This window comes from Ptychodera flava, chromosome 18 (genome assembly GCF_041260155.1).
Source record: "Ptychodera flava strain L36383 chromosome 18, AS_Pfla_20210202, whole genome shotgun sequence".
Classification (NCBI taxonomy): domain Eukaryota; kingdom Metazoa; phylum Hemichordata; class Enteropneusta; family Ptychoderidae; genus Ptychodera; species Ptychodera flava.
This window is the reverse complement of record NC_091945.1, coordinates 23,439,084-23,894,603: the sequence shown is the minus strand read 5'-3', so window position 1 is coordinate 23,894,603 and position 455,520 is coordinate 23,439,084. Positions and strand designations below refer to the sequence as shown.

Here is a 455,520-nt window from a genome sequence, read left to right as displayed (position 1 = left end):
GCTCTCATCATGTTCTGATGATGTCACACGTTCTCTTGTCGTTTGGCAATCGTTTTCTACGTCAAACTGCCACTTTTCTCGTACACCTTTTCCGAGAGCGATTTCCACGCTCGCTTCGCCCATAGACTTGATATTCAAAACTGACATTCCTTTCGTTTTGTATTGTTGCTCTTGGTTTTATCGATCGCCGTCTGATTTTGAGATATTTTAGGTAACAATTTTTAAGGAAAAGTACCTCCTGCAGTGCACTCGCAGACGACGGCACACGTGCGGCAAGGCAGACGTCGTTACACTGCACTGCCGATAACATTCAGTCTAGACTGAAATTAACATTATTTGTTTTACTTCCGTGGCTTTACACGGTTTTTCAAACACAAAGTAAAATTTCAGTATTTTCAAGTTTTTATCTCTGTGTTCTATTAACCTGATATCAGAGCAAAATCCTTTAGACAATGCGACTGTGTGAGTCGGGTGTGTGAGTCGGCACGAACATGTCTTCATCTAGACTTGCTTCAAGTCTATGGGCATATAAAAATCAAAACAGAGAGAATTAAATGTATTAACTTCAGTAGACTGTCGCATTAGTGATAGGCTGTTACGAATCGTTACACAGACATGTGAACCTTGCTCGGCTAGCCAGTTACTGCTGCCGTGGAAAGCAAGTGGAAAGCAAAGCGACGGGGACGGTCAAGTCTTAATTCGAATCTGTGCAGAACGTTACGCATACGGAACGCGTAGCCACTCTACGTTACGTTCTCGTTGCGGATGAAATCTTAACCTCTCTATCATCACTCGAATACGACGCGGTATCGCCCAAACTTCGTGTAGGGCCTAATAACCCCTAATTATATATATATATATATATATATATATATATATATATATATATATATATATATATATATATATATATATATATATATATATATATATATATATATATATATATATATAAGTGACTACTGTCAGCTGACTCTGAACATTCTTACGATGCTGGTAATTTCCGTGTTTGAGAAGGTTAATAGATCATAGCAGATCACGTGCTTATCAAGGGGTAGCGATCGATGAAATAGTGCAGATTAGTGCAGCAGAGAAATCTCTACTGTCTACTGCCTATGGTTCTTTTTGGTATGGTTCATGTGATCCCCAGCATATGTCGTACACTATCGTTTCACACAGTAAGCTAACGTTATAGAACTTTTTTTAATATATTAAGAACAATACTTGTGCTTTCATCATGAATTTTGATTTTGAAGACCCGAAAGAGTAGCGAGAGCTATGGAAGCAATCATGTCGCCGGCTTTCTTGATGTCTTTATTCAAAGGGACCATAGCCGTAATTTATTGATACAATTTTTAACGTTATTGACCAGTGACTCATCCACACATTGTACTAGTCACTGAGGCATGCTTACACACACTAGTCAGCTTCCCAAACACAACCTACACTAGTATCAGACTGATATATAGAGAACAGAACAAGAAACTGTTGTTAAAAATACTTTAAAATCAATATAATCAAAAGTTACATCTGTCTATTGACCTTTTCAATACACTTATCGGGTATTGGATTCATTAAAGCACAATGTCATCTTTTCAACTGCAGGACTTTTGAACCCGCCGTGTGAGTGGCCGAGTCGAGGTTTTATACAATTCAAAAATGTTTCGCTGCGATATAGCCAAGACCTCGATGCAGTCCTTCACGACATAACTGTCTGTTTCGAAGATGGACAAAAGGTATGATAATATCGACGTAGAAACACAGTGACTGATGCTTGTAACCTTTGACATCGCAAAATGGTTTACTCTCTTAGTTTCATTTGAACCGCTGCATACTTCCAATGGTAATTTGATTTAAATCGTCATTTCCAATAGGAAACTATTAGCTAAGTCCTAACCCATGTTAGCAAATATTGGCATGATCTGAATTCAATATGAGGCATTAACAGTTATGTTGTTGGCTTCTGCATGTTCCTGTGTTACGTTTACAGGTAATGATCCCTTAAGGATAGATATTCTCATGCACTGGTGTTAAAGCTTTCTAAAGGTTATTGTATGTAGTCTTGATCTCAAACTTATTTCCAACGATATGGCGTTTCAACTATCGCTGATGTATACTGTTAAGATTATTGCACATCATTACCGTAGCGCTACTTGTTAAATGTAAAGCTTTGTTCAGCATTTTTCTTTCATACCTTATTTCCACGAATCTCAATCAGATCGGAATCTGTGGTCGGACGGGAAGTGGAAAATCGACTCTTGCATTAGCTTTGTTCAGAATGGTCGACATATTTAAAGGTGAAGTAGGGCTACGAAATGATGATTAAAACTTTTTGCATATGTCACCCTATCGCGTCTTTAATACTCAAATATGTAAATATTTATTTTAACTCCCTCAGGTGAAAAGTCGACGCACTTCAGTATGATAGACTATTCCTTATGTTGAATGTAATATCTTGAAGACGTTTTAACAGTAAATTTCGAGAGTTAATCTTTCATCAACGATTTAAAGTTTCGGTAGCCCTAGCTTTTCAGTCTTCATTATTATTTATTAGTTTTTTAAAACGTATTATGTTGGTCTTCTCCCAAATGCACAGTGCTCAACTAACAAACATGGCATATATTTATACAATGTCAACCGTTCACAACTAAAATTTAGTCAGGAATAGAATTTGTTTTTATCATCAACAATATTGCACAATAAAGACGGTTGGTTTTGTTTGTGAAGCTAATTATTTTTATATTTTCATCGTACTGCAGGGAGAAAAACAAATATGAACATGTTAATATATTTATGGAATTCGCAATAACTGTGCTAATACAACTTCATAACAACCATTTGCATTTTAGTATATCGAAAAACTGATAAGAACAACAGTAAAATCAATGTAGTACAACAGTAAAATCGACGTAGTCAACGATTTTTAATAGCATTTTATGAGGAAAGACTGCAACACATTACACTGTCAGGTGCAATCATCAACTACGTGGTAATATTAGTCCATCATAAAGCAATCACAATCAAAATTTGAAACATCGTCTTGCAGAATGTCAGACGCCGGTGACGTGTGTGTGGATCGGGTGTTTTGACTACGTCTGACCTCTTGCTGGGCAATGTTTCAACTGTAGAAGAGGGAGATGAATCCTCTATTGTCGGCTAATATTACCGCCTAGCTGACAGTGTAATATGATGTAATCTTTCCCCATAAAATGCAATTAAAAGTTGACTACCTACATTGATTTTACTGTTGTTTTTATCAGTTTTTCGATAACTAAAATGCAAATGGTTGTATTTCTTTTCTTTTTACCAACTTTACGTACAGGTTGTATATTAATAGACGGCATAGATATAGCATCGGTGCCCTTGTTAACGCTACGAAAAAGACTGTCTATTATTCCGCAGGACCCCGTACTGTTTTCTGGCTCTATCAGGTGATACCTTTATGAATCATTATAATTCGACACCTGTCATATATATCTTATGAGATGCTTCAGTGCTTGATTTGCAAGTATTTGGATTGTGTGCGTGTTTTCCACATCTGATCTTCCTGCAATATGCTTCGCGGAGTATATTCACTGAAGGGTGTACAAGTCCATGCAGGTGACATGAAGCATGCTTGGTGAAAGTAAACTGCACTATGAGATCTGATAAAAGCTGTTGGTACTTCTGAACCTGGGAACATTATTAAGAAAAGAGAGTTTGACCAGGCAACGATGGTATTATTACATTAACGATAAATGTTTCTGAAGGCACAATTTTCCTCAACATGAACGGACAAGACAATTTAGGGAGTAGATGTTGCATTTCTGTGACATAACCTCAAACTATACCACACCAACCCAGTTTATGCCAATTTGTGTTCTATAATCCCTTTTTGTCAAAAATAAAATCGGATGTGTTGCTTTTCACAAATTAATGCAGCGATATCACGAGTTCCTCTGTTTTCACTGCTAGGAAACACAATGCTGAGGATTTCTTAGGGTGGCAACATATACCATCATAATAATGTGAAAATGTAACTGTTTCACAAGCCTAGTTCCGTAGGTGTATTAAGACTGTACCTGTGTCCTGATAGAAGATAAATAACAAATTTCATCTTATTCATGGGTAAAGGTTCAATCTCGATCCGTACAGGATAAGGACAGATGATCAAATCTGGGAAGCATTGGAAATTGCACAGCTTAAACAAACCGTATTGGATCTACACAATCGACTAGGTACAGATTACGTCACATGTAACTTACAAAATTGATTTGCTATTTGTAGGTCCGTACGATCGGCTTGATTGTTGAGAGATAGGAATCTCTAGTCCAGAGGAATATCTCCTATATCTTGATACATTTGACTATATGATAAAAAGACATCTCATGTTCGTAAAATCATTCAAGTTTAAGTAATTATCGCGATTATTTTTGTCAGAGTTCATTTCCGTTTTCGTTTTTTCATGCTCTTATTTAGTGTTTTTGAAATTCAAGAAACCAATTGTTACCGATATCCAATAATCAGTTGTATCTCTTGTACGTCGTTTAATTACTCCCGAAAAATCCCGATGACTTTTACCTCATTTTAGTGCCGATATTAGAGAACAAGATGTCAGAAAGAAACCATAGTTTTTGAAAGATTACGTTGTCTGTGATTACTGTTTACATAAATGTCCTCTTCTCGTCGGAAGACGCAGACATAGCAGAGGAAGGCGGCAATTTCAGCGTTGGCCAGAGGCAACTATTTTGTTTGGCAAGGGCATTTCTGAGAAAGTCCCGTATATTAGTTATGGATGAAGCCACAGCGTCAGTCGACATTAAAACGGTGAGTTTTGATTTCTTTTTTTCGAAGACAAGTGATACGAATTAAGGACACACAGGGCCTTTACGTTGAAAAAAGAAATAAGCATTGCTATTCAGAATACGTCGTATATGTAGCAGAATGATGCAAAATCATAGATCGATTCAGAAAAAAAACCCATGTAAAATTGTTCTCCCAGAATATCACCTTGAAGTATATCAAACGTATATTATTTTCTTTTTCTTTTCAAGGACTCAATACTGAAGAGAGTAATCCGTGGAGCGTTCGCAGATAGAACAGTTTTGACCATAGCAGTGAGTAATGCCTGTAATCGTTAGAGTACAATATATTAAGCATTGCATAAACATGACGTGCTTTAAAAAATAAATTTGAGTAACACGCTATTGTTGTGGTTGCTAAGAAAGATAACTTCACAGTGTATATGCTGTGTTCTTGTATGGCAGAAGGCACACAAACGGTGTATGTTTTTTAAAAGGGTCACCAGATTTGATAAATCAGTTTTTTGCAAAATATTTTCGACACTGGATTGGATAAATGTTTTTTTGGCCGCACAGTTTCGACATATAATTCGCATGTTTAATATGCTAAACGAGGGACGTAAGATTTCTTATTCCGCAAGCCACACTCAGTCTGGTCAGCCATGACGGTTGTTATGAATACTCGTTTAAATAAATATATATATCAGATGTGTTTACTTATGCATTTACTTTCAGCATCGGATTGATACTATCATGGATTCTGACATGGTGTTGGTGTTAGACGATGGCAGAGTCATGGAATATGACACACCTCAAAACCTGCTAATGCGCAACGATAGTATGTTTACTCGCCTCGTCAAGAAAACATCCTTTTGATCAACGTCGCCATAACTAACGAGGAGAAAATAGTGCTGGTACTGAATTTTCAAAATTCAGCTGTCGACGTCTGTTTCAGTAGACAAACCAATACCTGCACCATTTATTTATTTCATTGAAATGTTGCTAAAAATGAATATCTCTCAGTCACTGTACCTCCATCTCTTAACAAGTCAACGATTAAAAATACATATGATTTGTAATATTCAATGCTCATTCAGCGTTGCCATTCACCACACAAGTCGTGTGACGAGGCAATAAAGAAGTCTAGTGCTGGTACACTGGTTGGAATGACGTGAAATCAGAGGGGTTTTTATTAAAGGTTATTGCCAAGAAAAATAGTTCGTAAAAATGTCTAGGTCAACTGAATATGCGCTGAGTGTTGTATGCAGCTTTGAAACGACTGTTGGTGGTACGCTTCTGATGAAAGGATACATGTTCACGTCTGTTTTATGAAGAAACTAGCACTACTACTGCTGTACGCCCAGTAAACTTCTCAATGTATTGATGCAGTGCAAACATTAAAGCAAATTACGGTAAATTATAAAATAGCTTGGAATTACAACGTGCTTGGGTGATAAGAAAAACGTTCCTGACGATAGGAAATGACGCAACCTGCATTCATTACAAACAATTTCCTTCGACAGTTTGACCCAATACGGCGTTCATCGTGCCAGTCACCATAGTCAGAGTCGCGTTCCCACTGAAAAACTCACCCGTTCACTTACTGCTTGAACATTCTTGTGTTGCCATTATTACATTTCCCGTCGATGAAACTGCACAGAACGCTAATGATGTTTTTTTTTTCGGTACAATATGTACGAGTCAGTACAACATTGGTGTTTCCTACATTGATCATGTTCTGTAATTTAGAACAGTGGACGTCGTATTGGGTTGAATTGTTTGCAAAATCTATCAAAGGAGAACGTTTGTAATGAATGCAGGTGGTGTTATTTCCTATCTCCGGAAACGTTTTTTTTTCTAATTACCCAAGCACGTTGTAATCGAGAACTATTTTGAAATTCACTGTAAAACCATAACAATGAACAGCATGAGCATTTGGCTTATTATTAAACACCTATCACCTAGTTTCAGTTTTGCTTTGTCTTTGTCGTCTTGATAATCACCATCATCATCATCATCATCATCATCATCATTATCATCCCGTTGTCAATATATTAATATGTCATCATGTTTTCATTTACTTTCTCAAAACTAAAAATATGCTTTTGATAAGTATGTCTCTACTAAATACTAAAATTCACTAAAGTACTTTCTAGATCAGCGGTACACAGCTTAATAATCGTGTTCTTTCTATCAAAACTTTGAAAACTTTAACGCAATAAAAATGATGAGATAGACTTATTCGTATATTCGTAGATATACCTGTAGATACACTCAAATAATAGTAGTATGCAGTCGGCGTATTGAAACAGCAATGAGGCGACGTTGAGCACCATCGTAAATATCCTACTCTTTACTTAGAAAAACGTCGCTTTTCATAACCGTAGATTTTGCTGTATTTACAACTCTATGAGTCATAAATACAAGAAAAACCGACAGACCTTATCGTCATTATTCTTTACTGTATCAGCGAGGATGTAATACGTACGACGCACACATATTTGAGACGGGGGAACTTCAACTCTTTTACGAGCACTAAACATAGGATATAATCACTAACGCGTAAATACATCAGAGATAAAAAAGGTACACCGTTATAAACCAATCTATGTTTCAGTAGTATCCAATGGCTGCTATCTGAATGGGGAAATACTATATCTCTGATTCGGCGATGCGGAAAAAGACCTAAAAGTGAAATCCCCAAAGGCGGGCTTGATCCCGGTATCTATGGAAAATACTCAGTAGTACCAATCAAAAGTGATTACAGAAAGTTTGTCAAAATGTGATTACTGTGGAAAGCCGTTGGGACATCTGTTCTCAGTATGTTCAGTTACGTTGCCATGCATCATCGAGAATATACCCATGTGACACGAAAATAAACCAACACGTACAATTGCAACAGATCTATCACATCATTCTACTCACTGTGGCGCTCTGTCGTACGCAACATGCAATCAGATCAATAATACTGTTATGAAAGACACTGTTATAGAAACGATCATTTAAATATTTCCCGCTTAAATTTCTAAAGAACAAGTCGTCAATATTTTAAAGTTTCCATCATAATGGTTAACCTTATATCTATTATGATGGCATCATCGTTTAACGAGGTTCAACCCAGAATATAAAAGGTCATGATTTCAGTGACGTTTAACCTTCGCTATAACCTCATTGGAATCATGCATTTTTCAGCAGGACCAATGGTTACATGCGACTATTTACATGCGACTATATACGCAAAGCACTGTGTATTTTACTTTCGTTCTGAAAATGAGTCATCCAAGCAGACTGATAAAAGAATAGAATACAAGTTAAATTGACCTGTGTAGCATTTTCAATGTTTATCAGCAGTAAAAGGGAAAATATTAAAACGAAAACTGCATGTTTATAACCAATTTTCATCAGCCTAAGGGAAATCGGACGAATTTGAAATCAACAATGAAATGCAGAATCTAATATATAAACTAGACTGATTAAGATACAGTGATAGATATGGACGGACTAACTGACAAATAGGAACTTGTCGATGCTTCGTGAAAGCTACATATAGCAGAAAAAATGCACACCTCTGAGAGCAGTAGATTATAATCGAAATCAACTTCCTATAGCTGTTACCACGTGGCAGGAGTGACCGTATTCCGGAGACAGTTAAAGCACAGCATGTACTATCTCATCCGGGCAGAACATCTCATCATGTTACAGCATGTTATTAGAAATCACACCTAGGCGAGGCGCAACTTCTGCATAAATCTATGTCACGTCATGCAATGAAAGATTTATGACCTGATTTCCCTATTGCAATGCGTTCTTTGGCATCAAAATTTTATTGTGAATTGTCATACTTTCAGTCTGCTTGCTAGTTTAAGAGTAACTCTAGCTGCGATGAAATAATTCCTTTACCAGGTATGTAGCGGGAAACTCTCTTCCCCCGAACCTACAAATTAAATCACCAAGTTATTTGCAGAAAAAAGCGAAGGTAACGTTGATCTTTGATAACCGACCTCTAAATTACCCATGCAAACAAACAAACAAATAAATGAAAACAAAATCACATGTGTCATGCAGACAAACATACACACACAAACCCCCGCAGTGTAATAAAAAGATTACTGTACAGTCCCCATAATATTGTGACATTTGAAGGTTTTGCAAAGTACCATAGAGGATTGAACTGCCATATAAAAATTGAACTTTAACATATATGGATATACTGCTGATTTTGATCATTGAAATTGTTAACCATCAACAAAGTAGGTCATTTGAATATTCAGCTATTTAAATGTACTTTTAAACCGTCGCACTTTGTGCACTTTCTACGGTGACTGTATCCCTCCGCTGTTATACTCTAAATCCAAACAAGCCTTATTATCGCTCCCTGTCTGACCTATCTTCTTAAAACCTACTGGCAGATAACTTTTCGAAGGTTCGTCGCAAGGGGGAGAAAGCTTCATTAATTCACTGACAGCGTCTCTCGATGTTGTCATGCTGGCGACAAATGACCATTTTCTGACAACCACATCACTGATGCTCTCAGCCGTTGTTTTCAGAGCATTGGGAATAATCAGGATTTCGGGGAATGGGCACGAAACGGAATGGCAATGCCCGCTCCGAGACTGTTTTGCCTGTTTTTGTGGGCAGAAAAGTTAATGACCAGTCCGAGATTAAACTGCGAACATTTTCATCACACTGTTTCACAAAACGGCGTTCAGTGGTCGAGCATTATGCAACGTCGTGCGCTGCAACTGCTGCCACAATGCCAAAAGGAGGCGAAAAACGGATGCACCTGACGCGCCGCGCCGCACCGCGCTGCCGCGCCGCGCATACTTTTACTGTAGCCGTACTGTAACTTGCTTGCGATCACTCCTGTTAATAGGCCCAGTATCGATATGATCCTGTTAAACTGTTTTCGGCGAACATACAAGGTGAACTAAAAGAATGTTTCTACAGTAGTAAGCGGAGACATCGTCAACCAGTTAAAAAGTGAGTGTTTTATCCAAACATATTATAGCGCAGCAGTATTGTACAGGAAAAACCCTTTGTCAAGTTATCTCCCACCTATATTGCAGCGCCATGTTTTCCCCTCAGTGATATCACTGATGCATGCGTTTTCCCCAGGCGACGTTAATGCACGCAATCAGCTACTGCGCTAGACAGGTTGGCGCCACGGGATTCCATCGTAAGATGTAAAGGATGTAATCTAGAGCAAAAATGAGCGTGGTATGGGACTGTCGTGAGCTACTGCAAGACGTAAATTTCCTCTCTTAGACGCACAATCGCTAGATTAATCTGAAGGAGATATACGATTTGTAAAGTTGAAGGCAATGTCATTCCTTCACATTATGGATTTTGAGATTATCCTTTGTAAGGTTTATCCATAGTGAAATATAGCTGCCGCAGTTCCTTTTGATATAATATGTGACCATGAATTCAGCAAATATCTTATATTACTTCATTAGGATAAATTTAGATCCCGAAATTTAAAAAGTGACAAAGACTGTGTTTCTCTTTTAGGTGCAGCTGCAGTTTTTTTCGAAGGAATATTTTTCATCAAAGATGGTAAGGAAAACCCCTCGTAGTATATATTTTCAAAAGGCAGAGAATCTAAAGTTTTTTATGGCCTCAATAGTTTACTTGAAGGATGAAAGGGCGTATATTTGGTAAAAAACCTCAACTTTGGTATTAATGATGAAAATCAATTTAAGTCAAAAACTTGATACTATTTTCTGAAATGTAATATTTTAATTGAAAGAAGAGTATATGTAGAAAAAAATGTTTTAATTTGCATTATCTATCCTCATTCTGGCATGGGTTGAAAGACTTACACTCAAAATAAGTGATTAAAAACATGATTAGTAAATTTAAAATGCCTCTTATTCAAAATGTATTGCCAAGCAAAATAATCGTTTTGTTATATATCATTAAAAGAATATAATGTGGAAATTTTAGAAACTTTGACCCTGGCAGAGTGGAGTGATTCTTTGGAAATATTGAAATTGAGAAAACAGAGAAGCCAGGAAATCGGCCTAAGTTTGTATAAATTAACACTTCTTTATCACGCAACTTTCGACTGCTTGACAAGCTAAAAGGTGAACCCAACCAAGATTTTAATCTTACATTAATTAAAATTGAATGAATATTTGCAAAACAGTGATTTTGAGCAAAAATACGCTGTGTAAGGTGCAGCGCCCCCTTGACGAAGCCATTATGCAAAATTTCAATATGAAAATGGGAAGAGGGCTTCCTTCACACTTTTACTGTATTCCTATGGGAAGAGGCAACCAATTCCAGTACATCTCTTGCAGGGAGGAATAAAAAACGAATTTTTTGCGAAAATTCCGGCAAATCCTCTCATAAGAGTCTTTTTCTGTACTACACATTTCATATAGTTATTTCGTACATGGTAAATTCAGATAAAACACAATAACGTTAAAGAGTTAAAAATGATTGGGGTTTACAACATTACGAGGTACATTCACGAATCAAATGCGTTATTGAATTGGCTAATTACATCAGCTAATTGCAGGCTTCGGAAGGCTTAACAGCTTTGTAAAGATTGCTGTCAAGTGTAATCCGTCAGATTATTTATGCTGCAAAGACCAATCATTCATAATGATCCTAATCCGTCTAAAAGCACCATCATAACGTATAGAGTATACATACAGCATATACTTATCAGCTGATTTTTATAAGCTTTAGTGATTTTTATAAGCTGATTTGTATAATCTTTTATCTAAACGGATTTTCCAATGTGCGCTTTGATATGCAGACTTTCGATGTAATCTGATATGGATTGGCTCAGTGTCTGTCACTGAAATGACATCTCTTCCCCGGTCTGTTGTGTCAAATCACGGCACCAAGCGTACCATTCATTTTCAATCCCGTGGAAGGAATTGCGCTACCTTTATCCAAAATAGGCAATCGATGTTTTTCACTTGGGATGCCAGAAAAGTGGCCGATACTGTATATTTACTGCCTTTGCGTGAGTGAAAATGCCCCTATTTTACCATACGTGAAAGTAAGGAAATTTTTGATTATCGAGTAACCTTCACTATTAGGTAATCAGCAAGTATTTCGTAAAAATAATATACTTACTTACCTATACATATATACAATGTACTCATGTGCATGTACACACTAAGTGATGCAGGTCACATTATCTCTGGTTGAAATACCAGGCACATTACAGTTCTTTGTGGGTTCAGTTTTATTGCAGTTAGAATCAACATCAACAGCCCTGGCGAACTGAATATCAAAAGTGAAAATAGAATTGTCAGGGAAGTTAGCGGAACCTAAGAGTATTTTTGGCAACATAGGTACTATGACTCTCAAATTCGTCGTTTTTAAAGTCATGACTAAAGGAGTAAAATTATGTAAAATTGAGAACAAAATGCCAAGAATTGTCCCCACAGTAAATAACACAACAAAGAAGATCGTATCTATCACATGAGATCTAGATATTGGATGACACCTCAGACGTTACACAACAACACGTTAGAGTTTTCTGTCATTAATATTTCCCCCAGCGGATCGAGATTTGATGATTTCCTCTTGTCACCGTTTCTAAAGGCCATTTGTAGCATCAACATGGGATTTCTCGCAAATTGGCCGTAAGTGCAGTGACGTGGGAACCGCAATGAAATCTACAAGGAAGCTGAGTGATAAGTATCTGAAACATACAGCAGTAGTACCGGTGACAATAACTGTGTTAACGTCAGTAGTAATAGACTGGTTTAAGAAGTTTATTAAATCAGGGCTATAAAAGCTAAGTACACTATATTGCCCTGGCTTTCATACGAGCCGAGATCCTGCTGTCTCGCTGGTAACTTGTGACTAATACATGTGTCTCAATTTAGATGTCAACTTTCGAACTTGACGAGACTGAAAAAAAAAAAATCTACAGAAGGCAAGTCGTCTCAAAAATTTCTCGGCCACTTCAAATACAGCGGCGAATGACAGCAATAAAGCCTGAACAAGTGGAAAACTAAATACTAAATGGCCAATTTGCGGCGAGAAGGGAAGCGATAGCCATCGATGTGTGTCAGTCAGGTGGAATTTAAATGGTAAAGAAGAGAGCAAGGCGTCGTAACGACGATACGTGTATGTCGGGGAGAAAACTTTAAACTTTCTCGTCCCATGGAGAACGATATCGGTACACTTCAAAAGCTTATAATGAGTAGCCCGCGCTGTTGCCCAAATTTAGCAAACTTGTTCATTCTGGCAAATGCCTTTTGTATGGGCATGACTCATGTTTTTTTGATTGGAGGTTTTATTGGATTTCGAAATAAAAAACACGAACCTTAGTATGTTTGTAAACCCGGTTGCTCAGTATCAGTATATTTCAATGAATTTATGGTAATATAACGATACAGACTCGTTATAATCTTGCCACTTTTTCACACACGAAGCTTGATAGGAATACGGAGGTTGACAGAAAGATACTCAGTAGGCCTTGACACTGTACACGCGGATCATATTATTTTTCAATATGTACTCTTCCCTAAAGAAAGGGAAGACATTTTACAGTTTGTTGATTTTACGAGGTGCAGCATGAAAAGATGATTGGATAGTTTGTAAAAGAGGGGGGGGGTCGATTTTTGGCGTGTAATTTTAAGGTTACAACCAAATAGAAAATTGCTTTTTAAAAAAGAGCAAGAATAACGTCACATCAAACTGTATTGAAATGTGATAGAGCACATCTCATCATTTCGCATTTCCTTGAAAGGGATCTTTTTATCGATTTACCAGGGAAATTGCATACGGACTATAATTTTCACTGTAGGGGTCCAGCAGTAACAGTCATGTGCTATTTTTACTGGGACAGTGTTGAATACAACTGGCACGTTCTTCAAATAACTCGTCTTCCTACTGCTCAAATTTGACGACAAATATATACAGCTTAAACGTTGCTTCCTAAGATATTCCATCTCATTTGAAAAGTAACAGTTTGTAGAGAAAAGTCACTACGCAGGTTCATCTAACATTTAACAGACTGAGTGTTCTTTAAATCTTAATGGACAGCATTTTTTCTCACAGCGAAAAAAATAAGAATATAGTTGAATACATAACAGATTTTTGAAGAAAAATAAAATCCGGGTGACAGTTGACGCTACTGAGAAAACATAATACAGTAACGGGGACATCGGTTTTTTGCCTTAAAATACTGAAGATTGCAAAAATTAAAGGGCCAGTAATGCCAATTTTTGATGATTTCTTTCATTATTTTGATTTTATATAAATTGCAAGTTCTTATTCTACTCTGAAAGGATTGTCGAAACGCCAACTATTCAGCTTGTAAACATAGCATCTATAGGTGTAAATGCATTGTTAACATTTGTCAACAATAACAATGCAGTTTACACATGCATGGGCTGAGGTGACAAGCTGAATGCTTTATATATCAACATGTTTTTGGGAGTAGAACAAGAAATTGTGGTTGACATTAAAAACAAAAATCATCAAAAGTTAGCATCACTGGCCCTTTAAGGTGTATGAAAGATGACAAATAAATAAACAAATCAGTAATGTAATTAATTAATTAATTATTTGATTGATTTGTAATAAAACCATTGAGTATATAGAATGAAAATAGTAAAATGGTTGCACTTGTTTGAATTTTACATGTTTGTTGCTTAATAATGGCAAACAAGATGTCTGATAAACCTAATTTTCACTATCGTTAATGAAGTTTGGTGGTTCACCGTTTGTTGCAATTAAGACTGGTTGAAATGGTCTGAAACAAGGGTTTCTTCTGTGTTTTGTGGGTACTCAACTAAGTTTGCTGAGAAGTACTCGTGATCTTCATTCAAAGTATTGACTATACAAAGGCGTTTTGTGGGTTTCAAGGTAGCCTTTTTCTATGTATACAAACCCATAGACCCAATGACCCAAGATATAGCTTCTCCGATGTCTTGGCATGTCTCCAACTGTAGTACAGCAAACCTCTCGATATTGTCGGTCGATGGATAGGTTTTTTTAATACACACAAGGCATGGCTTCGATCACACCATTGATATGAATTAAAAACATACAAGAATCCATCCAATGATATATATGTAAATATATATATATATATATATATATATATATATATATATATATATATATATATATATATATATATATATATATATATATATATATCCTAAAAGTTCGGAAATGTGCGATTGACACCACAGCTCTTCAAATACTACAATTTCCATGTCATGATTGGTATTCATAATTGTCAAGTTACAAAACCACGTGAAATTCTCATGGTCATTCATTGAATAAAAGGTATAAAGCAAAGTCGTAAAAACAAAGTTAGCTCACTTATGATCATTTACTCGTAAAACAACAGCTGTCTTTCTGGATAGTATCCGTATTGTCTGCAATTGAGATCATGGTGTTATGAATTAATAGTATCATCGAAAGCAACCGCTAACCTTTGTGTGATATATTAAGAAAAATTTGGAAAAATGATTTACTTCGTAACAGCTATCAATTGCTAGGTTTCTACAAAAACGAAACCTTTCATTTTTCCTGTTGTTATTTGGCTACACCCTGCTCTAGCGCGTCGTAACCATAACAACCAAGTTGATGACACAATAAACATACGTGTTGTTTTTGAAAAAAAAATCGGGCGGGACTGATTCGGTCGCTAAGTTCAGATAAATGTTCGAAATTTTGGATGATATTCGTCCTCCAACTTACACATGGTGTATTTTCCTTTTTAACTTCATGTTTGACCCCTTTTATTTATAGTTTGGGAAAGGGATTCTTACTTTCTAATGTATGACGGTGAGAAAAATCGCACTGTTCAGTGTTCAGGCGAGAAAGACTTTTACGGATACGGTCTTCAACGAATCCCAAGGTACAGGAACTCTCAAGAATGGCACTTTTTGTCTTGTTCTGGAAAGTTTTTGATTTTTCTTTATATACCTTTGTGGGTTTCCCGCCCCCGACCTCTATTTTGCATATCCCAATGCGTTCGGCATCCGACCATTTATTTATTTAAAAGATTCGAAATGATCTGTTTGCAAAGAAAACTGCACCAGAACGCCATCCTTGAAACCGGCATACGCTGTGGATTACTCCATCTACCATGTTCCGACGTGGACCCTCAGGGTTCTCGATTTACGACAAGGCAACGAAGACACCTGAACAGTGGCTGATTTCAATCATTGACCTGCTGTCAAGTAATGCGTCGACGTGTCAAAGCCCCCATTAGCGTCCTACGATTCAATGTCTGAATGCATCGAACGTCGTCGTGCTAAAAAGTCATCGATAGTGATTTTGCACATCTTAGAACTGTTTGGGTATTAAACTCTCTCTGTCGCTTCATAAAATAGGCATACTTTTCGGAGCCAAACTATGGGCTTCGACTGTCAATAAACAAGGAACAATCTTATCACATAAAATAATTTTGCTTTGGTTTCTCACAAACAGAGAACGACTGCATGAAACCCCTGGAGCTACGGCATGGCCGGAAATGCGGGAATAATCTTACTCATAGCAGTGTCTTTGTAAGCCATGTTTACGTTCGCATTGGAAGGCTCAGTACATGCGATGACAACACATGAATCATTTCAATAACTTCTTGCAAGATTTTCTAAAGCCAACCAGAGTTACTGACGCAGCCATTTAAATTACCTATAACTATATGAGCACAGTAATCACAGATAACGATGAATGATTGTCGCCAATTTGAAGACAATTTTCAACATAGTATGTACTTTTTGGTTGAAACAGTTCGCATCAGTAAGTATACCGACGACCCACGGTACGGTAATTGTGTAGCTAATCTCAATTGAGGCGTAATGATCCCTGGAAATTAAAGACATGTAGTTGTACACGTATTAGGGAAATTCGTTAGAGACACGATATGTCGTGCTCGGAGCAAATGGCCCACTAGCCTTTCACTCGCGTTCAATGAACTCAAAAAATGCTATGTGCAGACAGCAAAGTCTGTACAAATGTGTGTTAGCAGAAGCGACCTAAACTACCATTGCAAGTTGTCTTGTGCAAAGCATCAGCTGTGATGTTGTGGGTACCTTCGTTTAAAATTATTTACAGCTGTGAGCTTTTATTTCATGAAGACAAACAGAACTTGTTCTCGAGTGGTGCGAATTCAAAACTGGAAAGGCCGTTATCACATCTCTTTCACCAATTTGGCGCAAATGGACACGACTAATTTCTGTTTTAGTTTTATTTAGGCCGTCTTTTGATCAGAATGATTTTATTTTTGCTTATTTATTTATTTATTTAGGTAAACCAACGGATACGAAGCCCATTTACAGGTACCAAGGAGAAGATAAAAAACGACACTTAAAAGATAAAAACTTAAAAGAAACACAATAATAGAAAGTGAACACAATACAGGTAAATTGGTAGAAGCATGCACTCTGTAGCACACGCTGATAGGTGGAAACCACTAAATAAATCAATACTTGGATTAGCTTTAAAAATGCAATTTAAAGTTGTTATACATCTTAAAATCGGGGAATATTTTCTCAGATTAATTCTTGAGGCGCTGATGCGGAAGATACAGTCATTACGTAGCTGTCTGTTCGGTACATTTAAAGATACTTTGTATGAAATGGATTTGAAGCTATCATTCCATTGTTACGGAGGTAACTCATTACGCGAAGATTTCTTCGGTATTTTACACAATGGTTCATACATCTAGCAGTTGTTGACAATAGTTGTGACAACAATAATATCAATTAAAACCAAATGTAAGTCAATTTGGATACAAAGCATGAAACGCACTTAATTTGCGGCAAATGCAAAACCACGCTATTTATAGCGAATTTCAAAATAGCTTAGGTGATTAGAAAAACGTTTCTGGCGATAGAAAAAAATGCCAACTGCATCCATTTAATTGCAAACGTTCTTCTTTGATGGATTCACAACAATTTACATGTAACCCAATACGACGTTCACTGTTCTCACTTATAGAACACGTTGAGTGTAGGAAACACCAATTGAACCTATTATACACACTATACCGAAAAAACACGCATTTTCTTCGACGAGAAATGTGATAAAGGCAATAAAAGAAAGTTCAAACTGTCAGTATACGGATGAGTTTTTCAGTTGGAGCGCGGCAACACTGCGATGTTGACAGTAGCACACTGGACGTCGTATTGGGTTAACTGTTGCGAAATCTATCAAAGGAGAACCTTTGTATTGAATGCAGGTGGAGTCATTTTCTATCGCCAGAAACCTTTTTCTTATCACCCAAGCACGTTGTAATCCCAAGCTATTTTGCAACCCACTGTATGTTTTTAGGAGCTTGTTTTGAAATCATCGACGAAAACGGCGAATGAATGTTTGAATCATATTTACAATAAGCTGAGCAATGCGATCCACATAATACCAGATTAATGGGGCAGGCACAAAGATGTGTTTTACTGGTATACTTCCATAAGTGCCAGTTTGGACATTCTTATATTGCCTTTATGGCATATTCCGTCGGTGAAACTGCACTGAAAGCTAACGATATGTTTTTTCTCGGTACAGTGTGTATGGGTCGGTACAACGATTGGTGTTTCCTACACTGAACGTGTTCTTTGAGTGAGAACAGTGGACGTCGTATTGGGTAAAGTTGTTGCAAAATCTGTCAAAGTTGAACGTTTGCAATGGATTAAGTTTGAGTTAAATCTATCGCCAGAAATGTTTTCCAAGCTATTTTAAAATTCACTGTAATGTAACAAACTTGTAACTCTACAGTTGTTGGTTGTGACATGTAAATCAAGAGCTTTATCGAAGTTTATGACTGTACCAATAACTTTATCTTTAATGCAATCTATGGTGTGGCTGAAGCCACACCTTTATTAAGAAGTGTTCAAAAACTCATGGTTCAAGATTATTGTCCTCTTCGTTGCTAATTAGCTTTATCTCTTCGTACGAAGACACATAGAAATAATGTGTATGGTTTTTACACGAACTTAACGTCAACCTGAAAGCCATACTTTCAAAAGGATCTTGAGTAACACTCAGCAAGTGGACACGAAACAGTACCCCTCCTTTCGTAACACAATTTAGCAACATTTTTGAAACGCAACTATTTTTTGTATTCCAGTGTTCGATTGCAAGGCCTGTTATTATAAAAAAGCTTTAAAAGGTTTATCCATTGTTTCATGTTGGATTCCACATTTAGTTGAGACAGTGAAAATGTATAGAGGATTGCAAATGTAGATACATGTTACAGCGAGAGCCGTTAATCAATACTTCGGTTATAGTTTCCAGACTCGAAGCAGAAAAAACGCCGTACTGAGAGGAGATAAAATTGTTTGTGCGCTGGTCGACCAAAAACGAGCTAAGACATACATGTGTTTTAATTTAAAGGACTTAGAGTACCTAGTGAAAAGCCTTATCTACTTAAAGAAAGTATATGCAGCGAAAGCTTATTTTCCTAGAAACACAATATCGAGAAGACCATAATCTCATTATGGTTTGCAGTGTAAAGAAATTCCGGAGAATTCATTGAACATTATCGCATCTTGGCTGTAATCAAAAAAGATTTCATTAGGAATATTAGTCTACAGGAATGTAGACTCGGTCTGAACTCTTGCTTCTTGTTAACAAATTTGAAAAGACATGCTTTTGATGAAGGGTTCGTCATCACAAGATAACCGAGATAAAGCCTCCGAACAAGGCCGATTGATCGGTCACGCTATTCATGACGGGCTACGCTGTACCGAGTTCGTGACTTATAAGCACTACTTGGAATCCTTCCGGCCTTGAATGCCTACATTTGGTTTAATTCATTGCAACGCCCTGGTATATTAGAAAAAATGTCTATAGTTATTTAGCTTTCCTTTGCAAGCGATTTCGGGAAAAAGTAATCGCCGCAATGAGACTGACATTTGAAAATATTAATTACAAACCCTGGCAACCTTCACAGGTAAATCCACCTATTGGTGAAATGCATGTCTCTTTAAAAAGAGAAAACTACAAAGTGTATTGAATTTACCTGCATTACCCGAACAATATTCGCGTCACATGAATAGTCACACGTTACTTGGAGAAGACACAAACACACTGATTCGTCTAAAATTATATATATATATATATATATATATATATATATATATATATATTATATATATATATATATATGATATATTAATATTTGTGTATATATTTGTATATATATTTGTACATATATAATTATATTAACATATATTGAACGGGTTAATATAATTTGTACTATATATATATTATATATATATATATATATATATATATATATATATATATATATATATATATATATATATACCCGTTCAAAATATGTAAGTATAATTATATATGTAACACGAGGAAATAAAATAAATGTAGTTTCTGGTAAAAGTTTAAAACTAACAATAATCCGATCCCCGGAGGAAACAAGTGTACAATAATATCGATTTTATGCCATAATTGTTTATAATTCGCTCAATTTAATACACATAGGTACAAAATTGTAAACATACTGTATTGTTAGGCTTGGTGACAATGCTTAATCGACACGTTCATTGTTTTTGTCCCATCATCTTGCCTGGATAGTTATCAGAAGTTATGAAATCTTCACAGGGCAAGGTAAAGCATTCATTGAAGAAAAAATAGGAGTCCATCGTAACATCAAGGAGAAAACCAATTATCGCGAAATTCACAAATTTTATATGCAGAACCAAGGTTCTGACAGGTTCTGACAAATACCAAGACAGTTAAAGAGATACATACACCAGTATAGAAGAGAGCCTCCGGAAAGTCTTAATGAATGGAAACAACACCGATAAGTTCTAAATATGTTACGACAAGTTAATTATCACTGATGACTAAGGTGATGAAGCTGTCAAAACTGCAATTTTGACACGAGGAAGTATGATGCCGGACTGAATCCTTGTCACTGCAGCTGAAGTCTTTGACGCCAAAGTATTTCGTGCTCACCGTTCGACAGAAGCCATGGAAATCCTGCGCGAAAATCTGCCTCTACATCAGCCATAACAACCGGCCAAGATGGCTATCCAAGGGTTGTGACATGAAAACTGAAAAGAAACATATTCTACCATTTTGTATTTGTGGAGAGATTTGATTTCAGTCGTTCTTTACTTTTCTCTATTATCTCGAAGATGACGATCAGACACGGAGTGTAAAGAACCCCGACGGAAGTTTCATAGTGACGATATTGGCTTGATGGATAAATCAGGATATTGCCGTGTCATGGAAGAAAAAGAAAGGTCATCGTACGACAAAGCATCCACATCTACTCTTCGCCCTATACACCCTGTTTTCGATATGCAAATTATAGTTTCATTTATGACGTATCCATTCTCTTGTCTTTGTTTCTTTTCCTTCAAAGAGTAGTAGCTTGTATTTCTTGATCTTCGTTTATTGTAAAAAATCCAGCATAACAATATTCACATTAAGTAAGATTGATATTTTTTTTGCCATTAACACGATTGGAACTAATTTGGGAGAATTGGATGCTGAAGTATTGTCTGTTTGATCTGCAAATATAACCTCATCTGCTTTTCTTTTTAAGTTACACATTTGTTTTTATGAGTAATTTGTAATATCGCAAGATTCAGGTATAGAGCACCTAACACTTTTTAGAAATTTGGAAAATATGAAAATCCAATTATCCCAAATTAGTTCCAATCGTGTTCATTACCTATATCCTCCTCGAGACAAAAGATAACGTGAAGACATAAAAATGTACAAACGGTGAATCGCTTCATGAATGTAAAAAATACGGCTCCTTCCCTTGTAAATTTCATCGCCTGTTTTATCAATTCAGCTTAAGAAGTGAGATATATATATATATATATATATATATATATATATATATATATATATATATATATATATATATATATATATATATATATATATATGTGTGTGTGTGTGTGTGTGTATATATATATGTATGTATGTATGTATGTATACTGTGACTTTAATTAATACTGATCTGTGGCTGGTGTTGAAATGAGTCATTTCGGTTCAAATTAATAATTATATTTAACTCTTTTTAAATATATTGCTTAAGTTTGTTTTTGCTTTGCACGATTATGCAGATAACCTTTTAGAGTGTACCTTTTCTACTTTTAGTTTTCATATTTTATACGATATATAGAAAGACCATTTTCAGACCGCAGTCCTCAATTCCTGGTAGTCACAGTGGTTGTTGCTGACTTTTTACCAAATGTTAGTCTATTTCTCATTGAAAGTTCCATACAGGCAATATCTTCTTTTTAAGCTTAAGGCATAAGCCAACGGGTTCAGCTCTTCAAGGAATTAAGGTGATGACTTGTCCTAGTTTGTATCCCTGGAAATCTTAGACTAGCCGTGGAACCTTCAGGAAGGATGATGTACATTCAAAGATTTCACTGAACAGAAATGACGACAAGCAACTTTGAAGATTATGGCTGCCTTTGAGGGTTATCTTGTCAGCAAAATCGATACTGATCAGCCTCAGCGCGGCGGCAACGACGTCTTGAAGGTAGTGTACGAAAATTACCGAGTTTAAAATCACCTGACGTCGGGAAAGCCCGGCAATGATCTAAAGTCCAGTAATCCATAGGTTTAAAACCTTAAGATCATAGTTGTCTGATTATTTGGAAACAATCATAATCACTGTAGAAAGACTTCGAAAGGCAAACACAACGACCCTGACCGTGTCACAATACTTCACAATACGACTTTTAGTAGTATTGCTTCATAGCAAATAAATAAATATTAAACAAACTAACGAAAATGTAAATAAAAGGCAAGTCAGATGATCTGACAACTTGACGGAAAACGGTGAAGAAATACGCCAAGTGGTAGATGGAACTAAAGGTCTCCATAAGGTTATTAGCACTATGTTATTGGACAGCAACGAATCACATCCCTTGTTAATCGAAAGTCCAATCACCAAGGTAAAGGGAACCTAAGTTGATTATCTTGTATATATTTGAACAGTTAGTTATATTATAAAGTATGCTCCATTTGTCAGCCTGGGGGGACAATTAAAAACTTAACAGCATCAGGGCAAAAATGAAGCGGTGGCGATTAAGTTTCAAATGTTGGAAGAAAAACCTTTTGTATGGTTTCTCGCATGGCTACATACCCTCCGGTTAGCATCAGTCGGTGGAAGAAGTTCAGTAAGCGTCTGGTGAAGGTAACATCGTCCCCACAAACGAAATGGTTTAATCCTGTGTGTTCCAGAGAGAAGACATCACTCAAGTTGTCGCATAATACATTTCGCGGCAAGTTAGGTATGTTCATTCGACTCCAGGACGTCGAGAGTAACGCCTCCACTGTGAGACAATCATTGCCCGGCGGCCGGAAACTAGAGTACGTTGAGGCGTCTCAGAATACTCAACTAAACTATAAATACAAGCTACTTCCCGACTATACAGTGACTTTGGCGACACTTTCTTCCTTTTGTCGATCACAAGCTGCGAGAGGACACAATTACAAGGCCTACAGCACAATTTGAAACGGCAAATCGTAACCATCAATGCTTGCCTACCTTGCACGATAATCTCCTAGAGGTAAGTGAATATAATACCGTTAATCGTAAAATCTTTTGGTCTCAGCGTGTAAGCTCCGGAATTAAAAGTTAACGTCGCGAAATAGTAATTATCTCTGCATTGCCGGAAAATAAATTTCTTGGACATAAAATATTATTATTACTATATCATTGCTATTAATCAAGTAAGTATCCCTGACATACTCCCTTCGGAAGAAATACGGGGATATCATTCTTACCGTGCCGAGCTTCAAAATAGTATTATCTGCTGTATTACACTTTCCTCGCTATACTGCCGCGAACATTTCTGTGATATTAATTTCCATAACAGCCAGCTCCGGGATCTATTAATGTTCCCTCTAGAGCACATTAAAATTTGACAATGACAAACATCCGGTAATCGTATTTTCTTTCTGTATTTTGTTCTGACACCACAATTGACCATTGAAATTCGGTAGCAAAAGAAACCCCAGCTCAAACTTAATTAACATAACTCTCCCTATTGAGTTCCACTGTTTAAACAAGCAGGAGGCTTTCCAATAGTCGCTGCGCCTGAATTCTGAATCGCTTCCTGTGGGCATTTTCGAACACAGAGCAAAGCTATCAAGCATGAGAGAAGAAGGTGTTTAAAATACAGACGCTGAGTTATTGTGAAACAAATACCGTCTCACAGTTTAACAGTCGGCCTCCTTCCCTCAGAGGCCTGTTGTTGTTTCTATGGATGTTTTTAGCAACCGTGATATTAGTCATAGTTGGTTCTGGCACTACGTGATGAACATGATTTAAACACTTTCAGGTTTACAGTTTGCATTTTGATAATAGTGAGTTTGAAATAAAATGGCGTGTTTGCCTACTCCTTGGTAGAGGTTAGTCAGCTCAAGGTAGAAAATTAAGGTTATGGTATTTGACTGAGTACGAATGCATATTGCGGCATTTGCCGGTAATTTAAAAATACTTTACACTTTACAACTTAAATGGCGGGTGAGGAGATTAAGATAATATTCATAAAGGTTCAGTGCGCTATGTGTCTAAATGACGTATTTGTGATAGAAATCTTGCCTTTGGTGCATACAAAATTCTGCCAAAGTTTGCAGACCCCCTTGTCCTATAAATTTAAAGTGACATTGGAATACAATCTAAATTGCGAGATCAGTTCATTAATGGAGTCTTCTGCTTGTCGCCATCTTTGGATTATTATGAGTTTTAGGGATGATTATGAGTTCTGTATGGGAATAAAAAATAAACTCATAAGTCGATAATCAGCTGTGTATATATGGTAACCTCCAATGAAAGAGAGGCGTACGGCATACGAACACAGCAGCGATTTTCAGCGGCTGCGCATTGCTTACGGTGAAAAACTTGTCAAGAAAAGAAGATTTGCGCATCAACCAACGTATAGCAATGTACAGACGGTCGTACTCTTATATGAATGATGATCTATGGAGAACACTAACCATACTACCTGATCAAAATATTGCGCCCCCTGGGGAAGCGTGGCATATCTTTTCAGTCTGGCTAGTTTTTCACATTCGTTCAAAAATGGAATCAGAACGAAATACTTTGCCATTGTGTTATCAGTCGTTTCAAGCTCGACTTGGAGAGAGTAAAAGAGACTAGACTTGAGAGTACCTTGTTGCCTAGATATGTTAGTTGAATCTGTCAGTCGCATTTCCATTGTTGGTAGAAGTACAACGATATGTCGAATGCAGTATCAAATATTCAATTCATTTGACAGCAGTATATTACCCTCCGTCTATACCACTGCCGCATTGACGGTCTACATGTGACAAAATGTAGACTTTGGTAACCAATGAGAATAAAAGCATAAATAATTTTGTTGAATTATACCACCCTGTTAACAGTTACAGTCATTGGATAAATTAGGTAGTTATTACATTTTTATTGTACAGTAGAACGTTTATCTCAACTAAAACTTTGGAATTTCCGACGGTTCATAGGTCATAATTCAAACTTACTGAACTAAGACCATTGTTAGGATAAGAAACCAGAGATATAGAATAATTTGCTCAACTCAGTAATCATAAAAATTCTTTAAGTAATGATACAAATGTGTTAGCAATTACATAATATATAATAGACCAATGCTAACCAAAAGCGATTGAATGTTCAAGAGATGTCATCGATCCTTATTTTTATCCGATCTGTAATTGTACAATTGTATACCTTAAAGGAAAGGGACAAGTTGGGAAGACTTAATCGTTGTCACTTGTTGCAAAGTAAAAAAAAGACAAAAACAAGAAAATAAGTAGGCGAAAACAGGCACAGAAGTGACTGTTTCTCTTGTCTTTATTGAAAATGATAGAGCCACCCTACTGAGTAGACGTAATTGGATTATTAAAGGTATGCGACATCCCTAATACGTTTGAATGACTGTAACACTTTTGTGTCGGCATGGGATAAATGAGAATACTCAATTATCCAATAGAATATGAAATTAAATTCTGATTTTCACTTATGTCTTACATTTCAGGATAATTGTAGTAGCGGGTGCAGCTAGGTCGTCTTGCAGGTGCAGCTAGGTCGCCTTGTTGAGTCGTAATACCTGTACACAAGTGGCACGTTCTTTCAAAGAGTTATCCCCTGTTTATCCCCGGTACTGCCGGCATGAAACGTCGTGGATATATCGATTTCTCCGTCTTATCTATTTGTGTGCTTGTGATTTGTCATCCGATAAAGGCAGTGGAGTTCAAGACGTTGCTAACTTTCCCACTTCACACAATATCCTCACCGTTGAGCGCAGAGCAGAGTTCCGGTGCTGGATTTCTGATCGGATACGACACGGTGAACAAGAACGATAATTTATTGAGTGGCCACACTATCACGTACGACTTGCTGTCGACTTTCTGTTCCGTGGAATCCTTTCTAGGGTCGTTCACCGACATGGTTTATGCGTCAAATTACTCAGCCCTGATCGGTCCTGTGTGCAGCGATGAGGCAAACCCAGCGGCGGTGTTAGCAAACCACTGGAACACGGCGTATCTCTGTGCAGGTTGCTCCCAAGGTTCCTTTAAGCACAAAGATGCCTTCAGCTTCTCCACGCTCCTTCGCAGCATGGGATCCTTCGAACAGATCTCGGCGTACATCACATGGGCCGTCTTCCAGCACTTCGAGTGGGACACATTCGGATTGATAGCTGAAACCTCGCAGTCGGTATGGTTCCCCGTGGCCAGAGCCATTAACATGAGCGTGATCAACTCGCAAAATCTGACAATCGGCAGGTACAGATCGTATTCATCGGATAAAACCAGCGACGAAGAAATGTTGGAAATCCTAAAAGATGTATCGTCTCAGAGTCGAAGTAAGTTAGTTCATATATAGGCTGATAATTCTATAAGATAAATAAAACTTTGACCGCTTTTTAATCAGATGTGTACCAATAAAGAGACCCACTGAGGGGTCTTTCATTCATTAAGAGGGTTTGGCGGGGGGGGGGGGGAATCGGAGCATGTCCGTAGTTTTAAATCTTACCCTCCCAGAAATTCCTTTTCCTCACATATGACCATCCACATTACCAAACTTGTTGGACATGACTTTCCCCTATCCACAATTTTAAAGTGACCTTAGAGAACCTTTTGATATATCGCACATGCCAGACATTAAGTTGTTCCAGACACTAAGTGATTTGATGAACTTACCGTGTGCTACAGAGACCAAACAATCAAACTAACATGGTTCAGATTAGAAGAGTATATAGACAAACCAAGGAAAAGAGTTAAGGTAGTACGCAGCTCGAAAGTGAAAACTTCAACTTTTACTCAAACTTCCCTCTCGGAATCTTTCAACCATTCTCTTTCAAAATCAAGAATGAAAATCGGGGGGCATCCTGCAAATCTTCGTACTGGAGAAACAAATTACCCAAGATTTACCGATATTTGAAATTAAAAATGGCCGCCATCCCTGTGTTAACTTTACGGAGAAAAATAAAATTTTCGTATTTTCGAAAAACTAAGACGGTAACAATTTTTCTTACACCATCAGCCTTAAAATAAACCCCAACAAGTGGTAGATCAGAAGAGAATTAGAAAGGTTTGGGAATCCGAATGTCTGTTCCCGAGTCGCATTCTACCATAACCAGGTTTATGGAAAAAAATTCCTAGACAAGGAGCAAACACTTAAGTGACAGCACCGGCCGCAATGGTGCTTCCAAAATAAGTAAAGATACAGTCGCTGTCAGAAGCAAACCGTCTCCTTCCCTTGTACCAGCTGAATTTGATCGACATACATGTTTTTTGAACTAATCACAAGCTTTGAAAAGATGTGAAGTGAAAAGTCATGTTGCTAAGCAAATTGATGAAGCCGGTGATTTTACATTAAGTGTTGAGAGCCAAAGATTCTTTGTTTAACAGCTTGTTATTACAGCTTTAATAAATATACATAGCCGGTAATTATTTGCTTACATATAGTTTTTGAGGCAATTCAACGATGCATTGTTCACACATTGCAGTTCCTATCAAAAAGTGGTATTTTGAGTTATAGTTGAAACAAGTAACAAAATGCTATAATCCACTTCATTCATCATATAGTACTTCTTTAATGCATGTATTTGTTCAGGCAAAGTACTGACAATTTCAAGTGAAATAAGTGAAAATGGATGTGTTCTGAGCCTTAATAAATGTTGAAATTTCGTTCAACTATTGCCAATTCTTATTACATTCATGTTTCTGTTCTTTTTTCACCTGTGAAGTAGAATATTGAGAATTCATACTTTAAAAATATGAACGTTGCAAATTTGACCCTCCCCAGGATAAATTTTCATAATATGACCTCCCCTGCAGGACCCTTTTTCGGATTATGCTCTCCCCGACTCCTCCCTTCCGCACCTAGCAGTAAATGGAAGCCTCTAAAACGAGACGGGGTTATGGAAATCGATTTTTCAAGGCGTCGGCTTGCTAACTAAGATGATGAGCAGACACTTATCAATTTGTATAAATTGAGTACACACACAAGTACACAAGTATATGTATGTATGTATGTATGTATGTATGTATGTATGTATGTATGTATGTATGTTGTTCAAATGCACGATCAAACAAACACACGCAATATTACCCGGTAGAAGCAAAACTGAAATGTTGACAAAATCGACATACAGATGTCAAACATAAGCAAACATAATGTATATTTATGGATGTGCCGCATCACATAAGTGCAAACGCATTGCCTTATAGGGTCCACCTCCCTGTCCTTAATTTTCTTGTCCCCGGTATGCGTGTCTATCTGCACATTTCATGCGATACAATCACAATGTGCCATTTCCATACGAATCGACGGAAGCCACGGCACTGAGTAGACGGATTTGCATATCCGTTCTTTGCCTTGAGGGTTCCCTTGCTTCACAGACACTTAAAGGGAATCTGTTTCAGGCTACTTACTGTAGCAAACTTTCTTTGAGTTGTTTCCTTTCCGTTTGGAAAATCAGAATGCCAGCAGCACGCAACCGAGGTATTTTTCCCTCTTGGAATATTCCGTCAGTCAAAGAGGAAAACCTCTGTTCAGTCACAGCTTTCAAGCTAATTGCATCACGTTCTTGATAACAAAGTTCAAACTTGTTCATTCCGCGATTGTTCAATGACCCTAACACTTTTTGAGTACAATATAACGAATAACGTAAGGTATTTTGTAAGTTATCGTGCGACAACCATTGTCAGCTCTCCAATTTAGTGTGCTGATATTAGAACTTAATAATCTGTACATCGTGAATTTGTATACGATGCAAAACATTCGCTGGCTGGTTTCAACCAATGCAACAGTTCATATTATTTAGTTCAATGAATTATCCTGTCTCTAGTAAGACATTCTTCACAATTTCAATGCCTTCGTTTTTCCATCGCAGAACAAAATTTGAAATAATATGGTCGCGAACTTGGGTGACAAGTTAATACGACATAGATAATAGAGGGCAAATCATCAAGATTTGCATCGGATCACAGTTGCCTCAGCGTCCAGAGACAACATCATCTACTCATGACAGAAGTAAGTATGCATGCCAACAAGTTATTGGAAAGATATCCCCGACAGCATGATCTGAACAGCCACTCATATTTGGGAACACTGCAGTCTTTGGGTGGCCAACTGGGCTGAATAGAGCATGACTAAAATGTAGATCAGGCAACGTGTAGAGCTCTGTTAGCTCCCAGGATGACAGCCATCGTCTGATAGACGTTTTTTTTTGGCGCTTGGTCTTTTACTACACGGCTCATGCAGACCTTGGGTTTGTGGCTCATTGTACGCGTTGTTGCAATATCCCCAGGGGACAGACACTCACAATAATCAAAACCCACACTCACATATGGCAAAATGGAATATGGTCCCTCTGTACCTTGTGCATCGCATCTCATTACAACACACGGTTAATTGAGTTCATCCGACAGAGTCAGAAGTCGCCCTGATCGGGCGTGAATATCATCGAACAAAATGTTTGCCAGAAAAATGGGCTTTATCATTGCGGGACAAGTCATAGCCGTGAGAATTTTTCAATTATTTCCCGATAGTGCTTACGGTTTTGCCCACTATTTAAATATATCATCACTGCTGCCCATACATTGTGTGAAAGTATTACAAGTTTAAACAAAATGCTCATTCTGAGTAATTATATATGCTTGATTGCTTTACTGACCGACACATCACGGTAGATAAGACTTGATGTTATCTACGGTATGTGGTTACGTGATCTCAGGAAGTATCGCTGATAACATTTTGCAGAATGTCGTTGAGTCGAAGGTATCCAAGAAAAGCAAACTAATCTCTGAGCTCATGCACTGTTGTATATGTGTTTATTTTTGCGCGAATCGTTCATCGGATTGAATTTATTGTACTTACCACGTGCGGAGGTGTAAAGATAACAGGATGTGAATACAATCAGTTCTTCCATGCCACAGTCGTGTTTTTTTTTCCGCCGGTAAATTTGTTGTTGTCCGAGGAGTGTGTTCTTATGTGATTTCTCTAATCATAAGCGGGGTATTTCTATCCTTATATTCTACACCGAATAACTGAAAAAGTTTGAAATTGTTGAAAGGTCATTGCCGAAAACGGAACAACTGTCCGTACCATCTCTTAATCGTCGGATTGATTTCTGATCTTTGATGATCATAAATCCGCGCACGGTTACCCACAATAAGAAAGGCATGACTCGATGCTTGAACTTCTCCTACAACGGCGTACAGGTGGTTGCGCCACATTATATTTATTAGCCAAAGCCCGTGATGTGAAAGTAAGAAAGACAATATTCTTCTGATGACTGTCCTACGGAGTTAAGATATAGCATTGTTCTATGCACATATATATTTTAGCGTATGACACAGGGTAACCAACCTATGTTGCCTGTTTGCCTGATCCGACGCCTACATTCAACAACAAACCGTGTAAAAGTGGGAAATTATCTGTTTCCGAAAACATGATTGCTACGGTAGCCCTATTACAGAACCTTGCTACACCCACACCTGTAATTGGCCCGGTTTTGTGCAGCACACCATTAAATCGCGCTGCAATATACGCCCTGGGCGGCTAACAAGTACAGCTGTATGCAGACGCCGTTTATGACTCCACGCGTCATATTTATTTATGGTACCGAGGATTACTGTAATTTGCAAAGATGATACAGCGAAAAAGACTCCAGGGTAAACTCGCAAAAGACATCATATATCTCATGTGATTTTAATAATTCTGGTTACAAATTATGCTCGTCAACCTATATCATTACCGTTTCCGCATGCATAGACGTAATAAGTTGCCCTTCACGGAGTAAGGTTTATGCTGGTTTCGAATGATTTATTATTTCATAAAATCGCTCAGTTTTTATTTATTTTCATGAAAATAAGATTCGTCTTCTCAATACTGGTAACTTACATTATAGAACCATGATAAATGATTATTTTTCCTGCACAATGAATCGTTAAACTTTCAGCCTTTTGTCGTTTAACTGATATAGAAATATTTTCGTATTTGAAGTAGAGATAGTAAGCTTTCAAATGACGTATGTTGTGGCTGTATGTGAGAAGGGTACATTAAACTCCTAAAATAAGACCCTTTATGTTGATTTGCCGCTCGCTTATACGGTATAAACTTGATACTAAAACTAATGCCAAGAATAATTTTGGAGTGCTGCCAATTGCAGTCTATGTTGCATGAAATGGTGAGATGAAACCTTACATGATTAATAATTAACTTGTACGTGTACGAGGAAGTGGCCAGGGAACAGAAATGACAGACAGGAAAACAGTACATCACAGTCGAACAGAGAACATTCATGGTGATTGTAGTTAGTATGCAAATTCAGGGTCGCGCATAACAAAGAGAAATGTCTATTTCATTGTGACCCATTTACTTTATCTCACAGCAGTATTTTGTCAGGAGAGACATGCTGTAATTTAGGGGACAAAATATCAATTTTTTGGGAGTGGAGATTTAGCCGATGGTTCTGTCTCAGGCCTCTTAGCTAGGCGACTGATGCCGTATGTTGTGGGTTCGAATCCGATTGAAAACTATCCGTATTTTCTATCCTGGGTCGGTAACACTGCTGGTGGACAGAATTGTCCCCGAGGTTATGTTCGCCCAGTTAAAGCGATGAAATTCGTTTCTTCGCTTCGATAAAGTGTGTATGTGCGATGTATGATAGTGAGCATGCGTGCGTGAGTGCTTCACGAATTCTACAACGTGTTGAAGGTCTCAGTCAGAAAAATGTAACAACTTAGCCGGCTATTGAACCACTCTTATTTGGGAGTGGAGATTTAGCCGACTGGTTCTGTCTCAGGCCTCTTAGCTAGGCGACTGATGCCGTATGTTGTGGGTTCGAATCCGATTGAAAACTATCCGTATTTTCTATCCTGGGTCGGTAACACTGCTGGTGGACAGAATTGTCCCGAGGTTATTGTTCGCCCAGTTAAAGCGATGAAATTCGTTTCTTCGCTTCGATAAAGTGTGTATGTGCGATGTATGATAGTGAGCATGCGTGCGTGAGTGCTTCACGAATTCTACAACGTGTTGAAAGGTCTCAGTCAGAAAAATGTAACAACTTAGCCGGCTATTGAACCACTCTTTTTGGGAGTGGAGATTTAGCCGACTGGTTCTGTCTCAGCCTCTTAGCTAGGCGACTGATGCCGTATGTTGTGGGTTCGAATCCGATTGAAAACTATCCGTATATCAGGCACAGATACAGAAAAACGTCAATATTCCTAAAAGTGTCTATCATTGGTGTTTTCAAAAGATAAACGCGGTCATGATAGGTCTAATTTAAACAATATCGATGGTAATATGAGGAACTTTTACACTGATTAACATAATGATACAGCTTTATTGTCATATTTGATGTGATATGTACTTGACACAATTTCTAATCACAAGAGCGTGAGCGTGCTATCATATTGGTAACATCTTTACCTACCAAAGAAGTTACGATTTCTTAAATACCTATGATATGAGCAAATTGTGCAGAAATATGGACCAGATTGGAAGTAACACGTTTGAGAAATTTGAAAAATACCAAGACCCAATTATCCCAAATTAGTTTCCATCGGGCTTATAGGTATTTGACATTGGCAAATCAGGATAACATCGGGGATTCTTTGTGGAAAATAGGAATTTACATCGCTTAAGAATAGAGCTTTATAAACATGTTGAATATTGCACAGATATATTGCACAAATAAGAAAAGTTAATACCTCGCCGGCATAATTTAGTTTGAAACAAGAAGGGCTTTAAACATGAATTTTTCTAACCGTGAAAATGAGAGGACTCCTGTAAGTGCATGGATGTTACCTATGTTACGTATTCTAGATACGCCTTCCGAAACATATTAATTACTAGGTGTGCAACGTTCAAGACTATCCTAACAATTCCTGAAAATTCTGGTCGATTGTCGTGAACATTTACTACAAGCGTATTAATAATCCTATACTAACCCTCGTCAAATTTCCTCACTTCTTTATAAGAGTAGCTACTCGATCAATTGAATGGCCAGTAACACATTCATAACGGCAAGGTTTGGAAGATCAAGGTCTATATGTATACCATTTTGTGGGCGCATGGGTTGAAATTAAACACAACATGTTAACACTGAAAACACTTGATAGTAACATAGAGACTATGTAATCCGTAGGTCTTAGGTAGCAAGTTTATGAATATTGGCCAAATTCAAAACTTTCTTTGGATTTTCACAGTCCGGAAAAGGCAAGTGTAGAGTGGGCGCCAGCGTCGAAAAGAAGCGCAGCGTTTTATAGACGGCGTAGGAAGCCACTCGGTCACCCACACATGGGTAGCGCCTGGGCAAAGCTATTGAGTAAAGTTTCTTTTGATAGCATTATATGACGTTGGTGACAGTTCCTTCAAGAGGAAATTGCCATATATTAAGCGAAGATTTATTATTCTTTCAAACAATATGATATTGTGCGGATAAGGATTGAGAAATGTACAGAAAATGTACTGTCTGTTCAAAAACCTCAGATTTCTTTAACATTTTGGTCAACAATATAAGATTTGTTCCCAAAGGTCAACACAAAAGTTCCAAATAACATAATAATCTTCCTAGGGAAACAGTATGTCGTACGCCTACATATAAAAATCCTAGGGTATAACACGTTGGCCCTTCAGTCATCTACTTTCATCCTACGTACGCCAAACGTATAGTGGTCTTAATTGTGTTTTGGATTTTTACTTCCTTTTATTTTTTCGAAAAAATGGAAAATTAAATGACAAAACAGTCAAACCAGTTCCATAATATAATTTCGTAAAAAACAATCGAAAATGCATGTGTCATAAAGCAGCAGGTTAAATTAGTATACACATCTCAAATTTGCAAGTTATTAAATAAGTACAAAAAAGATGAACTCATGTGAAAACCTATAGCAGAAATATACAGTGGAACAAGAAATACCCTGTGGCATATAAACTTTCATGACCCGATGCTTGTACTCTTGAAAAAAAATGTCTTTACTACCTTAATAAACGAATGACATTTCAGCAGACAGTTGATACTGTGGCTTGTTTTGTTGTGTTTCACTTCAAAATCACCATATTACCGAAAACTCAACCAACTGCATATTACTTTTACTCGATGAGTAACAGAGTGAGTACTTTTCTCTCAATATAGATTTCAGCCGCAATGTGTACGCTTGTGAGCATTGCAGCGAATTGATTCAATATGGATGGCATACATATATGACGTAATCCATGCCTCTCGTTCAATTTCCGTTAATAACAGTTAAACTTATCAATTTATGAGACGCAGACTCTTACGAAAGGATTTGATGATGATCACACAAAGTGACAGGGCTTTGCCAGTCAGAGGAGCAAGGTCGTCACAATTAGGTTAGACATCGTAAATCTGTGGATGTTTTATCGCAGAGGGTAAAAGCAAACAGGCAATTCATTGAAACGACTTCATCGATAGTGATTTGCGAACCGTAAAAGAGGTTTTAGTTAAAGTCGAATCATAAATCTAAAATCTCAATGCAATCTTGGTTATGCCTATGTGAAATATGTTAGTTTTCGGTAAAGTGCGTTTTGCTGTGTCCTTTGCTATAGACAAATAAGAATAAAATATATTTCTGAAAGAATACATCCCTATACACAACCCGCTTAGACATATTTAAATATACAAAGGTCTTTGCACTTGTATAAATTCGGTAACACAGCATTCCCTCCGAATAAATTGGATGATATATGATCTTTGTCCTCTTGAGTTTAGAGGATCAAGGTTAACAAACATTGAATAATCTCTTTAGTAACAAACAAGTCACTCGCCTAATGATTCCAATTCGCTGTCTAATTTGTACTCAGATTTAATTACCTAGTTTGCCGTTTGGGACGTGATTGGTTGGCTAAATTCACACCATAACATCTAATATCAAGGGTTATTACCACTGTCGTGTTTTTCCGAATTGGATTGTTCGGTAAAAGAACAGTGTGCCTTGTCATTGCTTGTGTGACCTGCTGCATAGCCAATCTTTGCATGTCTTCCATGGACGTATCAGTTTTACTAGAGAAGTAAACACACATGTTCAACGGTTGGCAGATTACCATCCATGCCTACGAAGTCATGTTTATATCATTCTGTACTGTATCTCCACAAAGATTTGACATCTTTCAACCTATTTATTTATTGTAATGGAACTCTTACGTGATTTTTTTACAATATCTGTGCTTTCTTCCTGACAACAGTATATTTTTTTCTGGTTTTTATTACTTTCATGAACAGGTGAGTACATTCAGTTTTGCTCTGTAAGACAATAAGAACTTGCACATTTATACCAATTTTACAAAGTATAAGACTGAGCTAGCTGCGTTTTCGCGAACTGGTTTAAAATAATGAATGCATCATGTGACAGTGTATTGCTTTACCTTATTTGTCAACAATGTCACGACTGCATTGTGAATTTACGAAGTCATAGGATTCTGCGTCCATAACGTATATGATGTACGGGGCTGTCGGATGGAAATCAAGAAGTTTGCGTATATCAGGATTGGGTAAAAGATTAATAACTGAAAGTACTGATTGTGAAGGTTTAAGGCTTATCATCTTTGAAATATGCCCTGCCAATGTGTACTTGACATTTTTGTATCAATATTGTGCATGTATTTACACGCTACAGAGCCCCCTTTTTATACCTGATTTAACCGCGAGGCTTACATTGACCTATGATGCTCATATCGAATGAAGAAATAATGTAGAGGACTGTCTATCAATTGTGATAGGGATTAAAGTAATGATAGACTTTACCTGCTTATTATAGTTTCTTTTCAGCCCGACAACATGGTCTAAATGGAGTTGAAATACAATGGGAGAAATCAGCTTTTCAAAACGTCTTCCATCGTTTCCAAAAAGTAATACATTTGGAAGGACGATCTTACGGAGATTCAGTAATCATCATCATCATCATCATCATCATCATCATCATCATCATCATCATCATCATCTACCGATTTTATTTCTATAATCAATTGGACGCTTGCCTCTGAGTTTATATGAATGATAAAGATTGATAGGTGAAAATACTTTTTTTTTCTGATATATTTTGGGATTAGAAGATGATTAACCTGGTGGGTTTGATACTGTTACGGACATGACCTATTTTTCACATAGTAACATGGTCGATTGGGAGTATGATGCATACTGTAAGGTGGTCAATTGGGATATGAATGCTTACTTCTTATATGGTGCAACACCTATAATAGGTTACGTTATTGATAAATGAATATCTTTAACTTCTAAACCTTGATGAATGGACAGAAACAGGAAGGACTCGGAAGGGAGGGAGGGAAAGGGGAAGAGAGCATTTACGAAGGGTAAAGCGGTCGAAAAAATCACCTATCGAAGGAAAGAATCACTGGGAAAACTATTGACAGTGCTATAAAACGGTCGCTTACGCTGACATGTTAATAAAAAACTATAAATAATGGGCCATGCTTTCGTTTGAAGCCAATTCTTGCTCATTTGCATATAATTTGATTACGTCAGATTAACCCAAATCTTGAAATACGTTTTATAATCTCCCACTTTCGAAATATGCTCACTGTCAACACCTTCTAGTTGACACAACATCTCTGCTAACCATCAAGCGTTCGCCGACAGTTCTCAGAAATCTATATTCTCCAAACTTGTGTGAAGAGGCATGATCTCTTGCTTATTACAAAGCAAAAATTATAGGCAACTAATGCATAATTTATTTTCGAATAGGCTTAAGGATTACTTAGATTCTTAGTATGAATCAATCAAGATTATACATTCGTTCTTTAATTTTACTGGTATTGACTGTCCTAGTCATACAAGTCCGCTTGAAACGACTCTATGATCTGTCACAGTACGTTTCAAACCCCATTGTTCGAGCCAGTCAATGTCTTCAATTCAAAGCCTATGTCAGCATAGCGAAGAATTCTATCTTATGCCCTCTGTATAAGTATTATTATAATATTTTCTACATGCTGATAAAACATCGGTAAAAGTTTTAAGATGTTTTCTAGGCTATGTTCATTAAAATGAATAATGAACAACGTGGTTTCCAGGGTGGGAAGCACTGAGAGCTCCTAGCAGCACTGCTAGAGTAGGAAATAAATAGCTTGTTAGATGTGTGAATCGAAGATGTCTTTTCAGCGTAAGATTCTAGGTAACCAGTCTTTTTTGCGAGTGTTTCTCTGACCCGACACCTACGTTGAAACAGAAAATTTTGTGAAAGTGGGTAATCACTTGTTTCGAAAACTAAAATATCACGAGGCCCTATGATGAAACCCACACTTGTAATTGGCCCGATTTTGTGCGGCGCGTCATTTGATCGCGCTGCTCAACACGCCGTGGGTGGCTAACAATGTGCAGCTGTATACAGACGCCGTCTATATGATTATGAAATTCATTATTTATTTATGGTGCCGTGCATGACTTTAATTTGCAAAGATGATACACCTAAAAGGAATTCAGGGCAAACTTGCAAAATACTTCATATATCAAATGTGATTTTTAATAATTCTGGCTCCATATTTTGCTCTAAACTAACTGCCCTCTACTTACTATAGTGAGGTTCATGTTTTTTTGTGAATGATTATTTCACATCTTTCTCACCTATTTTTCGAAAGCAGTATTCGTCTTCTCAATACTAGTAAATGATAGTGCGGAATCACAATTCATACATCTTCAATATATTTATAGATGTTCATTACAATACTTAGTAATTATGAATATTGTTCTGCTTATTGAATTATGAAACTTTACAGCCTTCTCTTTAGCCAACTTCAAGTAATATTCGATAAAGATGTTATCAGTAAGATGTGTGCTGTCATGACACAGTTTTTCGATCTTAACGTCACATTCGATATGACATTCTGCAAGTGAGGTCATTTGAGGTTGCTCATTGAAGATTTCTATTTCATTTTATTGAAAACCAAACCATTATATCCAGAACATATTTTTTCTTTTACTATAAGTAAAATGTAACACAGTCAGTTACGTGTTGCATATTGTCTTTTCAGCTGGATTGAACAATTTCGGACAGATATAACATGCATTTAAGGTGTTTGATAGTTTTGTATTTTACCAGTGCTGGTACTTTAGCAGATTTGATCGCTGTAAGCCAGGATGTTACCAGAGGGCTGAAACCTATTTACTGATTATGATTATTCAAGACACTTCTAGATGGTAAATATATTTTGCCTTTTATTGTATCTTAGAGTCAGTCAGCGTCAGTACTCCAGCGTTGGCGCCATGTGCTTTTAAATTCCCCGGCATGATCTAATTAAGAACGCATCAGTTTGCCAAACGTTGAAACTGCCATAATAGATAATCCATTATAGATTTGCCACATTAAGCAGTAGTGGTCCTCACAGAAGTCATTAATGTTTTGGAAAAAGTCTTCGAGCGATATTGACAATCATACCTGGATACACAAGAAATGCAAATTTGCACAAAGTTCTTAGAGCATACGGTCATTGAAATTAGACCCTTGCCGATGTGGTTTTCTTTTCTCAAAATAAAACCCCAAAAAACCAAAAAGAAAAACATAAACAAAAAACAAAAACAAGACAAAACAAGAGAACTAACAACAAAGATTTAATATGAAGGTGACAAGCTTATAGAAAATAGTTTCAGTAAGCGTATGAACGAACAAGTTTCACCTCAAGTATTTGAGATGTTCCAGAAATATTTGCTATACAAGTATGAAAGAACACATTCAAAGTATTTAACATTGCCAGATGTATATTGCTAAGTATATTATATCATGCAACCTTTCACCATTCTGATTTGACGAGGGCTCATTCCAACGAAGAGAAAATATTGTTTTAGCAGTATGCATAGAGGGTAAGAGGGCATATTTAGGTTGCAGGGAAATTTGGGGTTAATAAATAAATAAAATAAATAAATGGTTAATTTAATAATTAGTACATTTTAAACACAGGTGTACACTTTCATCTTTCTTTTAGAAATACATCAATGTACTTTTGGCTCTTTGTTGTTCTTGCACTGTCACTTTTCGTCGTCTGCGTGTGCTGTCACTAGAAACTGTGTGTCGTCAACGTGGTTCACTTATAAAAATGCTCGATCTCGCTGAATGAAAGTTGTGATCATATAGAAAAGGGGATTTTGCATTTTTTAGGGTATTGATGGGGATCTAAAAATAGGATTTCAATCGCAATTACTCTAACCCCCTCCCCAACTCATTAGTATTGGTGCATATAGCCTTAATGTTCTAACCTTTTGGAGTGAAAGTTAATTTTTATATGTGTCTCCTAGAAGCTTTTGGTCAGCATCCTGTTTACGAAGCCAAGTCATTCAGTATCAATCCTTGTAAGTTGTAACCCATAAAATCACAAACTTTAGGAAAATCAATTGCTCCGTAAACCATTTTATTGTTTGTGGTAGGGATGGAGCAGGAAGTCTCTCCATCACTCGTGAATACGTGTGCCGCATATGCGAAAAAGCTATTAATGAGCGTTTACTTTTGGTAGATTTGCACGAAACTGATAACAATGTATTCAAGAAGAAAGTTTAAAGTGTCCTTTATAAAGGGAAGATTCATTAGTTGTCAAAATAATGTATTTTTGTTTGAATGAGGATTGAGACTTTTGAGGAACGTGTCTAAGTTTGTCTTGCATACTGTAAATCTACTTACGTTCTAGAAAAACAGATTTCTTGATACATTTTGGTCAACCAAGTAAGATGTGTTGCCAAAGGTAGACACAACGACTACACAATAATGTTAAAACAACACATCCTGGTAGTAATCCTTCTAGGCTAGTAATATATCGTACGCCTACATATGAAATTCCTAGGGTTTAAAATGTTGGCCTTTAAGCCATCTTTTATCATCCTACACATTTCAAAGTAAAGTATCTTCATTGTGATCGTATCTTGTTGTCTACTTGGTTTTGATTGTATCGGAAATAAATAAAACTTACAAAATAGATAAGAATAGGGCCATAATTTCGGTTCATACGAAAACTAGTACACACATCTCGAACGTGCATTTTATCAAAAAGTACATTTGCCAGATATTAGGCTGAATGGTTTGCTAGATATATGAATCTCACGAGTTTATCATGGTAAATAATTGATATGTGCATCTCATCAGAAAAGCAAAAAACCGTATGACCAAGAAGACGATTTCGTCTTTTTTGTCAGCATTTCTCTAGTGCAGAGACTAATAAGAAATGTCGTCAATTCCATCTTGAGAACTAGAAACCATAACAGGATAGGCCTTGGTTGTATTCAGTGTAATAAATTAGAAAAGAATAATTTCGAGGAGGTTGTTTATTGGATTTACTTTGACCATGTAGTTCACTACATAGACCATCAAATCTCTTCTGCCTATTACATTATGCTGAGAATTGCCAGGCAACCAAATTTAACTCTCTTCCTATGCCTGACTGAGACAAATCCTAATAAAATGCTTCCCCTGAAATAGAAAACAACTGATTAAAATACTGGCCAAGCTCTTTTTATTCATTCATCTGCTAAAACCGCTGCTTTGCAGATTTGCAAAGTGGCTTCTTTATTTTTAGTGATTTGATGAAAACATTCATAACAGAATCGTAAATAAGCAATCATAAAAAATGCATCGCTTTCAACTTAAATTGCCTTTATATCCTTAAACCAATAGCAGAAATCTTCAGGGGACAGGAGATTTAGATTTTCCCTTATTGGTTATGTTTCTCAATGTTTACACAAATAATTACAGTGAATTTCAAAATAGCATGGAATTACAACATGTTAGGGTGATTAGAAAAACGGTTCTGGCGATAGAAAATAACTCCAACTGCATCCATTGCAAACGTTCTCCTTTGATAGATTTTGCAACAATTTAACACAATAAGACGTCCACTGTTCTCACTTACAGAACACGTTCAGTGTAGGAAACACCAATCGTAGTACCGACCCGTACACACTGTACGGAGAAAAACCTATCGTTAGTATTCTGCGCAGTTTTATCTGTATACTATGTTTGAACAAGCATTCAAAAGAAATCAGTACATTCATTTGACCACATATTTGTTTTGTTATCAACAATTAACAATTGAACTGTGAAATTACGAAGTGATGATATCTTGTAATATGCACTATTTAAAAAACAGATGTCGGATGGGACTAAAGAATGACTGAGAACACTATCTTTGCGTATGTCAGGGTTAGGTTAAAGATCAATAACTCCGGTACTGTTTACGCGAGATCTTGGTGCAGAATTAAGAGATTGCCATCTTTGAAATATGCCCGGCAACGGTTAATGACTGGGTGTCAATTTTAGAATCAAGACTCTGTACGTATTTTTATGATCCAAACTCACCTTTTTTCAATACCTGACTTTAGATCAAGACTCCCATTGACCCATTTTGTTCATAGAGAATCAAGATTTAATGTAGAGGCCTGCACGTCAATGGTACTAGGGAGTAAAGTAATAATAACCTTGAGCTGTTAAATCTAGCTTCTTTCCAATTCGATAACATTAGCCTGAAAATAAGGTTTAAATATAAGCAAAGTAGAAGAATAAGATTTTCTGTACGTCTTCCTTCTTTTCGAGAAGTAACACATTTTAAAGGATTTTATTAAGGTTCCAAGACAAGAAATTTGACCTTTTTAATCTAACAATTCTCTAACGGTTAATAAGCTCAGAACCCCTGTAAAGTATACATTTTCTGAAAGCCTAGATATACGGGAACATTTTGGTAACCACAGTGTCTCCATTGTTTACATAACTATCACATGACACGGTAATTTGCATAACCTTCCAAAAAACGGTTTTCCCTATGTTTTGTCTCAATACTTCAAAATATCTGACTCAAACTTGCTGGAATGCAAGCTGTTACAACGCTCTTCCAAAGTGTGTCTCAGATTTTTTATATCTTGCTTAGTTTTTTTGGAGCACAATTTTAAAGAAATCAACTACGCTTAAATTCACTGCTCTGGAAGTTTTTCTGGCATAAAAACTGTTGTAGAAGGTTTAAAAAAATTCTGAGACACACTGCTGAAGACCCTTAGGACAGCTTGCACTCATACGAATTTCAGCCACATATCTCAAAGCATTGAAACAAAACATAGGGAAAACCGATTTTTGAAAGGTTACGCAAATTACCTCTCACGTGATAGTTATGTAAGCAATGGTGACACTATGATAACCAAACTGTTCCCCTATATCTAGGCTTTCCGAAAATATACAATTTACGGGGGTTCTGAGCTTCTTAAATACTAGAGAATTGTTGGTTTAAATGGTCAATTTCTTGTCTTGGAACCTTAAGTAGATAACGTAATCCAATAACCCATGATCAGTTTGCTTAAAGACATACGGTACTGTTGTGCATATTTGTTTGGAATTTCATTTAATCTATTTCCATTCCCCTAAAGGTGCACCTTTAGAAGAATACACCCAGCATCGCATAATTGAACGATAAAGTTAAAGTCTTAATCAAGAATACCATTTCAGTCCACTTTAGGCTTATGCAATTACGCTTATTACGGTCCCATTAAAAAAAGCAGATCAAACCAGAAACAGTATACCGAAGAATGTAAGATACAAATCTAGTATTCGGGGTTTTCTGTCTAAACATAAATGAGTAGGAACCCCTTGGTAATGCCACTTAGGGGAATATTCTGAGTCTTACTTAATTGCGATAGCTAGCTTGTTGTTCGCAGACTGCTGTATCACGATATCGTAGTAGATTGTTAGATAGGAAGGTATTACAATCGGAAGATAATTAGATAAATGCAATTTAGATGGATGGATAGATCGGTAGATGGCTGTATATGTGCACAGGTATCGTAGTAGATTGGTAGATAGGATGGTAATACAATTGGAAGATAATTATAATATAATTGATATGCATGTTTCAAAGGGTGACTTCATCAAGATTGTGCAAATTGTGGGGAAATTTGCATATTTTTATTAGCGGGGCATTTCTTCTGCTTTTGATCAAAAAATCTTCTTTTCTGAAACCGCTTTTCGGATTGCTTTGAAATTTGATATATAGATTACTAGGCATGAAGTATGTCAGGGGTATGAAAATCGTGAAGCGCTGTTTTGGTCAGCCTGCAAAAATTGCTAATTGTACATCTACAGGCAAAGTTGACAAGCTCAACACTGTATATCGAACATGTTTTGGAGAGGATGAAAGGAACTCTAGCTGACATTAAAAAGAAAAACATAGTGAAAAAATCATTAAAAATTACAGTTACTGGCTCCTTAATGCAGCTCGGGAGTAAGGGACTATTATAGTATGTTTCTTTAGTTTTGCCGCTGTTTCAGGTTTGTTTTGCTTTTGATTGATAATTCTAACAACATATATTATCTAAATTCACTTATCATAGCGAAGCTGTAACATCCGCTAGGTCGCCCGTCGATTACTCGGTCTTAGCCCTACACAAACTAAAACCGACGAAACGTAGGCAACTGCTGATAAACACTTAAATGGCTCTCTAGGCGACAGAACTATTTCTTTTCATTGAAATGGAATTCATTAAACTCGATTGAAATCACCATATACCATGACATACTCGTTTTTCAACCTTCTTGTTTCGGGTGAAAGTATTCAAAATAAGATAGCAAGTAACACTTTGATAAGCTTTCCGCACATCGATCAATCAGCGTTATTTAGACAAAACTTGCGGTTCATTTCGACAGCTATTAAAGACATCGCTCTACTTTAAGGGGTTATGTACCGTGCCATTTGAAACCATGGTGTTTTATGCTTGTTCAGAGAAGAGCAATCTACATTAGTTCTCATCTAGTTACACTATCCTTACTTTGAATTTCCAACGATAAGTTTACCATCGGCAAAGTAGCTCTTGGTACATCAATTACATGGCATACACTGCAGAATAAGACGCTACTTCTTCATTCATAAGCATATTGACAGAATCGTCTCGGCTGATCTGCTGCGGCCATGATCTCTAGAGAGCTATCGTTTTGAGTATGCCGAAGTCAGACCGTAATGGGAAAAAGCACATTTTCGCAGAGGACTTAAAGAATCGATCAAAAAATATTATATTTTTTACAACGTTACAGCATTATCAAACAAAAGCTTTTTCTTGAAGTGCATTGTGTAAAATGGCTTTTCTTTTTCGTAGAAGTGACAGTGGCATTTTGTTCATTTCCGCGAAAAAACATTAACATGGAAGAAAACTAGGAAATGTTTTGCAATTTTTGTTTCGGTGTAAGTTTAGGAACTGTCAAGAAATAAGGTTCATAGACGTTTCAATCATTGGTTACCATTCCCCACATGACTTAAAATGCAAAACAAAATGATCTTTTCGTAGCTTATTGATTCTCGAAGTTTCATCAAAAAATTTAGTACGTTCATGACAAGTTTCAGCCCGCATTTTTACATTTGACTTTTCATTTTTGCATGCTCAAAATATTCATTGAGATTGTGACACTTCCCCAATCACCGTTAGGAAAAAACATGAATTAGTCAAACATGTTCAATTCTTGCCACCGTCGCTGATATTCTCAATTGGAACGACCACCAACAACTTATAAAAGGTTTTCTCTAAAATAGTCTAATCTTTACCTAAAAATGTACGGCTTTGCTTGTATGAAGAAAAATATCAGGAGGTATAAACTGCTAGTATGTAACAAATATCAACATGATGTTAAATCGAGCGGGACCACTTCGTAATGTTGTCACCTATATATCACCTTTATATCACTCTTCGCACGAGTCTCATGAGTATTAAGAAAAACGACGACAAGTACTCATCTCTTTTATCAACGTCTTAAGTGATATTCAATTTGAGCAAGTCTGTGATTAATTATAGGGATTAAATGATTCGCATTTCTTATCTCCGAATATGACCTCACATACGTAAATGGGATATGGGAATAAATCACTGCCGGTTAATATATATCTGTCAAAATGGAACAGTATTATAAGGAATAAATTACCCTCAGGCTGGCAGCGTCATGAAATGGATCTTGTTGCTCCACCGCTGTGCAACTATTGATGAAACTATTAGTCATTAAATGCACAATATTACCGGTTAAATGTCAGAAAACTAATTTTTTTTCTATGGTCACATTTATGTTTTGTATGAACTATGTATTGAATTTAGAGTGATAGTGACGCAGCTCTGCTATCCTACCCAGCTTGTATCACGCAAGTGCAGTATTACATATCTATGGTAACAACTTTTAATTTATAAGGGAGAGTTAAATTGCCTTCTTCTTTATGTGACTTCTGCTTCGGGGTTCCGAAATCGCGATTCGGATAATTTCGAGCGTAACAATGAAGATGGATAAAGAGACAGATTTCTATCTGTAGGTCACGGATGAAAAATGACATCCGGCATGGTATGTCGATAACGATATCTAGGTCAGGCTTATAATGCATTATATGCAATGCTAAGCTTTTAGGACCAACCTGTTCTCCCTCTCAAATACCCTGCCTATGATCAGATTTACCATTCGTGATAACATTTCCAGCCCTTGATAGAAAGTTAAGTAAGTCACTACTACTACAAATAGCTATAACAGCAACGACGAGACATCAGATCAAAATCTTCTATTAAACTAAAATAATAGCATATATATATATATATATATATATATATATATATATATATATATATATATATATATATATTATATATATACACATATGTCTTTGTGAGAATTACAGTGCTCGGTGCCATTAACAGAGCATTGTAAATATATATATATATATATATATATATATATATATATATATATATATATATATATATATATATATTTAAAAACTATCTACTGTTGATTGACCAATCAGAGTGCTCAATTCAGGGTGTTTTATTTACTCGTAAAGCCTTGGTCACCAAATTCCAGAAACGAATGACAGCGCCGTAGTAAAGTACTGTCCAATCAAAAGTGAACATGTCATATTCTGTAGACATCTGGTACGTTTTAATATTCAAATTTGGTAACACAGCGGAAACCAGCTGCAACACAAAATCTGCTGTGCCCTAGGGCATTTATACAATGTGCTCTAGGTCATTTATAGGATGTTCCATTACATTAGAAGGCTATTTCACAAATAAAAATTTTAATTCATATCCTACACATGTTACATTGACGAAGGGGACGGATGACGAAATCACATTGAAAACAAAATATATCAGTTAGGGGCCATAGTTTTTAAGTCGGATAAAGCCCGAGTACGAGGGCTCTTCTGGTATATAAATTCCAACCCTACAATAAAATGTCTCGGCCCGCGGCCTCGACATTTTATCGTTTGGTTGGACTTTATATACCAGAAGAGCCCTCGTACTCGGGCTTTATCCTATACATATATAATATATATATATATATATATATATATATATATATATATATATATATATATATATATATATATATATATATATATATATATATATAACACACACACACACACACACACATATATATATATATATATATATATATATATATATATTATATATATAATATATGTCTTTGTGAGAAATTACAGTGCTCAGTGCCATAAACAGAGCGTTGTGAATATATATATATATATACAGTGTAGGGTGCAGCTTAAAAACATTTTCCCCATGGCTCGCATTATTCAATCGTTGCCAAATGTATCACAGGGCACACTGAAGAATCCAACGAATTTCAGTAGTTATTCTCCCTATCGAGGCAAACGCCGATGGTTTCGTTTCAGCTACATGCCTTGTTACCCACAATCCTAGAAATCAAAACATTACTGATTGACGCAAAAGTCACAAGTGGACCACACTCGAACAGTCTAATGTTATGAATGAACTTCTGGACTTTTTTCTCAATAGTCGATTATAGGAAGAGATGTGCATTAAATTGGCTATGTCTGTCATATCTACATGCGGATATGAGCATTCAGTCGTCGCTTAGTGCAAGGGTAATGTAATGTTTTTGTGCCTGATCGCTTCGGGCGAGTGTCAGCATAGCCAGAAGAGGAGTCATGAATCAACTTTGCCCTTTCTTAGCAACGCGAACCAGCTATCGCTGAGTAATTCATTTGGTAAATCGATGGTTAAATTCTGTGCTCAGTTTACTAAGCGTACCAAGTGAAGTGTGCGATAGAAAGTTACAAAATAGTATATTATGAATTAGTTCTGAGCAGTACACCATAAAATAGTAGTTCCCGGTAAAATCATTCTGAGTAGAAACTGCAACTGGGCCAATTATTTGGCAGAAACCTAAAAGATAGATAACTACCAAAATACTCTCTAATGTAAATTTAAACTTTGCCAAAGGTTAGCATGGGCCAAGTCTTCCCACGACTGTTAAATTTGTAATTTTTAAAGATATCTCAGTCCAGTTACCACAGCAGAGCTATTATAATAGATCAGCTCTGTTAAAATGTGCCGAATCATAGCTTGGGGTTGGGAAATCGGATTTCGGCAAACAATATTTTTATGACTGTATTGGATACCTGAAAATTCTTTTCCGCATATAATACCTTGACCTATGTTTGAGAAGGCAGGCATCGCAATAGTTTAGACAGAACAAAAGTATGGCAAGACGGTGGCATATATGTTCTCTTAGAGTGACATTCGAAAGAAGTTCTCTACAAGACTTGGTGCATATAAGCTTTGCCTATTGCTGTGCCTTTAAGTTCCGATTTCAACTTGATACACGCTAAAATGGCAAGTGCTAGAGAGTTTCGTTAACGAGTTAAGGGTAATCTTAGGGTCAGACTCTTATCTTTACCTTAAAATGCATTGAATGATAGGGCACTTTTGCTGTCCGATCTGATCTTTCTCAGTTAGTCTGGGAAAGGTATTATATTGGTTCGGAAAACGAGCTCTGTGCGGTAACGTTTTATCTTACCCTGCGGCTCGTAATCGTTTATGTATTTGTATGATGTATTTAAGGTTGACCTCTTACATGTAAAGGACATGGTGGGCAGTGCACGTTATTGGGTAAGTCTCTTCAGCTTTATTTGATTTCTTTTTGTATCGAGTATTTAGAAGTCGTTCTAAAACTGCTAATACTGCCACCATCACTCTCTTTTAAAGAATTCATAACTTTTTGTCTATGCAGATTGCCATTTTCACAACATCTTTCGTATCGTCATACAAACTTTATAGACAAAAATGAACGAAACTGTTCAAGAGCAGCAAAAGGTCATCTTTGTGTGAACCTCAAACAAATCCACTGTTACGTAGCGTGCTCCTAAAATACATTTGAAAATTAGGTTAACATCAATTTAACCTTAAAAGTGTGCTTGATAATAACCGTTTGTATGTTGTTTTCGTCAGACTTTGTTTGTAATCAGAATGCTTCGTTTTCCAGACACGACCCATCTTACGGTACGAAAGAAGTATATTCGATGACATAATGTTTGATTCAAAGCAAGAATATTAAAATGACGTATAAATTCCCAATTGCATCGAAATATTTACAAATCATGTGAAGGCACAGGATGCGAATTCGAAGTGGTCCTACCATAATTCCTAAAAGTCTAATTGCAAATCGTATTTTGTCATCCTTTGAATAAAGAGCTACAGCGTTTCATCACCTACCCGTTTCTACCTTTCATCCAGATAAAAGTCCCTTTTTGTTCCAATGTTTTGTATTTTTAGTTAAATGGAATCATTGTGACAAGATCCACCGTTGCTTTAGCTGTATGTATACTAAAAAACGATAGTCATTGAAATGATGTCTTTGTATTATATGATTTAAGTCACAGTAACAGCTCACATACACGTTAAGAGACACATTAAGTCCCGGTTTCTTTGTGATAAATGTATCAATATCTCTTACCATAATATACCATGGCGACATAATGTCTTGCACTACAACTCAAATCGTCTTGAGAAATTCTTAAGATGACTTCCATCACTGACTTAAATCTTTTCACGACGAATTTTTCATGGCAGATGTCATGTAACTTTAGAATTGAAGATCACCATAATGCCATAAATTACTTCGGTGCGGGTCTCCCTAATGTGCCATTACGATTCCTTGCAGAATGAAGATAAAACGTGCAAAGTATTTTAGCATTAATTGCTCATGAAAATTCTGCAGCGACCCAAAACGTTTGTTTTTTTCGGGTAAGCAATAACGCGGGAGTAGCCAAAGTTGACATATGTCACGTGAATAAAACAAAAGGCACATTCAACAAATTACTAGTCTAAGTGCATTAAAGGATATACATCCACCATCATCAAAGTGTGCTCTCCAGAGATAGAAGACGAAGGAAAAGTGTATTGGGGATCCATATCTGTTTCAATTTCGTCTGTTACTATATATAGTACTTGCAAGCACGACGCCAGCCCTAAATTTGTAACATAACGAACGCATCTTGCACAAAGATTCCTAGGGCATATTTTAGACAAACTGGTCAGAAAACGCTAATAAAAATCATAATTATGAAAACATGACTTTAATTTTAAAATATACTGCATATAATCATAGTTGACCCTGTTCTCGTTAGCATGAACTTAGAATTGGTTCAACTACGGGGTTTACAAATCAGTCTGCAACGAGGCAACCACACAAGACATATTTTTACACAAGGCTGCCGATTCTCAACTGCATCCGATCCACAGCAATAACAGGGTGTTTCAGTAACCTGTTTTAAATATGACAAAGACATTGTAAATATAAGATTAGAACTTTCTGCCAATCATAGACTTGAATTTGTCGATTTCCGTAATTAAATAACATGATATATATGCGGATGAGCCTTTACGGTGACAAGATCTCAGTACGGTCACTGAATTCAGGGATGATGTCTGGACCGGGCTTGGCAAGTCAGATGGGCCACATATTTAAGAGTTCACTCAAGTACTAACTTTTGAAACTAATCAAACACCATAGGGAAGAGGGGATGCTCTCGGTTTCCATATCCACTCATGCAGTAGTAATTGTTGAACACTGTGACAGTGAGAAACAAAGACACATACTCACTGAAAGTGCTGATGATGAATGTGGACATCTTCTCCCAGCTTCATATACTTGCTACGGTGAAAACGGCCAACAAACAGACAAGACTGGAAACTTTCGCTTTAGCACTAAAAAAGAAATCACAAATCAGCTTTGCTTTGTGGGTTTCAAATTGTTTCTTTATTATAAGCTACAGGAGCTAGGACCCTTTGATGTTCTGGTGCACCGTAAAATCCAGGACTGCATCTGTAGTGAACGACATAAAAAGCCGAAAAAATCATTCAAGACTTGTGAAATGTAATATATGCTACCAATAACATTGTTCATATGTCACTTGTGCTAACGTTAATACAGTTTTCTTCAAAATTTCTTACTTAAATGTATGATGATTCTGAATTTTTTCTCTGTCGCCATGCTTCAACTCCAGTCATGAAATTTACTTTAGATGATATGCAACACAAAGATATGTTTTCGTGTGCATATAATCAATTTTGAACAAGATACATCAGCCTATATAAAGACGTACATGAATAAAAAAAATGTAAAACAGAAATTCGGGGACGTTGCATCACTTGCTGTAGTACTTGCCATTTCATTCATATTGAATGAATGCGTATGCCCTATTCCCTATGAACTTTTTAGCAGCTTTCAAAGTGTATAGCACCACCTAATAAATGTCATTATACTATTTTTCCGCGGATTTCAGAAGATGATGGTTACATTGTCACCATTCCCATCTATAGGTAACGTACCATTTAGTAACCTTAGTTACGCGAATCTTGCCTGTTGTCAACCAGAAAGGCCGTAGAGGGCGTCTGCCTCCAGCACACGATTAATAGGCTCGGCGTGAATTGTGCGCGACAACCACGATAGACTGGTCTATTAAAGCAAATAAAATGTGCCATTCAATAGTTAACCCCTAGCATCTTGTTTGAAATACGTTGTCTAGCTATTATAGACATAGTGTAGGATCGACTGTTTGCAGTAAAAGGTTTAATCCTGTTGTTTTTATCAGTGTAACAGACACTTGAAACATAGAAAGCGACGTATTGCAAACCAATATGTAAAATATAAATTCAATTTTCTGAAAGGTGTTTAGCAAATATCCTTCTTTTGACGAGGAAGAGCTCGCCTTGCCAAAGCATAACAACAATTTGGATGTCTTGTCATGTCATTGATAGCACTGTACAGTAATTTGAAGAGTGGCAACAGAAGCTGAGGGCGCTGCCTGTGTATCGTTTGTGCAATAACCTTACAAAATTACCCTTTCGTTGCATACTGTATGGTATGGTAATCATATTTGAAAAAAGTTCGCCGGGATAAAAATTCGACTACATGTAAAGCCGGACAGTTCTACCCTCCTCTCATCTCACTTTCAGCATTGTCGTGCATGTCTTCCGGCAAATGTTTGAGTATAATTGGTATACGCTGTGAACGGCGCCAATGAGTCTACGACATGACAAGAAATCGCATTCTCGTGACTGTCGCGGAGGACTGTCAGTGCAACGTGAAATGTTAAACACACATTATTACCATAGCTATCTGAAGGGAAGTACACTCTGCCAGCTCAAAGGATATTTTGTTTGCGCTCTATATGGTTCGATCTAATTTTCAGCGCAGCATCTAAACAAGGAAATTATAGTTATTCTCTTGCATGCTTTCAGCATTCGTTGAGTGTATTTTAAAAAGCAGGACTTACCTAGTACCTCAGCCATAAAGTTCATAAACTGTCGCAATATACAAACATTTTCATAGATTGAGAATGTATGGTGAGGTTGTCTTTTTTCGAACGTTTTTGAATGTTGTATTAAACACAACTCGTCCAAACTCTCTGTTGTAATTCGTTAATTTACTGTCACGTGGTATGCTTAATTTTGACGCCGATACATGCAACTTAATGAAGAATAAGTTACCTGTCAAAACTTTCCAAAACTGTTAGCAGGTTAACAGCTCGGAAAAATTGTCGACTGGGGAAGTTTGAAAGTGTCGTCTACACATGCGCACATTCGGGAACGCGTATGAAAAGAAGAAGGAAGTGTAGTCTGCAATCAGGACAAGTGATGATATCTAAGAAACTTCTCAATATTTTGGCGAGAAATTTGGATGAGGTATGTTACAATCATACATTGACTTGCTATATTCGGATAACAGCATGCCTTGTTTTCCCTCGGGCCTGAGAGTCATCCAAAACAGTCTATTTTCTGGGCCTATACGGCTCGGACAACAAACGTATCACCGTCATGGCTAGTCAATATGTTTATAATGACATTAGAGTTCCATTATTGAACATTTTGACGAGATGTTTAGAAATCAATCGAATAGAAATTGCGAAGTTGGTACATTGCGAAACCTGAAACGAAAACAGCTACTTCCTAAACATCCGTCCACAAGTTGTACTGTAGTACTTCTATCAAGACACGCAAAATGAACAAATCTCTTCGAGTTTCTGTCTGCGGCTGCATCCTTTTTCGCGCATGAGTGTTGTCATTATTAAGTAACAAAGCTGTATTCAAATCAGCGCTATTGTATTGACTCATGCCATTTGTGTCAACACAGCTATTACCCTGGCGTAATCACTATTCAAATTACCCATTCAAGTTAGGACTATGAATGTTGTTTTGTATAATTTTGACAATTTCAAATCTGAACCGAGAGTCTTGCGAGCGTTTTGATGCACTCCCGGGCTCACAACCATCTGCAAACCAAGCAACATCGACGTCAACGTGTGTCTAATCATGGAGGTACCTTCATGGTCTTATGTAAGATAATGTTAACAGGGAAGTATTGCGAGTATTGAAGTATTGAAGAGTGTAGACATAGTTGCCGATAGGCATTTTAGGACCCCTTTGAGCCCCTCGGTTAGCGATGGTCCCAGTCTGAACACAGGCACGATACAAATTAGATCACCCGAGTGATGAGTTCATATATAATTAATTCGACTGGTAATTAGTTATGGATGATTTATGAAACAAGCCGACTTACTGAAACATGAATCTTCCTTGATTTTAATGATGCAAGCTTACGTACATCGAAACTTCAGCTATCTGAATACAAAATTAAGGGTCGGAAAGGTACAAGTCACGTGTCGTTACCTTTTGCATCGAATGTACTCGATTAATCAGCGTAAATGATGTCGTCACAAATTACCCTGTATCATTTTGACGACCATAAAATGGTATTGTTAGGGGAACTAGATAACTAGAATAGGTAGGTCCAGGGGCAGATGTAGTTTAGAAAACACATGTAGCCAATGTCACAATGATATTATGCATGTTGTTACTGCATATCGTTTACGTTTATAATAATTATAATATCGTTTACGTTTATAATTATAAATACGTAAAACATTATTTAAAGTTTATCAGCGCATATTCACCAAAATATAATAACAATATGATTTATTATTATTTCATGTTTTATCCTCAAACACACACAATTGGTGACAACAAAGAGAAGCACAAGTTTCATGAATTACTTTTAAAATTTAAGTCTTTCTAAAGTGACGAATAGTTTATTTGTAAATTCCCGTCTTATTATAGCGGAGGTTTTGTCTACTTCTATTATCTCGGGGTCCGTCAAATCAAAAAATCCTTGAAGACATCCAAGCCATTACTGCGATCGATCTTCTAACAAATTGATGCACTCTGTCAAATACGAAAGCTCTCGCATTCGGTCTTTCACATTTCGTCTTCAAATCAGAGAAGGTGGAACTGGTGTTTGTGCGCATGCGAGCCAATGCTTCATTTTTCATGGGCTGTCTGGCGATCACTGTAAAGTTGTTCAATCCATCGTTAGGAATAAGTTACTGGAAGTGGGGTTATAAAACTCTTTCTCCGTGAACTTTTTAAAAAAAGGTCAATCGAGCTTCCAACATGTAGATAACTACATGTAGATCTTATCTGATCGTATACATGATACACACTACATACGCTTTTCGATCTATCGCATTTTTGCCATGGGCGGCGGTACTCACCAGTTCGTAGAAACGAAGCAATGCACTGCGGCAAAAGCTTGTCAAGCAAAAGATATAAGCTCCCGTTTATTGGTCCTGTATGGACACTCTTTTCGATTACTTCCGTTTACCTTTAAACGCCTAGTTAGTACTCCGATGACCTTTAAATCCAAACTTAACGTCAGAAATGGTGAAATGGTATTATGGTATTGCAATTCAGGCTAGGGCTATTTAAATTGTGAAATCCAAACGAAATTGTGAAATCAAGGTAAACGTGTGCTGTGTCGATCGATCAGCAATTATGAGCGCCCTCTATAGCTGGGAATGTAATCAGTAGCTTTCGGTTGATCTTTTATGTGTGACAGTTTATAATGCCTCTAGTTCTGTTTCTCTTTTATTTCTATCAGTAGCAGTATATACGGAAACTGGACTTAATCTATATCTTAAATGGAAACAAGAATTGAAAATTCATCAGCACGTTGATAAGCGAAAGACTTTCGGATACAGCATGCCCAGTGTGAATATGCGTATTTTTATCAGCATACCTTTATATTTACATGTACCTACCTACCTATCTACCTACCTACCTACCTACCTACCTTTTCAGTCTATATCTTGAATCTCTACGATAATTGGGCACGATTTCCATAATACTCACAGCGTGGAATGAAGCAAAGACAGTTGTCGATTCTTGCGTAAATCACGGAATTTCTCACGATTGTGGAAGGGATCCCGAATCATGTGATGTAAACATTTTACTGAAAATAGTACCGCTTTCTGTCCGGACGTTTCACGAAATAACCAAGTAAAGAATGAAAAATTGTATCTGAGCGTAGGTACCACGAATATACTAACGTCATACACTGTGATAACAATTCTCTGATGCAGACATATACGGTACAAAATGTGTCGTCTTTCCGCATTTATCAGTACGATTCTGAGTGAGATTTGTTATTAATTTTCAATTGTTATCAATTTCTCAATCTCATATTATTACAATGCTATCTGGTTTATGATAATTTATCATACCGTTTCGTCATTTCTTATTTTTCTGTAATGGTAGATGTTAATTTTCTGTATAGAACAAATTTGAATTGTTCGTGGCAAATCATGTGTGAGTGTTTTTGGAAAGTGAAGTCACGGTCGCTGAAAACTTATGTTGCAAAATCGTTTTTGACATTTTTCGTAAGCACAATGGAAAACTTGCCCGTAAGGGGGCGTATGCCGATATCAGCCTATGTGACACAGAGGGTTGCTTCGTTTTGTAAGATCTCTTTTTCCGACGCCTGATAGATTTGTCAAAAAGGAAGAACCTTGTAACTTTTCAGGTGTCAAGGGTCTGCAGGGAAGAAGGCACTTTCCAAGTATGACGTCAAAACAAAACACGAATATTTACAATTTCAGGAAGGACTATCTTGAATCACGAATGTAAGTAATCATAGTGGTTGTACCAGGTACCCGGCGTGGGTAACCATACCCTGCTAGCATGCTAGACCCATCAAGAATGGCCCAAAAGTATCAAAATCAATAGTAATTCAGTGAAGCTAACGAATCACTGTATTAGTCAAAGTTAGGAATGATGTATCCTTTCATTTATGTATCAGATACAGTATTCGTATTTGGAAACTGTCTCACCATATCTACCATAGACCTTATTAAACAATCTTGCAAGTTACTTTCCGCGAAGCTATGCCACAATAACTTCATTACCAATGATGTATGTCTTACTCGAAAGTCGTCATATTTCGCACATTACCATTCTTTGTACAAAAAAGATTGTATAATCAACTTTCTAAATCACAATGACCAGCAAGACTAGCGACTTCTCAGTTCAAGGCCTGTCTGATTTGCATAATGAGCAGAGTGACGCGTCAGCAAATGTGTGAAGACTCAAAGTCGGAATTAATAATTTGATGAGTAGTAAGTTTTTGTTCCCTTCCGTGACAAATAAGAATTTTTACACCATTTTATTCATTATCTAAAGGAAGTGAAGGAAAAATTAACCATCCATGTAACTAAAGTATGACCCTGACCTATATACGAACTCACGCGCAGCAGTGCATTGTCCTGAACTAAGCAGGGAAATTCCCTTCTGAGTCAGGTCCTGGACTTGCGCAATGCGCTATGACTCACCCCCACTATCAAAACGGAACGACATTCTCATTTGTTAGATAGATTCTGACTGTGCTGCAGCTCTGCACCGTTCCAGTGCCCATTCTGGAGGTGGATGTAAGTATATACTTGTTTTCTGGTTGTGTGAATTTACTATGTTTTTCCTACGCCTATCGGAGCGAGATTTTAGTCCCTCCCATACAGTAACCGTTCCGATCTTGAACACTGTTGCGCAATACCCCTATCGGGACGTTTCCAGCAGGGGCTTTCCAGGACTTTCGCAATACCGCTTTCGCAATACCCTTCCAGTTGCTTAGCAACTTGTCACGTGGTTTCAGAGGTCTGAAAGTCTACAGTTTTCAGAAACATTTTCTGTGGAATTTTTTCTGAATCTAACTTTCATATCCATTCAATCCATAATGTCTTAGGTATCTTTCCAGAGGTGGACTAAATCCTTCTTGTTTTTGAATTTCTAGCGCCTGATGAAATATGTCCTGAATAAGTTCTGACCCGTTTTCTGTTGTTGCACCTTTTTCTTGTATTTGTGTAAGCAGCTGTTTATATTGCACATAATAATGTTTATATTTCTCTCGTCTCTTTGCTACACCCGTTTTTCCTTGTATCACATCAATAATAACACCTGGTATAGGAGTTAAAGCTAAAAGAACTGGAACTGTCGGAATTGCTGCTATGACAGCAGAACTTACAAGAATTCCCTTAGTAATATTGAGAGCCATATCAATTCGACCCATTAATTTATAACTTCGTCGATATGCAGCGCTAGTTCTTTCAATATAGTCGGCCAATTGTTCAACGCTTTCAACAACTGAGATGTGCATTTTTTACTGTATATGTAAGGGATGATAAAAAATAATTGTAGTAATATAGAAATACAATATGGCAGAAGGAGGAGAAGATATACCACTCCAGGATTTCGATGATGCAAATTTAAATGATGATGACGCTACTGCTGAAACATTCTTTATAGACGATGATAATGCCCTTGCAGAAGCTGATCCTTTCCTTGCTAGCTCAAGCGCGCGGAGCCTGCAGGTAGATCCTTCGACTAAATTTGGAGTAGAACTTAAAATACAAATGGCTGAAAAATTCTTAAACGAGAATAATATTACTGATGAAGCAGCACGAATTGAAATGATTACTAATGCTGAGATTGAGAATGGAAAGCTGTATTATAAAAACCTCAGGCTATCAAAAACTACAGGACGTGGATTTAGATCACTCGAGACAGTAAAAAGAGAAGAAGGAGGATATGAATTTGTAAGTAAAGTATATAGTTTGAGGGGGAGCAGCGCAGAGCCCGAATTTGTAAGTTCTACATTGTATTCTGAAGATGTGAAAAATGATAAAATACCGGCTGAGAAGATGACGCCAGAAGACATGGGTATATACAAAGATGAACTGACATTCTTACGGCAAGATGCTTCTGGTAATGCAGATAAAATACAAGCTTTTGAAAATAAAATCGAACAATGGAACAATCTAAACCAGAATATAGAGCTATTAATGATGAATTAAAGATTGCGAATATGCGTATTAGCGACCTTAACAATGAAAAAGTTAAAATAAGGCTAGAGAAAAGAGAAGTTGAAAAACAGTTAAAGGAAATTCCTGAAGATCACACCCAAGGAAAAGAAAAAGCCAAGAAACTACTAGCTGAACTCATAACAAGAGAAGCTAAAATTGACAATCGAATTGAATACGAACATGGTAAGATTAGCGGGGCACGTGAAAGTCTGGCTACGACTAGGTCTCTTCGTGATGTAATTTCTGATCCAGAATTGTCACTCAGGCTGAAGCTGACAGAGTTATTTAAACGAAATGGTATTACAATAGCTGCAATACTGACTGCCCTTGGAATGACAATATCAACAATTGCCCTGGCTGTGACTAAAGGAGGAGGAGGAGGAGCGGGAGCAGGAACTGGCGGGTCTGGTTCAGGTCCGCCCAAAGTATATACAAAAGCGAAAGAAATTGTAAAGCAATTTGGTGAATAGTTAAAAACCTTGGCCGCAAAAAGTGCTGCTGCAATACCAGGTTTAATCGGCCTCCTTGTCAGTTTTCTATTAAAAACAGCAGGATCGGTGGTTGGATTTGTTGGAGAACAGCTATGGATATTTTTGACTGGATTAACATTAGTCATTATAAATAAAATTATGTACTAATATATGGCCGCGCATGTTTGGTGAAAAGAATATTGCAAAGTTTCTTTCTAAAAATAAAGACCTGTTTGGTTTCTCTGTCGAATTGGAATGGTGCAAACTCCGACGAGTAAATCGACATATACTTCGAGCAAATCCAGGTGTCCGACTCAAAGATGATAATCTGTATCATAACATTTTAGCTTTCGTGAAGGAATGTCAGAAGACTAACTTCTTTAAGCGACTAGAATTCATAAACGTCTTTCAGGAGATTGACAATGATGAAATGGAAGTCCAACATTTACAAGAATATTGGGTTCTTCGATTGATTCGCGACACAGGTAATCGATTTATCTTTCAGGCAGACGGAAATATTTATGTAAAGATGTGATTTTTTCTTCTAAGTCATTATATACACGAAGTGAAACTTAATTTTCTTTTTAACTGTAATTTTTTTTTTCTTCTACTATATACATTACACAAAAATGGGGTACGATAGATCATTATTACCGACTTTCAGCAACCGAATACCGAAGGGAACGAAGTCAGAAAGAACTCATCACGTGATTGCTCATAATCCAAGTGAGGCAGATCCAGGCCAGACACTTATCATACGATGTCCAAGTTAGAAAGCGGAGTAGTACTAGTTCCTAACACTTTCGACCTGGTTTTTGATCTCGAAGTAACGGGAGATGAATATAACCGAGTAGTACAAAATGTTGCAAAAAATTTGGTGGAGCGTATGGAACTCAAATTTGAGGGTCAGGCACTTTTCAATTTGAACAAATATAACCTCATTGAATGTTATCGCGATCTCTTCAAACATAAAAAGGAGAGATCGAACATGACACTGTACGGAATTCAGAACGAAAATCTAAGAAAATTAAGAAGCGGTGCGACCGATGCAGATGCCGCCGTCGTGAACGATAAGTTACTTTTCGACACATATAAAACAAAATATGCTATTCGTCTCACTCATCCCCTAATAACAGGTCATGGAGTTGCATATCCAAAAGCGTTAGGGAGTCATATTGAATGGGAAATTACGTTGGCACCCGCCCCCCAATTACTTGTCAGTAATCAGGTTGTTACAACCAATTATAAATTAAAAAACATTCAAATGGAATACGAAACAATAACTGACCCGAACTCGCGGGTCAACTGCTGGTTATTACAACGGTGGAAAAAGTTACCTTTACGAGCATATATATATTCTAGAATAATCCCATTCAAAGAATCGGACACGGTTATCAATGAAAATATAAATGTACCACGACGTAGCATTAGAGGTATCGCTATACTCTTCACTAAAAATCAGAATCAGACAGAACTGAACAGTGAACTTTTCTTTAACCCATCCATTGAATCTGTGTCTGTAATGATTGAAGGCATTGCAAATAAAGTGTACGCTCAGAAGATGATACCAAGACAATTTTGGCGAGAGGCACGACGGTATTTTGCTGAAGATAAAGATTGGTGTGAAATTGATATAGATGAGGTCGATTATTTGAAGAATAAATTTTGTCTGTTTATCGATCTGCGTAGTTTTAAAGATATTGAATTTCATGGAAATGGTCTTAGAGTAATGAACACAAAGGACGGAATTCAACTTGAGATCCTGAAGAAAGATGCCTCGTGGGGTGGCGATGACGCTCACAATGATAATATATTTGCCCACGTTTATGTTATCAGTGATGCCCAGGTATCTGTTGAAAATAGTAGATTAAAGTCTTTACAATTTTAACCGTAACTCATTCCTATCGGCCGTGTTTCTGCCAGCCATTCGCCCGTGTTCAGATTGTATAACTGCACACGTTTGATATCATTTGGCGCCATCATAATTTTACTACGCTTTTCACTACGGATTTCTCCAGCCTTTTTCCGTACAAACTGTACAAATTGTGCCTGCTCGGGCTCCTTCCCAGTTTCAAATAGATCTTTATAATCTTCAAAGTTCAAATGTTTTCTAACACAAACATCTTTCACCCCTTTATTTTTTTTCGTCTCGGAAGTTGGAGTTCGAAAAGCATACACTTTCGAGCGTATGCCGACAAAATCAAGAATAGGTTCACCATTCAACTCATCTTTAAATTTACCTATCACTTTTTTATTAATCTTCGGAAAGTTGGGCCCACTCATCCCACTAGTATCATATATAGACTCATTACCATTCTTTTCAACATCTTCTCGGACTATATCATTGAAAGTTACGTCCGGATCCGGGATCGGTACACTGTAAACAAAACTGTCAGTATCCATGTAGGCTAATCGTATTCCAGGGAACTGGGCCCGAAAGTAATTGTAATGCGTCTCATACATAAGCAGCTTAGAAAGTTCCAGTACTGCGGCGCCGATGAAAACTGGTTTTACATATCTATGCTCATCCGTTTTCAGTTCCAGTAGGGCACTGTCGCAGGAATCGCCATCCTCTTCGGAAGTTATGAAAGTTATATGTTTCGTCTTTGGATTATACTTCTGAATCTTTTTACGGCCACTATCCGTACCGTTCCAGTCCGAAACAAATTTAAAGTCTCTGTACTTTCGAACATCTTCTATTGTCTTACCGAACATTGCATTATTCATCAGCTTATAGAAATTCTTTTCAAAATCTGTCTTCCCGTTTGCCCTCATTTTAGTGTTAAAGTCAATATATTTCGCGAGACATGGAGCTTCATCGAAAGCAAGCACCCGATACACCTTTTTCAATCTCATTCCCATCCGAAGATAGAATTCCAGCAACTTGTAGTGTAAGACGTATCTCTCTCTGTCCAACACACTTGTAATCAGTCGAGTGCCCTGGCCCGGAAAATCGAAGTGATGCGGCGCTAATGGCAAATCGCTGTGTTCTTTATGTAATTCGACCGGATATTCTAAGTCTACTTCTAGAAAACTTGGTGGAAAGGTGGCGCCAGGTCCCCACGCCCCGCCAGCTCTGCCGGCTCCGCCTCGGCCCCCTTCTTCCCATTCCTCCCACTCTTCCATCGTCATCCAATGAAGTCCGCCCGTAGGCATTGCCTGACTCATTGCCCAGCCGTAGAGATTGTTTGCATCGAGATATTTTATTTCGGACAATGGTTTATCCGGATCCCAGTTCCCACCTATCTCATCTGTTGCATAAGCCGGATGATTTGTCTTTAAGTAATGAATATTACACTGGCTGATACCGCCTCGAATCCCCCTCTGTACGAAATTCATCTGCTCAGCATCTTGAATGAGCCCAAACTTATTACCCGTGTAAAGTAACATAGCATCCCATGTCAAGCCGGGCGCCGACATGTAATGGGCCGGATCTAACTTGTACGCTTCTAAACATGTGTCACGGAAATTTTCGAATATATTTGCAAGAAGGAGAACGTCAGTCTCGCAATAGAATTCCATATAATCTTTAATCGTACGACATCCAACTTCGCCCCATACTCGCAATGCATGTTCGTAATCAGACTCAGAAATCCCCTCTTCCGTCAATTCGCTATAAAATTCCCCCCTCTCCGGGAGCTCCCCCTCTCCCAGTCTGTCAACCGAGTCTAAATACCCTTACGGAAAAACCTATGTCCACAGTAGATGAGAGTAGATCTACGGACCGTCTGCAGTAGACTTTATGTAGATCTACATCAGGGTTTTGTAGATGAACAGCCACAGCAGTTTGTCTACATGAAGCTTTGTCTACAGATATTGTCCACACCAGACATGACTATGTCTACATTTCGCACTAACTTCGTCTGCGCTTGATCTACACTGATCTACAATCCAATCTAAGGGAGTTTCATCTACAAAATTCACTTAGGCAAAAAAAGACTCATCTACTTCTACCTCAAAAATCACCATCTTGTCTACATTTAATCTAATGTACTGTTTCTTGCTGTATACTATGTCCAACAATCCAATCCCTTCAAATTCTATGATTGGCAAACTGCAGGCTCCATGCGAGAAGGCATCAGTAAAAGACAAGACATTTTACCTTACATTTGAATAATACTGTACAATAGAGAGAAGAAATTAGTGAATTAATTTTCTTTTCATCCTAAGGCACTCCTGTTTAACTCAAGGAACACAAATGCAAAATATCACAGGGATCAAACTACAATTTTGTGATAAAGTTAAAAATGTAAAGATTATCCAGTAATTAATTTTTGAAAAAGTGACTTTAAAGTGAAACTAATAAAAAAATCAATGTTTTCATTGATACTTTCTTCAGATGGGTCAATACAGTAGCATCTAACCACGGGCCGGACCCTGATCTAATTTGTAAGTTTGTTTTTGGAGTTATGTGACTAATTACAAAACTTCATAAATATGCAAGTGAGCTATTTGCTAACTAATAACTTTATTTCCTCGGCTTCATATCCAACAAACAATCAAACGAACCTGTTTGATATCCCGGCTGCTTTTAATTGTAAAAAATGAAATCAAAACTATCCTCGTATAAAACTTTCTGAGTATCATTGAGTCACTTCTGAATCGTGTGAAAATCAGCAGCACGGCCCTATCTCTCAGTCAACTTACAAATAATTGTATTGACATTGTTATCATTGCCACATACGTAACAGATAAGACTACATTACAGTGTTATTTTGGCAATGGCATTTCAGTACACATGCATAACACGAGTTAGCATTAAAAATTACCAGTACTGCTTTAAGTAATTTCTTCACCTGAGCGACGTATTTTCTTGCATTTTCATGGAGAGTTCGCGCATGGACTGATCTCCCCACCACCTTTCAGCCTCCACCTCTTGCTCTTTTAGAGCAAATGACCTTGTAACTGGCTTCGATTTCCGGGTCAACTGTGAGAGTTGACCTTATGCGCATGCGCAATCAGAAGGCGCCATGTTTTCAACGGTTCAGCATATCAATGCATATCGGAGAGAGAAGCCAGCCTGCTCACCATTCGTACTTCAACAAATCTTATTTTTCAAGCACATTTTCGTCATCTGTACACCTTGGAAACAATGTGACATCAATTCTGATATGCATAGAAAGTGTTCCGATCGAGAATTACATCGGGTTGAGACATAGGTTGGCATCGATAACTTGACGATGGCAGTGCCTCTACACTGCCAGTATACAGCTGTACTGGTACTGCGGTAATGCAACTTGTAAGGTAGGCCCGTGAGGTAGGGAAGGTTTGTTGATCGCCTGTTTTAATACCACGACCATATGAATTTTGATTGTGTAACATGTAGAATATTTCAGTTCTAAATTTTTTAATAAAGCGTCGTTGAATGTACTGAAATGCTTTGTATGCAGTTTGTTCTGTTAATCATGTAATGATGTATGTACAGTTGAGAAAGATTTGAAAAATTTGAGTAGGCCTAAGCATGCACAATGTTCTACTCTCTATTTCGACCTGAATACCACTCATGATCGGTCATTGAATGATTGATTTTTCCAGCGTGAGATATCTCATGTTATGCAAAGGTCCATTGATACCATGATGCTCAGTGAAGTTGCCGCCAAATTACATCAAGAGGATGTTGTTGTGATATGCAATATTGTGATACTCATCATGAACTGCAGCCCTAGCCTGTGCTACACCATGGCCATCGGTCAATTTTTAAAGTCTAAAAATTGATTGACATGTTAACATACTTACATTTTCATTTTCAACACTTTTGCAAGATCTCCATGCCTCACTAATTTCTTGTTCTTTGTCTAAGCTACATCTTTACGTAATTTATTCCATCTACATCTTGTCTGCCTTTCATCTACATTTTATCTACTCTCTAAACTATGACCTGATGATTAATATGCACAAAAGTAGACGAAGCAATAGATCTACATCTTGTCTACATTTCATCTACCTGAGATCTAAATTTCGTCTAATTTTTCATCCACATTTTGTCTACATTTCATCTACTCTCTGAACTATGACCTCATTAGTATGCACAAAAGTAGATGAAGCAGTTCATCTACTGCCCAATTAAAATAAAGTCTACTGTAGATCTAATGTGGACTAGATGTAGATCTCAATTTCCGTAAGGGTATTCGTAGGGGAAGAAACCTTTCGCCCTTTGAATGTCCGGGTACGAAAGTGGTACCGTCCACCCATCCTCCGGCACAGTTTTTGCCAACTTCGCCAATGACCCCATCATCAACTGAGCACTATCCATAAACTTTATAGAAAAGAAACGTTTCTTTATCTCCCTCTTCCCTCCGGCAACAACAATTGAGGCACTAAAATAAATGTTTTCGAGAGACCCATAATTCCTCCATTGCTCGTCTTAGCTATGATTTTAGGCTCTGGTCCGGAACCATCCCCTCCATCTATTTCATGTAATTCTTTCAAAATAAAAGAACCATCGTATCCCTTGAGGTTGTGAAAGTAGATAGGAATGGTTCTCGACGGTCGACATCCCTCGCAATAAAAAGTCGCCCCCTCCTTCACTACTCGGTATCCTGCCGGCTCTCCACATGCAATACAGACTGGATTGTCGTAATTAGAAGGATCTTTCATCGGTATTATTTTCCAATAATACGATTTCGAATAATATTCGGCCCGTTCTTTCATATCCTTTAGAAATTCTGTAACACAGGAGAGACCTGTGAATGTTCTTTTACCATAAACGGTGGGCCGCCGTTCCGAAGGGGCCCACCCCCGTTCCACCATAACATACGAAAGACAAATTGGAATATGTCGACCGGTTCCCTTCTCAATAATTGCCTCAGTATCTGCATAGACGACGTAGGGAGAAGGAACCTTCTTCCGATGTCCTTCGAATTGACATACTTCCTTAGGAAAAACTGGCTGGGCGGCGTCTGTTCCACAGTATACCTGATGTTTTTCTAATTCTTCTGTTGACTTAAAACCTCTTTTACAAACCGGGCAAATACACTTCCTTCTGTGCTTATTCTTACGATTAGTATGAGAATTAAGAAGACGATTTAACGAAGTAATTGGCACGAAGTGACCCCCGCCCTCCCCACCAACTATCAGTAATATATTTGCTACCCGATCCGCTCCCAGAATGGGTCCCTCGGCTCCGCTATATAACACAGTTATGTCTGACGGGGCGGGATCGGACTCGTGGATCTGCAACACTTGAAGTTTCATGCCCGGATTTTGCTGCTCGAAGCGCCTGAATACAGTCAGATCGGCGGGCGTAGGAAAGGGAATACCTTCCAACAGTAGTCAGCCATAAATGGGGCGTACGTCTTCCAGTTTCTCCTTACCTGACCACCCCTCTTTTCACGAAACTCGGGATCGCTCAACTTTATACTTGCTACGACGGCATACTGAAAACATTCTCGACCCCCACTGGTAGAATAAGATCGCTAACACAATGCTTATTTTTTAACCATCCGGGAAGTTGGACTGCGCCAGCCCCGAGTAAAACTTCTACTAGAATTACTTCAAAATTAAGTATCTCCTCGAGAACGAGACCAGAACCCTCAACAGCTTCAATTGTATCAAGCATACGATCGTAGCGATCTATTAATTGTTGCCCCACATCCGCCCCTCTTACATCTTTTGTGTATGTATCTTTTAATTTAACAGGCAATATACGAATTTGTGTATTACCAGTTTTCGGATCCGATAATTTGACTTCCATTTCGGTATAAACAGAGTACATCTTTCTTTCTTTGACCATACCTTCAATATCCACCAGCTCCCCGATATCCTCGACTCGCTTGACTTCAGGAAATTCTTTTCGTAAAACTGCTCCCTTGAATGCTGTATGTAATCGACGGGTCATCTTTATGATATATACTATCCTAAAAATTTTTAAAATGAAAAAATAATTATTCTATGATAGGTCATCAAAATCCACTATAATATTTTTGTCAGCATTTATTTGTTTATATATCTCACCTAATCTTTCTAAGTCGACTAGTTCTTCCGCATCTTGAATTTCTGGTTTATTAGGCGCAGCACAAAATAACCTCTCAACAGTGAAAGAAAGGCCACGCTTACTTAATCGCGGTTTAAATGCTAAGAATTCTATCTTACTACCTTTCCGGATATTACGAGGTACAATAGCAGGATTTTCTCGGACTGGCAATGGGCTCACTGTTTTAAAAGCACAGTCAATTTCTTGAACCATATCAATACATGTAGCGAAATCGGAAGTGTTTCCTCCTCTTTTAAACCGAAATTTAAAATACGCCACGCCCTGTGCCTCGCTCCCTCGCTTCTGATACACTTTAGATGGATTGTAAAATCCAGTAGTATTCTTGGAGTGAGCGGCCAGGCTTGCAGCATAACTTTTAGCAGTGCTTGCATCGAAACTTTCACCTAGGGTACGGAATATTATTAAATCGGTAAACTTTTGAAGACTCGGTTGCCAACGGACACACATTTCATCGCATGTAGCAGGATCTTTAGAACCGTACTTAGGTCCGATGGGGAAAACTACTTCTAGCTCACTGTCTACGTATATGAAAGGATCTACCAAAGATTCACCAAATATGAGTTTGCCGTCACTGATTTGAATATTCTCTTCTCGGTTTCAAGTATTTTTATTGCAGTTGAAATAGAAAGGATTGTCATTGTCTTATCGTATATATCTTAATAAAAATAATTTTAAAAAAATTTTTTCTATGATATAGTATCCCAAAATGTCATACATATTCATAAATGGACCAACTGGAAGTGGTAAGAGTTACGATGCATTAAATTTGGATCCGTGTCACGTACCAGAATTTGACACTAGTTTTTCCAGCAACATTGCCGACTTTTATAATGGGCGCCACGTTTCGATTGCCGATTTTCAGAAACAGTTTATAGAACATACTCTTAGTTTACAATATCAGGCTGGTGATGGGGAGGGGAAGTGGGAGGGCCTCCCTTCAGAACGCTACATTATTTGTGACTCTTCCATAATTCAACATCTGACTTTTTCTAGAATCCGGGGCGTTTCCGTGGCAGCGGAAGAAAAAAGGATTGTTTCTTTAGCATTTAACCATTTACATAGTTTCATTATCATATTCAAAGATATGCCTTGGGATTATTGCAGGCGGAATGTGTTGACTCGAGCCAGGTCGTACGAAATAACCGCCTTAGAAGAACTAGAAGAGATTCACAACAAGTTCAAACAGACTTTCTTAGAAATTTGCCACGACTACAGACTTCCATGTTTGGTAATTCGGAACGCTCTTACGCATGAAGTTCTCAATAATATACTTAATCCAACAATTGATACCGAGACAGTCGGGCCAGTAGAATCTCCACGAGCTTTTGACTTTGGAATTGCATGGGGCAGCGGCAGCCAAGGATTTTTAATAGACGGTTTCAGCAAGGAGGAACTTGAAAAAGCGTACTTCCCACCTAATCAAGAACAACTAGAACAACCTCGAGTCTCACTCAAGAACATACACAAACTTCTTAATGCTTGTGAAACAGTGTGTGCTTATAATGCTCCGTTTGACTTACAGGCACTTGATATGATGAAAAGGGTGGACTTTAAAGTTACTTGTCTATGGCTCATGTCAGTTGTGTACATTATACTTCAGCCAGAACTTATAGATAAAGCTGAACAAGGGGGACTCGAAAGAACGGACTATGGCAACATGAGAAGTCGCTTTGAAGATCTTGCAAACTTAATATGTTCAGGAACCGAGTTACCACCTCATCCACATACGGCCGAAAAAGATGCAATAAGTGAACATTACTTACGACAGTACATGATAAATACTTGGCCAGGTGGGGGGTGGAAGCGGGGTGGTAAACTGACACTTTCGGCTTTCAAGAAATTAAGACTTCGTCCATGGTACTTACTGAATAACTTTCGTAAATACTTACGTTAGTACTTACGTAGTACTTACGTTAGTACTTGACAAGTACCAGCACAGGAACTTACGAAGTACTTACGTAGTACTAATAACATTTTCCTCCGGCTCCCAACTATTGAAACTTTCTGGATAGCCGCGCCATTTTATCAGATAATATTTCTTTCCTCTAATTTTTTTCGTCTTCAAAATTCGTTCTACTCTGTACAGCTCATCGGCTCCCCGTTCCGAAAGGGCGCTCTGAAGTTCATCGGAGTAGAAAGTGCCAAGTATTTCCTCTCCATTCAGATCTTTTATTTTGTAAACTGGTGGCGTTCCCAGTCCAGCCGCATACACCACTTTTGAAACTACGAAAATCTCCTCTGTCCAATTTGGTAAATATCCTTTCTAAAAGTGGTCTTGTATTTTGTAATTCGAACCCGTTCTCCCGGCTTGAATTCAGGGTCAACTCCCCGGCTGCCAACTCAGGACCGAATAGTGTATAAAATGCCTGCCAATCGTTCTCCTCTGTTACGTCCCTGGGTTTCATTTTGATACTTCCGTGAACGGTGTTATTGTAATTCTCGAGAAGTTGTGGTAGAATGGGGAGCCAGGAACGTGTCTGTTTATATGTAAAGAATTCCACATCATCGTCTTGAGGGTCCCGATTAAAACGTTCAACAACGCTAGCTTTTTTGTCACTGTAGGTGTGAAACCAGTGAATTCCCGCCTCCTCCAACCACCCCTGCATTTTTCGGTTAGTAAATTCCCGCCCCTCATCTGTCTGAAGTTTGTCGGGCCTTCTCCCAGATTTCTTAATCACGTCTTGTAGTGCCTGTAACGTATCATCAGCCGTTTTTGACTGTATAGGCCTGGCCCATGCATATTTGCTTAGCACATCGATTACTGTTAGCATGTATCGAATGTTACTATTCTCTTTTGCGAATGGTGAAGGGAATTCCACAAGATCCGCTTCCCACTGGGCGTCTATCGATGTTACAAAAACGCGCCTCCCGCCACGAGTACGAGGTACCGGTTTATGTAGATTATAAGTTAGCTGAGTTTTTAACCAGTCCTGCACCTCTTTCTTAGTGACGTGGAGTCCGCTGGCCCGTGCTGCGTCATACAATTTTTGTACACCTCCAAAACCAGTTTTCGGGTTGTAATATAATTCTCTAAGAGTACCTTCGGGATTCCTATCGGTAGAGCCTTCAGCTTCCATAATTGCTATATTATACGAAAAATTTTATGTCGTACGGATGCCGTAAACGAAATACTAGTTTACTGAATTGTGTATTTTGCAATCGACTGATTAGTGAATCTGCCTTCTGTTTTGACATCCTCATTCCATATTGTTTTATAATAGAGTTGATGTCTATCTCGCTCGGTGTGAAAAATAGTACTAACATCTGTATGTTTTCCCTGAATGGTTTACTAATACTAGTATATTGTTGAGTCAGAAACCAGACAGATAATCTGTCGTGTCTTGAGCTGAAAGCATTTTGACTAAATTGTCACTGCGCTTCTTCATATCTTTGCACGCGGCGCAGTCGTCGAGTACTATTAAAGTGTTTTGTACCGGCCCATTCCTTATGTACGAAGGCTAGTGTATCATCCACAGCATCGTGTCCGACCGGAAACACGAATACGTTGTCATCTGTGAAAATGAATCTTTTATTGTACGTTTCATTGTTCATGAATGTCGGACAAATGAAAACTATATATTCGAATTTCCTTAAGTACGGACCGGTGAGGAGGTCCATTACAAATTCTGTTTTGCCAGAACCTATCGGTCCAGTTATAATCATGTTGAATGGTGGGGTTGCGAACATTGCCATCGGATCGGATCTATATACTGTACATAAATGAACTGATTCTCTCTTCTAGTTCTTTTAAGGTACTGGCTCGAGTTAGATGAAACATAATTTCCAGTCACATCGACAGCATCTGAATGAACTATATATTTAGTGACTTTATTCCAGTACCTACAATAGTAATGAATATTGCTAAAGATAACAAACCAATTTTGCCGAATTCGTGAATAGGGTCTGCGGTGAGTGTTGCAGATGCTGCCCGTTCCGAAGGCGGGGGGAGGGGAGGGGGATCCCGACTCGTATCAGTCGCTCCTCCGACCCCTCCGGAGGGCTCGTCCTGCCACTTCACAGGATCCGGACCCCCTCCTTCCATCTCATGTATAGCACTTTCTCGAACTTCCGTGTTTATATCACCATTCACCCCGAAGACCATAGATTCTGTTGCGTATTGCAATTCATTATTATAACCCGAGATTGCCGGGCCTGAAAGGATGACCATCTCAGACGGTAAGAGAAGTAAATTGGGCGAAACTGCCATATCAAGTTTGACACCAGTATTCATTATTGTGTCTTGGTATCGCCTATAACTGATTACTTTGTCGGTATTACGAATTTCATCTTCGAGGAGAACGCCGAATTCTTTTCGGACTTGCTCTGCACTGCCAGTATCGCCCACAATGGTACTGCGAATATTTGCTTGTGCGCCGAGTATGCAATATACGTAGGCTTCAAGGCTTTCGTTGAGGCGGGCTAGGCCAGCCTTTGTCAATCCTGAGTCTCCCTTCAGAGGAATGAAACTATTGTATGTCCCTCCGATCCATCATTTCAGAAGAAATAGTAGTGCGGTCGTTCTTTGTGGACAGTATATGTTTTTTCTTTCCAAAAATGGTATGTGTATAGAAAATGCCTCCGTCGGAGGAGAGGAAAAAGTCGTGTCCATTGTATACAGCAGCAGGCTGTCTAACGGGCCCACGATTAGTGTAATATTCATAACCATAACCAAGACCCTTATTTTGACCTTTTCGATATCGAAAGTCGGACTTCGTTGGACTTATATTCCAAATTCAGTACATAGAAGTTCATATTGGACAAGATTGTATGGATTGTCGCCGGCTTTGAAGGTGGGGGTATCGTCTGGAAGTGCAACGCCCATTTCATGAAGGATCCTACGTATTGTAAAATATACATGGAAACGGCAGAATGATCGTATTTGCGGAGGAAATTTCTTATCAAAGAGATGGGCGAATGATATACCACAACCAGTAGTGCTGCACCATACGGCGAAATTCAGTTGCTGGTCCCAGTATTTCATGTTTGGCCCGCCCAGCCAGACATTACTTTCTTTCGCTGATCGATGAGTGATTACGTTATCTTTGAACACATCCCTTGGATGAAAAGTAAATTTTTCTGTCGGCGTTACATATATTTCTAAGTCCATGAGAATAGGTTTTATTCCTCCATTCGGTTTGGTAGGAATATCAGCATGCTGTACTGTCGGTACGCTCGTCTTATTCAATTGAAAAGCAACTGGGAATAGGTCTGTACTCATTATTCGTGTTTCTATATACATATAGATTTAAATGGAGGAGAATTTTCCCGGAATCCCTGTCGGAATCGTACTAACATTCCAGACTATGTTAATACTTTATTTCGGATTCAGGTTTAAACGAATTTTTTATTTTTACTAAGAATAGATAACATACTGCAAACAATGGAGAATTTAATAATGTCATCGGCAGCGGCAAATATGGCAGCGCATTCCGAAGGACCAACCGCAGCGTCGGACGCTCGATCCATAATAGAGACGAAACGTGAAAAAATACTCTGTGTCATCGCAAGTGGTCAAAGTAAGTTATTTTTTGGTAAGGAGATTTCAGTTGTGGATGTAGAAAATGGAAAGATGAAACGGTGGATAAAGCCTTCAAAATGTACGAAGCGAAATACAGTTCTCTTATAAGTGATACCATCACTCAAAGTTTCATAGATCTAGGAGCCCGCGCAATCAGTCAGGTAGTTCCAATCGATGATCGAGATAACTATGCCACTGATCTTAAAAAGGATTTTATACTAAACAGTGAAATAAAACGATTATCAGGACGGATAGGGTACACATGGGGGCCCGTGATTGCTCTAATTTCCACCGGTTTAATTACGGGTAAACATTTAAATTTTAAAAAAATCGGGTTTAATATAGTACCTGAAATAAATGGATTCAACTTCGCAAACGATTCCGACTCAGCAAACGGAAACGACGACGGGGCCCACACCGCAAACGGAAACAACGACTCTACCACCGACACAGCGCAACATAGAGAAAGTGTCGTTACCGCCGAAGCATCCAGGGAGAGTTGCTGCAGGGAAGAAATTAGCGGAATGGAACAGGCAAAACAAGGAGAAGAAACGCCAAGCAATGGAGAGGGAGGAGGGGGAGGGGAGTGATGCGGTAGCGAGTCCCTTTCGAGACCCCTCTCGGAACGGTTCCGAGGATAGAGTACCACAACAGTGTGATAGCTCACGCGATAATAAATGGTATAATAAATGTTATCTTGTTTTAGGAATTGTGGGAGTTTCATTGACTGCATTAGGGCTATATTGGGGGCGTGCTCGACATATTTGTCCCCTCCGGAAAGATCCTCCCCAGAAAGCGAAAAAAACAGAGCCCGTAGCGGCTCCCTCCGGAACAGTTCCGACAGGGGTTCCGAGGGGAGGGGAGGGGGGACCCAGCTCCTCTACATTGTATGAGATGGATTAACTCCATAATTATTTTTATTTTTCTATTTTATATACTAGTCAGCAATCATGGATACTAAAACAGTTGTAAACACAATGTACGATGGTATTGTAATCGCAGGACTTGCGATGGGATATCTTATGATCTCCAGCAAATTTCTGAAAATGGATATGGGCGATCCAAGTCGACCAAATTTAACTCGCTTGGCAAAATTAGGCGGTGCGACTGCTGCCGCGGTTGCGACCAAAGATCTCCTTGAACAGAAAAATATTATTCCTGCAGAACCTTATACTTTGTAATTTATATAGTCCTTCGGAACGGACCTTCGGAGAGTCGCAAAATAATAATATTATTATTCCTACAGAAACTTATACTTAGTAATATATATCAACATACAGTTAGCTATGGCTTCAGCTATAGGAATGACAGTTCTCGGTGCTGTATTAAATGCAACGGCATTCACAGGAGGAAATATTATCGGCAAAAGCTTTCTGGGAATGGTGAGGCTCTTATTGAAGAGAAAGTCCGACATGATAAAGCATTAGAAAAATTTGAACATGATCGCAACGTCTGGTCAGAAAAAAGATTACTCCAGGCTGACTGGGAAAGAGAAAATCAAGCAAAGGACGCGCATGCTGCGGCAGAATTAAGAGATACAGATGCAGAAATCCTAGAAGAAGCAGAAGCGGTGCAAAGCAAAGCAGTTCAATTCTCAGATTATTATCAGCCAAGTCAAGAGCAAAAAAAATATGAGATGATCTATATTGCTGGAGGATTGGTCGTGGGATGGTTTATCTTCCGATAGGGTTACACCGGTAGGCGGAACGACTACAATAATTCAATACAAAAGCTAGTTGGCCAGTTATTGAAATTGATCATGTTTCCATCCTGATCTGTTATCCAGATACGCATTGAACTCATATGGTCTGAGCCTTTTCTCAATGGCATGGAAATTGAGCCATTTTTAAAATCATAGGCGACCATTTCACCTATTTCCCCTTTTGTATCCTGAATGGGAAGTGTTTGTAAAGAGTTCGATAATACTCCCCGTATGTATTCGTCAGAGCCCGAGCCAACATAATTTCCAGAAACATCGACGACATCTGAATGAACTATGTATTTAGTGACTGTTAAGAAATCTGCTCGACCTGGACTCATAGTACTTTTTGTCACGGGGTTGTTCTCAGGTTTATCTGAAAAGCCGACGACGTTGGCAAAGCTACCTGTGGCATTGAAATAGACTTTAATATCTTTCGCCAAAGTTAGAAGAACGTGGCCTGTCGGCAGATGTTTTTCAAAATTAATTTTTTGCTTCAATCCGATTGCTTTGTTTAACGTATCGATATTGTAGTTACCTGGACGTATTGATTTAGTCTTCTTTGGTTGGTCACCTTCTTGGTATTTTAATACATTATTCGTCGATGTTATGTTATGCCATTAATTGTACAGTCCACACTCTAGCAGCCTTATCTTCGTAAACTGTGATATGTCAATGCAAGGGTTAAAATACATAGTAACCGGTTTGCCTGTTTTGCTTTCAATCTCAATGATCATCGTTGTACGTTGTATATTATTACAAGGTATTATTTATTTTTCACTGTATATAGGTTAATCATGTCTGGTCCAAGTAACTCCGGTCTAGGTGTAATTCGTGTACAAAATCTTGAGCTTGAAGATTTAAGTGATGTTAAAGTGAACAATAATACTAAGATAGCTACTAATCATAATAAGGATTATGTCCTTCGTTACAAGGACCGCGAAAAATATTTCGTTTTAGCCGCGGCGCCCCACGAGCATGCTGTAGAATTTTCTGAACTACAGACATTGATGAAACCGTAATTGACGCAACAAAGGCTTCGAATGATCCTACTCCTTTTGCACTGACATGGAATTCGACAAGTCAGAAATTCATGCCTTATAATGTACCGCGTAACATCTTAGATATATTGGATAGTGAAATTAGTGGTGGAGTTGCTGAACTGCCAGGAACTCCAAATGTTATTTATTTCGATAGCAATGTTAACAAGTACAAGTTGTTAGATTTTCGTAGTTGGCTTACTCCTACGAATCCATACATTGCACTTCTTGGTATACCGATTCACCTTAAAATTAGTCCTCTTAATACAATAATGAAGGCAGGTAATACACTAAGAAGGTGGATAAACGAGGGGGAGAATTATTGCTCGTATACAGCTAGCGGAGTTCCAGTTAGATTATTTTGGGACACAACTTTAAAGAAACTGGGTCTTAAAAGTGTCGGTGATGAGGCAGCTGTTCTCACTTTACAGACAGTAAATCAACAGATGACTGATAATATGAAAATACTTCAACATGGTACAGTTCTCATTAGATGTGTAAAGTTAGCTACTGGAGATGAATTTGACGATTTGGTTGGATATTATGCTATGAAAACAGATAACAGAACAACTTGTGATATTATCATAAGTATTGATAAAGATCGCAATGAAATGAGTATTGAATGTTTTGTTGGTGGGAATAGAGTAGAGAACGACTTAGGAACTACATTTGTACGTAGAGATAAAAGAGTGAACACTTTAGATATCAGTACCATTCATCTGAAACGACTCATTTTGTTTGAAGTAATGGTCTTCCGACATATTTTAAGTTCAGAGGAAATTACTAAAATTTTATCTATCGGGTGAACAAGTTAACTAGAGTCGTTCAGAAAAAATTCTGTAGAAAATGTTTCTGAAAACTGTAGACTTTCAGACCTCTGAAACCACGTGACAAGTTGCTAAGCAACTGGAAGGGTATTGCGAAAGTGGTATTGCGAAAGTCCTGGAAAGCCCCTGCTGAAAACGTCCCGATAGGGGTATTGCGCAACAGTGTTCAAGATCGGAACGGTTACTGTATTGGAGGGACTAAAATCTCGCTCCGATAGGCGTAGGAAAAACATAGTAAATTCACACAACTAGAAAACAAGTATATACTTACATCCACCTCCAGAATGGGCACTGGAACGGTGCAGAGCTGCAGCACAGTCAGAATCTATCTAACAAATGAGAATGTCGTTCCGTTTTGATAGTGGGGGTGAGTCATAGCGCATTGCGCAAGTCCAGGACCTGACTCAGAAGGGAATTTCCCTGCTTAGTTCAGGACAATGCACTGCTGCGCGTGAGTTCGTATATAGGTCAGGGTCATACTTTAGTTACATGGATGGTTAATTTTTCCTTCGCTCCCTTTAGATAAATGAATAAAATGGGTGTAAAAATTCTTATTTGTCACGGAAGGGAACAAATACTTACTACTTTGATGAGACAGGGTTATTAATGTATCACAGTTGATTGTTCACGGTGACAAATATTTGTATCAGAGCCAACTAAAATAGAAGTAATAAGTCATTTTTTGGAAAAAATATCGAAGAATAACAAGATAGGCTCTAAAACTTCCCTTAATAATGCAGAAATGTATTTATTATTCACATGTGACTGTATTGTGGAAAATATTTAATATCTTTGTCTTTCCTTGCCCTTTCTAAAAATCACATTTGTCACTCCGCGCAGATATTACATGTACTATGTGATTTTGCTCATCGCTCATCGCTATCACCTGAGGTTTCCCCGGCCCAGACAACAAGATGCAGACAACATTTTCCCAGGGGGCGATACAGGAAGGGAGAGGCAAAGGCAGAACACTTTTATTGGGTTTAGAGTTTAAAGTTCATATGACTTCAACGTCGTTTCAATTCTTCTCGACGTGCAGACAAGTTTCTCTAATATTCCTGATCAACATATCCATTTTGATACACACCGGCAACCAGCAACTTCTTCCTTCGAGGAACATAGGAGTTCATAGGACGCATACTCTGGAAAATATTTCCTAAATATTCGCTGCAGAAAATTATAAACCCAAACAAGTTCTCTAAAGCACTGTAGCTGGCCATTTTGACACACAACACACCTTAAACATTATACAATACACCTATACACATTGATCGGACGGTCTAACAATCAAATCTTCGATTTTGAACTTTTTTCCAATTGCATTGGCATTTTCAATATGGCGGCTGAAATATGTCTGTTTGCTCAGGATTGATAGGATATGTCAAATTATGTAGCAGAGGCCAAAGTATGTGAGTTATTACTTTCACAATATTCTGTTCCACTTCTCCCCTTTTATAGGATAGTTTTATAAAGTGGTTCACATGGTTCAGTTGTTATATATTATTTATGGGAATGAAGGAGTAATACCCCGAGCGACTCCTTGTTAAATATTCTTTTGTTTCGAAGCAGCCCGTGACGTTCAATTTTAAAATTTGCTTTTGAATTTCCTGTTTCTTATTGTAACGGAGCAATTTTTATAGACGCAATTGCAGGCAATAAACGTTTTATGAGATAGATACAGCATGCGTGACTGGCCCTTTTTGTTTGAATAGCTGCCACCGTTTTTTAAATGTCAGTAGCCTGTGACTGCAAGGTGGGAGGGGCAGGGAAGAACGCAGGTGAAGCGAGGGACTTGCCACTGCGGGCGACTTTCCCTGCGTCATCGCAAATTTAAAGTAATCCACTAAGAGACTCTTTGATCATGTCCCAAGAAAACCAGGTTACAAGTGTCACGTGATCTTCAACTGAACGGATGGCCTATCAGCAGCCTAACATCAGATATAAAAAGTACATTAAAGAAGCAATTATTGTTGTAAGCACTGCCTCTCTCAAATGTTTCAAAAGTCACTTGACTTCGAAATATTCACTACAATCCTTCTTTTCAACGGTAATGTTTGCAGGACTAGATCAGGACCTTATTTTGTTTTATATTCCAAGAGGAGGGAAAGGTTTGATATCAGTAACTTTTGTCTATACTATTTTTTTAATTGAGCAAAGTCGAAAATACCCCTGGATATTACTTCATCTTGAGAGAGTGTACATCATGTATTTATAATTTTATGGGACTTTGCTGCAAGGTGTTTCCATTTTCCAATAATGCAATTCATATATATAAGCTTACATGTAGGCGGTGTGGATCATATCATACTTAGTTTTCGGGTTTCAAAGAAATAATTTTGTCTGTTTTCATTCTGATGTATTGCAGTAAATCAGATCAATTAAAATCAAATGCATCGTATTTGTACTCCATTCATCACTAGCTAAACCATATGAATTTTGCTCAACTTTTGAGTCGTGTACAAAGTCACGAGGTTGCCGCCAACATAGTCGCGGGCAGACGTGGTCTTCCCTTCGGGCTAATCTCTTTATCTGAATGCATACTTTCCCCAGACATAGGATAGAAAGCTTAGTATCACCTTGTTTTCTGATGCTTGCTACCTTTGCTCTGTACTGACATGTATCCCATATATTTGAGCAATGATCCTTCTTTCATTATGGTTTACCAATTCACCCTTTCGGAGTAATATTGTCTCACTGGTCATTTAACAATGTTTGATAACTCTCATTGTGTCTGCCTTCTTTCTATTTTGTTGTTTTTCTTCTCTGACAAAAAAGGTAACGGCACTTGAAAAAGATGGCTTGCTACTTTCCGAGCATGTTCTTTAACGACTGCTGCCAAGCTGGCGTCATTTCCTATGAATATTTTAACTAAAAAACCGATACGTGTAGCACGTAGTATTCAGATATATTAGCTTACCAGCAGCGTGTTATACAATAAATGTCAAGCGGAAAATCAAATGTCTTCATGTTCACCTTGAAGCTTTGTCATTCAGATTACAATTACCTAGGCGATGCATATAGCGACCCATTTCTCCGATCTATCCCGGTGTATCACACAGTAACAATATATAATCCCCTGATAAAAACGGACAATATAATAACAGCTGACGTGGAAAGATATAACAGACTCAGGTGTGTTGTTTCTCTCGGTAATAAATCATCCGATGATGATATTCCACATAAGGTATATTGCTTTTACCTTCCAAGGCAATAAAACCAGGTGAATGCAACATTAAACTGTCGCCATAAAAAGCGCATAAAGCATAAAAAGCGAACGGATAACAAACATATTTAATAGATGTCATATGAATTGGGTGTCCTTGATGAAATAGGTTAACAGGGGAAGGCAATGTTTTCATAATTATCCTCCTGTGTGTTTCAATCAATCAGATGAGTCTATTTGGCTCGAGAAAATATCAAGTAAATCGATGACGCTGCAGTTCTTGCAGATGCTGTACAAGTGAATTGCCAGTGCTTTTTTTTCTTGCGAACGAACCAGTCGATAAGCCAGTGTTTATTTAAATATAGTCCTACAACGGTTTCTTTTATTTGGTTTGTTTCATCAAGCCATACATACTGATTGACCCGTACAGAATGTGTTTGATTGGCGACTTGTTCGCGACTTCCTTCGCACATCGTGCAATCAAGGTCTGCTCGTCGACAGACAAAAGTCTCCACGTAGATTAGATGTCACCTATTAGTGTCACGGTAAGGTCGTCTTCATATCAGTGCATTCGAAGTCTGCTTCATTTTCCATTTCTTTGTGGTAGTTGTTCTATTTGTTCTCTAGGCACCTGTTATTTTGTTGGTCTGAGTCTGTCTCTCTTCCGTGTTTCTACTTTAACTATTATATTTGTCTATGTCGCTTTTCTCTCTCTCTCTCTCTCTTGTCCCACTAGTAATTCAGCATGTATGTCTTTCTGTGTGTGTTTCCCTACGTGTGGCTGTCTTGATGTGTCTCATTACCTCTTCATTCTTCTGTCTGTCTATATCTGTCTGCATGTCTGCATGCCTATGTCTCCTTGCCTTCCAATCTCTCTGCGACCCTTAGTTTCACTGTCTGTCTGTCCGCCTTCCGCCCGAGCGCCTGCCTGCCTGTCTGTATATGTGTATGTGTATGTCTGTGTCTCTTAGTACCTCTCTGTCTGTCTGTCTGCTGTCAGTCAGTCAGTCAGTCAGTCAGTCTGTCTGTCTGTCTGTCTGTCTGTCTCTCTGTCTCTCTCTCTCTCTCTCTCTCTCTCTCTCTAAGCATCACGTCCTGGAAATAAAATGTTAACTAGCCTACCCTAATAAACACGCATGGCTGGAAAAATAGCGTGGCTAACGAAGGCCATCAAATCAAATCACCGGCAGATCATTTCCTGCAATTTGAAATTTGATGAATTACGATTTGTAATCTCAGTAATAAACCTTGCTAACATGAAAAATTGTTCATTAGGAATCATGTTGTTCGAGCTCCATTGCATGTTTAACCTACTGACGACAGAAATAACACGGAATTAAGATAAATGAATCAATGCGATGTAATATAACATTGAAAGACAAAGAGAAATATCCCGCGACAATATTAATAGACATTAATAAACATTTGTGAGGAACTGCGTGTTCGAAAAATAGCAAGGGCGATTTGATGGGAAAGTATAAATGCGGGCATATAATGTCCACCTTGTTCTTAGTTTGGTTGGGCAATAAATTCTAAAATTACTATAATAGTCTGAGATTACAATGTTTATCGATGTTTCTTTCACATGACATGTAAAAACTCACGTGCGATCACAGAGATCCAAAAACGACAGTTCACCATTGCTGCCATGACAGTACATAGGAGGCATGTATCGCAAACGATTCACTTTATTACATTTTTGAACAGACTAGGCCATAGAAGAGACAATGCCACCGTCAGTATAACAGCATATGTTCATTAACAAGGTTACTTAATCCATACCTATAGGATGAGGTGATGAATTGAATATTCGGGTGTTCTCATGTAGCTGCTCATTAACTTTCTGGTTTCCAAGACAGAGTACACGGAAAAATTCAACAAACAAGTATCGCGGGTCGAACTCGTAATTAGGTTGTAATTGTTCCCTTTTGCGATTTGAAAAGCGCCAGCAAGTCTACAGATAATCATATGTTGTGCGTAATCCGATTCTTACACATCCGTAGTCCCTGGACATTAGATGCCAAAAGTACTTCACTGGCATTTTCGAAAGAAGACCACCTTTAACTTAAAAATGACGGATGTGCGAGACAAATGAAATTGAATTGCTGGTATGTAATTTATGCTTTGCAAAAGTACAAGAAACGCTATCACGCACACGCGTAGAGCCAGACTTCATGCTGTGAGCAGGTGGACTAAACGCAGTGTCAGACTTGTGTATCTATTTAACTATTTGTAAACATGTCAAAAATACTGCGGTGCGCGTTGCATACAGGTGTACATACATACACATACATACATACATACATACATACATACATACATACATACATACATACATACATACATACATACATACATACATACATACATACATACATACATACATACATACATACATACATACATACATACATACATACAAACATCGTAACATCGCACATTTCGTAAACATTGTACTTTTTAATGCATAGATCCCTTAAAATGCTATAAACAGTAGTTCCGCGTCGGTATTTTGTTGCCAAAGTAAGAGGACATTTTGACTGTTGGAAATTGATCACATGTCTGGCATAATTGCCTGTAGTCTTCATTGCAGCGGGTCGTCCGAGACACGTTTGAAGGGGTAATGGCAAGGAATTGCACTTGTTCAAACCCACCGCTGTTTCGAGTAGCTTTGATTGCTATTAAGTGAACTACTGATAAGAAGGAAAAACCGTTTTGGGTATGCTCTACTCAGTCACTTGAAAGGACACCTTTATTAGATTTCTATAAAATGAACGCCTCATTAAAATTCAGCCAGCAGCGTGGATGTTTCATTTCCTTTGAATTGCTCGAGATCTCAAGGGATCTCGTAAACTACTCTTCTGCGCCATACTCTATAGTATTCCCAACATCGCCGCACGTCGTCTCACTTGTTTTCGAATAAACCCTCAGAACAGTTTTCCTACCATTAAGACTTTTTCCCGAGTATGTGTTTTTTCTTCTACTGTCTGAAGCCGTGTCATAGTGAGCTGTACAAGCTCGCAGCAAATGTGTGTAATATTTATTGAATCTTACCAACTGACCGCGTAACATGAAGAATGTACCAGAAATTTCTTTCGCTGTTTGAAATACTTTTGCTTTATTCAAATTCCTTGACATTTTTCTTTAAGAGGGAATTTCTTATTCCGTGCTCGTTTGAGAATGATGCCTGCACTTCAGGCCAAATCGAAATCATTTGACTGAAGTACTAAATATTATTGGAATTAGGTGATTTGAAGTATATACCTCGTTTTACGAAAAAACGTGGCATGCTCAATATTGACAAAGGTATACCCTCCGCCGTCGACTGCAACCTTAGGAAGGTAAACATAGCATTTAAGAAAGGTTACAGTATTTCTAAAATATTTGTAACACTTAAGAAATGTAAAAGTCATTTAAAAACACGTAAAGTAATCTCTGTTGCAACAAGTTACCTTTTAGCTCGAAGTAGTTGTGGTCACGAGGTCTAAGAATTTTTAAACAGAATGCTCATAGATTGAATTGCCTGTCGGTTTTATTCATGGTAAGCTCAAGAGCATAAATGTGACACTTGAAGCCTGGGTGCAACTTTTGAGGTCAAATCAGGTCAAAAGCCAGAGAGGAATCTTAATTGCAACCGTTTAACATTCAAACCGTGATTATCTGTGTCTGTCTGTCTGTCTGTATGTATGTATGTCTGTCTGTCTGTCTGTCTGTCCCTCCCTCCCTGTCTGTCTGTCTGCCTGTCTGCCTGTCTGCCTGTCTGTCTGTGTCACTCTGTCTCTCTGTCTCTGTCTGTCTCTCTCTCTCTCTCTCTCTCTCTCTCTCTCTCCTCTCTCTCTCTCTCTCTCTGTCTCTCTCATCTTCCATCTTGTACCTGAAAGATGAAGAAAGCGGCCTTGCTCTGTCCGCGCGTGCTTCAGCAGGTAGCAGACTTTCAACATATTAATGAATTAACTGCTCTAACCTTAATTAAGTGACAGTGTGACTGAGTCAATGCCTTGTATTAACGATGACGTGCCCCATAGGTGATAACAATTTACAGGCAATGATTCACCGGAAACCATTAACACTTTAATTGATTTAAAAAGCAAGACTAGGAACGTGCAAGTAGTCGTGTATCTTATAGACATATCCTATTTGTTATGTTTAACTTTACTGCAAACAGTCACGCAAAATAAACATGCAGTGAAGAAGAGGAAATGGACAAACTTCATTTCATTCAAATAAGTTTCTTGATGTGTTTGAGTTCAATTTTGATGAAAGGACACAAAGTTGTCAATTGAAATTCGACAGCCTTTTGTTAGATGTTTTTTTTTTCTTTTCGTGACTGTTTCCATACTCGTGTAATAAATCCTTAAGATGAAACACCTGACATGTCAAGGGTTTCTCGAGACTATCTTTATATCACAACTTACTGTATGAACAAGGCTTACAGAGTGATAGTGTGATTTGCTCCTTTCCTAAAGCTCTCAGAAACAAATACTTTATGAAGGTAACCTATTCAGCAAGAGACAGGCAATTCCTCCCTTGAACGCAAGTGTGCACATATCACATCCTTATCTCACGTTTAGCCCATAATTCATATAGGATGTCACCTCATCGAAAATAGAAAGCCAGTCAGAGAGTACGTATCGTGGTTAACGCTCCCCCCGGGAGCCTTTTCCAAGTCAGAGAACGTCATGAAAAAGCTCGCTGTTGAGAACTCGGATCAGTGTATATCCCTCCATAGCTTTGTCTTTGCACAAGTATGTCCTCGCTTCATACAACTTTTGTTTTTGGATGAAAAGCTGAACTTATTTGATCCAGTTCTATCCAAACTTTGACCACTCAGTGGTCGTAGCTGTCCCTTCAGGCTTACAATATAAGAAGAAGACACAAAAGCTGTAAACGTATATGAAAGGATGATGCTTCGTGTAAATTAGTTAACTTGGAGATTAATATAGTGACATCATATTTGCCTTGGAAATATATATTTAACTTCGAATAAATTCAGAGTAAGACTTGTCGCTGGCCTCAAAATGTCGCACCCTTAACAGGCACAAGACAGATGATATGATTGTGTAATTATATAAATACAGCACAGCTTGGAAACAAATAATGTTGGCCGGTTATATATATATATATATATATATATATATATATATATATATATATATATATATATATATATATATATATATATATATATATATATATATATATATATTAAATTGGCGAGAATACAAGATTAATATATTACTGCTGTTTTAGGGGGCAATAAAGTTACACTAGAGCATGAAATTAAGTTAACATTCTACTAGCCACTTTGTCTGTATGAGATATGCAATTATAGTCATGCATATTGTGCATAACATTTTGTTGATTTGTCTTTCTTCTAACCATTTAACGCTTACCAATAATATATTCCACACTTTTAGACCTTGTACATTTTTAATGTTTAATAACACTTTTTATTTAAGTAAATGTTTCGTTGTTTTAAACGGGTTAATCATAAAATGCGATAGATAAACGTGGCAAAACTAAAATAATTGAAAACAGAGTTACTGCTTCACCAAAAATCGTGGCTTTTAAACTTGACATTTATCATTGGGTTGACTCTATGTTTGCGAGAACGTTGTTGTTCAATAGTCCAACATATGCTCTGCATTCATGTCGGTAACGGTGTCCCCATTTCGGAAGAAGCTTTAATTTTTTTTTATTCTTTCAACTTTTAGCGCTTGTTTAGCTAAACCAGCTTTGCAAGAACTGTATCTGTATTTCTCCATTCCTCTGAGAAAAACAGCACTAAATGACATTGGAAAAGATCCTAATTTCTCAGTGCAGCCTTGGGTGAAAATTTCCGGCTGAAGGCATCCTGAATTTTAGATGAAGCAGAAATGTTCACGATAATACGCAGCGTAATGGGTTGATATTCTTCCTAGCGAAATATAGTACAACGGATTTATAATTAGATTTCTTAGGGCGCAGACAGTCTGAAATTCGCTCATGTGACGCAGTTTATCTCGTTCGATGAAAAGCATCAATGTTCAAAATCATTTTAAATATTTACAATCTGTCGTGAGCTGAAAGCTGTTTCCGACAGAAAGGCTCTATGTTTACATGTAGCAAAAGTGTCCACCTATAGTTTATCCATAGTAAAATAGAGTAAGCCTACGTGATTACTATATTCTCCCATGCAGCTGGTAAAACCGACCAAGGGGTAAAAGGATTTCAAGAAGCAGAATCGGTAATACTTATCTCGTTTGAAAGATACCACTGGGCAAAATGCTTGATACACAACAATATATGCACATATACTGACTCTGTACATGTGTCAAATACGTTAAGTATACACATATGTATACTAATGAAATGCAAAACTACAGTGTACTTAGTGTGCATAGATCTGCATTACGTATACTCTTAATCTGCATAGAAATACACTACGCACATCAACGTATTGGAATGTTCGATATACAAAGATATACGCTGCGTATACAATTAATATTGTGTTCCATATACATCAATATACGTAAATATGCTAAGATATATCAAGCATTTTGTCCCGTGTACAGTGCAGTAAATCGGCATTATGTTAAAACCCCATTGCAAGAGAGGCTTCTCGTCTTCCAAAGGAAAATTATGATATGTAAAGTCACAATGGAACTCACTGTTCGTAAAAGACGAAATAAACATTTCTTTTTCATTATTAGTGGCGAGTAAAACATAATTTCTATTCTTATGTTATTGACTTTGAACTTTGTAAAAATCAAACACGATGCATGAGAAAACGATTTGGCCGTTTTTCGAAATAACTTATTGCGCATTATAGTTATTGTCTATTATAAGTGAGAAAATTTTGAGAAACACTTACAGTGAGCTAGATTGGCCTAAAGAAGCTGTCTGTAGCAGGAATTAAAATCTCGATGCCAGATATTTGTTGTACAGAGATTACCTTGACAAGTGGCCCTGATCAATGTGTCAAATTTCCTGCATAACAGCGTGCTAACAAGCCCTTAACTTCATATATTGTGTGTAACGGGCCGGTCAAAAGCTACCGAGGTCTCTTGGCAATATAGCTTTTACAATTGACGATCTACTGTAGTGTCAGTAAAACGGATTGTAATTACTACAAACAGTTGCTATTGGAAATCATACTGTACAAAAACTAATCATCAGTCACCGTGATAACTTATAAATCGCAGGATTCGAAGTTGAAGTTAACTTATCTGGCAAAATGCATGAGTTCTTCTTGAAATTGTGCGCGAGAATTGTTTTTTTTAAACCTGGGAAAAATTTATTGAATAGGTTATTCATCGCATTTTTGGTTCACGGGACCATTGGCAAAAAGAAAGCCTTTTCAAAAGATCAATTTAAGTAAAGCTGTCACACAGGTTTTACAAAATTAGAATATGTATCAACTACACAGAGATAATAAGTGAACACCTTAAATTCATCGGTTTGATAACATACTTGCAAAGATTAAGTAAAACATAAAACATGATTGGAACTAATTTGGGGGAAATTGGATCTTCATAGTTTTCAAATTTCTCAAAAGTGTTAGGTGCCATATAGCTGAATAATGCAATATTACAAATTACTCATAAAAACAAGCGTGTAACATAGAAAGAAAAGCAGATGAGCTTACATTTGTAGGTTAAAATGACCTTACTTCGCCATCCAATTATCCCAAAATAGTTCAAAATGTGTTATATGTAAAACATTAAGTAAAACATATGCAGTCCATATTTCTTATGCAATAGTCTAAAGAAAGTAAGGAAAGACTAAGGTCTCATCCATCATAGGGTGTCGAGTCGAGTATTTTTGAACATGAAACGCATACATTTGAACAATAAGTGGAGCTCCGGTTAGCCAATCAAATGGTTCAATGCAGAAACCATCAATTACGGCCTAGGTAGGAGAAAACCATGTGCATGGTTTTTGAGGGTTTAGCCGTAGGGCTTAAGTATTGTATGCTTTCCCCAAATTTATTTTATCGTCATATATGTCATATATAGAATCCAATGCTGTTACAACTAATACCAAATTTCATTTAAAACTCGAAATGGTTTTTTTTTTTTTTGAATCAAAATCTGTCCCTTACTCAAAGGTATAGGAGTGAACATACGCAACAATAGCTGTTTATGAGTGCTGTGCTGTTTTGGTATGACCTTTACCGTCCTATTTTTATATTCTAGTCGATATTCCAAGATATTAGTCTGCCTACAAATATTGTTACATTCTGTTAAATTGCTGTCAACAAAACAGAAAAAACACATTACCTTGTGTATATCAGCATTACTATAGATATGCACTACGGCCTGGCTATTACCCGGATAATCCCGCCAAGCTTTTTCGAGTTCTGAAAACTATTAGCCTTCCATCTTAGATTATTGTAATCTCGTGTGCGTAGGCAGAATAGTTTTCCTTAGAGTATTAGGATTACAGTTTTCTGTCCATGCGATTACATCGTTTTGTCTGACTGTGGCAAATACAACGTTGTAGGCTTGGGACGTTGACTTCAGTATTGACTTGCTGTACGCTACGGCTGTTCCTACAGCAATAAATAGAAAAACTGAACCAACCTGAAATTTAACAATTTAACCTTTTCGACCGAAATTAGGTCTTAACGTAATACAATGAACGCTGTTGTTATGAAACAGATGCGCACACAACGTATGACATATGACTGTTGAGAGAGAGAGAGAGAGAGAGAGAGAGAGAGAGAGAGAGAGAGAGAGAGAGAGAGAGAGAGAGAGAGAACAATTCCGTTGGCTGGTCATATGCAATTGACACACAAATGATAACTCGTTTGCCTTTTGCACACCTAACTTCCTAATTAACCTTGAAGCTAGAGTGTAGCTTTATTACATTTTTCCCGTCTGTAAATATACCAATTATAAAAAGTCTTCTTAATATGCAAGAGACTTCATCTGTTCATGGTTCGTCCCAATGTCTCTTCACAAGTCAATATTATCATGTAAATATCCTTCAGTACCAGCCCCATTATTAAAAAAATTAGTCATAGTCTCATGTTAACCCGTTGAGTGCTGTAATTTTTCCCGCCAAAATTTTTGTGCAACATTTTACCAATTTTTATGAATTTTTTTGTATTGTTTTTGATAATTTTGGACCAAATGGACATCACATTTCATTGGCTACAGTTTTTCATCAAAATTTTGGCAAAAATCTGAAAAAAAATTGACTGGGGTGCATTTTATAAAGACAAAAAAAATTGACTTCGGCGCTCAAAGGGTTAAACATTCTGTTACTATGCATATTGTGTAAATAGTGCCCAGTACAGTATATAATAAGCATTCCCGGGTGCAATAGTCTGATAGCGATTTTTAGTCTGTTACCAAATATATAGCAACACGCACGGAATAGTTTACTTATGATAGAAAGTCAGTCAAATTTTGACAGCTTGCTTCAATATTTGTTGCTGCAGCTTGTGCTCATTTCCCCTGACATTTAATTTTTGTAGTTTTAATCATAATTTCGGAGGTAATACAAGTATCAATTTCGCCATGTCATTTGGCATAATTTCAGAAGTCTCATAAAAATTGAGAGAAGTATAATTGCTTTTGCATATTAATGTTTGGTCTTGCAGTACATCAACTTTAAAACTTATAGTCGTACAACTTATAAACCATGTGACTTATCAACCCTGCATTTCATCAACTATGTGACTCATTAGACCTACAGTTCATAAACTATTTAAACTACTAGTCACACAGTTCATAAACTGTTTATTGGTCCTACAGTTCATCAAACCTGTGACTTCAGTCGACTATATAACTTACCAGCCCAACAGTTCATCAACGATGTAACTTAAAAGCAGCTTGTAACGTTAAATCGACTGCTGGATTTTTGAAATTACTGAAGAAATTCAAGCGTTACCTTTAAATCGTAGTACAATTTAATGTTATCCCGGGGAGCGTTTCAGTTTTTATAGTGTAATTCACCCTCAGGCGACAACAGTTAATTTCACATGGAGAGAAGGATCCACTTCACTTCAGATGCACAAAATGCTTGTTGTACAAACTGACCCAGCAGCACGCACAAGTTGCTTTAAGTTGTCTTGAAATTCCGTGTACTTTGAAATATGTATCCGTTATAAGGCAACGAATGCCTCGAGTTAGACGCTCGTCTCTATTGTTTATCAAAGTCTTAAAACTGTCATCTTGTCGGGTATTGACAAATTGCAAAAATACTGCTAACAATATAAATCTATTCCCAACTGAGCATTCTAAAATTACAGGTGAAATGCCATAAAACATCACGACCTTGAACGTTGCTCTTAGAGATTGAATCGTTATTTAGCAAATCAATGGCTTAGATAGTGTTTGTAGGTTGAGTGGTCAATTTGACTTTGCAAATAAAATTCCTGTTCACGTTTTATATCGCTCCGGGCTAAGAATACTAGTATGCTGTGAAGGTAATCATTTTCCCTGACACAGTTGCTATTGTACGTACTAGCTATGAGGTCGAGTCGTACCATCGTCTGTTTGGCAAAAAATAGATTGGTTCGAGCGTAAAGATTTCATTGCCGTTGTTGCTAAAATAACAACCTTAAGGCTGCGACTTGCCCACTATATCACATGCTATTCATGAACTTAATATGGCGCGTAAAGTAACACTTAAGGCACCTAAATGAATATATGAACAATCTGGGCCGTGTTAACACAAACCTAACTGTGTTAATAAACTTTCAATTTGAAACTGCGTCGTTCCTTCTAATGACTGTCTCGAATGACTATGGCATTGCCTCGTCAGGGTACTCGTGTTTGATGCAAGAATGTTCGAGCTCAGTCTTTCGTTCCACTGTCTATGGTTCAAAAGTAACGTCTCGACTTGGACAACACAGTGACCTCGGAACATTGTTAATTCTATTTGAATAACCGTTAGATATATCCTGCGTTGGATCTTTAATCCTTAATCATGCGATACAAGTATGCTTAATGTACAAAATGCATTAAATATAAAATGCTTGTTGTCATCCGAAAACATAGTAAAGTTTATTCAGCGATGAAACTATTCTCTCCACTAAAATTGTGGACTGGCTTACATTTCTGTAAATATTGTTCTATATCATATCAAATCAGAATTGTAATTGTATTCTTTTATTAATTGATTGAATATTTTCTTAACGGATCACCCATTTGCCGCCCTGTTATACTGACGAATATGCAAACACAAATGTCCGTATCAACTCGAAATACACCTTTGTCACAAGTTTCTCTAGAAAGGCGTCGTGGAGATGAGATAGGAGTAACCATTCCAGTCTGTGAAGTTGTAAATGTTCAATTAAGGCATTGATCAAACCAGAAATTCCTTAATCGCACTTTCAGGCTTACGACGCAGGAGAGGCAATGCCTTACAGAATACAAAACGAAACGTTTCGTGCTAATCCGCCGTGTGTGTCTGGTCTTGTGTGATGCAATAACTGATTGGTAATGCGTTGTTATAGAAATAAGGGCGCTCAGTTGTATCCAGCTCAGGAAGTTACTTTGTACATTAATAGTTTGCAGTGCAGATTTTCCCGCCGATCTCCTTGCAAAGCGCAGTAATTAGAAAAACTCTCATTCGAGAAATCTTTTTCCTATGGCTTCCTAGTAACATTTATCTGCCTGAGATTTTGTTTCTGACTAAAATGCTAATAGGTCACTTGTCTGATTATATGTTTTCTTCGAGCAAAAAGAACAACGCAGATCTTATCAACATTTTACATACATTAGATAACAGATGATTGGTTACTATGGCGACTTCTCTAGGAACGACTCGGACACGCGGGACTAATCTAAACAAAGATAACTGTACAAGGTTATGCGCGTTTCGTTAGCCTTAGACTTTTAGTAAATTACAACTACGAGACACGGCACCTGGTTCCATTATTGATAATTACAAATGGCGAACGAATCGGTGACATGCACCTGTGATGGTTACTCAAGGTGCAATATCAAACAATTACCCAGAGCCAGTTACGATGTTTTTCACCTCGACAATGTAAGGATGAAGAAAAAGAACTTTTCTTGTTTAATTCGTCAAATTGAAGTCGAGCTTGGCCTAACAGTGTTCAATCATCTTCAAAATCGAATTGCGCGGAAAGCGTTCGCTGTGCCAGCAAGGTCAACTCTGACGTTTTCTCCCATTTTCAAAGGGCAGCTCCTTCGTTAATAACAAAATGTGTTAGCATCCGTTACAAAATCGCCCACTTATCGAATTTCTTCGATTGGTTCTCGAATGGAACTCTGGGAAGTAACAGTTCATCTTTGCCAGCGGTAGTTACAGTAGTTACAAATATAATTCTATATGACTTTCCTCATATACAAACCCGATAGTGCTACAACGAGACGCCTTTGATAAACTCTTGCATCTTCTGACAATGTCTCAAAGTCAATCGCTCCTTCTTCTTCGATGTGGTATCGCGGTATGACAATCAACAACGAAGTATCATAAAACAGCATGCTGTACTCTGCGATTTAGGGGTTGTCTGCAAAAACACACTTAATATTTCACCATTTAAAAAAAGCAGTAATGATGGATTATAGCCATTTTCAGCAGCAATAAACTATATTCGAATTATCTTGTGCTTCAATTGACTTTACTCAACAATCTGCAATCAACGCAATTGCCGAGGGTAAACATTATGACCTTAGAGCCAAGGAGATGTAGCTTTCATGCAAATCTAGCTTTGAGAGTCACATAACACGTGTACGCACCCATACTCTTAATTGGTACCTTATTTAGTCTTGTGAGAAATTAAACTCAAAACTGTGCCTCCTTTTGTTCATTGACTTAGAAGACTAATCCCTTATCTAAGTCGCTGCACAAATTTTGCAAGTTTAGTGACTGAGCGACCCGAGGCACACAGATAAAACGTTAAAAGAGCCAAGAAACGGTAAGTTAATTTTCTCGCGAGACCTGCCGTTTCCAAAGTTAATTGAAAATTCATCGCTAGTAAAACCGGGCTTGATAATGACTAGAGATTTGTAACTTGTGATAAGAGTTCGCCGGGTGACCTCGTTCTCAGCTACTGAAACTGCAATCACTTTAAACACTAGGCCCTGCCACACAAAGTGCACAAAACATAGAAATTGTCGTTTATACAAACGTAAGTATTTCAACTACTGCAGTCAGAAATATGTCAGCGCAACAAACTTGATCGAAATATCACTAGCAAGACCGTCAGTCTGCTTATGGGTTTAAAACGCGGGAGATTCTACATGCACGCATCGTGATGTTCATGTAGGGCATTTTTCTGAGATAGCTGACGCCACCTTCCGAAACAGATGGCAAAAGTTCAAACCTACAATACTTGTGAAATGGCAGTCGGCGCCTGGAGGGGCAAAGAAGCAAATCAGGTTTAGCTCGTGAGGTTGATTAAGCCAGATTAACCGAAACTTCAAAAGTGAATTTTCAAGTGCCACTAAGGTTGGTTCCTGGAGATTGAATCTAAGTTCGCCTAGGAGAACACAAGAAATGCGATTTGGGCTGCGGAGAATAGATATTATGTGAACAGCATCTTATGTTGCACAGAATCGTATTCTTTTACTCTCTTATCACGTAGTTTGGACCAGCAGTAGGGACGTCGGGGTATGGTTGAAGAATAATGTTCGGAAATGAGATAATACACGGTTGTCTCTGAAGTATCGTCCAATCTCCCGATGGCCTCGGTCGCATTATATGCATTATAAATGGTAATATCGACAAAATGATCCTACCCTAATCTCGTATTGAGAGTTTTGTGCAGAAAGGTGATCTTTGTCTTCGGCCCCGCGATCAAATATCCTGACCCATGCGGAGCAGAATTTCCGGAGTTGAGTGTCACGGGAAATACAAAATCTGGTAGGGCCGCATGAAACCTGCTCGTATTTCGCTCCTATGGGTCGCGTCTTAGTTGGTTCTTATAGCTGTTGTGTTTGTCTCACCAAATCACACCGTAAAACACTCCCACGCTGTAAAAAAAGGCAACTTTTGCCTGGCCCAGCAGAGAAGGATCACTCAGCCATGGATGATGCATACACCACAAGGTATGAAAATTGAGAGTGGTCAAGTGATAAATACACGCTCAGCGACGTGGCTATGAAACAAGGAAGTAATTGACAAGGCGTGAATGAGTATTTTTATCACTTAATCAGGCTGGGCCATGAATCATTGGCTTTGCTACGTAAAGACCCCAAAGACCTTGTTAAATATATCACAGAATGACAACAGAAAATTTCCGGTGCGTGATCATTGACTTTTTTCGGTTGATCATATTTAGCATCTATAAATTGTACAATCTGTTCAATAAATTCACGGGTCTTTGCGGTATGTTGATGTAAATTTCATTGAATAAAGACATATTTGTCAGGTTAGCAGCTGGGCGTTGCCTATCATATTTTCACACAATCTATAATGGAGGTCGCGCAATTGAACATGCGGGTTCTGTCGTGCAAACGTTACCGCTGGTTACAGGTTATTGTCGCCACTCCTCGCCCCATAAAAAATACTAACAGTCGCAAACAGAATTTTTAGATTTATAATTGTTCTACAGCAATAACCAATGTATCATTAACCAAATTATGGCGTTATCTGGATGATTTATTTTGATTATGGAATGCTACCAGATTCTTGCAAAACGAGCGTGCGCAAAAGGGCCGGAGTGAATATTCTCATCTTGTTCAACGCTAACGGCATGGTATTATTATGCTTACACTGATTTAATTACAGTATTCGCCGTATTAATCCTCTCACCTCGAAAATTTTGGTACAACTCTTTTGAGTACGGCTTTGTTTTTCTGAGACGGCGTGAATTGTGGAGTAAAAATCAAACTGATTCTCATTCCAAATGTAAGAATTTTAGTGCCAAAATAAATTGTCGTAAGTTTTGTTGAATATTATTCCGAGAATAAAAGAGTTGTAAAATGATGAAATAAATAATAAAAATTATAAATGCCATTTTACTGTAAGATATCAATTACATTGTATAAATAAATAATTCTTATGCAACATGAAGGAAAAAATAATTTTAAGAAAGAACTTGAAATCTTACTCTTAAATGGACATTTGTCTTGTGTGCACATGATAAAAAGTTGTGTGAATTACTAATAAACATTTTTCGACCTTCTTTCGTAGGAACTGATAAACAAAAATTGCGGTGTTTTCTCTGCATGTTCACTAAAGGGGCAATTTCTGCCCCATTCATCAAAGTTAGGAGGCAAATTTGACATTTTAGGGGCAGAAAAATCAGGGTCACCATCATATGGACGTATTTTCTTGCTGTGTTTTGTGCTCCATTTTGTGCGCTGTCAGTAACTTTTAACGGGCAGAAAGTGGTTCGATTTGCGCAAGTGCGCGGTCGAGAAAAAACCCTGAAATTGTTCTTTAAATTTATTTCACGGCAGGTTCTTCTTTTTATATAGTTTACCTTCTATATGATGTAACCTGTACGGTGTTACCACGAAGTTCAGGAAGGGGTACCTGCTGTCACATAGAATTACCTTATAGTGTATATAAATAGAATTGCCCTTTACTTTCCGTCAGTGTTATCTTTTGCTCTTTAATCGAAAGTTCCATCCAGAATTTTTGATTGAAGGATAAAAAATCAATCAGATTATTCCGCAAAGACATGCAAAAGACGGTTATCTAATGCGTCGGATTAATCACCGAAGAATATTAATACTGCCGCATAAAACAACAAAAGCTGCTTTAGTTAATTTCATTTTTTCAAAAGCCATTGCCGAAGCCCTTCGATGACGTCAGTGTTATTTGAAAAAAAAAGTAATAGGCCTACTTTGCCATCAAGGTTTAACTGACGAATCGTATTGGCCAGCACTGAATAAGCCTATAACAGTATGTATAGCAACTTTTGCTTTAAGGTAGTTCCCCTCGAAAATAAAAGACTTAAACTTTTGCATAAACTGTCCTTAAGGAATCTTTCAACCATTCTCTTCCAAATATGAATAAAAATCGGGAGTCATCGTGCAAATTTTGGTACTAGAGAAACAAATAACCAAGGATTTACCGATATTTAAAAATCAAAATGGCCGCTATCCCTGTGTTAACTCTAAGGGGAAACTTAAAAAAAAATAAAAAAAGTCGAATTTCTAAAAACTATGCCATTAAAATGTTTTCTTACACCAAGAGCTTTAAAATGAACCCCCACAAGTGATAGATCAGAAAAGAATTGTAAAAGTTTGAGAATCCGAATATCCGTCCCTGAGGCGCTTTCTACTTTCAAGTCCATTTTATATATGTATACCTTTTCTGTATTCAGCCATAAGTACCCAGTACTCAAAGTTAATGTATCGAATACATACAATGTTCCTTCAGAAGAGTTATCGTTGTAAGTTGGTTAAGTCTGGACTAAAAATTCAATTCGACGACATCAGATATTTACTAAACGTAACGCTCAGCAGTCATCACGCCTCATCAATTGGAACTTAATAAATGACGTTGACACGTGGCAAAAATACTAAAAGCCCATCCAACATTACGGCTACTTTCGCCTAATTATCTTTTAATTTTCGGGTTTATATGCTTTTATAATATTAGAGTTTCCTTATGAGCCTGTAAAGTTTGGAATAATCTAATCAAGATTTCTTGAGTGGACAAATTAAACTCGCAGACCCCTTCGTTATCCGTTCATTACGGTTTTCATTCACTCGTGGCAATCAAGCGACCTAGCACTCACATTTCTTTATTTCCTGTTCTCACTCCTGGTTTGTGATTTCCTCATCATCAATCTTACTGAACCATCGAGAGTATAATCGTGTGTTTGTCCTACTTCTCGAACAAAGTTAGCGTTGAATATTCGTATAACCCTAAAGTCAAGTCATATTGTCTGGCGCCTGAATGGTGAGTACCGATTCATTTTAAATCATTATTTCAAGACCCTTCTTCACTTTCCCAGTTCTTTCTAGTTCTTCCTGTATTCTCGTATAGTGTCACATCGGTTGCCCCGCCCCAGAATGGTGTATTTCAGCATAGCTTGTGCCCCTCTCTGTTTTGTGACTTTGCACGATGTGTATCCAACGACGGAAGACAAATAAGTATCTATCGATGAGAAGAGTGTCTTTTCATGACAGAGTTCCGATGCAGTTGCGAGCCTTGCGTGTCATGTAAGGCAGCTCTTGATTGCGTCATTGATTCGATGACAGTGAATACAAATCAACGGCGATATCAAACAGTGATGTGGCTGGCTAATAAGCTGCAGTATATCTATCAACACCTCCAATTCTGTCATATTTTTTACGTTTTCCTTCTTTCCTCCTGTGCGTTACTCGGTCGTAAATAGATGATTTAGTAAGAACTGCACGATTCTGTACTTTGATTTCTTGTGCTTGCTAACGGATTAGAGGTTTATGAACGACATCCATCGCTCGTCACCTTGTTGATGTAATATGGATGACTAATGTTTCTATCAAAAAAGTCGTTTAATGTGTTTTCTGGCGTATAAGAAATTTTTGTTGGAACGTGTTATGCACCTGTCATATAGTAGGCGATTTATTACTGACTATTTGCGATAGTCGAACTAAATCTTTTCACATTTTTACTTCATAAATTACCATTAGCGAGTTAAGGTCTGACCTCTCATCGCAACAAATCAACTCAAAAGCTGAGGAATTAGTTTGCCATATGAAACAAAAATATCCAAGAAAGAATGTCAATTTATTTCATGGATAGAAGATAGGGATAATTTAACCTTCGCATACTTGTGAAATACGAGCGTTACTTCACATATTTATCGCATGTTGTTATTTCAAGCGATTACCGGCATTCCGAAAGGGACTTTATATAGCATAATCTATTTTTGATTCATGGTAAGTCGGCTAAATAATAAATAAAGCGGATGGAATTTATTTATCGTCTTTTTATGTGAGCGTCTGCTTACCTTTGGAAGAAGCATTTTTACGAAGTATACGCAACGCATTGCACAATCTTGCACTGAAATTATAAATATGTTCTACAATTTCATATCACTTCATGATCAGGTTTTGAAATGACCCGACATATGAATTCTGGCAATGTCATAGTATGCCTTCCTTTACACGTCATTGTAATATATAATCTGATATGGCAGGATCTATAGTATGACGTCACACCTCGTTATATAAAGTCTCTCATATCTTGATATCAGATGAGATGGCGTAATAAAGTGATGTCACGGTATGGCGTGACATAATATGACGTCATACAAGGTCACGTATTAGAACCCATCACACCAGCTGAGACTCTCTGCGTAGTCATGTTATTCTCTGTATGATAGCTCCAACTTGTTCTGCATAATACACTGGTCATATCATATCATATCATATCATATCATATCATATCATATCATATCATATCATATCATATCATATCATGTCATATCATATCATATCATATCATATCATATCATATCATATCATATCATATCATATCATATCATATCATATCGTATCGTATCATATCATATATCACATCATGTCATATCTTCTGGCTTTATAACATCTCCGAGTCCATCAATCAATGCAAAAATAAACATTTTATTGCGGACAAATGTCACCTGCATAGCAGCACATTCCTTTCCGTCGTTCTCCGACGACGACACGAAAATCTTTCTCTTGTCTTTGGTTAATCCTAGGAACCAATCGGTTACAGAGCCATACATTTTAACCATACTCACACATACATCACAGACAGCCACGTTGTCTCCTTGCGAATCGGTGACGTCACGATGCACTACATCGCTCGCATTGCATGTGCGCATTGGACTCTCGAAGATATTTCATATACTAATACTTTTGCGAGCTTTCTTATACACCATTTACCAAGCTCGTAACATATACACGTACCGAAAAAGCATTGGTTACTGTAACGTATACTAATGCAATAAGTTAATGTCTATTTGTGCCTTTGTAACATAACAAAAGTAGGAAGTAAAGATATATATATATATATATATATATATATATATATATATATATATATATATATATTATACATACATATATATTTTTATAATGCCTCGCAATTGCTGATCTTCAACCTAACTACATGTGGCGCCCCCATCTACGCATATCAACTCAATTCCATGCAGTCTTTAAAGCCAACGCAGTGCCCTAAACGGTTTTCTCGTGACCGTGTCTAGTTCGAACTTTCCTTCACTTGTACTGCTATCGAAAGAAATCAATGTGCCCGGTTAATTAGCAAGTCATGCGTGAGTTTGTAGGTTGGTCAGAGGACGGAGGAGTTCTACCTATCATGCTTACTGTTTTTTTCACTGATGTTTGAATTGTCCTGCGGGGAACTGTCAGTCACGGAAACATGTCAAATTTATCATCATAATGACGAAATTCTCGAAATATTGAAGTATTTAAGATGCATGGAAAAACCTAGCCTTCGGAGAAAAGGTACAGAGCCTTCGCTGGATGAAGATTGTGACTCCAGGTAGTGAAATATTTATTCGCGCAATAACCGACTGTGTAGTATAGTCCCAACTCTGGCCCATCAGTGCGTGGATATCTCCGGAGACAAAGGCTTGAGATGATTGGACGCCGCCTCTGTCACGTAATTGTATCGATTTGAGCTAGCAGCGAGTCATATATTGTGCCCAGCAGTGGAGTGATAAATCAGAACAGCGAGGGAGGGTACTGACGTATATATATATATGTATATTCAGACTTGGGGAGTTTAGTTTATACTGTCGCATCGAATACTTCGTTTTGTCTACGTGACTGTGCTGTGATGCATGCGGAAAGTATGGCCCGATTCACCTACGCACAATGCGAAACACCGGACTGTTGACATCATCTAGGGAAAGAGCGAGAGAGAAAAGGCACGCCGATCGAGGTAACATTTCTTACGGCTCAGTGTTGGAATCACCACACAGTGCATAAGGTGTCTCTAAGGGTAGCGTAAGCGTTACCGAATCCACACAAGAAAGAAAGATTAGGAACTGCCGGTTTCAACTGTACTCTCTCCAGAGAAATATTCTCTGATTTTGGTAAATCCAAGGTTCATAATTTCAAAGAGATTCATATGAAAAAAGCGTTTTAAAGTTCTTTCCTATATACACTAACAAGGACACTGTTTTTCCTTAAGCCATGATTCCAATAATGGCGCTACATATCGGGAGTTCGTCATCAAAATTGGTCATCGTGGCCGCCGCGGTCATACTGTACTTCTGTATTGATTTGACCCAGCAGACGGAGTTTCGGATCCATCTGACCATGACCCAATTAACTAACAGGCCTTATTTCGTGAATAAGACCGGGGTGGCGTTCGACATCGCGCTCGAGAAAGTAAATGCGGATCCAACGCTTCTGCCGGGACACACCCTGGCTTTTGAAAAATTGCTAACCTGGTGCTGGGGATCCCGTACGGCCGGCATTGTCGTAGATAAATATAGGTCCAATGTCTACACTGCGTTCATCGGGCCTGGGTGCTCAGAAGATGCCACTCCAGTCGGCAAGCTAGCTTCCTATTGGAACATCACCTACGTATGTGATATTTGTTCGGAGACAAAGTTTATGGACAAGCAATGGGACTACACAACGATGGTGCGTCTCTTCGGACCTTTTGTCAAGCTCGGCGGCTTTGGCTGGCCATCGCCCACAACTTCGGCTGGAAACTCATAGGTATGATAGTAGACATGCATGGTCTGTTGAGACAACCTGCACAGGGCCTTGAACAAACGTTCAGCGACAACAACGTGACCTTGGTGTTGAAGGAGTACAACTCATATCACGATCCATCCCATGAGGATAAATTCTTGAACATACTTCGAGAGGTCGCATTGGTCACTCGCAGTAAGTACGCCATGGATATTATAGGAATGTAGTATGTAGTGTGCACAAAATGTCAGTGCGCTGGCGAGAATGAGGTTAAATATTGAGAAACACTAAGTGCTAAATCCATACATTTCTCGGAATAATTCTTGTTACCTGACAACTTTGTGCATTTCAGCAGCTGCACTGTAAAAAAATCCGTCGCCTCGTTTTGAAGCCATCTGGATACCTTCATTCGAATGGCTTCCGACGACGTTCTCATTTTTGAGGAAAGTAATCAACCCCGTTCGCCCTGCTGGTGCAAATATTAGCGCTAGACCTCATCGATATTGCCCTAGGTTCACTTGGGTGCCGTAAACTTATCAATTGTACGGGATAAGAGCCACACAACGCCGACAAGATAAATGAACGTGTTCGGATCAGTTCGATAATATCTTCTAATTACACATGACATCATTCAATGTAAAGGAGACGGGACCGCACAGCAATCACGTTGTTTTCCATTCATTCATTCAGTCCTCTTCGTCCCGAGTGGGACATAAGGCGTTGTTTTCCAGGCCACATGTAATTATGAGCCCCATTATTAGTAATCCTTAGGATAAAACACTCACAAGCCTCATTATACCCTGGCGAATTGTTTTAAAATAAATGCGACTTGAACTAGTAGGTTTTCAAGGAACTCGATTGATGTATCCTCTTCGGCAGCTCTCCTGGAAGTAAGAAGTGTTTGATAAATAGAGTTTTCTATCCGTTTTAAGGCCGCTCTAATAACCTTCTACTCTGTAATCCGTTGAGCTTTCTACGTTTGAGCGATAATCCCCGCCGCTAGGCGAGCGCTATACACGCACGAAGCGAATTGCAGTCAAGTCCGCCGGGAATGTATGTATATCCGCTTGCGAAGGGAGTTATTGCTATTATTTTATAGACATTTGTGTTTATCTCGTTAAAAGTTTCTTTCTTAGTTTCCTCCTGCAACAGAAGAGAGCACAATCAAATATTGCGCGATCGTCGATATACAGATTGAATTCAACGCCCAGGGCCGAGCATTTTATAGCCTATACTCAGCTAGGGCATTGGAAGGGACGCAGGCGACACAAAGTGACAATGCTGATTTTGCGAAGTGCAAGCCAAACAGTGTATAATAAGGGAGTTCTAAAAGCACTAGCCTAAACGTTTACTCTGCTCTTGCCATTATCTCAGTGTATTTAATAACTCGACTAGTTCTAACGCCGATTTTCTTACTATTGAAAAGCTATCCGTCTCCGCATTACGTTTCTATGCTAGGCGAAGGGTCCGTTTTCGCGCTGACAAGATAGTATTCGAATTAGACCGACAAAACACTGTTTCATTTCACTACGGACTCGATCGAAATACATACATCATGACGCAGAACAAAATGTGTGTCGGGTTTTCTGTACAGCGCCTTGCTTCAAATAGCTTATGTTATAAGTGTTGTTATTTCTTATGTCTAAACTTTTTTGTAACCTTTTTTACGTCTAAAACTTGGTTGCAAATTATTCAGTTATTCCATAGATTTGTAGCAGTGCCTGAGAGTATATTAAGTTGTCTATTCTGTTTGGAATCAATGCAATCCGTACCGTTTTTTTTCGAATCTAATGTAATTCAGGCAGAAAGCATTCTGAATATACCCACTAATCGGCCGCTGAGGCTCATTTTAATGATATATTATTAACCATAACACACATTACATGATGATCAGCTAGCTCACATTAGCTTACATTGCAGAAAAATACACAACCCCCCCCACCCAAAACAAAATTAAATTCGGAGATATCGATGTTGATGTACGCTTACAATGCCGCTGTGTAAGTACTTTTCAATAGAAGGAATCACTATTTGCTAGCGAAATATGGTATCAAATATGGTAACTTCAACTAAGGTATATACACACAAAGAAACACACACAGACACACACAGACACACACATACGTATAACACACGCGCAGACACGCGCAGACACAGACATAGACATATATGTATAATAATATATATAAGATATATAGATGGAGGTGTATATGTATATGTATAACATAGACATACGTATATAAACTAATATATATATTATATATATATATATATATATATATATATATATATATATATATATAAACAGATTACTTCAAGTACAAAGTAATGAAATCTATTACTTAAGTTTCATGCATCTTGCAATCCTCAGATAGAGTCTATCTGAGGATTGCAAGATGCATGAAACTTAAGTAATAGATTTCATTATTTGTACTTGAAGTAATCTGTTTATTTATAACGCTCTGCTTTTGCATTGAGCACTGTAATTTCCCACGAGGACATCTGTATACTTCGATAATATATATATATATATATATATATATATATATATATATATATATATATATATATATATATGTATATATATATATATTCATGTGAGGAGAAACAGACATAGGCATAAATATATAGAAATAAACAAAGAAGAATGAGTTTGATCTTATATGACCCGCGGCATATAGTTAAGAAATACATGATCAGATTATATGTCGATGTTACATTCTTAGAATGTATGCTTTCTGGTTTAATTAACCGTATAGTAAGAGAAGGAAAAAACAGAAATTGAAAAAAAAAGAGTTTCTTGACGGTGCTGAAGATTAAAGGAATACCCGCCGACGTCATTTGAAGCTCTTGTCGGAAGGACGCGCCGTCGCATCTTCCTCTTCAGATCTGTACCGTAATTATTGTCTGACTTGGCACGGGTCAGTCTCGATTTAGAACCATTCTTTCGCTTTACCACGCTGTGACGCAGAGCAAAACGGCACTTCAAAAACACTTTGCAAAAACACATGTAAAGGTTGCCGCTGAACACGTGACAAATTGAGTATCTTCTAACAGCAGAAGGACCGCATATCTGGCTGAAGTAAGATTGGATTGAAATGGAAGCTGTAATAGTCTACCTGGGAGTATAGGCAAGATTAGCCACGAGTGTAAGCGAGATTTTTCTATTGAATAAGAAAAATCCCTGGTTGCTTTTCGCTATAGGTGTGTACGTGATAATTACGAATCTTCCTGTGGCAAGCTTCACATTCGAGAGAGATTTATCAGCAGCATGGGAGAACAAATTTCCTCAGCACATGCCGAGAACACTTGTTGAATGGCAGGGTGCTCTATTTAGTCTGACAGAACGGGAATTTTGTATCTTGATTTCAGAGTGATTCGGATAAAAGTCGTGATGTTCGAGTTCCCTAATCGCTTGGAGGAGCAAAGCACAGGCCGAATGGAATAATGCCGGCCTTAATCGCAAGAGGTATTATAATCGCTGCGACTCCATATCCGTCTTTGGACGACTTTCAGACTTTCACAGTGTATTCGCTTATAACGTTAATCGCATCGAGATGTCTTAAGTTTGTCCCTGCTTATCAAGATATCTTAGTGTCATATCTTATCAACTATAGACATCTACAATCCAATCAGCGGCGTGTCTATCATTGCACACTATAATGGAGGTCACTCTGAGTTGACCGCCGAACTCACATCAAGAGCGATGCTCGGTATATAAAATTGCAACAAAATAGTTCAAGGCGATGAATGTTCTGAACAATGTTGGCATGAACAATGTATAAATCAAATCTTCTATCTTTGACATTTTGCTTTATTTAAAGTCGAACGACTCAAAACGTTTAGGAAATTCCCTTAGAAATCATCGTACTGATCAACCTCCGACTTCAGGCATCACGCACTGTGTAGGAGCCGCATGGATAAGATCCAGTTCTGTCAACGTCGTATAATTGACACGAAGGTACAGCTGCCGACGACATGACAAAATCACTCACGCATGTTTTTGCAGTATGCAGTATCACTTCGTTTAATAACATTACAACTTATGAGCAGACACAGTCCATCGGGTGTCTTATTAACTTGGTAGTCGCGTTATGCCAATTTACAAGGTAATGAAAATTACAGATCGTGATGACATAAAAATGCCAACTGTTATAGAACAGCGGCACAGTGAAACCTCCGGAGTTATTTGACGATTTCTTGTACAGTTAAATGGAACATACAAGACGGAGAAAAAAGGCGTTGTCTATTTTGTTTCAGAACAACAGATTGCTAAAGGAAAGCCTTATATATGATTCAGTACCCAAGACACTGTCGAATTGATGTTGTCTAGACTCAGCAAGAAATTATTTAACGTTTTTATCTTCTTCCAAATCAAGATAAATAGCCTCACAACATATGCAAGGTATACGAAGAAATGAGTATCTTTATCGAAAGACAGACAGGCAGGAAGGAAGACGGACAGACAGGTCGACATATTAGGGAGATACACAGATAAATAGACAGACACAGATACATGAATACATCAATACATCCATCCATACATACATGAATACATCAATACATCCATCCATACATCAGTACATACATACATACATACATACATACATACATACATACATACATACATACATACATACATACATGCATGCATGCATGCATGCATGCATGCATCCATACATACATACATACATACATACATACATACATACATACATACATACATACATACATACATACATACATACATACATACATACAGACAGACAGACAGACAGACAGACAGACATGATTGTAAAAATCATAGCCACTTGTGGCCAAAAGCGTTTTATCTTCACGAACACAGTCTTCAGAAAAGAGGAAATTTTACTGTAAATGCTGGAGAGCGTAGAGTTTGAATGATTCAGGCAATGTATGCACAGAAGACAACAATATACATTGGATCAAAACTTTATTTCTATCATGGATCATTCTTTTGCGGACATATGTTTAGACTTTGATTTTGATTTCGAATTTAACAGATGCATCGCATCCTTAATTTACCTCTCTCTTAAGCATGTCTGATTGTATCGCTTATTCAAGCCATGCATGGGGCATTCACTTTTTAGACTCAAAAAGGCAAACGGGGTTCAAGTGAAGAAGCCACGAACAATGAGAAACATATCGGCGAGATGAATGGGCGAGATTAGACTGTAGTTATCGTTTAACTCTTCTCCCAGATACACTTATCTTAGATTCCCGTTTCCGGAATATCTATCTTCCCTTATCTCTGTGTTTTGCCCTGGATCTGTTCAAATGAACTGGAGGAAAACATATAATCACCGGATAAAACGTACCCAGATTCAATTCATCGCAACTTTGAATTGCCGTTTTTTGGCCCATAGAGATTCGCCTTTGCTATTGATACATTGTTTAAGTATGGTACGATATTTTAAACTTTTCCTCTGTAAAACATGCCTGCTGATCGCATGTAACTTTTGACAAATCTTATAATGCCAAAATTCACAAATATTGACCATCGAATAAGTGCCCTCATTTTACACAGAGTGAACATTAATCAAGGAGAGAGAGAGAGAGAGAGAGAGAGATAGAGAGAGAGAGAGAGAGAGAGAGAGAGAGAGAGAGAGAGAGAGAGAGAGAGAGAGAGAGAGAGAGAGAGTGTGTGTGTGTATGTGTGAGTGAGTGCCGTCGTCTGTCTGTCTGTCTGTCTTCTCATAGCTACTTTTCAAGCTTTCTAATCGTTAATTTGGATCAATTTTCAAAGTGGACGTGGTTATACGACTCTGAAGAAGACTTATTTATATCATGAATCAATTTTGGAGAGTGCTTGTCTCCGTAAGCTCAGTACACCTCTGCGAACATTGCCGGTTGGCCTATATAGTTACATCTTGTTTTGTGCTTGAAGGCAATGTGTTGAATATTGATTCAATGAACGTTTCCAACAAATGCAATCTATTTAATTTGCAAAGAACTTTGTGATTTTAAGAGGAAAGACTAACGCGTGATTTACCTGATGTGCCAAAGATGCCGCTTTCATATTTCACAATTGATTTACTTAGTCGAGATTTTCATGGTAACTTTTAAAGTTTCAAGAATATGAATTTATTCTGCCCGTGTTCGAATATGAAACTTCTGTACTTGCGATGCTTAGTGACAACCACAATTAACATATGAAATGATCCCCAAGTTTAGAAATATGTAGGGAAGATTTAGTGCAAGTGAATTTCAATTATTATGATATTGAGTGATTGAAAGCGAGCAGATCTAACACATTTGACCTTAATTAGATTTTGATAACACCTGCACCAATAAAGTGAATATTGCTTGGGCTTATCTGTTAAGGTAGTATGCGCCTTGAAAGTGAAAGACTTAAACTTTTGCTGAAACTTTCCTCGAGGAATCTTTCAACCGTTCTCTTTCAAAATCAAGAATAAAAAGCGGGGGAAGGGGGGTGGGGTGGGGGTTCACCGTGCAAATTTTGGAACTATAGAGAAACAAATTACCCAATATTCGAAATTCAAAATGGCCACCAACACCATGATATATTAAAGTTTGGATTTTCGAAAAACTAAGACTGTGAAATTTTTTCTCTCTCCAAGAGCTTTAAAATGAGTCCCCACAAGTGGTAGATCTGAAAAAAAGTAGAAATTTGAGAGTCCAAATATTTGTCCCCCGAAGTGCGTTCTGCATTAAACTCCTTCAAACCTTTGTAGGATGATTATATTATTTAAATTAACCAAAGGTTAATATGCAGGTAGTATTTTATACAAAATCTATGAGTATGTCTCTCGTAAACGTGTAATTGTGACGTGTTGATTTGATAGTGTTGGTTGATACCATCGGTTCTTAATTTTGGATATGTCTATTTTTTGCATGGCAGAATGTGTTTGTTACTGAGGCTGGCTTGAATGTTTACCACAAGCTACGCTCGATTCACAAAGCTTTATTGCATTATCCTTAATGGCGTAGAACATCGTAACACGGTGAAACAACTATCCCACCGGCGCTGCGTTGATCCGAGGGAAACACAACTATCGACTGGAAAGTTTGCTTCCAGCGAAAACTGCGCGCGGCTGCTCTTCGACGAGCAACCTTAAGTGGTTTGCTGTTTGCTGACGCAAGCGCTGTCGACCGGTTGATAGTGTGAAAGGGAAATTCATCATAAAACGCTCAAACAATTGTTTCGGTCCTCAGAACCTTCAAGAAGCGTGAACGAAGCGTTTTTAGGCCTCGATGAACGTGTAATGTCAAATGTGCGCATTGGCCACAAGGATATAAGTTGACAGCAAGACTAAAGTCTAAAGATGGCCTATGAAGTCTAAAGTTTTCATCAAACGAAAAGTGAAATAAGACAAAAATCAACGTAGACGTTTATTGTTTCGTCGTCGCCATCGTTTCTTCTTTGCATGGCCATAGTTTCTAAGGCGCTTTCGGAAATATGTCACCCTTAATTACAATTTGGAAGAGTCTTTTTCCAATTCAGAAAGCTATAACGGGCGCCTAGAGATTCTGTTAGTAGCAACACCGTGACAATCGCGTGAGAAGAGCTGCTTTTCCATAAACACTTCGAAACGGTCAAAATTTCAAATTTCATAGAAACCTGGGTCAACTATCTGATATTTGCCATACTTCTCTACTTTTATTGATGGCCTATAAAGACGACAGTAACGGTAGGATATTTTCCACGCAGCTCATTAACACGAGGTACTACCTTGTTTCAAGGAAACTACATAGTACTGAACTTCACCATCGCGACAAACACGACACAAAAAACTGCTTTCTCCGCCGTGATATGGGATTGATTGGCATCTTGTCCTTACGATGTGCATGGCATATTTTGATATGCCGTCTCAGCTTGATGTGTCCCCGGTGAATATTCCGGGTGTACAATTGACTGTAGCACAGCTTTTACCGCCGAAGCATGGTACGGTAATTGAACAGCGAATATCTACCGGACACCCCGTAGGCATCTCGTTCCGCTTATTGTTTAAAATATGATGGCACTACGGACTGCTTCATGCAATATTCATTGAATCTTGCACAGTAAATTCTCATCAAATTTTTATGTGCTGCGCACTGATCTACCATTCCAAACGCTTGTCGCTGTTGCTCTTAATTTATCGCTTTGCTTGTAATGTAGAAAAAAAGACCGTATGACCGGTCTATCTTTCGGCCTTGTGTGCAACTATTGCAGAAAATTGCCAGTGTAGAATGTTGATAAATTGCAGCAAGTGCATAATACAGTTTATGCTCTCAGAAATAAATCTTGGTATAAAAAGAGCTGTTTGAAGCCAAAGCTCTGGATATTATATGGCACTTTTCGACCGAAGATGACGAGAAAGGATGGAAGACATGCATTGCAAATAAATTGCCGCCAAAAGTTTCCATTCGGCTGGTGGTCCCTTTGCAGTTTGCAGATTAGTTAAGATACAACTTCCCATACTCTCACAAAGACACTCTCTCATACCATGTTTTGTGATGTTCACAAAAAGACGTATATTACAGAAAATTCCAGCGAAATGAAACTGACACTATTTACATAGATCTTGCGGTCACACAAGTTCATTATGCATTGAGAAGATTGGGCTGCTGTGTAGTGGAAACAGAACGAGTGATTTTTCCGGAGGGCTCAAGAGATAAGCCCAAAACACTCTGAACGAGAGTGATAACAACATCATACCCTCTGGCTTTCGAATATCCAAAGCAGAGGACACAAACAAACAGACAATAGCACAAATCTATATCGTAAGTTTCAAAGAACATATGAAAAATTATAACATATATACAATATCTCTTTCAATAACGTTTCACTTAGTTTCTTTATCCGGAAGATCTAACATTCAATTGATTTTCTTCGCTAAAATAAAAGTCTAAAATGCATGCAGTCAGCTCAGCTGAGACAGCTTGCACAAAATATGAGTGGTAGGTTTTTAGTAAATTTGGGGTCCATGTTCTAATATATGAGCCTGATTAACGATAAACACAAACGTGTCATTATGATGATGATGATGATGATGATGATGATGATGATGATGATGATTATTATTTATTAAAAAAAATGTTTAAAATGCACTACACGTACGTCTCAGTGCATTGTACATAGTGTCATGCCACCATGTCAACAGTTCAAAATTCCAGATCTTTTTGTCTGCACACAAATGTAGTATTTTTGAACAGAAAGCGACAAACAACACTCTAATCTGACCCTTGACCCCAAGTGTCTCCACTTTTCTTGAAAGTGTCATAAAATTTCGTCTGCAGTCCAGTTTCGTCTGGTCTGTCAATTACTCAGTCTATACTGGTCGTAACTATGTCAGTGTTCGTCGAAGGAATCAGTTACCCCGAGGGAGGTTGTTGGTTATGAGACACTTTGACACCATAACCAACCAAGTATGATTTACTGTTATTATTTGATAGAAGTTGCCCTTATCACTTACAAGACTACAACGACACAGCGCCGTAAATCAAAGGTGTTTAGTTTTCAACTTATTTAATACACTCACCTTTCTGAATCCGTGCTTGTGCGCAAGGATATATGTTAGAATAGGGTCGGGATAATGTTGTGCCTTAATCATTAAATATTCACCGTCAATATCGAGAGAGAGAGAGAGAGAGAGAGAGAGAGAGAGAGAGAGAGAGAGAGAGAGAGAGAGAGGGAGAGAGAGAGAGAGAGAGAGAGAGACAGACAGACAGACAGACAGAGAGAGAGAGAGAGAGAGAGAGAGAGAGAGAGAGAGACAAGTGGCAATTTATCACTTACCGTTTCCTTCATAGCAATAAGATAAGATACATACAATGTAATTTCTCTGTAGCCCTGCCATAAGCGCCGATTTTTTAAGGCTAGTCACCATAAACTCTGTCATCGCCCCATTGTTTTGAAAATACGTAGAAGATTCGAGATTGCCTGTCTATAAAGTAAATCTGGAGCGCGATTTGAATCAGTATGTCTAGGCAAACAGAGTACAGCTTAATTAAAGACCACATTTAAAAGAAGCACCAATGACTTCATTACATTCATCACTTTCTTCCCAATCTCTTCCGCATTTTGAGGAATAAAATGGTTTAAAACGGCCAAAGGAACCTGGTATAGAAGCATTGAATGAAATGCCAATAAACTATCCACTTTCATCATTCAACAAGTGACGAAGTACATTTAGCTTTGACAACTACCAATAGTATTTTCGTCTTCCACTTGCGCTTAACTTTTAGGGTTACATGTTGAACAGTTTTGTATATGGCAATTTTAACTTGGATGACTAAAACTCTGAGCAAGAAGGTTGATGATTTTGGCCGCAATAACCTTACTGGTAATTTGCTCTATTAAAGAGGAAGATTTTAAGAACTGTAGAACATTTAAAGTCTTGTAGGACGTGACATGAATGTGCTAAATTGCAAATGCAGGGTCATGCTATCTATCCATTTTCTCTGAAGGGGAATTTACGAGAGAATTTTTCCCATTGTTTCCGAATTTTCAAGTTCGGGAATATCCTGCCTTGTCTATTGTACAGTAGCAGCTTTGCATGAGAACCACATACGTCATTGGCAGTCAGTTGTTGTTTGTCAGTTTTCCGTTGAGCTGCTTGGAGTAATTTACATGACTATTAGCGGACGATACAGTGCGAGAAATCGCGAGTTTTTAACTTTGGTCCATTGAGTTTTCTATGGCGCCGCTTGGAATAATTTGCATAATTATGACGATTCTTCCTGTAATTAGCTAAGAAACTTCGATGAATCTTGATGAAAATTTTTATCATCAAATTCAGCGCCAGTCATGAACTGTGCTCTGCGTAGTCGAGAATAAGCACAAACAACATTAGCTATTGCTTACACAGTAATCGTCGAAAGTACCTTACGAAGGAACATTTTCTCGAGTTTGCCCAATTTACATAGACATCATTTGCACAGTCTATCGGTTACTAACATTCGGCATTCGTTTCACAATCACTAAAAATGCTCAGAACAAACCTATCTTCAAGAGCGATACTGGGAAAAGCTTTGAAATGTGAAACCATCTCACATTTTCTATGGCAGATGTTACTACTTTGATGAACAGAGCGTATAATTGTCAATGTCAATGTCATAAATATGTTGCTGACAAAGTTCACTGTTTTATGCTAGATGCAAACACCAATACATACTTTCTCAAACAGAAGTTTGCAATGCCTATGACATTTGCGAACTCAAATGACTAAATGTGTCTTGTGTTTATTTAAATTGCTGTGCAGATATGAGTACTCAAATTTTGAAATTATGTCAGTGTGCATCGTTCGCTCTACATAGAATTGGTCGTATTAGAAATGTTTTAGATCGTTCAAACACTGAAAGACTCGTGCATGCTTTTGTAACATCACGTCTCGATTACTGCAACAGCTTGCTGTTCGGTATCGAAGACAAATACCTCTGTAAACTTCAGTTACTTCAAAATTCTGCTGCTCGTCTAGTTACACGCACAAAAATGCATGAACACATCACACCAGTGAGGCATGAGCTTCACTGGTTGCCTATCCATGCTAGAATTAATTTCAAAATTCTTCTTTTTGTGTATAAAATTTTGCATGATCAAGCACCTGCTTATCTTTCTGATCTTATCACAGTTCACGTTCCTAAACGGTTTACACGCTCAGCGTTCACACCAATTTTGGAGCCGGTGAACTGGGAACAGAAACATTTTGGTTACCGTTCTTTTTCTAATGCTGCTCCCACTTTATGGAATGCCTTACCAAAAGAAATTAGATTGTCACCATCTGTTGCCTCTTTTAAAACATCTCTGAAAACATATCTCTTCAGAAAGTACTATAATGATTAAGTCATCGTTTTGATGTTCGTATCATGTTGCATTGTAGAGTTTGTATTTTTAACGGAGTATTTTAATGTACTTGTTGTATTTTAACCAGAGCATTTTTATGGTACTTTTATTATTATTGTATTTTCATCTTGTATTTTATTGTAAAGCGGTTTGATATTTATTGATGGAAATCGCTTTAGAAAAATAAATTATTATTATTATTATTATTAAATGCTAGCTGAAAACGTCAGCAAATCCGACGAGCAATGAATAATTACTTTTAGCATAAATATAAATTATGTCCACTGTGACACATACGTGTGTCGGTGTATTTTCAAATGGTGGCAGATGGATGATGTCCCTGATATCAAATGTCAGAGCAGATCATCTATTACATCAAAGTAATAGTAGGAAAATAATTTCGCGGTAACGACTTCAAACCAACGAATGAGGTAATACGTAAGAATAGATTGGATAATATAATCTGGGACTAAGGGACTGGACACAAATTACAGGGGGGGGGGTGGGCCGGTGTTTTTTGGGGTGGGTCGCCATTTTTCGCGCAAGCATTTTTGAAGGGTCATAAAATTTTGTGCAAGCCTATGGGGGAGGGTCACCTTTTTTCATGCATCAAAGCTGAAATTGCATGTGCACGTTATGGAATACTGAAAAAAGAAAAAATACCTCCTGGCACTTTCATTTTCTGCCATTACCATTTTCGGCGCGCCCTTCGGGCGCAAATTTAAGGTATAATAAACAATGTATTGATGGTCCAAGCAGCCACATTGATTTAAGTTGTCATGATTTCTACTTATTCAACACTATTGTGCATAACTGTCCCCTATAATGACTCTTTCAATAACAATTTGGGAGATTACTTATTTGACATCATTCTCCCATTGACAATACATTGGGTATAGGTCGGTGTCAAACGTTCATGTCGCTGTATGTACATTTTTTAATTTTTGAGGACATTGACAGAATACAAACTGTTCAGAATAGTGCATAGTGTCATCAATAACAACTGGAAGCTTCAGGTCGAACAACTTTTGAATAACAATTTAGGATCAGATAACCTATGAGTTATTTGTAGTTTCCTCATAGCCTACAATGTATAGTGAATCAACATTTTGGTGAAATTCCAAAATCAAATTTCTTGCACAACCATTGACTTGAAACCACTCAAGTCTAATCATGAATATTAATACTAATAATTAGGTGTACATAAATGCACATGTTTACCAAGTTTTGTATTGGAAAAAAATTATTCATAGTTTCATCATAGACTGCCATGTATAGTGAATGGACATTTCAGTGAAATTCCAAAATCAAATTTCTTGCACACCCATTGACTTGAAACTACTCTAGTCTAATCATGAACATTAATACCAATAATCAAGTGTACATAAATGCACAGATTTTCCTATTTTTGTATTGGAAAAAAATTCGTTCATAGTTTCATCATAGACTGCCATGTATAGTAAATCGACATTTAAGTGATATGCCAAAATCAATTTCTTGCACAACCATTGACTTGAAACCACTCTAGTCTAATCATGAACATTAGTACCAATAATTGAGTGTACATAGATGCACAGATTTACCTATTTTTGTATTGGAAAAAAATTATTCATAGGGTTTCACCATAGACTGCCATGTATAGTGAATCAACATTTCGGTGAAATTCCAAAATCAAATTTCTTGCACACACATGGACTTGTAACCACTCTAGTCTAATCAAGAACATAAATATCAATAATCAAGCATACATAAATACACAGATTTGCCAAGTTTTGTATTTAAAAAAAATTATTCATAGTTTCTTCATAGACTACAATGTATGGATCCACATTTCACTGAGCGAAATTCCAAAAACAAAGTTATTGTACACAGATGCATGTGTTACCACCCTCTTCTAATCAAGCAAATTATGTCAATTATTCAGGGTCATATATACACAAATAGTGCATATTTTTAATTCTGAAAATTTTTTTTTACAGTTTTGTCATAGACTCCCATGTATAGTGGATCAACATTTTATGCGAAATTCCAAAAACAAAGTTATTGTACACAGATGCACATTTTACCACCCTCTTCTAATCAAGCACAATTATGTCAATTATTCAGGGTCCATATATGCACAAATAGTGCAAATTTTTAATTCTGAAAATCTTTTGACAGTCTTGTCATAGACTCCCATGTATAGTTTTGTCATAGACTCCCATGTATAGTGAATCAACATTTTGACAGAAATTCCAAAATCAAATATCTTGTTCACATGTGCACTTGTAAACAACCCATGCTAATCAAGTATATCTATATCAGTTATTAAACATCTGTATATGAACAGATATAGCTAGTTTTATACTGGAAAATACACGTTCGTAGTTTCTTATAGTCGACTACATGTATAGTGAATCAACATTATCGATAAAATCTAAAAATTACATTTTTTGTACAGGCATGCACTTTTTACCTGCCACTTCAAGCAAAGTACATTTACATGAATAACACACATATGATTTGATATTTTTTGGACAACGCGTTATATCGGCCACATTTTGCCTTCCTTTCGGGAGGGCGACTTAAAAAGTATAGCAAGTCAGAAGGGGGTCTTTAACACATTGCGGGTTTTTTTTGGGGGTATTGAGTAACAGGGGAGGGTCACTTATTTTCATGCACGGATAAGGGGGAGGGTCACTAATTTTTGTGCATGAACTTTTGAAGGGTCACTATTTTTTACGCAGCGGTTTTTCGAAAAACACCGGCCCACCCCCCCTGTAATTTATGTCCAGTCCCTAAGTTAATATATAACCAATTGTTACCTATGTACTACAGTTCATTTGTATCAGAGCGCGCGTATCGATGTTTGCACTGCAGTGCAATACCAACAACATTATGCCATAAACGTATGTTAATGAGCACTTGTAACCCAGACTACATATTTTTTGAACAACCTGCATCTTGTAAGAAAACCGTAAATGATCATCTGCAAGCTGTACTACTTCGCTGGCCAGGAGAAACAACTTTTGGAAAGGAAGATATCAAAGACAATAGCTATGGCAAAGCTTACTGTACACTTTTTATCGGATAGAAAAGATCAAATTTCTGAACCCTGTGATACATTAAGACCACTTTGTACTGCCGTTCCGTATTTCTTTCCCTCGCGATCATCCAATCTCTGACAGGTTCCAGGTCCAGCTCGTTCGCGAAATAATCTGTTTCTTTGTTGTGTATATTTCTACCTGTTTGTATATAATTTTGCATAGACCACGCAAATTACAAATGACTGGCCTTTGCTTTTTTTGTTCTGTTCTTTCCCGTCGTGTCGGCTTTACCAAGACCTGCTCCGCAAATACACGGACCTTTGACCCGTAAACATGTAAACAGCACTATACCCAATCAGAACCAGGGGTTGTGGCATAAGAAAAAAATGAGAAGTCACTAACATTATCGTTCATCAAACCTGACTACTAAAGTAGGAACTCGGTAAATAGCATTTTCTTAAATTTTAGACTTCGAAACGCGTTGTACCAGGCATCACTTTGTTTGTTTGTGTTTTCAGTTGTAACCTAGGTATACACATAACCTACGCCGAGAGCACAAGCACGTTGAACTTTGGGTATTTGTACTCGGGGATATAGTGTAACGAGTGCGCGGGCAAAGCCCTGAGCAAATCAGGGTTCGCTGTTGTTATGATCTATGTCGTATATATGCCACGCTCTCTAATCCCAGGTTCATGGGGATTCTCAAAGTCATTTCGTAATCATTTCCGGCTCCATTCGATTCTACCTGTCTCGTTGAATTGGGATCACCACGTTTAGGCCGCTTCGCTTGCATCAACCTAAATTGGCGGTGAAACTCAGCCTAATGGCCTGCCACATGCAGGGAGAGTCAAGTGCCGCTACCGAAACCAGAAGTGATTGAAATCGTCAAAGTTGACGTATAAACGCCCGTGGTGAAAACTCATCATTGTATTTCAAGATCGATGAAATAGTAGTAACAATGGGACCATACAGAGAGGTGATTACTTACAAAATTAAAATAATCTCACATATGCAAATCGGAATCGGGAGGTTTTCATAAGTTTTCAGATGGCATTCTCGCTACAGAAGAATTTTCTGTGACACATTCGTATCCACGCACTGCTTATACTATTCGGTTTTGCTGCGATTTACACGATTTACATGTGCGTGCCTTCTCTTATATCCGGTAAGTCGGCGGCATATTGAAAAAAAATCCAACATTTTTGACTCGCGCGTGTGCAACACGATAGTTGCGTGGCTAATATCGCAGAAATAGAACAGCCACAGTTGGGTTGGTCATGCAGCCAGCATAACAAATAAAATGTAAAAGTTGTCGCGTCGTCTCTCTTGCATACACGATTGATTCAAATGAATTTAATCAAACGTTGCCCTAATCAAAATCCGACACTCCTCTTACAAGATATAGTCATTACTTAAATTAAAGCGTGACTTATTTCAGGTAATTCTTTTGCCGGGAGAGTTTAATCCACAGACAGATCCGCTTCTCATAAAATCGTTCCGGGCAATAAATAAGGATTAGGCCTACTTTATGTCGCACAATCCAGTCAAGTTCTTGAACTGACTAGGTCGAGCAATCGACGCTGCATCAACTTCGGAGACACCGGTACAAGTCTTCTAGGCTGTATGGTGTTGTTGCGTGCACGTTCAGTTTGGTTGTATTTTCATCAGCTCGCAATAGGTATTCAGGATCATGGGCATTTGAGACTGTATAAGCACGAGACCTTTCGTTATGACACACATGAACATCTGTCGTCGACATTTACACCTGTGTGGTCTCTACCTTTGTCATGCTGCCATTTGAATACGCTGTATACTGGTACGCCCCCTCACACATACACGCATACACACCTCTTAATTACAGCGAGACTGTCAGTGTATGCCCAATAAATGTGCTTTTGCACTTACTGAGCATGTTTCACGAGTAATAAAGGTAGAAAGAATTCCAACATCGGTGACCTTATGACTTCTCGTTCCAACGCGATGTTTGTTGACAATCCGAGAAATGGCCTACATTCCTTCTGTGCTCGCCTTTAGGCAGCTTGAATGACTGAGAAGCTGGTTACATTGTCTTAGATCACACTAGTTTATAACACCCTGCTTATGCATTATTAATAGACATGGTGTGTGCTCATCCCAAAACGAGCTCGGCAGTACCACTTGATGGTTCACTATAATCTTATAATAAGTCCAGGCGACAGGAAGATCAGCTAAATGGATTCGGGTTCACGGGGAAATGCCCGTTCGGACTTTCCATCTGCTATCAAGTCAGAGTGAATCCATGTCTACACAATATTTCGTTGGAATGAGAAGTCATAAGATAAATTATAGTAAATAATGGGTAACGACTTGAATCAGATCAACAACGAGGTCACTGTTAGATATTCTGGGGCGCTGGCTTGATGCTGTATGCTCGGCCTTGTGATATTTTGTATAGACGAGCCGCTTCACGAGCGATAGACCAGAAAAGTATTCAAAAAATGAGAGTCAGATTTGTCCCTGAGACGCTTTCTTGTATAACGGGGTTGAATGTGTTTTTACGGGCAGGGTAAAGCCGGCAAAAATAACAAATGGACAAGTTCTCGACCGACATAACCATTTTGCGCACTGGCAGACGTGCGAACCTTTTGCTGTACTGTCAAACATTCGAACAACAGACTTACAGACATAATGAATTAGGAAACATGTAAACTGACATAGAGATAGACAAGCAGCAGGAAAAATATTCATAAAACCCGATAGCAGAAAATGTGAATGCTCGCTATATAGCCTATGACAAATCATCTGGAGTTATAGCATTTAGTACATTTCTTTCTGAACCTTTTCGCTCCAGGGTCTATGGTTTATTACTGTAATATTTTTGTTCGCTCTGTAAAGCTATTCTCTCCGAAAAACATATCCTGGAATAGTTTACTTTCCGATAAACATACGGATTCAGATTAATACTAAAGAACTGTTTTTGAGAAAGATCAGATCTCGTTAAGGCCTGGATATGGGTGTATGGAGGCGTGAGACAAAGCTGTGGATAAAAGCATGGTTGTTTTGATTGAAGCCAGTTTTGAAAGCGAGCTTCGAATTTTTGTTTATAGTCAGCTTGTTATCGTTTCGTTAGCGTCATTAGAAAACCGATACTCGGCTCAGATAAGAAAGGAAAGCACAACGTCAAATCCGGCAGTACAGTGGACGACGTCGGGAGGTAAAATTTCAAATTACCCGTTACCACGTGAATTGATAAAATATTCCATGTGTCAGTATTTCCCGATTTACAAATGACGAATCGCTTCGGATTTATTTTGCCTTGAGCAAGTATTGTTACTAGGTGATAAAAACTTGGTCATAATGTATAATCAAAAATAACATTTTTGGTTGATTGAAAGTTGTGAAAATGAGGTCTGATATTGTCGTCCATATATTAACTGTTGATGCTATTCTCGAAATTTGTTCATTTGCACACTTAAAGATAATCAAAAGAAAAGGTACAATATGTCTTTGGGCCGAGTTTAGTGGCATTTTTGGGTCAAAACTCTCAAATCTTACGGGTTTACTCTTTCTTTCTTCTGATTTCATTCTCTCATGAATGTATACATTAGTTTTCAGTACGTGCAATTTGCATATTTAACCGGGCTCGAGTTCATTTATTGACAATAATAGACATTACATGCATACAGGGTGGGCTTTAGACATTTCGAGATGACGGTAAAGAAGAAAATTTTATTTCGAAAATAGTATAACCATAGTGACACACACTGATAAAGTTTCACGTTGTAACTAAATTCAAACATTCATATTTTATAACATATATATATAATATTTTATAACATGAGCGGGCATAGAGCTATGATCGTTGAAAAATGGACTTGATGAACGTCATTTCAGAGAATAGAAATAACTCTCTAGCTAGAAGGACATTTTGCCGTCATCGCGACATACATGACTTATTCATAGCTCATTGGTCAGGCGTGCATAAATGCCTGCTAATTATGTATTCCTCCGTATCTGGGACTCGGGGGAATCTATCTTTCAGGGATCACAGAACACATATGACAACCGGTCAGGTTGCCACAAACTTGATAAATGTCAGCTATTGTTGCACGCAAAGCCGCTGGCTTTCTGCAAGAATTTTCCTAATACATCCCTGTAAAACATCATGCTTTACGACTACTGTACAGCATGCTTTGATTGAAGTTTACGACAGGGACACAACGATAGCTATGTAATTTCTTCCTTTTAAAAATATAAAAATTGCAATATTCTCTAATGCACTGATATCATTATTTTATATGGAATAGTTTACACTAATGACCTTAATATATCTTATTACATGCCTCGTATATCGAACGTCGCGCGCTCCATAGGATTCAATGGTAACTCGCCGATGACGTCGCGGGCCGCATAGTCATCACTGGACTGAAAGTGAACCGGAACTATTTTCAACTTGAAAACTTTTCGACGTAAAAGTCTTGAAATTTCATGTTTTGCACAGAAAATCCGGTTTTTGGAAAATTTCGCATAAAAATATTGATAAACCGCATAACAGTAGTTTAAATATATCAATGCGCCATTCGATGATGAAAATCGTTCTATTTTTAACCGTTTTTCGTCTAAAATAAAAATAAAGCATTTGACTATAATTTGCCAATAAACGTAAATATTTTTGGTGCAAATTGAGTAAGAGAGGCATGTAATAAAAACATTATAGCCCAAACAAGGGACTATGTACCCTCGGGGCAGGAGACCATTTGCCCTCCTTACGTCGGGCAAATGGTCACCTACCCTCGGGCATAGTCCCATGTTTGGGCTAATGACCTTAATATATCATATATACATAGTATTGCAAGATTATGACTTCATATAAGTTATTTTAGTTCTTTCTTTCTCCAGTCTTTTTTCTTAATTGCGGTTTTCTTTTATCTTTTCACTAATTTCAATTTGCAAATTTTATTATGTATGTATGTATGTATGTATGTATGTATGTATGTATGTATGTATGTATGTATGTATGTATGTATGTATGTATGTATGTATGTATGTATGTATGTATGTATGTATGTATGTATGTATGTATGTATGTATGTACCACTCAACATGTGGTCAAAGATCAAATTCAATCAATTTGAATGTATTTGCTGGAGGATAGGTCACACAGACATAATTTGTGATATTGATCTCGCCATGTTCGCAACAGGTAATAGTGATTAAATTATCCTCATCTAGATGTCATGACATTATCATATTTCTTCTCCTCTTATATGTGAGGGTCAAAAAAGTCACAAGACCGATGACTTGTATTGGGGATCAGTATTTAGCTTCAAATGACTTTAAATGACGATATCACTCAATGAGATCAGGATATTGATACTCGCGTTGTATTGGATTATCGGAAGCATCAGCCTAAGACAGGAAAATCAATGCATACTGCATATGTGCGTTATCTGATTTATTCTTATGATTGATTTGATATTCTATTTTTGTCTTCGATATTAATCTTTACGGCCCTGATACGGCTTTTGCGGCCCGAGGTCGTACGGCGGAAGGGCCCGAGCGGGGAGGGCCCGTACGCCGTACGACCAAGGGCCGTAAAAGCCGTATCAGGGTCGTAAAGGTTTTATCATATACCTTATGGAATGATAAATATGAAGCTTACATAATATTTAACATTGTTTATGAGATAAAAATGCGTGCGATATGAAAAATTCATCGCTATTTGTGTCAGTTTTTCATAAATACGATGGCCGCTTCTCGTTGCGGATTGCCATACATAATGACGTCATTTGTTTACCTGCAGAATTCTAGAACGCGCAAAGCGAAATCAGTACTAGTACGTGACCAACAGAGATCAAGGCTGAAATCGAAGTGTAGGAAGGACAAAAGCGTGATGTCAGTTTCTTGTAATTTATATTGAATAGGCACGCACTTAGTATACACAGGATTTCAGTAGAATTTAGAAATAATAATGTATCATCTACGGACCACCCTGGTTCTTAATTGTGAGGGACTCTCATCCCGGTCTTAGATCATCAACTGATTAGAATTATATCTCATGATGACGATTCTGGTTCATTCTTGGAATTTTATTTGATTTAAATCAAAAATGTAAGAAGTGGTGCAGAACTTTAAAGAATATTAGCGACAGGTCAAGCAAAGCTCAGAAGCCTAGTTTATGAAACATTTACACAGCAAATTTTGCTCTAAGAATAAATCAGATTAGCGGTTGACAATCTATCCACCTGCATGGATAAGTTATAAAATATTTTAAGCTGACAAACACTTGTGTTTCGTGGTCATGTGTTTGTTATCGGTATAAAATTTGATGGGAATATACATAAAATTTTAATGGGAATTATCAGTTATTTTTTTTATTATATCGATTATACCGGGTTGAATGACTTAGGGACATTTAAATTATCGACCTGGTTCGGGACAGTCGCCAATATTTTTCATAAGGCACAAGTCCAACTCTTAAATAACTATACTACTGTAGGGCAACGACGTATTTTAAAGGGTACGAAGTGTGTAGCCTTCAAGACACTTACAGCAGTTTTGTGACCGTTTTATAATCTGAAAAATGTTTCTTTAGGTTGAAACACCGTTGTAATACTTATTCGTGTGTATACATTACAAAGAAAATATATTACAGACAAAATCAAAAGTCATACTGCATGTGGTCAACCCATGATTATCAAGTTATCTTTACATCGGACCATTCATTTTAATTATCAGCAAGGTCCATTTTGACATGACAAAGCGATTAGAGCTATTCAGATCAGACGAGATTGGTCGCATAAAACTGAGGGAAGCCATACATTGTAAGTTTGCCCATGTATACTTTGAAGCAGACTGTATCGAGTAGTAAAGGATATCAGTTATTACATCTCTTCTTTTAAAATTGGGTTATATGTTTCACTATTATATGATAACCAAAGCTGATTAGTTATATTACTGCAAATGCCGGATCCGATGGCATATGTTTTGTGTTTTTCCTATAAGACGGTCTCTCACTGATTTAGTTGATTTGTTGCAGGATTTTCTTTCCTTTTCGTTTTGAGTGAAAAATATTGGATAAGCACAAGACTGCTAGACGAAGGAGAGTAGTTAGCATTCCCTGGACTGGAGCATTATGAGTGTTTGATGATCTCGCCAAAGATTGCCCTTCCTGAGGCCAAAGGTTTGCAATAGTTAATACACATGGCATCTCAAGGTATATGACATATTGCGCATTGCTTTGACTCCATTACTGAGCCTCGTAAAATACCATGCTTGTCACAGTTTTGTCTTCCTTGTACAAGGACTCCACGAATAAGACCTACTCATAAAGCTTTTCATCTTTTACAGACATCTATCAAAATATAAATCACAATATATATCACTGACTGCATTTGCCGAGTTGAGGCGTTTCAGGGTCAACGCATCGACAATTCCAACATTAACAAATACTTGTATTCTGCAAATGAAGAAATGTCACGGCTCATTTCTTGAGCTATTCATATTATTAGCTTGTGTCCACATTTCTCCCTTGGGATTAACAGAACAGACACTAGACATGAATGTGCGGGTAGGGGGGGTAGAGATAGCGACGGGCGAGGGAAAGAGAAAGGGATAGAATATACACAACATTGTATGCACGAAATTGGCATGTAGCAACTGAAAAATGAATGAATGAGAAAATTATATATATCTACGTTTTAGTCGGGTGGGTTTCATCGCAAACACGTGACCACGCTGCATTGTGTAAAGGAAGAGAACAGAAACTGAGAGAGATAGAAGAGACACAACATTCATGGCCTTTATGACCGATGACCGCCGACAAAAACTCGAACAGAAAAGGAAACCAAATACAACAGGTAATCAGCCAGAAATAATTCAACCAGCACATCATTTGGTTACTGTTCGAGAGATCTGTGTATGCAGAATCCTTGTGTTTTAGGATACCCCATTGTATGACTAAAAACTACAAAATGCGTTAAATACAAGTAGATTCTATTTACTAGTAGTTATAAGGAATACAAAGATAGCATAAGTTGGGACCACTTAAGTGGGATGCAAATAATGTGTGTGACTCATATGCCCTGAGGTTATTTAGACCCAATCATCAAATGTACATATTGATGCTAAGGTGCATTTAATGGGGAATGTTTGTTTAAGCATGCTAACAAGGAAAACAACCTTGTCTGTACGATCACGGACTACGCCGTTTGCCGAGATTGTAGAGTTGTACTCCCAGTATTTGAGTGCTTGTGCACTTACGGTTGATATATGACATTATTCTATCATCGGAAGCCATATGAACACACCGATATCATATAGAAATATGAATAACTCTTCTGAAAATTTTTGGAGTGTCTTCAAATAAGTTGCTGCTTCATTTGAAACAAAACTGACTCATGATACGGAAATAGGAATATCTACTTAAACTATCGAACCGAGGAAATGCTTTAATGGAGTTCTCGTGTTTAAGTATGGATTTTCAGACACCATATCCGCTCGGTGATCTCGCATATTCCAGGCAAGGTATCGTGTATTGATATCGTGCCAAGTCCTAAAAGGTTGAAATCGAGCACCTTGTAATATAAGAGACAGCTTTGGTGTCGATGACTAGATGACATCTTGCAATATCTTTGAAAGATGGATAGTTGGTGGAATTTGAGTGAAAGTTAGTGATCGATACGAGTTCACTGAGTATCGATCGCGGGGCAACCTACCACTTAAGGTAGATCGTGCCCCCGGGGACAGATATTCGGACTTTCGATCTTTTCCAATGCCATTTTAACCTACCACTTGTGGGAGCTCAATTTTAAGCTTGTGGAGTAAATACAGCTTCTTTTTGAGAAACTTTAATTTGTTTACATCTAGCTAACACGGAGATAGCGCCCTTTTAGAATTTCAAGTGTCATTAAACATTTGGTTATTTGTTTCTCTGGGGCTAAATTTTGCAGGGTGACCGCCTAATATAAATTGAGAAAGGGAATGTTGTAAAGTTTTATTACGGAAAGTTTAAGCAAATGTGTTAAAAGTTCAATGTCGAGGTGCATACTACCTTAAAGTCGTACAAGAATGATTGTGTGCTTTTTTGGTAATTATTAATGGCCATGATTAATTTCAATCCTTTCGAAGTGGATTTGGTCAGGTGTTTCTGTTGAAATAAAAAATAAAAACACGTGGGAAGTTCATATTGTAACTCTTGACAGTAGTAAATGTTATGTGATATTTCAAAATTATAAATATCTACATTCAGACTATTGATGGCCATAAAACACACAACATATCCTATCAATGAAACGTAGGGAAGATAATTTGATATGCAAATGTATCAAATAATGAACATACTCTTGCGCACCACAAGCACATTGCGTCTATTCTTTATCATGAAAATGGTAAGATTTCCATAGGGCACTCCCTAGCTTCGTAAAGCAAAATTAGTTAAATTGTTCAGTGTAAGCCCAATCGATATTTTTCTCTCTTGTCCATACTTTCAATGAAATACAATCTGTTCACTGTAAAGTGTACTATCACGTGAGGAAAATGAATAATATGTTAAAAATCCTCAACAGCGTTCCTTGAAATATGCAAAGACTACCAATGAATGTACTTTTTTATTGTTTATTTCAATTTGCGTAGCAGACTCTCAAAGTTTCGTAAGATAGTGTATTCATTTTTTCTCACAGATATAACCAACAGAGACATAATGCACTATCGGAAAACAAGAATTCATCTCATGTGTACATATGCATCGTAGATATAACATTGGGCCGAACTCAAATAATATATCCCAAGCAAGTTCATTTAAGAAAAAGAAAACGACTTCAATAGAGTATATTGCTCGTTGAAACAATAAACATCTTCATAAATGTTCTATTTATCAGGGCAAGTTGTACACAGAAAATATTGAACATCTTCATTCGTGTAATTGCTATGAACATCAGTGAGATTTGGAGGTTAAGCGCGAGTATTCCCGCGTGTTCTGCGTCTGCCTTCCAATTTGCACACTGTTGCAAATGAGATTAAAGAACGACATATGCGAAAGTAGAGTATACCAGTTGTCTATCAAATCGTAATCGCTCCATGAGACGCCTAGCCAGGTTGAGTACGGACAGTCGTACACTCTCTCACATAAGATATTCTGCATATTTATATGGCACAATTCCTACTTACCTACCTAGCTACCTAGCTACCTACATACATACCTACCTACATACATACATACATACATACACACACACATACATACATACATACATACATACATACATACATACATACATACATACATACATACATACATACATACATACATACATAGCATACATGCATGCATGCAGTATGCATACATGCATACATACATACATACATACATACATACATACATACATACATACATACATACATACATACATACATACATACATACATACATACATACATACATACATACATACATACATACATACATACATGGTTTTATCTATATACAATAATAACCTACGTGTATCTATCTTTTTGTGTGTGTGTGTGTGTGTGTGAGAGAGAGAGAGAGAGAGAGAGAGAGAGAGAGAGAGAGAGAGAGAGAGAGAGAGAGAGAGAGAGAGAGGGAGATCAAACCATCGACCGTGTCCAAGTTTAACTTATTGACATTTCACAATGGCTAATTAGGGCTAGCGAATGATAGATTGATACTGTAAGGATACGACGCTGAGTAGCAATACATCAACTGATACAATGATAGGGACACTAATTGACAGATCCCGATGGCAAATGATACATCGTTGAATATCTGATACAGTGGTTACGACAGAGATTTCATTCGGGTGTATAAATAGGTAAAGTCTAATCGGCATGCAAACAATATACCGTCAGAAACGGATTTTCGTTCGCCCTTTCACTTCGAAGCGCACATGCGAACTTGCGCAGTTCTTCACAAGAGATAATGCTTTTACTTTACGTCACACACTTCATAGACCATCTCTCCGACCGTCCTTGTGTCGTCTGCTGTGCGTCCTTTAATTTATTTATCTGTCGATCGGTCCGCTTTGGTGTCTGTCTGTCTGCCTTTCTGTCTGACTGACAAATCTAGACCGTTTACACTCCACCTAAAATCCATACGCAAGTCTCCCACATCTGTCTCCCTCTTTGCGGTTTATTTACTCGGTCATCCGTCAATTCGTCAGTATCTGCTTGTCTGGCTGGCTTGATCGCTGGCTGGCTTGATCTCTGTCTGTCCACCCGTCTACCTGCCTGTTTATCTGTCTGTCTGTCCTTATATTTGTCTGCATGCCTTTTCATTTATCCTGATGTCATTTGGCTGTAAAATTTCAAGTAGATTCTAGTATATTTGTTCTGTCAGCAAAAAAGGTAACCCTTTGTAAGAGTATGATATCGATATGTTTGGTTTTAACAAAATCACAGCATTTATTAGAATAATATCTAACATTATTTTTGACAACTGATCGATACAGGAATTCATTCATCCAAGAAAATATTGCATATCGCATTCGATGTATTGTGTTGGTAAGGCTTGAAACTCCATAAGCTGTACCTTTTGGCTATTTTTTTCATAACTTTTGTTTTGTGGTTTCCCTATACACTCTCTGCATTGAATCCCTAAACTGTAATTTAATGCCAAGTATTAGCATGTCGACACAACCTATTGAGTATAATCTCCATTAAACTGTATTCAAGTCCGGACTAGAACTCATTTGTAAACAATAAACAATGATCTCTACACACATATAAGCTGTGTTGACAGAAAGAATACTCGAAATTTCAGCATGACAAACGGATTAGGGTCAGACAAGGTAGTTAATATACAGAAGCAGAATACTGAAAAACTTGCCATAAGTTACAGCTTATGTCCCTTTAAATAAACTTTTATGTTTCAACATAACTCAGGGAGAAGAATATGAAGGTACAGTGGTTTTATAAAAGCGAAAGTAACAGTTACCATCCCTTTAATCAAGATGTATCGCACGTCGTATCAGAAACAAACAGTTTACAATAATTGTGTAGCGTAAAAGTAGGAAATGGTAGACTTTAATCGTGTTTGCAAACAGTTTGTTTGGAGTTTACCATCAGGCCAGTAAAGTGTGTTCGGTTGATTCGTAATACAAAATGACTTAAAGCTGCACTAATAATGTTCAGTGGCAAATGACAGCGGTACATCATGTGAAAATACGTGTCTGGGGGAAACTGCAGTTGTTGCAAAATGTCAACCATGTTGAAAAATAGACGCGACAACAAAGACTGACTTTTATGATGGGCAGTTAATGTGAATACAAATGAAACTTCAGGAAAGTAATTCTTTTCTGATGTCTTAACCGATATAAACTATTCTGCATGCAGCTGTACCAGAATTCACCCTCCATCTGTACGAAAACACGGTCGACTCGGATATAATGTGTTCTTGGAAGGTCGCCGCCATTTTCTATAGAGAATATATATACAATACTACCATGCTATCGAAGCCGATTTACTCGCGGCAGTGAGGCAAAGAGACGTTGATTTGCTCAGTCCGCTGAGAGAATGCAAGAGTTGTAAATACTTAGCAACAAGAAGTCATTTCAGACTGTTAAATCATCTCCATTTGTATTTTGCACAACAAACGCTTCCCTTTAACGACCCCACAACAGTCTTAAATTTAACTGAGTGTGGCTGATTCGTACGGTTCATGCGCAACTCTTAATTTCAAGGGTTGGTAACCAATATCAATACGGTTGTTGGCAAAGATCTCATTTTGTATTGCGTTTCCATTCGAGCGCAGCAGATCAACGCCGTGATTTACCGTGAGCTCCCTCACCGTAACGAATTTCAGAGAAGAGTTAGAGCTCCGAATCGTTGAATTGCCGATTTGAAAATCAGACGAGTGTACTTCAAATCGACTTTACTGGAGCTATTCAAGAGTATTTGAGGGACATTGTCTCTTAATTCAATGATGGTGTATGGTCCGTGTACACTTATCGAACATTTCCAGTGATTCGGTCTATAGATGTGGAAAGCACAAGCGAAATACATGAACAGAATCCGGGTGTTTCAAGTGTTTTCAACTCTGTAAAGAGCTGAAGATAGAAATTTAAGCACACGAGCCCTGTAAGATAGTTTGTATTTAATCTCGTGTTGAATAATAGAAGGATTAATGATTTACAGTCTAAGATATGAAATCAATATGTGGTACATAAATAGTATTATACATATGTATTTATTATTACTCGGGTTCCAAGGCAGGCAATTCATGGTCAATTATATATTCCACATGCTTGACCGAAGGTGTACCTTAATGCATTTGGCAATTTCCTAAATGAATGTGTATGAGATAATATTGGATGAGATGAAACGACTTTGCGGTTTGGCAAAGAATGACGTGCTGGCCAGTCTTTTCTTCTCATATACAACTGCAAAAAAAGATATCGTCGAGTAAATGAATGAAGAACTTACAAAACAATTAACAAGTAAATGAAGAAACAAATAGAATGTACATGCAGCGAATAAATATGACTGTCTGTTTACTGTTTACGATATGTCAGTGCTTGCAAATACTCCAATGTTCGTGACATAAAAATACAAATTACAAGTAAAACTGTAAGTAAAAGTAGTGGTGCATGGAGTGAAGTGAGCAAACACAAGAACAATCACCATGTTATTGCTGGAGTTTAATTTAGTTAGAAAAGCGTGAAGAGAAACCTTACAGTCCTTTCTCGTGATTGCTATTCGAGTTCACACGAGGATGCCGTTTCTTATGATAAGGAAAGGCAGGTATCATCTTATGGTAGAGAAACTGAATTACTTGCGACAACCCCGAGGAAGAACTCTTTTGCATGGCGTTTTTTAATTTGTATATATGATTTAATTACCTATGGAGGATCATTAGATTCCCTGGTAAAGTTAAGAGCAGCAGTCAGGGCAAGACATTTGAGGTATCAAAAGCCGTTACCGATGAAAGAGAGTCAGGTTGCCGCTGTCATAGCATAGGTGTTTGTGTGTTGTATGTCGTTCGTTAGACTAGTATTCTTGCAAACTTTGGCCAGGTGCAGATAAATAACGCCAGTATCTTTGAAGGCTCTTTAAATTGTGGAAATGGACAACATAACCAAACACTGTCCGTTTGTTATTTTCCCTGGTTAGCCAATCCCCGTCAGAATTGGGGAATTTTAAGTAGTGACGACTGGAGGCTGCTAGTCTAAGAATGATCACCAAACAGTAACCAATAATAATATAAAAAGACTAACATCGTCGACCATCAAGTGACTTTCAGCATTGTGTACACACATAGAATGAAGTAGTCGGTGCTTATAATGTCTCCTCTACCGACTCTCGGAGGTTGATGGTCAATACATACCACAATCGAGGGGGAGGGGTCGTTCACTGTCTTTATGATGGGCACTATGATTGTAATCTATATGAACACTGCGGCATTTACTTGCAACGTTCGCGGAAATGGGTGTTAGGAAAATATAAAATCATAACTACAGGTATGCCTGTTTATATTTCACTTGACTAGATGTCAGGTCTGGGACAGACATTAATATTGATACTTAACATTAGCTTGTCTTAATGATACGTTTTGTCGCAGTGATGGGTTTATTCGTTTTACTACTCGGAAAATTAGAATTGATGGCGTCGACCTCACAGAGACAGAATACGCTCTGTCAGACAATTGTGGGGTGAAAGTGATGATTTTCTTAACGAGACGTGTGTCTAATTCATCATGAAAACAAATGTCCCCGTGCTTTTTAATTTCCCTTTCCAAAAGTATCTCATACATTCGTTCGTTATTGGATTTCACCATATTACTAAGGTAGCTTACTTGTCTTTTTTCGCTCCGAGATATTTTGTGAACATGCAGACGTAGTAAAGACGCATGCCAGACAGAACCGTTTGTGGTCATTTTTTTTACAGTTACGAGAAGTATGAGGTCGATTCATTTCATGACAATTTGTTTTCGTTAAGGGGTGATTTCATTCAAACTAGTCTTAAATCAAGATGGATTACGAGCCATTATTCACGGAAATTGATTAGTTCAACCTTTTTTAGTTGATCGTTTCACATCAAACTTCTCAATTTCTTCTCGGCTCGATAGATTATAGTCATGTGTGTAGAACAAAGGCGTAAATTCTGATAAAACCATGGAGGATAAGACAGAATGAAAGACCCTGAAAAGATGGCCGACTCTGTTACTGTTGTGACGGAGCTTCAATTATTCCTTCATGGATATTGTTATACATTGATATGATTTCATGTATAAATTGTCTTGGATAATCAATACAACAATCTTAGCCCCATTTTCCCCCAACGTCAAGAATTAACACCATTTTGGATGCATGATGAATTTCAAAACGTGTCCTCCACTCGGTTTATACAAAAATTATGTATTTCTATTGAAAACAATGGTCGATTTGTTGTATGTTCAGAGATAATCTTGTTCATTTCTTTCAAATCTGCAAAATTAGAAGATTTGAACTGCGATGTATCCAAAAAGTGACCTATTATAAATACTTCGTGTCAAGTCGATATTTGCTGCCAGCCCCATTACCAGCAGAGCATGTAGGATGAACGATAAAAAATATTTTTTGTAAAAGGTAAACACCAAACGTGCTCAAAAAGAAGCCAGCATGTTGGCCTCTTGGCCTTGACAGTTGTAGAAAAACAGAAAAACTGAAAGAGGATAAGCATTTTAAGCTCTTTAGAAATGCCACTTTTACTTTTCTGTTGATGTAGAATAGGACAGACAGCGATATATAGGTTTTGTCTGTCGCTCTATAAAGTAGAAAATGGGCATTTAGCTCTGACGTCATCTGCCTTTTGAAGATGATTTAAACTGAAGTCAGACATCAACGATAATACCGCTCCACTAAGGCAACAAATAAAAGAATGATTCTAAATGTCGTTTGCAATTGCAAGTGTTCTCCCGTCGGAAATGAACCTTATACTACCTTTGGGAACCGTGTCCTTGATGAGAAAGTGGCTTTTTTCTATACAGTGAACCGACCCATTCTACTGATCAAGTACAACGAAGCTCGGACTAGCAGACATTTACAAACAGCAGACATGGTACACTACGATCATACCAGTCTGACAGTAAGTTGTCTTCCTGGATTTTAGAAGACTGCCATGCCATATAATCGCCATTTATGCAAGTAAACAAAAGAAATTCAAAAGAATTCTTTTGTCGTCGTCGCGGACTGAATCCGAACAGGCATCATTCTGTCAACAGGTCTATTATTATTATTATTTTTATTATTATTAGCTTTATTTCAGGATAAAAAACATCATCTCATATCAATTAAAACAAAAAAAAAACACGGACAAAAAAGATTATAAAAGACCAGATAGTTGAAAGTCTTCTGTCGTAAGATATGCCTTAAATCGTTCAAGTATGACGGATTCAAGAATTTTCGATGATACAGTAGCTAGAGCGATAGGTCGATAATTATCTTTGCTAGTCAGATCGCCGGTTTTGTCTTTAACTAATGGCACAATGATATTTTTCATAAAATTGTCCGGCAAAAAACCATGATGCGACAACATACCCGAAAGAGCAAGAGCTAGCACAACATGAAGCCGGGTTGGCATTTTTGTAATGTTCACAGGAGAGGTCATCAGCATCGGCAGCTTTACCACTCGGAAGACTATCAATAGATCTTGAAACACCCGCACTGCTAATAGTAAAGTCACTAGATGAAAAGTCACACTCGTTAATCCAAGATCGAAACGATTCCTCGTGAGAATTACTTTTCACGGAAGACAGCAGAGACGCATAATGGTCTTTCCACATGTTGGCAATATTTTCCTGACCTGAGCTGCCACCGACCGTTGATGAAAGGGGAGGGGTATTGTTGACAGTACGAACTTTCTTCCAAAAGCTATTACAATCATTGTTGCTCAAGGACGATGCTAGGCTGTTTGCCCTTGCCACATTCTCATTTCGCCTACAAATTCGAAGCGCATGTTTAAATCGTGCGCGAGCATAATGAAGTCTCTGGCTGGCATATTTCAGTATCTTATCACTGCCTTTATTGACATTCTAATCTTAGGTCTACAAATAGATCACTAAAAAGTACCGGTAATATTGCCTGGATAAGTGTCAGATACGATGGCGAAACCGTGACTTTGAATATCAGAGAAGCAACATTATATTTAGTTTGAAGCTAATGACAGCGACCATCACGCCTCGACACATCACTGCCTAGCGTTGAACGTGTGGTCAGCCGTGAAAGAACTCGTCGGTCACACCTCGTTTACGAACATTTGATGAAAGTAAATTTTCACGTCAAACACCATCTGTCTGCCATGTCTTTTCGGGATAGCATGAGAAGAATAGCCCGTCCCCATAAAAATTTTAAGTTACTCAGTGTGCCGTTTCAAATTAATTAGGTACCGAAATTTGTCACTTGAAATCATCGCTCACTGTCGAGTTCGTTATTTTAGCAGCGAGTGTAACTGCATGGTGGTGCTGCGACTGGAGATTACAAACCTATTCGCGAACTTGAAACCGAACATCGTTACCTTGTTAACCGATAACAGTGTTTTCTGCTGTCGCCGTTGGTGGCGCCTGATTTATAACGCTGCGATGGGTTTCATACAAATTTACATGCAGATGAATTGTCAGTTTGTCATCAGATGAGACACTTTTCGAAGTCATATTATTTCCATTATTTAAAAAAAATGTAATTTCCCCTGCTGCATCTCTCTTACGGAACTTCCTTCTGGATTACATCCTTCTCACGACGTGATTTTTCTTGCTCTAAGACATAATTTATGGAAATATTACCATATTTCGGAATGAAATATACTGTTTCTTTAATAACGGAACTTAGGTGCCCAGAAGAAAAATAAGGAACGAGCTTAAACATTATGTCAATTCTATGATATCTAAAACTGGTCCATTTATTTTGCCGAATAGGCCTAACTATAGGATAAGGTGAAAAGAAAATATTAAACAACCAAAGTTTATCAACAAAACCCCCTAGAAAACCTCAGCCTGGCTTCGTACGATTGAAATCATCTTGATTTATTGCTTTAAAAAATCTGACAGTGTGAATATTATTTTTACGTACAAAAAAGATATAGATTATATGGAAAGATGACAGTACGGCGGCGCTGTGTATATGCCTCTCTGTGGTTTGTTTTAAGCAAACTTATACCAAAAACAAATTTCCAGTGTGCATTGCTTCACTCGATTTTCAAAAATATCCACCCGGTTAAAAACTATTGTTTACAGTGTACAAAAATATTCCTGTAATTAATGTGATTCTCCATATGTTTTCAGTTTCTTAAGTCAGTACACTATAGGCAGAATGCATGTTTTTACCGTCTTGGCAAGTTTATAAAAGCATAGCTCGCTTCTTTCTGTCTATGATAAAGGCTTGCCTCACGGTAGTTTTACCTGCAGAGTTGAAATAACAGGCTCGCTTCACGGTTTTGCTAGGGTAAGGCCAAGCAAAATGTTCGACACAGAGCTGTCTTTTGATTGAGATGAGGTCGGTAGATTTTGTCCGGCCTGATGCTTAATTTTTATGTAGTGAAAGATTCATTTGTATGCAATTACGCAACGTTTTATAACCTATTGACAGTTTGTTAAAAGTCTTTGTTGGCCCGCTATTATGCCCCGACACAGCCCAGCCTGGTACAACGGTGTTTATTTATACCTCCAGCGTCACAATCTACCGACACTGTTTATGTTATCCAAGAAACAGGTATGAAAAACTTATTTCAGAAACTAAAGTCAGGAGATATTAAGTATTTTGGCTTTGTTTTTCAATTCAATTAGCAGTAATAATTGAATGCGATAGAAAATCGGTGGCAGCACAATTTTTCATCGGCGCACTTAGTACGAAGAGCATCACCTTTAAAAAATTGTTTCAAGAGGGCGCTATGCAAACTAATACTCACAAGCGAATAGACATTAAAAAACATGGATTTGAATCGAAATCGATGAGAGGAAATTATCAATAACTAAACGACCCTGGGAGTGTCTTTCCATAAGTTTACAAGTATTAATGATGCTTTTGTAATGGATATGACCTTTAAACGTTGGTTTATTTGTTATCATTCTTTAATTTGATATATTATCTTTTGACTGTGGTAACCAATGCCAAAATAATGAACTAGGGTCATAGACTGCTATGTAGAATGATAGAGGGTACCTCAGTCGAATCTGCTGTCGTACATTCATACTTCCACCAATTGTTATACTTCGTCATATAAAATATCTTTAATGCAACATAAAGTTTCTCGGTATATACGAGATCTCAAACAATTCTCCTGCAAAGGAGAAGAAACGGCGACACACCGTACTTATGTTTCACTGTGAAAAACTGACATTGATTCCTTTGTTAGCGAAATACTGTTAAGGCCGCGATGCGTCCCTTCTTACCCACTCTGTTAGGGTCAAGGTTATTTTGCCCATCATGGAATCTCGTCACCGAGACGATTATGATTCTGAGGTCACCATTTCACCTTCATTTCTGTAGCAAGTAGGCATATTTGAAACTTATCAAGCATATACGAGTCACGTGGAATTCCCTTTTTCGGCTCACGTATAAAGGTTTCACTCAAGTATAAATCACCAAAACATTCTCATTTCACCTTCATTTCTGTAGCAAGTAGGCATATTTGAAACTTATCAAGCATATACGAGTCACGTGGAATTCCCTTTTTCGGCTCACGTATAAAGGTTTCACTCCAATATAAATCACCAAAACATTCAAATTTAGGTAAGGAATCTCTATTAAAGTTCCATTAGCTGTATCTTCTTGCGATTTTTCCGTTAGTTTTGATTGAAATGATCACTGGCTCATGTTGAATAGCCTGTCAAATAACAAAGAATCGCATATTATTCGGAAACATTACGTGCCCTACAACTAAATAACATGTGATTTTGCAACGAAATTTTCAATTTTTGTCCGGACAGAAATACAAACTCTGTTGACACGCGGATTGCAACGTAGGCATTCTTCTGCACCTGCGCGAGCCATTTACAGCAATTTCAAAATAAATATTCATTACTTATGCCCGACACTTACGTCGTAGTCCATTGTCCGAGCACGTTGCGTAGCCAGATGTCTGGCAATCCACGACGCAATGTTGTTTTGATCCCACAATAAACGTGAAGTTGTACATCTGGCGTGATCGCGGCGTCACCATATCTGCGTTCTCCCCAGCACGCTGAGCATGCCAGACGTCAACAAACGAGCTCGGAAGGGCAACACGTTTGAACAAAAATTAGCAGTTTTATGTGGCTATAACATCACTAATCATGTTTGTTTCTTCGTAAAACAACATTTTGCAACAAATATGAGCCTCCAACATGGAATTTTCCGAGGTAAAATATGGTCAAAAGTTACAAATAATGGCCCTTTAAGAACACAAGCTAAGTTTCACGTGTACGATGCGGACACGGGTTTTATAGTTACACACGGTTAGGTTTCATCCCCTCCTTTCGTTCACAAATGTATACTTTCGTTCCAAGCGTTTACGTTGACGAACATTTATTAAGAATGCTCAGATGATATCTGTCCGAATGGATTTCTAATCTTCGATCAGAGAATGAAGGTTATTCCGTTTTGCCATATTAGATTCTGAAGCAGTATCCAATCTAGACGGAATCGTGTGGACAGAAGTCTCATCGCTGACACGATGACGGGCGCCACCAGCGTTAGATTTTACCTTATTAGAAGTGACTCGACGACGAACGAACTCGCCCTGATATTGAGCACACTGTTCCGTGTAAAACACTTACAACAGTCAGGCCAGTCAGAAGAGGCAGGAAATCGCATTATGACTTACCTGCCAAAAACTTTTACAATTCTTAACATTAGAGTAATAAATTTACTTCCCTATATCTCTATTCGTTTAATGTTTCTTCATAATTCTTGTTCTCTTTCTTAATCTTGTCCGACTTATCCTATATCTTACTGTCAGAAAACTGATCGAATATCCTTCATGGATATTTTTTCAAAAACAAAACATGTCTCATATATCTTGAATGCGCACAGAACACTTTGGATTGCCAATTCCGAAAACGGCGACTGAAATCACGTCTCCCAGAAACACACCACTTGGAGACAAGTGCAAGTTCAGATCCAAATTTAAACTTAAGATCCTTCCCTTTGGAAGTTTGTCTATTAAAAATTAAAACGCAATAAATAGCTTATTCGCTATTAAAGCTTAAATAAATGTGTCAAGCTAAAAAAATGAGTCTTTTCTCCAAGAAACGTGCATGGCATTGTACCTTTACCTGATGGGGCACCCGAAATTATTAGGAAAAGTCATTAAATGTTCAGCAAGATGCATGTGTAATTCACAGAGGGCTGCGAACATTTCAAGTACATGTACTTATATTAACACGTCATATTTTAAATTGTTAAGCGAAACTAATCGGTTGCACATCAATATTATTGTACGGAATGTTGCAATTTTAAGATTTTGATGCCATGCATGAAGCAATATTTCATCACAGAATGGCCGCCTTAAGTTCAATCCGTGAAGGATCTACAGACGGCCTACTTCCTACAGATGAAGATGACTATATACCCTACAGTGCGCCTAGTCTGTCCTGTTTATCTAGCCCTGTACCACGTGCGTTGCATTTGTTCACATCAACTTAACTTGCAACACAAGTTCACGATGATCGCAGCTCCAAAGAGTCAAGATCCGATTACAAAAACATTACGCTCACCGCGACTGACATAATGTTTCCCTTGAGAGACACTGTAGGACTTGTCGATGTCTATTTCCAAACTGTGAAGTACAAGGCAACTCAACATCACACTATCAATTTATACGGTGATCCTTGTCTTGATTGCGGTCCCTTGGAAGTTACACTGTTTCGAATAAGGTTGACTGAATGCTTCATGCAAGCAGTAAAACAGGGGATCGATCAACGCATGTAATTACTGTTCTTGTTACTTCTGCGTTATTCAACTTTTATTATAATTATTAAACCTTCATGAGCCATGATTACCTCAACGTAATTCACTAAATCGGCAGTTTTCAAATTCCGATTGAAGTTCCGCGTTTGAACATCACCTGTCTCGCAACACTGTGTTATAAAGACAGACATAAACAGTGCCGGAATCCCGTGTAGGTCTCTCGAGAGTAAGCATTTAACTGACTATTATGATAAACAGTAAAGAAACGACAGACAGGAAGACAACTGCTTGTATCTATTACCATATTTATTTCTTAAATGGAAACGTTTCTAAATGCTTAACGAAACTGCGTTTCTTCTTCATATCGATTCTCTGTGCAACTCGAATATTTCCTGACATTATACGTACAAAATCGTGGCACACGTGGTGGTATGTACAGTTCGTTCACCTCGAATTAATTTTGTTCTGAACTGGCGCTTCTAATCGTCCAAACGCTTATCCGCTTTGTTAGAAAATGTATAAAGTCTTCTGTCTGTAAGAAGTAGTATTACGGTTGTCAACATATACGATCTATACGATATTTTGTTTTACAAAATCTGGTCGAATATACATGTATGTAGTGAACACTACCACTTTTCATTCTTGAGTATTGAGTGTCATTCAAACAATCTATTTTACACAAAGGTTTGTTAGGTCTGTGTTTTCATATTCGGAAAGAATACCTATCATATATATATATATATATATATATATATATATATATATATATACCTCCCATCGTACTGTACAATATTCTGTAAAACGCACCATAGTTAATTAGGCAGTTTCAATTGAGAACACCTTGTCGTCATCTGCGTTAGTTCTGTCACATTATGAGTGTCTTCCTTAGCAAATATCCCAGTCGACCACCGGCGTCAGATCGCATATGACCCTCTGTTTGACTCTTTTGTCTGCAACAAAGCTGAGAGTTGCATGGCACAGCATTTGCGTGTATTGCGTTCTATAATAAAACATTAAGTCCACAAAGTGACTAAAATTTGTAATTTTTGTGGGTTTTTTTTGAATTTCATTTGGGAAATTTGTTCAGATGTACAATAATTTAAGAAACGGTACAAATAAGCTGGGAAGGTACAGAAAATTTGAGAGCATTATTCTTTTGCCAAGGCATTAACGTCTAGTAGATATCTCAACGTAGAATGCGCCTCGGTACAGATATTCTGATTTTTTATTTTTTTATTTTTTTATTTATTTATTTAGCACAAATAACAACAATATAAAAGACCTATAAAATACACTGACAAGGAAATATTTGTGCATGTATAACTCAGAAAAGTCCTTAGACTTATTTTAACTTAGGTCCCAGATTCTCTATAATTCTTTTCTGATGTACCAGTTGTTTGAGTTTATTTTAAAGCACTTGAAGTAAAAAAAAAGAAACGATTCATCGTCGTAGTTTTTTCAAACATCGAACATTTTGTTTTCTCCCAAAGAATCAACACAGGGATGGTGGCCATTTTGAATTCGGTAGATGTTCGGTGACTTGTTGCTAAAGTACCAAACTTTAAATTTGCACCTGTAACCCCTCATTTTTCTATTCTTGATTCGGTAAGAGTTTGGTTGAAAGTGTCACGAGGACAGTTTGAGCAAATTTCACTTTCGAGGTGCATAGTACCTTAAGTCTTAGCAACCGACAAGGTGGTGTTTTGTTTCGGTTATTGAAAGAATCCCAATTGGCACCTCGACTCCTTGTCCGCAAGGTATGACGCGACTGAAGTAACTGATCAGAGGATGACAAAATGTGAGATCCCCCTTTGCCGTTGACAAATGGGAGACATCTACATTCGATCACTCGAGTTTTTGCCAAGTCTTGCTGGGGGACATGCAGAGGGATGTCCCCAAATGAACTCGGCAGACGTGTAAAGATCACCCATTTACATTTGATACAGTATACCTTTCCGCTTGTACCTCCGAGCATGCATGAATAGTGTCACCTGCCCAGTTCCACATTGCAGTAAACCTGTCTCGTCTGTCTTATCCCTATCATAAATAAGTCTTTCAGAGTAAATTTTTTATGATCAGACAGATTTACCGGATATTCTTTATGTAAATGGAACTCGAAATGTAGATATGTCAGCGATTTGTCGCAATCCCGACGGCAGTCGTCAGTAGAATAACACCTTATTGTAACACCTTATAACCAAGGTTCGAAGATTATTATTTCCTTCAATCCCAGCATTCTGTACAAGCGGCAACAATGCATAACACACAAGATTTTTATATGCAATGAACTATAACTGAACGAAGGGACCGCAAGTAAATTTCTAATGTTAAGAAAGACCACACCTGCAGCCATTAGCATAGCGCCCCCTGTCACCAAAACTTGATCAGATACGGTGATTCCTTCATTAGAAACAGACTGAGTGTTATATGAAGATGGAGAAGTATCGCACGTGTTAATTACAATTGAACAAAATTGCATGTGGCGACACCGTGAAGATATGAGAATGTCCTTAATATCTATATGAATAATTCGACAGGGTATTCGTTTCACTGTGATGTAATCTCAATGTATATGAAAGGGAACATCGGGGGAAAGTGATCGATTTTTTGCAAAAAATGTTACCAATGTCTTTTCACCCTTCTGGAAAAACCATACGACATATTCTTTGAAATATTCTTTTATTTATTGCCATCGTTCAACTTGAAAAAGTTATCGATCAAAAGATTTGAAGGATTCAATGTACGTCTGTGCAGAACAGCACCGACTCAATAGACATCATGTAACGTATCCTAGACAAAACAAGAGCAAATCACTGGCGGCTGCGTGGGGATTTTCCTGTATAGCGCTTTGGAATGTTTGAATAGCATAGTGCGAACAACTGACGCTGGAAAATCTTTAGGCTTTGCATGAAGCAGTCCAGATTTACATTCATCTCATTCGAATCATGTACAAAACGGGGAATAGATGTGCAAATGAACGGTTTTTCGTTGTAGCATCTCATAATATGCAGAATCACAAACGTACCCTTTGGTTGGTAATTGTGGTTGAACGTTATAACACTTTTAAAATTCTCACAATGTATAGATGTGTATGTATAAACGTGTAAAATGTTATATCTAAATATACTGTCTTTTTGCTGACGGGATTTTCAGATATTTGCGGAGCAAGTTTATTCAGGAAATATGGAGTACTTTTATCGGACATAAATTCAGTATACAGCAATATTTTGTAATTATTGCATAGTATTTTCTGCTATACTCAATCACATTCTCCAATTATTCACTATCAAGAAGTTTCGGACTGTCTCGTCGTCGGCTTGCAAACTTTTTGTTTTCAATGTAGCCGTCATATTTGAGCTTATTTAACGTCTTAATTGGCTAAGTTTTCTTAAGTGAAACATGTATATTAATCTGGTGGTGTTGATGACCGACAGATGAAACTATATTGACGACTCGGTCTGGTATGTCATATGAATAAGGAAGTAATTTGATCGTGGAGTCAACCATGATTGTTTTTAGAGAGTGATTTTGACATATTTTGTTGTTGACAGCGAGTGACTCAACTCACAGGGTAAAGACGGTGTTGACGCCCCCGGCATTCAGTTATTTCGCTCTTATTGCGAGGAAATGAACACAATAGATAACCGTGTGGTGCTTCAATACTGAGGCTGCAAGTGCTAGCACCTATATATGCCGTCTCCCGAATGGGTTTAAATTGTATCGTTGATCCATCATGTAATTGTTAATGAAAATAGACAGACAAGTGTTGAGCGGCGGTCCGTTTTCCTTTGTAAACGTGACAATATGAATTCCATGCTTCACTGACCGCTTCATAGCTACGAGAAAAGATGGATATAGATTACGTGTTATCTCACTCTGACGTTTATTCCAGAAAATGAAACAACCCACAGCTTTTTCAGTCGAGATGTACATTATTTCCACTTGACCATTCTGGGTCACAGCCCTGTAAAATCAATAAAATTACTTCAAAAGATGCCAGATGGGCTCTTTTGTATTTAACGAACAACTATAGCAACGGAACAACGCCTTTGTGTCAGGTTGATGAAAACGGTAGACATGGCTGGTTGACACGCTCTTGGAGAAATTGCCAGTTTAAGTTCTTAAAACAACAACTATTGACATAGTTTTTCCGGTATTCAAACAATGATTTGCGCAAAATACTGTCATATCAGAGGTTTTATTTCTACGCACTTTCTGCGGAATGTATTTGCATGGAGATGTCGATGCATGCAATCAAACTATAAAATCTTTACCAATATTCCAAAGGCAAAGGCAACGAGAGGCGTATATGTCAACAGAATCGAGGTCGCGACGTGTACATTTTTCCACAACAGCATTTATATGAAAGGATACATGTACAAGCTTGAACTGATTCATATCAAACTAAGATATATTTTGAGGATAGTATATTTCCCATCAGTAGAGGAAAGGACGGATAGACCATAATTAAATTTTATTTCGTGCCTGTAAAAAGTGTCATGATGAAAACAAAATAATTTTGACAGGGCTGATGAAAAATGGGCCCCGACGATATCCTTAGTGCACGCTTGTATTCATACGTTTGGCACGATAGAAAATCTCTGAGATAAACATAAACACTGTAATTGGAGTCATTATTCAGAACGCAAAAGATCTCTAACATACACTGCCTGTGAAACTAACAAATAATTGCAAAAGGCTATCGATAGAGAACAAAATCCTGAAATATCTCTTGCATACCTCTCTTCAATTTTGGTTTGCTTGTGTGTTTCATGTTGTCGAGGAAATCAACAACTGTGTCAGTTATTGTCACAGCCAAGATCCAGTTTTGTTGAATGATACATCATGCAAATGTACACAGTACATGCATCCATGCGCACGCACACGCATCATCCATTCATGCATGCATCCATGCATGCATCCTTGCACACATACATACATACATACATACATACATACATACATACATACATACATACATACATACATACATACATACATACATACATACATACATACATACATACATACATACATACATACATACATACATACATACATACATACATACATACATACATACATACATACATACTGTTACGTGCAGAGAAAACGAACAAAAGGGTGAACTCAGCAGTTAACGTTTAAACAAAATTATTACGAAAACAAAACTAATTGCTAAGTCAGGGATAGAGTACAAGCTTTAAAAGTGTACAGACTACTTATCTCAGCTGGGACGGCAAAGCTCCAGTCTCAGAGTTGTAACAGTCAGTTGGATGAATGAACAGTCCTTGCAGGCTTGAAGCTGCACAAAGTCCACAGTATAAATCCAGCGTTGGCAGTGAAGGTCTTGAAAAGTCTTGAGAATGACTACTGCTGGAGTTTAGTAACACACAAGAGACACGATCCCAAAAGTCTGACTGGAAGCTGAGCACGTCCCTTTATAAAGGCATATAAGAACAATCTAGAACTTTTATTGACATGCTAATTACTGTTCTAAAATTATCTCCCTTACACAACTAATCAACTTTCCAGAACATTCCAAACATGACTAATTGAATTCAAGGTTGTGAGGTCATCAAGGGCAGTGACCTTGAGAATGTTCTAGACTAATTGGACTCAGGTCATGATGAGTGTGGGGGAAATGACCTACATAACACACACCCCTCTTCAAAAAAAGAAAATTTTTCAAAGAAAAATCTTTCTTTTACAAATGTAATCTTGAAAAGGATTTAAGTACTCAAATTTTGTTTTACTCTAAAGTAAAATTTCTTGAAAGTGAACAACAATAAACTCTAAATACGAGAGAGACAGTCTGCAATTAAATTGTCTCTGCCTTTGATATGTCTAATGTCAAGATTAAACTCCTGTAACATTAAACTCCATCTAAGCAATCTCTGATTTTTGCCTTTAAATTCTGTAGAAATACAAGAGGGTTGTGATCAATATAAACCACTATTGGCTGATTTGAAGAAGTAACATAAACTTCAAAATGCTGTAAGGCTAATATCAAAGATAAACACTCTTTCTCAATTGTAGAGTAGTTTCTCTGGGATTTGTTAAACTTACGTGAAAAATAGCAAACAGGATGATCTACACCATGACTATCCTCTGCAATAAAAACAGCACCAGCAGCCGTATCACTAGCATCTACAGCTAATTTGAATGGCAAAGTGAAATCTGGTACAGACAACACTGGGGCACTTTGCAGTATGGCTTTAAGTGTATCAAATGCCTGTTGGCATTGCTCTGACCAAACAAACTTTACTTTCTTTTTAAGTAAGTTAGTCAAAGGCTCAGTAATTGTGGAGAAATTTGGACAGAATTTCTGTAGTAACCAGCCATACCGAGAAAGCGCATCAGTTGTCGTTTGCAGTTTGGTATGGGAAAACTTGAAATGGCACTGATTTTGGCATCAACAGGTTTACCTCACCCTGTCCTACAGTATGTCCGAGGTAAGTTACCCTAGCCCAACCAAACTCAGATTTGGCAAGGTTGACAGTCAACATTGCTTTGCTCAGTCTCTCAAAGAACTTCCGCATGAGCTTGATGTGTTCCTCCCAGGTGTCACTATACAGGACGACGTCGTCAACGTAAGCTGCACATCCGTCGTTGATCATCCGTTGGAACGTTGCCGGAGAGTTCTTCATTCCGAATGGCATCACCTTGTACTGGAACAATCCATCTGGTGTAACAAAGGCGGATATTTCACGAGCACGATCCGTCAGAGGGACTTGCCAAAATCCCTTCAGTAGGTCAAATTTCGTCACATACTTGGCTTTTCCCACTCGGTCGATGCAGTCATCAATCCTCGGGATTGGGAAAGTGTCTGTCTTTGTTAAAGTGTTGACCTTCCTAAAGTCCGTGCACATACGATAACTGTGATCTGATTTGGGAACAAGTATGCACGGCGAACTCCAGTTACTTTTACTGGGTTCAATAAAGTCATTGTCCAGCAGGTATTTGACTTCTTCCTGGAGATATTTTGCTTTTGTTGGATTCAGTCTGTATGGATGTTGTTTTACAGGCTTACTGTCCCCAACATCAACGTCGTGATAGATGACGTTTGTCCTCGTTGGAACATCTTGAAATAGGTGTTTATATTCATGGAGCAGTTCTTTCACCTGTTGTTGTTGTTCTGGCTGGAGGTGTGCCAACTTTGTAGACTCCAGCTTCTCCAGGATTTCTGAGTTCTGAAGCTTGACCGAGCCCAGCTTTGAGTTTAGAGTATTTTCACTCAAGTCAGTTTCAGTATCACTATCTTCATAATGGTTTGAACTGACTGCACTGACAGGCTGAGTTATAGTAGGATTATCCCTATCCAAATATGGCTTAAGCATATTTATGTGACATAGCTGTTTTTGTTTTCGCCTGTCAGGTGTTACTATGATGTAATTTAAATCACTCAATTTCTTATCAATTAGGTAAGGCCCAAAGTAACGAGCATGGAGTGGTTTGCCAGGAATTGGAAGTAGAACAAGAACTTTTTGACCTGGTTCAAACTTCCGTTTTGAGGTGCTTTTATCATATTTGGTTTTCATTGACTGCTGAGATGACTCAAGATTTTCTCTGGCTAATTCACATGCTTTAGAGAGTTTTGTACGAAAATCTGACACATATTGCAAAATATTCAGACAATCATCATCGTCTGATAGGAATTTCTCTTTAACAAGCTTAAGTGGGCCACGGACTGTATGTCCAAAAACAAGCTCAAATGGGCTAAAACCAAGAGACTCTTGAATTGACTCTCTAACAGCAAAGAGCAGAAAATGAATTCCTTCATCCCACTGCTTCTCTGTGTCAAAACAGTAGGTCCTAATCATGTTTTTCAAAGTTTGATGAAATCGCTCAAGAGCACCCTGACTTTCTGGATGATAGGCGGATGACCTATACTGTTTAATGCCTAGCTGATCCATTACTTGTTGAAAAATTCCAGACATAAAGTTGGAGCCTTGATCGGACTGGACACATTTAGGGAGGCCAAATAAAGTGAAAAATTTGACTAAAGCTCTCACTATAGTCTTTGTCTTTATATTTCTCAGTGGTATGGCTTCTGGGAACCGAGTTGATGTCACATAATTGTCAACATGTACTCATTCCTGATCTTGTTTTTGGTAGGGGCCAACACAGTCTATTAGTATCCTACTAAATGGTTCTTGAAATGCAGGAATTGGCTGCAAAGGGGCCTTTGGAATGGTCTGATTTGGCTTTCCTACCATTTGACATGTGTGACAAGTTTTACAGAAATGTGCTACATCCTGCCTGAGATTAGGCCAATAAAGTGACTGAAAATTTTATGATAAGTTTCCTGACTCCTAAGTGACCAGCCCAGGGGGTTTCATGGGCCAGGCGCAATATTCAGCACGGTAGGGCTTCGGAACCACAATTTGATGTTTTATAGCCCAATCGTCATCAACCAAAACGTCTGGAGGTCTCCATTTACGCATGAGAATACCAGACTTTGTATAATAGGAAACAGAGCTATCTGAAGTTTTACCTTCATCATCTACCCTGTCAAACAAAGACAAAATATCTGGGTCTTTGTGTTGTTCTGCAATGAGATTTGATCTAGAAAATGTCTGACTTTGGTCAGCAGACGTTTTACTGGAAGTTTCAAATCCACGAGGGATAACGGAATGATCCGTGTCAAACACCTGACTGAGAAGGTGTCATTAAGTCAACATCTGTGACATTATTTTTGAGAGTATTTTGATTCTCGGAAGTTTTCTTTGACATGGCTCGAGTAATGGCACATGAAGGAAATAAATCGGGTATCTCTTGTTCAATTGGCTCTGGATCCTGATCTAAAGTAGGATTATCAGTCACAAGTGGATTAGTAATGACCTTGTCCCCAGCAAGGTCGTTTCCAAGAAGAAGGTGAATCCCTTCAAAAGGCAAAAAAGGCCTAATACCTAAAGCCACAGGTCCAGAAACAAAGTCCGAAGACAAATAGACATTATGGAGAGGAACAGGAATGTAGTCATTACAATCTACCCCCTTAATAAGAACTTTAGAACCTGAAAATGACTTTTCAGGGTATCTGGGTATCTGCCAACAAAAGAGACTGGGAAGCCCCGGTATCTCTTAAAATTTTGACAGGGGTAGCGGAAGAAAAATCACTAGAAAGTGATATAAAACCATCATGAATAAATGGTTCGAAATACCCATAATGCTATCTTGAGAAGAATTGACCTTGACCTCATTAATTGGGGATAAGAGGGGTTTAACCTCAGAAAATGTGTTGCACACATTATTAGACTCTAATTGAGTTGATGAAGAAATAAAGCCGGTTGGCTTAGATCCACTTTGACCACTTTGACCTTCACGTTTTCTTTTCAATTTGAAACACTCTGACATTAAATGGCCGTCTTTCTTACAATAATTACAAGAAAGTGTACCGAACTGTTTGTCAGAAGGAGTTTGAGACTTGGGATCTGATGATGTGGGAGTGTTACTTGAACTCTGTGAACTGTTGTCATTTGATTTCCTACTGTCCTTTGAGAAATTCTTGGATGAAAAGGAGGAGTTAAATTTACCTGCATTGTTTCTGTATGGAAAGGACTGGGATGGTTTGCTGAGAAATGAAGATTTGTGGGTCAATGAATAATCATCGGCCAAACGTGCAGCAACCTCTAATGTATCTGCCTTTTGTTCATTGATAAACGTCTTGATGTCACTCCGGATGCACCTTTTAAATTCCTCAATCAAAACAAGTTGTCGTAATTTGTCATAATTCTGACTGACCTTTTCAGAAGAACACCAACGATCAAACAGTTGTTCTTTTGTTCGAGCAAATTCAACATAAGTTTGATCCTTCACCTTCTCACAATCCCTAAATTTCTGACGGTAAGCTTCAGGCACCAACTCATAGCCCTTGAGAATTAATTCCTTCACAGAATCATAATCTGAAGCCTGCTCTACTGACAACTGAATGTAAATTTCTCTGGCTTTACCCACCAAAGCACTCTGCAAAAGCATAGACCAGGACTTCTTAGGCCAATTCAGACTCTGAGCAATTTTCTCAAAATGGAGAAAATATTTGTCAACATCCTTTCTTGGAAAGGGGGAACTAACCTGAAATGCTTAGTGATGTCAAACTTGTCTGAAGGGAAGAATTTTCCTGACTGTCCAAGCTCTAAACGTTTTATTTCTAGCTGTAATCGCTGTTCTTCTAATCGCAATTCTTTTTCTCTCTGTCTTTCTTCCATTTCTAATCTTTTCTGCCTTTCCCTTTCTTCCATTTGCAATGTTTCCTTTTCTAATGCCAATTTCTTAAGCTCCAAATCTGCCTACATTTCTAATTCTAGTTTCTTGAGTTTTATGGTGGAATGAGGCATATAATATTTTAAATTGTGTTTCTCAAATTGGCATAATTAACTAACTGATTTACAATATTGTACTGTGTTTTCCTCTTGCGCATAGATCTTTTGACATCTACATGTACTTTAAGGAAATTGGCCAGTGCTATGAGGTTGTCTTTCTGAGGGAATCAAATGTGTCCTGATCAAGGTCATCCATTTCCTCTGGTTTAAATTCCGCCATGATTAAATTTCGCTGAGTTCACAGTATACAGTAGTTTTGAAAAGGCTGTCAAAATGTTGTCAAACGGCTCAAAATATTCGTACCCCGGACAAGCCCCCAATTTGTTACGTGCAGAGAAAACGAACAAAAGGGTGAACTCAGCAGTTAACGTTTAAACAAAATTTATTACGAAAACAAAACTAATTGCTAAGTCAGGGATAGAGTACAGCTTTAAAAGTGTACAGACTACTTATCTCAGCTGGGACGGCAAAGCTCCAGTCTCAGAGTTGTAACAGTCAGTTGGATGAATGAACAGTCCTTGCAGGCTTGAAGCTGCACAAAGTCCACAGTATAAATCCAGCGTTGGCAGTGAAGGTCTTGAAAAGTCTTGAGAATGACTACTGCTGGAGTTTAGTAACACACAAGAGACACGATCCCAAAAGTCTGACTGGAAGCTGAGCACGTCCCTTTTATAAAGGCATATAAGAACAATCTAGAACTTTTATTGACATGCTAATTACTGTTCTAAAATTATCTCCCTTACACAACTAATCAACTTTCCAGAACATTCCAAACATGACTAATTGAATTCAAGGTTGTGAGGTCATCAAGGGCAGTGACCTTGAGAATGTTCTAGACTAATTGGACTCAGGTCATGATGAGTGTGGGGGAAATGACCTACATAACAATACATACATACATACATACATACATACATACATACATACATACATACATACATACATACATACATACATACATACATACATACATACATACAGACAGACAGACAGACAGACAGACAGACAGACAGACAGACGGACGTACATACGGACGGACGGACGGACGGATGGACACTTGTATATTCATAGTGCTGCACAAATATTATTTCAGTGAGGTGCTATAGTGTGCTCTGATAAAAGTGAAGGACATCGTCTTTCCATCTTTTTAATGAAAAATATAATGACAGAAGTTTATGCACATCGAATTTCCAATTCGTGACCTCAGATTCCTTAATAATGTTAACGACTGCATTAATACATGAACGGTAAATGAAAATCGTACATGACAGTTTTGGCAAGATATATCTTCCACTTTGAAAACACACTTTACCTTTGAAGGAGTTTCTGGCTTTATTGCGATTCTGTATCCAATGTTTCAGGTAACACTTTCTGATGATAGTTCAGTCACAACTTACCCAAGACATTAATAATTAGCACTTAAACCGTACGGCTAAAGGTAGCATGAGAATCGGGACAGATATTATGGCACTCGAACTTTTACAATTCTCTTTTGAATTTACTTTTAAATCTTGAGGAAAGAAATATTTCACCAACTTAGTTTTTCAAAAAATCAAAAATGTTATTTTTCCTCACTGAGGTAACATAGGGAAGGCGGTCATTCATAATTTCACACATTGCTCAAAAGTTAGGTTATTTGTTTCTCTAGAACCAAACTTTGCACGGTGATCACTGATTTTTATCCTTGATTTGGTGAGAGCATGGTTTGAAGTTTCATGGAGGAAAGTTCGAGCAAGGGTTTCAGTCTTTGACTTTCGAGGCGCGTACTGCCTTAATGGCTTGCTTGTTCTCCTGTGATTTCCAGTCGACTGCATTATCCTGCATATTCATTTCTTGTGTCTGAATCGTCATTCTGTAATCCTCAGAGGCGACTCGTTTTAGAGAGAAAGGAAATGGCATCGTTTCGTCACCTGTCTCGGAAATTCCCGCTGGCAATTTTTTATGTTTGCTGACAAGATACTACACACAATTCGGTCAAATGTGTTTTCTTCAAGGCTGTTAAAGATGTCAATGAGCGACAAACAACACATTCACCGCGTACTAGTTAACGAAGGTCCGGAGGCAAAACCTTCATTATCTCCTCTCAATTGTCAAAAGTATCTGCATGGTGTTGAGCATATGTGATTACTCTGAGACAGATTTTCTATCTTATGACTTACACGTCATTTCTTACACAACTGAAAAACACCCTTCATGGTGGAAATAATTTCTTGTTTTGGATAACTTCAGCGGTAAATAAATACAAATATACCCATAAGATAATGTTGGGTTGGTTATTATGGGTCCATTTTGCCGCATTTCATGCTTTTGTACGTTCTTTTTGTAATTCATATTTAAAGGCTTTACACATTCATGAACCTACAGCCCGAATCAAATCAACGGAAATAAATAAATTTCTTTCTAAGCGTGACCTTTTTTAACATACCGTACTTAAAGTTTGACTCATGTAGTTAGGAATACCAGGTTCGGAACATCTGTCATCACTATTTCGACGATCACTAGAGTCTACATACAATGAGGAAAAGATCTCTAGTCTACACACAACAAAATTATTTAAATAATGTGATGAAGAGAGAGCGGTGCACCAGGCAACGAAAATGTAATTTTTGGGATAGTTCTAAAACATAACGACAGAGTAACATGTTTTTCATTTATTGGCGATATCGAATTAAATGTAACAGTTGACGCGCAATCAATACCGCAAACACCAAGGTTCTACAGCAATACAGAATTAAAGTATCTAAACTACTCCGAAAGAAGTGCAACATAGTAATTGGAAAGAACACGATCACAATGTCTTGAAATCTTACGATAAAAGTGTTTATCCAATTGAACGACACGAACTGTATTACCTGCCGTGCTGCCTGATAAAGCGATAAAAAAGAACAACAGCGCTAGAATCCCAAAATTGCATGAAGAATGGCACTATCGACCTCATAAATACACTTCTCCGTTTGGGAAAGAAATAGATTCAACGTCTCTCCCGTGTACTGGAGAATGCTTGAATTTCATCATACAATGGTTTCGATATTAATTTTTCGTGCTTCGTCTTGTATTAATCGTGTAGTCTTCTGATCTCATCTTTCATGTAATTACACGTATAATTGAGCAATATTTCTGTTCTGCGTTATGAGAACATCTGCCTGCCATTTTATAATGCATACGAAATTGGCAGCCGTTAATATATTGGGCTAGTGAGTAATGTCACATACTAAGGCGTGTATTGAATAAACCTTTCTATAACCTATGCACTATGGTTATGTTTGATGCTGCCGCAATTATTGAACGTACCACTGAAAAATATTTCAGTCTGCTAATTGAATTTCATACTTGGGTCAGTTGCCGTGATTTATAAAATTCAATGCTTGATATGGATAGCTCTCGCACCTTGGTGTCTCTACCACATTTTGTCAGTTGTCGAAGATAAAATGAATTTACTCTCACACGATGTTAATTCCAAAGTCGGAGACCTCGAGTACTGGTGCTGCAAAAAACATTCGTAAACTAAAGTTCAGCAATAAATTTTATCAATAGTGAATGGCAGTACAATGCAACAACATCATTTTCATGGAAATTATTTTAATGTTAGTTGAAATCAATGTCTCATAACTATGGCACTCTGGGATAAAAACTGATTGGAGAAGATAATATATGAAGGATCTTAAATAAACCAGAAATTTTTCCATCTGAGTTGAAGTACGAGAGCATATGGAAAGTAAATGTTGAGACAATCAGTTGTATGTCACGCTGTGAAGATGATGTTTCTTAGATAAGCTTCATTCATTCATCACGCAGTCAGGCAGATTTAACATGGATGAGCTCAGTTGAAGGGTTAAATATTCATAGAACGTCTTCATGTCATTTGAACCACGACAGTTAATCATTATGTCTATATTCTCGCAATTACCGATGGACTCCACATCTCTGATATTCGTTCATCACATGACTGTCCTAGGAACGTAAGCAAAAATGTCCCTCGATGTATAACACTGATACGTCATCTCAACTTTCCCGTTTGACGATAACCGATTGAGACACTCCCGGAGAAGGCACTCTCTTGCCTTCGCTGTGGGAATCCAGTCGACTTGATCACATTACACCGGAGAAGGGCAAAAGGTCTGCAGCTTCTAATCTACTTGGGACAAAAACCAAACCACAGGGTAGCTATTACGCCATTATGGATGGTAATCATATATGAGAGAAAGGCTTTGCCGACAGGAATGAAATTAAAAAGCAAGGAAAAACATCGTTGGCTTACATCAAACAACTGCCATCTGCGGGCGTTATATTGCCATTCAACTTCAAGCTGCAGGCATGAATATTTTATTGATGTATCGAGAGCGTGTCCCATAACCAATTGAACTCCAATTTAACTTGTTCTTATAGGACAGTAAAAGTGACCCAGCCATTTCAACGGCTCATCTTCCGATTCGAAATGCAGACCCTGAAGTCTAATCCCCTTGAATGACCGCAATCGTGAGGATTGATACAATTGCAATGATTTAGTTGGGCGATTCATTCGCCTGCATTTAAATTTTCCTCTCTCCGCCTCTTTTTTCTCTTTCCCCCTGTTCAAGGACTACTCGAATAAAAATTATTAGAAGCTTGGCTTTACAGAGGGTAATTTGGCCCTGCAGTGAGCCACTTTTCCATCACACTAGTTCATATTATAAATATAATGATTGTCTTAGGCGGGCTTACCGTTATATGAAAGGTACCGCACAACTAATCTGCCCCATCAACATGTATATTGAGCAGAGAAGTACAAGCCTAGGCCTTTTAGTGAAATGATTTTGCATCATGTCATGAACAGATCAGCATAAGGGCATTCTCCACAGCACAGCACTGTCATCAAAAAGCGTAAACGTTTCAAATCAAGACTCGGCGATTTGGTGAATTATGTTAAAATATAGTAGGATTCCACTTTTTTGTGAGTGGCAACGCTCTTGAAGTCTCCTGCTTCGGGTATATAAACAATGAACACTTTGATGGCGGAATCTTATGCACATGTCTGATATAAGTATGACCAAAATCACCTCAACGATAGTGACTTATTTTCCCTCGCACGAACGCTCGCACTTTAAATTTTCGCCTAAAGAGAAAGCCGGAAATGCGATTTTTTTCCCTTTTGTCACTCCAATCATTGTCGATGACTCATTAGTCGGACATGCATCACTGATTCCGAAAAGGTACTCCTTTTATGTCACATGTTTTTATCAAGGTTCACAAGGTTGAATCACACAGGGAAAAAACAGTCGCTTAGCATTATATGTATAGTCACTATGTAGGTTTAAATTTATTCTAAATTTGCCACAACAGTTAAAATTGGTATCTTGGGGTTTCAACACCGTATCGATCACTACAGTAGGTAATGACTGATTGTCAACAGTACATATTTTGCCCTCTTTGAAACCCCTGAAGCCTTGCACAGACATGATTAGTAAGTTAATAACCACAACAAGAACAGCTATAATCTTTGAAGTTCCAGTTAACCTGGTCTTTGTTGGTCTCACAGAAAAAAATGGAATTGCACAAAGTTTGCTTATGAAGCGAAATCAGATATTGAGGATGAGAAACTTTTCCTCGGGCCGTCAAAGACTCGCCGAATATTGCCTTTTTCATTAGATGATAGGAAGACTATGCAGACTAAATGAATAGTGAGAGGAATGTCGGGCCTTTGTAGATTTTCCCTAAATGTACAAAGCACTTCATAGAGTTTTTAAAGCCCTACACTAATGTTCTTTCACACTTAAGTCGGCGAGAGACTCCAAGCGCCCTCTCGAACAGCCGACAAACATATATGTATGGTAGTGGTCAACATAAGCTAATTGACGCCGATCCTCAACACTTCTTATCCGTATGTTTTAGCGCTCATAAGGAACAATTAAATAAGTGTGTCAGCTCTTACTCCGCAGTTCCAAAAAGTGCCTCACCGCCAAACCACAGCAAACTCCTTTTGAGATGACAGCAATTTTTCCGTGGCTGCTTCTCGCTAGATTTCAAAAGCGTCGCCGAAAAATTAAAGTACCAGCTCACAAGAATTGAGGTATTCGCCCCAGATCACAAAAATGTAATGTATCTGGCGTTGCGTAAACGCGGTAATGGAAACACGCATTGCGAGACAACCAGAAAAGTAACGGATTTTGATATACAGTTTACTTACTGTAAACATTGTTCCAGCTTTTGAAATTTTGCATATTCACAATGACGTTATACATATACACTGATCCCTTCGATATGCACATCATGCAATTTTGGGGAATGACAACATGTTGGCAAAAGTGCAATTACTTCTCCTTGTGGTCCTACAATGCTTACAGGCAAGCCTTGCCACTTCGATGCCTGGTGTGCATGTTTTTTTACACATACTAAACGTTTTCATATCATTAACAGGAAGGAACTTAATGACTGGATCGTTTGTAATCTCGTCTTAAAAACATTAATTTGCACCCCAGACTGGTGATAGTAATCTGTCTCAAGGCTTACATGTCAGATATATTTCGGTGTCAGTTTTCTGTTGTGTATCCTGTACAAACAATCCAGTCATTAGGTTCCTTCCTGTTAATGATATGAAAACGTTTAGTGCGTGTAAAAAACATGCATACCAGGCATCGAAGTGGCAAGGCTTGCCTGTAAGCGCTGTAAAATATAATTGATGATTATCGCAAAAAGTAATTCACTGCCTGTGAGATTAAGATAAGTCCCTCTGATGGGTATTCCCCTCATTCTTTACAATAAAAATCATACGACGGATTAACAGTACGTCAATCATTTGACTTATTTCAGGATAGTGTTTGACTTTAAATGGTTTTGTTATAAGCTCTCCCCATCGTTTTAAAGGTTATAAAGGTCAACACTATAGGAATCTTACAATTTGTAGGAATCTTACAATTTGCAGGCTGTCGATACGATTTTATTACTCGTTCTCCAGAACAAGCACACTGCTGATACGATTTTATTACATATTATCCTGACTGACCAATCTCCTGTGTTTTTTATTAAGTATTCCCATGCTTATGATTGCTTTTAATACCATGGGGTTTCACAAACTTCCGATACTAGATTTTCTGGGCTATAATCAGGTAATTTATGTAACGAGTGTGTTGCAACAGGTATGTGTATCCTTTCCGAACCCATTAGAAGACTGGCACTTGAATTATACGTCTGATTTTCCCAATATTCACTTCGAAACACAAGACATCCGACTTAATGATACTGGTTATGTACTCTCTTTTTGACAATACTTAAAAACTATCTACTGTTGATTGACCAATCAGAGTGCTCAATTCAGGGTGTTTTATTTACTCGTAAAGCCTTGGTCACCAAATTCCAGAAACGAATGACAGCACCGTAGTAAAGTACTGTCCAATCAAAAGTGAACATGTCATATTCTGTAGACATCTGGTACGTTTTAATATTCAAATTTGGTAACACAGCGGAAACCAGCTGCAACACAAAATCTGCTGTGCCCTAGGGCTTTTATATAATGTGCCCTAGGGCATTTATAGGATGTTCCATTACATTGGAAGGCTATTTCACAAATAAAAGTTTTAATTCATATCCTAAACATGTTACATTGACAAAGGAGACGGTTGACGTAAACACATTGAAAACGAAAATATATCAGTTAGGGGCGATAGTTTTTAAGTCGGATAAAACCCTCGTACTCGGGCTCTTCTTGTATATAAAGTCCAACCCTACGATAAAATGTCTCGGCCTGCGGCCTCGACATTTTATCGTTGGGTTGGACTTTATATACCAGAAGAGCCCTCGTACTCGGGCTTTATCCTATACATAAACACTCGTTAGTATGATTGTCTGTCACCATCCGGAAATTTTAATTTATTTTTTATTTCAAGTACGTGCTCATAAAACCAAGGAAAACAAAAACCGGACGCAAAGCAAATATTAAAAAGTAATGTTGTAAGGTGTTTGTGGTTCTCGCAGTGAACACTCGATTCCGCGGGGCCCGAATCTATCTATCATTTCCCATCCTTTACACGAGTAAAGATTTAACAATGTGATGACCGAAAGCATGATACAGTGCAGTCCAGTCACAGCGCAACTCCCCAGTGAGACAGCAGAATCGAATCACCGATAAATCCTTTAAAGCTGTCATACTTACTCATTTTGAAGTCTGTCCATGCCAATCATGACATTGTGTCGTAGATATAAGCTGTAACAGTGATGGGCTCATATATGTATTAATCTAAAATACCATCGCTTCGTTCCACTTACTTTCTATAAAGCCTGACGATAGCGACACAATCAGCACATGGTTGCGAAATAAGCATGGTACTCATATACTCAAGCAATAGATTGCCTTTTATTGGAAACTTTCACTGATCACTTACTGTAATGTTAACGTTTTTGTATCATTTTAGAAGCTCCCTGCATACGCTTTTGTCACCCACTTAGTAAATTTCCCCGTTTTCCTCATTTTCCTGTCGAAATTTTCTTGGTAAACAATCAGCTAATCGGTTTTGCCTTACGTAAAATACCTTTCACACCGCACATATGTATGCATTCACAGTACTCGCTGCTGAATGACTCCTTCGTCTTACATTTGCTAAACACCGGGTTCCCGAAGTTTCAAATTCATCGCCAGAAGTCCGTCAGGATTTGTGTTTTCCCTGCTGACACTGAAACGCCATATTTAACTTAGTCTAGTTCAGACGGATGTCACAATCAAAAATCAAGTCACGGTGCACATCGAATTAGTCTTTCGTCTCCAAATGCACGCATTCCAGCACATTCCATCGACTTCCTCGCCAGCCTGCGAAAAATGATTAACACGCAAGATTATAAGAATAGATGTATGTTGAATGAAAAGATCTGAAATTTTCTGCAAAGTAATAGTTTTGTATCTACAATGCTCTATCAACATTCCCGGATAAGCTAAAGCCTTACAGCCGCCTCATGGGTATAGCACTCTTTGGAAAATTAGGATAGTTTATGAAAATATTCTAACCGGGGTCATCGGGAGAGCTTGTCATTTCTCACTCAGCTTTAACACAGAGCAGCTGCAGAAACAAGAACGTTTCCAGTACAGTAACATGGTGTAAAACTTGTCTCACTCAATGTGAATATTAGGTGTTGATAGAGAAGTACCTACCTTGCAGAGAAAATGAGTTAACCTGACTCGAGCGGAGATGACGTAACAATGGAACTGATACTGACCAAACTACTATAGGATATTATCATGATAGAATGACATTCAGTTTTTTTACTGTGGGAAAAGGAGACACAGACGGAGCGATAACCAGATAGACAAAGACGGACGTGCATGCAAGACAGCGTAAGAGACGAGCGGATATACGGTAACTCTGAGTGTGCCAGTATGTAACAAATAAGCCAAGAGTGATATTTTAAAATGTAGTTTTTAGTCCCCATGCGGAATTTGAAGATGCCTTTGCTTTATGGCAGTGGTCGGTGATTGGTCCGTTTCGTTGCGCTTTAATGATTGGAGCAACCGTATACATATGAGAGTAATTATCGCCTCCCCTGTTATTGTTGAACTGCATTATACTTTCAAGTATCGTCAGTGTCCAAAGTACCTGTTTTAGAGTAAAACATGAGCAGCTAGCTGTTCTAAATGGAAGAAACTTGCCCTTTAGGTTCAATCTGCAGTTTTCAGGACATCGAATCATATGTGATTTTTATTTCCTCGATCATTCTAATTATTGCTGTGTACCACTTTTGAAATGATGGATACTCAAGAAGTACTTAACATATATACATAGATACAAAAATGTACAGATGCAAAGATACATGAATACATAGATACATACATCATGTGCGTAGATAGATCGAAAGACAGACAAACAGACAGACAGACAGATACATAGATAGATAGACAGACAGACAGACAGACAGACAGACAGACAGATAGATAGATAGATAGATAGATAGATAGATAGATAGATAGATAGATAGATAGATAGATAGATAGATAGATACATACATACATACATACATACATACATACATACATACATACATACATACATACATACATACATACATACATACATACATACATACATACATACATACGTACGTACGTACGTACGTACGTACGTACGTACGTACGTACGTACGTACATACATACATACATACATACATACATACATACATACATATACATACATACATACATACATACATACATACATACATACATACATACATACATACATACATACATACATACGCACATACATACGCACATACATACGCACATACATACGCACACGCACGCATACTGAGGAAATGTAACGGACAACAAGCGCTAAATTAGCAACATGGCGATTGTCATCATTTGCTTCAATGTTAAGGATATTTCCATGGTCCTCGTGTATCCCATCTAACAATACATATTACTAAACATTAGTTTTTACCACCATCTATGCCTTTGCTCTATTGAGGCGAATGACACGTACAGTACATACCATAGCAAAACACGATACTGACTAACGACAATGTTTGGGAAAACAGGTTTGTCGATGTCACGGTGTTCATTTTTGTTGGATTTTTCCCGAGAGATACATACTTTCTATAATATGAAATGGATTATAAAGTAATTGCGTCACTTGCCGAGCAGATGACGATAGCAAGAGAGCTTTAAAATCGATGTGCTGGTTTAATGTAAACCCAATACATCGTTTTAATTATGCAAATTCTATGCTTTCTATACGGCTGGTTTGTATAACGTTGCCATCTCATAACCCTGAGTCGCTTATAATTATAACATTTTACATCCTCGTAATTTCCAATTAAAAATCATAAATTGAAAATCGAAACAGCTGTCTCTTTTCCATGCGTTTGGCGCTTTTTATGTTTGCCCTAAAACCATGCATGATTTATTAAGGCTGGGTTTCACGGTGTTCAATCAGTTTCACTGAAGCAACAAGAATGCTGATTGTGTACAAACTAATTTTGCCGCTGTTTGGAGGCTGGAGAAATCACTTGGGCGAGATTAAATTCTCTCAGAATTACGACAAATTTGATTTATGTGATGAGGGGAAAGGGATCGAACAAGATCTTTATGCACACACCGTTGACGCAGAAACATAATAAAAGACAACACTGAGCCACTGCATTATCTATGCAGCTAATTTTGATCTTACATTATGACTAACCCCCGAAGATGTACGCCCGTATCCCGTTGTAAACTTTTTAAGAAAGAACAAACTTACCTTTAAAACAAAGTTGCGCAAGAATCGCTTGTAGTTTCTTTAAAAAGATCTACAATAAAAGAAGCGAGTTGTCAGACCATGTCGTGTAATATGCTAGCGCCATGTGATATGGCTGATGTCTGAATAGTCTGATACTACGAGAATTGCCTGGCATTGATGTAGCTTCATACACCACTTGGGCCGAAGCCTTACGTTTTGATTCCATTTATACGATTATTTTCTCAGAAAAGTAATTATAGCGTCACGCAATGTTTCTTCTGATTGGCAAGAAAATGGATCAAATGAATTTGCAGACCGACTTTAATTTTAACAGTTCTGGCGAGAGTGGATGATGAGGAGAAGTATCCACGTACTTCCGTCTCCCTATCACCCTTAAAGTCTCGCGAGATGTGTTATGGGTCCCGCGTTAGCAGAAACTGCAATCTCCCGCTCAGGGTAGGTATTGTACAATCGCATAGTATTACGCTACTACCATAATCATTCTTTGTAATCGTGCCTCTGATTGGCTACTATAAAGTGTACAGTGTACCTTGGGAGTAAACTCTTGCTTTTTCAGTACCGCCTCTCGATAAATAGGGCGCTGTTTTACCGGCCAGGTTCCTTTATACATCACGCATTTTACGTTTCCTATACGGAGATCTCACACTGTGCCAGAGTACGTCACTCTTCATCCAATCCGTCTAATAGCTTCCAGACCGAAAGTTTCATTGTGTGGAAAAGCGCTAAGCTCGGCTTTTGCCCGCCGAAATCCAGTCCCTTTTAAGCGATGTGTCAGTGCAACTGCACTCAAGGTCTCGTCATACAGTCGACTCGCCTGATTTTTGAATGTCTTCATCGTACAAGATGGGTTATCATCACTGTATCAATTCTTCTGATATCCCCCTACGCTCTTAGCGACGAATTTCATACACTTCTGTCGCTGTCAGACTGGAACACCCCGTACAGCAAAGGACGAACAGGAGCAGCGTATTACATAGCCTTAGAGAAGGTAAACCGCGACACGACTCTTCTACCCGGTCACCTACTCACGCACACGTTGTACAATTGCTCAGGATACGAAATCAGAACCATCGAAAAAATCCTGACCCTTCGGGAAAAGGAGCGATACACTGCCTTCTTCGGACCGGTGTACTCGGTTGAAGCCGAACCCATCGGCAAACTATCAATGGTGTGGAACACGGCTTACATGTGCAGCAGCTGCCCCGATGACATGTTCCTGGTTAAGAAGTATCGCTACGAGACCATGATCCGAACGTTCGGCACCTTCGGCCAGCTCGGCGGATTCATAGTCGCCATCGCCGAAAAGTTCGGTTGGAACAAGGTTGTGATTCTTGTGGAGCAAAACATCAGCGCGGCCGCCAACTTCTTCGAACAGCCAGCCGTGTCGTTCCGCGATGCCGCACTCAAGAAAAACCTGACCATCAACGAATTTCGACATTTCAATAGCAGCACCATCACTATTCAAACCCTGAGAGAAGTTGCTCAGATAGGTCGCAGTAAGTATCAACGTGGATATCAGAACCACGTTTTCCTTTTGACATAAACATGCCTCTCAAAGTTTGATTTTTCAACATGCCTGTCACACAATCATAGTGCGTAGAATTACAAACTTTTAAAAGCGTCAGCTATTCACACATCCCTCAGCTCTTCTTATCACTTGTTATCAAATAACCATGGTAACAATAATTTAATAACAAAAGATCTTCGGGTAAAACGCAGCATTGGAATTCTCGCTATACATATGTAGCTAGGGAGTGCCACTATAGGCACGGGACGTTAATTGCGTGCATAAACTCGATAATGATGGAATTCTTTCTCGAAATAGTTTTTGAATTCCTTTCTACATACACTCAAATTTAGAAGCGTACTCATGCATACATACTTCCAACCTCGCATATTGTATAGAATGCCTGACCTTATAAAAAGCAAGTATCCGTCCATACACTCATCTTACGCTTACATAATATTGCTATTATACCCCTATAATTCAATGTTCCAACTTGGCCGCAAGGCTATATGTACTTCAGATCATAGTACCAGATCCGATGGCCGGTAAAAGTCAACTGTATAAGAAGTAATATAGACGTTAGTGACATTCGCATAAGACAGTTCCACTGGTTTGCATTGATTGAAAACAAACAGTCTTCCATCATCAGTTTTCCTTTTGGGTCGTTTTGTTCTATTTTGCTGTAGAAATTTCACTTTTTGATCCATTTAAACACTAACATGGCTAAAAAGCAGATATCTTACTGCAGTGAGCAAAGCTATGCCGGAAAAGACAAACACGATTTTATCTTTTGAGTAGTTATTCGATTTACGCTAATTACCCGTCTCGCGCCACAGTATCCAAAGCTCTCTCTCTTTCTTACTCGTTCAAGATAATTACTCGAAAAACCGTGAATTCGATTGTTAACGTTTCTCTCGGCAATCGTCTACTTCACGTTGAACGCCCTGTAAACGCAGGTGTTCCAGTACTTGTGTGTGTTTTTTGAGTAGGAGAAGGAGCACTCCAGACAGGATATGGCATTCGGCGATCGCCTAGGAAGAGAATTTGAGCAGCGGAAGTGCCGTCTTGTTCACCAAAAGAAAAAGGTCAAAAGAAGGATTTTTTGCAGATTCTGTTTTTACTGAGCACGGTAGCTGAATGTGTACAGGTTCTTAGCATCTTGTTAAACTAATTGAAGACGCTATTTGTCTCCTGACGATATTTTTTTTTCAAAAAGTTAAAAGATAACGGAAAAATTCCATTCTGCCCCTTTTCTGTAAGGCTGCACAATACCGGGTCCATACACTGAAACAATTCAGCATTGTATGAGCGAGTGTAACATGTATTTATTCAATGGTAAATGCAACTTTAGACAAAAACTGTTTTCTACACTGAGGCGGACGTGACTGACTAGCTATGCTGTGAGACCGCCGTAGCGGCACGAATGATATGAATCGCTAATTCGCGGCTTTACCCCTTTTGTTCGAAAGCAAATTGCAGACTCTTTTCTGACAAGTTCAAAGTGAGTCGTATTTCACACGACCAGCTGTTTCATGTATCTAATTACGTGACAATGCAGTTAGATTTGGGTTCACCGATGATCACTCGGTAATTATCATATGACTTTGTTTTGTTTGTTTGTTTATGTTTTTTTATTGATCGCGTTTTTGAAGTTTACGTGGTGCAGTTGCCCACTTTGCTTGATGATACAGCAATACGAATGATATGATTTTGTGTGCCATGTGCCATGGCGAAAAAGCAAGAACAGCAACCTTCGTTGTCTGTAATTTGATAATTTCTTACACTGGAAATGATTCTAAGCTGCAACGGAAATTATATATATATATATATATATATATATATATATATATATATATATATATATATATATATATATATATATAAATAATATATATTTTTTACTTTTGCACTCTGCAGGTGTCGAACAATATTGTCATGAGTCTGTTTCCCATTTTGTAAACCAACATTACCTCTATGTGTGACACGTGTACTATAACATGATAGACATCTGATGACACTAGATAATGTTCTCACTTCAATTACACAGCACTGTAGCATGACAAACGTATACTGTCCATTCTGATTCATCGAGTCGGCTGAATTTATATCCATTAACCTGTATCGTTGCGATTTTGCAATTGCATATCTTAGTCATGTCTGCCAGTAAGACATGTATTAAAATTCGTCTTACCACAATGTAAAGTGGAGATTACTATTCGTCTGGGAAAGAATGGTTGAGTAGTTCATAAGTTCTCTAGGCGCAATAGTGGTGCAAAGTTAAAGCAAAAGTTGCTACGAAATGGCGTTTGCACACTGATTAACCGTCTGCACCTTTGATCTAGCAAGTTAGAAAATCGTACATACTTTACTACAGAAAGTGCAACGACTGAACGCATCATGAGCTCCATGCGAAAGATCACAGTTTGAATTACCCATTTTGGCCAATGTAACTGAAATAGCTACATGTACCAGATAACCTACTTCGATTCTATCTGGTAGAAAAACGCCCACTCCGTCTCCAAAGAGAAACTTGGGCAATTTTAGAGATATTCCGAATTAATGTAATGCCTACTGAGGTTAGACTGAATAGTGCACCTTATTTCCACTGCTAATTCGTGAACCAATAGTTCATCCAGTTGGGCGCTCTCTTGTGTTCTGTTTATGGCATCTTTATCCATTTAATCGGTGAACGAGTTCCTGGGACTGTTGATCAGTTCGAGAATGATGTTGATGGATACAGCCTAGGGCCTTCCTGCACCGTTCGGTATTACCTTTTCAAAGAACATAACATCATAATTCACGCTCATAATTCCGCACTTTGCCGTCGTTTCATACCTCGAGGGTGCATTAATCTGAGTGTGTCCGACGTGACAAGGATTGGGCTATTTCCGATCGCATTAGCGGATGATCATAACCTGGCAAAACATTCGTTTTAGGAGAGGTTGTAATCAAAGTCAAACGCGGCCAGAATACGATGCAATACACCGGAGACGGGACTTCTGAAAATTCACAGTGAATGAATCTATGCGATGCGTATTTAAATTTTCACATGTGAGTCACAACCTTTGTTTCCAATCGTCGTATTATCCGATAAATAAAGAAATCTCATTAAAATTCGTTTCTGCTGAACGTGCCTGGATATATGTAAACGCCAAGCGTAATCTGAGAAAACACGAACATATCGTCGAATCCATCATAACCCTAGCAACCTCTTCAAGGTCGTGCGTATCTTCACTTATGGAATGGTATGATATGATATTCATAATGGCTTCAAAAGCAATCGATGAAGTAGATAGGAATCTCACTGGGGATCACTCTTGACTATAAAACATTCCCTAATTGCTAGCTAAATCTTCCGTGATGAAAATGCCTTACAAGAGCATTGGCGATCCTTATCGGATAATCGAGCCCTTAAAAGGGACAGGACAAATAATCAAAGTGGCATTTGCTTTCTTCTGAAGGCAAAGTGGGGAAACTCTGTTCACGGACTATACTGACATTGTTTGTCAGCATTAGATTTTGAGAAAAAAAGGCGGGAAATATCATCGAACGTAACAATTCAAGTTGGCCAAATTATGCTGATAATACGACCTGTATAATTATAAAGTGCTTAAGGGAGCCGCGCCACTTATGCAGCGAGCAATCTATTTATGGCATAGTATTGTGTAGTTACACATCAAAACTCATTAAGCAAGATAATGATACAGTTTTACGAGATTCATCTTTATTCCCTCTTTTTGTTAATGTTATGGGTTATCATAAATGTGAAAAAAGCAAGCAATGGGTAATTTGTCAATTCGCGACATGATTAACAATGTCCATATAAAGCGGTATTTTTGTATTGTCATGTGTAGTGTTAACGTTTCAGACCTTCTTTTGCTTTCATAGTAATCGCTTTCAGTTAAAACCTCAAAATTTGTGATGCGAGAAAACACGCAGCATCCGCAAAATCGTGACTGTCTGGTGCTATATTCCGCGACAATTGTAATTGACTGAACGAGGCGTACTTAATGTACGACCTCGAACAGAATGCAGACGACATCAGAGAAGTCCAATGCAATCGGCCAAGGCCGTATATAGATATGCATGGCTTTGCAATCGTGCCCAGGGCATCACTTCACTTGCATACCTTTATCGAATATGTCAAAAAGAAACTTCCCGGCTTGCCCGGTGTTTTGGAGATGTTATAATACGATTGTTTTGACCGCAGCGCGGTCTATCAAATTTCAAAATGGGTGCCTCTGTTGAGTAACTTGAAGCTTTACGGAGTCACTCCAAACACTACGAGTGCACAAAGTTTTGCTGATGACTTAGACTCGTACATGAACACACAGAGAAAGCCGTCCTGTTCGGCAAGTCATTTGAACACCATTTCTCGAAGCGAACGACACATCTGCGGTCCTCGAGGCCTCGCACAGAACGTGATTATTATTTGTTCTTGCGCCGACAGCTACGATAAATTCCCCATCCTCAACAAACATACTAAACGACTCAATTTGAAAGGAACCATATATTCATGTTGCCGATACAGTGGGTTGCTTGTGACAATCGTGTAGTCTGTAAACTGTAGCGTAATTTGCATTTTGCAGTGAAAATGCCCCCCTCCCCGATAGCGACAGTTTTATAGACATCATTTAAGACCGATAGCAAACTATTTGATATCGAATACTGTCACGATTCTGACGGCGATCTGTCAAAAGCACCTTGTTTTCACAAGAAAAAATATAATACTGTATAAATGTATGAATTTGTATGGCATAGTCAGCCCAAAGTGTCAGTATGGACTCAAATAATCTCATCATACCTGCAGCATGGAATAAGCTTTCACGGAATAACAATAATTATGGATTAGCTGCACCATTTAACAGTCACACAGAATTTAAAACGCACCGCGCGATCGATTCTGCTTGAAGGCTGCATGCAATGATAAAAAGGGTTCAATACATTGCCTGGTTTGTTTTCATAAAATAGACATTTAGCTGGGCATTGTCAATACATCCCTATTTTCGGATTTTTTTATGATACCTTTAGTTCAATGAAAGCCTTTTCTGAATCGGGTCAGAGGTTCCCTAGCTCTATATTGAGGCAATTTATTTCTCCCTAGTCAAACATTTCAGATATACATTATTCCAATACCTTTGAGTTAAAACCAACGCGAGCAGTGACGCGTAAAAGAACTCGGTTCACCTCTCAGTGTTTGCATATATTGCTAGGTCCGTGGAACGAGGAAAAGTACATCAGTGAACGCAATGGTATTCGATGTGTCCCTCCGTCTATCCCCGTTTATCTCCGTCCTTTTGTCTGCTTATCTGTGTCTCATGCCAGAAAATCCCGAGAGAGTTTGACCGGTTGACCTCGCTGTTAATTTTATGCAGGAAATTACAATAACAATGCTTGGTCGAATGACGCAGTGCCTTGAGGGTGGGATCGCCAGTGGTATAGGGGGAGGAGTACCTTCCCGATGGTGATAAGTGGTGCGGATTACCGTCGCCTAGGTGACTGGCGTTGCAAATACCTGGACTGAACCCACGCGTGGACTGAAACATTTGGGTTTTTTTGGGTGTCGATGGTACTTTGACAATAAAAGTAAAGATGCACAGATATCGAGTTTATTGTCTTGTTTATGAGCGGCCAGTATTTCCAACAGCATGAATTACGTGCATTTGCCCTAGAAGAAATAAATAATTTCGAATAAAACATCGCGAATATAACCACATTCCTTAAGCTCGACGTACCCCAAAGAACCATGAAATCGCCCGACTTTCGATTGAAGAGATGAGTTTTGCCAAACCGCGTATACAGAAAAAGTGGCAGATGACTTTATTTTTAGAATCATAGACAGTATAGCGAGATGTAAAAAATGTGAAAGAGGCTCCCCATCTAACTACTGTATCCTAAATGTTTTTGTGTCGAGTTTGTGTTTGATTCGTTTCGAAAATGTGTTCCTACATTCTTATCCGATTGTGTGTGTTAATAAAAATGTTTGTTTCGCTTTGGACATTTGTAGAGAGTTTGGATTAGTGTGTACGGTAATGTTTTGTTTGTGTGGGGAAAGCTTATGGCGAGACGCAGCCGGACCTATGTTGTTACAAAAGTTGATAGAGTCGCCCTTTGACGCTTGCGTTTCGAAACCCGGGTGTGGTTTCTCATCAGTCGCGGTGTAGATTCTTTCCTTAGTTTGTGTTTGTGAAAATTTATTTTAATGCATTTTAGTGGTCTTGCTTTTCGATTAGCGAGGCAAGTATATTAATTTTGGTCACGTTGTGAGTCCGTTTGGTGGTTCGGTTTGTTTGTTCTATGTTTCTTTACTTCGGTAAATTTTGTTTTGACTGGTGTGTCTTTTAGATTTTTGCGGAGGTTTGTGAATTTTTAGGCAATAAGTACCACTGGGGTACGGATTTTATGTTTATTGGTTGGATCAAGATACTCACAAGTATCCTGGTTGATGTGCTTGTTCTCGTACATTTGATTCATAGTTCGTTTACTTTGTTTACTGTTTGTTCTGGCTTGTTGTGTATAATACTGAGTGTTGCGTAATTGCCTTTCGCATTCGAGTACGTAATCGTTTGTGTTGACAATGACGAAAACCCGACCCTTGTCGAGGGTTTTTTTTCCCGAAATTTGTCTATTGTTTGCAAGCTGGTTTATCGCGATTCTATAGCACGCGACATGTTTTGTTTCCTTGTTTGAGAGGGTATCTCTAGAAGTGCGAGTTTAGCAGCCTCAGATAGCTTTCAAGTTTTTGGTGTTTGTTGTTTGTGGAGCCCAATTTGACTTTTCTTTGAATTTGTGTTGTTGCGATTGCTTGTATCTCACGATGTAGCGTAGTCACATTTTACGACTTTATTTGTTGAAATCCTGAGGTGGTTTTATTCTGTTTGGTTTGTTGGCGTCCGAATTAATTTTAAGGCCTTTGCCTAGTACTATTTTTCGGAGTTTCATAGTTTGAGCGATGATAGGTTGTTGTTGAATTTCATGTTGCTGTCGGCTTTTCTTTGGAAATAGCTGATTTATTTCCACGGCCATTTTTTCTGTCACGTTATTTTTATGTGTACGATTTTTGAAATTTCTTTTAAGTGTTTGTGTGTTCTATGTCATTTTATGGGGTTTTTTTTGGTAGTTCTCTTTTTGGAGTGTTTGGTGGCCCTGAAAAGGGCCGCTCGGTATGGGTTTTGTTAGCGCTTGGAGCGTTTGTTTTGGCGATGAGCCTATAGCTTTTTTATGGTTCTTTTCGCCGATTCGATGTGCTTGGTAAGTAGGTGTTTGCCGCCTTCTTGTCACTGTGTGTGCGTACATGGACAGTCTGCATAGCCCTTGAATGTGGTCTCGATTTTGATCAAACCATGGAGGTACCTCCATGATCAAACTTACAATTTAGGAGTATATATCAAAACTGATAAATGATTTATGTTTTCACATGGGTTCACAAAAAGTTTCGCCCCGGTGTTCATTTTTGGCCCAGGAATTCCATCTACCCACCCTTTACAGAGTAGTAAGCTTATGGGGCAAGTAAATATGGATGTGCCGGTGCGATTCAACGATCAACCTGTATATCGCATCGAAAGTCAACATTTTACGGCACGGACTATGATTTTATAAGTTTATACAAAGTCCCTCGTGGATAGAGAGACTGTGGTTTATATACAAATTATAAGGCGCGGGGTATTATATATGACTGATTACTTTAGCTATAGATAGGCTACATTCAGGACGGGCAGCGACGGGCAGTAATTAGTAGGCAAAACCACGGTCCCTCCACAGAGGGACCGTGGCAAAACAGGTGGTTTTCACCGTGGGCAGAACTCGGTGCAATGATACTGCACATTAATAGTAAGCCTGTCACCTTGAAGGTAATGCTGTAGGTGAAACAAGTAAGCTTACTTCAAACGCACGATGGTACAAACATTCCTACCTCCATGGTACAAACAACACCATAAGTGAAACGTACACATAGAAATACACGCGTTCCTACGTTGTGCCCACCCGGGCCACGCGATTAAAATATGACTGATACTGCTGGATAGTGTTAATTGGGTCGGTAAACAGTCAATTAATAGTTTAATTGACTACCTGGGTGATTGGCAGGTCGTGTCCAACGACGCATATGCAAAGCAGGCCAAAAGACAAAAGCCCCCAAAGATATTGACAGCTGGCCAGAGGTCACCATGAATACGTAATGACGCTTCACTACGCAGAAACTGCGTAGTCAAGCCCTTCTTAACCGGTCAAACTCTCTCGGCATTTTCCCTCGTGTGTCTGTCTGTCTTAAGTGAGGAATGAAAATTCAGTTCAACAGCTTGTGTTTACTTTCCGTCATATTACATTCGAGACCCTTGTCGTAAGAAAGTCTACATTACAATATACATGTAGGGTACGCATAGACGATTAAGGGAAGAGCACACAATATTTGGAGGGGGGGATGAGTTTGGGGTCTGGAACGTAATAGAGTTAATTAACTTCGCGTCGACTATAAATCAAGTCTACCTTCAAAGAGACAAATTTATTACGTTCTTTGAATATTCTATCAGCGAAGTAAACAGACATACATCTGACCAAATGGAGGCAATATTCTGCCTGAACGATTATCAGATTAATACGCACGTGAACTATCTATAGGATTTGCTTTTTACGGACGCAGCATCCGAGAAATGAGATATACGTGATGACCCTCGTGAGACCTTAATAAGTTTCCGATCAATATGACGTCTTCCGCGCAGAACACATAATACAAAATGCATGAAACATGGTCTGTTATTTTCGTTGTAAACTGAAGTTGTCCTTCGCGTGCCTGGTTTACTGATTGGACTTCGTAAAGTGTGAAATCAAAGGGTAACGTCCGGAAAAATCGATCTTCGAATACACACGATGCAATTATGAGGTTTAATTTAGCGTTGCTTTGGGGTATGGAGTGACATTGGGTGAGTCCGCATGTACACTATGTCAACCTACATTGCTGTTTTTTCTTCTTGGCGGACCTAAAAGGTCAGCCGTAAACCTCCATTGGTGCAAGTTGTGCATTCCGTGTTTATAGGAGCAAGAGCCACTTTCAAAACGTTCTGCTCGAATTCTTTCTATGCTTGTGTGTTTCAGTGTTTATTTAAGACGGCTTGGGATATGTGTATTAGATGCTACGCCGGCTTGACGCTGCCATAATTTATATGGTAACTTGTCAAATCGCCTTTTGTACCTCAGTGAGGATATTGCAGGATACATAAAGGTAGGTTAGGATTGCTTGTGAAAAGGCCAGTCCATGACAGACTTACTAGCGTTTTATTTCAGATAGGTTCCCGTCGGTATGCCTGTGTTCCTTTCTACCTCGCCAATGATGTCATTGTCCGTCTAGACCCCTCTCAGTCGCCCTCGTTGCCTCACTATTAGCTCATTCTAACTTAGAACATCTGTCTAATATGCCAAACCATTCCCCGACAGTGCTAGAAGTATTCTTGCAAACGTTTAAGAAAAAGTCTGATTAAATGTCAATCATGAGTCCTCATGGCCAGGTTTTTGTGACAAACACGGCTGCGACAACGCCCGCTCGATAGGTCGATCGTTTTTCAGCTCAAACTGTCAACAGCATCGAACGGGAGAGATCCCTTTTAGTAACCGCGTTCATTTAAGGCCGCGCAGTTGAGTATAGATCGAAAACAACAAAGCAGCATATGCCGGCAGCAAGTTTGTATTGGACGTTTTATCAGTCATGATTTCTAACAGCCAATAAAATTACTTAAATCTCCTTCAAGTGAATCACAGTAGATCACTGAACGCTATATTGTATACAGTATGGCTTTTGCAAATCAACCCCCAAGTCCAAGGTTAGAAAAAGCATCGTTTACCGTATCAATGGACAGTGAGTGGGTCTTACATACTTAAGAACAACAAGGGTTGAGGAACGTGGCTTTCGCAGAAAACAATATACGGATAAGAAAAATATTGAAATTACTGTTTCTCTATATTCACGACATACGAAAGACAATTCATCCACATCTTTTAAAACTCTTAAAGAAAATTCAATTTCATACTGCAAGATTGTTGATTATGATTTATACCAATCTTGCAGTGCCATTGCAGTTCCTCCTTGACAAGCCATCAGGTTTTTACCTAAATCGATATCCCTCTATAACCAAGTCAGTAATTCTGTCTAGCTATCCAAAATAGTACATGTTTGGCAATGCTGAAAAGCACACATCAGAACTTGTTCACTCGACTGGAAAAAGAATGAGGTCGCATGACCCATGGCAGTAACACTCGCGCAAAGCATCAGACACAGTTGCAAGAAATAGCAAGCAGAGAGTTTCTCCTAGTTCTATAATGCACCACGAGTTCATCGTTGATCTTAAAATTTACAAGCAGACGTCTGTAATATGTAATCTGTTTATAAAATTGTTTTGAAGTTACCGCGGGGAATGGGTGAAACGTAATGCAGTTATTTCGTATCTTCCTTATGGGTCGAAACTGGGAGGAACACAACTTAATGAAACACTTTCCCTGTGGCAAGAAATTTTGGGGTCTACATTTTGCTATCGAATTGACAGTTCAGTACCTTATACAAACGAGTACATAGAGGCCGATCTTGTGTCAAAGCAACCGTCCTAGTGTATAAGCTTTCCATTGCTCTGAGTGTCAAAGTAACCGAAATAACTCGATTACAGGCGTCTTGGTTTGTTGTGAGCACGCTGCAAGTTATTTTAAAACCTGAAAGAGCGATCGCTCTTAGAAATGGCGTGATATTTTCTCTGATTCCCGGAAGCGATGTCGGGTGAACTTTTGTGAGTGACTTTGGCAGTTTCTGTTCGCTTTCATTTACACTTCCTTGTAAACACTATGGTGAAGATGGTGAATTAGTGAAGTAGAGCACTATTCAGCATTACTTTTATGCGCGTCACTATTGTGCGGTGCAAAAAATATGAAAACTTTTGCACGAGAAAATTGACACCCTGTGTGCGATACAAGTGACTTCTTGTTTAAAATAATAGCCGATTTGGTCACCAGTTGTGGACAGAGTTCAACCAGACTCCGTGTATATTCATTTACACTTAAGGCTACAGTGTTTAAGTCAAAAGACCCCCTTATTGAGAGTTTTTCCCTCTGTAAGAATAGCCAAAGGCATAGAAAATATTGAAATGTATTTTAATAAGAGGAGGTCTCCCTTGCCTTTTTTGTTGGATAAAAGCTTCGAAGTTGACTCAAGCTTTATTCGCAAAAAAGCAATTACATCCCTATATTTGTCTTCTGCTGTACTCCCATGATCGTTCGTATCGTGTCTGTGGTCGAATGTGTGATGGTTGCTATGGCAATCCCTTCGAAATCACCAAACTCTGGTCATTTGAAACCGACAGTATTCTTCTGGCGATGGTGAAGTGACTCTAATCGCGATAACTTTGTTACGACTGCGGGCAGGGACTTGGAACGAGATCCAGAGAATCTTATGCAATTAAAGCATATTTGTAACGTCTTTGCTGAGAACACAAGTTTCTCATAGCCTAACTATGAACTTTTGCAGAACTGAAACGGTCGTGTTTTCAATGTAACCAACTTGAAATCTATGGATTTAATGTATCAATGACGGTAATCAACAGCTCCGATTCTCAAGCTCTGGTAAAATTGACCTAATGACCAAATTTTCGAATGTTGTTTCCATTGTGAGAATTATTTATGTAAAGTGACAAGAGAAGTAAGGATAAGGTACACCTATTCTCTATAAGAGAGTAACGAATCACAATACATTGAAGTGGAAGAAAAATTACAAAGCGTGCAACTCAGACTTTCAGGATGTCTATAAGGGTCTGTTTGTTCAATTTCTCCAATAATTCAAAACAGAAAATTTTGATCCAAGCGCTCGCAAGAACTTGATTGCCTTGGCAGGTGTTTGCAATTTGAGAAGCCAATCGCTTTCTCAGTAGGTGGATGGGTGTCTTTTTGAATTATGCGAAAATATGAGCTTTGGAATGCGATAGACACCAGAAAAAAGGCGGTAATCTCTAGTAACCTCATGATTCGCTCCACTTCTTTAACAAGTCATTGTTAATGACACAGTCCCTGTTGGCATCAAACGGATCTAGTTTCTTGATTCGAAGTCGATATTTAATGGAAATGAGTTGAATAATAGCATTTTTCTTAATAAATGAAAATAAAATGAACATGTTGCATAAAAAATTACTGGGCTTTCCTTTCTTTATTCATCTAGTGCTATTCACATATGTCCAATGGCTACATGTATTCGCTTTAGACATAAAACGTAATAAATTTCTGTATACTATAGAATATTGAGCTTTCGTACCAGACCAAACAAGATTACAGTTTCGGCACGTATACGTATGTATACCTGTTGATGTGTAAGGAATTAACAGTAAATAATCGCTATGCAGTCATATTGGCTTGCATAGCAAAGCAAATTACCTAATCAATATGTATAATTATAAATTGGTGTATATAAGAAAATTGACGTGTGTGCCAAATACAATGTAGACTATCAATAACGGCTATGTACTGTAAAGGAGAAAACATAAAAATAACGATTATCTTGTCGCCTCATTGGATCTTATCTCTAAATCATGTTTACAAGAATATGTAAATGAAAGTCCATTGTCTTGTTCAAGTTCGAAAAAAATCAGTTGAGGCAAATTTCCTCTGCTGATGGGATAGTGGTGATTTGTTCGGCTCTTTTAACAACCTATGCTAGATTCCCCTTGACTTGAATATTTTTTTCACGGCTTTGAATGTGTTATGCGTACCTGTACTTTGTGATGTGCTGCACTGTATTTGTCCTATTGTGTAATACGACTTAAGACTTCTGATCCTTTGGATAACGGATGGGTATGATTGCTATTACATATCCGCATTGAGGGAAAGGAACACTACTAACATTAACCAACACCGTCGAAAGCAAAAAGCAAAATCAAAAGAAAAGAAAACAACAACAACAAACACAACAAAGAATCCAAAACCTAACATATGCTTAGAAAGCCAACCTTAGTTTTGTGTCAGTAATAGTGAAAAATTGTGTGCAATATGCCGGGTTCCTCTACACGATTAATTGAACACGACGGCATCCTCCACTCGACTTGTACAGGAATGGAATAAAGGCCATTAACAAATATCCACATGTTATTCTATTTGTAGACCAGCTTTTGAACTTTGTTAACATCACGCATACGGTCGCATGGCACTTTAGATGCTTCAATATGATGAGATAAGATCTCATTACTATGCATTTGTCAGCTGAGAGTGATAAAACATAAACGTAAACAACATTGTGCTTGAACAAATGTCAGTATCAATCAGGAGAATATTTTAATGTGGAGGGCGGAAAAACTGTCGTTGTTATTGAAAATCACTGTTTTTGAAGGAAAATTATGAAGATACGATATACGTATGTATGTATGTATGTATGTATGTATGTATGTATGTATGTATGTATGTATGTATGTATGTATGTATGTATGTATGTATGCATGGATTGGCGGATGGATGCATGCACGGACAGACGGATGGACCATTTGATGTTTGGCTTGTAGCTGTGATATTTCTGCAAGGATTATTCGTAATTATACCATACTGCAAACTCTTATTCGAAAAAGGCCAACGTCGCATAAGATATCTATAGGGCAGTGATATGCAACAGATTGATCATTATGTAATTGAGCATTTCGTCGTTGCTTTCCCGGATCTCAATATTTCGATTGCAAAAGATTATAAATTAGAAGACATTTGCTGTCAGTAGAAGTGCCTATCTACTCATCATGGTTTCTCGCATTGAAATTAAATTACATACTTATCTGAATGACATCCTACCAAGGCGGCCTGATGAGTAATCTGACCCGATTTAAATCAGATGTATGTCATTTCCTGTTCTAAGCGTATATCTATGAAGTGCTTTTACCGATGCGAGTGACTTACCAGTGGTGAATCCATCAACGCACGTAACAACCGTTCCACAGTTGAGCGCACTATGCACATGGAATAAAGCTGAAGTGAAAACCTTCAAATGCGAAGATATATGCATCTATGTAAACTCAGGTTCACGTTTTTCATCAGAGATTTGGTACAGCCTTTATGACACCACAACGTAAAATAAGGTGATGATAAGATACAATGGTAACTCTCTCAGAGAGGTTCGAGTTTAAGGAAAGAATATTTTTTAAGTCACAACATGGAAATGACATAACAATTATTATTATTATTATTATTATTATACTTTATTTCAAGAGGGTAATCTGATTACAATAGATAAATATTGTAATTTACATCAGAGCCCTCAAGAGCTGTACAAAAGCTCAAGAAGATGCGAGAAAAATACGGTTCGTATAAATAATAAATACAAATTTAAATAATCTAATCCAGATCAGAACCTTCGTTACAAAATTTCATGAAGAGATAACTGTGCAAAGCAGATTTAAATGACAACAAACTTTCACAATTACGAATAGACACAGGAATAGAATTCCAAATTTTCGTAGCTCGAAAAGCAAACGACCTTTGACCCATGGTAGTCCTGAACCTTGGTGGGTAAAGGTCACCAGCGCTAACACTTCTAGTATTTAAACGATTCATTTCAGAAAGAGGTCGGAAAAGATCTCTGATATAGCCGGGTGCAAGGTCATTAAGAGCTTTGAAAGACATAATAGCCGTGAAGTACACAATGCGAAGATCAACTGGTAACCAATGCAAACTGATAAGCAGAGTTCGAGAGGAAAATGTCATGTCCACACCAAGAATGACTCTGCCAGCTCTTTTCTGAAGTTTATACAAACGTTGCAGATTTGTCTTAGACGTATTACCCCATACAATACAGCAGTAATCAATCAAAGAAAGAAACAGAGCATTATAAACCAATAAAAGTACATTTCTTTGGCAAGTAGCGCGAAGTCGTCTAAGAACACCTATTCTGGTCGAAAGCTTTTTACAAAGATCATTTATGTGGTCGTCCCAACTTAAAGTGTTGTCTATTTGTACACCAAGTAGTTTGTGGCCAGTAACATCGTCTATTCTAGTGTCATTAATATGAATATAAAACACAATGTCAGAGTCAAAAAAAACTTTGATTTTGGGGGAAGATGCAACAACCATACACTTTGTTTTTGTAGTATTGATAGCCATGTTATTGTTATGGACCCAATTTGAAACTGGATGAAGATCTCCGTTCATACAATTTTCAATGTGATTAATATCAATACCTGAAACACACATGGTCTGGTCATCAGCAAACATATTCAAACTTCCCGAATTGAGACAAAGCGGAAGATCATTAATAAACATTAGGTATAAGAGGGGGCCTAAAATAGAACCTTGAGGACCTCCACTTGCCATCGGCATAACATCAGAGTGTGCTCCCATGTACGTGACAAATTGTCTACGCCCTGAAAGGTAGGAACGGAACCACTTTAGTGACATTCGGAAAGCCTGTACATAGTGTTATGACACGGACGGGTGAAGCATATTCCAACTAACCTTGAAATACGCCACTTTCCATTTCGATATAGCGACATGTACATTTTGTATGCCTCAGACATTTCATCAGCTCATGAATTAACTGCTGACCTAAGATTGACCTCTTTTCAAACCTTGTAACTGACCCTAAAATTAAGGATTTTCTTTGAGTAACTAAATCTTACGGTATCAAATATCAAATCATCGATCAACCTCTGCCATTTTCAGTTTAGTGAATCTTTAGCTTTGCCTGTCAGTTTAATGCACTGGATGCCATGGCTTGTTTCTATAGGCATATATCGACCAATGTTGTAGATGTCATTGATCTCGAACCTTAAACTCCATTGGTTATACCTTGTGATAGATGTTCCCGTACCATTTTCCTATTTTACTTTCAAAATAGTGTTGAAATGAACAGTGTTTAACTTATCAACCGTATCATTCTATATGTGCGTAATAAGTTATGTTATTGTTAACATCTGATATTATTCCGGACAGGAGACGATCTCTTGCCAATAACATTGCATGTTGCATACAAACGTTGTGTTTGCCAAGCTTACACTCTGTATTTAGACGTACTATAGGGAGCAGATTAAGAGAAACTGTCGCAAAAACATATCTGAAACATCACCAAAAGTTAAAGCTGTTGTACTTTTGACCGAATATCATTTTACAATCAGTACGGCTTGGGATATCGTCTGCCAATACAGGGCATTGGGAGAGCTAGGAAAAGCAGTGACCCGAAGAAGACAGTATCTTTACACAGAGAGACGGGCAGATAAATGGACATACATACTCTCAGAAAGGCTAACTTGTGGAGACCTGACAAGGACCACAAGATTATACAAATAATTATGGAGAAATACGCATTCATTTATTCTTAAAATCTGTAGCCTGCCCAGAATCGCAGCTGTAGTTTTCTCTTCCAGACGGTACACTTATTGAACTCCGCATCTGGAATTACTCCAACTGGTTTGGAATTAGAGACACAATGCACGGAATCGATTGAGTGTCGCGACAGATTAACACTGGATGCAACTGATTACTACGATCGCCTTATAATGAGCATGCATTAAGGCCACAGACCAGCCATGAAATTGCAAAGTTCCTGAGGTTTCGTGTTCGTCAATTGAATTTCATTCACGGATAACTTCCTCTAGCGATGCTATACAGCAGATAACGGCGATGATGGCAAACAATAATGAAAAATGAAATTGAGAATATTGAGAATAGTGAAACTTTACAGTTGAAGTTATCTGAAGTCGATCTACATTACAATGTCAATCTGAGGTCGGAATCTCGTTACAATTATTTGAAATTACATTTAATCACGCACCGTGATTTAATGCAACAATATTTTGGTGTGTACAATGTTATTGATGCCTCCGTCAAATTAATGGTACTGTTCATTTTTATAACTATATGAGTACATCATCATCATCATCATCATCATCATCATCATCATCATGTACTGTATTCAAAATTAATAATTGCAATAAACTTTCTATCTTCTTTTTAAACAGTAATCATCATTTCCGCCCGAGGGGAGAACGTAAGGAAGTTTATGCTACATGCCTACGATTTGGGTCTTATCAACGGCGAGTACGCCTTCTTCTGCATCGAGTTCTTCAAGCAGAAGACAATGTTTGGTGACTTCTCTTGGAATAGCACTGATGGCAGAAACGAGGACGCCAAGAAAGCCTATGAAGCGCTCTTCATCTTGTCATTCTATAAACCCGAAAACGACGAATTCAAACAGTTTTCCGAAGAGGTGAAAAATCGCTCTAAGGAGGAGTTCGGTTATGTGTATGGTCCGGATGAAGAGGTGAGCACTGTGTAATTTCTTGTAACCTTAGTTTAACAAACTATTTTCATCGCGAGATATCACGAGATGTATATATTCCATGTACAGATAGGTTTTCTGTGATGTAAAACAAGTCTAGCTGTGTTATGGTAGAGAGTTCGTATAATCTTACACAAAGATTTTTATCTTGAGGACATTCTTCAACGTAGCTGTTATGTGACCCACATCTATAGCCATAAGTCGAAAAATGGCTACGGATGATCTCGTGAATTCTCGCACATCACGGTAAATGGCCTATTTTACGGTATGCTTGTCATCTAGTTTACTTTGAAGTTCTCTGGTTTGTGTTATGGTTCTTAAAATCCTTCTATGTTTTGTTCATTAGTTATATAAATGTTTCCTGACTCTCAATTTGAGGGGTAGAGTTTATATAAAATTGACATCCTTTCTCAATTTTATTGTTTGCGAAAGATTTAGATTAAATTCCGCAATTGTGAGTATACGTAACCTGCTAAGTGACTAAAGTAAAAAAACCAATACGTGAAATCAATAGCATCCAACAGCTATAAGAATCGAAAACAATGGTTTACACAGAAGCTGTATGAAGAATTACATATCTTTAAAAATATCTGAATACATCTATGAAATACTTCCATTTGCCCCGAAGGGGATAATTAAAATATATCCTTCCAAATTCATCTACAAGTATTTACTAATCAATGCAGTGATGTAAGATTGAAATGACGACGGCAGGACGAAAATCAATTTACATTCGAAATTTTTTTAGCTCACGCAAGCACATTAGTCTGATATTCCTTTGGTAACAATGCAAATAGAAATCAACCGAGAAGAAATAATAATTCCTTGGATGAGTTTTCTAACTGAGAAGAAATAATAATTCCTTGTATTAGGTCACCTTTGAGATAAATATACCGAACAAATAGTGGTAAGATGTCCCATGACTTAAGATATACAATAATTCATAATCAATCACGAGGAGGGTAAAAACATCAAGACCTTACTTATGGAAAAAAACCCCACCAATTACCGTTCCTTTTAGCGTCTCTCGCACGTCACCAACCAATTTGCGTTTCACTGCAGTGCAAGGTCGATATGGTTTCAAGGCTAACAAAATCACAACTTTCAAATCGATAACTACTTTTCGTGACTTATGGAATATTGCATCTTGAAGTGGGTAATGTCAAAATTTACCATTGAATATGTGCCCGCACTTCATATTCTGTCGAACTGTTGCTTTGCACTTCGACATATTCTTCCCAACGGTAAACTCAGAGTAGAAGATTAATATTACAAAGAGGCCGCGCGTTATTGAAGACTTTGAAATTGGCTATTATGGCGATATTCGCAGTGACCCTTTTTCGACCGCAATAACGATTGTATATCCGTGGGGCCTAAATTGCTATCGGTTTCAAAAGCAATTTTGTCTATGGGGCTTTATACATTAATTACACTAGATGCTTCGTATATGTATACAAACATTGGCAAATTTAGTTTTCTACTAAGAGCATTTTTCACATTTTTCCTCTATCTAATACAGTCCATGTCATATTCGGCATCACAACGAACCGACATTTAATTGATCCTAAACTTTTAAATTATCACATGATATACAGTATACGTTTGGCCCTAATAAATCAAAATGTTAGAGCTTGTACGATCACTACTCAGTATATATCTTCCATGGACGGACTTTGAGACCACTCTTAAGTATTGTTTCACTTGGTCACGTGACATAGACGCGAGAAGTTTTGAGAGTGGGGATTTAGCCGAGCGGTTCTGTCGGTTGCCTCTCCGCAAGGCTACTGACTGCCGTATGTCGTGAGTCGAAACGGTCTGAAAAATAGCCGTATTTGTAAAGTGCTGTTTCGAACCAATCGTGAAAGTTAGTTTTCGCAGATTAAAATAGTTGATTGGTCCCGTGTTAAGCGAAACTACGTGTGTAAAATCAGCAGAACTATATAAAATGGAGACTTACTGATCAATGATAGATACGACTAGAATCAATAAAAGGTATTGTCATATACCTGTGCCAATAACGCCCATCCTGGTGACGTTTACCGCAAAATATCATCCATAATATCTTACGGTAAACGTCAAGATATGCACGATAAACGTCATCGGTTTTGGAGTTTTTCCGAGCTACATTTGTAATTTGATAATTAACAAAGTAAACAATCAAACAAACTGGCAGCCACTCTCTGCTGCGATGCGATGTGTCGACATAAAAATTTGACGCCTTGAGACTTTGAGGAACTTGTGGGTTACCCGGTAGACAAATATGAGAATATAGTGAATTTCAAAATAGCTTGGAATTACAACGTGCATGGGTGATAAGAAAAATGTTTCTGGCGATAAAAACTGACGCAATCTACACTCATCACTTATTAGCGACCTCCTTCGATAAATTTTGCAACAATTGAGCCCAAAACGACGTTCATTGTGACAACAGGCAACATCGTCAGTGTTGCCGTGCTCTCACTGAAAAACTTACCCGTACACTGACTGCTTGAACATTCTTACATTGATTTTATCTCATCAAACTGCACAGAACGCTAACGACAGCTTTTTCCTAGATGCAGTGTATACCGGTCGGTACAACGATTGGTATTTCCTACATTGAACGTGTTCTGCAAGTGAGAACAGTTAACAGTTGGGTTAAATGTTGTAAAATCTATCAAAGGAGAACGATTGCAGTCGATGCAGTTTGCGTGATTTTCTATCGCCAGAAACGTGTTTCTAATCATCCAAGCGCGTTGTAATTCTATGCTATTTTGAAATTCACTATATAATATGTTGAATTTCGTAATGTTACCACGTGGTTATTCCGTAAAAGTTCATGTACGGCACAATCCACCTCCAAACAGGTAGTTAAGGCCTGGCGTGACAGCTACATGTATGTCGTGCGCACGACAACTGTTTACATTGTTACTCTGAGTGTAAACAAACAAAATGGACGTTTCCCTCCTCTTTGTAGTACGATGAAGCACGGTTAAAATCGGAAGAGATTTAAATCAGACTCTTTGTGACTGGAGAATATTTTCAATAGTTTTTCCCTAAAATGAGTATGTTCCTCGTTTTGCGTTCGTTAGCCATAGGAATGTTGAAGAACACTGAATTCGTCTTTCATACACGATCTTTTGCGTACAATAAATATGCATTGCGATTTTTGACAAATGAATTCAATCTAGTCCGTATAAAATCGAAATATTAACATTAACAGTGAACTTGACACATAACAAAAGATTGTATTGACAAGTTCAGCACTAAGTGTTCGGCCATGATGTTTTGACTGAGCAAGAACTTTGTGCAAATAACAACATTGCTGAAAACACACAAAAAAGTTGAAGCTGATTGACCTTGAAATAACGAAAGTATGCGCTCTCTCGATAAGTAATTGTGTCGTTTATAATAATTGGGGTATATCGTGTAATGAAGCAAAATGATAAAAAAATACGTCCTGACGATTGCGTGGGGAAAAAATCGGAAAAAGAAATCTGATAAGGTAACTGTAGACTTAGTATAGGACACCCGTTTTTATCAAACATTTATGTAGTCTAAAGTACAATGCTAACTTTGATGAGCATTCATCCACAAGCTAGCCTATATCTCCTCTCCAAAGAATGTTACTATAAAGTATCTGACATAATATGTTTACGTGAGAGACACGAAGATAATGGCCAAGGGCTTTTTCTATTCTCTTTTCGGATGCTAACATCCTTTTACCATCGGTAATTAAATCTGGTTTCGTTTGATCCAGGTATCAGTGTTGGCAGGTATCTCTCATGACACCGTAATCCTATACGCCATCGCACTTAATGAGACATTAGCGGCTGGCGGAGATCCGTACGACGGAAAATCCCTCGTCAAAAGACTCTACGGAAGAACCTTTAAAGGTTAGTTTCGCTCGTTCAACAACTATTTTGAACTTTAAAAGGTCTTTTTTGTGTTTAGGCGCATGTAATAGAGCTATCGCCTCATCTTGACCCTCATCAGATTTCGAGTGTCAGCTTCGGAATGACATGTTTGCAAACATGCATGAAGCCATTACCACGAGTATTCTTTAAAATGAGAGCTAGAACATATCTCATTACCATTCTAAGAAATATTCGAACCAGTTGTGTTTAATATTTATTGATTTCTTTATGTCATGTGCGAGTTCTCTGGATAGCTCTGAGGGTGCAGCGTGATACAAAATTGCAGTTTAATGAAAGCTGCTGACAACAATGCCAAGCCAACGATATCTACAAGTAATCACAGATACTGTTCATGAGTGTCTTAAGGCTCCGAATTTTCATTGCCTCGTGAGTCAAAATTGCAAGAACGAGTAAACTGAGGTTATGGTCTGAAAATAAAATATTCTTTAAGGCTTTACGACGCGCCTTATTTATATGCTAATTTGCCGACGCGCTTAATACTGCTGCCTGTGGAATTAATGTTTGACCTCAATGTCGACAAAAATGAAATGTTTCAGTTCAGATGAGAGTTTCTCGAAATAACTCAAAACTCGCACATTTTGCCATAGCTTACTAATGCTCTTGAAAGGTGAGATACAAAGTTGGTCTTGGAGTGCGCGTCGTCTACAATACTTCAAATTCTCGCACTAAAAACTCCAAAGCTCAGACCGATGCTGAGATATTAAGACGTAAATCTAAGCATCTTATATGAACGATTTCCCACATCCCTTAGATATACATGTAAATTAAGGTCAAACATCTTTCAGCGGGATAATCGAAAACGAGATATTATTATTGGAATTTGATAGAGTACCTTTTGATAGAGATTCTTACTCAGATTCGTTTTTCTGTCATCTCAGGTATACAGGGTGACGTCACCATTGATGACAATGGAGACCGCGATGCAGACTTTATGATGTTTGACATGACAGATCCCGAGGCGGGAACTTTCGAGGTAAACATTCCTATGCAATTCCAACATGTACGCACAAACAGATTATCATTTAAATTAGATACTTTGAAGGCATGTGACTTTAGTAGAAAGGTGCGTACAGGCGGGTATGCAAGCTGGCGCTAATGCAAATTGCACTTGTAATAATGTCTACTTGGTGTCATGTATTCGGAATTGACATAATCAACCTTCTATTTTGAAAATACCTGCACAGATGAAGAATGGTCAAACGAGTTGCCAGTCCTCCGGGGCATAAGCTTTTCTCCTACGTTTAAGTTACCATTGAGAGCAGCTGGAATCCAAACATATACAAAATAACACTCATGTAACAAGAAGAAATACTCCTTGCTAAGTCCAAAGTCATGAGTTACATGCAATATTAAGTAGTATCAACACAACGTCATTACCTTATCTTTCAAACATCAAATATGGCATACATATATATCGGTCAATTACCGTGTCACAACTTCATTTTGAAGGGGGTGAACTGTTTTATTTTTGACAAAATTAATTTTCAAATGAAGTCATTGCTTCTCGATACTTCATCTATGTATAGGTAGCAGCATCGTAATATTCATCTTTTATCTTGTAACATCTCTTAGTCTATTTATATCGCTAGTCTTATCCGCCTCTTCATAAATGGCTTACCACGATTATTTTATCCATTCACTTTCCTAAACTAAACGTGCAGATCCTTTGAGATTGTGCTCCAGGAAACAGAGATTCTAAATTACTATTACCAGAGTATTACGACCAACCATTTGTAGTTGAGGCATAACTTGTGATTAGCTCCCATTAAGTACCACTTTGCAATGATAAAACATGTTAAAAAGGGGACACCGGAAGTATAGTGGGTGACATTCTCCTCAAGGTAGACATAGACATCTTTGGTTGTCTTTTCGTGTATCGAGACAATATAGAATTTTATTACCAATATAGCCAAGCATTCTTCATTCTACGTTGAAATAATTTATATTAACGTCTATGTTTTCTGGTCAGGTTGTCGGTCACTATTTTGGTCACAGTAAGACCTACGTTGAAGTGCCAAGACGACAAATTCATTGGCCGGGCGGAGCAAGCGGACCACCGAAGGACGAGCCAGACTGTGGATTTTTCAACGAGTACTGCCCAGAGAAAGGTCAGTATATACACTTCAGTTAGCTTAATTGCTTGTTTCGTATAAGTCATAACAATAAATATCATAAACTACATTACGTACAATAAAGCACTTCATTGCCCTGTTCTGAAACGTTTTTAGACTCGCTTAAATGAACATAAAAATACCCGCGTTAGACTGCTTTCACAAACACCTCTGGAGAGGGGAAGAATTGACGGGGGACTTGACAATATATAAGGATGTGTTGGGGGCACTTGAACGGATTTGGAGACTTAAAGGGGGACTCGAAACAAAACTCTCTCTGATTAATGTAGAATATTTGTTGGGTTTTTAATTTAAAGGGACGAAGTCGGCCATTTTTCATGATTTTTTTTTTATGCGAGATACTACTTATATTGTTTGACATGTCGAAAGATACTGAATGAATCGGTGACCATGCATATATTCGACCCCACTTTTAGACAAGATAATCAAAACCATCGCGAACATGAATTAATGGTCATGTCTCAATTGTCAAACACTTATAAAAACACAGATTTAACGAATTTAGTATTGTAAAAAATTCATGGTTTTCTCATAAACTGCAACATACAGTGAATCAAAATTTTCGGTGAAATTCCAAAATCAAATTTCTTGCACACATATGAACTTGTAACCAACCTATACTAATCAAATACATTCATATCAATTGTCCGACGTCTATATATGCACAAGTATAGTACGTTTTGCATTGGGAAAAATTATTCATAGTTTTCTCACAGACTGAAATACACAGTAAATCAAAATGTTCGGTGAAATTCCAAAATCATATTTCTTGTACATACATGCACTTGTAACCACCCTATTCTGATCAATTACATTTAGATCAATTATCAAACGTCTCTTAATGCACAGATATTGCTAGTTGTATATCGGAATAAAGTATTCACATTTTTGTCATAGACTACCATGTATAGTGTAACATCATGATTTTCGGTGAAATTCCATAATTATTTTTGTAAACACATGCACTTGTAACTACCCTATGCTAATTAGTACATTTATATCAATTATCAAACGTCTGTAAATGCACAGATGTAACTAGTTTCATACTGGAAAAAAAATGTTCATGTATTGTCATAGACTACAGTGTACGGTGAATCAAAATTATCGATGAAATTCAAAAATCAATTTTTTGTACACACATGCACTTTTTACCTGCCACTTCAAGCAATGTACATTTGCATTAAATACCAAATACATATAAATGTAGAGACATAGCTTTTTGTAATGGAAAAATATAATGGTGTGCCTAATAGATTCCCGTGTATTATGATTTGATATTTTCGGACGAAGCACTATTATAGCAAGTCAGAAGGAAAGACTTGAACACATCGTGAGTTTGGTACGGGAGCATTGAAAAAATCTGCGAATTTTTGTAGAATCTCCCGCCCTTCCCCCGGAGGTGTTTATGAATACAGCCTTAGCGGTCGTATTCGTTTCAAGCTCCATTAAAGATATTTACACAAGTTTTACTCTACATGACATCGTAGCACCTAAAGTGACAACAGTATTACGACGACTAAGATTAGAGCTGAGGAAGTTGGAGACGATGTCGGCGCATGCAATATCTTTTTTGGTCAATATACGTAAATGTGTCTGACCGTGTATATATACTGATGCTTATTGATGCAAAAAGTACAGTGGTAAACACATGTCGAAAAGATGTGATTTGATATTGAATGCAGCTTGTTGTCAGCAGCATACTGCAGAGAGTAGAGGCACTCTTTATGGTGTATACTGTAATGAATGTGTATAGGAAGATTCTTCCAAACAAATGGTAACCATCGCGTAATGTGTTTTTTTTCGCAGAGCCGATTAACCCAGCGTATGTGGTGACGTCAGTCTTCGCTGGACTGCTTTTAATTCTGGCTGTTGTTATTGTAATCATGTACAGGTATGTAAACTGTTAATTCGCTAAACAAACATATAAAATCAAGATTCGGATTTTTATATTTCAAATAAAAATTTGCAGACAGTCTTATATTTCGAGACAATGTCAAATGTACAAGCTGCTACCATAAATTCGCTTGAATAGTTCTGCGACTGTCTCCTCAATCTAAACAATTTATTCTCTTCTTTGAATTTTCCTATCAGAAGTAACTTAGTAGGTGAAGAAGGCTTTGGATTGCCAAGTTAAATAGAATAAAATCTTTGACTATTTACTTGTGAGGTCTAAGTTTGTTAATCGATAAGTCGTTCCTTGGCCTAGCAAAATAAGTAGTTAGTATAGGTTTGTCGGCAAGTTCATATAGGGATGGAGGCGCATGGACAAGTGGGTATAAGTATGCAAGTATGCGACCTTTTGGCGCTATTTAGATAAATTTTGTCAACGAAAAGCCCGGTGTGGCATTGAACGAATGCACAAACTGTAGAGTAAAATGAATCGTCACGTATTCGTGAGTATGAAATCCGATCAGTTCTATAGGCACAAATTGCAGTATGACACTGCAGTTTGAACACGGTTGATCTTGTACTAGTGAACACGAATGTATTTTAGTGAGTCTGAGAAGGCATGTCAATGACTTCCATTACAATAAAATTACAACAATACTTATTTCCACACAATCTGAGTTCCGTCTTTGAGGAAACAAAACCATCCCTCTGAATAGGTGTCCAACAGTATGAATTATTTTTTTAAACGTAGAGTCAGATTGTTTTAGGAGAGAAAAATAGTAGGGCCGTTTATCTCTGATTACCTGCGCGATTGTTATGGACAGGCCAGGTAATCAAATGATTAATGTCCATTTCGTTTATATTTGTTACACTCTCAGCCATTAAATAATTACCTGCCTGCAAACGCTTTTCGTAATCATCGCGAAATACTCCCTTACTTGCCGACTTATTTCTGTTCTCATACGAGGCAGAATTTATCCAGAACCTTATCAAGCAGAAAAAGGTCTCTGTAGCTCGTACTTTCAACCTAACATTTAGATACATAGACGATGTTATTTCATTGAATAACTCTGAATTCAGTAAATATCTCGCTATGATTTATCCTCCAGAATTGGAGATTAAAGAAACTACAGAAACGGCCTCTTCTGCTTCATATCTGGACATTTTACTTGAATTTGACTCCAATGGTCACCTTTCTACTAGGCTATATGACAAGAGAGATGATTTCAACTTTAGTATAATTAATTTTCCACACCTCATCAGTAATATTCCACTCTCACCTGCTTATGGGGTATACATTTCCCAGCTTATACGATATGCAAGAGCATGCAGTTCATATGGTGATTGTAGAGAGACATGGCCATCTCTCTTTCAAACTGTTAAATCAAGGTTACACCAGAGCAAGACTTGTCTCTACATTCAAACGCCTTTTTGGCAGGTATCGCAAGCTGGTAGATAAATACAATATCTCTCTTCGACAAATGATCACTGATGGCATCGGTGACATTGGGCCTTAGTTAGTGACCACTACCTATCTGACTTACAGATTGATATATGGCGGGTGCCACATGTGGGGCAGGATGCGCTTACTATTTCGAAACACCTGACATCACTTCTAGGTATTTTGGCCAGAGGTCCATATATCTTTCTTTCATGGATTTGACTTTGTTTGTACCGTCTATATACTGTCTGTTCTGTGCTGTTTTGTGTCTATGTTTACAACTATTGTCTTACAAATTTTGACCTAGTGTTATTGGATATGGATTGGTATGATTGCGATTATTTTACTACGACCAGGTCGATGCTCCTGCTGGTGGACATATTGTCCCCGAGGGCATCATCCACCTGGTACTTGTACATAATAATGAAGGACTGTATAAGAGATATATTCATACCGGCTGGGACGTCGCCCGGTTAACAAGGTCCCGACCAGCTACACGGGGCACAGTAGCTCAAAATCCGTGTGTCCCTCGGATTATCCTTCGGGATGTTACTAAGACATCATACGTGCAATCAGAGGGCAATTTTTATCACAGAAATGGAGAAAGCTACCAGACAATTAAACCATGCAAAGTGCTACTGACGGACTGTTTAAAGTCATCTCCAGCTTGTGACTATACAGGTTCTATCACAAAGTGTGGTATTAAAAACTGCAAAACCTGTAGTATGCTCATCACTACAGAACAGTTCAGTAGTAGTTTGACAGGTAAGACCTATTCTACCAAATGTCTGGAACCTCTGAATTGCACAACAAAAAACGTAATCTATGGAATTGAGTGTTCATTGTGCGGGCTCATTTATGTTGGTGAAACAGGAAACAGCTTACGATCTAGAATGAACGGACATCGCAGTGGAGTGAATCGATCTTTGGATGTGCAACTTTATAAGCATTTTAACCAGGACGATCACTCCACTTTGTCTATGCGTGTCCGTATTCTTGAAAAAATATACCATCCAACCAACAGCCCCACACTTAGTTCACCATTCCGTAGACAGAGAGAATACCACTGGATTAGACAGTTAGGTACCGCAATGCCTTATGGCTGTAATGACAACATCAAAGATATAGGCAATCTCTCAAGTCCTGGTTGTTCAGAAGTGAATGTGATGGGCCTATTTGAGTCTTCTGTCCGTAGAAGACGTAGTCATGGACATAGGCGTTACCATCGGCCTAAATTGGATACATCAGCTACATCCAATTGCCATGACAAATTTCATGAACTGCTTCTTTTATTACAGAAGCCTTTAGGTCTCCATCACATTCGTACTTCATTATTTGCTCTTTCCAGCAAGGACTTGAGAAGGTTGCATGTCTATGCATTGGGATTGTCTTTGACAGATCCGAACAAACAACCGTACAGACTGGTTAGTATTATTGCTGACATTGCACTATACAGACTATACAAGCCTGTTCGTGCTGAACCTATGACTGATGATCATCGTCATTTCATACATCTTCCATTTACTAACAAAGGAATTGATGCCATTAATATCAGCAATATACTACACAACAAAAAGGTTACATCAACTATACCTGTATACTTTAAGAACCAGTCTGTACCTATTCTGTCATATCAATACACCAAGACAATCCCCAATAAATATTCAATTACAATAAGGCATTGCGGCACTTAAAAATTGATGAATTCCTTCAAACACCAGCATCCTGTGACTGCTCTACATCTCCCTTCAAATATACTCCAGTTGGCCATGTCATCACTGGTGATCTGAACTTGGTTGAACATCACCACCTTCGTAAGATATTATCTTGTGGACCCAAGTTCAGAGAACCTCGCAGGATCAACTGGAACCAAAATTTTAAGATCATTATGGACTCAGTTGAAGATTATGCCAGGAAATGGGCTAAAAGGGAGGATGTAGAGTTGGACACACTGTCAGAATGGGTCAAATCTGTGAGGAAAATAGTGCGTGGCCGTATTGGTCGACTAAGATCACATGTTTGCAGAAGACCCTATTCTGTATTTAAAGATCCTGATGCTGTTAAGTGTTTGAATGATATCCATGACAAATATGTTGTCGTCCCTGCTGATAAAGCTGCCAATAACATTGTATTTGTCTGTAAGAAGTATTATTTTGAATGTCTTATAGACGAACTTGGTGTAACTAAGACCTCAACCAACTCCACTTACAGACAATCAATGTTCAACAAATCTGAAATTTTGGCAAACCATAAGTCATTCATGGATAATTTTAATATTACAACAAAGGATGACCATAATAAGTTGCCTAGCTTATACTGGATACCAAAGCTCCACAAAACACCTTACAAAGCTAGGTTTATCGCAGGATCTTCAAAATGTTCAACAACAGAGTTATCGAAGATACTGACTTCTGTTCTTTGTATGTTAACGGGGACTTCAATCATACTGTGATGTTGTCTTTTCTCGGAGTGGTATAAATCAAATGTGGATATTAAAAAATTCGAAGGAACTCTTGGACAATTTGAAATCAAGATCTGTTTCAAAAATAACATCTATTAAAACTTTCGATTTTTCCACATTGTGTACCACAATACCACATGATAAATTGAAAGAACGCTTGAAAAACATCATCAACCAAGCATTTTTCTACAAAAACGGTTCACGCCGTTACAAATATGTGGTATTAGGGTATAATTCTACATATTTGTTAAAAATACAACTAATGCTAAAGTGTTTTATACCGAGAAAGACATTATCAGTATGCTTGATTTCCTCATTGACAACATATTTGTTGAATTCGGAGGACACATTTTCCAACAGTGTATAGGAATTCCCATGGGCACTAACTGTGCTCCCTTTACTTGCCGACTTATTTCTGTTCTCATACGAGGCAGAATTTATCCAGAACCTTATCAAGCAGAAAAAGGTCTCTGTAGCTCGTACTTTCAACCTAACATTTAGATACATAGACGATGTTATTTCATTGAATAACTCTGAATTCAGTAAATATCTCGCTATGATTTATCCTCCAGAATTGGAGATTAAAGAAACTACAGAAACGGCCTCTTCTGCTTCATATCTGGACATTTTACTTGAATTTGACTCCAATGGTCACCTTTCTACTAGGCTATATGACAAGAGAGATGATTTCAACTTTAGTATAATTAATTTTCCACACCTCATCAGTAATATTCCACTCTCACCTGCTTATGGGGTATACATTTCCCAGCTTATACGATATGCAAGAGCATGCAGTTCTATGGTGATTTTGTAGAGAGACATGGCCATCTCTCTTTCAAACTGTTAAATCAAGGTTACACCAGAGCAAGACTTGTCTCTACATTCAAACGCCTTTTTGGCAGGTATTGCAAGCTGGTAGATAAATACAATATCTCTCTTCGACAAATGATCACTGATGGCATCGGTGACATTGGGCCTTAGTTAGTGACCACTACCTATCTGACTTACAGATTGATATATGGCGGGTGCCACATGTGGGGCAGGATGCGCTTACTATTTTCGAAACACCTGACATCACTTCTAGGTATTTTGGCCAGAGGTCCATATATCTTTCTTTCATGGATTTGACTTTGTTTGTACCGTCTATATACTGTCTGTTCTGTGCTGTTTTGTGTCTATGTTTACAACTATTGTCTTACAAATTTGACCTAGTGTTATTGGATTATGGATTGGTATGATTGCGATTATTTTACTACGACCAGGTCGATGCTCCTGCTGGTGGACATATTGTCCCCGAGGGCATCATCCACCTGGTACTTGTACATAATAATGAAGGACTGTATAAGAGATATATTCATACCGGCTGGGACGTCGCCCGGGTTAACAAGGTCCCGACCAGCTACACGGGGCACAGTAGCTCAAAATCCGTGTGTCCCTCGGATTATCCTTCGGGATGTTACTAAGACATCATACGTGCAATCAGAGGGCAATTTTTATCACAGAAATGGAGAAAGCTACCAGACAATTAAACCATGCAAAGTGCTACTGACGGACTGTTTAAAGTCATCTCCAGCTTGTGACTATACAGGTTCTATCACAAAGTGTGGTATTAAAAACTGCAAAACCTGTAGTATGCTCATCACTACAGAACAGTTCAGTAGTAGTTTGACAGGTAAGACCTATTCTACCAAATGTCTGGAACCTCTGAATTGCACAACAAAAAACGTAATCTATGGAATTGAGTGTTCATTGTGCGGGCTCATTTATGTTGGTGAAACAGGAAACAGCTTACGATCTAGAATGAACGGACATCGCAGTGGAGTGAATCGATCTTTGGATGTGCAACTTTATAAGCATTTTAACCAGGACGATCACTCCACTTTGTCTATGCGTGTCCGTATTCTTGAAAAAATATACCATCCAACCAACAGCCCCACACTTAGTTCACCATTCCGTAGACAGAGAGAATACCACTGGATTAGACAGTTAGGTACCGCAATGCCTTATGGTTGTAATGACAACATCAAAGATATAGGCAATCTCTCAAGTCCTGGTTGTTCAGAAGTGAATGTGATGGGCCTATTTGAGTCTTCTGTCCGTAGAAGACGTAGTCATGGACATAGGCGTTACCATCGGCCTAAATTGGATACATCAGCTACATCCAATTGCCATGACAAATTTCATGAACTGCTTCTTTTATTACAGAAGCCTTTAGGTCGCCATCACATTCGTACTTCATTACTTGCTTTTTCCATCAAGGACTTGAGAAGGTTGCATGTCTATGTATTGGGATTGTCTTTGACAGATCCGAACAAACAACCGTACAGACTGGTTAGTATTATTGCTGACATTGCACTATACAGACTATACAAGCCTGTTCGTGCTGAACCTATGACTGATGATCATCGTCATTTCATACATCTTCCATTTACTAACAAAGGAATTGATGCCATTAATATCAGCAATATACTACACAACAAAAAGGTTACATCAACTATACCTGTATACTTTAAGAACCAGTCTGTACCTATTCTGTCATATCAATACACCAAGACAATCTCCAATAAAATATTCATTACAATAAGGCATTGCGGCACTTAAAAATTGATGAATTCCTTCAAACACCAGCATCCTGTGACTGCTCTACATCTCCCTTCAAATATACTCCAGTTGGCCATGTCATCACTGGTGATCTGAACTTGGTTGAACATCACCACCTTCGTAAGATATTATCTTGTGGACCCAAGTTCAGAGAACCTCGCAGGATCAACTGGAACCAAAATTTTAAGATCATTATGGACTCAGTTGAAGATTATGCCAGGAAATGGGCTAAAAGGGAGGATGTAGAGTTGGACACACTGTCAGAATGGGTCAAATCTGTGAGGAAAATAGTGCGTGGCCGTATTGGTCGACTAAGATCACATGTTTGCAGAAGACCCTATTCTGTATTTAAAGATCCTGATGCTGTTAAGTGTTTGAATGATATCCATGACAAATATGTTGTCGTCCCTGCTGATAAAGCTGCCAATAACATTGTATTTGTCTGTAAGAAGTATTATTTTGAATGTCTTATAGACGAACTTGGTGTAACTAAGACCTCAACCAACTCCACTTACAGACAATCAATGTTCAACAAATCTGAAATTTTGGCAAACCATAAGTCATTCATGGATAATTTTAATATTACAACAAAGGATGACCATAATAAGTTGCCTAGCTTATACTGGATACCAAAGCTCCACAAAACACCTTACAAAGCTAGGTTTATCGCAGGATCTTCAAAATGTTCAACAACAGAGTTATCGAAGATACTGACTTCTGTTCTTTGTACTGTTAAACGGGGACTTCAATCATACTGTGATGTTGTCTTTTCTCGGAGTGGTATAAATCAAATGTGGATATTAAAAAATTCGAAGGAACTCTTGGACAATTTGAAATCAAGATCTGGTTCAAAAATAACATCTATTAAACTTTCGATTTTCCACATTGTATACCACAATACCACATGATAAATTGAAAGAACGCTTGAAAAACATCATCAACCAAGCATTTTTCTACAAAAACGGTTCACGCCGTTACAAATATGTGGTATTAGGGTATAATTCTACATATTTTGTTAAAAATACAACTAATGCTAAAGTGTTTTATACGAGAAAGACATTATCAGTATGCTTGATTTCCTCATTGTCAACATATTTGTTGAATTCGGAGGACACATTGCGATGATTTTAAGTTCAACGTTTGTGTCGGACAGTCCGATGACCCAAATTTTTCCTCTTATATTTAATAAAATACACTATTCATTGGCATTAATGAAATTTTTATGTCGAACCAGCTGACAGGCATCTAGAGGAGGCAATATACAAAACCTCTTAGTCCGAGATTCTTTTCATCGTCAAAAGCCTCAACTTTTAATGATGATCATTCAATTCGAATAAATTAATGTCTATCTTGGAAAAATACATGCTGTGAAGTACGTGCTATTTCTGAATCTCGCCCGATAAACATAATGCACCTTTTGCAAACAACCTGATAGAAGTAACACAGTCCAAAAATAGAGATACGAACCATTACAGTCTAGTGGTCATGCATGATCTGAGTTGGCGTTATGTATACGATTTAACGAATTATGGCGCGACAATTCATTTGGCAGACGTTTTCTCCGAAAATATGTTTACTAGAGATGCAGTTCAACACGAAGGGAATTTCATTTTTCTACAAATTTCTAATCTTGCTAACTGACCCTGAGCGATTGGAAAACGTTCTATTTTTAACCGGGATTTTGTAGATGCAGGAATCCTATATTTAGAACAATTGTACAACGGAAATGGCCAAAAGCGGGACTGGGATTCTGTACACAATAATGGTATCCCTCAATCATCCATTTTGAAATGGTTTGGACTAAAAAGTGTTATCCCAGCCAACATGCAAGTGAATCAGCAAAGTACAGCTGATGATGAAGATGAAGTAAAAATTGTATCGAAACACAGGTCAATCAGTGTGGAACTGTGTAATATAAAAGTAATCACACAGCTGATTAATGACATTAATTTTATACCACCAAAATCAGAACTGTATTTGAACATGAATTTAAAATCAATGTTACCAACTGGAACGAAATTTATCATCTTCCATTTAAGGTAACTATCGACTGTAAGTTGAGAGAATTTCAGTTTAAAATTTTACACAATATCCTGTATACGAATGCTAGACTGAGTAAAATGAACATACCCACAGTTGATAATGCTCTTTGTTCTTTCTGCAAGAACAAAGAAGAAACTTTACTCCATATTTTACATGATTGTCAACATGTGCAACTATTTTGGGAAGCATTTCTCATGTTATGGGGACAAAAATTAAAATTGAGAGTAAGACCAAAAATATGGCAGATCATACTAGGTGATCCCAACTTTCTAGTATTGTGAATTTCCTACTGCTTATTGGTAAAAGGTACATTTATATTTGTCGTTGTAAAAAGACCTTGCCTAACTTTACAGCATACAAAAGATTTGTAAACTCTATACAAAAAACTGAGTATCAAATTGCCTTCAGAAAAGATAAAATTTTTGCCCATAATAAAAAGTGGAGAATTCACAGTACTAATATCCATCAAGACCCTAGCACAACAGACATACACAATAATGATGTATGATCACTACTTTATTGATTTCTGTAATGTCTTTTTTTTCCTCAGATTTAATGAGACATGTATTTGAAAATTTTTGAAAACTCCAATAAAAACGTTAAAAAAACCAAAAAAAAACAAAACTGACCCTGAGCGTGTTTAAATCTAACTCACCATTCATTCTATATCATTATCGATGAATAACATAGAAATAGGTGTTTACGGCATATATATATATATATATATATATATATATATATATATATATATATATATATATATATATATATATTATATATATATATATATATATTATATATAACACCCATTTCCATATAATATCTACAAAAAAGATATGCGCTCAGGAAAATACATACGTACGCACACACTTCTCTTACTGATAATTTTTTATCCTCCGTACTCGTACTCACACACCAGATGACCGTGCACCTACCTACATACCTACCAGCTACCGTCCTACCTACCTACCTACCTACCTTCCTACCTACCTTACTACCTAACCAAATAACTAACTAACTAACTAACAATCTAAGTAACTATCAGTTTCACTGTACAGTCTGTCCTTTCTTAATCGCCTATTTTCCTTTAGAAATCGCCTTCTGACACTAGTTTCCTTTTCTTCACAGAAAATACAAACTGCAGCAGGCTGTCGCTAATATGCTATGGCGAATTAGTTATGATGACATCATTCTGCATGGGAAAATGGGAACTACTCAAGGAACGATGAAGGTACTTATTTTTTTGAAATGTCCGCCTGTGACGCATTTTGTCCACAAATTTGTTAATTTTTGCCGACAACAGAAAGTTGTCTTCCTTATCATTTTCATCAAGTTTTGCTGTCCCTTTTCAAGTTTCAGGTGGATACTATGAGCAGTACAGGGTCTATTAGCAATACATGGTCTATGAGCAATACATGGTCGACATGATAGCAAAGACACAAATTGTCGAGAGAGGTTGAGGGAGAGGCCCATTGTATCAAAAAGAACATGAAAAGCACAATAGGCAATACCTTGAGTAAAGTACTTCCCCAATATAATTTCAACCTGAGAGAAAGTGCCATCTTCTTCACCTTATGTACCCTTCTACTTTATACTGAAGGTGAAAACCCAGTTAAAAGGTCTGCGTGGTTGGGCAACGTGTATACGGCTTATTTTTCTACATTTTAAGTTTGGCATTACAACCGAAATGGAACTAGAGTTTGCCTTAATTAAGAACCTTAACTGATTGATTCTCTATGTGCGCTCATAATCTAGTAAAGTTGTGGAGACAAAATAGCAATCCCTGTAGTTGTCTCTAGATCTAGGGCGATCATGCTTTTCGCCGCCATCTTTTTCCTTATACTTTCGTGCATTTTCTTTCTTAAGCCTATCTAAAAATATCAACCACCAATTTTGCTGTATTAGTTGAGGCACCGAAGACAATATCCAAATGTATGTGCACTTAAACGTCATCTCGTTTCCCAGATCCCTTTTGATCCGAAAAGTAGGTTTTCGTAAGAGCAATACCCTTGTAAATAATTTTTATTTCCTTGTCCATCCTATTGTACTTTGTTTGATTCTTGTTTAAGGTTGTATGCGCCTCAAAAGTGAGAGACTTAAACTTTTGCACAAACTATCCTCAAGGAATATTTCAACCATTCTCTTTCAGAATCAAGGATAAAAATCGGGGGTCACCGTACAATTTTTTCTACTAGAGAAACAATATACCCGAGATTTAGCGAGATTCGAAATTCAAAGCGTCATCATCCCTGTGTTAACTATATGGGGAAAATAAAATTTTCGATTTTCGAAAAACCGAGACGGTGAAAAGTTTTCTCACACCAGAGTTTTACAATGAACCCCCCACAAGTGGTAGCCCACAAAAAAATTGTAACAGTCTGAGAGTCAAAATATCCGTCCCGAATATTTCCCCCGTCTCTTCGCCGACGAAGTGGCGAAGAAGTGTGCCTAGTTCTACGCACAGTCCTCGTATCGCCTGTACGCGCAAAATATGAAAAGCAGGCCGAGCATAGTCCTTGACTCCTGCAGCCACGTACGTCTGTTAAATTACACAATAATCATTGAAGCAATGTTTTTCAAGCTCATACCAATAGTATTTTAAACAATTATAGTTTAAGAGAAATGAGATGATTTAGTATCTCGAGAATCGGAGAGAAATGACAGATACTTCAGCGATTTTGTCGACTTGATATCAAATTAATAGTTTTAAAATGATGGAAACATTTAATTATATACTGAATCAAAGAGTTAGTGTGCTGGGCTAAATTACATCATTGTTTGACGCCATTTTATCCTTATACCGTATTCGGCGGACAATCTTCAAGTCCGAAGTAAAATCAAAGTTTATGCCTGAACACCCTATATTTTAACCGATTTATTCGTTTCCACCATGAAGAAGGTAGTGCTGTCTTCTAATCTTTACTAGCTAACCATACTATGCGAATGTTGTTAGTGTTTGGATGCATAGAAGAAAGTTGAATGTGGACATTGTATCAGGTTTTGTATCAGGTCTTGACACAGAGTAATATCATAGACAGAGTGGCAACAGCTATTGTTTAAGGCGTGAAGCGGTTACGTAAGCAATCCATGTTTGCCTCGCCTCACGAAGCTCTTGGCTCTCTTTTCCGAAGAGTGCCGACCATGAATCCTTCGGTAATTTTCGGATTTTCACCAATTGTTAAGCGAAAGTATGTTCGACAAAGCTTGTGTTGTTGTTGTCGTGTGGTGCTGATCGGAATTGATGTGCTGGCGAAAACGGGAGTGTTTTGAGCTTCAGGAAAGTGGGTTTTACCGTTTTAAAAATTCCTCTCATATTTTTATGAATATATAATGAGTGTGTTTGAACCAAATTTGAAAGTCTTTTATCGATACTGTCTGGTTTTACTCAATGGTTTACGGTCAGTCATATCGTCTTTTACACGTGCGCCAAGAAAGGACATGTTTATGAAACTGCTGGCGTGTTATGTTTTGATTGGCGTGAGGCAGTGTTTCTGGCCTGAGAGCTCACAAAGTAACTATGGTTGCTACGCGACTGGCAGTACGATGCCATCTCGTCGTATGTTTCGCATAATCTCGTGTAATTATCAACCACAAACCAAGCCTCCAAAAGTTTAACACCTTTGAAGCTCATTTTAATATGAAAAGCCAATAGTCTACCGAGACGACCATGGAACAAAAGGCATGCAAGTGTTGCCACTCTGTCTATATGTTACTCTGTGGTCTTGACTAGTTGACGAAGGATTAGCGATGTTTTATTACATCAGTCTCTAGTGTCACAGAATAGCAAAAAATATACATTGCATTTTGACGGACTATCTTAGCTTTGTCTGTGAAGATTAACGCTTGCAGGTCTCTCGATGACTACCTTAATATAATTAAATTTAAATCAACTATGACACGCAAGGGTGAAAATGACATGAAATGCATCAGAGGGCCCAATACAACTTAAGTTATATGAATACAATAGTTCGTTACCTATTTTAAGTGACTTTATAACATTTATCGCTGCACGACCGTGAGCCAATAAGTATACCGAGGTCATTTTGTAATCTAAGACAGTCGTCTCAAAGAATTGTATAATGTCACCCCATGGAATACAAAAAGACTTGATTCATATATTCTCGCTTCTATATTCCCATGGTTAGGAAAGTGAGATGAGAATAATACTGAATGTCACACACGCTACGGTAATTGACGAGTCATAGGTGTGAAAGCAAGATTTTGTAATGCATGCACTTGTATCTGCACCACGGACATAATCAGTAGTTCCAAGTATTGTGTGTACTAGTTTTAATATTACACGGAGTACTTCACGCGCAAATTGTTGTCGGTTTGAGAATGTCTAAATTAAACATGCTAGTCCTTAAAACCGGTATGGGATAAACTTTGAAAACAACTGCATCTGCACATGAAACGCAAAATTGTATATGAATCTTGAAAAAACTACATGACTTTCATATAACACAGCTAATAAGCCCCCTAGTTGCATTTATTAATGATGGCGCGTACAGCAGGCTGTGTGTCTATAATAAGACTATCCTATTATATTTTACCTTCCCTTCATAAACACATGATAGCATTTTTCAATGAATGCCGTCATTTAGTTTTGGGCTTTTACAAAGTACGTGCCCATCTTTCATTCGACTTAATAATCCCTTTCTGTCATTATACGCTAACATCAAAACCTTATGGTCAAGCTATTCACCAAAATATCCAACTGAGAAAATAAGTCTTTTCTGAACTATTGCACGGAATGGAAGAATTCTTCAACTGCATTCACAACTTTGCTTTCAGTGATGGATTAACGTCAACAGAAAGAGGAATCCTGACAAACGTTTTCGGCTATCGCAAAATATATGCTAGTAACTAGCTTAATCCATGTGTGGTATTTTTTCTTGTGCTGTCATAGAACTCCACGGTGTCACTCAAATCAAATGTCGACACGGAGCAAGTTTTCACCAAGACCTGCATTTACAAGGTAAGAGCGATAGATCTGGCTATTATTCAATTCATTAAAAGCGCGTAGGTCGTAGTATATCGAAACTGAAAATGACTTCCCTGATTTGACACTGCCAAGAATCCACCAATTGTATGTCCTCACGTATGCAAGGTTATGAAGTCATCCAGTCTCCGAAGAATACATTATTTGAGCAACGGTTATCAATCGATACTTCATACTTATTCTTCTCTTTCGTTACCTTTCTACGTTTGCTTATTCCAGGAAGGGGATTGTAAAATTCTCGGAATGTTCGAAATATCACTTTTGCCACTTGCATCAATATGTGAGCCCTTGAAACAAATTTGTCTCCCTTTCTTCATTAGTGCCACTCGGCTGAGTCCAAGCATTCAACAATGTTGAAAGTATCAGCTGAAGAAACTAAAGTCTGAATATCGTCTGAATATTATAGAAATTAAAAATGTTGTCGAAAGTGTTTTGGCTGAACGTGTTCTAATGTGGAATATCTGGTTGAAGCACATTATGAGTAGTACCACTGAGAAACATAAACAGAATGGCAACGCTTGCATGCCTTTTGTTCCATGGTCGTCTAGGTAGACTATTGGCTTTTCATATTAAAATGAGCTTCAAAGGTGTTAAAGTTTTTGGAGCCTTTGTTTGTGGTTGATAATTACACTAGATTATGCGAAAAATACGACGAGATGGCATCGTACTGCCAGTCGCGTAGCAACCATAGTTACTTTGTGAGCTCTCAGGCCAGAACACACTGCTTCACGCCAATCAAAACATAACACGCCAGCAGTTTCATAAACATGTCCTTCCTTGACGCACGTGTAAAAGACGGTATGACTGACCGTAAACCATTGAGTAAAACCAGACAGTATCGATAAAAGACTTTCAAATTCATATTCATATTCATAAAAATATGAGAGGAATTTTTAAAACGGTAAAACTCACTTTCCTGAAGCTCAAAACACTCCCGTTTTCGCCAGCACGTCAATTTCGCTCGGCACCACACGACAACAACAACACAAACTTTGCCGAACATACTTTCGCTTAACAATTGGCGAAAATCCGAAAATTACCGAAGGATGCATGGTCGGCACTCTTCGGAAAAGAATGGCGAGAGCAACCTGAGGCGAGGCGAACATGGATGGGTTACGTAACCGCTTCACGCCTTAAACAATACCCGTTGCGACTCTGTTTATGTTTCTCTGTGGTAGTACACAGCATACTGCTCTTGATTAATAGGGTCTTGGCTTCCGATATTTCCTGCGAAGGAAACAGCCTTAGAAAAAGACAACTTTAAGGTGCTTAAAGTTACCGGAGCGGTGATCAAGCGTCATCGCGAATTGATTTTGGTTATACGGAGTGCTGTTCATCGGAGGAACACTTTGGTCAGCACAGTGTAAACTAATTGAATCTCTATCAACTCTGAACGTTGCTTTGTGCTAAGGGGTCATTTTGGCGCCTATCTGCTAACGCCTGAAAATACTTCAGACCTAATAAACTCGAGCCGCCCAGTCGTGAAATTGGCGTTTGAAGGAGATGGACTTTGAATCAGCAAAGACTGGATAAGTGAATTCACAAAAAGTGAAGGTCGCACATACATTGGCACTCTATACGTTCCAAAATGCAGACGATCGCAAATGCAAACGATTGTAGCTATATTTCGTGCGCGGGGCCTAACTTGATAATAGAAATAGAAAGTGAAATTACAATCAACGAAAATATGTGTATTTTATCATTCATGAAAATCTCCTTTTCAAATAACAATTATTCAGATTATACCTGAGCTAAGAGTTCATTGATAGCGACATTTTTAGTGCAAACAGTTTTCGCAATCACAACATATAATCCCATCTCTCTATTGTTGCCTTTCTTCAGGGTAATGTTTACGCAATCAAATTTCTGTCGCCTGGTAAACGTATCGCACTGACTCCTAGACTTTTGCTGGAATTGAAACAGGTAATATGAAACTTGCTCACCTTCGGCAATATGAGGATGTCATTTCAAGTGTTTCACTCATTGCAACTGAAAAAAATTTCGTGTCTCAACCTAAGTTATGCTTTCTGAATGACATGGCAATTGCTTTCTAAGGCATTGATGTACTAGACTTTTAGACTAGCCAGGTAGGCTAAGAGTAGTCAAAAATATTTTTAGAAAATTTTCCCGTGTATAAACGAGAGAGCTGACAATTCACCGTTTAGGATTTCGTAGTCGCTTTTACTCTCGCCCTTATATTATGCCCTTATGTTATTGCCCGAATGTTGCAGTCTAACAGAAAGTCTCTTTCGGACTACAGATGCGTGATTTGAGTCACGTCAATGCAACAAGATTCATTGGTGCTTGTTTCGACCAACCCGACAGGAGCTGTATCATTACTGAGTACTGCCAAAAGGGCAGCTTGCAGGTATGTTACCATTTAATAAACGTTGTGCCACATTTATATTTTACTATGTTTATAGTAATATTGATTCCGGGTTCAAGTTGATCCGTGTACATGGAAAAATTAAACAGGGAGGTGTTCGCGTTGTGCTTCATTCAGTGATGATGCACGTGGGAGAAGTTGAGATGATTAAAAGAAGTTATCGCTGATTAGCTTGCTGTTTTAGGTCGAAGGTCACTGTTGTAAGCCCTTGTCATTGATAAATAGGCGCGACCTTTGACAATGCGGTAAAGATGGGAATATAGTTTTCAACAAAAAAGGGGTGAAAAGGCAAGATGGGATAGAACGTACAGAGATAGCCCTCATAATTTATCCAACAACGTACAGTAAGTTCACAGACGACGAATAGACTGACTTGCAAGATCATACAAATGTACGGGTGTACCACGTGACAGATATACACTTGATATCGTTGTGAGAGTTTCCACCGCAAACTACAACGGCGTAACCAATTGATGAACTAATCCGAGTTGTTCTAATTTTCCTCACAAGTAATTGTCAAATGCAAACTCAACGTGTTTTGGTAAATTCTGCGGAGACCTAATCGGATTAAACTGCTTCCCTCAGCCAATTAATCTGACTTTTTGCAGGACATTCTCGAAAATGACGCCATTAAACTCGATTGGATGTTCCGATATTCATTAATGTTGGATGTTTGCAAGGTAGGTATATGTCCGTAAATCTCACCACTTTGCAAAATGCAAGCTGCTGTGCCTCCGTAGTAACATTTGGTGAATGTGCTATGGGTACTAAAGCTCAACTTTGCCTTCACTTCATCGGCATAGAGCAGCAACAAAGCACTGTGTATATGTTAAGATATTTAAAAATTGGAAACACATTTTTGTCTACCTTTCAATCTGACAAAAAGCTCAGAAGCCCGCTAAAATCAGAGTTGTAATGTCGTAATTAAATACCTTCAAAATGTTAAATCCCTTAGAAGACGTTATCTATTCAAAGTCACTCCTAGGTAAATAAATGTTTGACTAATGGGCTGTTCCTGGAAAACGCTATTTGTTAATATATAATCATATAATTTAAATTTGCAACTTTTTAACGCATTGCCTAAAACTAATCGTCTGAGATGTTGCGATGTTTGGTCAAGCTGGAATGTTTACTTGGCTTAAAAATAAAAGCAATGACATTCACTTTAGCAGCTTTGATATTAAAGCTGAAACTACATATGTTTTCACAAAATATAGAGAGGCGCTTATGCCGCTTTCTTTCTTTTTCTTTATATAAGACTTCGTCACAAAAAGTCTCAAAATCGAACAAGATCTTTTCGTATTTCGAATACATAATGAATCATTCTAGGTCAATAAATGCTATCCTATCTATTGATTTACTCAAACAATGTCTTTAATATGGATTGCGTAGATAGATAAAATTGTTTAGAAAATTGACCATTTGGATACGGTGTTGTCACGGGTGATAAATCGAAATCAGAGTCTTAGTCCTGTAACAACATGGTTAGTATGATTGCAATCTTTCGTTGTTCTGAACTCGGGGTTAATCAATTTACACGACATTCTGTAGAGAAGTCGTGCACTCATCCCAATAGGGAATCGCGTGTTTACAAAGATAATGTTACAAAAATCAAACAAAATTGTCGGAAAAGAAACATGAAGCATTGTGACTGATAAGGTTTCTTTTTGGCCAAACTGACTGGAAGGTCTAGTGAACTGAGTTCCCATGGCTTTTTAAACATATATGCGCTCTAGGCTTATCGCTGATTATCAATCTGATTTTACTCTTTCATACCAAAGCATAGACTATTTTAACCAGCATTATCATTCTGAAATCAACAACTGCTGAACATCTGGCGCAACAAGACTGATATCATGAAAAAAGTTTAAATAACTTGGTCAGATTATCGCTTAAAATGTTAGTTATACTCGTAATCACACACACCGTAACGGTATTAGTTGTTTGCGTTAAAGTGATGAAGTCTAATCTGAGCCGTGTAGGCTAAGAGAGTCTTTGCAATTAACTATTAAAATGAAACTTTTAATTAGGGAGAAACTCTTATCTTTTACTTATAATGCAGGAGGAGACTCTGATCATATTAGACAATAGGAATTCCTTATTATCTGTCAGCTATTTGTAGGCGAGTCTCAATAAACTGTGATGTTTTACCACAGGGTCTAGAGTATCTTCAAAACAGCTTTTTGAAGTGCCATGGTAACCTGAAATCGTCGAACTGTGTGGTTGACAGTCGGTTTGTGCTAAAGTTGACGGACTTCGGATTGTATGACATCAGGAGTAAGGCTCCCTCCATGGTTGAAAATGGCGAACCCGGCGTGTACAGTGACTTCGAGGAGGATGAATATGCTGTGTACATGAGTATGGATATATAATGTCGTAACACAAAAGCTGTATATCATAATATGATAATATCAGACCTTTGTACACAGGTCTAATATCGTTCATGATCATTGCTACATGCATGCATATGAATACGCTTTTACCTAAGAGAAAATGAATCAATTATACCAGGTATAAAGTACATTTACTGACCATTGTGTGTGGCAGTTGTTGCTGAATCATTGTTGTGGTTGAATGCATTATTATGCGCAATTGTTTAAGTATAGCATTTGATTCTAAATACAGAGATAAATACATTTGCAACATGAATGTCAATGTTCGGTACCTTATAATGTCAGTCACACATATAGGTACACGTACAATTAGCTACACCTATATTAGAGCGCGAGGTTCGTAGTTCGGTCTTGTCACATTTTGAGAGCGAGAGATAAATAGCCTGAAAATCCTTGTTATTTTGAACTGAGTAAGTCGAAAATTTACATCTGATTCAATATTTTATCGTATCCACGCATCTTTTTGTCTTTTTGAACAAATTGGGCAATGCGCTTTCTCACAGAGAGAGCCATCGACTGATGTTAAAAGACACCAGTTGTACAAAAGGTGACACGTTATCATAACTTTAAGCATGTTCAACAAATAAAGATAGACGGAGTAGGATCAGGGCGACGGCCGTTCTAAACAATATAGAAAGACAAGCTATCAGGAAAAATTGACATTTGCTTGAAAGAGAGAGACAGTCAGACAGTATTATTCAATCTTGTTTAACCGATTCTGCATTGACTCAATGCCTACATATGCACATCTGATTATTTCACTTTGACAGGAGCCCTTTGGAGCTCTCCAGAGCTACTGCGCGATGAGATACCCCCAAGCGGGACTCCAAAGTCAGATATCTATGCTTTCGGTATTGTTATGCAGGAGATCGCCCTTCGATGCGGAACTTTTCATCAGAACGATATGACTCTTTCTCCAAGAGGTATGAGTTAAATGTCATGCAGGTCAATCAGTATACGATCGACATTTTGACTGTCTCGATGAATGCATATGTAAGGTCTCGTATCCATTTCAATGTAACAGATCTTTGAAGACATTATATTTTTTTGTCGATGTATTAATTATATACTGGGAATGTAAACGAGCATGATAACTCTCCCTTTCGTTAAAGCAGATTAATTTTCATAATTCAGACATCACAAAAGTACAATATCTGCATTTATCCATGAGCTGCTGGTTCAAGATAATTTGAAGGATACACTGGCTAGCGCCCTGAGAAGTGAACTGTGTATTGTTACATTGCCTGCAAAACAAACTTTGTTTTCATGCTTTGGTCATTTCTTACGTCACATATACGTGACACATCTTGGTATTGATACATTTCTCAGTTTTGTTTACATATCAACTGCTCACACTTTCTAATAACACTGATGTGATAAATCATAATTATGTATTCTATACAAAGCTTTCGAAAAACTCCTGCGCTCAATGGCGCCCACACTTTTGACGCAGGAACTGTATGCTTCACAATTTTGTCCTTTTTACAAATCTACACATGCATATATTCTCCCAGACATCGTCGAGAAGGTCAAGAAAGGTGAAGACCCGCCCTTCAGGCCAGTTGTCGGTGACGGGGAGTGTCCCCGTGAGGCTGACGTCCTTATGACGCGATGCTGGGCTGAAGATCCAGCCGACCGTCCAGATATATCCAATATCAAGTCCATAGTACGCAAATTAAATCCCGCAACGTAAGTTAAATATTCCGAATTTACTTGAATTAAAACATGCGACTGTACTACCATGTCTCAGAATACACACTGTAAAAGATACGGGGAGGTGTCGTATAATGATGGAAATGGTCGATTTCTGACAGGTTCCGCACATTCTTTGATTTGGTGTCTTTGTGCAAATCGAAAATTCTGTGAAAAAACACTAAACCTATTGCGTCAGTTATTTTCGCGTATTTTACTGTCTTTCATAACAAGATAAATGAACTTAAACCGAAATATTTATCACTACTACTACTACAACTTATCCTCATACACCCTTGCAATTTTCTCTTCCTTAATGTACTTATGTGTTAATGTTGTTGTTCTCTTGAAGAAAGAAAGGTGACAACATACTTGATAACCTACTTGCCCGTATGGAACAGTATGCCAACAATTTAGAAGGATTGGTTGAAGAAAGGACTTCACAATATTTAGAAGAAAAGAAGAGGGCCGAAGATTTACTCGATCGCCTTCTTCCAAGGTAATTATTACATTGATCCAAATTTTGTTCATCGAAGAGATTTCTTTTATAATTTAGAATCTGCTAATATTCGGCTGTTTTATTATCTTTGGCAGTAGAAATGCAAATATCATGACAAAGTGAAGAAAGCAATGGTATGTTGGGTTTACCATGGTGGCACAGTAATGGTTTTCAGTTAGACCAGACGTTTTCATCCCGACGGAAAATTCAATAACTTTGCCACGGGTTATCTAGCTTCATAGCTTTTTGCGAGATGAAGCATTACAGCAATATTGCACATAATGTAAACTATTCTATAGATATGAATATTACACTGTATGTAAATCATTCTGTAATCTATAACCGGAATGCTTCAAGCATAAGGAGAAGTAAAGCATGTTTTCTGAGCCATAGAGTGAAGTTTTGATTCGAAAGTTGAGAGCAGCAAAGATGCATACATGTAATATGTTTGTCTGTCTGTATTACCAAAACTGTTTCTACATCCGATCTAGGTCGGTTTCTGAAAAGTTAAAACAAGGCAAAGTGGTGGAGGCCGAAAATTTTGATGCAGTCACTATCTACTTTAGTGATATCGTTGGTTTTACTGCCCTTTCAGCAAATAGCACGCCTTATCAGGTTTGTTCGCTTAAAAATCATGTCCGCTGAGTTGATATATAAAAGTGTACACTTGTAAGTCAAGCATTTGTATGGTAGATATAGGTCACTTTCCGAGTAAAAGCGCACCTTTTTAACCTTGTTGTAGTTTGAATAAAGTTAGATTAGTTCAGCGAAATGCACAGACTCATCTATGCAATTACCTACGCCCATGAACATTTCGCAGTGTCCCTTGTGACAAGCAAACCAATGCTTTACCCTCTGGTTATACAGTACGGAGTATAGTACCATGTCAATGCTATCTTTGATGTGTATGCAATAATAGATGACTGAAAACAGTGTCTGATATTTTTTCAACAAACTGTCTCCCCTTATTTTTTAATTAACCTTTTCAATTACTAAAAGTAGCTTCCAAAAAACACAAAAGCTTGTAACTGATTCATTCCGTATAAACATTGTGATGTATGTGCCTGAGCAAGACAATTCATGATTTCAATATGGTCTTCAATATGATTTTCATTTAAAGCTTACTTTTTTTCCTTTTTTCCTTTCTATCTGTGTAGGTTGTTGACCTTTTGAATGACCTGTACACGTGCTTTGATGCAATCATCGATCACTTCGATGTCTACAAGGTTAGAAGTCAATCCACAATCCGATTAACGCAATTAATAAGGGAAGCCCCATGGGCAAAACAAGCATCGGCCCATCGATTCGAATAGAACGAATAAATGGGAAAAGTTCGTCGTCAAAACGACAACCATCAGAGTAATTAATCGTCCTACTAATGATTCTTATTATCCGTCATCAAAGTAACTAATCAGTCGATGATTCTAGTGACTTTGAAATCTTACTATCGAACGCAGAGAATAAGTTAACCCATTGACAATGTTCGGAAAAAACCTTACATTTGCGATAAAATTTAAAGGGTTTTGTCTTCAATGTTTAATCATTAGGTGGAAACCATCGGCGATGCTTACATGGTTGTATCTGGATTGCCCGTGCGCAATGGGAACATGCATGCCTTCGAAATAGCCCGGATGTCGCTAGCCTTACTGGACGCTGTAAAGACTTTCAAGATCAGGCATCGACCGGGCGAGCACATGAAATTGCGCATCGGCATACACACAGGTAGTATTGGCAAATGAGGAGATATGTGTGGGTGTCTATGACTACATTGCAGCTGGCTATTGTGCCAATCGCATTAGCTCTCATAAATGGAAGCCACACTCTTTGATTTCTTATGGTTTGTACATATGAAAAGGTCATGTTTCAGTGCAAGGTTACGGAAGTTAAGACGATCTGCAAAACCGTAACTTCTAAACATCAGATTCAGTAGTAAGAATGCAATCAATCGATACTGAGATTTGTAAAGTGACCTTCAAAGAATGTAACTCTTGGAACAATTTCCTGAACTACCGAGTCCATCAATTTTAATTGCCCTTAGGAGATGATAATACCAGGTGGCTGTTAAAAATAATTCCCATGATGAAACAACTTTTAATCTTGAAAACATCTACTCTGATGTCTCATGTTGCACAACTCTCATATATTTTTCAATCAGCCTAAATCTTGACGTATCACCGTCGTTATGTTTTCAGGCTCTGTGTGTGCGGGCGTTGTTGGTTTGAAGATGCCCCGGTACTGTCTCTTTGGCGATACTGTGAACACCGCGTCGAGAATGGAGTCAAACGGACTGCGTAAGCAACACATTTCAGCATTTATTTAAATCCTTCCAAGGTTGACAATGCCTGAAGAGTAATAAAGGATATGGATGAGTCTTGGAGTTGAGTTAAGTGCGACACGAACGTACAAATAACCCTCAGTGACCTTGCGGATTTCTGTTTTCAAACCATGCAAACCTACATTTTTGTCAATGACAAAGAAGTTAATATTGTTAAAATTGGTATTGCAGAAAGCCACGGATCGATAAAACCATGGATTGCACAGAAAAGAAATTGTGGCTTAACGATTTGTCTCAACTTAGACGGACCCTATATATTAATGTATCTCTTCTGTAATTATATTGACGCATGAAATCCCTTATTGTTGGTATCTTGTAGTCATCACACAGGCGGAAACGTGGCACGTAATGAAACGGATGCTTATAATATGATGATATCACTGTCACGTTGAAAATATTAAGCGGTTGTTAAAAGTAGCATTAATGCCAAATAGATAAATGACAGGATATAGGGATGGCTTTTAGAGCACCGCTATCTGTTGAATCTGGTTTTGTGACCCTTTTAGCTGCTCAACATTGATCACAGTTGATGCTACTTATAAATGACGTAGTAAGCGATGCATCCTCTATGACAAACATTACACTCCATTCTCACCTCGTAAAGAGTTTAAAGTCATTGTAAACAATCGTTTTATGTCATAGTGAAATTCGCGAATCCCCCCCCCCCTACCCGCTAAATTTCTGCTGCATTTAACCATCGTGTAAAACAGCTTTTGGTGATACGTGTAAAGCCAGATTACTGTACATGATGTAACGACAGGTCTGCTCTTTTCATTGCAGCATTGAAGATACATGTCAGTGTTCCTACAGTCAATCTATTGAATGCCTTTAATGGATTCGAAGTCGAATTACGTGGACAGGTTGAGATGAAGGTATTTATGAATAATTGTCTCGTGATGTAGAACCCGAATAGCCCAAAATTGTATTTCCCTTTTTCAAATTTGCACTTCGCTGATCTAACTTCGCTGACCTACTTAGTACAGACAGGGCCCAGAAGATTTCGAAAGCATAAGAAAATGAGATTTGCGAATATTTTCATCAAAGCGACTGCTGTCATCAGTAATTTAAAATTGGAAATGGCATGGATGTTAAGTACAGAAAGGTACTGTATTAAGTAGAGAAATATGTGGAATTTTGTTGGTAATAACGAACCGATAGAGGGTCACGACATGCGGATTTGAACCATTATTGGAAAAGAAACCCACAATAAGATGACATTTTATTTCAATTTCCCACCTCAAAATTTACATCGAATATATACGGTGCAGGCTCTACTTTGATGTCCATTCTCAAGGGAGAATTTCTTTTGTACTCAAAACCTAGGAGATTGACTGCCATTGAAGTCGTTTCCAATCAATACTCTCTTTAGGTTGTTACCGTTGACAGCGCAAATTTTTCATTTAGGTTTTATAGTAAAATCGCACATGACAAAAGCCGACAATTAGCAGCTCTACGCTGTATGTTCACGAATGAATTATTTCTCTATTTTGTTTTAGGGGAAGGGAAGTGTTACGACGTATTGGCTGAACACTTATTATGGACATGATCATAATGTGAAGAACAATGCGCTTATCAATAACCTGAAGGGATAAGTGACGTTTATTTGGCCTGCTATAACGATGACATCAAGGCAATCATTGGATGGACCCTTGTCAAATTCAAAGAATTCAATACTGCAACTCTCCTCAATTTACTGGATGGCTTTCGTTATTGGACCTAGGGAATTATTAGCTGCCTTTCTAATCAGATGGACGAGCCAAAACAGGCATTAGCTTACTCAAGGATACGCAATTAATCCGTCCATATATCTTTTCAAACTTGTCTTGTGATAGCGCGATAAAGGTGAAATACATCTTTTCATATATGGTATACCACAACAAGCCGAGTAACATGCAACCAGAAATCGAATATCTTGAAGTCCTCATAGACATTTTCTGGGACCTTTTGGATGGAAGTGAGAAAAAGAAAGACACTGACAACAGCCGTTGGTTCCGAGGTAGGCATCATCAAAGTGACAAAATCGACGGGACAGATAAATATAGTTTTCAACCGATTTGCCTTAAAATGGAAGGTTTTGATTCCCCTGCGGCAACCTATTGTTAAATGGTTAGGTGATGGACGTAACATTGACACAATTTTCTGTTTCTTTCAGTTTGTCTTAAAATTGCCCCCATCACCAAACGATTGCTCTTGTACCTCCTGAATTGCAGTCACGTGCAAGATAAGGTGTATCAAGAACGCCAGAGTATCCTCGGTGATGACCCGGTCACCGAGGCGCACAGAGTACTAAGAATACTGTATCTGCAAGCTACCACCCTGGTGACTCTGTGGCTCTCGCCTCCAAAGCTCTTCAGTGCCACTTAGGGCCATGGTGACCGACAATATCACACAGTAAAGCACCCCTGCAGACGCGATCACTATGTTAAACCTGTGGATCATGCAATGGGACCTAGATGTATTCCTTCCATGCTGAGGGCTCAATGCCTGACCCCTTCGACGACCCAGCCACAAACCAACTATACCCTCTCAATTCCATGAATTTCGAGACTGTTAGCATCGCCTCGGAGAACTGTTCTCTACGATTCAGCTGTGCTTTTACATTTAATTCCACCTACCATACGACGTTGAACTTGTCCATTTTGGAGTTATTTCTTCATCGACTGGCTTACTCCAAAAGATGCATCAAGCTGAAGCATTTCAAACTGTGCTACATAGCCACTAGAGATGTAGAATAAGTGCGCTTTCACCTTATAAGAAAAGGAATCCGACTTGATGCTCTTCTTTTTATAGTTGATGGCGTTTTACATATGTACCACTGATTATTTTGGCAGCAAAATAAAGATGGTATTCTCATGAGTACCATTTACCGATACTTAAATATATACGGTTACCTATTCATTCTTCATATTTTCATCAAAATGTAAATAAAGTAATCATGACTAGACTTTGAACTGCTGGTTATCACTGTACGTCAAATATGTCAGTAACTTAAGATCTCAAGGGATCGTCAAAATTTCAAATCAGGTCATCTTCTGCTAAATTATTTTACATACAAAAAGAAATCATTATTAAGAAACTTCTCATAATATACGGAACATTATGCAAAATAGTAAACATGTGGCACCTCTCTCTGTTTGTGAATGTAGTGATATGTTCCTGAGTCAGAGCAACTTTAAGCAGAATATCTATGGGGAGATACGCCTTACGATTTGAGACAGTGCATTGATTTTTAGAGGTTGGACTCAGAATTTTATTATGCTTGTGAAAGTGATTTCAGGACAAGGCGCTGATAATCAAATAGTGCTCACGATGGAAGCAGTACTGGCTATCACAGGGAGAACATCTGCGTTACAGTTGAACGTGCAGCCGTCTTCATCCGCAAGATTTGCTACTCATTCCACCGAAGATGTTTGCGCTGTCGCTGTAGTGCAAAAAAGGAGACGGCATCGTTATGAAAACGTGTTGAGAAGTTGCTATTTTTGAAGACTGGCGTCAGACAATGACTGCATAAATCACAACTTGTAGTATATTCAGCCACTAATATTAAACCTTCTTCGTACCGCGTATATGTCAGTGTAAAAAAACAAAGCGGCAACGAATATGAACTATAATTCAGGATAAAGTTACAAGAAATCAACACATCGGCATTTGCCAGTGTGCGATACCATGGACCGCGTGAAAATAATTGGGTTTGAACTATTCCAAAAATCGTGAAGCATCGGCTGCTGAAAGAAAACAGTCGAAGGCCAAGGAAAAGGGTACGTTACCCACAAAATAACAGGCTGTCAATGAAGTACATGAAGGGATGTTGATGAAAGCTGGCAAGCTTGGTACGCACAAGCTGTGATGAGATTCCCCTACTGAGATGTCGCTTCTACTCAAGCCCGACAATTTTGGGACACAAGAAGAAGTTTGGCTAACCGATTTCAGTTCGCGGTTTCAGGTTTGGTAAACCTAGGATAAAGTTAATACTGATAACAGTATACATGAATGACACAAAATTACAAAATTACGTAATGAACGGTTCCGGTCAGCATAACAAAGAAAACAGATTCTAATGTGTTGTGCCTTTATCCACTTTTCCCTGTAATCAACAAAAACAACTAACAGAAGAATGATTTTGTAGATACTTTTTGTACTTGCGATTCTGTGAGATGAAAAAATGAAAAAATAGAGAGATCGGAGACATGCATTCAAAAGCAAAATTTATGTTTGATCGCTGTTGTGTAAATATGAAATCACACCCTTTGGTAATCACAGATTAAATTTAAGGCTTTGTGTAACATTAACTGAAGCCTATATTATATTTACAATACTAAGACACATTCATAGGCTGTTTCTGATCGAACGCTTCGTATGTATATAATTTCTTCTCATTGATATTTAGGCTAACAGATAACGATATAAAAATCGTGTATATACTTTTCAGTTCTGAAATCAAAGTCGTCTGTCCACAGCATTCGACTCATGTAAATACTTTGAACTTTCTTTTGTTGTTGAAAAAATGACAAATGATAGAGGGATAGCAACATTCGCTGAAAGATTGGGGTAGGGATCGGTAATAAATTACTTAAAACAAAAGTTAGTATATTTCTACATGAAAATAACGTACATGAAGTAAAGCTATAATTATTGCAGCAGTTTTTTTTTTCGATGTATTATTTTGTTAATAAAATTCGAAAATGGTCAACGTTTCAGTGCTACAGGTCTAAACATATAAATAATTTGTAATAATCCTGACAGTTTCTTGTTAGGTTTTCTAGTCCGCGAACGATAGAATCATGTCGGGATTGCTTCAATAACGAAGCAAGACTATTGAAGATTTTACCAAGGACGGATATGTCTGCTTGAGATTCGCATGGGTCAAAGGTTATGCAAATTATCACGAGTCGGGGCGCTTTATTTAAAATGCCCTTGCCAATAAAATAAAGGCGATTTCGTTAATTAGAACGAAGTATAAATTAATTTCTTCTTTACGGCAAGAAAAACCCATCTTACGTCTTCCATTAACAAGTGGCGTATTGATACTTATTGGTCAAAGGCCTCACCATCGTAAGACTTTTCTGAGAGGGTATCAATTTAGTTGATACAAATTTAATGGACGGTGGAAGATTCACAAACTGTTAACGAAAACTTCACACGCACAAGGCCGATAACTAGGCAAGGACACGGGCATCTTTTAGCTAGATTTATTCGCTACAGAAATGTTCCTGTTTGGTACATCAATATGTCAAAATGACCTCACAAAAATAGATAAAAATTTGAAATACCTTATACTGTGCTAGGTTGCGGTCACATTGAAGACTGTATTGTTTGATTTTTCAAAATTTTCCTTTTAGAATTTTATTTCGAAGCAATACATGTAGCTGTGTTTTCTTGTTGTACTTACCGATAGATTTGCGTCTGAATTGTATTCTACATACAAAAACGATCTATGGTTACAGTTCAACTTACAAAGAGCACGTTTTGGTGAATCTAGCAATGTAAGGCTTCTTGTAAATAAATCTGGACATTTTACTGGTGTACCAACAAAGAAGCAGTGAGTTGAATATGCTCAGCGTTATTCACTGAACAACGATTGAATGAAAGATGATTATTTCAGGTATCCATTACCTAAGAAAACACTGGACCACTGTTTCAATCATAGTTGGCATCTGAACTTGTCCAATGTAATTCCTTGGTCAGCAAATAGTGGCATGTCAACACTGACATACGCTGCATTATATAAATGTAATTTAGAGCCAGTGAGTGTAAAATTGAATATCTTATAAAATCATTACATAAAGAGATATTTGAGCTTTAATCAGATAAAACATAAACATTTAACGCTTCCTTTCACGCCAATAGCCAACACTACAATAAAATATGCATGTTTAACAAAGGTTTCCAACGTTGCTTAAAGCATTGTTTGCACAAGGGTTGAGTCAAAGGATATGATTAATCATTAAGTCTAATTCTCGGACATATTCGATATTTCTGAAATGTGCACGTCGTCATCTATTTTTAAATGACGCTTCTCAACAAGGGACCGTGCCATCCGAAGAAATGTGGATAGGTTCCTTATCTCTGGTAAGAATGATTTACTTTTTCATTTGCATTGTTCGGATCAGTAACTTGCGGTTATTATACACCTACGTCTGTAACCTATGGAGTTTCGTTGTACAGTAAGTTTCGGTATCAGAGGAGTCGGAGTCCAATAACTTTGACGCGGAGTACAATAACTTTAATAATTTTAGGTGTTATTGGACACTATTTGACCTTTGTTCTCAAAACACCTTTACGTCAACACGAGGAAAAAGAAGATAATATTTTACATTTTTTACAAAATTATATACTTCTTAACATTCAATGCTTCACAAAATAAATCATGGTCAGTCCAAAACCGGTGAATTTGAGTGAAATTATGCGGCTGACGTAAAATTTCTACCATGTGCACTGCGCAGCGCGGGTTGAAATTTCGTTCTGTGCGCTTAGCGGACGCGCTTAACGTGTTCCCAGTCTGCTCGCGATCGCTCAGTACAGTGCGCGCGAAGCATCCAAAACATGCCTAAATTTCGACTTTTTCAGGTAAAGTTGAACTATTTTAAGGTGTATTATAATAAGGTTATTCACAAAATACCGGGATTTATGTCCTAGTGCATCGTACGCTACGGTATTGTCCGAGACGCGGAGGGTCGAGGACAATACGTCCGCTGCACGATGTACTCGGACATAAATCCCGGTATTTTGTGAATAACCTTATATTAGTAGCATCAAGAGCTGTCGTTATTATCGTTTTTCATGAGTTTGACGACACATTGTCGGCGATATACGAATAAGCAACAATTCAGAAGTCTATACCTTATGGTTATCAACTTGAAAGTTTTGATTCCTTCCAATTTTTAAAGAATTCGAAGAATTAATGTTTTAAAACATTCTTGTCCAGTGTCATGTGAACAGAATAGGCAATTTTTACTTCGCTCGTATGCATTTCACAAGTTTGATCCGTCCCTTCAAGGCTAAACTATGAATTTATACTCAGCTGACAATTTACTCAGACGATTCAGCAATAACGTCATTGATTTAAAAAGTATGACAGAGTTGGACAGAAACTAAGTATCAAACAGCCAAACCTGTTTCTATTTTGCACTGTAAAACAACGTTGTTACTCAGGAATGTATGGAAATTATCGTAATTAAACCTTTGCAATGCATTCTTGATTCAAGAAGCCATCCCTGCAAATACATTACGAGACAATATAACTAACTCAACTCGTCGTCAGTTGTTTTAACCCGGTGACAAACGGCATTCTGTATGTCCGAGCACAGTAGACCACTCGATCTCTGATTGACCATAACAAAATCTCAAGGCAAAGGTTGACTATGCATTATTTAGAGACACGCCTCAGAGTCCTGCCTCTCCTTGTCACTAACAACAGTATAAAAGCAAGTGTACGCTTTATCCATTTCGTTGTTTGTGACCTGCCGTTTCATCATCAAGCCTGTGACCCTAAATGCAACCTCGTTGTCTCTCTCTCTCTCTCTCTCTCTCTCTCTCTCTCTCTCTCTCTCTCTCTCTCTCTCTCTCTCTCTCTCTCTCTCTCAAAACACCCATTGAGTCACCACAGTTAAATTTTTATCATTAGAGAAAAAGAATAAACTATATTGCAGCATGAGTATAACCAGCAAGAAGTCAGCAAATATACTCTTTTTAATCAAGCTTTGAACGTTAAGCGAGTGAGCAAAAACTAGATGAGTGAAATCAAATATAAATTAGCGAGTGTTCTTTGTTGATGTGATGATATCATATATCTACAGACTCTAATAAACACTTGGCATATGGCTACAGTTGTACTACAAGGATGGGTAATTATAAGCAGGCCTTTTACTCCGCCTTTGTCAGATATTGAGACAGTTAAATTGTGATTTTTACTTTAAGAAAGAACATTTTAGTGTTTTGTGTTAAGTAAGCTGTTTTTGTTCCGCAAAATGTGTATTCTCTATGGCTTTGATCTCAACTAGGCAACATTAGCAAAACACTTGAAGAGTTTGCGTAGCACAAGCATACTAATGCTCTTTCTAATATTGGAGGAGAGTACAAAATACCCCTTTTCTCCATTCTGAACAACTCTCAAGAAACAATAATTACTGTTACTACCAACAACACTCATAAATTATATGTGTGAAATCTAAGATCAACCACAGACCCCTTTCAAATCTGACACCAAGTGACTAAGTGACACTTTAGCGCAATGGAATTCTAAGTGGACGTCACAGTTTACTTCGAAAAAGAATATCAATGCTGAAACCAGTACTGATATACCTTTATTCATTTCTATTTTGTTGTTAAATAGAACACTTAAAGGTATACTGTAACCTGTTCTAATTTTGCCACATTTACCATGGAAAGAGAAAATCTAACCAATCACAGATTTTAAGCGGGTGGCCGCTTTTTAAAGACGGCACCCTCACATGGCATGACATGGGCATTTTGGAACGCCCCTTTGACCATATATGGCATAATTACAGGTGACTGTATACCTTTAAAACAACTTTAAAATGTAGAATAGAAGCAAGGTTCACCTGAAATAAAGGTTGAATAATGGAAAGGCATACAAAGGATTAAAATGCAATAGAAATGGCAACTTACCTGTTAATTGTAACTTTCAAACGAGAAATGTTCTGCTGATGCAGTTTTACACTGTAAAACTTAATTTTTTTTCCGCGACGGCAGAAAGTTCAAGGGAAATTAGAGTATTTCTACACGAACTAAGGGACAAAAGCCAACACGTAAAATAAATTGGTGCCTAAATGCCACGAATTGTAGCAACAGTGCTTGTGGATTGTCACAAGGATTTCGAAAAGTACATGAGGGTGCATTAGATGCGGAAGATAGGGACAAAGCCTTAACCGTGAACAGAGAATTGCGACAGAAAAGAAATTTAAGCACTTAGTTCTTGTCATTAAGAGACAAAATATAGCTGCATATCGTGAAACCATAAAGCAGAAAACTTAAAGTATTTTCTCTAGATATAGACATGTACCTATAGACATGTACAAGTTCGGGTTGACATACCTGACACTGGGAAGCTGAGGTCAAGAAAAACAATAAATTGCTCCTCTCTAAAGTAGATGATATTGTCCTACATGTATCATCAGATCATGACACGTCACATATTTCTGATGACAAAAAGAATGATTTTCATAGAACTATATTCACTCCATGTATAGATGTGATAATATTTTTGCTCTTTAATTTGCTTTAGAACAGCTGCCTTTATTGAACACTTTTTATTTCAGGTACTAGGAACATTACATTTGCTGAAGGTCTCATAGCTTAGTTTTTACAATTTTGTTGGCTGTTCATAGTACTGTATCATTCACAGTGAATATAAAAAGGATTAAATAAAGCTTTTAAGATTTGTTTAAACCTTGCAAGCAAGCAGCCCTGGTCACTGGGATTTGGTTTTACGAAAAAAAGCATCACGTTCAAAAAACAAATATTGATTAGTTGCTAGTGATGGCGCAGAGCATAATTAATTACAGTGATAATTTAGATTTGAAGTAACGGTCAAAGTGAAGAAGAAAGTAATGTAACACTGATAGGAAAATATATGTGAAGACAATTTTAAATTGAGAGATTCAAGTCATCAAGAGGCCAAATATACAGTTCCCAAAGAAATGCTTAATTGCTTATCAGTCCATGTCAAATGAAAGGTGGCAGGTAAACTGTTGTCGTCCACTTTTTACCATTACCGTTTGAAGGCTGCATACACACATCAATATACAATGCCGCCAACCATACAGCATCATTAGTGCAACACAGCCTGTCTAAGAAGTCTGCTATTGATCTCTAATATGTGGCATGATGTGTTGTGGAAATGGTCGCTTAGTAAGCCTTTCATGTCTTTGAACTCGTCCGCACTATAAAGATTTGTTTCATTTGACCACTATGTGTGGAACTATCTCTTCTGTATCGACGTCGCCGCACTTCAAGAACACTAATACACAGATCATATACCCATGCCATGTAACTTGAGGGGTCAACTATAACACTACCCAAGCCGTGCACGTTTCAGTACGAAAACAAATTTTGGCACGGGAAAAACTGATACGTAGTGCCCAAGAAATATCTGGGTAAGGCCCCTGCTAAGAACGTGACTGTTGGCATGCATATAGATTGTAAAATTGACTGACAGCCAGGTCGCCGGATTTCAATATCATTTATACACCTAAAATCAACAGAAAAAGACAGCAGAGAACAGTCACTAAACAGATAAATGATAGAAAACAAAGATTTGCGTCAAATAAAGCGTATTTGCATGTATTGTGGCTGACGTCCTCGTTAGAAGTTTTGAGTTGACCATCATATTAGATGGAAGTTCAAAAACAGGCTCTTGCAATATTTCAAAATATTTGTATAGGCAGAGATCAGAGTGAAGATAAGGCAATCTGGACACATGTGATGAGGCTAAATTCTCCTGACCACTCCTCGCTGTATAACACACTGTCGTGTCATCTTTTCTTAACATTTCACGTGTTTTTATCTACTGTTCAGTTGTTTAAATTCTGAATACTATCAATGCAATTTTAGGCACCCCTCCATCAAGTGTAGATATTTAACTTGATACACCAAACGACACATATATTTAAAAGAATAATTACATCAAGTCATATTGATAAGCATTTACATTTTTGATATCAAACAGCAGAAGACATTATTTACTATCTCACTTTTTTCATATAGAAAGCTTTCTCACCCATCACAATTTCATTTCCCAGCAATATCATGTAAGTTGCTGAAATTTGTCTTTTAAAAAAAACTTATTTCGAACTCCCCTGATCTGTTTGAATGATTTCTTATTGTTATATATTTTAGCACCCTGTCTCAAAGCAAATGAAACTGCATTCATAGGAAACGTTTTTTCTTCAAAGATATATTCATGTCATGACTATGCTGACTGCACTTTAAATTCCACACAGCTATGAACATTTACACTTCTAATAAATATCATGTATTTTGTTTTGAGTGTTATTTTACCATGGAAGTACATGTGTTTCTTTCATGTTACAATCACGTTAATCACTGTTATGAAAACAATCACAGTGAATCTGCCAAGGACTACACAGCCCTTAAGATTTGTGCAAATCTCTGAAATCAAGCAGTCCTCGTAACAGTAATTTGGTTTTTCATAAACAAAGCATCCGGCTCAAAGGACTAGGACGGAGTAGTTGCGAAAATAGTTTTATATATTGATTTTTGTTGAAGGAAACAAACTGAACTCATCGAGATACAAATGAAAATCTATACATGGCCGGTACACGGCATTGTCACTTTTCTATTAAGCGTGCGATTGTAAAAATGGATGCAAAATAAGAAACATTCATGTAAGGAAATATAAATTTTTCACGGACCAGGATGTAGGTTTTCAAATTGTGACAACACTAGATCTAGTGACTCTGACAAACTTGTGAAGATTCTATATTTGACACGATTATATCAGTGACGAAATGGTGAACACCTTTGGAATTCCTGACGCTGTACTGTCACCTGTTCCGATTTTGCCACAGTTACCATGGAAAGAGAAAATCTAACCAATCAAAGATTGTAAGCGGGTGGCCACTTTTTAAAAAAAGCATCCTAAAATGGGTATTTTAAATACCAAGGAACGTCCCTTTGACCATATATGGGCATATTTAGATTGCAGGTGACTGTATACCTTTAGGTTTGAAGACGTGGAGCAGGAATATGGATTACTTGAGGACGATGTGCAAGAAAATATACACAAAATGACCACGAAAATAATAACAGAGACAATTCAGGTATGAAATGAGAGCAGAAGGGGAAAAGAAAATAAATAAATACAAATAATGAAAGATATATTTGAAGAAAATTTTAAATTGAAAGAATTAAATTCTTTAATTAATAATCAAGACGTTTGATAAAAGGCCGAATATATATAGAATTAAAAATGACAAATTGCTAATCATGCCATGTCATATAAAAAGTCGTCAATTAGTTAACCATACCTCGTGTAGGGTGCATACACAAAATACATTTCCGCCTACTTTACCCCATCAATTGTGCAATTCTGGCTGTCTAAGAAGTCTGCTGCTATTTGTTAGGTTAATCTCTGTAAGCTATGGCATGATGTATTGTGAAAATAGTAGCTTATCAAGCTTTTCATGTCTTTAAACTCGTCACTTGATCACTATTGTTGAGGGACGTTGTAATATGATCTGCTCTGCATCTGCGTTGGAACTCTCATACACAGATCCTATACCCATATCGTGTAACTTAAGGGGTCACTTTCAATAGTGCCAAAGTCATGGGCCTCTCAGTAGGCAATGCAAACTTTGCACAGCTAAAGCTAATACATATTTAAGCTCCCACTGAAGACCTACGAAATGCTCTTAAGCTTCCCGAAGATAAATGTTGCCATGCGTATAGATTGTACAATCGACTGAGAGCCACAATACATTTCAATGCTCTGTCTGAAATAGAATAAGAACCGCCTTATAGGAACACTTGTACCATGAAAACAAAGGATGTTGATAAATGTTGACACGGGATTTCTCACTATACGTGTATTGCTTTTCAAAATACTTCTCATTTATCGATCTCCCGAGAGAGACTGTGTTACATCCAGGATGATGAAATAGGCTAGCTCATATTATGTCTAAATGCAAAACATCTACCTCCATTTTTTATTGCTTTCCTTAAAGATACATGAGAACATAACTGCGCATGCTGTGTCTGAATCTATCAAAAGAAGGTAGTTTATTCCCTTTGAGACAGGGTGCTGATATATATAACAATAATGTAAAGGTTTACATTATTGTGTAGACAAATTAAAGTGAAAGTGAAAGCAAACTTTTCATGTCGTTCATTTTTTATAATCGTTAATAGGGCTAGTATTAACTAATTACAGTCCTCGTTCGTACTTCAGTCTGTGTTGAAGCTTAACTTACAAATATAAAGTCAGTTTATGTTTAAAAATTCATACCTTCTCTATGCTTTTGGAAAGGCTCTTCATATATATTTAACATTTATGGCTTTTTCTCTGCAGCTGAAGAAATAATTTCATTTCAAATTCAGTAACACGGTATACCGAAGCTTATTTGAAAACACACACCATGCAGTTTAATACTTGACATGGGACAAGTGGACTTTGGAACCAATCGGTTCCAACTACCAGCAGAGAATTGTGTTGATACCCCTATTAAGAGCTTGACAAGAATGGTTTGAGGTTTGATGAAACACTCACTGCAGATTTAACACAAATGTTATGCTGCTTGGTCATTTGCTTGGACTCAATATGAATGAATGTATTTAAGTGTAAAAAGCTTTATGTAAAGAGCAAACGTCATTTCATTTGCTGTACCGTCAACTACTCAAGTTCAATGGACAACAGTCGAGTACTATAAATTAGTTGTCTCAGAGTATTGCAGATTATGTACAATGGCCATTTCCAGGTACACGATTTGAATGAATAATACATTACGAGTTTGCATCTCTCTCTCTCTCATATATGTATGTATGTATGTATGTATGTATGTATGTATGTATGTATGTAGTATAACGTCTATAAAAGTTTCATACAGCATATCATATTACCATGCCCTGTCAGTCGCATTTTAATTGGTCGAGCTGAACCACGTGACTGACTGAATACGAATAATATAGTAAACATTTTAACTTTTACGGCTAAAACGTAAATTGTGATTTGTACAAAGATCATAATCAATCATAATGGAGCCCTTACGAGCCAAGGTTAGACCCTGTTTTTTATAAAATTCTCCGTGTTTTTCAAATTCTTTACAGCGAGCGTGACGGTGCGTCTCGCTCACTTACAAGTTCTGGTGCCCGTTGTCTTTAGCGTGGGAAATTTTCGTAAATTTTGATAATTTTCTTTTGTTCGTTGATAATTTAATAGAAATAACGGACTGCGCCCTGATAATCAATGTTTATTTATGGGCGCGGGCCAAAGCCAAAATTAAGCCAAAATTAACGAGCTCGGCAAGCCTCGCCCGTTAATTTTTGGCTTTCCTCTCGCCCTGTGCCCTTGCCCGTTATTCCTACCATGGAAGTTTTCTGTCATAATTGTAGGATAATATACTTGTGTCTCTTGGGACTTTCAAAACCTATTTTTGAAGTTGTGCAAGTTTCAGCAGTGATCATGTGACTGATCAACTGAATGGGTGAAAAGATCTACTAATTCTTTATCCGAGTAGATGGACACCTTTCCGGTTGAAATTTAGAAATTACAATGTTGAGATGTATCATTTGCTTATCTCTAGAACACTAAACCACATCTGACTTCCACTAGCGCCGTCACAAAGTGAACTGTGTGCATAACTTTCCATTCATATATAATTTCTGCCAGTAACATGCAACGAAGGCTGCAGCAAAATAAGAATTAATATGAAGCCAGATAAAGCGTTTGTAGTCACTGCAGCGTTCAATAAGTATTTTCTGCCGACAGGACAACTGTGAAGTTGTGTACATGAGATGGAGGACCTGGAGGGCTCCTCCTTATGATGTGGAAACAATTGAAAACTCGACACTTTCACTATGCTATTCGATAAGAATAAAAAAACTTGTCATGAGTGAAAACTTTTGCTCATCCCTTGTTTATTCGACGTCGTGTTTTGAGTATGCCCCTTAGAGTACATGGTTTGAGTGACCTCTTTCATTCTTCTGCTGCCAAGTCGTAAAATATTTTACGACTCCTGTATATTATCATAAGCTATCATATTGTGATATCCTTTTTATTGGCTTGTTTCAGGCCATTCGTATGCAAATTTTCCACGTCATTAACCAAAGAATGCTATTTACAGCATTCCGATGATCTATTTACGTACAGAATTGGCTGTTTATGTTCGCGCGTTAAATACTTCAAATACAATAACAACAAATGTTTATAAAGCTGAACGTTTTAGAATCAGAAGTAACATATAAGGAAGCATAGTTAGACGCAGAGTCTGAGTGATTCACGATTGGTCAGAGGGGCTTTGTAAGATGTGTAGTTAATTGCACCGGCATGTAGCCGAGAATATTGCCATGATGAACTGTATTTCCCTCTCGCGACAGGGCATTGAATGTGAAGTTGACAATTTTTCGTGTAATTCCAGTATAGGAGTTGTAACAACTTTCCAATTTGCAAAGCAGCTACGGCAAAGCTCTGCCTTCCCTGTTTTCAGGAGCCGATCTACTGTTGTCGTTGGGAGACTGGGATACTCCTCTCAGTTACAGGTCGGATTTGCGTTGAACTCCTCTGGTGTTGTCATGTCTCGTCTTTGTTAGATGCTTATTGTAATGGAAATATTGCCCACTTTCATCTGCCGGTGTTGGTACGTCAACTAACTTGGTTTGTACTGTATTCTTAGTTTCCTGTTAGGTGGCAAGATTGTGTCCAAGATCAAGTTGGATGCATAGGTATCAAGCCTGTCAGCTTTCATTAATTTAGCTTCATAATCTGGAGTCGTGACCTTTTACTATCTGGGTCAATATCATCATAGCACTTTGTTTTTTGACTGTTTTGTTTCGGCAACCTATTCTTCACTTCTTTTTAGGATTGCTCTTCCAAAATAATTTTCACATCGTCATTGGCATCGCTCAAATACCGATCGGTTGACCTCTGGTAAGTTTTTAAAAATCTAACCTACAATCTTACTAATACTAATTGCCACTTTGTTGTCATTTGCTGTGGCAAATCTAGCAAGTACTCGGCTCAATGCTTGCAGGTTGAATATTCTTTAGGTTACAGTATTCTTTTCCCGTTTTCTAATGCTAGTCTTCAAAACCGGCAACCTCAACATCTCTCGACGGAAGCAAGTTACGCAAATATAGACGGCTAACATAAACCTAGCAACGCTTCGATTGTAACTGTGGTTTAATGATCTGCCCTTGCCGAGATATCATTTTCAAGGAAAAATAAAATTATGAGTCCAGAGTTTGAAACAAGACAGATCTGACCGTTGCAAGGATAATTTTCTCACATAGATAGACTGCTTCAGGTGGCTACGACTCGCGACGATTTGCAAACAACAGGTAGTACCAGCATGTTTACTAATTTACACAATATTCCTTAAATTAAATTCTTCACCATGGTTTTCTATGCCAGCATGATTTAGTGGCGGGTGACATGATTTGAACTATTTTGTCGGTCCCATAAAGATCTTCCAACATTTCCTAATTGTAAAAATATACTGTGGTAACTAGCCCGTTTAGAATCCAATCCTGAATACTTTGGAATCTGCAACGATTTTATAAGGAAAGGAAACGGGGACTATTTAAGCACATTTGTACAGTGTCTGGAAGAATACGATTCTTTATTTCGCTGCATTCAGATGAGTAATCATTGGTACATAATTACATTAATAACGTTATCGACTATTATTAGATTAAGTGTCATGTAATATACTTTCTTAAAAGGTAAAACCGCACAGTTATTCGCTGTTCCTGGCCGCTATGTTGCACAGTTTGAAATAGTTCAGCCTGGAACCTTCAAGTTTTGCAGTCACTGAAGAAATAATTCCACCAGGGACAAGTACGATTTTGTACTGATGGAGCTGGAATGAACTGAACAAGTACAGCTGTATCATGGCGAACATTGCCCCCAAAGCACCTGTGTCCACCGATGCTGAATGGTTGGAAGTACAAGGAGCTGACAGGGTAAGGATGATTGGTGTCCGGGATGCTGAAGCGATCGAGCATGAAGACTTCGGCTTGCATGAATACATCTAAAGCGCACTGCATGATCAACAGGTTGAAAATAATGATCGTGACTGTACGTGTAGGTATATTGTACTGAATAATCTTGCTGGACAACGTGGCGTGGCCCTGTTTGGCACTCATAGGACACGGAGGGAATTCTCTAGGTAACTAGGGTGGTAGCCATCAGGTATGGCATAGTCACTCTTTCAATCTCGGTGGCCTGGTCTTCCACAGGGACGCTCTGGAGATCTTGGTGCATTTTGACTTTAACATTAATGAAATTCAAGAGGCACATTAGCAGCCATTTGATGACCGCGGCAGTTTTAACAAACGCTGAAAGAAATAGAAAATGTGCAGGTCAATATTACGTCATCTAACAACGTTACTCGAAGGTGGCTGTTGAGATTTATTGTAATTTTATTTAATAAAAACCGTCATTTTTAAAACATACATAACACATCAAGTCAATGCCATATTCATCTGCGCTGATGATATCGTCATTTTCATGATGTCTCTCTTGGAATCAACGGTTTTCTCACCTCCATCGAAAGCTCCAAGAAAAGCTGTTTTGAGGACTTCAAGACATTCATCCCTGATCGTAGTGTCCGCAATTTCTGCTTGCATGTTACTCAGCTGATAGTGCTATACCATTTATCGAAAGATGACTTTAACCTCTACTACGCTATCACAAGACAAGTACGGAAGGATATGGACGGATTAATTGTGTCTCCTAGGGTAAACCAATGTCTCATTTGGCTTGTTCCTCTGATTATAAAGGCAGCTAATAGTTCGTTAGGCCTGATGATGTAAGCCATCCTATGACTGGAAGAGAGTTGCAGTATTGATTTCTTCGTATTTGGCAAGGGGCAATCCAAGGGTTGCTACGCTGTCATTTTGAAATCAGGCCACATGAACGTCACTCATCCTTTCAAGTTATTGATAATCATATTGTTCATTAAATTATGATCGTGTCCGTGATAAGAGTTCAGCCAGTATGTTGTGACACTTCCTTTCCCCTGCAAAGACGAAGAAATACACGATTTATTCGTGAATACACACCACGAAGCTATAGTTCTTTTACCGGTTCCATGATGCAGTGCGTGCCGGGATATACAAAGCACCACATTACGCATAGAACCTATTAACCGTAGGGTACAAACAGGGTATGTTACTCAGAGAATTCTGTGGCAGATTACACCTTGCCTATATTTTCGTCGTTGATGGTTGGAATATACAAAGGATATTATTTGGCATTGTAAACTTGTGTCATTCTTCTATAACAATCCGTTTTCCAACACAAATCAGTATGTTTTTGTTCTTTTGAGTGTATATGCGGTGTTCAATATAACCACTGCAATGCATTGTTTGATAACCGGGAAAAGGTCTATTGCATGTAATTGTCGACTTCTGTCAAAGACGACCTGAATATACCATGGGCCTTATCTGTTATGTATTTTTGTTACAAATATTTCTCTTCTGAATAAAGTGTATATTAAATTTTGTAGTCTTGACGACCATATAATTTCGAATGTCAATGTCAACATAAACTATCGTTTCTTTAAAATGTTGACGAGTATTGAGTAATTATACCTCATTTTCTTTTGCTTACGAAATATCATTAGACGTTTTCCTCTCGAAGCAAATCAGGAACGTGAAGATTAGAAAACAAAAAATAGAATTGTAGATTATTATGTTGATACATCACGAGAACATTACAGTTAAATACCTTCATCTCCACCTGTCCACGCAGTTCGACCTCAAATCCATTAAAAGTATTCAACAGATTGACTGTAGGAACACTGACATGTATCTTCAATGCTGCAATCGGATAAGTGGATATGTTTTAGTGCCTTGAAACGGACCAAACACGTTTTCATCACTTTCCTTTGGTATAAGCGAGATGTTTCGTGACTTTAAAATAGTACGAGAGTGGACTGTATGGGCGCAGGGGATGTATCGCCTACTACGACTTTTAGAAACAGTTAATCGTATAGTACTGCAGCTTTTCTGCTGAGATCAATGGTGATCAATGGGTCATCAAACTAAATGCAACTATTGAAGTGCAGCTGTAACAGTCATCGCAGTCCTGAAATTTATCTTTTTGTCAATAACGCTACATTAAACTACTACAAAACATTGTGGAAGTGACAGTGATACCACGGCATTACAACGAGCAGTTTTTTATATCTTTGCAATGTTTCTGCCTTTGTGACGACTGCAAGAAACCGACGACAAGGAATTGCATGCGTTCATACAGAAAGGATAGATGGGATCCTTCTGACTTTCAGAAAACGTTAAACCACAGTGTTTTTCAATGAGTGACCCTCCGTTATATTGGTTCACTTACAATTTTAAATGGCAGTGGAATAAACGAAGCCCCGGCGCGATCGTACAGGAGCATTTGGTTGTTTTACCCCGTTCTACACACCATTCTATATATCACCTTATCAGTTTGCTATTCCCGGAAGTTCCTGAAACTCTGCTTTCTACCTTCCTGACCAACACAACGCCAATCGATCATAAACTGAGTCTCGTTTAGTAAATTACCTCTTTTAAAACCCATTCTTTTTCAATTTCTCATTGATGACGAGACTGTTGCTTGGTATGATTTGAATACAGAAATTTGCGAAGTCTCTGAGGTTCGGAGGTTTATTTTTGCTTTGTGTCGAACTGACACTAACTCTCGGCTTATATATACTGTTACATTCACTGTCGACCTCCAGGGAAAGATTTATTAAAACATTGATTTTTTTTTCACTTACGCAGTCCGTTTGATTCCATTCTCGACGCGGTGTTGACAGTATCGCCAAAGAGACAGTACCGGGGCATCTTCAGACCAACAACGCCCGCACACACGGGGCCTGAAACAGGATGACGCTGATATGTAAGGATTTTATACTTAAGTTAATTGATATCTGGGGTGCAAAAAAAAAAAAAACGGTAGAGTAGATTTTTCAAGATTAAAAAGCTTTTTTCATTATGAAAATTATTTTGCACAGCCACCTGGTTTTATCATTTCCTTGAGGCAATTATAACCGATGGACTCGGCAGTTGAGGAAATCTATTATCCATAACCTAGAATGGCTTCCCCTAACAGACAAATAATTCTTGCATAAAGTATAAGTTTCTATCCAAATCTGGGCATTGTTCAACTTCATTCTTACTAGGGTGTCTGAAGTTTACAGCTAAAGCTCTATCGATCGACATAACTTTGAAGGTATAAGCTTTCACTGAAATGTGACTTTTTATGTAGAAACCAGGGCCTAAGAAATCACAACCTGGTTTGCAAGTATAACTTTGCAAAATATTGTAAACCATTGGGCTTGATAATACATTTCAGCTACAATTCAGTTATTGATGCCACTACTAGCTCAGTAATTTGCAAATGTTACCTGTGTGTATGCCGATGCGCAATTTCATGTGCTCGCCCGGACGATGCCTGATCTTGAAGGTCTTTACAGCGTCGAGTAAGGCCAGTGACATCCGGGCGATTTCGAAGGCATGCATGTTCCCATTCCGCACGGGCAATCCAGATACAACCATGTAAGCATCGCCGATGGTTTCCACCTAATGATGAAACGTCAAAAAATCAATTTCTTCTCTTCTTTGATACTGTGATTAGCAACTTACTGAAATGATTTATCTTTTACTCGCTTCCCTGACGAATAACCCGAATCAATACTTGGACTATCGATTACTCTGGTTGTTGCTCGTTTTTGACGACGAAGATTTCCTACTCATTCGTTCTATTCCAATCGATGGGCCCATGCTTGTTTTGCCCATGGGGGCTTCCCTTATTAATTTTGTTAATCGGATTGTGGATTGACTTCTAACCTTGTAGACATCGAAGTGATCGATGATTGCATCAAAGCACGTGTACAGGTCATTCAAAAGGTCGACAACCTATAGATAGAATTGAAAGCAAAGAAAGATAAGCTAACAGTTGAGGATAGCCTTTACTGAAGTTCATATTGATTCACCGAATTGATCTGACACTCGAACCACTATGTCAATACAAAATGAAATCACTTACAAGCTTTTGTGATTCTTAAAAACTCGTTTTAGTACCATTGTGGCTTTAATATTATGGGCAGACAAATACAAAATGCACATTGATTCTCGTCAGTAATTATTGCGTACGAATGGAATATGGAATATAAAACTATACTAGCAGTATTCTTTAGCGTATGACCAAAGGGTAAAAAATTAGTTACTTTGTCGTTGGGGTCAGAGAAAATGTTAATGGCTTCAGGTAAAAACATACATAGTCTTTGCATATTATCGAACTAATGTACATGTAACTTTACTCAAACTACACCAATTCGATTTAAAATGTGCACTTGTACTGAGGACGTAACCCATATCTACCATATAGATGCAAAACTGAAAAATGATCCGCTCTACGGACATGATTCTTAAGGGAACAAACCTGATAAGGCGTGCTACTCGCTGAAAGGGCAGTAAAACCTACGATGTCACTGAAGTAGATTGTGACTGCATCGAAATTTTCGGCCTCAACTTCTTGGCCTCGTTTTAACTTTTCTGAAACAGACCTGAAGAAACAATGTAGAACAAGTCGACTTTGAATATAATAACCATCTCTCAGTACTCTTAACGAGCGTGATGTCATCGAAGACGAGAGTTTCACTCAACATAGCGCTAGTAACCCACGGAGCCGATAGTAAACACGACTCTTCGATGACGCCACAATAGTGAGGACTACTGGGGTATTCTAAATTTTTAAATACAAAGACCCACTATTTGTTATTCCTAAGAAAAATGCTTTCGCATGCGATGTCATTATTTGGGCTGGTATTGTTTCATCGTGGCGGATGAAGTTGTTCAGTTCAAGCTGATTCGAGTCACGATCGCACGCTCCAATCAAAGTGGGCGAGCAGTATTCTCGCACAGTCTTATTCACAGTCTTCTATGGATATAGCGGTCATCATTGAGGACAGGTGAAGCACAATGGCTTGGTATCGTGGCATAGAATGACCCCATTCTACCGCTCATAAGCCATTTCCTTGGCATCAGACGACGTAAGTTGACACCGTTTGTACATGTGTGTGTGTCTGTCTGTCTGTCTACGTATGTATGTATGTATGTATGTATGTATGTATGTATGTATGTGTATGTATGTATGTATGTATGTATGTATGTATGTATGTATGTATGTATGTATGTATGTATGTATGTATGTACAATATAAGCAGATTCTCGGCGATCACTTATGCTCCTTCTTTAACCAAGTTTGGATCGATATATTACAAAATCCAATTACCTTGGAAGAAGGCGGTCGAGTAAATCTTCAGCCCTCTTCTTTTCTTCTAAATATTGCGAAGTCCTTCTTTCAACCAATCCTTCTAAATTGTTGGCATATTGTTCCATTCGGGCAAGTAGGTTATCAAGTATGTTGTCACCTTTCTTCCTATATGAGCGTTCATGAAAGCATGTTGAGAGATGAGAAATTGGAAAAGATGTTAAATGTGTATTTTTAATAGCTTCGATATGTATTTACTAATAGAATTATAGAAAACAGTAAAAACGGCAATAGCTGTTATTGAAGGTTTATTGCGTAAAAGGAATTTCTGATTTGCATAAACACCTTCCATAAAAAAGGTTCTGAACTTCTTTCAATTTTGAAGTAGGCTAGACAGTTGATCCCGATGAAGAAAGAGTTCATGAGATATTACTGTACAGATGTTTAAAATGCATGTGTGAAAGTGCCAAAAATCTATACTTACGAGCACGATATCTAACAGGTTTATTGGAAAATGGCAAAGTTTGTGAAAATGGTACGCGATAGAGCCTCGGAGTACTAGGATCTGTCACTGCTAGCAATGAATTACTCTTCTAATTCATAGTTAGTACTGGGAATTGTGATACGCCCATGCCCAGCTTGCCTTTTGGAAGCCAGTATTGGACTTCTGCTATATCCAAGGTAAACATATGGCGTGAACAGCGTGAAGTCGCTTTCCATTAACTACGCGGGTGCAGAGAATTTACATGTACGTTTTCAATATAAGAGAGTTAGGCTTCCATCTGCAGGATTATGAAGATCTGTGACTACCTATCGCCCATTCCTGTTTACACCCTTTGTATAATATTATGAAGGATATTCTGATTTTCTTTGTGATTGTCATATGTGTGGAAAATGTGAAAGCATGCTAAAGATTTTGCATCACACACTAAAAGCATTAGTTGTTAGTGTGCTTTGCAAGATTATAGAACTATGATATACATATGTAAGATTGTATGGACATTGATCACCCAGCAATTTTTATATTCGTAAAGAACCTTGTTGACGTTCATAAGCGAAATTACCATACAAGATGGGAGAACATAACAAATAACAATGACATATTCAAATAAAGCGGTAGGGATACCGCAAGAGGCCATGATCCGAGTAAAGTTTGAATGGTTCACTTACGTTGCGGGATTTAATTTGCGTACTATAGACTTGATATTGGATATATCTGGACGATCGGCTGGATCTTCAGCCCAGCATCGCGTCATAAGGACGTCAGCCTCACGGGGACACTCCCCGTCACCTACAACAGGCCTGAAGGGCGGGTCCTCTCCTGCCCTGACCTTCTCGACGATGTCTAGGAGAAGAGAAGCATGTGTAGATTTGTAAAGTGACCAGCAGGAAGTAGTAGGCGTGCGATTCGCATGGCAAAAAAATGGCACGATTGAGCGCAACTGGCGATAGTAAGCTGTGTATCGCGGGTATACATACACTCTTTGACACAAAAATACAAAAACTTCGCATTTTATTGGGTTGTCGTGTACGTATGACGTAAGCCACGACCAAAGAACATTTTACGTTTATATGTACTAACAACGAAGTTAAGGATAATCAGCTATCACATTCACCAGCATTCGAGAATATGCTTTTCACTCTAAAACAAAAATGCTATAAACAATGTTATATCAGCCTACAAAGGACATGAAAAGAGAGCAAGACATTACAAGAGAGGGACAACTAGAGTGTTCATCGAGAGATAAATGCGTAGCAGGATGGATACTCTAATATTGAATTTTGGCATACCTCGGGGAGACAGGGCCATATCGTTTTGATGAAATGTTCCACATCGGATGGCGATCTCCTGCATAATAATTCCAAAGGCATAGATATCTGATTTGGGATTCCCACTGGGAGGTATCTCACCGCGTAGCAGCTCTGGTGAGCTCCACAGGACCCCTGTTAAAGGAAATTTATCAGAAATGTACATTTAGGTACTGATTCAAAACAATCTCAGTTTACGAACGATTCAATAACCTTTTGTGACTGTCTCTCAGTTTCAAGGAAATGCAAATTCATATTTCACTTTGTCTTTCCATTTATCCGCTTTAATCCCACTAAGGCTGATCTTACTCTCCCGAATACATATATTTACGTTGCAAATACATTTTTTTCATTGTCTTCAGTTAAGGGACATACGTATGTAAACCATTAACATAAAAGGTTGAATTTAATCTCAGTGATTGATGCTGTAAAATGTGCCATGCTCCATATTAATTTGTACACGAATACCTGGTATAATTCGGTTTCGGCTTGTTCCATAGTAAGACATTCATTCATGTACGAAAGCCAGTTTTCGATATAAGACCTGTATACTATGGTCTGATGTATAAGACTGTATTTTTAACAAGTTATATATTCATACTCATATATGCAGCGTGTTCATCCTCCTCGAAGTCACTGTACATGCCGGGTCCGCCATTTTCCACCATAGAGGGAGCCTTACTCCTGATGTCGTACAATCCGAAGTCGGTCAACTTCAGCACAAACCGACTGTCCACCACACAGTTTGAAGATTTGAGGTTGCCGTGACATTTCAAAAAGCTGTTTTGAAGATACTCTAGACCCTGTGGCAAAACATCACAATTCACTGAGATTCATCTGGAAATTACTTAAAGATGATGGGGATTCGAATTGTCAAATGTCATTAGAGTCACGGTCTCCAGATGCTACTTACAATATTGCATTAGGAGAAAAGGGTCAGTGCATCTCCCTATAGTAATTAGACATAGCGTTAGAATAGTTAATCGGAGAGACATCCTAAGCCTAAACTATACATTTCCTGCCAAACTGTTACTTTCAAAGTATAGCTATCTCTTAAAATTCTATAAGGTTAATTCGTGGCAAAAACCGATAGTATGTGCAAATGTGCGCGGCTACAAGTATAGCTGACGTGTTAAGGGATACACTGCACGTTTGTGACTGATTTCTTCGCACGTTTTCAAGATATTAAATTTGATAACCTTTATGATGAGCAGATGTTATCTCAGAATGTTTATGGAAATAGTCCATGGCTGCTCTTGTACGAAATAGTGAAATCTGATTGATATCAAGAGTAAGCTCAGGGCGCCTAGATTTTTAAAAAACTATCAGTCTTCAGTCCGAGAATGCACTAAACCTAACAATCTGAACACATGACACAAAAAGACTTCGTAGCACAGAGCATGGCCCACTTGATCGAAGTGCATTATAGGTCTAAATTTGTTTTCAGACTTTGATTTGGTAACATTTTCATATGTAAACGTGCGAGGTTTTATCAGATCTCTACCATCAATTGGGGATAGATTTACGAGTTCTCTAAAAAATGTCACGTATATAAGTTAATCCTAAGTATACGCCAGCGAATTATTGGAAACACACTAGCCATACAATCGCAAAAGTAAGTCTCTTTTTTGAGGGAGAGCGGAAAAATTGAATCTCGGGTTATCTCCCGGCATAATACTGTCCAATTATAGTCTCCATGCCTATAGCCAGCCCGTCCTGCGAGGAACAATACATCAGCTAAACGTTACAGAGTTATTTAATATTTTGATTGTACTTATTATAAGGAGTCTTCCAATTTAAACTGTCACAATCGTACAGAAATCACGCGGAATTTAGCATTATTTCGACCACTGGCCATTTGCAAGACCCTAGATATGAACTACATCATCGATCATAAAGGTTCCCTTAACGTTTTACAAGATTGAAATATAGAAGGGAAAACTGTTTCAAATCTACATCAATCTGAACCCATACATGATAATGTTTTGCTGCATTTCAACACAACGCTGGCGTGCAAGTAGTACTGAGCTTGATTAAGCATATTGCATTTCAAAACGATATTGTGAAGGCATACCAAGCTTGTTTTTGGCAAGCTTGAAAGATTTATGGGCGGGATACCTACCTTGCAAACATCTAACATTAATGAATATCGGAACATCCAATCGAGTTTAATGGCGTCATTTTCGAGAATGTCCTGCAAAAAGTCAGATTAATTGGCTGAGGGAAAACATTTTAATCCGATTAGAACCCTGTAGAATTTTCCCGAGCATAGTGAGTTTGTATTTGACAAATACCTGAGGAAATTAAAACAACGAACACTATTTCACCAATTGGTTTCGCTGTTGAAGTCTGTGATTGGAATTCTTTACCAGCGATATCAAATGTGTAGCAGTCACTTGCTGTGTGCATATTTGCCTGGTTGTGCAAGTCAGTAAGTCTTCCTCTTGTCAACATGAGTTTGTGACTATATCTGTAGGACATATCACTGTTTTGTCCCACTTGCCCTTTGCTTTTTTTTCTAATGGAGTGTTTCCTATGTGACCTTCTCGCAAATGTTCGCGCCCTTTCATCAATGACAAGAGATTAAATATTTGTCCTCTGAACTAAAACAGCAAGCAATCAGCAACACCTTCTTTCATTCAGCATTCTCAAATACCCCCACGTGAATCATGACTGAAATTGGACCAACGTGAACCTATTACATCCTAACCCCCTTCGTTGTACTTTCAACCAAAGGTAGACCAATTTACCTCGAAGCGTGAATCCAACTTACTATGTTTATAAATTGTATAACAAGGTTGTATACAAGTCAATGAATTGTAACATACCTGTAAGCTGCCCTTTTGGCAATACTCAGTTATGATACAGCTCCTATCTGGTTGCTCAAAACAAGCACCAATGAATCTCGTTGCATTCACGTGACTCAAATCACGCATCTGCAGTCCAAAATAGACTTTTAATTAGATTTCAACGTTCGAAATTTTCATTTACGTGCTCGATAAGGACAGGAGAAGTAAAAGGGACTAAGACGTCTGCAGAAAATTCAAGATCTCTCATTGATATTTAGGAAAAGTTTCGAAAAGAGTCAATGTTTCTTCACAGCAAGTCTATGGGTGCATCCTAAGCTTGAGAATGCAAACATAACGTCTTTCAGAAGGTGCAACGACCAAATTTTAAACACTAGTGAAATACTTGAAATGACATGCATTGATCTGTCAAAAACGCAAGCCTCGTATCACCTGTTTCAATTCCAGCAACAGTCTGGGAGTCAACGCGATACGTTTGCCAGGAGATAGAAACTTGATTGCGTAAACATTACCCTGAAGAAAGGTAAAAATAATGAGATTGGATTATTTATCTTGCTCGCATTGAAGGTGTCAAATCGATGGTCTGGATTTAACAAACGTGCGTTGTGAAGGTTATGATTAATCAACAATATGAAGCCGTTAACAGAATTTGACGATTTAGTTCGATTCCCACATACATAATAAAATGCATCCTTATTTTACCGCCATTGGAATGTGATGATATATTGATTTACTTCATATAACGCCCTTGAAATGTGGTCAAGTGTGAAACATTTACCGAATACTAGCACAGTTCTACATTTACAAATTCGCGCCGATTGTAATTTCGTTCCTTTTTCACTTATTCATTTTTTTTCCACACAGAAAAACATATTCACGAGTTTCAGAGAAAATGCGACCATCACTTTGTGTTAATTTGCCTATTCAATCTCAGCCGATCAAAACTCCATCTCCTCCCAACGACTAATTTCACGACTGAGTGGCGCGAGTTTATCAGGTTGAAAGTATTTTCAGGCATTAGCAAATCGGCGCCAAAATGACTCTATGGCACACAGCAGCGTACAGGGTTGACTGAGATGTAATTAGTTTACACTGTGCTAACCTGAGTGTTCCCCTTTGAACGACACTTCGTATAAGCAAATGCATCCGCTGTGATTCTTGATTACAACCCTTGTAACTTTCAGCGCTTTTAGCCTGTCTGTTTTAAATAGCTGTTTCCTTTGCAGGAAATCTCGGACGCCGAGTCACTATTAATCACGAGCAGTATGCCAAGTATGTGCTTTCGCCAGATATTTATCGTTCAGGCATGTCCAGGCAAAAATACTTTCGACGATAATTTTCTAAAATATTCAGGCCTTAATTCGTTCAGCTTACACAGCTTACAGTATATTTCTTCAAAGAGTTCATGATTATTTGCTTTTGTATACGTAGGGACATAGAATTTGTAGATATTTGGCAGCATGAATGCAGAGGATACATTTTCTGTCTCCACCAAATACCTGTACTTCATGTTTTGAACAATAGCCAAGCCTATTGCTCTTACCTTGTAAATGCAGGTCTTGGTAAAAACTTGCTCTGTGTCGACATTTGATTTGAGTGACACTGCGGAGTTCTAAAACAGCATAAGAAACAAACAAAAACCCATGTGAATTGAGCTAATCGTTATCTTATATATATGGTAATAGCCGAGAAAATTTTTCGACATTTCTCTTTGCGCTTAATATAACTTCTTTGCGGAACGCCAACTAATGAATTGATCTCAAGAGTTTTTTATTTTGAGCAACAATTTAAAGAAAACTCATTTTTTCACTTGCGTCCCTTTTAATGACTCGAACACATGCTTTTGATATAGGCGCAGCAAGAAAGCAAGGACTTATTTAGGCGCAAGAAAAAAGCAGTAGCAATAATTGGTCAAGCACCCAAACCTAAATGATGGCAGTTTGTGCTTCACATTGAAAAACGCTTACAAAAGATAGAAGGTAGAATATTCTAAGATAGTCTTATTGTATATCGTTACTTGCTGTAAAAGCCAACATTATATATACAATTAGGACCTATAATATATATATATATATATATATATATATATATATATATATATATATATATATATATATATATATATAAGATAATTAGTTGGCTGCAAAATATATGTTCTATAAACCTAAGGCGTTCAATATAGATGAATATTTAATGTTGACATTCTACGTTTTATGCGAGTGGCGTTTTACAAGATTATGCAACGTAGTCCTGTGATTACGCTGTACTTTTATAAAACCGATTTTCTTCTCCTTGGTGGATAAACAAATGCGTGTTTTACAAAAAATTGCATACACAGCCATGACTCGTTAGTTTCTGTTACGTGTTTGGCATTCATAGACATTCTCATCTCAGTTAAGTTATCATGGGAACAGAAGTGATAGTAGGCTTTAAATTGCGGAGCATTCCATGGGGTGTATCAAATTCTGTCTAATGATAGGGTTGTCTTAGATAATGGGCATCTTAATTGGGTCATAGGCGTGCAGTGACAAGTTTCGACATTTCATATAAAATGCTTTACGAAAGGATTTAATGTGTTTATATTACTTAAGGTGTTCAACCTTCCTATGTTTTTTGTATTGGTTCTGCCCTTGAGAGTAATAAATTTTATTAACACTTCTGAAGTAAAATTTTACGGTCAGCGAGGAATGTATAAGCGATAATCTCCACAGACCATGTTATGAAGTCTGTCAAAATTCCTTACAATCGATAAAATGAAAAACATAGCTATTAAGCAATCAAAGAGCTCGTGTAAGACCTAATACACATCCTGATCCAACGTATCCAACTTCCTTCTATGCCGCTAATGTCTGACTCCGTTGGCATAGACAGTTTAGTTAAAGAAGATTAGAAGACAAATCTTCTTTCTTCATGGTTTAAATCAATAAATAAGTTAGGATGTAGTTCACGATAGTTTAACTTACACTCATACTTTTGATATAATCGCAAAAGTTTCTTTCATCTTTCGCACGTTCTAGATAAATAATCACTTTCCGGGAACATGCCCATTGAAAACAATATCTCGCTAAACTCTAATTATTTCATATGTTTGTTACCATGCTTTTGAAATTTAATCAATGCAAGTGCTAAAATAACTCTTCTGTAATTCAAAAAATACAAGTTTACAGGCGACGATAGGACTGTTCGTTTCACTACTCACGGCTCTTTACCACTTGTCCTTTCCGTCAATTTAAGCAAGAACCTTCTAAATGACAATAGGATAGACCAGTGAAAACAGATTTAGGATACTATTGCTCTCACAAAAATTACTTTTTGGATAAAAAGGAATGCGTGTAATGCTTGACATTTTCAGAAAGGTTTGAAGTATTTTTTCTGTCGTCAACGAAAGAAAATAATTTGTACAAAACTGCAAAATGGACGAAAGAGAAAAGTATAATTGACCCAGAGACTACCAAGGTGATCACGATGTTGCCAACTAAACATGACTAGCATTTAGCTCCGCAGGTACTTTGTCATATTTATTGTTTTGAAAAAAACAAAGGATCCACAAAACTTATATATTCCCCGATTCTTTCTTTCTGCTGAATTTGATACAGTATGTCTCTACTTCCACCTCTCTCGACAACGTGTATCTTTGCTATCATGTCGGCATTCATTTGCTGATAGCATGTGCCTGAAAAAGCTAACATGGAGCTATCAAAAGTTGTTGAGAATGACAAAGATGACAAACGTCTAGGAGTGAAATATCTCTGTTGGTAAAGTGATGGAAAAGGTGCTTTCTAATCTAAACTAATTTCCACAAGCATATTTACCTTCATCGTTGCTTGAGTAGCTCCCATCTTGCCATGCAAAATAATGTCATCGTAACTTACTCGCCATAGCATGTTAGCGACAGCTTGTTGCAGTTTGTACTTTCTGCGAAGAAAAGGAATTAAGGGATAGAAAGATATGTCTGAGAGAAAATCAGCTATTCTGAAAGGACAGTGCATCCCAAAATAGTTACTTAGAAATAGCTACTTAAACGGTGTCCAGCGAAGTATTTATTTTATCTTCACAGATTTGATCGAACAATATATATAGAAATTCAAAGCACGTATTTCCGAGATAACTGTAACACTTTGCAAAGGAATAATCCGTATTGGAATTCACAGGATTTTCACCGAGAAAGAATCTCGGAGTAAGAGTTTGAGTCTATTGACTTCACCAAATGAATGACAGCGATGTGAAGCCGACCTCTTTATTCCTCAATTCAGACCTCAAACGCAACAATAACTAAGACCCATGTGGTGCTCCATGTGAGATGGCGAAATTATGCGCAGTTTGTTAAGGCCTTCAGACGTCTTGAGAAGTGAAAAGTAAGTCGCTTGAATGAAAGAACATGCCAGAATGGTTTTCAGTGATCAGAACGCGATACTTAGATATTATACAACTACTGAAATCATTGCGTCTTCCTTTTAAGTTGGAGCTCCTTGTTGCCAACACAATTTTTTTCTCACCAAAGATGACAAGGAAACCCCCTCACACTATATATTTTCAAAAAGCAGAGACTCTAAAGTTTAGTATGGTATCAGTAGTTTACTCAAAGGATGAAGTGGATGTATATTTGGGGTAAAAAATCTCAATTTTGGTATTAATGATAAAAATTAATTTAAAAAAAATTGACGTTGTTTTCTAAAATGTAATATTTAATTAGCCTTCGACCTTTACGTTTACCTGTATAATATAATGTGAAATGACATAAACGACTAATGGATAAATACTTTCTCGTCCAAATAAATTGCCCATATAACACTGTACATCTAAAATTACTCAATGTGAACAGTTTTTTACATGTTAAAAAATGTGAATTTTAAATATCATTATTGATCTCCAGTTTCATTTCATGTTATGCATGCCTATGCACCAACTGAAAGATACATTGTAAAGTGTAACTCTCCAAGTTTAAATGATCGACAAAGCGTGCTATTACTATCTTGTAATCTTTGGATTCAAGGCCTTTTCATTGACTTCATCTATCTGAATGTCGACAAAAGGTTGCTCTCCTGCCAACTTCTACGTATCTACTTGTCCATGTGCCTCCACACCCAGTACCCGCCGACCTACGTATAGCTATCACCTACCTAGCCAGCTAAGTCGCCGAAACACACACAAATTGGTTAGTAAACCAAGACCTTACAACCAATACTTTGTCCTGGGATGAATTTGGAGACTAATTCCTTTAAACCCGACTAAGTTATTTCTCAGTGAATAACGTCAAAAATAATTTACTTAAATTTGGAAAAAGATAGTATTAGAATTTTGCGCGAATGTTTATCCGCTAACTGTCAGCACCACCTATGTTTGAAATTGTCATGAGACAATCACCCTATCAAAACATACTAATTTTCCGACATATAATAATTCGCACCTTATTCTCATGTTTGGTCTAGTAAATTAAAAGTTGACGTACCTGTACATGATAATAATGACAATTGCCAGAATAAGAAGTAGTCCCGCGAAGACTGACGTCACCACGTAGGCTGGATTGATTGGCTCTGAAAGACATCATTCGCGATTGTGAACGTTTGCTTTGGAAAGTTTTTAAAACTAGCTGCATTCAATATCACATAAAATAGATATTCCAAACGTCGTATTTCGAGACATTTTTGTGAGTCTTAAGTGCCACAACAATGAGAAATCATGTTGAACTTTGTGTACATAATTATCGTTGACATTTCATTGCCATGCTCTGTTACGTAACAAACTAAGCCTTTTGAAGTACATACATATACTGACCTTTCTCTGGGCAGTACTCGTTGAAAAATCCACAGTCTGGTTCGTCCTTCGGTGGCCCGGTTGCTCCTCCAGGCCAATGTATTTGTCGTCCCGGAACTTCAACGTAGGTTTTACTGTGACCAAAATAGTGGCCAACAACCTGACCAAAAAAATAGAAGTTCATTGGCATGATTTCGGCAAAGAATGAAGAATTCTATATCGGTATTGCTATTCAATATTGTCTTGGGTGTATGTCAGTTATAACCATTAAATTGACCAGAAGACAGCCGCCGACGTCTACCCTGAGAAGAATGTCGCCAGGTTTTTTTCAGGTGTGCTGGATTGTAACATACCTTTGTACTATATCATTTGAAAGCATTATTTAATTTAAACTAATCACAAGTATTGCCTGAAATTCAAGCGGATGGTCTTTGTAACCTAATTATGGTCAATATGAATCCATAGGAACACCACATCAGAAGGTCTCCTTCGTTGATTGTTAGAAAGTCTCTGAGTGAAAGGGTTATGGAAAGTTGTTTATTAAGACCTGGGTTAGTGGGCAAGACGAATGGTTTCAACAAAATGGAGATTTCTCATGTATTGTAGGGCTTGTGATTCCTACGCTGATTTTCAACTGAGACACAGCTCATTGGCATCAAAATTACTGAGACAAGGATACACAACAAAAAGACTCGTTAGGACTTTCAAAAGTTCTACGGTCGATATGACAACATTGTGGCCAAATATGACACCTCGGTCACACAAATGATTAACGACAGCATTCCCGGCTTTGACTTATTACAGTGATTCATATCCTGTATCTTTTCATACAATATTTAGACAATTTTGATAACATAAGATAAATATTATGTTGGTGCTCCTTGACACAGACGATTAATTTGCAACATTTGTAAAATGTGAACGAGGTATTTACTCCACTTGTAAACAAGGTACGGTGGCTAAAGTGCAGTGTTTCATTCACTCCATCCCTTGAGCCCAATTCAAATTATTGACTCGTTGAATACTCGACATTCGCTACACAATATGACATTAAACTGGTCCAATAATCATTTCCATTCAAGGTAATATATTACCAGGTCCATGGGACAATTATTGTGATTTACAAATTTAAGTAGGACCATCCTGAACCACTGATAATTAGTAGTGGTACCAGGTGTCCGGAATGGGTAAGCGTACAATGCTAGCATGCTACACCCGTCAGGATTGGTCCCAAAATTGTCTAAATATTGTATGAAAGATACAGGATATGAATCACTGTAATAAGTCAAAGCCGGGAATGCTGTCGTTAATCCTTTGTGTGACCGAGCGAGGTGTCATATTTGGCCACAATGTTGTCATATCGACCGTAGAACTTTTTGAAAGTCCTAACGAGTCTTTTTGTTGTGTATCCTTGTCTCAGTAATTTTGATGCCAATGAGCTGTGTCTCAGTTGAAAATCAGTGTAGGAATCACAAGCCCTACAATACCTGAGAAGTTGAGACACGTACACACCATAAGCAGGTGCAGATGGAATATTACTTGACAAGTGGGGATAATTTATGATTTCAAAATCGAAATCATCCCTTTTGTCATACAGCTTAGTGTGTAGCCCATTAGTACCCACTTGTAGGAACAGATCAAGATATGAAGCAGAGTTCCTACCCTCTGTTGTTTCTTTGATATCCAACTCATCAGGGTAAATATGATGTAAGTAATTTGATATGTCTGGATTGTCTAGACTAATCAGATCATCGATATATCTGTGCGTGTTGTTAAAACGCCTTGCAAGTTTTTTAGACCCCGCTTTGTAGAGAGACTGTAGGAACTCTGCTTCATATGAATACAGAAATAAGTCTGCAAGAAGGGGTGCACAATTTGTACCCATTGGTATGCCGATAGATTGTTGAAATGTCATACCGCCAAACTTAACAAATATGTTGTCGATTAAGAAATTAAGCATTTTAATAATTTCTTTATCTGTGTATTTGTGCTTGGCATCCATGTTGTTACTGAAATAACCTGTCCTATGTTTGATGGTAATGTATTGGTACCTTCTACTGCCATTTTTATGCAGGAAAGCTTGTTTCACAAGAGATGACAGCCTTGTTTTAAGTTTATCGTGGGGAATTGTGGTGTATAATGTGGAAAAGTCAAATGTTCGGATTGAGCTGAACTTGTTCTTCTTGACTTTTAAATCAAGCAACAATTCCTTCGAATTTTTTAGTATCCACATTTGTTGCCTGTTGATATTTTATGCAAGTCGTATGTTTGGGCAGGGTAAGGAGAGTTTCTACATGTCACACCCTTGAGTATAATTTTGCATATGCTTTTTGTCGAGCAATATACCATCATCTCCAGCTTATGGTGTGTATATTTCACAACTTCTTAGATACAGTAGAGCATGCAATTCATATGAAGACTTTCGAGTTAGACACAGCCTATTAGCTCAAAAGTTAGTGAGGCAAGGGTTCTCAGAAAGTAGATTAGTGAAATCATTTAAGAAGTTCTACGGTAGATACGGAGATGTTGTATCAAATATGACCTGTCTGTTACTCAAATGATGAGTGACAGCATACCAAATTTTGACTCACAAAAGTAATTTGGTGAATTCACCAAATAACAATGGATTTGTCGCTTTGGGTCAATCTTGACGGGTGCGGCTAGCTGGCAGGGTACGCTTACCCATTCGGACACCTGGTACCACCACTACTTTGTGGTTCAAGATGACCCATTGCCTTTGTCATTTTCAATATGTTCCTTGGACCTGGTAACTTTCTTAGTTACCTTGAATGATAACGATTATTGGACCTGATTTGATGTCTATTGGATTGCAGCCGTACTCTCAATGGCAACTTGAATGTAGGAGAAGAAAAGTTTGCCCCGAAGACCTGGCAAGTCTTAAGAGAAGGGCCATGCAGCGGCCTTTTCCAACAATGCTCCTGCTAAAAATACCCTACTCTCAGCTGACGACTAAAAATGCATTAGCGCGAACTTTTATACCAACCCACACCCATCGTTTTAGCACATGGACATGCCTCCTAGGTATCTCATATTTAAATGACTATCTCCCTGTACGTAGATGTTGAAATTGCGTGGGAAATCTTACCTCAAAAGTTCCCGCCTCGGGATCTGTCATGTCAAACATCATAAAGTCTGCATCGCGGTCTCCATTGTCATCGATGGTGACGTCACCCTGTATACCTAATGTGACAGAGAAAACGAGACTACATGAGAAACTTAGAAGTTCATAAAAACGGAAACAACCAGGTGTCCGGATTCCTATTTTCCCACTTAAAGTTGTGCACAACCATAACTTACAGTAATGTGCACGCTTGTGCACATCTCGTAGTGGGAGGAGATATCCAATGGTATAGATTGCTGCTGAGTTTTCGCACCTGAATGAATGAAATGAAGGATTTATAAAACCTCAATGTTTTTAAAAGGCATTAGAGCTATTTAAAGCGGCCAATTATTCAAAACATTCCCCTTAAACATCTCCATCGTTGTGAAATGGTTATAATTATACGTTTATTTATGTATGTATGACACTAATAGAGATTTCAAACTTATTCGTGATTAACATACAAACAGTGTCGGCGAACAGTTTCAACATATTTATTTGGGAGGATTTTTGAGAGAAAATACGTGCAAATCCTTATCAAATAGCCGAAGGTGCAACATCAGCAAATTTCAGCTACAAATGCTATCTATTATCTGTGTGAGTTGGTTTTGGATCATCAACGGGCTACACCATGTTATAGCACACTAAATTCTTACAATCAATGTAGGACACTAAACTCTTGACGACGGTAAACAGTCGAACTGGAAATAATTAAACCATAAATTCAAATTTGGCCCACGGCGCCCCTTTATCATTCCACAACTCACAATCAAGGCGAACAATAACTTTGCGCCACAGTCCTAATAAAGGTATACTGCTCAATTTCTAATCTAGCGTTGACTCCGTTTCCTGAGACGAAGCTATAAACCTTGTAAGTCTTTGCATTTGGCAACATCATATCAAGCTGTTTTGTTACAAATTTTGGGTTTGAAAAAGTGTACCATTAGACTAGATTCTTCAAGATAAAAAATTTTGATATAGAAAACGCTAAATGAGTTCTTCGCCCACCACGTTAGCTCTAGCAAGAAGTCATTACGGTACTCTCCAATGGTCAGACTAACTTCAGGGCAGTAATATTCAATGCGTCGGCAAATTCGTATGTAAATAAGGCCCGCCGTAAAGCCCTGCAGAATATTACATTTTCGGTTCACAACCTCAGTTTATTCCTAAGTGTAATTTGAGTCACAAGATAATGAAAACTGGGAACCTGAAGACACTCGCGAAAATTGTCTGTGATTATCTTTTCAGATAATGTTTTTTTGGATATCAGCGTATCAAGTTTTAGTGTAGCCAGAGTTTTGTGCCCCGCTGCACTTTTATCCCGATTTCTCAAACGCGAAACACAGAAATCAATAGATTTCCATTACAACTTGTTGGAATATTTCTGCAAATGGTCTTGAGATATACTGTGTTCCAAATCCATTTATAACGAATACACTCGGTAATTGCTTCACGCATGATTGCAAACATGCCATTCCAAAGTGGACACTCAAAATCTGATAACAGTCAGGATAAAGGCGATAGCGCCATTACACTAGCTCAAGCACAGAAAATAACCATTTAACGCTACCAAAAATAGTTTGGAACGACCTAAACTTACCTTTAAAAGTTCTTCCGTAGAGTCTTTTGACGAGGGATTTTCCGTCGTACGGGTCTCCGCCAGCCGCTAATGTCTCATTAAGTGCGATGGCGTATAGGATTACGGTGTCATGAGAGATACCTGCCAACACTGATACCTGGATCAAACGAAACTAGATTTAATTACCGATGGGAAAAGGATGTTAGCATCCGAAAAGAGACCAGGAAAAGCCCTTGGCCATTCTCTCTTGTCCCTTGTGTAAACATTTTATGTCGAACAGTTATAAGTTCTTGGGAGGTGAGATATATTAAGGCCATTCCGTGGACGAGTGCTCATCCAACACAATGTTATACTTTTTACTTTTCCAGTGACTGATACAATACGGTGCACTAAACTTAGGTTACAGTAACCCCATCTGATTTCTTTTTCCAGTTTGTTGCAAAGCAATCATCAAGAAATAACTTTTTACATAAATTTTACTTCATGGTACGATAGTAGCCAAAGTGTGATAAATCACAAAGGACATACCGAGACAGCGCACATTTTATTACATCCAGCTCTATCAGCAATAATTTTGATGTGTTTTCCAGTAACATCGTTCTGTTTGCAAAATAGTTTCTTGTTCAGTCAAAACATTACTTCTAATGATGCGTATACTATAGTGATGACCTTGTCAACACAATCTTTCGGTGTTTAAGGTTCACTGTTATTATCGATATTTTCATTTTAGTCAGGACTAGAAGGATTTTAATTTGCATATTGTACATATTGTAATTTAATTTGCATATTGTAAGTATTGCAAGTTAATTTGCATATTATATACATTATAAGGTAATTGCATATCGTATACATTGCAACTTAATTTGCATACTGTACGTATTGCATTTACACAATACGTATTGTACACAATATATCATGTGCGCGAGGCTAACACATTGTACTTCAATGCTCTTTTGGCCGAAGAAGAAGAGGAACATTTACACAGTCAACGTTTGAAAACAAAAAATAAAGAATTTTTTTTGAACAATTACAGCTATTGTCAATTTAATGTATTTGTTACTTTGACGTATAATATTCTCGTTTCAATAGCAACCCCTGTACATGTAGTTTGAAAACTTACAATGTTGCTGAGTAGACATATTATATTTGATTTGTTTGAGTCACTGTTTTCAAAGTAAGACATTCGCAAGACCTATTTAAGGTAACAAGACCGGGCATCGGCCGGCGATCGTCGCCGGTTTTGCGAAATGGCAGAAATGACATATTGAAACCGAAAGATAGAAAAGATAAAGCAAGTGAAGTTAGTTAGTTCGTTTTGTCTTGCCCTCAATTGACGTTCAGTGCCACTGGTTTACGGTCTTGTGCATCTTGAAACCAAGGCATCTCAATTATCTGGCTGGTTATTATGCATAGATTACTGTAAATTAGTTGTTTCGTATTGATCTCTCTTCACACAATATCTTTCTAGCAACCTTGACATGGTGTTGGCCCTGAACGTATTCAGTTATTCATTCGACTCGGAGTTTACTGTATATGCCCCGATAAGCTCGATATCTTCAGACTGTAGATGTATCTTCAAGAGAATTTGAGATGTGCTTTAAAACCTGGCCTCGGGTGGAACTGAATTCGACGGGGATGCACTCTTTCTTTCGGGAAAGATTCCCGAAGGCAATGGCGGATACAAAAAAGGTTTTCTCCCGTTTGCAGAACCGAGTGATATCCATGCGGGTCATAGAGTGTAATACACGTTTACGTTCAGCTAAGTACACACGCTGCACACATTTGGTTAAACACGTCGAAAGTGTGTACGAATTGCAAACATGTTTAAGTCGAGATCAGCGGTAAAATAGTTCTCGATATTGATTTTTAGGGTGACGGAGAGACATTTTATTGATCAGCGTCGTAACAAATTATTCATCAACATGTCTTCATGTTGAACAATCCTACTGATTTTTGTCGCATGTTTTATGGAACGTGGAGTAAATTTAGATATTTGAGTGTGATGTCTTCGCTAGGTGACTGGTTGCCGTACGTTGTGAGTTCGGATCCGATTGAAAATCTGACTGTACTTTCTACTCTGGTTTGATAGCTCTGCTGGTGGACAGAATTGTCCCCGAGGCTGTCTTTCGCCCACTAAAGCGATGTACTCATTGCGCTGATGAAGTTTGTGTGTGATGTGTGATAGCGAGTGAGTGCGAGCGCTTGATGAGCTCTACAGCGTATGGAGGGATCGCAGTCAGAATAATAGCATTGAACCACGATATTTAATTATTTTGTTGGCTGAGCGGATTTGACTGTGATGCCTTCGCTTGGTGACTAGGTGCTGTACGCTGTGAGTTCAAATCCGATCGAACATCTACTGTATTTGACGCTGGGTTCGAAATCGCACTTTAGAAGTATGTTAATGTCATATGACCTAAAAATAAAGATTGGTTTCATTTTCAGTTGTCGGAAGATCTATCCTTATCAATTGTTATTGTATGAACGTTTAGATTTAGTTTTGATAAGACGAAGCTTTTACATTTTATTTTGTCATAAAATTCAAGGGTTTGTGGTTAGTTAAATGTCGACCGACAGTGATGCCTAATATTAGATGGAAATTATTAGATGTGGGGCTGGACAAAAAATGAGAAAAATTGTCATGGTAAAACGTAAAAGTACACTCAGCATCTACTCTTAGCGCATATTGTGTAAAGCCCCATAGCCAATATTGGTTTTTACAATTGTTAGCAATGTAGGCCTCTTGGCTATACGATTGTTATTGCGGTCGAAACAGGGTCACTGCGAATATCGATATAATAGCCAATTTCAAAGTCTTCAATAACGCGCGGCCTCTTTGTAATATTAATCATCTACTCTGGTTTACTATTGGGAAGAATACGTTAAAATGAACAGAAATAGCTGGACATATTATGAAGCGTAGGTACATATTTTTATATATAATCCCATGGTATTTTTCTCTGTTTGAGGTCACCGTATACTCGTGTTTTTCGCGGAGCCGCACAACTTCTCGCCGAAGGAGATTATATATTTATCACATGAACACTCTTCTTACTTTTTTTTTGACGTAGATGGATCAAAATTATCGTAACAAATTGCATGAATTTCGTCGCGATTTGTCTTTTACTTACGCGGCTTACTTTTGTTTAATGAGTACAGCGGCCCGTCACCCAGGAGATAGTTTCATTCATAAATCCCATCAAGCTGAAATTTTGATACATCGAATGGTATCTCCACCAACCAGACGTACGGATTCGGTCACGTGAACGTGTCAATCATTGTCTCGCGCTATACCGATGCCAGGGCAAGTCGGTCATCGACGGACATAGGTTTCACCGTGCTACTGATGGCTAGCCATGGTTTTCAGAGTTATTTAGAACATTTACAAATAGATTTTTGAAGTAAATGGAACAACACGATCGAAACAGTATTTCTCATTCTCAGAGATGCAATTGCTTTTGAAAGTATCATACAAGTTTACGACCTTGGCGAGCGCGAAAGATTCCGTTCGATGACACAGGGTGTACCTCATTGCATGTTGTGCCCACAACGCTGCCGTCACCGGTCTCTGCCGGTGTCAAGTCGTCAATCCCGGTCTCGGTCGTCAATGTTTTCGTCTTACGGACTTTGATGTTTAAAGTGACACATATCACGCCCGTGGATACATCCTAATTTTGTTACTTGACGGAAACTCTGCTTTTAGTGTTGTTAGAGTCAACTTTCGAGGTAAATAGAATTCCACAGTGTCTTCGCTACAGCCTTACGCCGCGCTGCAGGTTTGATTCCGAGCGAGAATTTACGGAATTTTTTGTGCGATGAAGGAAATTTATCGTTGTTAGTCGAATGACTTTATGCTTGTTCCTCCTATGTCGCTTTCAAAAAGATTATACGGTACTCATTTATTCAGTTGAACTTACGTCGAGGTTGAGATTTCGCTTTTATCGCCAACCGGGATCGCCAGGTACGACGTCCACATTGAGCCTACACAACTCGACTGGAGCCGCGACGTTAGTGAGCCATTAAAATAAAACGATCGACGGTATCCCCATTCGATTCTTGGGAAAAGCTATAGTTTTAGCGACTCGAAATTGCGTTGGACAAATATGCCTTCTATGTTTCCATGTGTGGATTGGTCGATCACAACAAATCGGTCTGTGTCGCGACCTGCATGTATGAACGGTAGCATGCAGGAAAAAAGTTCCGGTTGATGACGTAGAACAGGGGTAATTCGGATTTCCTATCTGTCCTGCTCTACGTCACACTGGTGGGCGATTCGGACCAGTTCATGTGATAAACTGGTAAACTTTAGCATCACCCACATGACGTATAAAATCGTATCAGCAGTGATAGTGAAAAAACAATTTTCACGGTTGGAAATGTGTCCACCTCGATACTATATTGACCTTGCACAGACAGGAAACTCAAATGACGCGTATAGGAAGTTGAACGTCATGGAGTTTGCCAGTCTGTAGTGTTATTTTAAATTTGTTTTAGTTTTTTTTTGCTCAGAAGTCTTTCAGTTTTTCCACAATTATTATTATGAATTATTCATCTCAAGGCATAAAACGTATACCGCTGCTACGGGATTCTGCTCCGTTTTTCACTCAGAAATGACATTATATTGTTCCAAGCCTATATTTATCTATCTTGGCTGATTTCTACATAAAACCGCTAAGCGTGCGTGTGCGAGCAAAATCTTTTGTGAACTCAAGTAGCTGTGAGTCACGTGCCCTTTACTACCACCACGTTGATTCATTAAGTACATTTTGAATTTTAGATGATATGTTTTACCAGCTCCGTCGCGACAAGCTCATGTATAAGATTAATCCTAAAATGTCATCCTTCAAGCAGCTTCTGTGTAAATTTCGGTTTCCACTCACTTTGGCTTCCATCACTCTGTAGGAAAGGCATACTCACAACTGCCGCATTTTAAATCTTTCATAATAAATATACGGTATCAGGGTGTCAAAATTACATACCCCTTCCCAAATATAATGAGTTTGATGAACGAATTTCTAAGACGAATGCACAAAATATGAAAAGATTTCAATCGTAACCCAAAACTCGACAGCTCAAACGTAAGTTAGACGACAAGCATGGAGTACAGTAGACCATTTACCTTGATGCGCGATATCTTATCCGTAGATCGTCCGTGGCCACGTTTTTTTCGAAGCATAGACTTGTTTACAGAACACACAGTGCATCCTCAACATTGTTAATGAATGCTCCCTCATGATTTTGTTAAAGTACAGTATATGTATACCCTATACTGTACTACAATCTTATTTTGTTTTACACGGCAGACAACCTATTGGTACGTTGAATATTTAAATCTCGCGATATCTGGCGATAGAAATCGCCTGTCAGTTGAAATTGAAAGTACAGTAAAACGAGGCTTACCTCTTCATCCGGACCATACACATAGCCGAACTCCTCCTTGGAGCGATTTTTCACCTCTTCGGAAAACTGTTTGAATTCGTCGTTTTCTGGTTTGTAGAAGGACAAGATGAAGAGTGCTTCATAGGCCTTCTTGGCGTCTTCGTTTCTTCCGTCAGTGCTATTCCAAGAGAAGTCACCAAACATTGTCTTCTGCTTGAAGAACTCGATGCAGAAGAAGGCGTACTCGCCGTTGATAAGACCCAAATCGTAGGCATGTAGCATGAACTTCCTTACGTGCTCCCCTCGGGCGGAAATGATGATTACTGTTTCAAAAAAAGACAAAAAGTTGGTATTAATTATTAGCTTGGAAAACATACACTAAATGATGATGATGATGATGATGATGATGATGATGATGATGATGATGATAGCAGTGGTGGTTCTGTGATGATGATGATGATGATGATGATGATGATGATGATGATGATGATAGTAGTGGTGGCTCTATGATGATGATGATGATTTAATTCAACACTGTCATTGAAAGATACATTCCTATTGCACAGAAGTTTAAAATTATACATTATGCGCAGCAAATGCATGGTTGTATGAAATATGTTCTTCTCATAAGATATTAAGATTAAGTAATAATAAAGACACTCCGTTCTCGTATGGACACCGTTACTTAGCTCCAACCCAGAAGTGAATGTTTTTCTAAATGATGAGAACCACATCTGTCACCACCTTCTGAACAAAGTTCACCATATTTGATTTCATCGTGGTCATGATCGTTTGCTATCATCGTCTTAACTTGCTTATGACTAAACAGCGTCGGAACATGGGAGGTCTCCGCGTGATCGCGTGTGAATTGACTGACACCTATCCTGAGGAATTTTGTAATTCCATGGCTGGTCTGTGACCTCAATGCATAAGAATTAAAGGGTGATTGTTGTGATCGGCCGAATCTGCTTTTAATCTGTCCTAACATATTGCGCTCTGATTCGAAACCATTTTGAGTAATTTCAGCGCAAATGCAGAGATCAATAATAGCAAAGTGAGAGAAAAAAGCGTGAGCGATTCTTTTGCTAAGTTGTTTTGATAAAAATGCATGAAGTTCCTCCACTTGTAAAAACCTAGTATTCTCTTCTCTTCCTGTTTATGTAAGGTCTCCCTATATGTGTCTTGACGACTTGACTTAGTAGACGTTATCCTGCCCGTTCTCAGTGCACACGCTTTTTAGTTAAAGATTATAATTTTTTACAAGTTTCATAATTCTTCCTACAAAACGAGTACTTTTTTACTCTCCTATCTATTCATTACAATGCTAAAATACGGGGTATTAGCTCCATCAACACAACGCTCATTTACGATATCCAAATTTATTGTTCACGGATGGCTTCAAGTTTTGGCTAAAATTTAGATATCAAAGATAAAACTGTGTACTACATTCATAAAAAAGCTCACTTCATGGTAAAAAAAAAAACAGGTATAGCAGTTCAACATTATTTGTAAATTCAAACACGAAACTGTATTTAAAGACAGAACAATAATAATTGGGAATCTATCAAAAATTACGGCAAATGGAAATCCCAGACCGGTTGGTGACATAAACAACATCAGTTCAGGTATGTCAAAAGAAACATTTTATGTTATCTACTGTATTAACAATTTAGTCTTGCAAAGCTTTAGATAAATTAGACTGAAAAATGCAATTATAATGCACGTTAATCAATGTTGATATCTGATATATTCATTATGTAATTATTTCACAAATCCTGAACATTAAATCACAAGGTTGGAATATAATTAAATTACAGGTAAGCAGCTTTCTTGCGCGACAATAAAATGTTGTAGAGACTATAACATGTATGTGTTGTTATTATGATAAGGAAAATCACGTATTTCAAGAAATTGGTCTCACGGGCACTTTCGTAATCCCTTGCGTTACATCATGTTGTGACGTGTAAATACCCCTTATTTAAAAACTAAATCCTTTGTGACAGTGTTAATTTAATCTCGTTCAAATCACTACCTTATATGTCGTTGCAGTGTCTTACAGTTTATAGAAATCGTGGTTGAGAAAATGTGAGTCTGAGTTCCCTAGGAAATTGTATAGATTTACATTCGAAGTGTGCCACCATGTCTTTAATTGGCAGTGCGCGCTGCAGAGAAGCTAATGTTGACTACAAGACGTTGACCGATGTATCATTCGCGTGACGCTCGCAGCGATTGAAGACACCTCAATGTACAGACATGTGATCGGAACAATAAGTGACGCACATCAGATTCACATCAGAACAAATTGTTTATCAGGATGACTAACTGCAGAATATGCTTCCGAAAACTATCGGAAGACACTTTGTTCGTAGTTTTGTTTTAATGCATATCACGAATTTCGGTCAGACATTTGATGATGACGATAAAGAAATTTTGTACCATCTTAGACATCTTCTGTAAACCGGAACATTAAGATCAAGATAAATGAATAGCTCAATACTCTTATAAATATATAATGGCAGCAAAACCTCTCATCATGTCATTTCCACTATTAAAATACAGTTTTATAAGTAATTCAGTTTTTTTTTCAATTAGGGTAATAAGTATCTTATCATGCGGAATAATCCCAGCAAATGCATCACAGCTGTCGTCAAACGTCAAACGGTCTAAATGGTCTTATTACACAAGCGAGTGTGACTGGTATGTCATATGTTAAAGTTTCTCACATGTCCAGTGCCGCTACTTATTCATGCCTGATCTCGTATTGTTCAGTGTTGGGCAAACGTTGTATGTTATAGACTATTATCGTAATACCAACTTATATCACAACTTATTCAAGGGTTTCACAGATATAAACATAGCACCACAGTAATAAATGAATTCTACCTTCCCTTGATGTCCTGCATGATATGTCCCACACGTTCAATTCATCGCCATTTCATGAGTCAAATGCGCTTTATAGACATCTCTGAACCAGTTTCATAAAACTGCTTTCGAATTACGAACTCTATCCGTTACCTGCTAGGGGAACTGTGTCATTGACGATGACTTTTTAAAGAAGTTTAACATAGAGCACGACGGGACATGTAATTAGTGTCTCAGTGATTTCTTTGCATTACACAAGTTTATGTTCGTCAGAAAAACACAGCTCTCCCACACATTGGGAAGGCGATTGGCTTCCCAAATTAAAAACACACCTGCAAAGAAAATAACACAATCCGAGCCTTGAATCGAAACGTTTTTGTTTCAAATTATCAATGAATAGACATGGAACAACCCTTTATAGCTATCAAGAACTTCCTTGCTGCACGCCAGTGTTTGTCTTCTTCCACTTCAGGATATTTTAATCCCTTACTACCTTTTGAAGAAACACGCCTATCATCATTTGCCATCCCATTCTTTCAGTAATTTTTCATAATGGAAGAAAAGGAACCCAGAGATTATTTGCAACGATAACACGTCATTTGAAATGCACAAATATGCTATGAAAAAGTACTTTTTTGGAAGAAAGGTTAGTCAAGTTCAAACGGTATTAATCAACTGTGAGAACAAGATAAATAGTCACACTTAGTGAAAGATCAGCCGCTACATCTCGTAGCCTTCAATATCTCTGTTGGTTGTCTCGTCGACAGACGTTTGATTACAACCATATGTTTTCTCCCGTGACTTCTAACACGCCTTAGATGCGTGGCTACATCTTTTACCCGTCATGAGTATAGTCGATGCCCATCAGGCGCCACACTCATCACACGTCAAACAGGGAAGGGCCCTACATCATAGGAAAGCTACACGTATTTCTATAGAGGAACTTGTGATCCAAGTATTCCTTGGATTTCGATGTAGCTCTGACTTGTGTGGACAGGGCCTTACCAAATACCCATTATATACTGCCATAGATTCATTTTGCAGACGTTTTGAGCAACGTTGGAACTTCAGAAACTTTACCGTGTGTTGTAAACAGGCTGAATTTTGGTCATGCAAGATTTGTCAGAAACTAGGCCGGCACAGTGCTAATAATCATCGCAGATAAATAATGTGTTGCATTGTATGCTGGAGGATAGTCATTGGTCGGAATATTGGCCTCTTCAGCAAACGAATGAGAAATTGATAAATCTTTTGATGGCAAAGTAAGAGTATCTGAAATGGAACACCATTCTTACAATCGCCCACTCATGTATTTACCTGTAGTAATATAAATCAAAGGACTATTGAGAAAAAGAAGTCATAAATTGTGCCAGTGAAGTAACAAATGTGTGAGTAATGTGCATAGAGTGCGCGTGGACTAGTGTGAAAATTGTTGTCATAGTACAGTTTCTTCGACGTTTGGTCAGATTTTAAGCTTGCTTTTGTGTTAAGGTAGAACCCGCCTCGGGGACAGAAAGTCGGACTATCAAATTTCTACAATTCTTTTCTGATCTTACCACTCGTGGGGCTAAATTTAAAGCTCTCGGAGCAAGAAAAAGAAAACTGTCTTAGTTTTCCGAAAATCCAAAATTTATTTTTTCCCAATTGAGGGTTAACCCCGGAATGGTGGCCATTTTGAATTTCAAATATCGCAAAATGTTGGGTAATTTGTTTTGCTAGTTCCAAACTTTGCACGGTGACCCCCCGATTTTCATTCTTGATTTGGTAAAAGAATGGTTGAAAGGTTTCATTCAGGAAATTTGAGCTTTCACTTTCTAGGCGCATACTGCCTTAAGTCTATGGCTAAGACGTAAATTATGCTTTTAATCCTGTTTTCGGAAAAACGACCTCCGTTATTTTCTTTTACAATGCCTCGTAACTTTACCGCAATTTATCAATCATAAACACATACATAGGTCATGGTATTGACATTCTAAGCCTAGACTAGCGGTGCTGCTCTTTACGGCTGAATTTTATGTCTGTTTTCCTATAAAATATGTACCATCGACAAACCAAAATTAGGATCATACATCTCCTTGTAGATAAATACTTTGTACTGCACCGAAAACTTTGCACGGTGACCCCGGAATTTATTCTTCGGTGCAGTGCACAGTATTTAATCTACAAAAATAGATTAGTCTGCATCGTTGTATTAGGATAAATCTGTTATTATGGCGAAGCAGTTACTTGTCACCCTAGCGCCAATGATTATGATATAGCCAGCATTGGACAAGTGATTTTAGTAGACCTCAATTCAAATGTTAGCTAAAAACAACTTTACGTCAAAAAACACTGTGGTAGCAACTTAATGCATGGCATTTAAACATATATCTGCTGGCTGTAGAAGAAGCAGTGGTTGATATAACGTGCTTCAACATCTAAAAAGTTAAAGCTGCCGTCGACGTCCCATTCAAGCGAGTATGAGCGATTTCTCGGCATTAAAATGCGAGCGAATTGAAACCAGCTCTTCCACGAGTCACATCGTTCATGCTAAACTTAGCTGACTCAGGTTTAGATCATCAGATGCTTTTACTACGATCAGTCACTGAATCTTGCAGGCAAAATTTAACCGTTGGCGGGAAATAATTTCAGTCCATGTTCCGATCGCACATAGACGTATATATTTCTACAGTCGACTTCATCAAGTAAGTTCAAGTGTGAAGAATAGGGTTACCTGGGATCGGTAATGGGCGGTGTCCGTAATGTGTACATTATTGGAGTAGCTAAAGGTCACTAACTATTCTCAGAGTCTTGTCTGCACAGTGCTCACAAATGACTGAACATTCAACCAAAATAGTAATCAACGGATTTGACAAGTGTACCAATGTCTTTCGTGGCTGCGGACAACAACACAAGACGATCCTGCTAAATAGTGATTATATGCATGGGCATTGAATATCTTTGTAACTCTAGATGGTGTGGTGAGACAGAATTAGGTATAGTCATGCAATTAGTGTGCTGAGCTTGAAAACGGTCCGTTTAACTAGGAACCATTCATTTTTGATCGCAACAGGCTGTTATGGAAGTAACACGTATTTCTCAGTGCACGAGATTGCTACAATATTTTAATATAAAAGCATTAAGAAAGTGATATGTCCATTCTTAACACCCTTGCCGACTACGATGACAATTTCCCCGGACTTACTTCGAGATGACAAGCTATATTCACTGTCTGCTCAAGATCATGCGATCGCTAAGTGGCATTATGCACACAAATCCTATCACATAAGCATGACTCACAACATGTGCTGACACAAAATTGAATCTTATAAATAATTGTATATTCTACTGACCATTTTGAAGTCTTTTCACAGCGTCTAACTTCCATGTCTACTTTTATTGATTGAGCTCCATCGATTTGTACGTTACGGTTGGATATTTCTTCGACGGAATTATTATGTAACGTATGACGGAATCATTATGTAACGTATGGTAAAATATAAAATCAATACTAGTAATGTCAATTATATTTTCTCTCTCTCTCTCTCTCTCTCTCTCTCTCTCTCTCTCTCTCTCTCTCTCTCTCTCTCTCTCTCTCTCTCTCTCTCTCTCTCTCTCTCTCTCTCTCTCCCCCACCTTGTGATCTTGCTGTATTTTTTAAATCCCTAGTACAATGAATTTAAACCACGAACGCTGCCTTTATAATTAGATTTCTACCCAGCACAATCAATTGTTGCTACCGAAAAGATAAATTCCAGATATAACTTAATACCAAGGACATATTTGCAGCCTGTGAAATACACATTTTGTGACTTACAAATTCATTCTTGATATATTTAGTATAAGTTTTTATATTTAAATTGCCTTCTGTTTCACTTTTATGTTGTTTCTCTCCTGCACAGCGCCTCCTGGGATTCAAGTACAAAAGCAAGTCAATTGGGCAGACTGTGTAATTTACACATTTCATGAACACAGTCGTCATGGGTATATGCCACTCATCCTTTTTCGATGGCGTACACTTCACATCTGTGATGTGTACTTTGTGCACAGTGTTTACTGTACCTCCTAAGACAAAGGTGTGAGTGAAATAGACACATAACGGTTTACAGTTCATGCCACGGTTTTTATCACGTACATCTCTATTCCCTTCTACAGTGAAACCATATACGTTGTCACAGGTGTGCGGGTTCAGCCACGCTGTAAAAATATAAGCCACCGCTTACTTTCCGCTCATATCAAGAAAATAAAGACTATATCAATATGCTCTCATTACGTAAGACTCGATGGATCTCGCCAACCGATCGAGGCTGACAGGTCTCTGCGCTCAGCCGTTACAAATGAGATCGTGATCAGAATCACTTCTCCATTGCAACAAGAACAGTGTCAACTTCTCGAAGACCAGAGTAGGGTGATGTGGGAGCGGTCGCCATAACAACCTTCACACATCTCGAAGGTGCTGTGAAGTGATGCAACCACAACAATATCAATGATGGGGAGTGTGAGAGAAGAAAAGAGGATAGGGGTGTAATCGGCTTTCTTTTGCAAATAGAGCTTGGGGCAACTTTAGGGCTTTTCCAGACAAAAAAGACGGACTTTCCTCTTATTAAAAGATGTAGCAATATCTTGTTTGCCCTTGGCTGTTCTTAAAGCAGACAAAGTCCTCAAAGAATGAGGTCTTTTGCCGCAAACACTATATCCTTTAAGTGTGGATTTAGATAAACATGAGCTTTGGTTGAACATTGTCAGCGGGTACGGGCGATCACATATTTTTTCGCTTAAATTAGCAGTCAGTTGTATAGCTCACGGGATGTCCATTTTCGCATGGAAAAATCTTTCTAATGGGTTTTCGCACAAGCACAAAACCGACGCGTACTGAAGCATTTCTTGAAAGTGCTGTGTAATACCGCTTCGCTATCCTCGCCCTGCTGTGTACAAGAAACCCGAACTGAGATTCTCAAAGTCATTCAAAGAAAATCGCACGTCAATGTTTAAAAAAAATGCACAGTTTCTGAAAACAAGCGTTGTTTTGACCAGCGTCTAAAATAACTCGAAGTGTGCACATCAGAGGTATATCAATCTGGTTACCTTGTTTGCTGTGATACTCTGATCAATAGAACACTAGAATGGGATGCGGCTTTGACTCAATGTCAAGATCATTGAACTGTCAGTTTGCCAGCAGAATGTTTGCGGTCAAGGATTCCAAAACTTTTTACCTCGGGGGAGAGCGTGTTTAGTCGTTTTTGACATTTCGACCGAAGAACGAAACCAAATTGCATCACGTATCACCCATTTCCCGCGGTATCTTCCAGAAAAATTCAATGAATAGATGACGAATTATAGATGTCTGAGTGAAACTTGGAAAAAGGACGACGCGCGCAGTGCATTAATGCATAAGCTCGGAGAAACGTTTCGCAGGCTATGTCTGAAAACTTATTACGATGCTTTGCGCGTGTGTGAGGTATTAATGACACAGATCAGATGGCCTTCCTTATTCAGTCCAGCGCACAAGTTCTGATGTGCGCTTTTCCATAAGACCCTAACGTGTGAATCGCTTGAAGAAAACATTAAATTATTATTTACAGAAAATCGATTGAGGTGATTATTTAACGAACTGTGTGGGTGGAAAAGATGGCACCGTAAAATTAATATAAAACAGAGGAGAACACAATTGAAACTGAAGCGGATATTTTCACATTAATGTAAAGTCTCTCAATACTATAATTTTCCTGTAAAGTTTTAAAGATTTGTTATCTATCGCGTCTTCCGTGTGCAGTAAATGTGGAATAACAGCGATTTCAGTTTTTGTTTTGCGCATATATGGTGTTTTGCTTCCTGCGCAAACAACAGTTCTAAAGCATTTACCCTAAAGAGCGCTGAACTGTTCAGTGCTCACTTGATACGATAACCAAAGCTGTTCGTGTTCATGACCTGTTCCGTAACCTGGGAATTGGGTTTAGTTTGACAACGCTATGGATACGTAAAGGCTGCATGATTGTGTACAATCCAACGTTCAGTGATCCACTGTGATTTAGTTGGAGCAGAAGTACGACGTAATTTTATTGCTCTTACAAAGCAATTGAATAAAAAAAACCCGTTCGATATAAAATTGGCTGTCGGCAAATTTTGCTTTGATGTTTTGAATATATACTGAGCTGTACATTCAGTCTTACATGAAATATGGCTACTGAAAGGAATTGCTCCCGTTCGATGCTGTTGACAATTTTGAGCTGAAAAACTAGCTATCGAGCGTTGTCGCAGTAGTACTTGTCAAGAAAACCAGGCAACAAGGACTCGTGATTGATAGCAAGGCGGAGTTTTCCCCTAAATTTACGTCAGCAAAGTCCTTGCAATGTCGAAGAAAACATGCGCATATAGACAGATGATCTGAAGTTGAAGTGGTTGGGACTTGAAGACAATGAGGGCGATGGCGGAGAGATCTACAAGGAGAATGACATCATTGGCGAGGTAGAAGGGTATACAGGCAGACTGGCGGGAACCTAATCGAGCAACCGCCGACTAGTCATGTACATGTATCGCCTGCAATATGCTCGCAGACGATGACTTGCAAAGGTATAAATGCGATTTGACAAGTTTCCATACGATTATACAGCAGCGTCAGTACGAGATGAAAAGCCGTCTAAGATAAATCATGAACACACAAAGATAAGAAATTAATTATTCTAATTCGAGCAAAAACAGCGTGCTGGAAAATTACTCCTGTTTTTACAAACGCGGAATGGATAACTTTCGCCACGAAAGCTTCGAGGCTCGCTCACCTTTAAAGTCAAGGAAGTATGAGAGATTATTACTAGTGATTTAGGTTAGCGTGGTGTATGCTTCATCCGTGCCAAGAAACAGCTACCCCCCCTCTCTACACACAGCTCTTCATATCCCCAAAGCAACGCTAAATTAAACCTCATAATTGCATAGCGTGTATTCGAAGATCGATTTTTCAGGACGTTACCCTTTATTTCACACTGTACAAAGTCCAATAAGTAATATTGGCACGCGAAAGACGGCTACAGTTTGCAACACAAACAACAGGCCAAGTTTCATGCATTTTGTACGCAATCTTCGCAGAAGGTGCCCTATCGATCAAGATACTTAACGGTCTGCAGGAGTCCTCACGTACGCCCAGTCCCATAGATAGTACACGTGCGAATTAATTCGATGATCGCTCAAGCAGAATATTGCCTCCACTTGGTTAGATATACGCTCCGTGACTTGGCAGATGTGATATTCAGCGAACATGCAGACGTTGATTTATTGTCGATGAGAAATTAAATACATTGTGAGCTTACCAACGTGAAGCTTTTAGCCACTAGTAACTCTATTACTTCCTCTTCCCGCCGTTTTCGTGTGCACATCAAGCTAAATGACCTCGAAAAGTCTTCTCTGATGAAATAAGACTTTTACGGATATGAAGTAAACAGAACTGATGAATTTGATCATCAGAGGAGAGGGTGGGGGAAAAGAGATAGAAAGAGACAGAGACAGACAGACAGACAGAAAGGCAGACACACAGGGACAGAGACACAGAGACTGAGAGAAAGATACTTGAAGACAGACAGACAGACAGACAGACAGACAGACAAAGACAGACGGACAGCCAGCTAGACAAACTGAGATACAAACATACGGACAAGCAGACAGGCAGGCAGACAGACATACAAACAGTGACAGACACACAGACAGGTAGAAATACAGAAGTGTTACACTGCCAAATAAAGAGAGGAACATAGAGGTGGAGATACAAAGTGAACGCCATTGCTTTCGCAGGTGGGGTTTTCCTTGTTCCACGGACATAGCAATATAGGCAAACACTGACAGGTGAACCGAGTTCTTTTACGCGTCACTGCTCGTGTTAGTTTTAACTCAAAGATATTGGAACAATAAATATATCAAATGTTTGACTAAGGAGAAATTTATTGCCTCAATATAGAGCTAGGGAACCTCTGACCTTCTTCAGAAAGGGTTTTTATTGAAATAAAAGCATCGTTTCAAAACTGACAATGGGACTGTATTGACAATGCCCAGCTAAATGTGTGTTTGTGTGAAAACAAACCGGGCAATTCACCGAAAGCCATTTATCATATCAAGCGGAGCAGATCGCACGGTGCGTTTTAAAGTTGTGTACCTATTCATTGCTGTAATCCGTAAGTATGGCCCCATGGAAATTAATTCTACGCTCTAGAAGATTCGTGCTCATATGGTCATTTTGGGATTGACAGGGCCATTAAATTTCATACTTTTATACAGTATCATGTTGTTATCTTTTTCGTGTGACAGACAGGCGCTTCGAAGGACCACCGTTCTTAAGGCAGTATGCGCCTCGAAAGTGAAAGCCTGAAACTTTTGCTTAAACGGTACTCAAGGGTCCTTTCAACAATTCATTTTCGAAATAGCGAATAAAGTCAGGGGCCACCGTGCAAATTTTGTGCCAAATTACATAAGATATGTAATTTGAAATTCAAAATGGCCTCCATCCCTGTGTTAACTCCATGCGCGATTTTCGAAAAACTAAGACCATTAACCCAACAAAAGGTAGATCAGAAAAGCATTGGAAAAGTTTGAGAGTCCAAATATCAGTTCTCGAGACGCATTATACCTTTTGGCCCCTACGGTGTTAGATATCACTTAATTTACTGTCGGTCTTAAATGATATATTTGAAATTGTAGCAACTGACGGGGAGGGGAATATCAATGCCAAATGTCAAGTCACGTTGCGGTTAACACGACTATAACAACTCATTTCACTGTTTCGGAAAAGCCTGAGTCACCATTTGACGAGGCCGGAGAATCTTTCATGGCTGTCGGAGAAAGAAGAAATAGCAGCATCGCTTTCTGTGCGAGGCCTCGCGGACTGCAGATGTGTTGCTTGCTTCAAGCAATTACGGTGTACAAATTACTGGCCTTGCTCACGGCTTTCACCATCTGTCAATCCGTGGCAATATGAGTCAATGGTGATAATTTAGACATTCGTTGAGTTAGGAGTGACTTCACGTTTACTCAACAGAGTCCATTTTGTAGATTGATAGACAGCGCCGTGCCATCGAAAACAAGCGTATTGTAACTTTCCTCAAACAACAGCCGAGGTTTCGTTTTGATTAATTCGATAAAGGTATGCAAAATGAAGCGACGCCCCGGGCACGATTGCAAGCCATGCATACAGACGACCTTGGCCGATTGCAGTGGACTTCTCTGGCGTCGTCTACATGCTATTCGGGGGTCGCATATTAAGTGCGCATCGTTCAGTCTAGTCAATTACAATTGTTGCAGCATAAGATACGATCTTGCGGATGTTGCATGTTTTCTCGTATCATCCATTCTGAGGTTTTTAAGCTGGAAGTGATAGCCCGAGGACAACAGAATATATTTGAGATGTACACATTAGACAAAAGAAGAACAAAAATACTGCTTCATTTGGACATTTGTCGCCTATGTGCCTTCAATGAGTCGACTATGTTGCACTACATCATGTAGCATAAATTGATTAATTACCAGTTGCTTGTGCTTTGGAGATTTTATTTAACCCTTAACATTAACAAAAATGTGGGAGCAAAGACGAAGCTCGTAAAACTGTATAATCATCTTGCTTAATCAGTTTTGATGTGTAACTACTCAACATTTCGATTGTCATAGGAGATTGATTGCTTGTTGTATTCATGACAATTAAAGTGGCGCATTATGATTACAAAGGTCATATTATCATAATTTATAACTTGCCGATCTAAGATATTTTCTACCCTCAAAATCTGACACTGTCACAATGTCGAGTGTAATTCGCCCACCATAATTCTCCTACTTTGCCTCCCGAAGGAAGCAAACGCCAGTCTGTTGGTTTGTCTTGTCCAAATTTAATGGCTCGATAATTCTACAAAGACCGTCAATGCTCTCCCATGGCATTTTGATCAGGGAAGATTCAACCAGCAATTAGGGAATAATTTATATTCCACGATGATCCCATTGAGATGTCTATCTCCTTAATCGATTACATTGAAAGCCATTATAAATTTCATATCAATTTTTTTCCATAAACGAAGATACGTACGAAGTTGATGAGGTTGCAAAGGTTAGGCCAGATAAAAATAACATGTTTCTGGCTACACGACCTATTATATTAAAAATCCCCTGACCTTAATTTTTTTCGTATTCATCATACGCATGATTTTGTCTTTTTTTCTGTTTTTATCGGTCACATCCATATAAAACGTATAAAAAATAGCTCCCGGCCAAATTATTTTATTTCTTGAAAGAATGTTAACGGGAATCCTTATATTTTTATGCATAATGAAAGAGATAAAGCATTGCATTAATAAATATCATGGCACGTTAAACCAAAAGGAACTGTATGTGGCAAGTGATCACGATTTATCGAAGCATACGACGACTTGAAACATTTTGTGACACAAACATCGAAATCTAAATTATGTATAACGTAGCGACGCTTACTGCAAATCGTCAGACTTCCCCGTTCGGTGAGACTGCGTTCTATAGTCTGACTGCGATTTTACTTTGATAACAACGTCTCATAAAAAGAATGTTTTCGCCGGGTTATAGTCATCCGCTAATGCGTTCGGAAATAGCCCAATCCTTGTCACGTCCGAGGCACCCTGATTAATGCACCCTCGAGGTATGATATGACAGCCAAGTACGGAATGATGAGCGTGAATTATGACGTTATCTTCTCTCAAATTGAACAGAAATCATTGCACGCTGCAGGAAGCCCCTAAGCTGAATTCGGCGATACCGTCCACGAACTGATCAACATCCCGAGGGACTGATTCACCGATTAAATGTACAAACATGTCATAAATAAAATGCAGGAGAGCGGCATTGGATGTACTATTGGTTCACGAATTAGCAGTGGAAATAACCCTCCCTACTCAGTCAACCTGACTACCTTCTGCAGGCTTTTCACTACTTCTGTATATCTCTAAATTCGTCCATTTTATACAGTGGAGACACAGTGACCGTCATGCACCACATAGAATGGAAGTACGTTATTCATGTCCTATTCCGTTACATTTTACATGGAGCTATTTGCGTTCAGTCATTGCAATTACTGGAGTAAAGCATTTGTAATTACCTGGCTTTGCACGACAAGGCTTGTAGTCTGTCGTACACGGATCAGATGTACAGACGCCATAACTGTTTAGCAACCATTTCTGTTCTAAACCTCGCTTCGCTATTGCACCTAGAGAAGTCACTAGCTACTACCCCATCCCTCATTTTTGGCACTTTTACAATAATGCCCATCAACATTGTTGTCAAAGGAGTTTTCAAAAATATTTTACTGCAAAGACGCGACGAAGGTTTGCCATGGCCGGATCATATTGATGTAGATCATTGGACTTCTATTTTTAGAGAAAGGTCAGTCGATTTGAGGAAGTGAACAAAATTGACTTTTAAAGGTCGAGAAATCAAAGGGGAGAAACTTTCCAAACGAGTGTGTAGGTGTGTGTGTGTGGGTATATATATATATATATATATATATATATATATATATATATATATATATATATATATATATATATATATATATATATATATAATATATATATATATATATATATATATATATATATATATATATATATATTTATTTATTTAGTTATACAGACTACCGCAACTAATGCATTTTGGGGTGTCTATAAATGGATGGGTCGTACAATTGTTCTACCGTCCTCGGTCTAGCTTAAAAGTTAGGCAAATAGAGTTTGCTTTGATCGCGACATTTTGAAACCAACTCAGAACGTTAATTTTATTAGCCTGACTTTATCAGCATTGACTTTCATCTTTTCTGATGAGCTTTACTTGCTGCCCTGGAAATGATCGACAATGGCACATCAAATGCCTGGTCATTGTTCTTAAGAGTCCAAACATGCTTTGGAAAAATTCAATGCTATTTTCATATGACTTGCTACGGAAAGGTTGAATGTTGTCATCAGAGCGTGTCTTGACAGCTTTAACAGAAACGGTGAGGCCTTTGTAAACCCTATATTGACTCCTGTTAGGACCTTTGTTCTTGAATCAAATGGCACCTCTAGACTGAGAGTAATCTTTGAGGACTTATCCCGGCATGTACAAACAGCTGTTCAATCTTTATCCTGGCTCCCTGCGACTATTTCCTTGTTATCCATAATTCCATGCAACTGTTATATTTCTGTAGAGGTCTTGTGTAGTTTAGATTAATTTGGTCATCAAGAAATCAAAGAACTATTTTCGGACGTTTTTACTAAAAGGGGATTGGTTCAAGTCATATCCCGTTTCCCGTTTTACTCCATATATATATATATATATATATATATATATATATATATATATATATATATATATATATATATATATATATATATATATATGTGTGTGTGTGTGTGTGTCTGTGTCTGTGTCTGTGTCTGTGTCTGTGTGTGTGTGTGTCTGTATGTATGTGTCTGTGTCTGTGTCTGTGTCTATGTGTGTGCGTTTGAATGACAGGAGTAACTCCCTTGTGATCTCAAGTTACATGATTCCCTTGACAAAAACAGAAGTGAGAGAATGGAAAGTTACGTACTGTGAATGATAAGGCCTCATTCAAGGTGGGTGACACATAGCTGACTATAAAATTTTCCTAGTAGCTTAAAAGTTTCTCTCGACCTCTTCTCCATCTTAGGAAATTATCAGATAGCCCGCGTACTTATCTAATGGTTGGTATCAGTCGTATTATGAAGAAAAGTAAACGTGTACATGATAATGTACAATTTACAGGTCACAGGAAAAAAACACAAACTCCTATGATATGACAGTTAATCAGTTAAGGCAGGCGTAACTTTGTTGTCCAGTAATTCGATACAACTCATCATTGACCCAGTTTTTTTCCCTTTTTGCCCGGGAACTGGTTTCACAGAACTTACGACGGTATGCTGACAGGTAAGCAGGATAGTGCCTTTGCCGATGTGTTTTGAACAAATGATACTGAAGAGACCAGCTCCTTCGGTTATTTTAACAAGATACTAGAGACTGTAAATTTCCAGGCAGCTAATTGCTCAAAGAAACAGGAGATCTCAAAACTTGCTACTTTCGACATTTCTCCTTTTTGTGCTGAAGACAGCCCAGTTTCTCTTCTCAGCCGATAGCCTAATATCATATCCTGTCTGGAGTGGTTTTTACCACTCAGAGAGCTTGCACAAGTGGAGGAACACCTGCGTTTACACGGCATGCGACGTAAAGTAGACGATCACAAAGACAAACGCTAACGATCAAATTCACGTTTTTGAGCAATTATCTCGCGCGGGTAAGGAAGGAGTTAGACATCGCGCCGGGAGCCTGCAATGGCAATTAGCATAATTGAATAACTACTCTACAGTGCAGAAATCGTGTTTCTCTTCTCACGAACAGCCGGTCTCACCGTAAGACATCTGCTTTCAAGTTTACCTCTGAAGGTGGTCAAATTGAGCAAAACTCCAAAAACAGTTTGCAAAACAAAAAGGGAAAAATACATGAAAACTGTTGATGGAAGAATATTTGTTTTCAATTCCTGCCCAAAGTGTACCTCAGAAAGCGTCAGCTACACATTACATGATTTGCAAACATCTGACTTTTACCAGCAATAGAATCTAGTTCTATAATCTGCAGTACATAGTCTTGCGGCCGAATGTGATCGCTGAAGTATGGGAACGATGGCAGGTATCTATATCACATGAGCCGCAAGTGAGTGCGTGTACGGATACTCGTTTTCTATAAGGGCAGAAACTTCATGGCAGATGCGTGATTGCGACTGTGTACATATCAGTACGCCTTGAAATTTACGAGTACATATAAAAGAATTTAGTAATGAGGATTTCTAGAAAGACTTTAGTCATCATGCCATCGAGTATATGAACGCTATTAATGCTCACGTGCCGAATTAGCATGACGTCTATAGGTCTCTAAATATAGGGGGAATTCAAATTCTTGGCCCTACTAAAGGTTTGTTTGTTCTTTGTTATAAAGTCACAGTTACCATGGTTATGTGATTGCAAGTGATAAGATCAGCCGAGAGACTGTAGTGTCCTTTGTGGCTGACATTTTTGCGATTCTTATATTTACTCAGTATGGTTGTGTTGGAGACATGGTAAAAGCAAGCTTTTAGAGGCATGTCTATGTAAAAAGAACAACACGGTTCTATTATTCACATTCATACTTACTGCGACCTATCTGAGCTACTTCTCTCAGGGTTCGAATAGTGATGGTGCTGCTATTGAAATATCGAAATTCGTTGATGGTTAAATTTTTCTTGAGTGCGGCATCGCGGAACGACACGGCTGGCTGTTCGAAGAAGTTGGCGGCCGCGCTGATGTTTTGCTCCACAAGAATCACAACCTTGTTCCAACCGAACTTTTCGGCGATGGCGACTATGAATCCGCCGAGCTGGCCGAAGGTGCCGAACGTTCGGATCATGGTCTCGTAGCGATACTTCTTAACCAGAAACATGTCATCGGGGCAGCTGCTGCACATGTAGGCCGTGTTCCACACCATTGACAGTTTGCCGATGGGTTCGGCTTCAACCGAGTACACCGGTCCGAAGAAGGCAGTGTATCGCTCCTTTTCCCGAAGGGTCAGGATTTTTTCGATTGTCCTGATTTCGTATCCTGAACAATTATACAACGTGTGCGTGAGCAGGTGACCGGGTAGAAGAGACCTGTTACGGTTTACCTTCTCCAACGCTATGTAATACGCGGCTCCAGTTCGTCCTTTGCTGTACGGGGTGTTCCAGTCGGACAACGACAGAAGGATGCGAAATTCGTCGCTGAGAGCGTAAGGAGTTATCAGAACAATTAAAACGACTATAACACCAAATCTTATGCGATGAAGGCATTCAAAAATTAGGTGAGCTGCCTTTACCACTAAACCAGGAGTGAAGTTGCTTCGACGCATCGTCTAGGACTAGATTTTGGTAGACAATGGGCGAGCACGGCGCTTCTCCTCACAGTGGAGTTCTATCGAGAATCTATTTAGACGGCTTGGATGAAGAGTGACGTACTCTGCACACACTGTGGGGTGTCGGTACAGTAAACGTCAGATGACTGATGTACACAGAAACCTGACCAGCGAAACAGCGCCCTATTTATCGTGTGGCAGCAGTGGGAAAAATCACGGGTTCATTCCCATAGAGCTCTGTACACAGTTATAGTAGCCAATCAGAGGAGCGATTACAGATAATGCTTACAGTAGAAGCGTATGCGATTGTACGATACAGTCCCCTTCGGGGAGTTGCAGTTACTGCTACTGCGGGACCCTACAAAATCTCGTGAGATTTAAATGTTGATAAGGAAACGCCGTCATTTGAATATCTCTGACACTAGGGAACATTTATCCGGTTGCACCACACCTGGTGAACTTCCAAGTAGGTCAGTACATCTGTTTGCGTCATTATCCTACCTATCACAGGGAGAAAAGTTTGACGCTAGGAGTACGTATCTAAGAATAAAATCAATTTTTTTAATCATAACGTAAGGCTTCGGCCTGATTTGATCAGCGGTGTATGAAGCAATATCAATGCAATGTAATTTTCATACTTCGGTATACTGCGCGCGCATGCGGCATCTGTCATTGCAGATGGCACCTAGTACATTACATGATATCATGATAACTCACCGTTTTCATTGTAGATTTTACTTTAAACGCGCAAGCCTGTATTTCTTACAGAGATTTGTTTTAAAGGTCACTCTGTACTTACGTAAAACGTTTAGCCCGACAGATGGCTCACATCTCGAGGGTACACATTTAATGTAAAACAGGTTAATATAGATGATGCAGTGTCTAAGTCTTTCGCTATGTTTTGTGCGTCAGCGATCAAAATACTTGTTCCCTTATTTCTCATCTCATAAGCTAAAGTTGTTGTCATTCTTTGAGAATTTAATCTCGCTCATCTAATTGTTCAGCTTTCAACAAGCAGCAAAATTTGTCTGTACACATCATCATTCAAATTATTGCTTCAGTGAAACTTGATCGAATGTCTGGTGAAACCCAGTCCCAATAAATCATTTATGATTTTTAGAGCAAATATAAAAATCACCACGTGGGTGGAATAGAAACATGTTTCGATCTTCAATGTCTGGTTTTTAATCGAAATTTACGAGAATGTAAAGTTTTATAACTAACGTAGCGTTATAAGATGTCAATGTGATGGCAATGAAATATGTAAGAGAGGATACAAATTGCAAAAATTACAGCGATGTATTGAGTTGACCTTTTACAAGCACATCGATTTTAACACTCTCGCTAGTGCCGTTTTTTCCAAAAATAGCGCAATATGTGTATTATTCATGAGCACAATTAGGGAAATACAAACAAACCAAACACAGTACCGTCGGCAAACTGCTCCCAAACATCGTCGTCAGTCAGTATCACGATGTGTGGTTGTATGTACGAGTCATTCACCCCAATAGAATAAAGACAGTAGATGCTGGTAAAAATTAACGTTTAGTAAATTAAATATGTCCTTTAAGGCGGCATGTAATAGGACAATGGAAATATCCTGAACATTAAGGTGAAGTACTACGAATTACGTCAAAATTAAGTTGTGGTGTCATTTTCTTGAAACTTTGCACAAATATCCTTGGAAGTTGTGCAAGTGCAAAAATGAAATAAAAAATGGGGGTCACCACGCTCGTTTCCATGGAAACGGACGTTAAAATGGCGTCGTTAGAAATAAATAAAAATGACATAATTCACTTAAACTAAAGAAAGCAATTATAAAACGCATAGCAAATGAGTTAATTTTAATAAATATCAAGACTTAAGATCCATATCTATCGAATGTATAGTTTTCATGATGTTTGTGAAGAAATTTTAACATAAGTATCGATTACAAAATGACGATATCGAAATTATATCACAACATAATTTTCGAACTTTCTTCCTGTCACTTTGAATGGTGTCATTTTGACCAAACTTGGCGAATAAACTCCTGACATAATACCATTTAGTTTACACTTTTAATAAAAGGGTGTCACCACGCTACTTTTTACAAATCTCCAGGTGAATGAGTAAGTTGCGCCATATAAATGGGAGAGAAATGTTAATTTTTCGCTCATATTGAATAAAACCAGCTTCCTAGGGGGTCAAAATATGACAAGGTTATAGGTCACATGTATTTCTAAGACACTTGGTCAAAAAATTAGGTAAAAGCGCAATTTCAACAATGACAGGTGATGTTAAATACATGCGCTACAAAATAACCCATTTGCGGCAGGCTGGAGTTAAATCTGCGCAGAAACGTTCTAAAGCGTGTGCGCGTCCGAATTCGTCGCCCTTTACCTTAAAGCACTGATCATAACAATCACATTGTTGCAAATTTAGCGCGTGTTGTCCTACACACTTCCTCAGCATGTATGTATGTATGTATGTATGTATGTATGTATGTATGTATGTATGTATGTATGTATGTATGTATGTATGTATGTATGTATGTATGGTCTATATGAAGGAATCAAAGTTTTGCATCAACAATGGTTCTCAAAAAGTAATACTCGAATTCCCTCGGTTTGAAGATTAGTTCTCAGAGCAATGATCATATGACTGGAATAATACGTATTCTGGACGATTTTCTCACTAATGAAAATTTCCACATCATTTATTGTCCTTTACATTTGCAGTAGCGAAAACGTCAGATTGTACATCTAAGAGCAAGTTTCTTCATCATTTAGAACGGCTAGTTTCCCTTGTGTTTCTTTTCAAACGCTTTGGATACTGAAAAGACTTGACAACACTTTCTTCGTTCTGTGCAGCGAGGGGATAGTATTCTATCAATAATAGAGAAGGCGGTAAGTTACTCTCATATGCATTCCGATTTCGTGATCTAAACATTAGTGAATTAGTCTGATAATCCATCCCTAAGGATGATTGCAAGATGTTTATATCACAAAAGTCCTTCTATCTGCTCCTCTTGTTACAGGAACACACTTCTCCAAGACAGCGTCGATGCTGCACAGTTGTTGATCGCAAAGGAACGCATCCGGTATCCACACCGGTTCGCTTTTGGAAAACGGAATTGCACATCCTTACTGATGCCCATTGATGATAAAAATCGTTGTCTTTTTTGCTATGTATCAAATGATGATAAATGATGAGTTGTGCAAAGTGAACACAAAAGGATGAGGTGACGCTCGTCCAGTCGGAATACGAAACACCATTTGGCATAGGATTTTGGGGCTCGTTAAACGAAATGCACCGATTAGCATATATCGATGATACGTAAAGAAGTGGAACAATCACAGACTACCTTGCTGTATAGCGAGCTGCGGGCTGCTCCATTTTAAGGACAAAAAACAACATATTACAGTGAATTTCAAAGTAGCTTGGAATTACAACGTGCTTGAGTGACAAGAACAACGTTTCTGGCGATAGAAAATGACGCCACCTGCATTCATTACAAACGTTCTACTTCGAGAAATTTTGCAAAATATCATTCTTGGCTTCTGTGTTATACACTGATACAGTTAGTGTTACCATATGTGTCTGCTTGTTTGTACTTTTGAATCCATCACGCTGTCTGCGTCTATGTCCTTCTACGTCCACCGGGTTGTTGGTCCGCCCGTCTCTCTGTGTTTCCATTAATAGTGAATACCAACTACGCTTCGTTATCAGTTCTCATGTCAGATTAAACGTGAAGGTTATCACTTTCACTCCAAAATAGTTGTTTCCGTATAAGTTTCATATGCCCATATTAAGTCAGGCCATTTTTGCCTGACGTTATTGTCATGCAGACAAAGCAAACACTCACGAAGACCCCGGTAAGCAGACTTTAGTATCCTAATTTTCCAACGAGTGCTCATCTATTAGGTGGCTGAAGAGCCTCAGTATGTTAATGTAGCGTAAGATGCCAAAATATAATTGACATCAAAACTGTCAAATGATCCCGCCAAAGACTACTGTCCATTCGAAATAGAATATCATTATTGTTGTAGTGATGCATGCTAATTACTTCACTCAGTCTAGTATCGACTTTGATTGAATGTGACAGAGAGTGCACCTTGGAAGACGAAAGAGTGATTCGTTGTACATCGGTTAATTAATTTGTAGTGGTGACACAGACCTGAACTTATTCCTGAATAAACATGGCCATACAAGTCGGAGGGGAAACTCATTATAGCGTTCGCCTTTCAAACCAGGATGGACGACTGGTGATAAATGGGTGAGTTAAGAAATCCAATGATTTAATAGCAACGCCTGGAAACATTAAGCCCGTGAAAGATAGACGAGGCAGTACGCAGCGGTACCTTGTGATGTGCACAGATGTACAGTGTGGAACATTTAAGGCAGGACTAAAACGATAGGAAATTATTTACGAGCTGGTTGGATTGATATATAAAGAAAACGAGGGGCCTTTGTAAAAGCTCTACACACAAAAAAGTAAAACATTTTTTGAAAGAACAACGTACGGGCGTTCTTTAAATGTTATATCACAAAATTGAGTGGTCATTAGAAGTTTTAATCAAAGAGATGTTATTTATCGATATTCATCGTGTACTACGAACATGCAGATTCCGTTTACGAAGGCAAAGAAAATCTATGTAGGTCACGCACGGAGACACCTTAACCGTAATCTTATTTCGCAATCATGCTCAGTTTGTTTTGCAATCGTCGGGCTTTGTGGAAGGTAGGTGGAGCGAGGTGATCTTATTTTATACTTAAATATCTGAGTCAGTTAGAGTTGCAACCTATCTTCGACATTATTCCATTGGCATGGACAGAGCGTTGAAATGAATACGTGAAACGTTTAGAGGGGATATCGGAGATTTGATTCTGCTGTCTTGCAGGGGAGTCGGGCTGTGACCAGATTGTGAAATAAACCCTCCATTCATTAGAATGTTAAACCGTTACTGCTAAGGGAAATGACAGGTGGATTCTAGCCCCGTGGAATAGAGTGATTATTGCAAACATCACAGATACCTTCAACTCTACTTTTGAATACTGATGCGTTCCTTGTGTTCCTTGTGGTGATAGATGACCATACTTAAGAGTGTTCCTGTACTGTCAAAAAGAGAGTAAATAACCAGTATCCAAGTCAGGTGTTGCATACCGTGAAATTCAGACGTATCATTTGAGCGGGTTTCACATTGAACTGGGAATGATACAAATATCTGGTGAAATAAATTATCCCACTATAGCCTACAAAACACAGACTATGGAATGTTCGACGGTGTTCCATGGTATAACAATCAACATTCGGGAGAACGTGCACTAAAATTGCATCGGAAGCTTAAAAATTGTAAGCTTGCGATAGCATATAGTGTAGTAGTCACTAATATTACCTTTACAACGACAAGGAAGGGGGCTTACAAACAAATTTAACCCATTTAAAATATCCTTAAAGAGGTCGGATATTTGACCTTTCTATACTCATTAAGTACCACTTTTAGGAATAATCTTCATGACCAGAGGGACCTACATTTATCTTGATCTCAGTGGAGGCGAATTATTTTGCTATAATTAATAATTGACTTTTATCACCATCTCATGATCAAAACTGATTGCATACCACAGAGATCGGTTCACGAATGAACTCATAATGAACATGAACATATCAAAACGTATATAAGCAAGTATATTTATAGATACACTCTCGGTCAAAGTAAATGCATCGCGATCTTCATGAATACATCATTGTGTGGAGGGTGTACATGTACGCATCGAAAGCGAGGGCGCAAGGGCCTGGCACGATTGTGAGATTGACATCGCGATTTGAAAGTGTACAGATAGTGTAAATAGATCTGTTGCTATTTCCATCTATTCCACCTGCAGATTGTCTAAATGCATTTTTTTTGAAGAAAAGCGGCAAATTCTGGCCAAATGAGGGAAAACATCACGATATCTTTCGAAAACTCTCGATTTCACCTACCTTTATATGACAAATTACCAATGATACAATATCCTACAATCAACTAAGTCATAAAATACTGTATTCAAGCCGCACAGAAATGCTTTGCTATTTCAGCTTTGCATTGTAGCCAAGCAAGAAACGCACTGTAAGGGCTAAGGTCAGAGACACTGCTTTGAATGCGATTGACTATAATGGGAGTACACATGCAAACACATCACTGACCACCATAAACTTGCCAATCTGCACACTCACCTACAATGCCTATATGTGTACCATTGGAGGTGTGGAAAACACATGAGCGCTTGGATACAACTTCAAAAGGGCTGATTTTCAACATCTAAAAACTCAACTCATTTAACACCCTGGAGTATTCTCGACTCTGCTGATACCATTGATGAATACACTGAACTTTTCTACGACATCTTGTTTGCAGCTATAAATGACAGTGTTCCTAAGGTACGAATCAAGAAAAGAAATTCCCAACGTGGTATACGCAGGACTTGATTTGTTTACTCAAGGAAAAGAGCAAGCTCGCAAAAATACCGGGCTTCATTGAATCCTGCAGACTATTCTCGTTTCTCGCGTAAGCGTGCTGAATTTAAATTACTACGTACTTCTATTTACGAAGACCACTTACTTGAACTGCAAAATTTAATCAGCGCAAATAGCTAACGTTTTTGGTCTTTCGTTAATAGTAAGCATAATACTAGGTCATCACCCTCTACTGTTAATTATAAGGGACTTTGGCCGAAAATTCAAAAGATATTTCTGAACTTTTTAACCATTATTTTCAATCCATTTTTACAAAGATACTGTGACAGACTTACCAGAATGTAATCAGTACTCTTGCAATGTTCTTAACACTTTCGACATATCAGCTGATCAATTACTAGCTGCATTGAAAGATATCGAGCCGACGAAAGCGTGTGGTCCTGATGGTATTTCAGGAATTACTTTAAAGAACTGCGCTGAAGAGCTGTCTGTTCCTCTTACAATTATATTTAATAGGTCTTTGCAACAGGGTGATTTTCCAGCCATTTTCAAGCGTGCAAACGTTGGCCCTATTTTTAAAGCTGGGAACCGAACTGAGGTTGGAAATTACAGACCAATCTCACTTATGCCCTTATTCAGTAAGATTTTTGAGAAATTAGTGTACAATAATCTTTTTAATCATGTTCAATCTGTCATATGCGAAAGCCAACATGGGTTTGTCAGCGGCCGTTCGACCACGACAAATCTGACATCTTATATTAATTATATCAGCTCAGTGATGGACAAAGGAGAGCAGATTGACTCTATTTACTTGGATTTTCAAAAGCTTTTGACTCGGTCGACCACACTTTATTAATTCATAAACTTCAGTCATATGATATAGGTGTTAATCTGTTAACCTGGCTCTCCACATATCTTGAATGTCGTTTACAAAGGGTAGCTTTTGACGGGGAACTGTCATCATGGGACATGTCACATCAGGTGTACCCAAAGGGTCTATTTTGGGTCCGCTCCTTTTTGTACTTTATATCAATGACATGTCTGATTGCATGCAAATTTATCTTTGTATGCTGACGATTCCAAGTTATTTATGGCCATACTGATATGAAGAATTGCATCAAACTACAACAAGATATCAACCAGGTTGTGAAGTGGACGAGCAAATGGAAGTTGTCATTAAATGTTAAAAAATGTTCATGTATTTCATTCACTTTGAAAAAAAAAGTCAAAATATTTCCTTACAGATGTGCTAAGCAAAATATCTTGACTCGCACCAACTTTGTAAAAGACCTTGGTGTATTTTTTAACAAGTAAACTTAACTGGAGTATGCACATTAACCATGTTGTTTCAAAGGCTTTTAAAATGCTTGGATTTATCAAGTGTTCTTGTAAATATTTTAATAGCATCAAAGTTTTAAAACATTGTATGTCTCCTACGTCAGAAGCCACGTTGAATACTGCTCACCCATCTGGTCCCCTCATCAATTATATTTAATAAAGATATTAGAAAGAGTGCAAATAAATTTATCAAGTATCTTTGTTTCCGTTCATCGATGGCTTACTCAAGGGCTCTGTATAGTAACCTATGTTATGAATTTCGCCTTCCCATATTGGAGAACAGGCAAAAAATTTTAGACACTCTTTTTCTTTATAAAATCCTTCACTCAGTTTATAGTGTACCAGATGTTCTTGCACAAATTCATGTTAACGTTCCTGCTTTTACATTGCGTCGTGCTGTTCTCTTTAGACCCGTGTGAGCACGTACGAATATCTTGAAACACTCATTTTTATCACAATCTCAGACATATTTTAATTCTATCTGTAACAAGCAAAATTTAGATATTTTTAATAACTTCAGTAATTTTCGTCATGGATTATGTAAGATCCTTTTTTCTGAATAATTACTTTTATCTGGATGTATTTCTGTGTATCTTTCGCTTTATTGCTGTTTTTTAATTTGGTTTTTTCTTATGTGAATTCTCCTGTCTGTTTGTTTACGTTGTAACTGTTATATATTTTTCGTTTTTGTATTATATTTTTATTTTCAAACGAACCTGTTATTGGGGCAACCTGTTGGTTCGAGATTAAATAAAATAAAATAAAAAATAAAATATACCCCCTTCTTAATTGTTCATACCTACCAAAGCCGTACCTTTCTATTAATCAATCAATCAATCGATCAATCAATCAATCAATCAACCAACCAGCCTTCAATCTACCTACTACCTACCTGCCTACCTACCTATCTATACCTACCTACCCACCTAGCTATCTACCTACCTCCCTACCTGTCTCCCTACATACCTGTCTCCTTTCCTACCCATGGGGAAAATGACTAAATCTGATAAAGCAGTCGGGAGACGAAGTCGTCGAAACCATAGAAGACTACTTTATTACTAAACTGATACTACAGTGAAGCATAACACTTGGGTGAGAGACAGTGCAATATCGGCGTCGAGTCAAAGTAAAGTGAAGTGCTTCTGTTGAAGGTAAAAAGTCTCTGAAGGCGAGGTTTCCAATTCATAAAGCAGTGTTTTGCGAGGAAAGGCTATGAGTCATGAGTCCTGGATTTAACAGATCATCTTAGCGGATAGAATCATTCTCCGGTTGGTAGTATAAACAGTGATACGAAGCGGTACCTCAAAGGAGAAATCTTAGAAGAAATGTTATCAACATTTTCTATAATAAGAATATATGCTCATAATGTTGTAATACAAGAATATATTTCCTAACATAACCTACCAAACTGCCTGCTTATCTCCCTTAATTGCCTTATCATTTGTACATTCCCACGCCATCGTTACTACTACGGATCATCCTCAGACAGCAAGGATAGCAAGGATGGCTATTCTCTGTTCATTGACCTATCATAAATGCTAACACCTCAGAAAAGAGTTGCTTGCTGGAGTAATGTTTAAGTAAACTAAATATTACTATCTATTCATTTCTGATTTGTTTGACCTGTATAATCGCAATGCCTGCAATCCATTCCTTAGTTAATATGACAGAATATGCATTCATATCAATGGATTATTATTAAATTATAGATGTTCTCTTAACATTGTGCAGTTTTAAAAATTTGCGGGCGAACAATATTATATCCTGCATTGACATTAAGCAAAAATTTCTGGAGAGCAACCTTTACAATGCAAGTTGGAGCAATGTTTATAAATTTGGTGAATATCTATATATGCCCTATTCTCGTGAGGCGCCAGTTTCCCTGTTTATTTAAAATATCTAGCAAGAAGAAATTCTGAAAAATGTGCTGTTAACGCCGAAAAGAAGAATGCTGTGGCTTGGCGATGAGTCACACTGTGCGGCCATGAGCTCAGAGCTTAAGTACTTAATGGTTTCTCTGTAAGCGCTAAAACAAATGGATTGAAAAAGTGAGGGAGATCTTCAATTAGCTGATGTTGAGCTACCAGAGGTTTGTCGACTGATCAAGAGGACACTTGGTGTCTATCTGCGACTCTGGTGTGATGGGGAATTACTGTAGGGCTCTCAAAACTCTATCAGAGCACCTTTTTCAAGGAAAAGCTTCAAAGGGCCAACATTTCTCTCACGACTCATTTAGTCTATATAGTCTCCCTATCTTCCTAATGAAGAGTCAATGTTAGATGAGTTTGAATGGCCTGGGGTAAAAGTTTATCGTGCTCAATATATGATTGGGTTTCATCAGCGAACATTGTGAGTCAGAGTGGACAGTTCTCTATTTCAGGGACGCCGATAGAAATCTAACGAACTGGAACTAAAATTTTCATAACTATTCGTGCTGTGTGGGTTGTTGACTTTTTACTCGTCTCTGCATGACTTCAGGGATTACATAAAGAGCAAATTTAAAACATGCAGTGCTGACAAGTAGTCATTACCCAGTGATCGATAAAACGTGTAAGTATGGTTTTGAAACAAAAACATCCCAATTTTAACTTTTGAACAAATTTAGAATAAATCTCGAAAACAAATGTCATGTGGCTATCTTTTCTTTGGATGATCAAACCTTTGAACCATGACAATTACATGTGGCACAAAAGGGATAGCTTTTCGTAATTGATGATTGGGTTATGCATGGCAAAATCACGAGGAGAAATACACATATGAGAAAATAAGCCGTCATAGTTTGATGTGATATGGTCACATTTATATTTAACATATGCATCAAATCACGTCATCGCAGTGTTCAAGCTTTACAGTCGAAGCAGGAGATTTCAAGAGAAAAACCGTTAACAAAATTCTGGAATCCAATTGAATTTATAGAACTGTACAATACAACAAATAGCAGAATCTTGACTTGAAACGTTCATTGTCAGAATGTACAATGGCAATGTCACTCAATTTACGTCTTTTTTTTCAACTTGACTGTGCAATGCCGGGGAGAATGCACTAGGCGTTGACATGCTGCTCTGCTTGTGAGATAATGCATCATCCTATATTACAAAGTAACCTATAAACTTCCCGTTCAATATACATGCTGATGGTACAGATTAGTTTTGCGGTACATTTCATACAACGGTAACACCGCTTAAGACAATCATTCAACTTGTATGATTTAAATACAATTTGCAGAGCAACGGAAAACTAATTCAAGTGGCTGACTAGGGAGTTTGGCCAAAATTACCCTTTAAAGTCCAGCTATACTGATAAAGTTTGTTCAACTTGACCGTGAATACGCAGTAGACAAAACGGTTGGAGAGAGGATAACGCACACTTAGGTCAATCATCTCCCAATTAAATCATTGAAATAGATGAAGCTGTGCAAAGTGATAGGCGTTAGGGTATGCAATTTTAAGGACAAGTTGAATCGGAAAGGAATGAAAGGGTCGGGTTGCTTTTATCGATTTTCTAGAACAAGTTAGATTGGAGTTCAAACGGTTCTAAGACACGCTCTCGTCATAGTAATAAATATCCATGGTTGCGGCTTGAACGTGAAACATAATTATACAGTCCTCGGATGGTCAATTTATAACTCCGGTCGTTTATATATCCGTGACGTAAGCCAACGATGGTATTCCTCTTCGTGCTTTTCAATTTCATTATCTTTTGTTTCCTGTTGGCAAATCCCTTCCACCATATATGATTACTCTCCGTAAGAGCGTAATAGCTACCCTGTGGTTTGGTTTTTGTCCCAAGTAGATTAGAAGCTGCTGACCTTTTGCCCTTCTCTGGTGTAATGTGATCAAGTCGACTGGATTCCCACAGCGAAGGCAAGAGAGTGCCTTCTCCGGGAGTGTCTCAATCGGTTATCGTCAAACGAGAAATCTGAGATGACGTATCAGTGTTATACATCAGGTGACATATCTGTTTACGCTCCGCAATCATGCTATGATATAATGAACGAATATCAGAGGAGCAGGATCCATTGGTAATTGCGAGATGATAGACACAATGATTATCTGTTGTGGTTCATATGACATGAAGATGATCCATAAATATTTTTCTCGCGGATATAGGTCCGTCAAACTGCGTGATGAAAGAATCGGGCAACTCATCTTAGAAGTATTTTCTACACAGCATGGCTTGCAACTGATTGCAACGCCATTTACGAGTCATAAACCGCGATATATTCCAACCCAGCTGGAACCCTTTTTTCTGGTTTATTTATGATCAGCACATTAATATGTCATATTATCCACTCAGTTCAAATTCCAGAGGAGCAATAACTATGAGACATCGATTTCAACTTACATTTAAAAGGCCAATTACCATGTGCCGTTGGATTGTGACGCACTATTCCTTTGAAAAAGACTTATCCTATCAACTTTGATTTACGAATGTCTTTTGAAGTACGGGTACTCTAGGTCTCAAACTTTGAAATAAATGTCAGAGCGGATTTCTTGTCTCTTTTACAACTTGCGAAATGTGCTCTTACTACTGAAGTATTTGGGGTATCTGTATCGACAACCGTACTCAATAAATCACGGCAACTGACCCAAGTACAAAACTCAATTAGTGTGCACACTTTTCAATGTTGTTAAATAATTCAGCCAGCGTTATGTGGATCAAAAGTGCAGATGTTACGCCCGAACAAGTGACATTATCTGTCTCAAAGCTGGCGGAATATTTTACCGGATGCTAATGTCATGTTCTTTATCAATCGCAGGCGGATAGTCAAACAACGCAATACAGAAAATATTACTCAATTATATGTGTAATTGTGTACAAGATTAAGATCGGGCAAGTACACGGCTAATACGTGACATGTCACTGAAATTGTTATTAAACATCGTGTGATCAGAAATTCAATTTCTTCCTGAGCAAAGGGTAAGGCATCGATTGAAGGTCTTTCTTAAAATGAAGTGGCATGTTTATGAGGCCGATATTTCGATTCTTTATCAATGATCTTACTCATTTCTATCGCTTTATCAGGTAGAGCGTCAGTTAATACTTTTTGTATCATTTTCATTTGACAAATACGTTTTTCCTGATGAGATTCCAAGATACTTTGATCGCATTCCTTCAAATTGTGTTGTACTTCGTTTGGAGCAGATTAGATACTTTAATTCGGTATTGCTGCGGAACTTTAGCGTCTGTAGTATCGAGTGTCTCAATGTGTGCCAACTATTACATTTAATTCAGTATTGCCAATAAATGAAAGACATGTTTCGCCGTGGTCATATTTTAGAAATATCGCCATTATAGTACACTTCACTTTTATCTCGGGATATATACGTAGATTAGTGAGCGTGAAATTAGTGATGTCGGGTGTTCCGAAAAGAATGAGCACATCCATACATATGACAAAAGACATTATCACAAGCGCAAGCCAAGTTTGTCGTCTCTGAACAGAAAATGCCAGGGATTTATACTCTGGTCGTTCTACATCACGACAACCCGCATCGATGTGCTCGTCAATGTAAACAAACAACATGGCGGCCCTTATTTCTTCCGTGATCAAAATTCGGCGGACGTTAAAATTTGTAAAACTCAGTCATTTTTTTTTGTGGGGGGGGGGGGAACAACGAATTTGAAGCTCGTCGCCGCAGCATTACCACGGGTTCCGTAAGCATTGCAACCAGGGTGCAATGTTACACACTGTTGAGATTCAGTCGATCTCTGTTCTCGAAAAATAACATAATTTTATCCGAAATCGTGCATAGCTTCGCGGAAGGTACGTGCTGTGTGAGGTCATCTATAAATAATTGACAATTAGCCCTCGGCGTATTGATTTTATCTAAAAGTAGTTCAGAAGTTTAATTGCTGAATTGTTGTGGAAACCGCTTTTATATTGCAAAACAGCTACTTTTTTGGCTTGTGCATTTGATAAGTATATTGTTCCCCAATATTTTTATTTGTTCAGCTTGGAAAATACTCGTGACGTAAAGACCGTGCCACCACGAGTCGAAGACGAGTGGTGACACGATCATTACGTCACGAGTATTTTCCTTCGCTGAACGAAGAAAAATATTAGGGAATAATATCCAATAATATATCTGTCTTGCTCACAAACAAATGTCGTAAGACTGAAAAATAGCCGGTCCTTGCTAAGCTCTGGTACAATACGATATTGCCCTAAGGGTATGTTTGTATGTATTCACCTATTAAGGTACCCTTAGACAGTAGCTGATTCCACCATAAGGAGAACGTAGCCCAGTGATCGTCTTCCGGTATGTAACAAAATGCCGTTTAGATCGAAAAAATATATGATTTGATTCAGAGTTATATATAAAACGCGCCCTTGCAGCTTATGGTACGTTTTATGAAAAAGACACTATCGGTTGTTGTCCCCTGGACCTATGTGGATTTGGCGAACCTGTCAGTGTTACTCGCATCCTTGAAATTCAGTTACATTGTGACAGGATGTCTATATTAGAAACAAAATTTCATTACTTGGGATGAAGTACCGTGAGAATATATTCTGACAATCACTCTCATCTGCAAGTCTGACATTTCAGTGCACCTGCAATAATTATCTCGGCCACTTGCCAAGCCGACAGAAAGGTCAATGACCTGAAGAACTTATTTAAACTAGCGCAAACGTAAAATGCTAGCGAGCATTTCCAAAAACAGGCGGCTAAACCATGTTCTTTCCATTCTTTCGAAAACGAGCCTCCTCTGAGGAGTACTTGATAACGATTCAGGTGCAAGTTATGAGTCTAAAGGAAACAAGCAAGCCGTAAATCACACGTTTATGGTACAAATCCTTCATGTCTTTAGTAATTTACTATGAAGCTTGCGCCAAGAAGCCTTCCCTATAGGCTTATAAAAATTCTTTGAATGTCTTTGAGGGCAAAGTATGTTTTCCAAAGTGTAAGCTATATCTGACCAAAACATTAAAACTTGGTCCAGGTGTTCCAATCATATCAATATTACAAGCGCGCATTTCGTTCAAACGTTCAGGATCGACACAGTCGTCTAGGCATACATCCATATTGATATAAAGATGATATAATTGTAGCACTACATGTATATATCAGTGTCTGTATGTCTGTCTGTTGTCTGTCTGTCTGTCTGTCTGTCTGTCTGTCTGTCTGTCTGTTGTCTGTCTGTCTGTCTGTCTGTCAATCCGTCCGTCCGTCCGTCCGTCCGTTTGTCTGTCTGCCTGGCTGCCTGGCTGCCTGCATGCATTTTTGTATGTATGTATGTATGTATGTATGTATGTATGTATGTATGTATGTATGTATGTATGTATGTATGTATGTATGTATGTATGTATGTATGTATGTATGTATGTATGTATGTATGTATGTATGTATGTATGTATGTATGTATGTATGTATGTATGTATGTATGTATGTATGTATGTATGTATGTATGTATGTATGTATGTATGTATGTATCTTTCTATCTATCTATCTATCTATCTATCTATCTATCTATCTATCTATCTATCTATCTATTATATATCTATCTATTATATATCTATGTATGCATATATCTAACTGTCTGTTTTCTATCTATGTATTATATATATGTATATATCAATGTATGTCTATCTGTATCTATTTATCTATATATCTATGTATGTATCTATGTATGTATCTATGTATGTATGCATGTATGTATGTGTTTATAATGTGTATTGAAACAACCTTTAGCAATTAGCATGAGGTTTAATTGTAAGTTGCTTAAATAATATATAATACGTTATCTCTATCTTTTCTTAGTAATAACAGTATACAGACCTTTAGGCCAAAAATAATAATAGGTTTGTTTCTGGTCATTGACATGCAACAAAAATGATGCGGCGACGCGATTCTTTTTTCATTTTTTTTTTCAATTTTCGTGGAATTTGATATATTTTTCTCTTTTTTCGAAAAGGGCAAAGGAAAAACAGGAAAAAAAGAGGTGACGCGCACACTTTGAAATGATGCGCACGATGACCAGAAATATATGAATTTTTTTGGCCTTAAGGTTCCAAGACAAGAAATTGACCTCTTTTATCTAACATTTCTCTGGTGGTTAATAAGCTTAGAACCCCTTAAATTATACAATTTCGAAAAGCCTAGATATAGGCAAAGATTTTGGTAACCACAGTGTCACCTTTGTATACATTACTATCACGTGAAAGGTAATTTGCATAGCCTTTCAAAACTCGATGTATTGTGAATTTTGTATGTGAATTTATTCAAGCTTATATAGTAAACCTTGAATGCCAGCGATGTTTTTATATAGTCCATATTTTTCATTGTCATTGCCAATTAAATTTGGAGAGTCAATTCAGTATAGTCATTGTCATTGTCAACAACTCCGTGCACGTTATAATCTGCAGTAAATGCAAAAAGTATAAAACTTGAAGGACAGTATCAATTGCCAGTTATTGTTTGTGAACAAGACGGGTAATTTAAACGGTTGATGTTCATAGACTTTAAATGGCAGTTTCTCTCAGAGTAATGTATCAGTCAGATATGTCCACCGTTTTCATCACTTCAAAACGAACGCCCTGTTTCCATGTCAGTTGTGTGCAAAATCAATGCACAGCTGGCGTAGTTCGGGAAGTAATTGTATTGATTTTAAGGGGCCATGACCTAGAATGGTCACGTGGAAATAATTTGCATCAGGACTGAAATTCTGTGGGTTGTTTCATTTTCTAGATTAAACGTCCGAGTGAGATAAAACGTAATCTAAACATTTTGCTCCCAGTTATGCAGTGGTCAGTGAAGCGTAGAATTCATATTGCGCTTGGGAAGGGACAGCCGTTCAACACTGGTCTTTAACTATTTTCAATCACATTTTCATGGCGGATTATAAAACGATAGAATTTAAACCTATTGGGGAGACGTCATAAGTGATAGCACTGGCAGTCTCAATATAAAAACACCACATGGTTATCTACGGTGTTAATTTCCTCGCAATACTAGCGAAAGGACGGAATGCCGGGGGCATCAACACCGTCTTTATTCTGTGAACTGAGTCACTCGCCATCATTTACAAGAAATGCCAAACCTCTTGTCAAAATAACGGCTGATTTTAAATCTATATAAATTTGATCTCCAATTTACATTACATCCTAGACAAAAATTTAGTTTCATCCCTTAGCCATCAACACATCACTAGATAAATATGCATGTTTCACGTCAAGTTGGGAAAGTGAGCAAATTGAGGCGTTAAGCAAGAACCAATAAAACGGCTACACTGAAAACAAACTAACGATCACATTTTCTTATAAGCTGATAACGAGTCTGATAGTGAATATTTGGAGAACGCGATTAACTAGAAACGCTGTTACTAATATAAAACAGTTATAATTTATGAAGCCTTTATCCAAAAAAGAGCGAATATTTTTCATATAAACTTACTATACCGTTACACAAACGTTTACAGTAATGTTTGCAAGAAGACGGTACTCTAAAAATTTAATAGATATTTATACATGTACAGGTTTTTGTGAGTTTTTTAAAAATATGTATTGATACGTGTATTAGACTTATTAAAGCACAATACCAGCCACAGTATGTATGTGTGGTTCTGCATCCGATGAGATAACGGAGTCTTTGTACCATTGAACGAATAACCGTTCATTTATATATCAATGCACATTTACGTGATTTGAATGAGATTTGTGTAAACCTGGACCGCTTGCAAAGTGAAACGATTTTCCTTCTTCTATTGTTCGCATCATCACCAGTCTGGTACGCAAACATATCAGACTGCTGTCACAAAAGAGGCCCGTTGCTCTCTTAGTTTATGATACGTTTGATGATGTGTTTTGAGTCGGTGGTATGCTCTCCAGAAACAAACACTGCTTGGATCTATTACATTTTACTCAGATGATGCAAAGAAATTAAAGAAAGGTTTATCGTTCTTTGCTGTAAGGTTTTCTTGCGAAGGTTGAAAAAGTTATCATCTTTTTCGAATGAGAAATTCGCTCGAGTACACATTTCCCTGATGTTCCATTTCATATAAACATACGCTGAGCTTTGATCAAAGAGAAGTGAACACATTATGGATGTATAAAATAAACATAGAGCAGTAATTCCCAATTCTCATAGCCACCTGCACCTTTGTCTTATTTTAATTTTTCACAGCACTTCTCCATCCCCTCTCGTCTTTTCAAATCAATATGCGTTTCACGTTTTGGTGACAGAGGGCGCTATTTCAGTCAATGACTGCAGGTCTATTCAAAACGTTTTGAAATATACCAGCTTTCACTTATTTTCAAGTAAGTCCTGTCCTCGCCTCCATCACTAGGTAAACATCACTCTTTTTAATGTTGTTGCCGGTTACAGTTCGCGCAGCATACTTGGATTGAAAGAGATCTGATCTAAGTACCCTATTTTTAAGGTTTTAGAACAAAGTATAACTACAACGGTTGGGATTGCACTACTGATACAAATCACTGAAATATTACGTTTCCAGTCCATTTATATATAGACAATCCGCTAAAGCTGTCTTGTCATGAAACTTTAACTCTTTTTTTGTGACAGGGAGGGGACAGACGAGCTAGGTTTATACCACTGTAAAAAATTGGAAGATTACACTACTCATTCATGGAAGTTCAGCTGAAATCGGTTACTGAAGCAAATGTAACTCGATAATCTTTACAACCCAGTTTTGTTCATTTGTTCATTTGGGACGTTCTTCTACGTGTCCTGTAGCAATTAAGGCGTGATTGACGGCTATCGTTTTTCTTTTGTCAACGGTGATGGAGATCTCACGGTTAGCCATAAACTTACTTGAGTATAGCGTTGTTGAAGAATGTTTTTACGCCACTACTGTCGTTTCACCATAGCTCGGGTTAGACAGAGAGAATGAGTGGCATATAGGATCTGAAGATGGTGGCCGATATTGTGACACAAAGTGATCGCGAACAATTTTTGACAGAACTACCACAGGTACGACAAGTTGTTCGTAAGCGACTCTTGAACGAGACGCAAATGATAATGAAAAGTTTGACATTTGACATTAAATATATATTAGACCAGTTTTTGGAAACAAATATGGTATGTGTTGACTTAAGAAATACTGCAACGCATACAGACGGAATAAATGACGCAGTTACTGACGAGACGGAAGCGCACTTAGTCAATTAGAAGCACCGTAAAGTTCAGAACAAGATTGATCGAGGTGAACGCACTGTACATAGCACCAGGTGCGCCACGATTTTGTGTACATAATATATTTGATTTCCAGAAAGAATCGATATGAAGAAGAAACGCGATTTCGTCAAGCATTTGGAAACGTTTCCATTTAAGGAAATAGGGTAATAGATACTCATTGATTACTGTCCCTGTCGTTTCCTTACCTAGTATCATAGATAGTCATCGTGTCTATCAAACGCTTATTCTCATAGAGGAGAAAATAAACCTTCAGTGGACTCCCTTGCCACTGTATAGGAATTAGGCTGGATGTGTCTTTGTCTGTCTACCATTCTGTATGTCTGTCTTTATGTATGGCACTGGTGGCAAAGAAGGTGTTGCAAGATGGGTGACTTTCAAATGTTGAATTCGAACCAAAGTTTGAAGACTGTTGATGTAGCGTATGTTGAGGTCGCCATTGCTCATAAAAGTTTAGTAGTGATTAATTTAAATGGCCTGGAATAGTTGATAACACTACATCTCAACAATATGTCAACAGCTGTTGAACACGAAGTCAAAGTTGGTTTTCGGCATTCAGTTTTCGGCAAATAACGCTTAGTCTGTTCAAATCAATGAGCGCAGCAGTTTTTTTATGGAGACAGGGGACGCTCTTTCAAAGGCTGCAGGTGTATTTCAAACGTTTTTAAAATATACCTGCTTTAACCATAAAGCAATAGAGCGAAGACGTACAGCAATTTCTATGCCTTCCTTTAGAAAATCCAACAAAACAGGTACCTCGGAAGACTGTTTAATGATTGCACGATGAAACTTTCAATAACACAGAAAACAGTTTGCTTTCATTAACTTCACTCCCTGTGAATTCTGATTCACATGTTAGTAGGGTTGCATACTGTAAGCAGTTAATCGACTGTGGACTAGGGGATCAGACTTGGGAATGCACGCTGAAATATTTTATTACATAAGGCCGGTTTAGCGAAACTAGAATTATCAAGGAAGCGCTCAATCATCATTGAAGTTTTTAAAATTGTTAAAGCTCCATGAGCCGTATCTCTTGGCTGTTTTTTTCAGAAACTTTTGTTTTGCGGTTTCCCTACACTTTCTGCATTGAATCCCTAAACTGTAATTTAATGCCAAGTATTTAGCATATCAACACAACCTACATGAGTATAATCTCCATTGTTATTGTTGAAAATTGTATTCAAGTCCGGACTAGAATTCATTTGTAAACAATAAACAATGATCACTACACACATACAAGCTGTTTTGACAAGAAGAATACTCGAAATTTCAGCATGACACACGGATTAGGGTCAGACACGGTAGTTGATATACAGAAGCAGAATACTGAAAAACTTTCCACAAGTTACAGCTTATGTCCCTGTAATAAATTGTCTCTTTGTTTTATGTGGGACTTGTTTAAACCCAAACATATTAAGTATAATTTAAGAAATACATCACAACTATGCATAACAAACTCAAGAACAACAAGATATGGACTGCAGTCTTTATCAAATTATGGTGTAAGGCTTTGGAACTCACTACCCTGACGTATGAAAAATTGTACTATTTACTTGATTTCAAAAACTATGTGCAATCATTGACGGGTTCTTTGTGTAAATGTACATTGTGTCCAGATTAACTATTTTTCTGTAAATGTTTTTGATGTATTTATTTTTGCTTTTTCAGTCAGTGATATTAGTCTCTGGCTAAATTGTAAAACTGACTTTAAATAAAAGAATTGATTGAATTGATTGATTGATTGATCACTGATCACTATGATCGATGCTCTTTACTGGTTGCATGAAGCATTCGGTCGACCTTATTCGAATCATTGCCACAGTGGGACTATAATCAAGACAGAAATCTGCATATAAGTAAATTTGTAGTGAGATACTGAAGTTGCCTTGTATTTCACAGTTGGTAACATTATGTCCGCAATGAAGTGTGTGTAATGTTTTTCCAATCTATTCTCGACATTTGGAATTGCGATCATTGACGTGAACTTCTGCCGTGAATCGGAGTTACTAAAACAAATGACACGTACGCGACAGCGGGTTGGATAAGTAGGCCAAGCTGACCATATAGTAGCTAAGGCTATACTCTGTCAGAAGTAGGCCATCTAGATCTTTCGCTGATGTTATTAAGGATGACCATTCTGTGACGAACTGTTACCTTCATACATGACATCAAAATCCTAGAATTGAAATACTGCGAACAATAATAAGGATGGATAGGCCCTGACGAGCAATGTTTTACCGTTTAACATGTTTTTCCTTGCAATTTTCAATATGTTGTTCTGCGCATAATCAAGAAATATTCATTATCATTGTTGTTGAAACTAATTTCGGAAATAGCCATGAGTTTCAGGACAGTAAAATATGATTAGTACGACAAAGAGGAAAACAAAAGTTGTGAAATAAATGAATAAATAAGACTTTCATATTTAAATGAATGAATGAATAAGTTAATAATAAACAAAATTCGGAGTATATCATAGAATTCTAAAACCTTTGCAAATATCATACGAATTCGCTTATTGTCGAGTCACGTCTCTGTTGGTAAAACCTGACACCGGTGGCGCTCATCACCATGTCCGCGATAATGAGATTTGTGCCACACGATTCAAGCGAGGTCGGATACACTGCGTCAGGATTCAATGTAGCAAAAAGGGACAACCTTCATTTTCTAATAAGATATCGAGTAGGTCTTGGCCTTTATGTTTTCAGTATGACAAGGACTAGAATTATTTTCTAATGCATGCATTACAACGTCCAAGAATGCACACAATCGGAACGAAAGCAGACATCTGTCATCCAAAAGACAAGAACGACTTGATTCGAGAAATAACGTTTTCTATTTTAATTTGAGCGAGTTTTTTTTTAATGGCATGTATTCAAGTGATTTAAGAATTCTACTTACATTGTAGATGTTTATAAAAAAGTTTCAAATAACTATAATTTGTAGCAGAAATGGCAGGATCGTAATCATCACAGTAAAGATATTCCATGATGGCACAAATAACCTTGACCCTAACAGAGTGGTTATAAATAGACTCATCGTGGCCTAGACAGTAGTTCACACATAAACAATTCAATGTATTTTCGTTACAAAGAAATATTATGATTGTACATGTGTCGCAATGTTTCCCATATTTTGTCAGAGGTTAATTTACTATGTGTACATACAAAACGCGATTGGAACTAATTTTGGATAATTGGATAGTGAAGTAATGTCGGTTTAATCTGCAAATATAAGCCCATCTGCTTTGCTTTTTAAGTTATACACTTGTTTTTGTGAGTATTTTGTAATATTGCAACATTCAGCTATAGGGCACCTAACATTTTTGAGAAATTTGAAAGATATGAAGATACAATTCTCCCAAATTAGTTCCAATTGCGTTACAATGAAAGTGATATTACTGCCTGCCAATAATTTATGTCAAAGCATAACAATTGATAGAAGTGCTTCATCCTGCATATCAGTCAATCGCCTGGTTTATTATTTTGACATCCACGGATAACTATTGGTTATGATTCAAACCCACGCCTTTGTGATGCCAATTTGCTTGTGTTAAGGTATTAGTTTACACAGCGCCCTCTTTGAGGTATTTTCGATCTGAACCACTTCCGAGGATAATTCACATGCTCTCGTGCGTTCGTGAAGATGCCGTTGGCTCGCTGTGACAATCGCTTGTTGCTGCTGGCTAAGTTTTTAAAATGGATTGAGTAAATGTCATAGCTTGTGGAAATAGTTTGTCTGTCAGATTAGATTGCATATGCCATGGTAAATCGAAAATTCAGCCCGTGGGGAAATGCACCTATTTCGTCAACTAGAGTGCGTTCAGAGATTATGGCCTGCATTGGCCAACAAAATCTTCTTGCGTCTTTCTCAACTTGAAATTTAGTGAACCCCTAACGAACTCACAAAAACGACCAATCTATTTAGAAGATTATTTGAGTTGCTGAGGATAACCTTAGTGAATCTGAATATTTTTGTACACTGAAACAAGTCTAGGGCAGATTTGATAATCAAGTGACATCCCCCTGTCTTGTAAGAAATCAGCATGACTTCTTACAGTTTTACCATTGGAATTTGCCAGCCCTGCTGTAGTAGCTCATCGTTCCCATATATGTTTTTTTAGTATTCTAGGAGACAAGACAATAGGTAAGAAAAAATCTGCCAAGGCCAAAAATTACTTGCAAAATAACAGATATTGCATTTTGCTGTGCAATTTCTAATGTACGCAATCAAAGTGTGATTTCGTTGGTTCGCCCTAGGCCTTCGGTCATTCTCGTGTGTTGGCATTATTTGATGATGTTAGTACATATATGGCGCCAGGCACGCCATTTTGAGAAATTTATATATACTTTTACGAGTAATAACACCGATATCTTTTTTGAATTTTTATCTAGATAAACCAGTCGTTTAAACGCCTTTTTGTCGAAAGAATAGCCAATCACGTAAATCTTAATCACCGCAATGTTTGATGTTATGTTTCCTCAGTGAAACAGAATCCTGTAGCGGGCATTTACAGAATTTCTTGTCGTGCGTACTGGACTATTTTGCTAATTCATATTTGAATTCCTTTTACATAATCATTATCATAGAATAATTATAACGGGCCTTGATTGGATTCTCGTAGGTTCAATCCGACTTTGGCAGTAGAGGGCGCAATTCGTTTAGCTTGTCTTATCTCACTCGTCTGTATTTGAGCCACGGAAAAAAATACTTACATTTGTGTACGCATCTCGAAAGCTGTGTCATGACCTTTTACTATGTGCGGTTTCTCGAAGCTTACATTATAGGCACGTCTCCGAACTTAACTAAACACTAAGTTTTTTTTTTTTCAAAACTGAATCTGTCGCACACCTCGTACACATCAATCTTTCCGAAGGCTATCGGGCCTAGACGAACACAGATACAAATTCACTTTTGATCTTACACGTTTTAGGAAAGTAATATGAAATGTAAGTAAAGTTTCTTCAATCAAAACCAATAAGGCAACAGCGCAGTGTCTCCCTTCTCTCTTCCTGTCAAGTGACCTATATTTTTCTCTAACGTAGCAAACGTATTCACACTGTCAGGTTTTTGAAAAGCAACATATCAGTAGATATTAACCCGAAGAAGTCCAAGATTTCTGATACTTGATGTTCTAAAAGCTCAGAAATTCAATGTTGCTATTTCAATTACAACTTTTTCGTCGTTTGACCTACTATGCAAAACAAACGGAGCTGTTTTACACATTTACTTCACATGATTATTGAACACGTTCGCTAAATTCCTTTCCGACATAAATTTAAGAAACGAAAATTCACCCAAAAAGAAGGCTATATCTCAGATCTTAATAAAATTTGTCGGAGAGCAATGAAGATAACATGACGCTATGACGGATGTAATCGAAAAGGAAGTTCATTAGAATAGTAAGAGATTTACAGTAGTGATCATTATGTGTTTTGTTTTGTTTTGTTAATATTTGAAATGAGGGAATTGCACGAAATATCTCCTCTGATGAAAAATTGAATGAGTCTGCATGTAATTCTTTGCAAATCGCAGCATCAGATATACAAGTAGCGAGCCGCCAACGGCCAAAGTAAAAAACACACTAACCTTGGGAAAGGTAGCGATGTCTGGCTTCCCGTAGACGTTTCTTTGGAGTCTACAATAGTGGTACCAGCAGTGTAGATTAGCAGCTAAATGATAACGCACACGACAGGGAGCAATCATGAATTTCAAGTGGTGCATTTTCATTACCTTAACTTCCCACGTGAACGTAGATAAGGAAGGGTTCATTTATTATGGCGGTGGGTGTGGGCAGGCAAATTCTTCCCGTGTCGCTTTCAAAATTAACAATACGGTTCTTCTTCCAGCTTTACACAGTATATACGATACAGTGCACTAGGTTTCGGAAGGTTAAAGAAACTATTCATAACTTGTTTTGCTGTCAAGTTCATTGAAATCGTAACGTCATCATCTTTATCAGGGTATAGTATGGTTCTGATATGTTACCGTAATTGTTCTCTTCAATTTAAAAATGATGGCACAAGACCACTGATTAATTTTCCATAGGCCACCACAGTAGCGTTGAGCTCGATTTTCCTATTTTAAAACATTCAGCAGCACGAATCCTCTTAACAGGTGTTAGGTCAATGTGAGCTTGACTACAGATCAAGTCCACGGAAATTTTGAGATAGCGATGAAAATAGCGCCCTCAGTGGTGTTTTTGACAAAATTCAGGCTTATTGTTATGATTTCTATGGCCCCTAGAACTCCTCATATTACCACTGAATGCTTCAGCCATTATTCACAACAGTCTGCATTTTGATTCAGGCAGAAAAATATCTTTACAAAAATTCTTGACGTTAAAGTTCAAACTAAACAAGCATCCATGCAGGTATCAAAACTTCAAGGTCTGCACTATTTTTCTTCCGAACTATCTTCGTGAATTAGTGGTCTTGTGCCTGATCTTTTCTGGATATATCACAGCTAATAGTTCTATTTCCTCCCTTGTTCCCTTTGGCCGACGGATTCTAACCACAGTCACTGAATTCTGTACTGACTTGCCAATGGAGCTTACATTCAAACATAACTTTGCATTTCCACTTAGAATTATTTTCTCAAATAAAAACTGTAATTTGTAATACCGTCATAGCAAATACTCAAATATACAGGGACGTGTAGCAGTCGTGAAAATGGCCGATGATACTGACCTAGGTATCCAGTACTCCAAGGCCATGTAAAAATTTTAAGACCCCGACTAGTAATTGCGTACTAGGCGGGCGCTTTTGAAGATCAAGTGGCTTCATTCTATGCATATGAAAAATACATGAACCTCTCCCCTTTGAAGTGTTCTATTATCAGCTGACCCCTCTGATTTCACCGCCCCACCCTAGCAGTAATAAGTGAACGCTCCAAAGTTAGAGACATGAAAAAGGTAGGCGTTTGATGTCAAGATGAACTCAGTCTTTCATCAAACGTTCGGAAATGAGGTGTGACCGACCGTATTTACGAGTTCTTTCACGGCTGACCACACGTTCGTCTCGAAGCAGTGATATGGCGAGGCGTGATGGTCGCTGTCAGCAGTTTTAAGCTGAAGATTTTTGCTGCTCTGATATTCAAAGCCACCGATTCGCCATCGTATCTGACTCTTATCTAGGCAATAATACCGGTGCTTTGAGATAGGCGTTAGTAAATTTCAGAGCAACATCTCACTCAGGGTTATGATAAGACACTTTTAACGAGGACTTACAGTAAGAAATGTGACAGAACGATTCCTATAGAGTTCGCGCCGACGATAACCAGGGCATTTTGACATTTCTGTCGTTATCTCGGACAAATGGCGATTGTTTAGCTCGGCGGGAGTCTAAGACCCCGGAAGCAGCTCGCAGTAAGACCCGACTGATTGTAGCGTACCAAGTCTTCTCTCTTTAAAAGTCTGCTAGTCTGAGAATCACCGTACCTGAAGTAGTATTATTCGGTTCACTGTGTATACACACAAAAAACACTTTTAACTCCATGGCACTATTCCCAAAGGTAGCAGAGCTCATTTCCGACGGCAGAACGCTTGCAATTGCAGACGACATTCAGAAACATTCTGTCATTCCTTTGTTCTGAGCGGAGAGGCATTACCGTTGATGTTTGACTTCAGCTTCGATATTCGTCAAAAAGCAAAAGACGTCAGCATTAAATGGCCATTTTCTACTTAACAGCGCGACAGACAAAGCCTGTATACCGTTGTTTGTCCAATTCTACATCCAGAGAAAAGTAAAGGTGGCATTTAAACTAAAGGGCTTATTTTCATATTTATCCCTTTTCATAACTTTTGAAGACCAGTGTGATCGGCTCAAGCCAACGTGCTATCTTTTTTTAAAAATATTCTTGGTTGTTTGCCTTTTACAAAACACCTTTACCGCAGTATATGTGTGCATATTTTGCCGACAAACTCGTCAGGAGCTTGTATCGACTTGACACAGATTATAAACAAGCACTTTTAAAAGGAGGTATAGTCTTCGGCATTGTACTCATAGGACCCATGCGACCAATGTAAACACTATATCGAATGTTATTTGGCGATTCATGAAAGATACAACATGTTTGTTATAATGTATGTCGTAAACTTTAAATGTTGCAGCTATGTTAACGTGATGCATCTAGATATCATGTATGAAATCCATTGTTCGTAAATAAGAAAGTCGCACAGGCGCAGTTCAGACGACCCCCACCTTATGAGGTTATTGCGAAAATACCGCAAAGGATGCACGAGGACATTGGCGCAGCGTATCGCGTCGGGCGATGCGCGGCGCCAATGTCCGAGTGCATCCTTTGCGGTATTTTCGTAATAATCTTATTATCATACATCTCATATTCTTGACTGGGACATCAACTTGTCAGAGTAATGACCGTTTTCGTGCAATGTAAACAATTTTTCTTCCGATTTATAGCGCAAGTGTACAACGCTATCTCGGACGCGCTTCCTCAAGTTCTGTGTGCGTGCACACGTACGTACAGAGCGCGCGAGACATGTTCTGGCACTCGTCCAATGAGTCCTTTGAAACCGTTCAACAGTGAACGCGCAGATACAGCCGCAGGGGATGGGGCGCCGCGCCGTGAAGCCGTACGTGTTACGGAACGAGCGTTCCGTACGGCTTTTTCAGCGCATTCAAAATTCTATTGTTCTCGATGGTAGATGTATAATAATAATCTTTATCTGTTTATTTATTTATTCACATTAAAGGATAACCCATTTACAGACACCACTTGAGTGAAAGTTTCCCAATTGGGCAGTAATTTTCCATGGGCCCTACAAAATCAATAAAAGAGTTGTACAGATCAGAAAAACTAATAAATCGTGATTGGATTCTTCTACATTTTATGACCGATTCGAAGGAAAGGAACAAGATATATGACACGTGTGTATAAACTTCATGATTTGTGCTTGATTCTAATCAAGAGAAAGAACATCGATGTATTATACAACCATTTTCAGTAATAGAGCGCGAAGCCACTGCAGTGAACTGCAATAAAACTGCTCACACTAATTAGTTTCAGCTGTAGCCAGCTGGCAAAGTCGACAACATTGTATGTCCCATGCAGACAGTTTGTCTGGGGAAGTTGAAATAAAAACGATTTGTACATGGACCAGTGCATGGTAATGTTACATTGTATCTTAATCTTGAACACAGGGTGCCAATCGTAAACTCTCATTTACAACCCGAGCCTCAGACAGAGCTAGTTTTGCCTTTGTACAAGCATACTTTTGTCTGTATCAAGTAGCCTTGTTCAACACCAAAGTGGCCACGGCTACAGCTGAAACTAATTAGTGTAAGCAGTTTTTTTGCAGTTCACTGCAGTGGCTTCGCGCTCTATTACTGAAAATGGTTGTAGTACGTCTAGCTACGGAACAGGTGAAAAAGGCATTGCCTTATTTATGACTGCAGTATACCTACTTTGTTTGTGTGATTGAACTGGGATCTCCCCTGAGCTGTTTTTTCTTGCTTTAAGCTCGTAGCTTGACGTTATGCAAAAGCACTTTGAATGTTTTAAAAACGACACAAATTTATCGAAAGACATTATCTGAACTTACAACTAATTGACGGCTTTCAATGAAGATGCATAATTTATAATACCTTATCGAAAACGCACTTCACTTAGTCATGGTGAAACAAAAAATTATGTTGATTATTGGCGTTGGAGGGAATATATCGCCTTGATGAGTGCGACAGTTATCATCAAATTATTTATAACTGAAATTATGATATAACAATATGTGTAGAGAAATTAAAGCAGGTCCGTCACTGTACTACTAAGAGCGAGCTATCCTTTTCAAGGTCTGCCGATCTGTTGTATCGAGTAGGACAACCGTGACATGAAATTTCTCCGTGGTTTTGTCAGAATTTACTGTACCATTATTATTGTACGCACGTGATTATAATCCATCGGCCTGAGTAATTATTAAACGATAAAGTAAGCAAGATATTTTCCAATAACCCCTCGTTCGTTTTTGCTCGATCTAATGGAAAATGTTTAAATCATCAATTTGGTTTCATTATTCATCTTGATTTAAGCTAGAAACAATTCTCTCCTTAATAAAAACAAATCTTTATGAAGTCAGGCGAGCTAATGATTTTCTTACTCGTGAAGAGAACAAATAGCGTTGTTTTATATCTGTGCCACGTCTGCGTGCTCACAAACCGTTGTCTCTCGGAGCAACAAATAAGTAATCAAACTGAGCAATATGGTGAAAACTAATAACGAATAAAAGGTACAGATGAGATACTTTGAGGAAAGGAAATTAAAAAAACATGGAGGACATCTGTTTTCATGAAGAATTTGACACACGTCTCGTTAAGACAATGATAGCTTTAACCTCGATAAGTGTCTTACAGAACGTATTCCTGTCTCAGAGGGCGATGTCATCAATTCAGATTGTCCGACTACGAAAATGAAGAAACTCATTGCTGCGACATAACGGTTTATTATAATTAAGCCTATCATTTAATGTTTTTTTAAGTCTGCCTCTGCCTTGATTTTCATTCATGTTAATCACAAAAACGCACACATGTCGTTAATAGTTCATATTATATTTTCTGACACCCTTTATAGTAATATCCAGTACAGATAGTATAGTGTCCATATACATTGGTGCCCGTCATATACATACACGATGACTGATTCTCCCGGTCGATCCTCATCCCCTCGCCGACGGCAAAGTATCAAATCACGCATGGCATACGTGTCCCGCTAAGGTGTTCCCTATGGCAGATATCTACACCGACTGTTTCATTATACTTCCGTTGCTTTGTGTTGTGCAGCGTTTGATGACAGACGATGGTGGTTCGGTAGATCATTATTTACCGCCGAGTCATCGTTCGACCAGCCTCGTGTATGGTCACAAATAATTCATAAGACCTAACAAGGAAAGTCTAACCAGGGAAATGTATCACAAAACAGTGTTTGTAATGTAGTCGTTTTTCCATAATTCAAAGCTTTTAAAGTATTGGATGACATGACTGTCATTATCTGTCGTGACACTAGTTTTCTAGCACAATAATGGACGAAGTCAGGTCATCTAGAACTGCAAAAGTCTATGACCGCAGCCACCTAAGTGTCTTCAAGTTGCATCGATAACGGGTTTTGATACCTCGGGCATGTAACCCCCTACTGTTTCCTGCTTTACGCGGGAATCTCATGATTCTACAAATGCAATTTAATCCTATTAACGCAGTATGCAATCGAGTTCCTCCAGAGAGATTGTTGTAAGTCATCAAATATCAGTGCGAGTGTTGAATTTATTTATTCGTTTGTTGATTGCTTTGTTAATTCGTCATTTAATTTTGACAATTTTTCCCTGTTGCAGTGAGAAAAAGAGTCTGGCTTTCTTGACGCCCGTATTTGGAAAACCAAACAGTGCACTCACACACTAAATAGTATACGTAACGGAAATTGACAATGCATTCTAGGTTCACCTTCGGTCACACGTGTTGAATTAGATTACAATGTGTAAGTGACCATGAAAACAGCCTGCCTTAAATTCGAATCAATAACTTACATGTTAAGCCTGATTCTATTTCTGTTCAAATATGTTAATGTCATATGTCTCAGACTATACTTCATTAATCATTCTATTATTTAACGTGCATGCTTTTAGCTCAGCTCAGATTTAATACAAACAACCTTGTAAGACTCATGTAAACACATTCTATCCTTAAGGCAGTGTCCGCCTCGAAAGGGAAATACTTCAACTTTTGCTCAAACTTTCATTAATGAAAATTTCAGCCATTATAATACCAAAAACAAGGATTAAAATCAGCGTCACCGTGCAAAATCTGGTACTAGAGAAACAAATTACCTAACATTAACCGATATTTGGAATTCAAAATGGCCGCCATCCCTGTGTTAACTGTAAAGGAAAAGACTAGTTTTAGATTTTCGGAAAACTAAGATTGTTAAAATTTTCCTTACCAAAAATGCGTTTAAATGAGTCCCCACAAGTCGTAGATCAGAAAAGCATTGTAAAAATTTCAGAGTCCGAATATCTGTCCCCGAGGCATATACAGAAAATTAATGAAATGCTTGAGACACCAGATTTATATAACATCTTCTGCTGTTCACTATGACATCTAAAGAGTGAATCACTGGAAAGTTTCCATAACTATACGCGGTGTTCACATCTTCACTGTATTGAGAGACGATGTCAGACAAATATCCTTGAGTACTACAGTCGATTTGAAGTACACTCGTCGTCTGATATTCAATCGGCCATTCAACGATTTGGAGCTCTAACTGTTCTCTGAAATTCGTTACGGTGATGGAAATCAAAATCAATCACAGAGCTGATCCGCTTGAATGAAATAAAACGCAATACAGAATGAGATCTGTTTGCTAACAACCGTATCGATATTGGTCACCGACCTTTGAAATTAAGAGTTGTGTAATCTACATTCAGTTGAATTTAAACAGTTTTGTGGGGTGCGTGAAAAGAGGGAACGTTTATTGTTCAAACGCGAATGGAGACGATTGAACTGTCTGAAATGACTGCTTCTTGTTGTTGTTGTTGTTGTTGTTGTTGTTGTTGTTGTTTGCAAAGGAGCTCGTGTACTCTCCCAACGGATTGAGAAAATCAACGTATCGTGCCACATTGCTGCAAAACCTCGTCGACACATTCAATTAGATATTTGCGTGAAATTGTCGAATTCAAATTCATTGCAGTATTGTAAATCTGAATAGACGATCCGATGATGTCGACCTTTCCCAAAACAAATTATCTCAACCGAGACTTGTGTTTCCGTACAGGTGGAGCACAATTTCTTGTACAGCTGTATCAGAATATTTTATCGCTGTCATGACATCTGAATAGTATTAATTTCCTGATGTTCCATTTGTATTCACATTAACTGCCGATCATAAAAGTCATTCTTTGTTGTCAAGTCAATTTTTCAACATTGCTGACATTTTGCAACAACTGCTGCAATGGCCCCCAGACACGCAATCTTACATCATGATATACCGCTGTCGTTTGCCGCTGAATATCGTTCGTTGAGCCTTGAGCAGTTTTTTTTACGATTCAAGACATACAATACTGACCTGATGATGATGAGCTGCAAGCTGATCGAGGCGATAGATCGATAAGAAGCACAAACTGATGCGTGTGAAAACATGTTTAAAGTCGATCGTTTTGAACTATCACGGTACACAGTCCTAAGCTGTTTGTTTCCGATACGACGAGCGATACATCTTAATTAGAGAAACGAGCGCGGTTACTTTGATAATCTGTCCACCATTTTATAGAACCAGAGCACATTTTTATTCTTCTCCCTGAAGTATGTTTCAACATAAAGTAAAGGGCTAATCGTGTACAAAATGCAATGTTATCTTTGATAAGTGAATTCCTGCCAGGATTAAAATTCCGTTTTCAAAAATAAAAAGGATATTACACATTGTAGTGGCAATTTGAACACTTGGCATAGGAAGAGATGTTTACAAATACAAAAAATATACAGGAAAATACATCAAAAGTTACAGCCAGTAGATCTTTATTTTTGTAAAGATGGATAAATACATAGACAGCCTGGCAGATAAACATACGGACAGATAGACATACGGACAAATCCCATGTTTCCGTTGCTACGCAAAGTGTTCTCTTTGATGAGTCGCAATCAAAGCGATAGATCAAAGACAATTGACACTGTCTGTTCCCTTTTACAAGATACTAAGTGGAGTTCAAGAGTAGTATATATATATATATATATATATATATATATATATATATATATATATATATATATATATATATATATATATATATACATATTCAATATACATATATATATTAATTAGTATGTATGTATGTATGTATGTATGTATGTATGAATGTATGTATGTATGTATGTATGTATGTATGTATGTATGTATGTATGTATGTATGTATGTATGTATGTATGTATGTATGTATGTATGTATGTATGTATGTATGTATGTATGTATGTATGTATGTATGTATGTATGCACGTATTTACAATACGTACGTACGTATGTATGTGTGTGTGCATTTACGTACTTATATATGTATGTATCTACGTCTGTCTGTAGGTATGTATACAAAACTGGGGGTCGTACTTTAAATTACAAAACATACTTTCAAACAGAAAGCATAGATGTTTTAACTTTTGCGTCTCACGGAGTGATTGCGATCGGAGGCAAAATAGAGACAGGCAGCTGGTGTGGCCTACTTTCGCGTCTACCATTATACTTTAACCTCCTTGCCGCAGTGATGAACTTGAGAAGCGATCTACACCAGAAGGCAGACTATTAAAACGAGGGAAAAGTCACGCTTAAACTTTAAATCTGGCTGATGTTGATAGCAAGATCACGAATGACGACGTTGAAAAATTTCCACAACCTCATAAACCAAATACTCACGAGGACGTTTATTGCTCAAACGAGCGATGTTCTCTAATTTCCCATAGTTCATCCACCAGTTATTTTTCAAAGGAACCGACCACAAGCTGAACAGGTTTTGTAATTTCTGTCAGTTGGGACACATGATTTTAATGATTTATTATGGCACAGGTGCTCTTAAAATGATCCTTTCATGGATGGGAACTTAAAACTCTTCCCTATCTGCCTTTGTTTTCTCTTCTGTAATACTAAAGTGTTCGAGATATATATTTTCAACAAGGCTTAGCGATAGTTTTACTATGCATGCATGCATGCAATGATTTCTTGTCGTCCGATAGAGCATTGTGTCTCCATTGGTTATATTTCTTTTGCAATTCGACCTCAGGGAAGTATGCGCCTCGGGGACAGATATTCACCGTCAATTTTTTACAATACTTTTCTAGTCTACCGCTTGTTGCGTCTCCCTTTAAAGCTGTTGGATTAAGAAGAATTATCAAAATCTTAGTTTTTAGAAAATCGAAAATTTTGTTTTCCCCAAAGAGTGAACAGTTAGATGGCGACCATTTTGAATTTCAAATATCGGTAAATGTTTAACATGTAATTTGTTCCTCCAGTATCAAATTTTGCACGGTGACCCTTGATTTTGATTCCTGATTTGTTAGGAGGGTGGTTGAAAGTTTCGTTGAGGTAAGTTTGAGCAAAAGCTTAAGTCGTTCACTTTTGAGACGCATGCTACCTTAAAAATGGCATACTTCTCAAGAATTTTGAGGATACATAAATACAATTATAGAAGTAAAGGAGATGCATGGTGTAAGTCTTTGGATATTGTATGGAATGCTGTCTTAGTTACTTATATTCGTTCTCTTCCTCCCTGGAGGTACAGTTTACAACGACAAGATTGAAATTGTTTGACAGTTGATGCAAGACTGAAGGAAAATGGGTCCATAGAGAACAACTTTACAAAGCGCCGTCGAACCAGGGCGTCAAGTTGCCTCATAGGGAGGCCCCCTAAGATGACTTGATCGTTAACGTAATGAAGATTGGGTGTAGTGTTCATCAGATGGGCCAAACAATAGGTAGAATGCTTGATATACTTGCAAGCGTATTTACGTATAGGTAACACGTCATTTACCCGTAAACGTAACGTATACCTATGCAGAACAAGAGTACACGTAACACAGATCATTGCGGACACTGTAACTGTGCATTGATTCATTTACATACCTGTATACTTCAGGTATTTAGCAACTGTTCATAATCATTACACGTATGCATATCGTCGAATATCAAGCATTTGTCTGGTCAAAGCATGCCTGATATAGATTTCATAAATAGCACATTAGACTTTTTTTCCACGAGTTTCATATGATGTTTTACGTCTTCTGTTTTACGGCAACCAACAGTCTGATTTCGGATGTTTACTTTTGAAATATTAAAATTACATTACTACTGTCATGAGTAAACCCGAATTTCTGGCACGTTTGCAGGGCTTGTGTAAATATTTGAGCTGATTACACTTAACAATATTTAGCTTGGTTAAACAGGATTAGATATTAAATATAAAGTTTCAAAAAGACCACAACACAGACATGTACGCAAGCGTTTTTATTAAAGTAGGTGGTAACTTGCCGAACGGTTAACGCGCTCCGAACTCGAATCGATCCCGAACTTTAATTTTATTTAAAATGCTCACAGTCTCCATTCTCCATCTCCCTTAATTGATCCTTTGATGTCATCTATAGCCATCGACACCAAAGCTGTCTCTTATGTTTGACAATGTACCAGATTGTCACCATTGGACACTTGGCAGATCATCAAGTGCACACAATACCTTGGATGAAATACAGAGACAGTCGAGGAATATGTTTTCTGAAATTCTATACGAATACAAGGAATCTCGATTACTGCGATTCCATGGTTCGAGAGATATAGTGATTATATCTGTTGCTTTTATATGCTTCGGATAGTTTTTAAACTAAAGCTCCAACTTATTTGAAGACGCCCAAAGAACTTTCAAAATTATCATCTATATCTTTTTATTGCGCGAAATCTTAATAATGTCATTGTCAAAATCATGTGCTCATGCACTCAAACAATGGGAGTAGAAATCTAAGATTATTGGAAACGGCATAATCAGTGAGAGGTAAAAACAACTCCCTCTTAAATTTCCTCCCCTGGATGCTTTAACAAACGTTTCCTTTTTAATACACCCCAGTGTGTCAATATGTACATTGGGTGATTAGGTTGACCTACCTCAGGGCAAATGAGCGAGACAGAAATTCGGAAATTTCGATGGTTCACATACGATGCGATGCTGTCTTATAATACTTTATGAGCAGATACTTCTTGTATTTAAACAACGTTTCGCTTTAAGGGTTTAGATTTAAGATGAACTATTCTAAAGCGTAAGGTTTTGATATACTTTAAGTTGCCGGTCATAAAATACTATGTTCTGTATCTTCTACACGTGATTCACATTTTAGTGATGAATTCTGTGAACAAAGATACCATGTCTACAGCTAGTTCGTTCTCTGGAGCAAATACATGCACGTACCGCGCACAAACTTTAGGAGGGATCTAGTTGTTTAGCACTCCACCGACAAGTGGAAGCTACTTTAAAAATAATGGTCAATAAAATTTTATTTTCTGGACGTGTCTTAGAGTTACGAATTAAAAGTAGCCAAAATTACCAACGCAGCCTAAGACACCATGGCATGTTAAATTCCTTTTTTTAGTTTCCCTCCCCTTTCTCCCTCGCAGTACTTACTGTGTGTTTCTTTCTCCTATCATTGTCTTTCCTCTCTACTTTCTCTCTAAATGCACACGGCGGAGAATATGTGAGCTCTTAGGAACAATGGAGAAGAGAGTAAAGAGTTGCGATGTTTTTCTACGATAGTACAGGAATAGCAGCTATTGGCAGAGACAGATGTGCGAAATCCTCAAACAGGTTTAAATGTACCAGGCGTATGCACTGCAAAACGTAACAGGTTCTCTTGTCTAAGACAGGTTACAGGAAAGCATCATTTTCCGGGAACTATAAAATACACTGGAATAATTTACCCCAATGCATCGAGACGGGAGAAACACTTGACATTTTCAGAGCACAAAGGGAAAAGTTCTTTTAATGACTATCCTTTGAAGCTACTTTTTACATCTGTAAAGTTGGGTTGCGCACAAGTGGCAAAATCTTCAAATATGTGAAGGTGACTAGGTTGGGCAGGAGAAAAGAGGAAGGTATGTGGTCATGGATTATGAATAGCTCAAGAAATGAGTCGTGACATTTCGTCGATTTGCGGATTAACATTTGTTAATGTTCGAATTTCCGATCCAGGGAGCTAGAACGCCCCCGTTTTGGCAAATACAGGCAGTGATGAAAGTAGTTGTAATTTCTGTTTTGATGAAAAGAGAAACGCAGAACCACAAAAGCTGAAACTATTTGTCTGTCTGAGAGAAGCACGCTTAATTCATGGCTTAATTCTGAAGTTGTTTTCTGAAATGTAAACGAGTGAAAAAGAGGACCAGAGAAACATTGAAACTGTCGTGAGCCTGAGGATGAAGGGAATATGCTGTGTCTATTTTCCGAACATTAAGGCTCAGAAAGTGTCACTTTTTGTGAGAACATCAAAGACGTTAATAATGGTTCGTGCATGCTATTTGCACTCCGCCGTCCCTGTATACTTTTTCACTCAAATAAATGGTAAGGGTATCCAGCTACTAACAAATTATTAAAGGCAGCTGGATGTCTTGTAGGGTGAAACAAAATCCGCAAGTTTTGCCATTGGGAGCTTGGTGTTTGTTGTTTTATGAACGCAGCGATTGTAGCTTAGCAGGAGTGGTTTGTCATTCAACATTTTACAAAAGCAAACATGAGAGAGATATTTACCGCTATCATTTGCTACTCGATAAACTCTGAATGAAAGAACACTTCAGCATGCTTAAAGTGTGTGGTCTCTCTAGTTTTGTGAGACCTTTCTCGTTTGATATGAGCGGCTGTCGCTTTGTGGCGATAACTTTGACAATGCTGACAATTAAAAAATAAATGTCCCGATACTCGATACATAATGATAATTCAACAACCATACATTGTATACACGTTGTGGGAGTATTGATTATATCATATCTATTATATATTTTCTGTGTAAAGTATGCACACGAATCTGTATATAATGGTGTTTCAGCCAAAGACACATTTTAGGAAAAAGGTCACGCAATTACTGAAAGTATCGCAAAGGTCACATATACATTGTACGCTTTAATCGTTTGAGTGCTGTAACTTTTCCAATCAAAATTTTAGTGTAACATTTTACCAAATTTCATGAATTTTTCTGTAATTTGTTTGATAATTTTTGACTAAATGGACGTGACTTTTTATCGGCTACAGTTTTTGATCAAAATTTTGGGACAAACCTGAAAAAATGGTCTAGATTTGAAAAAAGTTGCTAGTGTTATATTCTATAAACTGGCGACAAAATGACTTTGGCTCTCAAAGGGTTAAACTATGTCACTGAAATAGTATGCGTATTTAAGAGTGTGACCTTTGCCCCATGAAACACATTGACGACTGTCCAAGTCAACCTTGGCCTATGATTTATGTGTCCCTATGTCATTCGATTCATAGGGAGGTTCTCCAGGGAAAAACACCGTGACCATTTGATGATTTGAGAAAAGAAACTCCACTGTTGTTTCCCTTTGAAGTTTTCTATATTTTCTTGAAGCTTACATCCTCTCCTTTTAAAGTTACCCGTCAAATTTCAGAACATAGAAATCTCTTGGCTGAGAAATGCCTTTACATGACCAGAAACATTTTAGAATCAGGTTGGAGCGCTAAGTAAGCGCCAGAAGTCGCATACAACTTAGCCTCGCAGGTAGACAGAAGGCTAACAGCAGAACATGCGTTAAATTGATTCCCTGGTCAAAATTACCATGCAACGATTTCATATGTGTTGCTATGCTTTTTTTAACCTGTCGCTGACTTTCAGCATCTCGTCTCAGTTACCAGATAAAAGACAATTTCAAGAATGAGCTAGATCATCTTCATATGATGTAATTGTAATACGTCAGTAGACAATCGACGTCCGAGCTCAGGTAACTATACAAATAAGGGCAAGGGTGATCCGTAGCTAATACCACGATATCGAACATTAAGATAGAATATCAAATAAATCATCAGCAGACGGCGATGCTACAATAGCACAAATTAGGCATTACAAATTGATTTCACAGTCTTTGGTTGATGCTATACGGATAATCGATTACAGTACAGAAATCAATATCCTGATCTTCTAGCGTTATATGATATCATTCAACGTCATTTAAGCTATTGGGGCGCCCAAATGCTGCAGCTCATTATTAGAATCGCATCGCGTTTTTTCATTCCTGTCTATTAGACGAGAAGATTTATCAAGGCTCATAGCAAAGAAAATTCGATTTACGACTCTTGTTTGAAATATGGCAATTGAAACTTGACAAACTGTTTGTATTAATCATCCTTCAGCAAATAAACTTTGACCCCAGTTGAATAAAAGTAAAAGTCAGAGAAATTGATATTGCTGCCCTATAAGTAAGATCAAGTTGAAGTGATGTCGACGTGTTATATTTCATATTTTTATTTATAACGCTTATATAAATATAATATATATATATATATATATATATATATATATATATATATATATATATATATATATTCATGTAATACTATTAACTAATGGGAATGAATGTTTTAAATTTAAGTTATAGTACCCTTGGCTGTTTGAAAAAATGCCTTCTTTCAGAACTGCTTAATGATATCATAATCATGTTTTAGAATGCAAGCTCGTAAGAACTGTGTTATCAAGTTCAATCTTCACCGTGTCATTTAAGTTACGCAACGGTTTAAGAGGCACTCAGCAGGAAGCATGAAAAAATGTTGCCTAACATGGGACGGTGAAACTTTCGCGAGTCAATCTTTGAAGATGAAAGAAAGAACTCTAGAGGTATCTCTGCATCCCTGTCGTAAACTTTAGGCGCAGCATTGTAAGAAGTCCGTAAAACAAGGTATTTACCGTTATATATGCATGCATTGGCTAGGAAAATTCCTGCGGATAAAGTCAGTAGCGTTGATACAGGGGCGATAATTTATTCGGTTTACAAAGGTCAGCTAACTGGCTGTCGTATAATCTGTGATCCCTGACAGATAGATTTCTCCGAGTCCCAGCTCCTGAGGAATATGTAATTAAAACGGATTTATACCCCAACTGACCAATAAATTACGAGTACTCTCGCAGAAACATATCTTCTGTGTCGCGTTGACCGCAAAATCTTCAAATAGCAAGAAATGTACATGTATCTCCATTTACCCCGAACTCTAGCATTTTTTGGTTAATTTTTCCTCGACTCTAAAGCTCTATGCCCGCTTATACTATGCAAGACTAATATTTAAAATCAATGAACGTTAAGCTCGGCCTTTAGTGCCGTTTGATGTGTTTTCCCCTGTGTTTGTGTAGTTTGTAAAATAAATATTTTGTTCGACGAGTCTCTACAATTATGTCGATACATGTATGTCAAGTTTTCAACTTGTCAATACTCTTTGCCTACATGTTATTTGCTCACGTGTTGACACACGTGGGCATATGTCGCAGCGATGTCTGTCTGTCTGTGTCTGTGTGTCTGTCTGTGTGTCTGTCTGTCTGTCTGTCTGTGTACTCAATATCTCAAAAACGGCTCATCAGATCAGAATCAAATCTGGTACATAGATTCAGTTTGTCAATGGCAAGAACTGATTAGTTTTTGGTGGGTGTGGCTTGCTTACTTTTTGCTCATTTGCATAATTAATGATTTTAGAAAAAACTGATATATTGACAACGACTGCACACAATTTGATGAGATTCGCTACAAATGTTGATCACACCAAGATATATCAGCTTTGAAAGATATTAAGGGGTGACCTGAAAGATAATGACTAATTTGCATGTTTAATGAAATTTCCTAATTAGGGGTATATATCTGGGTTTACTTGATCAAAATTGACAAAACTTAGTATGCATATTGAAGATACTATGATTAACGTTATTGAAAGTCATTAAGTCACTTCATCCAAATCCTAATTTGCATATTTAATGACCTTTTGAAATTAGGGCTATATATTTGAAGTTACATGACCAAAATTGATGAAACTTGCTTTGTACATTAAAGATACTATGATAGAATATGATTAAATGTCATTAAGCATTTTTACATCAGCCAATTCCTAATTTGCATATTTTATGAACTTTCCTAATTAGGGGTATTTATCTAAATTGACGAGACCAAAGTTGATGAAACTGGCTATGTACATTAAAGATACTATAATAGAACATTGTTGAAAGTCATTAAGCTTTTGAAGTTAAGCCAATTCCTTATTTGCATATTTAATGAACTTTCATAATCAGGGATATTTATCTGTACTGACAAGATCAAAGTTGACGAAACTTGCTATGTACATTAAAGATACTATGATACGACATTATTGAAAGTCATTAAGCATTTTTACTTCATCCAGCTCCTAATTTGCATATTTAATGAATTTTTGAAATTAGGGATATATATTTGAATTTACATGACCAAAATTGATGAAACTTGCTATGTACATTAGAGATTCTATTATGTAGGCTAACTTTATTGAAAGGCATTAAGCGTTTTTGCTTCAGCCAATTCCTAATTTATGTATTTAATGAACTTTCCTAATTAGGGATATATACTTGGATTTATTTGATCAAAATTGGCATAACATGCTATGTACATTGATGATTATACCAGGTTATATCAATATTGGAAGTCATTTCGCATTTAAGTTTTCATGTCAGCTAATTTATAGTTTGCATATCTAATGAGCTTTCAAAGTTTGGAATATATAGTTTAAAGGACTTGACCAAAGGCAATTACACTTGCTATATAAAGTGGTGATACAATGACAGCAGTCAAAGAAATTAATATTTTTTTCAGCTAATTACATATTTCAATACTTGATGACCGATAGAGTTAATCTGTGGTGAATTATGTTCATTATGTTGATCATAATACTTTCAATGAAGTTGCAAACATGTGGCAAAGGTTCAAATTTACACATACCTGCAATATATAATGAAACACGTGAGCATTTACAGTTCATATCTGGTTTTGAGAGAAGTAGTTGGTAACTGAAGTCGAGCCTACCAGATTAAAAAGAGAGTTGAATAAGAAACTACTCCTCTTTGAGCAACACCAATGGTGAAAATATGATTAGACGTTCCATCTATCGTCCGTTGAAGGAAATAAATCGCATGCACAGTCAAACTTGTGAATAGTATTCAGACAAGGGACCAAGAAAAAGTGATCACTGTATAGAGGTGGTCTTTCTATAGAGGACACGTCGGCGTTACGAATTTAAGCATTTCCTGAAGTCCTTCAAAGTCGTAGATGCTGACCACTACACACGGGTTCTGTGTCTCGTTGGAGCAATTTCATATTGCCACCGATTACATACAGGTGGCTGCTCTGCAGAGGGCCTTTAACATTGAAAATGCTACGAGAGTGCTACAAGGTGACCACTATATAAAGTGTAGACCGCTATGCAAGGGTGACAACTAAGACAGGTTTGACTGTATTTGAGCGATCTTTTAAAGGTCTTGGAAAGTGATATGTACATGTAAGTGAGAGAATGAAAAAAAAGAATGAAAGAGTAAGCCCATATTAGTCGTAAAACTTCACACAAATATGCCAACAAAACAGCCGAACAAGAAATATTGTACCTAACCTTCTATTAGTCCTTTAGTATGCAAATGAACACATTTCAAAAACTAGCCATTCGTTTTCATCAATATTTGATTTATATACGACCATTTCAGACCTCATTTGCACAAATTTCAATGGGTCAAAGATCTCATTGGTTTCCATTGCAAATTATGACCATGTTTTATCACCTAGTAAAAATGATTGCCTACGGTTAAAAAAATAAAAAGGAATTTGTCATTTGCGAAGGGGGAAATACTCATATGAAATATTTCGTTAATCCACGTGGTAACAGTTTTCATATGGTACTGCTGGAACTGACGTAATTGTACTTTCCTATGAAGATCAAGGGATGTAAAAAAGCTACTAGAAGAAAACTTGAGGCTCATTTTCAAACCTGGCTTCAATCAAAAACAATATTCATCCATCAACAGCTGCGTCTTACTCCTGCGACTTACACTTCAATACAGACATATTGTCATTACTGTTTTGTGCCTTTCTGTGCCTTTCAGAAAATTTTAAGTAAAACATACCTCGGTATATTCTTAACAGGCCATCTCAATCCAGACTGAATGTAAATATCAAGGTATGAAATACACTAATTTGGAATAACTGTACATCAAGTATCAAAATGTGAATAATTACTCGTCAAACATGGCGGGCCTTTGATAGTTTAAACATAATGTGTTTTTGTATGGAAATTACTTCTGCTGCCTGTCTATCTTCAAGTTTATGTTGATCTGCATGTGTTCTAATTCATTCGGTCAGTTTGTTTTTTTGTTGGAATGTGTACGCATAGAGCAATTTGCACACCTGCCTGCTCGTACCCAGCTCATAATGCTCTATGACGTGACGTTTTACTGGTTCTCGCTGTTCGCAGCTGGCTCCTTAACCTTTTGTTTTCGGGGGACTCTCAGCGGTATGTCGGAAGACAAGCCGCGTTGGGGATCCTGTGGTCTAACCTATCGCACAGGCTACTGTTGTGTGCAAAAGTTATATTGAAGGCAGGTACAAAGGAACCATTCTTTTAGTCATATAAGGATAAACAATGGCTGTAACAAAACTAATATATGCCATAGTCGGGTGCACACTGGATAAAATGATGTTTCAAATATTGCCCATATCTCGTCCTTTTGTACTATGTCTTGCAAAAAATCGGACCCCTTATGACGTCAAAGAGAAAACTTTTCTAAAGATCAACCTTAATAAATAATTTAGTGGCATTTGGCGTATTATGCTTGCCAAAACAACTGCTAAGAAGCAACCGGCTGTTGCGAACAAATGTTGTTTGGAATTTTGTATGTCAGATTTCCGATTACACTGAGCGTGAAATCTTACCAGCTTACTATTTGTAACACGCACCCATGATAGAGTGAAGTAATATTTTTTCAACTCTCGAGAATCCAAAATGAGTCCTGTTCACTTCTTGTAACAACACAATGCACATTTTAGTCTCAGAACATAAACAATTTTATTTATCTTTGTTCAGATATTCCTTCATGTTGATATGAAAGACGTACAGAAGTATATGAAGGCAAAGTCGACTTGGCTCCTGTGGAAGTTTGCATCATTCGCATCTCAGAGCCGAACCCATCAAATGTTGTATCCAAATTCAACACGTTCAAAGGCCAGAATATACACATTTTTAATGTGTCCTTTAACATGGTGTACAAAATATGTAGGCGCTCCCAGGATCTGTACTCCTGAACAATAAACCCTTTAACGTATTCGGTTATTTTTGAAACATACAAAAAATTACTTATGGTTTTGAGCATAAAATGCTGTCTTTTGTGTACCTAGAAACACGTATATTTTCTTGACTACCACAACACTAATGACACTTGTCGAAACACTCTTTCGCGAAGATGTTTCACTTGATATTACCTTAGGTGCATTTGCTTCCAGGCTCTGTGTAACTTCAATTAAAATGTTATCGAAGTGGATGGCCATTTAGGCTGTCTCTTTGTCGCCCCAAACGAACAATGAAGATTCACTTGCTATAACAATAAATGCTGAATATCTTATTAAAAGAGGTAGACTTTTGTTTTAAACTCAGACTGGAATCAAGCTGATCAAAGAACAACTCTGGGAAAAAGAAGTAATTATTTGCAATTAAGTCAACGGATTCGCCACCTTCTTGAAGAACAATTGACACTGTGACTTTTAAAGTTGTGATGTGATGTGATGAATCTGTACAATGAATGTATCCATTTTCAATATTGTCCTTGCAGTATCTGTAGTATTTCTTTTTTGCCTTTGGTTTAGACTTTTGTAACAGCCTTTGCCAGTCTTTGTCTTTGTTATTGATAAAATAAAATAAAAAAAATATTATAAAAAAAAAAAAAAACTTAAAAAAAAAGTTGTGATGTGATATTTCCAATCTTCATGTCTTGGGGTAAACTATAATGAAAATGAGCAAACGCTTCCAATCGCACTTATCTATAAGATTTATTAACTGCATTAAAGCATGCCTCGGGAACAAAACTATGCACACTTTTCAAATTATAAAATCGATCATCAGCGAGGATTATGAGTCTTACAATTGGCATCGCGGATGGAGGGGCTCGTTCTTAAAAAATATGACAAGGTCGAAGATTGAGCATCACGTTGACAGCTCAGCGTACCCGAAAGTGACCTAGTTTATGAAGGGTTCATATCTATTATTAACCAAAAAGCTTTTAAGCATCGCCGTTTCACATCACCCTAGCGTGTGATGGAAAGGCGATGTATGGCTGATCAAGGGCATGAATCGGCCCTGTGCTACATGTACCTTCTTTAATCCCAGTGCAACGGTTGTCGCGTATACAACAAGACTGATACTTCTACGGTAATTGGATTTACGTAACATGAAAACTTGGAAGTGTACAAGGCATGTGCTCATTGACTTACATAAAAGGAACAAGCGATCTAAAATGGTCATAACGTAAGCGGCTCTCTCTCTCTCTCTCTCTCTCTCTCTCTCTCTCTCTCTCTCTCTCTGTATGTATCCACGCACTAAACCTTCCATAAAAGTCAAGGGCCCGATATGTGCTATTCTGTCATTTGAAAGATCATGTGGGAACATTCTTACTAAACTTAGCCAAAAAAAATGTCAAAGATTTTTGCCAAAGGCAGGCGGGATGAAATGTGCAGATGGTCGCGTAATGGTTTTCTTGCCTTCATTGCAATTGCATTTTTGTACAGTCTTTCATCCCATATCGAAGTGATGTCAGGAGAGTGAGACTCGCTCCTATACCTAGTAGATGAAAATTCTTTTTAGAATCCCCTCGTACCTAAATCCATTTAGCCTCATCTGCTTGTCGCATGGACTTATTATAAGATTGTAGTGAACCATCAATTGATACTGGCGAGCTCGTTTACTGAGGAGCACACATCATGGAAGATTATTTATGCATACGCAGGGTGTTATTAACTCCTTCGATCAGGGACAATGAAGTTTCTTTCTGAGCCACTCATGCTTTGTAATTGAGAGCAAGGAAGGCGCCAAAATGATGTTTCTCGGATGTGTCAGCACACATCTCGTCGGAATCAGAAGTCACCAGGTCGCGTCGCCGATGTAGGTATTCTTTCACCTGCACTACGTGTGAAAGATGCCCAGTAAGTGCAAAGGCACCGAGAAATATAAATATTGAGGTATACCTCGCCAGTCACTCGCTGTAAATAAGGGGAGGCAATAACCAATGGCATGCAGCGTTCGGTCTACCCCGGATGTTGACAAAAGTAAAGACCAAAGATGTTACTGTAATATGGATGGTAGATGTTCATGCACATCAAAACGAAAGGTCACGTGTTTCTAGTGTCGAATTCACATGACCTTGAATACCGACATTGAGTTGATATGTATACTCAAAACAAATATATCGGATGTCGTTTACGACGTATATGTTTTCGGAGGTCTGTGGTACAACCGAGGTCAGAGGTCGTCAAGCTTTGATAAACATTGCAGTCCTTTGTTTAAATTTTTGCCCGAAGGGTTCGTGCTATTTTCAGCAGATGAAGGCAGCAGTATGTGATGGGAAAGGCAGCCTTGGCTGCAATACCGATGTTGCTTTGATTGTTTTTTAGTAAACAGTAACAACCACAGTGTGTCAATGCATATGGGAATGCATTGAAAGCATTGGTGCATGTAATATGATTTGCATTAGAATTGAACATAGTTCAGTTAGGAACGTTTTACCGGTTTGAGAAGTACATGTATTTTATTGCATTATTGCAATCGGAGGCACGGTATGGTGGACAAGCAGAACAATGTGTAAACATATATATAGAACAAGACAGACATATAAACAGAACATATATAGAACAGGACATATAGACAACAGAACATATATACACAGTACACAGAAAGAGATCGATTTATGATGAAGAAGTGACACTAATACAAAGGGTTAGACCTTAAAAAGTAGGGGTACAAATATCATGTAATCGACATGCTTTAATTTTGAAATTCGAATCTTTGAAGTCTGTCAGTAAACTCGCAAAAGGTCATGCAATGCGGAATCGGACATCACTCTGAGCAGATAAATCTGTTAAAAGTTCCGGCGTTTTGGGTCTATGCTATGAGGGGTGTTTATTTTAATAGGCCTTAAGCCATTTATGGCACCCTGTTTTCCTTCTTGGAAACCGACAAGCATATATCAGCTCGGTAACTTTCCGAATTATAGACAATTAGGAGTTTACTATGTATAGTAATTTTTCATTAACCGCCGCTTTAACCTCTGCTATGACCTCGGCATAGGCTGTTGCTAAGCAACAAAGTGGGAAAAGGCCATCCTGTTAAAAAACCCGATCGCCCGTTCACTTCTAACACAAAATTAACTTAATTTTGTTTTTTATTCCTATGGTTGGGATTATTCATTCTCAGAAGTTTACAGTATAGTATAGTAGTAGGTGCATATTTAGTGTTTTTAACGTACGTCACTAAAATTGTGCCAAGATTTAATATAGCGTGCACTGTTTAGCATCCCTTTGCAATCCCTCTTCCCCGCAATCCTATAAACTTACAAGATTTGTGCCCAAGCTATGTAAGATCACATAAACAAAAGTGAGTTCTGTATTAAAGGCACATAAGCTGCGAATTTCGGCATTATTTTCATGATTTTATATTTAGATAAAAATAAGTTCATAGAAATGTTCTTACCTAGAGATGTTTACTCGGGTATAATTATCCACTAAGTGGGACTGCATGGGCAAATAATAAACGGGTGCTTGCCGCACCTAAATATGGCCGCCTCCATACAACTACATGATAAACAGCGTAAATGGTGCGTGTACTCATTTGAATCTTTACAAATACAACATGATGCAACCCATTGAAAGGATGGGAAAGGGATTTACTCCACTTTGACAAAAAATTCTCTGTTTTTCACATAACCTGGCAAGATTTTGAAAATGGCGGGAAATTTAAAATGAACAATAATCTGTTCAATTTCTTGCCTATTCTGTCAGAAGCAAATGTTGTTCTGCAGGCATAGTTAATTGACTATGTCGTTCAATTTGCAGTTTGCAATGAATGTCTGAGGAAATTGTAGGTACCTTTACGTTGGACAAATTTCGCAGAGTTACAGCTCATGTGCCTTTAACACAGTGTTAAACGTTGCAAAAAGTTGCGGCACTAGTTTGCATCTTTTTGCGCTGGTATAACCGTAATCGTTCGACTGGAAATGTCATACTGTTTGGTTTGGATGCTTCTGCCTCCGTCGTGTCTTGGTTAGTTTTTTGAGTTAAAGTATTCATCAGGACAAAGGTACTGAGAGGACCATGGGGCAGAAGACGACACAGCGTGTCTCCCACAGTATAAATACCGTACTGATCATGCGAATGATTGAAAAAAAGACAAAACAGTGTTGCAAAATCTTGAATCGTGTCACTCACAACCTTTCGGAGAAAGTACCCGCAGTGCTGTATGTCCGATAAACCTTTCAATATATTCTTCTTGAAATACACTAACTTAGGCAATATTATACAATGGTATGCAGTACGCTGTATATTTTCTATACAGTGCTATATTCTATTCAGACTCATATGATTAGTATGTTAACGTATTTAGCCTTAATATTTGATGAGGATATTGTTGAATCACGTGACCGACAGTGCGAAGTAAAGATGGTCCATCCGTGAATTTTTGCTCCTGGCAATGGAATTACTTCGTGGCGTGAAACAACACTTTTTGCATTGTATCTCAAAGTCATCCAGTTTTAGAGAAAAAGAAGCATGATAACTGATTTGCAAATACTGGTTGCGGTTGTCAAGCGTTGTCAGTGAAAAATAGATATGTCGATGGCATGACGTTTTGACGCGTTGAGCGAGCAGCCAGGCGGTCGCATGGCAACCGTGTACGTGTAGAAAAACCAGAATCTGTCATCTTACAAGAGAGTCTTTCGAAATGAACATTTCCGTGTGTTATAAGGGTCCATTTGGTGTTCGTAACTCTTCTATGTGAAGCACTGTACAAAATGCGTGATTATATGTCGTCAAAAGGCAATATGCATATAACAAGCAGAATTCAGTTTCAGGTAGAATGCGCCTCAGGGACAAATATTCGGACTCTCAAATTTTTATTGAGCTTTTTCCCTACCACTTGTGGTGGCTTATTTTGAAGCTCTTGGCGTAAATAAAGTTTTCACCCGTTTACTTTTTGTGTAAATCGCAAATCTAATATTCCTCATAGAGTTCACACAGGGTTTAGTTGGCGGAAATTTTGAATTTCAAGAATTTCACGTGTCGGTAAATATTGGGTAATGTGTTTCTCAGTAACGAATATTGAACGATGATCCCTAAATTTTATTCTTGATTTCGAAAGGGAATGGTTTGAAGTTTCCTCACAGAAACTTTAAGCAAAAGCTTATAAGGCTTTCAATTTCGAGGGGCGAACTTCCTTAACTTAATATAAAACTAACAAGACCGAATCTTTTACTAACGTACACTCATCATACACGAACAATGACATACATGCATCTGAGAGAGACACACAGAAATAGACAGACAGACAGACAGACAGGCAGGCAGGCAGGCAGGCAGACAGGTAGATCGACAGAGACTGACAGACAGACAGACGGACAGACGGACGAACGGACAGACAGACAGACAGACAGACAGACAGACAGACATATAGACAAGCAGACACACAGACGGTCAGTCAGACAGACAGATCTACCCACTTTCGTTTTGTACCACAAATTAAGAAGAGGTATTATTTTGCGTGATCCTGCAGTGGCAATTCACAAGTCGACTCAAGAATACAGTGGAAAATTGTCTCATTGCCCGGAACGATTTTCTGAGAAGCGAGTCTGTCAATGGATTGAACTCTCCCGGCATAGAACTGTCTGAAATAAATCACGATTTGATTGAATTAATGCAATTTAATAACAGGAGTTTTGGGTATTAGTAATGGCGACAAATTTGTGTGTGTGTGTGTGTGTGAGAGAGAGACAGACAGACAGACAGATAGACAGACAGACAGAGACAGACAGAGACAGAGGGGGATTTTTATGAGGAATGCTTATCCAAAGCAACTGTGGCTGTTTTATGTCTATGATTTTAGTACCGTGGCAACGATCGTGTTGCACAGGGCGCAAGTCAAAAGTCTGTTTTTTCGATCCGCCGCGGACTTACAGAATACGTGAGAAGGCATATAAATCATATAAATGGCAACGTGCCCGAATACTGTAAGCCGTGCTTGGATAAACAATGGCATCTGAAAACTTCCCCCGATTCTGATTTGCACAATGCGATTATGACTGACCGATGCGGTCATGACCTTATTTCCGTTGGTGTCAGATTTTTTTCTAATCTTGTCAGACAATCATCTCTCTTCGCGATCCCAGCATTCTTTTGGTATTCGACCGATCTTGAAATGTAATCATTGAGTTTTCGACGTGCACGCTGTCAGCGCATTCGTTGGCTTTGTCGACTTCAGTCAATTTGGTCTTCGGTAGAGGCACTTGACTCCCTCTGGCAGGCCATTAGGCTGATTTTCACCGCCAATTTGGACTGATGCGAGCTAGCCACGATATCTAAGCGCTTTGATTTTGATTCAACGCGACGGGTAGCAATCGAATTGAGCTCGGGAAGATTACAACATCCACATTAGCTTGAGCTGGGGATTAAGCCTATAGTATTGGGATTTATACTCGTTACTAACCAAAACAACAGCGGAAACAGATCGCTGCCACGTTATAAATAATTGACATAATCTTACTTGGCCTAACTGAAATTATTTTTCGATAATATTTGCATTTGATTATTGGCTTTATACTAAATTTGATTTACATAAAGGCAACATACGTACATACATACATACATACATACATACATACATACATACATACATACATACATACATACATACATACATACATACATACATACATACATACATAAGCTTACATGCATGCATACACATATATATGTATATATATATATATATATATACACACATATTGTGTTGATATTATATATATAGATATATAAATATATATATATATATATATATATATAGAGAGAGAGAGAGAGAGAGAGAGAGAGAGAGAGGGGCATATATATATATATATATATATATATATATATATATATATATATATATATATATATATATATATATATCAATAGAACTACCTTAAATTCGACCAAATGTATTGTAATTGGGAACAGACAGTATAAGTTGTCTTTGATCTATTGTTACGGTTTCGTCTCATCACAGAGAAAGTGTTGCCTAGCAACAGCAACATGGGCTCTTGGATGAATGCGGCTGTGCAAGTTGTTAGCTCCTCTTGACAGACAAACCACGGGCCCGGAGTCATGCTATCACCACGTCTTCATATATACACAGAATTCGTCAGGGGGAAGTCATTATCTGGAAATCTTTGCCGACATGTTCCTCTTCCTTGACATATGTAACCAACAACCTGCGCTGACATTTAGTATCAAGGGATAAATCGTACATAACCATTTGAAATGGACTTTTATATACAATATACCGACATGTATATATGGTCTCGGGTCAGATGTCACTTTGAAAATAAATTGTATTTATGGCTAACGTAATTATTTACTGATTGTTCACGATATGACAACACAGATGTGGGATTGAGCTCGTTGAACCTCGTTTCTTCTGTGAAATGTCATCTGCCGATTATAGTTTTCTGCTCGCGTAAGGTCAGTTGCAGGTTTCGCAACGCTTGCAAGAACTCATGATCCCCCACAGACATCGCAACCTCTGCCTGCGATTTCAGCGGAAAGTAGGATGTTTGAAATACATGTTTAGTATAGATGAAGTGTCAGCCATATCTTAAGACATTGACTTTGACACCCATGATAATTTTGCAATTACTTTACATTTTAAACTGCTGTCCTTTCATCGGTTTTATTACTCAAATGGGGGCAGAGGGCTTTTGCTTCTGTTCTTATGCCTTTTTCTGCAGAGTAACTTTTAGCTGTTAGCGACTTTGTTACTGTGAAGTTGATGTAAATGTATCTTTACGGTCGCGAAGAAACGTCCGATCTTTTGGTTGTGCCATGCTTGGTTTCATTGTCAGCAGTAACCATTGTTGCTTGTGCTATTTGTTGATTAGCATATGAAGATACATGAATCACTGATGATCACAGCCACATGAATCACTGATGCTCAATTTAATCATGAAAAAATTCACAGAGATTCATCGAAGTTGATTCATCTTCTTTGAAAGAATCGTCTCGTCGCTGACGTTTCTAACTATGCAAATTATTCCAAGCGGCGCCAAAGACGCTCGCCGTGGCAAAATTACTGACAATGTCTTGTCCTGTCTTGACAGTTGATAGTTGTGCAAATTATTCTTCGCAGCGCCACGGCAAAACTGACAAGACACGAGTTATTGAAAGACGATGACACATGTAATTCTCATCAAATTTGCTTCAATACAAAAACTTATGTATTCGTGACTGAAAAACTCGGGAACAATGTAAGGAATTCTTAATACATTACATTTGAAGGCAAATGAAAAAAATAACGCTACCCTGCATTTGCATAAACATATTTATTCCTGTCATACCCTATTAAAGTAACTATGGCGCACTCTTCATATTTCCCCTTCAATCAAGCAATGTGCAGTGCAAATTAGCCGTAAGCTTGTTGAGCCACATTCATCAGTGTACTGCTGAGAAACAAATGCCACAAACAAAGCTGTTCAACATGTAACCTAATACAATTCCAGCGCATGTGGAAGACGAAAATAGCATATTTGTCAAAGTTAATGTACTTCGCGATCACGTGTTGAGTGATGAGAATACATAGTTTACTTATTGCATCTCAATAACGGCCTTTCCAATTTTTCTGTGTTATGTTTCTCTTCGGCTGTTTTTAATCCATTTTACCCTCAAAGATGGTTGAAGAGTAAAACTTGGGAATGGGTCAATATTCAGGGATGAATTCAATAAAACCATTGTTTTCTGTTTATAATGTGTCCTTTACTTCGTCTCAGTGCCTGCTCATACTGGGCGAAACCCCTCCCGCAGATTAAGTGCTCTGTCTTCACGTTGGCGGAAGGAGATTCGCGTGTGCATTTTCAAAATACCCTGTTTGTGACAAGGCAAAGTTTATGGCAATTAGCTGAGCTGAAATAAATCGCTTTTTTTCTGAACTAAAGTTCGATGCTGGTGGTAGCGTTGAAGAGAAATAATGTATCTCATTGCGATTGAAAAATGATGAACGGTAAATTCTCATCTGTATGTCTGCCTTTTTATCTGGTCTGGTATGTCTGTCCGTCTGTCTGTCTGTCAACTGAGACACCATCTCTCTCTCTCTCTCTCTCTCTCTCTCTCTCTCTCTCTCTCTCTCTCTCTCTCTCTCTCTCTCTCTCTCTCTCTCTCTCTCTCGTAATATTCATACTGTTTTTTATGATAGGGCCCAATCTTGTCCTGGCCCTGGTCCAATGTATCATTTGCTTGTACACAAAGCGATTCTTTTTTTAAACAGGGCATATATGGCTAGAGTATTGATTCCGAAAATGTATGAGTTCGGAACCAAAGACCGTTGATTTATGGCGCTGTATACACCATTTACCGGTAATTATCTTGTAAGTGATTATTGTAGCGTCCATCAAACGATAACACCAGATACTTTGGGTTAGGTACGGTGTCAAAGTGTTCCAAAATCCTCCTCGCAGAGAGTAATCCATTGTTTCGACGACCACCAACATGGTTGAGGACCATATTCGAGAGTTGCTTTTTTTCCCATTCGCAGTGCCTTTTTTACCAGATCAGGTTCCTCGGTCATTACGGCCATGAAACAACGGGTCTGGATATCTCGAACTTTGGACGCACTCGTATGACATATTTTGGTTCTACTTCAAAATACTTAAATATAGCAAGTGGTCCCTGGATTTGGAAGCTAGCACTCGCACTTTTTGTAGGCTGTACAAGCTACAGTAACAATTCACAAACGAGATCCGCCATTTTAAAGAAGAATGACTTTTCATAGAACAAAGGAGAGAGCAAAAGAATTACTCCATCGACTGTTTAATCTGAATCAATTAGACAGAAATGACTCCAAATACTATGTTTTATTAAGATCAATAAACATTAACGGGCTATGATGTTATCGGTGAACATTACTGTTTTTTCAAGATATTCATGTCGTTTGCGATATGTCAATTGCTCCGATCGCTGTTCATTTCATTTGTAGTTTGAAGTTCAATGCAGGGCTGGAAAACAATTGAAATTGACACCAAAAGACACTGTATACAGAGATACTGTGTACTTCCATGTGTTCCTTGAAATTTACGATTGAGAATTACATTTCGATTATCTGAGTGTTTGAGCCCTCCGCTTCGGGTTTTTTCCAATTTTAAGCGAAAAGATAGATTGCCATCATTCTCGTCAAGGTCGTTTTCAGTTTATCTATTGCTCTCCCCCCTCGCCCCCGCCGGAAAAATCACTCCAGCTTCCGGTAAAGAGCAGAGCGATCTTCCCCGTGTAAAATTTCCCCATGTAAAATGAACTTTCCCAGCACCCGTGTGACCGCATTAGCTAAATAGCTAGTGTCAGTTACATGTATGCTTGAATACACGAGGATCTTACGTGCTTTTATTGACGACTACTCTGAGAGTTTCTTGTTGCGAACTTCAAAAGACAGGGTATGTAAGTTGTGTTTGTAAGCGTTTGGGGAATGTAATCTTCTGAATCGTAACTAATCTCTAAACTGCACAGACATGAGACATGAGACCACCAGCCGAATGGAAACTTTTGGCGGCAATTTATTTGCAATACATGCCTTTCATCCTCTTTTGTCATATCCGGTCGAAAGGTGCCATCTAATATCCACAGCTTTGGCACCAATCAAATACTTATTTGCTAAGAATGATTTCTGCGAGTATAAACTGTCTGCACTTGTCGCAATTTATCAACATTCCGTATTGGAAATAGCTGCGGCACTCGACCAGCCTGAAGATAAAAGTGCCATGCAAGTTTCTTCGACATTATAGGCAGAGCTATAAATTAAGAGCAACGGCAACAACCGTTTCTTTGGGGTAGATCAGGGCTCAGCACATAAAAATTTAATGAGTATTTACTGTGTAAGGCGCAATAAATATTACCAGACACAGTAGTAACATTAGATTTTTGACATTCAGAGGAATCTCATGGCTATGGGATGTCCGTTTGATTTTCGCCGTGAAATTACCTTGCTTTGGCGGCAAACGCTGTCATCATTTTACCCGGATTTTTTCACCGGGAAATAGCATGCATTGGGCACAGAGCGGACATCGAAATGTGCTATGTCCATCGTGGCAACAAAACTGCCAATCAATCAATCCCGTATGACAGCGGATAGATTACCTATTGTGTTTGGTTCATCGCTGCAGCTGAACTTTAGAACGATGAATATTCTTCTATAAACAAACCAATCTAGTGCTTAGTGTTAATGAGCTGCTTGGAAGGTCCAGTAACAGTCGCCATCTGCCATTAATAATAGATAAACAGAATGGCAAACATCAAATGGTTGGTCCATGTTTCTATCAACTTGTGCAATTCCAAACGTTTCAGTGTTTTCGTAAAAAAAGCAGTCAACTATTTCTTTTCGCCAGAATGCCATCAAGTAGCCACTTATAGAATCTCTGAGCGCCTGTCCAGCATTCGGTATTCATTGAAAAATATTCTATTCGTAATTGCATGCGACATGTCGTAAAAACACCTCACAAATTGTTAATGTTGCAACGAAAAGATGATGGCTACGAAACGTTAGATGTCGAGGTTTATTTTTGTCTTTTTTCGGCTTTCTTACTTTATGAAAACTTCAGATTTCATAGTCTTGCTGTCAAGTTATATCCTGATAGTCAATTCACATTTTACATTAAACATTGATAGGAGTGACAATGCCTCATTTACACCTTTTAAGGGTAAAGGGCTTAAAAAACTATTTGAGCGTTGCTTGATGATTTTCCCTTCAACACTCTTAGACTCTCGGTACGGTGTAAAGATTCCTCATCTGAGATAGCGCTTACGTCAGCAAACCATTTACTGATGCTAGTGAAGTGCAGTCACGTGCAGTCTTCGCTGGAAGCGAAATCATCCATCGATAGTTGTGTTTCGGATCAACGGATAGTGGTACTTGTGCAGCATCGTTGGGATTGATGTTCCACCGTATTATGATGCTCTATCCCATTAGGGTGAATGCAATGCAGCTCAGTAAATTGAGCGTACTTTGAGCAAGGTTTCCTATTCGCTTAAAATTATGAACAACACATCCTGACCATGCGCAAAATTGTATATCTTGAAACATAGGAACCTTGTACACCAAAGTCAGCGGAGAGATACAGCCCATGATTCTGTGTAAAATATCTACTTCACACCGTTTGTTTGAATTAAAGGGATGCAGTCGTCGGAACTGCGCTGAAGGTCGTATGGAGCCCATACGACGAATGGAAACACTGTATCCCAGGTACGATGGTGATTGATGAAAGTTAAAACATGTCTGCCATAATCTACATCGTATAATTTAAATGTTGCAGCTATGATGATTAGGTGCATATAGATACCGTGTATACGAAATACATTGTAAACAAGAAACTCGCACAGGCGCAGTTCCGACGACCGTTTCCCTTTAATATTGATACATGCGGTACATGGTAACATGATCTTTGAACAAAGGTTTGAAAACATTGAAGAAATGAGAGCCGACGATATCCACAAGGTCAATGTTATATCGGTACAGATGTTAAGAAAATCTAATAAGGGTCAACTGCGACTGCTTTTAGATTTGCTCACTTTCTGTCGCTATCGCTGCCACTCAATTTTATAATAATAAGAGCCAAGATGCACTCAGTGTTGGCTACATCTTTCTCAAATTGGCTTACTTTTTTATGTTATGGTAATTGAAGTTTTCGCTGAATACCTCACGTTCAAAAATTTTAAATCCCAGCACCTGCAAAGCACTTTCGTAATGTTTCTTGACTTTGAATTTTTTTCAAAATTCGGATGATATCAACTGCAGCGCAAATAAAAATCGGACCTTCATATATCATGTTTCGTTCAAAAACGAGATAGCTACATATTGGAGTCAGCGGATCGATGATGCTGCTGCTATCTCCTCTTTTGACATTTTGAAGCAATTATTACTTCGCAAAAGGTAGATTGCATTTTGTTTGCAGGATTTTCTATAAATCAATATTTAATACACTGTCTTCGGGCATAAAACGAGATGTGAACCGTGTAGGCCTGCCGACAATATTCGCTGCGCTGCGTTGAGACTCTATTAGAGAGACAAGCACTCTCTCATAACAAATTTATATATTCGAATTAAGTTCAGCAGCGGAGTCGTTCTAATGCAACCGCGTTTTAAAATATGGCTACAGTGTGAAAATTGTGTTCATCAAAATTCACCATTCGGAAGATAGACAAGGAGATGGGGGACTCTCTCGAGACTTACTGTTGAGTATAAGTAAACAGACGAGATAGATAGATTCTATTGGCAATGTTTGGCAATGTTTTTAGCATATCTGCCATACATTAAATGCAATCAGATCTGCTTTAACGATGGAAAAGCACAATGTATCGGAATATAATCTCGCCATTATTAACTAGCTTAGGCAGATCTCTATCGGTCCACTATCGGCAGTCGTAAATGGCTATGAAGTGAATCTGGGCACAGGTGATCCATCGACGGTATATCTTCCAGAAGTGCTTTTCAGCAGCTCCGGGGCAAAGGCAGAGATAAGGGAAGATGGATTTCCCGGAAAGGGGAATACTTCGATAAGTGTATCTGACAGAAGAGTGAAATGATAACTGCGGTCTTATCTCGCATATTCATCTCACCGATATGTTTCTCATTGTTCGCGGCTTCTTCACTTGAACCCTGTACTTGTGATTTGCCTTTTAAGTCTAAGAGTGAATTCCCCATACAGGGATTGAATAACCAACACAATCTGTCATGCACAGAGAGAATAGTTCCAAGAAAAAAGAAATTTTAAAACATAATGGATGGATGATTTTCTGTCCACAAAAATGAAAATAAATGAATTTATTGGGTTTTCAAGCATATAACGGATATTATCGGTCCACAAACTCATATGAATTTCAAAGGTAATCTAAAATACTTTATGCGAGTACAAATTGATTGTGTACAATCGATCTAATGTAACATGGGAGGAAAACAAGTGCTGTCAAAAGTTCTCTAATAAGTACAAAAGAGCTGTCGCGTGGACACGATCAAAAGCTATGATCTCATAAGTCAAAAAATAAGAATGATTGATGAAAGAAACCACACTTTGATCGGAAATATATTATGTTTGCTTTTGCGCACTTATTACCTAAACCATGCTAACTCCTCGCTCTCCATCAATTTAAGTAAAATTTCATCTTTCCAAGAGATAGCATCGACACAGACAAACGATATTGGCCACAGATGTCCGTCGTAAAAGCAATCTAAACCTCAGTTTATGTTCGTTGAAATAGTCAAACGTATTCAGATTATCCGAGATTATCGTATGTATGTATGTATGTATGTATGTATGTATGTATGTATGTATGTATGTATGTATGTATGTATGTATGTATGTATGTATGTATGTATGTATGTATGTATGTATGTATGTATGTATGTATGTATGTATGTATGTATGTATGTATGTACGTACGTATGTACGTATGTACGTATGTATGTATGTATGTATGTACGTATGTACGTATGTACGTATGTATGTATGTATGTATGTATGTATGTATGTATGTATGTATGTATGTATGTATGTATGTAGTATGTATATGACTATTTATCAATCTGCCTGTTATGCCTATCAATATCTGTCTCTATGCCGGGCCGTGAATCCGTCTAAATGTCCACGTATATACCTGTATTTTATGTAGCGTTCTCTATTGTGATACGGAAGATAAGCAAATGAAACTTTCTCACTTTTAAGTGAACACAATATCGTCTTGGCAGATCGTGTTCTGGATACTTAATATAAGGGTTCCGTTCAGCAACCTGCTGTTTGAAAACAGTATAGACAACGACATGTTTCTGAGTATTTCATGTATGCCCTTCATTGCATCAGTAGGAGAATCTGCAAGTGATATAACTCGGGGGGAATTCCTCTGGATGCATTGTCCTGGAGCGTCGGCGACAGCTGGCATTTTATGTAATCACAATCTGGTATGTGCATTACCTTGTAAATTCGCGTAACGCGAATACCCGGCACATAGGACACCCGATGGACTTCCATCCACACATAAATCAAAATGCTAAAGTGTGAACGAAGGGATATTGCATCCGGCAAAATGCTTGAGTGACTTTGCCATGTCGACAGCTGTGACTTCGTGTCAGTCGTGGTGTTCAGGGAACTAGATCTTATCCCTGCAGCTCTCGAGAATGCCTGATGCCACGAAGTCGAAGGTTGAGCAAGACGAATATTTCCAACGGAATTTTCCAAATGTTTTGCGTCATTCGACGCTTTAAATGAATCACATGTCGAAGATGGAAGATTTAATTTCCAGATGCCCACATTGCTAACAACGTGTTCACTTAACTTTTACAAATATTCTTAGCCTTAAACTATCTTCGGTGCAACTTTATGTGCCGAGTATCGTTCCGAAGAATGCGGTCGGCGGTCAACCCTGGGTGACCTCCACTGTGCCTATGGTCTCCAATAAAATGACATTCCTGATTGGACTTAAGATGGCCATGGTTGATAGCATGTGACATGAAGTAGGGACATTCTGATAGGTAGGGACCAACTTAAGACATCTCGATGCGATTAAGCCGATCAACATGATTAGCGAGACTACACTGTGAAAGTCTTAAAGTCGTCCCAAGACATACATGCAGTCGCAGCGTATTACATCCCCCTGCGATTAAGGCTTGTATTTTCCTTATGCTGCATGCAATCAGGACTACCCTTCTTCACCAAAATGATTAAAGCCGAAAATCACGGCTCCTCTCCGAATCATTTTGAAATCCAGATACAAATTTTCCGTTCTGTCAGACTAAATAGAGCATCCTGACATTCAACAAGTGTTCTCGGCATGTGCTGAGGAAATTTGTTCTCCCATGCTGCTGATAAATCTCTCTCGAATGTGAAGCTTGCCACAGGAAGATTCGTAATTATCACGTACAGACCTATAGCGAAAAACAACGAGGGTGTTTTTATTCAACAGAAAAATTTCACTGTCACTCGTGGCTATTTTTCCCATACTCTCAGGTAGGCTATTACAGCTTCCATTTCAATCCCATCTCACTTACGCCAGATATGCAGTCGTTCTGATGTTAGAAGATACTCAATTTTGTCACGTGATCCGAGCAACTCTTCACATGTGTTTTGTAAAGTGTCTTGAAGTACCGATTTTGATGTGCGTACCATGATGGAAAAGCGAAGGAGCGGCTCGAAATCGAGACTGACCCGCGCCAAGTCAGACAATTACGGCAGCGATCTCACAAGGAAACGAGAAGCGACGGCGCATCCTTCCGATAAGAGCTTCGAATGACGTCGGCAGGTTTTCCTTTAATCTTCAACTGCCCCGAAAAACATTCTTTCCTTTCAGTGCTTTTTTTCCCTTCATACTAAACCAGGTTACACACATTTTTAAGAATGTGATATGGACATACCAGCTGACATGTGGTAATTACTCACGACGCCCTGGGTCTTCGCGTTTCCTCATCATTAGTACCGTCTTTACATAAAAAATGCATCCGTACAGTAACCTAGGCTTGTTATAATACGATCAATATCATCCGTCTATAGGTGTATATTTCTATGCCTTAGTCTGTTTCCATATATATATATATATATATATATATAATATATATATATATATATATATATATATATATATATATATATATATATATATATATATATATACTATATATATAATATGTGTATATATATATTTATATAGTTTTGGGTGCAAAAAAATACTAAAAGCAAAGGACAAATTAAGGGGAATGAAATTATAGCACTCTGCGCGAAAAGTACAGTAAGTTGCAGTATCTATGTACAGATAAGAGATGATTACCATTAGAAAAGTCATGTTAAAACCGAGTAAATTGAATTGATATTTCTGAAATTCGTTCGTTTATTTCTGAGCCATTTCCTTGTATCGCAGGATGGATTTTTAAGATTTTATATTATGTTTAATTCGTGGTATATAATCAAATTGAGCCTCGGCGACCGATTGGTTTGTACATTCTAGACGGCTTGTACCTATATTACATTACTATGACACTACTACAATGACTCCAAACATAATGGACACTTAATACTCCCATGCAAATGCCGTTGATTCTAAGAATACCTAAGTAAAGCGTTACCATGGTAACGTATTAGATATAAAAATAACAACAACAATAAGATAAGTTGTTGGAAGAGAGACCATGTATGGAAAAAAGCAAGATATTTGATTTCGCATCACTAAGATGTACATCTTTCGATCACGTTTGTGAAAAAGAAACTAGGCAATATTTGTATCAACGTCTAATTTGGAATGTAGTAAACCTACGACCTGGACGAGTCAGGAGTAACCTTAAAATGGGACAAAAACTGTATCTATCAAACACTTCCGATGAGGACTGAAGAAGAGAATGTATCGATTAATTTCCCTGAAAACTGTCAGTTTAATTGTAATGTCGCATGGAATTTTGAAATCCGTCAGGGAATATCGAGTCTTGCGAGCGTTGTATCATAAGGGTTACTAACAACGAGCTTCATAATTAAGTGTGTCCCGAAACACAGCGTGAATGCTCTGCGGTCTCGTCTCCCTTACATTGACTGGTGTCATGCGTAATTAGAGGATACTATCGAACCGCTCCAAAAGTCTCATCTATCTCGTCGGTGTTATGTGGCACGTTTCCCGGCCAATCGACGAGTGTATACCTCACCCGCGTGCACTCGACGAAATGTCGACGCTTTTCGTAATGAGATCACCCCGTGACTAGCAGGCATTAATCGAAACGGAGATGATTATTTTTGTCAGGAAAAATGAGAACGTCGTCGGAAGCCATTCAAATAAAGGCACGTAGATGGCTTGTCGTTATGTAGAGGCGATGGCTTAAATAACAGTGTTGCTACCTATGTAGTATTTGCAAAGCTACCGAAAAAACACTCCCAAGACATGTCGATTTAGCATTTAGCGTTTCTTAATATTTTACCTCATTCTCGCCAGCGCACTGACATTCTGTGCACACTACATACTACATTCCTATAATATCCATGGCGTACTTACTGCGAGTGACCAATGCGACCTCTCGAAGTATTTTCAAGAATTTATCCTCATAGGACGGATCGTGATACGAGTTATACTCCTTCAACATCAAGGTCACGTTGTTGTCGCTGAACGTTTGTTCAAGGCCCTGTGCAGGTTGTCTCAACAGACCATGCATGTCCACTATCATACCTATGCGTTTCCAGCCGAAGTTGTGGGCGATGGCCAGCCCAAAGCCGCCGAGCTTAACAAAAGGTCCGAAAAGACGCACCATCGTTGTGTAGTCCCATTGCTTGTCCATAAACTTTGTCTCCGAACAAATATCGCAAATATAGGTGATGTTCCAATAGGAGGCTAGCTTACCGACTGGAGTGGCATCTTCTGAACACCCAGGCCCGATGAACGCACTGTAGTTATTGGACCTATGTTTATCTACGATGGTGCCGGCCGTACGGGATCCCCAGCACCAGGTCAGCAATTTTTCAAACGCCAGGGTGTGTCCCGGCAGAAGCGTTGGATCCGCATTCACTTTATCGAGCGCAATGTCGAACGCTACTCCTGTCTTATTCACGACATAGGGCCTGTTAGTTAAGAGGGTCATCGTCAAATGGATCCGAAACTCCGTCTGCTGGGTCAAATCAATGCAGAAATAGAGCATGACTGCAGCGGCCACGATGACCAATTTTGATGGCGAGCCTCTTGTAGCTGGTGCCATTTTTGCGACTTTCCTCCAAGAGACCTCTTCTGTATCTTGCAGGAAAGAACTTTAAACCGCTAGAAATAATAATCCAAGTCCTCTTCTTATGAGCCTGCTTCTTTCAAAAGACGCCGCTGTGTAGACACACAATAAGTGAATATTCCTCTCGAGAATTTAGAGTTTAAAGAAGCAGCTCCTCTCTTTCCTCCGCGTGGTAAAGCTCTCCTGAATACAGACACCTTTTGCACAAATGTAGTGATTCCAACACTCGGCAGAAGGAACTGAAAACTGGATTTTGTCTCTCACTCTTTCCCAGGTGATGTCAACGGCCAGGCGTTTCGAACTGGGCGACAAGTCACCGCACCGCAGAGTGACGTGGACGTTCGAGACAGTCTTCGATGCGACATGTAAAATAAGCTCCCGAAGTCTGAATATATATATATGTACGTCAGTACCCTCCCTCGCTGTTCTGATTTATCACTCCACTGCTGGGCACAATAGATGACTCGCTGCTAGCTCAAATCGAATACAATTACGACGTAGAGCCGGCGTCCAATCATCTCAAGCCTTTGTCTCCGGAGATGTGAACACACTGACAGGCCAGAGTTGGAACGACACTACACAGTCGATTGTTGCGCGAATAAATATTACACCACCGGGAGTCATAATCTAAATGCAGCAGGAGCTCGGTCCGTTTTCCCGGAGGCTGTACTTTCAATGAATCTACAATAGTTCAACATTGCGATAACTTCAAATTCGTCACATACATGTGGCAAATGAAACCACCGTCAAGCAACGACTGCTATATTAACAAATATTGACAACTGTTCTCCGCAAGGACCATTTCAACGCGAATAAAGCCAAAACATGACGGGTGAAGTTCTCTGTCCTAAGGCCAATCTATAACTCTGTCCTCAGGCCAATCTATAAACACCCGCATGACATGATTAACCTGCTACATTCTTTGATAACTGTACAAGTGAAGAAAAGCTAGACTAGACATGATCACCAGAAGACAGTGCAGGCTAGGAGGAATACGTTCAACATTGCATATAGTGTGAGGAATCGAGGTTTGATTTGCGAGCATGGGGGCGCCACAACTTAGAGGCTTAAAGATTCGCATTGGTGAATAAGTGTGTATATATATATATATATATATATATATATATATATATATATATATATATATATATATATATATATATATATATAGAGGCTTAAAGATTCGCATTGGTGAATATATATATATATATATATATATATATATATATATATATATATATATATATATATATATATATATATATATAAGTATACAGATGTCCTCGTGGGAAATTACACTGCTCGATGCTAAGCAGAGCGTTTTAAATAATAACACAAATTACTTCAGGTACAAAGTAATGAAATATGTTACTTAAATTTTATGTATCCTGCAATCTTCAAACAAAAGTGAAAGTACATCCCGATAATACATGTATAAGATTGTCGAGTTATGCTGTTTATTCTTTTTGAACAGACTATTTTTGCCGTTGTGTGTGGAGACGCCATGCAAGAATATATGAAGTGATATGGTATGATATGATATGACGTGGTTTGGCATGATAGGAGATGATATGATATGATATTATGATATGATGCAATATGGTATGGTATGGCAGACTTTGTGATCATACATGGTGTTATGATGTGATAGTTCTTGTCATATCACAGTATGACGTCACGCATAATCATTCATATAACTGCATTTCAACTGCATTTCGTCTCAAACGATTTCATGGTGTTAGTAGCCGTGATGTAACAATCTATGGCGTCACATGGCACATCGTGCCATACCAGATGATGTATTGAAGTTATATTAAATAACTTGAAGCTATGTTATGATATTGATGACACGAGATATGATGTCATCGACGCCATAATCTAATCGTAACGCGACCATGACGTGAAATTGTAATACACAATGCAAACTGCAATGAAAGTTAGTTAGTATGAAGCTTCCATACTTCAGAAGAGAGCAAAAATATCAGAAAATGAATAAATTCCATCGGCTTCATTTAGTATTCGGCTGACTTATTTTGAAACTAAAATAGGCTTTTCTTCGTGACCGTGGAATGCAGATGACCACTCAAAATGGCACAGAAGATAAATATGCAAAGTGACTGTCGTATATTTACAAGCATGTGAAGGATAAATTATCCCTATCTGCTCTCCAAGGAATAAATTAACATTTTTTCTAGGATATTTTTGTTTCATGTGATAGGGTAAATTCTCTACTATCGGAGTTGATTTGTTGCGGTGAGAGATCAGACCTCACAACGCTTGTTAACCCTTTGAGCGCCAAAGTCAATTTTTGTCACCTTCATAAAATGTACCCCAGTCAAATTTTTTTCAGAATTTTGCCAAAATTTTGCTAAGAAATTGTAGTCAATAAAATGTGATGTCTGTTTGGTCCAAAATTATCAAAAAATTACAGAAAAATTCATAAAAATTGGTAAAATGCTGCACTAAAATTTTAGAGAAATAAAAGAAAAGATCGAATTTCATTAATGACAAATTGTCAGAAATAAATCACCGAGTTGAGTCATGACAGGTGTGTAGCATGTCTTGACAAAATATTCTCAGAGACCAGGACTACTGTAATGACTTTTAATGATTGAAAAATTAGTCACCCACGGCACATCAACAAGATGGCGCACAATGGATGTTGTTTGCGTTCTGGATCCATGAGCAAGCAGAAGTAACGGAATACAATTTTAAACCAATCAGTCCAAGAGACTCGTGCAGTTCATTTGACATCGTAAATTTACGACTGGATAAATAGAGGAGAACAGAAGAGAAATAAAGAAATATGATAGAATTGGAGGCGTTGTGATGCTATGGTTGGTTTGCTAGCCTTATCACTTTGTGATATCGCTGTTGATTTTCCTTCACTGTCATCGAATCAATGAAGCGATAATGAGCTGCCTTATATGCCACGCCAGGCTCGTAACAACGGAACTCGGTAATCAAAAGACAGTCTGGTCATCGACAGATGCTATCTTGTCTTCCGCTGTCGGTTACACGTCGTGCAAAAACACAAAACAGAGAGAGAGTGCATTCCAGGAACAGTAAAATTATGACGCTTCATTACGAAGCATTCATATGACTACCAGCAAATTGGCCATTTTGAAACTGACTTATTCGTTCTCGGAAATTACCTCTTTTAACTGACTGGGGCGCATGCGCCTTTGAAATGGCATGCCCTTGCAAATCTGTCATTTTAGGGAGTTGTAACCAGTGCGGCACTTTTCAAGAACGGAGGAAGAACATCGAGGGCGAAGGGTCTCTAAATAATAATCTAAAATGAATCGGTACTCACTACTCAATAGATCACTGTCAGACGCCAGATAAAATACACTAGCTGTTTTTTTAAAGATAATGCGTGTATTCAACAGTGTAACTTTGTTCGTGATATAGGGCACAATGTGATTATACCCTTAATGGTTTAGTACGATTGATGATGAGGAAATCACAAACCAGGAGTGAGAACAGGAAATAAAGAAATTTGAGTGCTAGGTCGCTTGATTGCCACGAGTGAATGAAAACCGTAATGAACGGATAACGAAGGGGTCTGCGAGTTTAATTTGTCCACTCAAGAAATCTTGATTAGATTATTCCACACTTTACAACCTTATAAGGAAACTCTAATATAATAAAAGTAGAAGAAGAAGTAAATTATGAGGTAATTGGCCGAAAGTTGTCGCAATATAGGAAGGGTTTTAGTATTTAGGCATGAGGTAACTTCATTGTTTAAGGTCTACTCGATGAGGCGTGGTGACTGTCAAGCGTTTCATCGCAGAACAGGGTTAGTAAATGTCATATGTCTTTTTCGATATTGTCACAAAGTGTATGAAACAAGTGGGTTGAATCAAATGTGGATACTTAAAAAATTCGAAGGAATTGTTGCTCGATTTAAAAGTCAAGAAAAACAAGTTCAGCTCAATCCGAACATTTGACTTTTCCACATTATACACCACAATTTCCCACGATAAACTTAAAACCAAGGCTGTCATCTCTTGTTAAACAAGCTTTCCTGCATAAAAATGGCAGTAGAAGGTACCAATACATTACCATCAAACATAGGTCAGGTTATTTCAGTAACAACATGGATGCCCAGCACAAATACACAGATGAAGAATTATTAAAATGCTTAATTTTCTAATCGACAAAATATTTGTTAAGTTTGGCGGTATGACATTTCAACAATCTATCGGCATACCAATGGGTACAAATTGTGCACCCCTTCTTGCAGACTTATTTCTGTATTCATATGAAGTAGAGTTCATACAATCTCCCTACAAAGCGGGGTCTAAAAAACTTGCAAGGCGTTTTAACAACACGCACAGATATATCGATGATCTGATTAGTCTAGACAATCCAGACATATCAAATTACTTACATCATATTTACCCTGATGAGTTGGAAATCAAAGAAACACCAGAGGGTAGGAACTCTGTTCCTACAAGTGGGTACTAATGGGCTACACACTAAGCTGTATGACAAAAGGGATGATTTCGATTTTGAAATCATAAATTATCCCCACATGTCAAGTAATATTCCATCTGCACCTGCTTATGGTGCGTTACGTGTCTCAACTTCTCAGGTATTGTAGGGCTTGTGATTCCTACACTGATTTTCAACTGAGACACAACTCATTGGCATAAAAATTACTGAGTCTAGGATACACAACACAACAAAAAGACTCGTTAGGACTTTCAAAAAGTTCTACGGTCGATATGACGACATTGTGGCCAAATATGACACCTCGGTCACTCAAATGATTAACGACAGAATTCCCGGCTTTGACTTATTACAGTGATTCATATCCTGTATCTTTTCATACAATATTTAGACAATTTTGGGACCAATCCTGACGGGTGTAGCATGCTAGCAGGGTACGCTTACCCATTCCGGACACCTGGTACCACCACTAACTATCAGTGGTTCAGGATGGTCCTACTTAAATTTGTAAATCTAAAATGTCCCATGGACCTGGTAATATATTACCTTGAATGGAAATGATTATTGGACCAGTTTTATGTCATATAGAACTAAATGGGTTTTTTTTTGTCCGGATGTAATTGGCAAATAAGGGCAGTGCCTCTGAAGGCTTATTTGTCATACTTGATACTTGTAATACGGGGTACGTTTGGGAGAAGGGAAAGAAATTGCGGTGGATACATAGAAGGTATGATTAGAGAGACCAAAGGTATCAGAAGTGAGAGCTGGTCTATGCCTTCCGTCAGCTAAACGTTCACAGAAAATATGTGATCTGTTTTCTAGTCTCAATCAGCACTGACCTTATTGTAACACATTTTAATGGACTCGACAATAGTTTTTGAGATTAAGTAATTACCTTTAGTAATTTTTATAGTGGTTAATCCAACGGATTAGATATTGCTTTCTTTTGGGTGCCCCTGTGAAATAATTTGATTTATTTTCAATCGTTCAACAATAGACTTTTGGCGGGAACTTTTAATGAGTCGGCACGACTGAGTTATCACTCTGGAGAACAATGACGGACAATTCTCTTTATATAGGGTAATATGTCGGAGAGCGGAAACCTTCGGTGAACTCCGTGGTTTCACGGTAAAAGTCAAATCATAATAGAAGTTGAACATTTCTGAACAAACACCAGCCGTGAACTAAAAGGACTCTGAAAGTATGCGGTAGTTTCTACAAACAAAAGACGATCTTAACAGTTTCATTAGTATGAAGCGTACCTGTGATGAAAATTATTCTTAACTTTTGATTTTGTATGTGTACAAACTACAATTATCTTATTTTCGACCATTATTCTTCAACCGAACCCCGATGTCTCTACTACTAGTCCAAACTACGTGATTGGACGGTGAAAGAATACGGTTCAGCGCATCACAAGAAGATGCCATTTGCAGAATATCCACTCTCAACAGCCCAAATCGCCAACTTCAATCTCCAGGAGCTAACCTTGGTGGCACTTGAAAATTCACTTTTGAAGTTTCGATTAATCTGGCTTAATGAACCTCCAAGCAAAATCTGATTTGACTGTCTGCCCCTCCAAGCGACCGCCATTTTCGCAAGTATTGTGGGCTTGAGGTTGAGATCCTTCGCAAACGATGACGTCAACTGTCTCATAAAAATTGCTATAATGAGCATCACGATGGACACACAATGTCTCGTGCTCAGCGTAAATCCATGAACAGACAGACAGATTTGTTGAACATGATACGTCAATCTATGTTGTTTCATTTTACATACTTTAGGGCCTAATATTACGGTGATTGGACGACCTATAGCTGAGGACGAGCTCATCCGGGGACCGCTTATCACAAGTCACACATCTCGAATCACTATCAAACTGGTTTCACCAACACTTAGCATTTTGTCTGTGTGTCTCGGATCGTCCAATCATCACACTTGTTAAATTTGTGCGACGACTTTGATTAGTGCGACCAGTCTTCGAAGTCGACGAACAGAAGAAAGCTATCCATTTTGACTTTAGACTTCAATATTTCACAAGACCGAACAAGGTACCAATTAGAGTAAGGTTGCGTCAGACGAAGGTCTCACCGTCAGACTGAATCGATACTTGCACTGGAGAAGTAGCAATCTTGGTCTTAAGATCATATGCCCTGGGTACATCCATTGATTAAAGCTTGTTGAATAAATTCAAATGAAGCCGTATTTAAATCTTAAACAGTATCTTGCGGTGAAAGTGAATCTAATCCATCATTTATTTTGAAAATGGTGAGATATTCAGTCTAGCTGATTTTGCAGACCGCGCTTAAATCGCAATGTTGAGTAGTGTGTACTTGTTTTGTGATGCCTCGTTGTTGATCGTCAAAACTCAGTGCCGTTTCAAAGAAGAAGATGATGGACACAGAGACTTTGCCAGAAGATGCCAGAGTTTGTAAACCAAGTCTCATTGTAGCACCCGAGGTTGGCATTAGGGAAGTTATAGAACTATGTTTATGCGCTCTGACTGCCGCTGGTAGAGAAGAATATTTACTTCCCAGAGGTCCTTTCAAGAACCAATCGGAGAAATTCGATAAGCGGGCGATTTTGTAACGGATGCTAACACATTTTGTTATTAACGAAGGAGCTGCCCTTTTGGAAATGGGAGAAAACGTCAGAGTTGACCTCGCTGGCGCACAGCAAACGCTTTCCGCGCAATTCGATTTTGAAGGTATTAGCACGCTATTAGGCAAGCGCGACACCAATTTGCCTAATGAAACGGATACGATTATATTTCTTCATTCATACATTACCTGAAGGGGAAAAGAAAGTCGTGACTGGCTCTGGGTAATTGTTTGATATTGCACCTTGAATAACCATCACAGGTGCGTGTCACCGATTCGTTCCCAATTTTTAATTATCACAGAGAACCAGGTGCCGTGTCCCGTGGTTTTAAATTTACTACAAGTCTAAGGTTAACGAAATGTGTCACCCTGTGCAGTTATCTCTGTTTCGACTTGTTCCTGGTGTTTTTCCAGGATCCGTTTCCATAGTAACGAACTCACATACTACTACGAGTTGTTTTGAACATGTGTAAAATGTTTGCCGGATCTGCGCTGTTCGTTTGCTCGAAGGAAAGTGCAATCAGACTGGCGAATTTTTCGATTTATCGTACGTTCGTACACAAAGTCTCGGGCAGGTAAAAGTTGCCAGGAAGCCGCGAGAGGAAGTTTTATTGAATTATTTTTATCCTAATCACTGTGCTTTTCAAGGAGATCTGCGCGACGCTGCAAACAGTAAAAATTAATGTATAAACTAAGTTGCTGAGCTGGGTAGAAAAACCCTGAGCGCCCGTATTTCTAAATATACGCCTCGCCGATCGATTATTGCGTCACATAACACCAGGCACACACAGCAGATTAACTAGGAACATTTCGGTTTGTGTTCTGTAGGTTATTACCACTCCTGCGTTGTAAGCCTGGAAGTCTGACTCATGGATTATTTCTTTCATCCATTCTTTAAAGATTGACAGCTTCGCAAAATTGCATGTACATTCCCGCTACATCTTCACGACGCTTTCTCGAAACAATCTTGAGATATCTCGAATCGATACAGGTAATGAGTATTTGCATAATTGTCGGTAAAACATGACGGAAATGGCGGCAAATGGGTGACTCATGGAGAGAATTTTGATAAAGAAAATGAAAGACTACAGTAAAATGATATGGAGCTTCAACTTACACAATAAACAACAAAAAATATTTTACTGATTTATCAGCAAGATGCGGGAATACACACCCCGTTGAATAAGTGATGAATGAAATAAGTTTAAAGCATTTCAGTTGCATTATTACATGTTGTATATTTAGCATCTTGGCATCGCATCGTCCTAGGCCATTGTAATTCAATAGCTGAGCTGTTAACTCGAACACTCTGCAACAAATTCATTCGCCCTGATGAGGCGATGTGATGGTCATTAGAGACAGCTATTAGAAGGAACGGCGCAGTTTCAAATTGAAAGTTTATTATCACAGTTAGGTTTGTGTTGACTCGCCTAAGGTTGTTAATAAATTCATTTAGAGGCCTGAAGTGTTACTTTACCCACCTTGTTAAGTTCATGGATAGCGTGTGGCACAATGCTAAAGCAGAGTCACAGCCAAAAGGTTGTTATAATAGCAATGACGGCAATGACATTTTTGCTCTCCAGCAAATCGATTTTTCCTGCCAAGCAGACGATGGTAAGACAAGGGATCGTGATAACTATTATGTACAACAGCAAATGTGCCAGGGAAAATAGTTAACTTCACAACATATACCAACCCCGGAGCAATAGAAAACGCAAACGTGAATGAACAAAGTCATGACGACAACTGAACCCTCAAAAAACGAGGCCTTATCCACTGTCTAAACCATTCATGTGCTATTTGACGATTCATCATCTGTAAGAGCCACATTCAAGGTCATGGCATTTCGCGGCATTTCTTCCTTTATTCTAGATATTCTCATTTGGGAATAAATTTATGACTGGCAGTATTTTTGCAATTTGTCGACTCCTAACAAAATGACAGTTTTAATGCTTCGATAAACAATAGAGACAATTGTCTATTCTGATGAATCAGTCGCTTCAGAACTTGGTAAATATTGCAAGGTACACTGAATTTCAAAAAAATGTAAAGCAACCTCTGGATACTGCTGGATCAGCTTGTATAGCAAGAATTGTGTATGTCTGAACTGTGGTGGGTCTCTCCCTCTATGAGAAAATAACTGTTGGAGTAAGGGTGACTTCCGCAATAAATCAGCACGAATACTCCCAAGAGTGCGATTGCATTGTAATACGATTTAAAGGTAATCCTTGATATTCTTCGGTAATTTCAAATATGTCGGCAGTCAAATTAATGGATAAATAAGTTACATAGCAACTGTTGATGAACTGCGCGACTGACGTCACAGTAGCAAACATTAATATGCAAAAGCAAATCCCTCTCTTAATTTTTATGGGACATTCTGCAATTTTGCGAAATGGCATGCAGAAACTGATACTTTTGTTATCAGCGATATTACGACTGAAACTATAAAAAACACATGTCGGGGGTTCCTATCATAAACTACAACAACAAATACAGAAGCAAACAGGCAATCTTCGACTGAATAATTATCGGAAACTGACAATTTTGCGCGCGTGACTATATTTGCAACAGACATACAAACGCCACAAACACTATCGCACAAAGCAAAGTTATAACATGCAGTCCTCGACAAAATATACACAGTTTGCATCTGTACAAAATTTCTAACACGAGATTTGAATTAGTTTTTGCTTGACGAGGCTAATATAACTAAAGGATATGTTGACAGGTGTAAAGACATAAGGGCACGCTGGAACATATGCAGTTTCTGGCACATTGAGTGTACATTTTTCATAATTTTACTGACGGGCATAAAGTAAATGTAGACTTCCAAGCTTAAATTAATAATTCGTGAAGGTAAAGGTAATATGGTGAGCAGAAATCAAGCGAACAATCCTATCAATATGAATATCACATTATGAGTCTACGAGATTGCTCGTTTTTAGTTACTTTTGTCTGTCTATTTACACCGTCCTACATCCATTCCACTATCAGACGTACACCTCTCTCTCTCTCTCTCTCTCTCTCTCTCTCTCTCTCTCTCTCTCTCTCTCTCTCTGATTATACCATACATACATTTAATTGTGTGCAATTTTTCCTAACCAATGATTTAATTGTATTGATCTCTCTAACATTTGATGTAAGTTGAAATGATTAGATTGAACGTTCAGTTTGTCCTTTACTGAGTACACCAAATACAGTGCAACGGTCAAGGAATAGACACTGATGTCCCAAGCCTACAAAACTTGTATTTGCCACAAAGTCAGTCAGACACTACAAAGTAATTCCATGGATACAAACGTAATCCAAGTACTCCCTAGAGAAGCTGTTCCATCCATTGTGCCAACACACATGGGATTAAAATGATCTAAGATGAAAGACTAATAGTTTTCAGAACAGCAAAGAGCTTGGTGGGATTATCCCGGTAATCGCAATGCCGTGATTCTAAGCTATATAGTCATCATGACGTATACAGTACATAACGCGTTCGTTTTGTTTTGTTGACAGCGATCAAACAGAATGTAGCAATTTGAGCAGACAGAATTTTTTTTATGTTAGAATATCGACTGAAGTATGCAAAAGGAACGTTAGAGGTCACACAAGAACAAGCATCAGTCATAAACAGCTATTGATGCGTAGTTTGTCTCAAATACCTTTGAACGAAGAACAGATTGTAATTCTGAAAAATACAGTTGTTCTGAATTTGCAAGTGGAATTTCGCAAACGTTGTGTTGGATTGTATGATATCCGACCAGAGTACACGAAAGTAAATGACAAAACTATAAAATGCCAAGCCTTCAAATGTCAAACCTTCATTGGCTAGGGGTATAGATTCCTCCTCACTAAGCAGTAATTGATGGTCTTTATCCTTCATTTGAGTCGCACTGACCCATTTGATTGGCTCAACTAATGTTCCGGTCGCCTATCATTCACACGTGCATTTTACATAAAAAATTCTCAACTCTTTTTTTAAACAATCTACGATGGATGCAATTTTGTGAGACGCGAGTACTTGCAAACTTGATCTTCTCATATTTTTGACTATTTTATGAGAAATTTGAACGAAAATTGTTTGTGTCATATGATGTTTCAATCAATCTTTTCAAGTATTGAGTTGAGGTCTCCACTTATTACATGTAACTCTGTGTAGGTGATCTGTTTTGTAATAATGTAAAACCTGTGCAACAAATAGACTGTGAATAAGCTATTAAAATATGTTCTTTTGCATATTGACCGGGGCCCAAGGCTGCGATAAAATATATAAATTTAATATATTCTTCCCGCGGTTAAAAATTAAAATTTTGTTTCACGCTCTGATAGTGTGAACACACGTGTTTTAATTTAACTTAAGCTAATTTAACTTAAACTTCGTGCCAGCCGTAATTAGTAAGATGTATTGAGCTGTTGCCAAATTCATTAAAATGTTAAAGTTACAAACCTCTTACAAAAGCCAATGTGGGACATGTTTTAAGCAAAAATAAATGACAAATATATCTCACACACAAGATAGTATCTCGTTAGCACACGCTATGTCTCGTCAGCACAAAATACAATCTTGTGCGCAAAAGCTTACTTGGAGTGAATTGTCTCAACAGTAAGGTTGATGTATGCTTACTCCGGCGAAAATAAATCAAGTTACATGAATTCCCATAATGTCTTGCGTTGTTGATAATATATCCGATGAATTATGAATGCATGTGCCACTGGCACTGTTTCGATTTTGACGACATTTGTGCCCCGCTTCTAGCAATACACCGATACTTTATTTCACTATGACCCCTTTGTTTATAAAATATTCATGAGCTCATGGAGGCCATCTATAAAACATTGATGTCAATAGATGTTATGCAAAGAGAGATGCTGTCAAAACCTGTTTCTAAATAATCTTGAGAAACCTGCATATGCTATATTTTTCCAATTAAGTAAAGTTATATTCAGGAATTCAAGCATCATTTGGTTTGCAAACTTTTGGGTTGCCACCGCCAATCTTTTCTTGCAGATTGCTTTGTCCATTAGGGACTGTTGTATAACCTGCAGTAATAGACAAACATTGTTTTTGACAGACATCTCGTTAGATTGTTAAATGTAAAAGTATGCACTTATGTAAACAAAGAACTATTTACACGCAATATCTTATTTTTTGACATCTCGACACCAACGTTTTGGCAATGCAGAGTGTTTGATATTTTAAAAGCTGAAAGTAAATGAGGGGGAAACATTTTCTGCTTCAGTATCAAGCGTATTACTTTGGTTGTTTCGAACTTTGCGTTCCGTTTTGATATCAAATATTTTAACCCTCTCCTCGAAAACGAGAAATTTCTCTTGCAATGCGGGCCTTACTAAAATGTCGATTTACTGCACTTTTTCTTTTGAGCAAGATGAATATTAACGATTCTAGTTCTATCAATTCCTTTACCCTTTGGTCAGATTTATCAGCTGCGTGAGATGAGTATAATAAAAATCAGCTTACTCGACGTAACTACGGAATATAGCCGGAAGCTTTTGTCGCATGTAAACATGGACGGCTTTTTGTTTGAACAGCTTTTAGCTCACACAATCTCTTGAAGATGGAAAATTGTTTCAAAATTGATACAGATGTATTGCATCAAACGAGCCATCTGTCATGTGATCGAATTTCAGACTGTCTGCACCACAAGAAATTTGATTTTAAACCGATTATTATATTTTGCTATATCGCTATAATATCAAATCATCACTTTACGTATTATACAATTCTTTGTCGTCTAAAATTAAGTATGCCTTAGTTTAAGTATGCCTTAGTTTCAGTCGGAAATTCCCAACGGAGGCCATTTCAAGAAGTAAAGATCTCTTTCGATGGATAATGCTGTTTTTATCAGAGAAATAGAGAGCAACGCAGAAAAAAGAATTTCAAAAAAAAATATTTAAAGCTGCATCAGAAATGGGAAGGCCATTAGCTAATATACGGTGGAGTGCATGCTGGACGGCAAAACGCTCACGTGCTTTTATCTTTAAAGTTAGCCTATAATACTATAAACATATATGGTTAACGCATTGTTACTTTTCATGGTAATGTTTGTTCCTTTGTATCAATAGCGTTTCAGTACTGCCACTTCAAAACGACGAACGACCCTGAGTATAATTTTTTCTTGCGAGATCTCGTCCGTTCAAGATTGAGGCAGATTTGAAAGAAAAACTACGCTCAGAGTCTTTAAACTATCATTATTCGGCATAAATTACGACTATCGCGTTTGGTTTGAGTCGATGGGATCACTTATGACCAGGAAGCAAGACTCTAGTAAAATTTCCCTGAGATAAGGGGAATTTCGCCGCCAGTGGGACCGTTTCTGTGCACAGCAGATCTACGTGCAAAATTGCCACGTTTTCTGTGGGAAGCATTTGTATCCCTATACGGACCGGGGATGAATAGCCAACACGGCAAACAAAGGACCGTGGGCTATAATTATTGCAGCTATCACTCTGATATCAAGCGTGCACTTAAATATCTAGGGGTAATGCTGCAAAGGTTAAACATGTGAGGTGGTCATCGGTAAATGTTAAAATGTTAACCTTAATGCTTAATTAGAAAAGAAAGTGTTATTGCAGATTGTGGACGCCAATCATTGCATATTTGAAACGCTCTTTAATGGTTCTCAATTTCATTGAAATATTAATGAGGTCATCGAGAGGAAGAATTGTACATAGTGTGTTAAGTCTTCCGTAGAAATACATTTGGCCTTTTTCCAGGTGTAAATGACATCCACTTTATCTAAAACTGGTTTGAAATACTGCAATGGCCAGAAACTTTACTTTTAAGATGGATCATGTGAAGCTGATCGAAGATTAACTCATTAGATAAAGAGTTACTTGCAGTTATCAAATACATTATTAGTGGTAGCCTCTAATTGCACTCATAATAGTCCAAACATTTCCAACATATTTACATAATTGAGAATGACTTGTCGAGTGCCATCCTTTACGGCTTTTGGTACGTTTTAGAATCAGTTCCGTTTATTCCTACTTCGAGTAAAAAGATGTCTGTGTGAAACGTCTAAGAGACAAAGGCAACATTCTTAGACGCCTTGACACCTACCGATTATCTTTAAAAGAGCTTGCAATAGCACACAACATTCAAGCTGTCTTGAGACTATAAATGGTGAGACTGACTGCAAGGATTTAGTTGAATTTACTTCAAGTTAATCTTTTTATAAACGAATATGGTTTCGATGTTTTATGATCCTGATTGATTGATTGATTGATTGATTGATTGATTGATTGATTGATGATCGGCGTGAAGAATATACTTTGAAAAAATCAATGTGACAAAATCATGAAATATTGTCTGAATATCACGTCTAAAAGTTACAGCAGCAATTACTGAGTTGTCAAAGTTTGAATATGACTAATTTAAATGTTTCCAACTTTTTTTTTGTATTTAAATTGTTTTATTGGTAACATTTTCTTTAGTAACATGAACTTAAATTAAAATTAAGTACAGTGCTTAGTTATCTACAATTTTGTGTAAAATTGAAATCCATTTGCTGCAATATCTCTCTAATTTGTCTTTTTCCAGGGCTATTTCGTACTCTAGATGGTAGTTGAATTTCACTTGCAACATAAAAGCTGCAAAGTGTGGTTTACTCTGTTTCATTTTCATGGCATAGATGTGTCTTTTGGCTAACAGTAGCAAGTGATTATGAATGTCAGAGTAACCGTCAACACCAAAGAGCACTTCATTTAAGTTATGTCTAGTGAACAAACTGAGAGATTCCTCGAAAAATGTGTGAAACTCGTTCCAGAAGGTCTCAGTGAATTTACAGGTGTAGAAAAGATGATCTAGTGTCTCGTTGCTGTTTTGGCAGAATGAACAGAGCGGTGATTGGTCCATGCCTCTTCTAGATAGATCGTAGTTTGTGTACAGAATATGATGAAGAAGTTTGAACTGGAATTTAACAATCGGCAGCCCAAATACGAAGGGTCACGGCAAACACAATGTATAAAGTGAGGGCACACATGTTTGTACTCGTACAGGGGAGTTTACCGAGCTGAAGACTCAAGAACGGGCTTTTATACGATACTCCCTTGGAAAATTTTCCCGGGGGTAACTTTCACACAATAAGTGCTCTCTCTGGATTCGATTTCTACGTTTGATGAGGTGACATTCTGGGAGAGCTATTTATTAAACGCGATATCTAAAAGTGATATTGGAAAAAAGGTTTCAAGAAAAAAATTTACTGTCACTGGCTGATAACGTCACCTTCATAAGTTATTTATATTCGACAGCTCGAATAAAGAAACAAAATAACACTTTCAATCTGTATGAGTTGTTGACGCGTGAAATTCGTGATATATGATAGATAGCCTAGAGAAGTCGCTGACATGTTGAGTGTTTCATTTTCAGGAGTAATTCCAAGAGTCCGGAAATAATCACACAAAGATAAGATCTTACACAAGCCTGTCTAAAAAAATCAATGCTCAACTTTGTCTCCTTCAATCAGAATTGAAAATTGTGCATCGGAAAGATATTTGAATTGAAATACGAAAGATATAGGAAATCCTGTGTATCTATTTTCGCTTCCTTACAGTTTGTTTATTTTGCGTGACTTTTAGCAGCAAAGCGAATAGGATTATTTTTGCACAAGATATAGAAGTACCCTCACGTTCTCAGTTCTCTTTCTTATAATTCAATGAATGTCGTAATCATTTCCGGTGAGTCATCACCCTCGAAATATCATCGTCTCGTCCAAAATAAATTTTTCATCGTAAAAAAAAATTTACCCTGTCACATTTACGGTTAATGCATAGCAAGTTAATTCATTAATATGTTAATAAACGTCTTCTAAGCGCGGACGAATACGCGACTACAGCATGCTGTCTTTCCGCTTTTTCGTAGAAGGGAAAATATGGTTTGGTTGTCGGACGGTGGTGGTACATTTCTGTATCATTAAAGTTTCCTGCAAAATCAATCATGCTGCGTGTTTTTACACGGCTTTGAAACTTTATAGGCAGTGTTATTACCATTTTTGCAATTGCTGTTACCTTTCTTAAACGTAAAGGGAATATTTTGCATTTAAAATCGGCGGCGAATAGTGTCCCTGTGCCTGTATTTAGTCTCAGTTCTGTAAAACGAGATGTATTGTACATGATCAATATTAAATACTTCAGCGTTAGCAACACACTTCGAAAGATGTTATAGTTTCGATTTGACGACACCACTCTCAAGAGACTAGAGCAGAAGACAGGGCCTTTTCAAGAGAAATGTCAAGAAATGTGAGCCCAGCAAACCTATTTTCGAACGGCGTGAGAAATTTATGTATTCGACCTCTGCCTTTTTGGTTCATTCTGACTGTGTGTATGGCGCTGCCAGCAAAACATATTCGATGGAGTTTTGGAAATACAGGCTGATAACATATACAGCAGCCACGTGTAACACGATGACCCTCACGAGAACAGAAAGATTCTAAGTCAGTGAAAGTATCAATGATAATAAATCGGTTAGGGGGGATTTTCTCAAAAGGTTTCGAAAGCAAGCCAGACGACGTGCCGCGGAGCTGAAAGTACTCGAGTACTTAAGTGCAGAGCAGGAGGGGTATTAAAGAGATTCCCCGAGCTCTCTTTCGATTCGAAGGAAATTAAACATCAGCACTGCATATTGAATTTTAATGAGGCGTTCAATTGTTAAGCACCTTATATTGGTATACTTTGAAGTAACTGAGTAGAACATACCCCAAACGGCGTCTACTTCTTATAAGTTGGTCACTTAATATCAATCCAGGCTATTCAAAACAGCGGTGGGGTTTGAACAGGTGCAATTTTTCGTAATTACCCCATCTAATGTGTCTCGGACGACCCGCTGCAATAAAGACTCCGAGCAATTATTCTAGACTTATAGCCAATTTCAAACTTATCCTGAATGTCCTCTCACCTTAACAACGAAGTGCCGTAGAAAGATTTCTTGCATCTCTTCGGACGTTTGCGTTGTAAACAATTTGAAAATAATTTTACAACACTATAAGATGTTTAACCTTTCTGTGAAACACAAGGATGATATCTAGTCTACAGTAGATCAATATTCCGTTGTGTCTATGAGCGGGCTTTGATACTACCCTGTGAGGAGGATGGCATGAATTAGCCAATAAGCCACTCATCAAACACGTTTGGTAGAGTCCGTTTAGTATATACGGGGTTTGAAATAAACGATATAGTCTCTGGTCCAACGACAACAAAACCTAGCCTTTTAAACTATGTATTTCTGAAAGTGTTTCCCCTTAACGTACACTTATTCACATGTTTCATAGATAGAAACAGAATGAACCAGCTTAAAGTGCTTGTAGGTGTGTATTTTGATAATTATTTTGTTTTCAGTGCAAATTGCGAGTCGTTGTTTACTCCCGAAAACATCATGAAAGACAAACTATTTACTTTGTCAATAAGCGTATACGTGTCAACAGTACCAATGCAGTTTACGTATGTACCAGCTGAGTTGGCAAGCTAAATACTGTGTATTTCAACAATGCTTTTGGCGAACAAAAAACCGCAGTAGCGACATAAAAATCATCAACAGTTACAGATGGGGGACTTTTCCTAACAATATTCAATTATAATGCCTAGACCTGGTGAAATTGAAGAATAATGATCAGTTGATCATCAGCTGTCACGTGATTATAAACGGTGATTCTTCTGTGGTCATTCAGGATGATAAAAAGTGAAGGTATAGAGCATGCTTTGCCCGTTTGCCATGTATTTAAGGTTATTTGTTTTATACTGTTTGATTGACTTACATAAGAAGAAAAATGATTATTGTGTTGGTCAACATTTAAGTCGAAGTGGTGTATAAAATTATAGTTTTATATAACTTTTCCGCTTGGTTGTGCACACTGTCACGCGCTTTCAATGTGTTACTTGGTAAAGTGGATTGAAATAAACTATGATGTGGTTTTTATCGGATTTGAAGCTATACTAATCACAATTTATAATTGGCCGTGGGCGTAGGATAGAAGGGAACTACCAGATGTATTTGGACATGGCTATCCGTTTGGACGAGTAGAATTACGTTCGTCCAATAATATTCAGAAACATCATGCCACATCAATAAAACCCCGTTGTATAAGTACGCTACTATGAACGTTAACTTTTCCGTTGGCAATTTCCCACGGAAAATTCACTTGTACTGTATCTGCAAATACTGCTGCTTCGTCGATTTACTTACTCACTAAGCAAATAGACTTCTCTTACAGATAGAAACGCATATAATTGCGAAAGAATTACCTTCTCTGGTCTTTTTGGCTTTTTGTCTCTATATGCTTTGTGTGTTTTTTATGGAAAGAGTTTAATGTCGCATTCACCTGGTTTTCTTGCCTGGGAAGGTAAAAGCAATATACCTTATGCGGTATATCACCATTGGATGATTTATTACCAACAGAAACAACACACCTGAGTCAGTTATATCTTTCCACATGAACTGCTATCGGAGGTTTTCATCAGGTGATGATATATTGTTCCTGTGTGTTATCACCAGTCAGGATCGTAGAAATCGGATGCTGCACGCCTTCACTTCGTAAATTTGATCCGAATGACGAGGGTTTAATTAAGCCCGTATGAGGACATTCGATATTCAGCCGACTGATATTCCATTTGTACCTGCTGGTAAGTCAGTCACAAGATGCAATCTTGACACTGTGATTCGCTAAAGCGCATGCTTTGAACGTGGAAGAACTTTTTCAGTACTCTGTTCAATATAGTACGCCACAGTTTTCTTTGTAATGGAATAAAACAAAACGGGCGTTGAAAATATATACAATGCAAATTATTCATACACTAACAGTTAGAGGTGTTATTGTCTGTAAATTGAAACTTCATTCCAAGTAAGGATGCGTATTTTCTCTAAACTTTCGTTGTCAAAGGCATGAACAAAACGGTTATGGTAGAACAAGTCATCGCTGATGACACAGTCCCCGCTGGATTATGGTTTTTGAATTATGGTGATTGAATTACATGCTTGGTGGCTTCATTTCATGGGAGAGGGGTGAATTTGTTAAATGTTGGGAAATATACGTTCCAATGTGGCTGCCCGGCGGTCATATTGGATCGTATCGGGAAATAAATTGACGTGCATATATATACTATTGTATTTTATCTGTGTACAAACATTGAACAAAATAGTTCAGGGATAGTTGAGTTATGGTTCAAAAACATGAAAAAACGCAACAAAATGGCCGCCCGGCGGCCATATTGGATCGTATCACAAAATAAATTGACGTGCATATATATGCAATAGTACTTTATCTGTGTAGTAATACTGAACAATTATGGTTCAAAAACATGAAAAATTCTCAACAAAATGGCCGCCCAGTGGCCATATTGGATCACATCACGAAATAAATTGACGTGCATATGTATGCCACAGTACTTTATCCTTGCACACAGTTTGAAAAAATCGGCTCAGGGGTGACACAGGAGCGGCTGCTGACGGACGAACGAACGGACGGGACCCAATCTATAAGTCCCCGCCGGACTGCGTCCGCGGGGACTAACAAGAGGCAAATATAATTATACATGTTGCCTCAAAAACTCGACAGTTATGTAATTAGGAATTCCCGCATATTGTTCGATTTGAACGGCCGCAAAGGCAAGTGACTTGACCCGAACATCAGTCTCTGGAAAATGTGAATTTGCATGCAACAATGTCAAGGAAAATAATCGCAATCATACCAATCCATAATCCAATAACACTAGGTCAAAATTTGTAAGACAATAGTTGTAAACACAGACACAAAACAGCACAGAACAGACAGTAAATAGACGGTACATAAACAAAGTCAAATTCATGGAAGAAAGAAATATGGACCTCTGGCCAAAAGACCAAGAAGTGATCATTGCCCAGAACATTCGACGTATTTGTCCGTACAGAGAAAAATCGTCTGAAGCAACGTCTCATCAGGACAATTCACATTCGGGCAGACAGATTAGCACCGAAGGGAAGATCATGTGAGTCAATAGTGCAGGTTCTTACCCGATGAAACGTCCGCCCGCTATTAATTTTGCAACAATCTTGTAATTTTTTCATAATTCATGTGACGTAGATGCATGGCAAAAATGATGACTATTTGACACAGTTCACTAATGAAGAACCGAGGAGGCAGACATATCTTTTTAGCGGAAAGACCGTCAAATTCGAAAACCTAGGAATAAAACAAATCCAAATAAACGTAGTCTGCGAAAAGAGTTGCAACCGAGCGTTACCACATGCCTTCAACTCACTGTCGTTCGAAGAGTAATATTCGGAAAGGCGAAAATTAATGCAAACATCGAATAACTATCTCAGTCGCTGAAATATCAGATGTCCTTTTTATAATATTTTCATGTTGGCCGCGAATTTATTGAGGTTATGTCACTCGACTCTTTTCGTACCTGCAAGGGACTTGTTAACCTCTGGAAATGCTACCCTGATGATACTAAGGTCCCCTTAGCCCTGCGATCACTCTTACCGGTAACTATCTCTTTACCTACATTGTATCAAGCAACGCTCGAGTTTGATAGGAATATAATGTAATTCGCCTCTACATTCAGGACTGTTGACATGCAGGATTCTCATGTGTACTTGAGCATCATTCATGTTTTACTATATGACTGAAGCAAATTGATCGACAATAATTGACATCTATAACGATGGAGCAAAAGTACGTCAAAAATAATGCATCTTTGGTCAGTATGGAATACAATATTATTGCATAACCTTTAATTTTCATTATTTTTATCCATTGCAGGATTACCGTCATACCTAGCTGTAACCTAAACCTAAATGCTAATTTTGATGCTAAACCTTAAATTCATACACTGATATTACACTTCTAAGTTTGATGCAATCCCCTGTTCTTAACAACATCGTTTGCCATTGAATCTAAAGGGAAACTTCAACAATAGTTTTAAGAGAATCCGTCCGCTTACTAGGGTTTAAAAACGATCAAATTATACTTAATTACTTATTTTTGTCAGCGGTACACTTGCAATTAATATAATGTTTCATGAATATTTTATTTTTGTCGTGTTTTAGCTATCGGCATCGGTAATGATAAAGAGATGCCTTCATTGCTGTAAGCAGTCCATTAAAGTGAAATTATTTTTGCACACAAGAAAATTTTCGAGAGTATGTCTCCTATTTATTCATTTGAAATGAGCAGGTTTTTTAATGGAACAAGTACGGCAAAATTGTGTAGGATAGCTTCTAGCTCTTGAAATAACGTTGACTTTTCATGTATACGCAATAGGTCACATAACTTGCGAGGGTCACTTTAAAGAATTGGCATAATAATTGCTTCATATACTTTCATTACGTGGTGTTCAGTTGAAGTTTACATGTCACGTGTATCCTGGTTTCTGATGAAATATTTACAAAGGGCGGAGGTACTCGAATTTGCACTCACGCTTGGAAAGTCTCATCTATTCATTGATTAATGGTATTTAAACAGTGAATGAAACGGAAATGGGGACTTTTCAAACAAGCATGGCCATTTACGCATGCTTTATCTCCTAGATACTTTTATAGAGCTTGGGCAAAATGCATGTTATTTTTGTCAAAAATTGACCTCATAAAAATTACATCGTAATGAAATAGATTACATCAATATATCCAAAGCAAACATAAAACGTCAAAGATTACCCCCAAATCAAACGATCATTTGGCGAGGAGTGGCTGTACAACCCTGCAATACTTGTCAAGAGCATATGCCTAGTTTGAAGTATGTAAATCACGTTACAAATGGCCTATAAAGAGATAGATATAACATAGAATGTTGCAAAAGTCATAGCTCACACACACACTAGTTCTGTGCCCTCTTTTGGCATACGCTGTCCATGCTGAATGCACAATGTATACCATATAGCCGCCATATGTAAAAAAAAATGAGCGAACGAAGAAATTCTTATTTTTAATCAGGCTCTTATAACGAGGTTATGTGCATTATTTTGCAAGCACAAAAAAAATAACCTGTTTGAAATTTTAATCTTCGTAAGCAAATTATTCCAAAGAATTATTCCAAAGAATTGTTGTACCATAGACCCTAAGGGTCTACGGTTGTACGTCCTGATAAGTCACAAAACATTCCCACGTGCATATACTCGGTCAATATTCTCCAAAGAATTCATAACAACATAATCCTCTGAAAGTAAGAAGAAGATGATTGCAGTATATTTAGGGTCAGGGCTTTCGAAGAAACATCGAACAGCCAGCGCAAAGAATTGAAACTAAGTTGAAACAATATGATCGTTTCCATCATCGTTTTCTTTAGGGAGGCTAGAATAATTGCACACTTTTGCCTAGTTTGGAACACTAAAAATAGCTGAGAGATGTAATTAAGGGGAGATATTTGCTACCTGATTTCAACCAAGTGGTCATGGTTAAAGGGCAAAGGTCATAGGCATGCACGATTTATATATATGGAACTTGCTACACATATATGTTTTCTTGCGCCGTGAGCGAAATAAACGACAGTAACGAAAACATGGAAAGACTGATACTGTTACACTTTGTGGTGGTATCATATTGTAGGTGCGTGAAGATTAAAATAACAAGCACGTTTGAAGTCTTCAAGTTTCAGGCAAACTGTCACTTTACAGACTTCGGTGGAAAAATCGCTTGATGGCCAATGCACGGCCTTGGAACAGGCCGACGCCGCGCTTTGGATCATGCATGTAGCATGGCGCATGCGTAGAAGTGGACTGGGAGGATGTCCATCTTCTTGTGATTGAATAATTTGCGAAGTATAAAGCTCAAAATGACCCTGAAAGGATATCCGATTGGTGGTAATTCTACGCTTTTACTAACATGATAACTCACTAGTGTACCTCACCCTTCGCAAGACAAAATATCACATGACTCCTTTGCAAATTATTATGTGCTGATGTGGTCAATTTGATCATCTGCCCTTGGTCATAAAGAATTTCCGTCGTACCAGCTCGTTATACGATATCACTGATGACGACAGCTGAAGGAACTAAGTAGAATATTGTATATTATGTTTTATTCAGTTCATGTTGTTTGAAAGCGCACGACATCCAATCTCATAAAATTTCACCCTAATTACCCAAATGGTGTCAAAATCCCGGTTAACCAAAAAATTCTACTCAGATTTCTCTTAAAGGGGCGCTGCACCCAATACAGCATATTTTGCTCAAAATTACTTTTTTCAAAAATTCATTTAAGTTTGTTATTTTTTAACAAAGATTAAAAGATTGGTTGGGTTCATCGTCAAGCAGTCGTAAGTTGGGTGAGAAAGAAGTGTAAACTTATGCAAATTTATGCAAATGAAAAGAAAAAGTTTCGAGATTTCCGAAGAATTTAACACCACTCTGACTAGGTTAAATTTTCTGAAATTTTCACATTATGTTCTTTTAATAAAGTTCTTACATTTTTATAAAGAGGCATTCTAATTTTGCTTATCATGATTTTAGTCACTTTTTTGAGTGTCAGTCTTTCAACCTCTGTCATTTAGAATGAGGATAGATAATGCAAAATAAAATAGTCATTTTGTCTACATATACTATTGTTACAAGTGAAATATTAAGTTTCAGAAAATAGGATCAAGTTTTTTGACTTAAATCAATTTTTATCGTAATATATTAATAACAAAATTGAGGTTTTCTACCCCAAATATATACCACTTCATTCTTCGAGGAAGCTATTGCTACCATACAAAACCTTAGATTTCCTGCTTTTGTAAAATAAATAGTATGAGGGGGTTTCTTGTCATCTTTGATGGGAAATATTGCTTTGAAAAAAGTGTGTTGGTAACTTGCAGTTCCCCTCATTGAACACGCGTGTGGTAGCTGTTGTAGATAGGTGTAATCTGTTTAATGTAGAATATTAGGATTAGTGGAAATAATTTAATTGAATGATTTCTCGCTCTAGTATATGTGCTTTTCCAAAGCTATATGCCTATTGGGTCGGCGGTATTTGTTTCCCAGATGACTGTGTTGATGATAAAGCACTGCCCAGATACACTGTAAAGGATACTGAATAGTCGTTTAGAAATGACATTTCACAGATCAAATGACAACAATCCTCCATCACGGCGAATCACAACACTATCTCGATGCTCTTTACAAAGACAGCGATGTGACTCGTCGTCTTTAGTCACACTTCCGGGTCTCTAACATACGGAGCGAAAATGATGCATGAGGTTTTTCCTCTCTTCCAAAGCACAAAATCTCACTCTCCAAGGTTGATATCGGCATAATATCCGTTACAGAGATAATCAAGTCAGACATAACCTATTTTGTATAGGTTTTTCACGGGCAATAAAAATAATGCAGCGTGTATTTCTAACTTCTAATATCGCTTTAGGGAATTGTTGACAAGATATCTTGCACTTTGTTGTCTCGGGAAACCTCAAGTGACTACGATGAGCGATGAGCAAAATCACATAATATCTGCGAAGGCCGACAATATGATTTTGAAAAAGGACAAGAAAGACAAGGATAATTTATATTCTTTCCTCTGTGAGGTCACAGACGAAAATATTATATCGCTCTTTAGGGAAATTCGTAGGCCTATTTGGTCATTTTCGATGACATTTTTTATGAGAATAATGATGTGATATTGCTAATTCAGTTGGATGTTGTGTGAATGTTCGCAATTGTGAATAATTCATTGTTATTTATTAGTAGCCCGTGTCTCATCAAATTAATTCAGATATGGACTCATCACAGAATTGATGACTCATTACTATACTGGTTATTGATAGCAGAGGGGCTTGGAATTGAGAAGCCGCTCTTTGTGCGTGTCATTGTGACTTTGGAAGTTGATTACACAACCTATTTGTACAAAGAATAGTAATGCGCGACATATACATAAAAGTCGCCTTCTTCCCTGCAAACCCTTATCATTTGAAAGTCTAATAAAGGTTCCTCCCCTTGACCTCATGCCTCGTAAAAAGATCTTACAAACGCAGCACCTATGCTACTCACGTTAGGTTGTTTTTGCGACTTAAGCTTTTCAGTAACGCCTCAACACCCTAGAACACCATCATATGCTTTGCACTTGTGTGTAAAGATAGATCTATCATTAGAAACATAATATTAAAAGTGGAAATCATGCTTTAATCATAAAGCATACAACATTGTAATAACACGAGGTATAGAAATTGATGAAAAATTGAACAAGTGATGCAATATTTTCGGCGATTCATAAAGATAAAACAAATACATTAATATGACACTTTACGTCGCGCATGACAATTGCCATCGTAGTCTATTATTAGATACAGTATAGTTTTACCTTCTTCGTATCACAATGTGCTTTCGCCATAAACTCAAGAACACATTACAGAAGACGGTACTGTCTCCAGTAAAATTTTACATGAGGTGTTTCGGACTACATTCTGCAATTTTCCAGTCGATTAGCAACACTTCGTGGTGACAGCCACTAACCTGGCGCTCTGAACGCAATTAGAAATAAGGTCAGCATGAAATAGGAAGAATTTCAACACTTTACTCTTGAAAATCATTTCATTTTCCGTGATTTACTTACGAATCGATGGTTTTCTTTGCTTCATTCTATGATATAGAATTACAGAAACAGTGACCGAATATCACCAAATTTTAAGTGAGACGTATTGTCGGAAAATGGGAGTGTCCAACTATAAACACGATTTTGACCCTTCCACGGTAGAATGGTCATACAGAAAACTAATTGTTTTGATAAATGCATTTTCCGTGCATATTGCTACTGGCCGATTGAAGTTGTATTTATGTATTAAAAAACAAACCAGATATGTTAAAATATGTGACACATACGTAAATTATGGTATCATTCGTAACTAGAAGGCGCTGTAATGGATGATCAACAAAGACTGAACACGGATACGAGTGTTTGAAATCATTGCTAAAGGTCAATTAAACAGTAATGACACAGGTAAGCAAAAGTACCCTGATAGGACCAATGAACAGAAAAGTTTGAAGCTCAAAAGGCCAGTGTTGAATGGTGTATCTCTCTATACTGCTGTTGTTGTTGTTGTTGTTGTAGTTGATGATGATGATGATGATCATCATCATCATCATCATCATCATCACGTCGTTGAAACACTTGCATAATGATATACTTTGTAGCCATGACAACCAACATGTCAATTTGACACAATCACGGTCTCCTGATGACAATGTAACAGTACTGACTAAAATCTGATAATATGTCACAGCCTTATAGAAAATGATGAAGTCAACCTTTGTACAGAATTGCTCGGCTATAAGTTGCTGTATAGCGCCACCATTGGCAAGATTGAAACATACTGGTCTGATTTCCTGACTCATTTCTACCGCTGGCCGCGCTGCTAACGAAAATAGGTTCAGGTATGCGCTATTGTAAGCATGGCTATCATTGGTTAATAGTACGAGTGCAGTGATTACGTTGTATTTATTTCCAACTTGGAGCTACCTTCGAATTTAGATTTCGTGTACCCAATGGAGTAATTTTACATCCATAGTTTCCCGAACCAAGCATCCTGTGTCGACAGTGAATGAAAAACGAAAAATCATTTATTTTTGAGTCATTACCGTACATGCCGAAAATCACCAGGTCACGTCTGAGAAGAAAATCACCGATGTTAATGTTTATTTCACCACTAAATACCACCATAGAAGAACAGAGTCGGAGACTGAAAAATGAAGCCGTGCAAACAACTTCAACGTTCGATATTTCGTCATCCAATTTCCGAGCTTGTCACTGTACAGGTGTGATGATCACCATGATCTTGTCAGGTGACTGTGCTCATTAATATGCAGTCAAAATTCTGACTGAAACATTAACCCATACCTGATCTTATTTTCGTTAGCAGCGCAGCCAGCGGTAGAAATGGGCCAGGGAAACAGACCAAACAACGCATTGTGTTGCTGCAGTGTGTTTGTGGTTGACTACGATCTACAAATTCTGATGCAGATACAGCTCTGTATTTTCACCTTTGAGCAATGGCTTTTTTCGGACTTCTCATGAAGAGTGACATTAACAGCACAAGAACCAAATCCGCTACTTCTGGTTTAAAAATGAAATGTGCAAGAACAGATTTTTATGTAATTGAATGTTTGTTGTCGAGAATAACATGTTCTTTTTGTAAATAATTTTTGTACAGTGATATACCGTAAAAACTTGCACCATATCATGATGACTGGAGCTACCCGTGTTCTCTAGATCTGAATTACAACTTTCTACCGACCCACATATTATCTGTTATGTACTTCTAGGTCTCCCAATAAAACAATATTTCAGTGGTCATCGACGAAATTGTCACGTGGTATGCAACGGCATCCAGTGTTATTGCCAAACAGATACTATCGAATACATTTGATGCTAAAGGTAATGACACATGACTTTTACCTTTCTAACTCTTACTTTGGTATTCAGATCCTTTAGCCATGTAAGCTTGCATTAAATATTGATTTAAATCAAAGAAAGATTTATGTTAGAGTAAGTCTACTGGTTTCATAAATTATACATGACTACTTACCAGTTTAATTAATATTTATGAATTCATTAGTTCGATGATATCCAAAATCAGAGGGCTGAAAAGTCATAAAGGGACACTGAAAATCCCTGACGTGCGCTCTGCATATTTCTTGCAGTAGTTCCCTGTAGATTTTATCATACACAAGAAACAAGCTGACGTCGCTGCTTCATGGTTTGACGTTGTTCGGCTTTGGAGAGCATCAGAATCGCTGTCAGTTTCTCAAATTGACACAAAACAACTTTCACAGTCCCATTCTGAAACGGCTTATTAAAGCATAAAAAATCGATACTGCTGATGAGATAACTGAGTTGATCTGAGTGAGCCAATAACAATAATTGTAAATGTTGTTTTTGTTAGTAAATACAGCAAAACTTGCGCAAAATCGGATACGGCCGACAGAAAATCGGACAAATTGTGTTTCTAACGTTGGTGTCGGTAGTACTACAGCTTGTGGACAGATGTTTTGATTGTACATCTCTTAAGAATAATAACTACATCGGTGGTCAGAATAAACCAAGTAAGCAATTCCTATACGTGTAATTTACAAAAAAAGTCTCGTCAAATATTTAACAAAAATATTCATTTTTTCATATCAATGATGGACCTCTGACGTCATTACGGATATCCCTATTAAACAGACCTTCGAAAGAAAAGACGTAATCAGCGTACATTCTCTGTCTGTCGAAATATTTTGCGTTTTGTTAGAGTTCAAGATATGGTGCCCGGGTCAAATCTGGCCCTTTCAAAGTACAGCCAACGATGCAAAAAATTGAATTGAACAATCTTGATGAGCAAAAAACTCAAGTCGCATGTTAGGTAACACGCGTAATGCTGCGCGGAAAATTAAGTACACACCATGCACACAAGGAAAATGGCAACAACGAGGGACTTCAAAGAGATAGAAGTTGAAAAGAAAATTTTCAACAAAAAATGGATCTATGAGGACGCTATAGGATACATTTCGTATTGTGAAAGACTGAAATCAAAAGATTAATCTCTCTGCTGGCACACAATACTGCCCTTCAGATAGCATAAGGTAATTATGTGTTTAATATTTCACGTTGCACTGACACGCTGCCGCGAACTGTCATGAAAAAAGTGCTTTCTATCACTTCGTAGACTCCTTGGCGCCGCTTACAGCGTATGCCAATTATCTCAAAGATTTGCCGGAAGACATGCGCGACAATTCTGAAATTTCGATGAAAGTAGCAAAAAGCTGTCTGGCTTTACATAGAGTCATCATTTTTACCCTGGTCAACTTTTTGTTGAAATCATTACCTACATGTATCATACCATGAGCAACAGAAAAGTAAATTATTTTGCCTCGTCATCAAAATACGATAGTTAAGTAGCGCCCCGCCTCTATTTTTCACTCTTCAAATAGCAGTGCCACGCATCAGAAAGGTTCCTACAGTGTATTATTGTTACGCTTCGCGAGACGGCAAAACTCTTTATCTAAACGAGAAGACCTTTTGCTAAACATTTTTCAGAATATTTTATTCATATTGTGTCTACAGAGATGATACATGTAGCTCCTTTTTATGTTTCAAGTGTCTTTTACAAAAGTATTCACAGATTAAAAACAATATAGTTCTTGCTACACGACCTACATAACCTTGTACTTTAAACACATCGAACCAACACAAACGTCTTCACCACACACAAGCAGCTTTAGCGAGATCGGAGAAAAGGTCAATGTCACTCAAAGCTTAATGACAACATAAAAATAAACGAAGCCACTTCCATTTTGGCAAGGATTCTGCTCTTACCTTTTGGTAAGATACAATTTCAGAAAATAGGTGTTGTCCAAGTGATGGTTATAGTTCCAAAGAGTACCGAGAATTCTGAAAAATCAATGTCAAAAAATCCTTCGTATTTTCAAACCAACGTCTGAGAATCTGTAAATTTAGTCAAAAAAGCTTTCAAACCAACTTTTGAGAAACTTTTACTTTTAATTTAGTCAACGATCCGTATAGTCAGGGGCGTATCAAAAATATCGTGACACGGATGACAAAAGTGCCAAATTTTCTACAGAGGTTCGCATACATGTGAAGATCAAAATTAGCAATTGCTCCAAAAATTTGGGCAACCGGAAAGGCTCGATGACGTCATAAATTAAAAATGGCCGCCGTTATATTGCTTAAAATGGTAAAATACTGCTAATTCAGGCAGTTTTCAATATTATTTTGAATATACTGACACAAACATCCCAAATTACAAATACAATATAAAATTGATGCAAATTAATTATTGTGATGACGTCATAAAGCCAAAATGGCCGACCAAATTCAAAATATCCCCCATAAAATCGTGTGATAATGTTCAACTTTTAATGAAGCCTGTGTCCAGCATTTTATTGCCTGAACTGAAATTAACACCCCAAATTACAGACAAAACATACAATTGATGCAAATTAATTAATTGTATGACGTCATAAAAACAAAATGGCAACGAAAATTACAATGTGGCCTATTATGAAGTTCACTATGCTTAGTACAATAGCCCATTTACGTGACAAAATGATAGTTTCAAGGTAATGTACAATTTGTCTTGATGATCCGTAAACTCAAAATAAATGATAACTGTACCAAAACTTAGCCAATAAGCTAAACACAAGCGGCAAACTATTATGAAATTATTGATTATTTAACAATGGCCTCTGTCTGAAAAAGTGAATCAATGTAAAGGAAATGAGGGCAACTTTACATATCGGTTCTACCTTTGAAAGTGTTACGATATAGTGAGTAGATCAATAGTAGTGTGATTTCATGATAACGAAAAACATGGCGAGAAACCGGTGAATAGATCATGCCTTGACCCTGGTCATGTGACCTTGGCCCCCGAAAAAGGTTTTATGTTTGTTATTTTGGTCTTTTGCTTCCTTTGTTGAATTTTCTGGTTTTTTATGTCTCGATGTGTTGTGACAAACACATGATAATTTGTGCTACAATAGTTCTCTTTTTGGAGGACGTGCTGGCCTAACAAAGACCGTTTTGTCAGGGTTTTATGAACAAAGAGAAGACTTTTTTGACTTTTGAAGCTAGCTTACCTTGCTTTTTTTGTAGCTTTCGTGAATTTTATGAAAAGCGTCTTTGCCTTTCGTTTTTGGTATCGTTTTGCTGTTTTGAAACCAAAAGAGTAAAAAACACCAGGAAGAACATAAACAGAAATTCGAAGATTAAACAAAAGCAAGAACTCAGAAAGATTCTCAGATCCATCAAACATCTTGCAAATCAACCCTTACCAAATGATGAAATCAAAGCATCAAGCAAAAGCTTGAAAGTTATTCCCATTCCTAAGTGCTTATTAAGAAAAATTGTCCTATCAGATATCAGCAAATCTATTCGCATCATAAGACTGTGCAATATCATGAGAAACAAACGATACATTCATCAATCAATCAATCAGACATCCGTTCTAAGATAAATCCAATGTCGACACTACTAACAGCGGAAAACCCAAAATTGTCTCGAAGCAACTTAGATCGATTGACGAAATTCCATTCGTAACCCACATCAGAAAGAACATAAGTCTAGCAGAAAAGACTGCTCTGAACAATCTGTCTAAAAACAAATAAATCACAATAAAACCCATCAATAATGTAAGAGGCATAGCAATTGTGAATACGACAAATGACATTAAAGAAAGTTATAGATAGTTGCGAAATGTACACTATTATTTTACATTAAGGCAAGACTTGGCGACATTAACTATACGGTGGAAATTGTACATGATATCGTTTATCTGCGACAAGAAGATCGTTGACGAGGTGATTTACAGTTTTCTCATTCCCATAAGTAGAATAATTTGTACACCACGATGGTATCTCCTGCCAAAAATACACAAAACCCAAGCAGAAGCACAGGCCCACGGAACGTTTCGTAGATCGTCGTCGGATGGGAAGTGACTGACACTGTGAGGCCGAAGGCCGAACCTCGGTACTGTATAAGAATACCGTATTCTTATACAGTACGTTCGGCCTCAAAGTGTCAGTCACTTCCCATCCGCCGACGATCTACGAAACGTTCCGTGGGCCTGTGAGCAGAAGGAACAATCATCATCCAACTTCTCAATAGAAATGGCTGCTCGAGCCCAATAAACCAAATCTCGGAATTTCTAGACTTTGTCATAAAACCAATCATGCGAAGACGACTTACATATATCAGGGACACAAAAACTTCATTAACTAGTTAGAATCAATAAAAATACAAGCAAACTCTATTCTGGTAACATTAGAAGTGTTATCAGTGTAGAAAAATATGCCAAAAATGAAGCCATACATACAGCGATCGCAGCGTTGGACTCTGAAACATTACCAGTCAACTCATACGATACAAAAAACCCACCAACAACGTATATGAAAGCCTTACTGTCGATTATTCTAAAACGCAACATATTTTAATTCAACTGAGAAAAATACAGTCAAACAAATCTATGGATGAAGCATGGGCTCACCAGAAATAGCTGATATCACATACCATAAAACGGAGAAAACTATATTAAATCCCAAATCCGGTCAAATATTCGTATCGAAACGTTTAAAAGGTATCATTTTCATGATTTACTCAGGAACAGAACATAAACTTATAACATTCAGAACATTTGTCGAGGAGTGCAATACCCTGTACCCTACGTTCAATTTGGGAATTCATAATTGAACATTTTATCGACATAATCTCATACTCTGACCTTGTGGTCTTCAAATGCCAGAGACGCAATCGAGAGAGATGGCTCGACTGTAAAACCAACACAGAACCATCTGATGATATTTATCTGCCACCAACCTTCCAATGCATCATTAAAGGTGAATTACTCAGACATGTTCACACATGCAACAACAATATGGACTTCATAAAAAAGGTCAATTTCTCAACGCAAAAATTCAACAACGAGATTACAAAAAGAAAGACATAACTTGTATCAAAGAGAAGTTAATTTTCAGTTTCTCGCCATGTTTCCATATCACGAAACCACATTGATCTACTCACTTTATCGTATCATAAACAAGGTTGAACCAGTGTGTGAAGTTGCCTTCATTTCCTTTTATATCGATTCGATTTTTCAAACACAGATTATTGTTTAATAATAAATAATCTAATAAGAGTCTGTTACTTGTGTTGAACTTATTTGCTAAGTTACATTTATCTTTTATTTTGATTTTATGGAATACTAATACATATTGTACATTGTCTTGAAACTATCATTTTGTCACGTAAATGGGCTATTGTACCAAGCATAGTGAACTTCATAATAGGCCACTTTGTAATTTTAGGTTGCCATTTTGGTTTTATGACGTCATCACTATAATTAATTTGCATTAATTATATGTTTTGTCTGTAATTTGGGGTCTTAATTTAAGTTCAGGCGATAAAATGCTGAAACAGGCTTAATTAAGAGTGCTTTAACATTTTAAACAATGTTACGGCAGACATTTTGAATTTGGTCGGCAATTTTGGCTTTATGACGTCATCATAATAATTGATTTGCGTCAATTTAATGTTTTATTTATAACTGAGAATGTTTGTGTCAGTTTATTCAAAAAAATATTGAAAACTAGCCGAATAAACCGTATTTTACCATTTTTAAGCAATATAATGGCGGCCATTTTGAATTTATGACGTCATCGAGCCTTTCCGGTGACCCAAATTTTTGGAGCAATAGCTAATTTTGATCTACACATATATGTGAACCTCTGTAGCAAATTTGGCACTTTTGTCATCCGTGTAACGATCTTGCTGTTTTTTGTTGCTAAGCCACCTGACTAGTATTTCTAAAGGTTTTGTGACGTGGGAGAATACAGTGAAGTTTGGTTCGTTGATGTTGACAATTTTTACGTCCTATAATACGTCATTGATCTTTCTTACAGACATTATATGCAAGTCTGTGACTGATAGGTAAGCTAATTCCAACATTGAATCGAACTTCTGTCTTGAGATTAAATTCTTTCTTTTAAATCGGAGACATCCCGGCAACACTGCTTCACATCAAGCAGGATTACTGTGTCTTTGTGGAGTCACATGGTTTGAATTATATATTACATTTCTATTGTTGTGTAATGATACAATTTCTTCCAGCTAGGGGTTTTAACAACATCAGCCTAGTTTTTGGAACATCAGAGAACATATTCCTCCTTAAAGAACTTTTATCAAAGTATTTGGGTACGTAGTTAGGTAACTTCAAAAGTTAGATCCTTCTCATTTTAGACAGATTTAACTTAATGAACATATTTGTTAAACCATTTTTATTTTTATTTTCTCTTTAAACATTTAGTTGATTAAACATTATCCGTAAAGCGTTTAGATTTATGCATTAATATATTCATCTATTCATTTTATGTTCGTTTTTGATAACCTCTTGCTAATTATGAAATATTGATAACAGTTCTTGTTTGTATAGAGTTTGCGCCATGGACAAAAAAGTGGACATAATAACGTCGGGTATTATAGACAGCAGATATTTTAACTGAACAGAGAGCCAACTATTGTAATATTGTATTGCCATTTCTTTATCATTTGAGAGGTCATTGTATTATTACCGATCGGTACCTTGAAATATGATGATAGAGCGGTCAACAGATCAAGACATCCATAGGCAGAATGTGGGACGTGCTGGTTCGAGGCTCTGTCAGATTCTGTTACAGGATACGTTTAATTATCTCCGTCTCAGAGTCTGTAATTTCCGTCAGAATCCAGAGCTTTATTCACAGTGCATCAGGTATATCAGAGACGTGTCTGTATACAGTAATGTACTTGCATATTGACTGTGTACATTGCCGTGCCCACAGGTTTTAAACGTGAGAGTGCAGATTGTAGCAGCAATTTTAGATGCTTGTAGCACTGCAGAAACCGTTGGTAAACAAAATTCACTGGCTTTGAGTTTAAATTCCCTCCCCTCCCCTTAACGAAATTTTACCCAGCAAATATTAGACTAATGTGGCAAGTGTAATTAAAAGTTTTCCTGTCAAGACTAAATTCTAAAATAGATTATTAATAAGGTCGTATGACCATATTTATGTCTTATAATGTATCGATAATTGTCGAGATTGAATCAGGGTGATTGCATTACTATTGTCGTCTGCCATTTGGATTTGTCTGAGTTTTTCGTTGCTACTTCGGTCTGACCGAAGTTGACCCATGACGATTCCCTAGATACCTGAGGTATAAGTAATTACATCCGAGGCATTAATTGTAACAGTTCTTGATTTTAGAAAAGATTTAAAAAGTGTACGGCTGTTTTATGTTCAAGCGACTGAGGCCAAGATACTATGAGGTAACAATTGGATTGTTAATATGTATTCCGAGATTAACTTGATATCGCTGATTATTATCGCCCTTCCGTCTGCGGGAAAGACGCCCTCTTGAGGCATTTTTTATTGACAACTGGTGAGATATGCCTGGTAGCGACATTGTAGACAGGATGGCACCCCTAAGAAGAGTACAAAGTTCACCGAAAAAAGCATACAAATCAAAGACAAAGTCGTTCGCATCTTTTTCTACAGAGAAATAATATCGCTGATATTAATCGCCTTTAATTAATATAACTTGGCAACTGCGTGAAAGTCAATTTGGCGTTCAAATTTGTTCAAATTGCTATCATGTTTTATGTAATTACCTTTTGTTGCACATCATAATCCTAAATTTTATGTCTGGAAGTGATCGACTCGTTAGAATTTGTTGATCTTGGAGAGCATTTTCATAATCAATATTTCATTTCTCAGAAACTGACAAGATAACTGTCTTAACATTTAAAAAAAATGAAGTATAAATAATTTTATCAGGAGCGTATTAACATTTGATTACTGTTGAATACATTCGTACGCACTACATACTGTATTTAGAAAATCGGTAATCAGTTTAGGATTATGTTGCTCTCTACAGAGGTAGTCTATATTTCTCGATGTACAAGAAGAACACAGGGTTTGTGGAGGGTTTCCTGTAGTTTATTGAAAGAGTAATATCGGAGCTCACAGAGCAAAGCTGATATGTAAAATTGTTTAGTGTTGACAGATTATTCTTCAGTCTTGAGCAGTATACAGTGTATAGGCGTCGTATAGTGAGAGAAGAACAAGGTCAACATAAAAGTCAGTATTCTCTCTCAGCGTACATGTTTCTTTATTTCCAACTTTCACAGTTTGTACTATTACCACTGCATGAGTTGATACATGTATGTAAACCACAGTAGTCAAATATTGCCCTGTCTGTTTGGTTAGTTTCAAAAGTCAGTCTCTGAAAGTGATTGAACGTTTCAAAATGCGACCATTCTTATCTGCTGCAGCCCATCGAGACATCAGGGGATTTCAGTGGCCGCTCGATTTTTCTGCTATAGATCTTGTGGAGGTTCAAAAGCGTTTTGTAATGCCTTAAAATGTCGGCAATCGACAGATGCAAGTCTATGCTCTGTAGAAAGTTTCAGCCCTTTATTATGACGTCAATGTCCATATTATAACATCGCCCAACGATTGTTTATTATTTTAGTCTTTTGATTTTAAGTTTGATGACGGGCAATGACTCTGACCGACAGTAACCCTACACTTGATACATCGTGAGAATGGCCTCTCCTTGTTTATTTTCCGGGCCTTCTAAGTAATCGTTTATATTCTTTTCAGTGATGTATTGATGTATTTTTATCAACTTCTTAAGTCATTAGCAATGACGACGTTGAATCTGGAACCCCCCCATGTTCTGTGTTGACGGTTTCATCCTGTTTGACATTGTACTTCGATGGGAGCGACCTACCTCCCCTTTGCTTTTGCCGACTCATTTTTAGTTAATCATAGACGCGTACCGAAGTCATTAAGGTAGTATGCGCCTCGAAAGTGAAAGACTTAAACTTTTGCTCAAACTTTCCTTAAGGAATCTTTCAACCATTCTTTTTCAAAATCAAGAATAAAAATCGGGGGTCACCGTGCAAATTTTGGTACTAGAGAAACAAATAACCCAAGATTTACCGATATTTGAAATTCAAAATGGCCGCCATCCCTGTGTTAACTCTATAGAGAAAAATAAAAATTTTCGAATTTCGAAAAACTAAGCCGATGAAAAGTTTTCTTACACCAAAAGCTTGAAAATGAACCCCAACAAGTGGTATAATAGAAGAGAATTGTAAAAGTTTTAGAGTCCGAATATCTGTCTCCGAGGTGAGTTCTACCTTAAGATATGCAGATTCTCACTCGATATACGCTGTGCATTTTAGTGAGTTAGACGGAGACCGTTTGGAGATTGTCTGGAGACGTTTTGGAGACTCGGCCTGACAAAGACCATTGACGACCTGACCCGAAGACTATTTTTAGACTGTCCCAGTTATTGAAGCTGTACGGTGGAACTTGTGTGTTACTCAGTTAATAAAGCACAACGACTTAGAGTATTTCTGTGTACCTGTTGCCGTCTCTCTTGCTCCAACTATCTGTCTCAGAGTCTACTTATCAATACACCCTATACCAACCCCACTAGACTACGTGACTTATTTGGTGGCAGCGATGGGATCGACTCAAGCCAGAAGCCTTTGCCGTTATTGTTTTCATTTGGTATGTATATCGCTAGCCGTTCTGTCGTTTCTTACGTGCTATCCCGAAGACAGTAGTCAGATTGAACTTTTACAATGCATGAATGGAATCACCAGTTGAAGACAATTGACGAGACTGAATTTACGACATATGATTTCATGGCAGTTTACAATATGATTACCTTCGTTGGGAAGCAGATGACTTAAATCCCCGGATGTTTTGTGTACACTGTGCCGCAGATAGCGACATTAAACTGTAGTGTTCGAAGCGGGTGAAAAGGTAAATGGTTCATTGTTGTAGTATCGATATTCGCACACACGTAATTTTCATATTGCAAACAGGATCGTGAGGGGGGCGAAAATCGAAAATTGCCACAGACATTTGATGGACGAAGCACTGTTTTGAAAATTGGCAACCTTCAGTGGTAACTCATTTAATAATCTTTGCTAGTCTACAGACGGACTGGAAAATGTAGGGAGCACTGTAGTTGGACTCATTCCATGTTCATCTAAAATTTTAGAATATTATGATAAAGCAAACTCGGCTCTCGTCATATGAAAACATATTTTCATCATAGTCATATTTCAGAAATGTCACTATCATAAGAATCGCCTAATTAGTTTGTTAGAGGCGATATATGCCCAAGGAAGCTTAGTGGACGCAGATGCATTATGCCACAAACGGTTTCATGCAAGTGAGAGTTATATTTAGTAACAGACGAAATTGATGCTGATATGCTTCCGCCAGTATACTTCCGTCGTCTTCAGTTGTCGAAAAGCAAACTTCGATAATAGAGGAAGTATGGCAACAGTAACCTTTCCTCCCATTTCATTCCAAGAAACAAACGGGAAGACACAATCGTTCGAACCTTGCAGCATTTTCACGTATATATGATAAAATACATCCGGCATTTTCCCTTCATTCTGTTTTCAGCGATTGTCATGGCACATTTGGGAGACCTTTCAATGCAATTTGTGATGATGATGATGATCATCATCATTCAATGAAATACATGAGAACTTTATGAAAATGTTATCCTGGACACGTTTAAATTATTGGGGAGTAGGCCTAACTCATTTGTGAGAATTGTCCAATATGATTAGAATTATACTGTAAGACACAGTATCGCAATGGTACATTCCGTTTATATTTACTGAAAGATGGACCATGACTGCAAACGAAATATTCCGGTAAGCGACAAAGTAGCATACTGTTAAATATATTTGGAAACTTGCTTGGGATCAATTAAACCTTAAAATATATTGTAAAAAATTCAGTAGACGGATTCTGTTATAAGGTATTATGTAGAAGAAAACCAAAATTACCCCAGGTTCATTGACCAACATGTCCTCCCGAATTTTAGAGGTCAGGCTTAAATACATCACACAAATACATAAACGACTACGAGCCGCGGGGCAAGATAAAGCGTTATCGCAGACACAGCTCGTTTTCCCAAATGCAGATAATACCTCTCAAGGCCTAACCGAATAAGATCAGATCGGACAGCAAAACGGTCCTAACAGTCAATGCATTTTAAGGTGTAGATAAGAGTTTGAGACTAAGATTACACTTCACTTGTTAACGAGATTCTTCAAAGGTAGCAACGCTTTTTCATAGGTACCTCTATTGTACAGGCAAAGTGTGTGCACCGTTGTTGATCTTCTTTAAAATATCTCTTTAACAACAGAGAAGTTTCACTCCACACTGACAAATGATCGTTCTGATCTCTAATATAGTAATGAAATGAAATATTGCTTACTAAATTATGATTTTCCTACTCTTAGATTTTGTAGATCCATTACACTTTGAAGAACTGATCAATAGTTGTTCATATGGTCATCGTTTTCATCCTGATATTTTACAGTTGCAGACTTTTACGTGCGAGAATGAAGCAACCTGGGCCCATGCTAAGCTTTAGTAAAATTAAGCATTATATTAGGGGGTGTGTTTGTTGTTATCTATCATTAAAGGCACAAGTTTACTTTTAGTATTAAAACCTGTTGGTGTCCCTTTTGTGGTTTAATCAGGAAACCATATTGTGATATACTGTATCATTCGATACACTTAATAAACTGAGCACACAATCGCACAATCACCAAAAAGGGCAACGCTTGTTGATTCGGACTGTTTTAGCATTTTGATAGAAACAGAGAGAAAAGACGCGGTCAGGCTAAAAAATGTTACATTGCCGCTTGACTGATAACGAATGCTCGAATCTGCATGTAGATACGTCGTAACTAACCAATTTAACACCCGTTTCTTCCTCAAATCTACCGCGAAAAGGGGCCAGAAGCTCATTCATGACGCATTTGTTACTATCAGCAAGGTCCGATCTCTTACTTTTCATGAATGAATCACTTTTCGACGACGAAGATTGAGGGCAACAAGACATGTAGGTGACATGAAACTGTCACCGTTTGCAGTAAGGGGGAACTTGTTACGGAAACTTGAGTGACTCTTCCACATATAGTGTATTACATTAGGCAAGGATTGAAAAATGCCAGCCAGGGGGCAAAAGAGGTTTCTAACTTGCGCTTTAGGGAGGTCGATCAGGTGTTTGCAAAGGGCAAGAAGTCACCTCACACGTCCTCCAACACCCTTACACGTTGCAATGTGCACGTAGGCACTCCGCATAATGCAAAGCAACACACGCAGCGAGCGAAGTTGTTATCAGGATTACGCTCGTTAATTTTAAAATAGATGCTGAGTAAATATATGATCGTGGCGACAGAAGTTCGCAATGTTGTTTTCAATACGTTTCTTCATTTTGTAATGAACCCAGTGCACAGTTTCTGATGATTCAGATATGTTTGATTTAAACAAATCAGCAAAAGCAACTTTTAATATTTTACTTAATGTTTATTGTCATGTATCTGGTTTCATCGTCTTTTACCTTAACTCATTTTATACCAATATATATATATATATATATATATATATATATATATATATATATATATATATATATATATATATATATATATATATATATATATATATATGTATGTATGTATATCAAACCAGCTCCATTGTTTTCTGTGGTAGAGTAGAACCCGTACAGAGTAAAATAGGGTATGAGATTGATGACTATAACATGACCAGTATTTAGCTTGGTTCACACTCACTGTACATACATACATACAAACACATTGATATTGATGACCTGAATTCAATTGTCAACGATAATGGAAATAATATAATTAGGTGGCGTTCGCAAAGTTAATATTTGGAAGTTAATCTTTTCGGAGTAGCACAAGGAAATGTTAAAGATGCAGAACAAAAAGTGCCGCGAACGTAAAAGTACTGTCAGCTGTTGTCCCTCAAACTTCCTTCGGGAGAGTCTGCCCAGCGTTTGAGCCTTTTTGCTTTATTTTGATGTCATGTTTTCACCATTTGACCACTGTCCCGATGTATCTACACAAGGATATGACATCACTGTATGTGATACGAGTTTTCGTAAACAGCTGTCATCACGAAGACTACAGAAGCAGCATGCTAACATCGATATAAAAATTCGACAGTAGAAAGTTGTTTCCATTAGACTCACACCTGTCACAGTTTGTACAATCATGACATCATAAAATCAAAATCTGCACAAGTATAAGTGGTCATTCAGAGGAGCAATATATTTATTTTATCTTGCCGAATGTCAAATTTACTCCCATTTAAATGATAAGATTTGACAACAACTGATCTCGATTTGGATAAACGCTTGTCTTGTTTGTAATTGAGACAGTCACAATCTGGCATGTACATGTTCGTAACAGTATATTGTCCTCATATCAAGATGGTTGATTAGCTCAACATACATGTATCTGTCTTATAGCTCTAGACATGACAAAATCATAGCACACTGGCCGCCGAGGGGCCATTGTTAGATATAATAGCAACACAAGTTGACGTTTACATATACATATTATATATTATTTTTGCATAAATTTCAATAAAATATGTTAATACAAGTCCGAGTAATGGATCCATTCGTTAAAATCGTACTGAAATTGTCGACTAGTTGCCATACTAGTTCATATCGTTACACACTTGGTATGTTGTATATGCATGTATATTTGAAGATCATTTGTACAATATATAAGTACCAACAGATAGATTGGAATCGGTTCAGTCTTATCAGGGTAATGGCTCTGGACACGAAAACAAATCATGATAACAAAATGGCCTGCCAGTGGCCATATTGGATCATATCATGACACAAATCGACACCCTTATGTATGCATTTAGTAGATGTACATCGTCCTTATAACAACTTTGAATGAGATTTGTTCAGATGTGTCAGCAAAGTGGCTTTGGACGTGAAAAAAAAATCGTTGGAAAGTAGCCCCTGGCGGCCATGTTGGTGCATATCACAAAACAAATTGGCGTGCTCTTATGGCAAATAGTCCTTGTATCAAGATTGGATGAAACTGATCCACCCTTATGTTATTTGGCTGCAGATAGACGCACAGACAGACGAATGGAAGGGCACAGAAAGCACAATCCATTAGTTAGTCCAGCCTTCGTCTGTGAGGATAGGATGAGTTTACAAGCCGAAGATCAGAGAATAATAGTAATATTTTAAGAGTTAGAAATATCTGAACCAAAGGCCTCAATGTATGCAATGTAAATTCTTATTACTAGCCGTATTGGATTCAACACTTAAAATAGATTTCTATATTCTCAGAATCGATAGCGACATTTCTTCGCGACGATGAATATCGCATTACTTTGCAAGAGAGTATGAGTAAGTTTGACGAGTCGTATTATTTTACATTGTGTTACGGACATAGTAATAAAATTATCAACGACGACAATTAACTTCATTACCGTTAGTGTGATATGTAGTATTCATAGAATTACGATCAAGGACTGGAAATTTATTGACAGCGGTTCGGCTAATAACTTTTGTAATAACAAGTCTGCTGCCACTGACAGGGTATTTAATAGGGGCACGCAATAGCCCAATATTGTGAGACCCAGAACTGCATTGCATTCTAAGCCTAACCTAGATATCATTATCGACCCACCTTGCCTGATGTCATTTTCCATCCGAGAATGCAAGATAGAAATCTCACTCTTTATCCATCTCGGTTGTTACGCTCGTAATTATCCGAATCGCGATTTCGGAACCTCGAAGCAGAAGTCAAATAAAAGAGGATGGCAATTTATCTCCCCCTTGTAAATTTAACAGCGTGTCACGTGACGCGTAATCGCCGCACTTGCGTGAAACAAGTTGGGTAAGATAGCAGGGTCGTATCGCTATCACTCTAAATTCCATGCCTAGTGCACACAAAACATCAATATGGGGAAAAATGTACCATAGAGAAAATTACACCGAGATGAACTTACTCTACTAAAGTAGCAAGGCTTTTTACGAGTTAACCGGTAATATGTTGCTTTTAATGACCGAAAGTTGCGTCAATAAAAGCACAATGATGGAGTAATAAGATCCATTTTATGATGCTGCCAGTCATTTCTTCCTCGGAATACGGTTCCATTTGATCAGATCCACATTTACCGTCAGTGATATAATCCCCGTGATCCATTTGCGTATATGAGGTCACGTTTTCGAGATAAGCAAAATGCGAATCGTTTTATCCAATTACATCAATCATGGATTTGCCCAAATTGAATATCACATCAAGATGTTGATAAAATAAGTGGGTATTTCTGTTCCTTTGGTATTACAGAGATTCGTGCCAAGAGGATTGCCGAGGTGACACCGTTACGATGTGATCGGGAAAAACGCTTTCTGTTTAACATCAGTTTTGTGTTCACTGCCAGTTTGTACTAAAAACTTTCTGATGTTGTTTCTCATGCAAGCGCGAAAACAATCAATTTTTCATATTTCGATTAGAAAACATTAAAACACGTAAGTATGATAAGTTGCTGGTGATCGATTTAATAACTTTCTGGCGAATACCAGTGACGGTGCCAAGAATTAGAATACGATTTCCTTGATTCGTTTTTGTTTTCGTTTCTTTATTTTTTTATTATCTATTTATTTTTTTTTGTTTTGGGGGGTTTTGCGGTGATCAGAAACTGTTTTTTTTTTTTGGAATGGTATACTTTACACATTCCAAAACGGGTTTCCAAATGTAGAAAGCCGATTTCTCATTAACTTGTATATTCAATACAGTCTATTTTCAGAAATTACCTCAACATCTAAATGAATGCGATAAATAAACGTCAAGGGCTAGAGAAGGTAGATAATGTTTGTTGTTTCGCGTTGACAATTGAATTAATGCAATGTTCATGAAATCAATTCCATCCCTTTACAGGTCAAAAAAGTACTCTATTTCAAAACTTGCAAAAAATCAGGAGTAGTTTTCTTCGGTATTCGCGGCAAAAAGTTCTCCGGGATTGCACTTACATGCAAAAGAACATCTGCAAGAAATAATTTTCGTAGAAATTTGAGTAGAATGATTTTGGTGAAGGTATATTTCACAAGCTTAATTAGGACTGATATTCTAATCTTCCGTTGAAGTATATGCTGTATCCCATTATTGTCTTACTTTGATATCGTCAACCCAACGTCTTTCCAAGGTTCGTGGGTGCGGATGATCTGCCGAGACAGCTCCATCAATTCTGATGAATAAAGCGGTAGCTTCATATTCCGAAATGCATGCCGTGCATTTGATGATTGTACTCCAGCAACCTTCTGGAGCTTTAACTCATCGAAGGAAAAGTAGAGATAGTGTCACCAGATTACTCCTTTCAAGAAATATATAAAAGACCATGGTTCGAAAAGGCACGTTAAAGAAGTCTCTTGATCATATAGGCCTGAAGGTTCTGAGTAGCAAGCACATCTAGGTGTCTGGATCAACTCCAAGTGTTGTCTAAAAATAACGTTGCTTGATGGAAGTCAGGGCGGAGAGCTTATCAAAGCCTCACTTGTTATTGCACATTGAATACAGTTTCATCCGGATCCAGGTAGTTGAGAAACTGCGAGTATATTCATGATATATGGCGATTTTAATCGGGTTTAATGAATTCCTTTTCAATTACAGGAAATGGTTCTATCGCCTAGAGGATAATTTAAGTGTTTCTAGGCAGTTGCCTACGCTTCGTCGGTTTTAGATTGTGTACTGCTACGACAGAGCAATCGATAAAAACCATTAGAACACCACCACCTAAAACAGATGTCTATCTTTTTTCCTTTTCAAAGTAAACTTCCGATCCCTCAGTCCTGTCAAAGCGACGTGCTGGACATAACTTTAAAAGAGCCGAGAATATGCATGATCTGAGCGATTTCGAAGCATCACAAAAGTATACAGCAATCCATCGTGATGAATTCCCTGAAAAGACGGAAGATTCCGTCGCTAGTATGCATAGCACAGACACAGCAAGAAGCCATTGATACAATTCTGACACCTATTATAAAGTGCACAGACCATTTTCTATGATGTGTGAGATTTTATGGCATCTTGTGTGAATTTAGAGTTTGTAACGCGTTATCAGTAGACTTGAAGGCTGCCTAAGAGTCACTTATTTCCTAACATTTCGGCACCTCAAGGGATCGACTTATGTCGCATGGATTTCTACGACTGGTACATTGAATATCTCAATACAGCGAGGTTTCGCATTGGAATCGAATTGATGTTTCATGGTGCCAGTACTAAGCGAGGAAATCGTACAGCACAGTCTTTGTCCCATTAGTTATAAATGATAATGATATTATTTTTGTGTGTGATTTATTTATCGATGTCGAAGGCACAAGCGTACACTCAAGATAATGGGATAAAATTAGTCGACCTGTCGCCTCCTTGTCGCGTTGAAGATCGTTATGATTGCATGAAGCTATATCTGTTGTGAGTATACTATGAATAACGTATTCTAAGAATAAGCTTGCAAAATTTCGTGGAGATATCGAGCGGATTATCACTCATTGCACATATGCACATAAACGCAGTTAATTGTGTTTTGTTGATATGAAATATTGAGTTGTAATGGACACAAAGACACTAACAGCATTACGTAGCAGCTTGAGTATGCAAGTCAAGTTCGAGTAGTCCTATCAGTACTTTATCGATCGTAGTCACAAGAGAAATTCAAAGCATTTTATCAGACACTCCTTTAAAGAAAAACTTTCTATTCTGTCCGATAACACACAAAGGAATTATATTTTATGAAACCCCGTTCATAAATTAAAATTATACAAAGCCCTTTCCAGAAATGAATCCTTTCGTTTTATAATTTAAGAGAATCTTTATTATTGCCTTAATCCCTCTCATCTACAAGCCCAAATAAATACATAAAACTTGATACATAAAGGATTTATATAAGGGTGGGACATCAGCCGAGCGATTTTGACTGTGAAGTCTTCGCTGTGTGACTGGGTGCCGTATGGAAGTCAGAATCCCCATCGAAAAGGTACTGAAATGGCCTCAGTGCTAGCCATGAGATCAAAAGTTAATCAATATACTTATAAATTGTTAACCTTTAGTTAAATTTTGATAATTCTTACTTTCTCAAATTATGCTAGTCTCTGTCTCATATACATAAACACACACACACACACACACACACACACACACACACACACACACACACACACATATATATATATATATATATATATATATATATATATATATATCGAAGTATATAGATGTCCTCGTTGGAAATTACAGTGCTCGATGCTAAAACAGAGCGTTATAAATAAACAAATTACTTCAAGTACAAAGTAATGAAATATGTTACTTAAGTTTCATGCATCTTGCAATCCTCAGAAACTTAAGTAATAGATTTCAATACTTTGTACTTGAGTAATTTGTTTATATATATATATATATATATATATATATATATATATATATATATATATATATATATATATATATATATATATATATATATATATATATATATATATATATATATATATATATATAACCGTACACTCTGTGCCCAAGTTCAGAGGTTGCCATAAAGCCATTATGGTGATAACCGGGAGGGCACATTGTATACATTTTGTGTATATATATATATATATATATATATATATATATATATATATATATATATATATATATATATATATATATATATATATATATATATATATATATATATATATATATATATATTTGTTTATTTATTTTAATAAATAAGGTCTACCAATCCATCCATCCATTTATCTAATTATCTCCAGATCTACCTTCCTATCTCCAAACCAAGTGATATCGCTGTCTAGCAGTCTGCGAGCAACAAGCTAACTATTGCTATCAAGTGAGATGTAGAATATTTCCCTAAAAGGCATTGCCAAGGGCTTCCTAGTCATCTTTACTCAGACAGAAGCAGCCGAATATTGGCTTAGACACTTTTGGTTATTGTTTACTGTTTCTGGTTTTTTTAGCATTTCTTGAACCGAGCGTCGTGAGTGTGATTGCCCAAACCGTTCGATGGATCGAATTGGCACTCCTGATCAAAATTTTGACTTTTAACATTCAATTACGCGATGCTGGATGTTTTCTTGCAAAGGTACATCGTTTGGGGAATTAAATTGATTAAGTGGAATTCAAAATGAATATGTACTACAGTATGTCGGTAAGCGAACTAATAATTGATTATTGGATTACGTTATCTGCTTAAAACCATCCTTCAAAATGTATTACTTTTCGAAAATGGCGGAAGACATTCTGAAAAGCTGATTCTTCAACTTTCTTTATATTCTAACCCTGTTTCCAGGCAATATTGTCGAGCTGAAAAGAAGCTAAAATTAACAGCTCAAGGCTATAATTACTTTAATCCCTAGTACCATTGACGTGCAGGCCTTTACATTAAATCTTGATTCAGTATGAACAAAATGGGTCAATGGAAGGCTCGATCTGAAATCAGGTATTGAAAAAAGGTGAGTTTGGATCATAAAAATACGTACAGAGTCTTGATTCTAAAATTGGCATCTAGTCATTAATCGTCACCAGGGCATGTCGCGGCGATCACCTAGATCACGCAAATCAGTACCCGGAGTTATCAATCTTTTACCTAACCCAGACATACGCAAAAATAGTATTCTCGATCATTCTTCATTCCTATGCGACATCCGTGTATTTCACCACGGTGCAAAAGAGAAATAGATTACCATGATTTCGTACTTTCGCTATGCAATCGTGAAATCATGAACAAATGATATAAAGCAACACGTGGTCCCATGAATGTACTGGTTGATTTTGAATTACTTGTTCAATTCTAGTCTATAATCACGTGACTCGACTCTATATTTCTACTATACTGACTGACTGCGCAATTAAAGCCCCAATAGCTGCGAATTTATGCATTATTTTCGTGATTTTATTTTCAAAACAAAGTTGGTTCATATAAATGTGCTAACTGAAGGACATGTATAGAAGTATCTCTGCTCGCTGATCTGGTCCATGCCGACACAGTTTAACAGGTTAAATAATAAACGGGTGCCTCACTCATAAAATGGTCCATCCCCCACAGAAAAGTACAAAAATGCAGTATTTCCTGCACGTACACATCGTGATCATAAAAAGAAACAGTATGATGCCATTCACTTGAATGCACAACACGCGATGGCCAACATTTTGTTGTTGTTATCTTCGTCATATGATTAGTTTTTGAAAATTGTGGGAAATCCAAAATGGTGTCAAAGTTTTTGAATTTACATACCATTTTCGACACTTATGGCAGTGTGACACACTTTTTCAGTCTTTAATGGGTCTTATTCAAAGAAAACTCTAGTAAACTCAGGATATTTTGAAATCGGTTTATTGCACATTCGCAGCTATTGGGGCTTTAATGTTTATGGCGTTACACTTTGCTTCAGGGAAGCAACATTCGCTGAAAAAATGTAGTTCTGCATTATACTGGTTAGCATTTGTAAAAATGTGTCAAATTTCTGCTCCCTACAGGAACGACACCAAACGAACCCACGAATTTGAAACAAACTGGAAAAATCTATGGCAGTCACCAAAAGTGAACCTAAATTGTAAAAATGAACATAAAATTTCTGTTGCAATACGTAATTTTTTTATGGATAGGAAGATATCAATCTCAATGAACATCGCATAATAACATAAAATCGTTGTGGAACATGGAATAAGAAACTACCAACTGTTTAAAGTGTTTGTCTCACTCTCTATCGGGGACTTCTAAGGTAGACATGCAAGATTAGCTGTGTGGTTACTTGTAAAATAAACGACGAAAAGGCACGATGTTTTTTCCGAAGAATTCGATTTGTGAGAACACGATAGTGGCAATAACCCCTTAATACTAGCTGCTATGGGATACATGTAGCAAAGTTATTGCGTTTACAGCTGAAAACTAGCGTGATTTAATCTATTAGTATAAAATTTTCACTAAACACTATAGTTAGACGAGTGGCTTGTTTGTTACTGAATCGATGATTCGATTTTTGTTAACCTTGATCCACCAAGCCCAAGTAGACAAAGATCATATACTGTACCATGCAGTTTGCTCGAAGGGATGGCTACGTTACCGGACTCCTAAAATTGGCAATGACATTTTGTATACTCATGTAGTCTAAGAACCTTGAGGTCTCTGATATATTGTTTAAGTATGCATTAGATCCCTGTCGATCAACGGCAAAACAAGCAGCAGAGTGTGGTTTCCCTTAAGCTTGTCTATTGCATCCATGCATGACCAAAATTGCAGGAGACTAATATATTAATTTACGATTACATTTTAAGTAAAAACTCATCTACAATTCACAAATCACTATCTATTAAGTCATCATAATTGATTTGTGTCCTTGCTTTTGAAGGAATCTACAGATTTATGACGTCGAATCTAGTTGCTTCAATTATGGGTAAAGCCTTGACTCTATCATTTAGCTTATCACCATCGACAACCTTTCTTATGTGCCAGAGTCTCAAATACTGAAACAAGATTTCACTGTTATGAACGGACGATGAACGAGATGGATAGATTGCATCATCTATATATGACATCCGTTTTCAATCCATTTGCTGAAATACTCACACGTTTACTCTTTGACTGCTGAAGTTTTCGTTGGTGGAGGACAACTTAGTGTTTTACACGTCAATTAAGTAGGAAAAGACTTATTGTTAAATGTTCGGTAATATTGTAGTTGAAAAGTCAAAACATTAAATGAAACAAATATAATAAATATTTTGTATTTAATAAGAAAACAATAAACGAGGGTCTGTGATTACAAATTGTAAGCTTAGTCCCTGATATCAATGCATTGCCTTCTTTCTAATAGGAGAATGGAAAAAAGTATTGCGAACGTTTGCGAATACTCAAGCAAATATGCGAAGTATATTCTGCGAATAAAATCCCTACAAGAAAGGGTTAACAACTGCACAGCTACAAAATAAAAATCGCGCAAACCTAACCAGCGGTGAACAAAACACTATGGAAGAGAAGATGCAGCCAGAACGTCTCGGGACAAACGCCACGTCGGTCCAGTATTATCTACATCTGTTAACGCCGTGCAAATACTCAAACAGAAAGCTCATGCGTGGGCATATAAGGTTGATACACTCTATTATACATTATACATTAGGTATAATATCAGAATGTGTCTACTAAATAATAACCAAAGTGTTTCACGTCGTCCAAGTACTCTACTTTCGCTTTTGTTTGCACTTTTCTCATTTCCCATTCTTTCTACCTTCTTTTCACTTGATATGACGTCCAAGACAATTTACATAGCTCTGCTTACTATCTTGGGTAAATATATGTTTTTGGCTGACTTATTGTAATGGGGTACATTCATGTAATGATCATCCGCTGTACGTCTAATAGTTTCACAATCATAAAAGATTTTTGAAACATTATCAGGTATTTTACGTAAATTGAGCATTACCTAAATTCTGCTCCATTGAACTCTGATTTTACCTCTGCTCTTCCACCTCCGGAATTTCATATATGGAATTCAATATTCCATGTCAAGGGCCTAAAGTCGTAACAAATTTACTGGACCTTTATAAAAAATTACATTTCGTTAAGCTTGACGTTAATCAGAGATATCGCCAGCCATGAGAAACAAGCTTTATCAAGAGATTGAAGATGTCAATTCATAATTTTATTAATTTTTGACTTTATACATTCAGCATTTTTACTCTGTAGCTTGTTTATATCGTTATCCTTGAAGTGAATGCTGATAATACGGCGTATGGTCGAATATGGTTGGTTTAGAAAATACAAGTGTATGTGTACATGTAATCAATGACAGCGGGAACGCTCTTAGCAGTGTTTCTTAAAAATGGACAAGGAAGGTCGCTAACAAAACACATAATCGGGTGTGTAAACATTTAGCAGATGAATGAATAAAAAGTGCTTGGCCAGGATTTTAATCAGTTTGTTTCAAATATAGCGAAAGCATTTTATAATTTTTTGTTTCAGTCAGGTATAGTGATGATATGTTCCGTCATGTCGTTACAGTATATTTTGCCCATTAAAGTTAGACAGAAGATAATTTAAGTTAGTTGTCTGGCAATTCTCAGTATAATGTAACATGGAGAACAAATTCGATGGTCATGTAGTGTACGTACATCGTCAGAGTAAATCCGATACACAACCTCCTTGAAACCATCCTTTTCTAATCTATCACACGGAATACAACAGAGGCTTATCCTGTAATGGTTTCTAGTTCTCAAGATGGAATTGACGACATTTCTCATTAGCATGTGCACTGGCGTAATGCCAACAAAAAACGACGAAATCGTTGATTTAATCTTTTTTTCCTTTGCTTTTCTGATGATATATATCAATTATTTATCACGATAAACTCATGAGACTCGTATTTCTAGCAGCCGTTCAGCTCCATATTTTGCGAACTGTACTTACTTAATAACATGCACGTTCGAGATGTGGGTACGAATTTGACCTGGTTCTTTAAGACACATACGTATTCCAGTTTTCGTATGAACGGAAATTATGGACCTACTCTTATCTGTTTTGTCATTTGTTTTAATTTCTGAAAAATCTAAAGTAAGGAGACAACCAGACACGATCACAATGAGGAGTACTTTGCCTTTAGCATGTGTAGGATGATAAAAAATGGCTTAAAGGCCAACATTTTACACCCTGGGAATTTAATATGTAGGCGTACGGTATATTGCTAGCCTAGAAGGATTAATTCCAGGGTGTGTTGTTTGAACATTCTTGTCTTGCCCTTGTGTCGACCTTTGGCAACACATCTTACTTGGTTGACTAAAATGTCACAGAAATCTGTGTTTCTGGAACACGCAGTAGACTTTCCGAACATAGATTTACCATGTGTTAGAGGAACGTATACACAGACAAGAGATGTTTTGTTGTGTTTCTAGTCAAGTCTCCATCCCAATCCACACAAAAGCATATTGTACAGACAGATAATAAATCTTCCTTTCATAGGGCACTTTCTTCTTGGATACATTGTCATCAGTTTCGTGCAAATCTACCAAAAGAAACGATAATCAATAGCTTTTTCGCAGATGTGGCACACATGAGTGACGGAGTGTCAGAAGATCTTAAGTCATCCCAACCTTAAACAGTAAAGGCGCCCGTGCAATGATATTTGGAGAACTTGATTTCCCTAAATTTTGTGTTTTTGATGTGTTACAACTCATAAGATGATACAAGTTACACAGCTGACCATCGTCTTCTATTAGATAAATATAAATATTAAATCCAAACCTAAAGATTAGAACATCATTGAGTGGAAATCCAGTTGAAAATAACGTGTTGCAAAACTGACAGGGCACAATGTAGAATTTTAAATACGGTTGTAGACAAATCTTCACGAACACCGAACGGAATTTCGGGAATCGTCATGAGTCACGAACATTACCAGTGCATTTATCGAAGATAAGTGTAGTCTTGTGCAGTGTAGTTAGTGTGGTAAAATGTAATATGGTGCAGTGCAGTGTGGTGTAGTGTGGCACGGTGTGTGGTTTTGACTTGGTGTGGTGTAGTCGTGGTGTGTGGTATTGTGTGGTGTGTAGTGTAGTGTAGTGTAGTGTAGTGTAGTGTAGTGTAGTGTAGTGTAGTGTAGTGTAGTGTAGTGTAGTGTAGTGTAGTGTAGTGTAGTGTAGTGTAGTTAGTGTAGTGTAGTGTAGTGTAGTGTAGTGTAGTGAGTGTAGTGTAGTGTAGTGTACTTTAGTGTAGTGTAGTGTAGTGCGTAGTGTAGTGTAGTGTAGTGTAGTGTAGTGTAGTGTAGTGTAGTTGTAGTGAGTGTAGTGTAGTGTAGTGTAGTGTAGTGTAGTGTAGTGTAGTGTAGTGTAGTGTAGTGTAGTGTAGTGTAGTGTAGTGTAGTGTTGTGTAGTGTAGTTTAGTGCAGTGTACTGCTGTCTAGTGTAGTGTTATCTAGTGTAGTAAACTGTTGTCAAATATCTGTATAATACTGAATATTTTTATATAGTCCTATGCAAAGGCGACCTTTGTTTCTATTTTCTATCATGAATGCAAAACGTCATCAAGATTTTCAATTATGAACTTCATAAGTATTAATTCACTAAAACCGTTCAAAGAGAAACCAAAATTAAATTGGAAATTCTAGATGTCAGTGATATCATAACATGCTTACGTTCTAGGCTCATTCGATGAACGTTTGTATACCGAAAGTTTAATTAAAAAACACATGTTAAACTGTCAGCTAGCTGGATCACGTTCTCTCTTCTAAATCTTCTTATGATTGAAAAGCGTGTTCCATCATGAATAAAAACAAATCACATCACATGCGACAAAGAAGCGATATCATAGTGTTAAACAGTATGATATTACCGTTGATTAGGTTTCGATTAGAACAATCACGACCGCGTTTATCTTTTGAATACATCAATATGTCTCTTTAAATAGACACTTTGAAGAATGTTTACGCTATTTTGCATCTGCAGATGACATTTTTCCAATCTATATTACAGCAGCCTAAATTACTTTCAACCTAAAGTTACGAGATAAGGCGAATGGGTTACAATGCTATCATGTGTACCATTTCAACCTGCTCGTTTAATGACATAGCTGGGACCAAACTTAAAGATATCGCCCGATATCGAGCATGAAATGTATGAGAGAAGATGAGACAAACGTGATATTTTGAGACGTTTATTTCCAGTGTTGTCTTGTGCTATCGAGTCTATTTGTGCTTAAAACGATCGCAGCAAGTAGGATTGTGGCATTAATCAAACATTTCTACCTATTAGAAAAGACCCTTAATTTGCATATTTGCGAATAGTGACCCGGATATTCTTTGTTCGATACTGATGCATTACTTTCCCTGGAGACTTCCTTGCACCTGTCCTTGTTAATTCCTGATCATGGCATGTTTCACCTCATCATTCAGGCATCAATAGAGCAAACGACAATAAAAGTAAATATCTTTTAAGTTTCAAATTTATGCTCTGCGATGTAATAGATATATTTATTTAGTTATGTACTTCTTGCAATGTCAAATACTTTCAATGTGTGCGTTCGTATCCGACGGTTACTCGTCCGGCAAGTATTTCAGGAACATTTGAATTACTTGAGAAGGACCTTCTTGCGAACGCCTCTCAAAACTGTTTTCTATCAGCTTGCTACCTTCATCAGATCAAAAAACCACCTCCACATGATGCTTTTTCCAATACCCATAAGATCTAAGAACTTTTTTCAATGCATTTCTTTTGTATCAAGGTATGATTGTCAATATCACTCAAAGACAGTTTTCAAAACATTAATGGTATCCTGTAAGGACCACTACTGCTTAAGCGCCAAATTAATGAAGTAAAGCTGCAGGCATTTTCAAAGTTTGCCAAATTGATGCGTTCTAATTGTCGATCGCACCCGGGAACATCAAAAAGCACATGGCGCCAATGTTAGAGTAGACGGGTGACTGACTCTGACATACAAACGAAAGGCAAAATGTATTTACCATCAGAAGTGTCTCGAATAATCAGTAAATAGGTTTCAGCCCTCTGGTAACATCCTGGCTTACAGCGATCAAATCTAATAAAAGTCCAGCACTGGTAAAATACAACGCAACACGTCAAATGTTATCTCTGTCCGCAATGATTCAATCCCGCTGAAAATTCAATATAAGACACGTTAATGACTAGATAGGCTTTGCTTTATGTGTTATATCTTAATTATGGGAAAAGAAAAAAATGACTTTGTATTAATGATTTTGTTTTGCGTCAATAAAAAATTCCCTGGGCAATCCAAAATGACCTCAATTTGCAGATCGCTACATCCGATGTGACGTTTATATTTCAAGCGCAAAAACTGTGTAACGACAGCTCATATCTTACAGATAAAATATACTTTGAGTTAGCTAAACAGAAGACTGTAAAGTTCCGCGGTAAATTAAGCAGAAAATAATCATAATTTAGCAATCAACATTATGTAATGGACATCCAGAAATGTACTGTAGATACGTTTATTATGATTCCACGCTATCATTTACCAATATTGAGAAGACGAAGATTGTTTTCAAAAAATATAAATAAGTACCAAAACGTGTAATTGAAATAATTAATCATTCACAAAAAACATAAACCTCACTATAGCAGGTAAAGGGCAGTTTAATACATTTTGGAGACGGTTATGATATAGGATGACGCGTATAATTTGGAGACAAAATTATTAAAAATCACATGTGATATATGATGTCTTTTGCAGGTTTGCCCTGAAGCCCCTTTATCTGTATCATCTTTGCAAATTACAGTCATCCGCGGCACCATAAATAAATATGACGAATGTCATAATTATAAACGGCGTCTGTATACAGCTGCACATTGTTAGCTACCCACGGCCTGTTGTGTAGCGCGATCAAATGACGCGCCGCACAAAATCCGGGGCAATTACAAGTGTGGGTTCCATCATAGAGTCTCGTGATATTTTAGTTTTCGAAACAAGTAATTACCCACTTTCACACAATTTTCTGTTGCACGTAGGTGTCGGGTCAGAGAAACACCCGCCACGAAGGCTGGTAACCTAGAATCTTACGCTGAAAAGACATCTTTTTCCTACTCTAGCAGTGCTGCAAGTTCTTACCTGTGCCTCCCACCTTGGAAACCTCGTTGTTCTTACAGTCATTATGCATTTTAATGAACATAGCCTTTACGTAAAAACATTCTCAAAAGTTTTACCGACGTTTTGTCAATATGTAGAAAATATTATAATCATATAGAGGGAATAAGATAGAATTCTTCGATATGCTCACATCAGCTTTGAATTGAAGTCATAAACTAGTGTGCACAACTAGGCCTACAAACGTACTGCGAAAGATTATCAGGTCGTTTTCAAGCATGTTTTTATTTTCTGTTTGGGTTGTGTTATTTGGAACTGGCCATGACTACGACAGGGAATACCAGTAAAATTAAAGACCGAATATATAATCTTGATTGATTCATGCTAGGAATCTAAGTAATCCCTAAACCTCTTCGAAACTAAATTATGCATTAGCAGCCTATAATTTTGCTCTGTTATAAGCAAGGGTCATGTATATTTACACAAGTTGGGAGAATATAGATGTCTGAAAACTCGCGGTGAGGAACGCTTAGTGGTTAGCAGAGATGTGGTGTCTGCCGGATGCAGTCACCATATTTCCAAAGTTGGAGATTATAGAAGGCATTTCAATATTTGGGTCAATCTGACATAATCACATTATTAGCAAATGGGTAAGAAATGGCTTCGATCAAATTATTTAGCATTTTGATCGACATGTCGGCCTTAGCGACGGCGGCCTATCACTATCAATACAGTCTTTCATGTTACTCCTTCCTTCGATGGGTAATTTTCCGACCGCTGTACCCTTTGTCAACGCTATCTTCTCCTCTCCTTCCCTCCTTTCCTGTTTCTGTCCATTTATCAAGATTTAGAAGGTCAAGCTATCCATTCATTAAAGTCTGAAGCTACCCTATTATAGTTTATATCCCTATGCAGTCTACCAAGTTAATCATCAGACTAATCGCAAAAAAGTGTTCTTCAAGAAAGTTAAGTTTGAGCACGAGAAAGTTTTCCGCCCATCCATCGTTATCATTCACATAAACACAAACTACGTAACCTCTTTCTGCGACCAGCGTCCATTTCTATCGATCGATTATAACGCTAAAAATGGCGGGTGACGATGATGATGCTGGTGGTGGTAATGCAATGGTGGCGATGAAGGAGACGGTGACTGTTTGTTTTACCTGTTACTCAATACAGACTGTACATAAATATTAATAACTTGTCAGAGAATTATAATAGTCAACATTTCAATTTATTGCCAAGTCAACTAGAAGGTGATCAGCCGCATTTTGAATTTGGCAACGTACACCAGTCCATTTCTTATTTTATCTTTATTGGTATTTTTTGGCAAAGCCTTTGTCGGCTAAGCCTTGTTTTGGACAGAGTGTATCGCCCCTATAGCAGTCGTAACATGCGGGGCTGCACAAACCGTTCCGGTGGAGATGTAGAGAAAGCATATTGGGTTTCATTATGAAGGTTGCAAACCTTGATACAGCTACAGAAAGTTTTGTTAGATAGTACTTCGGTATCGAAAGACACCAAGACTTGGACACGTGCCACCATTCAACAACCTTCAGTAACTTTCACACCTGTCGTCTTACAGCGCCTCTCAACAACATCGCTGAATGGCCCCTTCGCGAACTTTGCGCAACAGTAGTATACAAACCATACACTTATTCCCTCGCTGTCTGGTTTCCGATCAATCGGTTTAAAAGCGGAAAACAAGTGATAAATAACTGAAATGCGATTTGAATGGAGTAGTCTGCTTTATATAATGTTGTAATAAGTTTTAATTTCTAAAGGTGATCTTCCTCGTCAAACAACGAAATGCTACTGCAAATATAATACAGAGGTGATTGAAACGTATTTCGGAAGGAGATCTTTCGCTTACTATCGCATATCAATCGACGATTTAACGACATTGTAAATTAGCGTTTTCGAAGCACTTTACTGAGGCATTAAAGATGCAAATGGTTGTGTTACAAGAAATGTAAAAAGATTTTTCAAAGGATTTGGCGAGAAGAAAGTCGCATTAGAAAGTTGCGTTAGCAATACATGGCTGCATATTATGCAAAGTGGGGCCCGATCGTGTTAAATGACGATGATATTGTATTTCAATCGAAGAAATAAAACTGCGCAATTTGCTTCTAAAACGTCAATATATCGACATGACATTTAGAAAAATTGAAGTCGCTGGTTAACAGCATGTAAAGATCCATAAAATTTTAGCTTTTTCACATAATCCACCACTTAACCACAAATCCTGGACTCCCTCCTCGACCAAGTAATGACCCACGAATCCCTGCAACATAAATCAGTTGATCCATCTGTCACGTTCTTAGGGCATGAGGGCACTCCTTTGAAGAAGTAATGGCCACAACATGATGCTATCTGAGGATCCCTGCATTTTTAACACGACGAAAGCATTTCTTTACCTTGGAAAGTGTAAGTTAGTAGTTGTTACTGCCATTGCAATATCGTTCAATATTCACTTTTTCGAAGTCGAATCTTTAATTGTGCTTTTTTCTTTCTCTAAGTAAATATGCGAATTCATTTTTTTCCTTTTAATACTCAACTTTGAATCATTTGCTTATCATGCGGGCTTGCTATTGTGCCAGGGAGGTTTTCGTCATGCTATGACACAGTTTGCGTTTTAAATTTCCACTAGCTATATGTCTAATATGACATTGAAACCGAGGTTCAGTCAGCGTCCGTTGTCTACACGTCTATTAGTTCTTACCGCTGAATGCAAACATGCCTGCCTTTTTGTCTGTCTTTGTGTCTATGTTTCCATCAGCCTGTCTGTCAGTCTGTCTGCAGATTACCGTGACGTTATTATCCCCATAATAACAAAATTGAATGAACTACCATAATATCACAACACCTTAGGTTAGATAGTTCTCCCATTAATTCTTTGCAAGCACTGTTTTGAGGCTCCATGGTAAATACGTTTTTTGGTCGAAATTGAAAAGTATCACGAGAATCATACATGTACATGTCAAATTAATCACGAATGCACACATCGATATCACATGCCGTTAAGTGAAATTACAGTCATTGCCGCTGGTTTTAAAAATATCACTTTTGAATCTGAATAAATGAAACTTGTACCGTGTCCACTACTGCACCATTTCTGCCGGGGAAATACATTTATACATTTAAGTACGATGAAAGCGTACCTTCATCAGTCTTTCTTATACTTTCACAAACGTTAGCTGGTGCACAACTTAAGATACCTTACGCTAGACCACACTACTTCATGCCTGGGAGAGACTCATGTGTCGTGCTGAGTCCTTGGTCAAAGCTGAAGTCTCTCTAATCATTAATATATATATATATATATATATATATATAATATATATATATATATATATATATATAATATATATATATATATATATATATATATATATATATTATATATATATATATATATATATATATATATATAGGATAAAGCCATAGTACGAGGCTCTTCTGGTATATAAAGTCCAACCCAACGATAAAATGTGGCGAGGCCGCAGGCCGAGCATTTTATCGTAGGGTCGGACTTTATATACCAGAAGAGCCTGAGTACGAGGGTTTTATCCGACTTAAAAACTATCGCCCCTAACTGATATATTTTCGTTTACAATGTGTTTACGTCAACCGTCCCCTTTGTCAATGTAACATGTTTAGGATATGAATTAAAACTTTTATTTGTGAAATAGCCTTCCAATGTAGTGGAACATCCTATAAATGCCCCAGGGCACATTATATAAATGCCAAGGGCACAGCAGATTTTGTGTTGCAGCTGGTTTCCGCTGTGTTACCAAATTTGAATATTAAAACGTACCAGATGTCTACAGAATATGACATGTTCACTTTTGATTGGACAGTACTTTACTACGGCGCTGTCATTCATTTCTGGAATTTGGTGACAAGGCTTTACGAGTAGATAAAACACCCTGAATTGAGCACTCTGATTGGTCAATCAACAGTAGATAGTTTTAAATATATATATATAACAGTCTCATTGTCGCCAGTTTTCACTAATTACTACTAAAGGGTATAGAATTTCTTTCACTACAGAGATATGAGACATACGACCTTCTGTCACTCTATCACCATGTCTATCTTTTGCTGTGTCTACTTCTGCATATTTGTACCGACAATAAATATCAGAATCTGTAGTCTAGTCAACCAAGCGGGAGATATATTCTCGGCACGATCATGCAATCAATACTGATTATTAGTTTTACAGCTTTGTAAGCATTGCCCCTTGATGCCTGTTTGAACAACTTAGTAAGAGAGAAATAAAGTTGACTATCTCCATAAAGATTTTATGGGCATTAATCAATTTTCCAATGATTGACTGATTTTAATCCAAATGCACATGTGTATTCTAGCATAAAAAACCTCGATTCTATCTTCATTAACCTCAGGCAAGCTTTGTAAACCAACATATTCTGTAAAAGAGTCATGAACGTATGATACGACTCGCAGGAAATGTTTATCGCTTAAAGGAAAGAGTGACCGAACGGTAGGTGAACGACGCGTGCAAGGTCGTAATATTATCAATAGAGATCGCACATATTGCTTCAATTTACACATGGCACTCTGACGCAATAGGAGAAAATAATATACACTATGTTTTCCCTTCCCTGTGAAGTATTGTTGGAATATTGATGGCGAGACACGGTCAACTGTATTTCAATGCATTACACAAGAAACATAACGATGCGTCTTAACCAGACTAGATAATCACCTCTTCATAACTCCACGGTGGAAATATCATTCGATGGAAAAGTGAAACTATATGAAAATGAAAAATTGTTAATTTGAGTTCCCTGACATTTAAGGGCTAAGTCAGATGTGGGCGCACATTTCTGCAAATGTTAAATGGCAGGAAATTGCCAATGACGGGGATATTCCGATGATTTTTATCAGAGCTGGCGTTCTGGAAGGTCAAAGGTTATTCATCATGATCGCCTAATAAGCAGGGTACAATTATTTGCGGTATCAGATGATTTAAAGTTACACGATTCCTGTAATAAATTTTCCAGGCATGAAAACTTTTCGAAGCTGAACAGAAATGATAGATGGACATTCGGCTTAAAACTGTAAGGGCAAAGGGTACTTTGTAGAATAGTTTTTTTCCCACAAGTTTTAACCGGTTAGCTAGAAAAAGAAGTAAATGGAATAGTTTTCTTTAACACGTGATGGGTAGTCACGTGACAAGACGGAAAGGGTACTTTCTAGATTTAACAGGTCACCTTGGTAACCGTTACCTGTTCAAAAAAGCCAACCCAGAAAAACTCATGGAAAAAATATGAGAGTGAATCGGGGAGAAAGTGAAACAAAGGAAATGAAACAGCTATCAGCCAAAGAAACAATATGTTAACCTATCTATCCCTGAATCTTAACGACGCTTTGACATTTAGAGTACACGCTCAGCCGAAGGGGTCATATCCGATATGGCTACACAAGCGGTCTCCTTGAGTTACTGTTACACGTGATGTGCAGCTCTCACACGGCGTACACAGTATATTTTTATTTTTTTTATTATCTTTACTCTTTCAATATTAATAGATAGAGCATAAACATATTCACTCTTATTTTGTACTCTACAGAAATTTGTATATATATATATATATATATATATATATATATATATATATATATATATATATATATATATTCACATATTATATACTTGTTTTTATATCACTGTAGCAAACGAGTAAGGAAGCACAAACGTAATCTTAAATCATATTTTAGTAAATTTAATTATATCAAAGGTCTACTGGATTTGGTATCGATAACCCTTACCGAATGCGAGGAAATATCATCATCGGTATTTGCTTATGTCCTTCCGACAGTACATTTGTTCACCTCTACTGTTGGAATACTTTAGACGAATTTTCAAATAGTGTCGACTGTTGCAAATATTTCGGATCAATTTTTGAATAAAAGTTCTGAAAATTCTGTTCATTCTCGACCAGATCCGAACTCACAACGTATGGCACCAAGTCACCTTGCAAAGACATCACAGTCAAAACCGCTCGGCTAAATCCCCATCGTTAAAAAGGGCCGTTCAATAATCGAGCTAAATTGTTACAATTTTCTGACTGCGACCTGTGCACATGCTGTAGAGGTTATGAAGTATCCGTACAACCATACTGTCGCACATCGCTCAAGAAACTTTATCGAAGCAAAAAACATATATGGCTTCGCTCATGCATAATCCTTTCATTTTTTCCGTTTCCTTACACATTCATATGAACTGCGGAGCGTAAAACAGTTGACAGACTTCTGTCAAATAATGCTTTGCAGCGTGTCATAATATAAACACATTTTCATCGAAAATATACAAGGCATGTGTATGTACAATGTGTAAGCCTAAAGCATTTGGTTTTGGCTTTTAGATCAATTGAGTGTTGCGGTTCACTAAAAATTGCAGTTTCATTTGGGCAAACTGTAGACCTGAACGTAAACAAATTAACGTTTGGCTACATTTGTCCTATCAACCCCATCGAGAGATTATTCGTTTCGCTGCCTAGACGGAAGGGAGTTTTGGGGTTTTTTTATTTTACACAGAATCATCTTAAATTAGCAGCCATCGACAGAACCTTATTGTGGCCAGGAAAATGACATTGGTTGTCACGGAGACTGCTGACGTGCTATGAGACAAATGATTAACTAGAAAGTCTTCTACACCTGAAAGGTGCAACTGAATGCAAAATGTGTGACATAATAACTCGCACAGACCCTGGCTTCGTTTATTTGCTTCAGGATAATACAGCCGACCTTGTGTATAAAGGTTACTGATTTATAGTTACCACAAAAATTAGCATTTTGTTTCATGTTTTCGAGTTCATTTTTGCTGTTCGCCACATGCTTTGTTTGATATTCCATTAAGAAGAGGGTAATTTTGTCCGACCTGATAGTAAAATGCTCAGACATATTTTTATAAGTCACTGTGGCAGTACAGTGAATCAACCGTAGCAAGTTCTATTTGATAACCTTTTGTTGGTCAATTAGAAGCTGAAACATATTTTTGAACCGTTAGACGAAATGATCAATGAAGCAGACTGACGCTTTGAAAAAGTATCTATGCAATCAGTATCCTCTTCATGAATATCTGCATATTTTGTTGAAGGAATGTGTTATCATACTGTACATCAAGTGCGCATCACAATACCTATACTCAACGTCAAGATGACGATATTTTATCCAAGTTGGTCAAGATCATCATGGCTAAAATGTCAGAGATTGATAAATAAGCTCTTGGTGGTTTCATAGATTCTCAGAATAATTTGAACAATTTACATGAGAAACCGAAATGTACCTTTCATCAAGTTTATCTAATTTTTTCAAATTCATCTCATTATTTTCACTTATTAGTTAACTATATGGCACAACTCTTATATACAATGGCACAAGAACTTTTGTCTGCAGTGCTCAAGGTGTGTTCTTTTCGATGAAATATGGCAGGAACATTCTTTTCCAACTGTTGCCTGGAAACCGTTTAAGAAAGTAGGAAGCCCAGTGTTTGCTGCCATAGTCATCTTTCAAGGATTAGTTAAATTAAATCAAATGGTTTTTCCAAATGGTTTTACAAACCCATGTCTTGAAAACGTGTATTCATTAGCTCATAAGCTTTCATAGTATCGACTTAAAATCTTCCCTTTGATGAAGCATGTTACTAATGTCGAACATGGATTTTAAAATGTGACTTCAAAAGTGATTTTAGACATTTTACCGCTGATTTCTTTGAACTAATCATTTTAAGGGGGGGAATTTAGCTGATCGGTTTTGCGTGGGATATCTTGAAGTTCGCTAGTCGACTGGGTGCCATACGTTGTGAGTTCGAATCCGATCGAGAATTTACTGAAATATTCGAAGGTAGGCAGTTCCCTTAAATAAAATTGACAAAATATTTTAAAAGCTTTAAGTGTTTATATGGTAAACAGTAAAGAGTGGTTACAGTACTTGTCAGAAACGTGTAACAGTACAATTCTCAATTATCATTTATTGTTGGTAGTAAAGTACTCCATTTACAACAATGTGTATCCAACTTGTCTTTTTCCAGAGCAATTTTGTACTCCAGGTGGTAATTGTGGTTTATTTGTTGCAAATACAGAGCAAACGATGGTTTGGTTAACTGTTGTTCATTTTCATTGCATAAATAAATCGTTTTGCTATAAGTATGAAATGATTGTAAATAAATGGAGCATTGGTACCGCCAAAAGTACATCATGAAGGCTATGTCTCACGACTTGGAAAATATACTCTTTGTTGAAATTAAAAATCCCAAGAAGGTCTCCGAGAATTGATATTAGTAGTAGAGGGTTTTCTGGTCAATAACCCTTCTGTGGAGGTCTTAGTTCTGGTATAAGAATATAATTGAGTTTAAATTGACATTCACGAGTTCTTGTATCTATAGCCTCATTGAGACGCAAAAAATAATTCAGAGATCAAGGCTGATTGAAGCTCTTTCATATTAATTTTCACTCAGTTGTATAGGGTCTTGTTGATACAGAGGGCCACTCCTTTTTTTCTCCGGTGAGTTTATCCATTTTAATAAAAGTAAATGTGATCTGCCTTACTATTGCTGTTTCATAATATTCTTCTTCTGACCATTACGAGGAGAAGACTCACTCATACTGTACAGATGAAGAACTTCATTTGTATGGAGATTTGGGCTAGAAGGTTATCCCAGGACAGATAACCCTTTCAGGAAAAATAACCATTTTCGTTGAAAAGGCTGGCAGTACATTGATTTCAAATCAGTAGGGATGATTTCTTCCAGATGGTCTGGCTTGGAGGACTTGTTTGCAAGTCTTCCTCACATGCATTGGTATGAGTTTCAGATCATGATTCGAGCAACCTCTTTGTGAAGGAGGAGGGGGAGGGCTGTAAATCTAGGGTTAGATTTTTCACATTAAAATTGCACATGAACAAAAACTTTCCTCCGACCGGTTTTATTCGGTGGTCTAGGAAGAATTTTCAAGGATGCTTTAAATTGTCATCTAGATATCTTTCGGAAGAGTTAACGTGCATTAATTATTCATGGTTTTGAAATCTGCCTCCTCGACATAACAGCTTCACTGAAAATTCATTGCTATATTTTACGATATTACCACTGTTGTTGGTTTCATCTTTGTACGTGAGTGTGATTATTGCGAGTCGATAAAGTCATTTGAAAAGGGACATGCACTTGACAAGTTTTCTTTCGGCAATCTAGTTTCAAGACAAGCAATTCTAACACTGTCTATTAACCTCTTCGGCTGTCACTCACTGTCTGCTCGTAAATAAATCAATCGGGTGCAGACAAGTGTGCTTTATGCTTCTTCCGTCATTTGGTTGAGTAGACCTTTTAAGCAAATCACCGACGGGCAAGATTTCAAGGTCTGGGATGTTAACAGATTTTGACGTCATGATTTCGTCATAAATATTCATTGGACGCATAGAGTCATCAAACTCGGACAGCCGACATGAACATTGTGCATCGGACACATTTTAAACATTAAGCCGTCGCCCACGGACCCCTATATTATTTAATTAGTAACTGAGACACATAAAAGCAAACGAGAGAAACAACATCAACAGAAGAAACTGCCTTTCTTGCTCTCATATCACGGACTTTGGCTAATAAATATAATGTGACACAAACACCTGTGCGCCGTTGCTGGAAAAGTTCATGTCTTCCTAATTAAAGGTAAACGTGCGTGGACTATGAGTAGGCTCTTCTAAAGATCGATCAGAAATCAATCAGATTACAATACATGTATACGGTAGAAACAGTTGTTGAGTTTTTAGCAATGGTCTTACAACGATTTCTAACAATGTTTTGGTCATTTGAGCGTGCACGCAAATCGTTGCAAAATACAAGATACTCTGCTGATTGAAAGAGAAACGACCCGTGAAATGTACGTTTATGCATAGACAGTAGAGGGGTCTCCCCCCTCTACTGTCTATGGTTTATGCTCCTCGTTGAACAGACATTTTATTCTTGAAAACTCAGACCGAGGCACGAAGGTAGTTTGGGTTCTCATCAAGTTATGATACATCCCTCCCAACCCGATGCATTAAGGGTACGACGAGTTCAACTCCTTGGACGATTCATGCAAAACATAAAGACAAACATAACGAAAAAGCACATGCGCTCAGAGAGAAGCGAGCTTCTCAGTATCATCGAGTCGTCTTTCTACGAAATGTTGTCAGCGATACTTCCTGACATCACCCACAACTTACCGTCGATACATTCATGTAAAATGTACTCTACTGTGAAAATGTGTCTGTAAAACAATCAAGCATATCCATAAACTAGTATGTACAATCGTCTTACTTTAATCACTTTCATTCACGGCGGTTGCTTCACGCAATGCATGCATCGGGCAGTAGTCATGAATATTTAAATAATTGGGGGAAAACCTCAAATGCCCCGAAGAAATGGTTAAAAAATTATCAGAGCCATGATGTATCCTGCGTTGATAACCCAAAATCAGAATATTCTTCCGGCAACAATCTATTCGATGATATTCGCACCGATCAAAGTGACTCCTGGCTCGTTCGGTTGACCTCAATTAACCGTACGTTGTAACGAGAGCCGGTAAGTTAGGTATAGAGGGCCCGTGTTCTATTTTACAGTACGTTGATGCAAGTTGTGATTATTGTGAGTGCCCGTCTCTTGAGATGTTGCAGCATCACGGCCTAAAACAAGTCACAAACTAAGCGTCTACATTGCCCGTCAAGAAAGAGACTAAGCGCCAGTAAATGTCTATCACACAATGGTTGCCATGCAGGAACAGGTAGTAGTTAAAGGTAGTATGCGCCTGTAAAGTGAAACTGAAGACTTAACCTTTGCTTAAAGTTTCCTAAAGTTTCACCATTCTCTTACCAAATCAAGAATAAAAGTCAGGGGTCATCATGTAAAGTTTGGTACTAGAGGTACAAATTACCCAACATATACCGATATTTGCAAATGGCCGCCCTTCATGTGTTAAATCTACCCAAAAAATAAACTTTTTCTACTTTCGAAAAAATAAGACATTGAAAATATTTCTTGCTCAAAGAGCTTTACAATGAGCCCCACAAGTGGCTGATCAGGAAAGCATTGTAAAAGTTTGAGAGTCCGAATATCTGTCCCCGAGGTGCATTCGACCCTAAGAATGTCCAATTCTCGCTAAAGATTCTGCAGTCTTCCCATAATAAGACTGGCAGTTCAGATCGTTCTATCGATGATATCATTAGTACCAACAACTCGGCATGTTGATTTACTTCTGTCACGTAAGCTGGTTATATGCTTAGGATGTTGAAGTAACTTTGGCACCGTGCAAATTTTAGGGAAATCACTTTGTCTCTCTATATGATGAAAGACACAGAAGTTCGCGACCTCATTACATACACTGTTGTTCGGTAATGGAGTGGCAAAGATTTTAATATTGTGCAGCATGTCCTGCCTACAGATTAACAGGCAGAACCAAAATTTTATGAAGCATTGCATTGGGTATTTAATGACCTCAACGCTGATTGATTGCTCTTATCAAATAACCTTACCTTTGCCGTAAATAAACGAATCACCGTACAGCCATTACCATACCAGCTCCAAAATCTGTTATCTCAGGGGCGGTATTCGACTTGACCTTCTGAATATCGTGAAGGTGACAAGCACAATGCGAGGCATTCACAGATTTGGATGTCAAATTTTAACGAGATTCTTATTCCCAGACGATAATAACTACGTGACAAAACAAGGTTACAAGGTTACTGTTTGGTAGGGTCGTTATTGCGAAAAGAAATTCGAAGGATGTGTTAATTGGGACATACTTACGCGCTCAGAATTTAAACTTGTGTTGTTTGTTTGACAGTTACACCAATAATAGTTGTCTTTTGCGCCCCTTGCAAGACTTCTTGAAGAACCAGAATAGCCAATGCAGGAACGTTTGTAAGTGCCATTCAATAACATCATTTAGCGCAAGAATAAAAAATACCGCAATTATACGGTGTCGCTCAAATTGATCAGAATTGGTACATACCAAAGATCAACAATAAGTGTTATTTCTATCTGTTCAGTGCAGGAAAATTATACGTTGATGTTATGACAATTTCTGCACAGTACAACCAGAAAAACAACAAGAAATATTTAAACCAGAAAATTAAGAATGACAAAAGTAAATAAGGTCTGAAACTTTAGGTACTGAAGGTCAACTTTAGCAACATGCATAGCAGAGAATCTTTCAACCATATGGATGTACAAAAATAGACATCCATGGTTTCAGCAGATCTGTTAATATGTCACAGTTCATAAACAATGACAGGAAATGACCAATTAGCTGTTTCAGTTACTGCTACCACTCCCAAACATAATAGGTACCCTGCATACAAATAGGTTAAAGGTCAAAATCCTCTTATTCAGATGTGTGGGCTGATTCAGTTCACTGCCACCACTCCTGCACACTTGCAGTATTTCCCTTTTTCTTACCTCATTTGCACATTTTTGACACTGATGTGTTCATTTGAACAAATTCACATCTCAACCCCTACATCTACCTGTACACCAAATACTGAGACGGTAGCTTTGGCGGTATGGGAGCCTTTGTGTGTGACGGACATACAGCCGCACATACATACCCACAAATATACAGCCGCACATACATACCCACAAATATACAGACATACAGACATGCAAATCAGATGCAAATGAACTGATTCAGCTTATACGATAACCTCACATTGGTATACCAAATGTGAGCTAAAAAACAATGTTACTTTCCATCTATTACTCTATACCCGTATGGCTTGGGAAAAGTTCCCCGAGTAAACAATAGAATGAAATGATTATGAAATTTCGAGGGCTGGCACCGAACAAAAGCTGCTTTAAATTCATAGTTAAATCGTATCACCTATATGTAATCGTAAGGGGCAAATTAAAACGTTTTATCTCGTGGTGATGTTTCAGCTTCGTATTTGCAAGCTACCTGCAAACTTCGAGCGGTAAGCTTATTGTAGATTATCTTCGGCAGGACGGTTTATAAATTCGATTTTTTGTCACAAAACACCGGTTGAATGTTCATTGCAGCTAGGCAGTAAGGCGCTGCTGAATTCTGCGTTACGTAACAGAAAGGGAGAAATTCTGCTATAATACATACGGTAAGTCTGAAGCAAATTCCTCGACTGTTTATGGTAGACTGAAACCGCAGGGATCTCCACAGCAAAGAACTGATAATATATGCAAAGACAAAACACTCAGTTCTGTGGCTTCCGACAATTCATGTACGGAAATGACTGAATTTGCATCCCTTTATATGCGCTGATAGACATGAACATTAAAGAAGAGAAATTATACACGGCGAGATGAAATCTTTATGCCGCGATGCGTTTGTACCATATGGGACATTGCGAAATGACACACGCATAAACAAACTGAAAGAGAATTTAATGTCTATATTCCCGACATTTTAGTCTTATTTCCGTCAGAAAATGTTGCGTATGTTTGTATTATGTGTGTAAGAAAGTCTAACTGCAGAGGTAATGAGACTATATAGATATCTTTGATCATGTTCAGTGACCCCGCGTGCCAATTTGAAGCTCGCAATAAAGTATATCGCTCTCGTTCACATTTATTTGACAGGTTCCGTGAAATTAATGTCACCTGTCGCAGGAATAACCCTGTTCCGTTTAAGAGGGTCTCTTTTACTAGGAGAAAGTTGATTAAAACAGGGTCAAAGGTTGACTCCTCTTATGATATGTCTGCTCAAAGTGTATGAACTAACTTACTTCGACTCTGAGACGATACATCTTTTAGGATTTCCAACATTTCTTCGTCGCTGGTTTTATCCGATGAATACGATCTGTACCTGCCGATTGTCAGGTTTTGCGAGTTGATCACGCTCACGTTGACAGCCCTGGCCACGGGGAACCACACCGACTGCGAGGTTTCAGCTATCAATCCGAAGGTGTCCCACTCGAAGTGCTGGAAGACCGCCCCTGTGATGTACGCCGCGATCTGTTCGAAGGACCCCATGCTGATAAGAAGCGTGGAGAAGCCGAAGACGTCCTTGTGTTTGAAGGAACTGTGGGAGCAACCTGCACAGAGATACGCCGTGTTCCAGTGGCTTGCTAATACCGCCGCCGGGGTGGCCTCATCGCTGCACAGAGGACCGATCAGGGCTGAGTAATTTGACGCGTAAACCATGTCGGTGAACGATCCTAGAAAGGATTCCACAGAACAGAAAGTCGGCAGCAAGTCATACGTGAGAGTGTGACCACTCAACAAGTTGTCGTTCTGGTTCACCGTGTCGTATCCGATCAAAAATCCAGCTCCGGAACTCTGCTCTGCGCTCAGCGGTGAGAATATCGCGTGGAGCGGAAAAGATAGCAGCGTCCTGAACTCCAGTGCCCTTACCGGGAGACAGACTACAAGCACGCAAACAGACAAGACGGAGAAACTGATATATCCACGTCGTTTCATGCCGGCAGTACCAGGGATAAAACGCTTAAACTCTTGGAAAGAACGTGTCACTTGTGTACAGGTATTACGACTCAACTAGACGACCTAGCTGCACGTGCGGCTTTCCGCTTCCACAACTATCCTGTAATGTAAGATATAAAGGAAATTTAGAACTAGATTAGTACACATTCTATTGAATATTTGAGTGCCCTTATTTCTTCATTGCCCTCAAATAATCTCATTTAAAACCGTAATAGGGATGGCATGTACCTATAGTAATCCGTTTATGCCTTTCTATAAGCTAGTTGCTGTCATTTTCAATAAAAAACAATTGAAAGAGTAACTTATTTTCCTTTTTTTTTACCCGTTTTTACTTCGCGATTGATCAGACGGAACACAAAACGAAATAAGGGATTTTTAAAGCGAATTTTCTTTCCCTTGGAGAGATCGAGTGACAGAGTTACAGATTTGGCGTTTCCTTTGAACGTTCGATCGCTTTTGATTCAAAAGTGTCAAAAATATTTGATGTAAATTGCCATAACATTTTTGTCATTCCTACACAGCATATTTTAAGGTAATTGCACTGAGTAGTATTCTACATAGAATGTAGCTTCATTTCGTCACCTGTCAAAGCTGTGTTATCTTAACCCTTTGAGTGCCAAAGTCAACCTTTGTTGCCTTTATAGAATATCTTATAGCCAGCAATTTTTTTAGATCTAGACGAGTTTTTTTTCAGATTTTCCCATTATTTTTGTCAAAAATTGCAGCCATTGAAATGCTATGTCCATTTGCTCCAAAATTAGCGAAATTTACAGAAAAATTCATAAAGACTGGTAAAATATTACACTTGAATTTTGGTGGGAAAAATTACAGCACTCAAGTGTTAATAATGACCTTAGTTTACTTAGTAAATTTCGAGTTTTGAACGATGACCCGAGGCTATGCGAAACTTGGAAAAAGTTTGAAGTGATACAAACGTTCTAATATACAATAAAAATGTGATGTTTATCACATTTATCCGTTTAATTATTTTGTTACCCTGTTGGTATATTGTAACAAAATAATTTGTACTTTTAAATTCATTGGTTACCAATGCCGACATTTTGGATGGAAACCTCGGAGGGCAATATTGCTGTCAAATAAATTGACTATCAGACGTTGCATTTGACGCCTCGTTGTACTTCTATCAACAATGCAAATCCGACAGACAGATTCAAGTAACTTATTTAGACAGCAAGCTTCTCCAGTCTAGTCTCATTTTACTCGCTCCAGTTGAGCGTAATACGACTGATAACACAAGGGCAAATAATTTCGCGTCTGTTACTTTTTTGAACAAATGTGCAAAACCAACCAGGATAAAAAAGATGCCGTGTTTCCCTAAAGGATGAATATTTGTACTAACTTTGTTTGGTGAGAGAACGAACCGATCATGCAAAATTGTTAGCATTCATGCACCACCAGAAATATAAGTGAGCGATGACCGACACTGATGAGCATAATGTCTACAGCTTTACTGGGTTCTGAAATTCCATAGACAATGCCACAGCCGTAGAGAGTCATCAACGTGTTCGTAAGCAATCATGTGCATACCGTTCGCCTCTGTCGCACCAACTAACAAGCTGAACCGAATCGTCTGTCCCTCAACACAAATTAAAAGGTTTCTTTAGCACTACTATTGTAACATTCCACTGTACGAGTCCGGTATGAAATATTGCTCAAGTCAAAGACAGTCTGTACGGTTCCGCGTTTTTGAACAAGCGCCCGTAAAGAAGGGTTCTTCCTTGTTTCAATGTCGGTAAGTATATATAGTTGATTATCGGACTTATAGTTGGGTTGTTTTCCAATACGACATTAATCATCGTCCCTTTATTTGTCAGAAGGTAAAGACAGACGGAAGGTTCTATTCTCCATTATACAGCAATAAATTAGTCTCGCTATTGAGACTGAATTTCACCGACTCAAGAGAGATACGACAAAATGATCTTCTATCTTTTGGCAAAATTTGGTATGCTCAAGAGCTAAGTTAACATTTCCATCATATATATGACATTTTTTATAAACACATCACACGCTCAGAATAAGTGTGAATATTGTCTTACACCCCTTAGTCACTATTCTAGGTGTCCACTGTACCATATATTACTCGCAAACGCTGTAATATGCATTTGCACACTATTTAAGAGCATAAACTTTCCCCGATACATATAAAGGAACAGGCAAACAGACTCTTATTGTGTAAAATTCGCTATCGCCTAAATGCATCCCTATAAGCTGCAGGTGACTCTAGTTCGCGGTTTTACTTCTTGCCGATAAATCCTATCTATCTAGATATGCCAGAACAATACTATGACTGATGTCAAGTTTGTCGAAATAATGCATAGAGATAATAAATGTTCTTCTAAGGAAAGGAGGGCAGCTGTTAAAACGTGAGACAGTATTTGTTTGACAATAACTCAGCGCCTGTCTTGTAAACACCTCCTTCTTCCGTTTGCATGATAACGTCGAATAGTGTTCAAAGATGCCCACAGGGAGTTATCTGAATCCAGGCGCATTGACTATTGGTAAAAGAACTGCGTGTTTAAGCAGGAAAACTCCAGGGCGAGTTATAATGATTAATTTTGAATGAGGGTCTCTTTCGCTGCGAAGTTAAATTGTAAATTGTAGCTGTTGAATAAATTACAGAAAACAAAATACAGCTACCCGATGGCTGTCATATTGACATTTTAATATCCTCTATACACTCAACACTTGAGGAACTATTTGTTATGGAAATTATTATCGCAGTAATGTTCAAGGCAGTATTGCGAGGAAAATATAATACTGCAGACAATATTAGTTTGGAAGCTCGGCACTGTGTTCCTTTCAATCGAGTTTGGTGAGAGATATGTATTTGATAATAAGCAAAATGGTCTCAATTCAAGTCATTTTTATGAGGAAGGGAGTTATTTCCAGCTAATGCAGAGATGATGACTGTTTCTCGACATGAAGTTTTCATTCTGGAGCTTACACGCTGAGACCAAAAGATTTTATGATTACAGATATTATATTCACTTACCTCCAGGAGATTACCGTGCTAGTAGGCAAGCATCGATGATTGGTATTCCCCGCTTCCAGTTGAGCTTTAGCCCCCGTCGTTGTGTTCTCCCGCAGTGTGTGATCGACAAAAGCAAGAAAATGTGGTCAAAGTCACAGTTGTTGACGGGATGTAGCCTGTATTAATAGTTGAGCGCGAACGGCGGATATTGAAACGTCCCAACGTATTCTAGTTCCGACCACCGTGCAACAATGGGCTCACGTTAGATGCGATATTCTCGACACCCTGGTCGTCAAATGAACATACCCGACTAGCCGCAAAACGTATTATGCGCCGAATTGAATCATGTCTCCTTGCGTGGACGCATAGGGTTAAACCATTCCGTTTGCAGGGGTGACATAACCCGCGTTAGACGCTTACTGAACTTCTTCCGTGGATTAATGTGAAACGGAGAGTATGAAATCATGTCCGAAAGCATTGGATGGGAATTCTTCCAACACTTAAACTTAATCGATCCTCTCCCTAAGCAGAATGCGCACGCTTGCAGAAATAAGCAAGCTGCTGAGCTTCATTAAAGATGCCCTCACTGTCCACGAAACAATTAATGTTTATGGTAAATATCAAGCTTGACCTCAGGGAGACCAACATTTACATGAAATTGCTGCATATTTGTAGTGGTGCCGATAAGGTTTTTAAACTGCACCGTCAGGCCGGCAAAGGCATCATACTTTGAAATATAACTTACTACTTTGAAATGTACTATATAACTGTTACAGAGAATACAAGGTAATGAACTGCAGCTACTTTGTTTCTTCTGATCGCCATTGGATATCGAAGTTTCGATAAACAAGGGACATGATTTGTTGCCATCTAATAACACAATGCTAATAGCCTTATGGAAGATTCCATTCCGTCTTTCATCTGCAACTTAGTGTTTCTTTACGCCTCGCGTTCGAGAGTCAACTTTTGAAACACCTGTTTCTAACCTATAAACCATTTATTCTTGTTTTATTCGTTACTGGCATTTTTTAAGCTGGACAATGCATGACCATCATGTTGAATATTGTGACCTGATCAAGAGCATTATAACTTTCTTTTAAAGTCTTTCTACAAAGTACCATATTATGAGACGAATATATTCTTACGGCCTGACATCGATTGATATTTAGACTTTTGATCATCGTCTTGCTTTCCCAATGCAACCTAGTTTTAAACTCGGCGGCTTTTATACAAATGCTGGGATTGATAAGTCACGATTTCATAATAAGATGGCTGGCAGAAGCATTAAGGTCACCATAAAGCTGCAAATCGTAGAATCTGTTTAGTAAATATTTTATTTTTTCAGAGTGAATCATCGTTACTGAACGCTCCTTGGCTAGACTGTGATTACCAGGGTTACTTAATAGGGCAAGTCATTACCGTTTATTTCTTGAAGAGCTAAATCAGTTTTGCTAGTGTCTGCACAGCCTAATGAGATCATGTAACGCAGGTTACCATACTTTTGTGTGCATTTGACATGAGTTACGCTGATTTCGATGAGCGACCGAGCAGCTGTGACAGCTTTCTTACAGATATATTTGCTAAGCGAGAATTTTTTGTTGTATCATTGAAGAAATACTTAGATAAACATAGTATTCATCCAAGAAATATTTATCAATTTCACTTTCTTGTTATGCATTCTTAGTAATATGCAAAATAACATTTGACACATACATACATAAATACATACATACATACATACATACATACATACATACATACATACATACATACATACATACATAAATACATACATACATACATACATACAAACATACATACATACATACATACATACATACATACATACATACATACATACATACATACATACATACATACATACATACATACATACATACATACATACATACATACATACATACATACACACACACACACACGCACGCACGCACACGCACACACTCATACATACATACATACATACATACATACATACATACATACATACATACATACATACATACATACATACATACATACATACATACATACATACATACATACATACGTACATACGTACGTACGTACATACAGACAGACAGACAGACAGACAGACAGACAGACAGACAGAAATACGGACTGGCTGGCAGGCAAGCAGACAAGCAGGCAGACAATCAGACATAGAGCTGAAGTGAGCTAAACCTTCCAAAACTCAAAACAACGGCCTTTCGCCCTGTAATTTCTGTCCAGTACCTTACCTGTATTCAGGTATAAGCGTGTGATTTTCATTATTTCGCCGTCATCAATTATTTACGTCACAAAGAACATAAGTTACGGTAAAACATGGTTAATACTACCTTTATACTATCAAAGCCCAAAGTTAACGAAACATTAACGGTATTTTAAGCCTTAAGACTCTAAATGCTGTAAGGAATTAAATTTCAGCTTTTATGAGCACGAAAAAAGTTTCCAGTTCCGACATGGTAAATTTATCATGCTCGTTCAAGGTTATAATCTTGCTGTGATCAAGCCTCGTGATATGTGTTGGCCACTTCTACAATGCAAAATGTCACTTCTTGATTTTACAAAAGAGGTACAAACTCATCTTTTGTTTGGCTTCTACATTTCTGTATTTTGTGTTTTCTACATTTCTGTAACATATGAGAAAATTTCCATTTTTAGAACTGCATATGGCCAAGATTTTTTTTAATTTGAATGGGCATGACTTCTTCTTTCCGGGGTACTACATGGGTAGATATGTTACAAATATAATTATGCTACAAATATCATTGCTTGTAGGAAAATATTCAGAGCTGCGTAAAGTTGTATAAGGCGTTCTCTTAAAGATAGAACAACCGTAAACATCAACAAGGGGTATGTACTATGATTATGAGTGGCAGTGAGTTATGGGGACACATGTATAACGTTTTAGTAGAATGACTGAGGGGTTGTTTACCTTTTGCCAATAACATAACATTATGCAGAGTTGGTGACCCAAAGTTATCTATGAAATACAGTGCGTTTCACCTAGGTACCGCAACTCAGCGTATGAGACGGACACAATTCACCTACAAAACACACGATTAGCTTGGTTATCACGGACACATTTCAAAGCCATCGACTCGTCGATTAATTACAGTAAACCAGCATAGGACAGCCGCTGTCTGGAATGAGATAAACAGTTGACTAGACTTGATCTGCAATGTAAGTAATCGACGAGTCGATGGCTTTGAAATGTATCCGTGAAAACCAAGCTAATCGTGTGTTTTTCACGTGGATTGTGTCCGTCTCATATGCTGAGTTGCGGTACCTAGGTGAAACGCACTGTAGTGGGGTACAGTTTTATAATATTAAAGTTCCATTAGCTGTATCTTCTTGCGATTTTTCCGTAAGTTTTGATTGAAATGATCACTGGCTCATGTTGAATAGCCTGTCAAATAACAGAGAATCGCATATTATTCGGAAACATTACGTGCCCTACAACTGAATAACATGTGATTTTACAACGAAATTTTCAATTTTTGTCCGGACTGAAATACAAACTCTGTTGACACGCGGATTGCAACGTAGGCATTCTTCTGCACCTGCGCGAGCCATTCACAGCGATTTCAAAATAAATATTCATTGTCCGAGCACGTTGCGTTGCCAGATGTCTGGCAATCCACGACGCAATGTTGTTTTGATCCCACAATAAACGTGAACTTGTACATCTGGCGTGATCGCGGCGTCAACATTATCTGCGTTCTCCCCAGCACGCTGAGCATGCCAGACGTCAACAAACGAGCTCGGAAGGGCAACACGTTTGAAAAAAATTAGCAGTTTCATGTGGCTATAACATCACTAATCATGTTTGTTTCTTCGTAAGACAACATTTTGCAACAAATATGAGCCTCCAACATGGAATTTTCCGAGGTAAAAAATGGTCAAATGTTACAAATAATGGCCCTTTAAGCAAAACACAATTGCGTACGCGAAATACATTACTCTGTCCATTTTGTTATTTAATCAAAGTTAATAGAAAGTTTCAATGATAGAAATAACTTATGCAGCCGTTTGCGATAAAACGTTGTTTTCCTCACTGTAGCCTTTTGAGCTTGTTTGTTGTGAATTATCGACGGAGTTGTACCTGATAATTCGGCTTATGACGTAGGCAATCGAAGAAAGTCAAATCCTCAAACAACGATGCACTTTTCAGTCTGTTATCGCATTTGGCAATCAACACTCACACTCTCTGGCGGTATAAGACGATTACCTGCACGAAACGTATGGTACATTTACTTTTTAGTATGTTCCCGACACATTCACAATATATTTCAGGCGATTAAAATCTCTTCTGTTTGTCTATCTTAGGATTGGCAGCAGATAATTAAAACGTCTGGAGACTCAGCTATATCTTTCTCTTCCGTGATTTGCCCAGAAGAACATAAAAGTTAACACCGTGGATTACAGGGAGTAAAGTCGTATAATCTATTAAAACCGTCTAGGCACGATGACAGGACCAAAATCAATTAACGTGTAGATTTTGCCTTGCCTGAGCCTTAAGTACATTAACCATTTGATGCATGTGACGTATTAAATACAGTGCATCATAAAAATAATCGTAGATAACGAATGCCATTTTGCGCCCGTGCCCACTGGCGATTTAAAATTTTGGCTTTAAACTTAGGTCAAACAATGTCGCCTCGCTGATGTCGGAATAATTGCCGGTAAGGAATGATTTTTATAAGCAAAAGTTGAAATATGTAACTGTTTTGCATGTTTGAATAATAGGTTTATTTATACATATCAATCACAATCTGTACATGTACGCATTTAAGCTATGTCAGAAAAACAGCAACCTATATAGCATTTGTAATCCATGTATGGATAAAGTGTGTGCTTTCTTTTAATTCCTTCGTATTCATTTTCCAGATGAAATAATTTGTGCGTATAGAACCAAACCCGGTCTGGTTAAGCTCAAGATTCCAAGATCCTCGTTGATAAGGAATGACCACCGGAGCGCCAAAGTTCATTAGGTATCCTAATCCTATTTCGCGTGTGAATTGAATAGTTTGCAATTCATCGTTGTTACTGAAGGACAGGGACACGACTTAAAATCTCTCTTTGAGAATTGTGCATTGCGGTATGTATGTTCGATCTATGTCAAATCAGTGTAATTGCGTCTTCTTTGAGGTACAATGCACGTCGGAAACAGATATTTGGATTCTTAAACTTTTCCAATTCTTTCTAATCTACCACTTGTGGAGGCTCATTTTAAAGCTGTTGGAGTAAGAAAATTCTGAACCGTCTTAGATTTTTGAAAATCGAAAATATTATTATTTTATAGAGTTAGCACACGGAAGGGGGCCATTTCGAATTACAAATACTGGTAAATCTTGGGTAATTTGTTTATCGAGTATCACAATTTGACCCCGATTTTCATCCGTGATGAGGAAAATTTTAGCAAAAGTTTACATCTCTGATTTCGAGGCGCATACGACCTTAATCAACACATGGCAGTTCATGACTGCAATTATAGCTTGTATAGTACAGGTCGATTTGACACAATTTGCAGCTTTCTCTTCAGCGTAAGAAAGGTGCACTTTACCACCAGGTGGTTGTAAAGGTCACAAGCATTTGTATTCAAAATTGTCATTATGTGGGTTTCATTAAGGTAATTACTTTATCCCGCCATCGCCTGAACGGGAAAGCTGAATAACTATGGACTATTTACCTAATGTACCTGGCGTTGTGATGAATTAAACCAAATATTGGAATTCAAGGCCAGAAGGATTTTAAAGAGAGCCAATGAGTCACGAACTCTGTACAGCACGTCATTAAAAGCACGACCTATGTACATGCATCGAGTCTTGTTCGGAGGCTTCGTTTCAGTTATCTTACGCGGAAGAACCTTTCATCAACGGCATGTATTAATTTTCACATTTGTTAACCAAAGCCACAAGAGTTCAAACCAAGCCTACATTTTATGTAGTTCGATGTTCCTTATGACACCTTTCATTAAAACCCAGGTGTGATGACTTGAATGAATTCCACTGAATTTCTATACCCTGCAAAGCATAAATATATTAAGGTCTTCTCGATATTGTGTTAGGAAAATAAGCTATCGCTGCATGTACTTTCTTGTAAGTAGATAAGGCTTTTCACTAGGTACTCTAAGTCCTTGAAATTAAAACATATGTCTTGGCTGCTCTTTTCACGCAGGGCACGTTCATAAAGACGTCTGTCTCCGTTCAGCGCAGAGCATTTTTTGCTCTGGAAACTAACCAAAGCATGAATTAATGTCGGATACTATATACTATAGTCGCCAAGGTCTATAGATCTTTCACAATGGCAGTAATATCAGCTAAGTGGTAAGTGTCGACTCCAAGATCACACATAGATAAAGCACGGGTCTTTTTTATAATAACAGTGCTTACAGCCAAAAAAGTGGAACACAACGTACGTGCCTATTTTTCAAAATAGATACAGCAAAAGTAAATGATACCTTTAGATCGCCTTCCCGATCAAAACAAGGAATAATCATATAAATAAATGATAGTTGGTATTGTGCCCGTTCGCATCAAAAGTTCTCATGGCTATACTAAAAAGAAAAGAAAAAAAACGCTTACATTTCATTCAGCTTTCACCTTAGAATCGTCTATAAATTATAACGTTGCTTCATGAGTCTTACATCATCTTTCATTCGTTGTTCCATTATTTAGTTCCTGTTACAGTATCTTAACCTTCTGACCAGGATAAATGTCATTTGGCTCACTTCAAAGATCAGCGAGTAGGACGCCCAACAGGCGTTGCAGTATGATGCCCATGTCATACTTTAATCAAAGCATGTTGTGGTTTCAACACTTTGGATTACTCGCAACGTTTCCAAGCATTGTCCCCGACAAAAGATCCGGCTTGGAAAGGACACTTCGAAACAGATATTAAGCACATCATTCCCAAGTCTTCAATCTTCAACTTGAGGATTATACACTGACAACTAGAAGAACGCATCTTTTTGATCATTGAAGGACGTCATGTGCAGAAATTCGATTAGTCTTAATCCATGCAGTGAACGACGCCAATGCAAAAGCAAATTGACATTAAGATACTTTTCGTGTGTTAAGTTTATACATTGAACGAAAAAACCATGTAAAGTGGCATTTTAGCGTTTTTTTACAAAAACACACATGTGTGTATTCAGATTTCGCTGTCTACACGTTGCAAATGTTGTACTTCGTTTAACATGAAAAACGCATAAGAGTCGTTTGCTCCGAGCAAGACATATCGTGTCTCTAACGAATTTCCCTAATATGTATATAATTTCAAGTCTTTAGTTTTCGGGAACCATTACGCTTCGATTGACATTGGCCACAATTACCGCAATAGGCACGGAAAGTACGATTGGAGCTCGGTGCTATGCCCACCGATGCCAGCTATTTCCACAAAAAGGACACTTCAGGTTTTCTGCAAATTGACGACAAATCCATCGTCGTTATCTGTGATTACTATGCCCATATAGTTGTGGCTAACTTACATAGCTACGCCGGAACATTGGTTGGCTGTAAATAGAATACCTCCATGTTCCAACACACTGTCGAGGGTAAGATTACTCCTACATTTCCGACCGTGCTGTAGCTCCAGGGATTTCATTCAAAAGCTCTATGTTTGTTTGTTTGTTTGTTTAAGAAGCCAGAGCAAAATCCTTTTGAATCTTGATTTTAATTACAGTCAAAGCAAACATAGGCAGGCCCTCAAGACATATCACTTTTGTGAAGCGAAAGGTCTTATAATATACTTTGTACACTGATTTAAGGTACGCAATTTTTCAATTTGACACGACGACTCTCGGTTCATTTAGACGGAAAATGGGACTATGATTCTGTGGAGATTTGACACTTAAGGGATTACTTGACATACAGCAGGTCAATGTTAGTAATCAGTGACCCTTTACTAGAATCCTGTGGGGCCCACGATGTCACATGACATGCAGGTGAGTAGTTCACAGTGTATTCCCGTTTCTTTGATGATGTTCTAGAGCGACTTTCTTTGCTATCAGACCATTTCTGAACCCACTGAAATAAGTGGACGTAGACTGGACATTCTGAAATTTGATAGAAAGAGGCCATGGACGTAAAACCCACCATGACAGACGATAAACGTAAATCGAAAGTTTTCAAGAAAGCGAATATTACGTACCTCTGGATATGTATCATTCCTATTTGTAACAATCTGCTCTATTTGTAAAACTAACCCAATTTGTAACAAAAGTTAACCCAATTTGTAACAAAACCTAATTTTCAAAAAAACTTGGCCATATTTGTTGAAATCTTGATGAAATATGCATATTTGTATTTTGGGGAGCGATTTTCTTTTTTTTTTTCTTGTCGAAACTCATTTTTTTAAAACTGCTCATCAGATATAATCAAGTGGATAATAGGCCTATTCGTAAGATATAATCAAGTTGTGAAGATACATACCAAATGTTTGTTTTTGGGCAATTTTCATCAATGTCGGTCAAAAATGTTAAAAAATCTTGTTTTTTGAAAGAAATCATGTTAACCCTTTATGGGATTAACTTTTGTTACAAATAGGGTTGATTGTTACAAATAGGAGTAAACATGTCACCCCTATTTGCAACTATCAACCCTATTTGTAACAAAAGTAGTTTCAGAAAAAATGAGTTTCGACAAGGGAAAAAAAGAAAATTGCCCAAAAAAATACAAATATGCATATGTCATCAAGATTTCAACAAGTACGGCCAAGTTTTTTTTGAAAATTAGGTTTTGTTACAAATTGGGTTAACTTTTGTTACAGATTGGGTTAGTGTTACAAATAGGATTGATTGTTACAAATAGGGGTGATACATGGATATATTTAAAGTCGGGTCCGCAAAAGTCTTTCTAACATGACGACTAAATATTCATCCCTTCCTCTTAGATGAGTAATGGTTAAAATTTTGGAAAAAAATATGAGTCAAACCCGAATCAAAGCATAATACACCATCTCTAATTGAAGGAAGAACATTATCAAAATTTCTCGAAAATTGGTGACCTAGCTAATCATCCCCACTGGATTTCTTTTACAAAACAAGATGGGTCTGGATTCAGTCATCAACTTGGTTGTTATGGTTACGATGCGCCCGGGCATTGTGTAGAAACAAGACGGCGAGTAAAAGGACAGGTTTCATTCTTGTTGAAAACCTAGGAACGAATTTTGACAATAGCGTTTATCAGACATCGTGTATGCTCTTAGTGAGCAACTGTAGTTTAAAAGAAAGGCAAACATGTTACTAGTTTCCCTGTGGTTTCAAAAAATCTAGTTATCATTTGTTTAATTATTTGTTAATTTATATATGCCTTATGGTTGGAAAACTTTGGTATTGATCAAGAACGATTCTTCTCGTGAGAGTTATCAGTCACTCGTTGATATTTTGCTACAAAATGTTGTTGAGTCTTTAGTTCATCTATTCCCTTTTTCTTTGCTGTGTGACATGGTGACAATGTCGTAATTTGACAGTTACGATACGTTAAACTGTTAAATGAGACTGCGCAGTAATGTGTCCCACTATAATTTTTCATATACTGGTCCACGACACTGTGCAAAATGTTCGGATCGGATAGCAAGGGAAGTATGTTTCAGCCAAATACTCCTCTCATCATACAAAGACAGCGGGGAGACGAGCTAATTGAGCTGAGGGCGGCATTCTATTCGACACATTCCCTGTAAAACCAACAGGGAGTACGTCCATTCAATATAGAAGATTGGAAATCTAGCTTCACATTCGAAACTTACTCGTAAAAGCATAACTGCTGAACACATTCAGTGAAAAGAATAATATCTAATACACAGCCTGTCTTGTAAATCGATAAATTAAATCACTTTTCCAGGAAACGCAAAACCATGAGATGTGCTCTTTAACATTTAAATATCGTTCTATGCTACGTCATTCTGGCAACTTACTTTACAAAACCCATTTTCTTTAAGGTTGTAAACCTTAAACATAAGCTGCTGCTTTACGAGTTATTCTATCATTCTGTCATACAGTATATTGTCCATGCACCTCTCAAAGTCCACGTGCTGTAAAATTTCTACCCTTTTTTACGGCGAAGAGTACATTATTGAAAAAATATAATGATCCGCGTTCACAGTTTCAAGACCCTTTGAAAGGCTTGTCTTGAACCTCATTACTCGTGTCGCGCTTCGTGTATGAATAAGTGGTTAGAAGATTACAAGTCGACTCGCCATGTTTGTTTCATTATGTCACCATAAATTCATTGGGACCGTACCGATAACTAATGATCCGGTTCATAAACATACTAAACTTCTTGTTCTGTGTATTGGATCAAATAGAACACCCAATCAAAAGGCATGAGTCATGTCCGTATAAGGGGCATTTGCCGGAATGAACAAGTTTGCTAAATTGGGAAAACAGCTCGGGCTACTCATCACAATCTTTTGTAGTGTACCGATATCGTTCTCCATGGGAAAAGAAAGGGTTTTAAGTATACTCCCCGACATGACGTGATAATGACGCCGTACTCTCAGCTCCAGCCATTTAAACTACACCTGATTGGGCGCACAACGTCGCTTCCCTTCCCGCCGTAAATTGGCCATTAGTATTTAGTTTTCCCACTTATTCGGGCTTTATCGCAGTCATTCGCCGCTGTTGCGGTATCTCTTAGTGTTCCAAGTAGCGCAGGAATTTTTGAGATGACATTTCATTTATGTACAGGTTTTTTCAGCCTCGTCGAGTTTGAATTTCGACATGTAAAATAAGATATTGTCACAAGTTATTGGCGAGACAGCAGAATCTCGGTTCGTATCAATTGAATTCAAGGGCAATACCGCGAGCGTAGCAAACCTCTATGGCCCTGCGGCAAATTGAATAAATTTCTTTATACCAGTCTATTACTACTGACGTTGACTCAGTTATTGTCACTGGTGCTAATGTTGCATGTTTCGATACTTATCACTCAACTCCCCATGTAGATTTCATTGCTGTTCCCACGTCACTGCACTAACTGCCAATTTGCGAGAAATCCCATGTTGATACTACAAATAGCCTTTAGGAACGGTGACAAGAGGATATCCTTAGCTCCCGTTAAAAAAGTTGTCAATTAACCAAAATTCTACTGTGGATGTCGTGTAGCAATGAGGACGTTGTCCTGTATCGGCCCTGAATTGAGAAACACGATTCTCTTTGTAAGTTGTGTATTTTTTATAATGTTTTTCATCCTCATATTTAGATCGCTTGTGTATGACATCGTAATGTTCCCTGCAGATTTTGACAAACGACAAGTAGTAAAGTCAGAATACATACTCGTTTTTCTGACAGTTTTATTGAATTCGCATATTTGTAACAGATACATGCGTGAACATGCATTCGATTGTAATGAGTCTTGCATTACACAACTTAGACTAACATCGTATGTGTTCTACATTACTTAGCATGTATGTATGTATGTATGTATGTATGTATGTATGTATGTATGTATGTATGTATGTATGTATGTATGTATGTATGTATGCATGCATGCATGCATGCATGCATGCATGTATGTTTGTATGTATGTATGTATGTATGTATGTATGTATGTATGTATGTATGTATGTTTGTTTGTATGTATGTCTGTATGTATGTATGTATGTATGTATGAATGTATGTATGTATGTCACATTGGTTTATATACAGTAAATTGGTGAAAGACAGTTATGTAAATCGCAGGCATTGGGCCATTCTATTCTTTTCAAGATAAGGCTGAATATTAAGATGCAAATTTGAAAACTCTCTCTAAGATTGTAAAGCTTATAAAACATAACGGATACCAGTATGTACATTGTCTAGCTAACACCATGCGGGCTTGTAGGCGATTATTTGATGTGGGATTAGACGGATTAGGATCAATTATGAATGATTTGTCTTTACGGCATGACTAATTTGACGGCTTACACTTCACAACAATCTAAGCTGTTTAGACTTCTGGTGTGCATGCTAGGAAGCCTTCACTTTGATGATATTAATTGGCACATTCAATAACGCCATCGATTCGTGGGATATACCTTAAAATGTTGCAAAAGCCATTATTTTTTAGAATTCGACGTCATTATGCGATTACATTATCTGAAGTTACTTTGTATGAAATCACCGGCTGATAAGCCTGAAGGACAGACTGAAGGCTAGAGTGTGCTTGTTGTGCTCCCAGAAGTGGTTGTTCTATTCCTCCTTCCAATGGATGTACAGCAGTCTGACTCTTCCAGTAAGATAACAGTGAAAATCGAAAGGAAGCCCCCACTCCCGCTACTGTCATTTCCAAATTAAGCTCACAGCTCAATAAAAGGAAAATAAATTCAATTGTAACTGATATTTAGAGAAACTTCATTAAACCCCAGCAAATCAATGGTCAAGAAATGATGAATTTGTTATGTTTTTTTGCAAGTGGCGATTCGCTGAAATGATGGCTGTATATTACATCAAATGCATAATAAAGCTTCCTCTTTATCACAATGTGGAGTTTGACAGAACTTACACAGGATAATAGGTAAGGAATGATTACTTTCAACTTTTGCATTCTCTTCAGACTTATCTTGCTACTGTACATCCCAAAGAGGAAATTTACAAGTTGCGGGTAGCTCAAGACAGTCTAAATGCGCTCGTGTTGCTCCAGACTACGCAAACTTACATCCTTCGGGGTAATTCCGCGGCGCCAACCTGTCTAACTCAGCGGCTGATCGCACGCATCAACATCGCCGTGGTAGAAATAAACTCGCGAATCAGCGACACCAGCGAGAGGAAAACATTGGTGGGCGATCACTGGACAAAAGGTTATTCCGGTAAGAATACATTACAGAGCCCTGCCGCGCTCAAGAGTTGTACATTGACAAATAAGCCACGGGAAGAATTTGTCTCGATAGAATAGAATGGCTGGCCCAAGATACGGTCTATAATGGTTTGGATTCAACTCAGCTTTTTAATGCGAAGAGTCGTGACAAAGGGGCCTTCTGTACGGTATGCCGAAAACCCCGTGAGCTTATGTTTGTGTGCAATTGACTTCTTAGCCGGTTGATGATTTCTACGATAACTACCTTTAGAACAACTTCTTTCTGTTCAACTTGCGTGTTTGCCGGAAGCAGTTGAACACGAATGTACCGATGTCGGGCGTTTGAACGGAAACGCACGCGTGCGGCAGGTTTTTTTCTGTGAAAAATAATGGAAGAACTCTTATATTTGTACATGGGTGTACATAGAGCAGAGTATAATTCGTGCTTGTATTAGATCTTGCCCGGAGGCGAGGAACAAAAAGAGGACATCATTTTTATTTGAAGTCCAGATTAAACATTTTTGATATGGTAGGACATGCGCACAATTCTGACAGAATTCAAAACATTTTCACTGTTCAGTTAAAATTCCCTTAACATTTCCCTTGACAAAAAATAGCCGATTCGTGCTTCTGCACTTACAGCTGTCACAAAGTCATATAGTATCAGTCTTTCAGTTTTTCATGAATGTCTGAAGTTCATACGGCGTGGTGTAACGGAGAGGTCTGACGGTCATTTTCTTTTGCTTGTTTTCTGTGAAGGGACGAATCTGCATAACTTTCAGTACGTGTTTAAATTGCTATTAGAAGAATTAAAGCCACTTGAGTGAAGTAATCATACCAACAATGGGTATGACCCCCTTCTATTTACCTTTTAATCCAGACAAAACCCCAATCGATGCGGCGCGCTCAAACACGGGTGACGAGAGACATCTTTTTCTGTCTGTCGGGAATGTATCATCCACGGTGTCGATATATATGTAACGCACAACTCATCCCTTCAATTACTGTTGCTCGGGTGCAAGTTTGCAACCGATGAAAAGGAAAAGATAAACAGAAATATCCAAAACGTCACCATCGTTTACAATACCGTGAGTTATGCACATGAACGTGTCCCGGTTCCAACTGTCGCCCGGTAAGATTGATTTATTTCCTCGCAGTTACACATGTAACAGTATTTAGTGTTTTTAAAACCTCAAAGTTAATTGTCTACGATATCTCTGGACTGACTGTCTTATGACAATCCCTCGATAATTGACTCACCTAACGTTCTTCCTTACCTGTAGGCACGAGTTTATGACGTCACAAGTGGAATTGTCGTGACAAATTTGATCGCCCACCAGATGGAGACGATGAAGAATATTTTCGTCTTGTTCGTGAGAACACGAAGATAAATAAAGCTTACACGGGCCTGTCTTTGTTTCTTTTTAACCTCAGATTCGGTATCGAGTTTTTCGCCTACATTAGAAGCATGGCAGACAAAAGAAAATCGCGGCAGAGCGGGCATTGCCATTCTGTTTTGTGACAGTATCTCTATATCCCTCTTGCATATTCACAGATCTTTGATGACACACAGACGAGTACGTATAGTGTTAGCGGATATTCATAAAATGGTCACCAGCCGCTATCACGACAAGTTCGAGAGACGCTAATGAAGCTTTCTCTTCCTGTGGCAACGCGATACACAAGTAAAGTTACCCGGCAGAAAGGGCTACGAAGACAGCTTGAAGCGATGATGGAAGTGGAATGAAATGAGAGCGTAACAGCTTGAAATACAGTCACGAAAAGGTGAACGAAGTGCAATACATTGATGGGCTACCAAGGCCTGGAAATGTACTGGCAACATACAAAATCCAATCAAGTAAAATCACGCACTTTGTTGATTGAAAACTGTATGGTAAAGTTCAAGCCTGTGTATGTTAAAATATAAACAGAACCATATAGCCATCTCTTGATTACATTCCGGTTTGCTCTCTTCAGTTTTGTTCACAGGCGCGAAGATTTATACATCGTATTGATTTTGTAGAATGCATATATGATGGAGGTAAGTGATCAGAATTCAAGGTCACCACTTTTTTGTCTGCTGTGCACAACGCCTGGTGATTTAGTATCCCCTTTTCTTGTATATACCTAGTACGTGAACTATGTCATGGGAATAGAGCAACAACAGCAAGCAGTTAAGAAACTACAAAGTTTAATATTAAATCGTGCCAAAGACCGAACCGTATTTCAATCACGAGATGAAATATGTGCTTTCTTTACGAAACAAAAATAGTCAAGATAACGTTTAAATGGCTGCTGTGTCACTACTGTGCGATTTTTTATCTGGATGCTAAGCAACGTTGAATGATTTGAGAGTAAAATATGCAAAGAAGAGACTTAGTATGCGCCATCGGTTATAGAGTGGTGAGGGCAAAACCAAATGTGAATTTGAAATCGTACATATTTCCATTAAATATACTTTATATATTTTAATTACTTATCACCTAACATGTATTACAATTCAAAAGCATAAGTATAGAGAATTAGTATAGAGAATTGCTTGTTACTATAACTGCTTCTATAAACGGGTAAGTTCTCCGCTTCCTGACTGGACAGATTTAAATAGAAGTTGCACCTCGCCTAGGTGTGATTTCTAATAACATGCTGTAACACGATGGGGTGTTTTACCCGGATGAGATCGTACTCTACCGTTCTTTAACTGTCTCCGGAGAACAGTCATTCCATCGACATGGTAATTGCGATAGGAAGTTGATTTCGATTTTAAATGTATCGCTATAGGAACTTTTCAAGTGATATGTGGATTTCTCAAAGACTAATTCTTCTGTCTATTAGACATCGCCTTGTAAACAGTCTGCCAGTCTAGCCGCTTCTGTCACTGTATTTGTCACTGTATCTGTCACTGTATCTCAATCCTTTTATCCGATATACCTTAAATGTTGCATTTCATTGTTGATTTCAAATTTATTCGACTTATCTTGGGATGATGAAAACTTTTTAAAACATAGTTTTTTTCGTCTGGGCCTGTTCTCATTTGCTGCTGATGGCAAATGTAAGGTTAATTTCACTAATGTTAGACTCTCTACGACCAATAATGTACTAGGTTTTTATGACACGTTTCCAGAAGTAAAGCAAAGCATTATTTATCTGTGAAACATACAATGCATTGAGTAGAGTGTAAACGATACCCCTCATAAAGCCATAGGCCCAGCAGAAAATACATGATTCTATTCATACTATAGCAAAGGATAGATGTCACTTAAGTCACAGCCTTACACGTGTTGGGTTCAATCCCATCAAATTATGACGTCCTCATAAGAAACGAGAGATTAATCATTCACCATGGAAACTTATAAATATAGATGACTTCTTCTGAAGAAAATATAAGTGGAAACTATCCAACAATCGTTTCCATGGCAACTCGTAGCCTTGGTCTGATGGATCTATGCATACGGGAGAGCACCGCAGTATTTGTATGAGCAGAATGATGCGATGTTGTAGCTAGCGTGATTGTTTGTTATACTGTCATATGGCTACAGTCTCGGTGACAAACGGCAACGTGACTGGACATACTAAAGACCAGATGTCCCCTGGCTGTGTAATCAAATTTCGATATACGTACTGTAATCACATCCGATTGGTACTGGTGCGATTTTGTTGTTTATACTGAAGATAAAGCACGGCTTTCCAGGGATTTCACGTTTAGTTCAATTCCGCATCGCCGAATCAGAGATTGAAATATACTATTTGCCTATTCAGGTAGCCATGGGATGCTGAAGTATAGAATTGGTTTGGAACGGTGCGTCTTCTTACCTCTAATATTTAGATGATTTTGTAAATTTCGTACTCGTAAGAGATTTTCCATCTCAAATATATGCGCGTCGTACTTATTCCATCTTCACTGATACCGTATAGTATGATGACAAGCTCTTTCAGTTTCCTTATAGTCATGACTCACAGAGAATCATAAACACAGCAAAACCCCGATTTATAACAAGCAAGGTTTTACAGAGTAAAGAATATGATATTTACAATAGTGCGGAATGTTGCTCATTACTGTCGGAGTTTCAATACGTTACATGCCATCATCATTAGAGTACAAGTATATCTGAGAACACATCTTGCTCAAAAGTTCCGTTATATAAAAGATAAAACAAACTGTTTTGACAGAAAGGGCATGGTTTATTTCGTTGTAGACGACTGATGTAGAACGTACTCTGGTGATATTTGGTATTTGGTACAGATAATATGATTCTGTTATTAAAAGGATATTTTAGTTACACGTTACAAGGAGAACAGCATGATGAAGAATAAAATACTAACAGGGAGATGCTGCTGCTGCTGCTGCAGCTGCTGCTGCTGCTGCTGATGATGATGACGATGATAATGATGATGTTGAGGAAGCGGATAATCATGATTATGATAATGATAATCATCATGTTGATGCAAATCATTATGACGACGACGAAGATGATGATGACGATGATGATGATGATGATGATGGTGGTGGTGGTGGTGACGACGACAACGACGACGACGATGATTACGACAATGGCGACGATGACACCTTGTTGATGGTGATAACAGAATAATGGTGGTGATGACAGCCAGTGTTGCAATGATGACTCACAAACTGAGAGAAAGAGAGAGAGACGGACAGACAGACAGAGACAGAGACAGACAGAGAGACAGACAGACAAGAGTCACAGATTGTATGTGTACAAATATAAACTACAAGTGTTCCTTTCCTCAGTTAGCCACTATATGCGCAGACATTGCCAAGTTCAAGACACTGTACAAATAGTGCCAAGTTCAAAACAGTATGAAATGTCAAATTCAAGACTGCACAAAGAGTGCCGAGTTCAAAACTTTCAAGTTGTTAGAAGATGATATAAGTAGAAAGAAACTTTCGAATGCTGTGTGTATAAGCATCTTGGTAAATCTTTACATCGTGTATTTGGATATAGAATATGTACACAGACAGAATTATATTCGACAATCTCAAGAGAGGCGCATACTTTGCAAGAACCTTCCACAATTCCAGCCCTATTCAACAGCTAAACCAGATACAGACTATGAGACAAGGGAGGTCTCTTTTAAATCTGCAGTTAAAGTTACATGTAGAACTTAAATGTATGATACATATAATACACAGTACGATACAATATATGAAACTATTATACAACACATACGAAGTTTAATCTTCTGTAAATTAAAAACCAACTTTGTTTCAACACATTTACATGTTTTGTTACAAAATAACGCATAGGAAGTCAAAATAAAAGTTAACTCTTTGTCGAGCTGTAAATGTTGATTACATTTTCTCTTCAGTGATTTGTTGTTCAGAAACCACGTTTATGTTTTTATTGGTCTCCCGAAAGCATTATGAAAGACGTGCTTTCCGCTCCAAATATATGCCGATACTTTATAGATTGTGTATTTGTTAATTGTGTAATTACGACTCTAAATGGTGTGTCTACTTAAAATTAGAACTTCAAGAATGTTTTTGAGGGTTTGGCTTCTTTCTTTTTTTTATTGTTCTGTTTCGCTGATTTTTGCAGTGGAATATTTGTGCACTCAGACTGGGATAAGGACAACCGTGAGACACGAAGGCTCCGTTTTGGAATATTTTCCATCGCGGGAAGAGCACTGTTAATCGACAATTCGTGTAATCTTCATCTAATACAGAAATGGGATAAAGTCATCTTCGCGTCAGCGGTGTGAGCACAAAGCCATTTCGGCTTGTGGGTCTCGGAGTTAATATCATTCATACTGCACAGTCTGTTCTGGGTCAAGGTTTTTACTTTGGCAAGTCTGAACTTTTGTAAAAGTAAGAAGTCGGAGCCTTTGACTGTTGACATGATAAAACCCAACAAAAAAACCGCACAGAGAAATTAGATAGATATTCATTTGAAGTCCCGATGTCCGATACAATGCTTAGCAATGCAAAGCTTATACATCTCAGAATTCAGGATGTAATTTTCCACAAATTCATTACTCGAATTGAACCGCGGACAATATGCAGGGAAAGAACGAACTACAATGAACGAGCACCCAGGAAAAGGTCAAATCTCTGAAATTACCAAATCGGAATCTGCGTCAAGAAATAACACACGGTAGCACCAGGGTGCTCTCTACCACGATCAGACACTGCCTGTCACCCGACTCGTATCGTCTTGACTCGACTGACACACGCATTCAAATAAGTCCTACACGGTGCTTGTAGACGTTTCCGGTCATGGAGCCTCTTCGATTGACGGATTTCATTCAGATCACTTTATTAGGGGACGGAATGGTTAATTTTCAACTGAGACATTTCAAAATACGTCAAATCGTGTCATCCGATCACCCTTTTTAACAAAGCAGAAGTGTGCGATTCACTCGAGTGAAGTGACGGAGTTAAACCCAGTCGCCGCGACATGTCACCTTATATTACGTGCGACCAGTGCACTCTGTCTGAACACTAGGAAAACGCTTTGTCACGTCCAGACACTGCATCTGACAGGACACATTTCAACCTCTTATGACATTTTATCGGTAAATTTATCTTTCCAATACGCTTCTTCCTCCGCTGTCGTGAATCACTCATCACGAATCATAGATCTAATCGTTTGAAAAACAATATTACCGGAAGACTAAAAATTTATAGAACTCTTCGGCTCAGACATTTTGGCGATGAAAAGTGCATGTATGTGTATCGATAACAATGCGTCACTAATTCCTAAAAATAATTTCGAATTAAACTGTTCATTCCTTGCATGTTATTCTGATTTTCTAATCATCAATTCTGAAAACAAGCAAACCTACGGCGCGCCAAATGTTTCAAAAATATTTATCGATTCAGTGCAAAAATAAACTGTTTTTCTCAATTGAAATAAAAATTCGGTCTCATTAGGAAGGAAATAAGTAAGAAAAGTATAATTAAAAAATAAAAGACAGAAATGCCATTTAATACTTCATTTTAACTTGAGAAAAAATCTTTTAAGCGTAATTAGGAAATAAACAATTTTCAACGATTTGAAAAAGTCATACATCCATACTTATCGACATACATACACGTATAATAGTTCGCGAAAAAGGTGCAATGAGTGCTGATTTTACAAAAAGAAAAAAGAAAAATATGTTATACAGTGATACGTCCAAAAAATTCACAAGAAAATGACTAAAAATCACTACTACCACTCGGAAAAAATAGTACAAAAATAAAACGTGAACCACATACAGAAAATAATTGTAAAAGAATCAGACAAAAAGCCATGCACACATAAAATTATTTATGTACTTCAGAAAATTAAAAAGCACTACGTCTCATAATAAACGTATTATAGATAATCAAAATATAATATGAATCACCAGTCGCTTTGACAGTAAAGAGAGAAAATCAGAAAAAAATTCGGCAGTGATGGCTCTAGACAAAAGTGGATCTCATCTACAAAAAAATAAAATAAATAAAATAAAAACGAAAAAAATAAAAAAATGCCATGAAAGAGATACAAAAAAAACCCGCGTAGGCCTGTGGAAAGAAAAAATAAATGAGGACTCGCCACAGCATGAAAAAAAAAGAAAAAAGAAAAAAACAAGAAAAAACAAGCACTCGCCACAGAAAAAAAACAAGCCCGAAATTACAATTATTTTATTCAAAAAACTCATGGTTCACGTTTCCTTCGATCGATGAATCCCCAACAGCGGGGAATCCGATCACCACATACTCCAATGTTTGACGAAATATTAATCGAGCATTTCAGTGATAACGTGACATCTTGAAACCTAGCTCTGTTTGGCTGGGCCCTGCTCTACTTGAAACCATACTTGATGAAATGAAGTGGGCAATATCACCTAAAGAACGTCCAAGTTAACAGTAAATAGTTCCAGAGAGTCAAGTTAACTGAGCCAATTTCAGGCAGTCCACAGGTCAGATCACGAGCGAGACGTACAACCCATGACCCTTCATAGCAACACTGCGAACATATCGATGCCTTAGGCGCGGTATGGCAGGGAGCCCACTGCAGGCCTTCCACCGAGCCGCACTGTCATCGCCGTTTGGCCTACATGATTTCTACATAGTTTTATACGTATGGTTCGATACATCGGGTTCAAATACCATGATAATAAACCACCTCGTTGTTTGCTAATTCCTCGTCTATCCTCAAAGATCACCCAAATCATGATAAAATGAATAGTTTTGAAGAAATCTGCCGAACGTCCATCGCTTTCCGTGTTCGACAAGACAAGCGACGCAACTGTACAAGCCTTACCTTACGACTACGAGTATGGCGAGAGTGTCCGGCCTTCGCAACGCCAGACACTCTCACTATACTCGCAGGGCTAGACCGGCACATACACGACATGTCGATCCCCATTGCAGAAATCTTTATATCCACACAGTCCAATATATGGAGCTACGATATTTGTGCAGTAGCCTATACATAGCTCTTGGTGGCAGGGCAGGGCTGTGAGTTACCGGCGTTATACGGCCTGGCCGTATAACGCCGGTGTTATACGGTAACTCACAGCCCGGCCTTGCTGCGGTTCCGTAGCCCTACCACTCCCTTTGCTGGTTGTGTTGAGCTACAGTATACAGAGAATAGCGGCTGCTTGATCAGTGTTTGTCAAGTCGGGCGCGTTCGCCTTCTACAGGTACTAGTGAAAACGTTGCCTCGAATTTAAACGGAGTGTTTTAGTCCGAGTATTTTTGCCTTTGCCACACTCCGTTTAGAGGCTAAACCCACGGGATACGTGTGTGGTTCGATACATAGCGGCCGCTGCTAGCTTTGCATGGCAGGGCTGTGTACGTGTTACCGCGTTATACGGGAGGCCGTGTCACGCCGGTAACACACAGCCCTGCCATGCAGAACTAGGCCGCAGCGTGCTGCGTGGTATGCAATTTATACCCACACGGCGGCCGCTGTGTATCGAACCACACGTAACCGTGGGCTAGCGGCAAGCCATCGTTTTGTTGGGGTTTGGGCACAGACTGTCTATGGTTTGGGAGAGGCGGCCCTACACTTTACAGCGAGGGGATCGCTGGTTGCCGGCGTGTAGGCCTACTGTACTAGCGACGGGACCGCCGGCCGCTGGCTTACCATCTCGAGTGTACATTGGAGCGAGGGGACCGCTGGCAGCCGACGAACCACCACGAGTGTTTTGTCCACTTTTAACCAAAACTGGTAACTGTTTAATATAGAATGGGACGTGTCGGTAACTTGGACGTCCATGAGATGATATTGAAGACTAGAAGCTGAGAGTTATCGCTGAAATACCCCAAATATCATGTCCAACATCCGAGTGTGATGATCCCAAACCCTCTGGCATAAACTGTAACATGCAATCATGACGTTGTCAATTATTCAATTTTCATGTTGGGCTTTTTCTGCGGGGTGTCCCACTCTGTTTTCTTTTCTCGAACGGGCCTCTCTTTTTTCTACTGATTTTTTTTGTTTTTTTTTTGGTAACGTCTTTTTTTTTTTTTTTTTTTTTTGTAACCTCGCTTTGGTTTTTTTACCAAGCTGACCTCGTTTTGGTTTCTTTACAGCCTCAACGCCGGCGCGATCTCGTCGACTTTTCAATTGTGATTCTCTTTCTTTTTTTAGTCAGACCTGATGGTGGTTCGTTTTGTTTATTGTAGTAGTGCAAGTACTATTTTTGGTTTGTTTTTAATCATTTCAATATTTTTGTGTGGTCTTGATTTTTTTTCCCCCTTATAATCAGCATTCATTGCACCTTTATATCAAATACACGTGTATGTGTACGTCAATAAGTATGGGAGTGTGGTATTTCCAAATTTTTGAAAAGTTTATCTTCTCATTACGGTTTAAAGAATATTTTACAATTAAGCATTACATAACATTCTGCCCTTTTTTTGCAATACTACTTTTCTCGTTTATTTTCTTCCGTAATTCCATCGAATTTTTATTTCAATCAAGAAAGACGGTTGCACGTCATCTTTATCTGTACAGACACATTCAAATATTTAATGACACGTATTTTCAAATGAATGCTATTTTTATGAAAAGGTACATTAATAAAATGCAATGATATGGACGAAAGAACTTTTTTCTTTATTATTCATACACGTTTAAGACTTGTTTTTAGAAAGAAAATTTGACAGTTTATTTTTACTCTGTGACGATAAATATTTTTGAAACATTTGGCGCGCCGTACAAACCGTTCACCTATACCACGGGGGAGATCAGTCCACAGTTATTATATCACGTGACCATTTGGAAAATTGAGAATGGCCACGGCTGAATTCATGAGCGAACAGATATCAATTGTCAACAGTTATAGCACGAAGTGGAAATCGCATGCAAACAGATAGCAGAATACTGCGTATTTCAATGCGGTCTCTGCCAGCCAGAAAAAATATCTGATTCAAGGAACAAATATACACAGCAATAAAAGGGTTAGATTCAATCTTGTTGTAGTGTTCGAAACCAAGCCTTCCTCTCAGGTTTAAACGACCATGTCAATCAACTTTCCAAATTTACAAATATCGAGCCTACAAGCTTTTCGAGCGCTAACAGCTCATGCCACGTTTGTGAAGACCTCAAAGTGGTCCCCGACTTCAAAGTGGTCCCCGTCCTAAATGTCCGGTAAGATAGGGGGTCAAACTCAAGTCTGACGACACCTACCGCATAATGGACGCATTTGTTGTCACATGGACGTTTCTGATGAAATATCAGCTGCTATTTTAGTATTTAATACCTAAAGTTGGGAAAAAATAAACAAATAAGGGCGGAGCATAGAATTAACAATAGGGAGGGCTAGTGTCTATATCAATCATGACTTATCTATAAATTGACTCATTTGAAATCATATCGACATTTGGAAGTCATTCTAAGGTACCGTTCAGTTTTTACGGCCGGGGGGGGCGGCAAAATCCAGGGGGGGGGTCATCAAATTTTGGAATCCGCAAGGGGGGGTCATCGCTTTTTCACTGGTAGGAAAGGGGGGTCACCACATTTTCAAAAACATAATATCAACAATAAAGTTCACTTTATGCCATTGCCATGATCGACCCTCTTTACCGGCGGGCCGCCTTCGGCGGCCCACTACAATAATATACATTATGTATTACCCATGACCCTCTTAACAGGCAGACGCCTTTGGCGGCCCACTCCAATTAGGTTTACTTCATGCAATGGCCATGATCAACCCTCTTTACCGGCGGGCCGCCTGCGGCGGCCCACTCTAATAAATTGACTTTATGTAATACCCCACGGCAATCTTAATGGCCGTGCGCCTTCAGCAGCCCAGTCCAGTAAAGTCTACTTTATGCAATAGCCATGATCAACCCTCTTTACCGGTGGTACCGGTGGCCCACTAGAATAAAGTTGACTTTACGTAATGGCCCATGACCCTCTTAACCGGAGGGCTGCCTTTGGCGAACCACTCCAATAAAGTTCACTTTATACAATGTCCATGGACATGAGTTGTCTATGGAAATGAAGTTAAAAATTGCCTTACAGTCGTCCTAATTAACAGACATTTCAATGGATGTGGCTGAGAAGTTTGTGCACTGGCATCTCTGCTACACGAATAAAGTGCGCGGCGTACCGGAGTTCAAATCCAAACCATGCGGGTAAATTTGACGTATGGGTTTTAGTTATTTTTAAGCGGGGGGGGGGGGGTCATCAATTTTTTTCGTCTGACAAAGGGGGGTCATCTTTTTTTCACGAAAAATGCAGGGGGGGTCTATATTTTTTTGAACACCGGCGACAAGATTTTGCCGGCCCCCCCCCCAGCCGTAAAAACTGAACGCTCCCTAATCGCTGCTCTTAAATACATAAACGGGTATGAAATACAATTTGCAGCAGTGCTGTGGCGTATCAATCGCACTTGCGGGTCAAAAATCCATCGCCACAAGCCAGCCCATAGACATTTTTGGTAGTTTACTTCGACCGGTACTATAACACTGGTCGGTTCATGACCCATTGTCTACTTCTGCTAGCTACCTCGATACATATAAACATGTATTTTCAACCATTTTCCCGTGAGCCAACGTCCACGAACTCTACAACGTTTACCCTCTCGCGTAAAACGTATTGAATCCTTTTGATCTGTCAAAGTTCAGAACCGAGCAGAAACAGTCGACGGCTCTTAAAACGGCTGAAATTAGATGTTGCCACATTCGACATAATGAACGGAAGTAGGAGATGAGTCATAGGTAGTCAGAGATAAAGTAGGTACATGTTCATTTATTCAAAGACTAAGCTGTTTCATTATTTTTGCTAAGTAAATTAAAAACTGACTGGTGTCGTAGTAAACTAAGTAAAAGGTCCATGGACAGATTAACAGCGGTTCTGAAGCGATATCCCTTGACACGAATGCGATCTATACACCTCAGCATTGTGCTACGAATGCACAGATATGAAATACATATGAATAGGACTCTGGGCAAAATTTTTTAAGAGTGGGTATTTTTCTTTATATTTTTTTAAATATCCATTATGTACCATAGAAAGTCAAGCGATTGAAGTAATACATTACCTAAAAAGTTGAATACAGCAGACGGAGCGTAAAATTATCCAAATTTTCAAGGAGATACCTTTGAAGTCAAGAGGACAATTTTGAAGTCATACTGATTGTCTTTATTCAATACTAAAAGTTGGACAAAAAAAGGAAGTGTACTCTTGTCTTATTAATACCTGATACTTCACAGGTCGCATGTTACATTTTTCAAGTCATCACATTCTTTCAATAACATAAACGATGATCAATACAGTAGAGAAAGTGTAAAATCATCCCAAGTATTCGGGACCACTTTGAAGTCAAAAGGACACTTTTGGAGTCAAAGTCATTGTGAAGATCAAATACTAAAAGTTGACAAAATTCAAAGGCAGTGTACTAAAGTCCTATTAATACCTGATACTTCACAGGTCGCATGTTACATTTTTCAAGTCAACACATTCTTTGGATAACATAAACGATTATGAATACAGCGGAGAGAGCGTAAAATTATCCCGAGACTTTGGGGACCACTTTGAAGTCAAAAGGACACTTTTGGAGTCAAACTGATTTTCTTTATTCAATACTAAAAGTAGACAAAAATCGAAGGAAGTGTACTATAGTCCTCTTAATACCTGATACTTCACAGGTCGCATATTACATTTTTCAAGTCAACACATTCTTTGGATAACATAAACGATGATTACTACAGCAGAGAGAGGGTAAAATTATACCGAGATTTTGGGGACCACTTTGAAGTCAAAAGGACACTTTTGGAGTCAAATTGATTTTCTTTATTCAATACTAAATGTTGGACAAAAAAGGAAGTGCACTTTAGTCCTATTAATAACTGATAATTCACGGGTCGCATGTTACATTTTCAAGTCATTACATTCTTTCAATAACATAAACGATGATGAATACAGCAGAGAAAGCGTAAATTCATCCCAAGTCTTCGGGGACCACTTTGAAGACAAAAGGACACTTTTGGAGTCAAATTGATTTTCTTTATTCCATACGAAATGTTGGACTAAAAAAGAAGTGCACTATATATAGTCATATTAATACCTGATACTTCACAGGTCACATGTAAGATTTTTCAAGTCATCACATTCTTTTAATAACATAAACGATGATGAATACAGCAGAGAGAGCGTAAAATTATCCCGAGACTTTGGGGACCACTTGAAGTCAAAAGGACACTTTTGGAGTCAAAGTCATTGTGAAGATCAAATACTAAAAGTTGACAAAATTCAAGGAAGTGTACCAAAGTCCTATTAATACCTGATACTTCACAGGTCGCATGTTACATTTTTTAAGTCATCACATTCTTTTAATAACATAAACGATGATGAATACAGCAGAGGGAGCGTAAAATTATCCGAGACGTTGGGGACCACTTTGAAGTCAAAAGGACACTTTTGGAGTCAAATCGATTTTCTCTATTCAATACTAAATGTTGGACAAAAAGGAAGTGCACTTTAGCCCTATAAAAACTGATAATTCACGGGTCGTATGTTACATTTTCAAGTCATTACATTCTTTCAATAACATAAACGATGATGAATACAGCAGAGAAAGCGTAAAATCATCCTAAGTCTTCGGGGACCACTTTGAAGTCAAAAGGACACTTTTGGAGTCAAACTGATTTTCTTTATTCAATACTAAAAGTAGACAAAAATCGAAGGAAGTGTACTAAAGTCCTATTAATACCTGATACTTCACAGGTCGCATGTTACATTTTTCAAGTCATCACATTCTTTCAATAACATAAACGATGATCAATACAGTAGAGAAAGTGTAAAATCATCCCAAGTATTCGGGACCACTTTGAAGTCAAAAGGACACTTTTGGAGTCAAAGTCATTGTGAAGATCAAACACTAAAAGTTGACAAAATTCAAAGGAAGTGTACCAAAGTCCTATTAATACCTGATACTTCACAGGTCGCATGTTACATTTTTCAAGTCATCACATTCTTTCAATAACATAAACGATGATGAATACAGCAGAGGGAGCGTAAAATTATCCCGAGACTTTGGGGACCACTTTGAAGTCAAAAGGACACTTTTGGAGTCAAACTGATTTTCTTTATTCAATACTAAAAGTAGACGAAAATCAAAAGAGGTGTACTATAGTCCTATTAATACCCGATAGTTCACAGGTCTTTGGTTACATTTTTAAGTCAACACATTCTTTTAATAACATAAACGATGTTGAATACAGGAAGAGAAGGCGTAAAATCGTCCCAAGTCTTTGGGGACCACTTTGAAGTCAAAAAGACACTTTTGGAGTCAAACTCATTTTCTTATGCAATACTGGTAGTAGACAAAATCGAAGGAAGTGTACTATAGTCCTCTTAATACCTGATACTTCACAGGTCGCATATTACATTTTCAAAGTCAACACATTCTTTCAATAACATAAACGATGATTAATACAGCAGAGAGAGGGTAAAATTATACCGAGATTTTGGGGACCACTTTGAAGTCAAAAGGACACTTTTGGAGTCAAACTGATTGTCTTTATTCAATACTAAAAGTAGACAAAAATCGAAGGAAGTGTACTATAGGCCTATTATACCTGATACTTCACAGCTGGCATGTTACATTTTTCAAGTCAACAATTCTTTTTAATTTTCCCTAAAAGAAGCTGAACATAGCAGATGGAGCATGTAATCAAGTGGAATTTCCGTGGACACCTTTGCGGACATTTTTTGTGTCATATGTATTTTTTCAATACAATACCAAATGTGTGATAAATCTGTAGTATTGTAGAATAATCCTACAAGTAACTCTGTCTTATAAACTCAATCTCATACATACATACAAATTGACGTTGAGCATTATTTAGCCAAAAAAAATCTTTATTTAACTGTACATAAATTTTAACAGTAGAGTAAAGCACAAGAGCAGTTTTTCTCTATAAAGTAAAATAACTACTTTCAATAACCGGAAAAATGAGATAAAGGGCATCAATTTCACAAAAATAAAAGCACATTACCTAAAGGCCAATACAGTCCGTTGTGCTATGTAGAGAATAGCTTTTTGTGACACATATGTTTATGGAGATAGATGTACCTTTGATAGCACATTTCAAAAAAATACCGCAATTATACGGTGTCGCTCAAATTTGATCAGAATTGGTATATACCAGTCTGGGTACCAAAGATCAACAATAAATGTTGTTTCTATCTGTTCAGTGCAGGAAAATTCTACGTTGATGTTATGGCAATGATTTCTGCACAGTACAACCAGAAAAACAACAAGAAATTTTAAACCAGAAAAACAAGAATGACAAAAGTAATTAAGGTCTAACTTTTGGTACTGGAGGTCAACTTTAGCAACATGCAGAGCAGAAACAAGCCCCTCTTAGTTTAGTATAAACTGTCTTCCCCCATCTACTGTCTATGGTTGCAGCTGGTCTGTTAATATGTAACAGTTAATAAACAATGACAGGAAATGAGTCAAGATCAGTGTAGTTTGCCTGTTTCTCACTGGCGTGCCTCCTGCACATTTGCTGGATTTCACTTTTTTCTTACCTCATTTGCACATTTTTGACACTGATGTGTTCATTTGAATGAATTCACATCTCAACCCCTGCATCTACCTGTACACCAAATACTGAGATGGTAGCTTTGGCGGTATGGGAGCCTTTGTGTGTGACGGACATACATCTGCACATACCCACAAATATACAGACATACAGACATGCAAATCGGATGCAAATGAACTGATTCAGCTTATATGATAATCTCACATTGGTATAACCAAATGTGAGCTCAAAATTAAAAAAAATATATTCTCAAATCACATTTTCATCTACGCAACAAATAGCAAATCAGTAAGTACTGCGGTTATCAAGATATTTGAGTGACTGGACGCCTCACAAACGGACATACATACATACTGACAACGGATGCCGGACAGATACCCATCCCAATAGCTTCAAAAGACTATCATATAGTAGCTAAAAATGAAAATTTCACCACAATACTAACGAAAATCACCATAAACATCCCGCATACAGACTTTCAACAAAATCTAGACTGCCGTTACAGAGTTTAAGCATTTGCTGGATTTTCTCTGTTTTCTACCACATTTCTTTTTTTTACCTCATCATCATATTTTGAAGACTGACACTTTCATTTGAACAATTCACATCTCCACCCCCAGGTGCACCAGTACACCAATACTACAATGGTAGTGCTGCGGTTTTTGAGTTTTCAATGTGCACGAAGATAGCATGCACACATACTAACATACATAAATGTAGACACCGCTGACCTACCATAAAAACTCTTTTTGGTATAATATACATACATGTATACACCAAATGTGAGCTAAAAATTGTCCTGAAAATAGAAAATTGTGGATTTATCAAAATTTGAATATTTCACAATTTGATCATCCCTATGAACCTGTATAACAAATATCAGTGCTGTCAGACAAGGGGTTTTGGTGTAAAAAATTCTATTTTGTTTCAGCCAAACCTTAAAGCCCCATACAGCAGCAAATGTGTTGTAAACCAATCTCAAATTATCCTCAGTTTTCCAAGGGTTTTCTTCAAGTAAGACACATTAAAGACCAAAAAAGTGTACAACACTGTCGATAGCCTAAGAAGTAGCATTTAAATTCAAACTTTTAACATGATTTTAGATTTTCCCGAGAATTTAAAAAAAACAAGTCATTGACAATGACATAGTCCCCACTTGTAATAGGAGTATTAGTCTTGATGGGGCAGGGAATGTGGTCATTAAGAAGTATCACTGGAGTGTATATGTTTAGATCTATGGGCACATAGGTCTATGTCATTGTTCCCAATTTGAAACAAGAGGCATGTCTAAGTTATGGTTCTAAATCGGGAAAAAAGATCAGACCTCTAGCTGTATTGGCCAGCCAAGAAATACATATGCGCATAATAAATGAGGTACAAGATGTGACATCTTAAGGTCTATTATCCTATCAAAATTGAAGCGTAAAGAACTTGTGGTTACTGAGTTGTGCATATATATGTATAATCAAGGTCAAAGGTCACCGAGGTCACGTGACATTTTGTCAAAAAATTGTATTGCTAAGTTATCCCTATATACCAAAAATCAGACCTCTAGCTCTATTGGCTCGCTCAAAATTAGATATGCACATAATTAATGAGGTAAAATATGTGGCGTCATAAGGTGTCCTATCATACCCATATATGAAAGGTTTAGCACTTGTGGTTACTGAGTTATGGACAAATATGTATATTTGACGTCAAAGGTCACCAAGGTCACATGACATTTTGTCAAAGTGTCTGAGATATCTGCGTGAACGGATGGGTGAACAGATCGACTCACGGACGGATATGTCCCAATCTATAAGCCCCCTGGACTTTATCTGTGGGGACTAAAAACTGTGTCTCTGCATCCTTTTTACAATATGAATACGATGAGAAACTACATTTTTATTTTTCTTGGCCTTATACATGGGAGTCTATGGAGAGCTGCCTTATACATGGGAGTCTATAGTGTAAACTCAAAAGTCCTCTAACACGGCCAAATTTGATCACATTGTGAAACAAATTGACGTGCATCTGTATGAGGTAGGGTACTATTCTTGTACCAAGTTTGAACAAAATCGCTCCAGGCGTCTCTGAGATATCTGTGTGAATGGACGGACGGACACACGCACGGACGGATGGACGCACGGACATGACCAAACCTATAAGTCCCCCGGACGGTGTCCATGGGGACTAATAATCATATGACAGGAAAATAAAGATTACAACAAATAGTTGGCATTCTGTGTGTTGTGCATTAAGTAAATGGCATCATGCTTGTTTCTGGTATGATCATGGTGTGTATGTGCGGGGAAATACTGTTTTTTCTAACTTTTCTGTTGGTCGCCAATTTTTGAGTACGTCACCAGTTTATTATTCAGCCTGTTAAAACGTGTAGGCATGGTCCAAATCAGCAAGCAGTGATAACTCTGATCTTTCCACATCATTTCCAAGAACTCTGTTATCTGGAGAGATTAAAATTGAAAAATTTATTACCAGTAAGCAAATCAATCAAGTCATCATTATCAGAAGATAAAATGTATGCAAATTAAGAAGAAACACAATATAATCTCTTTTTTGTATTTATATACACACCAAATATGAGCTAAAAACCGACTCAAAGCAGGTCTGTTCATTATAAGCACATATGTAAAATTATGACTACGGTAAGTATTGAAATGGAGACATAACAAAATACATAAATGAGTACACTTTAGGTGTAACCGTAAAGACTCAAATTGTGTGCTGAACACACATGAGGCTGAGATTGGGGATTTGGCTCAGCGGTTTTTATCTATGGCTTCTGCGCTAGGTGACTGGTGCTATACGTTGTGAGTTCAAATCCGACTGAAACCACAATATATTACAAAAGTGTATGCACACAAATTCCATGAGCACAATCATATTGTATTCAGTTTAGATTGTCAGCTTGAATTACAGCTATAACACATCGTTAAGACTGATGACACAGTCCTTGACGTAAAAGAACTTTGTCATTCAAAGTCACTGAAATGTACGTTGTATCAATGATGTGAAATGACCTAAGTTACAATGAAAACAATGTCAAGGCATGTAGAGTACGAACTCAACACATGGAAACTAGACAATATGGCTGCCTCCAAGTGCTAAATTTGCTTTCCTGTGCGTGCATGATACAGCCTTGGGCTTAGTGGGCCAGGGTCGGGTGTTGGAGTATATTTCTATTCTTTCAAGTATCATCATAAATTCCTGACAAACTGTGTTTAAAACCCTTTCCCCAAAATACCACGGACAGGTAAAAAAAAAATCTAAGTTGGCAAAGAGCAGTCAGGGGGGGGGGGGGTCACTTCTATTACTTGCCAATATGTATATGCGCCACCCAATGGGGTGGGTATTTCAGCAACTTGGTCCAAAATGGGGGGGGGGGGGGGTCAATTCCACTGTAAACCATGGTTTAAATTGGGTTGAAGTGTGAGTGCCACACAAGAACAAATTTCAACAGTCTGTTCCCATCTCGCTAGCAGGGTTCTGAGCTGCACTCAATAAAGCATGGATATCTTTTCTGTGGCAGGGGAACCATTACAGAGACCCCCTGGCTTAAAGTAAATATGGACTTTGTTTTAAAACATTGTCACTGATTTGTCAGAACTCTACATATGGCAGATTTTTGCCCAATAGAAAATACCCAAACAAAGTGGCTCTACTGCTCCTAGTATTATTCAGGTCGACCATGGCCATATGAAGTAGTATTGCTTTACAGACAAACAGCGAGATTTGTTGTGAATTGTAATTTAAAAAAAAAACCCACTCAGACTGTAACTGCAGATAACTGATAATTTGCAGAAGCTGGACCAAAATTTGGTGAGAGTGAAAGGCATTTTCTTTCACAAAATTTGTTAGTATTTCCTCATGATTTTTCGGAATCATGGCTTGGCCAGCAACAAAGCTCTAAATGCAGTATAAGCTTACAGTGGTAGGCTTTGCCTGGGCAAATACTTGCTTTTTTCCGTTTTAAAAATGTTGACGCTATGACTGTTGACCTGGGTTAAAGGTCATAAAGGTCTAAAATGGGGTCCTAAAACAACGAGATTTTAGGTCTAAAATGGGCCCTGGTATTTATACCTGCGGCCGCACACCTCTACTACTTCTCTGAACAAGTACTACTCCCCCCTCCCCCCGAGAGAGGTACAGCAGTTCTAGCTCTGCGTTATATAACGCCGGAAACACAGCATCGTACGCAGGGCCATCATTCATTGTGCGATGTTTCTGTGTAAGTTCACAGTGTAATTTGATTTTGGACGAAGACAATCAGCACTCGCACACAGGCGTTCTGTTTACTGGATAGTTTGTATAAGTGTAGTTTATGCTACGTTCCGATGTTCTGTTCCGTAAAAGTCTACGGAACAGAACGTCGCGTCGGAACCATTGTCGGAACGTAGCATAAAACAAACTACCCAGTAAATAGCTCTGCATGGCCATGGCAGGGCTGTGTGTTAGCGGCGCGGCGTTATACGACCTCCCAACACATGTGGTGGGTTAGGCCGTATAACGCCGGTAACACACAGCCCTGCCATGCAGAGCTACCCAGTATTAAACAGAACGCCTGTATGCGAGTATGAAATATAACGTCGAGCAACAAGATTGAAATTAATGACTGTTTGAGCTGGTACTCACTCAGTAAACTGCTAGGCCATATGGACATCCGCATATCCGTACAGTGATCGGTGGGTCGCGGTCGCTGGTCTCGACCGCGCCGTGTGCAGCGCAATCTCCCATGATGCTAATATGAGACACCCTAACCAGGTGAAAAAATTGGACGCGCAGTTCGCATTGTAAAATGCATCGGAATTTTGAAAAAGTAATAAAAATGAGCGCATATATCAAAAAGGACCAAAATAACAGATTGTATTGGCAATGTTACAAAGTTTAACAACTTTATGCAAATATAGGAATGGAAAAATCCCTGGACTGCGTAAAATTTCAGTTCAATTACAACTACCGGGACCACTTTGAAGTCAGGGACCACTTAGAGGTCTTCACACACGTTCGTCGTGAATTGACTATTCGCGAGTTCACCTAAAACACTTCTAAACCAATTGTTATATTCAGCTCATCTTCCATCTAAGCTACCAGGGTATTGGCGCTGAAGTCGGTGTTTGTTAACAGAATTAAGCGAACGTATGATCCTACCCACGGACGATAAATCAAGGTTCTGGGACGAGCATTTAGACTTTCCAACAACAAATTCTCTGCTCGTGACCCCATTGAAGTATATATTTTCTGAAAGCTCATATGATATGTTAGCTGTGGGTCCATAGCTGTGGTGTTTTCAGACGGGATTCATGCCTTTTACGGGCTGGTTTTGACTTTTACGATTTTAACCCCGCCACCACAGCTATGGGATATTCCATAGACTAGCGTCCAATCCGCCGCAATTAAGCACCCTTTGCGCAAGTTTGCTCGACGATATTTCGAAAAATTTTCCATCCAAATTACAAATTGCCAACACTCATCGACAGCTTGGTTATTAGGGACTCACCAGACCAGAAATCCGCTCAAAATTCACTGAAATATCGCCTTTTTTCTAAGTTTGCGCGACATGACTACACGTAGACCGCCATTTTTGCTAGCGTAAAACTGTTGGTCGAGGATCCCTGCAGTACGTCACTACAGTGACGTAGGGCCGTGACCTCTCAACTTCTAAACACAAACTGAGAGATTCATCGTGTGATATCCATGACCATCGTTCGTCTTATGGACATTCCCAGTCTCACAAAACTGAAACCAAACTTTTACTTGGGGGAAAAAAGTTCAGTCCTAGGATCTATAATTATTCGTGGCGCGCCGCGCGGATGCTGGCCGTAAGTTAGTTTGTGTTCAGAAGTTGAGAGGTCACGGCCCTACGTCACTGTAGTGACGTACTGCAGGGATCCTCGACCAACAGTTTTACGCTAGCAAAATGGCGGTCTACGTGTAGTCATGTCGCGCAAACTTAGAAAAAAGGCGATATTTCAGTGAATTTTGAGCGGATTTCTGGTCTGGTGAGTCCCTAATAACCAAGCTGTCGATGAGTGTTGGCAATTTGTAATTTGGATGGAAAATTTTTCGAAATATCGTCGAGCAAACTTGCGCAAAGGGTGCTTAATTGCGGCGGATTTGGACGCTAGTCTATGGAATATCCCATAGCTGTGGTGGCGGGGTTAAAATCGTAAAAGTCAAAACCAGCCCGTAAAAGGCATGAATCCCGTCTGAAAACACCACAGCTATGGACCCACAGCTAATGATATGTGTAATTGTATTTTGTAATCATTGTTTACGTATTGAGGATCAAGTGACTGTAAATTGATCTACAGTCAGTGTGCAGTCCGTTCCAGCAGTATTGACATTTTTATAACGGGTGTAATAGCTTGAAAGTTTGGAATCTTTCGATGTATCCGACCCTTTTCGTAAATTCTCAATTAAAGAATATTGAACTGCTTGGGTCATGACCTCATTAATGAAGTACTCCTCCCCCTCTTCAGAGTCGCTGTCACTCAGTATACAAAGTTATTGGCATACACTGTCAAGCTTTACTTCTTTGGCGATGACAAAGTCGTTACAATGTAAAGTTCAGAGGGCTAGTTTTGGAATTCTAAATGTTAGTCAATGCGAAACACTATACCTGGTGTGATACAGGGCTATGGTAATTGGTTAGTCTATGAGAGGCCATTAGTTTTGCAGACTTCGTCCACGTGGCAGCTACGGGAGGGCAGGGTCATCAATACAGAGGTAATAGGGTCGTAGTCTGATCAAACTACCAGGGAAGGGGGCAGAGCCTATGCTATAATTGGGGTAATTCACATATATTTACATATAGACAGTGTGGACCACCTGCCTCCGGCTACGGTCCTGGGTAAGCACACAGCTTGACAGGATAATCACATTTGACCCAGTACCGAAGAGACACCAAGCTTCACTACACCTAACCAAAGCAGAGAAACAAAAGATGACAGGACACAAGCTAAACTACACTACAGTCGGCAGAACACTAATACATCAAACACCAAAAGAAGAATCAGGCAAAATTAGGAGCTAAAGACCGCATAACAAAACCCTCGTATATCTTCATGACCTTATTTAGCGCTTGAGTAGCCAATAATGACAGCATTTCAACGTGACTACATTGCTGACGATAATGATGATTCCACTGATGACCTTGAGGAAATATTTCACTTTGTGTCATCCTGAATAATTAATGACAACAAATTGGTGTACAATAATTTTCAATATCAGCTGTGACCTTAGTATAATTTGAACATGGATCATGACATTGACCATCAATCATGGTTATCCGAAGGATGAAGAGCGTTCGCTTGAGAGCAAGCGTGAATGGTAGTGTTGCAGCGGTGAGCTGTAAAAGGGGACAATTTGTGCTTGTGGACGTTGAGGGCAGACGCGGAAGGGTTAATCAGTAGGTTTGTCTTTGTGAGTTCATGCATGTAAAGTGGTTCGTGCATACTGTAGACAGTTGAGCCGAAATGGCTCCACTGACTGACTTTAAATTGATAACATTTTGATTTTTTTTATGAGCAAAAGCTTTTCAGATAGCCCCTTTCAAGCAAGCTTGTAAATCCACGGATTCACATTTGTGTCGGTCGCAGAATTCCTTACCGTCTGCTTCATCTCACTCAGCCTTCCCATCGCACCGAATTTTTACTCTCATGAATACGGCCACATAACGATTTGTTTTCACCTCTGTGGTCAAAGCCAACCACTGAATTAAAATGTTCTTTATGGCATTCCGCCGATTACGGGCAAATGTTATGCTCGCTCGGCCGTGTGCAAAAGAAATCGCGTGGAACATCATTAGTGTTGGCGGGCAAAAAGAGCGGGAAAGAAAATGAATTATAGACATCTTTGACCTTTCACCGCAATGACGTATTTCATTTTAAAGCGAGCAGAAGCATAACATTGTTTGCTGACAAAATACGTAAATGTATGCGCGATAAATACATTAACTTAGGTATGCTCTGCCAAACCGTAACCTCTCCGAACATCACATACTTGAAGAACAAAATCAAATGATTTTGAGAGGTTTGGAGAGGACCTGTCGAAAGACGGGCTTGAAGAAACCTTTCAAAACTTTCGAAGCAAAGCAGAAACTGTAGCAGTGAATTGTTACCATTTGTCTTTGTAGTTTGCTTACCGCACACTGCTAAGCGTGAAAGTCTGGTAGATGTGTACCGACTTACTCCTTGTTTGTCAAAAACTACCTATAAGTAAATAGCGCTTGTTTACACAACGCAGAGGCGCCTAGACAGCGACGTAACGTGGTTTAGGTTTTATTACTGTGGCACGGCGCAATGTGTTAAACATTCAGCCGCGACCTATATTGCACACGGGGTCTAGAAACCACACACAAGCAAAAAATATCTGAAGATTATCTTTGTAATATAAAGAAATCATTTACATGTAAATGGCAAAACGTCGATTTCACACTTCTGAAAGTCATAAAGGTCAACATAACGGACTACACACCTGGACAGTTTACTTAAGAATTCACCAGATTCACAGACATGAAAATATATTCAACAAGTGTACCAGTTGGTAACTCTCGCCTGCGCGAAAACTAAAAGGAAGGACAGAGAAGGAAAACGAAGGACAGTTAAGGACGAACAAAAAACCTGACGGCGAAACTGTTTTCTGTACATAATTAGATGAAGGGCAACCTTTTCGGTGGAGGATAAAATGAAGGACAGTATTATAGCCCTATTCTGTTATGAAAATATTGCCCTTCACCGTATTCTGCACTAAGTAACATTGTCCTTTGCCTTATTTTGCAGCGATACTGTCCTTCGCCATATTCTGCAGTGGTGGCATTGATCTACGTTCTATACTGTCCTTCACCCTACCCTCTGTTGTGAAAATAGTGTCCTTCACCGTATCCAGCACTTAGTAACATTGTCCTTTGCCTTATTTTGCAACGATACTGTCCTTCGCCATATTCTGCAGTGGTAGCATTGATCTACGTTCTATACTGTCCTTCACCCTACCCTCTGTTGTGAAAATGGTACCATGTTCTGCACTAATAACGTTGTCCTTCATACTTTTTTGCAATAGAAATACTGTATTTTACCCTATTGTGTAGTGGAATTGCCCTTCAGCCATTTTGTACTGATAACACTTGTCCATCATCCTATTTTGGACAGAATAATACACTGTCCTTCACCCAATTCTGCACTGAAAATAAATTTCTCGTGCTTTCTGTAGTGAGATAGTGTGCGCCTCAAAAGCGAAAGACTTAAACTTTTGTTCCAACTTCCTCAATGAAACGTTCAACCACTCTCTTACCAGATCAAGAATAATAAAAATCAGGCGTCACCGAGCAAATTTTGTAACTCGGGAAATAATTACCTAACATGTACCTATATTTGAAATTCAAAATAGCCACCATGCCTGTGTTAGCTCTATGGGGAAATAAAATTTGCGATTTTCGAAAATACTAAAACGTGACAATTTTTCTTACTCCAACGGCTTTAAAATGAGCCCCACAAGTGGTAGAAAAGAATTGTAAAACTTTGAGAGTCCAAATATCTGTCCCCGAGGCGCATTATAAATCAAGAAACATGTCCTTTCACATGTCCATTGATGTCCTTCATTTTAGTCTCACACGCATAGCCTGACGGCGCAACATACATGGGAAGAGTGCTTGCGTCGTGTTCGCTCAAGTAAGCAGGCGTGCGCATGCGTATAGCAAAGTTGTAAAACTGCCATGTAAACTGAGTGAGTGTGCTGGAAGATGTCGATAAACGTGTATACTGTGTGCGCAGTTACATTTGAAATGAGCCCCACGCTTCCAAAATATCCAACATCAAGTGAAGATAACGTGAAGAAGGCAGTCGACAGCAATCATGCTTAACTTCTTTTTCTAGAAATCAAGAATCACCGACGCACTCCAAAATAAGTTCAATAAGTTTAAATTTCGCACTCACTGTTTGATACTTTTGTGACGTTCTCCAAGATTGCCATCTCCTCTTCGTCACTTTCGGATCCCGTTATTGTTGTAAAGGCAGTAACGCTGATGTTGTTCGCAGCAGAAAACGAGTCCATCGCAATCTGCGATCCCTCGCGAGTCAACCCGCCGGGCAGCCACAGTTTGTCCTCTTCAGCAATCACAGAGATCTTAGAAAAGTTGAAAATGTTGCAGATGCCCGCTATGAAGTCCCCCGCGGCGGTTTCGGTGGCTGTGCCACGTACCAGGGTCGTGTAAGTAGATTTATCTGTGTAGATATTACTAGTGCACCAGTCACAGAATATTGGTACATTCCAGACAGAAGCGAGTTTTCCCGTTGTTGTCATTATTTCTTGATCCAGTGTGCATGATGGACCTATGAATGCCTTGTAGTTGTTGGTGTAGTGTAAGTTGATGATCTCTCCGGCAGCTTCTCCATCGGAACATGTGCCAACGTTGAAAGTCGGTTCTAGCGTGAAGGGAAAATCCCTCGCGACTTTCTCTATTGCTATGTTCATCGCGGACCCTACCTTACCCACCTGTAGAGGATCAGCGGAGACGTTGGACAACGTCAGCAACGTGGTGTAATTCTCGGCCTTAATATCGGGAACACAATTAAACGCTGATGCCACGAAAAGAAGGACTTTAACCGGTAACATTTTGAACTTCGCTTTGGCTGGGTTGTTGAGGACACCAAGCTGAAGGCAAAGTCTTCACTAGCCGCCGATCATGAAGGCTGTGACGTTTAACGTCAACAGCCAATAAAGATCATGTAGCGCTTATTGTATGTAAAGTCTACACGCGTCCGGTCGTAATCTTATGTCCACGCACAATATCTACCATTCTCGTATCTATTGCATGTGACAAATGAGTGACAGTAGGACGAACCCTCTGACACATAGTAAAGCGTATTACGCAACACGTGGAGATGAGTTTGTATTAGAAATATGTGTTTTTCTTTCATGTGATGAAAGGATACTATATGATACCGTTATTAAACGGAAATGATGGTGTTTACCAAGGGGAAATAGCTTTCAAGATAATCGCCGTTATTGACTTGCACATGTGACGTGTGACACAATCGTTTGTACAGCGAACAGCCGGGACGTGCGTATGTGCTCATCGGCGATGTAAATTTTTGGGGTGCAGAACGACACATTCTTAGCGTCAAGCGTGTGGATTTAGCGCTAGTACAACGCTTGTATTTTGCAAAACTTCGTGTCAGTTGTAGCAACTGAGCTAAAAGTGTGGAAAATGGTTCTTCACACAAAAAGGAACCGATTACTGAGAATTCGCTTCGATGGTAATAACCATAATAGCAATTTATACCAAATAATAACTAGCTGCGGTGTGTGATGTCTGAACATACTAATCAACTTCGCCAAGTTCAAAGCGTGAGGGTCTTGTCATCAGTGAAATAACTAAATAGTCAGGTGGTGGTGTTTCTTACCTAAATTTTCAGCAAATTCTATCACAATCTGATGTCAGCTTCGTTACATCAGTCGAGTGTTCACAGTGGATCTTCGAATACGGTTGTCAGAATACCGAAACGCAGATGGTTGGTTTACGCGTTCTCAACTTTGACATCTTGTCGGATTTCTTCATAGCATGCATGACTTCCCTTCACTCACCCGAACTTCTATACTTCATGTGCATGTATTTTGTTCTTCAAAAAGCTGAATCACTAAAAACATCGTTCAGAAATATTTGCTCTAGAGAGAATATTATATGACCGTGATATAGTTTGTCGGGCACTTGTACTTGCCATTCGAACGCCTCTTCCATGCACACCCCCCTTTACATATTTTACAAATCATTAAAATGTTTTGACGTGTACTAGACTCTGATGATGACCTAGACTGCCTGAAAGCTCAACGACTCTAGCGTCCAAACTGAAAGCCAGCGATTGAGCGCATGCTAAGTCGGTAGGCCACACCTAAAAATAAAAATATTTGTCAACTTCTTTGAATCATATATGCTTTAAAGCATATATCATATATTTGCTTTAGTTACAGTTCAATGCGCATAAAAATTTTCAGATTTGAACTTCTGTAAAATATGCATTGGGTATAAACGAGTTCCATTAAACTCTTCTCCGACAGCCTTAACGAGGCAACTTAGGAATGCACACATGTTTGCGGAACCGCCAGCTACTAGAGCTCTAAAAGATCACTTTATGGATGAGGATGCCATGGAAGCTAGATTTCCTTAGAACGGAAATAAGTTAGCATTGTACAATGTATGTTAGTGTCGTGGATACCCTGCCAAGTTTAGATTTTTGAATAATGGTAATTAAAAAGCTGCGTTAGACAACTGGAAACAGTCGGCGTTCTTAATTATCAATAGCCGGGGTAGAGACCTTCCCCGGTCAATTGAGTTCAATTTCATTAGTTGACCCTAGAGTTTTTGCTTGCAAACATTTCCGACAGTTTCGCCTGTTGAAGCACATGCAAACTGTAAATGTTGCGTCCATGAAATTTTCTGAAAGCTCTTGACAAAGCTGTGATACTCAGAAAATATTGACATGCATTAAAATTTAATAATAAACGCAGAGGGAGTCGTTTACTCAACTGTTACCTGGCCCTGTATTTTTCAACACCCTGTCTCTAATGCATTTGTGTTTTTTCTTTCTGTGTTTAATAAACGTGAAAGCAATTATACTGTTTATTCCGATTATTGGTTCTCATAACACAGAATCCCACAAACGTTTGATGGGTCACCTTGCGAAATTAGTTACCAGAGAAACAAATCACTCAATAATTGTCAACCCCCTGAAATTCAAAATGGCGGCCGTCCGTATGTTAAGTCTTTGAGGAAAATTCAAATATTTCATTTTCACAAAGATAATGTGGGGAAAAGTTCATTTACGCCATGAGTTTTAGATTCAGCCCCCACAAGTGGTAGACAAGAATAATATTGTAAAAGTTTCAGAATCCGCGAAGTACCGTGACGCATTCTACCTTAACCTAGAATTGTGGAGGGACTCTGCTGTGTTTCACTAAACATAAAGACACCCATTATTTGCACTGTATAGGCAGTACAAGTATTTTAAAACTTCAATATACCGACACCTTTGGTAAAAACACGTCGATCATGTGAACAGCACTGCGATAATTTAGTCGTTACCTAGCGAGGGCTGTTGCAGACCACTCTTATAAATTCTTTGAATTAAAATAAGTTATTTGAAATGATTAAATATGAATGTTTTTTGTAATTGTTTTTTTTTTTAATCATTTGAAAACATTAATATTTAAATGTTGCAAATTGAAACTATTGAAATGCTGCTTCATATATTCACTGAGATTAAACGATCAGTCTCGTCAAAGGATTTGTCAATTAAGTCGATTATAAATGGCGCGCTCAACTATGACACATTTTTGACACTATAGACCGGGTCGGCCTACAGACTAAGGGGCCGTAGATAATTAAAACATGCGCACGTTAAACTTAGTGCGTTTGTCCTCAACCCCCTCCCCTCCCCCTTAAACGAAAGTTTGGACGTGCGAAAATCCAACAAAGCCTCATTCTGTGTCTGCATCCAACAATTGGTGACTACGTCGCTATGAAATCACGCATACGCTTCCGACCCCCACCCCCCACCCCCCGCATAAGCTTACCCCGTCTAAAATCAATCTCTGTTCAGTGCAAACTCAACGATGACGCAGCCAATAGAATGAAATGAAAGAGTGCATCCAAAATGATTGTTACGTTATTTCACTCGTGCACTGATTCACATGTATGTCAAAAGAATGGTGTAGCGCCGGTGCCGTACTTGCCCGGTATACACGCTAGACAATTTGTAACGCGATATTTTGCGATACAGAAAAACGTGTGGATGTTGCGATAGGAAAATATGTAGTGCGATTTTTGCACACGGTAATCGAAATACAGCGTTTACCGTGCGCGTTTTTTAATTATCCACGGCCCCTAAGAGTGCTAGTGACCTTGACTCTCTTTCATCGATAACACGTGCAATCTACGGTTATAGACGATATTTCCAGTTCCCTCAAAGATATCATTAGTCTACTTCTGTAATCCCATGATAACCCTGTACACATTACAGGGGATGCGCCCTGTCTGACGAGGACAATGACATCAGGTGAAATCAGACTTAAGGAGGTCATTAACCGGAATTTGTTTAACTGTGGAACTTGGTCAAATGCGACCGCCTTTGGTCGCATTGTCGTATGTACCAGAGAGAGAGAGAGAGAGAGAGAGAGAGAGAGAGAGAGAGAGAGAGAGAGAGAGAGAGAGAGAGGCATAGACACAGAGAGTGAGGGGGAGAAGGGGGAAGAGTCGACGAAGCGGCAGGTAGACATGACACAAAGGCTTAAACAAACACTTTCTATTCTATCATTTTTGGTTTTGGCGTGAAAAGACAATGGCTTCTATCCAAGTCTCCAGAGTCTACGAACAACACACAGTTTAGCTTTGCATTATCATCTTGTTGATTTGTTGAACAATCAGTGAATGCATGGTCGGAGAGGCCGAATGATCCATTGTGCAAAGACGTAGGCCTACAGAATGCCATTTGTCGTCAGATTGAAACAATCGACGTCAAGATGAGGTAATTATTTGATGTCCTTGAAGGTGTATTAACGTATATCTCCTTGAAAGTATTTTGAAAAGGCGTATCAAGGTAATGATGTAGAGGTTTTACAACTGTGTGTTCTCTAGACCACTATGCGATGAGGTTTATGTGACAAAGTTCATAAGCAATGTCTGTATAACCTCCGTTTTCATCAATCTACTTAACATTTTCAGATTGATGGCGTGATTACTGATGTATCTGACAAATTTCTGCCAGATTTGAACGTTTGATATAATCCGGAAGGGGTGGCTCACACTGGGGGGGGGGGGTAAATGAGAGGAGTAAAAATTACCTAAGAAACTACACCCGCTGAGCAATACTGTTCATAATCAGGGATGAGAATCAATTTGTGGAAATTACAAATACTTGTTGTTTTTTTGGACCTGAGGCCTTTGTGAATTCACCGCAATTTGATTAAATTATATAATGGCTTTCAAATTTATTGAAAGGTAAATGGTAAAAAAGAGCTTATACAATTAAATCGGACTAATTTTTTTCTATTTCTAAACGAAAACCAAAAAGTAAACATTATTATTGTTAAATATCGTTATTTGTAAAATAGGAAAAACCGTTAGGCGGGTTATGCAACAAGTTGTTACCTTACTTTGTTCTACTGAGCGCACTCACAACAAATCAACACTCTCCTATATACTTAGAACTCAAACCAAAATTTCAAGTTACAAGTCACCAGAGCAGTCGTGCATCAGTTTTCTACACGAGGCGTCATGAACTAACAGCATGCCAACTTAAGTACTAAAAGTTAAATCAAGTGTACTTGCAACATCATTCATCAAAATTGAAACAGACTTCAACGGTAGAGGGCATTGCACTACATGTATGTGCAGGCGGCAGAAGTTGTAACTGAAAATGACCCGCAGGCAGCGCTGCCCTCAGGGACACATAACCAGTACGAGCGCACACGGAGTAAGTCATGTGGGTGCAAACCTGTCACAGGAGTTTCAGTGTGACGTACGCCCTCTGTGGTTACGTCTCTCGTCCGAACATGTGATCGTCTGTAGCATTGCCTTGAACTTAAAGGACTTACCGTGAGACGTCTCGTGTTTTGCCTGAAAAATGTGAATTTTTCGGTTTTGGTAGAGCAATGGGGTGTGACTTTATCAAAATCTCAATGTTTTATTTCTGATGGTGAAACAAAACAGGTACAACAGTGAAACAGGATTTTTTTTCACTTTCTAAGATTTTATTCATTTTGGCAATTCAATATTACAACTTGTAACAGCACAATCTTTCAAGTTACAACTTTTTAACAGCACAATCTTACATGATCAAATTTTCTAAGGTTAACAAAGGACGAAGAGTGAATAAAATCAACGTTTTCCTTTGGTAAAAAAACGACTGATGTTAAATGACTCTAAAAAGATCCCATAGAAATATTCTTAACTGCCTGAGAACTAAATTTGTGAACAACATATACAGTAAGTGTTGTCAAATTGGATACAGTCTTGACTGATGCATTATTTTCTATTGGGCTATAACTCACAATATCTACGATACTAATTCATCTAGCTTAGCAGTCAGTTCGCTAAAACCCCCTCAGGATGTTTGAAAAACAGCCTCTGGCTGATATATACTAGCTGTGATGTGATATTCCAGAGAATCGAGAAGATAGCTAGGTGTGTTTTCGGCAAAACAACAATTAGCAACAATAACATTAGTAATAAACATTAATTTTCAAACTATTTAAATAACCAGATATGAACTGAATATGCTCACGTGTTTTACAACAGGTTCATTAATAGTAGTACGCTTCACAGAACAATAAGATATACGTTATCACTATATGAAGCAGGTTTTTTAAACATCGCACAGTACTCTCAGATTTTAATCACTAATTACAAAACCTTATTTAATATGCAAATGAGCTGTTAATTAACTTGACACTGCTCAATGCTTCATGGGACAATTAGATATCCATCAGATCAACATTTGTAGCACGTTTCACTTAATTTAATGCTGTAATTTAGAGTAATGTCACTAATTACAAAGTTCATTAAATATGCAAATTATCCCTAAATTAACTTGACACTGTTCAATGATTCATAGCACAATTAAATATTATCAAATCAATTTCTGAAGCACTTTTCAAAATTTGGTGCCGTAATTTCAGAGTTATATACCTAATTACAAGGTTTATTAAATATGCAAATGAACCCTTAATTAACTTTACACTACTAAATGCTTTACAACACAGTTAGATATCTGTCAGATCAGTATATGCAGCAGTTTTCATCACATTTGATGCAGTTATTTTGGAGTTATATGACTAATTATAAAACTTCATGACATATGCAAATGAGCTTATTAACTTGACACTGTAAATGCTTCTCAGTACAATTGGATATTTATCAGATCAACATCTGTGGCAAGTTTCATCAAATTTAACGCTGTAGTCTTGGAGTAATATCACTAATTACAAAGTTTATTGAATATGCAATAAACCCTTAATTAACTTCACACAAGTAAATGCTCTACACCACAATTAGATATCTGTCGGATCAGTATCTGAAGCAGATTTCATCACATTTGGTGCAGTTATTTTTGGAGTTATATCACTAATTACAAAACTTCATAAAATATGCAAATGGGTTATTTATTAACTTAACACTGTCAAATGCTTCTCAGTATAATTAGATATTTATCAAAACAATATCCGTACCCAATTTCAAAGACTTGGGTGCCGTAATTTCAGAATTATATACCTAATTACAAAGTTCATTAAATATGCAAATGAACCCTTAATTAATTTGACACTACTAAATGCTTTACACTACAGTTAGATATCAGTTGGATCAGTATCTGCAGCAGATTTCATCACATTTGGTGAAGTTCTATTGGAGTTATATGACTAATTACAAAACTTCATAAAATATGCAAATGACCCATTTATTAACTTGACACTGCCCAATGCTTCTAAGTATAATTAGATATATATCAGATCAATATTTGTTGCAAGTATTATCAAGTTTGGTGCAGGAATTTCAGAGTTATCCCACTAATAACAAAAGTTCATTAAATATGCAAATGAGAAGATAATTGACATGACACTCACAGTATCATCATAATGTTCTGAGATTGTCATCTGTGAAAAGTTTCATGAAATTTGGTGCAGTATTTCTTGATATATGTCTACACTGTCATTACCGTCTCCATAGGGAAACCATTGTACGAAAAAAAACGATATTGCATAACTTCATTAATATGCAAGCCACACTAACCAAAATCTAATCAGTTCTTGCAAGTAGCATATGGTACCTGTGTACCAAATCTGACTTGAATCTGTCCAGGCGTTTTTGAGTTATCGTGTAAACAGACAGACAGACACACACACACACACGGACAGACAGACAGACATCGCTATGACATTAGCCCACGTGTTTACACACGTGAGCTAAAAATACCGCCATGGGCACATTGTTGCTCCTATCTGACAAACAAAAGAGGTATTCCTATTTCCAATTGTTCAATGAATCTAGAATACAATGTGCAATGTACACACAGAGAAGGAAACTTACAACAGCTCCATTAACTTTCCAATGTTGGACGTCAGAGAAAAACTGAAAGATTTCAATTACTTGCTACCCTTCTACGAGTGGTATGTGTAAAATTATATGTGAAAACTTCTTGGTTTCAGATAAAAATGTGCAACTATATTTTATCAATTACAGCGGGCAAAATATATTGTAAGTCGGCATTGTCTATTACGAGTTCAAAGTTGTAATCAAAAGCAGACAACCACTGGTAATTGGTCGATGATAACTGATTAATTCGAACTTGGAAGGAGTAAATATATGCTGTGTACTGATTAAATCAATATGGTGTCAGAGGGATGGGTAGTCAACATTGGTGTTCATTCTGTTTGTGTGGTGAAGTGACCTGATATTATCCTTCAATACTCATCTTAGTCATTCTACACATGATTACACTTGGCTGGCCCCTATCTTTCGGATAATTTACTTAACCAAGTGATGACATGACAGCTTTTTTATATGTATGTACAAATGCTTGGAACTAATACAATTGAACTGGAGTCTGTTTTAACAGTATGGTGCATCTTGCCTTATGCCTTCTTGTGGATTGAAATCCCTCCTCAGTGTTTGGGTTTCCTCCATGAAATATTTGCTAAAGTTTGTCCACAACATAAAACATAGAGACTTTTGTGCAAAATTGCAAAGTTATCAGATAAACACCGTTTAGACAAAAGCAATCTTTGAACAAAATTGACAAACATTGCTTTAAAAATACAAACATTGTGTATTTTCTCAATATATAAAAATATCTACCTTAAGTCACCCTAAGGACCTATATACTAAATATCAAAGATGTCTGACAAGGGGTTTTGAAGAAAAAAATAGATCTACAATGACAAAAATAGCCTTAAAAATACAAAGTTGCGTAACTTGGCATGATTTTAAGAAATCTTATTGATGTCATCCAAGGGGACATGTATAATCAATATTAATGTGTCTGGCCAGAACTTTTGAATGATATTTTTAACGAGACAATAATCACCTTAAAATTTAAATTTTTAGATATTTCATAACATGTGGACAAACTCAATAAGGTCATCCCTGCAGGGCAGTATATTTAGATTTCTGTTGCAATACAGAGTTCGTTTGCTACTTCAACCATCCTTTTCCTTGACACAAGGTAAACTACCAACTACTTCAACGGCACAGTTGTGATGTAGTCTATTTTCAAACCTGAGTGAGAAAAATAGAAATATAGACATAATATTAATAAATTTTAGCATATTTCTTTCACCCATGAAAACCTGAGGTAGATAAGGATGTCATAAAAAGTATGATATCGTGATAGGGCTTAGCCGATAAACTTGCGCACAGTAAACTGAGAAATGTAATTCAATAGAAAGTAATAGTTAAATGATCATATGAGTTTTGTGTTTTGATAAAAATATTTTTTAAAATACTGTTCTTTATCACTAGTGTTGATAACCTCCCTGCTTATGTAGATTGCATTTTGTTGAGTCTGATTACCCAGCATACTGTGCACCAGGATTTTGATGTTTAAAAAAGTCCTAACGCCTGCTTTCCAAGACTTTTATATTATTTGCCTTTTAATGACAATGTTGCTACCCTTAAATCTACTGCAAAATTGCTAACGTTATCTCACCAATGTTATTTCATTTCTTGCAAATCCTGATCATTAAAACAATGAAGCTTGATGTGTGATGTTTGATGTGGCACTCTCACAATCATTGTAGGATTGTGATGGCAGTGACTATATGAGATTACCGAAAATACTAATCAGGACTACTGCAGGATCGTATGCCTATCATTAGGCCACTTGAGATACCTTTCGCGGCCTGTTGTTGAAGCCAAAAGTGTATGACAAAATGCATCATTTATAAAAGCAATTATTGATTAGACGAACAAAGACTGAACTAATCAAATGATTACACTTATGTCTGTGATTGAATGACAAACAATTGTTCTTTCAAGCTGTGTAACCAAATGGCCATCACAGGGATTGTTGCAAATAGATCGTACTATTTCGGGTAACACAGGTTTGGCATCTACTTTGAATTGCAAATATTGGTAAAAACTGTGTATTTTGTTTCTCTATCACCAAAATTTGCACGGTGACCCCTGATCTGAATTGATGATTTTGAAAGAGAATGGTTGAAACATTCTTTGAGTCGTAAACAAATTGATGTGCATATGTATGACATAGGTCAATGTCCTTGTACCAACTTGCAATGAAATCAGTTGAGATATGCCTGAGTTATGGCTCCGTACATGAAAAAAATCGTAACAAAATGGCGGCCATATTGGATCGTATCGCAAAACAAATCAATGTGCATACGTATGACATAAGGAGTAATCCCTGTACCAAGTTTGAATGAAATCACTCCAGGCATCTCTGAGATATCTGCGTGAACGAACGGACGCACGGACTTGACCAAACCTATAAGTCCTCCCAGACGGTGTCCGTGGGGACTAATAATCCAGCCTAGAAACAAGTTTACTTGAATTAAAAGCGAAAGCTGCACTACATTACATACTGTCATGTATTCGACTATACAACCACTGAAGGTAAAGCATTATATTGATTATTCAGTTTGTCTTGTGTTAGAAGTTTGTTCAGTTTTGTTAATTCACTGACTTAATGTAATAATCCCCCAAGTAGGAAAAGTTGCTTTGTTTTAATATGTCGATCTTTATGAAACACTTCAGTGGTGACGCAATGTAATAACACTACCAAGACGTCAATCAGATCGCTCACGAAGCTGATGATCTAGTAGGTGAAACATATCTAATACTCGATTCACATAAAATCCGACCAAAACAGTCGAATTAACCTCCCGATTGCTTTTAAGGTTAACGTTGATTAGAACCAGCATTTTCCAAAAAGAGGCTAAATGTCGGAGGGAGCTTCAGGGTTATGTTTGCCTTTTTTAGCGTATGCAAATCGACAGTATGTTTGATCAAATATTTAACATATACCATTTATCGCATTGTATCCTTAATTTCTTTGGAGACGATGACAAAAATGGCTGCTCCATAAGATGAAGGTTGCAAATACGCTTTTATTTACTGATAAGAATAGTCACTGTACTAAGTTATTGCTTACCTTTCATGTTGCTAAGTCGTGCGGTAACAGTGTTTGAGGGCCTGGCAGAAAATTTGGAGGAATGCTTGACATAGGCATCCTTGATAGCCCTTTGGCTGTTCAATATCACCACCAGTTCCGACCCCAGCCTTACACTGAATAAGTCACCATAAACTTTAGCCCAGTTGTCGAAAGTCTTTTCAGGTCTCTTGCCGAGATGAAATAAACACCCAGCAAAAGGCAAGCCCCATGGTCCTGGGGGTAGTCGATATTGTCGGTGAAGAAACCTTATAGCAAACGCAACAGTCGCGCAAAAGACAAGAAATGTGATTATATAGGCAAAATGCCTGACACGTCCGAAGTATCAATGATGACAGTTCAAATAATGACATGCACTAGCCTTCAAGAATCATTGAGTATTGTGAGGGAGAGGTCAGAAATTTAGCGCTGTTCATTGATCATGACTGTCAGCCGCATTGTTCACTGTGTATCCATGCGCAGGTCTGGTAAAGAAATACAAATACGCGTTAGATCATAAAGTAATTCAATATATACGAGAGAGAGACAACCCGAATAACTAAACTTTGCTCTATAGACAAGGACAAAGAGATACCTGGCCGTTAAGATTCAGCAACAGATGCCGGTGTCCCTTAAGCCTTACGATGTCGATTCGAAGGAGCAAGACGCTTTGGCGAGTGGATTTGCACTCGTCCAAGTGTGCTGTGGCTATAAACATTGAATTCGAACAGACGCCAAAAGAAAAAAAATGGTATTAATACCACAGTACCGCCTACGGTACAGACCTGCTACGGCATTTGCCAATCTACGTACATTTGTAGTCTGGGCGGATAAGGGAGTGTTCAACTAGTGTGACCGGGGTGGGCCTGCAAAATCCGGGGGTATCACTTGGTGTTTATAAGTATCCATCCCGTCAAAGAGCAGTTTCAGTGTTAGAAAATATTCTCGGAAATGAAAGTGCTTCGCTATGTGATTTCATTATCTGACGTGATTTAATCTGAATAAAATATTATCTGTCACATGAACATCTTGCCTTGGTAACTCTTAGGCTTGTCTTCTTGTTAATCGAGCGATGAACAATTCCTTTTACTGACATATATTAGAGATATAGCAAGTTTTGTCAGGGAAAATATTTAATAGTTTACCTGTAGACTATCATGAGGAGAGAAATGTCATTTTTAGGTGAAATTCCAATATCATAGTTTTTGTTCACATTTTCACTTTCAAACACCCTATTTCAATCAAGTACATTTGTATAAATTGTCAAATTATAAAAGAACAGATGTAGTTAATATTGTCAAAAAATATTCATAGTTGACTCATAGACTCCCATCTGTAGTGAATCAACATTTTCGGTAAAATTCCAAACTCACATTACTTGAACACATATGCACATGTAACCACCTTATTCTGATCAAGTACTATAATGTTCAATTATCAAACGGCTATAAATGAACAGATATTGCCAGTTGTAAATTGTAAACAATGTATTCATAGCTTTCTCAAAGATTGCCATCCATAGTGGATCGGCATTGTCGGTGCCATTCCAAAATAAATTTCTTTAACACATATGCCCGTAACCATCCTATTCTGATCAAGTAGAATTATGTCAATTATCCAAAGTCTATATATGCACAAGTATAGCAACTTTTACATTGGAAAAAATATTCACAGTTTTGTTATAGACTCTCATGTATAGTGTCTGAACATTTTCAATGAAATTTCAAAATCAAATACTTTGTACTTACACGAGTTGCAACCACCCTATTCCAATCAAGTACATTTATATCAATCATCAAATAAATGCATATATAAATATATAAATGCATAGATATAAATGCACAGATATTTCTACTTTTATATTGAAAAAGGATTATTAATAGTTATCTCATAGACTATCATGTATAGTTAATCAACGTTACCAATTAAATGCAAGTATCAGGTTTCTTTGTATACACACGTCTCATGCACGTTTTACCTGCCACTTCAAGTAAAGTACATTTACATGAATTATCAAACATATTGAAATGTACAGATATAGCTTGTTTTATGGGGAAATGTTAATAGTTTGCCGAATAGACTCCTATGTATTATGATTTGATATCTTAGAATGGCGGACTATATCAGGCAGATATTTTTGCCTCCTGATAGTTGCGCAAAAAATGGTGATTGTCCCCAAAAGGCTTGTGTGAAATTTCATGACCCTGCTTGCGCAAGAAAAATGCAACACACCTGAAATTCCTGTCCAATGCCTTTAAGGGGATTTAAAAATTATAGCAAGTTTGTTTTTCTGACCACCTTGGGACGAGACTACTACAACTGTTATTGCTATGCCTTTTTAGAAATATTTTATACGATGACATTGATGGTAACGAGCGCCCTCGCTCGACAAATTCTTGAAGTAAATACTAATAATAATATTACTAATAATAATATTTTATTACCCCTTTACTGAGAAGCTTCCTAACTTAAAAGATAAATAAAAGTTACTATACTCATTTATTTATTTAGTCGGACATTGTAATTTGTGTTGTAACATCAAAGCTGATCTTTCGTTTCGTAGCACAAATTTTACAATCTTTTATTCTACGTACACAAAATGTGTTTGTGTCGCACAGTGAGTTGCCTCACGTGCCGGAAATAGGTCATCTGTGTGTCAAGTTTACTGGTCACATGGTCAAGTATAATGTTCATCAATTTGGGTGCAGTTTTATATGTAAAGTAACGAGGTGACCATTGTATGCCAACAGTTGATTTTAGTACAAAAGGCCCGTGAAAGTTACGGATTTTATCGGAACTAAACGGAGGTACCCAGAAAAGATTGAAGAGTTATTCTATGCACTATTGATTCATCTCTGTAGACAGAAAATGTCTTTTTTGACTCCATATATCTCTAATTTAGGGTACATATTAAGTAAAATAATTAACTGGCAATGAATAAAGTCAAAATGATGAAAATCCCTGTAATTATATAACACGTATATTGAGTTGGTCGAGTTAACACAGTATGTGTGGTTCTCAATATCCTCCAGGACTCATGAAGAACCGACGACACAAGGCTAGAGAACTATCCCTTTAAGTTTAAAGGTAGGGGAATCGATCCCAGGGATCGAGTTTGTTTTAGTCTGTAAGAGGATTATGAAGGTGTCATAGCCCTTTGTTTTTCATTGAAATTGAAATTGTAATCTAGTAAATTTCCTGGCAAGACAATCTGACAACTGAACCATGCCTTTAAGCTCCAAACAAACGACAAATTGAATGTTCGGAAAAGATTTATACATGAAAAAGTAAGAAGTTAAGAAAGACAATCCGATCGCCATGATAATCTGAATTCAAATAATACGAAAATAGGGATACATTCATTATGGTTGAGGACACTTCGAATTTTGTGGCTTCATGTCTAAATCTGCCTGAACAGCTTAAACTTATATAGAAAGAATAATATGCGAATGGTAATTCTCAATGATTTAAAGAATTTTTTGATATAAACGTTTTGTCAATCATGAAATCAGTTTCCATCATTTAATTTTCCATGTATTCATATTGAAATGGTTAGCAGATAGCATCTCTGACCACAGTCAATGCTGTATGTAATAAATTTGTTTGGCGGGTAATTACTGAGGCTCAGGATGCGATTTTTATGCGGTTGACAAACTCATCGCGCACATGCTTGGCCTCTATAACATTCCCTTATTGCTACTCTGCATGGGCCGATTTTGTCAAGATTTTTGAGCCAAGTGTAGTTTGCCTTATCTTGCAGGATTAACTGCGTTACTTGACGAAGACGTCATTCAATCTCTTGAGGGAAATTCT

General features: G+C 37.9%; 3 protein-coding genes across 8 annotated transcripts in view; 2 read left to right on the top strand and 1 right to left on the bottom strand.

The window, feature by feature from the left end:
- Nucleotides 1–5,657, top strand: part of LOC139117670 (ATP-binding cassette sub-family C member 9-like) — an 18,056-nt gene extending 12,399 nt beyond the window's left edge. The window contains exons 15-21 of the mRNA XM_070680912.1: nucleotides 1,606–1,736; nucleotides 2,219–2,297; nucleotides 3,323–3,431; nucleotides 4,114–4,217; nucleotides 4,673–4,806; nucleotides 5,034–5,096; nucleotides 5,517–5,657. Of these exons, the coding sequence (XP_070537013.1) occupies nucleotides 1,606–1,736; nucleotides 2,219–2,297; nucleotides 3,323–3,431; nucleotides 4,114–4,217; nucleotides 4,673–4,806; nucleotides 5,034–5,096; nucleotides 5,517–5,657 (761 nt within the window). The remainder of the gene's footprint in view (nucleotides 1–1,605; nucleotides 1,737–2,218; nucleotides 2,298–3,322; nucleotides 3,432–4,113; nucleotides 4,218–4,672; nucleotides 4,807–5,033; nucleotides 5,097–5,516) is intronic.
- A 93,112-nt stretch (nucleotides 5,658–98,769) lies between these two features.
- Nucleotides 98,770–209,623, top strand: LOC139117204 (atrial natriuretic peptide receptor 1-like). Of its 2 annotated transcripts, none has more exons than XM_070680105.1 (21): nucleotides 98,770–99,168; nucleotides 175,637–175,938; nucleotides 179,696–179,831; nucleotides 180,752–180,846; nucleotides 181,843–181,981; nucleotides 183,812–183,896; nucleotides 193,570–193,672; nucleotides 197,351–197,419; nucleotides 199,286–199,366; nucleotides 199,704–199,811; nucleotides 200,438–200,509; nucleotides 201,986–202,187; nucleotides 202,993–203,145; nucleotides 203,737–203,911; nucleotides 204,267–204,413; nucleotides 204,905–205,028; nucleotides 205,571–205,639; nucleotides 205,961–206,135; nucleotides 206,606–206,704; nucleotides 207,529–207,620; nucleotides 208,245–209,623. In XM_070680105.1, the coding sequence occupies exons 1-21, from the start codon at nucleotides 98,901–98,903 to the stop codon at nucleotides 208,338–208,340; spliced, it is 2,790 nt and encodes a 929-aa protein (XP_070536206.1). In that variant the 5' UTR covers nucleotides 98,770–98,900; the 3' UTR covers nucleotides 208,341–209,623. The 2 variants fall into 2 exon arrangements, with proteins under 2 accessions (XP_070536206.1, XP_070536205.1); XM_070680104.1 differs by lacking the exon at nucleotides 98,770–99,168 and adding an exon at nucleotides 157,799–158,676.
- A 13,419-nt stretch (nucleotides 209,624–223,042) lies between these two features.
- Nucleotides 223,043–401,901, bottom strand: LOC139117203 (atrial natriuretic peptide receptor 1-like). Of its 5 annotated transcripts, XR_011548478.1 has the most exons (23): nucleotides 401,780–401,901; nucleotides 398,052–398,866; nucleotides 249,177–249,478; nucleotides 243,798–243,933; nucleotides 242,183–242,277; nucleotides 239,098–239,236; nucleotides 238,772–238,856; nucleotides 237,135–237,237; nucleotides 234,866–234,934; nucleotides 233,755–233,835; nucleotides 233,344–233,451; nucleotides 232,638–232,709; nucleotides 231,117–231,318; nucleotides 230,498–230,650; nucleotides 229,877–230,051; nucleotides 228,728–228,874; nucleotides 227,876–227,999; nucleotides 227,281–227,349; nucleotides 226,839–227,013; nucleotides 226,209–226,307; nucleotides 225,173–225,264; nucleotides 223,986–224,462; nucleotides 223,043–223,779 (listed from the first exon to the last, which is right to left on the bottom strand). XR_011548478.1 is itself a non-coding variant. In XM_070680102.1 (21 exons), exons 1-21 carry the CDS (start codon nucleotides 329,308–329,310, stop codon nucleotides 224,367–224,369), a joined length of 3,216 nt encoding a protein of 1,071 aa, XP_070536203.1. In that variant the 5' UTR covers nucleotides 329,311–329,791; the 3' UTR covers nucleotides 223,846–224,366. The 5 variants fall into 5 exon arrangements, 2 of the variants coding, with proteins under 2 accessions (XP_070536203.1, XP_070536202.1); XR_011548477.1 differs by lacking the exons at nucleotides 398,052–398,866; nucleotides 401,780–401,901 and adding an exon at nucleotides 328,617–329,779; XR_011548476.1 differs by lacking the exons at nucleotides 398,052–398,866; nucleotides 401,780–401,901 and adding an exon at nucleotides 266,165–267,058.
- Nucleotides 401,902–455,520: the final 53,619 nt, after the last annotated feature.

Coding starts and splice junctions, on each gene's coding strand:
- LOC139117204 (XM_070680104.1), top strand. CDS start 157,947: ATGTGTCAGTGCAACTGCACTCAAGGTCTCGTCATACAGTCGACTCGC. Junction 199,367..199,703: donor TTTTGCTGGAATTGAAACAG/GTAATATGAAAC, acceptor TTCGGACTACAG/ATGCGTGATTTGAGTCACGT. Junction 206,136..206,605: donor GCGCATCGGCATACACACAG/GTAGTATTGGCA, acceptor TTATGTTTTCAG/GCTCTGTGTGTGCGGGCGTT.
- LOC139117203 (XM_070680101.1), bottom strand. CDS start 266,894: ATGCGTCGAAGCAACTTCACTCCTGGTTTAGTGGTAAAGGCAGCTCAC. Junction 238,857..239,097: donor CGAGTACTGCCCAGAGAAAG/GTCAGTATATGT, acceptor GATGTCTTTCAG/AGCCAATCAATCCAGCCTAC. Junction 224,463..225,172: donor GTGGACAGGTGGAGATGAAG/GTATTTAACTGT, acceptor TCGTCTTTGCAG/GGGAAAGGAAGTGTCACAAC.